This window comes from Ornithodoros turicata, chromosome 4 (assembly GCF_037126465.1).
Source record: "Ornithodoros turicata isolate Travis chromosome 4, ASM3712646v1, whole genome shotgun sequence".
NCBI lineage: Eukaryota > Metazoa > Arthropoda > Arachnida > Ixodida > Argasidae > Ornithodoros > Ornithodoros turicata.
Genome location: NC_088204.1, coordinates 80,610,880 through 81,171,646, shown reverse-complemented (window position 1 = coordinate 81,171,646; position 560,767 = coordinate 80,610,880). Strand labels below are relative to the sequence as shown.

General features: G+C 46.1%; 31 protein-coding genes and 3 non-coding genes across 52 annotated transcripts; 18 read left to right on the top strand and 16 right to left on the bottom strand.

Moving 5' to 3' along the window:
* Positions 1–3,373: 3,373 nt before the first annotated feature.
* On the bottom strand, positions 3,374–66,771 carry LOC135392107 (ras-related protein Rab-37-like). Of its 4 annotated transcripts, XM_064622782.1 has the most exons (10): positions 66,548–66,771; positions 62,619–62,729; positions 43,110–43,220; positions 22,981–23,022; positions 22,095–22,161; positions 20,355–20,407; positions 18,548–18,670; positions 14,467–14,543; positions 8,664–8,949; positions 3,374–3,662 (listed from the first exon to the last, which is right to left on the bottom strand). In XM_064622782.1, exons 1-9 carry the CDS (start codon positions 66,680–66,682, stop codon positions 8,838–8,840), a joined length of 831 nt encoding a protein of 276 aa, XP_064478852.1. In that variant the 5' UTR covers positions 66,683–66,771; the 3' UTR covers positions 3,374–3,662; positions 8,664–8,837. The 4 variants fall into 4 exon arrangements, with proteins under 4 accessions (XP_064478852.1, XP_064478850.1, XP_064478851.1 ...); XM_064622780.1 differs by lacking the exons at positions 62,619–62,729; positions 66,548–66,771 and adding an exon at positions 56,767–57,069; XM_064622781.1 differs by lacking the exons at positions 3,374–3,662; positions 43,110–43,220 and having other exon boundaries at positions 8,531–8,949; positions 66,548–66,769.
* LOC135392106 (plancitoxin-1-like) lies at positions 26,575–79,794 on the top strand. 3 transcript variants are annotated; one of them, XM_064622778.1, is made up of 7 exons: positions 26,575–26,742; positions 71,753–71,951; positions 72,945–73,017; positions 73,681–73,845; positions 75,879–76,079; positions 77,217–77,458; positions 79,353–79,794. In XM_064622778.1, the coding sequence occupies exons 2-7, from the start codon at positions 71,760–71,762 to the stop codon at positions 79,464–79,466; spliced, it is 987 nt and encodes a 328-aa protein (XP_064478848.1). In that variant the 5' UTR covers positions 26,575–26,742; positions 71,753–71,759; the 3' UTR covers positions 79,467–79,794. The 3 variants fall into 3 exon arrangements, with proteins under 3 accessions (XP_064478848.1, XP_064478847.1, XP_064478846.1); XM_064622777.1 differs by lacking the exon at positions 26,575–26,742 and adding an exon at positions 57,438–57,520; XM_064622776.1 differs by lacking the exon at positions 26,575–26,742 and adding an exon at positions 70,854–71,018.
* A 2,528-nt stretch (positions 79,795–82,322) lies between these two features.
* Positions 82,323–91,466, top strand: LOC135393547 (plancitoxin-1-like). Its single transcript, XM_064623956.1, has 7 exons — positions 82,323–82,596; positions 84,750–84,948; positions 87,681–87,753; positions 88,486–88,650; positions 89,656–89,856; positions 90,505–90,746; positions 91,331–91,466. Exons 1-7 carry the CDS (start codon positions 82,493–82,495, stop codon positions 91,436–91,438), a joined length of 1,092 nt encoding a protein of 363 aa, XP_064480026.1. The 5' UTR covers positions 82,323–82,492; the 3' UTR covers positions 91,439–91,466.
* Positions 91,467–92,963: 1,497 nt separating this feature from the next.
* LOC135393546 (uncharacterized) lies at positions 92,964–96,602 on the top strand. The gene is made up of 3 exons (XM_064623955.1): positions 92,964–93,085; positions 93,149–93,282; positions 96,334–96,602. The coding sequence occupies exons 1-3, from the start codon at positions 93,032–93,034 to the stop codon at positions 96,500–96,502; spliced, it is 357 nt and encodes a 118-aa protein (XP_064480025.1). The 5' UTR covers positions 92,964–93,031; the 3' UTR covers positions 96,503–96,602.
* Positions 96,603–97,979: 1,377 nt separating this feature from the next.
* Trnad-guc (transfer RNA aspartic acid (anticodon GUC)) lies at positions 97,980–98,051 on the top strand. The gene has a single exon. It is a non-coding gene; the product is annotated as a tRNA-Asp (tRNA).
* Positions 98,052–101,326: 3,275 nt separating this feature from the next.
* Trnad-guc (transfer RNA aspartic acid (anticodon GUC)) lies at positions 101,327–101,398 on the top strand. Its single transcript has one exon. It is a non-coding gene; the product is annotated as a tRNA-Asp (tRNA).
* An 8,171-nt stretch (positions 101,399–109,569) lies between these two features.
* On the top strand, positions 109,570–115,526 carry LOC135392103 (chromobox protein homolog 2-like). The gene is made up of 5 exons (XM_064622772.1): positions 109,570–109,866; positions 110,057–110,100; positions 110,253–110,318; positions 111,084–111,141; positions 113,628–115,526. Exons 1-5 carry the CDS (start codon positions 109,585–109,587, stop codon positions 114,882–114,884), a joined length of 1,707 nt encoding a protein of 568 aa, XP_064478842.1. The 5' UTR covers positions 109,570–109,584; the 3' UTR covers positions 114,885–115,526.
* Positions 115,527–116,446: 920 nt separating this feature from the next.
* On the top strand, positions 116,447–116,518 carry Trnah-gug (transfer RNA histidin (anticodon GUG)). Its single transcript has one exon. It is a non-coding gene; the product is annotated as a tRNA-His (tRNA).
* An 11,466-nt stretch (positions 116,519–127,984) lies between these two features.
* LOC135393545 (uncharacterized) lies at positions 127,985–132,960 on the bottom strand. 2 transcript variants are annotated; one of them, XM_064623954.1, is made up of 3 exons: positions 132,813–132,960; positions 131,362–131,725; positions 127,985–129,222 (listed from the first exon to the last, which is right to left on the bottom strand). In XM_064623954.1, the coding sequence occupies exons 2-3, from the start codon at positions 131,723–131,725 to the stop codon at positions 128,069–128,071; spliced, it is 1,518 nt and encodes a 505-aa protein (XP_064480024.1). In that variant the 5' UTR covers positions 132,813–132,960; the 3' UTR covers positions 127,985–128,068. The 2 variants fall into 2 exon arrangements, with proteins under 2 accessions (XP_064480024.1, XP_064480023.1); XM_064623953.1 differs by lacking the exon at positions 132,813–132,960 and adding an exon at positions 132,690–132,749.
* A 4,984-nt stretch (positions 132,961–137,944) lies between these two features.
* LOC135392101 (solute carrier family 22 member 6-A-like) lies at positions 137,945–139,441 on the bottom strand. Its single transcript, XM_064622770.1, has one exon. The coding sequence runs from the start codon at positions 139,384–139,386 to the stop codon at positions 138,073–138,075; it is 1,314 nt and encodes a 437-aa protein (XP_064478840.1). The 5' UTR covers positions 139,387–139,441; the 3' UTR covers positions 137,945–138,072.
* Positions 139,442–145,962: 6,521 nt separating this feature from the next.
* On the top strand, positions 145,963–155,215 carry LOC135392585 (uncharacterized). The gene is made up of 7 exons (XM_064623290.1): positions 145,963–146,041; positions 146,615–146,699; positions 148,989–149,619; positions 151,691–151,756; positions 153,279–153,351; positions 154,967–155,131; positions 155,208–155,215. Exons 1-7 carry the CDS (start codon positions 146,014–146,016, stop codon positions 155,213–155,215), a joined length of 1,056 nt encoding a protein of 351 aa, XP_064479360.1. The 5' UTR covers positions 145,963–146,013.
* Positions 155,216–156,202: 987 nt separating this feature from the next.
* On the top strand, positions 156,203–165,849 carry LOC135392102 (putative deoxyribonuclease-2). The gene is made up of 4 exons (XM_064622771.1): positions 156,203–156,226; positions 162,780–162,977; positions 164,759–165,000; positions 165,679–165,849. Exons 2-4 carry the CDS (start codon positions 162,857–162,859, stop codon positions 165,775–165,777), a joined length of 462 nt encoding a protein of 153 aa, XP_064478841.1. The 5' UTR covers positions 156,203–156,226; positions 162,780–162,856; the 3' UTR covers positions 165,778–165,849.
* A 6,177-nt stretch (positions 165,850–172,026) lies between these two features.
* On the bottom strand, positions 172,027–183,100 carry LOC135392098 (plancitoxin-1-like). Its single transcript, XM_064622766.1, has 9 exons — positions 182,993–183,100; positions 179,774–179,846; positions 178,955–179,129; positions 178,139–178,336; positions 176,981–177,053; positions 175,852–176,013; positions 174,765–174,965; positions 173,592–173,836; positions 172,027–172,207 (listed from the first exon to the last, which is right to left on the bottom strand). Exons 1-9 carry the CDS (start codon positions 183,015–183,017, stop codon positions 172,106–172,108), a joined length of 1,254 nt encoding a protein of 417 aa, XP_064478836.1. The 5' UTR covers positions 183,018–183,100; the 3' UTR covers positions 172,027–172,105.
* A 1,177-nt stretch (positions 183,101–184,277) lies between these two features.
* On the bottom strand, positions 184,278–194,028 carry LOC135392099 (plancitoxin-1-like). 2 transcript variants are annotated; one of them, XM_064622767.1, is made up of 8 exons: positions 192,970–193,383; positions 191,626–191,830; positions 188,775–188,847; positions 188,534–188,698; positions 186,837–187,037; positions 185,755–185,996; positions 185,089–185,208; positions 184,278–184,431 (listed from the first exon to the last, which is right to left on the bottom strand). In XM_064622767.1, the coding sequence occupies exons 1-7, from the start codon at positions 193,206–193,208 to the stop codon at positions 185,110–185,112; spliced, it is 1,224 nt and encodes a 407-aa protein (XP_064478837.1). In that variant the 5' UTR covers positions 193,209–193,383; the 3' UTR covers positions 184,278–184,431; positions 185,089–185,109. The 2 variants fall into 2 exon arrangements, with proteins under 2 accessions (XP_064478837.1, XP_064478838.1); XM_064622768.1 differs by lacking the exon at positions 192,970–193,383 and adding an exon at positions 193,832–194,028 and having other exon boundaries at positions 184,278–185,208.
* A 1,807-nt stretch (positions 194,029–195,835) lies between these two features.
* On the top strand, positions 195,836–196,863 carry LOC135392100 (ubiquitin-like protein ATG12). The gene is made up of 4 exons (XM_064622769.1): positions 195,836–196,033; positions 196,092–196,228; positions 196,607–196,669; positions 196,739–196,863. Exons 1-4 carry the CDS (start codon positions 195,862–195,864, stop codon positions 196,796–196,798), a joined length of 432 nt encoding a protein of 143 aa, XP_064478839.1. The 5' UTR covers positions 195,836–195,861; the 3' UTR covers positions 196,799–196,863.
* Positions 196,864–197,698: 835 nt separating this feature from the next.
* On the bottom strand, positions 197,699–212,528 carry LOC135392097 (uncharacterized). The gene is made up of 29 exons (XM_064622764.1): positions 212,433–212,528; positions 212,100–212,355; positions 211,719–211,936; positions 211,413–211,648; positions 211,178–211,350; positions 210,988–211,122; positions 210,788–210,894; positions 210,536–210,731; positions 210,124–210,471; positions 209,735–209,944; positions 209,443–209,660; positions 209,185–209,377; positions 208,297–208,781; positions 207,608–207,832; positions 207,227–207,545; positions 206,484–206,721; positions 205,712–205,854; positions 205,481–205,647; positions 204,118–204,408; positions 203,373–203,586; positions 203,071–203,298; positions 202,804–203,015; positions 201,952–202,141; positions 201,796–201,889; positions 200,940–201,182; positions 200,452–200,654; positions 200,084–200,283; positions 198,942–199,179; positions 197,699–198,238 (listed from the first exon to the last, which is right to left on the bottom strand). Exons 2-29 carry the CDS (start codon positions 212,305–212,307, stop codon positions 197,982–197,984), a joined length of 6,189 nt encoding a protein of 2,062 aa, XP_064478834.1. The 5' UTR covers positions 212,308–212,355; positions 212,433–212,528; the 3' UTR covers positions 197,699–197,981.
* A 2,978-nt stretch (positions 212,529–215,506) lies between these two features.
* LOC135392095 (GTP-binding protein 1-like) lies at positions 215,507–231,841 on the bottom strand. Its single transcript, XM_064622762.1, has 12 exons — positions 231,675–231,841; positions 231,122–231,298; positions 229,095–229,203; positions 227,766–227,946; positions 224,301–224,553; positions 222,520–222,615; positions 221,677–221,915; positions 221,141–221,285; positions 220,644–220,826; positions 219,771–219,909; positions 219,406–219,678; positions 215,507–218,298 (listed from the first exon to the last, which is right to left on the bottom strand). Exons 2-12 carry the CDS (start codon positions 231,239–231,241, stop codon positions 218,180–218,182), a joined length of 1,857 nt encoding a protein of 618 aa, XP_064478832.1. The 5' UTR covers positions 231,242–231,298; positions 231,675–231,841; the 3' UTR covers positions 215,507–218,179.
* Positions 231,842–232,047: 206 nt separating this feature from the next.
* LOC135392092 (RAD50-interacting protein 1-like) lies at positions 232,048–243,630 on the top strand. The gene is made up of 14 exons (XM_064622760.1): positions 232,048–232,257; positions 232,358–232,599; positions 232,994–233,167; positions 233,895–234,026; positions 235,092–235,227; positions 235,325–235,438; positions 236,520–236,742; positions 236,823–236,960; positions 237,729–237,928; positions 237,992–238,085; positions 238,150–238,360; positions 238,821–239,001; positions 239,441–239,559; positions 240,005–243,630. The coding sequence occupies exons 1-14, from the start codon at positions 232,138–232,140 to the stop codon at positions 240,195–240,197; spliced, it is 2,277 nt and encodes a 758-aa protein (XP_064478830.1). The 5' UTR covers positions 232,048–232,137; the 3' UTR covers positions 240,198–243,630.
* A 601-nt stretch (positions 243,631–244,231) lies between these two features.
* Positions 244,232–257,213, bottom strand: LOC135392091 (transmembrane protein 184B-like). The gene is made up of 10 exons (XM_064622759.1): positions 256,988–257,213; positions 253,657–253,877; positions 252,694–252,856; positions 252,492–252,582; positions 252,338–252,413; positions 252,143–252,234; positions 251,432–251,601; positions 251,119–251,366; positions 250,502–250,737; positions 244,232–246,515 (listed from the first exon to the last, which is right to left on the bottom strand). The coding sequence occupies exons 2-10, from the start codon at positions 253,867–253,869 to the stop codon at positions 246,479–246,481; spliced, it is 1,326 nt and encodes a 441-aa protein (XP_064478829.1). The 5' UTR covers positions 253,870–253,877; positions 256,988–257,213; the 3' UTR covers positions 244,232–246,478.
* Positions 257,214–264,362: 7,149 nt separating this feature from the next.
* Positions 264,363–409,455, bottom strand: LOC135392096 (uncharacterized). Its single transcript, XM_064622763.1, has 3 exons — positions 408,704–409,455; positions 276,898–277,050; positions 264,363–268,972 (listed from the first exon to the last, which is right to left on the bottom strand). The coding sequence occupies exons 1-3, from the start codon at positions 409,059–409,061 to the stop codon at positions 268,680–268,682; spliced, it is 804 nt and encodes a 267-aa protein (XP_064478833.1). The 5' UTR covers positions 409,062–409,455; the 3' UTR covers positions 264,363–268,679.
* Positions 409,456–409,520: 65 nt separating this feature from the next.
* LOC135392093 (pentatricopeptide repeat-containing protein 1, mitochondrial-like) lies at positions 409,521–417,292 on the top strand. Its single transcript, XM_064622761.1, has 10 exons — positions 409,521–410,183; positions 410,247–410,384; positions 411,164–411,373; positions 411,630–411,740; positions 412,223–412,442; positions 413,704–413,893; positions 415,075–415,303; positions 415,490–415,606; positions 416,104–416,292; positions 417,024–417,292. Exons 1-10 carry the CDS (start codon positions 409,716–409,718, stop codon positions 417,222–417,224), a joined length of 2,073 nt encoding a protein of 690 aa, XP_064478831.1. The 5' UTR covers positions 409,521–409,715; the 3' UTR covers positions 417,225–417,292.
* Positions 417,293–418,113: 821 nt separating this feature from the next.
* Positions 418,114–419,529, bottom strand: LOC135393544 (p21-activated protein kinase-interacting protein 1-like). Its single transcript, XM_064623952.1, has one exon. It carries the CDS (start codon positions 419,497–419,499, stop codon positions 418,198–418,200), a length of 1,302 nt encoding a protein of 433 aa, XP_064480022.1. The 5' UTR covers positions 419,500–419,529; the 3' UTR covers positions 418,114–418,197.
* A 168-nt stretch (positions 419,530–419,697) lies between these two features.
* LOC135393543 (small ribosomal subunit protein uS4) lies at positions 419,698–421,693 on the top strand. The gene is made up of 4 exons (XM_064623951.1): positions 419,698–419,776; positions 420,123–420,347; positions 421,189–421,375; positions 421,465–421,693. The coding sequence occupies exons 2-4, from the start codon at positions 420,131–420,133 to the stop codon at positions 421,637–421,639; spliced, it is 579 nt and encodes a 192-aa protein (XP_064480021.1). The 5' UTR covers positions 419,698–419,776; positions 420,123–420,130; the 3' UTR covers positions 421,640–421,693.
* A 2,322-nt stretch (positions 421,694–424,015) lies between these two features.
* On the bottom strand, positions 424,016–437,157 carry LOC135392090 (dual specificity mitogen-activated protein kinase kinase 4-like). The gene is made up of 12 exons (XM_064622758.1): positions 436,890–437,157; positions 434,669–434,759; positions 432,860–432,923; positions 431,446–431,559; positions 430,680–430,799; positions 430,392–430,511; positions 430,107–430,158; positions 429,922–430,049; positions 429,164–429,238; positions 428,940–429,091; positions 428,183–428,228; positions 424,016–427,588 (listed from the first exon to the last, which is right to left on the bottom strand). Exons 1-12 carry the CDS (start codon positions 436,927–436,929, stop codon positions 427,487–427,489), a joined length of 1,104 nt encoding a protein of 367 aa, XP_064478828.1. The 5' UTR covers positions 436,930–437,157; the 3' UTR covers positions 424,016–427,486.
* A 2,089-nt stretch (positions 437,158–439,246) lies between these two features.
* Positions 439,247–448,953, top strand: LOC135392089 (uncharacterized). 7 transcript variants are annotated; one of them, XM_064622750.1, is made up of 14 exons: positions 439,247–439,370; positions 441,684–441,736; positions 441,791–441,903; positions 442,404–442,421; positions 443,855–443,884; positions 444,079–444,099; positions 445,253–445,288; positions 445,553–445,723; positions 445,802–446,001; positions 446,080–446,174; positions 446,279–446,396; positions 447,186–447,341; positions 448,520–448,633; positions 448,752–448,953. In XM_064622750.1, the coding sequence occupies exons 1-14, from the start codon at positions 439,329–439,331 to the stop codon at positions 448,908–448,910; spliced, it is 1,326 nt and encodes a 441-aa protein (XP_064478820.1). In that variant the 5' UTR covers positions 439,247–439,328; the 3' UTR covers positions 448,911–448,953. The 7 variants fall into 7 exon arrangements, with proteins under 7 accessions (XP_064478820.1, XP_064478821.1, XP_064478823.1 ...); XM_064622757.1 differs by having other exon boundaries at positions 439,252–439,316; XM_064622751.1 differs by lacking the exon at positions 442,404–442,421.
* A 1,354-nt stretch (positions 448,954–450,307) lies between these two features.
* Positions 450,308–458,463, top strand: LOC135392088 (U4/U6 small nuclear ribonucleoprotein Prp31-like). The gene is made up of 14 exons (XM_064622749.1): positions 450,308–450,468; positions 450,750–450,934; positions 451,373–451,430; positions 451,741–451,824; positions 452,685–452,782; positions 452,846–452,952; positions 453,421–453,472; positions 453,536–453,653; positions 453,772–453,929; positions 454,705–454,922; positions 455,985–456,057; positions 456,117–456,245; positions 458,120–458,215; positions 458,292–458,463. Exons 2-14 carry the CDS (start codon positions 450,761–450,763, stop codon positions 458,397–458,399), a joined length of 1,473 nt encoding a protein of 490 aa, XP_064478819.1. The 5' UTR covers positions 450,308–450,468; positions 450,750–450,760; the 3' UTR covers positions 458,400–458,463.
* A 1,417-nt stretch (positions 458,464–459,880) lies between these two features.
* LOC135392082 (translation initiation factor eIF2B subunit gamma-like) lies at positions 459,881–461,973 on the bottom strand. The gene is made up of 3 exons (XM_064622742.1): positions 461,010–461,973; positions 460,790–460,946; positions 459,881–460,290 (listed from the first exon to the last, which is right to left on the bottom strand). Exons 1-3 carry the CDS (start codon positions 461,804–461,806, stop codon positions 459,952–459,954), a joined length of 1,293 nt encoding a protein of 430 aa, XP_064478812.1. The 5' UTR covers positions 461,807–461,973; the 3' UTR covers positions 459,881–459,951.
* On the top strand, positions 461,460–466,807 carry LOC135392084 (diphthine methyltransferase-like). 2 transcript variants are annotated; one of them, XM_064622746.1, is made up of 7 exons: positions 461,460–461,565; positions 462,804–463,069; positions 463,587–463,741; positions 464,525–464,591; positions 465,478–465,543; positions 466,089–466,261; positions 466,343–466,807. In XM_064622746.1, exons 1-7 carry the CDS (start codon positions 461,554–461,556, stop codon positions 466,492–466,494), a joined length of 891 nt encoding a protein of 296 aa, XP_064478816.1. In that variant the 5' UTR covers positions 461,460–461,553; the 3' UTR covers positions 466,495–466,807. The 2 variants fall into 2 exon arrangements, with proteins under 2 accessions (XP_064478816.1, XP_064478815.1); XM_064622745.1 differs by lacking the exon at positions 461,460–461,565 and adding an exon at positions 462,003–462,300.
* LOC135392086 (protein Mpv17-like) lies at positions 465,427–467,496 on the bottom strand. The gene has a single exon (XM_064622748.1). It carries the CDS (start codon positions 467,360–467,362, stop codon positions 466,799–466,801), a length of 564 nt encoding a protein of 187 aa, XP_064478818.1. The 5' UTR covers positions 467,363–467,496; the 3' UTR covers positions 465,427–466,798.
* Positions 467,497–467,529: 33 nt separating this feature from the next.
* On the top strand, positions 467,530–483,630 carry LOC135392083 (uncharacterized). Of its 2 annotated transcripts, none has more exons than XM_064622744.1 (7): positions 467,530–467,772; positions 468,451–468,750; positions 469,664–469,818; positions 469,890–470,046; positions 471,293–471,377; positions 473,034–473,251; positions 482,738–483,630. In XM_064622744.1, the coding sequence occupies exons 1-7, from the start codon at positions 467,694–467,696 to the stop codon at positions 483,010–483,012; spliced, it is 1,269 nt and encodes a 422-aa protein (XP_064478814.1). In that variant the 5' UTR covers positions 467,530–467,693; the 3' UTR covers positions 483,013–483,630. The 2 variants fall into 2 exon arrangements, with proteins under 2 accessions (XP_064478814.1, XP_064478813.1); XM_064622743.1 differs by lacking the exon at positions 482,738–483,630 and adding an exon at positions 479,982–481,531 and having other exon boundaries at positions 467,531–467,772.
* Positions 483,631–485,638: 2,008 nt separating this feature from the next.
* LOC135392085 (rho GDP-dissociation inhibitor 1-like) lies at positions 485,639–489,705 on the bottom strand. The gene is made up of 5 exons (XM_064622747.1): positions 489,598–489,705; positions 488,286–488,470; positions 487,902–487,985; positions 487,549–487,689; positions 485,639–486,022 (listed from the first exon to the last, which is right to left on the bottom strand). Exons 2-5 carry the CDS (start codon positions 488,461–488,463, stop codon positions 485,826–485,828), a joined length of 600 nt encoding a protein of 199 aa, XP_064478817.1. The 5' UTR covers positions 488,464–488,470; positions 489,598–489,705; the 3' UTR covers positions 485,639–485,825.
* Positions 489,706–492,196: 2,491 nt separating this feature from the next.
* LOC135392081 (RNA-binding protein with serine-rich domain 1-like) lies at positions 492,197–498,325 on the top strand. 4 transcript variants are annotated; one of them, XM_064622741.1, is made up of 7 exons: positions 492,197–492,303; positions 492,648–492,729; positions 494,055–494,168; positions 495,451–495,594; positions 496,231–496,508; positions 497,705–497,864; positions 498,074–498,325. In XM_064622741.1, coding segments are annotated over exons 2-7 (801 nt in total). In that variant the 5' UTR covers positions 492,197–492,303; positions 492,648–492,727; the 3' UTR covers positions 498,177–498,325. The 4 variants fall into 4 exon arrangements, with proteins under 4 accessions (XP_064478811.1, XP_064478807.1, XP_064478809.1 ...); XM_064622737.1 differs by having other exon boundaries at positions 495,448–495,594; XM_064622739.1 differs by having other exon boundaries at positions 492,251–492,270; positions 495,448–495,594.
* Positions 498,326–502,236: 3,911 nt separating this feature from the next.
* LOC135393542 (myophilin-like) lies at positions 502,237–505,754 on the bottom strand. Its single transcript, XM_064623950.1, has 4 exons — positions 505,536–505,754; positions 504,020–504,129; positions 503,304–503,511; positions 502,237–502,495 (listed from the first exon to the last, which is right to left on the bottom strand). The coding sequence occupies exons 1-4, from the start codon at positions 505,599–505,601 to the stop codon at positions 502,301–502,303; spliced, it is 579 nt and encodes a 192-aa protein (XP_064480020.1). The 5' UTR covers positions 505,602–505,754; the 3' UTR covers positions 502,237–502,300.
* Positions 505,755–506,483: 729 nt separating this feature from the next.
* On the bottom strand, positions 506,484–549,015 carry LOC135392080 (uncharacterized). The gene is made up of 41 exons (XM_064622736.1): positions 548,630–549,015; positions 548,469–548,502; positions 547,091–547,279; positions 546,057–546,370; positions 543,903–544,098; positions 542,402–542,577; positions 537,459–537,678; positions 535,974–536,204; positions 535,699–535,908; positions 532,220–532,399; positions 531,853–532,076; positions 530,939–531,086; positions 530,236–530,330; positions 529,169–529,653; positions 528,119–528,339; positions 527,371–527,555; positions 526,807–527,017; positions 524,146–524,314; positions 523,503–523,687; positions 521,715–521,984; positions 521,307–521,458; positions 520,537–520,705; positions 520,312–520,481; positions 520,076–520,198; positions 519,343–519,451; positions 519,187–519,260; positions 518,910–519,040; positions 518,528–518,834; positions 517,740–517,959; positions 516,683–516,918; positions 515,740–515,964; positions 514,499–514,600; positions 514,319–514,434; positions 513,724–513,889; positions 513,179–513,457; positions 512,307–512,436; positions 511,197–511,537; positions 510,987–511,107; positions 510,620–510,867; positions 509,335–509,506; positions 506,484–508,781 (listed from the first exon to the last, which is right to left on the bottom strand). Exons 1-41 carry the CDS (start codon positions 548,663–548,665, stop codon positions 507,286–507,288), a joined length of 9,066 nt encoding a protein of 3,021 aa, XP_064478806.1. The 5' UTR covers positions 548,666–549,015; the 3' UTR covers positions 506,484–507,285.
* Between the last annotated feature and the right edge of the window lie 11,752 nt (positions 549,016–560,767).

The window sequence follows — 560,767 nt, the reverse complement described above, 5'->3', positions numbered from 1 at the left end:
TCGAGGGCCCGAACTCCGAAGGCTTCTTTGTGCATGACAATTTGCGGAGAGTGTTTCATGTTTCATGCTCCCATGCCGGTTATGAGTGCTGTTACTTTCTTACCTTCTTCAAAGTTGTTGAGGGCAAAGTACTCCTCTGTACGTTCGACGTTTTCATCGAAGGCATTGAGTTTTCCGATAAGGGGTGTATACTCATTTCGTTATACTCACAGTTGGCAGATGGTTGCTTCTATGCTAAAAGACACACCCGATCATTGGATGATATCCCATCGATGTGGGAGATCCCATCCCCCGTCGCCATTTGTTGTATTTTCCAGCTATTTAATTGAAATTACATCCGAGTACATGGGAGCATAGTTTCCGTTACGGAAGTCTCTGCGCGGCTTGCGCGTGTGGTTGAGCGCTTCGCGTTGTTACCTTGTTACATTCCATTACGCAATAGCACACAATTACCAGGGGCGATCGTTCATCCGGTGATAACTGCGCCGAACACGACAACTGACGTGACAAGAACTGCCCTATTGCTTTTACCAGCATGTCGTTCTGCAAGGTTAGAACACAATTCACAACTTTTGCGCCCTCAGGAACACGTGGCTCAGCAAGGACAAGACCAGCCGACTAGAGCCCTGCACCATCCGCGGATGGAAGCGGATATCCGCGGATATCCGCAAGATGCTTGCGGATTCGGATGAAAATTCAGAACTTTCTGCGGTGTGCGGATCGGATGCGGATGGCGCGAGGTCGGATGCGGATCGGATGCGGATACGAAGGCAGCGGATCGGTATCGGATCGGATGCGGATATACCGCGTGCTATAATTTTTCCACCAGCAATTTGCGCTGCGACAGCGAGCGAATGCTCGGGTTCACCTTTGACCATGCACGGCCAAGACGGGAGAGAAGGCATTCTGGCGTCTCGAACCGCGCTAGCACCGACGAGGTAGCGTTCCACGCGTTACAGAAGGCTCGCCATAACGCGTTTGTTGAAATGTTTACCTTTGCTTGTCGTCGTGAGTCGTTCCGTGACAGCATGGAGGCATCCGAAATTATACCAACATATGCTTCCGGCGGTCTTTACGCGTCCTTCGAAACGTGCGGATTTTGCGGATCGGATGCGGATGGTGCGTTTTGGTCAGCGGATCGGATGCGGTAACGGTTGCGCGGATGCGGGTCGGATGCGGATGCCAAAAAACTCATCCGCGCAGGGCTCTACAGCCGACTTGTCTGGGTGGTCACTATACCTTTTAGTGAGATACAGTATATACCTCCTTGTTACAGCATCCGCTTGAGACTCGTCAAGAGGTGGTAGGCATCCCGTTTGCTGAGGCTACGCTACCTTTCGCACATAGAGATTGGACAGGGTGTTTATAGTGGGGTGTAGCGCGAAATCCCCCGTCTCATTTCCCGTTTCCCCCTGTGCCATTTCCCCCGTGACAGTTTCTGCGTAGGCTGCGTTTCAAAAAGGAAAGGAAGACTTTGCAGGCCGTCAGCTGTGACAATTTAGCGGTTGAGCCGTCGGTATCTAATCAAGTGATACGTCATTAACGGTTGGGTATACGGGCCCTTTTTGGCAGTATACTCAGCATTCCATAAGGAAACACTTCCTATATGATTATCTGACAAAACCACCAACCATATGAAGGGACACGATCGAAATGGATGTTCTGAGGCTGGAACACAGAAGAACAAGGCTAACCACCTAACAACCTACAGCTTGCTAACCTTTTCAATGGCTTTCTTCTTTCATATGAAGGGAGGTGAAGCCGATAGTAATCTTATCTGTTGGCATGCCTTCGCCATGCCTTTGTGTCGACATGTACTCCCCCTACCGTTCTGTATAAAACCAGGTAATAAAGGGGCAACAGGTTGTTGCTGTTTGGACTGGCACTTGTAAGCCTCGCTTATCCTCCATTTGAGTTCGCCATGGAGATCCTCAAGAGTCACAGAGGAAATGACTTTGCGGTACTTGGTCGGTACAACCGTTCGGGACAGCCTGCAGCACCACAAAAAGAATGGGGCAATAGCTTGGAGATTTTCAAGATGCCAGACTACGTAACGAATGCGAAAAAGCAGGGAAAGGATGGCTCGCGATGACACATGAAAGACAAAAATCAGCCCTAGCTTCGACTACGGGTCGCACTTTTGTTATCAGGGCTGTCGGAAACAACATAAACGACCCGTTCCATGACATTTGACAAGAACTATATTTGGTAATATTTCCTGTGTACCAATGCCCACCCCACTCTGTAATATGCCCCGCGTAAGGGCCCTGAGGATAACGAATAAATAAATAAAAAAATAAAAACTAGAAATCCTCGAACACCAAATGGCGCTATATTGGTAGGAAGGAACCAGCGACTGATCTCAGCAGTTTTGTCAAAAGCGCCCTTGCGAGCAATAAATGAGTTCCACCACAGATGGACGAGTTCGACAACGAAATTCAGCATTTTTGCGGCATATAGACCGGACACGTTTTAAGCCTCGCCATTTAAAAATAAAAGATTACAATAAAGTTTTTAGCCTCCCAAAACAACTCTTCGGTTGCAGCCTTTGCGGGTCACTGCACTATAAGGCGTGGGAAATGCGACGGGTGTTTCGTGGCGGGGGAATCGGGACGGGGGAGTTTAAATCGGGAGAATCGTGGACCACCCCTGTACAGTGTACCATTTTATAAGGCACATTTTTCAGGGTGTTACGTTCACTTTGTGTGACTTTTACTTTCTGGAGGGAACGTTTTTCTGAAATGGAGGAAAATTTGCCACCTACACTCTTAAAAATGAACTTCACCGCATAGCATGCTCCTAGCCAACCATCATCTCGAGTGATATCGTTATCTGCCCTGATTTGTTGAAAATGGGAGGCGTACGCCTTTTCTGTGACAATTATGAACAGCATAAGTGTCATTCAAGAACGGTGTCATTCGGGATGATGGTTGGCTACACTCTTAAAAATGAACTTCACTGCATAGCACGCTCCTAGCCAACCATCATCTCGAATGATATCGTTATCTGCCCTGATTTGTTGAAAACGGGAGGCGTACGCCTTTTTTGTGACACTTATGCTGTTCATAATTGTCACAGAAAAGGCGTACGCCTCCTGTTTTCAACAAATCAGGGCAGATAACGATATCATTCGAGATGATGGTTTGCTAGGAGCGTGCTATGTGGTGAAGTTCATTTTTAAGAGTGTAGGAGCGTGAAAATGTGGTGAAGTTCATTTTTTAAGAGTGCAGTTGACATCTTCTTTCCTTTTTTTGTTTTCTTTTGGCACGCTGTCATCTTACAAATTTCACGAGGCTCGTCTGTAAGGGAAAAGCTCAGAATAATGGCATTTCTTCAACCATTAGATTTCCCCAGCAATGATTGCGACACCACATACTGAGTGTACATCACTTTATTGTCTGAACACGAACACCTATAAAATCTATTAAAATATTTGTACATGTTGCACGCTTGGGCTGCCGGAAAGGAATTCACAACCGCATTTAACAGATTAAAAAAAAAGGAACTGTTCCTGTTTCAAGCTGCGTGGGCTCTTTGTGGAGACGTAACCCTGACGATGCAACACCATCAAACGAAGTCAGCGATATAGCCGTGCGTAAGACAAGGCTGGAGTTCACCGCGTCAAACGTACTGATGACCTCGGTCGATACACGTAGATATATCTGTACAACAGTCAACAAGAATATATTTGTTTATCGTACAAACGCTGTGCTTAACGCTGCGAGAACAATGTTCAATAACACATGTACACGTTGCACACGAAAACTCTGGTTTATGTCCCAAGTTGTTACCCAGATATATTTTGCGAATGTCACCGCTAACTCTCGAAACAAGGTACACTTGGCAGCAAAAAGGGCTTAGAGGGTCTCGCGAGAATGTAATGTGGTTGGGCTGGTTCGAGATTAAATTCACGAAACAGTGCGCGTGCCAGAAGAGCGTGAAAATCACGCCGGAGGGTCATAAAAATATTACGGTACAGATTACTATGTTCGCAATAATACTGGACATTCCTTTTTTTTTTTCCCCATCGAAGGAACAATATGAAGGCTGTTCAAAAAGAATCCGGGCTGGAATTATCTTTAAAAAGAAAGTTAAAATATAGACGGGTTTCAAATTTTAATTGCCATCAAAGTTCTCCCCTTCCAGAGCTGCACGCATTGTTTCCACTGACCGAAGTATTTTTAAACGTTTTTCTTTTTTTTAATGGCCAAGAACTGCCTCGTCACATTCGTCCAATTCTCCCAAACATCCTGAACTCGCTATATAACGTGGAAATGCGGGATAGTTGACGTGGTTTTGAAGGAAACAAGCAGCCATAGAAAAGGCGCACACAAGGACGAAACTCAAGCAACGAACACAACTTCTGACTCGCAAGTGAAAGGTAAACTTATAGAGGCTCTTGCAGTTCATGGGCACTTTAAATATATACTGAATTCTGAAACTTTTATTGACTGGAAACACGGTTTCAAAAACATACAGTCTGACGCGCGAAGAAGGGGGAAGAAAACGTGAAGATGTGTAGAAGTAATTATTTTCGCGTTTCTCTGTAGAAAATGACAACAACAACAAAAACAACAACAGTTATATTTTGACGACGAAGTGGGGCGGTTTTCCACTCTATGAGTGGATATTCGCGGGAACCTAAATTAGTGATCGCGAGAGGTGTCGAGGTCATTGTTCCGTCTTTTGCTCCTATAGCTCCCGTCGCTTCAGGGGTCCATGCCAGATCAGGTTACATTCCAAGCAAGCCATACGTCGGCGTTTCTGCTTGTTTCGGTAACTAGAGTAACAATAGAATCAATGCTATATGGGACAGCCCCCAGTTTTGACACTGGCAAGATTAGCAGACGGAAGTGCAGTTTTGCAGAACACGCGCTACTATCTGCATTCACCCCAGGAGAGGGCGTACAATGGTGGCTAACATCTTACAAAGACCTCGGGATCAAATACTTCTACAGTAACCGTGTATTCACACGAGCGACATCCCCCCAGAAGCGGAAGATGCGAAAAGCGTCATAGCTTTCTGCGGTCACGTGAGCGCTCAACATCGTGTCGTCATGTACATTGCTAACCGTGGGGAATATCCTGCTACACAGCCGCAAGCTATTCCGTAGCAGACGACAGGAAAACACGCTGACGGTGTCGTCTGCTAAGTGTCGTCTGCTAAATGCGCAGTATGCCACTTCCGATATTCCGCACCGTGTGAATGCTCAACATAACACGGATCGGAACTTCGGCTCTGTGAGCAGTGCGTTCGCTTTTTCTTCTACTAGAACATTCCGTAAGGATGTCGCGCGTGTGAATACACGGTAACACAGACACACACATACATTGGATGGTGATGGGGGGGGGGGGCGATTCACCGCCGCTGAGCATGTCAATGTGCAATTCCTGCGATATAGTAGCAATCGAGGAGGCGGTGCGCTCACACAATGCTCTTCGCGAAGAATAGCGATTCCCAGATCGTTTGCCGTTCAACTGCATTTTGATTTTCTTACAGGGTTTGAGCAGCAAGGAATGAGGAGTCCTCCGTGACTCTTTCCGCTTTCAAAAAAATAAAAATGCAAATATAGTTGAAAAGAAATATATTTCAGGATGTTCGGGAGATTGAAACGAATATGACGAGGCAGCCCCGTCTTGGTTCTTTCCAACGAAGGCTTCAACAAACTTGTTTCGGTCAGTCGGAACTGCGGTCTACTATACAAGTGTGTTGCTTCACTGGCGACTAGACTTCAAATTTGTGATGAACGAAGTAGGGCAAGAACGGCGAGATAGCTGGTATTCTTTGCGTTTGAGGAATAAGAGGCTCAACACAACGAAGTGAAACTCTGTCTTGTCCACTTCGGTGCTTCGCCATTTTATTCCTTAAACTCGAGGAAATGTTGCTTTTTATTATTACGTATTTTTTTAGTACTTATTATAAGTCCAGCCCGTATGCTTTTTGAAAATCCCTCGTACACATTGCAACTTTTATTGCAGTTTCATAGTAAAGCTCCTCTTGCTGCTATCAAGTTTGTATCCTTCCGCTAACAATATCATCCCAAACACTGCCCGGAAACGACGATAAAATCTGCAACAGATTCACGCCTGTACATGTCACGTGATGTGCGCTTGCATTGACACGGAACTTGCAGCGGTGCACTCACTTTGTGATAGTCCAAAACGTGAAGAATCACAACAGATTTGATGTTTGCCATTACACGTTGATTGGTTACAGGAAATAACCGGTGCCCAGCAACTGTCACGCAACAATGAGTATTGGCTATGTGTGCAGCGTTCAAGTGAAGTGTGCATTGCGTTCTGTGTTGATTAATTGTAGTATTTATTTCGATCATTCGTGCGGTTTGCCGAAGGCCGCGCGGTTACGCTGGGCCGTATTCTTGCTGCAAACGTCGACATATACGTGGTGTTTCATATGTTATGTTACGCAATAACGCAGAAATGTTTAAAAATTAGATAACAGGAGCGTACAAAAACAAAACAAAAGAAAAACTGCAGCATTCATTGCGGTTTTTCCATGACCACTCCCACGATTTTGTTTACCTTGATACAGTATACTTCGTTTTGCTTTCGTTTCGTCTTTTGCTAATTAAAAAAGAAAAAAAACACACTCCCAATGCAGCTTTTTTTTTTTGTGCCAGTATTTGCAAAACGGCCAGGCAAGAATCGATTGTTATTGCGCAAAACTTCTCATTTGTCATCTTTCGGCGAAATTATTCCGCGCTACCTGAAGAACCTGAAGGTTGTAACTACGTGATAATTTTGTATGCTATGTAGGTAAATTTCTTTAGCCACTCAGGCGTCTATGTCGAGGAAGCGTGCATGAGTTCAATAATAACACACTTCCGTTTTAATTCGCAGTACACAGGCAAAAAAAAAAAAAAAAAAGGAAACGACACGTTTTTTTTTTCACACTGTGCGGTGTTCATACACACATACACCCATTTAAAACGGCAATAACACACACACACACACAAGTATCAGAGCTTTATATTACGTACCCTCATTGAGAAATATACGGAAGACTATTCTAACACACCCGTGTCCAAGGACACACCCACTCGCACACGGTATACAAAACGGACTCTCGATATTTCAAAAACTCGTATACTACGATGGAGGTTTCGTCAAACGGGAACAGGAATGTGTTTGAGTTATCGAGACTCCGTTGCGTGTACACTTTTTTTAGCGATGTCTTTCCGCCTGCAACTTGTGTTCGGTGGCAGTTGTACGCACTTTGAAGCGGCGCCTTCGTGTTACAGACGACGTTAGGCTTAGCGTTAGGCCTAGACGCAGGCGTTATAAGCCCAGTTCAGGTGCGTCTAGCACCGCGACTCCCGGTACAGCAGTGTCGCATTGCAACCATACGAGTGGTTCATGCTTATACGTTACAACCGTGCAGAAATCTCGTCAGTAAGTACCTCCTCAAGTATTATGTGGTCATAACACCATTTTCACTGTCGTAAAACCTGAGTTCTCCTCGTTCAGGCTTGTTTCGTGTTCGGTATATGCTGCACTAAGTAGGTGATCATGTGATCTCTGTACAACAAAGTGCTAAAAAAATCTTTAAGATTAAGTATCAACCATTTACTTTGTGTTTCCGATTGTTCCCAGTGTTGTGTACTTCTTATAGAATAGTTAGGAAGTGTAAGCGAGCTGTTGATATAGATCCATACTGAAGAACCCCGAGACGAGGGACACGGAAGAAAGGGGGTTTGTCCCCTTTTTCCCGTGCCCCTCGTCTGAGGGTTCTTCAGTATGGGTGTACTTATTGGTGCCTTCTTGAATTTCGAGATGTTATTTCCCTCTATTGTTAATTACGCCAGATATGAAAACTACGTTGACTGTGCGACCACTTTAACACCAGCCATGCATACACTGGTTGATTCCCGGTGACGTTACGCAACAATACGTAATCAGAAAAAGTTGGCTTCCTAGTCAAATTTCACAGCCCATTATATACATCAAGTACGTTTTTCATAAGCTAATATTCTCGTAATATTTATTCCATATATATTCTTATCCCGTAATATCCGCGTAAATAGTTTAGTAGATCGCAATGAAATTAGTGTCATTTTGTGCTATACTTCGTCGTACACTCTTAAAAATGAACTTCACCACATGACACGCTCCTAGCCAACCATCATCCCGAATGACAACGTTCTCTCGTCCCCGATTCGTTGAAAACGGGCGGCGGAGCCTATTTTGTGCTCATTATGCACGGCACAGAACAGGCTCCGCCTCTCGTTTTCAACAAATCAGGGACGAGAACGTTTTTCATTCGGGATGATAGTTGGCTACACTCTTAAAAATGAACTTCACCGCATAGCACGCTCTGCGCCAACCATTGCCACGAATGATAGGGTTATCGCTTCTGATTCGAAGAGAGAGGGGGGCGTACGCCTTTTTGTGTCAATTTGGATACATGATAATTGACACAAAAAGGCGTACGCCTCCCTCTCTCCTCGAATCAAAAGCGATAACCCTATCATTCGTGGCAATGGTTGGCACAAAGCGTGCTATGAGGTGAAGTTCATTTTTAAGAGTGTAGGAGCGTGCCATGTGGTGAAGTTCATTTCTAAGAGTGTATTTAAAGCGGAGACGTTTTTTAGCACAAAACGCGCGTCCCTATTAACGGATGAAAGCCTTTTAGTGAGCCATACCAATACTGTTCCCACGACAACAAGCCTTCCTCCAGTTCTAGTGCACATCTTTTCCAGCAACGAATGAATGAATTAGTTGGTGAGCACATGAGGCGTGAGACGCTGCTGCGGCTTGGGGCTCTGGCACTCCTGGTGACGTTAGAAAGGCATCTTGAACCTGAGACCGCGCCATCCCTAACTACTGCAGCAGCCGACAGCCTTCACTTGACTCTCCCGCCGGATGTACTCGTTCATGTTGAAACGGGAACTGTCGTGGACTCCCTTCGTCATACGCTGTTTCAGTTCCCTGCATAGACGAAAAAAAGGTAGCATGGTACATTGTGTGTCTAGGTGCTGGGCCCATGGTCCAGTCCAGCTCATACACGCCAAGGTCTGCGTCACCTCTGGGACTTCTTGTCATCAACAGGCCTCTCCACCCTGCTTTGATTACCGGACCCCTCATCCTATCCATCATCATCTCTCATCACGTACAAGTGGCACTGGGGCAGCGCCCAGCCTGCTGGCCGGCATCAGCCCCATCTCATCATCGTATCTCTATTTGTGTGTCTAGGAAGGTATATCAGGTAGGGAGTAACGTTTTCGGGTTAAACCCGATTCCGCCCGGTTATTCCCCCCTGAACTGACCTCAGACCAATTCGGGTTAAACCCGATTTCTCCCAGAATTCCAGTCGCTATGAAGTCCTCAAGTGACGTTTCCACTGAAGACGAACAAAGGTCATCACGTGTTAACACATGTAAGAATGGGTCACTTACGGTCCCAGCAATACACCCATGTGTGTGAACACTGTCTATGCCTTCGGGGACAACCGCTGGAAGGACACAACCCCGCAGAAACAACAACAACAACAACAACAGAGATTAGGAAGGACCTAATATACAAGAGGAGTAAACAAGAACACCCGAAGGCACAATAATCGCCCGATTTTTATCCCCCGAATCTGAGAGAGGCATTAAACCCGAAAAAGTCACTCCCTAGGTATATGCAGAGGCTAAAACCAAAAGTACACTCTTAAAAATGAACTTCACCTCATAGCACGCTCTTAGCCAACCATCATCTTTAATGATATCGTTATCTGCCCTGATTTGTTGAAAACGGGAGGCGTAACGCCTTTTTTGTGACACTTATGCTGTTCATAATTGTCACAGAAAAGGCGTACGCCTCCCGTTTTCAACAAATCGGGGCATATAACGATATCATTCCAGATGATGGTTGGCTAGGAGCGTGCTATGCGATGAAGTTCAGTTTTAAGAGTGTAGGTATATGCAGAGGCTAAAACCAAAGCTAGACGCTGAACGAAGAACAGAAAGCAGAAGAGGAAAGTAACTCGGGTCCCGATTCGGTCGTGCCCACGGACTGCAGAACTCTACTGGCACTGAGAAATACCCACATTAGCTGGTTCGCCCAAAAGAAACGCAGAGCTGAAACATCATTTATCACAGAGTTCATGGATTATACGCCGAGCGACGAAAAGCACTGCTGAGAGCACTGCCGAAATCGACGTCTACAGCGAGCTAAAAAAAAAACAAAAAAAAAAAACAGTAAAAGACGGCAGAGATATCCTAAAATGGTGCATGGGGAGTCAACGAGAAAGTGTTCCCTTCGTTAGCGGGGGGTTAGAGTCACTAAATAAGCTGCGCTCAGTCACTTAAGCTTATTAGTGACTCTATAGTAGGGGCTGCTACGTTTGTATACAGTATCCCTGCACAGAGCGCACCTCGTGAAAAGTCGTTTTTTCTATGGTTAGGTACACTCTTAAAAATGAGCTTCACCGCATAGCACGCGCTTAGCCAACCATAATCTCGAATGATATCGTTGTCTGCCCTGATTTGTTGAAAACAGGCGGTGTACGCCTTTTCTGTGACACTTATGCTGTTCATAATTGTCACAAAAAAAAGGCGTACGCCTCCCGTTTTCAACGAATCCGAGCAGATAACGATATCAGTCGAGATGATGGTCGGCTACACTCTTAGAAATGAACTTCACCTCATAGCACGCTCGTAACCGACCATAATCTCGAATGATATCGTTATCTGCCCTGATTTGCTGAAAACGGGAGGCGTACGCCATTTTTGTGACAATTATGAACCGCATAAGTGTCACAAAAAAGGCGTACGCCTACCGTTTTGAACAAATCAGGGCACATAGCGATATCACTCGAGATAATGGTTGGCTAGGAGCGTGCTATGCGGTGAAGTTCATTTTTAAGAGTGTAGGACCGTGCTATGCGGTGATGTTCATTTCTAAGAGTGTATCTTCTCCAAGAGAGGAGGACAGCCCTCAAGCCAAACGATGTGGACGACGACTTTTTCGCGAAATAAAAGCGTAAAGGACTGGATTTCCGGGTCGTTTTAGAATAATTTGATTTACCGTTTTTCTCAATAATTATGTGCACATTTTGATATACCGAAAGTGCAATTAAACGTTGCGCGGACGTTTTCGTGCTTTTCCATGTTTTGTCGCGATATTCTAACTTGCTGTGCCAGGAAACACCCCCATGTCATCGTCATCATTTATCGTTGGTGTTGTTGTTGTTGCCTAACTTGTGCTGCTCGGCTATAGCTCGGCTGCACTCCCATGCGCAGTACGTGTCCGTGCCGGTTATATACCCGCACTAGAGCCCTGCACCATCCGCGGATGGAAGCGGATATCCGCGGATATCCGCAAGATACTTGCGGATTCGGATGAAGATTTAGCACTTTCTGCGGTGTGCGGATCGGATGCGGATGGCGCGAGGTCGGATGCGGATACGAAGGCAGCGGATCGGTAGCGGATATACCGCGTGCTGTCATTTTTCCACCAGCAATTTATTTGTATTGCGCGCCGACAGCCGACAGCGAGCGCATGTTCGGGTTCACCTTTGACCATGCACGGCGGCAAACCGGAAAGGAGGCATTCTGGCGTCTTGAACCGCGCGAGCACCGACGAGGTAGCGTTCCACGCGTTCCAGAAGTCTCTCCATATCGCGTTTGTTGAAAGGTTTACATTTACTTGTCGTCATGACTGAGTCCTTCCGTGACAGCATGGAGGCATCCGAAATTATACCAACATGCTTCCGGCGGTCTTTACGCGTCTTTCGAAACGTGCGGATTTTGCGGATCGGATGCGGATGATGCGTTTTGCTCAGCGGATCGGATGCGGATGTAAACTGCTGTGTATGGTGCGGATGCGGATCGGATGCGGATAACGTGTGCGCGGATGCGGGTCGGATGCGGATGCCAAAAATCCCATCCGCGCAGGGCTCTAACCCGCACATCCCGCGGGGGCGGTGCGGCTCGAGCATTATATACCCGCGCTAGACCTCTACTTATGGGTATAGAGATGTGTGGGTATGAAAATTCGAACCCGCACCGCACCCGCGAGCGCACGGCCGGCATCCACACCCGCAGCAGTGTCATTGGTGCAACCCGCACCCGCACTTCCCGACGCGTACCCGCATACCCGCAGAGGGACCTCCAGCCCAATAATACGTATACGCAGGTTTCAGTTATGCCACACGATCGTCGCAGCACGAAATGATTTATTGACGCTGGAGATACAGTCCGTTAGCGGGCCACACTTTTCCAACGCGCCAGAAGCTGTGGCAACTGCTGTCATAGTTGCCAGCGTACACTCTTAAAAATGAACTTCACCGCATAGCACGCTCTTAGCCAACCATCATCTCAAATGATATCGTTGTCTGCCCTGATTTGATGGAAACTCGATGCGTACGCCTTTTTTGTGACGCTTATGCTGGTCATAATTGTCACAGAAAAGGCGTACGCCTCCCGTTTTGAACAAATCAGGACAGATAACGATATCATTCGAGATGATGGTTGGCTAAGAGCGTGCTATGCGGTGAAGTTCATTTTTAAGAGTGTACTAACGCGAAGCGAACCAGTCGTGGTGCCGAAACGTAGCCAAAATTAGCCCCATTCGGCATTTTAATGTAATTTTAATTTGTGTACGTTAACGGCGTGGTTAAAAAGAGGCAGTGGCCGAAGTGCTTTCTGTGGTCGAGACGGAATGTGGACAAGATGAAAGCAGGGAGTTCAATTTATTTGAACACGTGTGAAATTTCGGGCGTCCGAAGCGATTTTATTATTTACAAAGCAGGTCAGGGGTGCGGAATCAGCGCATCTCTCTCCAGGGAAAGGTAACAGAAACAGAAACAGAAACGGGGGTGGGGGTGGGGGTATTATACCGGAAATATAGCGAGCAACGGCAACAGAATCTGAAACGGATATCGCCTGAAACAGAAACGAAAATGTTTTACGGTAATAATTCGGGTACCGTAAGACCCGAAATATCACAATTCTTTACCGTATAATTTAGATACATTTATGAAATAAACCTGAGTGAAGCGAACTAAACTCGCTGAACTTTTTTTCAATTTCTTCGTCTTTTTTTACATTCGAACTAAACTACACTAAACTAACTTTTTTTTAAAGAAAAGTTTTATTCACAACGTTTACTTAGGTGTCACAGATGAAAACAATCGTCGCTTATTTACACGTACGAGGGTGGCATACCTCTGCCTCTGCCTTTTTACGTTGTATTGCCCACTGTAGGACGGGACAAGCACATTGCCCACATTTTCGAGGAACTAAACTATGTATTGGCATCGGAGCGGAAGGCGGAGTACGTTGTATTGCCGCCTCAACGTAAAATGTATTGGCATCAAAGTGGAAAACTAGCCACAGGGGCTGCCTGCCTATAACGCCGCCTCAACATAACGTGTGTATTGGCATAAAAAATGCAAGGCCAACCTCAGGGGCCGGCGACGTATGTATTGTCATCAAGCAGGAGAGGCACTTAACATATTTTGCTGTCGCTAACCTTAACACGTCGTGGACAATGGACCGGTAGGGAAAAATCGGAGCAGTTTGGAGGCCACCCGTTTCTTTCGTATTAGTAAACTCCCACAGTTCAAAGCGGCGCTAAGCACTCCAGGATTTTCTGAACTCGTCTATTGGCAGAACGCGCTCTACGATAAGAGTCTCGTTTATATTTGATCTACCCTCGTAAATACATAATGTCTAGTGACGTAAATTGCCAGCGCTAGACTTTAGGAGTGTTATCATTAGAAATCAATCATTTGCGAGTACGCAGTCGTGCTGTGTGTTGCCTGTCTCTTGTCCTCGTCATTTTTCCGCTACGGGTTATACTTCGAGGATGACGTAACAACTACCCCGCTTTCGAACCGTCATGTTAGTGCATCTTTATCCCTAAAGTTGATTTCAGAATATATTCCTACACTCTTAAAAATGAACTTCCCCACATAGCACGCTCCTAGCCAACCACCATCCCGAATGACAACGTTCTCGCCCCTGACTTGTTGAAAACGGGAGGCGGAGCCTATTTTGTGCCGTGCATAATGGCACAAAATAGGCTCCGCCTCCCGTTTTCAACTAATCTAGGGCGAGAACGTTGTCATTCGGGGTGATGGTTGGCTAGGAGCGTGCTATGTGGTGAAGTTCATTTTTAAGAGTGAAGAGTTATTAAGTTTCGTCTCGAAGCTTACAAAAAAATAAATAAAAGGAAAACAACACGGGTTGGGGTTGGGTACCGAATACCGAAACATAACGGAAACGTAAAGGATATCTCGTTACCTTTCCCTTGCCTCTCTCCCTCGTTCACTACGTCACGAAATGTCACTGCACACGTCATACGGAAATGACCTATGAACGAACACCTGGCGCTTTGGGATTTGTCCTCGAATGACGTTTGGCGTCGCGGGGCCAATCGCAGCCTCGCAGCAGGCGAGCTGGGACGTTGCCTGTTCCCTGGATGGATTCTGAAAAATAGACGGAAAAGCATCCTTACCTAGCCACGGCCATGAATGCCAGCTCGACGTTGGACCCTGTTTTGGCACTGGTCTCCATGAATGCTACTCCATATTCCTGGGGTGAAAAAAAAAAAAAAAGAGAAAGAAAAGAAAGTGGCAGAACTTAGTATAGCCACTCTCAAAGATGCGCAACTTGTCTTATTCTATATTCGGCTTTTTTTTGTTCCTCATTTAGTTTGGCATAAGCATTTAAGGGGTGGTGACGCTTTGACATAGAGTGATCGTCACACATCATGCACATCACGATGGATCATTTGACAATGCGTGCGCCGGGTTCGAACATGACGAAGGGCACCAGGCAAACTGGTGGCGTGGTACATCAGCCACGACGACTTCGCGAGGGACGTTAGCTGCGGCGTGCCGTGTGCTAAGATCTTAGCGCACGTCAAAGCGACGCTACTGACTAATACCCCACGTCAGACGGTATTCTAGATGACAGTTAACAAAAAGGGCCTTTCGATTTTGAAATCGAAAGGCGACCGAATCAGCGCCGCGATCAGCCGCGACAAAAATGTGTAACCCGAAACAAATTACTAATTATACTGCAACAAATGATCCGCTTCGGTGACAGATTTTTCTCTGAAAGGAGTCCACTGAAGGTCCCAAAAGTGGTAGTACCCATTTTAATGCTGACGGCGCCCTGCTTTAGAAGTTACGTTTTTTTCACGAAACTCATTTGAATTTTTATTTAAATAATCAGCGCCTGCCACTCACTTACACGATGCGCAGCTTGTAGGTGGTATCGGACAGGTACTTGCACAAAAAATAAAAATAAAAAATTCTTCGATTGGTGCAGCCGTCCGCGAATTATTTAATCCGAGGATTTAACCGAAACACCTTGGTGCTTACCGTGGTTACAGGGAGCATCCAAATGAAGACTACTGACGGATGCCCGGATGTTTTCTGCGGGTGGGTATAGTTCCCTTGGACTACCCAACACCACAGCAAGAGGGTTAGCACACCCCTCCCTCTCCTGTGCCACCATCATCTCTCCCCTCCCTCCCTCTTTCACCCTCTCCTCTTCTCCCTCCCCTGGGTGCACCGAGCCACCTCTACAGAGCAGGCTGGCCGCACCTTTCCCCCTACATCACCCCCCTCCCCCCACCTCCGTATAGTCTTTCGAAAATTCGCGGAAGAGGGTAATGAGAGAACATTTATGTCTCGCGTACTATACATACTAAGTCTTTGAACGAGGTTGATTTATAATAATAATAATAATAATAATAATAATAATAATAATAATAATAATAATAAATAATAATAATAATAATAAAGATTTAAAAGTACCTGGACTTGACTGCATCTTTGACTTCCCCCTTTCTCTCGAAAAACAAGAAAAAACTCCTACTCTCGCCAATTGTTCGCGAGATTGTGGGTTCGAAGCGGGCCGAGGACGTGTTACTATATACAACGTGTTTGTGCCGAGACGGGTGCAGAAACCCTCCACTGCGAAACGAAGGAGGCACCGTCTCTATAGTAGCACGTGTATTCCATCCACTTTCCACAGGGACGAGGTATTCAGAAGCACTTAGCGGGACACAATATACTTACGCTGTAACTGAAAACGCCGTGGATTTCGTCGACAGAATTCGAAGCGAGGAAAAGGAACTTTCACTCGTAAACATTTGAATTTTATTACAATCCATTCCAGATGCTTCACGGAAGAGACACGCGGATCGTATCGATCTGCGCATGCGCTACACGAATCTCTCACGCTTGATACAGAGACATCAATATCGCGAAGGAAGAGGTTCATAAACAGGGTATGCTCAATAATAGAGGCCCTCCCGGCGTCATTCATTGCAGACGACACGCATTGCAGACGACATGCAATACGACGATGCTAATCTTCGCTGTTGATCTTTCAGCCGTCAGAGGTCAAGACAACCACAGAGATGACTTTTTGCTTACGTTTAATCTGCTATGGAAGGTACGCAGACGGTTCAAAAACAATTGCAGTTCGGAGCAATGTTCTTAGCGCATCGGGACCTATAATGCACGTAAAATCCATAGTCGAAAATATCTGCTCGGGACTCGGTCACAAATCAGGTACGCGTACTTAGTTGAGGAAGACTGAGTGGGGATCGTTGTGGTATCGCTTCTCCAACTACTTATGAGGCGCTCGCGTCGTCTTCAACATGGCGGAGAAAAGAATGATTGCGGACGGATAAATCGCCCGGCTTCATGGTGGTGGTGGTGGTGATGGTGATAGGGTTTGCCGTTGTCGGCCTCACGTATGTGGGCAACGTCACGACTGACGCCCTGGGGAAATGTGCGTCCTGGGCCGACTTCTAGGGGAACTGTGCCGACATATGTCTGAAAGCGTCTGAGGAAAACCCAGGAAAAACCCCAGACAGCACAGCCGGCACCGGGATTCGAACCCGGGTACCTCCCATGGCTTCATGGCTTCTTCTAGTGACATTAGCATCTTCCACGAGTCACGCATCAAAAATTGTCCAAATAACATAAATCGCGCGTGGTTTCCTGCTGTCTTCGTTGTTTTCGTTCACGTTGATAGTATCTTCTTCCACTTCCCCTTCCCGACGTTGAATATTCTTCTCCGCAGTATTTTTGCACTGCGGAATTGTGCAGTGCTGTTGCTGTTTGAGTTCTGTAAGCCGGGACACTCCATCGCACACGAAGGGAAGTTGCGGCAGTTTCGGGTCAGCGCGAAATATACCTGTCATCTGCTGCTACTACCATTCATTGAGTGCTTCTGCTGGGGTCCGCTAGGTGGCGAGCAGCCAGCTGGAGAGGCGCCTGTAGGGGTCGAAGCGGGAGACGGTCAACGAACGCAGCCGACCACACACTCAGAAGAAAGCTTAACTCAAACTGGAGACGCGCGTCCATACCTCGTGGTTGGGTGGTAGCCATATATTGCGCAACCGTCACCAAACCCGTCACACTGGAGTTGTGAACTTTATAGGGCGGTGGTGGGTGCCGAGCTGCCTGCTGCTGCCGGCGTGGTGGTACGTTGCCAGGGGGGGGGGGGGAGAACTAACAGTGTTGTCTTTGTCACACATTTGTCTTAAAGCGTCTGAGGAAACCCCGAGGAAAACACTCAGACAGCACAGCGGGATCCCGGATTCCAAACCGGATCACCTCCCAGTCTCAGCGTGGAACGCCGTCTTCGTATAGCCACTAAGCCACAGGCGCTTTGACTGAGAATGCGTTGCAGACAAAGCCTTCTTCGTCGTTACAGAATGCCACAGCGGCAAAAGTTCTAGGGCCGAAGAAAGGAAATCCAAAATGCAGTATCGCTCATCGTCAAATTTAGATCGCGACAGAGAGCACCGAATCAAAACACGGGTTCCCGTCGGACAGACCGGGAACAATCCGGAAGGTACAGCACGAGACGCAGGTCACCATCGGAACTGCAACGGTAACAGAGTTCCTGTACGACCTTTTGGGCGAAAACATGATGGCGTCCAGGGAGGTTCCATCGAACCCGATAAGCGGAAGAAGTCACTTCCAAAAGCCAAGCACGTCTGGAGACTCTACAGTCCCTAGGTCTACATACAGTCTACTAGGAGGCGCAAGGTACCACCCGCTGCCCCTGCGAAAAAAAAAAAAAATAGTCACAGCATCCATCCGGAGAGGGAACATGACATGTCGTGGACATACCATCAGCATGGCTACCGCTGTATGTCCACTGCATGGTAGCACCGGTTAGGGTTGCGGTATGGTGAGGTACAAAAGCATTCGGTGCGCCATAGTTTCGGGTTTAGCAAGTCACGTACTGAAGAATAGACGAAAAGCAGCGCAAAATTCTTCGCGCATGTCTAGGTCTCTGTCTAGAACGCGTCGTGAGCTATGCATGACGTAGAAGTCATTCAATGGCTGTTTTATGTTGCACCCCCTTAAGAAATCTTTATCGACGAGATTTGATTTGATGGAGAATGTTCGCTGAAATTGTTCCTCTGTGATCTTCACGGGCTACCAGTGGACAAAGCTTTGTGAGCCAATGCCAGTGAATCGTATTTTCTTACATATAGCCTCTCCGTCATTGCCAATAGTTCTCGCTCAATGACGTATTTGACGGTAGGAGTGGTTTCGTACCCTAGAAAGGCGTTCTCCGTCTTCGTAGCGTACTTGTCGGTCCTGCTGAATATCCGCCTTGTTCCCGATCAACATGATAACCACGTCGTCTTGAGCGTATTCATTGATCTCGCCCAGCCATGCCTGAAGAACGAGAGAGGTTACGTTCTTAATGTTGTTGTTAAGGGAAAAATTTATTATGAACGTAATACACAAGCTGTACTCAAGACACACACTAATTTGATGGCTACACTAAAGGACTATACTATATGACACGCAAAACACAGGCATTATACCGGGTGTTTCAGTTAAATCCCCGGGCTAAATAATTCGCGAACCGGTGCACCAATCGAATAACTTTCTTTTTTACAAGTATCTGTCCAATACCGCCTACAAGATGCGCACCGCGTGAATGAGCGGGAGGCGCTCATTATTTAAATAAAAATTCAAATGAGTTTCGTGAAAAAAGCTAATTTCTAAAGCAGGGCGCCGTCACCATTAAAATGGGTACTACTCCTTTTAGGACCTTCAGTGGACACCTTTTAGAGAAAAATCTGCCACCGAAGCGGGTCATTTATTGCAGTAATTAATTGGTTTCGGTTTACGTGTTTTTGTCGCGGCTGGTCGCGGCGAAGCGCAAAAGGACGTAATTCATTGGTGTAAGGACGTAATTCATTGGTGGACATGGGAGTGAAAGAGCGTCCTTTTGCGCTTCACCGCGACCAGCCGCGACAAAAATACGTAAACCGAAACCAATTAATTACTGCAACAAATGACCCGCTTCGGTTGCAGATTTTTCTCTAAAAGGTATCTACTGAAGGTCCCAGAAGGGGTAGTACCCATTTTAATGCCGAGGGCGCCCTGCTTTAGAAGTTATATTTTTTCGCGAAACTCATTTGAATTTTTATTTAAATAATGAGCGCCTCCCGCTCATTCACGCGGTGCGCATCTTGTAGGCGGTATTGGACAGATACTTGTAAAAAAGAAAGTTATTCGATTGGTGCACCGGTTCGCGAATTATTTAGCCCGGGGATTTAACTGAAACACCCGGTATATACACACTATGCAACTATATCACTATGCACACTATATACATATAAAATTCATTAGATTCAATTCAACTCTGTAGGCTATACCATATGTCCAATTGTGTAAGTATCAAGTTTTTAATGTACTACGCATCTTGATGCTGGCGTAAGACACCGAGAGTTTTTTTTCTCTCTCTCTCTTTACCCTCAGACTATTTCCCTCATTATATAACAGTACCTGCTGTACACTACACCTAAACTAAAGCAAATTAAAAAGAGAGAGAGAGAGAGAAAGAAACGCGTAACATTCGCATCAACACACGCTAAAACGCGAACAGCTTCACTGCATTCCTTTCGTGCATGGCAGGCAAAGCACGCTTTGCAGGCGCGTAATGCGTCACACGAAACCTCGGTACGGCTTTGGACTACACGTAAAAATCGTCCATAAGCAAACTACTGAATCACGTTTAAGTCTACGCGTGCTGGAACGAACATTCCACCAGAAAACACAATTCGCTAGCAGTACATTTCGCTTGCCTAACTTTTGTTTTTTAAAAGTATGTTTATTTTCCTGTCGTTGAAACGTATTACGGTGGTATATCGCGAAGCGTTAGTATGTGATGTTAAAATTACCTCCTTTAATTTTTGTTAATGCTTCGAAGAACTCCGGGAACCTCCTGGATTAATGCGAAAGGAGAAATAACGTCTCGGCGAAATGGTCTTCGTCAAAATCGGAATGAAACCAGATTTCCAAGATGGTTTCACTGAAACACCCTAACGACAAAAGAAGGTATACTTACGCGGGTGTTGTCGAAGCTCGTTTTATTTGAGACGTCGTAAAGTAGGAGTAAGGCTGAAACGAATTGAAAGTCCATCAGACTCGGAGTGACATTAAAGCATCATATACGCAATAAAAACCATGCACGGGGTCGGCGCTTTTTAAAGTAGCTGCATGAACCCGCAGTCACTCTCGAATTGGAAGTCGACGGAGAATACCCTAAGCAGAATCATGGAGGATTTATTGATTCGTATAGAAAGCTTCACCTACGGGTGGAGGGAGTGGGGGAATATACATTTATTAAAAGGAAAGGCGCGTGGAGGCTCGAATGTTTCTCGCAGGGATTTCGAGACTGATGCCACTTGGGAATAAATATTCCGTCTTCGTAATCCTAGCGAACGTATTCAATTAAAACTTGCGATGTACAATATATACTCTAAAAAAAATGTTGTATGTTATGCGAAACTAACACAAGGTTAATTTATTTATCTGGATCCCGCCTGGCACCTCTGTTTTTACTTAAAGCAAAAACCAATATGGTATAAAAGAGGACGAAACTGACGTAAAATAGCGAGAGAAAAAAAGTAAGTTAATCTCGTGAGATAGGAAAGATATAATCACGCGAAATAGTAAAGCAAAACCACGTAAAAGAGGCACAAGATAGGAAATATCTACATGCCGTGAAATAAGAAAGACTGTTGGTTGTACTCAAATAATAATTATAAACTTCATTCTTATCGTAGATGTACATTTCTTTCTCGGCTGCTTAAGTCAATTGGCTTATTTGCGGGTCACAGACAACAGGTCCGTAATTTGGAAATTTGCCAGATTCTTGCGACACAACTAAAGAAAACGCAGGAGGAAAAGCAAAAGCAAAAGCAAGGGGGGTAAATGACACGAAACAGCAAATAAGACTATACAAAGCAAGAAGAATTACATAACATCAGACACACGTGTCGTGAAACGAGAGATGCGACACGACACAAAAAAAAAAAAAAAAAAAAGATCGGGTAGGAACGAACTAAATTACGCAAAATATTCCGTGCAGAACAGAAGCAGCGATGTGCTCTTCGAAAGATAACCTGAGGCAAGAGAAGTCCTCGCAGTTTTTTGCGCGCTTATATTTCACATAGTTGGCGGAATATATACGCGACTCAAAGGAAGCGCGCGCGCACACACACACAAAACGTAAAGGGAAACGCGACGCCGATTTTTATTACGCGCGTCGCTGCTTCGAATGCAGGTAGAAACCTGCCGTTTTTCGCGCGTTCCTTCCATTGGTGTCCGGGCTTCGTATAAGAAGATGCAGGATCGCATTTATCACGATTCACGCGCAGCACACGTATTCAAGTTCATCTTTTTTGGTGGAACGAGGCATCAGATGGGAAAAATAACAGCAGTGCTTGCGAAGCGTACACTCTTAGAAATGAACTTCACCGCATAGCACGCTCTTAGCCAACCATCATCTCGGATGCTATCGTTATCTGCTCTGATTTGCTGAAAACGGGAGGCGTACGCCATTTTTGCGACAATCATGAACAGCATAAGTGTCACAAAAAAGGCGTACGCCTACCGTTTTCAATAAATCAGGGCTGATAGCGATATCATTCGAGATGATGGTTTGGCTAAGAGCGTGCTATGCGGTGAAGTTCATTTTTAAGAGTGCGCGTCTCCTTCCGTTCTTGAAAATGATGGACCATCACGTCTGCTTCCCTTACCGAATACACACATTGCATATATACTATACGTTTATTCTGCTCACCGTGGGCGTCTCTGTAGTACGCATGCGTGACACTTCTAAACCTTTCTTGTCCGGCTGTGTCCCAAATCTGCGAAAGAGAAATAATACAGCGAGTCGGATGGAGTATCGGATCTGTAGCCAACGCTGTACTAAGGACTGCTCACTACTAGCGCCATCTAGATACAACAGGCGGGAAACGGGAAAAGCGTCAACTAGTGGGGCGTTCGAGTTAATTTGGGGGCACGCTGTCCGCAGCAGATACACACATACGCGCGCGTGCGTTTCCATTAGGTACGTCGCAACCATTTAACCACTCCACTTGACCTGTTTTCATACGGTGTGGAATATCGGAAGCGGCGTACTGCGCATTTAGCAGACGACACTTAGCAGACGACGCCGTCAGCGTGTTTTCCTGTCGTCTGCTACGGATTACCTTGTGGCTGTGTAGCAGGATATTCCCCACGTTTAGCAGTGTACGTGAAGACACGACGTTGAACGCTCCCGCTCACGTGACAGCAGAAAGCTATGACGCTTTTCACATCTTCCGCTTCTGGGGGAATGTCGCTCGTGTGAATACACGGTTACTATAGCAACGGATAACTGTCCACAGCAAGTTACGTGCGGGTGGAATTGATACCTCCATGGGATTTTCGCGCCGTGTGGACCTTTTCTGGACAGATGCGCGCGTCAAAATGACCTCTAAGGTACCGTGTGCAAAGCCCTCCCATACAGGCCTTTTGAACTAACAGGACGCTCACGAGACCCCATAAAAAGCTAAAACGTTGTCCACACGTCACTTGCCCAAAGCATTTCTCTCCTCCTCTCGTTTTCTCCGTGCCTTATACGATCTCACCATACACCTTACACGTACACGGCCCGTTTACTGCAACGAGGAGTGAAGGCTTACCTGTAATTTGACTTTACTGTCGTCCACCGTAACTACCTTATTCTGCAAAAGAGAAAACAGTTGTCTTAGCTCAATACGCTACACGTAGTTTGGGGAAGTGTTGTTTGGCGTTGATGCACACGGGAATTTTGTACAACGTGTACACACGGGACGCAAGGGTCATAAACTACAAGGATCGCGGCAGAACAACGCGATACAACGACAAAATAGACGAGAAGGACACGTTCAGATGACGCCTTGACCACGACCTAGAAGCGCAGCGCCCTCAGTCCTGGCTTCTAGTTCCCAGGGTCGCCACTTGGCGGACAGATTGGCGCTGACGTCCCTCTGTTATCACGTGGCTCGCTAACCGAAACCACACTCTTAAAAATGAACTTCACCGCACAGCACGCTCCTAGCTAACCATCATCTCAAATGATATCGTTATCTGCCCTGATTTGTTGAAAACGGGAGGCGTACGCCCTTTCTGTGACAATTATGAACAGCATAAGTGTCACAAAAAAGGCGTACGCCTCTCGTTTTCAACAAATCAGGGCAGATAACCATATCATTCGAGATTATGGTTGGCTAAGAGCGTGCTATGCGGTGAAGTTCATTTTTAAGAGTGCACGGCAATGTTTTAGACGGGGAAGACGGAGCGTGAAAAGCAAGCAGACGGCAAGTAGCTCTTGTTGCCGCCGCTTTTGTGACTAACATGCGTATACGTCGACACTCCTACAGACGATCGCTGTCGTCTGCTACTTTGGCATACATGTTTGCTGTACTTTGGACACCATGTACAGTGCTGGACAAAAGTTTATGGAACACGCTCCGGCGCGTTCCTTAGTCATGGTGACACACGCTATTGCAGCGAATGGAAACCTGGCAGTAAGTTGCGTTACAAATACAAACACACACACAGACATACACAAATAGAAGAAACGATTATGTGATGCTTATACAATAAAAATGCACCATTTATGTCACTTCCCCAAACGCGCGCGCTCATCCAATACATTGTGTGGTTCTCGTTCTGCAACTAGAGGACGAACGTAGAAATTCCAGTGAACTGTTCTTATTCCACCAGTTCATTTCTCCAGGGACGACAGTGTAATGTCACGCATACTGGACACGTAAGTCACGCATGTCACTAGGCGTACCGCAGACTTGTACGTATTTGGAGTATTGTATTTAAAATACTGTATTTTAAATACAATTGCGGTATTTTGGTACTCTACTCAATACTTTTTGCTTTGTGTATTTGTACTTTATTTAAAATACATTTTATGGTATTTTCTACTCAATACTCTAATTACATATTTTGGATCTCCCTCTCAAATTTTCTGTGTCTCGTCTTTCCATTATCTTGTTTGTTCAGTGGAAATTTTCCGAGTCCCTCGGACTTGACCTGGACAGCGGCCCTTCTTGGAAGTCTCCATTTAGAGATCTTGCCCCGTGTGTCCTAATCCTTGGCAAGTGAGGGTTCTATTATGTGTGCCCTGACGCGGTGACGCCGAATTCTGACCTCGCCGAGCAGGGACATGCTAGAAGTTTGCTTTGTTCTGGGTCACATATACTTAGTGGAGTTATGTGGTATCTCTTTGTCATCTTTTTGGGACTTGTGTTTAGATGACTCCTATCACACAGCGGCGGTCAGCGTAGTGCGCGGGGTTTAGGTGATTCATGTCGCGTAGCGGCGACTTGCCGCATTGACCACTGACTGGTAACTTTTTGCGTTCAAGGATAAATAGTATCTTAATTGTATTTCAAATACTTTTTGAAGTATTTTGTACTCTATCTTAATTACATTAATTTTCCTGTATTTATACTCTATCTTAATTACATTCTAACGTTAGTATTTATTATCTTATCTTAAATACATTTTTGAGTATCTTGTACATGTCTGGCGTACCGTCACACATTATAACATGACGGCTCCACCCTTCGGAATATTCTTACTGCGTGCTTCTTACACCGCAAAGGAACTGTGGCTATGAGCTATGAACAGATGGAAAGAGGGAAACAGGAAGGTAAATAGTTGGTTGCTTTACGGTCACAAGATGACTAGGATCATGATCGACGCCACAGTTGTCGGTATATGTGAATTAATTTTTTTCCCACCTGAGGGTTCTTCTCAAACCTCTGCACACGACATACCATATACTTAATGTTCTTCGCGGAAGACGGTGTGTCTAGGCAAGAGGTTGTACATTGTCCTCAGCCGGGATCGAACTCTCAAACCTTTGGGCTTGGTAGGCACACAACTCATCCACCCGGGCCGGAACGAGTAGGAGTAGTTAGTACGCGTCCTGTGCCCACTTCGGGGGGAAATATGCCGACACGAAAGTCCGCTGGAAAACTCAGACAGCATATAGCCGATGGAAGGGCACGACCCCGCCACCTATCCAGTGCGGCTACAACTAATCTCCACTGCTAGAATTATTAATGGAATAATTAATGGAGTGCACACTCACAAACATAGACGATACAACTAACAATTAAATGGTTGCGTCATAAACAAAATGTCAAGTCATACGCACTCCAAAAGTACTGACAACGCTGTTCTACTTACGTCACTGCTTGACCGCTCTTTGAATCAGTCATTACTCACTTACTGATCGGTTCAAAACAGATCGATAAGAGCGGTAACACTTTTGACGCATAACCATCCGCTGAAATCTTCCGCAATTGCGCTGAGTACTTCAGAATGCAGCGATAAATCAAAAGCCCTTATATATGTACCTATATATGTGTGCGTGTATGTTCCTGTCCAATTTATCACACTTTTTATCATTATCAGCCCGCATCTGTTACGTCCATAACGGTAGCACATAAATCTGCACTGGAGGATTTCGGCAAAGACATCTGGCACTTTCCCAAACGTGGCCCGAGAATCTCGAACGCTGTACTATTTTATTTTATTTTTTCAATTTTTCGAGGACACCCCATATCCGGTGCCTTACACAGTACGTATGTGCCCTTTGGATTGAACAAGTTCGCGAGAGAGATGCTTCAGAAGTCTGATCCATTTATGGTCACGTCTTTCCTCGGTTCGGCTTCTTTCAAGAAGAGAGCGTGGATAAAAAAATAAAAATAAAAAATAAAGAAGAAAGGACGAGACGAAAAAAAAAAAAATTCCATTACGCGAACAAACGCTTCTGAAAAGAAGGCCGTCTCGTCTGCATGCAGTGATTGCAAAATCAAGAGCTTTTAATTCGCAAAAATGACGCGTGCCTGACCGACGTGTCGTATACTAAGCGAAGAAAAGACGGTGCCGTGTTCGGTTATTATGACACTAGTTATTTTTGTCATCCGCTGCGGTTAATATAGTTGGAAGGGTGTTGGGAACCTCTTCGCATCGTGACTGGATTTGCGTTTGCGAAGTTACAGGAACGCATGAACGTGACGGGAGCTATCTTTGGCCGGGATAGCTAGACGTGACATTCGTGATTGCTGGTAACGACACAGCCCAGTCCGCATCCTGTTTCAGTTTAGTTTGGTATGTAACTGCGAATGTTTATCCTAAATAAATCGCGCGGATATTTATTAAATTAGTAGTAGTATATTAGTGAGACTAGCTCGCATGGCGTAACGGTAAAAAAATGATTGTCATCCCACGCCGAGACTGGGAGGTAACGCGGGTTCGCCCTCTTGCTGTGCGGTTTTCCCTGGGTTTTCCGGAAGATTTTCTACTGTCCCCCATGCCTTCTTGCTGTCCTCTCTCCATCTGTTCACATCTGTACGCCGCTCATATAGCCACAGTTGCTTCGCGGCGCTAAATTAGTGAGTACAAACTTTGTGCCTGCTACTCATACTTAGGGCCTGACTTTTTAGGGTTAAACCCTTATCCGCCCGATATTTACCCCCCGAACGAAATCTGTAAAATTCGGGTTTAACCCGAATCTACCCGAAAACATCCGGGTCGCGTGGCACACTCATAAGCGTGCATTAAAATAAAGTTTGATAACATTGCTAAACATTAGTTCCATGTTAAGACAAATTTTTATTAAACAAAAAAAAATCACCCGAATACACCCGAATTCCTGACGACAGAATATGCCGTAACGGGATTTAACCCGAATACACCCGAATTTTCAAATAAAAAATATCACCCGATATTTACCCCCCGAATTTGGCCAAAAATAAAACCCGAAAAAGTCAGGCCCTACAACTATACTTCCAGACAATCAATCCGCGTCGCGTTCCAACTTCGATGCGATGTGTGTCGTGATGTGTGCAGGTGCGAATCATATCATGCAAGCTCGCGTTAGCGTTATTAATTAATGAGTTCTATCAAATCTATCAAATACGCGCGTACGTGTCATTTGTATGGGTGTTCTACACAGGCAAGCACACACTACAGTACTCTATAGTGCCTGCAGAAGACGCGGCGTCTTGTATCATGTCAAATGGCTGAACGTACTTCGAACCAGCCGGCTTCGAACCAGCGACCTTGGGAGCAGTAGGCATCAACCGAGACCGGTTGCTCGCATCTAAGAGGCACCTATTTGTTCGTACGGCGAATTAGGTCCTTCTACGAAACGCCGCCATTAAAGGGGCACTCCAGCGCATTCCAATCCACGGGAATCACCCCCGGGTACAAAAAGCAAACCTTTACCTCGATGATTACATAGCCCCGCTGAATCCCGGCTAGATTCATTACGCAAAAAGGGAAGAAGAGCTATAAATGTTTTACGGCTCGCTTAGAAACGACGGATCCCCGGGGAAGAAATTACTAGCTGTTTGCTCTTGGCGAGCATTATTTGAACGAGAATCAAAGCCAGGAATAGAAGAATGGAAAACAGGTAATAATTTATTTCTCGGGTTCAGATATCGGTCGCTCGGAGCGCTGCCGGCGGTAACGGACGGAGGAAGTGTTTCTAACATGGTTAAGTGCCTCCATACTCTTAAAACAGATGGTGGTGTGCGTCCTGGGTCGACTTCGCGGGGCACTGTGGCCGGAGCTTCACCGCACAGCACGCTCCTAGCCAACCGTTCTCTCCTCTCATTTGTTGAAAACTGGAGGCGTACGCCTTTTTGTAACACGTGTGCAGTAATGATAATTACCATAAGGTGGTGGTGGTGGTGGTGGTGATAGGGCTTGCCGTTGTCGGCCTCACGTATGTGGGCAACGTCACGACTCACGCCCTGGGGGAATGTGCGTCCTGGGCCGACTTCTAAGGGAACTGTGCCGACATATGTCTGAAAGCGTCTGAGGAAAACCCAGGAAAAACCCCAGACAGCACAGCCGGCACCGGGATTCGAACCCAGGTACCTCCCAATTACCATAAACAGGTCTACCCCCCACGCTCTCCACAAATCAGGAGTGAACAACAATAACAACCTTATTTTTAAAATGATGAATGGGGAGTTTCATCGCCAGGGGCAATACTCTACACCAGCGTTTCTCAGACTGGGGGTCATGACCCCCGAATGGGTCATGAGCCTTTTTCTGGGGGTCATGGAGGGTCCAAGCAGACACGCGATATGCCTTGAACCACACAGATCAACGTATTGATTCACTTGTATCAAAAAAGAAAATACATCCTTCTCATTAAAATACACGATTAAATCAATCCTCGTTAAAAAAACATTAATATGTATTTTTGGTAGCTCTCTCCGTGGTTAATGTCTTTTAAATAAACTACAATGTAAATGTATCTGCGTTATTGAAAAAAGTAAATTTTCGGAAGGCTTCTAAAGGTGGAAGGTCATGGTAGGTTTGGTACTACTCAAAGGGGTCACGTACTGGAAAAGTTTGAGAAACTCACTCTATCACTCTTAAAAATGACTCATTTTTAAGAGTGTACTCTATAGGGACGATACTCTAGCTGGGGAATGAAATAATGAACCCCTTCACAATAAGGTTCGAATCCTAAGGAGTGATAACGGTATCATTCTGTGCAACGGTTGGCTTTCACCGTGCTATATGGTGAAGCCGTGTTTATACGACAGGGAGAAGAGAGCCAGCTCCTCTGTCGAAAGCACGCGATCGCTAGGCACGTGAAATCTTCGTAGGACTTGTTTTCGGTATAATGTACAGGGTGGGTGCTATAAAAAGGTCAGTCACATTTTCGCGCGTGGCACGATACCTACTTGACGGACAGGCTTCCGCTACCACAGAGTGCATAATTTGTGCCAGAAAAGGCTCCGAAACAATCGTGGTTACGAGGCGCTGCATAACAAAGTAAATACGACCACGCAAACTTTCGTCTTCATGCATTTCCTATGCGCTATACCGATGCGAACACGGCGGTCTACAAAGTGTTGTGTATAGCGTCCGCCTAGGGGCACTAGCCGACACGAATTTGTTTTCGCGTTTGACGCTGCTAGCGCCACTAGGCGGAAGCTGCAGTCAACTAGTGGCAGACCGCCGTGTTTACATCGGTATCGCGCATAAGGAATGCATGAAGACGAGAGTTTGCGTGGTCGTATTTACTTTGTTATGCAGTGCCTGGTAACCACGATTTTTTTGGAGGCTTTTCTGGCACAAACTATGCACTCTAGTAGGTATCGCGCCACGCGCGAAAATGTGACTGACCTTTTTGTAGCACCCACCCTGTATAAGAAAATCTGGAGAGCGCAGCAGATGTTGCTTTTATAAAAATGGGTGTTGGACAGCTTTTGGAAAGGTTCTTTCCGTGACAGTACCACGGAGCACTTGCATTCTAAAAACAGGACTTCACCTCATAGCACCATATGAATGATAGGGTTATCGCATCTGATCGGAAGAGAGAGGGGGCGTACGCCTTTTTCTATAAATTATCAATCAGGGGCGACAGAAGGGGGAGCTACAGGGGTTACTGTATATAGACGCACTAGCGAAGCCATTTTCTTTTTCTCCATTTTATCTCCATTTTATTTTTTATCAAAAAATCTCCATTTTATTTTTTCTTAAAATAAAAAATCAACAAGAGGAGCTAGCATACGGCCCGGCACGATTTCAGAAGGAATACTCATCCGTTTGGAAATCTGAAAAAAATCAGAACCGAGGGGGGAAAAGTTGCTGCGTTCCACTAACATCCTTTTCGGTCTTCGGCATGCCGAGAATCATGTCACGGGAGAGACAGCGCCGGTAACACAGAAGATGCGGAAGCTGCTGACGATGAAGAACAACTGCAGGTGACAGCCAATATTCAATTATCAATTATTGGCTACGAATTATTCGCGCGGCACTCGGGGAAGAGTTCCATTTTAGGCGTCGGTTTACTTCAAAGCCACACTCTTAAAAATGAACTTCACCTCATAGAACGCTCCTAGCCAACCATTATCTCGAATGATATCGTTATCTGCCCTGATTTGTTGAAATCACGGAGCGTACGCGTTTTCTGTGACAATTATGAACAGCATAAGTGTCACAGAAATGGCGTACGCCCCCCGTTTTTAACAAATCAGGGCAGATAACGATATCATTCGAGATAATGGTTGGCTAGGAGCGTGCTATGAGGTGAAGTTCATTTTTAAGAGTGCAGACGAAGCTTGCTGCGTCTTTAATCACCCGCTGGTACATCTATACGGGAACACAATATCCCGTTTTCATTTTCAAACTCGCGGAACATTAAAGAAGACGTCCCGCACTTTCACGCCCTCTTTTCCCACGAGAGGGCGCAAATGCACAGCCGCGTTCCCTAATAATATCTCCTTATCTTGGCAAAGACCCAAGCGCTCCCCAGTTTACGTTGTCATGGTAACTGCGCGGCTCTTCGCCACATAAACTCTGCCCGTAAGTGGGGACAAAAGGGTCGCTACACGGGTTTCCCGAAACTTTTTTTATATTCTCCCCCCTCCCCCCTCTCCCCCCTTCGAGACCCGTGCTTTCGGAGACGTATACTCTTTGAAATCTGTGAGCGCAACCGTTTGCACAATGTCTGCGCCTTCTAATCCTCGTGTTTACACGAGTGCCGCGCGGCTCGAATGGCACTCGGGGAAAGAACATCTCTCCCGCCCGAAGGAGCTTTGAAACGTCGCCGGTGTCACACGGTGAAAATTGCGTTGTTGATATACTGATGCGTGTCCCTGGAGATTCGTTAATGCCGCCCTATATTGCGCCTTGTTCTTGCATCGAAGTAAAGGAGGGCCCTTCACGGATGTCGACAAGGCGGATTTCGTCGTACTGACACCTACTCGACCAGCGGCAAGGCCGAACGGGCAAGTTAGTCAAAGTATAGTGCTGAAGACTGCAGTCTTAGAAATGAACTTCATCACACAGCACACTCCCAGCCAATCATCATCCCGAATGACAACGTTCTCGCCCCATGATTTGTTGAAAACGGGAGGCGGAGCCTATTTTGTGCCATTATGCACGGCACAGAATAGGCTCCGCCTCCCGTTTTCAACAAATCATGGGGCGAGAACGTTGTCATTCGGGATGATGATTGGCTAGGAGTGTGCTATGTGGTGAAGTTCATTTTTAAGAGAGTGGGAGATGGTGGGTTCGAACCTTAGCACCTGCTGTGCTGTCTGAGTTTTTTCCCCTGGTTTTTGTGGCAGACCTAACAAAACGAATGTCGGCACAGTTCACCAAGAAGTCGTTCCGGGACGCATACTAACCCCCCCCTTGGTCCCCCACTCCTTCCAGGAGTCCTCTCTCCATCTGTCCACGTCTGTACGTCGATCATAGCCACAGTTGCTTCGCGGCGCTAACAAGAAATAAAGAAGACCTAACTCGTATTTTAGAGTTTTTTAGAGTACTTTATAGAGTGTCGCGCAAAACGTGTGCAGTTCGTTTCGTACAAACAGTACATTTGTAAAAACCACGTTAGTCGTTAGTCAGTTCTGACTGGGTCGGGACTAAACCTCTCCATATTTTTCTTTCTTTTCCAATCCAATCCAATGTTAGTCGTAAGAGGAAAAGCCAGGAGAGAGAAAGGTGGGAAAGGAGAAGCACCTTTTCTCAACGTCCAAGTTCGCAGGGCGCCATGCATGATATACAACCACTGTTGCCCCAGCGCTAAGACTTGGCTGTCACGTTGGCAACGTTTCGCAGCGCTGATATCTAATCAAATCTCAGTTCTGTTTTTCCTTTGGAGTCTGATCTGTCTTTGTCTGACGGTGGAATGTAACTGTTCTGAAGCTGGAACACACAAACAGACAAACACAACACAACATGAACAGCAGGAATATGGCTGTCGCCGAAAAAGCCGTTTGGCCTCTGTGTGGCTTTTTCGACGACTGCGATATTTCTACTGTCCTTGTCTCCGTCTGCTATCACTGGTTATCGTGTATTGCCTTCCGCTGAGAAAAGGCATCCCCAGCTTTCGCGGATAACAACGCCTTGCGCCCTGTCGCGGCCGGTGTCTGACGATTAGAACAATGGAACAGTGCTCAATCGGCCGTACTATTCAAGGTACGGCAATATTCCTGCATTACTGATGCATTTTGAGCCTACACTCTTACAAATGAACTTCACCGCATAGCACGCTCCAAGCCAACCATCATCTCGAATGATATCGTTATCTGCCCTGATTTGTTGAAAACGGGAGGCGTACGCCTTTTTTGTGACACTTATGCTGTTCATAATTGTCACTGAAAAGGCGTACGCCCCCCGTTTTCAACAAATCACGGCAGATAACGATATCATTCGCGATGACGGTTGGCTAGGAGCGTGCTATGCGGTGAAGTTCATTTTTAAGAGTGTATGACAACCGCCAAGAACACACAGGGCAGAAACAGACAGAAGGAGCTCGTGTCCGAGTTCGGTTTCTGTCCTGTTTGTTCTCCTCCTCCTCATTCATGATGTTGCCTTCGTGAATACATTTGGACACGTTTCAACAGAATTATCAGAATTTAATGGAATGAGGCCCATGTCGGCATTCGTCCGGAAAACCTGTCGAAGAAACAGGGGGGAAAGCTCAGGCAGCACAAAGCGTCGTATAGGATTCGTACAGATCGTCACCCAGTCTCCAGCGTGAACTTGACCGTGTATTCACACGAGCGATATTCCCCCGGAAGCGGAAGATGCGAAAAACGTCATAGCTTTCTGCCGTCACGTGAGCGTGAGCGCTCAACGACGTGTCTTCACCACGACCATGTCACAATCAGAGAACCCTATGAGGAGCCTGTCCGCACGATCCGCCAGGGGCGCTACTGATCGGCACGCCACGATTGGAGGATGGAAATTTGAATTCTGAACGCGCAGAAGCGTGTGTACGACTACCGTAGCAGACGACAGCGATAGCTCCGATGAAAACGCGTAGAATGATGATGATAATCAACCTCAGAATGAAACATCTGTGGAACGTCCACCGCTTGTACAGAAATACTAAGGTAAGCTGAAGTACAAAGTATTGTAGAAGTTGAGGAAGCAATAACTGGGACGATGGGAAGCGCCACCGCTACCTTCCAAAAATGCGGCGCAAGGAAGGGGTGCGCACGACATGGTCGTTATAATCTAGTAGGTCGTGGTCTTCACGTACACTGCTAACCGCGGGGAATATCCTGCTACACAGCTACAAGATATTTCGTAGCAGACGACAGGAAAACACGCTGACGGTGTCGTCTGCTAAGTGTCGTCTGCTAAATGCGCAGTTCGCCACTCCCGATATTCTGTACCGTGTGAACGCTCAACATAACATGGGACGAAACTTTGGCTCTGTGAGCAGTGTTTTCGCTTTTTCTTCCACTAGAATATTCCGTGAGGATTTCGCTCGTGCGAATACACGGTAAAGCTACCACCCCCAAGCAGATGCCGTATCCTTCCAGTGCTTCGTATAGGATAAAATCGGAAGCCAACCAACGCAGCGTTTTCAATGCCAGTGAGACGCGAAAACATCGAGCCCTCGCTCAGCATTTGCAAAGAAAAGTGAGCCTCTTTGAACTCACACAAAGACGTCGAGCACAGCCTTGTAACCAGACGTGCTTCATCGCGATTCTAATGAGACGCCGTTTTCAGTTCTTTTTCGCCGTCGACGACAGATTATTTTACCGGGCGCAATTATTTGTGCAGCATTGTACTCATGCGCGAAAGGAATGAGAGAAGCGAAGCAGCGCTACCGTCCTGTGAATCCTTGACGACCTCTTCCACGTCGCTAAATTTAGCGTCGTAATCACTGCGCCGTGCTTACCTTGATGCAGTTATTGCATGCACAAAGGAGGAAAGATACGAGAGGGAAGGGGAAAATGCAGGAAAAGGGGGAAAATGGATATTCTCAAAGGCCACACCAGGGGGTGCCGTTGTAGTTGCTTGCCGTATACAGTAATTAACCCACCAGCGGTCCACGTAAATGCATGATCTCATGACCTATAATAGCGGGTCGTGCTTGACCTACCCGTGAATCCGTCCCACAAAGCGCGCTTCGTAGCCAATCCGATCCAATCTCTTTCTATGGTCTCATGGGGGCTTGTTTGTTTCGCTACAATATTGGCAGCGACGGAGCTACAGACAAAAGGTAACCTAGTTACCTGACGTCGGCATGAGCTCCGTATAGCTCTGGAGGTCACCCTCGTGTTCTGCATGGGGTTGCATATGCATAGTCTTACGTAATAACAACAACAACAACTTTATTGTGAGATTATGAAGGGGGAGTTTCATCGCCAGGGGCGATGCTCTAGCTCTACCCCATTGCTGGTGGTGATGTATAGGGAATGAAATAATGAGCCCCTTCACAATAACGATCGAAGCCCTATGCTGTCCAAAAAGTTCAAAAGAGCTTTGAGGGCAGAGCATAGGTGGGCTGGATTTGGCCAGGGACCAAACAATTTTGAAAGAGAGGGAGAGAGAGAGAGAGGGGCAAGGCCAGAGTCCAGCTGACTAAGAGATCCGGAGAGTACGATTTCTGAAGGTTGGTAGTGTGGGCCATAAGGAAGAATGTGCTCTACACTCTTAAAAAAAGGGTGTACTTTAACTCCTTTTTTTTGCCACATATATAACACCCTTTTGGAGAGTACAATTACGCTCAAAGGGGGGTCTCCTCACTCCCTCAAGGGAGTAGCATAACACCTTCCTCCCTACTGGAGAGTAATATTACTCCCCTTCAGGTAAAAGGTGTTGTGCTACTCCCTTGAGGGAGTGAGGAGAAACCCTTTTGAGCGTAATTGTACTCTCCAAAAGGGTGTTATATATATGTGGCAAGGAAAGGAGTTAAAGTACACCCTTTTTTTTTAAGAGTGTAGATTACGTAACGTAATAATGGGGAAATATAATGCAGTTGTTCGTACGGTTTTTCGCGCGTGAACAACAACAACTACATGAATGACGATGAGAGGAGGTGAAAGTAATTCACGTTGTAATAGGACAAACGAGAATTACAGGGTTCCTTCTAGACTGCCATGTGTTTATCAGTTCAACACATTAAGCCATAACGAAACATCACAGGGTGTCGATCTACCAAATTGTATCCTTTAAATTCACCGACTTTTCCAGGTTTTCACTATATATCAACAAATTCCCCGACCAATACAAAAGATAACTTGGTGCCTGCTTCGACGTTCCGACGCAGATCACCCATAAACCAGATTATTTATGGAATAATTAAACGATAAAGATCATTTATTGAATTCAAACAAACAGAACACAAACATGTGATTCCCCTTATACTGTTTAAGAGAACCAGTATTTTCCTGCAATATGGATACCTCGTACCGGGGGGTGTATAACGTTGGGTAGACGAGCGGTCTGCCTGCCTATAGGCTGGCGGCACGTTGCTCGTACGGCTCGTACCGTGCCTCTTTTTATTGAAGGCACTTATTAGTGTGGCTGCCCTACTTTTTTTTGCCCCTGAGCTTGTCGTATTAGCGAACTGTTACTCGAACGGTAACATTCCTGCGGCGTTGCCGCTCAACGACACTTATATCGGCACGCACATCGCGATTCCCTGCGTATCGTCATGGCGCTTGTCTGAGATTTCCCCCGACCTCAGCTGCTTTTTTGGCAACTTCCCCTGACAATCCCCCGACTTTCCATGTCGCGCCAAAAACTCCCTGACACTTCCCGGTTTTCCAGGTCGGTAGGTACCCAACATCGTCACTATAATACTGAGAGCGTGCACGAAAACCGAACACCCATGGATTTTCATTTCTTCTGTATCTTTAAACTTTCAAACGGTACATCTTATACACGCTGCGGATGTCGCTACATGGCGTTATACTGCTACATTTCTCTTTCGTTGCCAAGCTACGGGGTGATAGCACTTGAGCTCTTTCTGCTCGGCAGGTAACACTGTCCGACCTCCAATGTCGCTTCCCTTTCATCTGCCGCTATACCTATAACTTCCTCTCAAGTATATCTTTGTTAGATCTCTATGAGCGCCCGCAACCAATGCTTCGTCGTTGACATAGGCAACCATGCTAGAGTCTATGGTAGTCCACCATAACAGCAGACCCCATATTCGGGCGTCACCAAGCTCCAAAACGCAGCTACTTCTACTACTACTACTACTAGCCATGGCCACGATCAGACTTTCTTTATCTATAGGTGGCGTTGGTTGTGCGCTCGTCTTCGTACGTTCTCCTTGTGTGTGCTACATATACAGGGGATGAGATAGAGCTGAATTTCTTGGGTCGATCATTGCCACGCATAATTTTGTTACGTTCCCCTAAAGTAGGCGGCGGCTGCACACATGCTTTCCCTGCAACCTAACCTACTACCGAAAGTACTGCTTCTTCACAACCACATCGTCATCAGCAGAGATCCTAGGATCTCGTTTGCAACGGAAAAATGCAGATTTTAAACTTCGTCATGGAAAAGTGCAGATGTCACTGTGCATTTCAATGTAAAAGTCACTAACAGTGATTTCGACACTGCGAAACATATGCTAACTCTCCTCAGATCCGGATACCGACGCTCCAGGTCCCGCGGTATCATCGGCTGACGTAGAGTGGAACTTTCAGCAAACAAGGAATTTTGTTCTGATCAAAACGCCAGCGGCTAAAGGAGGAAGACGTTACCCAGCTTGCTATCGATCTACTTCAATGATGTTACTCCGTAGACTAGTTTTGTTGAACACTACGGGAGCGTGGATTGGGCAACATTTTTGTGCAGTGTTTGAGATGTGTGTCAGTTGGGGGCACAAACATATAAGCATAGCGGTATGCGTAAAGGTGAGCTAATCAAAATAAGAATGAAATGTGCATTATTGCAGTACACATCTGCGTAGCGCTGCAGTTTTTACAGTTTGTGCAGATATTTGCGACAGGGTGGGCTTACAATGCGGACCTGTGCCCATTATTACCAGGGTTCGGAAAAACCCGTTTTTTTTTTTTTTAAAGCCCGCCCCAGTGGGTTTTTTCGGGTTTTTCAGGTGGGTTTTTCGGGTGCTGGGATTTTTTTTTCGAACTGCTGCATATGACACGCAACAGCCGTTCTCCACCTATTTTTCATGTTTCTGGACACTGTAGAATTTACGGTAAAGGAATCTCCGAAGCAGTCGTCCCTTTTCCTTCTTTTCTTTTTTTTCCTTCGTTTCTGTATTTCACCCGAGTGTGGGCTTTATTGGGTTTTTCAGCCCGAGTGGACCCCAAAAAAACCGGGTGTTTTTTTTTAAACTGGGTCCATTCGGCGAACCCTGATTATTACGTGGAATCTTTTACGCGGAAGAAACGGAATTTTCAATATTTAAAAAAATGGAGGTTGGATATTTTTACCTCGGGGGAAAAACTAGGATCTCTGGTCATCAGGTAACGAAATAGTAATAATGCGACGGAACACCGCTCTTACACTTCCGGTTCTTAACCGGAAGCGTGAGTGCAACAACATCACATCCCCTTGTAAACGGCATTCGCGACCAGGAGAAAACGAAGTCGCGATAAGGACCGTGTGAAAGTCGATGCTAGCGAAGGTACCGGGGGGGAATGCCAGAAGCAAACGGGGCCCCCTAACAGGCTCCATCGATTGAAACCTATATATGGGGACGGAAGTTTATAGTAAAAGGAAAACAATAAAAGGGGAAAAGCAGATAAGAATTTAAAAAAAAAGGAACCGAAGGGAAAGAAACGGGAGAACGAAATTAGAGATATCGATTAGGACGACAATCTGGGGGCCGCCGGTGAGTATAGGAAGATGATATCAGGCCTGACTTGTTCCCAATTTGGCGATTAAAAATTGTTCTCTTTTTCTCTACTACACAGGCTGAGTGTACGTGGTAGATGTATACCTGTATAGTTGTTTTCCTTTCTTTTCTTTTTTTTTTTCCCTTTTTTGTCACGTCGCCGTGCGTCGAAGCCACGCTCCCGATTATGCTGTAATACTTTTCGACAGAGCCGTGTCGTTTGCGCAAAAAACTGAAGAAAACGGTTAGCATGACTAGGACTGATCACGATTGAGTGGCGTTCAAGGATGTTTGAAGGTCGTTGTCGAAAATCGGAAGCTGGGAGGGCGTTTCGTTCAGTAGGCTTTTTTCTGCGTCTCTCGTTTTTATCTGCGTTTGCTTGTACGTGCTATTTTTTTTAGAACTTCATTGTTAGCATTGTTCCACACAGTTCCTCCAGAAGTCGGCCCAGGACGCAAATTATCCCCAAGACAGGACGATGTAGCAGTGTCGGTCACGCTAATCGTGACAACGAAACTCGATGAAGAAAGACAAACTGTGGAGCCCTCATAGCCACAGTTGCGCCGCGGTGTTTGCACGGAATCTTTAAGAGCTTGTTTTCGTAGCGCTGGTGCTTTTAAAGGGGACCCTGTTCTTTGTCAACACCCACTGTTGCCAGACTAGCCCTACCGCGCGTGTCATACCCTCCCCCATAGCCGCCAACCTTCAGTACAAACTTCCGAGCAGAGAACAGCGGTGGCTCTAACTACTGACGAAGCGGAGGGTTGACAAAGTCGCCAAAACAGTGCTGTTGACGAACGGAGAGTTTCTTTTTGTTTAACGCGTGCACTGAATGTAAATGAACCGGCCTCGGTGGCTCAGTCGGTAGCGTGTTTGCCTTCAGATCGCGGGTTCGAACCCGGCCGAGGACGCCGGCAACTTGGTGGCAGGGTACAAGTTGCTTAGACACGCCGTCTTCCGCGAGGGACGTTAAATACGGGGTGCCGTGTGGCGAGCTTTCATCGCACGTTGAAGAACCCTCAGGTGGGCAAAAACAATCCACAGACCGACCGCTGTGGCGTCGCTCATGATCTCAGTTGTCTCGCGACGTAAACACCCAATTATTATTATTATTATATGAATGTAAATGAAAGAGATCCAAAATTAGCGGGGTGCCTGTACCAGACTTGTACACGTATCTTGAGTACGTACTGAAAATACAGTATTTTAAATACTTTTCCGGTATTTTGGTACTCCACTCAATACTTTTTGCGACGAGTATTTTAAATGTATTTTAAATACTTTTTTCGGTATTTGCTACTCAGTACTCAAAAGACATTCCTTCCTCATCAAGCCATATCCTACTTCCCGTAGTTTTTTCGGGAATTCGCGAATCTGTCATTTATCCTCTTGTACAATGGGCTGGTCCCACACTTGGCCTTGCTCGTCAAAGTTAACTTGGGTTCACCAAAGATCGCCAAACATTACTTGACGCCAAGACGTTGCAAACGGAAGATACGTTTAAGCAATGGCTGATGAAGTTTGTTCCTTTCATTTGTAAGGCCACGTTCTGAACACGCGTTTCACTTATACTGCTAATACTAAAGTATTTTAAAGAGTATCTTGAATACTTCTTAGAGTATTTAGTATCCTACTCAAATTACAGTCAAACTCCTTTATAGCGAACACCTTTTTAACGAAAATACCACTACAGCGAAATTTTTTTGCGGTCCCGCTGGAGCCTATAGGTCCAATAATGGACATCCTTTTTAACGAAAATACCTTTATTGCGAACTTTTTTTGCTGTCCCCTGAGCTTCGTTGTAATGGAGTTTGACTGTACTTTCAGTTTTGAGTAGTTTGTACTCTATTTTAAATACTTTTTTTACGTAGAGTATTTAGTATCTTATTTCAAATACTTTTGCGCAGTATTTTGTACAAGTCTGCAGGCTGTCGACGTCCGTGTGCCCGGAGAGTGTGACGTAGTGATTGCCCCGTTCCTCTATTGGACGTAATATCCGACTCTACCGTTACGATGACAACTTCGTGGCTCAGCTCCCGTGGCTCAGTGGTTAGCGTGCTGGCCATGTCACGTTGAGACTGGGAGGTACCCGGGTTCGAATCCCGGTGCCGGCTGTGCTGTCTGGGGTTTTTCCTGGGTTTTCCTCAGACGCTTTCAGACATATGTCGGCACAGTTCCCTTAGAAGTCGGCCCAGGACGCACATTCCCCCAGGGCGTGAGTCGTGACGTCGCCCACATACGTGAGGCCGACAACTGCAAGCCCTATTGCCATCACCACCACAACTTCGTGACGCGTCATAAAACCCACATAAAACCGTCGTGTGGAAGCAATCCCTTCTTGTTTCTAATCCTTCTTGTCCCAGAGGACGCGAGGAAAATACGCGTTGACGACGAACGTGCTTCGTCGACGGCAAATCCTCCAAATATGGCGAGAGATAAACTCTGAAAATCCGGAGCCCTATAGTCACATACGTCAAATGCTCGCAATGTACAGGGTTAGTCTCGCAAAAACGTTACACATTTTGATCGCATCATAAAAATAGAAGACGGGGTTTATCCAACACCGAACTTTGCAGACTGGTAGCCATTTGTCTGAAGTTTTGTTGGAATTTCTTTTGTTGAGCATTATGGTCCTGCAGAAGAAAAATTAAAAATCGAGCAAAATTTCACTCTATGCATTTTCTATGGCCTATCTCACTCAAAAGCCGCCATTTTCATTTCACCACACACAGGTGGCACCAGCATACAGAACAAGACTGGAACATGAGGATTGGTGCATAACGTCAGAATCGGCATGCCACATCGTTGTAGGCAGCGCTACCTGTGTGAAGTGATGTGAATGTGAAGCAGACACAAGATAACTGGCGGCGTTTGTGGGGGATAGGCCATTGAAAACGCATGGGGCGAGATTTTGCTTTATTTTAAATTTTCTTCCTACATGACCATCCATAGCGCTTACAAAAAATCTGAATGAAACTTGAGATAAATGGCTATCAGTCTGCAGAGTTTCGGATGGGTCAAACCTAGTCTTCTATTTTTACGGCGCGATCGAAATGTGTAACGTTTGCTAGAATAACCCTGTAGATATGGAAGTGCAAAGATGATTTGTATAGGCCGTCGGTAAACAGGCTGCCCACGTCGTCCCTGCATTGCTCGTACTTCTTTGGTTGCAAACACGACGTTGCGACGCAGCACAGGGGACACGTCTGATGTCACTGTAAACGTCATAAACACTTTGATGCTATGTGGCGGTTACTGTATGCGTCATAATTATACTGCGCGATAAAAGGAACGATTTTTTTTAGACGTAACAGTAGTATGGGTGCGCGACGATTTTATGCGGGACCATCAAGATCAGATTGCAGTGTGTGACAAAGTGATAGGTCACGTGTTTCTAACATGAGATTACGGGCGGGTAATCTTTCCCCGTAACATATTGCGCCATTAAATAGATATATAGTTGTGCCGGGGCATCACGCTGTGCGCGTAAAAGACTACGCTTAGACAACGTATTTTGTATGCGTGACATTTTTGTGCGTCACTATGGAACATGCCCTATATGCGTGACGACAGCGTGTTATTCGGATGCGTGACTGGGACATACTGGGACGCACGTGAGAGCAAGACATTCCCGGGAGCCAACACGGAAACTGGGCATTCCCAGTCAAGATGACCTCAATGTTCCGCGCCAATAGTGGGACGCGTGATGATAACTATAGTTAGCAAGAACAACATATTCATCGCATTTAGTGAAGGGATGTTGAGGCAAAATGCACTCTTAAAAATGAACTTCACCTCATAGCACGCTCCTAGCCAACCATTATTTCGAATGATATCGTTATCTGCCCAGATTTGTTGAAAACACGGGGCGTACGCCTTTTCTGTGACAATTATGAACAGCATAAGTGTCACAGAAATGGCGTACGCCCCCCGTTTTCAACAAATCAGGGCAGATAACGATATCATTCGAGATAATGGTTGGCTAGGAGCGTGCTATGAGGTGAAGTTCATTTTTAAGAGTGTGGTCTATAAGACCTCGACAAAGGCCTCGGCACCCTCCAGTAGCGAAAGTACAAGGGCAAATAGAAAAACTACAACAGCAACACACATAGATAGTACGTAACAAAAAAGGACAAAGGGAGTTGGAAAGTTGTGCCCGACAAAGGTGATGAGCGTTCAGTTGTCGTGTACAGTGAACTCACTGTTACAGAGGCTGACAACGAGAACTTGAAGCGATATGCGGTGACAATAGGTCTCTTAGATTTGGCTGCACCAGTTGAGGCAGTGCAGCACTTTCGTATTCGTTTTATTTCTCTGCCGCTCGTAGCCTGTCCACTTTCCTATTCCTTTTGCTAAAAGTGCGCGTCTGGTTCTGGACCGGTTTACTGCCAGCCTGGACTTGCTGGATACACGACGTGCAGCGGGAGTGCAACTACGTCGAACAGACGATAATGCGGGTCCTGCCACATAGAAAAGGACGTCTCGGTCTTTTGTAAAATTCTTCCAACAGAGTATGAAAGGAAAGATGAGCAAACGAAAACCAACTGCGCGAGCACAAAAAGCAGAATGGTGGCAATGAGAAGAATTGCAGACGACACGGCCGGCAGACGGCATTGCAGACGACACGGCCGGCAGACGGCATATTGCAGACGCCAGCGAGTACATAGGCGACGCTATACAGAAGGCCCTAGATACAGAAGGCACGCTGAATGCCTCCTCTCACTCCTCCGCACGTAGACATATAAAGTCCGCCAATCGCAGCAGCCAGCCAAGATGTCAGCCAATCGCCGCGGACGATTTTGAAACACGGGCTTTCTGTGGCTACCAGTGGCTGTCCATGCGGCTGATGGCGGATCGTTCCATAGCTGCATGAAAGCAACGTCGTGATTGGCGGGCTCTTAAGTGTTACGTCACGTCGCTCGAGCGATCAGGCTTTTTTTTTTCTCCTGTTTGGAAGCGACCGCGGAGAGCGCTAGTGTCGAAGCTGCGTTTGAACCGTTTGAACCCGCGCTGCACGTTCACGGCACCATCGTGGAACTTGGTGGAGCCAAATCGAACAGACCTAATGATAGGAGACGATGCGTGCCGCAGTAAGACGTGGCGGCCACATTTACGGATCTCGCGCAGCACTCCTACGCGTGAAGAAGATTATGCGTGACTGCTAACCCGAAAATCCATGCCGACGGTGGAGATGTATGTACCGCTGAGGAAGGCCCCGTCCTTGAAGCGGATCAGAAGACACGTCTTGCCCACACCGGAGTCACCCACCAGCATCACCTACGTCGATGTGACGTCATCATACGTTATCTGTTACCCAACAGAGATGTGTCGCTTTGTGCATCGCCATTGTCACTTGGCAAGATTATGCTGAAATGTTGCATGCAGTCGTGGCTAGGTGGAAAAAGAAATACAGTCAAACCTCGCTTTACGAACACCCTTCGTTTCTCAGAAAATCGTTCGTAAATCGAGGTATTCGTAAATCGAGGTCCGAGGTGTGCAGTGCACAAATAGCTCACAGAACAACGGGAAATTGATTTGAATGCGTTCTATTTTTGAAAATACTGCGTAATTATGCTTTGCACCATACTTTCTGCAGGGTCTATCCTGTTTAGAGGAGATGACAGAAGTCTGACACTTGACTCATCCACCCGGTCCTCAAAGTACCGTATCGCGCGCGGATGAGACTGTTTCCAACGGCAAATGTCACGCTTGTCACCGGCTGTCAGGACTGAACGCCTTCTCTTGGAACAGCAAGATGTTTCCATCTCGGAGACCTGGTCCAAACTCACAACCGTTCTGCCGTAAACGCCCGAATTATTCTTTCATGAAATGGTGAATCATGTTTGTGGAACGTAGTGACGTTGGGACATTGTATGTTTGACCTTGGCAGCATGTACTGAGGAACTTTCATTATCCTCCGGTCCATTGGCCTGTCCTGTACGTCCATAACTCCGTTTGTATATCGAGGTCAGAATGGCTCGGCTACTTTGGGTCCGTTCCCTAATAATCCGTTCATAGTTCGGATATCGAGGGTTCGTAAAACGAGGTCAAAGTACACAGAAAAAGTTTGGTTCCCTGTGGAGCCGTTCGTAAGTTGAGGGAATTCGTATATCGAGGGTTCATAAAACGAGGTCCGACTGTATATCATATCGCGTGTTATTTATACTAACTTGTCCGTTTGATTCGCCGTCTTTTATCACAGTTGAAGCGGTTGTAATATCCTGGTATTGGTGATTAATTGTGATTAATTAATTTTCGGAACAGTCGGCAGATGCCTGTCGGTTCTTATTCGAGCGGGTTTCTGAAAGTTAGACTGTTCCTGCCTGTACGAAGAGTATTCTGCTAAATCCTCGTAGTTTGCTCGTTCCATGAAAAGCGCAGTCGAAAAGTTGCAGAAGCCACTAATGCAAGGGGCTCCCCACTCGAGTTGATGTTGAACAATGAAAGGGAGACTGTTACTCTGTAACACCACTGTTTCCTAAATAAAATGTCTTATCGTTCGAAATATGGATACGGCCACGATTCATCTGAGTCACAGGGAATGTCGGAGCTAAAACTTCGGAAGCTCTGCTCGTGCTGCGAAATTCTTCACGATTCCAACTGCAATGCAGCCAAGTGCGCAGACATGATGGCGACAGCTCGGTTCATTCTGTCGCAAGATACGAAAATCCAACGATGCTTCCTGAATCGAGAGCCTTTCGTAAGCTTCTCGTACGACGCAGCTAAGTGATATTTTGTCGCGCGAGTCTTTTGTGAATCCGACCGCTGCACAATGTACGACAGAGCTTCGCATTAGATGGCACAACGTTGGAAGTTTATTTGGGGAGTCAACGCGACGCCGAGAGAACCCTACTTCTCTTCATTAGGATAATAGGGTGTGGCACTGGAGAATCTCTTAAACGTGGGACTTGGTCAGCTCTGCTTGCTGGACGAGAAGGGAATGTGTGGACTGTGCTATACATATAAGAACGGCGAAAATCTCCAATTGACCCTTTTTCACAATGGCCTACGCGCATGCGCATGACCTTGAGGTGACGGAGAGGGTTATCTCCGTCTCCACTAGATGGTGCAGTATGGGGACGACCGGAGTAGGTACGAGAGGGGAGACCCGCACGAACGAACGGCGCGAGTCTCGTCGGTCGGTTTTTGTCCTTTGTGTGTTACCCACGTGGGTGTGGTTTGGCTCGCGCCGAGCGTGGTTCCCTGGAGAGTCGCTAGGGTACGACGCGTTTGTGAAAAAGGTTCACTAGTTACTATCGGGTATGAATAGTGCCAATTACAGTACAGTACAGTAATAATATGTACAGTAACAGTAAATACAAGAGAGAATAGTTACAGTACATAACAGCACGAGTACTCGAAGCTACGAACAAAAATAATTCAAACATTTATATCATTAGCATTTACTAACAATGCGCTATTTTACGTTGACAATCGTGATCGTGAGCGAAGTTACCTTTAATTTTGTCCACCTGGAGGTTCTTTAGCGCGATCCGAAACCCCCAGCACACGGCATTACAAGATAAATCCCCTGTCTTCAGAGTCGAACCTAATTTATGTCATTACAATTCACCTGTCTCACACTGTGCTCTGCCAAAATATCGTTCCACTTCGCGTGACGGGGAGGTATCCTAAATCGAATCTCTAGAAACAGCAGCCACCAGTATTCATCCCGATGGGAAGAGCGATTTTGGCAGTCCACCCTTGTTGTCTCGTCGCTGGGAACGAGGCTAAGGAGCGCACGGAGACTAGTGGTTTGAGAGTAACGCCACAAGGTCTATACTTCGCGTTTAACGATCCTCAAAAGTAACTTAGCTTCAGCTTTAAAAGGCTGTCACTCCTGCTACTCTATAGATTATAAGGGCCTATATTGGATCTTAATTCTCCCAATGAGACTGGTGCACATGACGTCACACGCAGCCTTTGAGCCCCGTGACTCGGGAAAATATGGGGATGCGTCACAGCAGGCGTCATATATTGCGGGCCGAATGAGGCAACAGCGTGTTTTTTTTTTGTTTTTTTTTTACTATATCCCCTCGTAACTGCACGCATGCTGCAACAACTCACGGCCTCCGGTGCGGAAATACGTTTTCCCGAGTCACGTGACCAAACGTGACGTCACTGCACGAGCCTCATTAAAACGTCTAAAAACTTATTTCACTCCTTTCAAAATGGCCTTTATATAGGAGACAGAAGCAGCGACGGACTATACGACAGGCCTCTCGTGGCCCGCGTGGCCGCTGGCGAAGGTTTTCATTCTCAATGTGCGTGTGGATGGAAGGAACAGGTGTTTCTCTGCCCTTGCTTTCGTTTCCACAATCTTGGCCAGACCGTGTGCAGCAGCTGCGCTCTTATGAGAAACGCCTGGTCGCCATCGTATGTCTTATTTCCGAGGATGTTCTTCTGTCGCTCATTCAGTCGATTGTTCCTTTCGAAAAGGTCATCCAAGTACGGATTCGTTTCCCATTTAAATGAAGTTTTAGTGCACCGGGGAATAATTGCCTTTATAAGCGTACGTAGCTTGGACCGTGAAAAAAAGACAAAAAGTGGGATCACTTTCAGGTTCATAGCACCGCCTAGCGATTGGAAAGGAAAATATTTTTGAAATCATACGGTGCTGTAAGAATGCTCCTTTTGTGCTCTCTATATAGGCGCTAATAAATAGCGAGGTTGCACGATGGAAGCAAGCTGAGAACGGCAGGAAACTGCCGGCATTGTATAAGATGCTTAGGGCCCGGTTTCACCAACGCCTGGTTGTAAACAAATGACGTCATAATGTCCGACAGCGCCACGAGTGTGGCAGAGTTGAACTACGTTCAAAGCTAGTGGCGAACAAGGTCACGTCCGAAAGCCACGGTCTTGAGGGGATTACGATGGTCTTTGAAAAAGGACGCGACCTTCTGTCCTACTTTTCTTTCAATAGGAGGCAGGGAACAATTGCCCATTCGTGGAACCCAGATCTCCCCTTCCGATCTGTTTTGGTTTCGGTGTGTCTACCAACGTCATGATGACGTTTGTCGGGTAGAGGTTCGTTGCCAACGGTATACGTGACGATGTTTGTCGGGAGATCCACTATCCCGCGTTAATGAAACAGGGTTGCCGATTATAACACGTACTTTAGGGGAGTCTGATTTCGGTTCAAGAAGCGTTGACTCGCGTTGGTGACCCAAGATCGCGGGTTCAAACACCACCGAGGACGGTGGCAACTTGGTGGAAGGGTACATACGAGACTACAAGGGTACATACAAAGTGTACTACAAGTACATACAAGGGTACTCAGGAACGCCGCCTTCTGCGAGGGACGTTAAATGTGGTGTGTCGAGATTTCGGCGGACCTTAAAGAACCCTCGGGTGAGCAAAATGAAAAGGGGTTCTGAAACCATCTTCCAACCTTTTGAGGAAATCACCCGGCACATGTCACATGTCTCTGCGCAGTACGCCACTTCCAATATTCACCGTGTGAACGCTCAGCATTTTTTTCTTTCTTTCTATCAATCAATCAATCAATCAACGGGACGGAACTTCGTCTCTGTGAGCAGCGTTTTCGCTTCTTCTTCCACTAGAATATTCCGTAAGAATGTCGCTCCTGTGAATACACAGTGAATGGAAGCTCTCAGGGGACACGGTGAATAGTATGGCTTCTCCGCAGTGCTATACCGTCGGGGTTTTATGGCAGGGAAGAATGCCACGTGAGGCTACAAAGTTTGTTATCTGAGGCAAGGCAAGAAACGACCGAATTCGTTTGTCGATCCTGCCGTTCCTTATATATAGGGAGTGACTTTTTCGGGTTAAACCCGATTCCGCCCGGTTATTCCCCCCAGAACTGACCTCCGACCAATTCGGGTTCAACCCGATTTCTCCCCGAATTCCAGTCACTAGCGAAATCTTCAAGTGACGTTTCCACTGAGGACGAACAAAGATCGCCACGTGTTAACACATGTAAGAACGGGTCACTTAGGTTCTCAGCAATCCACCCATGTGTGTCAACACTGTCTATGCCTTCGGGGATTACCGCTGGAAGGACATGATCTCGCAAAAACAACAACAAAACAAAAAAAAACAAGAAAACAAAAAAGAGACATTAGGAAAGGACTTAATAGACACGAGGAGAAAAAAAAAAAACACCCGATAACACCCGAAGGCACAGTTATCGCACGATTTCTCCCCGAAAAACTGATTTAAAAATAGCGCCCGATTTTTACTCCCCGAATCTGAGAAAGGCATTTAACCCGAAAAAGGCAGGGTTCGGAAAAACCCGTTTTTTTTAAAAAAAGCCCGCCCCAGTGGTTTTTTTCGGGTTTTTCGGGTGGGTTTTTCGGGTGCTGGGATTTTTTTTTTTTTCGAACTGCTGCATATGACACGCAACAGCCGTTCTCCACCTATTTTTCATGTTTCTGGGAGAAATAATTGTTTGCCGCTGTAGAATTTACGGTAAAGTAACCTCCGAAGCAGTCGTCCCCTCGACAACGATTAGAAAAAAAATACCATCAATGTAGGTTATGGAACGACTGCACGCGATAAAGCGCACGCTTGCATAGCAACGAAGAGGCAAATCCCGGAGGCAGCGAGTTTCACCATATCACCTCACCACCTTCACCACCTCATATTTCTCGATACGCGAAGGGAGATGAAACGTTTTCCTTCTTTTCTTTTTTTTCCTTCGTTTCTGTATTTCACCCGTGTGTGGACTTTATTGGGTTTTTCAGCCCGGGTGGACCCAAAAAAACCCGGGTGGGTTTTTTTAAACTGGGTCCATTCGGCGAACCCTGGAAAAAGGTCACTCTCTACAGTATAGCACTGGTAAATTAGACCTGCCCCGCGCGAGGCGCCTCCGCGGGTATATAGATGCCATGGGCCCTGCTGCACGCTCGATGCTGACTTTGCATCAATTAACATTCACTGCATGCTGTTCTCGCCTTATATCTTCGCAACTTCTCTGTGGGCATCTCTCGAAAAACAATATTTACGTTGTACGCCTATATGGGCTAAAATAAATAGGATTAGTTTTAGCCGGCAGAGTTGAAAACGCAGTGTTCTTTCCTGCGCAAATATCTACAAAAATCGACGAACGTTTTCGTCGCACTGGGCCTCACGTTCTCCTAAGCCATTCCATTACACTGTTTATGTGTCCTTCCATTGTTAAACTGAAATAAACCATAATGATCCACGTTACAATTAATGGTAACATAAACGGAAGATCGCAGAACCTGACCCGAGTTGAACCCGACTTTGAAAGACTATAATAAGTCTTAGTGCATACGTAAGTTATAGCGTTGGTTGTTCTGCGCACGCGCAAAACATAAAAAGCGCTCATCGCAGTGCGCAGGAGCACCACCCTATCCCTTACGTACGCAAAGGCGATAGTTGCACTAAAACACACTAATGGTGGGACCAGGATTTTCTGACATGACCTAAGCCGGGCCCATTCACATATGAATGTTTAATAATAAGCTCCTGTTGTAGTCACACCGAAACGAAAGCAATGAGTTGTCGCAAACGCGTGCATACACAGGAGCGAGGCTTAAACCGGGGCTGCTCAAACATCCCGCCTTACAGCCCAATAAACCTCGAATGCCTAATAAAGCCATCGTCAGAAACGACGTTTGTCCTGGAGAGACACCGGAAACCCTTTACGACAAAGCCGTCTCCAATCTCAAGCGCCCCCTACGTCGAGGTAGCTCGAAAAAAAAAAAAAAAAAAAAACAAAGTGCAAACATCCACCGCAAGAGGACGCCCCGCGTGGTAACTACGCAGCAGAAATCAATCTCAGACCTCTCCAAACACATGACGAAGCAGAACGGAATAAAAAGATGAAATGAAATGACAAAGTGCGCAACAATCACCCGCGTTACCCATGAGGGTTGCGCCGGTAGGCGTCTAAATATAGCTTCCCACACACACATGACGGTGCAGCCGAGGTGTGTGCGTTTTCTGTCACTATAGAGAACCATCGCTCGGATACCGCATCTGCTCGTTGATTGTACACTCTTAAAAATGAACTTCACCGCATAGCACGCTCCTAGCCAACCATTATCTCGAATGATATCGTTATCTGCCCTGATTTGTTGAAAACGGGGGGCGTACGCCATTTCTGTGACACTTGCTGTTCATAATTGTCACAGAAAAGGCGTACGCCCCCTGTTTTCAACAAATCAGGGCAGATAACGATATCATTCGAGATAATGGTTGGCTAGGAGCGTGCTATGCGGTGAAGTTCATTTTTAAGAGTGTAGCTGCAAGGTCACGCTGAAGACTGGAAGGCCTGTTGTGTCGTACGATTACTATCCCCCTTGTCTCGCATTCCTTCCTGCTGCGCTGTCTACAATCCGTCCAATGTCTGTACAACGCTCAAAGCCCCAGCTGCTTCGCGGTGAAGTTTCTCTCTACGCTCATGTGCAGCTGAAGAACGGCGCTGAGGACAGCGGTCCCTCTCCTGGACGAGAACCGGCGTATTCAGAATGGTATGACCGATAAGGCCCTCTCCTGGGCTCCGGGCTTTACCCTGTCTTTCTCCGCTACAATACTTCCTTTCCCTACTTCGCTCTACGTGACACATCAGCAATAGAATTTGTAGGTAGCGTGTTCCAGGAAAGAGACAATGGTCTGGCTAATCCACGGGAACAACTGGCCGAGCGGCCCGTGCGCCGTGCATTTATTAGCGCGACCAATTTGAACGAGCGCTGATGGCGTTGCAGATTGGGCTGCTCGCTACAAATTCTTATAATATCCAGGAAACAAGCAAGGCAGCGAAGAGGAACATCTCAGCGGCTGTCACACAACGGTAGATATGAAAGTCTACCTAATCCAGCTAACAATCCAACAAGCTATCCAACAGCTAATCCAACAGCTAATCCAACAGCTAATCCAACAAGCTACCTAATCCAGCTAACCCCCTCCCCCCAGCCGACATACAAGCGAAGAAGAGGAACATACTCCTCAACTAAAAGAAATGGAGCAGCAGACCCCAAACTCGGGCGTCACCAAGCTCCAAAACGCAGCTACTTCTACTCTACTACTATACTCTAGTGCTCGTGGCTATAGTAGCACTTATAGTAGGTAGTAGATCGTGTTTTGTAGCGGCGAAGAGTCGGATATAAGGCTGATAATTAACAGTGCCAGTCGGTAGGGAAGTGTCCGTCCGAAGCACTTCAGACACGACAGTTTCTTCACTGCGAGAAACAGAGCTCGCCGCATCCTGCCCGGCAACAACGGACGACGGAACTAGCAAACCTCCAGCAGGAGCATCCCGGGAAGGAAGAAGCGGCAGAGCTGAACTGATGCCATTTTGGCCTTTCTTCGTGTGGAACGTCGAATTTCTGAGGCAGCGCGTGAGGGACATGCGCTTCTGGAGAGTCTGGGCGACTTGTAGAGGTTCGAATGTGGCGTTCCATCTTGCAGCGACGGTAGACTATCTCCACTCCTTTGTAGTCGCATATGATTAAAGCTTCCATGAAACACACAAAAAAATTCAATAGGCTCTTCAATTTGGTCCAGGCGCCTTGTCAGGCTTTTGCCTTTTTACGCATAGTTCCCTCATTTCCGTGTACGTCAAGTGAAATAAATCGGATCAAATGAAAAATAAGTTAGCGCCATTTTCTCGTTCCCAGTTAGCAGAGAGCCCCTGCCTTTACGACCTTGAAATGTAACGTCGTCTACCTTTAGGATTTTTCCGCACTTGTTTAAGGAATCAAATACTCATCCCTCATATACAACGGATCCGTTTTACGTATAGGACAGAGACATAATCCAGGATTCAAACGTTCCATGCAATGATGAGCCTGTTCTGCGACGGCCAAGCTGCCTCCAAAGATTACATAGCATGCTTTCAGAGGTTCTTGGGATCTCTTCATGTCCCCTTTAAGTAGCAGCTCCAGAAGGACGGGTGTCACTCCTTTTCCGGAGCGTGGCGCTCTTGATGAACACTCACGCTCCAGCTTGCAGGTGGGAGCGCTGCTCTGCTGACGTATGAAGGAAGGAGAGGTCGGAAAACCAATCAGCGGTCTTTTAAACTTCGCCTGGGAGCGTACCGCGCTCGTTTATAGACGCAGCGGAGTACGAAGGATACACCGAGCGCGTTGGGCAGACGCGCTACTTAAAATGCCACTCCGGACTCGGAAAACAGCTTTATTTTATTTAGTTCTGGAAAAAAAAGGTGCCTCAGGGATTCTGTATGCGAAATTTCAATCCTGTTTACGAACGCTGTGCATTTCTGTTCATTTTTGAAGATCTGCTGAGCCTCCACAAGTTTCGATGATGCGAGGAGCGGATGACGTAATCATAAGCCCACAAATTGCAATGATGTCACGTTCTGGAGAGGGCACTCGTCTCCTAGCAACGACGCCGGCGTCCGGGAGGGTCACGTGATGGAGAAGTGACGTGACGCTGATCGAAAGAGGGGAAAATGGGAGAGATGTCTTCTCCCTCCTTTGTGTTTTCTCGAAGGTCGGAGCGGTCGGATGATACGTCACGTGAAGCTCCACTATAGGAGCGCAAAAAGTGAGCCCTCCCGGAAGACGCGAAGGGCAACAACGTTGCCAAATGAGAGCCGGGCGCTCATTCGGAGCCTAACATGACGTCACAGCTCTCAAAGATAAAAAAAAATAATTTTCTCTAACTTCCGTGTGACGCAGATCCAAAATATTTTGCAGGAATATTAAGTGAGATAAGAAGAGTTCAGTAACGTAACTTTGGTAGGATTCTGAGAGATTTAGTCCGTAGTGGCACGCGCCCATGGCCTAACTCGGACCGCGTTGTCAGACCCGCATTGTGCAGGTTTCTTCTCCAGCGGGAAACGTGGTAAGAATTACAAGGACCGACGTCTGTCGATCTTCACTCCGTGAGCGCGTTTTTGAGATGGAGCCACAAAATTTGACCCGAATTACGCACTCCGAAAGTGCGTTCGGCCGTTTAGTGGAGAAAGACACGACTCCGTTGTTGAATCAATTTCGATTTCCCTTTTCGGTGGAAAGGGGCGCCCCCTATGATGCCTTCTTCGTGATCTTCTCCGTTTTCGCATTACAGTGTTGCTTGGGATATCGCAATGACGTCCTCCCGCTAGACGTCTCAGTGTTCGTTTTAATGCTTGATGGGGTTGCAGTGCTTTGGTAGACGCGGGTATTACATCGTACACACATTGTACTTCACGTCGAAGTAACCAACAAAAAAAGAATTATATTTTTGTGCGCTTCTTACCTATAGCGAGATGTTTTCTCTAGGAACAGACGTACACATCAAGCCCTGATGTTAAAGAAGCGAGATATACCGCCAGTCCTATTGGTAGACACAAGCACGTGACGTCTACCACTGGCGGAGACCGAATTTCTATGCGAAAATTATACCCTCTTTGTTTTATAGCTAGGTTCACATCGATGCAAATATAATTGTTTTTTCGCGCTTATTTCCTATACGTTTCGTCGTTTTATTTTTCAGCTACCACGGAAGGGGCTCTGGGGGCAAGAGGCTACATAGCCATTTATGGCCTTATATATGGAGCCTGAACAAGTTCTGAGAGCCGTGTCATTTGGGACCAGTGTTGTATACTACCCGCTACTAGTAGCGCCGATACCGTATTCGCTACTTGTTTAAGAAGCGAAGTAGTGATCCCGCTACATTATAAGTATTTCCACTACAAATTTCGGGCAACGGCTGATACTTCCACCGCCACATGCTACCGCTACTTTCAATAAAATGGAAATTGTGGACCACGCCAACAAAAGAAAAAAGAAAGAAAGAAAAGAAAACTTTCATCGTGCTTGTTTTTATTTTACTGCCATTCAGGCAGATATGTCCGGCGCGATTCGCCTCGATTTTGTTCCAATCCTATCTTTTGTTTTTGCGTGCATCCATGTACCTTTGAACGTTTTTGCGAAACGCGCAACACTATGTGAGCACTATACGAACAACGTGGCTAGGATATTAGGAAACACACAAAAAAATGTCTCCATGTTCATTTCACGGGAAAACCAGTGGTATGGTGGAATGGGTAAAGGCATAGCCGCTCCTTGGTTTTAGCAAATGACGTGCTGAAGGCTCGGAGGTGGTGGGTTCGAGTCCTATCGTGCCCTATTTCAAACACGCCTAAAGTTAATGTCGGAAACGACATCAATTCTCTTGGCTGCGACTTGGGGTGCGTTTTATGCTCCATGCTGGCTATAATTAGAGGAATTTAAATAGCCCAGTATCGCTCGATCATTGGACAACGATACGCCAGAAAGCCAAGAGTAAGTAGCGGGAAAGCATCTGCGTTACTTTTATTTGGTATCGGTTGCGGTATCCCGTTACATTTTCTATAGGGTGCCTGAATACTAGCTCCCTCTGTGTAGGGTGGAGTCAACCATTTGTAGAAGCGAATGCCGCCATTTTGACTCCCACGCTCACCATGCATGAATGTTCTGTACCGATTTCGACAACTTTTTCAAACCTCCTTTGCTACGAATTTACTCAACTCTAAAATGCAGTGTGTCGCTAAGCGTATCGCTACACGTTTGTGAGCGTATCGCGACCCGCGCGTGGGAGTCAATATGGCGGAAATTCGTAGCAGAAGACGCGGTTGTCTTCACCCTAGGGGCCTGTTTCTCTGGGCCAGGTGGCGCGAGTGAGCACCAACGTCAGCGCCCCAAATTATGCAACACTCGGTAGTTTAGCAGACGACGCGGCACTTTCAAATACACGGTCTCGAGTTGTTCGCACTTTTCAAGAAGCACCGCTTTTTCTGTGGATTTCCTACAGGTTTTGTAGCTTCCCTTGGCACCATACCGTTTGAAACACCGTGCAAAACCCGCTGATGAAACTACCTACTGTTGGCATCCGTGGCCGTTTGGGCCCGAAATGGCGCTGTGCAAACTTCACTGCAACAGCCCTATTGAAGCTATTATTGAGGCAGCTATTATTCAGGCACCCTAACATTTTCCAATTTGTAGCGACGACAGTAGTGAGTGGTAGTGGGCCGTCGATAACGGGGTTTCCGATGTCTACCGCACCCAATCAACTGATAAGATTCCGAGACATGCACGTTGCCATTGGTTGCATTGGTTGCCATTGTAGGTTCGGTTCACTGCGGTAGATTCACGGTGACGTTATCCACGGTCTTCGAACACACTCTAGCATTGCGTTACTTTTGAGTGAAGTAGCGGGTAGCGGTAGTAGTTGGTAGCGGGCACAACACTGCTTGGCTTTAACGTGGGATAAAGTGTCATAACCCCCTTTAAAGAAAAGGCTACGTATAGGCTTAAACCGAAATTATAGGTCACATGTATCAAAACACGGGGTGGTTTCACCCGAAGTTATAAGAAATTCAAACTTGCGACGTACTCGCCGGACGATTGTGGGACTTTCGGCGATTCACTTCGGAAAACTTTTGCCGCCATGTAGGAAGGATTTGGACAATTTGGATGGAAATTTATTTGGTTCAATTGAACTTTGGAAATTGCCAAGCGAACCTCACTTATTTTTACAGATATATGAAGTCCTCCACGGATAAGCACAGTCCCAACAAAAACCATGCGCAGTATCGCGACAGAAATATTCGAAAAAATTAGTAAAAATTCCGCTTTAGCCCCGCCTGCTATTGTCGCAAAGAAGAGCGCAATAAGGAAGGTGCGTGGAGAGGAGGAAGTGTGCCCGCCTCTTGTATTACCTTTCTTTCCCCCACTTCGACCTTGAGGCTGGTGATAACCATCTTATCACAAAGAAAACAACCGTCTTATCACAAAGAAGGCAAAACAAATGAAGGCGGGAACATTTTCTCTTTCAGACGCACATTCCCCGTGCGCTTCTTTGCGACAATCAAGCAGGCGGCGGGGCTGAAGCGGAATTTTCTCTCATTGTTTCGACTATTTCTGTTGCGGTACTGTGCATATAGTTTTTGTTGGGTCTGCGGTTATCCGTAGAGTTCTTTAAATTTCCGTAAAAAAAAAAGTGAGGCTCGCTTGGCAATTTTCGAAGTTCAATTGAAAAATAAATTACCCGCAATTAAAAATTGCCCGAAGCCTTCCTCAATGTGGCGACAAAAGATTCTAGAAGGTAATTGTCGAGAGTTTCACAATCCTCGGGCGAGTACGTCCCCAGTTAGAATGTTTTTATCACGTTAGGTAAAACACGCCTGTGTTTTACCGAAACGTATCCCGATCTGGACATGCTTATGATTGGCGAGTAAATGCAAGACCCGTCGTGTTTCAGGAAATAAACGGTGGCGGTGTGTACAGCGCAACTGTGACGCCACGAAAAAAAAAATCGAATGAAAAATACACGGTGCTATACAAAAGAGAAGTCAAATATTTTTACGTGTTATCCCGAAAGCATCCTCAGAAACGCGAAAATGCAAAATTGCATCACAATCGCGCTATATTATTATTACTGTATTATTCGGTTAATGTAGCACATTGATGCACGAAGCCATTGTGTGACCAACACATTTTGGGACTCTGTCTCGAAAACAAACCTTCGAAACCCTCCTAATAGGGTACTACCACCACCACGGACTTCCCAATCTGTATGCTAATTAGAGCCATCGATTTTCATCTGCGTACAATTTACGAAAATTTCCTCCGCGGCAACCCAAATGTCTCGCATCGACAAGCTATATCTCCTTATCGATTATGCACACAAACTGAAACCACAACTGAGCCCCTTACTGACAAACTCCGCTTCCTAGAATTCGCGCGCCAACTGGTAAAGCGCTATGTCACACTCGCGTGAGAACTTCGTCTGCAACACCTGTTAAACAGCCCCTTATGGCGCAGAATAAAGGAAGACTAACCCGCGGGTGACTGAGGCCGATGCACAAAGCGACACAGGTCGATGAGAGGAGACAATGCTGGCTTACCTTGAATGCTACATCATAAAATTCTATACTACTAATGGATGAATGTCGCTGAGCAATTCCTGCCAGTCCGTTAGCCGTTGGAGGCGGCGGCGACGACGGTTGGGAACTGTTTTCGGACACTGGCGACGTCGGACCTGATGACATGGCGGTCCAACGCGTCAACGAGCGATGCGTTAATGGTTGTAGAGGCGCGCTACAAACGCGCTCAAATTGACACGTACAGCATCACAGCGGGCGCGAGAAAAGATCATCTGTTCGAACAAGAACAAGCGCTTCGTTTGGTTCCCGTTGAAAACATAGCGCTCGGAGTATGCGCCTGCGCATGATAGAGGGGGAAGGGGTGCGCATGCGGTGCGCATGCGTGGGCTTGCTACCATTTTCCTCGGCAGGCGGCAGCACATTGTTGAGCGCGCTCGACTGTTTGCCGGCGCGCGCTCTTCGAAATGTTCTGCTGCTCTGTTGTGTTTCTGTCGCACACGTGGTTTTGAATGGAACCTCGCGTGGAAGGGTCACGTGACGTCGCAGGTGGTGGTCCAGAAACACAGGGGTGGCATCCAATGCATTGCTCCGTAGACGAAAGCGTGCTGGGCGAACGCAATGCATCCTGGACAGGTCCTGGTCGCACGTCACAGCAAACGTCAAGGCACACGTGACCTTAAATTAAAGATGGCGGCGCCCGCGATCGGCGGCCAAACCGTTTGTAAACAATGCGGTTGTTGTTTCTGGACGACGTTTTGGATGTTTTTCGATCACGGTAATTATTTTTATCCGATAATCTCGCAATAAAACGCACAGTTTTACACATAAAGCCTCATATTGTTGACAACTTCCAAAGATGTGATGACGACCGCGCGTTAAGACTTACCGAGCCGATGCGATGTACTTAAACTAAGGTGAAATGGGCTACCATGTTGCGGAAGAAGCACCACATAGTTTACGCTGGCAAAATACGGTCATCTCTTGGTGTTATGACGGCGAAAATATGTCGGTAAGCGGCAAAACGACACGTAAACAAAGTCACATGACCTCAAAATGACGTTTTCTATGACGTGCGACCAGGACAAGATGGCAGTTTTGCCAAAAGCACCCGCTTGAGGGTAGTTACAACAATGGCGGGTTTGTGTCACCCCTGTGTCCAGAAAAGACAACTCAGACAACAGCCAGAAAGATGGCGAACATGATCGCGGTTTGACAGGAAAGCTGCAATACAACAGAGAGCGTATAGGAAGCTTCTTTTCTCATTCGCTGTTTGAGTGCAGGGTGTTTCACCTAAAGTGATAAAAAATCATGGAGGAAGCAAGAAAAGGAGGCGCCCCAACGTCTCTTCGACAGAAGAGAGAAGCGTGGGGCAAGGAGATGAGCCGTATAGCTTTTTTGGAGCCACGCGGGGGTCACGTTACCTGAATAGCCCAATGAGGTCGCTTTGCACACGCCACGTTGGGGGCCATTTCGGCACGCTACCGCCACACCTCTCCAAGTATTCCGAACCTATGCGTTGGGGGCTCCCATAGAGACGTATGTAACCGAAACCGGGGGAAAGCGAGCGGCTATGTCATTGGAATGGCCCCCAATCTCGGCTTCACTTCTCAGAGCCAATAGGGTTCCTCCTCTCTTTCCTTCCTCCATGTAAAAAATTATAACTTTCGACGTACTCGCCAGAGGATTGTGGGACTTTCGGCAAATACCTTCTGGAAACTTTTGCCACCATTGAGGAAAGCTTCGGACAATTTTTAATTACGAGAAATTTATTATTTTTCAATTGAACTTTCAAAATTGCCAAGCGAATCTCACTTTTTTTTTACAGAAATATGAAGTCCTCCACGGATAACAGCAGACCCAACAACTACGCACAGTATCGCGACAGAAATAGTAAAAAAAATTAGGAAAAAATGACGCTTTAGCTCCGCCTGCTTGATTTTCGCGAAGAAGCGCGCGCGAAATGTGCGTCAAGAGGAGGAAGTGTCCCCGCCTTCATTTGTTTTTGCCTTCTTTGTGATAAGACGGTTCTCACCAGCGTCAAGGTCAAAGCGGGGGAAAGAAGGGTAAAACAAGAGGCGGGAACACGTCCTCCTCTCCCCGCACCTTCCGTGCGCTCTTCTTTGCGACAATCAAGCGGGCGGAGCTAAAGCCGAATTTTTACTAATTTTTTTCGACTATTTCTGTCGCGATACTGTGCATAGTTTTTGTTGGGTCTGTGGTTATCCGTGGAGGACTTCATATTTCTGTGAAAAAAAAAAAAAAAAGCGAGGTTCGCCTGGCAATTTTCAAAGTTCAATCGAAAAATAAACTTCCTTCAATTAAAAATTTTCCAAAGCCTTCGTAAATGGCGGCAAAAATTGCCAGAAGGTAATTGCCTAAAGTCCCGCAATCCTTCGGTGAGTACGTCGCCAGTTAGAATTTTTTTAGCACTTTAGGGGAAGCACCCTGCATAACATGTAAGCCGTTTGACCTGCGAGCCCTGCACCTGTGACCGCGGGCACTGACCTGAGAGTTGAGCGCGTTAGAAGGCGTGCCTGATAATGACATAGCAAAGAACTGCTTCCATGGTTCCTCCTCTTTGACCGCTTGGCGTCGCTCTACTATCCGGTTGTTCGCAAAAATGTTGGAAATTAACAGGTTGCAACTGAGTTAAATGAGACATATCGACCACAAAAGACGTGCGATCGCGCGGCTTCGGTGGTTCGGTTGATATGAGTTGAGTGTGCGGTACCCGTAGCGCCATCTATCGCCGCTCAGCGCAACTAGTGCGCTCCTAGCCTAACTCGCTTGCTTCCTAGCTATTTTTTTTCATTGCAGCTAGTGAGTTAGCGATACCATGCGGTTTGCGGTCCTGGGGGTACCATAACAATGCATTAAATACAAGGGGCTGGTATACCGGGAGGGGAAAAACAAAAAGTGGGGTTGAAACGAGGTTAACGTTCGGTTAACAAGGTTAACATCAAGGTTGGTGATGGTGGTGGTGATGGCGAGAGGGCTTGCCGTCGTCGGCCTCACAGAGGTGGGAAACGTCACGACTGACGCCCTGGGGAATGTGCGTCCTGGGCCGACTTCTAAGGGAATTGTGCCGACATATGTCTCAAAGCGTATGAGGAAAACCCAGGAAGAACCCCAGACAGCACAGCCCCGGCACCAGGATTCGAACCCGGGTACCTCCCAGACTCGACGTGTCGTCAAGGTTGCGGGTTGGAACACGGCTGTAGAGGCCGGCAGCTTGGAGGCACCGTGAAAGCTGTTCAGGCACGTCGTCTTGCGCGAGGTGCGTTCCACGTGGTGTGATATTATGCTGAGATTCGAACACACACACACACACAATCCTCAGGTTGGAAAGCCACGAATTGTTAATGCTTAGTGACCAGGGTGTGACTGAGCGACCTTTTTATAACGTGAGTCCCAATGGACGATACATCGACGCCCCTGAAAACTCGAAATCGAAAATATGATTTTCCAATAATAGGTCGGTAACGTACCGCATCGCAGCGCGTGCCTTAGATGTCTTAGTTGCCTTAAATAGTCTATAGGTACAAAAGCGGCGTAGTAAAAAAATAATTCGGGTTCTATGGGCACTTTACATATGAGAGAGGAGGATTCCCTTCGTTTCCCTCTCCCAAATGCACTACCAAAGTACCATTTCGGGATAGGTTTGAACCACCTACCCCTGGCTACGCCAGTAATGTACATTGAACGATTGCTCAAAACTGTTTTGTACATTCGGACACAAAGCTTCGAATACCGCTCTGCTCCAGGGGACAGAGCGGGGACTTGCTGGTGGAAACATACCTATGACGTCACTCATGTTTCTTTTCGTGTTAGCGCCGCGAAGCAACTGTGGCTATGAGTAGTGTACAGACGTGGGTAGATGGAGAGAGGACACCAGGGAGGAGTGGAGGACAGAGGGGCTAGTTTGTATGCGTCCTGGGCCGACTTCAGGGGGAACTACGCAGACATTCGTCTGGAAAGTCTTCGGAAAACCCAGGGAAAACCTCAGACAGCACACAGCCGGCGGCAGGATTCGAACCCACCACCTCCCATTCTTCAGCACTCGGCCACGCCGCTGGTCCGTCACTTTATGCGCTTCTAGCGAGCCAGCCCTGCCTTGGCTAACCTCTCCCACAACCCATAATAAGTAAACAAACAACTCACGTAACGCCGTCGTAGTAGTAGGTGATGGCCTAAACACACCAACTATAACATGGATGGTGATGGACGAAAGTCAGCGAGTGTCCGTGGTGGGAATCGAACCCACACCTCTTGCCAGTCACGTGTGCGGCTATACCATATTGCTCTTGTCGACACACTGCTAACTCTTCGTCAACCGCAGTCCTCGAGGTCGTTATTTGGGCGTTGGTGCTTCCCAAACTCCCAGTGCAGTAGTTTATCCAGAATTTCGTCCTTGGGGGTTGTTGGGCTCCGCAAGGGGGTGTATTTACATGCTTTTGACGAAATATTGTGCAATCTCACAACATTTTAGGTGGGGGGGGGGGTCTTCTCCAGATTTTGGGGGGTTGTTAGGGGGTGTAAGGGGGGTCTGAATAAATCCAGCGGTGTCGCGAAGCTGCCCGGGAACTTGAAGGAGGGACAGCAACAGTTTCCGCTGAAGCCACTTTCCGAAGTTTGGACAGGGTTGGCTGGATACTAAACGCCCTTTGAGTACTAAAGCCACGAAGTTCATCTCTCCCTACGCACGTTTTTGGCACGGTATTACATTCGCGAACTACCACGGTGACGCCTCAGTAAGCAATGTACAGGTCGCAGCTCAATATCGAGCCGGAACTGAGAGTCGCTGCGTGCAAACTCCGTCCTCGTTTTGACAAACTGTCCTCTAACAAACAAGCTCACTTCAGTCATTAGCTCTCACTCTAAAAAGCTTCTTCAGCACTTGTACCTTACGAGCATAGTTAGACCGGTTTAAGGAGACGATTTCCCATGGGCTATAACAGCACGGTGGGAGATAGTCTAAGCCTTAGACTATCTGCCACCGTGTTGTTATAGCCCATGGGAAATTGTCTGCTTATCGTCTGAAATCGTCTCCGGGTGACCTTAGGATCGAAGTCCACCCTGGTTGCGTACGAGATGACAAACTTCGTGGAGTTCCTGGTTGGGAAGAACGGCAGGGTACTTGAAGGCTCCAGAAAACGCCACTATAGGGAACTCGCACGTCGAATGTATTGCGGTACCTGAGTAGCGTAGTTGGAGTTACAAGTTACTTTTGTACAAGAGTAAAAGTACTTCTACAAGTTCCTTGCAACTAAGTCACTACCCAAGACTGCCTGACGCCATATGCAAGCATAATTCTTGGTACTCTTAACATGATGAGTCATATGACGATGGGATATATTTAATATCCATGATGGCAATTGATGTTCTGAGGCTGGAAGGACAAATCCATACAAAGCCTCAAGTGCCTAAGAAATTAACGACGAAAGAAGGAAGTCACTGAAAAGGTTCGTGTCGTTCAACTGGCTAACCTTTTCAGTGACTTCTTTCTTTCATCATTTAATATCCACTTCTTCTTATTTTCATACTTATTATGGACTACGTTACTACGTATTAGTATAAATTACACGGACATCCGGGTTTTCGCAGGTGAACCCGCAATCTGGTTACAGGCTTCTTCGCAAGAGAGCGGCACAATGATGTAACATTTACGTACTCATTAGCTTTAATTGCTATTCGACAAATTAATTAAGCTCGTAGCTGTGTGCATCAACACCGACCAATCACAACTCACCATAAAAGGATCAACGTTACCAAGATCCGCAACGTCAAAGTACTACTCCATGCGCAATAGACTACTTCAAAGTACTCCTTTGGGTACTCCTTTGAGAGAAAGGGTACCGAGGTGATTGGCTTACCGTAAACCCTATGCCGACGGTCGCAGAGAACGACCCCGTCTGGAACTTTCCTTGGTCGAACTGAACAAGAAGTGACGTCTTTCCTACTCCGCTGTCACCCACCAGGATAGTCTGAAAAATACACACTTCCCAATCAGTAACTGGAGTAGACTTACGCGTAGGTTGAGTCCTCCCACACCTAGAGATGCCAAGTCCCGGGAAAAAAAACCCGGAACTTTTGGGGAAAAAACATTTCTTTTCGTTTTTTTCCTGCTCTCCGGAAAAATAGCCCAAAATTTCCGGGCGACAAAATTCACAAATTTAAATTTTCGCGCCTTCAATGCGTTCCAATCCGCCAACACTGCCTTAGGTGCCTCTAATCCGCCAACAACCACCAACTTAGAGCTCGGTCTTGCTGCTCCAAGCGATCGCCATCGCGTTCACGTAATGTCGGACTTCTGGTCGGAGTGGACGGGTTGTTTCAATTACCTATCTCTGAGTAGACAGCAGTCTCATGGGATGCTCTGCTCCGCATTTATGCCTAGAGGGTGAACACTACTAAAGTTTCTAGCTCATTGTATATTCTGCGGCTTGGCCGGCGACGCTTTGACTCAGCAGTAACCGCGTTTGTTTCCATTTTTTCCAATTTTTCGGAGGAAAAAAAAAAACCCGAAGAAAACGTTTTTTTTTCGAGCGATTCAAAATTTCCGGAAATTTTGCATCTCTACGCCACCCTTATGTGGCTACATGCTGCACATGCCGCAGGGTATAGGACGCGGATAATTTCGACCACCTGGACTTTTTTTGACGTGCGCCGGACACCGCCGACTCATGGTGCGTGAAGCAATGTGTACGTGGTCGTTCGCGTCGTAATATTACTGCTGTCCGAATGTCCACGATTCTTCCCAACCAACATGTTGTCGTACAGGCAGGCAGATGATGATGATGATTCGGGTTTTTCTAGCGCATTGACAACTACGATCATAATGCGCCATTGCAATGATAAGAATGAACTAGCTAAAAGAAAATACCACGTTTATTTAAAATATCTCACGAATGTACAAAACCATCATTCTAAAATTACAACAGGTTAAGAATTCCGATGTCTCTTATGAAATTAAAGCAACCTCTCGGCAGAGCAGGCAGAGCTCTCGGTAAATAAAATCTCACAACCGAGCAACTTTATCAAATTTAACGCGTATTCGGAATTGAAACGCAGAAGGCTAGTGCTCCGCGATACCGGCACCGACATCCATCCGTTCCCCCGAAGCAGAGTTGACGCCTAGATATACGTATATCTGTAAGTACCCTATAAAGAGCAGCAGGACACGCAAAATGACCTCCATTATCCTTGGGAAGGACAACTACACTGCCGGTCAACGCAACAACTGCCGGAAGCGAACATTAAGTCTTTTCTGTCGGGAAGAAGCTTCCTTCCACCTACCACAGGAAGCGACGCGAGCCTAATCATGCAGACGGGTTCCAGCCCTCTCTTCGGTCGGTGATTAACCGGAAACAAAAGGAAGAGCCGTCGCGGAAGAGACAGTTTTTTTCTTCTTCTTTTTTTCGGTATCAGGGCATAACGAGTGACATCTGGTGGTGAGGAAGGGAAAGACAGGACAGTTTCCTCCTTGTGGAGACATTATTCTAAAGTAGCTAAAATAAAAAATAAAATAAAAAGAAAGAAGTTAATGACGAAGGCTGTTATAATACTGGCCTAGCATTGTCTATTCTGTACATCAAGTAGAAATATGCCGTCATCGAGTAAGTAACGTGTCTGCCCGCTAGAGGGAGCATCACTTCGAATATTTTCTTTCTCTGCGCGCAATTGTAAAGGCGTAAATAAAACTTATTTCGAGGGAAGGGTATATGCGCATCAGAAATGATTTCGGTTCGGGGCTATACTTTTAATTGAATTGTCGATGACCGAACAGGTGCGGGTTGTGGAGACGCGTGGGCTTTCTCTACCACGTGATATGAGGTAGACTGCGAAGAACGACATACTAATTGAAGTAAATAACTCGCGGGGCGAAGGAAATAAATTGGCAATAAGAATTCCGCCTATTTATTATGCCCTAAATTATAAAAATGAATAACTTTTTTCTCAACATGACGAAACCGACGATAGCGGTTTGTAAAGGTGACTTCGCCTCATGTAGAGTCATGTTACGGCGAAGCGCGCTTTACAGGAGTCACTTGTTTCTTTCCATTTCACATTTCGATTCTACGAAATCAGGGCTTGGACGGCGGTAGCTTAAATACGAGATTTAAACGCATACCGATCCACATACAAAATCACTTTTAGATGCATAATATAAAAACCCCGAGACTAGGGAACACGAAGGGACCGGCACAACACGTGTCTGTCCCTTCGTGTTCCCTAGTCTCGGGGTTTTTACATTATGCATCATCTTCACCAGCTCGCTTGCTTCCTAGCCATTTTTTCATTCTCACTTTTAGAGTTTCCGACTGCAAAGGTCCAGTTTTCCAATAGTTGCTCGAAAAATCGGACAATGTTTACGTAGTGTTTAATATCTGAACATCATCCTGACTTCAATACACGAACACAACACGATTCTCCAAAGAAGGTTCTCCATCACCCGCGCACTAGTAGCACTGCAATCATAACCCCTTCCAACATCTTCGTTATTTTCAGCCGCTATCCCGAATATGACACAAACACAGACTAGAAAGCCGTCTTTCTCCGCCTGTATCACCGTTTCGTCTCCCTGCAACGAGACTGCATATTGCCTTCCACACTGTATGTCACTTTCCATGCTAATTAGATACCCTGCCGATAAGCGGGGCCTCCTTCTTGTTAAAGATAAGAGACAGCTCGGAACGACAAGGGCAGAGAAACCCCTTAGATGAATAGCGAGATAAGACGCCCTTATGCATTCCAGGCACGTCTTCTCTGGTGATAAAAAGAGAGAAAGGGAACAACACGAAAGGAAGAGAGGGGGGAGGCGAAAATATGAGAATGCATCGCGGAATCATTTTTCGCCAAAGCACACAACGTTTATAGGGTATGTTTAGATACCTATATCTTGCGTGTTGCAGTAATTGGAACAGTGATACGTTTTTGGGGAAAATATTATGGTAATTTATAAAGGACACGTACGAGGAGATACGTATCGTCGTTGATGCCGATGTCGATTTGACTGCCCGTGCTTCGGCTCTTTTGGGGATATTTTCCAATTAATCTCTGTAGGGATTTCGAATATATAATATGTATGTGAAGAAACTCGCTACCAGGTGACTCACTACCAAGAATTCCCACACAGAGGACAGGCAATCAATATTGGGTGCGCTATCCACAGTGAAAACCTCGCTTCACACTCTTATCAGGTGTCGTTGTTGCATTAAAGAATCAAAATAAGAGTGTATGTATCGTGTTTTCTTTCAAACCAACGACGACATAGTCTGACAGTAATCAATCATGTTACCCGTATCTATTCAATATGAAAAGCAAGTACATCACTCTAGATGTAACCGTTCTCCAAATTTCAATTATGGGTTCTTGTTACTGCTATCATAATCGCTAAACAATAATCCCAATCTCTGATGAATTTTCCAACCACGTCACTGTCCTGACGCTGGCTCGAGTTCAGATTAACAGACAAAGCGCAGCAGTTTTAGACTGCAACGTCATCGAAGAATGCAGAAGTCGTAGTCGTAGCAGAAGTCGTCTGCAAATGACAGAAACATAAACGGAGATGACACATCCCTTTCATCCGTTGCAGAACATCTGTGAACGCCCGCAATAACGACACAGATTGTAAACCTCTTCGTTCGCCAACACAATGTCTGCGAACGTCGTCAGTTTCTAAGCAGACGATAAAATTCTGCAACTCCTGGCAGACGAACTCTTCCAATTTCATCGCAGACGATAATCGTTTTGCAGACGGTGGGCACATCTGCGAGACATGGCGACGCATCACTATGCTTACCTTGTGTATGATATCGTTCGCATCCGGGTCTTCTAAAAGATAATCCCTATCAGACGATATTTTAGGGGACACCCGTTCGTGACCATTGGAGACCACTCGGAGTCCGGCTCCACCATGCTGATCACCGTCCGCCATCTTGGTGGCACTTTTCGATCGCAGCGCGGGTGAGAGAGTGGGCGCCTCTAATACATCGATCGGGGCCTTATACGTCGCTCTTTAACTGTTAGTGCTCGGAAGTAGTAACAAATTTTACGCCAAAGAAAGAGTTGAGGCAACAATTGACGCAAATGCGGGAAACGACATAAGAAACGTTTAGGCATTTTCTTTTGTTCATAACGCGCAGCCGTGTATTGTGGTCGCGTTATTTTCTCTTCTTATCGCTTCCTTGTGAAAGATATTGAAGATACAGAGCATTGTTTATCGGCTAGAAATCAAAGACACGTCTTTAAATTACGATGGATTGTTCGCAAAATAATCGATATGAAAGAAGTCACATAAAATGAAGAGGGACCAATGTTGCGAACAGCAATGAAAGTGTCAAAAGAAACAAAAATTAGAACCAGTGACACTGAAGATATTAAAGCCGTAAAAAAAATTGATAACTACAACTCAAATACTTGTGTATTTCGTTTTCTTTCTTGTTCACCATAAAAAGAGACAATTCTGAATTGCGGACACTTCTCTCCAATTTACTAGTCAGTATATTGAACGAATTGGAGGTGTAAAGAAACCATTGATACTTCTAAACTCGAACTTCACTCTTAGAACAGAGGTGGTGGTCAGAGCTTTTGTGCACATTTCTGCACTTTCAGAAATGTGCAGCCTTGACCTCGTCGGCAGGGCCACGACTGACGCCCTGAGGGAATGTGCGTCCTGGGCCGACTTCTAAGGGAACTGTGCCGACATATGTCTGAAAGCGTCTGAGGAAAACCCAGAGAAAAAAAAACACCGAACTTCACCCTATGACACGCTCCTAGCCAACCATCATCACTTCTGCAGTTATGTTAATTGTCACAAAAAGGCGTACGCGCAGCGCTCTCCACAAACCAAGAGTGATAAGGTATCATTCTGTGCAATGATTAGCCTTTAGCCGGTAAAGTTCTGTTTAAGACTGTTCACTCCAACAAAATGAACTATCATTACGAGTTCTTCTTTTTCTTTTCTTTTTTAATGAAGCTATCCTCATTCAACTGAGAATAAAAGTCACATCATCAAATGTTTAAGTTGTCAGCATGCTTCGTGTCCGTTCTATCCGAATCTTTCGTACAGCAATGAGATGTACCACTTCAGTCAAAATCATAACCGATAATTCAATAACACGTCACAATTGATTAAACCAACCGGGAGCGGATGAAAGTAAATTATTAAACTCTCCTGCACTGTTGCTTTTGGTGCCAAGTTTTTTGGTGATGTTTCCATCCATTCCGTTTCAAAGTGTATAGATTTGTGTAGTTTCCCTTTCTTCATTTCTGAATAACACGTCCTGGAATAGCCAGCCCCGAGTGGCTCGGGACTAACATCTCCATTTTTTTCTTTTACAAATCAAATCAAACTATTAATCCAAAGGCGTTTTTCAAACTTACGATATCGATTCATCGATAACTGCTTTACTTTATATCGTCGCGTGCTGTGGATAAGGCCACACTCAAAGGTCAGTTCGCAGGCGTGACCTCACACACGGTCTTTCCATCATTATCTATCTGTTCAGGCTGAGGATACGATTGGACAGTTTGGATAACGGGCATTGGGCACGTGCTTCATAAATAATTCGAGGCACGCGCCAATCAGACGAGCGCTCTGTTATTACTCCCAAAGTGAGCGTCCGCTTTTATCTTTGCCTGCTCGCGAGGAAGCTTCCAGGGAATGATTCCTGGTTCGACGAATTCTCTCGATATTTCAGTAAGTAAAGGCGGAAAAGTCTAGTTGTTGTCAGCAAAGAGCCAGAGCAGTTAAAAGTCAACAGAAGCCAATAACAGTCCACGTGGTCAACAAGGACAAATGGAAGTCAGCGCTCCTGTATCATCCACTTCCCTATTGATAAGTGGCGCCACCGTGCGGACGTCGCTCCCGCTCATTGGTCATATTGAAGGCTGGGAGGTCGTGGGTTCGAATCCTACCTCCCGCTGTGCTGTCTGAGGTTTTTTCCCCGGGCTTTTCGGCAACCTTTCCCGAATGAGTCCGTCGGCAGAGTTTCCCTTCTGAAGTCGGCCCAGGACGTCTACTGACTCCCTCTCTCCCACTCCTTTCTGCTGCCCTCTCTGCGTCTGTTCCCCGTGTGTGCTCCGCTTATAGCCACAATTGCTTCGCGGTGCTGGCATATAATTTTAATAATGTGGTTAATTGATTGGTTTTTGAATATACAGAGGGTGTTTGCTCTAACGTGTCCAGAAATTTTATTTAAAGCGAGCGATAAAAGAGAAGCGAGCGCTACTTTTCAGCTACTTGACTAAGAAACAGGTGGTACTAGGGAAGCAGTACCTGTTTCTTACTCAAGTAGCAGGAAAGTACCACTTGCCTTTCTTTTATCGCTCGCTTTAAATTTAATTTCTGGACACGTTAGAGCAAACACCCTGTGTTTGCTGTCAGTGTCATCGAAACAAAAACTTGAGGCCTGGAGCTGACGTAGCACGTAGCGTCGTCATATTGCAATCTTGCATTCTACTGCCACCTGTCGCCAGGGGCGGATTAAAGAAGGGGGCGGTCGCCCCCCCCCCTCCTCATGAAACCAAGGCCACCCTCGCCACATCAAAATGCAAGGTTTTTCACGACCCATGTCGTCTGGACTTTGTACACATCTGGTTCAGCGAAATAATAGAGGTTCAATTGCTTTTGTGCAACAGTGAAATTTGTCATCTTCAGTAGTAATTTTCTTTAATTTTATTTGAAGTAACTTCAATTCCTTGAATTTAGCGCTTTGAGATTTGGCAAGTCAACCCCGCATCTTCTCGACAGAAATGAAAAATCGATGTCAAACTTCGTCAAACTGGCCATGGACATTCTCCGTATCACGGTTGCATCAGCATATTACTTTGTACCGTTAATCCGTGGTCTTTTGTAACGTCATTTTACATTTTCTCTTGTCTGGTAAAAGTTACGAAATGCAAATAAAAATGTTTGCACTGAAAGGCGTTTGCAAGCAGTCTCGTTGCATAGTATACCCTTTCGCCTGTGGCTGCTGGTCCGCCTGATATGATTTATGCGTATACAGGGTGTTCAAAATTAAGTTTTCACTAGCACTTTGTAAATAGGCGAACAAAAGAAAACTGGCGCTATTTTTTCTGTTCCTTGAGTAAGAAACAGGTGCTACATAATTAGCAGCACCTGTTTCTTACACAAGTAGCGTAAAGTTATCATCCGGTTTCCTGTCACCGCTGTGTTTGCGTAGCGCTCGTGAAAGCTTAATTTTGGACACCCTGTATATGGTCAGGCCAAACGCTGAGTGTCCGCCCCCCCCCCCCCCCCCCCCCACTACGAAAGTGCTAAATCCGGCCCTATCCGAGCCTATTTTGTGCCGTGCATAATGGGAACAAAATAGGCTCCTCCTCCCGTTTTCAGCAAATCAGAGGCGAGAACGTTGTCATTCAGGATGATGGTTGGCTAGGAGCGTGCTATGTGGTGAAGTTCATTTCTAAGAGTGTACACTCTTAAAAATGAACTTCATCGCATGGCACGCTCCTAGCCAACCATAATCTCGAATGATATCGTTATCTGCCCTGACTTGTTGAAAACGGTAGGCATACGCCTTTTTTGTGACAATTATGAATAGCATAAGTGTCACAAAAAGGGCGTACGCCTCCCGTTTTCAACAAATCAGGGCAGATAACGATATCATTCGAGATAATGGTTGGCTAGGAGCGTGCTATGCGGTGAAGTTCATTTTTAAGAGTGTAGGAGCGAGTTATAGACGGTGAAGTTCTGCTTTATCAATGTGTCCACTCGCAGCTGCTGAGTTAATGGCACGTGAACAATGTTTTATATTGTATCAAAGAAACAAGAAGCAGATAAAAAATGCCTTTAACCGCCATCGTATTGTTCAGTGGCGAAGCAGTAGTTAATCACGATAGACTTCGAAGGTCCCATGCACCTGACGTATACGAACGTGACGCTGCATTATAAATCTTACCACAATCTCACTCGGAGCACTTTGTGGTGAAATCTTCGAACGCATTTATCAGCGACAGCCCTCACATCTGCTGTCACCTCGCCAATCGGCGTGGGAGGCTTGACTACGGAAACAACACTTCAACGAGGTAATAAAGGACGCTCGAACAAATAGGCGCCTTTGTTCGCATTCGTACACTGACGCGGAAGGAAGCGAGGTGGCTTTCGCTCGCAAGTTCACGACATAGAGTGGCAGTATGAAAGCGCCGTGTTTGCGGATGTTAGGCCTAGTGCTAGCCACGGCCGTAGTTGCGGTTCGTGCCGGTCATCGAGCGTCCTGTAAGAATGAGAAGAACGAAAGTGTTGACTGGTGAGTTTACCGAAGTTGCTAAAAGTTTAAGAACATTAAGAACAGAAACATTCAGAACAGAAAGGTTCGTATTTTTTAGTAGCTTTCAAAGTTAGAATGTAGAAGTTTGACGGGAAAAAAAGGTCGTTCATATTCGAAACAAAAGTCTCAGGTTTGCCGATATTTAGAACAGAGGCTGTTCTTCTAGTGAACTACTTCTATACTGTCCGGTTACTGTTGTTCTTTTAATGAGTTACTATATCCTTCTAGGACAGTCTTTATTTGTATAGGTGATTTTCGGGGGTAGATTTTCGAAAATGAAGTACATATTAAGCTGGACGCACATTCCCCTAGAGCGTTAGTTGTGACGTTGCCCACCTCTGTGCGGCTGACGACGGCGAACTCTTTCAGCACCACACTCTTAAAAATGAACTTCACCGCATAGCACGCTCCTAGCCAACCATAATCTCGAATGATATCGTTATCTGCCCTGATTTGCTGAAAACGGGAGGCGTACGCCTTTTTTGTGACACTTATGCTGTTCATAATTGTCACAAAAAAGGCGTATGCCTCCCGTTTTCAGCAAATCAGGGAAGATAACGATATCATTCGAGATGATAATTGGCTAGGAGCGTGCTATGCGGTGAAGTTCATTTTTAAGAGTGCACCTGTTACGTATAAATCTACTCCAATGACCTCACCATATCTGTTGTAATAGTGTGCGGCCTTGAGTCAAACTTCATTTCCCACCGTAGGTTCCTCATGTACAAACTCCCTAAGATGCAACCGACCGACGTCAACTACATGACACCAGGGGGAGGGGAGTTTGTCTACATCGATTCCAACACAGCATCTACAACTACATACTGGACGTTGTCCGAAGAAGACATCTACGAGGCTGACAACCCTCTGGCCTACACATTGGCTCCTCTCTACGAGACTGATAAACCCACGGTATGAGTCCCTTCTTTTGCGGAGGGACTGATATATATATAAGGGAGTTTTATTGCGCCGTACGCTAACGCCTTTGCGTTACGTTAGGGATAGCGTGGTGGTTCTGCGCAGTGCGCGAAGCTCTCTTTATGTTTTGGGCGTGCGCAGAACCACCAACGCTATCCCTTACGTACGCAAAGGAGATAGCGTACGATGCGTTGAAACTGACTATTGACGCAAAGACTCACGCGAGTGCGCATGAGTTTTCCTCGTAATTCGGGTACGTATACGACGCGAGGCAATCGTGATTTTGCGAACGTGGTCAGTGGTGTGTCTGCAGGTGATGATTGATTGATTGATTATTTAAAAGAAAACCAGGGAGAAATTGAACTTGTCTCCTGACTAGTTCTGCTACTCCCAAAACAAAACAACAACCTACAAACAACCAAAAACAAACTGCAGGTTAATTTTGCCCACCTGAGGATTTTTAACATTCGCTGTCACCCTGTATTTGATGTTTCTCGCGGAGGACGACACGTCTTAGCAGCTTTTTACTACGCCGCCGAGCCATGCTGGCGTTTTTGAATGGGTTCGAACCCGCAACCTCGGGATCTGTAATGGGATATCCAGTGCACGGCCGTGTCCCGAGGCCGATGAAGTAGCTCCGTGAAGTTCGGCCAGTCGAAGGACATACTCGCACTTTAGGTCGACTTGTGCACACACTGATTGCCCGTAAAAAAAATCAAAAGACCTAAACCATAAACGTCGTTGAAAAAAATAAAGACATGAGATTCCCTACCCAATATAGCTAAAGGATATTGAGTAAAAAAATATAATGACTGACAGTGAAGACTCAAATCTTGAATGATTCAGAAAGGTAAGCGGTGCTTTTGAGGGCGACAGCTTTGTTGAACTGGATTTTACAAGGAGCCAAGCAACAAATATCGTGTTGGACTGTTACCCTGGCCTTTCGACTATACATTACTTTGCCTGAATGTTACTTTCGTATTGCAGGATTTACTCTACCTAGTTTACAACGACCAATCGCCTGACATCTACAGCGGAAGCAGGAACGGCCACACAAAGGGTATATACTCTCTTGGCATCGACGCGTTGCTATGCCGCATAAGACCTCTTATTCATTCAACTCAGCAGCAGGCAGACATAGACACGGAGACGGACGGGGTAACTGCTACCCCGTCCGTCTCTGTGTCTGTCTCTGCCTTCCGCTGGGTGGAATGGATACATACCAACTACCCTGCCTCTCTACGCCTTTTGACCTCTTGATTGGACGTTCCTCAGCACGCAGCGATACGACCACAGCCCCCGACTTTGTTGAAAACGAGAGGCGGAGCCTATTCTGTGCCGTGCATAATGCCACAGAATAGGCTCCTCCTCCCGTTTTCAACAAATCTAGTGCGAGAACGTTGTCATTCGGAATGATGGTTGACTACACACTCTTAAAAATGAACTTCACCACATAGCACGCTCCTAGCCAACCATCACCCCGAATGACAACGTTCTCGCACTAGATTTGTTGAAAACGGGAGGAGGAGCCTATTTTGTGCCAATTATGCACGGCACAAAATAGGCTCCTCCTCCCGTTTTCAACAAATCAGAGGCGAGAACGTTGTCATTCGGGATGGTGGTTGGCTAGGAGCGTGCTATGTGGTGAAGTTCATTTTTAAGAGTGTAGGAGCGTGCTATGCGGTGAAGTTCATTTTTAAGCGTGTTGTTTTCTGTGTCTTAGGTGCGGTGATGGCGGACAACACAACGGGCATCTGGCTTCAACACAGCATGCCCAAGTTTGTGGAGAACCTTTTCGGTGGTCGATACACCTTCCCGGATAATGCGCGAGAAAATGGTCAGGCCATCATGTGCGTCACGTTTAAGACTTCTCAGCTCAATGTGGTCGGTAAGGACATCTAGTGTGCATGATATGAGATACTGTACTTGATGTACGGCAGAGGACTATCATTCTTAGAAGATGATTTCTTTGACTTGTTTCGCATGTTCCACGAACATGTTCCTCCATGTTATTATTGTAGCTGTGCACTAGGTTAATACGTAGATTTCTGGAACATAGGGGACGTTAAACTCCAAACATTTAACGAGAAGAGTAACTGGGCTCCAACAACTCCCCACAGAACCCATAGTTTGAGATAATTCACACAACACTGGGCACACGACCAATGAAATTGCAACATGGTGGATATTATGCATAACCAGTCGGCCAATCAGGAGCCTCCATGTCTGGCTGGCTTTTCGGCCGGGTCTGGCTACCATCGACTTGTACATCGATTTCAGGCCTGCTGCCGTTATTCGTTATTCAAAATAACTAAAACGATTTTTGGCTAAAAAGAACATTTGCTTGACACAAAGCACTGATTCAAGGATCTGATACATGGGTGCACTATGCGTATACAAAGCCCACTGCGTTGCTGACATACTGGAACAAAGTTCGAACTTGAAGTAGAACGAATAACACACTGTTCGGCTCCTAACACCGATCCAGTCTCATGAGTGCGTACCACTTCATGATGAGCATCATTTTTCGCTGCTCGCGGTGCATCATACATTACAGCTGAGTGGAAAGCGCTTGAGTGGCACGTAATCCTGTCTTTGTTGTCAATCTTCGAAATCCAACGACGCCCGAACTTGTTCTGCGCGTTCCAACGCATGAAGCATTCCGGTTCCGCACTTGATAGACTGTTCGTGGGATAATAGTTGTGTCCAGAAACAGCACAACATGCGCAGACTCACGATGACGCACGAATAAACCGCGAACATATTTCTGCAAACTGTTCTGTCGATTGACACCACGGAACACAGGAGGACGCCGTTCCTGCCGTGCTATTTCGAGAGTATGCTGAAAAGGCCGAGACGCTGCATGCACATGCGCGCGTACAAAATGCGATTTCAAAACATTGTCGACCAATCGGAGCGCGCGCATAGTCTCGGCCAATGGGCTTGCAAGATGGTGTATGGGCGCAGTGGAGCATACTCTACAGCCGCGTCCGCGGGTACCTGAGAAGGACTGGAATAACCATACAGCGTGTGGTTCAACACGATAAAAATGTACATCGGATACACAAAAAAATGACCAGTAGCTGTTTCTCATGACGCTAATTGTGTCTTTCTACACGCAATGCGTCGAGAAGCCGATTTACAGAATGGCAGTTGGTCGAGCTACTGTGCAACTGGCCGTGTTGTATTTGCTTTTTATGCTTTACTGCCTGTACTACTGTGTTGCGTAAGTCTACTTAATTGCACATTCGCGCTGTAATATGCTCCCTCGTTAACTGGGCTATACAGGGTGTTTCACCTAATGTGATAAAAGATCGTACGACTTGTCTGAAAATCGTGCGGTTCACACGGTTTATATATAAGAGGAGATTTTGCCATGAACCGAACTCAGTCAACAATTTGCGCGGCTAGTCACGTATTCTTTTTTCTTTTCTTTTCAGCTATTAACATTGTAGTAGGGAATGTAACTTGCGATAGAGTGGTTCTGACATGGGCTTTCAGCTTCTGGCAAAAACCGGAAAACGTGGGGTTCACTTCGCAAATTTCGGAGTTCAATTAAGAAAATCCAATTTCAATTCATACAAGCGCTCGGAAGTAATTGCAAAAGGTCACCTGAGATAGATAGCGTTCACCCCATAATTTTAATTTGAATAATTTAATAGTTCTAACGAGTAATTTTAATACCATTCTTAACACGTTAGGTGAAACACCCTGTATATGCGATACTGTTGCAAAAGCAACGCTGCCATAAATCGACGCTTTGTTAATGCGACAGCCTACTTTTTGTTGCGATGTTGTTGTCAATTCGACTTTTTGCTAATGCGACCGTTGAATAGTTTTTGTGGGTGCGTCGTTCTCGGTCCCGCCACCTATCATATTATTTGATTATGGCCATCGTAACTATCATAATCATCATAATAGGAAAGCACCTGAGGATGCAATACGCCAACGTCTACGAGAGAGGAAGCCCTCAATACCTGAGAGACAGACTACCTCAGATGGACCTCCTTTTCAAAGACAGCTTCATCCGGGGCCACACGCGCAAATTGTACGTTGAAAGCGTAACCAGTGCTGCGGGACAAAAGTTCGTGAGCATCGCTAAACGGGCCACACTGGAAGTTGGTACGTCTTCGATCTTGTTATCATATTTTTACAGTGTACAAATATGCCTTATGCGTAGAGATTTAATTGGGGGGCGGGCCGAACAGCGCAAGAACACGAACCAGACGCATACAAAAACGTCGTTACGCTGGAAACAGATTCCGGACCTTTATGTTACTCGAGGTTTAGCATTAAATGGTGGGAACGGAAGGAACGAGAGAAGCTGCACTCTTAAAAATGAACTTCACCACATAGCACGCTCCTAGCCAACCATCATCCCGAATGACAACGTTCTCGCCCCTGATTTGTTGAAAACGAGAGGAGGAGCCTATTTTGTGCCATTATGCACGGCACAAAATAGGCTCCTCCTCCCGTTTTCAACAAATCTAGGGCGAGAACGTTGTCATTCGGGATGATGGTTGACTAGGAGCGTGCTATGTGGTGAGGTTCATTTTTAAGAGTGTGCGGCACAAGTGGTATCATAAATCTGGAAAGTGGTTGTTTCCATCCAGTTTGTCCAAAACGAGTGTGTTGTTTTATTATGATTGCAGGTTTGCATATGATATGGTCAGGTGAATCACAAAATGGTTCCGGAAATGCTAGATCGGCTTGTGAACATGCTGCAGGGTGTCTGACTCGAATCACGTTCACGCACAATTTAACCTGTAATTTAAGAGCGCAAGAATGTTTATGCCGTCTGTTCTCATTTAACGGTTTGTTTTCACGAGTACGTTCCTTTTCTGAACCATACAAAGTGGCCAGATGCCTCTCTTTCTTCTTTCTTTTTAAAGTTTACACGATTATCATTTATCAACCAAAAAAGGCCACGAAAAACAGACACTCACTTTCGGTTTTGTTTTGGCCTAGTTAGTCCGCCGTCCCACCGATAGATGGCGCCACGTACTCTCTCGCGCGCCCTTCCGACAGCATTTCGACGAAAATTCCAATCCGTGAATTTCTCGCTAAATTATCTCGAAGGGCAGAAACTCGTATGAAAGGCTCTCTCATTCACAGACGCTCACTTTCACATTTGCGCTCTTCCAACGCTATGTCTATAATGGCTGGTGCTCGCAGACTTTTAACACCAACCTGCTTTGAATATTGTATCTACGGTTATACATTGCACGGTCTTTATGGTGCATAAAACCCGTTTCGCAGATATCTACTCAGCCATTGTCACAAATGTGACGCAAACCGACCTGTTGGTGCAGTCCTGGCGCAACGGGGCAGGTGGCAAAATGGATGCGTCCTGCAATGGAACCTTCACCGTAGTCGACGTTGATCAAGTGCGACTGAAATTTAAAGACAATGTCATCATGTGGTCGTCGACGGAAGATCACAGTAAATGGGCAGTGGGTATCGACAAGCCCTGGTTCTGCTTTGGCTCTCTAAACAGAATGGTGAGGCATTACTTCACGTAATACAAGAAATAATCTGCTGTAATATACCATTATACAACAGAGCGAATACAAGACGGGAAGGCTTGCCCTTATACTATATTATGTATGTTTTTAAACTTTGCGCATCCGCTATATCGTTTATTCCTGAAACGCTAAAATAAATGGGTTTGCACCGTTTCACTATGGAGTAGGGCCTACGCAACAAGTAATTCACGAAAAAGCCAATTAGTGCCAGCGCCAGGGATGGAGTTCACTTCGGCTCGTTTACCTATCGAGGACTTTGAGTTATTCAGTTGTGCAAAGAGCAGTGGACATTATTTTTTTGCGTCACTTCGCGTTGATTATTAGAAATTTAAGGCAGTCGAAATTCGCTCACCGGTGATGTCGATATCGCTATCGATGTCATCGCTGATGTCGATAATTCGTTTTTGTCGTTAATAGGACAAGAAAGACAACTAGTTTTTCAGATAATAAGGTCTAGTTGGTAATGTACCATTTAAATACAGGATGGGTTCAGACAGGGGCGGATCCAAGATTTTTCTGAGAGGGGGGTCCAGGGACGTCCTGAACCCCCGCCCTCTAAATCCGCCCCTGGGTGCAGATAAAGTAGCCCCACATGCATGCACGTATGGCGTTGTGGGGCTACTTTATCTGCACCCACCCTGTACTTTCTTGACGGTAGTTCGTCTTCCTGTTTTTACGAGAACAATATACAGTGGAACCTTTTGAGAAGCCGAAGGGGCCACGAAAATATATTCCATTTATCGGGAGACCCATTTAATGCGGAAATATTCTGTAGAGCATTAAAATCTCACTTGGATTGTTTCCACATTGCTGTATCAAACAGTTCGCAGGAAAGGGAAATATCGACAGAAACATAAATTTTGCGTGCTTTTTTCTTTCAAATGTATACATATATACTTATTAGAATACTCGTAAGCTGAAAAAAAATGTGCCAATCTCTGTGTGCGACATCTCTCGAAACCGTATCTTCTGAATGAATGAAGTTCTTCTGACGTTCATGGCTGAGAAGTTGTGCAGAGTCCTGTATCATGTTATTGAAAAAAAAAAAAAAAATCGTTATCAAATATCCTCAAACTTTTGTTGCAACATCCACTATCCAACTTCTTAATAACGTCAATCTTTTGTACAAGTGTGAAAACATGGTGTGCATACTTCTGCGCACGCCATCGGATATAAGCCTAAACTAGCCTATCCTCAATGATTATTGGAACCAATGGCCATTGAATATGCGTGTAGCGCCACCAAGTGTGTAGCGTGTCAACCTGTCAAGGAACATTGGATCCAACGCTGTTCGAGAAATTGACACGTCGCACGCTTGGTGGCGCTACGCACATGTTCAATGCCCATTGACATCAATGATCATTGAAGACTGCCCACCCGTGTAACAAGGTAACCTAGCCGCTTAGTCGAAAGGGATTCACCACCTGAAGCGCTTGAATGGCTCGAACTACTTAGCGATGGCGCTCAGAGAAGGCTGGAGTGCAACTAAAAAAACATGTCCACTGACTCCCATTTTCCGTTTCGTTTAGCCGGAGGTGCCAAAATTTTGATTCCGATTAACGTGAACACTTTTGCATTTCATAGAAAACCAAACAACTTCGGTTTCCTTTTTTTTTTTTTTTAGCGAGATTCCACTATAATCCTGTAATTTATTTTCCTAGTATGATTATGGGGCCATCTTATCTTACCTTATCACGACGTAAATTTTAATAGAATTTTCTTATCTAACTGCACGTTTTCTTAATGTCACAGCCAGATTCATATTATCTAATTATCGGTACCAAGTACATTATTGGGAGGGAGAGCAAATGCGGCATTTGCTTAGATCGGTGTTACCTTACGTTCATTATAATCACGTGCTCCGTTACAGGAATCGCAATTCAGCCGTGGTGGCGAAGTTTTCTGCATGGAGCACCCTCTTGTGAGCAAGCTGTTCAGAAGGAGCGGCCTTACAGAAGCAACCTGCAACATCCAGCAAGCTTGATTCCCTTGTGGTGGTACTGTTCAGTATTATGTTACGTCAGTCTATGGGGTACCGTATGCTTTCGCGTTGTTCTACGCTTGAACCGAACTTAACCTAACATAATCCCCTCTCTTCGTTTCCTGAACGCAACGTTTGCACAAAGAAGAAAGAACATTCAACATTCAATTCAGAACAGAAGCAATTCCCGTTGAACGTTGCATATATATGCAACGCTCAACGGGAATTGCTTCTCTTTGGTGCCGACCAGATGTGCTGTGGTTGACGTCTCTGTGGTTTTGGTGGAAGCGCAAAATAAAATGCGCAAAATAAAAATCTTCGCTCGCTCATACCTTCTGGTGGTGGTTCTGTATTTTTATGGCATACGTTGAAGATTCCGTCAGATAGTAAATCAGGATGTGACGTCTATAGGACAATTGGGTGACGCTCACCGCTCATGGAATCAAATGTAGAGGAGATGGTGAAGGCTGGAACTGGAGACACGGAACAAAAAGCCTTCAGTATGCACCAGCTTGTCTGCGCCTTCTCACTTCTGTAGAGGAGATGGTGTTCCCCCACATGAGCCCTGATCGGCGATGATGGAATGTCCGAGAGGGCCGGGTATTCTGGGGAGCTTATCAACCCGGTGCTTCAATCTAGGACGTTGCCGATAGAATTGACTATCTTGTGCTTTGGAGCGGTGGTGTCGGTGGTAGCAGAGCGTCCTCGTGGCCGTCCACGGGCCGCTACCACTCCCCCGCCCCCTCAGACGCAGAGTGGTGCTTGCCGTTGAGGTCCGCGCCGATACCGCGAGGTGGAGGATGAGAGCGACACGGGGATGAGGTACGACTGGACACAGGTCATTGTGCAGAGGAGATGGTGTTCCTGTACATGAGTCCAGACCGGCGATCATGGAGTGTCTCGATGGAATGTCCCAGCGGGAAGATGTTCGTGGCATCACGCTAGGACGGTGCCGGTAGAACTGGCTGGCAGACGCAGTGACGCGCAGCAGCAGAGGCACGTCTTCGTCCACGGGCCGCCACATCGGTATCGCAGTGGATGGAGCACACTCTTAAAAATGAACTTCACCACATAGCACGCTCCTAGCCAACCACCATCCCGAATGACAACGTTCTCGACCCTGATTTGTTGAAAACGGGAGGAGGAGCCTGTTTTGTGCCGTAATGGCACAAAATAGGCTCCTCCTCCCGTTTTCAACAAATCTAGGGCGAGAACGTTGTCATTCGGGGTGATGGTTGGCTAGGAGCGTGCTATGTGGTGAAGTTCATTTTTAAGAGTGCAGCAGCGGTATGGGGTGGATAAATGCGCTGCAGGTTCCAGCGAGGAGCTGAAGCGGTGTGGGCTCCAGGGAGAGAGGACGACAGTGCCGCAACCAATATGTGAGCGGTGAGCTGTAAGAATTGTCACCAGGGTGGTGCCGGGGAGGTCCGTTGCGAAGCAGGTGAAGCTAGGTCGATAACGGAGCTCACTGCGGTCTCCCTGCGAGTCCCCGGTAGAACAGTGGTGCTGGAACCCCTTGTCTGCCAGTGGGTGTTTGGCTACTGGCTTGCCAACGATGAAGACCAATGGAGAAGACCAGGTGTGAACGTAGCGTGGACTAGGTTCCTTTAACCGCTAGCGTAGGGGACGAGTGCGGTGCGGTCGACAGCGGCGTACCTCGACCGGTGCTGGAGCGTGTAGCTTGGAAAGGTGTGCCCGATGAGGTCATGACAGATCGCCGAGACGACAGGCGGACCATCGATCAGGTCACGGGCATATCGGCACGAACAGTTCAGCGCATCTTGACATACACAAATTCTCTACCAGATGAGTCCCAAGATTGTTCATGTCCGGTCGAAAACGCGCACGTTACACCGCATCCAGGGAGAATCTCCAGCCGTTCAGGGCAGACTTCCATGCCCGGAACTGTGGCTGTGGACGAAACTTGGTTCTACCAAAATTTAACCCAAGAGCAAAGCGCAGTCGAAACAGTAGAAGCACCCATTCAGCCCACTTCTTCGGAGAAGGTTCGGTGTGTTCCAACAGCAGGCAAGGTAATTATCGTCACTGTTGCCTGAGATTCAGAGGGAGTGCTGCTCATCGATACTGTAAGGTAGCGTTAATCAGTTGGCATGCAATCTCCGAAAATGTATCTATTCGATAGCCTGAGCCATCAGTAAACTTACGTCATCCGAATTTTCGTTCCAATTGCACGCATAGTTTCTTTAGAAAATTAAAATTGAAAATTACGGGCAACACTGTTTCGAAGTGGTCGTCAACTTCGCATTACACGTGAAGTACGGCGGCAAAACTACATTGCATGCGCATTGCAGCGAGTTAAAAAAAAAAAAAAAAGTCGGCTACGTAGCCATCGAGACCAGCAAACCATTCTCGGGTACATATATCACTGTTGCTTGACGAATAGGGGATTAGTTCCCACCAGGAGTCGCCCAGAGTCCTTTTACCGTATTATGATGTACAGTATTTACTGTACTTTTGCTAGCCAATTAAAAGTATTAAGAGTTTATTGTCACATGTATAACTTGATGATCTGAGTTTACAACCAATAAACTGCCTGTCTGCTGTTTTGCTGTCTTCAAGAAAGGGCAGACCATCGCCGGAGAACACTACGCCATCAAGGTCAAACGACGTGGTATGCTCCGGAAGGATGTCCTGTTCCATCAGTTGTCTTTGGCGCCGTGTCCCGTTTTTGGAGACCAAACTCCCAATTTTTTTTTCCCCACAGGAATCCAAGCAGTGGAGCATCGTTGGGTGAAGTGTGCTGCCATTGCGGGACTACATTTAAAAGTAATTGGCCTTGACCACCTCGTTCTGGGTGAGGCCCAGAACACGTGCGACGCCCTTCGTACAAAAGCGACACGACCATTAATTTGTCCTTTACAACGGAACAATAACACCACCTGTTGCACTCACTCTACTTGTCGAGGTCGTCACATGTTTTACGGATTAACTGTACCTGCATATAAGCGACACATTTTTTTTTCCGGAATCTCGTTAGTGTTGTACTACATGCGTTGTTGCAGCTGGACATGTTGAGGTTTCCAGTTTTGGTCTTCGCGACCGCCAGCATCGTTTCTGTCGACGCGGGGGACAGGGCCTGGTGCAAAGACGAAAAGAGGCAAAATGTCGACTGGCAAGTTTTACTTCCTTTTTTTCCCCTCTCTCTCAACGTAATGAGACGCTGATGTGGCGGAAGGAATACTGAGGACTTACGTTGGAAGCGTAAACCTTTAACGTCTGTTCTTACCCGTAACACTTAAAGGGGCACTAAAAAGCAAAAATTTCACCGCTCGCGAAATGAAAGCTGCCGTCACCTATAGAGAGTATAGTACAAAAGGAACGGGATTTACCCGTTGCGTCGTTCGTGATTTGTGAGCGAACGAAACTGCAGTTTGCTCCTTCCGGAGGCGTGGCAATGCGCAGCGGCGTCCCGCTGGTCTCCTCAAACGATTTGCTCAATCATCGCGAGATATCGTTTGAGGAGACCAATGGGATGTCGATCCGGATTGTCGCGCTGCTTGAGAAGCAGAGAAGAGGGAAGGTGCACATAAGTGACGAACACGCAACGGGTGAACCTCGTTCTTTTTGTGTTGCCCTCTACAGGTAACGGCACCTTTCATCTCGCGAGGAGGAATATTTGCACTTTAGTGTCCCTTTAAACGGTGAGTATGTATATAGTCCGATGTCTAGTGTCTAGTCTAGTCTAGTCTAGGCTGAATGGGTACATCATCCCCTTCTTGGTGCTCCAGGGTCGTGCTGAGCACTGCCTTGTGGTTGGTTCCGATCTGTACACTCTTAAAAATGAACTTCACCGCATAGCACGCTCCTAGCCAACCATTGTCGAGAATGATATCGTTATCTGTCCTGATTTGTTGAAAACGAGAGGCGTACGCCTTTTCTGTGACAATTATGAACAGCATAAGTGTCACAGAAAAGGCGTACGCCTCCCGATTCCATCAAATCAGGGCAGATAACGATATCATTCGAGATGATGGTTGGCTAAGAGCGTGCTATGCGGTGAAGTTCATTTTTAAGAGTGTAGGTAATAGCAATCCGTACTAGCACCGGATGCGCTGTCTAAAGCGGTAACCGCATACGACGAATTCTCGACGGAAAAACGGCCAACTTCTCCACCGGCATGACAACTCGACGGAAAAACGGCGGGATGAACCGCATGCGCAGATTTCCACTGCGGCGGACGGTGGCGTCCTAGCGGGCGTTTCGTTACTCCGTGTTAAATTTTGACTTCAAATTTACTGATAAATATTTTGCTACACATAGAAAAGTTATAGTGACACACAGAAGAGTTCTTGCGGTCAATGCATATTCTCGAAGCAAGCGCTACAAAAGCGCCCTCAGACAGCAGCGAGCGGGCGACAGCATCCTTCCCACTTCCCAGGTTAGCCATACGGGCATCCGAAACTCCCACCACTGGTCCTGCACGTCCGCTCGTGGAACGACAGCGCGTGGAGCGGTCCTATTGGCTGCCGTCGAGCGGCCGCTTCCGCTCTTCGACGAATTTTTCTGTCCACCGCTGTCGTCGAGAAATCGGTGAAGTTCCCATTGCTCGCGCCGGCTCACCGGAAAAACGGTGACGGTGGCCGTTTTTCCGTCGAGAATTCGTCGTATGCGGTTAGCGCTTAAGGCTCAGTGGTTAGTGTGCTGGCCACGTCACGTTGAGACTGGGAGGTACCCGGATTCGAATCCCGGTGCCGGCTGTGCTGCATGGACTTTTTCCTGGGTTTTCCTCAGACGCTTTCACACATATGTCGACACAGTTCCCTAAGAAGTCGGCCCAGGACGCACATTTCCCAACGGCAGGAAACGGCGAGTCCTTTCACATCACCATCACAACCACCACCAGTGGTGTCTAAGGCTTCCCCTTGATGGTCCGGCTGGCTTTCCAAACCGACGTCGACGCAGCTGCCACTGAAGTCGGCCCTGGACGCATGCTAACCCCCTTGTCTCCCGCTCCTTCTTGCTTGAATCTCTTAATGTGCTGATGTCTGTACCCCGCTTATGTTCCGCGGTGCTGACATGAAAAATAATTCGCAGAAAGGAGGCCCCTGGTACGCCATCGGGAAGTCCTGTTGACGTCTTGTGTAAGGAAAAGGGCCGGTATTCAAGAAGCACGAATTGTATTGTGTATTGTGTGGTTACCAGTATTCCGCGAATATTTTTCACACTGCGAGTAGCATTAGAATACAACTTCCTGGTAAACGATGGTTCACGATAAACTTATTAATCGATCGTTACGTGCTGGTGTTTCGTTTGTATTTATTTTAGGTTCATCATGTACAAACTTCCCAAGATGCAAAAGACGGATGTCAACTACATGACACCAGGCGGAGGAGAGTTTGCCTACGTCGATTCCAACACACCATCTACAACTACATACTGGACGTTGTCTGAAGAAGACATCTACAAGGCTGACAATCCCATGGCCTACACGCTGGCCCCCTTGTACGAAACCGGCAAGCCTTCGGTATAAGAACGATATACTTCCTCGTTATAGTGACACAAATAACGTAGTGTTTATGAGGACCTAACCGGCACCGGTGAATCGGTTGATAACGTGACAGTGTACAGATCTGAAGGTTGCGAGCTCGAGCCTGGCCGAGGATGCCAACCACTTGATGACATAGGCACGGCGTCCTTCGTGTATCGCTGACCATTCATATTTTCCGTTTGCCTTTACACGTTGAGTTTCATTGTTTTTATACAGAGTACCGCATTAGCGGCTTACTACGACTTCATTGTGCGCTATGCTAACCGCTTGATTGATTGGTCTTGTGTTTGTTTTATGACCGCCACGTATATGGCACCCGAAGGTGGCGCTTTCTTCTTTTCTCTTTCGGGAGAGGGTCTGTTTATGATATGAATTCAATCTCTCCCTTTTACTCCCCCCCCCCCCCCCAACGTCAAGATGAACATCAACTTCCGTTGTTTTTCTTTTGCCGTTTTTGCGTTTTCTTCTTCTTTCCTTCGTGCTTTTTCACTACCGCAACCGTTACTTCCTGTCTGTATAGTTGTCTCAGGACGTAAAGCCACAAATTATCCGGAATTACCACTTCCTCGTTGTAGTTGTTCGTCAGCCTATATAGCTGTGGAGTGCCTGAGAGGATCGAGCCTCTTTCGTTTAGACGGTAGCTTCGTGGTAGTACGTGCTCGTGACAGCAAACGGCTCCAGGCGGTGAGATGTTGCGCACTAAATGGCCCGGAAGCAAAGCAAACCTATACCCGGGCCATCCGCATAAAAATAGAACGTCGTTGATCGTATAGCAAAAGGTGCGGAGTTCTAGCGAGTTGGTTCTTCAAGTTGGTTTGGAAGAGGCAAACATGTTGACGAATGTAAGATCGTACACAGACAGGAACGGACGGGACTAAGGATAAGCGTTCGACTTCAACTGATTTTGGGTAACGTGACTTTGAGATAGAGGAGGACAAGAGGACAGAAGAACCTGAGAGAAGGAGGCTCTCACAAGTCCTTGTGTCCTGTTGCCCTCCTCGAGCTCAAGGTCATGTTACCCCCTTCGTCCGTACACCAGCTTGCTTGCTTGCTACTTGTTTCAACTGATTTATTTTACAAAGAGCCGCAAAGTGCAGCCCTAAATCTGTCGATCTGCAGAGAACTGATCTCCCTGGGAGAAAGCGCCAAGGATCGGTGACGGTTCACATTGTTTTGTACGGTCCGAAGTTGAGGATTCAACTATCTCTCTTCCTACACTCTTAAAAATGAACTTCACCGCATAGCACGCTCCTAGCCAACCATTATCTCGAATGATATCGTTATCTGCCCTGATTTGTTGAAAACAGGGGGCGTACGCCTTTTCTGTGACAATTATGAACAGCATAAGTGTCACAGAAATGGCGTACGCCCCCCGTTTTCAACAAATCAGGGCAGATAACGATATCATTCGAGATAATGGTTGGCTAGGAGCGTGCTAGGCGGTGAAGTTCATTTTTAAGAGTGTAGCCGAGTGACAGCCTACGATGCTTGCTTAGTTTAAAGCAGGAACGCGATTTAAACGCGAGCTATAATGTGCATGTTGCTAAATATAACGAGTCAGTTGCAATAATAATTCAGGATTTCACGTAGCTTAAACGACTGTGGTTATGAGTGTTGTTAGAGCACGTGTACCCCGCCACCAAGTTGCTGACTTTCTCGGCCTGCGTTCGAACCCGCGACAGTAGAGTCACTAAACGTACACGTCATCGACTGATTCACGGAGGCAACGCCTACAAGACTAAACAGAGCCTTGATCGATATCACCTCTCCCTTTTTCTCTATATTAACGTGTGAACGAATTGCGACGTGGTCAGCTTCAGCTAATCGCCACAGACGGTGCTTACACTCTTAAAAATGAACTTCACCTCATAGCACGCTCTTAACCAACCATAATCTGGAATGATATCGTTATCTGCCCTGATTTGTTGAAAACGGGAGGCGTACGCCTTTTTTGTGACAATTATGAACAGCATAAGTGTCACAAAAAGGCGTACGCCTCCCGTTTTCAACAAATCAGGGCAGATAACGATATCATTCCAGATTATGGTTGGCTAAGAGCGTGCTATGAGGTGAAGTTCATTTTTAAGAGTGTACGCTCTTAAAAATGAACTTCACCGCATAGCACGCTCCTAGCCAACCATAATCCCGAATGACAACGTTCTTGCTCTAGATTTGTTGAAAACGGGAGGCGGAGCCTATTTTATGCCATTATGCACGACACAGAATAGGCTCCGCCTCCCGTTTTCAATAAATCAGCGGCGAGAACGTTGTCATTCGGGATGTTGGTTGGCTAGGAGCGTGCTATGTGGTCTAAGAGTGTAGCACAGAAAGCCTGTGACTTGCAGTGGCCGTCCATGTGGCTGGTAGCGGCTTTGTCTCCATGGCTGCGGTCACTGAAAACGTGAAGCTGATTGGCAGACTCTTGTTTGATGCGTGGCTACGTCACATCCATTAGCGATCAGGCTTTATTTAGTCTTGACGGCGTCGACCGAGACCGGTGGAGTCTGGTATCGACTGGTTGTCTTTGATTTAAGATAATGTCTTATGCAAACAGTGCATAAAAGGAAGAGCTTTGTCGTTTTTGGTTCGTCCGTGAGCGCGCTAGTGAGTTTGTGCGTAGCTAGATTATGCTTGTGTACCGCTTATTTATGGTTATGTTATCAGCTCCAGTGTGGAGTCAATACTACACAGCATAAAATCTTTTTTAGGACTTATTATACGCTGTTTACAACGACCAGCCGCCAGACATCTACAACGGAACTCGAAACGGTCACACAAAAGGTACGCTTGCTTCACTGCACTATACTGTAGGACAGAAATATGTAGAATTGTAGATCATCGCGTATGCTTCATATGATCGTTGTACATTGCCCTCACACGCACAATCAAATAACTATACTGCGTGCTCCTATAGTTTGTGACGTAGGAGGTCTAAATGGAAGTATGGAACCCAGCGCATGGGAAGCAGGGAGTTTCTCACCGCCCCCTCCCTCCGACATACACGCACACCCCTAACAGCCTCCGAAAAATCTTACGATACACACCCACACCCAGATTTCCTGATTTGAATGTATCTTATATGAATATGCGCGGCAATAGCCAGCTTGATGGCGGGTATCCCACACACCTTACAGAATTCCGACACATCCCAAAGATCCTATATATAATAAACCCCTGCGCTACACCATTGCCATCTTCAATTCCACGGCGAAGTGCGCCTGTGACGTACCGGTGTTGGTTCCTTTAATGTGTTGTATGTAAGTGTTGATCGTCCAGGAGAAAACAGTATTGAACATGATGAATAGCTTGCTTCGGAAGAGCTACTGACCACATTTGCACTATCATATATAGTTCGTAAAGAGTGGCGCCCTAGAGCAACAATAGAAAAAGTGACTGCTATTGTCATCAGAATGACACAGACGGACCGAATGAAGCAACACAGAACGAGAGAGTTGCGGTGCTCGTTTCGCATCTCAGCCTCATTTTCACATTCCTTAAATTTTTATTTGATAGGTGTAGTGATTGTTGACAACACTACTAGCATCTGGCTTCAACACAGCGTGCCCAAATTTGTGGAGAACCTGTACGGTGGACAATACACGTTCCCGGAGAGTGCACGAGAGAATGGTCAAGCCATCATGTGCGTCACCTTCAACGCTTCTGACGTCAATACTGTTGGTGAGGACCACGTTTACAACCAACCAATCAATCAATGAATGAATCGTCAAACACCGCATTTCGAAGTGCTTGCGCCCAACACCTCTTCTATTGGGGCTTGTAAAATGTAGGGCCAAGTGACATAAGGATAGGGACAAGTTTTAGCGTCTGGTTTTACAGGCGGCACGTTACCTGAGAAGGTCAATGAGAGGACTTTCTCACTTCGGGGATCGTTTTGTCGGACAACCCAAGGAATTCCGAAACTAGACAGCCATGCAGCTAATAGAGGATTCCAGAAAATCCCAGAGCTCCTCGAGCACGCGTTGCACCCTGGGAGATTGTTTTCATGGGGGAAGAGAGAACTGCCTTTCACGTTTCGTTTCCGCTTACCTTGGCGCCTCGTGGACAATCGGTCGAGAGCAGAGGAACCGGAACAGCTCGTGGACCTTCTCCTCCTTTGTTACTAGCAAGTTCCCATAGTTCAAAGCAAGCGGCGCTAAGCTCTCTGGGATTTTCTGAAGCAGTCTATCGTAAAACAAAACCTAAGCGCTGACGTCAAATGGAACAGGATCCTCCACCCATTCCTTCCTGATTGTGAGAGAGTTGTTGTGTTCGTTTATTCAGAGTCGTGACGTACTGCAGTCATCGTATACGTCATCGACTCCAGCGACCCGCATCGAGACGAAAGTCGCTGGGAGTGGACTTCGGAGCACCTCTAGTGTTGAATCCTCGAATTTCAGAACGGAGTCACTGCGCCGGGGATGACGTCACGAGAGCCGCGCTGCGGTATTTCCACCCATCCAAGGGTCGACTCTCGAGGTGTTCCTGTCCAATAAACGAACGCAACCAGTAACAGAGCTGGAGACCGCATGCGTCGTGTAGTCCCGTGAAAGTGGCTCATAAACTTTCGTCAACAAATACTCTGACGCGTGCTCGTCAGCATACTATATATGTGGTTTTGGCTACATGTTGGAGCTCTGCCTTTAATATGACGTGCTTTTAAGATCTACGTGTCTGTCTTATCAGCCAGGCACCTCCGGATGCAGTACGCTAACGTGTACGAAAGGGGAGGGCCTAAATACCTGAGAGACAGCCATCCTCAGATGGACCTTCTGCTCAACGACAGCTTCATCCGCACGTCTGGAGCCAATCTGTACATCGACAATATCACCAGCTTGGCGGGTCAGAAGTTTGTAAGCATCGCCAAGAGAGCAACGTTGCAAGTGGGTATGTATACTTCGGCCTCTTTTTCCGGTGGCGTGTTTTCCGGTCGACTCTTCAGGAACTCCATGGACCTCTAGCACTGCGTAGCACTGGCACTCCTATGTCTACTACTGACTCCTGGTGTCTATTCGAGAAGCAGGTACCTGTTGTCCCCGTAACCTCATCCCCTGCCTTCTTATTTCCTTTTAGTCTTATATGACATATATGTTTCATTCAGTGACTCCTGTGTTCTTGCTGTGTGGCCAATGTATTTGACATTTCGTAATGAGCCCCAATAATTTTATAGCCAGTGCGTTCGGTGCCTTGACGTCACGAACTTCCTGTCTGTCCTGCCGAGAAGTCAGATCACCAATTACCATATCTCAAAAGAGTCCTCATGCGCCGTTATCTCGGTCGCACACTCTTGTGACGTCCGCCGAAGTGCGGTAGCTCATGATGGCGTCACCGTGATACCGGAACCGGATGTGAATATGACGTTCATTCTTCATTGCTTAAGTCATCCTAAGCCCTGACGCTCTACTGGATGAGATATTGCATTTGTCACCAACGCGTAATTCACAGCCCGGTACAACTTTCATGTCAAAATCAAAAATCAGTCGGCATCTTCAGACTGCCCTTTTGAAAAACGGACCGTGACATATTTCGTTCCAGATATCTACTCGGCCGTCGTCACTAACGTCACCCAAAACGACTTACTCGTGCAATCGTGGCGAAACGGAGCCGGCGGGAAATTGAACGCTACTTGTAACACGATGTACACCGTTGTGGACGCTCAGCAAGTTCGTCTTGGGTTCCAAACTAATTTCATCATCTGGTCATCGAGCGAAGATCACAGCAAATGGGCTGTGGGCATCGACAAGCCCTGGTTCTGCTTTGGCTCTCTCAACAGGATGGTAGGTCCCTCGCTCTCCGGGTGTTTTCCGTATATATAGGCTTTCGTACTCGGCAAACGCACGTTGAGACGGAGAGGCTTTATGACTTATCGAGACGGGTTATGTCACTTGTTCCGCTGCAGCTGGCCCCCCTTTACCAGTTCCCGTGTCATAGTGGTTAGGATGATCGCTTTCCACGCCGAGACTGAGAGGTGACACGGGTTCGAATCCTGTCACAGGCTGTGTTGTCTGAGGAAAACCCTGCGTTTTCCGAAGACTTTTCAGGCGAATGTCGGCACAGTTCCCCCTGAAGTCGGCCCAGGAAGCATACTAACCTCCCTGTCCCCCACTCCTTCCCGCTGTCCTCTCTCCATCTGTCCACGTCTGTACGCCACTCATAGCCACAGTTGCTTCGCGGCGCTAACACGGAAGCTAGCCCCTTTTTACAGATTATTAACCCATTACCCATGCACTCAGCATGTCACCGTTCTGGTATGGACTCTGTATGACTGCAACGCGTACGATGTCGTGGGCCGCGGCCTCTGCCGTGTTCTTTGCTACCCCTTTGCTGATCCTTCTTTTTTTCCCTTTCCCTCCCTGTGCAGGAGTCGCAGTTCACAAGGGGAGGCGAAGTACTGTGCATGCTGGAGCCCATGGTGAGCAACCTCTTCAGGAAAAGCGGAATCACAAACGAAACATGCGGCATACCATGACCCTCCTACAATGCGTTACAGCAGTGATCGTAACAAAAAAAAAAAAAAAAGAAATTAAATTATGAAAAACATGTGTATGGGGCGTGTTCTTTTCACATGAGCGGCGGCGTCAAGCGCGGTTCATGACAGCTAGCAGGGGGCCGCTCCGATGAAAGAAATATGCCAGTGCCGCGTTCCGTAGACTTTTCTTCCAAGCTGTGCTACCGTGCTATACACCATAGGTCGGAAAGTTCACTCATGATCACCATCATGAACATCATTCACCATTACATCAAAGAGAACGATGTGATGCTGACAGTGGTGTGATGCCGAAGTTGATGTTGAAGGGTGGCTTATGAAGTGATGTGGGTGTTGATGTTTATGTGGAATGATGCGCTTAGAATGAGTTTATGTCCAATGACGGGATATATGAGATTGAAGTCGAAGTCAAACGATGGGATTCGAAGTTCGAGCCCGGTTTGAGATGGAAGCGACTTTGGCTCGTCTGGACGCCCGACACTTCGCAGACACTTGTGTCGTTGGCCACCGCAGCACCGAACGGCTGTACGCATTGCAAGCACTCTCTCGGAGCTTCCTCGGAGAAATCTGGATGACAAGTGCACGTATTCACTCAGCATGTGTTCTCCATTGACGACCAACTTTCCTCCACTGTTCTACTTTCTTTACATACCTTCCGTACAAAGCATTACAGCTCAACTTCAATAGGATTTTCTTCTCAAGTCTGTCTGTGCTGCCACACGTCGCTTAATGCCTGGTTCGCTTCTCTCCTTTGCTGGTAAAGTACAGATCAAGTGCGGATGCAGTTGTCGTAGTAAGACACGCTGTTTGGACACATGCCTTCTTGATACGGAAAACGCCTGTGTTTGGCCAGCCATGGTTCCACTCTTTCTACGTCTGTAGGTCTTTCCACTCTTTCTATGTCTATCTATCTATCCATCTGCCCACCTATCCATCTACCCATCATGGGCGTACCGAGAGGGAGGCAAGGCGGCGGTGCCACCCCCCCCCCCTGGAACTCCAAGGTCGCTTGTGAAAATCGTGCACTCTTTAGCCATAGGTCGTAAAGATTATCCTCAGATGTCATAATAGGAACTCCTGAACAGCTACACAGTGTGCAACGTCCGCCTACAGAAAAAGACGTGGTATAGGGAGTGGGGGTTTGCACTCTTGCCCCCCCTCCTAGAAGCCCTTTGCCCTACCTTGGAAAAAATCCTGAGGACGCCCATCCTACCCATCCGTCCGTCCGTCCGTTCATCCATCCATCCATCCATCCACCCATCGACTAGTTAACCCACGACATTTACTTACAGCATGTCGCAAGACACTCATGGTAACAGACGCGTTACAGGAGAACACGTTAGTCGCGGTTCGAGCAGTACATTCCATGAGCTTCAGTTTGCAAAGGAATAAAAAGAGACGAAAGATATTTTGGACGCCATGCATCCTCATGTGTCTCTTGCGTGGCGATTTTGCCTCAGACCGTAGCCGTCCCCTGTAGAGTGACTAGTCCCCCGAGCAACGAAGACGAAGCACAAGAAATGCGCGCGTCGGATCATTCATTCCACAACGGGCGCCGTCAAAGAATATTGAACCATGGATGTCCTACGTCAGCCCAGTAACGACACATTGGCGACTGGAGCAGCGGCGGTAAGACGTCAAGAGGATGTTGTCTTTGGAGAAAGACGTGAATCGCAACTCCATCGTGTCCAGGAAGTCGTGGTTCCGGCGACGTCGATGGTGGTCAGGTTGTTCCTGTTGTGCGCCATCGTGCTGGCAGCCACCATGGCTTTCGTCGGGGGATGGCTGGGCACACTCTACCTCTTCAAGACCGATCTCTTCCAGAGGTAATCCCACATAGAAAAAAAGTACTACTCGTGAAACCCAGAACGTGTGCGTTGGAAACATATATGAGATGTTTATTAAAATACGTAGGCCACACCGGCTAGGTTACCGGCTAGGTTACCCCCGATATTCTAGCTCGTGAAGGTCGCTGGGGAGTAAGAAAAAATTTAGAATCCTGGTACATCAAAACGAGTCCAAATTGCATTAACAAACATCCGGGTCCGCTTCCAGATAGGTACGCCCCCCTGTTTAAATAGCTGACGCGTGACGGATAGACCTCATTCTGAAGATGGGGCCTGAATAGGCCACGAAACGTTAACACTTAGTGCATATTTTAAGTTGTTTTTATCCTGTTGTGCTGCCGGTGTGGCCTACGTATTTTAATAAATGTCTACCCCCGGTACTTGGACTGTTTTTTATATATGAGATGGGACATATGAGGTGGGGCACACCAGCACGTGGTTCTACGTTACCAGCGCTACCATACCTTGATAGGAAGTCAACAGGAGTGAGAGGAAAACATCGAGCAATTTTTTAGAAGGTTCAATGCAAAGTGAATTCCCAAAAGAGATTCAATGGAAGGAGAGCAAAGGCTTAGCTAGTGAGTCGCTCACATCCCGAAGACCGCACCCTCCTGGTTGGGTTCTGTGGTACGTACATATTGGGCTCATGGGGCGTTTCCATGGGTTTTCCAAGGGACGGCAAAGTGTGGGGGTAAAGGGTAAAGCCCATTTCCTGTCCCCTTTCGCTACGCCCATGGCTCATGTCTTCAACCACCGTTGGTGCAGCACCTGATGAGGTTCAGCCACATTATTTCATGCTCAAGACACCAATACACAGAGCTGGGCTATTAAAGTACAAAGGGCGGTTGATGGGTACTTCGTGATTCTTCTTTGAATCAACATTCATAAACTGGCGCATATCTTGTTACCAACTGTACCTTGATGATAAGGAACGCTCGTACATGGAAGCCAAGGTACACGACCTCCTTATAAGAGCAGTTATCACAAACCAGGGTATAGCCATATAGTCCATAGGGTCAGCGATATCAAAATAGAACCCCATTGAAAAACAATGATTGTGCTTTTTTTTTGTGCCAGAAATTTGGTAAATTTCTGGTGTTTGTGCTCTGGTGTCAAACGCCAGGAATTCTGGTGTTTCCTGGTGTGTGTGCAGTGTGCTCTCGTGCAGTGATGGCTAGTAGTTAACTACATGTAGTTAAACTACTAGTTAAACTACCTGATTGTAGTTAAAAAGTAGTTATGAACTACTTGCAGAAATGTAGTGGCAACTACTAGTTAAACTACTATTTTAAGTAGTTAACTACAGTAGTTAGGTTACTGAAGACGCCAACTACTTCCGATTTTGCAGCAAGCTTTACGACACGATTGTGCTTCCGACTTTTAACCTGTGCTACTTGTTTGATGAGAACGGAGGTGCAGAGGAATTGTGTCGTGCATGTGTACTAACTTTTAATGCTTGTCTAGTGAAGCCTCATTTGCTGTGAAATAATTCTGCAACTTAGTTTATCGCGTAGGCACAGAAAGAATCCCACCCCAAGCTTTGTAGTTGACGATCGTAGCAATAGCTTGAGCCAAAGTTTAACATTGCTTGTGATTCATATTTATGTGTGCAAGAACACTGCAAGGGATTGGTGTTGATGGACAACTTTAAGTCGTTATAGATGTAGTTAAACTACATTGCAGTAGTTAAAGAAGTAGTTTTAACTACTCCCCTGAAAAGTAGATGAACTACTAGTTAAACTACTCAATCGCAAAGTAGTTAGTAGTTATAGTTAAACTACTGTAGAAGTAGTTAGTGGCCATCACTGCTCTCGTGCTGCACATCAGGATCCCCGCAATAAGCAGGTATAGAAACATACAAGTGCGTGTCGCAAAACTGTGTAGCACGTATTAAGACTACCTTTAAAGGGGCGGTCCCATCCTCTCCAGTCGATCTCGAAACTATGGTGTCATTTCATTCCTTCTGGACCACTGACCACAGTATCGAAAGTCCACCGCGAAATAGTGGCGTAGTTTGACTACTGTTCGATGGAGTACATGACAAAAGCAGACGCTGGATGTTGAGGAGTATTCCGGAATTCCCTCTCTGAAAAAAAATGAGAAAACGTCACTCACTAAGAACCAATGAGGGCGCGACCTTGAGAAGAGGAATGCCGGGGCCATGCGGGCGTCTTGACGGCGTCTTTCCTCCTCTGAGCGACGCGCTCTCACTCTACGCTTAGGGAATGACGTCACGCCGTCGGAGCTGCTACGGCCGCGGAAGCAGCGCTCATCTTTAAAATTCGTTTATTTAACATTATAAAATTATGTAAAATTAGCCGGGTAGATCGTCGACCGATACCGAACAGGCAATCCCTGGCAGGTTGGTTGGGCAGTATAAAGTAGGAATGAAGAGAATTTGAATTTCCGATATCGGCAGTGCAAATGGGCGTTTTCCTTACTTTGCACTCTTAAAAATGAACTTCACCGCATAGCACGCGCCTAGCCAACCATTATCTCGAATGATATCGTTATCTGCCCTGATTTGTTGAAAACGGGGGGCGTACGCCATTTCTGTGACACTTATGCTGTTCATAATTGTCACAGAAAAGGCGTACGCCCCCTGTTTTCAACAAATCAGGACAGATAACGATATCATTCGAGATAATGGTTGGCTAGGAGCGTGCTATGCGGTGAAGTTCATTTTTAAGAGTGTGTTTACAAGGTTTCTGATGGAAATGTGAGGGGGGGGGGGGGGTTCAGATTTCAGGCTTCAGCTTCAGGCTTCAGATTTGCACTGCCCCAGACGCAAACTCGCCTCGCTAATGCTCTGCTAACGCGTACCAAGCAGCACCAGAAAACATCACAATAGTCCTGATTATTATTTTTTTTTTTGTCGTTTGAAAATACATTGCTAATACCATCCAGCCTATTCGCCAGAGTACAGGAAACAGTTAAATGATGACGCCGTACCCTTTGCTCTATGATGGCCCCCTGCGTGCAGTCCCACGGAGTTGTTCAACATGGTTCCTGTTTGCGCCCTCCTTGCAGGTACAGCCCACTGGTGCTGCAGGCCAAACACCTCGGCATCGTTGGTAACTTCAACAACAACGCCACCTTTGGCTCCAGAATGAACGACAAAAGTAGCGCAGTGGCAGTCACCAGAGATGGCACTCTAGCCACGATTATTAACAGCACCGTTTACGAACCTGATTGGTAGCGATTGATTTTGACGACATATTCATTTGTGCCCTGTATGGAACATCACCGAGGCCTCGAAAGAACGGGGACAGAAACATTAAACATTGGACTTTACTCGGTTTGACTGGATATAATCTTAGCGTGTCGAGAAACGAACAGTATAGCAAGGGTGATTATGAAATGGCGCAATCCGAGTGACCTGACGTTTTCTTGTGCCGGAAAAAAAGAAAAAAAAAAGTCGTCGGCACACAGGTCTGAAGTAGAGCGCGACGACCACTGATTTACGAAGACTCCACAAATCCCTCAAATGTTTGGAGAGCTCGAAACATATGCCGGCATTGATACATAACTATTTTACGAAGACGCACGGCCGGAACACGGAACACGGAAGTCGCGCGAGAGCATTACTCATTCACAAACGCACAACATATTCTTTGGGAAGTGTGCATATCCTGACGCTGGTCTCTCGCTTCTTGTCGTGATGTCAGATCGTCCGATCACTTTTATTGGCTGCCGAAAATCATCGAAACCAAGGTATATTGGTGACCGCGGTCTGTGCTTTTAGCGGCCGTAGCTATGGAAACGATCCGCCATCAGCCGCCCACTGGTAGCCACAGAAAGCCTGCGTTTTAAAATCGTCTGCTGCGATTGGCTGTCATGCTGTCATCATTGCTGGGTGCTGCGTTTGGTGTAGCCGCCTTGCATTCTCGGATGCTCCTGTCTACCACGTGACCGCTCACGTGACCTCAGAAATCACGGCGCCTCCCAAAGCAGACGACGCCAGCTGTAGTTGTCTTACAGCATTATGTTGAACGTGTGCGTGCATTTTTATTTCTATGTGTTCGGAGGTTTACTTTTCTATAAAAAGACCAGCCACAGTCTGCAGGACGCAGAAGGAGGATGCAGAACCGGGAACATCACGCGTGGCAGCGGTGGCGTGCACGTGACGTCACACCATAACTTAACAGGAGCCGTAGCCGGGACAGGAACACGCTACTATAACGTCGTTTCCGCGATGATGCTCACATTTTAACAACAGATGGCTTTGGAAAAGCAAGAACGCACGGTGAGCAGCGAAACCGAAACTGAGAAACCGAAACAGAAAGCGAAACCGAGAGGATCATGTGGTGGACGGGACGTAATGGCGATTTTCCGCCAGAGGGTGGCTACGCTGGTCTGGCGTGAAGGCGGTGGAGGGTCGCTTCTTGTGTTTCCTTCCTCCAGGAGGCATAGTTTGATTAGAAGCGCGTTGCCCACCTCTGTGAGGCGAGGAATGGCGAGCTCTTTCACTAGCACTACCTGACTACCACTATCGTGTTCAACCAACTGGCTCAGGGAAGGAACTTTTCTGACCCGCAAGATTGAAAGCCCGCTTGCGCACCAGGACTGCGCGCCGCACTTGTAGTTTCCGTCCAAATATCTCATGGTCTCGGGCTTGTAACGTCCTGTGACAAAGGCGTATTCTTCGAACCGGGTTTTAAGAGCACAACTTCATGTCCTCGTTAGTATAGTGGTCAGTATCCCCGCCTGTCACGCGGGAGACCGGGGTTCGATTCCCCGACGGGGAGAAAATTTTTTGTTCTTTCTGCATAAACAACTCTCTCGTGTGCTTTTTATGTCGGAACAGGTGTGGTATCTTTTTTTTCTTGTGCAGTAGTAAGCATGACACTGAGCAAACACTTGACAATTTAATTTGATGCATAGAACTAAATAGTGCACGGATAAATCCTTATTTGGTAAACCGGACTCAGGTAGTGAACATTTCCGGGTTTTCTTCTGATGCAGTCTAGGCGTTACTTCGGGCGTCCCGCAGGGCAGTGGAATCAAGACACTCTTATTTGTTATGTACATCAACGCTAGTGTACATGTGGACTGTGTACTGTCCTGTCTATAGACATTATGACTAGGTCTTGCCGAGCAATAGCGTATTTTTGAGTGGTACGACAAACGGAAGATGATATTACACTGTAAAAAAAAAAAAAAAAACAGTCCTCCTCCGCGTTACTACCCCAAAAGGTAACCTGTTATATTCTCTTATTCTATTTGAAATATAATTGCTCATGACGTGAAGGAATTTATATACCATCATAAACCTGGGTGATGGACAAACTTACATACAAGTCAAACACACAACAAAACCAGCAAAACTACTTCTTTCACAAATGACACCTTGGTGCAGCACTCACTTCAGATTTAAGATGTTCAAGACACATTAAAGGTACTGTAAAGCAGCACCGATCAAATGTCATTTAGTGTGGCTATTCGATAGTCCAAGCCACCAGGACAAAAACTGTGCAAGTTTCATTCCAATCGACGGTGCAGTTAATTAGAAAATTACAATTAAAGATTACGGGCAACACTGTACTAGGTATTCGAAATGAATCCGTACTTCTGACACATACGGCGGCAACCACATTGCATGCATACAACACTGGGCCCGACATAACAATCCACCACAATCCACCGTAAAATCCGCCCCTGCGATCCACATCTGAGGATAAACGAATAAGCGAAGTGAAATGCTGAGCCGTAGAAAAAATGTGTCAGACGTTCAAGAAGCCAGACAGCGTCGGGACTTGTTTGTTCACAGAGGTTCACAGAGAGAGTTTGTTCGTTCGAAAGGGGCCGCGAACAACAGGAGCGCGCAGGCGCAGCAGAGAAGGAGGGAGAGCCCCCATCGAACAACGGCCAGCACTGAGTTACTCCGCAAAAACAGGGGTTAACAGGTTAAACTGTTAACAGGGGTTTCAGAATGCATTGGTAAACAGGAAAACTAATAATATGGTTACTAAAATAACGAAGTTCCGATGTCATAGTGTGTAATACCAATTTTCAGTGTTGCCCGCTGTACAGGGGGTCGTTTGACACCAGGCGTCGCACCGCTCCACTACGCCGCATCTTTCATGGCAAATTAAAAATATTTATAGCACGTTGTCGGTCGTATGATTCCGCATATGGTATTTAGAAGCAACAAAGTCTCTAGTCACATCACCGGCATATCATGCTTGTCTACTGCTTTACAGTACCTTTAACATATTCGGCTGCCATACGTAAGCTGGGATACCTGAAAAGGAAACTGTCCAGAACTTCTCCTAAGGTCGCAAGCAAAGGTTTCCCAAGCAAAATTATTGTTTGCTTTTAACCCGACATGCTTCCGTTTGTGTGTGATTGTCGTGTTTTTCTGATGTTCCTTATATTCCTGCAATTTCTTGTGACCCTTCCTGCTTTGACCATTGCATAGCCTGCAGTAATAAATAAAAGTGCAATCTAGAAATTACTAGTACAGTATGCACATCCCTAACCAGGGTAGTGTCATTCGCATTCGACTCCTGTAGTTTTCGAAACTGCAGGCGCATTACTATATTTGGTTATAGGAAGGGAGTTGCCTCAGGACAGAAGCCGCCGATATTTCGAACAGAGACTGTTCGAAATCTCTGTTCGAAATATCGGCGGCTTCTGTCCTGAGGCAACTCCCTTCCTACATTCTACCGGTTCGCTGGATTTCTACCCATCTATATTTGGTTATAGGTTACATAACTATAGTCTCTTCGTCTCTTGGCTTTTCTCGTAGACAGAGAAGAGAGACGCCAGAGAGATGCCTTTGTTCGCAGCGTAGTGAACAATGAACGTTTTCTTTTTCTTTTTTTAGTCTTGCATGGTTTTTCTTCTCAACGTACCTTATTCATACTCGCGTTGTATCCTAGCGGCTCTTCTGCGAACTACCCTTGACGCGCGCCAAGACAAACCCACGTTCCCCACTCCCGTCCGTCGTGAAAAAGGGCCGAGTGGGTTGACAGTACTTCAATCGACTTCAACTACAGCAAATACACGGGCCGCATTCTTAGGCTCAGGCCCGGCACGAGCACGGCCTTCCTTTTATTTTCTCGTCCATGCCCGACAGTTCAATACCTGGCCCAGGCCCGACCCGACCCAGTGTAGCGGGCCGTAAAAGTTGACCGTGGCTCAGTTATTTAGCCAGAACCCCTTACACTCCCCTAACACCCTACCAAGTGTTTGGCCACACACCCGAACTTTTCTACCTGTGCACCCCTATATACATATGGGGTAGGGGAGGAGGGAAGGTTCTTGCCATACCAGGTTTAGACACGATGACACAATGACGCCGGTACACAATGATGTCGGTAATCATACGTTAAGCTGTTATGACGCAACTGCAAAAATGATCCACCCCCACCCACCAATTTTTTTATAACACCTCCCTGGGCTCGGGATTCCGGATAAACCACTGCGTGGCTAACTTGACACTGGCGTAACACAACCTCGAGCCCGATCTATAACTGGTGATAAACGGGCCCGCGCCTGGAACAGGCCCGCGAAAAGAAGTTTTTTTTCGGACACGGATGTACAGGGTGTATGCTATAAAAGGTCAGTCACATTTTCGTGCAAGAAATACCTCCTTGATGCTATACCTCTATCACGAAAAGACTTCCTCTGCCTCAAAGTGAATAATTTATGCTAGAGGAACCTACGAAACGATTGTGGTTACCTAGCACTGTGTAACAAAATAAATATGACCATGCAAACTTTGACCTCCATCCATCGGTATTGCGTGTAGGAAACACATGAAGACGAAAGTTTCCGTGGCCGTGTTTATTTTATTACGCAGTGAATGGTAACCACAATTTTTTCGTAGGTTTCTCTGGCATAAGTGATTCACTGTATGGCAGCACAAGTCCGTCTCTCAAATTGATATAGTGTATCGCGTGAAAATGTCACTGACCTTTTATAGCATACACCCTGTATGTCTCGGGCTCGAGCAGTGCTCAGTGCAACTTCAGTACCTTCGTTGCCTGCGTCAACGCCAGAAGGCTCCAACCCTCAGTCCTCGTTAGTATAGTGGTCAGTATCCCCGCCTGTCACGCGGGAGACCGGGGTTCGATTCCCCGACGGGGAGATAACTTTTTTTGTCGTTAGTTCTCGCTCTGACGTTCTTTGACCATGAGGAACAAAGGGGACATGCTGTTATTGATATTGATTTTGTAACTCGCAAATTGTGCTTTAAATCGAATGCACAGAATGTGCAGCAAGCACTGGGAAATTTTAAATGCGTTCGTGCAAAGTCGTTAGGTGGTGCGCGTAACAGGTATTTTGCAGGTTCTTCATCTGGCTAGCGGAAGCTCAAATAAACTCACTTTGACTTACTAAATAGACTTACAACGTCATATTACAGACATACACCAACACGTGGTAGCGTTTTGATTCCTTAACCATGTGCTCCTGAATTCGGGAAAAGAGATAGACGCGCATGCGCAACGCTGTTTAGCCTCTGCAAACTGTTTCGAATTTCCGGAATGATAGTGAATTTCCCGCAAATGCGAATTCGATCCATAAAAAAATAAAGCGATATATCAGACACTGGGAGCAAAAAAGGTGGAGACGAACGAGGAGTTTTTGTACGAATGCGTCTTTTTTCTTGTTCCCAATATCTGATTCTTTTCTTTATAAGATCTTACTCGCTTACTTTTCCTCTTTTTCCTCCTCTTTTTCTCACGAGTCATGTTTTTATGCATGTGACATATAAGCCATTGCGAAGATATATGCCATTGTGTGTGTGGGGGGGGGGGGGGGGGGGGGCGCTATTCTAAACATAGCATAGGGCGTTATAGGTAAACATTCGGATATCACTGATAAAACGTGATGTATGTGGACAACAAGAAGAGGAGATCGCGGAGGCGGAGCATTCATGTTGACATGCAATGGTGCGACAAAATGATTGGTAGCGCAGGACCTTGTCTCTGTTGTCATTTTTTGTCCCCTAGTCTCGGGTTTTTAAGTTATGGATCTATACCACCAGTTCGCTTGCTACCTGTCTATCTTCTAATTTAGTTAATTCTAATTCGAACACAGGCACTGTAAATAGTTCTGATGTAATTTTAAACTCAATAATCTGCTAATTCTGGGACAGGTGGCGCAAGCTACCGACCGTTCGAAGGGGGGAAGCCACAGTATCCATCTATCCATCCACATCCACGCCTTCGTACGGTTCTCGCTAGATGGCGGAGGCTAATATGTCCTCTGTGTAGATTATGGCGAGCGTTGTTGCCGCTGATAGTCACTTCTTTGACATAAATTAGACAAATCAAACACTTCGCTACTTCAAAGACCTTGTTGAAATCATATTATCCACTTTTACTACAGTTTACGACACTTGTCGTTATTCCGTAATGCGCTTTAAACTTTAAACGCATCACTTCGCCCGTGATTCGCCATGAGTTCTCGCGCGAAGGCCAATCGCAGCGTTTATTTCAAATCGCGGTTACCAAAACGCTTTTTTCGAGTTTCCGCGTGATGTTTGGAGCGCGCCAAATTTAAAGAAGCAAAGAACACTCTTGGAACATATATTCTTTTACCGCGTGACTACCTTCAGGAAGCAGCACGCAAGATATATCTTTGAGAAGCGAGGATTTCCTGGGAAAATTGGTTTCTAAAAATGCGCACAGCGGCGGTGATCTCGCCCATGCTACTCCTGGCGTGTGGCGTGACATCAATTCCGTGAGCGCTTTTTATTGGTTGCCAACAATCGTCTGCTAGCGAAAGCGACCAGTCCAGACGCTGGACGGGCGGCGCGAAATGCGACTGCAAAAAGAAAGAAAGAAAACAGGAAGACGCACGCCTATAAAGATAACGCTTGCTATGTGAGAGTCCAAGATCGGGCCCCAGGACAGTCATGAGTATGTTATCTGAAAACGTGGTTTACAAATAATAGTAGTAAAGTAGTAGTTACAGTTGTTACATCTAGCTTGTCAAAACAGTAAAAACAGTAACTGGGTCGCAGTTAGCTAGTTTGTTTCGAAATCTAAACAGTCATAGAAGGTTTGAGATGCATTAAATCGCGCACGCATTGTATACTGCACGCCAGAGTGCTGAAGGGGGAAAATGAATGATTTTTCTACGACACGTAGTTGGTGAAGATACAAACCCTGGAACAAACTTTGGCGTCCATCTATGACGTCATAGGGGCGAAAGCCATTCCTAGGGGCCCTCGTAAGCACGTGACCTCTTCCGCCTCACTTGCTGATGCCACAACCCTGCTACAGGGAGCTTCCCAATCAATGTTGCCAACCTACATTCTCATGTTTTCCTCGAATTGGACGAAAAGTTTCTCCAGATTTCCCTAGATTGCGAGTTGGTCCGGCGACGGCTCATAAACTCATTGAACTACCGGCGAAGTTAGCATCGAGAACAAATACGAGCAAACGATAAGGCAATTACGATATCACTATAAGCCAATCCTTGAATACGAATAAATGTACGAGAAAGATGTATTTGCGTCGTGATTTCGTGGCACACTCAACATTTCATAACAGTTTCTCTCACGTAACAGACAAACATGAGGGCGTCTTGGTGTTCGTAGAGTTGCGACCGTTCGTAATACGTTAGGGCTACCGTACCTATCATGGCGGTTCACTTGTCGAGATGCCCCTCTTCGCCATCTCGATTTCTTGTTATTACGGTCATTCAAGAGCAGGCATACCGCACCTTGCCCCAAACATCATCCCCATGGGGATGGGGGTCCCCTCGCCAAAAGGAACTTGGGTAGCATCCCAGCTCCGTTTGGCAAGGGGGCCGGTCGACGGCCCTGTGGATGGACGGCACGCAAACCGCAAAACGAAAAGGAAAGGGAAGGTGCGCGCCTCGCTATTGGGCGGATGAGGTGACGTCACGGACTGGCAGCCGAGGGAAAGAGATTGAAAGCTTTCCTGCGCAACTAACTCGTACATTGTGTGCTTGTGATCCTAAGTTCTTACTCCTCCTGACATATTTTTTCGAGCCCCTGTAAAGTATAGTAGAGCCGCAATCCCAGAAAATGTATCTGTTCGATAGCCTGCGCCCTCAGTACTCTTACGTCACAATTTTTGTCCCAATTGCCCTGATGTTTTTTTTTTAAAGAGAAAATTAAAATTCAAAATTGGTGGCAACACTGTGCCGGGGTCGCAACCAACTGCGCATTGCTCGTCGAATACGGCGGCAAAAGTACATTGCATGCGCACAACACTGTGTCTAAAGCAAATAAAGTCGGCTACGTGTCGTCTACGTAGTCACCAGGAGCAGCAAGCCAGTCGGGGACGTAGATCACTGTTGCTCGACAAATTCGAGATGGATTATTTCCCAGCGACGTCGCCCCGAGCCGTTTTACCGCAATTTTACGAGAAAATTAATCTAGCGTTTCTTGTCACGCGCATAACTCGTTGTGCTAGGTTTACGAGCAACAAGCTGTTAAACTATGCCGGCAGCATAACCTTTCTGTTTACGTCAGTAAACTTGCCAGTTGAAACATCCCTCTCCCTCCTATGCCAAGAGACGTTGCTCAACATAAACACAGGAGTCTTCTATGGGCCGTTCTAAGGGACTGGGAACTGCTGGGTGGGAAAATATGGCACTACCTCAGCATAACTTTATTATTATTTATACCTTACGGCTACTTTCACCAAAAGTATCTCGCTACTAGAAGTAGTGGTTGAACTAGAGAGAGAGAGAAAAAAAAAAAGAAGAAGAAGAACTCGCACACGTTTCGGCGCCATTCTGACTTTTTCCTCTTCTCTTTCCACTGTTGTTACAGACGGACCTACACAGCTTTGTCACATACTTACTAGCCCAAACTGGACCAAGCTATCATCCTTCCTGGTAAAAGCATCGAAACGGAAAAGAACAATCGAATGAAAACACGTTCGAAGTGAGTTCCCGGATGGAACACCACCATTACGAAACCCGAAAGAAGTGGCCAAGGAGCCGGAGAAAGCCACCTGCCGTTCTAGTCCCGCCTCTTCCGCTCTTTCCGGTTCCTGAGAAAAGAAAAAAGGGACCTCCTCGTCTAATTGAATTTCGAACCACGGTTCATTTGTTGTCGGAAGCCGGACCCTTGATCGCGTGTCATCACCGGAAGTGAAGGAGGAGAACAGTTTCCGGTACAGGAAGCGTCCGCTATTTCGCACGTGGAGTGATGGCATGGAACGCGAGTTGTGGGGGTCAACGTGTATTCACGCGAGCGAAATACTTACGGAAGATACTAGCGGAAGAAAAAGTGAAAACACTGTTTAGTTCCGTCCCGCGTTTTGTTAGCAGACGACACTTAGCAGACGACGACGCCAGCGTCTTTTCCTGTCGTCTGCTATGGAACATCTTGCAGCTGTGGCACAGCATATTCGCCATGGTTAGCAGTGTACGTGAAGACACGACTCTGAGCGCTCGCGATCACGTGACAGCAGAAAGCTATGACGTTTTTCGCATCTTCCGCTTCTGGGGAAATGTCGCTCATGTGAATACACGGGACCAGTGCAGGCTTTTACATGCGTAGCATTTGATAGGAACACGCTTACATGGCTTCTTTACATATTCGAACGTCTTCTACGGCATGAAGCCAAAGTGCGTGACCACTGTTGGCACCGCGAACCAACTGGGGCTGTGAGAGGTCTACGTATGTGGACAGCAAGGAGGAATCCGAGAAACGGGGTTGGTATGTGTGTCTTGTGTCGCGGACGTCATTGGGGAACTGTGCTGACATTCGACTAGGAATGTCTGCACTCTGAAAACAGTGCCACGAATCACAGGATTATCGCTTCTAATTCGATTAGAGAGGGGGGGCGTACGCCTTTTTGTGTCAGTTTGGATGTACGATAATTGACATAAAAAAGGCGTACGCCCCCTGGCTCTCTTTGAATCACAGAAGCGATAACCCTAACATTCGTGGCACTGGTTGACGCCCAGCGTGCCATGTGATGAAGTTATATTTTTAGAGTGCGCCAAAAACCAAAGACAAGGTGATTGGATTCGAACCCACTCGTATTTTCTGCACCAGCCGCACGCCACAATCTCTTTTCTCTCTCACACTCTCTTTCAATTCAAAATCGAACATACTGCGATCTATCGAATGATAAAGGGAAATAAGCCTGACCCAAATAAGAACTCGCTCGATATGACGTCACTTCCGCGTTCACGCCGACGATGAGTGGCGCTGTCGTCAGTGCATAAACCATCTCAACACTTCTGGCTTCGGTGAGTTCGTTGCAGATATCGGTTTCATATCCAACATGTAGTACTTAAATATTGCCCACGAACGTGCAGTTATATTTGCTGATCATACCTGCGGCGTGCTTCATTTTCGAAATATTCCTCGGTGAGGTATATACCACCATTACGGAGAGTCCAGCTATACTAAGTATACTTAGACCCTGAAGTTTTAGGGTTAAACCCGATTTTCCCCCGAATTTGCACCCCGAATCGAGGTTCACCGGTTTAGGGTTAAACCCGATTTCTACCCGCAAAACTGCACCTAAGCTAGGCACCTCACGGCAATGACATACTAATTTTTCACAAAATACACGGTTGATCTCAACGTCTGATACTCTGGATAGGCTGTACAACGAACGTTTGTTCGACAATAGAGCCCGATTTATCCCCAAATTCAGTCTGATAGTAATTCTTCCGCCCGAATTTGCATGAATTTTTTACATATAGTGATTGACCTGAATTTTACCCCCCGAATTTGGAAAAAAATAAAACCCGAAAACTTCAGGGTCTAAGTATACTTATGGAGAACGGGCCGTATACAAAGCGATGATAGCATGCACTGCATATCGTAAAGAGAGGATAATTACATATCTTTATAGTTGAAACTACTATAACTAACGTGTGCTACCAGCTTCGGTGGGTCCGATTGATAGCGTCAGTCAGAACCGGAACTGACCGGAAATTACATTCACATACTGTAGCGTACGTCACTCATTTACCACAGTTTATCAGTCGTCATTACTTTCAACTCTTTATTTCGAATATCACCTAGCTGTACTTGCCGCGTGCACGTACTTATTCGCGAACGTTCTGCGAAGAGCAGGTGTTCGCCGACTGACCCATTGAAAACAAGGCTACTGTATGCATATCCGAAAGGAAATTACGGCACAACAGACGCGGTTCGAAAGCCGCTCGTTCGTATTCGGTATATGATTTACAGCTCCATTCATACGGGCCATAAGACATCGAACAAACAAATCAATAATTACGGTGCAGACGGTCGGGAGGGCATCAGCCCGTCAAGGCCAATTGGTCGATGTCTAGACCGTAAGAATGTCTTCTGTGTGTCGCTGCATAAAGTCTTGTATAGGAACAAACTGAAGAGGTCCTTGGCAATGTATGCAGGGAGATTTTCGCGCAAAACCCGACCATTCCCCGGTATTTTGATTGGAATCCAGGTAAAACGGGTAATTTCGACAAAAAAAACCACATTTGTTGTTTTACTTTCGCATGAACTAAGAAGCAGCACGACAGCAACCATTTCGTTGTTTACACTTGTTTACACTTGTTTTTTTTTTTTAGTTTCGGTTTCTGTTTGAAGGCATTTCTTGCTCTCGTTCGGTCAGCCCGGAACGGAATTTTTTTCCTTTCCTTCCCGCAGTTTCCTTTCTTTCCCTCCCTTCCCTTCTCAGCATAGAAGTCCATTTCCAACTTACAAGGAAGTAGGCTTAGCATATCCCACGTGACAACGGCGGCAATGCGGCAACAACAAAGGGCAGCTGACACGTTCTGGCTCGCAGAAGCGTCGCATAATAGGCTAAGGACTGAGAGATTGACGCATAGGCAGGTGGTACTGGCAGCGCGTCTTGTAATTATAAGATCGTTTGGAGAAAGAGGGGTGGTGTCACGTGCAATGACGCAAACGGCCGGGAGTCACTTAGCAGACGACACGGTCCCGAGAAGAAACCGTGGAAGGTATGCATGCCTACTAAAACTTTCGTCTGTATACTCTTCAATAAAATACAATAATTCGCTTAGGCCAATATTGCGGACAGGCATATCAAGCCGTTCCACCGCTATCATATACTTCCTTCCTGCGTTGCAAACAGTCAAGGGAGCTGTTTATGTACTGCATCTGTGAAGGGCTCACACCGAACAGGATATCCAGTACTCCCACGCACACATTCTATGGCAATCACGCATGAATCCCCCCCCCCCCAAAAAAAATCACGCCTCCTACACACACATAAAAAAAAAGAAAAAAAAAAGAAAAGATAATATAGGGTGACAGTCGCACACAGACTCACAATGTACAGGATATAACGGCTTTCCAAAATGCTCTCAGAAACAACTTGCACTATATATATTTCAGACACCGCGAGCGGTCGCGTGGAACGTGTCAATACGGCACGTGACATCCCCCCCTTCCCCTCAGCGCCACCCTCCTCCATGCTTTTTCGCCTCTTTAGTGATTAGGTCGACCACCCGAAACCTCTCTATTAAGCTGAGCATAACTTTTCCCCCACTTCCCTCCCTTATTTCTCGAAAGCTCTCCTCCTGAGAGCCCTTCCTCGCACAAAACAGCGCGTTCCGATACATGGTCTGCATATATGAAGCATTTGTGCGCGTACTCGCCAGATGGCGAACGGCATCGCCGAAATACTAACTGATCCCTCTCCCGTCCACTGGCGGGAAAAAAAAAGAAGAAAAAAAAAAGGAAACCACGTCTACTTCCACCACCATCTGCCTCGAACGACGGGGGCAAAAATACGACGAATAAAACGCCACACAAAGCGCGCAAGACACCGGTTCCGTCCGTCTGCCGATGAAAAAAATATGAAACGCAGAAGACAGGCTGCAGCTGCTGCGCCTCGCGTCCTCTGATTCGATGGCAGACGGCAGCGGGACACGTATTATGCCGCCGTAGCTCGGCCATGCGTTTTGATTGGCGGAGCGACTTGATACCTGCCATGTACTGTAGTTTATATCTTGCCATTTTTGTTTTATCTGCAATTCTGGACGTTCCTAGACGTGTTTCCAGTTTTCGCGTCACCTCTCGATTATTCCGGAACACTCTACTGCACAGATCTGCGGCAATCCTGCAAACTTTGGCGTAAATCTACTCCAAATTATTATTATTATTATTATTGCGTGTGCAGCGACGCGTGGGGCCCAATCTTATTTACTTCTTTCGTGCAATCGCTTTATCACTTCCATTATTATCATTTATTCCCCAGTCGGGTACAACTCCAACAATGAGATTTCATCTGCGACAAAGGTAGCATCGGTTTCCATATCACATCTCTCCGCGCGCCACGCGCACACACGGACTAAACATTTCAAAGAGTAACTATGATCAAGTCCCGCGATCATTCTGGAAAAGCCTGGGCAAAAGCTGCGCAACTACTTCCCCGTCACGTCGCTGGAGGGCGCCACCTTCTCACTTGGGAGCTCAACGTCACTGTTGACGTCACGCTAGAGCGCGCGGGGAATACTGGGATGGCCGAGCCGTCCACAAAGCGGGCCGGAGAACACAGAACGGGAACAGGAGTGCTAGTCGAAAATATGGAATTGTCTTCGGTTGGTGAGCGTGTGTTTGCCGCCGAATGCATACAGAAGAAAAGGATACGTAAGGTAAGAGCCCGATTCTTCCTTTCTGGCTTGCAAAACAGCTGCAGCGCGATAAAAACAAACCGAGCCAAAACAGAACACAGCGGTGAGTTAGCGGCAACCGTCGCACTCTGCAATCGCCGCATCCCGCTGTCATCGCACTATGTTTCGATGTCGTACGCTAATTTAATCGTTCTTTTTCTCATCTCCGAAGGGTCGCGTCGAATATCTGGTGAAGTGGAGAGGCTGGAGTCACAAGTGAGTAGGCCTAGCTGTGCTGCGTAGACAACTCCCTTTCCCCCTCCTGTTCCAGGCATCGTCCCTTGCCATTTATTTTGGACGATGCATCGTCTGCTTCGAAATTCAAAATCACTTTCGTTGTCCTTATTTATCGCCTCCCTCGCACGCAGATACAACACATGGGAACCGGAGGAAAATATCCTGGACGTGCGGTTGCTGGAAGCTTTCGAAACGAGGTGAGCTTTACGAGCACAGTCTTCCCTCTTCCACGTTTCCCTTTCCTTGTAGCTATTCTCGCCCTCTCTCTCACTTTTTTTTTTCTTTATTGGGGGAACACGCCAGCAAACATGGCGCGCGTATTCGGCAAGCGTAGGAAATCCAAACGGAAGAGGTTTGTAAACAACGGTGCTTTTCTCGCACATAACGTAAACTTTGCACATTGTGTACTGCGGTGTTCAGTCGTCCCAGTGTTCATTCGCGGAGGGTGATACACGTGGTCAATATCAATTTACACTGACAGTATTTTGTGTTATGCCGTTTCTTATGTTCCCATTCAGTTACGCGTGGTGATTTTATCTTCCGGAACACCGTGGTCACGGCACTGTATTCCAACGAGTGTATTCTAATCGATTATCGGGTAATTCCGTGCTGACTCATTGACAAACAGATATAGGAGGTCACAATTTGATGTCTGATCGTTGTACAAGGTCTTCGCAGATATGTGTGCAATTTGCCTGAAAAAAAAAGTGAGTGCTCCGTGACGTCTGCGCTATGCTCGAGAGTGTGTTCGATGGCTCGGATCTTGCGAAAGTACGACACGTAGTAGAAAAATTCTTTTTTCCTCAGTATTCCTGCATGCAGTACAATGCGCCCACGATGTAACGAACCGCTTCTATGAAAGTGTCCTGACCCCTTTAAGTGTATTGACTGAAACTTCCACTGCTCATTTTGTTGTGTATCTCTTTGTGAACATTCTGTTCTCATTAAATCCTTTCCCGCAGCCAAAAGGATCAGGGGGGAGGGAAGAGAGGACCCAAGCCAAAGAAAGAACGCAGTCATGTAAGTTGGGGTGATGACATTCAGTAGCTCTTTTTATGGCAGTGTGTGATGCTTTTTTGAAGGCATCAGCAAGTTTTACATCTGAATCACTACATGGAAACATAGCGATGAATTATGCTGTCAAATTCAAGCACATTCGATGCAAAGCCACTTGAAAGGAATAGCGTGACCGGCTTATCGTGGTTCAAGTCCCCGTTATATTTCCCGTTGCGCATTTAATACAAAGAATGGAACGCGAGTACAATACAATCTTTTCAGTAGAACATATACTCTAGAGCAGGGGCCTGAAACTTGAATCGAGTGGTGGGCCGCATTGACCTTAGACTACATTGTCAATGGCTGCAGAGAGAAGAAATTACCGTATTTTCACGCGTATTAGCCGCACCACAGATAAGCCGCAGGACTCGTTTTTAGATACGTTTTGAAAATGTTTTTGCAGATAAGCCGCACTCGCAGATAAGCCGCGGGTAATACGACGCGACTGCTTTGTGCGCTCAATCAGTGATGCACAAACAAAATCAATGCTCAACGCTCGTCGACGCCGTACTCCCTGCCAGCTGCCCTATTCCCGTACTGGTCCGCGACGTCGACGGCTTTAGTTTGAAGCGGCTGTCGTAGCTGTGCCTCCGCGTTGGAGCTGTGGCCCACCTCTAACTGCCATGCCCGTGTCCACGAATGCTGCTGCTCTGGTCAAATGAGAACTGACGCTTAGCTGACCACGTTTTACCCCGATGTCAGGTACATTGAACCCTTCCTGTGGGTCTGCCGACAAAGGAGACCGTAGGGAAGACCATAAACCCTGTGGTCCACATTCCGGTGCCGGCATAATGTATAACGAAAGAGGCCAGTTCTAGTGTTCTACTAAAATCGGATTGTGCCCGTGTTACATGTTTTTCGTGGATTGACGAGTTAGTGGTGTTCCAGAAGACATTAATCACTGTCACCCCTTTTGTTAAAGGTGCGTGGGGGAATGTGTTCGGAAGGTCAGTCCACTCGAATGTGAACCCGCCCCTGTTCGGTATTGTTCGTGCACTGGCAGGGCGGTCCTGCTCCGAAAAACATGAGGCACTGTCGGCCCTTTCGTTTAATCCGGGGTATTTTTTTCGCGGACGCTCTGCGGCTTATCTGATGGCTATTTTTCCCTGGTATTTTACCAGGGAAAAATAGCCATCAGATAAGCCGCAGAGCGTCCGCGAAAAAAAAAAATCGCGCATAAGCCGCGGCTAATACGCGTGAAAATACAGTACCGTAATTACAGAAAATACAATGAAATAAAAATATATACTGGGGACAGGAGCAGCGTATTTATAGTTAGGGCCCTGTGTCTTGGGATAAAACCTGAAAAAACCCGAAAACAAACATGGCAAGGTGTGAGGAGTGCTTCTTTTTTTCTTTTATTTTCCACCCGAAAATCTTCTTTTCCACCCAATATCGCCAGATTTTACCCTGTTTCACGGCTCCTGTAATAAAACCCGATTATTACTCCCCGATTTTCAAAAGACGTAAAACCCAAACACACAGGGCCCTATTTATAGTGTGCCCGGATGGTGTTTATAAAATTAATTACTGAAAAATTTCACTGGACACACCGAGGGAAATATATAAGCAGCCTTTCCAAATGGTACATTGAAAAAAAAAATCAAACGAGTCAGAGAAAAATTACTAAAACTATTCTTCTTCTAAAACAATTATGACTGAGCTCGGGACCATTGAAGTAGTATGTATATGCATTGTATTGTTTGCGATCATTTACAGTACAAACTTGAAAAAAGCAATAGGAAAAAGTGATTTCATGGACACCTGGTTTCAGGCCTGCTACATTTAATGACCTGTAAAATATTAGAATACAATCGCGCTCGTGCATAACTCTTTCTAATTGGCTTCTGTAATCTTGTAAACTCCAATATTAGCTTAACAACATGATCATTTGTGGTTTTGCCAGAAGACCGTATTGCACTGATTGTAACGCATTTAATGAGTGAAAAGAAGCACTCAACTACATATACATGCTCCCTAACATGGACAGGAGCTGCAGTAAAAGAGATTTTTTACCAGTCAAAAACAGGGTTTTAGTAATATGAATTCTAATTACCAGATCGCTTGCTTTTTAGCGATCCTTCGCTTTTCTATTGACTGTTTGCAACAGCCCCAGAAATTACATATCTTGTTATCGGTATCAGTTGTACCTACTCTTCACCCGGTATTATTTCAACCTGCTGTCATCTTCTCCAAACGCTGCAACACTGCAGCACAAGATTCACCTTCTTTTGTTGCATTGTACAACTGCTTGTAAAGTTCTTAATTTGTATATAATTTTGTTAGTTAGTATAATGTACGTCCATCTAACATTCCACAGCATTTGGGAATCGTTTTTTTTTTAGACCCCGAATATTCCCGACAAAACGATTGGTCGTGAGAATGTGTGCCCCACTCCCCAACGTTTCGCAGAGTTCAAAATGAGACAAATTTTTTGTTTGTTTTTGCAGAGTGTGGGAGACGCCCAGGATGCCAAGCAAGACCTCAACAAGACCGGCAGCTCGGACGACCTGACCGTCGACACGTCGAGCGTGACCCAGGCGTCGTCGCCGAAGGAGTCGCCCGTGCCGCAGGCGACACCCGCACGATCTCCGCCACAAAGCCCGCGTCATGCGTCACCCACACCCACACCACCGAGTCAGGCAGCAGACGATCCCAGTCCCGCATCCCCAAAGCCCAAGACGGTCCCCGCACCGCTCCCGTCTCCACCGCCGACGCAGAAGACGCCAGCTCCACCTACAGTGCAACCAAAACCTAAAGAAACATCGCCGGCGCCACCTGCGCCGACGAAGGAGGAGACGCTGCAGCGGGTGAAGTCGCCCGTCGCTGCGGGCAACCACGAGAAAGTGGAAAAGGTGTCGCCGGTTGTGCCCAAGCCAGAGGAGAAGAAGCACGCCAAGAGTGCAACGTTGACCGACTCGATCCGCAAGCCGTGCGAGCCGGTTCGGACGCCGCAGGTTGAGGCGCGGAAAGTCGAGACCTCGGCCGGGAAGCGGAAACTGGACCTCCCGGCAAAGCCTCCCCAGACGAAGCCCGGTGTCGCCCCCGGTCCGACTGCGATCAAAGTGCAAAAGCTAAACAAGCCTTCGGAAGGCCAGCAATCTGCCGGGCAGATGCCGGTGTACATGAACGGAACAAATCAGGCCAAGCCTCCAGCCAGGCCGGGGGGACTGTCGTTCAAACCAATAACCCCTCGGCCGCCGAACGTTGCTCCCCTTTCATCTAATGTCGGCCACCACGGGGGGTCGCACCTGGCAGTGCCCCCCGTGGCGGCGCGGCTAGAGACGGTGGGCAGGGTTGCCAGGCCGGCGCACCCGAGCGTGGCGGTCGCCGCGACGACGGCGCCGTCGCAGCCGCCTCCGCCGCCGATCACCACGTCGACGCCGGTCGTGAACGGAAAGGACGGCAACAACAACGGCAACGACGTCGTGCCGAGCGAGCAGACGACGGAGACGACGAAGCAGGCGGGCCTTCAGCCGGCGAAAGGACAGACGATACTCGCGGACAAGGACGAGGTCGCGGAAGACGTCTCGCTGACGGCGGTGATCCCGGACTTCTGGCAGAAGCAGAGTCCGGTGGTGGATCAGATATTCATCACGGACGTTACCGCCAACCTCGTCACAGTGACAGTTCGCGAGTGTCGGACACAGGCGGGGTTTTTCAAAGATCGGGGCGACGAGAAGCCCACGCACAAGGACATCAAGTGAAAGCTTCCCGCGACGTTTAAGTTAAGTATCGAAGTGAGTGGACTCGTGCGCGAGAGAGAGTTCTATTTTGAGCCACGACGGATGAGTGTGTATTTTCGTACGGCAATCTCGGGCAGCGCCATCTGGGTCGTGGAAGTCGAAACTCTTTTTTTTTTGTTGTTGTTACCCCTTTCCCCGGCGCGTGTCATTCCCTACCTGCGATTTAATTTAAGACCATTATACATTTCCCTAGAGCACAGTAATCTGTGCCGAATCGGTTTTTTAGTAGCGTTTGAGTAATATATGTTGCTTAGTTGTTTTTTTTTTCGTCATAGACGTAGGAATTCTGACGACTTTCGAAGAGTACTGTTTGGGGGACAAATCGTGAGGTTATTTTTGTTTGGAGAGAACCAGACCACTATGCACTCACATGCTTGTAAATAGGCTGGCATTCCAAGCTGATTCTGTGTATACGCTGTACATAGCCGACTTTCTCAATTTGTTATCTGAGTGCAGTTGATTTTGCTGTGTAGGTATTGTCAAACGGTACAAAAAAAAAAGAAAAGGAAATATTTGACATTGTACATAAAGAGCTGGTCTATGATGTGATACGGAAAAAAAAAAAAGCAAATCTACAGAAATACACGAGCTTTGAAACACCGACTTGCTGTGTGTTACTGGTGAGCGTGGACACTGAGAGCAAGACACACCGTGGTTGGATCCTTAAGAAGATATAGTCTGATGGATATAGATTGAGATGGATGGATATAGATGGATTTGAGAGAGATTCAGTAGTTGGGCAAACGGAACACGACTGGACTGATTTCTGTCTACAGACTCACCCCAGAGGCTGAAGGCAGCGGAACATTTTTCCAAAAATCTCTCCCTTTGTAATCTGCATGTCAAAGGAGACTGAAATCTACTGTGGTGGATCTGTGAGTTGGTATGTTTGGCGAGGTAAAATCGGAAAATTAATTTTTATGCCAGTGCAATAAAGGTGAGTCTATTCAGCATTTTTTTTTTTTTTTTCCGAAATATGAATTTGAAAAAGTGGGCTGAGGAAAGTTATTGAGATGTGTGCTTTGCATGGGTTTAGAGAGAGAATTTCAAAACTTGTCTGCAAACTTGTTCGTCTGCTAGTAAAATCCTGTCGAATGTAAAGGTCACGGTAAAAAGAACCGGGAGACCTCTGCAAACAGTCCCGCTTGTAAATATGTGTATAACTGAAAAAGCTAATAAAAGTTGGAAGTGTTAAAAAGGGTTATAAGCTGTACTGTTATATCTCAATATCAATTAGGAGTAGTATATCTTTCTTGAGCTCCTGTTTCTTAACCACCGAACGAGTGTAGAAAATGTCCGGAAAGACCGCGAACAGGGTTCGTTTGAATTCAAAAAGACGCGTGTCAAGTACACAACGCAAGAACTATGATAACTGTTGTTGCTGATTTGTACCAAAAGATTAGAAGGGTAAGTGAGTTCTGAAGGTTCGAAAAGAAAAGACATAAGTGTAAAATGAAATTACATGAATACATAACCTCCATTCAAAAACATGTTTAAGCGTTGGCTATCCGCCCATCTGGGTAGCCGTGATCGTATAGTGGTTAGTACCCTGCGTTGTGGCCGCAGTAACCCAGGTTCGAATCCTGGTCACGGCAATTTTTTTTTCGTTTTTGTTATGGAAATATATTTTGTCTTTAATGTGGCAGTGGAAGTGTTCGGGACCACGCCTAGAATAATCAACGAGTCAAAATGTACTCAAAGTGTAAACAATTTATTTAGGGGGGGGGGGGGGGGCATCCAGCCATGGCAAAGGACTCCCTGCCAGCTCTGTGCTGGTGGCAATGCAGTTTTTATCAGTGTTTCATCTGCGCGTTGGCCAGATATTAACATATTCACCCCGTTTTTTATATATATTTTTTACTTGCAATAACTTGCATGGCACCTGGTCTAAAATTTTGTCATCTAGCCTATTTCTAATGGAACGCAGATTTGAGGTACGACGGATTGGATTGATATGAGCTGGAAATCCCGCACGTATGTGACATTTTGACACCTGTGACAACTCAGATGTCCCCATCTTTGAGCAGCACATTTTAAATCCAATACGGGTCTCACATATTGAGATACAAAAAAAAAAAAAAAGAACTGTCCGTATTATAATACCATACAATGCTCTCACACTATATACTGCATTACAAACAACAAAATTCGCAGACAAATCAGGTGGGCAACGCCATAAAGAAGTCTCCTTCTGAAGATGTCGTAGGGGGATGGGTAGACTTCCGAGAAATAAGGGTTCCCCCCATCCCAGGGAAGAAATGTAAACGCGTATAGTGGGCTTTTTTCAGGCATGGGGTGCTGAAGGGGGCCGGCGACATAGATGGGAGAGCTTTTTCTATTTCAAATTTCTGCCTGTTCCGATGTCGACTGAGAGGTTCCGTCTCTCTCACGAGAAATAGAGATGTTTTGCTATGTCAGGCAGGGGATGGAAAAAAAAAAAAAAAAGAATTCCGTTCCACGAAAAGAACACCTAAGAAAGAGAAAGCGGTGTCGCATTCTTCACATCCAAGACGGAAAGAACGGAAGAGTTCTCATGGGTTCTGATGCCGTCCGCCTTCCCTCTTTTGATTCATTTCTTTCAAATTATTATCTCGGTTTATGATTTGCCAGAAACTAGCTCGACACATGTGTCATCCTGCACTTTTCGCTACTCGTTGCTGTTTTTAATTGCGCTTCCGGCTGACTTCCTTATACTCACTGCTTCATGGCAGAGCGGGGACTTTCATCTTAGTGGGGTTTTGGAATCTCCTAGGGTATGTGCACGCGGCACCCGTATCTGCTGGCAGGTGTTTTGGGTGTCGTAAGATCTTTGGGAGGTGCTACAGGTGTATGTGTGTGTGTGGGGGGGGGGGGGGTTAGTCAGCCGCGCGCTTCCGTTTTGCCGTCGGACACGTGGTCTCAATAGAGTCTCAAGATTGACGATGAAAGATGAAAGTCACTGAAAAGGTTAGCCAGCTGTAGGGATCGAACCCACATCTCCTGGATTGCCGGTCCAAGGCTCTACCAATTGAGCTAAGCTAACACGCCTCTCCAGCGACTTTCGGGGTGCGTCATCTGAGGGGACGACAGCTACAGCTAGCTATCCTTGTCCTCTCTCCATCTCTCCACGTCTCTACGTCACTCACAGCCACAGCTGATTCGCGGTGGAGAACAAGGGAGTACAGGCTGCTATGCAGTAGCGAGTTATTGGGCTTGCCTGGCAAAATTCAATCGCCAGATTCGAGCCGACATCCCCTCTTGCGACGACCTTGCCCTAAGCACAGTTCCACGGCTGGACTGTAACGAGAATATATATCAAAACCTCTTTCATATGACTCACGCTGTCGAAGACACTGACTCATCGCCGTGAAACCCCCTGGTGACTTCTTATAGGCGACCTCGCTACCATCCCAACTTTAGAAAAATCGCATCCATAGCCTTCAACTTTCGCCACGCTAAATAATACACGGTTGTAGAGAAGCCCTCTAATCTATACGTTACGCTTTCAAAGTGGTACCATAGAGAATAAAAGATCGGTCGGCCTTCAACTGCATGAGCGGTAGTCGGCGCAAAGACCGACCAACGCTCCCGAACGCGTGACGCAAGACACAATGACGCCGGCCTGGCCAGCTATCCTTCTGTAGCACGTCCCGCGAAAGAAAGAAAGAAAGAAAGAAAGAAAGAAAGAAAGAAAGAAAGAAAAAAAAAACACGAAGAAAAGAAAAAGCTCCTCCTTTCCCTCCGGTTCATTTAGTTGTAGCGAGTGAGGCGAACGCCAGACGACTAAGTTTAGCGTTACGACATAGACAGCGATGCCATAGAAGTAGGAGTCCTTGAACTTGGGCAGAACCGCACAAACGCGTGTTCTCGTAAGAGGGGGGGGGGGGGGCTGTCGCGATATGGGACGTCCCTGTTCTGGGAAATTTGACGAGGTTTGTGGCACTCGGGGAATAGCTACAGACCTGTAAAAATTATACTTGTCAGGAGTCACTGATTTGCTCATATAAGTAATTGAATTACAGAAACGAACGCAAGAGCAACTTAGATATACTGCCACACGGGCGCGAAAAAATTGATTAGGTACTTAATGCCACACGGAGATATTTAATGCCATTTTCCTGAATGACAGTTTCTGCTTAATGAGATCGCGACAACGCATTCGCTGATGAAATGCTTACTGTCGCTGCCATTGTCTACGCATAATAACAATTTTGTTCCAGCATAAAATCGCTTTGTATACTGCGCAGGACAAGATTATTTCGTAATTTGTGGTTAGGTACACGAGTATTCTTTGATGGAGGAAGAACCAGAGTTGTTTGCAATTTTGAAAAAAAAATGAAAAGAAAGAAAAGAAAAAGAACGCATTAGTGCGCCAAACGGGCGGCAGCGACATCATGGTATTCAAATGTCATTACTCATTAGAAACTGCACGTGTGGCACGAGCCGCACGACCTTCGTGAATAATGCCATTCGGGATCCTAATGACATAAGACGATAATGTCATTTGTTCTGCCGAGTTACGCGGAATCCAAAAATTAATACTGATATTATCTGAAGAACGTAGTATATGGCATGGAAATATTTATTGACAACACAAATGAAATGACTAGTAGAGCACGACGACTAGAAATATCTGCTTAGCAGTAAGATAAGAGCACGCCGGAACAGAGGCTGCAAAAGTATACGAAAGTCTGAATGAATGTCTTAAAAATGTACAGCAAAATTGTAACAGGCACTATTTCGTGTTTATGTTTCCGAGTCGCCCGTCGCTCAGGACCATTTCGCATACAAAACGTGCCAAACGGAATGCCACAGAATTCCAAGTAACTCCAAGTACATTACAAATTACTTCAAAAGTAACACAACAATTACACAACATCAAAATAACCCAATTTGGGTTACCTTTAATTCGTTGCTTTACAGCCCTGGTAACTATAACTTGCGAATGAGTTGTAACAGCAATTACTCACGTATGTTTTTCCACGTATCACTGTCAAGGCGTCATTTTGTCTTTCTTTAGAACGTTATAGTGACATAGCGTTCATGCTGAACTACCTTTATTGTGGGGTGTGTGTGTATAAAGCTGTACATGCGATGATGTATAGATATTGAGAATAACTTGGAACAAGATGTGATGTGATATGTGACGAAAAAGAAAAAAAATGGGAAAGTCAGACTGGCTACCCCAGACCACTTAGCCGCAGTTAGTTGAAAGAAATAAAAAAACAACAACAAGTACTTCTGTATGTCTAGCTATCGCGTGATGTAATTGCTGTTAGACAGTACAGAGGAAACAAAGATTTGAACAGCTAGTTCCATTTGCTCGGCCTTCATTTCTGAGAAGGTAACTGTGAAGTAAGCGAAAAGCTAACGGAAAATATAACACATTTACTATTTTTCCAAGCTAGCTGTAACTATAACTTGGTCGGAATACCCTGAGACACGAAGAGCGGTGGTGGTCACGACTATCGCAGTGGGGGATCGTTGCTTCATGGGCCGACTTCATAGGGAACTGTACCGACAAGACGAAGAGGACACTATTACATATTCTGAGACGCAGCAATGCAAAAGCGAGGGCGCTTACGGGTATATATAGCGTAATTTTGGATCTATATCGATGAACTGCAGAGTAGTGCTACAACTGATACTAAGTGTGATATAACAATAAGTGATACTGCTCCTAAGACTACCGGAGTTGACGATATATGCCTTTCCCGATGCGGTGTAATCAGTATAGGACTGGAAACCTGGACACTCGGTGTTTTGTGGACAACTTGAAATGACACCAGCAGTATATTGAAATCGTTGCACTGGCATTTCCTTAGGGTTTGCAAACTGCAGGAGCGTACTGGGAGAGTCCCAAATTTTTATTGTTTTAGGTTTAAGTTTTAGTTCGTTGTTGCTACGTGAAAAGCTCGAGGGCACCACGGAACAGAGGCCGGATCAGACCGCACAAATGATCTCAGTTGTTTCGCGGCGTAAAAACCCCAATTATTATTATAAATAAAATAAAGAAAAATAAAACTAAAAAGATAATGCAGACTTGTGCATGTTACCGAAAAATAGGAACTAAATACCGTTACCCGTTACTTCAGAAAAAAGTAACTAAATACGTTACTCGTTACAACATACAAAAGTAACGAGTTCTCGTTACTCACAGGTAACGAGTTACTTTTTCGTTACCGCCGAATAGTTAAAGGAGCAACAAACATGCCGTCACTTGCTATTCAACTCATTATTAATGAGAAATTGCACTTCACAAGAAGCTGATACTCGAAATTTACATCAGTCATCTTCGTTCTCTTTCGTGTGATGACATCTGCTGCCGAAGTGGGGGTGATCGGAGGTTACGAAAACACGAGAAAAAACACCGGTTTTCGTGCCACCGATCACCAACGGTTCCCAAAAACAGACGAGGGGCTGCGTCATAATTTAGGGCTCTCAGAAGCTTAGCAAAGACAAGAAAAGGTTCCGTTACTATTACAACTTTTTAAAAAGTAACTGAATCGTTACTTCGTTACCAAAAAAAGTAACCGTTACCAAGTAACGAGTTACTTGTAACGAGTTACTTGTAACGAGTTAGGCACAACTCTGAGATAATGGAACGGTGAAAAGACATGAAACGGGAGAAAAAGTGCGCAGGGGCCGATACATAAATTACAAATAACCCGTCCGATAGGAACTTGGTGGCAGGGTACAAGTTACTCAGACACAGGATGTGGGTGTGCACGTTATCTATAGCATTCGGTGTTTTCCAGCACGATAGGCTGTTGTTTCCCAAGCAGCACAATGTACTGAAAGTCGCGTGCAATAGGGGTGGACGTTATGTGTCTTATGGATGTTCTTTAGTTTCATAAGTCTGTTCAGGGCCTTCCACCTACCTTTCCACCCCTATTGCACTCGAGTTTCAGTACAATGTGCTGTTTGGGTTGGGTTCTCCTTTTTTTAACGTGTGATGCTTTCTTGTGTGCAGTGCCTTCCTGTACCATCAAACCTTTCATTTGAGAGTACAGCAATCCTCGTTTGGGTGAATTAATCCACAGACCGACCACTGTGGCGTCAGACCATAGTTTTTTTTGCGAAGTAAAATCACGAATTACCGACAAACTACAAATATATAGTACTAAGTTACGTGCTGCGTTACAGAATTTAATCGTACACTGTCCTAACACGATTACGCAAATACAGCTAGCACAAATACATAGAAGGGCAGTCAAGACCGTAGTTGAAGTACACAAAGACAAAAAACACTGAAAGTACACGAGCGTAGATTTATTAAGGTACAAGCTTCCGTCCGCGAAGCTTGTACCTTAATAAATCTACGATAGTCTTCAGTGTTTTTTGTCTTTGTGTTCTTGAAATACAGCTACAAATATGAAGCTCTGACTGAGCGTCCTGGGCCGGCTTCACGGAGAACTGTGCTATAACCTCTGTGGCGGAAAAAAACCGGAATTAACTCCGGAACTTTATCAGGGGCTGAGAAAATACCTTACCAGTTTGTCGCATGGATAAGAGAGGAGAGTTTCATTTACAAAACAAAGGAAAGCACTGTCATATAAGGGAACCAGAGGCGCCCCTCGAGGAACCTTGGCCAGAGTTCTCACGAGAGGCGAGGGCGCAAAGGCCCACATAAATAAAATGGGGTCGAGTGACATCAATCTACATAAACAATATAGCTTCGAGAGACGCGGTAGTAAACATTCACTGGAGTACTTTTAAGACGAATACACACAGGGAAGACGACAGTTCAGCCCGTGGCAGAATTCGTTGGTGGGAATAACCGGCCTTTATTTTCGTGCCAGAGCTCAGGCTTTCCACATCATGGATTCGAACCCAGCACCTCTCAATCTTCATAGCGAGCTTAGAGACACGATCAAGAGTGGATGTTGTACAGTGCTGGACAAAAGTTTACGAAACACGCTCCGGCTCCCTCAGATTGACACGCGAACAGCGAACGGTACGGTACCGTACGGACATGCCAACAGGTGACTGCGTTCCAGATATGTTACCTGGAAGTCCGTACGGTACCATTCGCTTGCCAGGGTGTCACTCTGACGAAGGAATGAGCAGGAGCGTGTTCCGTAAACTTTTGTTCAGCACTGGACCCACTCAGGCATACCGAAAAAGCATTCCAAATGATTTGTTTCCCTCGCATGTAAAATAAATTGTTAATCGACTGCGATGTAGAAAAATTACAATAAACAATACGTTTTTCGTTTCTTTTTTTTCAGGCGTCTGAAATGCTTGTCAGCTTATGTTATACCGTGTATTCACACGAGCAACATTCCCCCGGAAGCAGAAGACGCGAAAAGCTTCCCGTGCTTTCTGTTGTCACGTGAGCCCGAGCGCTCAACGTCGTGCACTTCACGTACTCTGCTAACCGTGGGGAATATCCTGCTACACAACCACAAGATATTCCGTAGCAGACGACAGGAAAACACGCTGACGGTGTCGTCTGCTAAGTGTCGTCTGCTAAATGCGCAGTACGCCACTCCCGATATTCCGCATCGTGTGAATGCTCAACATAACACGGGACGCAGACTTGTGCGTAACGCGTTACTAGTAATTGCGTTACTGCGTCAATTACATTTTTAAGTAATTTTTTCGAGTAATCAGTTACATTACTGTGAATGTAATTTTTCGAGTAATTAATTACTTTTTTGAGTAATCGATTACTCAGTAATTGATTACTATTCCGGCAGAGATTAACTTATCTTTCAGATGTTCTGCCCTAAGTCAAACCCCTCGTGCCGTCAGCCTTTGTTGGATCGTTCTACTATAGCAAGCGCAGATCATTGGAATAACGTTCTGGAATTTCAGGGTCTCTCTTTCTAATTTCTTCCTACACCAATGTGGTGGTACCTGAAGCTTTGGAGGTTCAGCGAGTCATGGGGAAGTTCCAGGCAATGTTCTTGCACAATCGGGTCGACGTCTTCCCTGGCGATAAATACAGTAGACGTCGAGATCTACCTGTCCTACGCGTTTTTGTTTTTTGTGTTATTTCAGCTGTTCCGCTGTTGAACTTTTTTTTTCTGAGGCACACAAAGACTGGTATAATTTGCGTGAATGCAGAGTAACGACCGGAGTAACGCGTTACTTTTTTACTCGTTACTCGATTACATTTGGAGTCGAGTAATTGGTAACGGTAATCAATTACTTTTTGCGTAGAGGTAACAGTAACGGTAATCAATTACTTTTTTTGAGTAACAGGTACAAGTCTGACGGGACGTAACTTCGGCTCTGTGAGCAGTGTTTTCTTCTCCCCCTAGAATATTCCGTGGGGACGTCGCTCGTGTGAATACACGGATAACCGAGTCTCATGTACTGAAAACCGTTCATGTTCTTAAACGGTCATCAACACGATCGTTTAATAAAACCTACAGAGTTATAACCTGGAAACCGTACACTGTCTAGGAAGCTGAGCAACGAGCCCACGCTTGCGATCATATACTTGGAGGTTTCGACCCACGATCGAACACTCTCCGGTGACACATCACGGCGAAAAAAAAAAACCCTAGCGTGATTCATAGTAGCTACTCGGCTGGCGGTGTTGGAGCTCCGGAGGTTCATGGCTCGGAATTTCCCGATCGACCCGACAGGAGTCACACTTGTGCCTCTCCTGTACGTTCCACTCACTCGTGCTCGCTTGTCATGGGTTTTCTCCGGTGCGTAGTCGTCGCTTATTCAGCTGGTCGTTAAGTGGTCAGCTGGTCAGTTGCGATTGATCTGTCATTGGTTCTCAGTCGCGGCTTCTAAATGGACAAAATATGACACCGCCATCGAGGTCATGAAGGTATAGTCAGAATAGGCCGGGTTATAGGGCAATAGGAGCACATAGTGTTAATGACAAACTTTCACGCGTAATCTGCACTTCATCAGGTGGAAAAGTTGACCACAGAGTGAGATATACAGGGTGTTCTACTTAATGTGTCACATATATATGTAGAAAAATTCGATTGTCCGAAAATGTTGGGATTAACGGTGTTTATTTTCGGCGAACAGTGGCCACGACAAATGAGCACTTCGATCAATTTTGGGGCGCGAGAAATTGAATTTTCTGAATTGAACTCCGAAATTTGCCAAACCAATGCCGCGTCTTCTCAATCTCTTTTCCGGAAACAGAAAACGCATGTTGGATTTACCATGGTAACAAAGGCGAAGAAACACGGACGGACAGAAGACGTGTGTTTCTTCGCCTTTGTTAATCATGTTACTCAACCAACCTTTACATCTTCTCACACTTCTGTTGGACTTACCAAATTCATGCACATTTTTCGAGCTGTGCAAATATCCCTTAACATCTTCCGCGAAGTATACAGACCGCATCAAAAAAATTAATTCAGGGCGGAAAACATTCCAGGTGGCCTAGGAAGGCACACCAGAAATATGTACGCTCGTGAGAATGCGTTCCACGTTGATACGACCGCAGTGGAGCTCTTCGTAGCGTGCCCGTCCAAGCTCGTGCCCGCCAAGCATATATATATGTATATAGTACATACAGTATAGTATACAAGTATATATACGTTGCTCAGGCACATGGTCCTCCGTGAGGAACGCGGGCTACAACTCATGCGCTGCTAATGGTTATTCAATACTATATACCGGTTACAGACTAATACATAACGCTAATACATAACTAATACATAACCATGTCACGTCGAGACTGGGAGGTACCCGGGTTCGAATCCCGGTGCCGGCTGTACTGTCTGGGGTTTTTCCTGGGTTTTCCTCAGACGCTTTCAGACATATGTCGGCACAGTTCCCTTAGAAGTCGGCCCAGGACGCACATTCCCCCAGGGCGTGAGTCGTGACGTTTGCCCACATACGTGAGGCCGACAACGGCAAGCCCTATCACCACCACCACCACCACTCTGGGCTGTCAAGTTAATCTGCCTAATTTTCGAGTGCCGTAGTACTAATGTAAATAAGCACATTTCGTTCGAAGGAACATGAAAGAATTGATGTTCTGAGGCTGGAACAACACTTGGAACACCCTGGAAGTCGCTGTGAAGGCGTGTTAGCTTAGCTCAATTGGTAGAGCCCTGGACCGGTAATCCAGAAGATGTGGGTTCGAGTCCTACAGCTGGCTAACCTTTTCAGTGACCTTCACCTTTCGTTCGAAGGTTTCGACATTTTAGGTAAGAACTGTCGTAAGTCGCGCGTAATTTTACAGCATGATTTGTTTGGAGTCCATATGAACAGTCTCAGCGATCTCTCTTCTGTCCGACCTCTGCACATGTAATGGACAGAAGACACGTACGTTCCACTCGGAGTCTAAGTTTTTTTTTTTTTCTGCAATCGATTTCTCTACTGCATCGGCATCTCTTTGCAGCGAGAGGAAAGAAAGTTGTTCCAACAAGGCATCGATTGACTCAGCTGTGACGACGGAGAGCCTGATCACAGGTAGAAGGAAGCTCGTTTTTCGTGAACACTATACCAGGTTTCAGGTTTCAGGTTTATTTGGTAATGTGCACGCGCAAAAGGGACACAGTCCCCGACATGGCGAGAGCACAGCCAAGAAAAGAAGGCCATAGAAAAGAAGGCCGCCTTAGAGGCTATGTTTGCAGTGTAGCGGCAAATTGAGTGAAAGATCGTTGGCCTCATCACGAACAAGGCTCAGCCGCGCAGCTCGGTGACCGGGGCACCGGGCTATACTTCCACGGGTGACGTTTAATACTTGATGGAAGCAGCGTACTGGACTCCCGAGTAAGTATAGCGCAGAAACAAATGATACGTGTCGTAGCTAGCCATCGTAGACACCTATGGCGAATTCACGTGGTCATTTCCTGACAGCTTTCTTTGTCCGATTCTGAGCAATTGCGTTCTCTTGGTCAAAACGTGGCAATCGTGCGTTCCCCTGGCGCTTTCCTAGCATCTAGCACTTTTTCCGCCTGGCCTCGGTACAGCCGGGCCATAGCCGGGCAGCGGGCCCGTTGTCGAACGTCGAAGTTAACGTGGGTTAGTAGACGACCTGCCAGGCGACCCGGGTCCACCGCCAGCAGACTATGGAAGCGGGACAGAACCGGACGAGAGACCGACAGCGATGCCCTTCGTGTGATCCAAGCAACTAAGTATTGAGGACTATTTCACCACAAAGCGACGACTAGCCTTTGGGCACCCACAGGGTTGCCACCAGGCCGGTATTATACCGGCAGGGCCGGTTATTTGCTCGCTCTGCCGGTTGCCGGTGGGAAGGTGATACCGGCAGCCTTTTGCCGCTATTTGTGGCTCAACACCTTTCATAGGGGTTTTTACGGGGATTTCCTTCCAAGATTCCACTACAGCTTGAATAAATCTGGAGCACAGACCCAACTCCGTAGTCACCAGTCGTTTTCTTAGTTATTCATTATTATCATCATTGTTGTCTTGAGCGAGTACGCTCGTTCGTTCTTTCTTTCTCTCTCTCTGTATACTCTCCACCCCTCACCCACTTTCTCTTTCCCGCGAACATTTCCTTTCCCTCTATACCACCTCCTCTCCCTCAGCCGGTATTTTGCACTCCGGAAGGTGGCAGCCCTAGGCACCCATGTTCGGGCTACAACTGTCACGTGACAGCTAATTTACGAGCATGACAACAAATAAATCCATACCACCAGCTCGCTTGCTACCTCTCTATCCTCTCGACAGCACATTAATGATAATGAATGAGGAAATTCGCCACGTAAGTGACGAGCGTGACCAATGAAACAACGTACAATGTAAAAACGAAAGCGTGTGTCTGTCATGATATTCTTATCTGCCCTGAATTGTTGAAAACTGGAGGCGTACGCCTTTTTCTGACAATTAGGAACAGCATAAGTGTCACAAAAAGGCAAACGCCTCCCGTTTTCAACAAATCAGGACAGATAATCTTATCATTCGAGATTATGGTTGGCTAGGAGCGTGCTATGCGGTGAAGTTCATTTTTAAGAGTGTGGTTTATCACAGCTGCAGGAGACAAACGGGCCACCGTGTATGCCGCAGCCAATAAACACCTAAGATTGTGAAGGACATTGTGCTGCAAATGATCACGAGACATCTAGCAGCGTTGTTCTTTCACTTAGACCCCTATAACTGCGTACGGTCATTCTGAATAGAAACACTTGAATAAAATCATTTTATTTGTACACCACTATACAGAGAGTCACGGGTTGCATTTCAAATCGTCACTACTCGCTAAAATCTACTCAAGGCGATTCTTGCATAAGTTGGCTCGGATCGAAGTAATACCGGTACACCGGGCTCATGCTTGACCGGCCTTCACGTGCTACCGTTGTGGGGGCAGAAGTGGTTGAAGGTGACTCTGTAGACGACGCCGTTACGATTTCACGTTCTAATGCAGAGTCAGTCGAAGACGAATCCACAGCCGTGGTTGCTATACCAGAGGAGCTTCCGGTTGTATCCGTCGAATCGGAAGTGGCAATTGTTGAAGGCAATGACCTGGTTGGTTGCACAGTGGAGTGCATGGCAATAGGAGACGTTGTTGTATCCGCTACAGTTGAGGTGCTTGCACTTGCTGCTCTGGATTCGACGGCCGCTAAGGTTTCTACCGTAACAGACGACGATTCTACATCAGCAGCAGATGAAGTTGATAGAGTTCTGGTGCGGGAGGGATATGTAAATGCCCTTTCCGTTGTGACGGAGACGAGGGGCTCGGTACCAACAGAAGAAATCGTCGTAGTAGACCACAAGGCAGACGTAAAGATCTTGGGGCTTGTCTTGGATTCTTCTGCTACGGAAGTGGCGGTACTGGCAGCAGACGTTGTTGAATCTTGAGCTGTCTTGGCCTCTACCACGCCATCGTGTGTCGTTACTGCGTCGGAAACGACAGTGAAGTCCTGAGTGGTACCCGCAACAGCCGCATCCGAGACAGCGGTGTCATTTAAAGGCTGAAAAGTGTCCGTACGCGCAGATTTCTCGTCCATGTCGCTGTCCGTCGTGGCACGAGGAACGAACGTGAAGGCTACAGGCGCGGTTGGAACGTCCGACAGCGTAGAGCCCACAGGAGTCGGTTCAGCAACGAAAAATGACTTTACACCGGGCTGTTCTTGTTGGGCACCAGTGGTCGTTCGGTAGAAGATGTTTGTAAACACCGGGGAAGGTGTGGTAGAGGCATCGCTCGCCGTTGATTCTTCGACGGTTGTCTGGGAAAACTTCTCGTTGAGCTGGGGTTCAGTCGTTGTCGTACGCAAGACAGATGTGTATGTCCTGAATGGAGTAGTCTCTGTCACAGGGGTAGTCGATGGCTGGGGTGTCGTCGTGGAGCTTCCGAACAGCCAAGGACGGAAGAAAGCGAGAAACGCAGACAGCCCTTGTGGGCTCTGTGGAGGCACTGGAGTACCTAAGAAGCAATCGTCGAAAAATGATGGCACTTTTTTTTTTTTACATATATTAAACGATGTCCACCCCAACACCCAATTTACCGTTGGGAAAGAGTGCCGATTAAGTGTCTACGAAATGTTTACTGGCGCAACAACGAGGGAACTCTGAGAAAGTGTAGGAGAAAAATTGTCTCGTAAGTCCTAGTCTACAGGAATGACTCTGGCAGTGCAAGTATGTCGATGTTTAGAAAGAAATGTGACGTTACATTATGACTCGACACGTCCACCGGAACACAGAAGGATAGCGGCTCGAGCATTGATATAATGCCCTTTTAATCCCCTTCGGCCCTAAGTCGAATTCAAAGGAGGCTGAAATAGTTACTGCAAATGTTACGGGTAGGAACGTTCCTAAACAATGTGTACAGTCAGGTAAACTAGAGTCACTAAATAAGCTTCGCTTCAGAGTATCGACACTGAGGTCCAATGGAGAGCAGGAGCGCCATCTTGTTTCCTTACCACACCGGTATCATCCCCATATGAGGATCAAGGACGGCTAACATAATGCTCCCTGTGGGATAGAGAAGCGTGTATGATTGTTGTGCGATAATCCATGTATTGTCAAGCAGAGCGTCCCGAGGATGTTAAGGTGAGCTCAAGGCCGTCAACTGCTGCTTGCAAACGAAAAGATCATTTCACCCGCACACGATAGATGGCATCGCGCGCTAAAGTGCGCGTGGGTAGCGTGACGCGGTAACAAGATGGCGCATGCTCGCTCTTGGAACTCAGTGTCGATACTCTGAAGCGTAGCTTACTTAGTGACTCTAAGGTAAACAGGATAGAGCAAGAGAAGGAGGCCCCCACAAACAGTTATTCAGCCACCTCTTAATTTGTGAACCGTCAACTTCCTGAATAAATCGAGCATAAAAAGAAGGTATATTTTCAGGTAGAGTAGATAAAAACGTGTGCGGGTAATAGGGTGTGGAGCGTGTTATATTAAAGTGTGAGCCGCTACCTGCACAAGGGAATGTACATAAGTGTGAAATATCATAGGCAGTGCTCCGAATCGCTTGACATGGGTGTGCCATTGAAGAGTGGAGGCAGTGTGAGGGATGATCTAACCGTGACGTAGTGTTGATTGATTGATTTTATATTTATCTGGCGCAAGGATAACACAGTGTGGCGTAGTGTTACCGGCAGGTGTGTTGTAAAGGTAGTATAATGTTGCTCAACCTTCTCGGTTCATGTTGTCTTTCCGCAACATCGTACTCACCTCACTACTCATTAAACGTATAGAGCGGAACGGCAAAGAAACTACAGTTGAACATGCACTAGAGAAAATATCTGTACCCTACGAGTAATCAGACACATGACAGCAAACCACGCCGAGTCTACATCACGGGGGGCACACTCGCTTCATAGGAGTAGCAAGCCACGAAATTTGGCAAACCTCTCATACTCCATCGCTCGACCCTTTTCGAAGCTAATGGCCTCTATGTTGTTGACGTAAACAGAAAAAAAAAAGAAACTTGCATGGGCCCCATGTTCTTACTCGTGTGATACAATGATGAGCAAAGTACCACAAAACTGTACTTAAACGCGACCACCTTTGCATGTATCATTGAGATAACGGCATCGCATCCGTGCGATATCGCGACAGCATACACCTTTACATAATCGCCGCAAACCCAAATAGACGTCGCGATGATAACCACAGCTGAGGGTAATGCAGCTCGTGGCAAGGCGGACACCCCCGGAGCACAAGTGGGACAGTCGAAGCACCCTTTCCCTTTATTACTCCAAAGCGCCACTAGAGTGGCGCTTCCCATTCCTGCGGGTCGGAGGCGCGTTCAAGTTAACTCTGCTTCAAGCTGTACAGCAAGTACTTCCCATCACTGTCCGCTAACAACGTCGCAGAAACGTCGAGTTTGTCGCTCATGAAATGGAGTATAGTGATACCTCGTTAATATGGCCCCCGATAATATGACATGCACGCTTAACGACCGTACTCCTAGGGAACAACGCAGTGAAACCTCTGCAAATCCCTCCGTCGATATGACAATTCCGCATTACGACCAAAATTTTCGTGAACGACCATGGTCATAATAACGAGGGTTCACTGTACAACCAAGCCTCACAGCTCGATCCTGTTCAATACTTACCGGTCACTTCGTCCTCCGCACTTCCGGCACCAGATGGCAGATTGGCCTCGTCAATTACGACAATCTCTCCGGAACCGTCCGACTTGTTTCTCAACTCGAGGGCAGGTTCCTTCATAGCAGTCAACGTTTCGATGTCCTGGGCCGCCTTCTGCGGATCTTGAGCCACAGAAGCCAAGAGTTGCGACGCTCCTCCGAGTCCCAAGATCGCATCGGTGCCGTTGGAAGACTGTCCCGTGGCATTGGCGACCGGTGCCGCACCGGCCCTTTCGCGGAACCAGTTCAAAGGGAACCGCAACGGTATGGTGCACTGAACAGATGTCGTGCAGGATATGTAGAACAGGACAGCCAGACATATAGCAACCATCTGTAACGATGAGTTACATTCGTTACACTCGATGTCACGTAGTCGTCGTAACGGTTCGTGGGACCGGCTAGAACTATTAACATCCGGAACTATTAACGGTAATAGATGTTTGGACAGGAGATGCTAGAAGCACATCACGCTTGTAAGAGCAGAAGTAAGAAGGAAAAAGATGCCGCACACCACCGAGGCGGATAGATTCAGATAAATGTTGACAATGCATTGCACCACATAAACGGACCTTCGAGACAGCCGGTGTGTTTGCCGGGAATCAATATCAACCAAATGACACTACTGAGGATCTTCCGTAACCAGGTCAGCTATGTTTCGCTGTGTAACAGCGAAACTGAAAAAAAAAGTGCAGGTTACCTGCCTTGGTTGTCTTCCGAAAGAGAGCCTCGTCATTGCCAGACAAAATTTATGTGCACAGTCACTTCCATAAGTGACGGTCCTAAATAGTTGGGTAACTCGTGGACATATTCATATCATCAGGCTGATATTCATTCATATTGAATATCAGCCTGGTGATATTAAATAACTACAGAAACTTGACAGCGCTTCCCTCCTGTGGTCCAAACACGGTCAACAGTAGAGTATAGTTGTGAGCACCTAAACCCTTTTGATGCAGGGCAGACTCCTAAGTGAAATCAAGAGGTAAGCTGGACTGCCTAGTGACCCGTGTTTTAGTCAAATATAAAAACGGGGCTGGCAACTACAACAAATTTAAAACAGTTAAGGAGTTGTAGTTGCGCCAGTGCTGTTTTCATATTTTAATAAAGCATGAGTACCCCTGACACCCGGACCATCTTCAAAATACTAGTTACTGTCCACTTTTCTCATTGACGAGCCCTAATTTACCGAAAAGATGCCACGAGACCATCTCTAGCACAGGTCAAGAACGTAATGTGCCACGAGTAAAATATAAAAAAAAGTTCAAAAAGGTATTTGAAATATTAACACATCATACAAGTCTTCGAGAAACCGTAACCTTCTTCATTCCTTCCTGCAGTGTGCGAACAAAATGCAGAAAGCCACATTCGATTTTGGCTGAAAACCCCACCTAGGAACCAACAGTTCCTGAAAAACGTACCTTGATGCCAAGAACGTAGTCAGACCTTCTGCTTGGTCTCTGTCACTCTTCAGTGTTCGACCTTCGTAGCGAATGCAGAAAGCCGAGCGACGGTCAGGGCACGTGACCAAATTCGAACCAATCGGGTCTTGAGCTTATGACGCTGGAATGTCGTTTGAGGAAAGACAGGTCCCTTCGCCCGTGCAGAATTCAAAGAAAGGATTAAAAGGAGGCCAGACAAGGAAAGATAGCGGGGTCACGAATAGGGATAGATCAACCCCGACCTGTTATCTCTGTTCTTCGCAGTTAGAACCGTACAATGTCAGACTCCTCTTTTTTGTTTTTGGAAGAGGTCAATGTAGGACGTAGGGAAGGCACGAAAGTTATGGAAAGAAATCCGTTTCCTGTTTTGTTGGAGAAAGAAGGTGGGTGACCGGCTTGTGTCATCGCAGAAGTGTGCAGTATTATTTGCTTGGTATCCGGGTAAAAGACATCTGTACACGATCCCTTTTTTTCTTTATCATATCACCACATCAGTACATGCTCACTAAGATTAGTATTTCTTTTTCCACGGAACTCATGATCATACATGGGTAAATTAACGATGAAAGATGTTGTTCCCAGCCTCAGAACATCAGTTTATCTCTTATCTCTTTATCTCATGGGTAAATTACTTCTAAAATGTAATTAAATTACATTACTCATTACTCCAGTTAGAATTTAATTAAATTACATTACTCATTACTCCAGTTAGAATTTAATTAAATTACATTACTCATTACTGTAACTGAAATGTAATGAAATTACATTACAATGACTTCGATAAAGTAATGACGCTACTAAGTCATTACTGCGAGCTCAATCACACCCTTCTATTTGTCTCTTCTGCATGTCAGGTGCCACGTATGACATATCGTTCCACAATGTACATATACAGACGAAGATGACACAATGTATCACGGCAAGAAGGAAGACTGTCCGGAGGATGGGGCCCGCAAACAATGATTCTCCAATGCCACAAACTGTTAACCTGAACACTCGATTCTTTTGTAAAGGTAATGAGTAATGTCATTAAAATTACTGTCCAAATGTAATTAAATTACGTTACAAATTACATTATGTCAAAAGTAATGCATTACATTACAAAGTACCAGAAAAAGTAATTCATTACTATAATTTCATTACAGTAATGACATTACTACGCAGGTCTGCTCATGATCATTATAATGTTTCATAAAAATACGGTCATGGCGCTGTTCAAGGAATCCCCAAATTTGAATCTTTAGAAGCGTTCAGTTGGTTACAGATCGGGAGAGTTGCCCCATGAAGAAGTTCCCCGAACAGGTATAATTGAAGCAGGCTTCCCTTGTCTGCTGATAAAAATATACTAGGTACCGTCGTCCACGTGTAATAAATTTGGGGAAAAGACGCTCGTTTTCGTTATGTTACAATACACCCACAAAAATATATAAATAAACAACAGCTTCGGATGGCATGGCTATTCAAACTAAAGACGGAACTAGACAAAAGGCGCACTTCAGGAGAGAATGTTCTATGGCAGATTTGTCTGTGCAGCTGCACAAACTCTTTTGTGAGTGATTGAGTAAGTGAAAAAGAAAAAAAGAAATGGCGAAAATTGGCACCACCAACCTGGAAGCCGGCTACCCCATACCGCGTAAACAACTCTGAACACATGGACGTACATAGACACTTGGGGTGCAAACACTCAGATACGAAGAGTCACAGCAGTCAAAAAGGAAAAGAAATGAAACCGAAACAGAGGCTCAAATGTAAAAAGTTATCGTCAGCACCAGTTTCACACAGGAACGAGACCAAGGCACGCAGCGCAAACTGACTTTGATGCGGGGGTCGGTCACCCAGAACAGTAGATGAACCAGGAGAGCGCTCAAGTTTGTCGTCCTTTGCTTCTCGATAGCGTCATTGCTTCCCAAGCTAGCGAGTTAGCCGCGTTGACCAATTGGTTTGCTTGTAATTCGTTGTATGTTACATGTTGTGCGTTCCTTTTATTTTGCCACTCCCCTCTGTAATTCCCTGACCTGAGGGTAAATAAAGAAAGAAGGAAAGAAAGAAAGAATAAATGAACCCACTGAAAATAAAGCGCAATATGACCCCCATGTGACTGATTTTCTGGAAAGCATGTTGCGCACTTTTAGTCTACAGGTTCAAATTTGCGAAGTTAGCTGTAATCATTTGCGTGTGTCGTAGAACGGCTAATCGCAGTAGCGGACGAATTCTGACTTTATATGTCGATTTTGCAAAGCAGGGAGAGGAGGAAGTATCTAGGTGGCGTTGGCTAAGGGGGCAGGGGGCAGCCCCCCCCCCCCCCCCCCCCCCCGTAGACACCGGCAGTGGCTCGACATGTGAATCACAGTTGCGCACCTCTCATTGGCCGCAGGGGCTGCCACCACCTCCACCGTGACTACAGCGAACCGACATATGTCTGAAAGTGTCTGAGAAAAACCCAGGGAAAACCCCAGACAGCACAGTCGGCACAGGGATTCAAACCTGGGTACCTCCCAGTGTCGGGGTGACGTGGCCAGCACGCTATAACCACAGTTCCCTTCACAGTTCGCCGTACAGCTCCCTTAGAAGTCGGCCCAGGACGCACATTCCCCAGGGCGTCAGTCGTGACGTTGCCCGCATCTGTGAGGAGCGACAACGGCGAGCCTTTTCACCATCCCCACCTCCATCACCACCATGACCGCTGACCATGACACCACCCTAACGACTGACTGTCGCACAAAATGACGACGAAGGCAAGCACGGTGAAGCGGAAATCTCACGAGAAAATATTTTTCGCAAACTATATTCTGACTTTACGGTGCATGTGTACGTCCTCTTATAAGTTCTCGCCAAACCTGTGCTCCGCTATCGGTACCTTTGTCGTTGTCGTCAGGCCTAGTGAATACAGCAGTCGCGAAGAAAAAGAAGAAAAAATGGCACTGTTGAGGAACTCCTTGCTACAAAAAAGCTTGGTGGTGGTGGTGATGGTGAAAGGGCTTGCCGTTGTCGGCCTCACGTATGTGCGCAACGTCACGACTGACGCCCTGGGGAAATGTGCGTCCTGGGCCGACTTCTAGGGGGGAAAAAGCTTGAGTTTAGGCAAAGAAGAACGGACAACGAATGGACAACGGACTTTGCCCAAACTTGGAATTTTTTGCAGAGCTGCGCAAATATTAGAAATTTCGAATATGAAACGAATACCTGATGCTATTCGAATGCTATTCGCAACCTATTTTCAGTATCCGAAATGTTCGAATATTTTTTCAATAGTACTGGAGCAAAGTCTCGTTATCGCATTGGGCATGCATATCGCATGAGCATTCTGCTCAATGAGCGGAAGTGATCCCCATATCATCGTCATCATGTATTTCTCTCTCTCTCCCTCTCGTTATCGAAGCCCACTTCACGTCACCGCCATTGTTCTTTTGCAGTACGGCTCCATCCTGCAAGACCGCTACACCTCATTACACTCAAGTGTTAGGTGAAGTCCGCTTTACACTGTTTACAATGTTCCGTCACTAACGTCTACAACTTCTATGAGCCCATGGTCAACACTGTACTCTGGGCACTGCATGTTCCAGTAAATGTACTCCCAACTTTCAGAGTTATGTTCAGTAACAGATGGAAACATGTTCAGTTTCTAGAAAAGAGTAGGAAATTCACAGTGTAAACATAAGAATGAAGAGACAGGCACACAAAGCAGGCTGCATGGAACATGTTGACTAACTCTCAATGTAGTTCATACCACTAATGCAATGTACCATACATAACACAGAGAGACCTTTCTCTCACAATACGTTATGCTCTAGGTGAAAAGGCTCACAAGTTTGGAGCAGAACGTCGAATGAGCGCAACTCCACAAAATATTTCGCCATTTTCTGATTATTCGAATTCGAGTCGCCGTCCGAAGAAATTATTCAGATTCGATTCGCAGTGCAAGTGAAATATTCGTAGACTATTCGCAACGGAAATTGTGCTAGTCGCACAGCTCTACTTTTTTTGTAGTACGGAGATCCTCCACCAGGTCGCCTGCATCAATCTATTAATACCTCAACCGTGAATGGTGACTTTCTGAACAAGGCACAAACAAAAGCTGTGTACTCGGGGTGCGGTCGCACACTGGTAATCAGAAAACATCACACGTGTTTCGTCTAACATGCGTCGCACACAATGCCGTCTCAGATGGTCCCTACAATCCAACATCCTATATAATCCTATACCCATCCTATATACCCATTGCGTTTTCCCATCCCAGATAAACTGAGAGTGGAGCTTGTCGATTGTTCGGCGTACTTAAGGAGTGTGTGGAAGATGGACCATAAGTCAGGAGACATGATGAAATTAAGGAACACTGGCTTAACGTAACAAAGTAACAACTTTACTATGATGTTTCGACGCCCATATACGGGCATCATCATCATCAGACAAGATAAACAATCAGCAAACCATCCAGGGATCGCGTTTAGAGCTTCAGAAATCCCCTGTAGCACTCGGGGAAAGGCCCCTTTTGGCTGGCGTTATCTTCGGCAAGAATGTGCCACGATTCAATGAACTTGCTTATACTCCCCATCTGTGTTCACGTGCCGAGGTAGTTGAATCTTGAAAATTGAAGGAATGTCCTGTTTTTAGTACATGTTCTACTAATTGTGTGCGATGATTATCCGTGGGGGGCTCTGCAATCTGTTGGTGTTCCTTCAGCCGGGTAGCCTTCTTTCGCCCGGTTTCGGTCTCGTACAGGGTTGAAAAAAAAAAAAATCGGATATTTTTGAAAAGATCCTCTCCAGTGTGCTTTTTTGGACAACACCCGGATAGTTCTGGATATTTTTGGAGAATATAGAAGGCTAGAAATGTGACAGAGTAACAGAAAGACCGTAATGTTGTATACCGTTCATAAACAACCTGGTCTTCAGTGACACTTTTCTGATTCCGACAGAGCTATAAATTATTCGGGTGCTGTCGAAGGAGACAGTCGAGAGTGGTGTAGCAGAGCAACACGGCCGATCCGCATCCGCACGCTGCGTTCAATGTGTTTTGCACACAATTACCCCGTGCATGCGCAGATGGCGCATCTTGTTTGTGAACGCTAAAGTGGTCTTATATGGCCGATGGATGAATGGAATCGAAAAAGATGTATTTGTATCAAATAAATGCATGTTTAATGTGGTTGCTAATGGAATAGACAACTCAGAAGACGCATAGATATGTCCTTCACGCGTACTTCAAAGCTAAATGTACAGCTAAATTATTTTGGGTCCACCTATAAAGGTGACGACGGGGACATTGGAGAACGCCGAGTCTTCTTTCTGTGCTTCGATGCACGCTTGTGTTCGGGGGATTTCGGAGTCTGCACTTGAGGGCTCTCTTCACGTTGTTCGACACGTGCTACGGGCTCGTTCGGAGACTCCTTCACGTCGTTTTCCTTTTGATTACCGGCACCTTCTTGCACGGCGCCTTCAACATCCTTCAAGGTGTTAGAGAGTGGTTTCGAGAGGGTTTCCGGCAGTTTCGTCAACAGCAGAATGGACACAGCCACCAGGGAGGTAAGGATAGCCAAATTGATTGCCACTGACTGTTCTAAAGAGAGAGCCGATGCAGTTGCTGCACCCACACGCCCGAACGTGTAACCACAGCACACTCCAATGCTGCGTAACACAGTGGGAAAGAGCTCGGCTGTGTAAAGGAAGCAGACGAGACCGGACAGCAATGCCGCTTCTTTTGCCAGAATCAGAAGCATCGTATTTACGAACGCGTGTTCCAGAAATGAAGTCAATGCCAGCAAAGCGCTGCATGTCCCAAGCACCAGGAAGATGACGTTAAGCGTAGCTTTCCTCCCTGCTTTGCACATTGCGTAGTGCGTCGTCGCGGCAAGAGGGCAAAGGTCGAAGACGTTCACCACAAGGACCCAACGCTGGACTTCGAAGAGGAAGGATAATCCGTAGTACGAGAACATTACGGTGAACCAAACGGTGAACAGTATGCTGGAACGTACTAGCATTGGCCTGGACTTGAACAGGACTACTATTCCCGCAGGATTAGTCTCAGCTTGCTTCGGCAGTTTTTTTGTTATCTCCTCGTAACCCTTACGAACTGCATCCAGCGGTTGACCGTTGACGCTGGCCGCCCACGACAGCGACTGCTCGGCGCGCTCGAAGTTATACGTCGTTATCAGCCAACGAGGTGATTCTTCGATGAAGCAAAATACACCGCTGAGCGTCGTTGTTATGCCCATGAAGACGAGCATGACTGTCTGCCAATCCAGTCCTAAAACACGCAGCACCCCCAGTAGTATTCTCGCGAATAGGATGTTGAGGGCGATAGCCGCTGTGCCGTAGAATGTTCGGTGCTCCATTGACGTCACTTCGAACATCAGGATGAAGAGTGTAACTTGAGTTACGCTCACGCAACCAGAGACGACGCATCGGACAAAGATGAAGGCTGCAAAGTTGGTGGCAAAGCAGCTTCCCAGGGCGGCGAATTGCAGAATGATGACAGCGCAACAGATGACTGGTCTGCGGCCGTAGCGGTCTGCTGCGACACCCATAATGGGAACAGCAACGAGCGCGCCTATCATGTAGGTCGTACACTCTTAAAAATGAACTTCACCTCATAGCACGCTCCTAGCCAACCATAATCTCGAATGATATCGTTATCTGCCCTGATTTGTTGAAAACGGGAGGCGTACGCCTTTTCTGTGACAATTATGAACAGCATAAGTGTCACAGAAAAGGCGTACACCTCCCGCTTTCAACAAATCAGGGCAGATAACGATATCATTCGAGATTATGGTTGGCTAGGAGCGTGCTATGCGGTGAAGTTCATTTTTAAGAGTGTAGCTGCAAACGCAAGAAGCCATTCTCGATCACAGACGAGGTCCCACTGCATTATGATCGTTTTGGAATGCTTCTCGTACTCCCACACTCTTAAAACTGAAGTTCACCGCATAGCACGCTCTTAGCCAACCATCATCTCGAATGATATCGTCATCTGCCCTGATTTGTTGAAAACGGGAGGCGTACGCCTTTTTTGTGACACTTATGCTGTTCATAATTGTCACAGAAAAGGCGTACGCCTCCCATTTTCAACAAATCAGGGCAGATAACGATATCATTCGAGATGATTGTTGGCTAGGAGCGTGCTATGCGGTGAAGTTCATTTTTAAGAGTGCAGGCGCGGCACCTGACTGCTGTGTGGTTACCCGTATAAAACTGATCGTAGACAAGGCATCTGTCGTAGCTGCCGTCGTTCTTTTTAGGAATACCGACCTCTTTCCACTCTGTATCATTGAGGTTCGCGAAGGCGACCGGGCGCTTGCACCAGAAGTCGACGTGATGAGCAATGAGAGCAAAAGCGAGACTGTGGGACTGCAGGACGACTCCCGACAAGATGGTCAAGAAAAGAACTGTTCGCTGGAAGCAGCCGTGACCGTAGATGTTGCCGAAGCTGTATTCGTGATGAATATCGTCCAGGTGTGAGGCATCGAGGGTGTCGAGGATAGAACGTCGCGGCTGACCTTTCGAAGGGTCGTCCTCGAGAACGATGTGCCTGTCGAGGTCCGGTGGTACGATGGTTCCAGCGTCGTTCGTGTTGATCTCCGTGACGGGCGAAGTTATTTTCGAGAAGGGAGTTTTCGGGCTCAGGTTCAACACGTCCTTGAAGCTTAGTGGCGATGGAGACGTGGTCTTGCGCGCAGGCGGTGGAGACGCGTTTTCGCTCGTAGGCATAACTGGCAGGGTTCGGACTCGTACGAAAGCAGACTGGGCGTGGAAGCACGGACGCTGCCACTCTCGTGCCTTCTAGTTCTTCTTCCTCGTCCAAGGAGATGATGGCCGTGAGCCCGCCATAGTGAGCCTGCCGTGGCCGTGATGGCGTGCCTTTTTACGGAGTTTCTTTCTTCTTCTACTTCTTCACACACGCACTGGTTTATTTCCTCTCGTCGTCTTTACACGCGAACGCGTTCCATCATTACGAAATCCTGACGTTCAAGAACCCGAAATACCGTTCACGCAGCCAAAATCTTTTACAGCTATATTCAGAACCAACGATGGTAGTTTCTTGTGTCTACCTTCACCCTTCCTTTGAACGCAGTCTTGGGACTTGTAAATGTACCTATAGTTACTTTTTGCAGTAACTAGCATCTCTCTCGTATAGAGGAAGGGCCATGGCCCCTTTGCGTCGATTTCCTGTGGCTGATCTCTGTTACTTTCCTTACCGTCCTCTAAGCCTGATGTCTCCAAGTGACGTCTGTAGGGGAATAGCCCTGTCCAAGAGTGCAGTACACTCTCAGAAAAAGGGTAGAGCAATTACACCTTTTAGGTAATAATAGTTGTCGCTCATGTTGGCGCCTAAAACGTTGCAAAGCTATATCTGCTACTTCGCCCTCAAAACAGTGTGTGTGTGTTGGCGCAATGGCAGGATCGGCTCGTCACTGTTGCCCACACAAAAGTGGGCGTCGTCACGACTATAGCCCACCCCCACCCCACCCCAAAAAAAACAAAAAAAAAACAAGGACGGATGGAGGATAAAGGGTGGAGATGCGTAGCCGGGTGCATGAGTTCGTCGTGAAGAGCAGAACAGAACTTCACTGTATCCGTGTATTCACACGAGCGACATACTCACGGAAGATTCTAGCGGAAGAAAAAGCGAAAACACTGCTTACAGAGCCGAAGTTCCGTCCGTGTTGTGTTGAGCATTCACACGGTGCGGACTACCGGGAGTGTCGTATTGCGCATTTAGCAGACGACACTTAGCAGACGACGCCATCAGCGTGTTTTCCTGTCGTCTGCTACGGAATATCTTGTGGCTGTGGCGCAGGATATTCCCCATGGTTAGCAGTGTACGTGAAGACAGGACGCTGAGCGCTCGCGCTCACGTGACTGGAGAAAGCTATGACGCTTTTCTCATCTTCCGCTTCTGGGGAAATGTCGCTCGTGTGAATACACGGTATAGCACATTGTCCACCAACCATGATAGGGCCCCAGAAAAGCGGTCATCAAGTGAGGATGTCATACTAACGAGCGTCATATTAACGCGTGTCGACCGTACTATAAATACGGAAAGAACGGTGATTCGGTGAGTGACGGGAGGCGTATACGCGTTTTTGTAGCAAGTTGGATATATGATGATTTCTTCGGCTGTTTCTGGCTGTTTCGACGGCCAACTTGAGTTCCTCGACCATAGACCGTTCAGCTTGTCCAAAGTACTTGAGCCATATGGAGCTCTCCTGCGCATCGGTGCCGGGCTCTCTTGGCCTTTGCTCTCTTTTTGCTGGAATCCTCGAAGAGCTCTCATCATCGCAGAACTCGGACACGTCATCGCTTCGCATTCATCATAATTCATCACTTTTGCTCTGCGGGGCTGTTCACTTCCAAAAGGTATTCAGGCTTTGACTCCTTGAACACAACATCATCTGGTCTATGAACCAGAGTTGTACGTAATGCGTTACTGGTAATGACGTTACTAGTAATCAATTACTTTTCTCGGTAATTTATAACGTAACCAATTCATTTTGTAAGCAAGTAATTTTTCAAGTAATCCGATTACAATTTTCAGTAATCAATTACTGAGTAATCGATTACTTTTTTAACTTTCTGTCAACAATGGCAATCATTTTCAGCGAGCCAATCTGTCCTTCTGTTTCACCACGAGTTCGACTGAAGCAATGACGTAGATGTCACTGTGACGGCCTTCTCTAGTTCACACGTGTTCCATGCACATCACAGTAGTACGTTACCTACTGGAGCAACAGTAAAATAGGTGACCGTATTGATAAATTGTGTGGGCTGAACACAACAGTAGTAACAAGACGAAGCGGATGTTTCAATGTTGTTTTAAATGTGTATATAAATATGTCATAAACGCGTGTATGTGCTTTGTATGTTGCTTTCAAATGTATTTGTGAATTTCACTTATCATGTATGTTGGTGTCTCATTAGAATTTGCAACAAGAGCTACATGTTTGCACCCTGCAGTCTTGTTGGCTTTGCTATGGCCCACAATTTAAAAGTAACGGGAAAAGTAACGCGTTACATTTTTAATCGGTAACGTATTACATTTTTGATGAAGTAATTTGTAACGGCAAAGAATTACTTTTCGCGCAGTATAGTGACAGTAATTGTAGTCAATTACTTTTTTCGAGTAACGTGTACAACTCTGCTATGAACCCAAGCCAAGGGTCGCACGCACTGTAAACTGAAAAACACCCTTATGGGTGTAAATGGCTTGTCCTATAAGTGACACCTGTTTTTACACCATATGGTCTGGAACACACTTTTTAGAGGGTGTATTCTCTGTGAAACACCCTTTGAAAGGGTGCTTTTCCTTGAAAATGCCTTCTTTTGCACCCTTTATACACCCTTTTAGGAGGGTGTTGTGCACCCTCCTAAAAGGGTGTATAAAGGGTGCAAAAGACGGCATTTTCAAGGAAAGCACTCTTTCAAAGGGTGTTTCACAGAGAATACACCCTCTAAAAAGTGTGTTCCAGACCATATGGTGTAAAAACAGGTGTCACTTATAGGACAAGCCATTTACACCCATAAGGGTGTTTTTCAGTTTACAGTGCGAGAACATTTATGACTATAGACCTGCGCACTTAAGACAACGTTTTCCTGAGTTCTGACCTCAAGAATTCCTTTCATGCTACTGTTCCCATGTCTGGTGACATCATTCCCCAGAAAAAAAAAAGAACGGATCCCATCTTGGAGTGTATACCTTATCAGTCGACGACATCCCCGGCTCTGTTAATCGGAAAACTTATGACATCGCGGCCAAGTATATGCCAAGTTTCCTTTCCCGGTACCGCTTCTGATCATTCTGATTATCTCGGGTCCTCGTTTCCACACATATTGACAGCGCTGCTTCTCTGGAAAACCTTTACGTACACAGGGTGAATTTAGCGAGGGTTACACATTTTGGTCACGTCGTAGAATTAGGAAATGACGTTTTCGATGCTTCAAACATTGCCAGTGGCGTAGCCAGACCTCCAAGGTAGGGGGGGCTCGATACGAAAACTCGCCCCCCCCTCCCGCTGATCCTGTGTCGACAACACACACATACTTGTGCACACTGCAAACTGATGATTAAAAAAGGAACGAAAATAGTTTATTTAGACGTTCACAGTACGATTACATGTATAGGCTGTCATGACCAATGAGGTGGTGTCACGAGATTGGAAGTACTTTGAAAAGCTCATACTTTGAAAACCATTCAAGAGTGCTTCTTAGATAGACGCCATGAACTGCAAGAACTTTCGCGATCGTCACAGTGCCCCCCCCCCCCCCACACACATATATTATTGCACCCTTGCCCTTTTGCCATTACATATATTATGTTCTCGGATTTGCACGATTTGTGTGGGTCGGTCCGTGGCAGGTAGGGGCCCCCCCTAGCCCCCCCGTGGCTACGCCACTGAACATTGCACGGTTATGGTCATTTATCTGAAGCTTTATCACTATTTTTTTTAAACGGTATCATTTTGCTAAAAAAAAAAAGTTAGAAGCGAAGCAAATTCTCACTCCATTTATTTCCTATATGGCCTATCCCTCCCGGAAGCCGCCATTTTTTCCCCTCTGTCTGATTCACACGCTCACATCACCACGTATATAGGTGGCGCTGTCTCGAAGGTCCGGAACCCCAGCTATAGGTTGCATTCCAGAACTGAGCCGGCTCTACCCGAGAGTAGGGAGTAGCTACTCTCCGCGTTCCAAAACCTACTCGATGACGTCGCTACCCCCGTTCCAAAAGCGGGTTGCCTACACGAGAGTAGCTAGCCGAGGTGGACTCGCTCTACTCCCTACCAGACAGGGGTAGGTAAGAGTAGTGACGTCACAGCTGTCGTCTGCATTGAAATCTATACGCTCGTCTGCTTTTGCTGCTGCTCGTCTCGGCAGCATCATAGAGGACCCAGGAAAGTTCCGGTGCGGATTTTGCGAACTGATGTTTTCTTCGGAGCAACATGAACGGAACCATACATAAAACACACATCATGTCGTTGCACGTGAAGGTGGAAACGTGTTTCTGTGCGTTTCAGAGCTATAGCTGCGGACGAGAACAGCGCTACCCTTTCTCGGAACGTGCGGTAAATACCTCCTAATACGTGGCGTGAACGCTTTACGAACCCACGCAGATGTCCCCATACCGAAGTCAACAGAGTCACACTAGAGTGAAGCAGCGGACAGCAGTTCTTATGTCGCGGGGCCCAAATGTCAATGGCGTCTGCTGTCGCCATGTTGAGAATCGTATTCGCGCCCGTTCCACAACCTACCCGAGGGTTACCCTATACTCCCATGGTCGCGTGGTACAACTCTATCACGTGACCAACTCCTACTCGAGGGTTAGTTGTGGAACACACCCATACTATTCCTTTTCTCAAGGTCGCGCCCGCGTTGGTTCACAACATCCGGCGTCTGCTCTTGTCCCGTATTCCTTCAGATAACAGTCAACTGCGCCGAGCAACGTAGCGTGGGAATTTCTATGGACGTCCGCACACCATATACAGTGAACCCTCGTTATTATGACCATGGTCGTTCCCGAAAATGTTGGTCATAATGCGGAATTGTCATATTAACGGGGGAGATTTGCAGAGGTTTCACAGCATTGTTCTCCCAAGAGTACGGTCGTAAAGCGTGTATGTCACATTATCGGGTGTCATATTAACGAGGGTTCACTGTAGTTACACCCATAATTGAACAGAAGTATATAGAAGGAATGCTAATCTCTCTCCCTGTTGGATGAGGACTCTCTTGGTATCTCGGTAGACTTTATTCCAGACGTAATGTGAAAATCGTGTCGTGCAATTCTATAAGTCTGCGAACCACACCGAGAGTCGTCTCTTCTTCTTCTTCATTTTTTTTTTTTCTTGTTTAGGTCCGTGTACCGATGGCAGCGGTGTTTGCTTGGAGATAAGGTGCAAATTGTACACAAAGAGGATCGACGCGGAACAGATTAGAAGCTTCTACGCGAAGAACGCTCCGCTGTGCGATCGGATGTGAAATCATCATTACAGCCTTGGGGGGCTGAAGTGGTCGCGCCACATTCAGAACATGGCACGTCATTTGCAAACACGCGGATGAGCCAACTCGATGCTCGAACATGGGGGATGTGCCAATACGGTGCTCGAAGACGGTACTTAGAAGCAGCCGTGTATAAAATAGCGTGCCCAGAACCCGCGACCTCAGAGGCAGCGTAGCCCGCGCGCTCAACGATGCGTTCCCGTCTTCCTCTGGTGATATGTAAGTGAAAAGCTACGCCCAATTTCAGTTCCAATATCTGCACTCTTAAAAAATGAACTGAAAAATGAAAAATTTGTTGAAAACGAGAGGCGGAGCCTATTTTGAGCCAATTATGCACGGCACAGAATAGGCTCCGCCTCCCGTTTTCAACAAATCAGGGACGAGAACGTTGTCATTCGGGATGGTGGTTGGCTAGGAGCGTGCTATGTGGTGAAGTCCATCTTTAAGAGTGTTCACTCTTAAAAATGAGCTTCACCATATAGCATGCTCCTTGCCAACCATCGTCCCGAATGACAGCGTTATCTGCCCTGCTCTATTGAAAACTGGAGGCCTACGCCTTTTTTTGTGACACTTATGCTGTTCATAATTGCAAAAAAAGAAGAAAAATTTAAAAAAGCGTACGCCCCCCGTTTTCAACAAATCAGGGCAGATAACGATATCATTCCACATTATGGTTGGCTAGGAGCGTGCTATGCGGTGAAGTTCATTTTTAAGAGTGTGCAAGTTCTATCACTACTCTATATGAAAAGGACAGGGTCACCTTGCACAGTCTTTCTCACGTCCCTTTTACAGGTCTGTTGCTGCAGGCTGCTACGGCAGTCGACAGAGTTGAAGCCTCAGTGTCCTGCAAAGATGAGAACAACAACGATGTGGACTGGTGAGTTACTTTGGCGAGCTGGCTTAGGTATCAGAACCGCCTTAGTGAGTCAGCAGACGAGCAACTATACAGCGTTGCAGGAAGACACTCAGCAACATTGAAAAAGCGATGGGCTCATCCACGATTTATCGTTGCAACCGATTTTTGTGCCTTTCTTAGATCATTAGGGTAGCGAAGGAAGTCATTTTTAAAGCCCTGTTTTCTTCCTATAAAACTGTTAAGTAGTCCAGTACACTGTAAACTGAAAAACACCCTTATGGGTGTAAATCGCTTGTCCTATAATTGACTCCTCTTTTTACACCCTATGGTCTGGAACACCCTTTTTAGAGGGTGTATCCCGTGTAAAACGCCCTTTGAAAGGGTGCTTTTCCTTGAAAATGCCGTCTTTTGCAGCCTTTATACACCTTTCTAGAAGGTGTTTAACGATCTTACACCCTTCTAAAAGGGTGTTTAAAGGGTGCAAAAGAGGGCATTTCCAAAGAAAAGCGCCCTTTCCAGGGGTGATTTACACGGAATACACCCTCTAAAAAGGGTGTTCCAGACCATGTACAGTGTAGAAAGAGGTGTCAGTTATAGGACAAGCCATTTACACCCATAAGGGTGTTTTCCAGTTTACAGTGTATGGTGCACCGTGCGAAGTATTTCACCGCAGCACCGGGGTAGCATTCCGCTCAATGAGCGGAAGTCATCCCCATATCATCGTCATCATGTATTTCTCTCTCTCTCACCGCAGAGTCATAATTATCGCAGAAAGTGAACTTAGTGTACGACGTAAAAAAGCGACCGTGCGCAACGACGGTGGAGAGCAGTACCCGGCTATGATCTTCCTCGCGCTGACGCCACAAAGATCACGCTCCTTGATTGGTCCAGAGAAATGTTGTCTGCTACTTCGCTGTCGTCTGCTATACTCGGCTGTTTGGGGTTCTGAAAAAAGCATTGCTCCTGACTCGGTCATGATTGGGCAGCTCCTGGGCAGACAAGTGGGGGTCTAAAACAGGTTGCAGTGTGCATACAGCATAACCAATTAAACCTCTACCCGAGAAACGTCATCATGACGTTGGTAGACAGACCGAAACCAAAACAGATCGGAAGGGGGAGCTGGGTTCCACGAATGGGCGATTGTTCGCTGCTTCCTATTGGAAGAAAAGTAGGACCGAAGGTCGCGTTTTGAGAGACCATCGTAATCCCCTCAAGACCGTGGCTTTCGGGCGCGACCTTGTTCGCCACTAGCCTTGAACGTAGTTCAACTCTACCAAACTCGTGGCGCTGTCGAACATTATGACGTCATTTGTTTATAAACAGGTAGAGGTCTATTCTCCGGGAGAACTGGCACAGCTGTTTTACGGCGGCAAAGGGACAAGGCGCTGACGCTGATTCATACTGCCTGCACTCTTAAAAATGAACTTCACCGCACAGCAGGCTCCTAGCCAACTATCACCTCGAATGATATCGTTATCTCCCCTGATTCGTCGAAAACGGGAGGCGTTACGGAATTTTTGTGACAATCATGAACAGCATAAGTGCCACAAAAAGGCGTACGTCTCCCGTTTTCAACGAATCAGGGCAGGTAACGATATCATTCGAGATGATAGTTGGTTAGGATCGTGCTATGCGGCGAAGTTCATTTCTAAGAGCGTGGGGAACCAGAACGAGCTCCCCTTGTAACGCCATCGGTAACGTAGCATCGTCCATTGTAAACTGAAAAACACCTTTATGGGTGAAAATGGCTTGTCCTATAACTCACACCACCTTTTACACCGTATGGCCTGGAACACCTTTTTTAGAGCGTGTATTCTGTGCAAAACACCCTCTGAACCCTTGAAAACGCCGTCTTTGGCACCCTTTATACACCCTTCTAGGAGGGTGTTTAACAATCTTACACCCTCCTAGAAGGGTGCAAAAGAAGGCGTTTTCGAGCACCTTTTCAAAAGGTGCTTTACGCAGAATACACCCTCTAAAAATGGTGTTCCAGACTATACGGTGTAAAAAGTGGTGTGAGTTATAGGACAAGTCATTTACACCCATAAGGGCGTTTTTTCAGTTTTTTACAGTGTACCTTCTCCTCCTCGTTATACCAGGTGAAGGCGAGCTAAAGGTGAACACGCGGAAACCATGTTTATGTAAGGAAACAAACTGCACACATCAAAACCTTTCGCGCTAAACGATAAAATGCCGCGCACACTGTCATCGCACATGTTATAGCCTGACAATGTTTTGGACTGCCCGCTGTTACTCCTTTAAAAGCAAGTCGTCTTCCTTTCAAACGTTCATTTTCCCCCTCATTGAAAGGTTCATCATGTACAACGTGCCAAGGATTCAATTCGAAGATGGTACATGGACGAAAGGAGACGAATTCGCCTACATAGACTCACGGACGTTGTCGTCCGACGACCTCTGGACGCTTTCTTCGCAGAGCATAGCGGACGTCTACAATCCTCTCAGCTATTCTGTGGCCCCGCTCTTCAGAAGAACCGCACGTTCACGGCGTGACCTCACTTCAGAAGGGCAAACAAGGGTGCGGCGAAGAGAGCGACGTTTTCTCGGTTCCCTGTTGGCGGCGATCCCTCGACTGGGGGTCGCCTCTCAGGCTTTCAGGGCCGTCCCCGCAATGGCCTCTCGGGTAATCGTACCACGACCGGTAATGATCCCTAAGATAGCCCTACCACGACCCCCAGTGATCCCTAAGATAGCCCTACCACGACCCCCAGTGATCCCTAAGATAGCCCTACCACGACCCCCAGTGATCCCTAAGATAGTCGCACCACGACCCCCAGTGAACCCTCGGGTACCACGACTGATCAGTAAGCTGACCGAAGCAGTATCATCAGGTGTAGGTGTCATGGCAGAAGTGGTAAATGGACTGGCGAACGTCATGCGTGGAGAGATAGGAAAGACAAGACAAGGACAGAGGAATCGTCAGGTGAGAGGAAACTGCTATAGCGGCTGTCAGTATACTTGCCGTCAGTATATGGCGGACGGAGACGCAAGTCATTTCGTGCGGGACTCAGTTGAAGTCCGTACGCGCAGCGACAGGTGTTTCTCATGCTCACGCAAAATTATATGTATATATACAATGCAGGAAAAAAAGCCATTAAAGAAACAAGTAAATGACACTAGACGTGTTTGAAATTCAAAATTGCAGATTAAGATGGCGTCTATGGCTGCACGCAAGGAAACAGGTACTCGTGGAACGATGCGACAGCACCAGAGGACACTTCTTTCGCCGTGTTTTCGGCTCATCAGCTCTGAGTAGCTGCGCATCGTTCGGAATTGGCAAATCAGGGGTCGCTCAGCGAGCGATCTACAGCTGGGAGGGTGACTGAACACTCCTCAATGCCACAGTGCAAGCCAGTGAATTATCATTCATTATTTCATATCATTATTATTCATATTCATTATTCACTGGCTTAAACTGTGGCATTGAGGAGTGCTCAGTCACCCTCCAAGGTGTAGATCGCTCGCTGAGCGACCCCTGGTTTGCCAATTCCGAACGAATCGCAGCTACCCAGAGCTGACGAGCCGCAAACACGGCGAAACACGTGTCCTGGTGCTGTCGTATCGTTCCATGAGTATATATATATATATATATATATATATATATATATATTGATAATCCTTTTACCTCACCCTATATATATATATATATATATATATATATATATAAAAGTGAAATAATAATTACAGGAACGTTAACAAAAAGTAATTTATTTAATGGGTAATTTAACACATAGATTACAAAAAGAACGGTCGACGTTTCGACAGTGGCACTGTCTTCGTCAGGACAACAAGTGTGTGTTATGTGTTAAATTACCCATTAAATAAATTACTTTTTATTAACGCTCCTGTAATCTGTAGTCCACGTCTTGTTATTTCACTTTTATTCAACTTCGTAGTCGTCTGATATATTAACCTATTTGTCCTATATATATATATATATGTATATATAGATACTCATCTCACTTATGAGTATCTGTTTTTCTACGTGTAGCCATAGAAGCCATCTTAATCTGTAAGTTTGAATTTCAAACACATCTAGCGTCATTTTTCTTATTTTTTAATGGCTTTTTTCCTCTCTTTATATATATATATATATATATATATATATATATATATATATATATACGGAAAAAAAAAGACACCAGAGAGAGACTGAAGTAGGGAATGGGGGAAAGTTATTTATTAAACTGGCATTTAAACTGAGGGTCTGAGGAAGCCTCTACGTTTCGGCGGAGGCTCCGCCTTCCTCGGGAAGTCGGTCCGCCAGAAGTCCGTCCCGAGGAAGGCGGAGCCTCCGCCGAAACTTAGAAAGCTTCCTCAGACCTTTAGTTTAAATGCCCAGTTTAATAAATAACTTTCCCCACTCCCTACTTCGGTCTCTGGTGTCTTTTTTTCCGTATATATATATATATATATATATATATATATATACTCTCGCTCAAACGTCGCCCACCTACGCATTGCTGATGAAGGCCCAATAAGGCCGAAACAGCTGTCCAATGCTGGTGTGGCGACGTTTGGGACTTATAAACATATATATATATATAAGTAAAATTATGAGACGTGGATGACAGATTACAGGAAAGTTAACAAAAACTACTAATTTATTTAATGGCTAATTTAACACATAGATTATAATGCGTTATGAAGCGTTTAAAAGCACGGTCGACGTTTCGACAGTGGCGCTATTTTTGTCAGGACAAAGAAAAAAAATATATAAAGAAAATCAAAAGGAAAAGTGCCGGCACATTTGAGCATTGTTTCGCTAGACATGTTTTCCCGCTGACGTGAAACGCAACGCGCACATACCGTCTACGCTGCACACTGCTCACTACAGCCACATGGCGGCCGCTTGCTGCCAACGCAAAGCGTGAAAGCTAAGTGTTACCGTTCTCCGATTGTTGGCACAAAACGTAGAGTTCTTAAGTTTTTATCTGCGAGTTCTATTCCTTTTTGAATCACGCATCTCGTTTGTATCTCTCCCACCATTCCAGAGATTCGAGGACCCCAGCGAAACTGAAACCAAATTGGACAATGACACACGGCGGGAGAAGGAAGAGGTGAGGGAGAGAAACTGAATGGGGTGCTCAATATGGTTTCTCTTGACAGTATACCGTCAACTAGAGTCACTAAATAGGGAGCAGAGTGGCGACACTGAGCCACGAGTCCGCCATCTTGGGTCCGGCGCGGCGCGGCTCTGTCGCCTAGCAACGGGACTGCCCCCTTCACCGCCGGTGAACAGCGCGCAGGCGAGCGAGCTCGCAACTGAGGAAACCGATTTTGAATGGAGGGGACTCAACATGACGACGCGTTCTTGGAAGGAGAAACCACGTGACACGATCGGTCCAATCACGGACACCGAACAGCGGCTTCCGCGCGGAAAAGGAATGCGATACTCTGTGCCCCTATTTAGTGACTCTACCATCAACCAGGGGTGGATGCGGTATTTTTGTGAGGAGGGGCTCCTGCCATGGATGGCATACACTCTTAAAAATGAACTTCACCGCATAGCACGCTCCTAGCGAACCATTATCTCGAATGATATCGTTATCTGCCCTGATTTGTTGAAAACAGGGGCCGTACGCCTTTTCTGTGACAATTATGAACAGCATAAGTGTCACAGAAATGGCGTACGCCCCCCGTTTTCAACAAATCAGGGCAGATAACGATATCATTCGAGATAATGGTTGGCTAGGAGCGTGCTATGCGGTGAAGTTCATTTTTAAGAGTGTACTATAGACACGCGATCTAGGGTCAATGTGAAGACGGAAATTGGGGAGGGGGTCCGGACGTCCGGACCCCCGACGCTGATAGCGAATGGCGAATGATATGGCGAATGAACTTCACCGCAGAGCACTCTCCTAGCCAACCCTCATCTGGAATGATATCGCTATCTGCCCTGATTTGTTAAAAACGGGGGGCGTACGCCTTTTTGCGACAATTATGAACAGCATAAGTGTCACAAAAAAGGCCTACGCCTCCTGTTTTCAACAAAAGCAGGGCAGATAACGATATCATTCCAGATGAGGGTTGGCTAGGAGAGTGCTATGCGGTGATGTTCATTTTTAAGGGTGTATGGCTGACGAACTCCGGTGTGCAATCTGTACACTCTTAGAAATGAACTTCACCGCATAGCACGCTCCTAGCCGACCATTGCCACGAATGATAGGGTTATCGCTTCGAAGAGAGAGAGGGGGGGAAGTGAGAGGGAGGCGTACGCCTTTTTGTGGCAATTTTCATATATCCAAATTGCCACAGAAAGGCGTACGCCCCACTCTCTCTACGAATCAGAAGCGATAACCTTATCATTCTTGGCAATGGTTGGCGCTCACACCGTGCTATGCGGTGAAGCTCTGTTTCTACAGTGATCGACGCAAGCGGCAACTGTTGAACATGAGAGAACTGACGTTCTGAGACTTGGAACAACGTATAGAAAGAACAAATACGTACAAAGCTTCAAGTGCCTAAGCAAACTCGTTTCTCATTCCGCAGAAACTTGTTCTAGACACAGTTTTTTTCCGTTCATCAAAAACCTCACCTTCTACGATGCGATTCTGGTTAATCCGCCAAAATCATTTGCAGGACCTGGTGTACGTTGCATACAACGATCAACCCCCACTGGGCTACAGCGGAGCCTGGAATGGTCACAGCAAAGGTAACAGATGCGTGACTTTGTCTCACGGACAGCAGTTCTTATACCCGCACTGTAAACTGAAAAACACCCTTATGGGTGTAAATCGCTTGTCCTGTAACTGACTCCTCTTTTTACACCGTATGGTCTTGAACACCCTTTTTAGAGGGTGTATTCTGCGTAAAACGCCCATTGAAAGGGTGCTTTTCCTTGAAAATACCTTCTTTTGCACCCTTTAAACACCCTTTTAGGAGGGTGTAAGATTGTTAAACACCCTCCTTAAAGAGGTGTATAAAGGATGCAAAAGACGGCGTTTTCAAGGAAAAGCACCCTTTCAAAAGGTGTTTTACACAGGAAACACCCTCTAAAAATGGTGTTCCAGACCATATGGTGTAAAAAGAGGTGTGAGTTATAGGACAAGCCATTTACACCCATAATGATGCTTTACAGTTTACAGTGATAGCAGCTTCCGATAAGGCTCAATCGACGTCGCCAGCGCTGTATTACTTCCGTCCACGTTTGGCGACACAAGCAGTACCAAGTTCTGGCCCAATATTGCCTGATCGTCGACAATACGGGTCCAGTTCTGAACCAACCGAGGACCGATATTGCCAGTATCCAGCCAGTCTTGGACCAATCTGTTTCGTTGCTAGGGAAGAGGGCGTTGGAGGAGAAAATAGCGCGGAAAAAGGAACAGAAGTGGGTTGAGAAGATGTCCAGGTCTTTATGCTATACGATGTTTCTTGCTTGGGGCTGCGATCCTTCTATTAACTGCACACTCTTAAAAATGAACATCACCGCATAGCACTCTCCTAGCCAACCATATATAGTCTCGAATGATATCGTTATCTGCCCTGTTTTGGTGAAAACAGGAGGCGTATGCCTTTCTGTGACAATTATGAACAGCATAAGTGTCACAAAAATGGCGTACGCCTCCGGTTTTCAACCAATCAGGGCAGATAGCGATATCATTCGAGACGAGGGTTTGCTAGGAGAGTGCTATGCGGTGAAGTTCATTTTTAAGAGTGTAGTCCCACTTGGTGTCGTAGCCCAAGCGGCGCAGTGTGCTGAAAGTTCAAGTGCATAGGAGTAGCTATGCGGTGCTTGCACGGGAGGAAGCGAGCTCGAGCCCTACGCACTTTCACTGCGTTGCTTTGCCTGGATCAGCGTAGACTGAGTGGTCTGAAGTGACCTGGGAAGAAAAAAATATGAGAATATGCGATTTTGATTTTGGGTCCTGTGTACTCCTATTGTGTACTGCTAGTACAGAGTAGACTGTAAACTGAAAAACACCCTTATGGGTGTAAATGGCTTGTCCTATAACTCATACCACTTTTCACACCGTATGGTACTGGAACACCCTTTGTAGAGGGTGTATTCTGTGTCAACACCCTTTAAAGGATGCTTTTCTTTGAAAATGTATCCTTTTGCACCCTTTAAACGCCCTTTTAGGAGGGTGTAAGATTGTTAAACACCCTCCTAAAAGAGGTGTATAAAGGGTGCAAAAGGCAGCGTCTTCAAAGAAAAGCGCCCTTTCAAAAGGTGTTTTACACGGAAAACACCCTTTAAAAAGTGTGTTCCAGTGATAGGTGCTGCGGGATCTCACGTGTATATGATGTAACTGATGTGATCCCTGTAGGTTTAGTGATATTTGACGAGGAAAGCGGCGTCTGGATTCAACACAGCATACCAAGGTTCCTGGATGTCTCGGCTGGAAGATATGTCTTCCCCGGGAACGCTCTGAGGAACGGCCAGACTGTCATGTGCATCACATTTCCGACTCTCACCTCGGTCAATAGCATCGGTGAGCGGAACGCCGTTTTTCCTTCCTCTTTGACCATCTATCGAACAGATAACAAAATGCGCGATCAACCACGCAGCTTCATGACGTTACATGTACGTCACGTGACATGACGGTGTGCTCACCAGACGATCTACACACTGTAAACTGAAAAACACCCTTATGGGTGTAAATGGCTTGTCCTATAACTCACACCACTTTTGACACCGTATATGGTCTGGAACACCATTATTTCAAAGGGTGTTTCACACAGAAAACACCCTCTAAAAATGGTGTTCCAGACCATATGGTGTAAAAGTGGTGTGAGTTATAGGGCAAACCATTTACACCCATAAGGGTGTTTTTCAGTTTACAGTGTGCAGGGTTCGCCAAGATAAACTTCGGGGTTTGTAACGAAGATAAAACAAATAAGAACAGTGTCAGGAAGCTAAAGTAGATGTTAGATGACGTATTATGCCCCCAAATTTTATGCCGCTTGGTCTGTTTCTCTGCGGATAAATCGTGAAAGTTAAAAAACCGTCGCTGCCTAAACGGCTATACCTGTGTTTCAGCTTCTTCCCGTCAGATGGCGAAACGGTCGAACGCGGCGTTGCAGAGCACGACTCCGCATTCCGTTCCACCTGTTCACTTTGTTTCGATCAGGTCCACCAAGGTCGCCATTTTCCCATGTATTTGTTCCTATCCCGATGCGTGCAATGCCGGAGGCCGCCCTTAGATACCCCATTGTTACCAGACGTTGGCTTGCGTTGATTGTAGCGCGCTAAAGATCCAGTTGAAGCACAATCTAAGCCAGGCCAAGTCACCGAAGGAGAAATTGACGACGCAGCGCCTGCGGCGCCTGGTACGACAGGTGCGCTATGTGATGCATGCAGCCGTTCACTAAATCCTTCCGATCGCTCAACACGTTTGAAAACGGACCAGAAAGTGAAACAAGACAGAGAAAGTTGTTATACGCGTTTTATTTGGACATATAAAGACTAGATTCATTCGCAGAAACAACAAAAACATTTTGCCGCTAAACTTAGCGCGCTGAAGTGATCCGGAACGGCAACAGTGGGGTATCTAGTGGCGGCCTTCTTCGTTGCACGCTTTTCCGAGGTGAGTTTGGGGGACCTGGTTTCGATGTAGAGGTGTGCGCCGTGGGCATTTTTTTCGGCGGCGGCGTAGGGCAGGTTGAAGGCCCGGCGGCGGCGGCGTCAGCGGCGTCACGCCGATGCTGTCATATCGGCGTGCGTCCCGTGGGCTGTCAATATGTTCTCTTCTCCAACGGGGACGCACGAACACCTCAGAACGAGAGTATTTTCTCCATCATAGACACCGCGACGGTGGCAGTATTTACCTTGCACCAAACAAGTGCGTCTGCACTGAATAGTATTATGAAAGAAACCCGAGCACACAAAGGGACATTAGGAGAAGTAAAGCACTTCAAGAAGGTCGTCGCCCAAGAACTTCGACTGGGCGCGTTAAGCGCTGGAGAGAACAACATAGCTAGATAATCAGAACGACGAGCCATCGCTTTAATGGCAACTACACGTCCGTCACGTCACACACGTCAGTGCCGAACGTCCAAAGGACAGCGACGCGTGAAAGCTCTGTCCACTGATCCAGTGGCTTTTTTGGGGGGGGGAAACCATATAAATATGCGAATGTTAGCAAACGATATGACATAAGGCGCACCCACAACGTCATTGAACAGTATTTTGCAGAGGCTGTAGTTATCATGAATAAATACTGTAGCCTTGAACTTCCGAAACACCTTGAAACTAAAGTGCAGCGATGGCTCCCCGCAATCCAACATCTTTCTGGCCCAGGATGGGGCTGTGATCAGCGTTCCCTGCTTGCGGTTCACGCGGCATTGGTGAGGGCAACTGTGCTTTACAGCCTTCCTATTCTGCACAGGATATCAACAACTTCATTAAATACGCTTCGGTCCCTGTTTGCTCGAAGCCTTCGTCGATGCCTCGGAGTTCACTCTAAGAAAAAAAGGTTGAAAACGGGTAGAAGCGCAACAGTTCTTCCCGACCTATTTTCCCTCTACCGAATGCAGGTTGAAGTTGTGCTGTTTCTGCCCTTTTGCTCAACTCTCTCCCCCTAACGGTAGAACCACTGTGGCAATCTTGTCACTATTAGGGTTCAAGTGACTCTTTTTTTCTTTTTGTGTGTTTCGTAGCAGGGTCACTAATGGAAGTGTAAATGGAGTCACTCAAGCGACGAGAATAGTTGAGGGTTACTAATCCTGCGCACAAAGGCGTTTGGTCCAACTTCGAGGTCACTGTTCAAGAGATTAGCCAGAGCGACCAAACACAGAGTGTCTGCGCTTGCGCGGAATCGCTGATTGTGTAAAAGGGGTCAGTATAGAGACGAACGCTGAAAGTGACAGACTGTCGGTTTGCACGTGGACATTGCTGCACCGAAGGCCATGCGTGCGGCCTAATGACTATGCTGAGTCGGGTATTCGCATCTGCATGGTGGAAGGTGTTATCGGTTCAGCTGCAATGGTATGAACATAAGCAAGGTGAAGTTAGGACAGAATCAGGTGAGTAATTTTGATATTCAAGATTTTTCTTCCCGAGCGTCTTATATGCAGTGATCAGATGTGTTTTGCGCATTGCGTGTTCGGGTTGACCGGCATGTCGTCTGACACTTTTTCAGCATCCTATGAAACTGCAATATGAGCAAATGCGTTTGTGTAATTCACGCAGGTCACCATGACAACTTTAGCACGGCACCTTATCAGCGCCCGCCGGATGTGATTACGGGATCCACTTCGAAAATGAAGAAACGGAGCCATAACATACGGTGAGCCACTGTTTGATGGGAGAAGGCATTCATCGCTCGAGTCATGGTTTTTTAGATGTGCGCTGTGTTATTTATTTTTTTCTTGGCTTTTGTTCACTGCCGGGTTAGCCTTCTTTTTGCATGCCTATTTCTGAGGGAATCACACATGTAAACATATTTCTGAATTTTTCTGAGAAGTGAAACATGTACCGTCGTTATTATTTATCGCTTATCTTAAATGCTCTATTAATGCCATTTACATTTCAGTTGAAATCATCCGTCCTGCCACGTGTTCCTCCGGCCAGATATTATAGACCGGGCGAAGATTCGTGTGTATTTAGAACGACACAGTAGTGTGAAACGTCGAGCCCTCAGAAGTTATCCCGATGCCCTTGTTATGGTGCATGCATGTGGAATTTATGTGCAAGACAGTCCATGCAAGTGCCGTGCAGTCTGATGGATGCAACAATGTAGTCGTCTGTGTTGTGTCGTGTTTTCTTTCGTGTCTCCGTGCTCAGGCTTCTTCAAAATGGATGTACCTTTCACATTGGTAAGCGCAAGTGTACGATTCCAATTGTGACTTGCTAATAAAATGCTGTGACCAGTAACAGTTGTCTACGTACATGTTCTATCTTATCCACACAAATACTATACGTCAAGTTCTTCTCAGAAGGGCAGACGTCCTTCATGAAAGGCGGAGTAAATATTTCCCTAGAAGGTCTAAATGCCCCGTCATTACGGGTAGAGATATGCCACCGGTAGGCACAGTACGAATAATAGCAGAGATTCTTACCATTTCGGGTAAAAAATTATCTTCCAATAAGGGAGAACAGTTCTACTCACGGTAGAACTGTCTTCCGGGAATGGTTGAATATTTAGCGTCAAGATGGGCAGATATTTCTCATCCTTGGGGTAGAGGTGTCTTCCATATGGAGAGAAAAGATAGACCCCCCAGAGGAATAACAGTCAACCATGTAGGGGCAGAATTTTGCCACTAACAGGGTAGAATTCTCTTCACACTCAGGGGTAGAACTGTTCCACCAGTGTGGTAGAAATGAAGGGGTAGAAGTGTTTCTACCCCTCACTTTCTACCCCAAAAGGGTTGAGAATCTGTGACAACACACTTCTACCCCAAAAGGTAGAAAATTACACCTTTTTTTCTTAGAGTGTTCCACGAATGGCTGAAACACGACAAGTACTGGCTGAAGCTGGTGAGCTCCCGCTTGAAGTTCTCCGTGAATGGGAAACGGCTCGGCACTACCTCCGTTTGCGTGCTCACATTCCCCGCCACCCGCTACTCAGGAAAATTCGATACCGCCCTGGAAGCGACTTCTATCGAGTAGCGCAGAGGACACGCCAGACTCTCACTGGCTTCATAACTAAGGACACTATACCGCCGGAAGCCCCCTGGTCTCTCCCGGTACCGCCCACGTTTGTACGCCTCCCAAACCTTCTGCAAAGAAGAGATCAGGTCCCCCCTCAAGTCCTCCGAGCCCATTTTCATGCTCTGGTAGAGGAGAAGTTTTCTACGTTTACGGCAGCATATACTGATGGCGCATCCCGAAACAACAAGTCCGCCTCAGCCTTCGTCATTCCATCCGAAGGCGTCGTGCACGGAAGACGCCTTTCACATCCAACCTCCTCCACAGCTGCGGAACTCTATGCCATCCTTTTCTTTCTACAACACATCGCTGATTTTCCACCCCGGGAACGGGCAGTCTTTACAGACTCCAAATCTGCACTTCAAGCAATTCAAACTTCCGGCATACGAGGCCCATCCGCACCCCTAGTCACCGACGTGTTAATGGCTTACCACACTATCTACGCCGCAGGCCACAGGCTCGTTCTCCAGTGGGTTCCAGCCCATTGTGGTGTCGTGGGGAACGAGCAGGCCGACAGCGCCGCAGAAGCAGCACTCTCGTCTCGGAACCGGACCCGTATTGTTCTGCTCAGAGGAGACCGTCGTTCAATTCTGCGATGTCTAGTGACACCCCTGGCTTCCCGCCAACGGACAACCAACATTCTTCCCCCCTCTATGTTGAACAGAGTTGATCCCATGCTCGCTTTCCGCATGCCACGAAACACATCTCGTCAGGATGCTGCATTAATCCACCGCATGCGCCTCGATGTGGCCTTTACAGCTCAGTGGCGTTACCGCTTGAGACAAATTGATTCTCCCACCTGTTGCCACTGTGGTGCTCTTGAGGATCTGGAGCACATTCTTCTTCATTGCCCTCACTACGAACCTTCTCGAATCACACTCTCCGAGTCTCTTCGTCAGCTGGACTCTCGCCCTTTCTCCCTACCGAAATTGCTTGGTCCCTGGCCCAATCCAGCCCAGCAACGCTCTGCGCTCAAAGCTCTTCTGAAATTTCTGGACACCATCGGACTTCGATCGTTATTGTAAAGTGGCTCATTATTTTATTCCCCCCATTCCACCAAGCACTCGGGTAGAGTATCGCCTGTTGCGATGAAACTCCCCACTCTCCAAGGCCGAAAATAAAGTTGTTGTTGTTGAATAAATACTGTAAAATCAATTAATTTCGCAGCCCTAAATTTTCGCGAATCGAGTAGGGATATATTCGCAACAACTAAATTTCGCCCGCTCCTCGAGTTCCTCGAATTTTCTCGATTCGCAAAATTCGCGAAAATTAAGATCTCGCGAAATTAAAGAGTTTTACAGTATAAACTTGTCCAGAACGAGTGGGTTGAGTCTGCCATGCTTCGCGCGCATTATAAGCCCCGCAATTCCGCGATTGAAAACACCCTCTCTGACTGGGTGCTTTTCGCCGGCACACACAAAATGCACTATCTGCTACGCACTTTTCGAGCGCAGAAAGAGCGACGGTCAATCCACGTGAGAAGACCAAGTGCTTTGGAGCGATCGAGCTGAATGGTGTAGGCGCTAATCTGTTGGCCAGATAGATCGCTTTCCAATCCAGATAAGGCGAAGCTCGCGTCATTTCTGCGCTCGGAAATTGCGTACTTCTTGTTTCGGCTCATTTGCACAGCGACATTCAGCGTCGGATATTTCAACACACGTGCGCGTTTAAGAATTTCTTAAACATGGAATGGCTTTCAACGGTGAATATCTTCCGTTCTGCTATCCCGTTTTTACGCGAAATCCCCTAATTAAAAAAATAATGTATTTGAGGTAATTAATGATCTTATAGTTACATACTTTCTTCGAGATAATATTCGCCTGACCAACTCAAAAGCGGCATCTATTTCGTTCCGCTATTTTTAAACAAAAATTATGTGACGAATAAAAAACAAAACTCCCTGTATATGGATAATGACCCGTGCTATGGTGTTGGTGGATGACTGACAAACAACCTGCAAGAATCGAATGACAAGTTTTCCTGGAGTTGTGCCTCCAGGGTCGGCTATGAAACAAAACTCTAAAGCATAAACAGCATATCAGGAGATGAAATTGTTACTGCTAAAAACATCACAAATGAAGCCTGGAACCTAAGATAAAAGAAAAACAAACAAAATATTTGGTATGGGAAATATTCGTTTATAGAAAGTGGATCAAAATGGGCACATTACAAAGCCGCGCCGATTATTCAACATCGGCGGCGGCGGCGGCGGCGCGCCGCCACTTTTGGTACGGCGGCGACGGCGAGGTCCCGACCTCCGGCGGCGGCGCCTCGGCGCGGCGGCGCACACCTCTATTTCGATGTCGTCTGCTTTGCCGCGTTCGACCGTTTCGCCATCTGACGGAAAGGAGCTGAAACACAGATATAGCAGATATAGCCGATTGGGCAGCGGCAGTTTTCTAATTTTCACGATTTATCCTCAAAGGAATGGACCAAATAGCAGCATCGACATAAAATTTTGGGGCATAATACGTCTTCAAATCATCTACTTTAGCTTTCCGACTCTGTTCTTATTTGTTTTATCTTCGTTGCAAACCCCGACGTTTATCTTTGCGAACCCTGCATACAAGGTGTTCAAAATTAAGCTTTCACTATCACTTTATAAATAGGCGAACAAAAGGAAAACTGGTGCTATTTTTCTGTTCCTCGAGTAATAAACAGGTGCTGCATAATTAGCAGCAGCTGTTTCTTACACAAGTAGCGTAAAGTTATCATCCGGTTTCCTGACATCGCTGTGTTTGCGTAGCGCTCGTGAAAGCTTAATTTTGAACACCCTGTATATACCAGACACAATGTGTTAAATATATGGATATATCTTCTCCCGAAACTGGAGTTTTTTTATTATTATCGTTATACAAATGTATCTTATTGTGTTTCAAAACGCTTTTCGGTGCATGTTTTTTCTTACGGGTTTCCGAAAAAGCACCGGAAAGAAACCGGTGCCGGATTACTTCAGAACCCGAATTTTACAGTGAGTTACGTGAGTTACCGCGCACACAGGGAAGGGGGACGGGCCCATGGATATCCTATAACATCCAGTTTGTGACATCACGAGGATGTACCTGGGATGCGAAGGGTGTCTCACGTAACGTGTCGAGAAATTATATTTCAAAGTCTACACGTCGGGAAATTACGGGGTCAACGGTATTCACCTTCAGAGAGTGTTTTCGTCATGTGAAAACACTTTTATGAATTTTTCGCTATGGGAAATTTAATTTCTCGAATTAAAGTCCGGAAATTGCTAAACATGTTTTCGACAGATTCGAGAAGCACGGGTCGGGTTTAGCCCGCCATGGAAAAGATACCTTGCGTGGTGGTGTTGTGTCTCCCCCAGCCCCAAGTTCGCCGCGCGGCACTACATTCGCGCGCGCGGAGCAGTTCTTCTGTGGGGGCGGGGTCAAGAGTATGACTTATGTTGTCGCTGACTCATAACTATTGTAACCGTGCATACACGTCACGCAGAACACCCTTTTTTTTTTCTTTTTTTTCAGCGGAACACCTGAGGGTGCAGCACGCCAATGTCTACTACAAGAGCCCGACATCGCAGTTAAGCCGGCGGTACAACCAAATGAATCTTCTCTTGGAAGGCAACTTCTTCGGACAGCAACAAAATCAGAAATTTGACGGGATCTATAGCCGCGGAGGAACGTACTTTCTAACCTTTTCCAAACAATCAAGTTTGGTCACCGGTAGGTATACTGTTACTAAATAATAATCCGGTGATGTGATGTGATAGACAAAAAAAAAAGGGGGGGGGATGAGAGTCATAATTATCGCAGAAATTGAATTTAAAATGCGCCGCAAAAAGCGAACATGTGCAACGGTGGTGAAGAGCAGTACCAGCCTGTGATCTGCCTCAAACCTCGCGGTGACGATACAAGGAGAACGCTCGCTGACTGGAGTGGGCTTTTCTTCTGGGAAACAGATTGCACACATCAAAACCTTTCGCGCTTATTCGGTTAAATGGCACACACACACACACACACACACACACACACACACACACACACACACACACACACACACACACACACACTTTCATCAGACGTCTTAATCTGATTTTTTTATCTCCCTCTGTACACCTTTAAAGTGAACGAGCGCAAAATCTACACCTATCGCCTATCCCATCGCGCATCCCATGAGACAGCAGTCTCATGGGATGCTCTGCTCCGCATTTATGCCTAGAGGGTAAACACTACTAAAGATTCTAGCTCATTATATGCTGTGGCTTGGCCGGCAATGCTTCGACTCAGCAGTAACCGCGTTTGTTTCAGTTTTTCCAATTTCTCAACAACAACAAAAAAAAAAACACCCGAAAGAAACTGGCCGGTGTTTTTGGAGCGATCCAAAATTTCCGGAAATTTTGCATCTCTAGTCCAGGGGAGAGCATAGGCACCATCTTGTTTCCGCATAGCACCGGTGCCATCCTCAGTTGAGGATCAAATCCATGTATTGCTCGCCAGAGCGTCCCGAGGATGTCTAGGTGAGATCAAGACCGTCAACCTCGATGAACTGTTTTCAGGAGAAGGGAACATTTCACCCGCGCACGACAGATGGCATCGTACGTGAAATGCACGTAAATGCGCGTGGCTGCCGTGGTGTGGAAACAAGATGGCGCATGCTCGCTCTTGGAACCTAGTGTCGATACTCTGAAGCGAATGTGGGCACCCTCGCGAGGGCTTGTGAGGGTGAGGGCTCCCTCACCTTCACCTCACCCTCACCTCACGAAATTTGAGGCGAGGTGAGGTGAGGAGCATCTTTTGGAGCAATGGTTGAGGTGAGGTGAGGTGAGGAAAAATCTTCCTAGAAGACGCTGAGGTGAGGTGAGGGAAATTTTCCTTGGGAAAGACTGAGGTGAGGTGAGGCGAGGAAAATTTTCAGAAATAATTTTGAGGTGAGGTGAGGAAAATTTTCTGAAAACTTTTTGAGGTGAGGTGAGGTGAGGAAATTTTTTCTCCAGAAAGGCTGAGGTGAGGTGGGATGAGATACATTTCCTGAAAAATTTTTGAGGTGAGGTGAGGTGAGGGAAATTTTGTTAAAATTTTCGGAGGTGAGGATTCCTTTTTCATGTGAGGTGAGGACTTTTTTTCGTGTGTCGAGAGAAGAAAAGGAAAATTTGTCACGAAAATTTTTAGGTGATATGAGGCAAGTTGGCAAAAGGTAGTTGGTAAAAGGTAGTAAAAGTAGAGGAAAATTCTCTGAATTTTTTTTGAGGTGAGGTGAGGTGAGGGAACTTCTCCGAAAAGTAGTTGAGGTGAGGTGAGGTGAAGACAAAGCTCCGTCCAGGGAAATCGAGGTGAGGGCAAAGACCGTGAGGAGTTTTGCCCACCTCACTATAGTTATGACGATGGGCGCCGCGGCATATATACTAGAAATATGGATTACGTTCATCATGCCCATTACTCAATTGTCGCCGGTGTCACCTCCTTCGCTCACTCGCGTTCACATTTCATTTGGTTTTTCATTCTAGACATCTACTCAGACAACGTCTCAGTACTTGCGCACGACAGTCTTCTGGTGCAGTCCTGGCTAGTCGGCGCCGGTGGGAAAATAGGACCCGTGTGCAGAGGCAACAGCTCTGTCTTGGACTCCTCGTACATCAACCTTCACATGAGCGGGAAGTCGTGGAAATGGAGCAATACCGAAGATCACAGCAAGTGGGCTGTGGGTGTGAACACGCCGTTGTTCTGCCTTGGATCTCTCAATCGAATGGTAGGTAACGCTAGAGGGCGTCAAGAAAGCTGCATGCGGGGACAAGGGATTTTCCATTTTCCGGTAAAACCGAACTCCAAACGATATCTGTCCCCGAGTTCGCCTTTACCGGTCTAGACACTGGTAGGTACATTTCCGCTTCACGGACAATTACTCCTGTCACCTGGGTAGCCTTCAATAATCATTGAGGTCAGCGACCATTGAACATGTCCGCAGCGCCACCAACAGTGCAACATATGAACCTGTCAGGGAACGTTGAATCCAACGCTGATTGAGAAGTTGAATCGTTAAATGCTTGGTGGCTGCTACCTGTATTTTCAATGGTCATCGGTTTCAATCATTATTGAAAGCTACACGTAGGGCAGGGGTATGACCACGCGAACGTTAGGGAAAAACAACACCAAGAACTGCAGAACCGCGTACGCAACACGTACACGCATATATGGGTCTTATAGAGTGGTCCATTGCGTTGTTCACCGCAAGCGATGAGGCTACCCAACCCATCTTCTCAAATAAAGTCGTGGTTCACTACAGCTTGTTCTCATTTTAATCGGGTAACACCAACAACTGTAGATTTCGTAGCCAGACTGTAAAGGACCCTTGTCGGGAAAGTCATGTTTCCGTAAAAATAGACGGAGTAACACTCAATGTAATCGTCTTCGTCCTTCTTCCATGCAGGTATCGCAGAAGTCCCGTGGCGGTCAGGTGACCTGCATGAACAACCCAATGGTCCACCGTCTCTTCAAAAGCGCTCACGAGACGAGCGAGCACTGCTGATGACACATTCGTGGGTTGCAATGGCCAAGATGCTTCATTGTAGCATGATATATATGTGCACACAATAATAGACTACTTTCCATGGTCATGATGCGGCCTTTCTCTGGTAGTTTGTCGTGAACCCGCGATGTGGCTTTTCATTCTGTCCCGAGTACAAATGTTGCGCCGTCCCTTGGGTCGAAGATGGTGCGCCGTTTGTGCGTGCCATCGTGGTTAAATTTTGTCTTTTGCGTTGTGTCAGCTGAAAGGTCAACCACGAGTAGTGCACTGGAAACGCAGGGCATTGACACAGCGCGTCATAACGGTGATGAGGTCATATTTTATTAGCCGAGGAGCAAAAGTGAGCACATTGGAAGTCAATGCTCGCGAAAGTTACAGATGGGACCAAAAAATGTCCCCTCTTTTCAATCTGACCACATCTGCAAAACAGCGTCTGACGTCTTTCTAAAAAGTCATATGTGCAGAACGTCAACATGTTACTCAACACATTGTCTGTCAACATGTTAAAGCTCAGACAACGGCAGTGTCCACCCTGGTGTCACAGACGAGAATAAAATGTATTGCTAAGAAAATGCCACGCGAAAAACCCAAACTGCCCTCAAGTTGACCCCGTCTTCAAGTAGCACCACTTTACTCTATATGTTTGTGTCGCGAGATACAAACGCGGTTTTGACGGCCTCATTTCGTCCCATTTACGGCTGAATGGCTGAAACACGGCAAGTCCTGGCGGCTGAAGCTGGTGAACTACCGGTTGAGGTTCTACGTGAACGTGAAACGGCTCGGCACTTCCTACGTTTGCGAGCTCACATTCCTCGTCACCCGCTCCTCAGGAAAATTCGATACCGCCCTGAAAGCGACTTCTATCGAGTAGCACAGAGGACACGCCAGACTCTCACTGGCTTCATATCTAAGGGCATTATACCGCCGGAAGCCCCCTGGTCTCTGCCGGTACCGCCGACTTTCGTAAGCCTTCTGAACCTTCTGGACAGAAGAGATCAGGTTCCCCCTCAAGTCCTTGGAGCCCATTTTCATGCTCTGGTAGACGAGAAATTTCCTACTTTCACGGCAGCATATACAGATGGCGCATCCCGAAAGCCCGCCTCAGCATTCGTCATTCCATCCGAAGGCGTAGTGCAAGGACGACGCCTTTCACATCCAACCTCCTCCACAGCTGCGGAACTCTATGCCATCCTTTTCTTTCTACAACACATCGCTGATTTTACCCCGCGGGAATGGGCAGTCTTCACAGACTCCAAATCTGCACTTGAAGCAATTGAAAATTCCGGCATACGAGGCCCATCCGAACCCCTGGTCACAGATGTGTTAATGGCTTACCACACTGTCTACGCAGCAGGCCACAGGCATCCCCTATAGTCTGGGCTTGAACTGCGGGATGATGAAAGCCACATTGAGGTGAAGTCTATACCCACAGAGAACACTATCTCCTGCGGACGTCCGAAATATATCCTGACGCCCATGCCCTGAAATGGATGTCGGGTGGACATCTCTGGGGCCTACATGGATGGACGTCCCTATAGCCGTACATCCGCACGATGTGCCGTAACGGCCGTTCGAAGAACTGTCAAAATAGGGTCCCTGGCGGAATGTTACATGGAGCATTATCGCAGGGGAGAGGGAAACATGGCAAGGTGTGTCGCGGGGTGAGCTCGACTTTCGAATGAACCAGCTGAATGCCTCACACCAAAAGCAGTAAGAAGCACAGACGTCACGTCACAGTGAGTTAATACTCCAAGGAGTTCTTTATAGTCTACTATTATTGGTACGTATACGTAATCGCATTAAACTTAAGCACCTCACCCTTTAGTTTGACTCGCAGGCAAACAGGACTCTCGAATTTGTGGAAGCTCGCGAGACAAGCAACATACAGTATCTATTTTCGCTTTGGAAAGGTATATATGCCACTGCCATTCTATTCGTTCTTCATAGTTCTAAGAGCTTGTACGTCTTTATTTTTGCCTTTTAAAACTTCGTGCTCATTGTCCGTAACGGAAATACGAGAACGCACACACACACACCTGAAACAAAATGGCGTAGACAAACACCTACAGGCCTAGTAGGAATCTGTCCACTTACGCAGCAACTCAATAAAACAGTATCAACAATAATGAGAAAATGCAGGGCCCCGAGCACGTACGCAAGCAAGTTCCTGCATCGTCAGGGCATCTCCGTGTAACTCCCTGTGAGGACAAACGACAGATATTTGTGGGAAGTCCGAATCGTGGCCACTGGGAGATGTCGGAAAAATGTCTGACTCCCAGGGAGATCCGAATTTCCGGGAAACCATATCCCCAGGAACACCGCGGGAAGTTTTCTTCCGTTTTGGACAGAAGGAAAGGATGAGACAGCGGGACAAACGACATGAGAGGGAAAACGACAAGGTAGAGATATACGACACTACTGATAATGATGATGCACCAAAGAATAAGGAACTATAGACGAGAGATCGACAACGCCCCGTGTTGCGTTGTCTTCTGTCGTCTCGGTCCCTGTTCCTTGGTGCTTCACTAGTACGGGGCAAACGACAAAGTTCGGTGTGCAGCTACAACAAGGATTTACAAGAAAGTATACAACAAGGACGCCGGAATTGTCTAATCGCCGAGAAGAGTGCCCTCCTCGAACCAGGAGTCAAGATATTGGGTACCGACGTCCGGCATTGTCTGGCAGCAACAGCCACTACATCATGCTCAACATTTCGTCTCAGTCCATATAGTCCGCCCGGGATCCACTGCGAAGGTGGTGGAGTGACTTCCGTCATGCAGACGCTGTTTATGTCGCTGAGGATGTCGGTGGCAACTGGAGGTGTACCTCTCACACTCACGTTCTCTATGTACTGCAGGGCTGTCCTGGAGCGTGTGTATACCACCCAGGTTCGTGGAACCTCGGGCCGAGCATACTGCAGGAACGATTAGATGCCGTAGAGCTCTGCACTCTAAGAAAAAAAAAGGAGTAAAACGGGGAGTAATTACAGCTTCTACTCCCCTGGACTGCAATTGCTCCCCATTTTAGTCCTCTAACCCAACATGTAGTCCCGACGTTTACTCCTCAGGTCTGCAACCTGCCACTGAACTTCGCGAATGTTCTCCTGAATGCAACAGTCTATGTAAACATGTGCCCTTGGTCAATTTCAACGACATAAGCTTGTATAACTCAGCCACCGTAGCAATTTTCCAGCCACCCAGAGTAAGAAACAGTTAGCGCATCTTTCTTCGCAAATTGTGCCCTATGTATGGCGCAAGAGTTTATATAACTCGATATATCACGTGTGACGGTTTGATGCAAATTATTTTCGTGCATGTACACGAATTATGTACCTGAGACTCTTACAGCAGCGTGTGAAATACAGTCTCCACTCTGTGACATTCATTTATTCCCGTGCATTTACTCCCGAAAGGGACTATTTTTTGGGGGGCAATGCATTTAGTCCCCAAAAGGAGTAAAAGTACTCCTTTTTTTTTTCTTAGAGTGTGGGGGCACAGAGGAAGTGCAATGTGGCAAGCCATATTCGTTAGGCATCTGGACCGATGGAATAACGAAAGCAGTCGACGAACTTACAGGTGTATAGGACCCATCGGTCTAGACGGCTTAACATCCTGTCCAATACGACATCTCGCGAAGAAGTTACGGTGGCACTTCCTTTTTTTAGTTGAGAATGCCGGAGGAGATCGGGGACTGTGAGAGAGACCATGGGGGAAACGAAAACACTATTGGCTTTACGGGAAACGATAGAAGTTTAGGCTTTGCTTCCGAAAATATTTTGCAGAGGTTGCTCTGCTTGTGCCAACGGAGTTTTGCTACCAATGGGCAACCGCGGTGATGAGCTATGAGGCGTAAGTATAGTGACGTACAGTCTCCCTCGTCCTGAGGACTTCAGTTGGTGCTTCACGAGTTTCGGCTGCGACCATCCGCGTTCCTGGGGTACTCCGATGGATTATTGGCGACATGCGAGCTTCCGGGCCAAGGCCAGTCTTTGGAACAAGGGAAATCCGAACAAGTACAAGAAATTGAAGAACTTGATCAAAGAAATGCAGAGAGAACTTCTTCGTCTGGGAAACGAAACAAAAGACGTGCGGAAGAGCAGTTTCCCACAGTCAGACACAAGAAAAGCCTAAATTTGCACAAAGACTTAGTAAGTGCCATCAAAGACTTCTTATGCGTACCTTTTTACAGTTCATGTGAATTAAGGGAATGGCTTTCAAATGACTCTTTGGCATATTTCGATAAATCCGATAATGATTATAAAAGGGCAGTCAATGAAGTTCAACGCAAATGTCAACATCTTAGTTTAAAAGAAAGTTCCTGGGGTTCCGCGGTTTCGGGGACGCCCAGACAGATCTTCAGTTTACGTGCAAGGAAGCACCGAAGCCGCTGAATTTGTGTCACAGAAATACCGTGAAGAACGGGAAGGGTACACGCACAAGTGTATCACGAACAAGATATTTAGGAACAGCCGGGAATGATGAAGCTCGTCTATACTCCACTTGGCGCCAGCAAAGAAGTGACGAAGGACGGAGGTCCGCCTCGGAGGAACCTTCTTGTCAAGGTGATGAACGTATTAAAAAAAAAAATTAAGGATAAGTTGTAGTCGACAACGATACCCAGCAAACCATATACATCCCAGGTACATCCTGGCGATATCTCAAATTGGATGTTAGGATATCCATGGGAGCTTCACAGAGAGCCCGTTTACGTAGAAAGTACATCCATGCGACTGGCAGATTCCTACTGTTTTCACATCCCAGAACCGTCGCATAGACATCTATTTTGGATATTTGGATGCTCCAGGTATATTCTAAAATTGATGCTATTTTTGTGTTGAATCAATTTGAAATCGATAGTGATTGATAGCTATAGCAAATGAATGCTGCACACAGTAATTGACCAAAAAGGCATCTACTTTTGGCAGCACACCCCACTTGAGGAGGCTTGTCCAGCGACGTTTCGGCCATAATCCAAGACCAATACGAACCGCGCGTTAATAAATGTGCTTTCGCGTTTCACCGTATGAGATGCAGGCTTCTTTTTTGGCCCCTCCACCGCGTACGCGGATTTCAAGAGATACCAGAGCGAGCATGTACTGAAATACAAATTGTGGAGTACGCTTATCAAGTGTAGCGGGGCGTATCACGTTTGCAACGGTGTCTTTGTTGTTGTTTATTGTTTATTGTCATCACTAGGAAACAAAGAACAAGAAAAACCGTGGGGCGTGTCCAATAGCTTTCGCTAGTACAGGCTCATGCCCCGCGGGGTAAATGGAAATGGAATTTGCAGTTAGCTTGTGAGTCCGCAAACGACGTCAGCGTATACCTGCGAACATTCCTGCAAATATCGTGTTTTTGACTCAAGCTACAGTCCAGAATGTGATTACTTCGTAAATAAAGTAGTAAACCCAAAAATTTTCCCTTTTGCTTACGTCATGCCACTAAGGGTCACGTGTCCTAGATGTCTGGGGAAAATAACGCGCGCTTGCTTCTTTCTTTTTACATCTACCGGATGTCCCAGGGATATAGAAGGTAAGACACTTTTCGAAGTCACATTGTGGACGTACAGGTAACGTCGCATAGAAGTGGCGGACATATGCGACCTGTGGGACCTATGTGGGACGTACCTGGGATATTTCTAGTTGCCTGTGATATGTTTCACCTACTTGATCGGCGAGCCAGCAAGAAACAGCTGATGCTGATGGCCGTGATGGTGAAAGGGCTCGCCGTTGTCGGCCTCACAGAGGTGGGCAACGTCACGACAGACGGGGAATGTGCGTCCTGGGCCGACTTCTAAGGGAACTGTGCCGACATATCCCCGATAGCGTCTGAAGAAAACCCAAGGGAAACCCCAGACAGCACAGCCGGCACCGAGATTCGAAGCCGGCTACCTGCCTCCCAGTCTCGACGTTCCATGGCCAGCAGGCTACCCGCTGAGCCACGGGAGCTGGTGGAGAAACAGCTGATAGCGGTTCATATACGCGGCGCGGTTAGAAGATAATCTTCCACTCACCTCGAACATGGCGTGCATGCCACGTGCGGTCGGCGAGACTCCTGCCCCAAGCAGCAAAATGTACTGAAAGTCGAGTGCAATAGGGGTGGACGGGTAGGTGGAAGGCCTTGAACAGACTGATGAAACTAAAGACAATTGATAAGACACATACCGTCCACCCCTATTGCACTCGACTTTCAGTACATTGTGCTGCTTGGGTGATTTAGGTCATAGCCTTTTTACGGAAGGTGACACTGGTTGGTATCAAGATTGGTGTTTATTATGCTGCTCTGGAATCACTGTGTGACGCAGAGTGTGATACGGCAGAATCAAGAACTTAAGGGCAATGCTGACTTGTCTCGGAAGCACTTCTGAACAGCTTGTGCACCACTGAGTTCTCCATGCAGGTCACTTCGCCACCACGGGACTTCTGGGACTCCTGGATGAAATCATTAAAAAAAGAAAAAAAGAAGACGAGGTACTCAGAATGCTTCAGTTTACCGCTGGGTACATACAGCTGGCCGATGTGAACTCTTCCAGGCTCCCCTATATAAGGGTACCATAAAGCAGAGGACAGGCAGTTTATGTTCAGTGCGTTGTTTGAAAGCTTGTTGCTGGTAAACCCACCCAACGCAGCAAGTTATACGTGTGACAGGGAACACTACATGTGTTCAACCATCTAATGAAACCGCGGTAAAACGTCTGGTTAGGAATAATTCATAATTTGTCGAGTAACAGTGATCTAACCACAGGGGTGACACAAACCCGCCATTGTTGTAACTACCCTCAAGCGGGTGCTTTTGGCAAAACTGCCATCTTGTCCTGGTCGCACGTCACAAAAAACGTCTTTTTGAGGTCATGTGACCTTGTTTACGTGTCGTTCTGCCGCTTACCATCATCTTTCCATCGTCATATATCCAAGAAATTAAACTTATTTTGCAAGCGTAAACTATCCTATGCTTCTTCCGCAACCGTCATCATATATTTGAAAATCATCAACAGTACGAGGCCTCATATGCACAACTACGTGTTTCACTGCCAGACTACCGGATAAAAGTAATCACTGTGGTCGAAAGACACCCAAAGCGTCGCGCAGACACAACAACCACATTGAATGATGAAAGTCACTGAAAATGTTAGCCAGCTCTAGGACTCGAACCCACATCTTCTGGATTACCGCGGTCCAGGTCTAGACCAATTGAGCTAAGCTAACACACCTCCCCAGCGACTTCCAAGGGCGCGTCCATCTGAAGGGACAAATCAACCACTCTCTCTCACTCCCCCCCCCCCCCCTTTCACTCTTACATTTTTCTCACTCAGTTCTCTCATGAACAACCACATCGTTTACAAACGGGTTGGCCGCCGATCGCGGGCGCCGCCATCTTTGAGGTCACGTGTGCATTGACGTTTGCTCTGACGTGCGACCAGGACCTGTCCAGGATGCATTGCGTTTGCCGAGCACACTTTCGTTTACGGAGCAGTACACTGGATTACTTTACTACGACTCGCATTTGGCTAGATATAAACCCTCGAACACCCGTACTCGTCAAGCTCTGACTTCAGAGCTCCGTGCGTTCCTATTGGTAGTGGTAAGCACATGATCTCTTTCGCACTTCCTCATTGGCGGAGACGCCTGTGCTGCCACGTTAGAGCCGCAAAAGTCATACGGCATTCGCGGTGTGGGTTGTCTAGGCTATGAATATTACATCCTTTGCTGTAAAACTTGGAACGCCCAGGTTCGCATTGACGGACTTTACATTCATCGGGAATTACTTGAGACGCAAAAGCGAGCTTTCCTCCCTCCCTTCTTTCGTGCAACCTACCATACGATTGAGAGACCCGAAGCAGAACCACGGTGTCGACGTGCCCACAGCCCACTTGCTGTGATCTTCGGTAGATTTCCACTTCCAGGATTTGTCGATCATATGAAGGTTAATAAATTCGGTGTCCAGAACAGAATAGCTTTCCTTGCAGGCGGGGCCCATTTTCTGTCCAGCGCCACTTAGCCACGACTGAACGAGAAGGTTGGGACTCGTCACGTGATAAATGACGTAGTCTGAGTAGACGTCTGCACAACGAAAGATAAAGTGGCGCACGTCAAAGTATAGAAAGCACACACCTCCATTTTTCTTTTACCAATCGGTCGATAACAAATCAACCAAATAGAGAAATGGTACGTTCCAGGGAAGAAGAGAAGGATGTTGTTCCGTATCGGGACCACTGGCATTGTTTAAAGAAAAAAGAATAAAAACAAAAACCAAACGCTTCTACGTAAAAGAGGAGCTAATTAGTAACGAAATTAAGCAGGAATGACCCTCGTGTATAGCGCGTGAAACGTTTAAAAATTTAACTTTATCGCCCGTTTCTTCAAGGCGATCCATAAGGCCATCTTTACTGAGGACCTTCTGATCTAACCCGAGGCACAGTCTCTATGTCCGCACGGCGTACCTGAGTGGGGGCGGCGCACCCCCAGACCGCCCCCCCCCCCTCAGATCTATAGAACCTAACCTGGACTAACCTCACTACCATAAGGTGATTCAGCCCAATTCAACGACCCTACCTCTTGCAAGATGGCAATTTTCAATCCGTTGGGCTTATCATACCCGTGTTTCTCCTGCGCTAAAAGTGAATCAGATGGCAAGAAAAAACTTCTAGTCCGCAGAATTTTATATTAATTCTTACAATTTTAGATTCAGTATATGACCTTCTTCCACATCCATGCAATATTTACCTTCCTAACGCTTTCACTGATTTTTAAAAACAAGTGGTCCCGATATGGCACTGCACTCGAAGGGGCACGCTATGCAATCGAAACATATGTGCTCGTTATACTACATATAGTGTTACAAAACCGATTCCAGATATAGTTACCATATTTAAACGCATGATTATTGCACTTATTTTGCATAGACGCGACCGTCCGTAATGCGTGTAAATACGGTCCATTGAAATGCAATGGTAATTTTCATTCGTTACGACAGCTCGTATATACGCACCTACGTCCCACGGTGTCCTTTTGGCGACGGTTACAAACTCCGATCCGTCGAGACTGCGGAGTGTGTCAATGGATTGTATGGGCTGTGGATACTTCACGTATATGCCTTGCAGAAGACGGTCCATTTCCGGATACTTTTGGCTCAGCGCCGACCGCGCACTCTTGTGGTATACGTTAGCGTGGTGCATCCGCAAGTGCCATGCTGAAAACAACGCCATCTTGGTTCAGCATTGTGTGCGATTTGTGTACCGATAAAACAATAAATGCATGTACAGATTATACACCCTAATAAGGATCTCCATCACACGTTGAACTTTCGTGGAGTCGCTAAATAAGTCTCGTCTCACGGGGGCCTCACCGAGATACTCTGGGAGTGACCGTGTATTCACACGAGCAACATTCCCCGCAGAAGCGGAAGACGCGAACGCGAACGGCGCTCAACGTCCAGTGTTCACATACACTGTTAACTGTGGGGAATATCCTGCAACACAGTCACGAGATATTCTGTAGCAGACGACAGGAAAGACGCCGACGATGTCGTCTGAGAAGTGTCGTCTGCTAAGTGCGCAGTACGTCACTTTCGATATTCCGCATCGTGTGAATGTTCACATAACACGAGACGGAACTTGGTGTCTGTGAGCAGTGTTTGCTTTTTCTTCCACTAGAATCTTCCGTGAGGATGTCGCTCGTGTGAGTACACAGTAATGGGAGTTGAGTTTCCAGTGCCGCGTACTAAAAGGGAGTTCGGTGATTAATGGGACCAGCATGTATACACTTGAGGCTCCATCCACTTTTTGATGTATCTAGCCAACCACAGGTCGAGATACAGTTCCCTATTATTGCAGGCCATCCTGTACTTATACCTTATTTACTGGGTTCAACCATTTTAGAGAAACTTGATTGATTCGATTGAAATGGATATCACTGGTGGCACAACTTTTATCAACGCCATCTGCATGGAGACGGACATGTTGGGAAGACTCAGAATTGCCGATGTGGTTGTTAGTTTGTTTGTCTATTGCCGCGGCTTGGCTGTGGTGTCCAGAAGCTCACTGTGAACGATAAAAAAAAAGAAGAAAACTACCCACCAATGGTATTGACCGCACTAGTTGGGAACGTGATGCACATCACAGTCTGAGCATTCCTCTCGGCATTCATGGGGAAGACGTATTGGCGAGCAGCGACTTCGAGAAATCTCGGTATGCTGTGCTGAATCCAGACGCCAGTCGTGTTATCAAATATGACTAGTCCTGTAAAAACGTATCATTTACGTCAGAAAGCGAACTACTAGATTATGACGACCATGTCATAATCGGTTACCCCTATGAGGAGCCCGTCCGCACGATCCGCTAGGGGCGCTACTCATCGGCACGCGAGATCTGGATCACGATTGGACGATGGAAATTTGAATTTTGAACGCGCGGAAGCGGACGTACGTCAACCGTAGCAGACGACAGCAACAGATTCTATGGAAAAGCGTAGAATGATGATGATAATGTACTAAAGAAGCATATCTCATATGGGGCATCCACCGCTTGTACAACAACACTAAGGTACACGGAAGTACCGCGCCGATAAGTAGCGCCACCGCTAGCCTCCTAATGCGGCGCTGGGAACGGGTGGCCAATACATGGTCGCTGTCATACCTTGGTAAATTACTTCTAAAATGCAATTAAATTACATTACTCATTACTCCAGTTAGAATTTAATTAAATTACATTACTCATTACTGCGACTGAAATGTAATGAAATTACATTAGAATTACTACAAAAAGGAATGACATTACAAAGTCGTTACTGCGAGTTTAATCGTAATGATATTGAGGATGTGGAAATTCATTGTCAGACAACACTATACGTTGTAAAAACGAGATATATTTTAATCTGTGCCGATTGAGTGCGTCAGTGGGCGTTGGAATTCCTCGCCAGCCGGCAACGCTGTTTTTGTCAAGTGCCAACACAGAACACACAGTCGATTCTGTTGTAAAAAGTAACTAGTAATGTCATTGAAATTACTGCCAAAATGTAATTGATTACTGTAATTTCATTACAGTAATGACATTACTCCCCAGGTATGGTCTCTATAATCTAGTAGGTCTTGTGCCAGACACATGTGAAAACGAAAGTGTGTAGCGCTTAGACCTGTAGAAGTTTAGACCATAGAAGTCTTCCGCATGTCTGGTTGCTTGAGGCAACGTCGAGAAGTTTTATGTTCACCTTTCGAGTGGCCATCATTCGTTGCGGTGTAACGTGGAGGTGGTTGGTCATTGTAGACAACATACATCAACTCCTGAGAAGGAAGGAAATGCACGAATCAGGAAGAAGCAATTGGATGAGGTGGAAACGACCCGATAACACAGATCCCGGTTAATATCTCAGTTCCCAATAATACTGGTGCGCAATCTGTATGTAATATATGTACACATTACGTGACTGATTGCAAAATCAAAGCTTATATCTGCGAGGTCTGAGAATGACCGTGTTTCAAAGTAGGACATCAGCAGTGATGGCGAGTAGATAACTACGTGTAGTTAAACTACTAGTTAAACTACCTGATTGTATAGTTAAAAAGTAGTTATCAACTACTTGCAGAAATGTAGTGGCAACTACTAGTTAAACTCTTATTTCGAGTAGTTAACTACAGTAGTTAGGTTACTGTGCAGGCGCCAAATACTTCCGATTTTGCCGCAAGCATTACGGGACGACTGCGCTTCCGTCTTTTGCCTCGAGCTACTTGTTTGATGAGAACGGAAGTGCAGAGCAATTGTGCCGTGCATGTGTACTAATTCTTCACTTTTATCACTGCTCGTGATTCATATTTAGGTGTCCAAGAACACTATAGAATGGGATTGGTGTTGATGGACAACGTTATTGGTAGTTAGAGATGTAGTTAAAATACTTTTCAGTAGTTAAAAAAGTAGTTTTAACTAGCTCCCTTGAAACGTAGTTGAACTACTAGCTAAACTACTCCATCGCGAAGTAGTTAGTAGTTGTAGTTAAACTACTGTAGAAGTAGTTAGTAGTCACCACTAGATATCAGCAACGTGCCAACTTTGCGTGTTTGCGGAAGGCTCGTCTGCCCAGTAGTTGCACGTGCTCGGGATAGGACTGCGGATAATTTCGACCACCCGGGTTTCTTTTGACGTGCGCAGGAAATCTCCGCCATTCACACGGTGCTGGAGGCAATGTTTACCTCCTGCATTCATCATCATTCACCATCTTCGCACATATACTTCTGTCTTTCTTTAATTCTTTTCTTTTCTTTTTATTTATTTATTATTTCTTATTTCTGGAATAGCAAGCCGACGTCCCGTTTGGCTGACCTTTCCTCGTTTTTTTTTTTCCTTTTTGTCTAATAAATATATCCCCTCTCACCTTTTTCTTCTCTTCTTCTTCTTCTTCTTTGGTTTTCCTTTCGGTTTCGGCATTTTCTGGAACTCTCTGCCCCTGCCGTGTGAGATCGTGGAATTGGATGCCTTGATCCCCAGGGACTACGTAGCCCGCCTGTATGGAAGATCCGTATGGGGATAAACGGCGGTGGAGGCCCACACGGCATGTGTTGCTGGAGTGAAGCTGAAAATAGAGCAAGTTACACGAAGACTGAAAAAGAAAAGCTCAGCTCAAAACAACGTGTCACTCTAGGAATGCTTGCCTAAAAGATAAGAGTAGTCTGAAGGAAAATTAACGCAGTATCGAGGCTACAAATGGGCGGCCACGCAGAGGAAAGAAGCATTGGCGCATATTGGTACCCTATTGGGTGAACGCAACAAAATTCCGTGATAGGCGCCCATTCTATTCCATTTATTACTGTTCAGTGTCGACTGGCACAGGCCTGAGTGAAAGAAAGCAGAACTACAAAGGTTAGCACGGACTATGTTGTATACTTCCATGGAAAGCAAGGGAGACATCCGACCAGGAAAAAAAAAAAAAAAAACGGGGTTTAGCGTAGGCACTAAGAGAAGAGGGATGCTGTATGGAATCAAATGAGACGACACAACCTAAATAACATCGATAATGAATGGCAGAACCGTGTAGACGCCTTCTGCAACGGGAGCGGAGAAAATCAAAGACTTCCTAAAACTTGTTTCAACTATATATATATAGGCTTGCTGGGCTACAACAACCGACAAACAGGAAATGGTTCCCCATACGCACTCAATTTTTTTCTTTACCGAAAGCGAGTTCACGTACATCGTTCTTGAAGAGCGGAGCCACTGAATAGGAGAGAGGATTGTCGCTTCGTATGCTCTGAGAAGAAATCCTCCACTTTCTGGCTGACGTGCGAGAATCTATGTAGGCAAATTCGGTTCCTTGTGTAGAAGTACCGTCTTCAAATTCAATCCTCGGCACCTTGTACATGATGAACCTTCGAGACAAGAATAAAGTGATAGCAACATGTTTCATCTTTTCTACGTCAGGAACGCATAATCAAGCTCTGCTGTTATTTATGCGTTCGAGCTTAGGTTCGTCGGCAGGCATATGAATGTGTGTGTGTGTGTGTGTTTGTTGGTTGGTTGGTTGGTTCGTTTGTTGGTTCGTTTGTTGGTTCGTTTGTTCGTTCGTCCATTCGTTCGTTCGTCCGTCCGTCCGTCCGTTCTTTCGTTCTTTCGTTTGTAAGAGGGGGAAAAAGAGGAGAAATTGAACTCGTCTCCCGACTTGTTCTGTCCAATGGCCATAGCACACCATTCTAATCGAAATCCTTTCAGAAGATTTCTACAAAAACTTGACGAGAGGCTGAGCCTATTTTGTACTCATGATCAATACAGCGTAGTTTCCGAGTTTACGTATAGTCAGCCCTAGCAACGTGGACGAGTGAGGTATAAAGTAATCGAGGTCCCAACGCCGCAGGAAACATTTATAAAATTTTCCCGTCACTTGTTGCTGTGGAATAGCGCTTGTGGAACCTATATGTGTCATTGAAAATGCTCCTGGTATGGTTCAGATGACTCTGCGAAACACTATCTCTATCTGAGCTTTATATTGAACGACGCTCAAGAAAATTGCCCTCACCAGTCCACAGCATTGTTGTTTTGATCCCTGCAGGTCACGGAAGCTTCGATGCTTGCGGCCTCTAGCAGCAATACTGTAAAACACACGAAACACCGTCGTATAACATGTATACGTCCCGAACACAGCACTGAAATGGACAAGAGGTATAGTACAGTATACGGCGTGCCAATAGAGGCCTCCCGACCGTTCTACGGGTATCGTTTCTTGTAGTCTAGTAGAGGAACATACCTGAAGAAGTGCCATCTCTTGCACGAAAGTCCCCGTTCGGATAGACCGTAGTTATGCCCAACCATTTTAATATTACGCTTCAGAACAACAGAATAGAGAACAGAATTCACAACACATTTTTATTGTATTGTGCGGTGAGACACCTCATCCCATTGTCATTCATGCTGTTTTCTTCATAGCACCGGGCACCGCGCATGCCTTGAGACGTCCCTGCCTACGGGTTTACAGTTCCTGTTTACGTCAACAGTGGAACGCCATCTGCCCTCCGCGCGAGCAAATCTCCTCTAGCGCAGTACACGACGCTGCAATCTGAGTCTCATTTCTGAGATGTCATACATCACGTTGTGCGGATAGCGACGTAGCCTCGCTGAAGCTCTTCCAAACGGACACCGGCTATAGACCTCTCCCTGTCTGTAAACAAATGACGTCATAGTGTTCGACAGCGCCACCAACTTGGTAGAGTTGAACTACTCTGGAAGCTATAGGGGGCGAACAAGGTCGCGCCCGAAAGCCACGGTCTTGAGGAGATTACGATGGTCCCTGAAAGGGACGCGACCTTCGGTCCTACTTTTATTTCAACAGGAGGCAGCTAACAAGTGCCCATTCGTGGAACCCAGCCCTCCCCTTCAGATCTGGTTCCCCGGATATACAATCCGACATTACCACCCTCGTTTGCCACACGCATACCTGTTCTCTTCCCTCGCATTCCTCTCGTTGGCCCCATGATTGCCCATGTAAACTGCTGGGTCCAAGCTTTGCCCTCCTGGAACACGTCGAGACTGGGAGGTACCCGGGTTCGAATCAGAGTGCCAGCTGTGCTGTCTGGGCTTTTTCCTGTGTTTTCCTCAAACGTTTTCAGACATATACGTCGGCACAGTTCCCTTAGAAGTCGGCCCAGGACGCACATTCCCCGTCAGTCGTGCTGTTGCCCACCTCTGTGAGGCCAACAGCGGCGAGCTCTTTCACCAGCACCAGCACCTTTGGAACAAATGCGTGTCGTTCCCAACGAGTTCCACGCATGAACCGGTTGTGCCGATGGAACATTTTTGGAACACAGCTTTGGATGGAACACAGCTTTGCGAATCCGCTGTGAGACGTGACGTCATCGGCATCTTCGCATCGCGTCACACCGCTTCTTATTCAACTCTGGCAACTCAGATTTATCCTAAGAGGGCGAAAAATAGCCAGAGTAGCGGAAATCAGGTCATAACTGCGGCGAAAAATGGCCAGAGTTAACTCTGGTAACAACTCTTCTCGACTCTGCTCCAATGCAGGATAAGCACGGGTTATGACGGCACACTTGGCTACAGAATCGGCGAGGGCATTCCCCGAGAAACCAACGTGGCCCAAAATCCACTGGAAGCACACACTCGAGGCATAGAGACGACAGCATGGCAGGCAGGTAAAGGATCTCTGTGTAGATGTCGTTGATAACTTTGGGCGAATACGATGCCAGGGCCTTCCATGTAGATCGACTTACTATCCAAATCAGTAGTCCTTGCCCCTGGTGTCGAACAAGAGGTGTACCGCGGAGCAGATAATATAGCAAAGGCACCTGCTTCGGGTCATGACATGCACTCCGACGATACGACCTACTGTACGCCGCTACCACCATGGCTACTGTACTGCTACGAACTGCTATTTACGAAATTCCAGGCCAGGTGGCGCAACCTACTGGCCGTTCCAAAAAGGTAAAGCGGCAGAGTCCACCCAGCCACCCACGCACCACGTAATATGCACGCAGCGACCGTCCTCAAGCAGAATTTAGCCTCGCGTTGCGGCAAGAGGCACTTCAATTCGAAAAATCGCGAAAAGAAATCGAAACAATTCGAAAAACAACGGACTGATAACAGAAAACAACTCTCGCGATCCTCGGGAACTTGCGACACCAGCTGCAAAAAGTAGCCGCGGGAGAGGAGGAGCGGGAAAGGGGAGCGTGAGTGTGGAGCGAGAGACAGCCAGGGATGGATCCATGATTTTTCTGGGGGGGGGGGGGGGGGGTCCAGCCTTCGGCAGTATGGTAATTAGATGTTCTGGGTCAATTAAACACTATGTAAAGACAGAAATTCAGGAAGGGGACAGGACAACCTGACCCCCCCCCCTCTAGAACCGCCCTTGGATGCAGCATAGACTTTGAGCTGCGGAGCATTTGCGCAGCTCATGATAGTTCCCAGATTGCGCAGTTCATGCACGCCATTGCTGCGGATGATGCAAAGGACCGTAAGTTGCGTGCGACCGATAATGCCAAGAATCGGCGCGCGACAAAGCGTGCCGCAATTTCGCTTGTCCATATGTTCAGAAATGCGCAACAAAGCGTATAATGACTCCAGCAACAACAGAGCCCGTTTTGCAGGCGACAGCCGTGTTTCTTCATGGGGCCAATGGCAAGCTACGGTACGGTTTGCCGTTGAGCCGCACGCGAATCATGTACGGTCACAGCGCAGGGACTCGCTTTCATCTGCTGCAATGCTGCCGCATTTCGTACGCGTCTGACAGCGCACCAAAGAGTGCAGCGATTTTTTTTCGCTAAAACTCGACGTTCGTCTATAAGGGGCTTCCGAGACGAAGCTCGCTAAACTAAGGGACACCAATCAATGGGAGTGTGTCATTTTGACACCCGTACAACTTCTGACCTGACGCACGTGGGGTCAGCAGTTACTCCCGGACGAAAGGATGGAACAAGTGGTCGGAACGTACTACTCACAAAAATTCGCTGAAAGTATTTGTACTAATCCATGTACGAATTCGAAAATTTCCCCACTTCATCGTCAGAATATAGTGAACCGTCCTTAATATGACCCCCGATAATCTGACATACACGCTCTACGACCGTACTCTTGAGGAACAATGCTGTGAAACCTCTGCAAATCCCCCCGTTAATATGACAATTCCGCATTATGGCCAAAATTTTCGGGAACGGCCATGCTCATAATAACGAGGGTTCACTGTAATTGTTGTCGTCCGAAAAAATCGAAACCGGAGTGTTCTTACCTACTAGAAGAAGCGCCGGAGACATCTTTCTTCAGCTACGACAGTTTCAAGCAGGGAACAAATGTAAGTAGGTGCTTCTACATCATGGACTTCGTATTTCCCTATCTGTGTTTTCGCAACATGTATTTTGCCTTCGGGCGTGCAATATTCTAAGCTATCCGTCGCCTTTAATCGCAATGTTATCTGAAGACGTCGTCTCCTGATATGATGCCCGTCTTGTTTGCGGTTCCCTAGAATTTCTTCTAACCCAAGCAGCACAATGTACTGAAAGTCGAGTGCAACAGGGGTGGACGGTATGTGTATTATCAATGTTCTTTAGTTTCAGGAGTCTGTTCAAGGCCTTCCGCCTACCCGTCCACCCCTATTGCACTCGACTTTCAGTACATTTTGCTGCTTGGGAAGGATCTTCGCTGTTGTGCTCATAGACGCGATGTTTCCACGAACAAAAGCACTAAGAAATATTTGCCAAACGCGTACGAAATGTAGGGTAAGGTGGTCTATGTTGAAGACAGTTGAACTATTTTGTTAATAGCAGTCACAATAATCGCCTGCCATAGTTCGTCAACTGAACCTCCAAACCTTTGAGAAATGATGCACAAATTACTGTGGTGCTAAACCAGATATTTCTTTCGTACGAGCCAAAAATGGCAGGCTACATATTTTCATAAACTTACCCCACCCTATGGGTAAGTTGGGGACATAAAAAAAAAAATTAATTCGCGTGCTAGCGCCGCGAAGCGAGTGTGGCTGTGAGCAGCGCACAGTCGCGGACAGATGGGGTAAGGACAGCAGGAAGGAGCGGGGGACAGGGGGCGTTAGTATGCGTCCTGGGCCGACTTCAGGGGAAACTGTGCCGATATTCGTCTGGAAAGCCTTCGGAAAACCCAGGGATAACCTCAGGCACCACAGCCTGTGGCAGGATTCGAACCCGTAGCAACTTCCAGTCTCCGCGTGGGAAGCGATTATCCTAACCACTATGACCACTAACCATTTCAACGCCCATTGAGATCGATGACCATTGAAAATGCAGGTAGCACCTTCTAGCGTGTATGGTGTCAACCTATGAGGAAACATTGGATCCAATGCTCATTGTTGACGCCAAGTTGACGCGTTACCCGCTTGATGGCGCTACGCGCGTTTTCAATGGCAGTTTGGTTTCAATGGTCATTGAAGGTGCCACGGGAGCTGGTAATAGCAGTAATTGAAATCGAATGAATTGAGTAATTGAATGTAACGCACATTCTCAAACGTGACCGTACCGATGGAAGGACTAAACTTCAACCGCCATTTTTAAAGATATCCTTTATTTGCAAAGTCTCGGTGCCAAGTAATGTTTGGCGAATTCACGTAAACTACGGTGATATGTTCTGATCCAGAACTTCGTAGTCCCTCCTGCATGTCAGCCGGAGTCTTTCAACCTCTGGACCAGGTTCGTTGCTCTGGTGACCAAAGAAATATAAATGCTGCACTCTAAGAAAAAAAAAAGGAGTAAAACGGGGAGCAATTGCAGCTTCTACTCCCCTAGTCTGCAATTACTCACCATTTTAGTCCCCTAACCCGACATTTAGTCCCGACATTCAGTACCAGGACTGCAAATTGTCACTGAACTTCGTGAACGGTCTCCTGAATGCAACAGTCGACGTAAACATGTGCCCTTGGTCAATTTCAACGACATAAGGCTGTATAACTCAGACGACAGTTAGCGCATCTTTCTTCGCAAATTGTGCCCTATGTAGGGCGAAAGATTTTCACTCGATATATCACGGTTGACGGTTTGCTTCAAAGTATTTTAATGCATGCAGACGAATTATGTACTTGGGGACTCTTACAACAGCGCGCGAAATGCAGTCTCCACTCTGTGACATTCATTTACACCCGTGTATTTACTCCCTAAAGGAACTACTTTTTGTGGCAATGCATTTAGTACCCAAAAGGAGTAAAAATACCTTTTTTTTTTCTTCTTAGATTGTGGGATTCTCTTATATGGTGCGGATCAGTGAGGGGCCAGCCAACGTTAGGCATTTCAGAAGTTCATCGTCATTGTCAAAAAAAAAAAAAAGAAGAAGAAAATAAAGAATGACGACACGGTATCAGACCTCGTAGATCTGTTGCCGAAATCAGCACGTTTCTTTCGTGGAACCAGTTCTTCGAAACAGACTGCTCAGCATGGCGTCTTGAGTGCACATCACTTCGCCGCCTCGGTTGAACTGAGATTCCTACGTTGAGGACGAGAGGAACACAAGAAGCTATTACAGAGTAATTCATCGCTATATAAGAAGCTTGCATTAGAAACGCCAAAGTTTATTCAAAATATTGTAATTCTTGTAATGTATGTCTAGAGCAGCGTATCGGTGTTACTCCATATTTATTGTGGGACCTACACAAAAAATTCAACAGGAAAAAAAGTCGACGCCGAAGAACACCGAAAGATCGAAAAAAATATCCGCATCTTTGGGCATTGTGTCAAACGTGTTTAAATGCGGCCGTATCACGTGACCACGTCACGTAGTCACGTGGGATGTCACGTGTTGATTTGCCCTATAAAGTCACAGACGAGCCTATAATTAAGGTGATGGGGCCTTTAGAGCTACAGTCGTCGAAACAACAAATGAATCAATTAATGAATGAATGGATGATGGAAGCTCTTTTCACCGAGGCTGAGCGCGACCTTCTTCGCGTATAACCAGTCCCAACAACTGGATAAAATAAACATGTTGTTGTTGTTGTTGTTGTTATTGTCTCGAAGAAGACCATGATCGTACCATTCGATTGAGGGAACCGAAGCAGAACCAAGGCTTCCTGATGCCCACAGCCCATTTGCTGTGATCTTCCCTTGATGACCAGCTGAGAGAATTCTTCCCAAAGCTTAAGTTCACTGCGTCCGCGTCTAATACAATGTACTGCGTCCTGCAGGAGGCGTCCAGCTTTTTTCCAGCTCCGTTGCGCCAGGATTGTACAAGGATGTCGTCTTGCGTCACGTTGGTGATGATTTCGGAGTAGATGTCTGAAACAGACGGCAACGGCTCTCATAAGGAGACGCTCCGACATATAGAACCACGACCACAGCGGTGGTTTGCTATGACAGCCAGTCAGGAACTTGACTTTGCTGCTTCTGAGATTGGGTACATCTAGCTACGGGAGCACTTGAAGGGACAGTCACATCCGTTCCAGTCGGTTTCCAAACTATAATAGTGCCATGTTATTCCTGGTGGACCACTGACAAGGTAGCGAAAATCCCACGAGAAATAGCGGCGTACATTGACTGCTATTTGATGGCATACATGAGCAGACGCCGGATGTTGCGAGTTTGCCGGAATTCCCTCTCTGGAATCATGCGAAAACGTCATTCCCCCTACACCACCAATAAGAGCACGGCCTTGACAAAAGGAGTGTCGCGGTGCCTCCTTCTCCTCTGATCGCCCCCTCTTTCCTCTCTTTTTCTCTCTCCTCCCCTTGGGGAGTGACGACACGCCGCTAGACTCTCTGCAGCTACACAAGCAGTGCTGATTACTTACATTTTTCTATTTAGTTTGACCAAGTAGATTGTTGGTCGATGCCACACATAGTGGTATCGGATTCTTAGGTGGGTTTTCGAATGCGACAGTCCCCTTAATGCTCTATGGAAGCAAAGTTTGGGACATCCAAGGTCTTTGGACAGCCAAACGCCTGGGGGCGCGTCACGATTTTGGACAGATTTAGATGTCGGCACGTCCTTAGACCTTGGCACAGCCTCTAGGTCAACGTTGGACAGCCATAGGGGATCTGACATAGCCTAAGAAGCTCTGGCAGCATAAAAACGTGATGCCCATCCAAAAGCATTTCAAACAACCTCCTATCGTCATACCAACTTGCATAGTCGCCCGCTTGGCGATGCTAACGAATTTCTTTCCGCCAGCACTGGTGATGATGTCGGCGGACAACTTCTGCTTGGGTCCGCGGATGAAGCTCCCTTTGAAGAGGAGGTCCACCTGAGGATGAAGACGTCTGAGAGCTTCTGGACTGCCGCTTTCGTAGATGTTGGCGTACTGCATACGTAGGTGCTTCGCTACGTAAAGAGTTTGCAAAAGGTATTTGAGCCAACATCCCAAGGTGAAGAGCAAAAAGGTTACACAACTTTCATACAGGTATACCTTCGCGTCTTCCAAACTACCAAATGCCCAATATCCACAGACACAGAAAAAAAAAGAAAAAAAAAAAGCTGCAGTCACACGATTCCTCATCACGCTATGTAAGTAGGTCCGCTGTCTGCGCAGCTCACCAGTTTCCCACTCTCCCCTATTGTCCGTGGAGCGACGTCATTGGTCCCAGTCCCAAATGAGGGGATAACAGCAAACAGCTCAAGGCTACGAGGCGCACGCGGTTTATTCTGGGGTGAGAGGGGTGGGGGGGGGGGGGGCAATATATTAATTACAACAAAGAAAAAAAGTTAGGTTAGGATTACCCCGACCCTTATATTCTAGGCCTAGTGATTGGACAGACAAGTTCGTCACCTGGTTTCTCCAATTTTTCTACCTCTCTCCCGCGCAGAGGAAAACTGTCGCGACGTTAATTCCTGAATACTTCCAGTAGTCCCCGTCTTTCTCCCGTGTTCAGTTTTACGTATAGCATCTGCACTGACAATGTCTCCGATACTCCGTAACCCGCATTGTCCCTGTCAACAAGATCGATCGAAGTTAGCGATGACGCGCTGCTTGACCTTATAGCGTTGAAAAAAATATAGATATCGCTATAGACAGCTGTGGACAAAATACGTCATTGATTTGACGCTTGATTGGACTTGTGTTTCACCGTAGAACGTGAAGAAAAACAATGTGCAAGTTTCCGGCGATGCAGAATCAAAAATAACAAAGACGGTTAAGAGCATCAGCTGTTTACTATATACATTAAAAACAAGACTTTCGTGCAGTAGGCTGCACTTCTTCAGGTTTGAGGACCTGTTACAAGTGGTGAAGCATATATAAAAAAACCAAGTCACATGGTACAAGAGAAAAAGGTAAGGGTGAAGAGAACTACAAACGCGATACAAATATCAACAAAAATGAAAATGAAAAACAAAAAGGTTTGTTTTTCATTTTCATTTTTGTTGATATTTGTATCGCGTTTGTAGTTCTGAAAAATGAAAATGAAAAACAAAAAGGTTTGTTTTTCATTTTCATTTTTGTTGATATTTGTATCGCGTTTGTAGTTCTCTTCACCCTTACCCTTTTCTCTTGTACCATGTGACTTGGTTTTTTTTATATATGCTTCACCACTTGTAACAGGTCCTCAAACCTGAAGTAGTGCAGCCTACTGCACGAAAGTCTTGTTTTTAATGTATATAGTAAACAGCTGATGCTCTTAACCGTCTTTGTTATTTTTGTGTTTCACCCTTAGAATACAGGATTCGTCGTCCATAATCAAATTTTCAGTACACCTGGTGGAAGAAATGCGGAAAATTGCGTCAACGGAGTCACGCGAGACATGGTCGAGCACGAAGACAGACGTCCTTTATTGCATATGCTCGCCACTCAGGCGGCCATTTCTATATTGCCACCAACTTACCAATTGTATTCAGCTGAGAAGTTGGAAACGTTACGCATAATATAGCCTGTCCGTTTTCGCGGGCGTTCTCTGGAAAAGTGAACTTCCCGGTGAACAATTCCTCCATGAACCTCGGCACGCTGTGCTGGAGCCAGATCCCAGTTGTGTCGTCGAACATGACAACGCCTGCATGAACAGCAATCGTGGAATATAGTCGCACTCCGCTGAAAGAGGGAAAAACCCTGTCAGTATAGTTACGTACCTTTGGTGTGACCATTTCTGGTCCCGTTGTGACTATTTGGGGGTTGGTCGTTGTACACGGCGTACAGAAGGTTCTGAAGGGGAGCAAAAGATAGTCGTCATAATTTAAGGACAGTGCCTTCGAAGAGCAGCAAGCAGACTTGTACGTATCTTGAGTACGTACTCAAAATACAGTATTTTAAATACTTTTTCCGGTATTTTAGTACTCTACTCAATACTTTTTTGCGACAAGTATTTTTAATGTATTTAAAATAGTTTTTTCGGTATTTGCTACTCAGTACTCAAAATCCTTTCCTTCCTCGTCAAGCCATATCCAGCACGCTTCCCGCCGTGCCGAGATTTTCAGCTCACTGGAATTTAACCCCCTTTTTCTTCTTTTTCCTTTTTCGGGAATTCGCGAATCTGTCATTTACCTCTTGTACAATAGGCTGGTCCCAAGCCTGGCATTGCTTGTCAGTAGCCAACTTCGTCAGAAAACCGTTCCTATTCATATTGCCAGGTGAATCACCAGGGGATTAGGTACAAGATAATCCCGCGACAACAAGATAATAATAATTTATTTCACTGGTCATCAAAGCAATAAACATGTGCCAGAGGTTAAAAGACCCGAACCGACATACAGGAGGGATTACGAAGTTTTGGGTCAGAACATATCAACAAAGTTTACTTGGGTTCACCAAAGTTCACCAAACATTACTTGACACAGACGTTGCAAATGAAAGATATGCATGGCTGATGAAGTTTATTCCCTTCATTTGTAAGGCCACGTTCAGAATACGCGTTTCACTTACTGCTAATACTAAAGTACTTTAAAGAGTATCTTAAATACTTCTTAGAATATTTAGTACTCTACTCAAATTACTTTCAGTTTTGAGTATTTTGTACACTATTTTAAATACTTTTTTCCGTAGAGCATTTGGTATCTTATTTTAAATACTTTTGCGCAGTATTTTGTACAAGTCTGGCAGCAAGCTATATACAGGGTGTCTTTTTTATTATAGTTACAGAATTTTTATTTAAAAAAAAACTAGCGGAGGAAAAAGATGGCGTTTATGCAGTTGAGCTATATGGCCGTGCGAACATTCTCTCAAAGAAAGTATAACTACAAGATGACTAATTCACTAATTAGCTTTTTAATTAGGGGATTTCGCGCAAATATAGATATAGCAGAACGGGAGATATTCTTCGTTGAAAGCTATTCCATGCTTTACAAGATCCTTAATGAAAATATCCATCGCTGGTACCGCACCACCGTGGTGAAACACCCCATCTCATCGTCACCATTGCTGAATAGGCGATTTCAGGTACTGCCCTTGTGCTCCGCACGGGGGCCCTCCGTCGCCCAAGTCACGCGCATCGCGCAATGCGTTGTGGGAAATGGTTTGCATTCGTGCTCGTCTGCCTGTTGCTTGAAGGTGCGGGAGGTGAAGGAGAGAGAAAACCGAAACCGTTTGCGCTCTTTGTTCTTCTCTCTGACTCATGAAATCTAAATCCCAAGATGCAGCGGGGCTTTCGCAACACGGCGCTCTCTGGTGGGCCATCCATGCAATTTCTGAAATGCAAATGAGCCGAAACAAGAACTATACGGGCTTCTCGAGCACAGAAATGACGCGACCTTCGCCTTGGATCTGTGAAAGGACTCGCCGTGGTCGACCTCAAAGAGGTGTGCCACGTCACGACTGATGCACTGGGCCGACTTCTAATAAGGAAATATATGTTTGAAAGCGTCTGAGAAAAACACCAAGATAGCATAGCCGGGGATTCGAAGCAGAATATCTCCCAGTCTCAACGTCACATGGCCAGCACGCTAACCACTGTCACGTCGAGACTGGGAGGTACCCGGGTTCGAATCCCGGTGCCGGCTGTGCTGTCTGGGGTTTTTCCTGGGTTTTCCTCAGACGCTTTCAGACATATGTCGGCACAGTTCCCTTAGAAGTCGGCCCAGGACGCACATTCCCCCAGGGCATCAGTCGTGACGTTGCCCACATACGTGAGGCCGACAACGGCAAGCCCTATCGCCATCACCACCACCACCACGCTAACCACTGAGCCACGCGAGCTGGTGGTGGTGGTGATGGTGGTGGTGGTGGTGGTGATGGTGGTGGTGATGGTGAAAGCGCTCGCCATTGTCGGCCTCACAAAGGCGGGCAACGTCACGACTGACGCCCTGGGGGAATGTGCGTCCTGGGCCGACTTCTAAGGGAACAGCGAGGACAAATGTCTGCGGTTTTCCTCGGTTTTCCTCAGAGGCTTTCAGACGGCACAGCCGGCGCCGGGATTTGAACCCGGGTACCTCTCGACGTGACATGGCCAGCACGCGAGCTCGTGTCGGAGAGCGGTCTATATGGCCAACATAATTAGCTCCTGCACCAACCAGTTCCGTGACCCTATCCAAAGCACGTGACCCTATCGCGTGAATTGGTTGGCGTCCTTTGCGCTCGAAAAGTGCGTATTTCTTGTTTCCGCTTATTTGAGTAGCAAGATTTAGCAATGGATATTTCAACACACGTGCGCGTATAAGTTCTTTTTGTTTTGTTTTTTAACGAGGAATGACTTTCAACGAGGAATATCTCGCGTTTGCGCGAAATTCCCTGATTAAATACTCGATAAATAAAAATTTCAAATAATTAGACACGTTGTAGTTACATAGTTCCTGCGAGAGAATGTTAGCGTGGCCATGTATAGCTCAACGGCAAAAACGGCATCTAGTTTGCTGTACTAGATTTTTTTTCTATAAAAATTCTGAAACGAATAAAAAGAAGGACCCTGTATACAGTTTCGATCACACCCTGAATAGTATAGAAGAATACGCATCTGAAGTGTCACGTTCTCAAGTCACAGTATCGTCCTACCGTTGGTTTCCTCTGAGACTTGTAAAGTGGAGCCAGGGTGTAGGCAAGTGGGTTGTTTTCGTCGTAGATATTTTCCGACGAAAGTTTCCACACTTTGTTCGACGAAGGCGTATTCGCGTCAACGTAGGCGAATTCTTGTCCGTCCGGGGTTATGAAGTTTGCATTTCCCCTCCGTTGCATCTTCGGCACTTTGTACATGATAAACCTACAGAAGCACCAAGCGAGCTATTTCCAACCCAATCAAACATGAAATAAAGCGTCTGCTGATGAATAAGGCACAACGACAACAACGACACTGTATTTCGGTGACGACGAGTGGAATCTTCCGTCGTGACACGCGATATTCTACTCCGTTAATTGCTGGGAGTAATTTGGTGAAGGGTATAATGATGGTGAACCCCACCATTGAGAACCCAAGTCCTATATTGTCCAAAAAGCTATTCGAGGGACCCTTCCAGCAGGGGCGGATCCAGGGAAGATCCTCGGGGGGGGGGGCACTAAAAAAAAAGAGAGAAGACGGGGAGGGGGGGGGTCGCCATGTAGCAGGAAAATTCGCCGTGCGGCAGGAAAATCTGCCGGAGTGGGGGGTAGAGGTATGTCTCGGGGGGGGGGGGCAGGCCCCGCCCCTGCCTTCCAGTAGCTTTGGCAATGCATTGTGCACGCGCACCGAGCGCGTGCCAAATGGATTTCCAAACATACTGAAAGTGTCCCTCGAAGATCCCTCAGGGCCGAGCGAGAATATGGCAGTTACCTCTCAAAACTCAGTTTCCTTTGCTCTTCCCCTTCTTCATATTCTTACTGTCTATGATCTCCTAAAAGTTTAAAGTTGCGGCGCTTATACACAACCATTTTCTCACACGTTGTGTTACTCAGTATCGCCTAAGGCATGTGCCTTTCACTCTTTATTTTCTTTCTTGTCGGACAAACTTTGGCTGTATTTTCGATATATTCCTTTGGTGGTCGAACCATGGAACGACCTCCCTTTACACGTCTGTTCATCCACTCACCACCTAGCATTTAAAAAGCCTATCAGGGAGCATTTCCTGCGAACTCTTAACACAATTTATTATCTGGGTGCTTACACTTCATATCTATCCGTCTTATCTCCCTTTTGTTTTGCTTCGATCGTATCTAATTTTGGCCGTGATGTACATTTTTGAATTGCAGCAGTTTTTGCCCGATTTCTTTTTCCTTCTTCTGTTTTCGATGTTTTTCATACTCCTCACAAAATGCGTGACTGGTACTACAGTTTATCTCTATTGTTATCCTGGTCTGTTTCAGTCCTATAGCACCTGTACTTTGATAAAATGCGATAAAAAGAAAGAAAGAAAAAAGATTACGCACCCAATGCTTTCTCTGGACGTGCTTATGTATACGTATCTATGGGCGTATGCATTGGTAGCCGAGTGGCATTGCCCAACCTCAGAAATTTCGGGGGCGTTGCAAAATACCACGGGGAGTACCATCCCCACCCCCACCTGGTGGTGGTGTAGGGAAATTCCCAGTCTCCCTGATCTTCCGTCTTCGGTGTCGAAATCCCGAAAGTGAAATTTGGCACACCACACGGTTGTGTCACTCGTCATGTTCGCATCGTGCACACCTAAATTTTCCTCAGAGTTCTCTTCCGCATGAACAGAAACATCGTGACATCCCGAAGTTGAACGTTTGATTTTTTTTACGCTTGTAGTAGACTGTCTCGCTTTTTGCGAGCACAGTGACGAGATCGCGTTCGCGTATCAGTGCCGTTCACGCGAGCGACATTCACAGCGGAAGATGCGAAAAACGTCATAGCTTGCTGCTGTCACGTGATCGCAAGCGCTCAACGTACGCTCTTCACGTACACTGCTAACCGAGGGGAATATCATGCGACCTAGCCGCAAGGTATTCCGTAGCAGACGACAGGAAAACACGCTGACGGTGTCGTCTGCTAAGTGTCGTCTGCTAAATGCGCAGTATGCCCACTTCCGATATTCCAGCACAGTGTGAATGCTCAACAAAAAACGGGACTGAACTTCGGCTCAGTGAGCAGTGTTTTCGCTTTTTCTCAATATTCCGTGAGAATGTCATTCGTGTGAATACACGGTATATGGAAGTGAGTCGGAACAATGAGCTTTAGAGCACGCCCTCGTATGGTATAGTTTTTACCGACGAAAGCGACAGTGAATCGCGACCAACGGATAAGGTAATTAATAAAAAGACACCTCACCAATCAACATTCTTTCTGTTTTCATCCTTGCACCGAGCCTGATCTCCTGCACCAACTCCAAGGAACGCCAAGGGAAGGAACAAGACAGAAATCGCGCAAAGTTTCATCACTTTCGACTCCGCCACACTCTTGGCCTTCAATGCCGAGAGCTGGGAAGATATTTTCGACATCATCGCCCAGGCGGAACACCGCCCTCATCTTTTCCGCTTTCTCTCAGCCCTTGTTATCGTGTTTCATTGTGTTTTACTTCACTCTCTTCACGCTTCTTTTTGTTATCACTGTTTGTAAAGAGAGGAAGGTCGAGGATCTTTGTGATCATGGCAGAAGGAAGTGTTAACTGAGGAAACGGAAATACGCGGACATCCCGTTCAAGTCTTATCTGCACATACGCCAAGTTGGGGTGTGGCTCTCTAACCTTGTGTTCCCGTTCCTGGGACGCGATGCTGATCTGAATGTAACGTTCGTTATCGTTGACTCACCGCAAACGTCACACGTGACGACAGGCGCCGACTGCATGGGGGCTTGGGGGCCTGGGGGCTTAATAGCTTCATCGTCGTTACGGTCGTTACAAGCTAACGAGTGGCAGGAAATTCAAAAAGGTGGGCGGGAAATTTAAAAAGGTGGGCACGTGATAAAACACGTGCACGGCGCCCTTCGCGCGATACGTGAAGGCCGTGGTACACGTCACGCGCAATGTGTCACGTGCCCACCTTTTTGAATTTCCCGCCACTCGTTAGCTTGTAACGACCGTAACGACGATGAAGGGATTAAGCCCCCTGAACGTCCCTTTCCCCGCAGAACTTTTCCAGGGGGAGGAATGTCCAGTCTAAGAAATGTGCTCATGATGAGGGATGTCCGGACGAATCGCGAGAAAGTGATGCATTTATCGAGTATTACAGAATGACGAGAGGTTGAGCGTCGCCGTGGCCGCATCAACAGCAAAACAGAGTGCAACAGAGGAGAGTCTTTTTTGAGGGACACAAAATCTCGTTCTGCGCCTCCAGTATACGCGGCACCGGGCCCTTCTCCTAATCCATCCTTTTAGTTTTATGTCTTTTTTCTTTATATACTTTTGTGTTTTGTTTTAATGCTCCTCCTCCTTTATTTATTTACTGTTCTCTCGGAGTTTAGTCGTGACGTTGCGAGCAGTTTTCACCACCACCACCACAGAGGCGAGAGCAGAAGGACGGATCCAGACCCTCTGTTTTGGAGGTTCTTCCCCCACCCCTCCCCGGATCATATCCTCTGGCTCTTGTATTTTGCCCTGCGTGTTGCCCAGTGGTTAGCGTGCTGGCCGTGTCAGGCCCAACTCCGGCTGCGACATATGTCGGCACAGTTCCCCTAGAAGACGGCCCAGGACGCACATTTCCCCAGGGCGTCAGTCGTGACGTTGCCCACATACGTGAGGCCGACAATGGCAAGCCCTTTCACCATCACCATCACCACCACCACCACCGGCTGCGACAACACCGTGCCTGCAGCCTCGGGCGAACAACTAAAAGCGGAAAAGATGTCGCGCCCAAAGCACATCACAGACTGCGGCCCTGCAATGCTCACGAATCTCGATCGAAAAAAAAAAAAAAAAATATTACGCATAGGTTCACAGCACCGGGCCTTGTCTGTCTTGTCTTGAGAGTTGAGACTGCCATGCCTTCCCCACTCCCCGGAAAAGTTCGGGGGGCTGCGGCCCTCAAGCCCCCACGTGGCCAGGTGGCGCGAGTGAGCAGCAACGTCAGCGCCCCAAATTATGCAACAAGCCGTAGTTTAGCAGACGACGCGGCACTTTCTAATACACGGTCTCGAGTTGTTCGCTCTTTCGAAGAAGCACCGCTTTTTCTTCTTTTTTTCTTACTACTTTTTTTGTAGCTTTTATTGGCACCATACCGTTTGAAACATCATGCAAAACAAAACCCGCTAATGAAACGACCGTCTGTTGGAATCCGTGGCCGTTTGGGCCTGAAATGGCGCTGTGCAAACTTCACTGCTTCACTGACTTCACTGCAACCGTGCTCAGCGCAAGCGACATCGGTATGAACGTGAACAACATGGCGGACGTGAATCCGAAATTGCAGGAGGACGATGATAAATCGGAAGAAAACCAACAAAGTAGCGAAGCAGATGGGACTGACAACAAAGAAGTCTCCCAGACTGCACGTTCTGATCAGCTGGACAGCGTCTCTGAGCCAGTAGAGAAAAAGAAAAGTGGGTAACGGCTCTGTCGTTTTGGTTTTGATAATCAGTTATCGACTGTATCTTCTAGTTGACGTTCTTCTTAAACCCACTGGCAACGCACCGATAATGCAAAAACGTAAATGGGCAGTCTCACCGCAGATGAAGATCAAAGAAATAATCGAATTTATAAGGAAGTATCTCAAGATGGAGCAGACAGAATCGTTGGTAAGGAAGTCTTTCAGGTGTGAACTGTCAGTTAACTGACACTTTCAAGTCACTCTGACATCAGGCAACATTTCAAAGTAACGCTTCTGACAGTTAGGCCTTTCTCGTTTGTTCTCCTACTTTGTATAGCATAATGCTAATTAAGTAAGGTCTAATTAATACTTCGTATCAGTATTATCAGCACAAATATTAGCTTGATATTCACGTCAGTGAAAGCACCACGCGTAAATCGGTTGGCCTTACAGGAATTATGCACGTTGTAATGATCTCAAGTTAAACTGGGCAGACTATTGCCTGTCAAAATGAAATAAGTCAGTGAAAATGAGCAAAATAAAATCTCGTTTGTTGAAAGGTTATCAGAATGCTCATATTTTACAGTTCCTCTATGTCAATCAAGCATTTGCACCTCCCCTTGATCACGACGTGAAAAATCTGTATGAGGTGAGTGCCACATTTTCATATCAAACGAGGTGCCTAAAACTTACGCGTGCCCTCCAATTAACTTCACAGTGCTTCGGAACCAACGGAAAATTGATACTGCACTATGCTACGACACCAGCATGGGGCTGAAGTCAATGGTAACTTTTGTATATAAAAGCTTAGTTTTGTTACATAAATTTACATGTGCTCTGTTCCGTACTGGCCTCTGTGGATCTTACATGATGTTCTAAACAAGACGAGGACTTCAGGAAGTTAGCGTCATGGTACGACATGCTCAGGCACGAAGAGCTCCGTGAGGGAGATAAATGCACTGTGCCGAGATGATGGTGCACATTAATGAACCCTTTGGTGGGCAACATTGCTCTGCCGATCGAGCATCGTGGCATATCTTGTGATAATAGTTGTGTCACGGTGTGAAGCCTATTATATATACATATTCAGCTCTCTCTGCATCTAAGGATGCCCCAGTGCTCGTAACGCCATTACGACATCAGCCGGGCAGTGCAGGAGATTGTCTCAGACGTCGTCTGCATCATGTTCGCACCACAACGTACTAAGTGAAAAGACCTCAGTAAATACACTGCATTTCGCTTACCAGTGAGAGTTGCGACGTGACTATATTGCGTGGAACACAGAGTTACACTACTGGTTGTACAAAATGTATGACGCTAACAACATTCCACAAGCCGATCACAGACTTTATGGACTTGTTCGTGTAACATTTCCAGAGAGGGAATTCTGGAATATCCTCAATGTCCGTCGTCTGTTCTTGCCCCCGAGTTACATCAAAGTGCGAAGAAACAACAGCACAAATTTGAGATTTTCTGCGTGATCAGTGATGAATGCCAAGTAAAAGGGCATTATAGTTTTGGAATTGACCACAATGGATGCGACAGTCCCTTTAAGAGATACATGTAGCTGTAAAACTATATCAGTACTACTGGTATAACTGGCCCCTGTGCAGGGCTGCAGACCACAACCTTTCTTATGGGGCTCAATTAATTAATAAAACAAATGTGACAGTGCAAGTTTAATTCTACATTAATTTTATTTCCTGGAGACATAACATATAGTGTGGAGCATACTATTTTTGCATAAATAAATAGTCCAGAATGCAACAAAGACAAATACTCTGCACGGGATATGCAAGACTTTTATTTTTAGTCCAAAAGTTAGACCATAAATTTCACTTTCAGCAACTTTGTAACAACATTCAGCCACGCTGAACAAGCTTTTAAAACAGTGCTATTATAAACGTAATTAAAAAGTAACCGTAACCATTGTAAAAAGTAGTTAATAGTAAACAATGCACTCAAGCCCGCCCAACTAGATGGCGGAGACGCGGGTCTTCGACGTCGCAACGTCCCTGAATAACAGCACGAAGCACTTTTGTTCTGCCACACTGCGTAGAGACTGTCAGCAACGTGTTGCCGGTATGAGACCGGTACACGTGCAAGTGTACCGGAGATACGGATATGGTTTGTACCGCTTCAAACTTGCTGTAGCCGCGCCAGCGATAGACAGACACTGCCTTGAGGTGCATACTGCCCAGCACGAGGAATGAATCTCCTGTGGATTGGATACAAAAAGTTAAAAAAGCTAATGCAAAAAGTACACATGGCTTGTGGTGAAAAAAAAGACAAAAAAACTCAAGTGAGACACTGAAATATTTCCAACGTGTTGCACTGAGCAGGACATGCTATATATGGCAGAGGTTCCAACTTTTCCAACAGACAAGTGTGAAAATATATCTGAAGATTTAAACTCTGCGTAGAGACTAAAAACAACTTGTTCTCTCGTGAACGTTGGTGTTCGAATAAGCATCCTGCAACAAGTATTATTGTACTTAGTGCTGCAGTTTGTCGTTGCATCTACGAAAAATGCCATTGCTCACATTGGCCAATGGGGGTTATAAAGAAGCATCGGCAGCAGAACGGCAGCAGGCAATCGTGCAGCAGAAGTGGTCACAAAAGCGTGGTGTATTGGTGCACATAATGTGCATCGCCACATTCCTTTAAAAATAACCTATTTCTTTGCCCATTAATAAAAAAACGTTTGAATTCAATAGGTCTGCACACCTCGTCAGCTGCTGCCAGTGACACGACATGATTTCACTACCTAGAATGCACCCACAGTGGGACACTTATATCAGTGCAGCTTCGTTAGTACAACAGTAAGGACAGTGCATTTAGAGTGTCCCACTTTGCAGCTTGTCTCTCCTTGGAAAGACGATTGTTAGAGGATAACTCTACGAATACGAACATTTACTCACCAGCCAAGTAAAACTTCTCCATACAGTTGACACCATACATGGGAATGTTCTGCAGAAGTTGCAGAGTGTTGTGCGTAAACTTGTAAACAGAGGCTGGCTCCGTATGCGCGATCACCCAGCCGCGATCCTGCTGCAGCGCGGCTTTCTCGTTAGCAAAGACACAGGCCACATCTTGACCCACACGAACAAACAGGGTAGAACTTGGCATGGATGTTGCCACTTCAGACAGCAGGGTGAACTGCACGATCAAAAAAGTACAGTTGTGCGCAGTAAAGTTATTAAATGAAATGAATCTTTGCGAATAGCTGGTAGAGGTTGAGACAAGTAAATTCGAAGCACTTGGATAGCTAGGTAGGGAATTTGTTGCTGCGATAGACATGCTTCCACATCGAAATTTCCATACATGTTAGTCTCCATCTAACGAAAATTACTGTTTTGCGGCATCTCGTTACTCAAAGAAGCGCCAACGCTAGAGTTGCAGACTGCACTGTGCTTAGGAGGCGTGGCCCCTGCGTAGGACTTGTTAGTTCGATGAAAAGAGCTATAAAATTTGAGGAAATTGCATCACTTCCCAGTGCTTAATGATATGTATTGTGATCACACCATGTGCATATTGTATCGCATACAAAAGTATTGAGGAAAAGGAATTATTTTTGTACATATTGTAGTTGGAAAGGTAAACTTCCACATCCGGCTCAGACATCAGAGGACCTCTGCCATTGGTTTTTGTAAGCATGTGACCTCTCCTACTTACACCTCACTGGTAGGGATGTCCTATTTTCGGCGTGTCCATTACTCCTTTTGCTATAACACTTTGAATGCAGGATCATGTGGATGCAACCATCTTTTGCATTTATCCAGGGTATCTTATCTCACAACCCCTTTAGAGAAGCTAGGCGTTGAAAACTTTGTAGTGTCATGCATAATTCTACGCTCCAAAATTAACAAACAAAGAACTAAAGTAATAGTATGAAGATTTCGTGTATATATGCAAAAAAAATTGCTCAAATTTTCTTTGACAACCCTCCCCCCCTCACAAGCCAGGAACATTTCCCCGACCCCTCAAAAAGCCATTCAGAAAGCATTTCCCTCAGGCATAACTCTCCAGTGGCAGCTGCCTTTGTTACTGAAGAAACACTTACCCCTTGGTGGACTTTACTCCATTTGTAGACCGAAGACTTCATCGGAATTGGCCCCCTTTTCTGTCGACTGGCAACCGACAAGAGTACGGTCCCAGAGACCTCTGCGACGTCGAGCGATACGGCAGCTGTCGTATTCAGCGTCTGCAGCTTCACCCAGTGGTGGTGATCCGCGACATGGCGGAACACGTCCACTTGTCCGCCTGCATCCGAGAGATATCACCCCCTTAAGGTCATGCTGTTCCCAGAGATTTTGATGTGTGTTGAAGACAAGTCGCGGCATCATGCATTTCCTGCCTTTTCCATGACAAACAAGAGGTGAAAAATGTTGCAATAATGTGCAGAAATGTGCAGAGATGAGAGAGCCGTACCGTTCGCTGAAGAAGGAACAAACTTGCTGAATGAGCTAGCGACAACCAGATAAGCTTCCCCCTGGAACTCAAAGAACCTGACGTCGCTTACGAACGGGTAGTCCGCAGCTCTAAACTCCGTGCGGGTGTTTCGATCGCAGGACGGGTCAGAAGCGCCTTGGACCGTAGTTACGACTAATTCCTCGTTGCCAGGATATTCACAACTGAAAGGCAAGCAAGTTTTTGAAAAGAAGTCTGGAGATATGAAAAGATCCTCGGAAGACTTTTTTTGAACAGACAAGTTTCTTCAAGTCCTCAGATTGGGGGCAAGTATAAAGGAAAGCAACCTTGAACTTTAGGCTGTCTTTTTATTATAAACCACGAACACGAGACTAATATTGCATACCGTATACTTGTGCTTTCAAGCACCCTTGAAAGGGAATCTCTTAGAGCATGGTATTGTACCACGGCACTTTTTTTTTAGATACCAATAACAAGCTTGTACATACCTTTTTCTGTGAGAGGTTGTATTTGTCCATACCATGAATCCTCCCTGGTGAGACCCTTGTTGAAACAGGAAGGGGAAGTAGCGTCGTTGCAGAACAACGGACGACTTCGCCAATTGTCCATCTGGTTTGACCTCCAGGAACTCCGTGGAGTACTCTCTGCAACAGTCATCGTTGTTCTTGCAACGTGTGTGCCAGGCTGTCCAGACCGTAGCCGTAGTAGCTGGCAGTGTGTTCCATGGAACCCTTTCAAGATAGATAGTGGACGGCAACAGTCAAGAAACTGCCATTTGTAAGTGATGGAATAGGCATTTGGCAACGTTCCAAGAATACGTTTCACGGCAGTGTAAAGAGTTTCCAGGTCTACGCTACGAGTCCTCATCGTGAAGAAATACCGCAGGCGTGGCGGACATCGAACTCTTGTCAACGACGTATGGAGCACCGAAAAGTGGTTTCAGAATGTTTGAATCACAGGTGTGTGAAAATCACACGAAAGAATGGTGTAGTTTGACTTATTCAACGGAATACATGACAGGAGCAATGGCCGGATGTTGAGAGTACGCAGGAATTCCCTCTCTGGACGAAAAAAATTAGCCACGTAGATTTCGGCTGAGAACTTAGCGATACGTATTTGTTTCATAGACTAGTTTCCAGATTTGACCATCCAGGCTTTAGCAAGGGGTGTACGCCATTCGAGAAGGCGAAAGGGGCATTGGCTTCATTCGATACAAAGAAGAAGAATACAGCCAATTTCGTACAAGTGTTAAGCATCCCAATGTGTCCTCCAGTGTATAGATTAACGCGTAAACAGTCTTTCATCCATTCCTGCTTCGTTACGACTTTGTATTGATAAACTTACTCGGCAGAACGGTGTACAGGTGATGTCAGCAACCTTGTCGATGGTATATTGAGAGTTTGGAACAGCTCAAAGTACACAAATGCTGTTGCTTGTGCTGCAGAAAAAAAAAAGCAATTACTGTACAAATGGTGGAAAGACAAGCAGTAGGGTTCATACCTAGATAATACTCGTACTGCTTCTTCAACACATTTCCTTGGTTCGTTACAGTTTGTACAATTCCATTAGCTTGTCCCATCCATGCCTGTTTGCTGGCCTCTAAGCTTGCTTTCAATCCCCTGAGGTCAACTCCGTTCACTGTGGTTGTGACCTTCATATCACCCACTACCTCAATAGGGGCTGAGAAAGTCTGAAAGACAAGCATTAATTTGTATGGCCCCTCTATCAAATGCTGTACAAGTGGCTAAATTCGAGAGCTCAATAATTCGCAAATTTATCAGGAGCCAGGGTCGGGCAATTATTTGCGGAACCTTAAATTTCTGGTACCGCAGTGTGTCAGTCCAGCATCAGGAGTCTTAGGGGCCCTCGACCTCGAAAATGCAGGAAGTGGTTAACCAAAGTTATCACAACTGGGTAATAATACTTTCGTTTGAGGGCCTGAGAAGAGGGCCGAGATTAGGGGGTCTTTAGTCAACTGGTACCTCTGTTATTGCCGAATTGTCCCGTCATTGTTGTCACCGCATCAAGTGGGTACGATCGGCACTTGATAGTGATGCAGTATTATACTTGGAGCACATGTTTTGCCCCAGCTCTGCTAATGGCTTTTGACTCAACTGTTTCAATGGAATGTGCCATAAATGGCAGGGCAACACCAACATTACTCGTGCGCTCCGAGGACAAGGGATTTTCAGAGAGTATGCAGATCAAGGACAAGCTGCAGCTGCAATTGTCATCCTTGCACAATACGCTGCAGCCAAAAATTTATTGCGGACACCCTGAACTACGCCCACAAACAATGAATTGCAAGTAGCACACAGCAGGAAAACACTGCAAAAGATTTTGACGTCTTACTGTCGTCTGTGGAATGTCCTGTGGCCTGTTCAAGTAGACAACGTCCTTCGATAGATTGGTCACATTAATTCTGTTGATGGTGACGACCTTCAAGTTCCCTTGAACCTCAATAGGCTTGGTGAAGGTCTTTGTACCACGCAAAGTGTGACGACCTGTCTGCGTGACTATGGCCTCTCTCGGAATATCATTCAGCTTCTGCGCTGCAAAGTTTCCTGCAGAGGAATAACCGGCAAGGATGACAAGGAACATTTCTGGCATCAGACATACCTTTGACGGCAATGTCATCTTCAAACACTAGTTTCGAACGCAGATTCTGGTCGCCGTCCAACTTTAATCGGTCTCTGAGCAGTGTGTTCAGGTCTAAGTCGTTTACTTTGTTGACGTTCAGGTTACCGCGAATGGCGGACGGACCGGATAAGATGGTCTTCCCGGGAATGCGTTCCGGAATGTCCGACAGGACTAAATCTTGCGGGACGTGCAGTCCGTTGAGGGTCCCTGCAGGAGCGGAGTGTGCATTTAGGGAAGGGAACGATTGGGGAATTAGGGAAAGCCAGAACGGCGGTGACTACCTTTAACATGAACGTCTCCAGTCACGTGAACACCGCCGAGGACGGTTTTCTTTCCGCCGACTTCCTGCTGCCCATGTGTGGTCACCACGGTATTCAGGTCTTCAATTTTAATTCCCCCCACAGGGCCGTGAGAGTGAACATCATTATGAACATTCAGAACTTGTGTCACTTCCAGGGCATGTGGGCCAGTGAAAGTTTTGGCTCCCTTGATGGTCTGCAAAGGAGGAAATGCCCAAATGTAGGATGTTTTAGAGAGAGAAGAGAGATACTCATTACTTGGATAAAAGGTAGCAAAGTACCGATATAGATACTTCCTTTTTAATGTAACAGAGTACTGCTACAACAAAGAAGAGTAACACAACACTTTACCAGATACTTCTGCTGAAAATACGAAGACGTTCCATGAACGCCATACGCAACATCGAAATCTTTCTTATCCAGCTCGCTCAGTTTGGATAATAGCAAATTGGGTGAACACTGTTTTGCAACAAAAAAGAATGTTTTACATGGAGAAGACACTTGAGTCGACCTCTAGCAGTAGCTGTCACTCAAAGTATTCAGTCACAAATGTGACCAATGAAGAAAGGGTGTGGGCACTAAAAAAATATAACGATACGGAGATAGTTATAAATTTGCAACAAACATACTTTTCCCTGATACGATTTTTAGAAGTATCTGCTCTTCGATATCGAAAAAGGTTTGAATGACTGGAATGGTGTTACATACAGCACTGCAAGAAACTTACTTGGATAGTGGATTTTGTGACTGCATCTGCAAGCACACTTTCGAGATTGAGTCCATTGATTGGACCTTTCAATGTCAATCTCTCCACAGAGACCTTGTCACTGAAAGTCAAGGGCCCAGTGATGACTTGTGGGCTGTATTTGTTGACGAGACTGCCAAGGAGATTGTTGAGCGATACGTTGTTGACTGGACCCAGCATATGAACGTTGCCTCGGATGAATAGTTTGGAAAAACTGGTGTCGCCCCCCAGGGTCTGCTTGTCGCCATTCAGATAAATGGCTTCTTCATAGAGCTGCAATATAAGCATCACTTCATTTAATGAATGGCAGTGGGTCTGACAGCAAAAAGGATACAAGGTGTTATGGAAGAACAGTGTGGAAATGCTTAGCAATATACAGGGTATTCAAAATTAAGCTTTCACGAGCGCTACGCAAACGCAGCGATGACAGGAAACCGGATGATAACTTTACACTACTTGTGTAAGAAACGGAAAAAGTAGCACCAGTTTTTTTTTTTTTTTGCCTATTTATAAAGTGCTAGTGAAAGCTTAATTTTGGACACCCTGTAGTTCAGAGCTTCTGTTTCAGAGAAGCATGTACCTAGTCAGCAAATAGCCTTAGCTTCACAGCTAAAGACACTTGCAGGTATAGACTCCCTTGTCTGCCGCGACTATCATGTGCGCATTTCTCGACTACCGGTGCGTAAAACGAGAAGATACCGTACTGCATATTTCTGCAGTTATATTCCACATTGGTGCCATGAATGAGCTGTGGCTACGAACATCGTACAGACACTGACAGATGGAGAGGGGGACAGGGGGGGGGGGGGGGGCTAGTATGCGTACAGGGCAGACTTCAGAGAACTGTGCCAACATTGGTCTGGAAAATCTGCAAGAAAACCCAGGGAAACCCTTCGACAGCACTGCCCAGGGCAGCATTCGAACCCACCACCACCCAATCTTCCGAACGACCTTGACTTCAACCAGCAAATGGACACTTACCCACTCTGCTATGCCGATGGTCTGGGAGTTATTTAACTAATACCCCCTGTCACACGGGCAGTCTTCAATGGTCATTAAAACCAATCATTGAAAGTGCGTGTAGCGCCACCTAGCGTGCAACGTGTCAACCTGTCGACAGAACGGTGAATCCAATACTCTTTGGGAAGTTGACACGTCACACACTTGGTGTCACTACACGCATTTTCATTGGTCATTGGTTTCAATGATCATTGAAGACTGCCCGTGTGACGGGTATAACATAGCAACATGCATCATGTCCATATTTTTGCACACACTAGAGAACATCACTGCATTAGAATCAACAGCCACAATAACCCAAAGTTAAAAGGCTAGCATTCCTGACCTTTGTGATATTGCAGCCGTTGAGCAAGCCACGGATCTTGATATGACCGTCCGAAAGCAAATTCCTGAACACCACATTTCCGAGAAGTTTTGAACTTTCTCTCAGTGGAATGACATTGGCCAGAGACACGCCATCCAGTTTGGCTGGTTCGTACAACTGGAGCATGCCTGGAAATGATGCAATACGAAACATCAGAATGCAATGCAGCGTTTAGAGATGTGGTTCACTGACCCGCTTCTATGCCTCCCATGAAAGTCATAGGTGCAGTGATGAGGTTTTCGCGAGTTTTCGACAGGGCCCTGGCATAAACATCCTTGATGTCCAACCCGTTGATGAGACCTCGTGTGTTTATGTTACCATGAACGAGGACACGGCTACAAAGAACAAGGAGCAGTTTGAGGGGATCCTGCTTTCTGTTGATGCCATTGCAAACGTACTGTCCTAGTTCCCAATACACCAGACACATTGCCTCGTGAATGTTAGTTATGCAGTGCAAGGACTCTTGTAGAGCTGCAGTTGTCTCCCCGTTTATCTCTGAATTGCAAATAAATTGTTGCACTCATTTGCTTGCTACTTTGGTTTCGCAACCAATAACTGTAAAACCCTCAACATCTTGACATTTCAAAAACTATGCTGCAGTCGCGAGCTTTATTTTCAGTTTGCAGCCCAGATTACTAGTAAGCCGTTAAACTGTTTTGCAGCACAGCTATGTGCAATATCATTTTTATCCAATGCAGTACTGGCTCATCACAAATGGTAGTGTCCAGAATTCACGAAGTTTAGCAAGCGCAAATATGTGTTCCCGCTGATTCACGAAAATTGGGACATGAAACTGAATAGTTTCTGTATTTTCTCTCTTATTGTAGCAAAGCGAATTGTTCTTGTTATTGTTTCCCCTGAAGATGAAATCAGCCATGTGGCATTAATAGCCAGCCATTTAGCATGTAGCAGAGATTTTACACTGTATCTCACGAACGAACGAAATTCCTAGAGATCACCTTACCCTTTCACATATTTCTTCCCAGTCACCACTCCTTTGACATCCCTCCGAATGACTTTGGCCACTCGTTCCTTTATGTTTATTCCATTCACATGATCCGTAAGCAGAGCATCCAGAACAAGCGGATTCAGGAACTGCTTTGGTCCCTTGATGGTTTGAGGAACGTTCAGCAGGACAACGCTGCGGAGCATTTGATCCACGTTAACTCCGTCGATACTGCCTGCTGCTCGAACGTGGTCAGCTGGGGGAAAATTCACACGTCATGCAGAGGGGTCAGCCACCGATTAAATGTGTATCAGTGTAATCAATGATGTTACAAGGAAAGCAGAGCCAGTGCCCACTACACAGGCAACACGATTGTATCGCAGGCTTGAGTTGGAGGGCTTATTTTACATTTAAATTACTCGAATTTAAATTTTGAAATCCAAACGTCTATTGCTGCAAAATATGTACACAAATGTTTTTGCCACCTGGCCAAAACATGCTATTGCTTCCTCCGGCTAAAATCCATAAATTCTACCATAAAGTTTTAGATAATGACTGTCACGCCATACTGCTTAATGAAACTAGATTTCAAAAACTTGATACGATGCATAATCTTTAAAAATCTTGAAAATTAGACCAATACTGCAAGATGTTGTACCTAAATACACCTAGAAAACCAAGAAGAAACCAGTGCTTCCAAGGCGAATATTTGCAAATGCCAAGGCTATCAACTGCATTTGCCGATTTCAATGAACACTTACCATGAATTCCACCCACAAAATTCTTGTTAGATACTGGCTGCAGATGGGGCCCATCTCGAAGGACAACCTCGTTGAGGAATGGACGTAGTTTCACACCATTGAGCATTACAGGATCTGCAAAATCTGCCGAGAGGTGCTTGACAGAGATGGGCTTCTTGAAACTCTGCGTTCCCGAAACCACCTGTTCCGCGTTGACCAGCATGAACTGCTGTGCCAGGCGAAATCCGTTCACTTTCTCGCAGTGGATGTCGTGCTCCGCGATGAGTGACGGGAAAGTGATGTTGCCGTGGATAACACTGTTGCGATGAGCCTGTGTTACCTGGGAAAGATAAGCAGGTGAAGTGTTGACAAACAAACTTGTGGTGCATGAAAAAAACTTACCAGCTTGGATATCTCCGATAGGTCGACTCCATTTATTTTGACACCCGGAGCAAAGTCGACTGGGCCACGAACATATATGCTGTCCTTGAAAGTGACAGGCCCGCTCCAGACTTCGTCCCCAAATGTTTTCGCAAGATCAGTGTCTAGGTTCACACCATTCACAGTTTCTGTGTCTAGATCCCCTTCCAAGTGTACCCTGTTAAACTTAACTGGAACCTTGATTTCCTGAAAATTAAAAACGATGCAAGCTTCATCAGGAGGCACACTTTGAAATTGCTCACATGGGTTACATTCAGTTTAGGAGGATCTCAGGTACTTGAGGTACTCAGGTGGAAGCACCTGGGCACCATAAAAAAAAAAAAAAAAAAAATGGCACTTTTCAACAGAGACTACTTGAGAGTAATGGAATTGCATTGAATGCCATAACCTTGTCCGTAATCACCTGTAAGGACATGATTAACATCACGGAACATGATTTGAACATGCAGTGAAGACTAAATAGCTTCTCCCCCAGTTCCCACATTTGTCTTTTTGAATGGACTATGGTCCTAACAGAATCCCGAACATTATCCACAATGTCAGAAGTCAGGCCACAATGTAATCTAATCCTAAAATCCCTTTCAGGTCACCGCAGATATCGTGTACACACTGTACGAGAACACACTACAGCTACAGTACGTAAAACTTGCCTGGTCCACGGACTTGAGCCAGATGAGGTTTCGCAGGTCGCGGAGAATCTTGTCGTTTATTCCTTTCTCAGCGATGACATCTTTCTGAACAACCATGTTACCGATAGTCACAGGACCTTCGTAGACAGTCACTGCTCCAGTGCCCCTCACAAATTCCGAGGGGTCGACGCCGTCGATCGTGCTCCACCTCGTCATACCAATGCCACCATTCACGCCCATGTCTTGCAAGAATGTCTTCTTCCCATAAACGATCTGCAGGTTCTTCCTGTTCCGCAGTACGGCTTCTTTCAGGATGTCTATTCCATTTACGAGCTTTGTGTCCAAGTTTTTCTTGAAGTGTACCGCGTCCCTGAATGTCCAGGTGCCCTCGATGTTTTGCTCAGTGTTGAGAGTTACCAAGTCTCGGGAGACCCTGATGCCATTGAAAGACCCAGAGACATCAACATTCCCATGGAAGTGTACTGGAACCTTGTAGGTCTTTGCACCTGAACAGTTTAACAGACTACATTAATTACCCCATCCCATGCAGGACCTTGAGCCACACCAACATGTTGGCATTATAGCATTGAGGACCCAGCAAATGAGGAGGCAATGAAGATATGCAGCACCCTTTCAATGAGCCAGTGCACAATAACTGAAACGTCACAACAGTGGTCGCTACATACAAACAACTGACTTCCCAATGAGCTACAGTTGATTTTTTTCTATGGAATTAAAAGCATATCCAGTTTGCAAAACACGTCAAGGCATGTCTCACTGTCACGTGAAACCAGGCATGATGTGCATATGTTATGAGCCTCCTTCGTGAAAGCTCTGTCAACGGTTTGCTTCCAATGCCATAGGGATACCTGCAGCAGGTACACACAAGACTACAGCAAGTATATTTACCACTTATCACTTGCGTACTGCCAATGTCGACTGCTTCGCTGACCAGCTTTGGAATGCTGAAGATTCCATTGATTGGCAGTTTTAAATTGAGCCCACGAATGACAGTAATGGGTGCGGTGAAACGCCAGTGCCCTGTGATGTGAGAATTGCCGTTCAGAGGCACCAGTGTCTTGGCAAATTCTGACAGGTCTTTCTGCAATTTACGAAGTAATGAGATGGGAACTTCCAGTTTTAAGTCTCTGAATTGCTTGTACTTACCCCATTAGTTGTAGTTTTTACACTCAAGTTTCGAATAACATTGAGTTTCTTGAATGTCTTGTGACCAGAGATTAGTTGGGGAGTGTTTGTAGTCACAATTTGATCCGGTCGAATGCCATTTATAGCGTGCCCCTTTTCCACGACAAGATCCGACAGTGCTATGTGGCTGAGCTTGAAAGATCCTTTAACGACCTGGTCTTTGTTAGTCATCATGACATCTGCGGAGGGATAGGGTATCTTGAGATAGGCACAAACTTTACCTCAACGGCAGATGTGCTAGGGATACACGTACCAGATATGTTGACACCATTAACAGAGTCTGAAAAGAGGTTATCGGCACTCAATCCACTGAACGTGACTGGATGGTTGAGAACCTGGTTGCCTCTTGTCTTCAGAGTCCCATCAGAGAGCCGAGCCAAGGGTACACCATTGAGGGTGCCACTATGGAAGTTGTTCATGTGCAGCACCGATGAGGACACAGGCTTTGTAAATCTCAGATTGCCTGCAAAGAAGAAGACCTGGGTTATGAACATATCTTAACATTTAGGATAAGTGGAATAAACCAATGAACTGAACCACCCAGAGTAAAGCCACCATCCAGTCTAACTGGCACGCAGGCATAAATGACAAAATGAACGTTAGTGGAAGCAGAAGTCAAGGAATCAAGAGCTCCCCCCCCACCTTTGATAGTCTGTGGCAGGGACTTGAACACCACATTCTTCAACCCATCTTCAATCCTGGAGACTGTGTTGCCAGCCTCTTGCAGCTGTTGAGCTAAACCTGAGGGGGTCACCTGGGGCACGCGTTGGGCTCCAGGCAGGAGAACCCCTTGGGGAGCAGAAAGGGCCCCCAGGACCTTAACTTGGCCATTCACCACCAAGAGGTCCGTAGCCAGGGGACGAGGTTTGTCAGAGGTCCAGACCCGTCCAATGTTGGCTGCCAACTTGTCTATGTGCTTTTGTCGGCGTGAGAGCAAAGTTTCCAGGTCGTGTAGGCACCGCAACAGTGGATCCTTCTTTGTGAACGGTACTGAAATATCAAATGCAGTGGTCCTGAGTATGCATATTCAAGATGCACACAGTCAGAAACCCACCTGAAGTGTACTTTTCAAGAACAAGTTGCATGGGAGAGTACTTTGCCATTTTTTCAGGAGAGTACGTTGCAAAGAGGTAGTAATTTCCATGAAGGTATTGGAATGCTACCTTCGTTATTGCTGTACCGGATACTCGTGTTGTGGTACTCCTGTTGTAAGTTGCCATTTCCGTCTCAGAAAAGAACATTACTTCCTCCTGCAAGGAAATTTGCATTTTTAATCGCTAAATTCAGCCTGTATTTAGACAGCTACCTGACGGACAACAGCGATTGCAGCTTCACCATTGGGCAGATTAAACACCTCAACGTATTCAGCATCTTCTGTTCCTAAAAGTGTCTGCCATTCCAAAAATTGATCACCTGCGCAATGAAATCGCAGATGTACGCCATTGAGGCACTTGCCATGCTTGTGTGCTGCAATGTCAACCCCTTTTTTTAACAAAAGAGATTTACCTGAATACCAGTAAACCAGTACCCCTTGCTTGGTAGCAAAAGTTAGGTAATGTACAGCAGCCACTGTAAAGTGGTTCACGTGACTCGCTTGCCAAAGCCTGATCACCTGTACATAGCTGAGCTCATGTTCACGTCCTGGAAGGCAAAGGATCTTCAGCCATATTCCTTCTCCGAATACAAGACCACTTACTCTGGTTGTAGATGAAAACTGGTGAACCCATAGCTAGCTCGCCTTCATTGTCGCGTTGCTGGGCAACAGCCACGTACAGTGGACCGTCCATGGACCAGGCCACGACAGAACGAGCGCCCACTACAGAGTGCTGAGAGACTGAGTCGAACTGAGTGTTCTTCCATTCATACAGCCTGCACATTCATTCGGAGACTTTGAAATGAAGCACACCGTTTGCAAGAGTGTATATACTTACACGACGTTGCCCTCGTAAGACACACCAGAAGCGGAGTGCTTCCTGAAGACGCAGGTGACCAGGTAGTGAGACAACGATCCACCAACTAGGCTCATGTCTGCCTCTCCACCCAAAGCGATTGTCTGTTTCATTACCACTGTTTTTCCGACGAGTTGGTAAAGTCTAATGAAGTGCTCGAGTCTGCCAAACTGATGATGCAGACAGACTAGCCATAGTTGATCACCGTGAATAAATGTCTACAAAACGGAAGTGTTATAGAATGAACACTAAAATTGATTTTTTTATTTTTTTGAAAATTAACTGTACCTTGGCCTTTGACGTAGCCACGTGAGTTTCCGTTCCCGTGAATGCGACGTATCCCCCGTTTGACCACCGGAATAATTCCAGTTTCCCATTATTGCTTGCTACAAACAGAAGCTTTGCCCCGAGAAAATCTATTGGTTCCCAGTGTGAGACGTTGGCCAGGTGAACTCCCAAGTCCGCAGGACGCGTCCCGATGATACGGAAGTGTTCCTTCTGCAGGACTGCACGTTGAACAGGAATGTCAGAGCTCATATAGAATGAGCAGGGTCAAGGGAAACACTCCTAACTGAATGGTTTTGGGGGTTCCAATAAGCAACATAACCTTGTCGAAATAGAGTGAACCCCACACTTACTGAACGAACAGAGCACATATTCAAGACTTACCGCTGTCGTCCAGACCTGGATAGACGACGTCACGTCTAGCTCGTTGCAAGCGATGCCTTTCGAAGGCTTCGTGAAGACGTATTTGAAAGTGTTCAACCTTTTGCTTGATGTAGTCTTCAGAGTGTAATCCCTCGCAGGAAACTTGCCGACAAAATCCCGTACACAAGACGAACAAGACACAACCCGCTGTCCAGGTGACAGGGCCCATGACTGCCACAGTTCCTCTTCTCGTCCGTGTCGGTTACCGGGTTTTGTTCTGTCAGATGTAACAGAACATTGGTGGTTATAGTGAACAAAGGGACAGGGAGTCGTTTGCGAGGAAGTGACACAGACCCCGTTCCTTACGAACCACTGTGAACGATGCGTCGTACTAAACCACGGCAAGTGTAGTTCTTCCTTTTTATTGCTCTTCAAAGTGTAGAAGTTGCCCCTTCTTGTTGTTGTCCCCTTGCGGCGGAAGATAAAACGAAGATCAGGAAAGATACGAGGCGCCGCAACGAGCACGTGGCATGACTCAGCAGTTTTGGCGACGCGGGCATTATCAGTTGGCAGGTGGTAATGATTTTCGGATAGATAACGCAGTATCGTGCATAACCTGCTAATAAACATGCTTGATGGGAGAATGCGAAGAATAAGCCGTTACTTTTCCGCAGGTTCGCTGTAGCGACATCTGGCACCGGTAGTCATCGACGGTAACCGGTACTGTGCTCATGTGGGTTTTACTCACTTCCTACGAAGCGGGACTACCAACCCTTCCAACCTGCTTCTATTTTGTTGCATATAGGTCGAGATTACGAATTTCACCCATCCATTCCATTAGTTCGATGTTCGGCAACGTTAGCACCATATTTCTCTTTAAAGCGCGATGTAACTGTGACAATTAGCCATATACAAACGTGGGCGAATGAAGAAATGAAGTGCAACAGGAATTAAAAATTGGGGTCATGGGGCGACTTATGGGAAAATGGTGCAGGCGTCTGTTTAGAAAATATATATCTACAGTAAAATGCGCGGATAACGATATCTCGTATAACGATATCCATTGTAAAACGATGGTTTATGATTTTACTGTCAAAATATACACTGTTTCTATCAGTGTTGTACGTAGCGCCGTTACTAGTAGCGGCGCTACCGTATCCGTTACTTTTTTCGGTAGCGGAGTAGAGATCGCGCTACTTTTTTAAACTGGTAACGAAAGAAGTACTTCCGTTACAAATTTGCAGTAGCGCAATCTTTGAGCGCTACCGCTACCGCTACTTTCCGAGCTGGGGTTCGCGACAACTCGACTTCGAACAAGCTGCCCGATATCACAACTCATTCTGCGAAGACCAGGCAAATAGCCGAAAGGAGGGCACAGAGGCCGTTATCTTACAAAGAGGCTGTGTCCTCCACGTGTTCCCTATTTGGGATTAACCTTCTTGAAGATTTGGTGTATTGTCGGAGTTGTCTGCAAACTGACGTCACTCCTACTGCATTCTGGTGCCGTCTTCGCTAGCTATGGAATGTCATGACTCATAGCTAGCGAAGACGGCACCAGAATGCAGTAGGAGTGACGTCAGTTGACGTCACTATGAATGTCGTCAGCATGACGTCAGCTTGACATTGCACCACGCACGCTTAGGTGCTTGACCGTTGCCATTTCTTGTCCGCTGCAATGGAGGGACCATGGCCTGCTACAGCAAGCATCTTTGACTATAAGGAGGAGAAAGAAAACAGTATCGTGGTGTTCAGATGTCTACTATGCGCCTAGGTGGGAAAGCTTTATCTGTGCGTCAAGGAAGTCAACGTCCAATTTGAAAAAGCACACCATGGTATGTCTACTAACTTCTCGTTCCGGGCAATCTGAGTTCTTTTTGTGACAAAGCTGTTGAGCCTTTTATCGGTAGACTTGCTTTGTGCTTTATTTGCTTTAGAGGAAGAGAAAAAGATATGCAGGATATCGAGCTGGATTTAGTAAATCTGTAAAAAACGGTTTTCCAAATTTTAGCCTTCAGGCGACCTACGTGTAACCTCCACTGGACGTCGATTTATTATTTTTGGATATTATTTTATTTTATTATTATTTATTATTTTGAGCTATTGTTTTATTTTATTATTTATTATTTTAAGACTTTTGAAGTACGTCATCAACGATACTGTTTGTTTCTTTCCCAAAAAGTAGCGCATGAAGTACCGCGTTACTTTTTACGGGTAACGGTAGCGGTACTCCGCTACTTTTAGGTACGTGTAACGATATCGGGATTTCGTTACTTTTTGCTCAGGTAGCGCGTATCGGTATTGCGCTACCTTTTTCGGGTAGCGGGTACAACACTGGTTTCTATGGGGAAACGACCCGCGTACAGCGATGGAGCCCGCGGTTCCGAGAACTCGTATAACGATGTTGGACGCCGTCCCGTGCGCGTAACCTCGCCGCGATAAGATACAGTAGAATCTCGATTATACGAATCTCACGGGGTAGCCGAAAAAATTCGTATCATCCGAATATTTTTTTTTTTAAGAGAGAGAGACAAGAAAATATACAGCGACTGTTCATTTTCCAATACTGTCAGTGAAAGAGGTCGGTGTTGACGCTTTTGTGTCTCCGTATTTGGTCAATACTGCTCAAATTCGCGAGCTGATTCAAAAGGCCCAGCACGTGCTTTCCACCCGCGAGTCGCGCGCGTATTCTAGAGCAAGCTTCCCCGGAAGCACGCAGCCCTTAGGTGAAGCCGACTTGCGGAATGGTGACGTGTAATGTTGCCAGAAGCGATCCTGATATGCTCCCATGGTTCACTGTACGAGTTCTGGTCGCTGTTTTCCAAAGACAGTACGATGTCACACAGCTCTGCGTCTTTTTTTTCTTTTTAGCATCTGTTTCTATGTCTTTTGCTACACGCGGGGTGGCGCGCGACTTTTTGGGGACGCGCTGGTTAGGTCAACCCCTGTATATCGATGGAATTCGCGATTACCGTCAATATCGTTGTACACGGGTTTCACTTTAAAAAAAGTGACTACAAACCTCTGACAACACAGCCGGTGTCGGGTCTTCCAAGCTTACAGCACGATATTATAGAGTTACCACAAAGTGCATGCCCTGTCCACTCTGGTGCGCTACTTGTCAGGCTTGGTACGCCTTGTTGACATTTCATCGCAGTAGTGGTAGTTACCATAGTAGTGGTGGTAGTAGTTACGGGGAAAAGAAAGAAAACAAAAGGTCCTGAAACCTGTACGTTTCAGGACCAACACAGTCTGTAACCAACTGGGGATAGATCTGTGAACCACCTCCTATTAGCAGACGGCAATGTTTCAACAACGCTACGTGCTGTCATACTATCTTGTTGTACTTTCTCTCTTTCCACTCTTTCCGTAAGCCTGTTACTGGACACTAACTGGAACAATAAGACAAAGCTGGAGTATACACAAGCATATCAATGTTGGGACTCTTTATTCAATGTATTGACCAAAGGTATCAACTATAGTGATCACTGGGAATATCTACCCTTTAGGCTCCAAAGAAATATTGCTGTCACAATCCACACAAAGCAGCAGGTAAAAAAAAAGTAAGCCACACATTAAAAACGTCTTGTACTGTACATATTTTGAATGAATTACATCGGCTGCACCTCCCGCAGTACGCCCTGGATCTAAGGAGCCTGAAGAGCTCCTGAGGCCATGGCATTTGCCAGGACAAGCACTAGCGGTGCTGAACTCAATGTAATAAAGAGATGAACGTCTTACTTAATAGATATTTAGAAACTTAGTGGGTATCACTGTTTTCTGCGTGAACTGAGGTGCAAACCACAATGTTATGCAATTTACAATGAAGCCAGTCTGTAAAGTAAAACGGTGCTGCACACACACTCCTTGAATACAGAAGCAGAAAGGGTATCGAAGACAACTTTGTTCAAGCGAAATAGCTGCCAGACCTTGCCATGAAGATTTTTTTAGAAGACTGTTAACTTTCATTATTAACTTCCAGTGACCTCATGACGACCTCAGGGTATTCAGTCTTGCACGTGCCACAAGAGTAGATTAAATAAAAAATATAAAAAAATACAGAAACTGTGTGAAAACTACCCATGAACAATGCACCTTACAGAATAGTCTTGAATCTTCCGGGTTTTGACAGGGTCTTTCTGCACTATGCTGGCTGAATACGTACAGTGTGAACGTTTGGTGTCATCCTGTTCTTCGGGCAACAATACAAAAGGAACAGAGCGGTACCACCCAGGAACCCCTCTGTGCCCAGTTGCTTTCTTCAATATGTCAATACAGTGCAATCCCGTTAATTCGAACTTCCGGATAATTCGAACTGACGCTCGCGTGTACTTGAATGGAGAAAAACGCACGGTAATTCGAACGAGATTGGTCGACCGCGCCTGACTACGCTCCGGTCCTGCAGCGCGACGATCGGCGCGGCGCGTTGCTGGCGTGTGTGTGCCTGACACCTTTAGTGACTAGTTCGTTTGTACTCCTCTACTAAGTGCTGAGATTACTAAAAAAATACTATTACTTATAAAGAGGATGCTCGTGCGGGAGGAAAGACGGGCAAACGAACTAATCACGGTATGGTGTGCGCAAACGCGACTGGCTTACAGAAGGCTGCCGCTTCCATGGTCGGCAAAGCAAGTAAGCCACGCGGTTCTGTTTTATGGGAGGGAAGACCCTTCCTTTTGACCACAAAGCCGTGGATGACGGCCGATATTTTACCGGATTGTGTCAGCGGTATTCCCGTTCGCGGGGTTCTGTTCAACGTCGCCCAGGATGATGTTCGTGCCGCGGCAAAAGAAATGAATTCGAATGCGAATCACAGATCGATTTCAGGCCCGAGATGTTTTGATGCTTGTCCGTAAATAAATATTTTGGAATATGATTGAGCCTCTTGTATTTCCGGCATCGCGTGACCGCGAACGTGCGGCAAGGCCAATGCACGCGTCTCCGACGCAGACAGTATGCGCTGCCAGAGCATGAGGTCTTCATTCAGAGCGACTCCCATTTGTTCGAACTCCGCTTTATTCGAACAATTCTCCTGTCCTTTTCGAGTTTGAATTAACGGGATTGCACTGTAATCAACCATATAGAAAGAAGAAGAAAAATGATTTCCTCTTTTTCCACTAACTTAGTAGAAACAACATCAACAAATATTACGCTTAAAATTTTACTCTACCAGTATTTCTATATGACTTCTGCGTGATCAACCCTTGCAACGAAACATTACACCGCATTGATAACACAAAATCACAACGGTGCCATTCCACACTTGACGGTACATGGTGAAGATGGAGCTGAAGCACATCAATACCAAAAACAGCACAACCTAAAGCAATGTTAACAGAAAGGCAGAGTGTCTGATCACAGCAAACATTCACATATTGCAAGTGACAAGTATTGCGGTAAATTCCTTCGGCATTAAGTTGTCTTCTTACGTCCGTACATGGGATGATGACACTCTGACATCTTTGGTAGTTCTCAATTCAGATTCTTCACGGTAAGATCTTGCAGTTCTCGAGGAAGGATAATCCAGGTGTCTAACAGAAGTCTAAAGCTGCAGTTGTTCCTTCTCTTCCTGCAATGTCTACTTACCTTCTGATGACCGAGCAAATTTAAGCGGTGAAAACATGCGAGGGACCTTTTTGTTTGATAAAGAAACTAGGACTAACGTAATGTCCGAGCTACATGTACGTGTATCCGTCTGTAATGTTGATGGCATTACCAGATACACGTTCACAGTTTCTGTCTAGAGATGCAACCAGCACCATGTGTGAGGCTGTGATACCAGGGTACACATGTAAGCTCCATAATTGTCACTCAAATTAAAAGCAGGAGACGAGACACTGCAGAAGGTGGAGAAACAACTGTAAGGTTTATCCATGGACAATTTGTACATACTGTTTGTAAAGAAGATAACTAACTGAGAAAAGTGACAGTCAGGAAATTAACACAGCTCAAACAGCCCCTGCAAAGCCAGAAGCTCAGACACAATCCAAAAAGGCAAAATATGATCCAATAACAGCACTATTCTATGGAGCACTCCAACCATAGTAAAATCCTGTGTCTCTCTCTCTTTTTTTTTGTTTTTGCCAGGTCCATTGGCATACACCTTAAACGACGGGAGCCCGTGGGCCCCTGAAGCGTCCGCCGCGATTGCGTTTGCTCGCCTTTTGCGGTTCATTGTCTGGCCTTCCGTGGTGTTGTGGGGATGACTGCTCGTGTGCTGGTTCTGCAAAGAAAATATACCGTCGCGATTAAGCCTCAAGTTCCACTCAGTATTTGTAAAAAATCTTTTGACATGGCAGACTTCTGGTATATTCAGGCCCTTGTGTTTTCAATTTTTCTTTTTTGTTGTGGAAAATTGGTGGGTATAAATCGGGGTTCATTACGGGGACTGTAAAATGGCAAAATCAGACGACATCTGGTGGAAAAGCAGATTCTTGGGTGAAAGCAGTTTTCGCATCTCAGATGGACAGTAGCAACACATGTCGTTTGAGATCAACTCGCTCCACGGCGAAGCACTCTTTGTTGTTGTGCCAAGAAAGCGTGGTTTCAGCCAGCACTCCAACAAATCACTGTCGTAATTTCCGGATCTTGTGAGGCTCGACAACAGTAAGCGTTGGGCTGACTCGCCAGGTTTGCTGCATGCGGGGGAATGATCTCCGTGAAGCTCTTTGACGGAGCACGATTGCTTTTCGCTGGACTGGATTCCGTTGTTCTGTGGCAGATTTGCTGAAGGCCTTGCTCCAGATCGACCAGTCAGTTGCTCTGTGGCAGATTCGCTGAAGACCTAGGTCCAGATCGACCAGTCGGTTGCTCTGTGGCAGATTCGCTGAAGACCTAGCTAAAGATCGACCAGTCGGTTGCTCTGTGGCAGATTCGCTGAAGACCTAGCTCCAGATCGACCAGTCGGTTGCTCTGTGGCAGATTCGCTGAAGACCTAGCTAAAGATCGACCAGTCGGTTGCTCTGTGGCAGATTCGCTGAAGACCTAGCTAAAGATCGACCAGTCGGTTGCTCTGTGGCAGATTCGCTGAAGACCTCAATCCAGATCGACCAGTCAGTTGCTCTGTGGCAGATTCGCTGAAGACCTCACTCCAGATCGACCAGTCAGTTGCTCTGTGGCAGATTCCCCGAAGACCTAGCTCCAGATCGACCAGTCAGTTGCTCTGTGGCAGATTCGCTGCAGATCGACCAGTCGGTTGCTCTTCAGCAGATTCGCTGAAGATCGACAAGCCGCATTTTCCATAAGCAAAATATCAAACCAATAATAGAAGTCTACCACGGTTATCCTTGACTGGACACTAGAAGGTTAATGATGATACACCTCTGGATACCTGAATTCTCCTGTGCCTCCCCATTCTCAGGATGGCGAGCCTTCACTGGCCTCACTTGTCTGCTGATGCTGAGAGGCCCAGGTCCTGCTAGAAGACGTAAGACATTCCCCACAGCTTTGGTGCGCCCTTCGCGGAACACCAGTCTCATCCCTGGCCGCAGGTACTCCGGGTTCTTGATGAAGCGGAAATGGACAAGGGCTTTGTCGCCCGTGCGCAGGCAGTCCATTGACATGGATAGGATGGATGCTGTCTGTCGGATGCTGCCGCAATGAACTGCACAATTTCCATTTGCATTTGAATGATAAGAACAACGGTATCATTTTGGGTAACATCGATTTTTCTCTGAATAGTAGCGTAAATATTACCCATGGCTTGGTAACGTGGACTGATGGTGGTGGGATGGTGAAGGACGAGAATCTCGCCCTCGAACTCCCAGCAGGACTTTGGTTCCAACTTGGTCGAGACCAGGACCATGCCCTTGCGGATGTCCGACCGCTTCACTTGCTACGGCGTAAAAATTACGTGAATGCTGATCTGTGTTTCCACTCATCTACCGAGTAATATACAGGGTGTCTCACCTAAAGTAATAAAAGATGCATTAAAAAACCTACTTGTCTGAACATTGCGGGGCCAATGCCATTTATCTTGGTGAAGATTTTGCCATGACTTCCGGAGACCATTATCAAATTTAATTCGCAAGAAATTGAGTTTTCCAAATTCGACTCCAAAATTTGCCAAGTCAACCTTTTCGAAAAAAAAAAAAAAAGAGAAAGCGCATGCTGCATTTACCCCGCTCTACTGCAAATACATTCACTACTACGTACACCTGCAAAAAAAGAAAAAGTGAAAACCGCCGTTTCGAGGCGCGCAAGTTGCCAGGCTCTTTTTGTTTGTGTAAAAAAAAATCATTGCATTGACCCCATATTATTCAGACAAGTTGATTTTTTATCGCATTAGGTGAAACACCCCGTATCAAATTTGAAGTTTTTTAGGCACAGGATGAGCTGAGACTATCAAACTCGTTAACACTAAGAGAACTGAAACAATGAAACCAATAGAAATGTATTATACCAAACAAAAATAAAACGATGCCTACATAAAAATACACTCAAACCTCGTTACTGTAAAGTGCAATACAACGAAATTCGTGAAATGTGCATCATAAAACATGATAAAACATGAAGCTCCGAAGTAACTCCGATGTCTTCATAGTTTACGAGGTAGGTACTTCACAGTACCTTTTTCAACGCAAAGGATGCCGTCTGTCCGCCTCGGACCTCTTTCACGGGCATGCGTTTGCGATGAATGGACTTCACTGCAACCGGTTGGAAGTGGCCAAGAGGGTCAGGACCCAACAAGAGGACATCGTTTAGGTGGACGATTCCTTTTAACGTTGTGCCAGACACGACAGTTCCGACTCCCTAGATGGGAAGAACATCATTCCCTTTCTTCACTCCCAGAGCAATGTTATGCTAAAGCAATGCGTAAAGCTAAAAATAAACTTGATGTTACAGTTGAGTAATGTTACTCTTTGTTTACAGCATGCTTCTAGCAACAATTATAGTTGCGAAAGATACTGTGAGAAAAATCAGGACCAGCAAATGCCACGTAACAGTTTGATGTGTATAATTCCGAACCGAGCGGGACTGCCGTAGCGAATAAAACCAGTTCCACAAGCAACCACTTCATCACCATTTCTTCTTCTGCAACTCCCCAGTATAGAAAAGAAGCTTACAGGAACTGAGTAAGTATCGTCGATCTGAAACTCCGCTGGATCAGCATCCGTGCTCATCATCCGCGCTGACAAGAGGTTCAGGAACATCTTGAGAAGAGCCAAATTGGCACCTGTCACGTTTGACACTTGAAAGATGGGACATAACCTGAAAAGTGAGACAAAAGTCACCCAATTTCTTGTATTATCGAAGTCATAATTAGGGTGTCGTGTCTTACAGTTAAACTCGGTAAAACCCATTTTGACCCCCCGATTTCCATCACTGTAACTGAGGGTAAAACCCGAAAACCCCCGAAAATGAACTTGAGCACTGCTCGACAATTCTAAGCACGGCTGCTCGGCGTCTCGCCGTTCGTCTGAAGTGCAAGGCGCACCCCTTTTTATGTTACGCCCCAAAATTTGCTTTTCCACCCGATATATATCCATATAGTCAGATTTTATCCCACTTTACAGCTCCTGAGATAAAACCAGATATTTACCCCCCCAAAATTTTCTAAAGACATAAAACTCAAAAACACAAGAGTCTAGCCATAATTTACCTTTCCGAGACAAAGTTTGTTGCACAAACGACAACGTCGTCTGCAGAATGGACGACGACTGGAATCTTTCGAACACCGGGGGATTTGAGGATTCGGACAAGTAACCGCATGGTATCCTGAAGGACATTTGCAGGACACATGTCCATCTTGGTGACCACCACAAAGACAGGCACGTTCAGGGCTAGGGCAAGGCCAAGGTGTTCTTTTGTCATGCCCACCACACCGGCATTGGCTCCGACCTGAATGCAATGAGAGATGAGCCAAACGAGACGACGAGGATCCATAATTCGAGCTCGAAGCTTTAGGGTTTAACGCGACTCTTCCCCGAATTCGCACCCCAAATAGAAGGTTGCCTCTTTAGGGGGCAACCCGATTTTTACCCGGGAAATCGCCCTCTCTGAGACATCTGTAGGAATGCACACTAACTAATTGGCAGCAAACGCAGTTACATCACCGTTTGCACCAAACCAGTACAGTTAGTTTGAGTAACTGAGCCCGATTTCTCCCGAATTTAGCATACTGCCACCGAAATTCGTACGAATTTAGAGCACATGTTTATTTCCCCCCCACCCCCGAATTTAAGAAAAAATATTTCCCGAAAACTTCAGGCCCTATCCATAATGTTATGTCGCACGACAACTATAACTATGAGTGGCGACACAGTTGTCAGACTGTGGATGAATTTTTGCCTGACAGAGCAACTTGCGTTGTTCAACTGATTGAACAACGTTAGTAGCAACACAGTAAGTAAGTCGTCAAATTTTTGCGCCACATTTGAATCTGTAGGTTCTTGAAAAGCAAATCCTCGCGACACTGTCGCGTTTTAACACAGCACGTGCTTACCATGAGCATGGTGAAATCAGGCGCATGCCCAGTCATGCCAAAAATGGTCGTTTTTAGATAGCGCTCGTGGCCAGCCAAGTCGATGAACGTGATCACCTGGAACGGCAAAATGGGGCCTCGCTTGAAAGGGTGACGACGACCGCCCATGAACGACTACCAGAGAAACCCTGATAGTCGTGACATGCAAGAGAGTTAAACATATCTCCCAACTGAGAGGAAAACAGTCTCCTGTGCTGTCCTCTTCATTTTACATCCACGTTCTTCAGATTCGAAGAACTGTTACCTCTGTCCACAGTTCTGTAAGCTTGTTCTTTGGTGCTACAAGAATGTGGATCTGCCACGCAAAAAGGCGGAGAGTTCCAAGTCCGTGTGCGGGACTTCTATGTCGAGAGTGGTTCATTATAACTAGGGCCTGACTTTTTCGGGTTTTATTTTTGGCCAAATTCAGGGGGTAAATATCGGGTGATATTTTTCATTTGAAAATTCGGGTGTATTCGGGTTAAATCCCGTTACGGCATATTCTGTCGTCAGGAATTCGGGTGTATTCAGGTGATTTTTTTTTTTAAATAAAAATTTGTCTTAACATGGAACTAATGTTTAGCAATGTTATCAAACTTTATTTTAATGCACGCTTATGAGTGTGCCACGTGACCTGGATGTTTTCGGGTAGATTCGGGTTAAACCCGAATTTTACAAATTTCGTTCGGGGGGTAAATATCGGGTGGATACGGGTTTAACCCTAAAAAGTCAGGCCCTAATTATAACTAAATGGGACGATGGGATTCTGGCACAACAATGCGGGGACTGTGACGTTCCCATCGTGGCACAGTGCTTCAAAGGGGGAGCCGGTATTCAGTGCGAGAAAAAGAAAATGTATTCTTTTACACTGTCTCATGTAAGCCAGTGAAAGTGGCCTGGTTGCTCAATATGAAAGAAGGCCACCCCTTTTGGGAGTGACCAGGTCCCCAGGGTTGCTATGGTCAAATGGGGACAAGTCCGCTCGCATTTCCCCCTTAAATTGGTGATTCCAAATAGTGGTGTGTTGTAGAAGCTGTACTTTATGTACTGAACGTTTACTGTGTTTATAACCTTTCTCTTAATAACAACAGAGCTCATCGGCTTTTGGCTCACTCATATAAAATGAAGCTTCGTCGTTGTTTTCACTTGTCACAAAAATCGATGAGAAACATAGTAAAAATGAGCAACCCAACACAATACATTTCCTGATAGTGAATCCCCGTCGCTAGCACTTTGTACTTAACAAACTTAACAATGAAGTTCTTCGCTGAAGTGAGACTAGAGCCTGACTTTTTAGGGTTATACCCGATATTTGTTCCAGATTCAAATCAGCAAAAAAGGGGCTTAACCGGATATTTCCCCAAAAACTGCTGGACCAGGGGGATCCGAAGTTATCACAACTAACAGATAACTTTGGAGACTATGTTGTAAATGCATAAATACGCTCGTACAAACTGTCAAAACAGAAACCCTGCAGCCTCTTACATTACATATTAAATACATTAAATATTGATACTCTGTGTCTACTGGGATGTGTATTATGCCGAATAAACCGAAGATTTACACACGACTCAATCTGATCCAACCAGTACTGGACTGAGTCGGGTTCGGTTTGACCGGATTACACCCGAATTATTGAAGCAAAGCATAACCACATATTTACCCCCCCCCCCCCCCTCCCCGACGTCGCTGAAAAATATAACCCGAAACAATCAGGCCCTAGATTTATCACACCCACCAACAATCAATCAATCAATAGTCACCTTGGAAGACTGTTCACATATCTTTGTCCAGTCCAGCTGTCCCCCATGTGGATCGGGCTGGTTGACCACGTTGCCCCGAGAGTCGAAACCCAGGATGTCGTTTCCGACACTGGATGTCCTTCCGGACTCTACCTCATGCTTGTGCCGGAACAGCTTCTGCCGCGCCAGCCCTCGTCCGTTGTCCAATTCGCCGTGGGTGAGAACGCCGAGAAGGGTGCTTTTTCCGGCATCCACGTTTCCGACTACCGCGACTCTGCGTACGTGTTTGCATCATAGATTGAGAAGTTACCCGTCAAAAAGAACTCGTTACAAGTTAAGTTACCGTGTGCAAAATGTAACTAAGTTAATAACGAAGTTCTTCAGCCTGAAATGTAACTCGCAGTTACTGAGTTACTTAAAAAAAAGAACGAGTTACTTCCAAGTTACTTCGGACACAAAATAGCATTACGCAGGTGCAGCGCGCGTGAGCAGTTGAGATAGACCTTGAGTAGCCTGCGGAGGAGTGCAACACGCTTAGATCGTTTTCGTTTATGTCCAACAATAGAGCTCTCCCTGTTTGTAAACAAATGACGTCATAATGTTCGACAGCGTCACAAATTTGGTAGAATTGAACTACGCTCGAAGCTAGACGTGAACAAGGTTGCGTCCGAAAGCCACGGTCTTGAGGGGATTACGATATGGTCCCTTAAAGGGACGCGACCCTCGGTCCTGCTTTTCTTTCAATGGGAGGCAGCGAACAAGTGGCGTTCGTGGAACCCAGCCCGCTCCTTCCGATTTGTGTCGGTTTCAATCTGTCTACCAATGTCATGATGACGTTTCTTGGGTAGAGGTCTATTCGAACGCTTTGCACTCACTCCCTGTGGGCGCACAATGGTTCAGCTTCATTTCAATGGCAGCGGCGCTTACTTCCTGAATAAAATACTGTCATGGATTGAATATCACGTTTTATGGCAAAAAATGTCATGGAGGAGCCGGTGAGAAAGCAAGAAAATATGGGGACGTGAATGAAAAATTAGTTAAAAGCAGGGTGTCGAACCGCAAAAAATACGGGTACGGTTCGGGTTCGGGTTCGCGTTGTTTTGATTTCGTTCCGGTTCGGTTCCGGTTCGGCCACGCCAAGAATCGAACCGGTTCGCAAACCGGTTCGCAGCCCCGAACCGGTTCGCGAACCGGTTCAACGCTTCCGTTTTATATGTTCCATAAAACTGCTTTTATCAGGACATGCGTGGCTAATAGCTTACTGCTGTTGTCTGCATTGACGTCTCTAGCGGTAAGGTAGCCCTTTAGCGAGAGAAATGAGGAATGGATGAACACTTATTGCAAATAGAGTCCACGCTGTTGAAGCGGTGTAGTCCTGCTACTTTCTGTTCCCAAAATCTTTTTTTCACACGCACAGTGCCAGCAAGATACACTTAAAGGAAGCCTAATAAGATGGACAGCGTAACATAGACGACAGTACTAGCCGGCACACTGCCTTCGCAACGTGAATCGATCTGAAACCGTACTGAAGCATGTCGAAAATAAGCCTGCCAGCCTTACTCTGTCCGAGCTCACAGCAGTGTACTAGTTAATCCACAACACAAAGGCAATATGTCACGACACAACTGCACTACCAATAAGCAGAACCACATTTACTTTTCAAGCCACGACCAATCAAACAGGCACCGTTCTGCGTACGCTCCTTCTCCACTTCTCATGTTCCTGACTTGTTTAATTTGTACTGCTCACGTGTAAAGGGAAATCTTGGGCGCTTATTTGATCGCATATTGATCCTTATTCGCATTTGATCCTGTAGAGCTACATAACTGGCCTACTCCATTCCTGTTTCATTCGTCCGCGTGGCACCTCGTCTCTGAAGAGTAGATGCCGCACCGCGTGCGTGAGGCGCTAGCCGCGGCGCTCACAAGGACAACTGCGCTTCAACATGTTAAAAAGACGCTGAAAGTATACTTACTATACGTCGTCGTCTCACTGCTAGGTGAAAATTTCTGAAATCCATGATATAGGCGCGTGATGATGATACCAACGTGTCTTCGTTCGGGGATAGAGAGGAACTCTTATGCTGACTTCTTTTATGTCCGAACCGTTTTGTTGCGAACCGGTTACCGCTATTATTTTTTACGGTTCTGCTCCGGTTCGGGTTCAACAGTGTCATGAAAATTTCGGTTCGGGTTCGGTTCCGGCAAAAATAACGGTTCGGGTACGGTTTTCGGTTCGGGTTCGGGTTCGGTTCGACACCCTGGTTAAAAGTAACTTGGAACTTAACTTAAGGTACTTTGGCAAAGTTACCTGAAAAAGGAACGAGTTCCTCTGAAAGTTACCACGGCGCAAAAGTACCGAGTTAAATTACAAGTTACCAGAAAAAGGAACTTAGTTACAGTAACGAGTTACTTGTAACGAGTTACCTCGAACTCTGGTTTGCATCACCAATGATGTTGTGACCGTAGAGATTGGTTGTATTTACTCATCCACGCAACAAAGCTTTCGAAGGTCACACCCATGCACTACCTGAGGACAGTTTTTAATCTTCATCTTTGATAATACTCGATACTATCTATGTTATCACGATACCTGCCTTTGCTCCACCATTGAATGTCTGACTGACACACGATATGATACACTCCTTGCTATCCAATCAACTTTGGAAAAAGGCGTTTTGATACTACACTAACCTTCCAGAAGTAGAAAAAACAAAGACGAACATATCTCATCACTTGCTGCATTATCGCTATCTTCAGACATTAGTATCCCTATGCTATGCTGCTCCCACATTTTCGGACAATGTTCCCTAACATGGCAGCAGGCGAGCACTTTGAATAATATTGCACATATCTTTCCAGTGCAATCTCCCCATTTTGAGATAATGTTCGCTAACATGGCAACGGGCAAGCTCAAGCACTTTGGATAACCTGCACAGCAGGGTGTCGAACCGAAACATTTTGCGTTCCAGTTTTCGTACCGATTCGAGAATAATGGTTCAGCTCCAGTTCAGCTCCGGAGCAAGACAACAATGGTTCAGATCGGTTCCGGATCTGACGTCGGCACAAGCGCCATCTGTGATGTTATCTGAGAACTGGTTTCGGATCACCCTGCACACATGGTCGTAAATGAAGCGGACTAGGAGTGTGGGAGGCTCTGTACTCTCCATTTCTTTCCGTTGCATCCGCGACTTTCATGAAGTTGAACACAAACACCACCCAGATTTGTGAACGGGGATTTTTGCTTCTTAGCTATAGGCAGAGTTCCACATTTTCGGAATCTTCCAGAAAAACACCCGCCGAATATTTTTTTGAAATTCGTCACGTTCCAAAATGCGGTTGGCACATTCTTATGCGGTTCGACACCCCACTGCACACATCTTTCAACTGCCATCCCAACGTCTTCAGAGAATGTGCCAACAAAAGCTCGACGGGGTACTACGCGGGACTTACATCTAGTACCTTTGCTTTGCCTTTAAGATCTTACCTCACTTCGACAAAATCATTTTCGTTGGCACGGTTCCGGACAAGGTATTCAGCCATGAGACCTCCCTCCGTCTTGCGCTCTCGGAGGAGGACGCAGTCGGCCTCTAACGTGGTGGCCATGCTTTGCAGCGTAGCCACAGACGCTTCCATCTCCTCGCTCGACAACCCTGATTCTCCATGCTCTATGAAGGAAATGTTATGCAAAGCTATACTGATCGTGTTCCCACCACAACCTTCTAGATTATAGCTACCATGTCATAGGCACCCCTTCCCAGCACCGCGCTGAAGGCTAGTGGTGGCGCTACTCATCGGCCCAGTTATTCCTTCCTCAATTTCTGCAATACTTTGTACTTCGGCGTACCTTAGTCTCTTTGCACAAGCGGTGGATGTCCCACGGGAGATGCCTCTTTCTAAAGTACATTATCATCATCATTCTACGCGTTTCCATGGGATCTATTTCTGTCGTCTGCTACGGTAGGTCCCGGTTATTACTTCCGCAATTTCTGCAATACTTTGTACTTCGGCGTACCTTAGTCTCTTTGCACAAGCGGTGGATGTCCCACGGGAGATGCCTCTTTCTAAAGTACATTATCATCATCATTCTACGCGTTTCCATGGGATCTATTTCTGTCGTCTGCTACGGTAGGTCCCGGTTATTACTTCCGCAATTTCTGCAATACTTTGTACTTCGGCGTACTTTAGCCTCTTTGCGCAAGCGGTGGATGTCCCACGGGAGATGCTTCTTTCTAAAGTTCATTATCATCATCATTCTGCAAGTTTTCATAGGAGCTGTCGTCTGCTACGGTAGCCGTACGTCCACTTCTGCGCGTTCAAAATTCAAATTTCCATCGTCCAATCATGATGCAGATCTCGCAGGCCGACGAGTAGCACTGCCCCTAGCGGATCGTGCGGACGAGCTCCTCATAGGGGTTGCCGATTACGACATTTTTTAAAATTTATTTTTTATTTATATATTTATTTTCATTTCCGCAGAAATGTGGGCCAGGTACAAAAGGCATAAGCCTGACGAGGTACCTGGACCAGGAAACAACAATAACAGTAACAGAAATAACATCTAGAAGATCGTGAATCTAGAAGGTCGTGGTTCACACATAAAGTAAGGTGATGACCATGTGCGCGCATCCCATGTTTCCTTGTGCGCAGCTACAATTACGTATATTTATTTATTTATTTCAATATACCTCCAAAGGTCCCTTGGCGGACGTTACGGTAAGTGTTGCGCATTATTGATTCCCGTAACATGTGTCGAGCCCACGTTCTCACTATAACACCACGACTGAACCTAAAAGTTTTGTTTCATATTATTTACCTCCGCATCCAATCTCGTAGATGACCTCTCCGTGACCTCTTCGCAACCGCTGCGACAGCTGCCGCGTGAGGGCGTCATACTGCTCCTCGCTGGGGCTTACCAATGATGTCTGTTTAAAAGCAATAAGACGGTGTGATGATAACTTGTAACAGTCGCATGTCGGCAGGAGCACACGAGATACAGACACGAAAGAAGCACATTTTCAAAGTGTAATTGGAATTTTAAAAAAATATATATATGAAAGAAGCATTCTAATTCCCGTCAACACTCTTCTTAACAAGAAGAAGCGCACTACAAGGTACAGCTTGGGACAAAAGTTTACGGAACACCGGAGTGTCACATTTCTCTATTTGGGTGACACCCTAGAGGCAAACAGGAGTGGACACACAAACTGAGGGACGGGCAGAATATCCGGTCACCTGTTTCCTATTCGATCTCTTCGTAATATCTAGAAGGGGGAGGTCCCGATGAAGAAATACGTTAGTGCCGTGTTCCGTGAACTTTTGTCCCAAGCTGTACAATGAAAAGCTGAGAAACTTCACGCTAGTTTTGGTCCTGTAAGGTGAAGGAAAAGGTGAAAATGGTCAGTTGGTGCTAATCCGTAATGTCTGGCTATGCAGCAGAGAAAACACAGACAAGGGTGAGTACAAAAAAAAAGAAAAAAAAAAGAAGGAGTAGCCATTCCATCAGCATTTTTTACTCACCCTTGTCTGTGTTTCTTTTCTGCTGCTTAGCCAGACGTTATGGGCTCAAAATGGGCCTGGCATTGTTATACGACTAGTTCACAAAGACACCCCCTTACGGTGTCACTGAAAGACTCTTTGCGTTACAAACAGAATTTCACAGATGACTGGCTTGTAGTGACTGTGCATATTGGATGCACTGAAGATACGTTCCACTATGTGTAATGTAATGCACCCCTTATACACCCCTGCCTGGGATGAAGCGTCACACATCGTCTGCTTGCATTGAAAGCACCGTCGACTTACTGGTAACGATTGCAGTGTGTTGGGGTCAGGGATAATTTTTCTTTTTTTTTTTTCAGGAGGGGGGTGCTGGCATACTGTAGGGGGGTGTACCCCCTTGTCGTCGTTCAAGCAGCGCTGTACTACATGTAGACGGTCGAAGACGGCAATAGACACCCTTCTGAAGGCAGGTGCATAAAAATGGTGATCGGTGCAACGCACCTGGTATTGTTATGAAGAAAAAAAGCCACAGCTGTCGGTAAGCACTCAACTCAGGCGGGGTACTGACACGTGCTGAGGCTAATATGCCAGCCGATGACGGGGACCCTCATGGTGCATTCTCAACACTTTCCAGAGTTTGATCAAGCATGCAGACGTACACTTGCAAAGTTATATTTCTGTAATCACACCAGTCTCTTTTTGTTTGTCCTTTCTCTCCGTCATTTTCTTGTTCTTTTAGTTTGGTCGCACCGTGTAATACGATTTGATTCCGCAAAATACAGTCCCCCGTAAACATCAGTCTTTTATTAACAGGTTTGATTGTGCAGTTTGTTGTATTTTGAATATGAGGCTACTGGCACACTGACTCATTCACTCCGTGAAACTCGAAAGTTCGATAAATATGTCCTAGATGAACTTAAGGGACAGCTGAAGAAATAAGATTCGTAACTTCGAAACGCAAAAGGCGGCGACGTGTGTGCATAATTCTTGGACCAACCACAAGAAAAGACAGGACGAACGAGCACATTTCGGAGAGTTAAAGGGTCAACCCCCCCCCCCTCCCCGGGGGGGCGTTCAACAGGAGATTTCTGGGTGTGCGAAGAAAATCCCTGGCTGGGGTAGTTGGTGGGACGACATCATTGAACATGGCGCATGTCTCTCAATGCTGTTTATGTATTGAATACAAACACACCCACTGTTCGCCCATGCCTAACGTTAAGCTTCACACATCGTGTCCTTGTGTTGCAAGTGTGCAGATCTTACACATCCTGGAAGAAGCTCATTAAAACCGTAGCAATACTTTACACATGCGTTGAAGAACAACTTGTGGAACGAGCTCACCTTTTCAGTCAGACCATCGCAGTCGACACTTTCATCTTTCGAACATGGTACGATGTTTGGTGTGAAGAGATCAACGACGGACTTTGCAGTGGTTGGAGTTTGATCGACTATTGCGGACATTTTCGAAACTTCCTACGCTAGCTTCATAAAGAGTTGGTCCGTAATAAAGTCATTTTCCTGAAATTGAAAACAATCACGCATAAGTGAAATCAAGGTACGTTGCAACGCAGAAACACGAAAAAGATTGGGCTGACTCATAGAGCTGTGTACGTAGCATGTCTGGACACGAAACCAAAACACTGCAAGAACCCGATCAGCTGCGGAGGCGCTCTTCTCTGATAAGGCGTATCACTGGAAGTGGCGCGCGACAAAACCGCGACAGGACGAAAGACGCCGACAAAAGTATTCATTAGAGGAAACGGTCAGTGAAGGGCAGCCTCAGAAACTCAGCCGAAACGTCCATATGTGAAAGATGCAAGAGGAACCCTCAATGTCATCATATAGCCATATTGGATGACAATCGAAAGTGACGAATGAGTCAATGCAGACTTACAATTTGAAGTTCAAGGAAAACGAGACAGAAGCTTGAGGTGAATGTTATCCTTCGTAGCTTTCGCACAAATTAATGTGGGTCACTGTTCACAGTCAACAAAAACAAGCGCTTCCCTCCAGCGATTTACTCGGTAGCTCCGACGTCACAAGAAGTCACAACCACAACGACAGTTTTGACGGTGTATTCGTATTTCGTGATTATCAAATACTGAGAACAGAAGATATGTGTATGTTATTTATCCTCTCAATTTTATCACAGCGTACGTAAAAATATAATAACTCGATGGGTTTCTTCTCAAAATCTCGATGGTTTGGCATCGATTTTCGATTAATGCGAAACTGTCGTAGCTGCGCGGAAGCTCAGTGGCTTAATCAGTACAAACGTTTAAAAATGGCGACGTGTAAATGCAAGATGGCAAGAGCTTGAAAACTACCTCGCAATAAACCCATCAGGGCCGTTCAGAATGCAACGAAATGTTTCGGAAGAGCTGAATAAAGAGTTTGGGAACGATGTCAAGAACCTTAGCAAGGCAAAAGCATACCACGCGGCATTGCTTGCGAAGAAACAAGAGGTAGAGCAGAAGGTAAGGATCCGAAGAATGTTGCTCTCGTCAATCTGTTGCACTGCGGCGGCTGTTCCTGCGCGATTCAAACCGTACAAATAACCGCAATGACGTTTCACAGCTTCAGTTGTCGAGAGATGGAGATCCTGCTCACCTCAAGGGACTTCTCGGGTTTGCCCGGGAGTCGTTGGAAAAAATGCAACTCCTCGAAGGCGTCCACGGAAAGATCTTGAATGATGTGTCGGCTCACCTCGACAACGCTACCTCGGTTAAGAAGGAGTTCGAAAGCTCCCTGGCCGACGTGCAGAAACTACTTAGGTTAAAGCAATATTTACAATGGATAGCGAAAATAGAGGAGACCAGGTAAGCCGGGGCGATGCTGACCTGTGTACTTGTTCACCAAGTTCGTTTATAACTAAGCAGATCCCCAAAGAATACCGTATGATAGCCCCCAAGCTATTGCTTTAGTCATTATTTCATTTGTTTCTAGCGCAGACTAGAAAATTTCCCACACATTGCACTATGGTTTATTTCATGTGGATCCTATGCTATTATCAATCTTCTATCTGTCTATCTTCTGTCGATGCTATTATTTATTGTAGTTTTTTGGGAACTCGTCACAGTATGTATGAATGTATGTCTGGCTATTGAAATAGGCTAAGTAAAACATTCCCCAATTAAAAGTTATCCTAGAATCTTTCCTGTGTGGAATCCAGAGTTGACTTTGTGCTGTATGAAATGACTTTTTTTTTTAAAGCGAATTCATAGAAGAAGCCATGACTCAGGAACAAGATGAGCAGGCTGTGGTTCATCTCAGTTTCCTGTTGCAAGTCTGGGAAAAACTCAAAGTATCTTCATGCTCTCATCTTGTCACATTCCTTCGAGATAGTATACTCTACTGGCATCATGTACTCAGGGATAAGTTTGAAAAGTAAGGCAGCATTTTATAATACCTACATCATGGTTCTTGCCGCAACTCGAGATTACTTTTGTGCAAGTAGTTAGCAGAGAATAGTTTCAGTATTTACCTTTCGCTAGATTAAAGTTTGATTGCATGGTGGCATGTCTTAGAGTACGTAATATGCAATGCCACGTTCATTGGTGTACAAAATGCATCGGGAAATTAAAATTACGTAAAGTATACAAAGTAGGCACATCATTTATTTGTGACATATGGCACAGGGTAGTAACTTCCGCTTCTGTTGCCAGCTCAGTCTGTCAACCCCATAATTTCTGGGACGTGCTACCTGTCCTGTCATTGTAGCAGGAACTGAACTGGAAGATGATGATGATGGTGATTCAGTTTTTTTTCAGCACACTAGTGCTATCACCTTTCTCGGCTTCTGCAGGACGCACATAAACAACGTTTAATTTATTTATGATAAATATGTAATAGGTAAAACTGAAATGCGAATGTTGTTCGGGGATGTCTCACAGATATCGAATGGATGTCCAGATGTTCAGGATGTTAACGACCTTGTAGGGATATCCTAGGGATATATTAGTGGTTTACTGGGATAATACTTTATTGTATATTTTTTTTAGTAATACTTTTGTGTTCGTAATCTTACGCTATCACAGCTGCGTAGTCTATTCATGGCACTTCTAAAGGGAACTGGTCTTCCAATAACTCACAAAATGCTCTTTCTTCCCATCAGGGAGTTTGAAAAGGCACTGGAGGCCATGGGTTGGCCCATCCTCAATTCTGCTATGACTGTTCCTGCCTGTACAGCGCAGGTTCTTGCACTTTTTGAGAAAACATTTATCAACTTGCACAGAATCCAACTCTCGTATCCTTTGAATCTGCTTATACCACTGTACCGCTCACATCTACAGGTACTAAAGCCTAATGTCACCTGATATCTTCCACCCAGATATTGATTTTTTTCTGCACTCGGTTAAGTCTGATATATTCCCTTGAATTACCTTTTGACTTTACGACAATACACGTGCATATGTGATGAGTTCATCATCACAAATCGTACTATCCATGTACAAAACCAAAGGTTCTAGAACTGAACTTGTACGTAAAACGGTGCCTTTTTCCATACACAGATACACCATAGGTGTGGTCTGATTAAAAGCTTCCTTTCATCGTACAGTCAAACTCCTTTACAACGAAACTCAGGGGACAGCAAAAAAAATTCGCAGTAAAGGTATTTTCGTTGAAAAGGATGTCCATTATTGGACCTATAGGCTCCAGCGGGACCACAAAAAAAATTTGCTGTAGTGGTATTTTCGTTAAAAAGGTGTTCGCTATAAAGGAGTTTGACTGTAACACCATAATTGAACCTCTAAGCGGACACACAATCATAAAAGTTGTGTAGCTTAAAGTTTGTTACGGTGCAGATATGAGCCGAGACATCCACTGGAGAGACAGGTTTTTTGCTACCTCACATCTGCATCCGCATGATGCCTGCCTTTGTATGATCTGCAGCATCCCAAACTGCACTATTACTTGAAATAGGTGTGCAGATATTGAGTATGTTCACACATCCACAAGCTTTGCTTTCATAAGAATGAAGTCTACGTGACAAAAATCCTAAGCGACACACGTTTTTACTTATGACCATACAAACTGTATAGGGACATTATGTCATCCATGGTCTTCGATGAATAGCCGTGAAGTGCACAACAACACAATAGATCAAAGCATTCTTTTCAAAACGTTCAACTATTTTCATTCACAAATCAGGATGTCGTGCAAATGTGCTTATAGAACTCAGTTTTGCCCCTGAATCTGTGAAAGGCACTGAAGCTAAAAACAAACACACACACACACACACACAGACAGACAGACAGACAGAAAAACCTCCCCCAATCTCACGATATCAGACGTCCTTATCGTGAAGCAGGGCCGGCCTTGCGGGAGCCAAATCTGATGTCGGTGCCACAAGCCACATCCTTCCCATAGAACTTATGCTGCGGCCACTCAAGAAAAGGTTCCTCTTTCACTTCACTGGCAAACGACAAACAAACAGGCTCGATAAGGTAGGTGAAGGCGTAGCACAAGCAACAGTTCTTTTTTGCGTATGGCAACGCGATTATAATGTGATTATTCTAACGCAATTTTTATTACATGTTTTAGCCCGAATGGTACCTCAGTCAAGTGTTGACGTGGATCTCCGACAATGGAGAATTTTGCGACCGCTTCGTCCAAAAGGTTGTCTTGAGAGCTGGCATCGACGGGATTCAGGCAAGGGTGAGCGTAGTATTGATGCTCGGAATAAATTGTTTGGTGCTTTATTCTTGATATGAAGTTGTGCAGTGCTCACTGAGTATCGGAGATGGCGATTTGTTGTCAAGTCCAACAATGTGTGGTGACTGTTTGATGTCACGTAATGGGTGATGTTATGTAAAGTATTTATAGGCAGTTGGTGGTCAAACATTAGGTAATGCATTCGGATCACATTCGGTCGCATTGGTGACTCCTAATCCTGATCCTCACTCTGATTGTCATCATCCTCATCATGCTGATGCTGATCCCTTCCACCACTCATCACGGGAGTTTTCTTTCATCAGTTAAACTAAAGAACATTGTACCAAGACTTTCAAGGACTGTTGACCACGACGATGGTTGAAGGTTGTCAGTACACCACTTGAACGTTGTCAGTAGTACAAGTAACCGTTACCAATATTACTGGCAGACCAAAGCATGGTTCGACACTGGTCCTTGAAACCCTTGAATACCCTGGAATTTGAAAATAACATTTTCAAGGTCTGGAAATTAAACCTGGAATTTTTTTTACTGTCCTTGAAAACTTTTGATTTTGCATCTTTTTCTTGTTCTCACGGAGCTGCTTGTACAAATTACGCTTTTGCGGAGTCAGAACTGGAGCTTCAAAACCACGGGAGTTAGCACTCTTTAATGTAATAGGAATCGGCAGCAATGAAATGAATGGCACCCTCTATTCTATTAATAAATCGTTCTTTCTGTACTATGAGCTTTAAAATTTCAGTATGTCAGTCACTTCTGTGAGCTGATATTGTGCAGTCCCCATAAATATTTATAAATATTTCTGCAAAATATGGATGTTGATATCAGTTCACAAAACTGTGTTTTACATCCCAGACAAAATGACGTCTGAACCTCAAAAGGACCTTGAAGAAACCTCGAATTTTTGTCCCAAAATTCAGCGGGAACCACGCCAGAGGCAGTTGACCACCGTGCTCTCGATAATAGCCTCGAATTTATGAAAATAAAATTAGATCTTTTTGAAACCGTTGTGCTAAAGAATCGTAGACATAAACATCCAAACACCCATCCCATCCTCCCGTTTCAGCTTGAGCTGATGCGTGGGTTGGTACAGATCTCGACGCACAAGTTCCAGATGGACATGCCCAGCATGCTAAACGATGACCACCTTCTTACCCATGCCATTGAGGAAGTTCTGCTCTTTGACCGGGAGTTACGCAATATGGGCTACCCCCCTTTCTTTCCGTGCATCCTCAACGTCCTCACGGCGGACAGCTGCTTCATCCGCTGGATTGCGCTGGAGAAAAAATGTGCGTTGTCTTCTGCAGAGCACCACATGTAAGAAGGTGGTGATGCTTATATATGTTTACAAGCATTGTTCTCTCTGTAGATGCGGATGAAAAACGTGACCAACTCCTGAGCATGCCAACAGCATGGAAGGCCCAGTATCAGGCTGATGAGGAAGAAGCCGATCTCAAGGTTCCAGAATGCGCTGAGGCATTTATGATGGTGCTGTCTGCCATGACAGGTATCTAGTATGGTGCTGTATATATACTTTGTGTTGCGACCACAAGATTATAAATTGTAGTATGGCCGTGGGTTTTCAAACCATGTATGCCATAGCTGTGCTCACTCATATTCTATAGGAATACTGCACTCTATTAATGAAAGTACTGCTATACAGCAGCTGTCAGCCTTAACAATAACACTCAAGCTCGTGACCTGCACATATGCCAATGCGTTGGCCCGAGACAAGGGTGGGTCTGAAACAGGTTGCAGCGTGCATACAGCATAACCAATAAAACCTCTACCCGAGAAACGTCATCATGACGTCGGTAGACAGACCAGACCGAAACCGAAACAGATCGGAAGGGGAGACAGTGGTTTCCACGAATGGGCACTTGTTCGCTGCCTCCTATTGGAAGAAAAGTAGAACCGAAGGTCGCGTCCCTTTCAGGGATCATCGTAAATCCCCTCAAGACCGTGGCTTTAGGGCGCGACCTTCTTCGCCCCATAGCTTCGAGCACGGTTCAACCCTACCAAAACCGGTGGCGCTGTCGTCATTTGTTTACAAACAGGGAGAGGTCTATTGTGAGCCCTAGTGCAAAGCAGAGACTCATTGTTTTTTATTTATTTATTTTTTGTTTATTTATTTAATACATAAATGTGCTGGTAGGTGCAGGCACTGCTGTCTGTGCAGGTCACGTGCTCGTACATTTGTTAAGTCTGACGGCGGCTGTACTCTACAACACGCCTCATTCTCCTTGCTCACGATAAGCCGCCGTAAATTTTGCAGACCGATACAGGCATCTGGAATACGCGGAGCATCGACTCAAGTTCGTGAGCCTTCAGCAGATCCTCCTGGAAGATCTCAGGCTCTGTCTACAGCAGATACTGACGGCACGCCTCGAAGAATTGGACCTCGTTGCCCTGTGTCCCGTCATCAACGCTGCACACTACGTTGTCCTTGTTCTGAGGCAGTGGAGTTACCAGCCTGTCAGTTACAATATCATTTTGTGCGAGACCTTCTTTTGTACAACAGACAATCACCCTTTGCAGTTCTTTGTCGAGCTTCTCGAAGCGTGCAACGAGATGCAAGCTAAGGAACGGATGCGACACCAAGCTGTCAGTAATCAAAGTAAACAGATTGACGGTATGTTGTCAGGGTCATCGGAAAATAAGGAGCAGGATGCCGATGAAAAGGATATATTTTGCAGAGGACCTCGATCCGGAAGAAGCGCTCTTCCTGGCTGGTGCCGAGTCGCCGCAGGACAATGTGACCCCACCAGAGTATGCGCAGCTGCAGGAGTCGGTCTTTGAAGAGGCGTCGCAGCTTCTTGAGAAGCTCTACACGGATGCTGTTCTCAGCATTGTTGATGAACTAGAGCTGGACTTCAAAGCCAAGAGCAAGGCATACCGAAGAGAAAAGTATGCACACATCCGCGCTGAACTTGGGCACACACACGCATACAGCTTTGCAACTTGAGATTGAGAAAATAGTGTAGAATTATGGATTCGATGTCGCTAGTTGTTACTTGAATTGAATTGAATTGAATTTATTCAAGATATGCAAATGTAAATTACACTGGCTATGTACAAGGGATGGCCTAAAAGCAACAAGACTGCTGCTTGATGAGGGCACATCCCCAACTTAGATGTATACTACCACAATGTTTTCATGGTGTACTAAATGTGTGCTAAATAGTACTACAAATACTACAATATAATGAATTGCGCTCAACGAAACTCATTCATTGCAAATTCAAGTGCCCATTCTTTTCTGCACGACTACCACTATTTCGCAGTATCTTAATGTTGGGGAAAAATGACGATCGCGAGATTCGCAAAAACGACTACTTTTAGTGTATCACGTCCCCATGCTTCCCAGGTGGTTCTGCATGCCTGCAGTGACTGACAAAGAAGATGTGGGCCTGACTCCAACTGCATTTCCTATGCTGAGTCGCCTCCAAGGTCACCTGCAGCAGCTACAGGAGGCACTCGCAGAACCTCTTTTCACCATTCTGTGGCAGGAATCAGCCCGCAAAATCAGCTTATTCCTCTACGAGGAGGTACTGGACATTTTTAACCTTGGGATGAGATATCCTGTAATGTGTGAAAAGAATAACTTAACTGCCGAGTGTGACGGAGTCCCGGAAGAGGGCTTTGTCATGCACACGATGGTTTTCGAAATTTTTTCCGGCTATAACCATCGTACTAGTAGTGAATGTATTTTGCGATAGAATGGGGCAAATCCGGCACGTGCTTTGTTTCTGTAAAATAAAAATAAAATGCGAGGGTAACTGGCAAATTTTGAAGTTCAATTAGGAAAACTAAATTTCTCACAAATTAAATTTGATAAAAGTGCTCCGAAGTCGTGGCAAAATCTCCAGAGATAAATAGCGTTGACCCCATCACATTCCGACGAGCTGATTTTTTTAATACAATTTTTTTTATCGCGTTAGGCGAAACGCCCTGTGTAAGGATTAAATTTTCAATATGAAATTTCAGCTAATTCTGGAGAACTTCTTCAGTGAAGGAGGAACGTTCCAGCTGAGCTTCGACATGAATCGAAACCTGTTTCCCATATTCAGCCCCTACACGCAGAAACCGGAAAACCACTTCAAAGAGTAAGTGACAAAAAAAAAAAAAAAAAAAACCACACAGCAGCCGGCAGCAGACGAGAGCATTACTGTGTATTCGCACGAGCGACATTACCCCGGAAGAGGAAGATGCGGAAAGCGTCATATATTTCTGTTGTCACGTGAGCGCGAGCGCTCAACGTCGCGTCTTCACGTACACTGCAAACCGCGGAGAATATCCTGCTACACAGCCACAAGACATTCCGTAGCAGACGACAGGAAAACACGCCGACGGCGTCGTCTGCTTAAACGCGCAGTACGCCACTCGCGATATTCCGCTTCGCGTGAATGCTCAACATAACGCGGGATGGAACTTGGCCTCTGTGAGCAGTATTTTCGCGTTTTCTTCCGCTAGAATATTCCGTGGGAAGTCGCTCGTGTGAATCCACGGTTAAGAACATAGTTACGAGCGTGACTGGGCGTTCATTTCCAGGGTGAAAGAGGCGTGCATCCTACTCACGATGCCGCACCCGGTAGCATGGATCCTGCAAGAAACCTTGCGGGCGGCGCGTGCCACAGACGCTGTGACTGGAGGGACAGCGCTCGAAGAACAGGGTGTCTTCTTCCTGACACCGTCTCAAGCCATGCATGTGCTTTCCAAGAGAAACGACCTGGTTCACACCTGAACACACGCAAGGCCAATGCTTCTGCACAGTTTTGCATGTACAGTGCGCACATGCTGCATGCCGAGCTTCATGTCCGGCTTTGGACATGCATGACGCAGACATCTGGGTCATGGTCGTGTGTGGGACACAGTTGAGGCTGATGGAGAGGCAATGGCGTCGAAAGCAAATAAGCCCTCTAACGAGAATGTTATGAACTTGTTGAAGATGTGTTACGAGGATCTACAAGTGCTAAAAGTTTCGTCATCAAGTAGATATAACTGGTTAATTTTTGAGACCATGTTCTAAGTCTTATGAATGATCTCAAGTTGTAAGTGTGCATGGAAGCGTTATAGACCTGAAGCGTATTTGTGTAACAACATACACCGATATATATACAGTCAAACCTGGAGTTACAAACAGTGTTTGCTGTCACGAAAATTGAATTAATTCTCAATTGTTAAGCTCAGTGGTGATGAATATGTAGAAAATAGAAATGAGTCAGGGCACAAAATAGTATAGATACATACTCTAAACACGGAAAATATTTAATGTATAGCAGTATCATAGTAGCGGGTGGTTCTGAATTCAAAATAATTAACAGCCAGAGCCTGACAAACAGCTGGTAATGATACAAATTGGTTACTGGCCGGTTACTGTGGTTACTGGTTGATGTGAGATCAAGGTGGACAACTACGCAGGAAATTATCTTTGTTAAGGGTAATTCTCACTTTTGGCGCTGACACCAAACACCCCAGTGTTGAATGTAGAGTCACTGGCAAGTTTGGATCTTGTACTTGGAATCATTGTCGTAATTTAAAAGGAACTCGCACCTTCCAACAGATGGGCTATACAGACATGCCAAAAGTTGGAACAGAGCATTAAGAGACGTCACTACGTGTTTTATCAAAACTGGAGAGACGGCCGTATATAGGGCCTGACTTTTTCGGGTTTTATTTTTGGCCAAATTCGGGGGGTAAATATCGGGTGATATTTTCCACTTGAAAATTCGGGTGTATTCGGGTTAAATCCCGTTACGGCATATTCTGTCGTCAGGAATTCGGGTGCATTCGGGTGATTTTTTTTTGTTTAATAAAAAATTGTCTTAACATGGAACTAATGTTTAGCAATGTTATCAATCTTTATTTTAATGCACGCTTATGAGTGTGCCACGTGACCCGGATGTTTTCGGGTAGATTCGGGTTAAACCCGAATTTTACAGATTTCGTTCGGGGGGTAAATATCGGGCGGATACGGGTTTAACCCTAAAAAGTCAGGCCCTACTATATATTGTTTTAGTGTGAGAAACTGCACCCGATTGGTGATGGTCCAGGTACAGATTTGCAGAGGCTAAACTGGCAGTGACGAGGAACAACAAGATGGGTTCAGCACTTTCCTCACTTTATTTTTCTCCTAGCCACTGTCACAAGTGCTGCGAACACTTACCTACATATTGTCCCAGAGCCCCGTAATGCAGGTCGAAGTATGTCTGTTGACACAATATGGAGTTACTGTTGCAGTTTTAATTAGGTTTATTTATAGTAGCAATTTCCTTCGTAGCATTAGGAAGCGTCTTTTACAGTTGTTGCTAGGGTAGAAACTGTGAGTTGATCCAACAGAAGAATGCCGTATTTTTCTCTCAACACACGAGAGTCGGAGGTGTGGTGTCAATAGCGTAGATGTCTAGAGATTGTCTTTGTTAAGATAACTTGTAGCAGAGAAAATTTGCATATCGATTCAACCATATCATATGTGTGTTGAAATCCTGGAAACGACTAGTCAAAAAGGGTCTTGCAAGATGCAAAAAGTCTTTCACGGAGCGGCAGACATGGTGGACACACGCATTTATTACGCCGCGTTGACACATTGCACGTGGAGTGGCTCGCTTTTTCTCGTAAAACCCAATTACATTCTTTATCTACGTACCCCATTATATTCCACGTCTATTGGCTTGATTTCCTCTGGTCGTCCTCGACTAAAACTTTGATCAGTTCTGTAACCCGTAAAATACATTAATAAATAATTTTTTTTTTTCTGTAATATGCACTGTAGGTGATGTCCAGTGTGACGCTGACCAAATATGACTTGAACCTGGTAACATGCATATGCAGATCCATCTTGGATGAAAGCCACAAAAAACACTGGGCAAAGAGAAAGAGAGGGAGAGAGAAAGATGACCCATCATGTATTCACATGTAACTTTGCAACTGATCTATTCACAACCGAGAGACTTGCTGTCAAAATGTACAATCAAGGGGGCTAAGTAGTATTGTGAGTAGCTGCTTTCATCGAAGACAGACTCTTACCAATTAGTCGGTCTGCATGCTCAAATTACGGATTAAAAAGTAGCATCCGATCTTTTGCACCCAAATCCTCGAACGCAACTTAACCCGAGAAGGTCAGGCCGTAAGCTCATCTGTTTAACATCCCACGTTTCTTCGGGTTACTTATTTCAACAGTTATTTTATTCCTTCATCTTTTCAAGATAAGCAAATGCGAACGTGCTTATATAGGAGTCCTAATTTTACCTAACAAATTGAAACAAAAAAGCCTGAGACACAGTCGACCGCTCCGTGAGACTCTCATTCCGAAAGACTTTCTTTTCAACGAGGGACTGGACCCAGTAGCTTGTGCATGCTTTAGCCAATGCATGCCCATTCTTGGCTGCCATGTTGAATGTTTTCCCATATCTTTCACAAAAACTAGACATGCCTTGAGAAAATGGTGTAAAAAAAAACAAAAAAACTGAAGGTTGTACTCTAACTCGGACCATGCACAGACAGATGTTTGTTGGTGTTAGAATCGAAAGATTTTGAGACGAAGATTTTAGAAATGTTGGCCGCTACTGTTGGTGGTTAAATTATTTTACACGAGGTTGGCAGATACTCTCCCCCCTACAGCAACATTTTACACACAATTGCTCCGCAGCTCCGCGGCATTCCCGTAAGGTCGTGAAATATGTCGAATAAGAGTTGACATAGCTCTATATTGTCATATCAGGGGGTCCTGAATTTTTGGTAGCCTTTGTATCAGGCCCTTCCCTCTAATTCTAAGCATGACTAAGAGAACTTTTAATGACTAGTGTGGAAGTTCATTTCTACGTCTGCTGGCAGTACTAGCATCAGATTATGACCAGGGCCACCAAAAATGCAGAACCCTTCAAGTCCGCCAAATGCCTCATTTTGTCCCTGCTTCATGGAAGCATCAATGTCGCAACATTCCAGAAAGCACACAGTATGTCAAATGTACAAAGTATGAAATGCATTTTTCCCTTGGCCTGAGAGAAGAAATCTTGCACACAAAAACATGGACACTGTCTAGAGTCTGGTGCTATGAACTTACTCATGGGATTCATATCACTTGCTCCGTAATTGTTGACTTTTCCTCCTACTGCTGTACGGTGTTTACCGCCACTCTGTCTGCATCAAAACAGTGTGCAATAAAAGGACCGACTGCACGTGTGGTAAATTTACGGCGAACTGTCGCGGCACCCGCCTGGTGGTGATGGCTACAAGGTCGAGGCGAGGACAGAGAGGAGGCGGAACCACCGGCTGCACTGTCTGCGGTTTTCCTGCAGACAGTTGCCCGTGAAGTCGGCCCAGGACACAAACTAACCACTCCCCCTGTCCACACCTGTACAGCGCCAACACCACCTAGATACGGAAGGCCTGCTTATTATATCTCCTCTCACACCTTTGTCACATAGACGCATGTATAAAGTCAGGACGTCGTCTGCTTCAGCCAAACGTCGCAGACGACTTAAAACATAGGCTTTCTGTGGCTACATGTTGGCTGACCAAGTGGCTCATAGCTGCTCGTCCCCATAGCAACGGCCACCGAAAGCACGTCTATGGTTGACGGACTATTAGTGACTATGTCCCGTTGTTTGAGTGATAGGACTTTGTTTATCTAAGTGGCATTGACACTGCTCGTGGCCATACTTGCTTTCCATGGCCATAGCCGTCACAAGAGACAACGGACATGTTCTGTGTCCGTGTCTCTCGTTAGCGTTCTCGTCGTGTTAAGTGTTAACCCAATGCACTCTTCTCACACTTGACTGCATGCTGCGTGAGACACACGTTTATTTGGATATAATTTACAGCAGTTGTAAGCAGCATAAATTACTCACGTATTGTACAATTCTATTCTCCCACTCTGTACAGAAACCTCAAAACATACAAAGGAGAACAACTATAAAAAGGAAGGAAACATACTGCATCATCCAATGCCGTCAAAAACCTAGGTAGACGTTACCACGAAAGGAAGGAAAAAAAAAAACACACACTCAAGCTCAGGTGCAATCTTACACACAAATATAGAATAAATAGTGCTCTGATTTACACAATATGTACAGCTTCTCTAACAAGGCTTAGATATATATTTCTGTATATATATATATATATATTTTCCCCATGTAAATGTGTTCAAAGATGTAACAATCACAAACTGGATGTACAAACACTTGGGATTAGAAGATGTGTGATCTACAGCGCCTTTCGTATGCCCTACTGTTCACTGTTTCACAAAAGCTTGCGACTTAAAAGCCTCGCGTCTGCTTTCCACTAGATAGTGACTGTACACCTCGCTGCAGAGTACACTCAACTTTTTGCTCGCGAAAAACAAAATATATATATATAGCTGCACATATTTCCCGGTGACCACGAACCGCTTGCTGCCTTGCTGCAACAAAGCACTGCAGCCGCACGATTATGCAAAATATGCAAGGACATTCGTTTGCACATAGTACTGGTAGAGTACGCAATCTTTGTGTTACAGAACGTGTATATTATGTACAGCACACACACACAACATCTAGATTACATAAATATTCGCTCGTGTTACTTAAGAAGCTAGATGTCGGAACGAAAGGAACCGTGGCCGAAAACGTTACAGAAGTGAGGATGACACGAGATTTTGGCAACGGCGTTATTACTGTACCGTCAGTACCGGTACGGTACGGTACCGTACGGCTACCGTACGCACGTGAATCGTGACCTCCCAATATTTTTTCCGCTTCGACGAGAATCTGTAGATGTTTAACACGCGCAAGAATGACATTGCATCATTTAAAAAAAAAAATGCTTCCTGGCTTTGTTACGAAAATTTAACGGTAATTTAACTGCTTACGAGCATCTCAGTTATGCTTTACGAGACCTCAGTGACGAAAATGCTGCACCGCACACACAAAAACAGCTTCAACGGATTCACGTCCACGTTCGTATCTACCTGTACATCCACGTTGCACCCTAGTTAGCTCCGACCCTTCATCACGCGATACGCAGTGTACGATTCATTGGTGATTTGATACAGAAAATGTAAATTAAAAACTGTGTGACCCGAGTTTGATCCTCATGTTAAGTAAAGCAGCGTAACCCCAAAGATTATCTCAAAAATCTCACTCTTACATAAGATTTCAATCCTAAAGGGCCCCAGTTTTCAAGACAGCTCTGTCGATCTTCGTAAGGGGAACTCCCACACATGGTATACGCAGGAAGGGGCTTTAGGGGCATTCATTCTTTACTTAAGTTCCTAAATCAGAAAAAAGAAGGGCTCAGAAATCTTCACAGTATAACTCAAATCTCCTAGCAGAAACACTTCCTGCTGCGCTGCTGCGACCAATGCCTATACACATGTACGACGAAACACCTTTGGACATCAGACTTTCTAACGTACGTATTCATCTTGAACTGGCGGAGCAGTTAAGATCGAATAGATCATTTTACAAAACAGAGTGTCCAACCTGGGACTGGTTCCGTTGACGACAATGGTTCAGTACTGCCCTCCCCGGTAAGTGTACATGTATCTTGCAAGTCTTGCGCGACAAACAGGAAAACCTTAATACGCAGTGACCAATAATTTTTGCTACGTTTCTCGTTGAAAGAATTCAGTGCTTCGCAATTTACCTATTTCGAGACCTCCCGGTGGTTTTCAAATACGGCACCGATACATCATACACACGTTGATGAGCCGGCGCTATGCATCTGAACGAAAAAAATCGGACAAGGGAAATCGTATCCGATACGTCTCATCTGTACCGTCGGACGTGTCTTGCCACATATGGCCTTTATTCTTAAACACACCCACGCAAGCAGACGACAAAGAAATGCATGCAGTGTTATTCAATTTCCACTAAAAAAAAATACAGGTAAGCTTGTTAAGAGCCTGTCATCCATGCAACACAACCAATGAGCTGCTGCTGAGAGTCTGATCTGAGAAGGGTTATTTGAAAACCTGTCCCACTGGTCCCCGCTATTCACATGCAACATGCTTCCAATGCACAACCGAACATGCGAAGAGGTTTCCCGCTAAAACCGGCACACGTCGGGATTGGCTTGGCCCATTCTGCAAATAAACAAAGCAAGGTGCAAAACAGCAGAAAATATAGAAAATGAAATCTATTGGCACAGAGACTACAGAAAAATGGGAGGAAGTTCAAAAACTTAGCCAGGAAACTGGATTAGCCGAAAAATACGGAATGCTTTTGCAAACTTCAACGATTGAGAAACTGGAGGTTACAAGAAAGGGGAACTACAGAACTACAAAACTACCAAAATAATGTTTCACGGATCAAAATGGTGCTGAAAGGGAAAGGAGAACTGGATTCCCGACTGGGAATCCAAACTACCTTCTTAGTATTCCAGCACATTCAAGAGTACTTACACAGCAATTATCAGAATTCTTCAAACCCCCTCCCCCCCTCTTCTGGCAATGAATCACCCCAATCATTGTCACCAAAATAAAGTTTTCGTTGTCGTTGTTCTTTAAAATGTCGTTCTATGGCACAAAAATGGTGAATGTCTTGTACCAATGTTGCAAAGAAACTCTGCACAATTCACAACAGAAAAAAAAAAATTGAAATAAATGTTGCGCTTGCCCTGCAATACAATTAACAGGCATACAAAAAAGGGGTTCTGTTGCAAGTTTTCCTTTCCCAACGAAACTGCGAAAAAACAAACAAACAAACTAACAGGTTCCGTTGCAGGATTTCCACCTGCCATATAATCAAGATTTTTCGTGACCATGTGGACACGATGAAAGTCAGGTGCACCTGCATGTCACACAAAAGTTACTCAATGTCACGCAAAACGTCATGGTCTACATCCCGGTGTTATTTTGTATTACGCAGGGTGTAAACACAATGGAATGGTATTACGGAATTTTAGTGCCTAACAGGTCCCAAAATCGAACGTCCTTAATCTAAACACTACAACCGAGCGCGTCAGAAATAAGACGTCGCTTCTACCCATTTTTTTGGCAAAAAACATTGCCCACAGCGTGTGTGTTACGTGCTGGAAAAAGTAACGTGCGAGTAAAAGAGCGTCGAGGAAGTTTTTTTTCTACTACCGTATTGCCCTCAAACCGCTTACATAATATACATAGTCGTGCCTCGTTAATATGGACCCCCTTAATATGGTCAACTCAAATAATGGACGATTTTTGTGGGGACCAAACCTTCTCGATGCCTTCTGCCTCATTTGCATGGAAGCTCGCTGTTTGGACAATGGACAGTAAAACGGGGTACGTACCCTATTCAGCCCGAGTGTTTTTTTGCTCGTTTTAGTGTAGGAAGCGCACAGTCGTGTCGAGCCTCAAACGGAAAAAGAACGCTGGTTTGAAACGTGAAATACGCAAACGCAAGAGGCAGCGACCACCATAACTAGACCCTGATGTTTTAGGGTTAAACCCGATTTTTCCCCGAATTTGCACCCCGTATTGAGGTTGACGTATCTAGGGTTAAACCCGATTTCTACCTGCAAAACTGCACCTAGGCAAGACACCTCAAGGCATCGACATACTAGTTTCTCACAAAATATGTGACTGCCCCTTACTTCTGGCACTCTGGATAAACGGTACAGTGAACGTTTATTCTACAATAATGCCCGATTTCTTCCCGAACTCAGCTTGATGGTAATTTTTCTGCCCGAATTTGCATGAATTTTCTACATAAATTTATTGACCCGATTTCTACCCCCCGAATTTGGAAAAATATAAAACCCGAAAACTTCAGGGTCTAACCATAACCCATCCAGGAGGTCAGGGAATGGGCCCAGGATAAGCTTGGTGTCAGCCTTGCCAAGTCAGCCGTTGCTGTCATTCTAAGGGACGCCGAGAGATGGCATGCATATCAAAGCCGCGGAATCGACAGCCTTTTGATGTTGTCCACTGCAGTTTGAAGAACTGGAAGCAGCGCTCATGCTGTTGTTTGGGAATGTACGTGCAAAGGGAATTGTCGTCAGCGATGAGACGCTCCAAGACAAAAGCCCGCTCTCTCGGTGCCCTGTTAGGTAAGCCTATGTAGCATCTAATGTACAGAGCTTTGCCTGCCTTTTTTGCGGATGAGGCTTTACAAGGTCTGCTAGAGCATACCAAAACATCCTCTTCGTAACTTTACTCGTTTACTTTACTTGGCTTTAATAAATCATCATTTTCTGTCATGTATTTCCTTAATACTCGGTAATGTGGACGATTTGCTTTACGGACGATTTTTCTCGGGGACGAAGGTGTCCATAGTAACGGGGCACGACTCTCTCTCTACTCACACCCGTTGCCTCTGGCCCTTCGCACTGCCGTGTTCCCCCGCTGTCTGCGACCCGTTACCGAGCTTCTAATGTGCATGCTGACAAAACATTCTCGCTTACAGTGACAACAACAAACATGTCATAACAATGTACCAACACAAAGTTCCAAAGAATAGAAGCACGTAAGAAAAGGCATCACAGACACACAGGACATAGAAACAAGCACGTGTTTACGTGAACCAACAGTAGAGATGCGGAAGGGGCGAGGCGCACTTGCACATCGAGCTGTTAGTGCAAGGGCTTATAAATACAGTGAACCCTCGTTATTATGACCATGGTCGTTCCCGAAAATTTTGGTCATAATGCGGAATTGTCATATTAACAGGGGGGAATTGCAGAGGTTTGACTGCATTGCTCCCCAGGAGTATGGTCGTAAAACGCGTATGTCAGATTATCGGGGGTCATATTAACGAGGGTTCACTGTGGACGTCTCAATTTTTGTGACAGCCATATCTATAAACAAATTACTTCAAGAAACTGCGCTGGTCGGTGACAATTTAGAGACACGTTAGGAGTACCAGTAAAGCCCCTAGCTTTCTGTGGTGGAAAAATTTACGTTTCCGCAAAGTGGAATTTACAATTAGGCGGGCAAGAAAAAAAAAATATATATATCGCACACCGACTCGTCCCGCGCGCTTTTCCATCCTTTCGTTAACTTTTCAGTGCGCAAAGAAAACTAGACCCTACAAAATGTCAATCAATGTCAATGATGGGCGTTGCCGTCACTACGTTTCCTTTCGCGGCGGCACATTCAGTCGTGTAAGTGCCAGAAGTTATGAGCCTCGTCAGGCATTGCAGTCGCCACTGATCGGGTTTAACCCACGAAAATGTTGCGGATCGATCGAAATCCTTACATAATTCTGTGAGCTACTGAATGTTCAGCGAAAAATGGACGATTCTGAGGGAAACAGCAGGTTCCGCGAGACACTGCCACTTGCGCAAAATTTTTGCGGAATCACGGATTTGCAGAAAGTTAGGGGCTCTAAGTATCAGTTAGCACGTGCCCCGTCGTCCACGAACGAAACGACAATCGTGAGCAGAATGATAAAGTGATATTTTCGTGACTGAACAAATGTGAAGCATGGGAATAACTGAACGCTTGCGGAGACCACGCGGGATCCACATTATCACGAGTGCATTCTGACAGATGTGACACAGACGACAAGTGACATACAAACACGAAGGAGCCCAAGCAACACAACATCTTGGTCCAATATTGGGCCAACATTGTCAATATATTGGTCCAATATTGCCAATACTGGTCCAAATTTGGTCTAATATTGACAATACTGGTCCAATATTGGACCGACATTGCCAATATTGGCCCGACATTGCCAATATTGGCCCAATATTGGGCCGACATTGCCAATATTGGCCCAATATTGGGCAAAGATGTTGTGCTGCATGGGAGACTAGGAAAGCAAGGACAAGGGCAGAATGGCCGTCTCTGCTGTGGCAGCTTGTGTGTTTATAGGTGGCCAACACAAAAAAAAAATGACGCGTTAAAAAGGGATGAAATTCGGATGAACAAGTTCGTCTTCCCCCTCTCTCCTAGCATGAACCCGACCTGCCCCCGTCGTACAAACTTGGGTTCCAACCCATGGTGTGACCTCCAATGGCCCAAGTGGCCAAACGCAACGTAACTTTACAAAGATTCCACGAAGAGGGACGTATCATCGTGTCATGTTCCCCCGGACAGGGAAACGGACGAGAGCGCTTTTTTGCGAATTTCCCCGTCGGCGGACTTACTGGAACTCGTCGTCGGAGCTAAGGAGGGTGGTCTTCTCGGTGTAGGCTGGATTGCGGTGGGTCCTCGTGGGTCGAGAGGAGTTGTTCCCGTGCACGTCCCGCCCGGAACCCAGGGAGTCCTCACGGTGGGACAGCCGCGGGTGCTGGGGCGGAGCCGCGTACTGGGTGTACTGTTGGTACTGAGGATGGAAGTTGTGGATGGCGTCGTTCATGATGTCCTTCGGATTCATGGTCTCCTGGGGGAAGGGAATCAGAGATCGGCATTTCCGTGGAAACCTGAAAATTCTGATTACCACGGAAACAAAGAAAACTGCGCGATTCCGATTAAATGACGGTGGCTGATGAAAAAGCATAAGCAGTGGGGGAGGTGGGGGGGGGAGGTTGAACCAATGGCACCTAGCGTGAAAGTTCAGCTAAGAGTAGGTGCTAAGAGTAGGGCTAAGGTAGTGGAAGCTAAGAGTAGGTTCAATCCCCACTGCCATTATCTTTTCATCAACCGTTGTTCTTCAACCGTAATACGCAACTAGGTGTTGCGAGGCCGAAGCGCAATGTCCGTTCTCCCGCGTTTCGTTCGCCTCAAGTGCTACTGTGAAGCTCTGCAAGTTTCGAGGGAATACCTTGAGTGAGGAGGAGATGCTCTGCATTGTGACGGAACGCCCCTGCGCATCGGCACGGCACCCCTGCAGGTAAACCCTGTACGGGAACGCGTACTTGAGGGCGAGCGCCGCAAAGAACATCTCTACGCAGATGAGAAAGTTCTGGTAGGCCGCCGACACAGTGCCGGCACTGGCCACTGCCGGGATGTCCGCCCCCGAAGTGATGGCGGAGATGACCCCCGCTTTCTCCAACACTGCGAGCAGGACTCCTGCATGGGCAATGCATAACAGGTTGAGACAGTCGAGCAACCGCGGCATCCGCGACGCGACCAACCTTGCCAAAAGGAAAGGAAGATGACCGATTTTACGGTGCAGAACTTCCAGACGGGGTCAAAAGGTGCCAGCAGGTCCTTGGTGGCAAAGTAGAAGAGCACCAGCCCGTACAGAGCAAGGGTGATGCTGATGTTGTAGATGATGGTGATGTACAAATAACCGCTGTCTGGCCTGCAAGATAAAAACACACATATGCGTGTCAACCAATAACGATAAAGAGTGCGGCGACAATTTAGCGGCGGCAAGGCAGTTTCAAGGATCGCGGGCGAATGTTAAAAGATGGCTGACGCAACAGGGAGAGATCAAGAATTGTGCCAGCTCAGTGGATTTTGGACGCTTGGTCCAATGTGCCCAACGACGCTGTCCTGTACACTTTTAGGAAGCATGGTTTGTCTAACGCTTTGGACGGGACGGAGGACAACGAGCTGCAAGCAGATAGCTACAAAGAAAACATCGGCGAAGAAAGTGGCGATGAATAGTACTGCGCGTCGGTTTCAACCGTTGCACTGTCTCCCAATCTCGTTTTATTTTTTCCCCAAATTCGTGTACTCTGAACTCTAGGGTATTCTTAGATTCGAGAAATGTTCAGTATTAGATTAATTCGAAAGCTTACAAAAAAGAAAAAAAAAAGAAAACTGTGGAATCGAATTGAATATGAATGTTGAATCTTTGCACAGCCCTAACGAAGACGCAAGAATTTCGGGTGGCATACCTCCAGTCTCCATCTGAGTACTTTCCAAATGGTTGCAGAATAAGTGTGATCACCGACATCAGCGGTTTCACTGCACAAAACTGCAGTGTTGCCTGAAATCCCAAGGATGGTACATTATTCAACAATCTGCATGTAAACACCAATCAATCAATCAATCAATCAATGTAGACAATCAATAAAGCGAGCTATCCACACCTGCTTGCAAAACCGGAGGAAACCAATCGTGTAGGTCCTTCCTGAAAGGCAGCAAGTGCCGTACCAAAAGCTTTGCCTGTTGCGAAAGATGGCAGTGTTACTAAAAAAAAAGAAACGTTGCCCTGTCCAGCAAAGGTGGCCGGCCGTTACTCACTGGATTGGCTTCCCTCGGATCTCGGACATTATGTTGCTTTCCCCTCCCAGATACTCGTAACAGAGACTCAGGAAGTTGTAGATGACAAAAGCTGAAGGAAACAAAAATTGCGATATTAATCCTGGTGCAACTCGCGTTGAGGTTCAGATTCAGAAACGTCAAGGAAGGAACGAATCGAGAGAGGATGCAAAAATGTGCTTACCCTCGTACCAATCTCGTACGCTGTTGAAGTAGATGTAGTAGTTTTCGCGGAAGAACAGCAGCGACAGCCACGAGTCAAACGCGTAAATGGGAACGATAAAGAGAATCCGTACGATCCACCGTTGTTCCGTTGGAAGAGTGTAGTACCGCAAGTGCTGGTAGATCTACGCAAAAATGAGATAGAAGAATATTGAAAGTGAAATGACACTGAAATTAGAGCTGAGTAACGTTTCAAATACAGTTAAAATAACATAAAACACAGCCAAAAGAAGTTAATTAATAATTAATTAATAATTAATAATTGGGTGTTTACGTCGCGAGACAACTGGAGCCAAAAGAAGGAATGATGATAACTGAAATACTATTTAAAATACTATGGCTAAAATAACATTTAGAGGGCAGTTCAAAACATTTGTGGCTACAATCTCTCAGCAGGCAAGTTCTGCTTCGTCAAGCAATGTCTCGTTTCCATGCCCCCATATTGGGGGCATAGCAAGAGGGGGTGCTTTGAAGGGGGTTTAGCCACCCCCAAACTGTAGTCAAGCATTTGTGTGCATTTAAAGCAAATATGTAGAAGATTCGCATCAACAAAACAAGCGAACCTGCTTCAGCATCTGCGTGTCGTCTGCCATCGTCTAGTATGCCCCCCCCCCCTCAATGCGTGGACTACATTCTCCGCAGGCGGATATATCTCTACGAATGCAGCTCCCAAAGTATGGGGATTGCCAAGTCAACACGTGTTGTACAAGCTGACATCAATCTGACTTTCTTTTTTTTCAAAAGTTGTTGGCCAGACCCAAGCACCCTTCCAAGAAAAATATCCGGCTACACCGCTGCCCCGTACGCTTCTAACGCTCGACTGAGGACACTTAAATCAGCCGAATTTAGCGGCGTTTTACGAGAAATGTGAGAACCCTGCGTTAGGTAGTAAGAAAGCGTGGAAGAAGTGACAAGAAACGCTTACCTGATGGCACGTGATTATGAGTGCTGCCCACACAAAGGCCCCCGAGATGGCCTGGGCCCCCGTCGTCTGCAGAAAGGTGGGTGGTAGCTGCTCCAACAGTTGTGTAGCATTGCTCGTTATGTTGCCGACAGCTTGCTCAATTGGCGGGACGACACTGGTGGCCAACACTGTGCTACTGGGCCCCAGTGTCGAGGGCGTCGGGCCGCCGCTCATCTTTCAAGCTAGGCGAGAGGTTTTGAGGCAGTATATCAGCAACACGCACTCTTGCACAACTTTCATACACTGGGCTACATGGCACAAACAGTGACATGAAACAGAACATGTGAAACAGAACATGACAGAAACAGAAAAAAAAAAAAAGTGCCGTGGTTGGTGTCAACACATCAGACGAGGACGTATGGTGTTGCCGAATATTGTGCCAACGCTTTTGGGATTTCTTGCCCTTTAAAGCAACATTCCAGACCCAAACCAAAGCTAACCAAACACTGCAGCATGCCTTCCTCGGGATGTCCAGAGTCACGGCGCAAAATATTTCAATTACATTTTGCCGTCAGTCGTTTATAATTGAATTTTATAGCCGCCGCTTTTCCTGCAGTGGCATCGCTGTCAGTAGCCTCAGGTTTTCTGTCCCGCTGAGCAATCGAGCCACTGATTTGAGAAAAAAGTTGCTTGTTACATTCTACCATATATCTGAAAACAGTCGTCCAATCACATCTATCTCGATCTCACACCCTTGTGGTGTCTACCACGGTGTGGCAGCTCATGCGAGATCAAGCAACTTTGGTTTTATTTTGTATAAATATATTACTAATTAAGTTAATATATTAATTAGTATAATTCATAAAAAACAGTTTAACCCTTCACGAAACCCAAATGCCAAAATGTTACGTAAAATTTCTTTAGTATCAGTCACATAAACGATTGGAAATACATAAATTGTACGTCAAAAACTGACGGATGGAACATGCACATCGATTAGAGCACTGCACGGGCCGCATTCTTAGGCTCAGGCCCAGTCCGAGCCCGGTCCGAGCCCGGTCCGACGGCTGCATACCTAGCCCTGTTCCGGCCCAAGGATTCCAAGTTTCTCGGCCCAAGCCCGGCCCGAGAAATTTATAGGTTACTCGGCTTAGTGTATCAAGCTGTAAAATTTGACCGTGGCTAACTGAAAGAGGGGTAACACCGGCTCGAGCCCGATCTAGGCCCGGCAATGTACGGGCCCGGCCCGGGAACGTAACGGCCAAACCTTCGCCCAGCCCAGGCCCGCAAAAGGAAGGCTCTACATTTTTTTAGCTTCGCAAGCATTAGGCTTGAGTTTTCGGGTGAGGCATCGATTTCATTTGAGTCAAACCGTAAGGACCTTAGAGAACGGCACTACCTATATACTTCACAGATGTCGCTAGACCATGTGTAACAGGTGCATGCTTTTCATACATGCGCTGTCCTCGTCTGCGGAGGCTTTATGCTCATATCAACGCTTCACCACATGTGTCAAGCTGCCCTTGTAACATGTGCTCTATGCCAAGACTCTTCTACGGACCAAAAATATGCAGACGAAGCGATCGCAACTGCCTTAACCCACACCAGCTAGTCACTCAGCACCACAAAGCAGTCCCAGACACTCTCGAGGGCTTCCACAAACAAAGGGGATCCAAAGGGAAGAAATAGAGCTTCTTGGAACAAAGGCTACATTCATCACCCGCATCTTCAAATCTCGTTCCGTCACATGCTCTGCACAATGTTGTCTGCTATGCTTGTCACATTGACTCATATGGTCTTGTTCCACGCTTCGTGTCTTCTTGAGGGGACACTTCCACTGCTACAGTTCATATTTTGTACCAATACAAATTTATAGTCCACAAAAACAGTCTTTGACGAACCTCATTTTACACATCAGTCGCTGTACATGCAAATATCAATTCAGAATGCACACAGAGTGGAAAAGTATGAGACAGGAAATCATGCTGCGCCTTTTCCACTGCAAGTGTTTCTACGCTTGGTGGCAGAGAGCCAAGGAACTCTGATCCTGATTACAGAAACGTGATGCCTTGTCTCCTTGGAGCACATGACAGCACATAAGGGCTGCTTTCACGTACAACCACGCAAAAAAAAACAAGCATGTAGCGCGAGAAAAAGATAAATTTACTATGTTCAAGCGCAATGTGATCTTATGCAGTGCACCGTTGAAAACGTGCCTTAGCCTTTCTTCTCCTAAGTGTATCTTGGACACCTTCTTGCCAAGGCACAAACGCCACTACTGTCATCGTTGTAATGTTATTTCTTTGGCATTCTATTTTTTTCCTCTCGGACACACACTTTTATCGTTTCTGTTGTCGTGTTTTATTTGTTGCCTTCATGCAAGATAGGATGAACTAAGTGATGAAAACTAGTATTCCCTCATGTAAGCGTAATGTCACTTATACAATAGGAACTTATATAAACACGACAGGTTTCAGTGTCTTTCAAGTGTATCAAACTGGACTTTGTCATCTTATCATATCTGACCCATTCGGATATGACCACACATTTTTCCACATATATGCGATTCATCAATTCACGGTTACATCTGCGGATGTTATTCATTCCTCTTCTGCTCGAAAAGCTCGCAGAAGCGCTTGGTTAGCAGACGAATACCATCCGTATGATGCTCTAGTATTGTTTATAAACACTTCCTATGCAGGTGAAGCTAGGTGTGACCGAAGTCCCACACATTGCGACGCGTGTCATAGTCCATAACCGCGTCAAGAAAGCGGTGGGGGGCGTAGACCGGAAGATATGCTCGCACAGTTGAGCAACAGTAACATGCTCTCGGCTGTCTGAAAAAAAAAACAATGCGATGACCTCGATACGACAGACATAACCTCCGACGACGTTGCAGGAACGAAATATACACCGTGAGAATGGGCTTGAATCAAACTATCGCCGCAACTCAAGGTCATATGGTAGGCGAAATCGCCCCGTGGGAACAAGTGGCCGTGATCGTTCAAATGCGATTTCGACAAATTGAAGCATTAACGCTTACATGACACTTGATAACAACTCCACACACTGTTTCCGAGCCTCGATGCGTTACCCCGCGATTGGATTCCATGGAGAACCCACAAATTTTGAGGTCGAACGAGTGAACAACATGTAGCTCATTAGTGTCAACTCGTACGACCACAGAAGTCGTTCTGAAGTTGAAATGCGTTTCAGGCCAAAAATTGTGGGTATTTTTGTGTTGTTTGGTACACATACGTCCACAGAAACGTAAATATGTGTCTCTAACGTGTCGGAGAAGCACCAGTGACAGAAAACGACGTAGACTTGAGTAACGTAAACCTAAACCTACCTGTTTGTGATTCGGCGACTGCCCGGAGAGCTACAAGACGTGCATGTGGAGATTTTGCTTGCCTTTTTGGGCCATGCACATTACAGTGTGGCACAATTTAGCCCGTTGCGATCCTAAATCACGTGCAAATGGAAGGTTCGATCAACCTTTGCGAAGACATTTTCACATCGCCAACCGATCCGAAACCGACATCCATGCACTTCGGTTCTAACACGCATGCGCAAGAAAGCGTGTGCTAGAAATCCCTCTATCCGTACCTGCACGGATATTCATCCAATCGATTCATTCATGGAGGAAGGATTCATTCATGTATTCATCGGATACGCTGCAGAAAACAATCTTATGTTAGATAATAAGTAACTCTAACATCTACAGAACATGTTCTCTTGCGAAACGATATGTGCGATGGATGGATAGATGGATACTGCTGCTTTTTCTTTTGCAACTTTGCAACGGATGGTAAGGGTGGTAACCTGCGCCCCCTCACACATCACACATTCCCCTATTCCGCTTTCGTTTTGCCTTGCCTGCCTGCGCTGGTCGCGTTGGTACTAGTAGAAGTAGAAAAAAAGAAAAAGAAAACAACCAATTGAAATGCAGCTTAATCGTGCGTCTAATCCAGTCGCAATCTCGTCATAATCCAGCGTCCGTGTGTCTTCTTCTACTTCTCTCGTCCCGTTTTCTACCGCTTTTCCATTAGCTTAATCGAATTTAGGTCGCCCTCTCTGTCTCTTGAGCGATAACATTCGACTTGTCGTCGTTCCGTGTCTCAGGGAGCCTACCATTCTCAGAATATCGTCCATCGTCCTGGAATAGATGTTCGCTGTCAAGCTCTCAATGAATCCTCAGTTGTGCTGAACCTCTGTGTTCGATATATATTTGAAGAAACATATACACTAAATTAGGTTTCGAGGTTTATAAGTAACTTTTCGTTTCGCACACGGTTTTTGCAGTTTTAGAATTCCTATTGGTTCCTGACATACATCCTAAACTCATGCTGCCTAAGTTTAATGCTTAAATATGGTCGACTACGGCAAGCAGTTCCGTCATCGCCACCACCATGAAGTTGTTGGTTCTGGCCACGACCTACTCTATAGTAGGTCATGGTTCTGGCCTCCCTTCAAATCAGCGTACGCGGCAGAGGGAGGCCAATGGGAGCCGGTCCTTCATGGAGAAGGGCCCATTGGTGCCACACTTCCTCTATCTAGTGGCTGTAATTGCGGCATTTCTGTGATGTGGTGTAGGGCAGTAGCGTAACCAGAAAAAATGTTTCCGAAGGGGTTCTACGGGAACATTACATGGGGGATAGGATTTACCTTCGTTTTCCCTCTCCCAAATGCACTACCAAAGGTACGATTTCGGGGCTTTGAACCCCCAAAATGCCCTCTGGCTACGCCACTGGTGAATGGTGTCACCGATCTAAGTATTCGCGTATTTGTCAGCTGTTATGGTTGTTAGAAAAATAGCATATTGCTGAGCGCCACCAGGCATTCTGTGGTATTTACTGTCAGAGAGCGCTCAAAATGAAAAAATACGAATGCATATTGTTTCTCAACGCAATAGCACCTATTGGGCTACCCCCTGAGAAATTCCTGTGGTCTGCCCCGAAAACTCAGCTCGGACGATAGATGGCGCCACGGGAACGCGCCTGCGTGGGCGCAGAAGCGTTTATGGCAGGGTATTCAACGCGGCTCTTCCCCTTCTCCCGTATACAGCTCTGCGTTCTCACTTGAGAACCATCTGGCAGCTGCCTGCCGGCAGCGGCACCCATACAGTTTCAGATCGGTAAACTGCGCTCCTGTGAGATTGCTATAGGTGAGTTTATCACGAGGCAGGCGCGGGCATTCGAATGATACGTTATATTACAACTTGCAAGCGAGACTGCCAAGGCGGGAGAGCAACATCTTGCTTTGTCATGGTGTGGGTCTGCCGGCATGAACAAACAATCGTTCTCGGACTTCCCATGTTCGTGGTGGTCGTTGTCTACGCATTGCAGTAAATCCAGTTAGGCCTGTCGTCATCCCCACAGGCATCGTGTGAATGGTTTAGATAATTAAAATCAATGGTTCTCGAAATCAACGGCAAATTTTTTTTAGTGATTTACGCATCATTCACTCGAGGTGCCTGCCACCGGCAACGGCACGACGATCGACTTTGAGTTTGATTGTGAACTTGAAACGTACCGATTTTGTTTGCAAGAAGACTGGACACGCTGAAGTGTACGGATTATATAACATATTTCAGCACTCGTAAGCCGTTACTGTGCATATGCTAAACCCGTGTACATGACGAAGAAGAAACAAACAAGACGAGTTAGTGGACCTTATTTCTTGACGCCAAACCCCACCTCGCGTTATCCTCTCTAGCATTGCATCTCATTGCAGTTGTGCTCTTATATTTGAACCATATCTGCAAACCAATACGCGCAATTTAATATTATTCTCGCCTTTTCTTAGCAGTTTAACGATTGTATCGCTTTACTACTCGTTGTATCAACAGGGAGACCTCTAGATTTTTCCTGCTTTATTTCGCAGGAAATGTGTCCAGTAACGATGTATATTCTTCGTATGTCTGTGCCCTGGCAGCCAGAAACCAAGAAACCCAACGGGCGCTTTGTGCGCACAAACCTTTATTCCTCGTGACACACGCAATGTGAACGAGAAGACAACGAAGGTCCACCCTAGATTTTGTTTTGTTTTTTACATAAAAGAGAGATGTCACGGAAGGAACTAATATGAATACCAACGAACGTTACGTATTTCCAACAACTTTTTAAGAAAAGCTGGCAAGCCACTTCACAAGTTTCGGTTTCGCGAAGAAGCTTGTGGCGTCATCATGCGTGCGTTGTCCGTCTCATCCGAGCAACGCCGCAGGCGCCGTACCGGTTCTGAAGCTCCTGCCCAGTTCCTGTCTGTCTGATCCGGACTGCTGTTGTTGGTGATGTGGACGTAGTGGATGGATGGATCGTAGTGGCACCCCCTGGTGGGCCTCTTTGCTACGAGTGTCCAGCACACATGGCGATAATGCACTACGTGGACATGCCGATTATCTTCACATCGTTTCCCTGACCCTTCTCATGTTTACTTCTTCACGCTTTTCCGTTATGTTCATTGTCTTCCCAACAGTTTTCTTGGTCGGCCGTCTAGGCGGGATACAGACATGCAGATTTTAACGGCAGAATAAATTACGTAGGATTCTAAAGAGAGAAACTTTAGTTCCGGGTGTCACACTGCAACGACGAGCCTATTGATTCTTGGGATTGGGAATTCGCGTGTTTTGTGACGGAAACCGACACCGGGTTAAATAAATACACAGAGATACTAAACGAATAAGGAACTCAGGCGAGGCCAAGCAGTTCCACGGGGAATTACAGTGGTCGAGATATCCAAGCCACTTCATGCTTTGACTCGAAGAGCGTTACTTTACATACGAAAACCTGTCTCAACGGCTCTAGGGGATAACGCATGCAAATCATACGACGCACTCCTTCATCGATTCACACAGTCTACTATACGAATTTGCCGTCTGGGACTAGATATCAATTTCTCTCTCGCTTACACAACGGAACGTGTGCAGACTCTGTAACTATACCCATCTAAAAGAGTACGACTGGTTCGTTCGAAAAATACTCGGGCAGACGAGGCAAGAAACTGCCTCGTCGATTGAAACTTTCTATCTGTTTATTTTAGCTGTTCTTTCTGGCCCATTGGATGATATCGTGTCGTATCGGAATGGAATAGAATTCGGCTTTTTTTTTTTTTTCGCGAGCGGAATGGAATTGGAATGGACTATAGTCTGGGTGCCACACGGTCAAGGGCGAAATAACCTCGTCTTTTTGCTTTTTCCGTGATGGATAATGTCAATCTCCTGTGTGGCACTGCTGGGCTACCCAGCACTGTTACCGGTCCTTTTTCTTTTATTGATGGAATTAAAGGAATTGGAATTGGGGTTGCGAAGCCATTCCAGGAGTGAGAATTAGCCATACCTTTTCATTCCGAGGAAGAATTGAAAGGAATGGAATTATCGCGAGTCTCCATTCCTCGGAATGGAATTGAAATGGAATGGGGTTCCGCAACCCCGGTCCACAGTCCCACGTAAAACGACGTGTTCCTAATCGGACGGCCATCGTCACAGGGCCAACGAGAGAACGGGGGTGAGTCCTCGGGGGGTGAGTCGTACCCGAGTCCTCCTCCTCAGGTCTCGATAACATACAGTATATAGGTATTGCTGGTGAAGGAGACAACACAACCTTCATGGTGCGAGAGCTAACGAGAACTAATTTAATGACATATGATCTGGTGGAAGGCTCTGCAGCTGGCGCCAGGTGAAGATGATCGTGGTGACGATGGCGCTACAGTTGCCCCCCCCCCCCCTCCTAGCGAATGGGCGAAGACCATGAGTGGTGATGACACAGGTTAGGCGCCCATGAGACCCGCAGACGGTGCTTGGCGGGCTGCGAAGGGGGTCTGGCAGAGGAAAAATCCTCGGTCGTCAGAAGAGGTTGACGTCGGTGGATGGCGGTGACTCGGTGTAGGCCGGCTTGGGCCTGTCGATGGAGATCTCCTAGCTGCTTTCGCGTTGATGCGGATCTTGAAATGCTTCGGAGAGCGAGCGATGACGAAGTAGGGACCGTTGTATGGGGGCTGCAACGGTTTCCGAACAGAGTCGACGCGCACAAAGACGTGCGTGCACGTGCGGCTCTAGCAGCTCGCGCCAGGTGAAGATGATCGTGGTGACGATGGCGCTACACTGGACGACGTGCATCTGTCGCTGTTCCAGACGAGTGCATCGAGTCACAGTAAACCGCATGCATCGGCGTCCTCCCTGGTGCTAGCAACAGCCGTGCCTTGGGATACGTGCCCCTGAAGATATCCCTGCCCTGGGGCCACATCCCCGACTGCCCCCCCCCCCTCCTCCTCGCCGGCCCTGCCCGTCGAACGACGTCCAGTGGCGTCTAGGCCATGGAGAAACCAGAGTTCGCAGAGCCATTCTGCTCGTTCTGCCTTGCTCGCGAGCAGTGGTTTCTCTGGAATTGCGAGGAATTTATTGTTTTTTTTTTAAACGGAGTCTTTCGGCGTGTATGATTTACGAACTTCGGAGAAAACTTGATGATGCACGCATGGCGGTGCAGCGAAAACGCATGCAGTTGTCACATTTGCTTCAACACTAAAGAGACACAAGCTCATTTCGTACGACCCACACTGGAGGTGTTCTGCAATTCCAAATGCACTCTTTTCCGTGTGTAGGGCTCACTGTTATGCGGCAGTACTTACATACGACAACCTCTGCATCGCGATCTTGTCGTTAGCACTGCAACTAGTTGCCCCTTGAAAAACACCACTCCGTATGACCTCGGTTCGATGCTTATATTTCACGTGTAGGACAAGGAAATCCCGGAAACAGATTGGGGAAAACGGGCGGAGAATCCTCACGTGGTCGAGATGGCCGCCGAAGAAAACGCTAGGTCACGGGAACCATTATTATGATGCGGTGGGGCCGGTACGTATGCATGCGATGATCTTACGACGCGCGTGCTTTGTGAATCCACACTCTGAAGTTTATCTCAAGACAGAGTTACGCGAAATTTTGTCGTACGAGCTTTCTGTAAATCCGATCCCCTTTCCACGGACATTTTTAGTTCGTCCGCGAGGAGAATGAAGAAAAAATATCGGGAGGAACCCTAAAGTACCATACCTATAGTGCAGGTTCGTGTAAACAGGGGGTGAGGTTTAGGCAACGTCATTTAGACCACAGAAGATATCATGCTACTCGAACGTATGTGGCATAATCCTTATAGGCTTCCAGCGCCGATAGTCATATGGAAACAAGTCGTCTTCAGCCACTGGGCATCCAATTGTAGCCATTAAGTTTTGTGTGTTTAAAACCGACTGCGGCGATTGGCCGAAACAGACTTTGTAAGGCCACTCTTTTCGCCTGCACCTTCTGAACTAGTTCAAGGAGTGCATTCTTTTCGTCATAGACCTCGCATTTGAGAACTGGTGCAGCACTGGTGCGGCACGAGTGCAGCACTTTTCTTTCGAAAAGATTGGACCTACATAAACTGCAGGTCGCTACCAGCTCGCGTGGCTCAGTGGTTAGCGTGCTTGCCATGTCACGTAGAGACTGGGAGGTACCCGGGTTCGAATCCCGGTGTCGGCTGTGCTGTCTGGGTTTTTCCTGGGTTTTCCTCAGACGCTGTCAGACATATGTCAGCACAGCTCCCTTAGAAGTCAGTCCAGGATGCACATTCCCCCCTGGGCATTAGTCGTGGCGTTGCCCTCGTCTGTGAGGCCGACAACAAGGCCGGCTTTCATTAACACCACCAGTTCAACTAAAGAACCAAAAGTAGCAGAAACTGGTAACAACTGGCTGGCTCCCAACAGACGATGTCAAGAAATTCCAGTGCTCCTTGCGCACGCGTTCGATCCTATAGAGTGGGAAAGATATCCTCTTCTCCTCCGTTCTGATACCAAAGTTCCCAGAGTTCAAAGCGACAGAACTATGTTCTCCGATACTTTCTGAAGTCGTCTATTTGAGAACTCCACAATCTGGGAGGTGATCCTGAATGGAATCATGGCACTGGCTGTGCTCCCCCCCCCCCCTCCCCCCAACCTCGAGTATTTGTCAGACACCCATCGGCAGTTCTCTACGATGTCGTCCCAGGACGCAGGACCTCACCAGGCAGCATGTCACCATACCAGGTGGGCAAACATCTCGGCAATACCGTGACCACCATTATGTTCGGGGTGCGTATTCCGCGAAGAGTTCTAGAATGTCCGTGCTTCTTCTTCTTCCCACGGAGAATGGCCATTAGCCACACGGGTGATCGACCAGGCCTATGTCCGTGCTTCTTCTTCTTCTTCTACCAATGAGATGATGGCCGTGAGCCACTAAGGGAGATTGGCCAGGACAAAAGGGGCGAAAGATGTGCTTGCCAGCCACACAACAACTTTATTGTCATCTTCTACACAATGTGGTGCAGAGATGTGGTGCATCGAGTGGCGCCCTCTACATAATACGCCCGCCTTTCTAGGTAACCTCGTTTTCCAGTCTTTTCTTTTCATAAATATTTCTAATTTACGTCCTGGGCTGACTTCAGGGAAAGCTGTGCCGACGCCTGTTAAAAAAAAAAGAAAAAGAAAAACTGGCGGAAGACCAAGGGAAAACCTGAGACAAAACAGGCGTTGTGTAGGGGTTTCATCCCATATTAGCTCACGTGTTTAGCATGACCCTGGATCCACACTTTTCCATATTAACCACAGCGCTGCGTCTATGCTTTTACAACAGCACTCGTGGCCTTTTTATTGCACAGTTCCATCGTATGTTCCAAGCCTTTCCCTCTTCGCACTATATGGTGTACACAGGAAACATTGCACATGTTTGCTCGACGGCATGTATTTTCTGAAAGCTTTACATATTTACAAGACACTATCGTATACGTATGTGTACATATATTTATATAATGACGTCGAAAATAGTACGTTACCTTTCCTCACTTTGCGTTCGCGACAATGAAGCGTTTTAGCAGGTGAGTGCATCGCACCGATACGCCAGCGTTACTCTGATACTGAATATTTCTCGTTCCGGTAACTCGTGCTAGGTGTATCGCTTCTGGTCGAATATTTCGAAATGGTGAAATACTTTCTCTATACATTACGTTGGAATGTGTTTGAAATAATATAGCTGGCTCGAAGCCAGTGAATGTTACCGACAGTTAAATCGTTTCGGGCAGCGGATCGAAAGCTCGAAGATGCTTGCTATCTAAAGAAGTGGGAGGGGGGGGGGGGAAGAGGAGGAAATATATGGGGTTCCGAATACAGTCAACCCTCCATTTATGAACACCCTCGGTTCCTCGAAAAATCGTTCATAAATCGAGGGATTCATAAATCGAAAATTCAGTTAACTGAGTAGTATCGAGCAAATGCAACAGTATTTCCGAGTTGGGATTGTGTTTATAATGCCATATATTGTGTAATTTTGCTTTTGACCATGCCTTCTGCTGTATCATTCTCACAAAGAACAGACGTTAACGCATTCACACTCTGTTTATTATGCAATACTAAATTGTTTAATTTTGCTTTTGACCATGCCTTCCGCTGTGCCAATCTTGGAAATAAGAGAAGTCACCACATTCGCACTGGACTGGTCTCGGATTTCCTCCGGGATTTTTAACCTCCGTTTATTAATCTCCGGGTGACAGCGACCACCTTATTCATCAGCTGAGGTCAGGAACACTTGTGCGACCCCGGAAAACCCGTTTGTTGTTCGGATTTCGAGGGGTTAAAAACCGAGGGTGCAATACCTGGAAAACGTTTTGTCCGTTCAGGCGTCATTCATAAGACCACGGAATTATCCCTTTGAAGGTTTCTGTTGACCTCAGAACGATACGTTCATAAATTGAGGGCAAAAACGCTGGGCAACTCCTAGTTGGTTCCCAGAAATTCCGTTCATTATTCGAATATCGAGGTTCATAAAACGAGGGAATTCATAAATCGCAGGTTCATAAATCGAGGGTTGACTGTATTTGACGAATGAGCTGGCCGCCCTCCGACACGCCATGCATGAGCCGTGCCCTCTCCCACGGCGCTGGTGTTCCCTCTCCGACATTCCCCATTTGCCGATTCTCCACTTCCCCTTGCGCTCTCTTTCCGTTATTGGTCAGATGTTCGAAACACCTCTCCCGTCATCACCGAAACAAAGTTGTCGTTGGTCAGATGTTCGGAGACGTTTCAGCGCACTGGATGCGCGTCTACGGAGAGCTTACTCGGTGCGCGCGTTTTCGTTCAGTCTGGGACCAGCTTTCGTAGCATCTAGTCCGAAAACCCGAAAAGTTGAGGCGTGTACATATTCGTAGAATGCATTCTGCGCACGAGACGTTCAGTCAGGAGTCCAGGGGGCTTAATCGCTTCGTCGTCGTTACGGTCGTTAGAAGCTAACGAGTGGCGGGAAGTTCAAAAAGGTGGGCACGTGACACATTGCGCGTGACGTATACCACGGCCTCCACGTATCGCGCGAAGAGCGCCGTGCACGTGTTTTATCACGTGCCCACCTCTTTAAATTTCCCGCCCGCCTTTTTGAATTTCCCGCCATTCGTTAGCTTGTAACGACTGTAACGACGATGAAGCGATTAAGCCCCCAGGGCAGCCGAAATTATTTTCTTTGTGGCGATACTCTGCAGAAATAATTGACCTCTTTCCTAATTGTTGTTGCGCATGCGCGCGGCACGCACGAACTTGGAGGCGCCGAGGAACATTGTGTGCGCGCCCAGCAGATGGCGTTTTACGCAGCTGATACTCACTGCCGGTTGGTTGATCGGTAAAGCTGCGGCAAGATTAAAGATGCGGTTCGCATAGCACCTGTACAGGAAGGGCATCAAATATTTTCCTGTTAGTCCCCCAGGAAAGGTGTCAAAGTGAAAGCCACAAAATGCAACAACTCCTGGAAAATGATTGCGTTCTTTCGGTGATGTTTTACAGAACAGATAAATCATTTTGGAACAAAAAATGGCTTCTACAAAGATGGAGAAGTGACCACATAGGGTTGAGAGTACCGCGCAACTCTAACCAGCAGCTGCTGCCAGCTGAGGACTTATTGGAAACAAATCACCGCATGTGTTCATGCGAGATATATTCACATGAGAATCTTCTTTTGTGTGTGTGTGTGTGTTGTAGTTTGAGGAGGCGTAAGGAAGGTGGGAAAGGGTGGTTGGCGATATCGCTGCTTCTGCATCTCCGTAGCGCTGCTACTCTACCCCATTTAGCGATTATAACAGCACCAAAGGTCTTATCCGAACACTGGCTTTCAATAAGAAATTGTTTTCTATGATGCATTGACTCGCCTACTTTCTGAAGCCTGAACAAAGCAAGGGACTGTTGAAACAAACCCGCGATACGGCTTGCTCTATGACTTCATAAGCCACAAAGAAGCATTCGACAACGTATTTTGTTATTTGCTGTTTGTTCTTGCAATGTGGTCTATGCATTTGATCAAAGCAGGCATATAGTCACTACTGCTAATTTTGACGTAGAGTCGTTCGACGACCACATCAACGATGATAGACTCGCAGAATGTTATGAGCACATCCGATGAAAGAAGGGAGCTTTGTAGCTAGTAAATCTCCTATAGAATAAGAACTAACCATAGAAATGTGCGGAATGCAGAAAGAAAAAAAAAAGTATACGAGGAGTAGGGTTGTTTTCAAGGACGATAACGTTTTAGAACGAAATGATCAATAGGTCAAGTAGACTGTGATTTCGCTTGCGTGGAGTGATATGTAATCTTCAGGGTCCAGAGACTGGAGTTGAGAAGCTTATAATTAAGTTTGTTTCCCTCTCTCTCTCGAGGCGAGACACGACGAAATAAACGATCGAAGTCTATGACCGATATGCCAACATGACTCGACGTGAGCAAATGAGAAAGGTGCGGTACCCACCATCATGACCTGAAGTCTATACGTGTCGTCGTACTATATACGGAACCGAAAAGTACCAATCGTAATTTTGGCACTTTTTCTTTTTAAGTACAAAAATCAACGAAGAAGAAGAAGAAAACGAAGTGCGAAAGGGAGTTATCGAAACACCATAAAGATCGATGAAAGATACTAGAGAGAAATGAGATCCGTATATGTAATCGCCCGTACCGACCAAAGCCTACTACGTTCAAACGGGCGAACTTGTTTTAGACCAACTTCGACCACCTTCGTATCTACCCGCTTCTTCTTCACGCGCAGCACTTCACTTCCTCCGACCAATCTTACGCTGCTTTTTATTTTTTTTTTTGTTTTTTTGCCGACAGATGGCGTTTTCGTATTTTCGTTGTGCACAGAGGATCGATGAATAGAAGCCTCTGGAAGAGCGGGAGGGGACGAGCCACCTCGTCCTCCTCTCGACGTCAAACAAAGTCGTCAAATCAAGGTGACCTTTGTGACCGGATCACAACTACTCGTCCATTTTTGACGTTGGTCTGGCAAAAAATAAAAATAAATAAATAAAAAGTTGGCCTGTGTGGAGGCAACCTTAGGGACTGCCATATAGGATTGATTGATTGATTGAAAGAAAGAAAAAAATGGGGATTGTAGCCCTCATCACGAGGGCCGGCTACCCCAGATCACCATATAGGAATTCTGGTTCCTTGTATAGCTAGAAGATAAAGCGGCGTGTCTTTTATTACAGGTTGAGCACCAGCCTATACTGCATAATGTCTTAACTCACATTGAGTGCACGGATATATATTCTGCTCGCAAACGGTATAGCTTCCTGTTATCTCTCGACTGTTAACCGATCGTCGCTTCAAGTCATTCCGCTCTTTGATAACACTGGACATCATCTCTTTTCGCTCTAGTTTCTTTCGATCTCTATGTCAATATGCTACAATGCCTATATTCGTACCGCCAAACGGACAGTCGCCTATTGTTACATTCAATCGACTCGATCCTCTATAACAATGCTACTCTTTGATTTCCTTATACTCGACCATTCCCTATGCATAAAACGGTCAATTCAACATTCTGTTCTGGTCCATATGTCCTATGTGTGCGCGCTAGACCCCCAAAAAAGAGACGCCCTGCAAACCCCGAGCTGCCCTCATCCAATATGGCGTCAGTTAGGCTTCAGTATCGTGTGACCTCCTGACCACAGCAGCAATGTCTCCGCCGCGGCGGCTGTTGTTGACCGACCGCCGCGGTTCGCAGAAGTCACAAGAGACGCTCCAGTTCTTCGGGCCTCGGTCCTGGTTCTTCGTCATCGTCGTCCGAGTCGTCGGATTCTTCATCCGTTTCGTCGTCCGCTCCACCGTTGCGGTCCGTGGGCGTAATCTCGTCCTCAGACCAGTGGTCTAGGGACTCCTTGTGGTGTTCTAGCGCCATCAGTGTCGGGAAGATGGAGTCGCAGATTGAACATCCGAAATGACGCTTGCGCTGTTGATGTTGCGACAGTTGACGCGGGGTTGTGAAGGACCGTTCGCAGACGTTGCAGGAGAGGGACTCGTCTGAAAAAAAAAAAAAAGGAATCATAGGAATTAGAGTGATTCCGGCGCTTACAAAGGGTACACGAACACATTCGGGCATGACAACAAAAGAAAGGCTATAGCATCCATGTCACAATTCTCTCACTACTTCCACCTTTCTGCCAACCAAGAATCCAAAAGAGCCGTTGAGGACACTGGGCTGAGACTGAATCAGTAGCAGAAGCCACTAGGGCAGCGGAAGTCGAATTTCCGTCTTCCAGCTTCCGATTGTCTCCTTCTTTATACCTGGGCTTCCACTTCAGGCCCTTCTTCTCTCTTTCCATCTTTTCTATCCATTTTCTTTCCCTCGAATCGCAAGCTTTGTTTCAATGTTCAGAGCCCCCCCCCCCCCCATCACACACGAGAATCCTTGCCTCCTGTGCCATTTATTGCAACGTAGGAGTCACGGAGAAAGGAACGGGAGGAAGGTTTATACACGTGACGTCACTCGTAGGGGGCGCCACCGCCGCAGCGGATCATGATGCGCCATCGCGCAGGTTTTGACCGCCGTGTCCCTCGTCATTCGTTTATTTGGTGTTTTTTTTAAAGTCTATTAATAATACTCGTACAATATCCCTGTAGTTTTCGTATCGTCGTAACTAGCATATGTGACGGCGAGCAAAAAATAAACAAACAAAATTTAGCCAGACCTGCATCATGGCGGCGGTTTGGCCTTTTCAAAGTCAGTGCTCTCTAACGCGGTGACGTCAGCGTATAAACGCACGAAAGTGAAGCTAAAATTGGGGCCCAGCTATGTGGCGCCACCACAAGTTCTCCGGTTTCGGTTTTCCAGCTGTCCCTATTGCAATTTCGGAATTGCATGTGCCTTTGCATGTGCCTTTGAATGCATGTGCCTTTAGCGTGCCACGCAAATCCCTCTAATTGGCCTTCCCCAGGTGACGTCGCACTAACAAATCTTCGAACAGGACTCCTATCCGCCCCCTCCCTTCCCCTCACAGACTTACTTTCCTCCTCTCCAATACTGCTTAAGAAGACTCCTGCTTCCCTCTCTTGGGCGATGTAGGAAAAGGGTGAAAGATGAAAGTACGAAAGTCACTGAAAAGGGTAGCCAGATGTAGGGATCGAACCCACATCTTCTGGATTACCGGTCCAGGGCTCTACCAATTGAGCTAAGCTAACACGCCTCTCCAGCGACTTTCGGGGTGCGTCATCTGAAGGGACGAACTTCTTAGGCCATTTGACGCCTTGTTTGTACCTGTCCCTTCTATGTTGTTCCAGCCTCGGAACATCAGTTTCTCTCTAGGCAAAGGGCATCCTTTATAAATCACGGTAATCTTCTTGTCCCGCATCGTCGCCACGTACACTTGCTGTACACAAGGTTGTTGGTACTAAGAGCAGATAAGAAACCGGCGCTTGTCTGCGCGAGTCGTTTATCAAGAAAAGAGGGCAACAACGACTGCGGCAGCCGCAGTAATGAAGTTGAGAAGGGTCGCGTCAGCTTTCGCAGCGTCCTGTTGGGAACGCTGTTTTAGGGAGTGCCGGGTCACCGGAACCACATATGAAGAGAGGGTGGCTCTTCCTTTCATGACGGGAAGGGAATGAAAAGACGGAAAAAATGAGAAAAAAAAACGAAAAAACAAAACAAGAACAGTCGGTACTTCGAAAGGCACCATCCTCTGTTGTTTTTTTGTTTTTGTGTGTCTTTTAAATTCAGCGTTAGCACCGCGACGCAGCTGTGGCTATCAGCACTGTACAGATGTGAAGAGATGGAAATGATATCAAGAACGGAGCGCGAGACGGGGGAAGGTTTGTGTGCGTCTAGGGCCGACTTCAAGGGGGTATACTGTGCCAACGTCAGCCCGGAAAGTCTCGCGCAAAAGCGACGAAAACGTCAGACAGTACTACCGGTGGCAGGATTCGAACCCACTACCTTCCAATCTTCACCAACGAGCGAGTGCTATATCCACTTAGCCGCTGATTTTGTGACGATTTTTTTCCATTCCGAATATGCGCCGAAAAGCAACTATGGCTATATGAGCGGCGAACAGACGTGGACATAAGGAGAGAGGAGTGTCGGTCAGGGGGAGGGGGGTTAGTTTGCGTCCTGGGCCGGCTTCGTGCTTCTGAATGAAACTTTCACGTTTAGATTTCTGAGACTCGCCTCTCTGTTGTTGTAAGTGTGGACTGCACCTGCATGCCTTGCATATTGCTCCAGCCTGTAAGTTTAACGTAGTAGTATAGTGTTCAGCACAGTACACTACCCTGTACATCTTGCATACTATACTTCATCGTGTAAGTTTACCGTGGTGCTCCACTCCATACATATTTTAAAAAACTGGTACTCCATGTCAGCTATGCATAGCATAGCATAGTGCGTGCATATTTTGCATATTACTGCACCATGTGTGATCAGGATAGTGCACCACACTGCTGCCGGTTTCACATTTCCGATCTCCGCGCAGTATTCGTCCTGACATTTTTCGCGGACAATGCACGGTTTGCAGAAATGCCTTTCAAGATAGTCTCGGAGCAGAAAATGCAACCACCACCAATCCGTCTTACACGAATTGATCAAAACGTCGACACTCTTCAATTTGCACGTTTCCCGTCACCATTGCACATATGCATGTGCAATGAAGGTGTGGTGGTGGTGGTAGTGGTGGTGGTGAAAGTGCTCGCCGTTGTCGGTCTCACAGAGGCGGGCAACGACACGACTAACGCCCTGCGGGAATGTGCGTCCTGGGCCGACTTCTAAGGAAACTGAAGTGGTGTAGATGACGGGAAGCAACTACTCGACTCATTATCTTCGAAGGATCCCAAGCAGCACAGCATCTTGGTTCAATACTGGACCAATATTGGTCCAATCTCGGGCCAATATTGGACCAATCTTGGTCCAATATTGGCCCGACATTGCCAATATTCGTCCACTATTAGGCCAAAAATGTTCTGCTGCTTGAGAAGCCTGCGTGTGGGTCACGAAGAAGAGACGGTCACAGAACAGAACAGCTCAAACGTCCACCAGCTCGTCCGCCGCTGTTCTATAAGTAACTTCACATTTAATATAATTCCCGTTTGTCTCATGATGGGATATATGGCCGTTGAGATTATGACCAGCGGCGTGGATCTAGACTCTCACTTTGGGGAAGGGGTTCTTTGTTGAATCGCGTAGTGGGCGAGGGGAGAGAGGCAAATCCAATGTATTAACTGACGTTTTTTTGGGGGGCGATCGCCCCCCCCCCCCCCCTCGATCCGCCACTGCGTGGACCGGTGGGTACATCGGCGCTAGCTCGAAGGTTCGAATCTCACCACCTGCTGTGCTTCTCTGGGGGATTTCCCCCGGGTTTTCCGGCACTGTTTTCCCCTGAAGTCGGCCCATGACGTACACTAAACCCTCCGTCTCCCACTCCTTGCTGCTGCCTTCTCTCCATATATGCCAACGCTGCCTTGTTAACGCCCCAAAACAAAAAAGAAAGAACGAAAGCCATATACCCCGGGCTTATCAAGTACATGCCTTCCGGCTTTACTTCATTTCTTGGTCCCATTTCATTTTTAATATTTTTTTTTTTTCATATTTAGAAGTTTTCAGTTTCCGCTCCAATGAGTTACAGAGTTTCGAGCCGATTAAAGCGGCTGGACGCGAAGTTTAATAACAGAAAGTTTTATAATTTTTTTTCTTTTCTTCTTCTTCTTTTCGTAACTACTTACCCGTTCGACGAACGCTCTTTAATATTTAATGTGGTTCCGCGAGCAGTTTATGAGTAATAAAAGGGAGCTCAGGGATTTTCCAATACTCCGCAGCGGACTCGCGTTACTACAATGATTTATGTAATATTTCGTTCGAACGTACAATAATAATGGGCTTATACAAAAGAGAGCTCTATGCTTTCGACAGTTTATCGCGATGACTCTAGTGGTAAACCGTGAAATGCGATGGCAATTTTTAACGCTTTGCGGCGTCGTTACTGGGAGTACTACTGAAGCAAATATTAAATGGACATTAAATGTAGATATTACTTCAGCTGACGCTCGGCAGCTCCGAGGACCTGGAGGCACTGGGAGCGAATCCGTCCTCGTGTGTTATCTGAGGTTTCCCTCGGTTTGCAGGCAGGCTTTCAAGACGGGTATCGGCGCAGTTCCCATTGAAGTCGGCCCTGGACGCATACTAAACTCCTCCTGTCTATCGCCCCTTCCTGTTGCCGTCTCTTCACCTGTGCGTGCCTGTGCACCACACACAGCTACAGTTGCAACGCGGCGCTAGAGTACTTTGTGTACTCAACAGGCTGAAGTGCGCCAAGAAGAGCGGGGAGAAAAATACAACGACAAAAAAAAAATCGAAGAAGAAAGCACCACGACCAGTAGAAAAATCGGTCAAACTGCGGCGCAGCCCTATACCATAAGTGCCAATTGAATTTTCCTCGAAAGAAATCGATGAGAGGACTACTCGACAGTCTCTCGTGCGTCTTAGAAGTCGTTTTTCATCTATAATCCTAGAAGCTGCGCTTAGAGAGGGAAGGAAAAAAAAATATTTCTGAGACAAATTTGTTGTTTATACTACACAGGTGTTTACCGGTTCTATATCCCCGAAGCGACGCAACTGCCTGGCGGGCAAGAAATTGGATTTTGTATCGGGGATTGCGCGTTAAAAGACGGGACGATGGATTCCTCCTCGGGGACTTCTGAACATATAAGTCGTTTGGGTGTTGAAGCGGGGGTGTTGTATATTGCGCAAAGAGAGATAAATAATGAAGGATACGGGAAAGTGAAAAAAAAATAAATAAATAAATAAAAGAGAGGGAAAGTACGCGCACATCGAAAATGAAGATACGGAAACACGGCGCTACTTTGTATCGAGTCTCATTGTGCGAATTTGTGTTAGCGTAGCGTTAGCTTTTTTCTACAGATCTATCAATCAGCTTTTTCTTCTTTATTTTTGTTGATGGAGATGGTCTCCGCAACCACTTGAAAGACGAAGTTCTTCAGCTAAAGGGAGCGGTGTGAATCGATGACTTCTTCTGCCAGTGTCATCCGGGTTTTTGTCAATATCCGCGCTTTTCTCTGTATACCTGTATCTGTATTCCCCCCCCCCCCCAGTGTATCGTCTTTTATCAATACGGTAACTTCTATCGGTACCTACACTCTTAGAAATGAACTTCACCGCATAGCACGCTCGTAGCCAACCATAATCTCAAATGATATCGTTACCTTCCCTGATTTGTTGAAAACGGGAGGCGTACGCCTTTTTTGTGACAATTATGAACAGCATAAGTGTCACAAAAAAGGCGTACGCCTTCCGTTTTCAACAAATCGGGGCAGATAACGATATCATTCGCGATTATGGTTGGCTACGAGCGTGCTATGCGGTGAAGTTCATTTTTAAGAGTGTAGGCGCTCGTCAGTATCCGCACACTTATGAGTACCTGGGCGTTGCCAGAACTGGACTGATCTCAGTATCTACACTCTTAGAAATGTGCTTCACCGCATAGCACGCCTCTAATCATCATCTCGAATGGTATCGTTATCTGCCCTGATTTGTTGAAAACGGGAGGCGTACGCCTTTTTTGTGTGACAATTATATGAACAGCATAAGTGTCACAAAAAAGGCGTACGCCTCCCGCTCTCAACAAATCAGGGCAGATAACGATATCATTCGAGATGATGATTGGCTAGAAGCGTGCTATGCGGTGAAGTACATTTTTAAGAGTGTATAATGGCGAATTCCACTGGTCGCTGTAGTGCAGAAAATGTTGCACTGACTCGAGCGCGCATGTCACACAGCCGCTTCAATCCGGCATGCGTCGCATTTCATTGGTCCTCCCGTTCGCTCTTCGGTCGTTTCTATTGGCTGAACAAACGCCATCTAGATATAAAAGGCCTGCTTATTGCCTCCTCTTCCTGCTTCGCTAAGTGGACATTAAGAGTCAGAACACTCTAAGAAAAAAAGGAGTAATACGGGGAGTAATTGCAGCTTCTACTCCCCTAGTCTGCAATTACTCCCCATTTTACTCCCCTAACCCAACATTTAGTCCCGACATTTACTCCCCAGGACTGCAAATTGTCACTAAACTTTGCGAATGGTCTCCTGAATGCGACAGCCTACGTAAATATGTGCCCTTGGTCAATTTGAACGACATAAGGCTGTATAACTGAGACAACGTAGCAATTTTCCAGCCACACAGAGTAAGAAACAGTTAGCGCATCTTTCTTCGCAAATTGTGCCCTAGTATGGCGCAAGATTTTATATCACTCGATATATCACGGTTGACGGTTTGCCTCAAAGTATTTTCATGCATGCGCACCAATTATGTACCTGGGACTCTTACAACAGCGCGTGAAATGCGGTCTTCACTCTGTGACATTCATTTACTCCCGTGCATTTACTCCCGAAAGGGACTATTTTTTGTGGCAATGCAATTACTCCCCAAAAGGAGTAAAAGTACTCCTTTTTTTCTTAGAGTGTGCTACTGCGCATCGCCATTCTGCGTATTCAAGTATACTCGCAAATGAACAATAACGTAAAAAACCCGAGACTGGGGGATAAAAAAACGACAACACAGACATCAGGGTTTCGTGGTTTTGTCCCCCAGTCTCGTTTTTTTTTTATGTTATGGATCTATACCACCAGCTCGCTTGCTACCTCTCTATTGTCTCGTTATCGCAAATGAATGCAGCTAACTTGGAACCTGGAGACCTGAATCTGTAGACAAAAAAATGGGACACGCTTTTTCAGAAAATCAGTCTCGAGAAAGATATGGGATCGTTTTGCGCTATATTTTAAAGATTTTCCATTTAGTACGCGGGGTCGTTCAATCACTACTCGCAGACGACGGTGGTTCGTGTCCATGGCTGCGACCGCTGAAAGCTCGTTCGTTATTGGCTGTCGCCATTGAAAACACGATCCTGATTGGCTGACTCTTAGTTGTAACGTCACGTCGGCGAATAAGAAGGCTTTTTTTTTGTATCTACACTCTTAAAAAAGAACTTCACCTAATAGCACGCTCCTAGCCAACCATCATCTCGAATGACACCATTATCTGCCCTGATTTGTTGAAAACGGGAGGCGTACGCCTTTTTTGTGACAATTATGAACAGCACAAGTGTCACAAAAATGGCGTACGCCTCCCGTTTTCAACAAATCAGGGCAGATAACGGTATCATTCGAGATGATGGTTGGCTAGGAGCGTGCTATGAGGTGAAGTTCATTTCTAAGAGTGTACACTCTTAAAAATGAACTTCACCGCATAGCTCGCTCCTAGCCAACCATCACCTCGAATGATATCGTTATCTGCCCTGATTTGTTGAACACCGGGGGCGTACGGCTTTTCTGTGACAATTATGAACAGTGTCACAAAAATGGCGTACGCCTCCCGTTTTCTACAAATCAGGGCAGATAGCGATATCATTCGAGACGATGGTTGGCTAGGAGCGTGCTATGTGGTGAAGTTCATTTTTAAGAGTGTAGGTGGTGGTGGCTGAACCCACGCCACACTGCGCTGCACGAAAACGACCAGCTGAATGCGCCATTCACTTTTGCCAGTGTCCCGGGACTTTGTCAGTAATCAGACTTCTCTAACTGTCTCGGCTCTTACCACTACCCAACGTTTTAATATTATCATCACTTTTGCTGACCTTTTGTGCCAGTGGTCTTGCATTTTGTCAGTATCTGGTTTCTCTAAGTATCACAGTTTCATCAACTGCGTCTTTATCAGTAACTATACGCTTCTATGGTCTTCTATTTTTATTCCCGAGTCTCTGCCTCTTTGTCCTCAACTCTCACGGATTATAGACATTAGTCTGTCCTAGAAGGGGGGAGTAGATGGGCTATTCTATATTTCAAGCATTTTTGTTTTTGTTTTTTGACACTCATAAAGAAAGAAAAACTCCCAAAGTGCATTGCCAATGGCACGGTATAATGATCTCGTTTCCTCCGGTGCAATGACGTCACCTACCAAACTCAGATTCCGATCCTTCGCAGTCAGATTCGCAGTCACTGCTGCTGTAATCGCTCACTTGTTCCTCGGGCCTCCGCTGCGCTGTCGAGTCGCCCGCCATCTTGTGGTAGTTAGCCGTGCTGCCTCCACCTCGTCCACTGCGGTTGCCATCTGCGGAAGTAAAACTCGTGCTTACCACCTCAGTTTTTTTTTTTTCGTACATTGTAAGTACCGCTACCGTGGTGATAAAAGCAATTGCAAAACGCTGGAACCTCGAGTATTACTCATCATATTCATCCACTCGGGACAATTTCCAAAGTATTGTTGCGTTTCATTATCTTCTTCAATGACGTTTTTCATCAAGTTCTTATTACAGAGACATTCACTACTGGTGGTCATCACCTTCATCATAGCATCACCATCGGCGTCAGCAAAACACCATCATTATCATCACCAATCACGATGACAGTGATTTTTGAGGGCACCTTCAACTAACTAGAGATCACGTTAACGCTATAGCACTGATGACGCAACAACGTAGTCTTTGAATGCATTAAGGTGGGCATTTTAATGCGCACGTTCCAACATTTCATGCCTTCTGAAGTGATCAGAAGGAACATATTCGTTCGAATTGCATTTGCTAGGACTCTCAAGATAGAGAAGGACACTCAACACATTTCCTTAGTGCACTCGGAATGTCTTTTCGACATCTTCCGATGGTACGTCCACGTGTAGCAGACCCGAATTAAAAATACCGTGGTCGCTGTGACCTTGGACTGACTTTGCAAAACCAGTCACGCTTCCAATGTGTCGTAAAGCGTGCTTTGCCTGCAGAGCTCGCCTGTTATGCGAAGAAACCAACCATAATGATGAAAACGACGCGACCCACATTCAGAACTGCGCGCATGTTGGGAAGACACGCCATTTCCGGCCAGTGTTACTCGCCGGAAATTCCACTATAAATTCGGAAGGAGACTCAAAAGGCTACGATAACGTTTTGTGCGGCTCGCGAGACTGACTTCAGAATTACGGGAGAGCTTCGGATGGAACTTGGTGGATGTGCATTTAACTGTTAATTTACAAATGTTCCTTCTAAACAAACTTTTAGGACGAAATTTTTTTGAAAATAAGCAGAATGCAAAGGGTTAAAGCAGTGTCACTATTCATGCTGAGGAGTCACAGGGAAAGAGTAACAAAGTTGAAAACACCAAGCTAAGCCACAACCTGAGTCATAATCACTGTGATTCACACTGCTTCATCAATTTACAAATGTTGTAAACACCTTTTTTGCTCTTCGTCGTCTTTTATTGTTCAAACAACTCAGGAAAAAGAGGTACTGATGACAGGGATCGAACCTGGGTCTTCTGATTCTTGGCGTCAGCACCTCTTTTCCTTGGGAGTTGTTTTCATTCGTTAATTTCTGGGCGTTTGAGGATTACTTACGCGTCTGTGTCGTCCCTAATCGTGGCCAGCCCCGGCCGATTCTCGTTGTTCACGCCGTTTTATCGTTCCCCGCGTCACCTATATCAACAGATAATTTTTATCGCGTACGACGCATGCGTGAACTGTAAATACGGACGCGGAATATCCGATGGAGATTCAGGCAGCCCGATGGTTTTGAGTGAAGTGGCACACAACGCACGTCATCGTTTGAGATTCGCAGTTTGAGCTTCACCGAAATGAGCACTACTCACACACACGCCAAGATAACTACGAGGTTTATCACACGGGTGACTTCACTTAATCGCACGCCCAATTATTAAAATTACGACCAATCAGTCGGTGACGTATCTGCTTCCTGATTGCAAGGTTGCCGGTTATTAACGCGCCCAGAGTCGCCGGGAAGTTGATGACAGACGTGGTATGTGTACAATTACGTGAGCACGTCCGCGAGAGATCACAGCTGTCTCGCGACGTAAAATCCCAAGTTATAGTATTATGTATGTACCAATTCACGAGAGACGTCACAAATACAGCTTGGGACAAAAGTTTACGGAACATGGGACTGGTGCATTTATTCGTCGGAGCGGCTCCCTGCTAGATATGGCGTACAGATAGAATAAGAAACGAGTGACCGGTTACTCTGTCTATCTCTCAGTATGTCTGTCTGCTCCTGGTTGTTGCTAGAGTCACTAAATAAGCTTCGAAGCGTAGCTTATTTAGTGACTCTAGTTGTTGCTTGGGCGTCGCTCCAATGAAGAAATGTGACACTCCTGTGTTCCGGAAACTTTTGTCCCAAGCTGTACTAATACTACTACTACTACTACTACTACTACTACTACTACTAATAATAATAATAATAGTATTTATTTGATCACACGAGTGATGCGAAGCAGACATAGAAAGGACTTGATGAGGCATCACTTGACGAGGCATCTGCTCCCATACAGTAGCAGCACAAACAAACTTGCGTCAAGATAACAACAACATTATTTTTAAAGGTACATAGCACAGCGGGAAGGCACTATAAAACAACGATGAAAGATGAAAGTCACTGAAAAGGTTAGCCAGTTGTAGGGATCGAACCCACATCTTCTGGATTGAGGCTGCAATTTGAGGCTTTGTTTGTATCTGTCCCCTCTATGTTGTTCCAGCCTCAGAACATCAGTTTATCTCTTGTTCACTATAAAACAGTTTTAGTTTTAATTTGAGAAGTATTCTCTAACCAATCTTTTGGAGGACTTCAGTAGATCTATATCAACATTATTCAGCAAAGCAGGGAGTGTATATTGTAGTCTTTTCTACGTTTTGGGATAATCCAGGTTAGCCGGTGCCGACGAATATATGTGTAAGCAGGTCGTGACAGATTGGCTTATCTCAAAGAAGCTAGGTTGTGTTATTTTCGAGAGTTTGTTTTCTATGGATCAGTGATAATTCATATTGGTAAATGTGATGGATAGAAATAAGACTATACTTATTAAACAGTCGTGCAGTTGCGGGAAAGAATGCACACAAGGACACAATAATTTATGTTACTGAGCTAGTATCAAAGCATAATAGAGTGTGAACATAACTTTAACTGGTAAGTTGTTTCTTGTTCCTGTAAATCGTACCTATTGCAGTTGATATTTTTGACCGTGCAGAGTGAATATGGTGACCCCATTTCGTCGTGGCAGAAAAATACGCACCTAATGATTTAACGGTGTCAACAATCTCCGTCTTTTCATACCCCAGGTAGATACCGGAACATAGATTTTAATTTTTGTTTTTAAAGTAGCACAGAAGTCATTTTTAACACCCAGTTTTCTTCCTATAAAACTGTTAAGTAGGCCAGTAAGATGCACCATGCGAAGTAATTTACACCACAGAGTCATAATTATCGCAGAAATTGAATTTAAAATACGCCGCAAAAAGCGACCATGCGCAACGGTGGTGAAGAGCAGTACCAGCCTGTGATCTGCCTGGAACCTCACGCTGACGCTATAAGGAGAACGCTCGCTGATTGGCCTAGAGAAATGTTGTCTGCTACTCCGCTGGCATCTGCTCGCTGGCGTAAGTTCTGATAAAGCATGTCTCCTTGCTCGGTAATGCTTCGGCCGCTCCTTCTATCCCCAATTCTCCGGGAAAACTGGCGAAACGGGTTTACGGCGGCCAAGGGACAAGGCGCTGACCCCCACTGACCAGCAAACCAGAACGAGTCTCCTTATGCCGTCATCGGTGACGTGCCATCATACCTCCTCATCCTCGTTGTAGCTGGAGTGGCGAGTTAAGGGTGAAGGCGCGGAGCTATGTTTATGTGAGTTTTTTTCTGGGAAACAAATTGCACACATCAAAACCTTTCGCGCTATTCCGTATAATGACACACACACTTCCATCAGATGTCTTAATCTGAAATTTTTTTGGATGGCCCTCTGTACTCCTTTAAGTATTTAAGCAATTCTGTTGCGAGCACACGCAGAAAAAGATAACGAGAAAACTGGTTTACTTTCTACGCGATAAGAATGAAAAAAACAAAAGAGACATCTGTTCCGTCAACCGTTCATCGAGACAAAACGAAAACAAAGCACACAATGCTACCGGAGGGAATAAAAACGTGGAACGAAAGGAAACGATAACGAAAAGCATGATCCAAACTGCAATCCTTCTCATCAGCCCCCTTCTCTGTTTTTCTTTTTCCTTTTTTTTGTTATCTCTGCTCCTTCCTTTCTTACGCGACAGAAAAAGGCGCGACTATCACAGGGCTGGCACGTCGCTTTTTATCTCCTCCCCTTTCTGTTTCTTATCAATCTTTTCTTTCTTTCCTCCTCTCTATTTGTTTCTATACCGACATCCCGAAACATGCCTCTCTCTCTCTCTCCCTCTTTCATTGGAATCGATGCCTTTCTGGTGAAAGCACTTCATCTCTGTCAGGCCGAGTATTGATTCTAGGCGAGGTGCCTTATCTACCTGCCGTTAGGAGCTGGGCATCAGTCAAGAGCATCCGGCCACGACATTTAGGAAGTAAAAGATGGAAAAAAATGATAAACAGTTCGCGAAAGTTTGTAATCATTTAAAAGAGTGCGTTGGGGGGAAAGTGCCTTTCTACCGCTTTATTTGGAGCGACTTCGCTATTAATGTTCGTTGGATGCCAATGGTTTAGAAATATTGGGTCGGTACTACGGAAGCAGAGAATGGCGCAAAGGTCGAGCGACAGCAAAAGTGCTCGAAATATAATTGAAACGTACTCCGTCTGGTACAGCTTGGGACAAAAGTTTACGGAACACGGCACCTGCGTATTTCTTCATCGGAGCGCTTCCCTGCTGGCTATCACGAAGCGATCAAATAGGAAACAGGTGGCAGGCTATTCTATCCATCTCTCAGTGTGTATGTCCACTCCTTTTTGCTGCTAGATTGTCGCTCCATTGGAGAAATGCGACGCCCCGGTGTTCCGTAAACTTTTGTCCCAAGCTGTACCTGACGAAGCGTGGTCCACCACGAGAAAGCTTCTACCAAGTAAATGTAGAAAGCTTCACTGTTCTTTGCATGTCGGTACAATGAGAAAAGTATAGTGAAGCTTTTGTGCTTTCAGGATGAGGGTATTCGCTTGTTTGTGTGGACACAATGTTGAGCGGGCAGGAAGAAAAAGCGCGAGATTTAGCCGACTACACTCTTAAAAATGAACTTCACCGCATAGCACGCTCCTAGCCAACCATCAACTCGAATGATATCGTTATCTGCTCTAATTTGTTGGAAACGGTAGGCGTACGCCTTTTCTGTGACAATTATGAACAGCATAAGTGTCACAAAAAAGGCGTACGCCTCCATTTTCAACAAATCAGGGCAGATAACGATATCATTCGAGATTATGGTCGGCTAGGAGCGTGCTATGCGGTGAAGTTCATTTTTAAGAGTGTAGTTTGGATGTCAGTCTTGTAAAGCGCGCTTCACCTAACGCACGAAAGCGTCTGGTGAAGCCGACTTGCAGAGAACACGACAGTCTTGTAACGCGCGAAGCTCGAACCAAATAAATGTAGAAAGTTTCCGTGTGCTTTTTCCATCGCGGACCTGACTCTGCTTTTACGCCGTTCTCTACCATCAGGCACGCTTCGCTTAAAGTTTGCGAACGTTAGTTGAAGCCGACTCCAAATCTGCATATCAGTCCTGTAGAGCACGCTTCAATTAACGCTTAAAGCGCGCTTCACCCGATGCTCTCAAGCGTGAGACGAAGCCAACCTGCAGAATACCGCCACCAACCGAAATAATGCATGTGCCAGATTTGTAAAGCGCGCTTCACCTGAAGCTGTCAAGCGTGAGATGAAGCCAACTTGCAGAAGGGTTGAAACCAACCGAAAGAATGCCCGAAGAATAGACAAACAGGGCTTCCGAGCGGATTCAGCGACAGCTCGTCGTTAGTGACCCCTAGGTAATGACAAGGTCTGCGAGGCGGGGGACGAACATTACGCCCAGCTGGGCTGTCTGAGGTTTTCCCTGGATTTTCCGGCAAGCTTTCCAGACACACAAAGCGTATAGCTCGTTGGAACCACCTCAATCGGGTGTTTCTCGAGGCAGTACTCCACAACTTCCCATATTGACGCCTTGGCTCTTAAACCAATACTATTTTAAAAGTCGGATAGCTATTATTACATAATTAATTAATTAGTTAATTAGGCACAATGCTAATATACTGGGAACTAGGATGCACGGTCGCGAACAACATTAATTTTGAATGAATGTGATGAATTTTGATTTCTTAGGCAATTTGAGGCCTTGTTTGTATCTGTCCCTTCTATGTTTGTTCCAGCCTCAGAACACCAGTTTCTCTCTTGTTCAGTATTAATTTTGTTTGCATTCGCATAGGTCGCTCCGTTTTATTTAAAAAAAATATTGTTTTAACACTTTGTAATGACGTCACCACATTGCTAGCAATCAGACATCGACGCCTCAAAAAAAAAAAAAAAAAGTCTAACTGGAGCATTTCACTCGACGATCAGCTCCCACTCGACGAGACGTGCGATAAATTGTAGCACGGATCTATTGACTACAGAGTAAGTGGGGATAACTTTGCTAACAGAAAGAAATGTGGTTGCCCCTGGTAACAGACTTCTGTTGCGCCAAATCGAATTCACGACTCATTTGGACGTCTCCGGCAATGAAATATTCAGTGCCGCGGTTCTATACATCACGGCTACCCACAAAGAGGGGACAAAGTGCCGGAAATTTGATTTCCGCCAATGATAGTAACTCTGGGTTTTTTACGTCACGGGGCAGCTATACGGCCACGAGCGCCACACGGTGGTCGGTGCGTGAATTAATGTTGCACGCACACACACGAGGGTATATATTGAATTATGCCCGTATTATTTTGGGACTCGTATTTTGTATCAAACTACGACAAATTAGCGAGTATTCAGAACTAGGTATTGAGGTATATACTGGGTGTTTATTTTTATCCTTTGCGGAATTTTTATTCAAAAGCTATACGAGCGCGGGACAGATGAAAGTCACTGAAAAGGTTAGCCAGCTGTAGGGATCGAACCCACATCTTCTGGATTGCCGGTCCAGGGCTCTACCAATTGAGCTAAGCTAACACGCCTCTCTAGCGACTTTCGGGGTGCGTCATCTGAAGGGACGACAAACCAGCCACTCACTCTCACTCACCCTCCTTTCTCTCTTACATTTTTTGCTCACTCATACACACATTCATACGACGGAAATCGACGCAAGCGGCACCTGTTGAACAAGAGATAAACTGATGTTCTGAGGCTGGAACAACATAGAAGGGACAGATACAAACAAAGCCTCAAATTGCCTAAGAAATCAAAGATGAAAGATGTGGGTTCGATCCCTACAGCTGGCTAACCTTTTCAGTGACTTTCATCTTTCATCGTTGATTTCTTAGGCAATTTGAGGCTTTGTTTGTATCTGTCCCTTCTATGTTGTTCCAGCCTCAGAACATCAGTTTATCTCTTGTTCAGCGGGACAGATGTCGTTTTTGCAATCGAGTTATACAGTCAGGTGGACATACTCTCGAAGAAAGTACGCAACTATAAGATGACTAATTACCTAAAATTCATACCCGTTCGTACCGTCCTTGTAGTGATATGCAGACACTACCATACTGTGCCTTAGTGCGATGGGGGGATGTCAATCGGTTTCACGCCTTTTGCTCATAAGGAAACTGATGACCGACCGCTGCACCTCCCTGGTGCAAGCCGAAGCGGGGCACTAAAATGCAGAAATAACTTGCCAAATGAAAGTCGCGTTTCATTTAGTACAATGGAAAGCAAAATTACTTCACATGGCACTGCTGTTTAGAAGAAATTCGCAATGAAAACAGAGCCGTCTTTGGAGGCAACGAATGTAATTCTCAGGAAGCAAAGATTGGCGGTATCCAATCAGACAGCAGAAGAAGCGCGCGCACGGCTAAAGTGTGCGTACGGATTTGGAACGGGCCCTGTCGTAGCGTTGCTGCATTTTTCATTGCCGATTTACTGAATTGTAGCCCACAACAGTAATGACAAATGTTCTAGTGACAACAGTTATCTTCACGTCCTTCGTAGTACAGTGCGACCAACGCGCTTCGTAAGTCGCGCTCACGACCTACTAGATTATAACGACCATGTCACAATCAGCAAACCCTATGAGGTGCCTGTCCGCACGATCCGCCAGGGGCGCTACTGACGCGCCCTGGCAGACTGGCGCACGATTGGACGATGGAAATTTGAATTCTGAACTCGCAGAAGCGAATGTACGACAACCGTAGCAGACGACAGCGATAGCTCCTATGAAAACGCGTAGAATGATGATAATAATCAACCTCAGAATTAAACATCTGTGGAAGTCCACAGCTTGTACAGAAATACTAAGGTAAGCTGAAGTACAAAGTATTGTAGAAGTTGAGGAAGCAATAACAAGGACGATCAGAAGCGCCACCGCTGCCTTCCAAAAATGCGGCGCATGGGAGGGGTGCGCCTGACGTGGTCGTTATAATCTAGTAGGTCGTGACCTAGACAGAGAAAGCCTGCGCATTGCCCCCTCTCCCTCTTCCAATTAACCGTGTATTCACACGAGTGACACACTCACGGAAGATTCTAGCGGAAGAAAAAGCGAGAACACTGCTTACAGAGCAGAAGTTCCGTCCCGTGTTGTGTTGAGCATTCACACGATGCGGGATACCGGGCGTGGCGTACCGCGCATTTAGCAGACAACACTTAGCAGACGACGACGCCAGCGCCTTTTCCTGTCGTCTGCTACGGAATATCTTGCAGCTGTGGCGCAGGATATTCACCATGGTTAGCAGCGTACGCGAAGACACGACTCTAATTGCTCGTGCTCACGTGACAGCAGAAAGCTATGACGTTTTTCGCATCTTCCGATTCCTGGGAAATGTCGCTCTTGTGAATACACGGTAAGAGTCAGAATTCGTCTGCTACTGCAATTCACCGTTCTGCGAATTCAAGAACCCGCAAATGATTGCAGCTCACCTGGAACCTGCAGACCTAAATATTTAGACAAAAAGTGCGAGAGGCTTTCCAGAAAATCAGTTTTGAGAAAGATTGAAACCGTTTTGCGCTTTATTTCCAAGTTTTCTCATTTAGTATGCGGGGACGTTCAATCACAACTCGCAGGCGACGGTGGTTCTTCTCCATGGCCACCGCTGAAAGCACGTTCGTGATTGGCTACCGCCGTTGAAAACACGATCCTGATTGGCTGACTCTTAATTGTTACGTCACGTCGACGAGCGCGCAGGCTTTTGTATCTAGGTGGTGTTGACCCGACGCACGAGCTGAAACGACGTTCACTGAGTAGTGCCGAGGGAAGAAAAAGACCGGTATAATTCTGATTGTAGCTTCGTAACGGAATCCAAGTTTTGAATTACGACAACACGTGCGAAATTGACATAGCGAGTAACGTAATAATTTGAAGTGAGCCTGCGATGGCGTTTTAGTGCCACGCGGAGGTCGCAAAACACAACATACAGAGTAGGAGACATGCACTACCATCAAGCATGTTATGAGTGAGATACAGCTCGGAATTTTGATTACAGTTTCAATGTTATTTATTGAGCCACCCTCGTACTATGCCGGCGAGCTGCTGGCGTCCTCGGCCATGTTCGAACCGTCGACCTTGGTATGAGTAAGGCGCACACGTTATCTACTGATCCATCAAGGCCGGCCTGATCTGCAATGATAGCGTAGCGTTCGTAATGTGTCACTTACTACAAGGAAGGAACGGTTAATTTAACACGCAATATGTAGCCAAGCTGTTGTAACATTTTTTTCCTAACTGTCGCTATACCTTTCCTTTTGATTCGGTGATAGCACTTTGGCTACGAGCGTTATCTCCAAAGCGCTTCACGTCAAATCGTCAAATCACATTCCCGGGTATTATTGACGTTACGATAAGAAGAGAGGATAAGCGCTTATTTGAAAAGCAATCAAGATATATCACTAATAATAAAATACTGGAACTTTAGGCATTCTACGAAACGCGTCCAAACGCGGTACCTATATATTATAACAAGATATGTCACTAATAATAAAACGCTGGAACTTTAGACATTCTACCAAACGCGTCTAAACGCGGTAGCTATAATCATCTTCCGACGTTTTCTTTTCTTCTTTCTTCTCTCTCTCTTCTTTCTCTCGACAACGTTATGTACGGACCTACACCACCGTGGACATTAGCGAGCTCTGTAAAGCTGCCACAACAGAAACCACTCCTCCTCCTCAACGACACTTCCAAACTAGGAGGAATTCGGTTGGGAAGTCTCATGAGCTACATTCCTTCGAAGATGTCCCTCTTGAAACATTTAGTTCTCGCATTCTCTCCGGAGAGGGCTTAACGTCACATAGAGACCGACGTTGCTTTTATTTATTTATTTATTTTTTTGCGGAAGGAAACGTAGCCAAACGCATAATGTGTTACGCTGAATCGCATTTACTGAAAGGCACAAAATAAACGGAACCAAGGAAAGTTATTTGTGTTCCTCTCGAGAGCCGTGAAAAGAAAAGGCTGCGCAAAATTTTGGGCCCGTGAAGTGAAGTTAAAGAAAGAAAGAAAGAAAACGAAATGGAGAAAAAGAGATAAAAGGAACTCACTTTCGCTCGATGCGTCTCAGGTTTTCCTGCAGTCGAGTCAGCGCTGTGTTTCAAACCGAGGCGTGGCGTAAAAGCGAAAGTCAGCGCAAGAACAAAAACGTGAGAGAATGTCGCAGCGTGAATTTTGAACTTGTCCCTGCTTGGATGTTGCCAGACTTTCTATTTTCGGGCGGGTCTAGTTGTATGTTCTTGTATACTGTAAGGCTGTGTTGTCCCGGCTCGCATTTATGTTCTTCGAGTCGCAATGAGAAATGCGGCCTTCGCGGAGTCCGTGCCTGCTGAGGGTTGTGTGGTGTTCTTTCTGTTTCGGTTGGAAATTTTAAGCGTTTTTTATTAAAGCGATGGCCTTATAGGTCCCAGCAAGAGCCGTGTAAGTCCGTCCGTAACAGTGTGGAGAGAGTGAAGAAGAGGAAAGTTACAATTGCGGACGCGCGAAGATTATAGGATCGGAAGCTTGTCCTATGAAACTATTCCATCTAAACGCTTTGGACAGAATGTCAAAAGATGCATCATTTTAAAAAAAAAATTATTATAAAAACAAAAACAGTAACGATACGACGTTACAATCAATTTGACGTTGTATAGAACGCTACAGGTTACGAAGCGCATGCGCTATGCACTTTGCTGTTCCTCCGATTGATCTGTTTGGCAGTTTATGCGTGAATGTTTTCTTCCTTTCTTTTTCTTAGTGTCCTGAGCCGACGGCATTCATGTAATTGCACTGCTTCTGAGGGCTGGAACATGAGACACGGGAAGAAGAACAAGAAGAAATTTCTCGTTGTTCTTCCGTGTCTCTCCCGTTCCAGCCCTAAGAATCCGCCATCTTGTATGCGGCTCTGTCAGCTTCAGCTTCAGTTTCAGTTTATTTTTCCTTTGCGGATGGAACTCGGGATAAAAATCCATTAGGAAAGCATTAGCTTCGTTCACCTTTATCGTGTGCGCTATCATAGATCCATCTCCTTTCCCCATTTCGCTTCCTAGTTTTGTCTCTCTTTCCACACGTTTTCCATTCGTCAGTGTCAGCTGCAGCTGATCTGAGTATTCGCTCCGAGATCGAACGGTGTCGGCGCGCTGCGGCGAAACGATGAACTACCGTCGTGTGGATAGCTTACTCGCGTCGTCTGCTTTTACGCGTTTATTCCGCGTTCAGTGAAGTAGGTAGAGCATTGGGGAACCGAACAGTATCGTAACATCGCGGCACAAATGATCTTCCGGTGAATATTCTGTACACGAGAATTACGGAAAGGAACCATCAACTGGGAACATCGGCCGGCGTGTTATGCACACTGGAAAGGTGACGGTGTCGCCCCCTATAGGTCGATCTGGACTAACTAACTGGAACTAACTAACTAACCAACTAAGCGAATACTCATGGGATACGTGCCCTCGTCAAGCAGCTCTTGTGCTGCTTTTTACTCGCCTCTATAGCATTATTGAATTGAATTGAATTTTCCTACGCCCGTGTACAGGCAGCGATATGGCGTTACAATCAATATACGGGCTGTTTTTTTTTATTGTTTAAATTTTTTAAAATAAAAAAGCCCTCGCAGTACGGATGCCGTTTTTGCAGTTGAGTTACACGGCCATGCGGACATCCTCTTAAAAGAAAGTGTATAATTAATATACGATTAATTAGCCAAAAATTAATAGACTCTGATTAAGCACTTTCGGGTAAATGGAGAGACAACAGAATGGGAAAAAATCCTCGTTGAAAGGAATTCTAGTTCTTGAAAAAATGTCGAAACGAGCACGTGCCTTAAAATATAAATCGTCGAAACCAAAACCGAAACCGAAACCGAAACCGCGCGCATCAGAAGCGCAGAGAGGACTGCGCTCATTCCACGCCAGAGGGCCACGTGCTTCGTTGCGATGGAGATGACCGGAGTAGGGGCTGCCCTACCGCCCCCACCAACCTTATTACGTCAACCTTATGCCACGTCCACACTGGGAGGTACCCGGGTTCGAATCCCGGTGCCGGCTGTACCGTCTGGGGCCTTTTACTGCGTTTTCCTTTAACGCTGTCAGATATATGTCGGCACAGTTCCCTTAGAAGTCGGCCCAGGACGCACACTCCCCTCAGAGCTTTAGTCGTGACGTTGCCCACATCCGCCGACAACGACGACCTCTTGCAGCACTCACCACCACCTTATTACTGCTTTGCGGCCCAGACAAGCCGACGACGAAGGTGGTCACGAAGCTCCCGAGGCGCGCGGCTTTGGTTTCGGGTCATTTATCGAGCAATATTCGGTTATGCACGTGCACGGTTTCAACGCACGTGCTCGTCCGAATTTTTACAAACTAGAAATGCTTTCAACGAGGATTATCTCCCATTCTGCTACCTCACTTTTGCCCGGAAGCTCTAATTAAAGAGTTAACTAACGAACTTTAGGTAATTAGTCATCTAGTAGTTAGGTACAGTGCTGGACAAAAGTTTACGGAACGCGCGAGCTGCGTATTTTCTCGTCGGCGCGGCACCCTATAGGCGAGCGGAAGCGGGCGAGTTCACTCGTTCAGAGGGATGGACGAGTGCGCTGGTTGCGACACACCGCGGTAGTTTCGGTATCGCTTGAATGCGCTCGCGAAGTGGTTTGTATTGGTGTCGCTACCAGCGCTCTCCTCCCCCTCCCTATGAACGAATGAACCAGAGTGAACTCGCCCGCTTACGCCCGCTAATAGGGTGTCGCGCCGAGGAGACAATACACCGCTCGCGCGTTCCGTAAACTTTTGTCCAGCACTGTGCATACTCTTCGGGCCTGGGCGTATAACACTGTAAAAAACACGTCTACCCTGCTCTCACAGCAGTTTATGGAAGATCTCTACCGAACTTAAAAAGTAAAAACCTGTACATAAGGTCTCGAAGAAGAAGGATCTTCCGCTAGAAACATTATTGAAAACATTCCACCGAAATCTTGGTTTAAGTAGTTTAACTCTGATACACGCTTAAAAATGAAATTCACCGCATAGCACGTTCCTAGCCAACCATCATCTTGAACGATATCGTTATCTGCCTTGATTTGTTGAAAATGGAGGCGTACGCCTTTTTTGTGACACTTATGCTGTTCATAATTTCCACAAAAAAGGCGTACGCCCCCCGTTTACAACAAATCAGGGCAGATAACGATATCATTCGAGATGATGGTTGGCTAGGAGCATGCTATGCGGTGAAGTTCATTTTTAAGAGTGTATAAGTAGCCTTTTTGTCACTTTTCTTACTTGTTCTCTCAGTAACTCATTTATTTTGTACTTATGCATATATCTCCATTTTATCGGTTAATTAATTTTGGCCACCTGAGGTTTCAGCACATAACGTCCTTCCTGAAGGATAATGTATACGAGCAACCTGTACCATGCTACTAAGTTCCTGACATCCTCAGCTGGGTTCGAACCAGCAATCTTGGGGTCTTCTTCTTTCCTTTTTGTCTCAAATACACGTGGGACAAAAAAAAAGGTGCAAACATCCTACGTACACGATAAGCAGTGACAGCACCTGAATCAGCAAAAGTTTCTGAATAATTACCTGTAGAGACGCACCACTTCGTTGACCATTTTTCGTTCCCTGCCTCGTTGCTACTTATTGCGAGCAAAAATTTTACCAACACAAACTCGCTCATATCAATTTCAAAGCTTATTCTCGAGAGCGTTTTTTTTTTCTCCCAAGACCACTTTGTCTTGGCAACCTATGTTCGCAACACGTCCTGTATAGCGTGCTTTGCCCGCATAACTTACGTGTTGTGCAGTGAAATCATCGTTTACATTTCCCACTGCGTGGAGCTTCCGGCCGCGCCTCAGAGTGAATTATGCGCCTCTATCCAGCTTGTTTACGAAAATGCTATTTCCTGGTCTCTTTCTCTCTAACGTCGGTGTACTTGCGCTGTCTGTGTAGCGCATTTTACGACTAGAGTGCATCGTCGAGAGACCACTGGGGAAAAGTTACAATGGCTACTGATCTTGAAGCGTCGAGTGAAAGAGGGGTCCGTCTTTTACGTCCGTAAATGTTTGACTTATTCCTCGCGGAAGTGAAAGCGCTTTGCGAAAAGCGTAATACTTACGAAGCTTTGGAAATTCATAGAAGAGCTCCAGGGAAGGTTCGTATAATGCTTGAGAAAAGCTCCACAACAGCTTTAGAAGTTCAAAATAGCTTGAGAATGCTTTCGAACAGCTTCAGAACAGTTTCAGAACATACGTAAACGGGTTTAGCAAAGCTTAAGCTGACCATTAGAAATGTTTAGAATGACTCCTGAACACCATTAAGTTAATTTAAAAAATAGGAAGATTCATTGTTGAGTTCTTTGGAAATCAGCACAGGCATTTGGTTCCTTCTTTTGCTTCCTGCTTTCTCTATTGCTTCTTTTCTTCGATCCCTTCTTTTGCTTCCAGTTTGCTCTTTTGCTCTTTTCGTTGGTTCCTTCTTTTGCTTCCTCCTTTATCTTTTGCTTCTTCTCTTTGGTTCCTTCTTTTGCTTACGTTGCTCTTCAGTCACGGCAGTCCGTCCCCGTCGATCGCATTCTGTTTTCCTTTGTCGCCTACTTGGCCCGGCAATCGTACTTGGTTCGCACTCCATGGTATACTTCAAACTCCCCCCACCCCCTCATACCTGCTCACTGAGACTTGCCCGCACATATGGCACGGCGCCAACCACAGGGGTGACACAAACCCGCCATTGTTGTAACTACCCTCAAGCGGGTGCTTTTGGCAAAACTGCCATCTTGTCCTGGTCGCACGTCATAGAAAACGTCATTTTGGGGTCATGTGACTTTGTTTACATGTCGTTTTGCCGCTTACCGACATATTTTCGCCGTCATAACACCAAGAGATGACCGTATTTTGCCAGCGTAAACTATGTGGTGCTTCTTCCGCAACATGGTAGCCCATTTCACCTTAGTTTAAGTACATCGCACCGGCTCGGTAAGTCTTAACGCGCGGTCGTCATCACATCTTTGGAAGTTGTCAACAATACGAGGCTTTATGTGTAAAACTGCGCGTTTTATTGCGAGATTATCGGATAAAAATAATTACCGTGATCGAAAAACATCCAAAACGTCGTCCAGAAACAACAACCGCATTGTTTACAAACGGTTTGGCCGCCGATCGCGGGCGCCGCCATCTTTAAGGTCACGTGTGCCTTGACGTTTGCTGTGACGTGCGACCAGGACCTGTCCAGGATGCATTGCGTTCGCCCAGCACGCTTTCGTCTACGGAGCAAGACATTGGATGCCACCCCTGTGGCGCCAACTTCCTCCTCCGCTCGGCGCGCGCTACCGTCTGTCCGCAGATCGACGCCGCCGTTTTTCCTTTGACATGGCCCTTGTAATGCCAACGAGTTGTGACAACAGCGCTCGTGACGATAAACAGGCATTGTAATGTTGAGTGAGTTGGTCCTAAGTAAGGGTCCAGAACAGCTGTCCGAGTCAAGCCTGTTAATAGTCATATTATAGCGTTGTCGACAGTTTCTTTCTCACAGTATTAATACACAATAGAAGAGCTTCAGACCATCTTCGGTAATAATATGTAGAAGGGGGTTGAGAACATGTCCAGGAGAGTTTCAGGCGGATCTTTAGATGGGCTACAGAGAAAAGCGAAGAAAATGAAGGCTTCTTTGTCCCCGCTTAAAATTATCAGTACCATGCACCACTGCAACCTATGTGTCTTCCATTGTATTGCCACAAAATATTGCTTTTCCGTGTGACTTGGAACTTAGAGATAACAGTATAATTTTAGATTTTAACTAATATTTTTTTTTAAATTCCGTGTTAGCGCCCCGAAGCAACTGCGGCTATGAGTGCCGTACAGACGTAGACAGATGGAGAGAGGACAGCATGAAGTAGTGGCGGACACGGGGGTTAGTACGTGTCCTGGGCAGACTTCAGGGGGAACTGTGCTGACATTCGTATGGAAAGTCTTCGGAAAACCCAGGGAAAACCTCAGACAGCACAGCCGCTTGGACGAATATGACGTAAATCGTGTATTCACACGAGCGATATCCTCACGGAATATTCTAGTGAAAGAAAAAATCGAAAACACTGCTCACAGAGCCGAAGTTCCGCCCCGTGTTACGTTGAGCATTCACACGCTGCGGAATATCGGAAGTGGCGTACTGCGCATTTAGCAGACGACACTTAGCAGACGACACCGTCAGCGTGTTTTCATCTCGTCTGCTACGGAATATCTTGTGGTTGCGTCGCAGAATATTCTCCACGGTTAGCAGTGTAGGTGAAGACACGACGTTGATCGCTCGCGCTTTCGTGACAGCAGAAAGCACGGGAAGCTTTTTCCGCACAGAAGCGTCTTCCGCTTCTGTGGAATGTCGCTCGTGTGAGTACACAGAAAGACACGCGCGATCAGGCTCCTATCTGGCAACATTGTCGCTGCATGAGCGGCGCCCCCTCCACAGTCGCCTTCAGACTCAATGACTCAAAGTCCTTTCAGAAATTAGTAGAAATCCTAACGTCCGCCCATGGTATATTTATTTTCCGTGCTTCGAGTCTTTGAGACAAGCAGCTTTATAATAACAAATAAAATAAATGTTTTTTTTTTAAAGTTTAGAATGCTCTTTTTAGAGCTACTCAAAAGAGGAGACCACCGTCACTGCTTCATTCCGGACAGACAGATAGCTAGACAGAAAGTCGTCACTTAGGCTCTATTCCTTCGTCTGCATGGATTACATCCGGGAACTTATTGTCGCGCTGAGAATGCTCAGATATACGGTTAAGTGCGTGAGAAGACAGGAATGAATGAATAGCGAGACACCTTCCACGACATTTCGAAAGAACTAATAATAATAATAATAATAAAAACGTCAAGGCACCGGGATCTGAATATTGCTCGAGACGTTTTAAGCCAACGTGCCGACCCTTCTGTCCTTTCGAGACCCGATTGCAAATTTTATTCGAATTCAAACTCAAATTCTTGCGTGAGCACGGAGAAGGAGGTTATTTGGATGCAAAAGTAAATACGCCCAAGTCGCGCCAATACGAAAAGTAGCGTAGACGGAATGGCTGACGAGGTGGATAGGCAATCCTGGCATGATTTTCCGACGTGTCGAACAGTTTCGCGAAAATAGAGTTTTCCTTTTCTTGTTCTTTTTTTTTAAGCGGTCGAGTGCACGCGAAATTCGAAAGAAGGGAAAAGTTGTACCGTAGAGATCTGCAAGATAGAGAAGAATATATACATATACATGCGTGTCGAATTTCCGAGGAAGCGATTCCGATCACGCTGAAGGACTGGCAACGCATGTGAAGCTGAACGCGCGCATACTTGAGATGGCATATGCAGAAGTTGTGCATTTCAAGGTAGGTAGATAGAGAATTATATAGTGCAACATGAGCAGGAAACAGTGAGAAAGCTGCTCGTGTGGTCTGCTTGCAACTTGAATGGTATATGTATTGACAACCGTGGTTTGACGTCATATGATACAACTGTGGTACGTCACGTCACGTGATAGCCCATCACCAACGTCTTGGCATGCCCTTCTTGGAGACCGTCAAGTCCATTAAATGGAGCAGTGTCAGACCCCTCCTGGGTATCACCCAGCTCCCCCCCCCCCATGAGGCAAGTTATTTCTCCCCCCCTCTCTCTCTCTCTCTCTCTTTTGGTGACGTTGCGATTGGCCTTCGACTTGGCCATTTGGCTTGGCTCGACTTGGCTTGGAAGGCCAGGGCTTGGCAACTTGGCCAGGGAAGTGAGGGAGGGAGACGGTGTCCGGACAAAAAGCGCTGTTGAACTGAAGGTGTGTTCGAAATAGTGGGTGCCTGAAATACATGTAACGGGAATATTTCGTTTTGAAACAGTCGGACAACATTGGAAAATTAATGTAATTGGATTTTGCAACACACACACACACACATAAATGGGATAACACCCTTAAAAATGAACTTCACCACATAGCACGCTCCTAGCCAACCATCATCCCGAGTGACATCGTTCTCTCCCCTGATTTGTTGAAAACGGGAGGCGTACGCCTTTTTGTGACACTTACGTAGAAATGTTAATTGTCACAAAAAGGCGGACGCCTCCCGTTTTCAACAAATCAGGGGAGAGAAGGATGTCACTCGGGATGATGGTTGGGTAGGAGCGTGCTATGTGGTGAAGTTCATTTTTAAGAGTGAATGATGTGGTGGGTTATTTTCCGCCTTTATGGCTGTATACACTGCCCCATTGCGCTTGTGGAAGGGATGAGAAAGTGACGATGATGGAAAGGTGTCTGGTTAGAGTTCGTCCATTAGTCCTGTGCCGGAGAGGAACTCAGGAACAGCTCGTAGGGATTACATGAGATGTGAAGGGTCCGACCATGGCCCGAGGCTTTTGGCTAAGTCGAACTGGCGTTGATCGACGCGTTGGAGATCAGTTTCCATGAGGGCGCGCTCGCGATCGTACTCTCCACAGACCAGGAGGACGTGATGGAGGTCACCGCGCACACCACATGTGGTGGAACAGAGGCTGAACGCGCCGACACCGAGGAGGTGTTTGAAAGCCGGTGTAAAAGTCACATTAAGTGTGATGCGGTGGAAGACTGTGGTAAAGGCTATACACATGGCTGTGCATGACATGACTGACTGTGTGAAGACTGTGCTACATGAGAATAAGCAGTTACAGGTACACAAAACGAGGTGTTGCCCTGACTTTTTGGAGCATTGCTTGCGATGCCTACACTCTTAAAAATGAACTTCACCACATAGCACGCTCCTAGCCAACCATCACCCCGAATGACAACGTTCTCGCCCTAGATTTGTTGAAAACGGGAGGAGGAGCCTATTTTGTGCCGTGCATAATGGCACAAAATAGGCTCCTCCTCCCATTTTCAACAAATCAGGGGCGAGAACGTTGTCATTCGGGATGATGGTTGGCTAGGAGCGTGCTATGTGGTGAAGTTCATTTTTAAGAGGTTTTCCTCGGACGCTTTCAGACATATGTCGGCACAGTTCCCTTAGAAGTCGGCCCAGGACGCACATTCCCCCAGGGCGTGAGTCGTGACGTTGCCCACATACGTGAGGTCGACAACGGCAAGCCCTATCACCACCACCACCACCATCATTTTTAAGAGTGTAGATATTGTCGTTGTCCTAATCGTTCATTCTATTTCTGCAATTTACGTTATACACTTAATCGATTATACGTTTTATTTTTTCTCGTAGCGCTAAGTGTAACGTCTGCTGTTTCCAGGAGATATACACATTGTTCCAGAGAGGTTTCCTTTCCAATGCGGAACATATAGCGGCAGCGCCGTATAGCCAGAAAAATATTTCTGAGGGATTCTATGGGGGCATTACACATCACATGGGAGAGGAGGATTTCCCCTCGTTTTTTCTTTCTTTAGTTGTTTATTTATTTATGTCCCTTTTTAGGTTTATTTCTTTTTTTGTGTTTAGGGAATCGCAAGCCGGCGTGTTGCATGGCTGACTTTTCCCCTTTTATTTTTTTCCTTTCCTTTTTTTCTGCCGATAAATTCCCTCCCCCCTCGTTTCGCTCTCCCAGATGCACTACGAAAGGTACCTTTTCGGGGGCGTGAACACCCAGAACCACCACCCCTCACCAGGCTACGCCAGTGCATAGTACACTCTTAAAAATGAACTTCACCACATAGCACGCTCCTAGCCAACCATCATCCCGAATGACAACGTTCTCGCCACTGATTTGTTGAAAACGGGAGGCGGAGCCTATTTTGTGTCTATTATGCACGGCACAGAATAGGCTCCGCCTCCCGTTTTCAACAAATCAGGGGCAAGAACGTTGTCATTCGGGATGATGGTTGGCTAGGAGCGTGCTATGTGGTGAAGTTCATTTTTAAGAGTTTACGCTCTAAAAACAGAACTTCACCGCATAGCACGCTGTGCGCCAACCAGTGCCAGGAAGGATAGGGTTATCGCTTCTGATTCGAAGAGAGAAGCAGGCGTACGCCTTTTTGTGGCAATTTTCGTATATCCAAATTGCCACAAAAAGGCGTACGCCCCCCCCCTTCTCTCTCTTCGAATCACAAGCCGTAACTCTATCATTCGTGGCAATGGTTGGCGCACAGCGTGCTATGCGGTGAAGTTCTGTTTTTAGAGTCTAGTATCGGTTACGTGGATGCGTTTGCGGATGCGCCCGCATCCGCGTGGCTGCGCTCCGCTTGGTTTGCTTGGCCCGTGCACTTGCCCTGTGGTTTCGCTAGTGTAATTAATATTTCTCTTCTATTTTCCGATTTTCTCTTTTAACTCGGGTTGGGGGGGGGTCTGTCGGTCTTCCTGTCTTCACATTTTTTTTTCTCTTTTGCTTTTCACTCTTTCTAGGCTGTTCGTTAGGCTGTTCGTTTGTTAGGCGGAGGGGGCAGTCTTCGTATTTTTTTTATGTATCCTTTTTCCGGACCTTTATGTATGTCTGCGCTCCGTCGTCGTCATTGCGTCCACCACACCACACACCTCCAATACTTCACGCTAATATATGAGGCGCACTCTACCGAAAGACTATGTGAATGCGCGTGGCGAACATTGATACTGAAAGCAATAAAGGCCACGGTGCCAGCACGCGCCCAGAGATACTCCATTTAATTGCTAATGCAGAGATCCACCCTCTGATCGATTGGCGCTCACCCAGCTGTCGCTCCCTATCAATTCCGCTGGATGGTCCATGAATGCGGGCGAACGGTTCCAGACACTAATCTCACAAACTGTTCACAGGCGTAGTTGATCGAGCCGAAGATAAAGCGTTCCAAGCGAAGTACAACGTTATTTCGACGAGACAGCTTGCGAAGAAGTTTCCAGCTTAAAACAGTAATGGAGTGAGGGGGGCGTCGAAAAGTGGGGACCAGGGGGAGGGCCGCCCTCTCTCACCTTCCTTTCACGCATGGGGACGGAGCAGGGGGTGCCTGGTATTGTTTCGGTTTTTATTTTTATTTTTACTTTTTTACGATGCAAGTGTTTTCTTGTAAAGATACACTGTTCGGTTGGCTACATTCTTAGAAATGAACTTCACCGCATAGCACGCTCCTAGCCAACCATAATCTCAAATGATATCGTTATCTTCCCTGATTTGTTGAAAACGGGAGGCGTACGCCTTTTTTGTGACAATTATGAACAGCATAAGTGTCACAAAAAAGGCGTACGCCTTCCGTTTTCAACAAATCGGGGCAGATAACGATATCATTCGAGATTATGGTTGGCTACAAGCGTGCAATGCGGTGAAGTTCATTTTTAAGAGTGTAGGAGCACGCTATGTGATGAAGTTCTGTTTTAACGGTGCACTTGCTTCCGGGCCGGTAGCATTTTTGCATTGTTACCGTATCACTCTACACTCTAAAAACTGAACTTCACCGCATAGCACGCTCTGCGCCAACCATTGCCACGAATGATAGGGTTATCGCTTCTGATTCGAGGAGAGAGAGAGAGAGGCGTACGCCTTTTTGTGCCAATTATCATATATCCAAATTGACACAAAAAGGCGTCCGCCTCCCTCTCTCCTCGAATCAGAAGCGATAACCCTATCATTCGTGGCAATGGTTGGCGCAGAGCGTGCTATGCGGTGAAGTTCAGTTTTTAGAGTGTAAAAAATGAACTTCACCGCATAGCTCGCTCCTAGCCAACTATCATCTCGAATGATAACGTTATCTTCCGTGATTTGTCGAAAACGGGAGGCGTACGCCTTTTTTATGACAATTATGAATAGCATAAGTGTCACAAAAAGGCGTACGCCTCCCGTTTTCGACCAATCAGGGCAGATAACGATACCATTCGAGATAATGGTTGGCTAGGAGCGTGCTATGCGGTGAAGTTCGTTTTTAAGAGTGTACGTAGGACCGTCTCTGGGAGAGGGGGAACCGCCTGGTTTTTTTTTCCTTCTCTCCCGCTCCTTATGATTGTCTGGGTGCTGTACATCTGTTTTCTGTTGATTCACATGGTTGGTTAGCTTAGATCAAATTACATTAACCGGCTAAGACCTTCTGATCCCTTCTACCTGATCCCTTTTGCAGCCTTGTACGCGTTACTCGAAAAATGTAATTGATTACCGTTGCAAATCACTCGGCTAAAATTGTAATCAAGTAACGGCCAAAAGATTAATGCGTTACTTTTACCGGTTACTTTCGATAATAGTAAGTCACGTGGCTATTAAGGTTCCTGAAATTACACATACCTTGACCCGCTTTCTGAGATTGGAGAATGTCGCCTTTGAACAGAATAGTAGCTTTTGTTTATGTAAACAAGTTATGCATTTAAAGAAAACATTGTGTTCGTCTTTTATCTCCATCACCGTAAACATTTCCGAAAAAAGTGAAGCCACGGCGATCAATCAGGAAGCTAGTCGACATGGCAGTGTCGAAGATGGAAGACAATCGCAACTACGAACTCAGTGTTCTGAGCAACATCTCTGCGCAACTTTTTCTAATACGTTAAACCTTGAGGCCTTCACAATTGAAGCGCTCAGCCGCGCCACATTCTAACTTGGATATTCCAGGTGATTATGTCCGAAGCCTGACCTACTGCACATACAGGATGTTGTGGTAGGAAGAGATTAAGGTATCCCCAAGCGCTCAAAATGCATACGAGGAATGCTATTACAATGTGGAAAGCAAAGCAGATAAGAAAGGCTGTGTGATGGAGCCTGTGGGTTGGTTTCGTCTACGAATTAAGCTTCGTCGGAAAGTACCCAAAATCAGATTACTTGAACAATTACTTACCCGCAAAAACTTACTCGCAAAATTACTCAAAAGAGTAGAAGTTTGAGTCCCGACGTAATAATACGACACGATGTTTGTTCTGCGCAGGAGTTCCTGCAGGCGCCGTTCTGACTGCGTCTCTTGTTTGCACAAGTCTGAGACAAAGCCAAAGACGAGACGGAAGTTTATCGAAGAAGAAGGGGCTGGGACTGTAAAATCTGGCTCTCCGCTAACATAATGAAGTTGTGTGGATGGCTTGCTTTCCACAGAAAGGTTTCAATTCAATTCAGTCGAAGGAGATGGAATGTTCAGTCAGGTGAAGAACGGGAAATGTTTGATGGAGCAGAGATTGTGTTTTTTTGTTGTTGTTGTTTTTTTAACGTGCGTCTGAGTTCAAGTAACTTCAGAGAATGGCGCAAAAGGAGAGTCATGTCCACGATGGTGATGGCGATGTGATAAAAAAAGGGGGGGGGAGGATGTGAGTTACGGCAAAGTGATGGCAAAAACACTCGAAACAGAAGAACACTGAAGCTTTCTACATTTATTTCGTATAGCGTTTTTTTTTTTTTTTTTGTGGTGGACCACGCTTCGTTATGTACCATAGGTACCAGGTTCATTGTACCAGGTAACAGGTACCAGGCACATGACGAAGCGTTCCACAACCAAAGCTTGTACCAAATACAAGTAGAAAGCTTCAGTGTTCTTTAATTTCGTGTGCTTCATGGAGCTTCGTAAAAAAGGCTGCTTGCGGAAGAGTAACTAACAGACTGTACTCGTGTGAATAGGTAATAACAAAAGAGAAGTTGATAAATTATTAAGCATTGTACAAGAAATAGACTATTATGTGTTCGTCTAGAAGGAGTTGGATTGCTACAGGTATATGGGTTCTACCGGGAATAAATCTATTGTTCCCCTTAGCAGCGGAACATAAACTATTCTTCTAAAATAGAGACAGTAACTATTCTTGCTAACTATTCTTATAGTTGGTGGATTTCTTCTGGAAGAGAATAGTTTGAAGCGCAAAAGCCTGATCTCGGGAGGTTCTCTACTGGGCTGCCCCAGTACAGGGAGAGGTTCTGTTCGAAATATCACAACCTGAAGTTTCTATTACTTCATTCTGTCATCACTGGGTCGCTAGATTCTCTACTTTTCGGCGTAGAAAAATAGTTAGGCAGCCTCTACAAGTATGTATATATTAGACGTCTTTCAGAAGAACAATGTACACTACTTCTCGAGGAATAACTAACAGACTATACTTCCAAGAGAATAGCTAATGAACGGGCGATATATTCTACAAGAATCTGTCCATTGTCAACTGAGCTAGAGGTAGCGTCATTGAGTATTCTAAAAGTATCGCAAGGATAGTCATTGTTGTAGCGTATATGTACTGCTCCTAACGATATAGATAAGATATTGCGTGTTATGGAATATCTACTATACTCTACCTGGACTAGTACATAACTGACCGCTTCTTGAAGAACAGCGGATAAATGTCTTCTGAGACAACTCGTATTAGACGGCTAGTGGAAGAAGAACAAAACCAATAGACCACTTAAAGATACACGCCTAGGAAAGGAAACCTCTCACTCAAAGGAAACCACACTCTGCGCTACGAGAAGAAATAAAAAAATATAATCGATTAAGTGTATAACGTAAATTGCAGAAATAGAATGAACGATTAGGACAACGAAAATATTTAGGCATCGCAAGCAATGCTCCAAAAAGTCCTGTAACTGCTTTCTCATGTAGCACAGTCTTCACACAGTCAGTCATGTCATGCACAGTCATGTGTTTAGCCTTTACCACAGCCTTCCACCGCATCACACTTAATGTTGCTTTTACACCGGATTTCAAACATCTCCTCGGTGTCGGCGGGTCCAGCCTCTGTTCCACGTGTGGTGTGCGCGGTGACCTCCATCACGTCCTCCTGGTCTGCGGACAGTAAGATCGCGAGCGCGCCCTCTTGGAAACTGCTCTCCAACGCGTCGATCAACGCCAGTTGGACTTAGCCAAAATTCTCGGGCCATGGTCGGATCCCTCACATCTGATGCAAGGCCTACGAGCTGTTGCCGAGTTCCTCTCCAGCACAGGACTAATGGACGAACTCTAATAGGACACCTTTCCATTATCGTCATCACTTTCTCATCCCTTCCACGAGCGCAATGGGGCAGTGTATACCGCCATAACGGCGGAGAATTACCCACCACATCATCATCATCCCCTTTATATGTGTATGTGTGTCATGTAGCACGAAGGCGCTTGTCCCCTTAACGTTCTCGACTATATAGTCGTGTTCAACTTAAGAAGGAAAAGAAATCTAGTCCGTCAACTACATACGTCGTTGGAGATAAGGAGAAGCAATAGCGCGCCAGGAGAAATGCTGCAGCGCCATCATCATCGCCATCGCCATCATGCGCCATCAGTATAGGGGAGCGCACTTTTCTGCAGCAGCGTAATGTCATGCGGCCAGTCTCAACAGCCAATACGGCAGCAGAGTGTGTACGATGAATTACATTATCTGGCGCATGGAGGGAGCGTGGCCTCTTTGTGTTCAGCCATCCTATCAGCGGCGCAGTAATATCTTGAGAGCTGACGGCCTAGATTTCTCTTCCTCCTTATAAGTTGAGAACGAATATATAGCTGAGACAGCGTACGATCTACAGTCAGAGAGGTATGTCTCCGCCAGCGGAGAACGTAGTGTGTATACGCTGAGAGATGGGCATACCAGAAGATGGCGGACCCAAGGCAGACGGGAAAGCCGGTTCCCACGCTTTCTTGAGGCCAATATTTTACGTGTTTTCTTTAAAAGCATGCAACCGTGCTCTAAGTACACCACCCCGACTATATAGTGCTTTCGCACCGTGATCAGCGTATACAAGCAGCAGCGATGGCCACTAGCTACTTCTACGGTAGTTTAACTATAACTACTAACTACTTCGCGATGGAGTAGTTTAACTAGTAGTTCAACTACTTTTCAGGGGAGGTAGTTAAAGGTACTTGTTTAACTACTGCAATGTATTTAAACTACATCTATAACTACTTATTAACGTGGTTCATCAACACCAATCCCATTCTATAGTGTTCTCGGACACCTAAATATGAATCACGAGCAGAGATAAAAGTTAAGATTTAGTACGCATGCACGGCACAATCGCTCTGCACCTCCATTCTCATCACACAAGTAGCTCGAGGTAAAAGTCGGAAGCACAATCGTGCCATAAAGCTTGCCGCAAAATCGGAAGTAGTTGGCGCCTGCAGTAACCTAACTACTGTAGTTAACTACTCGAAATAGTAGTTTAACTAGTGGTCGCACACTACATTTCTGTAAGTAGTTGATAACTATTTTTAACTACAATCAGGTAGTTTAACTAGTAGTTTAACTACATGTAGTTAACTACTGGCCATCACTGAGCAGTTTGAAGCTTGCTCGCGCACTACGTTTCGACTCGGAGCTGTCATGCGGCCGCCTTGGCCAATCACAGACGTCTTCAGATTTATGAACGGACTTCACCTGTACACTCTTAAAAATGAACTTCACCACATAGCACGCTCCTAGCCAACCATCACCCCGAATGACAACGTTCTCGCCCTAGATTTGTTGAAAACGGGAGGAGGAGCCTATTTTGTGCCATTATGCACGGCACAAAATAGGCTCCGCCTCACGTTTTCAACAAATTAGGGGCGAGAACGTTGTCATTCGGGATGGTGGTTGGCTAGGAGCGTGCTATGTGGTGAAGTTCATTTTTAAGAGTGTAGGAGTTAATCCCAGTAGTGTTAACCGAACTATAGTAGCAAACACTTCGCAACAGCATTGCCAGATGTAGCAGCCCTGTTTCGAGACCTGTAAGCGTAATGGCGCAACATGGGGTGTGTGTGTGTGTGTGGGGGGGGGGATAAGTTGGCGTGCTGCCAGCGTCAATAAAAGATTCCCACCCCGTGCCGCGACACACAACGAACCAAAAAATAAATGTATAAATAAAAGTAGACATGCAGCGCCACTGTCGGTAACGAAGAACCCAGCATTGTCAATATTGATAAGCGTACATGCAACGGGACTTAGTTAGTCACTCTAAGACTCGCGCATCGATCCGTCAATGGTAAACAGCGAGTCCGACGGACATCGCCAAGCTCTTTGCGTTCCAGTGTTTGTCGTTGTTGTTGTTATATAGGCGAAGGTTCTCCATCTATCGACCTTGGCTTAGTCTCCCAGTGTTTCCAACAACACAGATGGCTGACGTCGCCTTCGCTAATTGCGCTGTCACCTTGCTGGTTCTATATCGTCGCTTCCATCCGCGTGATGGATGCACGAAGCGACGCGCGGATGAATCGAGATAATGACGATAAAAGGCTGAGTTTGAACGAAAAAAAAAAAAGATGGACGGCGACAGCGTTTATACAGGGTTGACCCGCGAAATGCATCTGTAAAAATCACTTTTCAGAACTATAGGACTTAATTTCGATTACAAGTAAGCGTTCATAAAAGTACGTATTAAATTGGAGTTCTAATTCCAAAATTATAATTAACTTAATTACAATTACAGATACTCCTAAGAGTAATTGAGTTCCATCGAGATAGATTCATTTCAATGTGTAATTGAAATGTAGAACCTCATTCTTCTTTCCTGAGAACGCGGTGTGAACAAATATCGTATTTCTTGAATGGACAAATTAAAGCACTCGTAGAGCACGGTGATTAAAAACGTGTTCTTAGCAGAAACAAAAGGAATATGCCTGAGCTGAGGCTAGAAATGCATCACAGAAACTTGGTGAACGTCAAAGAAATTTCGAAAGTAACTCCAACGACATTACAATCGACTTGCGAGCACAATTAAATTATAGTTACGATTACATAATTTCGAAAGTTTTTCTCGAAGAAATGAATTACTAAGAAAGCAGTTAACTAGAGTAAGTGAGTTAACCGTAATTATTTTCGAGGCTTGGCCGCAAAACAGTCAAATATGGGTAGCCGCCCCCCCCCCCAGCATTTAACAGCTCCCGCACTGTAAACTAAAAAAACACCCTTATGGGTGTAAATGGCTTGTCCTATAACTCACACCACTTTTTACACCGTATGGTCTGGAACACCCCTTTTTAGAGAGTGTATTCTGTGTAAAACACCGTTTGAAAAGGTGCTTTTTCTTGAAAACGCCGTCTTTTGCACCCTTTATACACCCTTTTAGGAGGGTGTAAGATTGTTAAACACCCTCCTAAAAGGGTGTATAAAGGATGCAAAAGAAGGCATTTTCAAGGAAAAGCACCGTTTCAAAGGGTGTTTTACACAGAATACACCCTCTAAAAAGGGGCGTTCCAGACCATACGGTGTAAAAAGTGGTGTGAGTTATAGGACAAGCCCTTTACACCCATAAGGGTGTTTTTCAGTTTACAGTGCGCGAAATCAAACATGAAACCCGAAAACACATGAGCCCAATTCTACCTGTCCGCGCCCGAAACGGTGACGTCTCCCCATACCCGGTGTATTGCACACACAAATCTCGTTCGATGCCCGCTAACGGGGCTTCTCTTGACGACCCGTGCCCATAATCCCGAGTTCAGTTATTGCGATACCCTTCATTTTCCACCGTCTCTCCGTATGGCCTCCGGCTATATAGCGGTTATTTATATGAATCGCCATGGCATTAGGGAACCCCCACGTATAGCATGAAGGGGACGATAAGGCCTCATACAGAACTCGCCAAAGGGCTCGTCTTTATGGACGTCAGACGGTCATAATGAACCTGTCCTCTTTCTTTTATTCCGCGTTACCTCCGCGAAGCACCTGCCGCTATATGAGCGGAGGTGGAGGGAGGGAGAAACAGGATATTTGTTTTTATTTCGTGTTAGCGCCGCGGCGCAACTATAGCTATGAGCGGCGTACTGAGAAGACAACAAGAAGGAGTGCGCGGGACTGGGGGGAGGGGGGGGGGTGACAGTGTGCGTCCCGGACCGACTTCGAGGGGGGGAACTGTGACGATATCCCCACGGAAAGTCTGCGGGAGTACCACAGCTGGTTGTCTCTAAACGAAAGCCTGCCGCTAAAAAATCTTAACGTCGCGTGTGCTAGCAAAAACATAAATAGTAATAAGGGTTATAGCTCGACCCTGGCTAATGTACCTTCACCCACGTAGCCCTCGGCAGTGGCGGTCATTTATAACGATTTCCCGAGAATTAGGCAGCGGCCGTGTTATATACGTTGCCACCTACCTACCTGCTGCATTAAACACGATAAGACGCCGATGGCCCGCTTCCTGACAAATGCCCTGATGCGTAGCCCGCACTGCCCATATAAAAGCGGGTCTTCCTGTACTATATAGGACCTGGACACCTGACAACGTGTGTTTTTCTCTCTTTCTAAGCGCATTAATGAGGTTGGATGGACGTGAATGATAATGATTAGGGCGGGCGACGCGGCGTTCATGTTTTATTTAGAATGTACGGGCGTGTAATAAGGGCAGGAACACAGTCCGTGTAAGTGCGAAAGGATATATAGTGGGTGCATTAGCCGATACATAATGGGCAACCAGTAAGATTAGTTGGTTTCTTTTACAGCGTTAGCTGTATGCACAGTCTTGCAGCCAGTCTCACACAGCAGGGAGGAAGTACACGGCACGTGTGCTTTCCTTCTGTCTGGCTTGGGCGGTAAACACTTTTCAACCTACTCCGCCGTCTAGACCAGTGTTTCCCAAAGTGTGGTCCGCGGACCCCTCGGGGTCCGCGAGAGTGTCCGTGGGGGTCCGCGACCGTCTCTCACATTTCAGTGAGGATTTTCGTCCCCACAAACACGCGCTCGTACATGCTGCCCGATCTCCAAATACCCATAACTTCCGAAATTGCTACAAGCATGCTTCAACGGCTAGCTTCTAATTTCTGATAGAAAAGTCCTGCAATGCACGTTTGTCCGCGTCATACACATACAAACAAGAAGAAGAAACCAGTCCGGAATCGTTTCCGAAGCTGTATCGAAAGCACGAGGCAGCTGACGAGGTTGCTGGTTATGCACTGGCTAGTATGGGAAATACAGTGCGTCACATCGTTTTGCTTCGAACTGACTGAGAGTGTTCCTGTGTTTAGCGCATTTTATATTTGGCAGACTGCGGACCTCTTGCAGCGATGGTGGCACTACAAATGATACCTCTGTTTGGTATTATCAATCTTGAGAGTTGAGAAGCAGTGCACCATCGAAGAAAAAGTACGGAATGGCGTAGCAGTGGCATCTTGGCTCGAAACGGAGCAGACAAACATGCAATTGCGTACCCTGTATACCCTGTAATATACCCTGTCGCTCATATTAAACGCGGTCTGCAATGCAGTGTACACAGCGCGTATCCCTGTATATTTGTGTGTGTGTGTGGGGGGGGGGCGGGTCCGTGAATTGGTTCTCATCGCTTCCAGGGGTCCGTCACCGCCAAAAGTTTGGGAAACGCTGGTCTAGACGGCGGTGCGCTTTCAGTATGGCGGCGTCCACGAGAAAACGGTGTGTAGTGGAGACCTTTCCGAGATCGCGTCGGCGTCGTCGGCATTCGCATGTCCGCACAAAACTCTTATCGCGTGTGCGCTCAGCGCTGGGGGCATGAATAGAGATGCAAAATTTCCGGAAATTTTGAATCGCTCGAAAAATAAACGTTTCTTTTTTGTTTTTTCCCGAAAAATTGGGAAAAAAATGGAAACAAACGCGGTTACTGCTGAGTCGAAGCATTCCCGGCCAAGCCACAGCATACAATGAGCTAGAAACTTTAGTAGTGTTCACTCTCTAGGCGTAAATGCGGAGCAGAGCATCCCATGAGACTGCTGTCTACTCAGCGATAGGTAATCGGAACAACTCGTCCACTCCGACCAGAACTCCGACATTATGTGAATGCGATGGCCATCGCTTGGAGCAGCAAGACGCGGAGCTCTAAGTTGGTGGTTGTTGGCGGATTAGAGGCACCTAAGGCACTGTTGGCGGGTTGGAACGCATCGAAGACACGAAAATTTACATTTTTGAATTTTGTCGCCTGGAAATTTTGGGCAATTTTTCCGGAGACCAGGAAAAAAACACGAAAACAACTTTTTTTTTTCAAAAATTTCCGGGTTTTCTTCCGGGGCTTCGCATCTTTAGGTAAGAAGGATACTCCCGCCAGTTTACAACCGCTATCGACGGAAAGTGAGATAAAAACCAAAGTACGTCAGTTTTACAGCGTCAGCTGTGCCGTGCAGCTTCCCACAGGGCTGTGTGCTTCCTCGCGCCGTGCCCGGCATGCATCCGCGACGTTACCGTGTATGTACTCGCGCCTTACCGCACGCACAAGCTTCTCGTCGTCGGAGACTTCAACGTGGACGTTTCACTGGCCAAGAACACCACTTTCCTAAGTGACATATGTCCGAACAACTAGACCTTACGCTGTGTACCTACATCCGCCAACCCACAACTATAGACATGGCTCATGCGTAGACTTGGTGTTCCAGAACAGCCCCCTCCCCTTTCCTTTTTTTCGTTTCTTTCTTTTTTTTTTTTTCGTTTCTTTCCTTTTTTTTCCTTTTTTTCGTTTTCTTTCCTCTTTTTCGTTTCTTTCCCTTTTCTTTCCGTTTCTTTCTTTTTTTCGTTTTCTCTCTATTTTTTCGTTTTCTTTCCTCTATTTCGTTTTCTCCCTTTTTTTTCGCTTTCTTTCTTTCGTTTTTTTTCGTTTTCTTTCTTGCCGCCTTTTTTCCTTTTTTCGTTTTCTTCCTATCTTTTCGTCCCCTTTCCTTTTCCGTTCCTCTTTACGAAAGGAATAGCAAGTCGGCCTTTGCCTGACTAACCTTTCCTTGTTTTTTTTTTTTCTCAATAAACATATCCCCCCCTCCCCTCCTCCCGTTCAGGACACCACTCACCTCGCCAACGATTTCAGCGACCACAAATCAATATTCATCAGGCTTAAATAAATTTGTCTCCACACTTACATCCGGCCTCATTTCACCACACGCATGGCTGACGCTGAATTTCGCGTTACACGAGTCGTAACCGTCCAGTAATTATTTTTGATACGAAACTGCAGGAGACTATAGCCTATAGTCTAGATTTTGAAAGTAGTTTACGTGGAACAGAAAGCTAAATTTACGAACTGTAATTAATTAATTAAGGGCGTCGTACCCGATCGGTGAGCATTCCTTCGTTGATGAGGGTGACATAGAGTTGAAAAAGGAGTCCTCACTAGCCATGTGGCTTTACAGAATCGCACTACTGGAGTCTCACGCTAAGTGGGGACATCATCATCATCGACATCATCATCATCATCATCATCATCATCCAGGAAGAAAGAAGCGAGGAGATGGCCAGGCAAGATAGACAGATGGGTGGATGAAAGGAAAGTGAGGAGATGATGGTCGTTCCACAAATGTAGATTCGTCTTCTCTGTAGCGCTAAAATATCCGACTACTCAGCGACCGCTTGGGATTCAAGGAGAAAGGAAGAGAGAAAAAAAAAAGTGGAATTGTGACCAAGAAATAAGATACACAAAAAGAGGGAGAGAAAATATACTGTCGCAAGAGTGAGGGCGAATAAACGATAAAGCGACGAAACCGGATAAAGTTTCCACATTTCTTCGCTGAGAAACCCAACCTTTTGTCGAACTTGGTCTCCGCCTCGACGTTAAAACGGTAAGGGACGGGTATATCGGAAAATGAGAGGGACATCAGAACTGGGGGAAAAAAAATTGAGATTTGGCCACTTGCGATGTCTCCTTAGAGACGATATGTATATATAGGAGCTTGTTATACCTCAGAAAAGAAGCCACTTTTGGAGCCAAATCGTAACGACAGAAGAACCAATCGTAGCAGTGTGGGCATACGTTGTATTCGTTGATTGGTCAAAGCAGATACGGTACCTGTGGTTTATACAGTCGACCCCCATTTATCCGGGCTTCACTTATAATCCAGACAAAAATCGTGGGGACAGATTTCAGTCCATGCATTTTAGCTTCATTTATCCGGGCTCCAGCTTCCGGATCCGTACAAGGATTTCCATGAACCACTATAGGAAAGTACCCAACAACCTGCTTCACTTATCCGGTCTGGGGTCAGAGTCAATGTGCGACATACATTTATCGCCAGCCGGAGCGACAACCTTGAGGGTAGAGTGAACTACTTCGTATACTATGCTTCGTGAATTTCCCTTTTTTTTTCCTTTGTATCCACGCGGAGTGATGACGAGATCGGTCGTTTGAAGCTGCAGAGGAAGGAAGGACCTTCAGTTCGAAAGTAATAAAGTCAGTCACAAAGTCCTCCAGCAGACTGCGAGTACCTCGATGTGGACAGACATGATGAAACGTGTGCAATCATTTCTAATAAAGACGTCGTTAATACGTATTGTCAACTGTAATGACGTCAGCCGTCAAGCAGATGACGACGCTGAAGAAGCAGGTGTGGTGACACTCCAAGAGGCCCGAGATGCACTCGGAGCAGCTCGTTCTTTTTTCTTTTTTTTGTTAGCAAAAGAGTGATGTTCCTGAAGCTAGTGCCAAAACTTAGAGCTTAGAAGAGCTCGGTGCTTTAGTAATATTGCACAAATGAGTATGGCCAGTTTCACATGCATTATGAAATAAATACGGGCCTCGTGGACAGCTCAAGATATATTTTCACTTATCCGGATTCCCCGCCTTCCGGACATTTTCGCTGAGCACGGCCAAGTCCGAATAAACGGGGGTTGACTGTACTTCAACACGCGACATGGTTCAACATGGTTTAACATGCACCGAAGAGCACACAGACGTTTGCGTACCACGCAAGTGTTTCCTTATTTTGTATACTCGGATACACATGTTTACGACCTGATCAGAAAGGAATGTCTTGCATGCGCACCTGTGAATCAATAATAATAATAATAATAATAATAATAATAATAATTATACACGGTTTGACTTGGCAAAGATAAGTCGTTCGTAGTAGCTCAAGGTCGTGCGAAAGACTGTGACGTAGTGGGTTCCAATCCCCGCCTATAGCTTAAGGTTTTCTCTGGAGACCTTTCAGGCAGATCTCCACAAAAGCGAGCTTTTGGTACATCGGACGAGCTGTACGAAAACGGGACGATAAAGGAACGTTATCAAATCCAAGCCTAGCAATGTGACGTCACCCGCTTCAAAGAAACACGGTTATTGGCTTATCATGCTTATCTGAAGTGCTATAGTGTACACCTTCCGATGGGCACTAAACTTCGCTATTATCCTATCACGTTACCTCGACAATCAATTCTATCGATAGTGCTCGTATATACCGCCGTTCTCACTAGCCATACAGATAAGACAATCGTCTCAGCCGATTCTCATTTCCTCCAGAGACTTTCTGAAATCCGGAGATTATACTTACTTTCTTCGACGCACCGGTAATCTAGCGTACGTAAAAACAACCCCGTACAAAACACTGGCGCTACGAAATCCTTCGGCATTGAAACCAGAATGTGCTCTCCTTTCTAATCACGCATAAACATTTCGTGCCAACGCAGAATAAGACGAAAAAACAAAACAAAACAAAACAAAACGAAAACATCACAGATTCTTTCCTTTCTCTGGACGATAAAACAACGACGACGACGACGAAGAAGAAGAAGACAAAGAAATAGCGGGGGAACAAACGTGCCGTACGTAATGCCAGATGCGTGCCACCGCTATAGCCCTCCCGTTTATTCATAGCTACTTGCGCGGCATTGTTTGCGTCGGGACGTGTTCCTCATGCAAATACGCCGGACGGGGGGACAAAAGGGAACGTGTCGCCTCGAATGCGAGTCCGGGCTGTTGCCGGTTGCATCACGCGGCTGTCCCTAATCTCGTTGCGCTCCAGACAAATTCAGCATCAGGTTGCCATTTCTTATTAGACGCGCGTTGCGTAACCGTGCCAGAGTGGGAAATGTGGGCTCCCGCTAATACCAGGAAAAAACGAGGGATCCAAGGAAGCGAAGTTGTTGCGTAAGGGTTGATGGGTTTCGTTAGTTTTGTGAAGGAGTCGATGACGATGGGAGGGAAGGTGGTACACTCTTAAAAATGAACTTCACCGCATAGCACGCTCCTAGCCAACCATTATCTCGAATGATATCGTTATCTGCCCTGATTCGTTGAAAACGAGAGGCGTACGCCTTTTTTGTGACACTTATGCTGTTCATAATTGTCACAGAAAAGGCGTACGCCTCCCGTTTTCAACAAATCAGGGCAGATAACGGTATCATTCGAGACGATGGTTGGCTAGGAACGTGCTATGCGGTGAAGTTCATTTTTAAGAGTGTAGGAGCGAACAAGTTGCCGGAGCCTGGGTCAAAGGGACGACTATTTTTTTATTCCGTGTTTAATAAATTTAGCGCACCGGCAAACAACGCAGTAAACAACATAAAACCTGACGTTTCGGGTCCCATATGCGGGTCCCATCGTCAGTAGTGAACCGTCCTGTCCGCTACTGCTTATTTATGTAGTAGTGGAGTGTAACAGTCTGGGAGAGGGCGAGGGTTCTTCCTTTCTTTTCTTTATGTACCAGGATTCGTGATGCTTCCGTCTGTATATGGTCTTCTTTATGGTGCGCCGAATTTATTAATCGTGTCTACTCCCGGCCTCTGGACCATATTTCTTATTCCGCGTTAACGCCGCGAAGCAAGAGCGCAGATAGCAGGGGCGATGGTGCGCAGTTCCATTCAGTTACACCCCGGTACTTCCCATGCCAGCTGTGTACTCTAAGAAAAAAAAGGAGTAAAACGGGGAGTAATTGCAGCTTCTACTCCCCTACACTCTAAGAAAAAAAGGAGTACTTTTACTCCTTTTGGGGACTAAATGCCTTGCCACAAAAATAGTCCCTTTCGGGAGTAAATGCACGGGAGTAAATGAATGTCACAGAGTGTAAACTGCATTTCCCGCGCAGTTGTAAGAGTCCCAAGTACATAATTCGTGTACATGCATGAAAATACTTTGAAGCAAACCGTCAACCGTGATATGTCGCGTGATACAAAATCTTGCGCCATACATAGGGCACAATTTGCGGAGAAAGATGCGCTAACTGTTTCTTACTCTGTGTGGCTGGAAAATTGCTACGTTGTCCGAGTTATACAGCCTTATGCCGCTCAAATTGACCAAGGGCACATATTTACGTAGACTGTTTCATTCAGGAGACCATGCGCGAAGTTCAGTGACGATTTGCAGTCCTGGGGAGTAAATGTCGGGACTAAATGTCGGGTTAGGGGACTAATATGGGGAGTAATTGCAGACTAGGGGAGTAGAAGCTGCAATTACTCCCCGTTTTACTCCTTTTTTTCTTAGAGTAGTATGCATTATTACTCCCCATTTTAGTCCCCTAACCCGACATTTAGTTCCGACATTTACTCCCCAGGACTGCAAATTGTCACTAAACTTCGCGCATGGTCTCCTGAATGCAACAGTCTACGTAAATATGTGCCCCTTGGTCAATTTGAGAGGCATAAGGCTGTATAACTCAGGCAACGTAGCAATATTCCAACCACACAGAGTAAGAAACAGTTAGCGCATCTTTCTCCGCAAATTGTGCCCTATGTATGGCGCAAGATTTTATATCACGCGATATATCACGGTTGACGGTTTGCTTCAAAGTATTTCCATGCATGCACACGAATTATGTACTTGGGACTCTTACAACTGCGCGGGAGATGCAGTTTACACTCTGTGACATTATTCATTTACTCCCGTGCATTTACTCTCGAAAGGGACTATTTTTTGTGGCGAGGCATTTAGTCCCCAAAAGGAGTAAAAATACTCTTTTTTTTTTCCTAGAGTGTGAGTGTATCTCAGTACCTCCACCGACTACACTCTTAAAAATGAACTTCACCGCATAGCACGCTTCTAGCCAACCATCATCTCGAATGATATCGTTGTCTGCCCTGATTTGTTGAAAACGGGAGGCGTACGCCTTTTTGTGACAATTATGAACAGCATAAGTGTCACAAAAAGGCGTACGCCTACCGTTTTCGACAAATCAGGGCAGATAACGATATCATTTGAGATTATGGTTGGCTAGGGGCGTGCTATGCGGTGAAGTTCATTTTTAAGTGTGTAGTACGTCGTCCAGTCCTGACACCGCCTCCAGATACTTTGGACCAACATCGTTAAATACATCTGAACGCATCTCATGGCCAAAGCTTCAGCTCTGAACGAAGTGTACCACACCAAGGCTACCATTACTTCGCGTACATAGGCTGGGCATCGCGTTCGGTGCTGGCTCTGCTGTTAAATGTCCCTCTTCGTTGCTTTTAAGCCCTCTCACTGAATAGTGCATGAGAGCGGCCTTACTGTACCCTAGGGACGAAAAGAAGGAAAAGGGGTAGCGTTCATGCGTCGCTCAGCACCGCACTTATCGTTCAGAACAGGCGAAACCATTTAGCGAGTTGAACGCACTAGAAATTGCGCCGTTTAAGCCGGGTTTCGTTTAGGGATGAAGGCTTGCATCGTGAAGTTTTCGGAGTAAATGTGAGCATTTATCGATTATCTCATTAAAGAGTGCGGTCAGGAAATGGAAGCCAGATTCGGGACACAGTGCATAGACTGAAGACTATAGAACACAATGTAACACAATGCAGGGAGTCGGTCAGAGGGAACTTGTGGCTAAGGTATTTGACGAGGGACAGTGTACTTAGTGTGGTAATATACTTCGCACTGTGCCCTGCATGGTAGACTCGGATAGTGCAGTTGACAGAGTGTCTTCATCGGTATAGACATGAAAAGTTTACGGGACATAGCGTCATCACGGGGGACATGGAAAGAGTACTTTGTGTCCTTCACGAGTCCTTCGTGTCACGAGTCACGTGTCCTTCCTAGAGTGTCCTTCACGACAGCCTTGGATAGGACACTTTTTAAATTCGCGCCGCGAAGCAGCTGTTGCTATGAGCGGCTTACAGATGTGGACAGATGACACCAGGAAGGTGTGGGGGAACTATAGGGGGTTAGTATGCGTCCAGGGCCGACTTCAGGGAGAACTCTGCCGACATGCGTCTGGAAACCCAGGGAAAACCTCATACAGCACATCCGGTGCCACACTCTTAAAAATGAACTTCACCACATAGCACGCTCCTAGCCAACCATCATCCCGAGTGACAACGTTCTCGCCCCTGATTTGTTGAAAACGGGAGGAGGAGCCTATTTTGTGCTCATTATGCGTGGCACAGAATAGGCTCCGCCTCCCATTTTCAACAAATCAGGAGCGAGAACGTTGTCACTCGGGATGATGGTTAGCTAGGAGCGTGCTATGTGGTGAAGTTCATTTTTAAGAGTGCAGGATTCGAAGCCGTGTCACGTCCCTATGCCGGCGTGGATGGCTATGACCCTAATCATTATGCCACGCGAGCCAGTAGGATATAGGACACGTGACATGATGCCTTTAACGGTGGATGTGGACAGAACTCTTGAGGAGGTGGCTTGCATAGTGGACTGCGCTAGGTCACTTGGACGAGAAACCTGGAGAGCCGCGTGGCTGGGCAGAGCAGTGGAATGGGCAACGTTTATCAAAACCCTGTGGCCAGTGCTCTGGGCAAGAGACTAGACACTTTCTTTATATAGGTTGCATTTCGTGCGTGAGCACAGAGGCTGTCATATTCTTTTCTGGATCGAGAGCACTTCATTTTTCTTCATTTTCAACTTAGAGAGCACGTGTCATTACACAGTTTTTTGCCGCTTTGTTATCGTCTCAATATCCACTTTCTAGATAAAGAAACAACTGCGATATGCAGTTAAGGGAGGGCAGTTAGAGGGAGAAAACGCATATTTCGTCATTTTTAGATTGTCACACGTCCTCTCGATCAGTGATGGGCAACGTACCTCAAAACTGTACTTAAAGTAAAGTACCAAGTACCTAGCACCTGTTGTACTTTAAGTACAGTACTAAGCACCAAAGTCCTTGGGAATGTACTCTAAAGTACTCATCAAGTACATTACAAATTTAGATTGTATCGCTGGACGTTGTAACGCTTGTTAGTGATACAAGGTAAGGTAATTTTGTTTCGGCGGCTATCTTTAAAAAGCTTCTAGCAAGCACGTTTGCCGTTACAAAAAATGGATAGTTTACAGCTGATTCATTAATGCGAACTGAAAGAAGTCATTTTGCGACCAAGTTTTGCGTTTGTTTTGCAAATTGGGGTACTTGAGTGCTTGAAAGGAAAGTACAAAAGAAACGTACTTAAAATACAGTACAAAGTACAGAAATTTAAATGTACTTTAAGTAAAGTACTGAGAAATGCTCTGAAAGGAGGTAAGAACTGCTATCTGCATGTATTTAGTTACGGGTTTAATAGGTGTAATATTGTTCTTCTACGCTTCGTAATTCTATTCACAATTTATTGTTCAATTCTTCTCCTTCATAACTTGTGCAGCGTTAATACAAAAACGCACTCTCTTTCGTATTCGAGCGAGTACACGCATCGCCGTCCAGATACCTCTATCCATCGTTACGTCATCTGAAGAGCTGTAGCACCCAATCAGACGCCAACGCGGAGGTACACATAACGTTCTGCTTTACCCTCTTCAAGATGAACTTCACTATGTGGCACGCTCCTAGCCAACCATCATCCCGAATGACAACGTTCTCGTCTCTGATTTGTTGAAAACGGGAGCCGTAGCCCATTTTGTAGCCGCGCATAATAGATACATAATAGGCTTCGCCTCTCGCATATCAACAAATCATGGGCGAGAACGTTGTCATTAGGGAAGATGGTTGGCTAGGAGCATGCTATGTGCTGAAGATACGCACCTATCAAATCCTCCTATACAAAAGGTGTCACAGACAACACGTTGAAATCGCCGTTTGGAGCCGACACAGTCGGCGGGCTCGCTCGGTACAGTTCATAGCTCCTTTAAAGTAGTACTTCAGTACTTGGTACTTCAAGTACTTCCCATCACTGCTATCGATGATAACTACCTCACGAGGGAACATATTATGTCGCCTACCGTAGATCTCTGGCCGGAAGTTCATAAACGCCATGTTCGTCCTCTTGCAGTGTCAATACAACCATTTTCCTTTCCACCAGCCCTGCAGTGCCTACCCCTTTTCTGTTTCCAAAGCCGAGTTTACTTCATATCAGGTGCACTGACGTACCCCCCCTTTTTTTACCCATTTTCCTTTCATTTCTTTTCATTTTTTTTCTCACTCCACAAAGCGACGTTCAGCGAACCGAAAGTGCGGCATCGAAGGACGGTTTCATTTGGAAAAACCACCAAGAAGTCCGAGATTAGTGGGGATGAAAAGGAAAAAAAGGGGGGGAAGAAACCATTTAGGATCTTCGAAGTTCAATAAAGCCATCCGTCGCGGCGTCGAGCAATTTAAGGCATCGCCTCCCTCAATGGAAAACGCAATATTTCAGGGCGACGAAAGTAAAGCGGATTGAGGCAAAAGAGAGCGATGTGTGGAGATTATAGAGAGAGAGACATATCACACACACACAAAAAAAAATAGTGCGCTTCCCTGCGCTGCCTAATCGTGACACGTGCGATGCTGCGATGGCGAGAAAGATTAAATCCCTAATTGATTGCGTGCCATCGAAGGGTTTTAAAATTCACGACGAAGTAAAAGTGAAAGTAATGAGGGCTCCTCTGAACTGATATAAGTGTCGCTTTCACGCAGCACCTGGCTTTCCTTTATTTTTAATGTGCGGACAGCGCCGCGAAGCAACGTACTGCGGCTGAGACTGGCGTAGAGACGTGGGCAGATGGAAAGAGGACAGCAAGAAGCAGTGGGCCGACGTCAGGATGAACTGTGTCGAAAAGCCCGCAGGAAAACTTGGAGGTTAAGCTCTCAGACAACATTGGCGGTAGAGAAGGATTTGAAACCCATCACCTCGTAATCTTGCCGCTGGTGAGAAGTGAGAGAATATTTTTTTCTTCTTCTTCTTCCATGCGATACCTTTAAGGAGGGTGTGAAGATTTGATATCCGTCACTTACGAAGGAGATAGACCTTCGACCACTCTGCCGTCACGAGCGATGACGTCACAGGAGCTCCAGGCTCGACCATTCCTGTTCGTTCCTGTAGAAGCACGTTGTGTCTCTCAACGTGCCTGCCCGTGGGAGCAGGAGAGCTTCAGTTGAATTGAGCTGAGTCCCAAGCAAAGCTGTAATGCCGATTGATATGCTGCTGTCTACTAGTATAAGCACTCAGACTCTCCAAAGTCTCTCCCAGGAGAAAAGATCGGCAGGAACGTGTAGGAAGCTTAGGAAATACTGGTCTTCGCTACGAATTCGCAACCAGCTTAAGCAGGGGGGGGGGGGGCGACTGTTGAAGGCAGACAGCGTCTTCTTTGCTATATTCCCACGAATATCCCGTCTCAATGCAGAACAGCTGCATTAGGAAAGGTGCAACGGACAGAACATATTTCCAGGCAGAGAGAAAATAGCCTGATAAAGGGGGGTTCCTACGCCTTCATGCTTGTAAACTGCAAAAGACAACCGCTTTCCTATACTATTTCCATGGCAACGGCAGATCCCTCTCTGCTTCTGTTTATCCATTTGCACCGGGGTTGGAACTGGCGTGCTTGGAATTTTTGGCCAGCCTTTATTCTCTTTTATCTCTCGCTCTCCTCATGTTTTCGTTCATCTATGTAATGCCAAGAGGGAAAAGGGGGAAAAAGTATGCCTCATAAAAGCTCCGGCATAGCGGACACAGCGTCACGGCTCTGTTGCGCGGGATGAAATTGCTATCTGCCAAGAATGCGGTCTGCTTGTCTGTGCAACCTTCCGAAAGTTATTTATGACAAAAAAAAAGGTGGACCTTCGTTTGTTTTGTTTTTTTGTTTTTTCTGCGAAAGAAACATTTTTGGCATTTTTGTTGGATCAAAATCGTTGCACGTTCACAAAAACACGCGAAAACGTTAAATGAAATGTTTTCATTCAGTGCGTATTTTGGGATGACATCGAATACCTGAATTTCACTTTTGTGAGGTCATGGAAAGATAAGGTAAGGATAAGGATATCATAAGGTAAGGATAAGGTCATGAGTGTTAGGAACCACAAAGGTGTATTTTTGCTGAGCCCTGGCTTCACGTGCGAAGCACAGCACAGTTTATGCGCAAACCTCATCTCCGTTTATCGCTGATAACTCTGTATACTGTTGTTCCGATGCGTGTTTACAGAACAAAATAGCAGAGCATACAGATCATAGCATACAAGTAGCAGACCTTCTGGACCACGTAAGGTTTCGGACGACGCTTTGAAAGCATGAATACTAACAGCGCGGTCACTGAAGTTTCCTTCACTGCTGACCTCCTGTGCCAGGCAGGCAAAGCACGCTTTACAGTCCGCGTAGCGCTTTTATGTGACACTATACATACATATGTCACCTCACGCGCACTTTCAGCGAGATTTCGGATATGGGGCTAAATGTGCGTAGAATGGCTCAAAAATATATCGTCAGGAGAAACAGAGAGTAGGATGAAAATCCGAACTTGAACACATATTCGCACAAAAAAAGTAGGCGTGGAGCGCGCAGTCCTGGTGCACAATAGAGCTTTCAATCTCGCGGGTTAGGAAAGCTCCTTCCTTATTGGCTGCAAGTTCGCGACGTCACGTCACCCGTGAGGCGCGTCAGTCAGCCCTGTCTTGGCTAACCTCTCCTTTGACCCGTAACCAACACAAACAGTTAGTGAGACACGCGCCATGTTTTCTTTCTTTTTCCTTTTTTTTTCTCTTTTTTTTTTGTGCGGTTGTATTGGGCGCCGCGCGGCCAGTCCCGCATTTGAAGCAGAGCAGTCGACCATAGCAGACGATTGTCGGCAGCCAATAAGAGTGCTCGGATAATCTGACGTCACAACGCGCCGGGACGAGCTTGGAGAGATCGCCGCCACTGCGCGCACCCTCGTAAACTAATTTTTTCTCACGAAATGCACGCTTCGCAAAGGAAAGTATTCGGGGTGTCTTACATGCTCTTTGAAGGTATACATGGCGACGGAGTTGCTCGTGCGGGCTGCCTGAACATCCGGGTATTAGAATCCGCTTCCGTTGCACTGCAAGGCGAAAGCTAGCTTTCTCGCGGTCAGCAAGTGCCACACCTCAAACTACCAATGCCTCGTCCAAGGAGACATAGGCCCATTCATTGCTACATTTTCCTCAACACACTCTTATATTCACATATAGACGAAATTACAGAGGTAATGAATCAACGGGTGTTGTTTGACTGTTCATTGAGACTCTGCAATTGACGTCACTGCAAAACAAAAAGAAACGAAAGCTTAATTTCGAACAGCACTTAACAGAGTCCGTTATTTTCATTTTTTTCTGAATCAAGTGCTCACAAAATATTACTTTCCGAGCTGACGTCCCATTTCGTCGGAGAGCTGGGTTAACGGATGATCGGAAATCACAAAGGAGCTCATCAGCGGCCTGGTTTCCAAAGAGGGCGTTGGCCTGTGAACGAAGAACATCGATTTCAACGACCCCTCCCCCCCATCCAAAGTGCCTAATGCCTTTCAACGCGTTAAAACGTGGGTGAAACATGGGCGGGTATATTTAATGACGTCCGGTAGTATTTGTTCTTAAACAATACGCGCGAAGCGTTGAGTTTACGTGTCTCGCCCGTTTAGCTTAACTTTGTCCCTGGAATAATATACCTAGAGCACAGTCTAGGAGTGCTGCTTTTGAAAAAAAATAAAATTAAAAAAACGACATATTTTACTGTACTTTACAGATGCGTCCACAGGCTCGTATTATATTTGGAGGAGAGAAGGGGAAAAAAACTCACACATCACAAGAGAAGCTCACTTACTAACAGTGCGAAGAATTTGGTTCTATAAACAATCAATACAAAAGATTAAGCGTAAAGTTAAGGGTTAATAATGCCTCGAAAATAAAAACTAGTTTCACTTTGCATAACCACCCCCATCAGGTATAAACTATTAATTCGTATTTTGTGTATTTGCATTAAAGTAAACGACTAAGTTATTATTAAAGGATTAATTATTAAGTTAAATTGAAGAAGAAACTAGGCCTACCTCGTATCGGAAGCAACCACACTGCGATTTACTAAACTTGTTAAGAAAGCTAACTAGCTACTCCAGACGCAACTAACCACCACATCTGATGTGAGCTACGACAGGGTGACGTTGTTAAAGGGGGCCAAGCGATTCGTGAAAACAATGTTGTGACGACTTTCTACAAGTTCACTCCACCACGCCGTTTCGTTAGAGCAACATTTTGAAGGAGCGAACTGACTACTCCAGCTTAGTCGCCACAAAGGCAACAACTTGCTATCAAGCATTTCTTAACAGAGCTGACTACTTCAAGAATACTTAAAAGAAACTGGGTAACATCGCATTTACACTTTTGACAGAAGTAATACAACAGCGTGTAATCATACACAGTCACCGCAACCATAGTCAGAAAGTAAAAGTAGTCGGACTATCTACAAGAAACAACGACTAACTAATCTGCCCTTTTTACGAGTGCCTAATTCTGTCCAGAAGATGTCAGATACAGAGTAGCGCAAGTGGCGACCGACGAAAAACTCGCTCGCCCAAACGCGACAAGTTCTCCACGATTAACCTGCTTAGACAACGAGGCGTAACGGCAGCCAATCAGGACAGGTGGGGGGGCGCTGCAGCATCGATCTGTCGTCTGCCATTAAAGTGGAACTCATTAAGCGCGGGCAACTTTGCACACCGTCGAGTGAAGCGCGCAGTCAAGCGACAATTTCTGCGAATTCCGCTCAGACATTCCAGTTGCACGCTGCGGATACACGGAGAATTGGAATTCGACGGGGAGAATGATATGTTCCCGCGAAGTTTCGTAATTGGATCGCGGGTCTCCAGGAGCACAGGTTGCTTGAGCGTGCGAATGCAAAGCCCGTATAGATGAGAGGTTGGTTCGACGGGATGATCTTGTTCGCGAGAGGTGTCCGGTGGGATGGAATTGTTGTGATCGTGCAGATGGCGAAGGTAGCGGCGAGGTCTAATATCCCTGTCGCACACGGGCAGTCTTCAATGATTATCGATACCAATGGCAATTGGACATGTGCGTAGCGCCATCAAGCGTGTAACGTGTCAACTTCTCAAGGAGCGTCGCATCCAATGGCCCCTGAGAGGCTGACACGTTATACGTTAGGTGGCGCTGCGCACACATGTTCAATGACCATGGGTATCAATAATCGTTGAAGACTGTCCGAAATCAACCGCGTTCGAAGACCCAGTATGGAAAATACAGACGCTGTGAAGATTAAGCGATTGCACGAATGTTCGGAAGAATCACGAAAAAAAAAGAAAAGAAAAAAAAAACAACTTGACAGTTTCGCATCCTCGAAGAGTATAGGTGACGTCACCGAGAGCTGATAGCGTTTCTGGATGCGACCTTTAAAGCTCGCGAGTATGGATCTTACTTTGAGGAGGTAAAGGAGATTTTCATTGCCTGCAGTGTGGGACGACTTCAGAATAGAACGAAAATGACCAACGAACTGTTTGCGCCATTCGGAGATGGATGAATAAGGAGACGACTCCGCAGTCAAGTCTTCAAGTCCGCAGTCAAGACCCGCAGTCTCGAGGAAGGCCAATCTATGCGCAGCAGCTCTGGCTTCGCGCTCACTTTCTTGTTATTTTGATCTCAGATGTTACCGGTTATCCTCCCCCTTCCTGAATACCAAAGTAGCAACTGAAAGTCGAGTGCAATGTCGAGTGAAAGTGTGTACGGGTAGGTAGAAGGACTCGAACAGACTCGTAAAACTAAAAAAACATTGATAAGACACATACCGTCCATCCACCGTACTCACTCGACTTTCAGTACACTGTGCTGCTTGGGTAGGTAGAACAAAGGCAAGGTTGCGGAAAGGGGAGGAAAGGTCACGAATATTCAACGGATACGTCAGGTGTAGGGAAGCCGTACAACACTAAGAAGCGACAGCACAGTTTTCGAAGGAAGAGATATGACTGAGTTGAGCCTTCGTGTTTGTGTTTGTTTACGTGTCTTGCCCATCGCTCAGGCTTGCCTTATCATGGGAGATATGACTGCCATGGAGAATGATGTCTTAACAATCTTGTTCTTCTTATCCTTTTTTTTTTCGGCTACTAGAATACTCGCGTGGAATAAGTGAATTTGAACCGACATAGTTTTGGATGCAAATTGCTCAAGAATAATTTTAGATAAGGTTGCCCTTTTGAATATCTTTTTAGGTCCTAACGAAGTCGGATCTAATTTTGGCTTTCCAGACGGCTACCAGCGCCGCAAAGAAAAGGGTCTTCTACGCGAATATATTCCTCACCAGACAGGTTAGATAAAGAAAAAAAAAAGGAAATAAAGAAAAAAAAGAGGATAAAGAAATTGCAGTGCATAGAAGCAGACGTGCCTTGATTAGTTGGGCACTGGAATTAGGAGGAAAAGGTGGCCCGTGATATGAAAAAAAAAGAGAGAGAGAGAAAACGCCACTTTTGCTTTAAGATGAAGATGCTGGGCGAAAGGAGGAGGGGAAAGGAGGAGAATGAAGAATTGTACGAAACTATGCTCTTCTTGGTCGATGGTCAAGATAGCCTTACACTTTAGAGACACACTGGCCGGTTCAGAGACAGTTCACGGGTTAGAGGTGTGCGTATAAGATGGAAGTGGGCTCATTCTGGAAGCTCTAAAGTAGGTTAAAGTAAGACAATATAAGGTAGAGAATGTAATGACATGTATCATCTGCAGTCGTAAAAAAACGAGAGCGACAGCTAATGCAAAACGTAAGCAAAAGGGACAGTAAAGTGAAACCTTATGGCGGTTTGGAAGTTGTTTATACACATCATGCATCATGTATAGAATCGGTAGTTGGGATGATAAACACAAAGCATGATTTCCTACTTCATTTCATACCAATAAATTTCCAAGATTGATATTTAGCCAAGTCGAGCGGATCCAATTGTTACATAATGTTCTTGCTTTCTCGTAAAATAAACCGAAACTGATCGCAGCGCTCACATACGTCCGCGGGGAGAAGTAACGGGGCAGGCTGCTCCGAATTGGTGGACAAGTACCTCGTAATAGTGAAGTATTATCGGACGCGTTTGCAGCAGATTATGAATTACTATTACAGTTTTTTTTTACAAGACGACGTTTCTTATCAACAGTTTGTGTGAAATACGTAGTTGGAACATCTGCGCCCTCTATTCGTGTCGTCTGCATCCGACAGCCGTTGTTTGTGTCCAGCGCCGTTGGCGTGACCAGAAAGCGAAAGCCGCTTTTCTATCGATGCTGTGAGCAAAACATCATCAATTACAGCTTATTCGCACGAACGCCTGGACAACACTGTATAGTGCTCCTGGGTGCACCCAACCGTGCATGTACGACAGCGGTCTTTTCTATCACAAAATTGCAGAGGGCAACGCGCGAGAGCGGAAGTGGTTCGAACGTTGTTGCGCGCATTCTCAACAGATGGCGCACTCACTCGCGCCAGTGTTGCTAGTTGAGGGAGTCTGCAATGCCCGCTTGGCAGAGCAAAGCTTTGAAATGCGACTGCGAAAGAACTACAAAATGTATTATAAAACTGCTATCTGTCTGAAGCATCCAAGTTATAAGCTTTCGGAAGAATATAGCTTGTTCTGGTTTATGATTGACTCTACGATCCCTGTCTGTAGAGGTCATCCGCAAAGGTCGAATACGTTCCAGTCGATTTCGAAACTATGGTGTCATTTTATTCCTCCAGGACCACTGACCATGGTATCGAAATCCCACGCGACACAGTGGCGCAGTTTCGCTGTTATTCGATGGAATACGTGACAAGAGCAGACGCCGGATGTTGAGAGTATGCCGGAATTCCCTCTCGGGAAAAACGAGAAAACGTCATTCTCTAAGAACCAATGTGGGCGCGACCTTGAGAAGAGGAATGCCGCGGCAATGCGGGTGTCTCATAAGTTACGTGGCGTCTAGACGGCACCTTTCCTCCTCTGTGCGCCGCCCTCTCTCTCTTCCAGTTAGGAAGTGACGTCACGACGCCGGCCTAGGCAGCTACGGAAGCAGTGCTGGCAATTTAATATCTAAGCACTTTTTTTTTTAAGGAAAACGTTAGCCAGGTAGATTGTCCGCCGATGCCGAACATATAGTGCTATCATCATATCATGAGATGAGATATCATAGATGAATTTCTGGATGCGACTGTCCCTTGAAGGGGAGTCCGAAATAGGTTCATTTTGAGGGAAGTTTGGAAGGATAGCCCAAGCGTCTCAGGGAGTGCCAGAGCAATAAGCAGTCGTCAATGCATATTGCGCAAAACATTATTTGGGTTCTGCGCGTGCGCAGTGACATGGCTGGCGCCTCCTCCCTTTGGGATTCCCTAAGCGCTTGGGAACGTCATTCTTAGACTACCCGAGGAATGTCCGGAAATGTGGGATTAACCAGTCGGACGCTGGGGGATTATAGCGATGAAGTTTCGAGAGAGGAGTTAAACGGCATCTGTTTGGACGCGGAATTCTTCGAGTATACGAGTGCAGAAGATGTACTTAAGAGAGTTACACTCTTAGAAATGAACTTCACTGCATAGCACGCTACAAGCCAACCACCATCTCGGATGATATCGTTATCTGCCCCGATTTGTTGAAAACGGGAGGTGTACGCCTTTTTTGTGACAATTATGAACAGCATAAGTGTCACAGAAAAGGCGTACGCCTCCCGTTTTCAACAAATCAGGGCAGATAACGATATCATTCGAGGTGATGGTTGGCTAGTTGCGTGCTATGCGGTGAAACTCATTTTTAAGAGTGTAGTTGTGAGTAGGAAAGTAGTGTTGGCCGGTTGTTTCACAAACACAGCTTGTCAATGGATTTGAGAGGAACACGCGCTATAACTGGGACTTCGAGTGGTGCACAGACATGGGAAGATTGAGGGAGGATACAGCAGAAAGAGGACTGGGAGTATGAGTCCTGGGCTGACTTCAGGGGAACTTTAACGACATATGTATCTGAAGTATCTGCCGCAAAGCCGGGCGAAGCTCCTACAGACGATCGTGGGACGTGACCCAAGCACCGCATTGTCTTTAGCATGACGTAGTAATAGTCGGTGCCTATGAAACACAGAAGAAACGATAGGATATTGTATCGTATAATGATTGCCTGACAAGGAGCGTGAAAGTGTGCCTATATAGGTGTTCCTCGAGCCACCTCGAATGTCACAGATTTGGCAGGAGCGCGGGAACCACCTTTCTCAATACAGTGAATCCTCGTTATTATGACCATTGTTGTTCCCGAACTTTTTGGTCATAATGCGGAACTGCACTCTTAGAAATGAACTTCCCCACATAGCACGCTCCTAGCCAACCATCATCCCGAATGACAACGTTCTCGCCCCTGATTTGTTGAAAACGGGAGGAAGAGCCTATTTTGTGCCCATTATGCACGGCACAAAATAGGCTCCTCCTCCCGTTTTCAACAAATCTAGAGCGAGAACGTTGTCATTCGGGGTGATGGCTGGCTAGGAGCGTGCTATGTGGTGAAGTTCATTTTTAAGAGTGTGTCATATTAACGGGGGGGGGGGGGGGGTTGCAGAGGTTTCACTACATTGTTCCCCAGGAGTATGGTCGTAAAGCGCGTATGTCAGATTATCGGGGGTCATATTAACGAGGAGGGTTCACTGTACTCGTATGTTTCAGGAATCCCTACGCCACTACACCCGCTTGGTAACGAAACGTCGTCGGCATCCATTGGTTCGGTCCATCCTTAAGATGAATTCGCAACCTTCCCGAACCGTAGTACTCTCCGGATCCCTTAACGAGCTAGACTCTCGCCCCCTCTCTCTCACAAAATTGCTTGGTCCCTGGCCACATCCAGCACACCAACGCTCTGCCCTCAGAGCTCTCTTCACTTTTCTGGATGCCATAGGACTTGGATCCTTTATTGTGAAGGGGCTCATTATTTCATTCCCTATACATCACCACCAGCAATGGGGTAGAGCTAGAGCATTGCCCCTGGCGATGAAACTCCCCGTTCATAATGTCGCCATCACCACCATCACCACCACCAGCACCACCAACCACCCACTGCCCGGATATCGGAGGGTGTGAGTTTGCCCCCCACAGCTGGTGCCTTTTAATGAACAGACGTTCTTTAACGGATTTAGCGTGACGTTGGAGTCAGCGCCGGCTGTTGCACGTGCGGTGGTCGTCTTTCAAATTCCACAGTTTGAGTTTAACAGCCAGAATTACATGTTCCCGTAGAGTGAATTAAGTTTAGCTCGACATATCCTTCACAAAACCTTCTCCAATCCACTCTCATTGAACGGTGGACAAAATTGATCCCGCGGTATAGAACACTGTCGCGTGGATGCAGGCAGTATATAGTTCTCCTAAAACCCCCTATTTGCCAACCAACACTTTCGGTACAGAGGGCATAATGATATGCACGTGTTGAGCTGGGAAGCCTCCGATGCGTAGAGTTGTGATTGCTGGGCTGCCCACACGCGAATTCACCGTTAAATCTGCGTGCAACGACTACCTGGCACGTTCTGGCAGAATAGGGAATTAGGGAACATTGACGCGAGGGAAATAAGGAATACTAGCGTATCATTTTTTCACGGTCGATGAGCAGAGCGTGTCCGTCGACGAGGTTCAGAGAAACGGAATCGGGTACGACGATGAGAGTGGCATTCGTTTGGTGTGTAGTCTTAAAGGGAAACGCCGACGAATTTTTAAGTGTTGCGCAAAACACTCACCCGCGCATTAGCTACTGATGGCCATTATGAACATGATTCATAGAGAATGGTGTGATAGTGAATGATGGGCCGAGATGTGATGTCGATTTGATTTGACCGATTTGTTGCTTACAGACATACTAAATGCAACAATTACAAAAACACCGTTACACGTTATACAATTACACGTTGAAGTTGATGTTCAATCATGACCTGTGATTTGAAGTGATGTGATGTTAGTAATGATGATGTGATGTGATGTGCGTAAGTGGAGTTCACCGTGATGTGAAGTTGAATGAATTTCTGGATACGTGCCGATCTACAGGGTGTTCAAAATTAAGCTTTCACTAGCACTTTATAAATAGGCGAACAAAAGAAAACTGGTGCTATTTATTCTGTTCCTTGAGTAAGAAACAGGTGCTACATAATTACCAGCACCTGTTTCTTACACAAGTAGCGTAAAGTTATGATCTGGTTTCCTGTCATCGCTGTGTTTGCGTAGCGCTCGTGAAAGCTTAATTTTGAACACCCCGTATATCTACGGCAAATAGCTCAAATACAAGAGTTTAATAGCTCCAAAAAGCTTGACTAGTCAACCTTATCGATCAGTTTAGTTAAAAAAAAGGCACATTTCGACAGCTTCATCGCAAACTTTGCACGCAAAAATCTTGCGACGAAGACTTCCCGTGCATCTACAGCAGACTTGTGCGTAACGCGTTACTAGTAATTGCGTTACTTGTAATCAATTACCTTTTTGAGTAATTTTTCGAGTAATCAGTTACTTTACTGTCAAAGTAATTTTTCGAGTAATCAATTACTTTTCTGAGTAACCGATTACTCAGTAATTGATTACTTTTCCAGCAGAGATTAGCTTATCTTTCAGATGTTCTGCCCCAAGTCAAACCCCTGGTGCCATCAGCCTTTGTTGGGCTGTTCTATTATAGCAAGCGGAGGTCATTGTAATAACGCTCTGGAATTTCAGTCTCTCTCCCTAATCTCTTCCTACACCAGTGTGATGGTACCTGAAGCTTTGGAGGTTTAGTGAGTCATGGGGAAGTTCCACGCAATGCTCTTCCACAATCGGGTCAACGTCTTCCCGGGCGTACAGATCTCCTTGTCCTACGTGTTTTTGTTGGTCTTGTTATTTCAGCTGTTCCGCTGTTGAACCTTTTTTTTTTTTTTTTTTCTGAGGCACACGAAGACGGTTATAATTTGCGTGAATGCAGAGTAACGACCAAAGTAACGCGTTACTTTTCTACTCGTTACTCAATTACATTTGAAGTCGAGTAATTGGTAATGGTAATCAATTACTTTTTCAACAGAAGTAACGGTAACGGTAATCAATTACTTTTTTCGAGTAACGGGCACAAGTCTGATCTACAGGTCTGCATTGGGTACGTGGTTTGGACTGTTACCGTTTAATTGGTCCTGTACTGCTGGGAAGCTACGAAGTCCCCCCCTTCCTTGTTAAGCACCCCTCGTCGCACCGACTTCTCGCCTTCATGTACGTGTTTAAACCAGCTCGCGCAATTTGTAGCCAGCGGGAAAATGTCTCCCGTAGGACTGAAGCTCGTACGCGACGGCGACGCGCGATTCTGATAATGAGGCTTTAAAGAGCGAAAGGAGTGGTAAGCGAGATTTAATGACGGTGTAAGTCCGGTTTTAGTCTCACGTGTTAGGCCTAATGGCACAAGTTGCGGGCAGCGTTAGGAGGAACTATCTTTACATGGGCGCGGGTCTTATACTAGCAAACTGCGAGCAAACTGTGAGTATATGTAAACAGGAAAAAAAAAAAGATCAATGAGTCCACTTGTTTCCTCCTAACCTCATTCTTGCTTTGTGTTGTGCTGTGACCTTAAGTTCAGCGTTAGCGCTGCGAAGCAACTGTGGCTATGAGCGGCGTACAGACGTGGACAGATGGAGAGAGGACAGCAGAGACAGGGGGACGCGTCCTGGGCCGACTTCAGGGGGGAACTGTGCCGACATTCGTCTGGAAAGTCTTCGGAAAACCCGGGGAAAAACGTCAGACAGCAGAGCCGGTGACAGGATTCGAACCCGTGTCACCTTCCACACTCTTAAAACTGAACTTCACCACATAGCACGCTCCTAGCCAACCACCGTCCCGAATGACAACGTTCTCGCCCCTGATTTGTTGAAAACGGGAGGAGGAGCCTATTTTGTGCCGTGCATAATGGCACAAAATAGGCTCCTCCTCCCGTTTTCAACAAATCAGGGGCGAGAACGATATCATTTGAGATTATGGTTGGCTAGGAGCGTGCTGTGCGGTGAAGTTCATTTTTAAGAGTGTAGTCTCGGCGTGGAAAAGCGATCATCCTGCACTCTTAAAAATGAACTTCACCGCATAGCACGCTCCTAGCCAACCATCATCTCGAACGATATGATTTGTTGTTGAAAACGGGAGGCGTATACGCCATTTTTGTGACACTTACGCTGTTCATAATTGTCACAAAAAAAAAGGCGTACGCCCCCCCCTCCCACGTTTTGAACAAATCAGGGCAGATAACGATATCATTCGAGATGATGGTTGGCTTAGGAGCGTGCTATGCGGTGAAGTTCATTTTTATAAGAGTGTGTAACCACTATGCCACGAGAACTGGTACTTTATGTTACGCGATATACCGCCTCAATGGAGATTCGATACCCTTTTGCCAGTGAGCGTGATCGCGAAAATGTCCGCAGGACGTCTATTGGCGGTCTAAGCCAGAGAAAACCGAAACCATTGTTCGCAGAAACTATTTAGGGCTGCCAGGAGAGCGTGCAGTGAGGGGCTAAAATTGGGAGTCCTCAAAAGGGGATAGCCTCACGTTTCTGCCCGTATAGGAGGTGTTTCTAAAACGGAGATGGTGGTGGTGGTGGTGGTGGTGATAGGGCTTGCCGTTGTCGGCCTCACGTATGTGGGCAACGTCACGACTCACGCCCTGGGGGAAATGTGCGTCCTGGGCCGACTTCTAAGGGAACTGTGCCGACATATGTCTGAAAGCGTCTGAGGAAAACCCAGGAAAAACCGCAGACAGCACAGCCGGCACCGGGATTCGAACCCGGGTACCTCCCAGTCTCGACGGAGATACATCCAATGTTCGTGTTCTCTCGTTAGACCAATACGAAGAAATGGTGAAGGTCGACTGACGGATTTAGACCGAGTGAGCAAAAAGGAGAACCTGGGGATAAAGGGGATATGGAATAAGAAAGACCGGGAATGCGTGAGACCCACGTTGCGAGAGACCAATATGTGGAGTTACGAAACGTAGACGTGGTGGGCGACAGGGAAGGAAGAGGAGAGAGGGAAAAAGGGGAGACGTGGAATGGGGAGATAAAGGCAGAAAACGGGATAAGGAGTTGAGAGAAGGATGAAAGGGAGGTTCTTGAGAGAGCGGAGGGAAGATGGAACGTTGAACGACACGATAGCCGTGAGATAAAAGAAAAGTGTAACATATAAAAAAGTGTAACATAAAAAATATACTGATTGGAGTTAAGGAAATTGTGAAGAGGAAGATAAGTAGCATTATATTAGACTCGCAGGGGATGACAGTAGAAATGCGGGACGGGTGAGGACAAAGTGAATTTTAATTATACGGTGTGAGGTAAAAATAGGAAGAAGATAGCGAAGTGGAGAAGATAAGGGAGGAGGTGAGTGAGTAGAGTGGGAAAGGAGGCCGAAGTTGAATGCCAGAAACTACACTCTTAGAAATGAACTTCACCGCATAGCACGCTCGTAGCCAACCATAATCTCAAATGATATCGTTATCTTCCCTGATTTGTTGAAAACGGGAGGCGTACGTACGCCTTTTTTGTGACAATTATGAACAGCATAAGTGTCACAAAAAAGGCGTACGCCTTCCGTTTTCAACAAATTGGGGCAGATAACGATATCATTCGAGATTATGGTTGGCTACGAGCGTGCTATGCGGTGAAGTTCATTTCTAAGAGTGTAGGGGGAAGTGAGAGAACATGTACAATGGGGTAGAAAAAGAAAAAAAAAGGAAGAACAACACATGGTGAGTGGGGGATTTCATAGCCGATAATTGCTCGAAGTTATTATGCGAAAATGCAATAAAGACCGACCCTGGTGGACCAACTGGTATAGCGTATCCGCCTACTGATCGCAAGGTGGCGGGTTCGATACCGGCCGAGGACCGGCCAGCAACTTGGCGACAAGGTAAGAGTTGCATCGACACGCAGTCTTTCGCGATGGACGTTAAATATGGTGTGCCGCGCGCTGAGGTTCAAAAAAGAACTAAAAGAAAAGAACGAGCTATAGATCTCTCAGTTGGGCAAAATTAACCCACAGACCGACTATCGTGGTGTCACTCAGGATAATTTAATCATCTCATCGTCGACCTACTCGCACTCAACATCCTCGCTGTATCATCTGCCTTAGAGCTCGTACACGTTGAGTTTTTTGAAGTCCTTCAACGTATTAGCGATTTCCGAATGGAACGCCTTACCTTCATCTCTTGTTACAATCATCAACCTCGCGAAGTTTAAAAGGGGACTGCGCGACATATACTTATATGACGCACCTTTGTCATGTGTGCGCCATGTTCCTGTGTATTTCGTTTACTTTGTGTGCCTTTGATATGCCATTCGCTAGTGTTGTTTCGCACTCTTAAAAATGAACTTCACCACATAGCATGCTCCTAGCCAACCATCACCCCAAATGACAACGTTCTCGCCCTACACTTTTAGAAATGAACTTCACCGCATAGCACGCTCCTAGCCAACCATAATCTCGAATGATATCGTTATTTGCCATGATTTGTTGAAAACGGGGGGCGTACGCCTTTTTTGTGACAATTATGAACAGCATAAGTGTCACAAAAAGGCGTACGCCTCCCGTTCTGAACAAATCATGGCAAATAACGATATCATTCGAGATTATGATTGGCTAGGAGCGTGCTATGCGGTGAAGTTCATTTTTAAGGGTGTAGATTTGTTGAAAACGGGAGGAGGAGCCTATTTTGTGCCGTGCATAATAGGCACAAAATAGGCTCCTCCTCCCGTTTTCAGCAAATCAGGGGCGAGAACGTTGTCATTCGGGATGATGGTTGGCTAGGAGCGTGCTATGTGGTGAAGTTCATTTCTAAGAGTGCAGTTACTGTTGCTATGCCATGATGCTATCATTTCGTTCCCCCTTATGTAATGCCCTTATGGGGCCTTTAAGGTATAATATATAAATAGATATATAAATAACTGCCTCGCAACTAGTGAGTTCACAGTGAGAACCAAAACTCCGCTGTGTACACAAAGGTGATCAGTGTTTAGGGCATATGGTGAGCCTGGACTTAACCATAGAACGAGCGAGCGATTTGGTCGTGGTGAGAGGGCAATAGCCTAGCTTATTTTTTAAAGACACCGTAAGCGATCGAGAAGGACGTGTTCCAAATTTTCCGAGCCATCACACAGTCTACGTGTCGCGAGCGATGAGGCAACTGATCAGTAAAAGTGACATTTAAAGCGTCAAAAACGAAATTGCATCCGACGGCTTAATGCAACATCCTGACGAAATATATACTTCGTGCTATATCAGGAAAGCGGGCGTCGTAGCAACTTTTTTGAAACATTGGTGCAGAAAGAATGTCAGTTGCCCGCGATGCCGTGGCTTCCATTAAGCGTCCCACTCTTAAAAATGAACTTCACCGCATAGCACGCTCCTAGCCAACCATTATTTCGAATGATATCGCTAGGTGCCCTGATTTGTTCAAAGAGGTAGGCGTACGCCTTTTTTGTGACACTTATGCGGTTCATAATTGTCACAAGAATGGCGTACGCCTCCCTGTTTCAGCAACTCAGGGCAGATAACGATATCATCCGAGATTATGGTTGGCTAGGAGCGTGCTATGCAGTGAAGTTCATTTCTAAGAGTGTAGGAGCGGAACGAAGGTCGAAAAGGAAGAAGAGTTATGCAAAAGTGACACCAAGAGCAAATACACGAAAGGAACAAGAAAACGTCGAGGGACGTCAAAGTGTAATCAGAAAAAAGGTGAAGCAGGGCGAGACACATACAGGGTGCGTCATTAAAAACTGACCCGAATTTTTATAAAAAAAAAAAAAGCTGTGAGAGCAGCATAGATGTCGAAACCGCGGCGACCGGGAACGCGCTCATTTCACTTCAGGGGACCAAGTGACTTGGAGCGGTGGCGATAATTGGAGTGGGTGCCGCTCAGCTGGGCAGATCAGGGTTGGGCATGTATTACAATACTTTGTATTATAATAGTATTAGTGTAACAAATTTTGTATTTGTATTACGTATTATAATACAGGTTTCAGAAAAGTATCTGTATTACGTATTATAATACGCAAAAACGCGTATTATAAGTCTTATAATACTCTAGTAATACTTCTGGTATTTTGGCGTTGGGGATCAGCTCAGGAGGGACAGTTGCCCTCAATCCTGGCTAGTCTTAAAAGGGACAGGTCTTAGACGCCTCGTGGCATATTCAATATGCAAATATACGGGGGGGGGGGGGGGTTCTTTGTCGTGGCGCGTAGTGGGGTAGGGTAGGGAGGGAAATCCAATGTATAAATTGACTTTATTGGGGGGCGGCGATCGCCCAACCGCCCTCCCCCCTGGATCCACCACAGACTCGAAGAATGAATTTTTGAGAAAATATTATTAAAACCAAGTAGTCAGTAATGCGTCTATTGTTTCATACAACGGGCACTATAAATTGTGCAATAAATATTGTGTACGCCCTGAGCTTTTCAAAAAGTTATGTATTCCTTTATTACTACAGTCAAACTCCTTTACAACGAAACTCAGGGGACAGCAAAACAAAATTTGCAGTAAAGGTATTTTCGTTAAAAAGGATATCCATTATTGGACCTATAGGGCTCCAGCAAGACCGCAAAAAAAAATAAAAAGAAAAAAAAATTGCTGTAGTGGTATTTTTGTTAAAAAGGTGTTCGCTATAAAGGAGTTTGACTTATAATGTATTATAATACAGTATTAGTATTATGTATTATAATACACATTTTCAAAAAGTATTTGTATTAGTATTATAATACGCATTTTTGTGGAGTATTATGTATTAGTATTATAATACGAAAAAATGGTATTACTGCCCACCCCTGGGACAGATAAACCGCTCTCCGACCCAGATAAGCCTCGGTCGGCGTGGGCGATGCGCTCCTCAGGCGCGCCTTTTTCGGTTTTGGTTCATTTGCATACCGAAATTCGGGGACGGATATTTTAGCGCACGTGCGCGTTTCAGGATTTTTTTAAACGTGAAAAGGTGTTCAACGAGGATAATCTCTCAATCTGCTATCTCGCTTTTGCCCGAAATTCCCTAATTAAAAAAATTAATTAATGAATTTCAGGTACTTAGTCATCTGGTAGTTACATACTCCTCTTCCATACATACTCCCCCGGTGATTCCGCCACTTTACTCTAACTTGGGCGCAGCTCTTGAACTTTTGACCTACATGTTGAACTCCATTATCATCTCTGTTCGTCTCTGGACATCACCCTTTTGCGTTTTCATCATCTCATCATCGGATTGAACTTTCTGTATTAAGTGTACTGGGGTAGCCAGTTTGACTTCGTCGAAACTCACATCCCCATTTTTTTCTTTATTCACATCACATCACATCACTCCTCTTCCAGAAGATGTCCGCCCGATTTTTTAATAAAAATTCGGGTCAGTTTTTAATGACGCACCCTATAGAATAAAGACCGGTATATTAGGTCGAAGCGTTTCGCGTATAGAAGGTAGTTATAGAGATGAGACCCCAGGGTGGACTCCATAACGGCAATCCCCGTCCAGAGTGAAGAGCTCTTCTACGCAGCAGAATCTTCCGTGCTACCATATTGCCTTTCTCCTACGCTATAGATGCGCTTAACTCGAATAGAAACTGGGCCAAAACGCAATATCGATGAATCAGCGGGCAATCCCTCCCATTGAGATACCCTCCGATAGCCTTTAATGAAACGGAGTCCCCGCAAATGGAAGCGAACGATAAGACACTAGCTTCCCTAACATCCACCGCTGCACATCAGGCTTAGACACGCTTTAGATTTTTTTTCTGGGGTGAAGTATCAGACAGTTCTGGCTCTTCCCTCTTCTCTGGATAATAGGAGTCGGGACCACAAGGACGTCGTCGCGAGAGTGCTTAAGGGACCTTTGGGGGATATTTTTCACCATTATATACTGACAAGTACACTTCCACGGGGGAATATACTATAGACGTCCATTGTTATGCGAGAACACCTGCATTGTTTTTTTTTTCTGAAAGGGGGCGCTGACACTTTTGGTGTATGTGTGGTTGGTTCATTGCGCCGTGCACGCGTCGTTCGGAGTATCGAGGAAAGAAGGAATTCATTTGCGAAGTGTCCTATAGTTGGTGAGAACCCTTGAGCACACACGGCCGGGGGCGTCAATCTCTGACGTCAGAGAAAAGAAAGCAACGGCTACACTCTTAAAAATGAACTTCACCGCATAGCACGCTCCTAGCCAACCATCATCTCGAATGATATCACAAAAAAGGCGTACGCCCCCGGTTTTCAACAAATCAGGGCTGATAACGATATCATTCGAGATGATGGTTGGCTAGGAGCGTGCTATGCGGTGAAGTTCATTTTTAAGAGTGTATAATGAACTGTTATCCTGCTGCACCCACTCTACCCCCTTTCTTGTTTCCTGTTTTTGGTTGTTTGTTTGTTTGTTTCTTTGTTTGTTTGTTCTTCTATTTTTCGTAGCTAACCTTTTTCTTTCTTTTTTTTCACCCACAAACGCGTTTTGGAGTAGCCAGTTCTGACTGGGTCGGGACTAACCTCGCCATATTTTTCTTTCATTTTTCCAATCCAATCCAATTATTTTATTAGTAAAAAAAAAAAACGTGTGACCCAAGGTCGCGAGTTCGAACCTGGCCAAAGATGCCGCGAACTTGGGAGTAGGATACAAGTCACTTAGACACGTATTTCTTTTAATTTCGTGTTAGCGCCGCGAAACAACTGTGGCTATGAGCGGCATGCAGACGTGGACAGATGGAGAGAGGACAGCAGAAAGGGGGTTGGGAGGAGGAGAGGGGGCTTAACATGCGTCCTGGGCCGACTTCAGGGGAAACTGTACCTACATTCATCCGGAAAGTCTGTCAGAAAGCCCAGGGGGAAAAGCCCCTGACAGCACACACAGCCGGTGCCAGGGTTCGAACCCGTGACACCTCCCACTCTCGGCGTAGAAGGCAGTCATCCTAACCACTATACGTCACGCGAGTTGGTTTAGACCACGACCTACTAGATTATAACGACCATGTCAGGCGCACCCCTTCTATGCGCCGCATTTTTGGAAGGTAGCGGTGGCGCTTCTGATCGTCCCAGTTATTGCTTCCTCAACTTCTACAACACTTTGTACTTCAGCTTACCTTAGTATTTCTGTACAAGCAGTGGACGTTCCACAGATGTTTCATTCTGAGGTTGATTATCATCATCATTCTACGCGTTTTCATAGGGGCTATCGCTGTCGTCTGCTACGGTAGTCGTACACACGCTTCTGCGCGTTCAGAATTCAAATTTCCATCGTCCAATCGTGTTGTGCCGATCAGTAGCGCCCCTGGCGGATCGTGCGGACAGGCTCCTCATAGGGTTTTCTGATCGTGACATGGTCGTTATAATCTAGTAGGTCGTGGTTTAGACACGCCTTCTTCAGCGGAGGGCGTTGAATACGATGCGCGGTGTGTTGCGATTTTTCTTTCTTTTTTTTTTGCGCACGCGTTAAAAAAACTCTGAGGTGGGCAAAATTATTCGATAGACCCACCAACCACTGAGGGGTCGCTCATGATCACAGTCGCCTCGGGGAGCCAGGATTTATCGCTATAAATGTTAATAACAAAAGTTGTTTTACCGCTTCCCTTTCGACAACACTCCTCCTAAAGTACTTTTTTTTTTCTTACCCTTGTTTACGTACGTAGTTGCTGCTGGAAGATGAGTGGGCAGACACGACTGAGATAGGAAGAGATACATCAAGCATGACAGATAAAAAGAAAAGAAGAAAAACTGGGAAGGGTCTTTGGATGATGTATCGCTCGGCACGATTGAGGTGTGGGCGTAATGCTAGAGTTGAAACGTTCTTGCGGTGCCTTTTTCGAGGGTCATGTTGACCGACTGTGATGGAACGATAGCCCGTAGGCAGGCGGAAATGCAAGTTCGCAGCCACCGACCAAACGACGTTAGATCCGTTTGTATCAATAAATGCGGCACAAAGTGTTTCACTGCCCGCAAGATATTTTTATTGATTCTATCGTCGAGTTTATCATCTTTGCCTTGTCGTATACCCCAGGTCAGACCAGCTGTTGTTCAAACGAAAAAAATGTGATGTTATTGTATGGAGTGGTCAGTGAAAGCGACCACCACTGAAGGTTGGAACGAGGTACTAGTAGTATATAGTGTGACACCATCAGGAACTGCGACACATAAACGATGATACAGCGGTTTAATACCAGGGAGTGGTGAAACAAATGCGATGCAGATGAACTCAGATGATAATCAAGCGGAGTCCGGGCATAGCAGAGATGGATAGAATGCAAACTTGAAGTTGGAACACCAAGACTTGAGGCAGTAGGGCTCAGCGATTGAAAAAATGCCAGGACACTATGTGACGGTCAAAAGGTCTGAAGCGGGTGGTGTTAAAGATGTCCGGTGGTAGCAGCCTGGTCCGGTCCAAGATCTCTCACGTCTGCTGCCGAATGTCTTGGCGAATATCCGTGTATCCACACGAACGACATCCTCACAGAATATTGTATTGGAAGAAAAAGCGAAAACATTGCTCACAGAGCCGAAGTTCACGGTCCCGTGTTTTGTTGTGCATTCACGCGGTGCGGAATATTGGCAGTGACGTACTGCGCATTTAGCAGACGACACTTTGCAGACGACACCTTCAGCGTGTTTTTCTGTCGTCTGCTACGGAATATCTTGTGGCTGTGTAGCAGGATGTTCCCCACCGTTAGCATTGTACGCGGTCACGTGACAGCAGAAAGCTATGACGCTTTTCGCATCTTCTGCTTCTGTTGGAATGTCGCTCGTGTGAATACATGGTATCTGTCTTCTTCTCTGCCACCTTGATGCACGCACTCATGCCGCTGTCTCTTGGCACTCACTCATGACACAAATTCATAATATTTTGGGTGTTTTACAAAGTGAGACAACTATGATCACAAACGATGCCACAGTGAAAGATGAGCAGCTGTTGGGTGACATCAGGGTGACGGGTAAATAAAGAGGAACCTCATCCACCGACACTACTTTACATGACGGTATAGAGCTACTGGTGGGAATTATTTAACCAGTAATCTTCGTAACCTCTAACCCTCACATAACCAGTACCTACGGTACAATATAGTTGCAGTCCGCAAGCTAGCTGGTGTAATTGCGACGACGTTAGCACCTCCTCCATTTCGAGGAGGTCCAGAACAAAGACCGAAAGGGAAAAGGATACAGCCGAGAACGGGAGGTGTAAGTATAGACTCAAGCAGGTGTCGCTGTCCTCGAGCCCGTCGTGCTTCAAGTTTTCTAACTCAAACTCAGTCTTCCTCTCTTTCAAAATAATACCCCCAGACGCGTGGGCAGGCAACAACTCCTTTAAAGTAGGTTTAAAGGACTTCTTATAGTGAAAGGAGTTCGCGCCTCTGTCACACGACAATGGTGATCTCGCTTCAGTGTTTCTCCCAGTGCACTTCGAAATTGCTGAGTGCCTCGACTATACTGGCGTAGACTTCACCACTGTGTTTCTGGCCACGCACGGCATCTAAATTCTCTTCCGTTAACCTTACAAGAGCCCACATATCCGTTTCTTGCCACTGCACTCGCGGCTTTGTGAGCGCGCTCACAATTTTTTGTGCTTGACTATTGTCACTCATTACAATCACGATTAGAGAGAAACACGGTATTATTCTTCGACTATGTATACTTTACGCATACGTAGGACAAAAGCGAGTGAAAAACAACTAACAACAACAATACCAATGCCGAGGACCGTCGGTCGAAATTATTAAACTTATCGTCACTCGCATTTGATGCGGTAAGGCTCCCGTAAGTTTAGAAAACTATTTTAAAGACATAAAAAATTCTTAAAGATAGGTATTTTTTGTTTTAAATAATCAGGATCTGCTGAACATCGGCGGACGCGGCGTTTGAGGTAATACACCTTTTAGGCCTGAAAGAAGACGGTCGATCTCCTCTTTGGAACAAAAAGCCTGGTGTCTAGAAAGAGAATCTCAGTTACCGTGTCTCAATGAGCACAAATGCCGTTCTCTGGAAAAGAGAAGGACTTGAAGAATAAAATGGAACTGTTAAATAGGATGTCAGGGCACGCCCCCTGGTTGATTGGCGCATGGGTATAATTTTTAGGGTATCATCGCATGCTCACGCACTCGTGCATCATCTTCTGACATTAAACCGTTTTGTTCTGCTTGCCACTACGGATCCCCTTCTGTATTCTTCCGCAGGAACCATTTTGTGTTTCAAGTGGATCCACTTGGATTCCAGCCCAAATTTCTGCCTGGCAAGCCTGCAACGGCCTCCAGCTCAGTTCAATACCAACGTGCCTATTCTGTATACTGCCTCATCTAACTCTTGTCGGCATAAAAACCCGAGGAAACGTAATTGGAAACGTAAACATCAGTACAATATACACAGACATTCCAGTCGACGCTCAAACAACGTATGCTGTAATGATATCGTTCCGCAGAAAGCCTGCGTCTTCCAGCAACCTTGCCCAATTTGTAAATCGCATCCTCGAAGATAGAGTAGAATAGAAGTAGAAAGGAAAAAAATAGAAACGTCGTCAAAGATTCTCCGTGCAAAGGAGAATCTCACTTTTATAAAACAGAATACCACTGCTACGTCGAATAGTTTCCTTTCTAGCCACGCTGCCACTTCGATAACAAGAACACTGCCCTCGACGCCATACTACTCGTAAGGCCCTTCCGGAGGCGGATTCATACAATCGGAAAATCGTTGCAATATTGAGAAAGAGACAGAATCTATTTATCCGAGCTTTCCGGTCGGCTCCGTCTTTGAAGCCGGAGTACGTTCTGGGAGCAGGATCAAAGGTCTACGAACGTGAAAACATATGCCAGCTGTATTTCCCAAGTGGGGACGCACGTTTCCGCACAAGGGGTAAAAACGGATCGGTGGTTCCATTTTTTTGTGCCGTGCTATGTTGTAGTGCAAGCAGTATAGGTATGTGACGGAGAGCTAAATCGAATACCTTGTTGATCGAAGTGCGATAGAAATTCGAAGCACAACTACACTCTTAAAAATGAACTTCAGTACATAGCACGCTCCTAGCCAACCATCATCCCGAATGACAACGTTCTCGCCCCTGATTTGTTGAAAACGGGAGGAGGAGCCTATTTTGTGCCCATTATGCTCGGCAGTAAAAGCGGCGGTTGTAAAAAGTAAATGATAGAAATAAAGATAATAAATATAAACGATAATAAAAATATAATAAATAATAAAGATAATAAATAATATAAAAGATAAAGATAAAGTAAGGATAACTGAGACAAAAATCGTATGAAGAGTGACCAACTGGTGGCAGTGCGATCAGGGAACGCGACACAACGTCGAAGCAGTGGTGTAAAAATGGCGTCCCCCTCTTGCCAGGTGCACCAATGAGGAAAGGCATTCATTTGCTCGCTGCTTCAGTAGTGAAGGGGTAAAATTACTGTAGTAACGACGTAGAGAGCGGGTGTAACTGGTAGCACTCTCTGACCGGCAATCAGAGGGTGTGGGTTCGAATCCCACTATATAGCTGTTGTTGCCTCTCTTCAAGTGTCATCATTCATTTCGTGTGAATTAAATTACTGGTTTGCATTTGCGCCAATAAACTTCAATCATCATTGCCACTGGTTTTCTCAAACGTATATAGGCATCAATATGCGGATACTAGCGATGTATTACATTATGTAATGAAATGTCGGTAAGGACGAAGTTTTACAACAACATGATGATGATGATGATGATGATGATGATTGGGTTCCCCAGAGGCGATACTCTACCATTTTTCTCGCCGTAATTTGGTGAAAATATAATGAGTCGCTTCAGAGTGAGGATCGAAACCCTACATTGCCCAGAAAAGGTTAGTATAGTGTTTCTGGGACAGAGCGTCGTTGAAACGTTCAAATGAGATTCGTTAACTATGCAAAGCATTGATTTGAGCAGCGCGCGAAACACATTTTCTATAAACTTTACGTCGCCGTTCCTCCGGCTTAAAAGCATTTCCAAGTCACTTTGGCGCACGTCGGCGCAATTTGCTCGCGCGTACTTCAAGGCCTATGTTCCAGAAACATAGCGGGCTTTACTAACGGTCGGCTAAGCCTTTCCACGCTCCAATGGCTCCATAGGGTTTTCTTTTCTTTCCTTTTTTTTTCTCTTCTTCTTCTTTTTACAAAATGTAGGCACTTGGCCGCTTTAAGCCGAGCTGCGTCGACATTGCCCCGTCGGCAAGAGATACTGCGAGGAAACTGCATCACCGATGGCCTATTAGCTAAAGTGCGTGACAAAAGGCGAAAGGAACCATAAAAAAAAAAGAAGAAAAAACTCGCAGTTTTTGTTCCGGAGTAGTAAGATTAGTTTCCGTGAAGGTGCCCACATTTTCCTTCTTTAAAGAAGCAGTCTCGTATAGACCATATATACTACTCGGAACGCATTCATTCCTCCATCTTTGATAATGCGACAGCTCTCCTATACAAGGATTCTCCGTTCTCGGTGGATGAGTTAATGGACCTTTTTCACATACGCGTCGTATCCTAGCGGCTTTCCAACGAACCATGCTCGGCGCGAGTCAAAACAAATCCACGTGGGTAGGACAAAGGACCAAAACCGGTCCGGAGTGGGGACGACAAGGTCGCGCCATTCGTGCTGTCTTCCCACTGGTCCCTACTTCTGTCGTCCCCATATTACGCCATCTAGTGAAGACAGAGATAATCCTCTCCGGCGCGTCAAGGTCATACGCATGCGCATAGGCCATTGTGAAAAAGGTCCATTGGTAGCGTGTCCGCCTACTGGTCCTCGAATGAGGACGCCGGCAACTTGTCGGCAGGGTATACAGGTTGCTTAGGCAGCGTTCACACGGGCCAACTTTCTGTCTAACGCGTCCGTACACCGCTCGTATCGCCGCGGTTGCTTCGCGGGGGAGGACCTCGATATTCCCGGTCGCGAAATCCCCGATCTCGAAATTCACGCTCTCGAAACGAGGAAAATCAAACGAATGCTCGGTTGCTTCGTAAGAACCACTCAAGTTCACGGGTTCTCGACGTCTGTCCAAGTCGTTTTAGCGAACGAGGAGGAGGAGGAGGAGGAGTGTCGTTGGGAGGAACCGAGAGGTCTGCCTGCCTGATTAAGCGGCATGTTTCTCGGGAAGGGAAAGGTGGTGGAGAGGAGGAGAGGAAAGGGTGAAGTGGAAGACCGAGCGGAATCCGCTCGGGGGGAGGATAGCTGCGTCCATGGGCCGACTTCAGGGGAACTGTGCCGGCATACGCCTATTACACATCTGAGGGAAACCCAGGAAAAACCCCAGACGGCACAGCCGGCCCGCGGATTCGAACTGCGGACCTCCCAGTCTCCAAGCGCACGCGTTAGCGCTGCGCCACCGGAGCTGGTGCTGCTTCGTAAGAACCACTCGAGTTCACGGGCCCTCGACGTCTGTCCAAGTCGTTTTAGCGAACGAAAGCCACATTTTAGCGGCGTTAGGCTTAGCAGTGCGGGCACGACGGAACAACACGTTTGGTTTGTTTACTACTACACTCTTAAAAATGAACTTCACCGCATAGCACGCTCCTAGCCAACCATCACCTCGAATGATATCGTTATCTGCCCTGATTTGTCGAAAACGGGAGGCGTACGCCATTTTTGTGACACTTATGCTGTTCATAATTGTCACAAAAAAGGCGGCGTACGCCTCCCGTTTTGAACAAATCAGGGCAGATAACGATATCGTTCGAGATTATGGTTGGCTAGGAGCGTGCTATGTGGTGAAGTTTGTTTTTAAGAGTGTACACTGTTAAAACAGAACTTCACCACATAGCACGCTCCTAGCCAACCATCATACCGAATGATATCATTCCGTGTCATGATTTGTTCAAAACAGGGGGGAGGCGCCTATCTGGGACAAGATAATATGTCCCAGATAGGCGCCTCCTCCCATTTTCAACAAATCAGTGCACAGAATGATATCATTCGGAATGATGGTTGGCTAGGAGCGTGCTGTGTGGTGAAGTTCTGTTTTAACAGTGTAGGTTAATCCAAGTTCGGTGTTTGCATTTCATTGTCCAAGTTAGCCTTAAGTTTGCCGTTGGCAGTTTCCAAAGCGCGAATGTGCATGCATGTTATAGTCAGTAGTTTATTTTGCAACGGGGATTTCGATCATTTTATTTCGAGGTATACACCCCTTGGCGGCACTCAGACGCGGAAATTTAAAAAAATATATATACCGGGTGTTTCACATAACGTAATAAAGAATTCAAGTAGAATCTATTTGTTCGAAAATTATGGGGTCAACGGCCTTTATCTTCGGCCAGCTTTTCTCCACTTTTTTATTAATTTTCTGTCGTAAGAAATTGAATTTGCTGAATTGAACGCCAAAAGCCGCTATAAGTGCACGTAATGTTTTTGTTGTTTTATTTTGTTTTTTTCTTGCCAGAGACAGAAAGCGAATTTACCCCCGTCCCCCCCTCCCTTCATACCATTACATTTCCTACTACAGTGGAAGTAGCTGAGAAAAAGTGCGAAAACCGTCGTTTCGAGACGCGCAAATGCCTTTCTTCTGCCGCTAAGAAGCGGCAGAAGAAAAGCAGTGTCGTGTCTCCTTGTTTCAGATAACTGACCCGTAACATGGCTTCCGTTATTAGTAGAAGCAGCTGGAAGAGGAAACTGAAGGGGCAGGTCAATGGCCTTCCTTCGCTGCTTCTTGCATTAACTTGACGAAGAACTGACGGTTTGCACTTCTCGAAACGACGCTCTTAGGAATTTATTATATTACGATTACATTTGGTAGTAGGGAATGTATATCGTTGACCGGAATGGTGGTAATCCGAGATGCACTTTCACTTTCAGACGCATTTGATTTTAGTACAATGCGACATTTTGTGCGAAAAAAAAAACAAAAAAAAACGTGTCATTACTCCCGTTAACAGCCTGCGAAAACTTCGCGGTCTCGGCGATCCGACGGCGGCCATTTTTGTTGGGGCGTATGTTTGAGGCCAATATGTTTTATGTTGGAAGAAGATTTGCAGGAAGTGTTTCTAAATAAAAAAAAAAAACGTTCTCAGGAAGGTATTGTGGCGCACACCTAAGCATTTTTCCGCCTTTTCTATTCGTGCCAATCGTAATTGCCTTGACACTTACTTAAACCGTGTAGCAAGCGCATGTGTAGTGAAAGTGACATTCGCTCGGTTGAAGTATACCGTATTTTCCGGTGTATAACGCACACTCGTGTATAATGCGCACGCCTAAAAACGGGCCGAATTTTTAAAAAAAGTTGCACGTATAACGCGCACCGGTGCATAACGCACATCGCAATGTTGCTACAAGCTTCTGTACTGCCACCACCATACACAATAAACCAAGGCGATGTATAATATATGCATATGCGTTATTTGAAACATATTTAGTTTCGCGTCCCTTCTCAATCACGCCAGCCTTCTGAAATGAATTCAGGATTATTGACTGCTCAATAGCACCTTAAGCACCATCATTAATTTTTTTTTTTTTTTTTCTAAGTCCAGCGCCCTTTCGCCGGCTTTGTTAACTGACCCTAAGAGATTTTGGAGAAACTCACAGCACACCCTGGAAGAGACTAGAATTTGTACGACACCGACCAGAAAAGGAACGCTGTCGGAAAATATTTCCGTGTATAACGCGCACCGTTAGATAACGCGCAGGAGCTCTTCAGAGCACTTTTTTACTGTATAGCGCGCGCGTTATACACGGGAAAATACGGTACTTCACGAAAATGACACCAAATTAGCCCGTGTGACAGACGTATTACGCGTAGCCCGAAGTATAAAGACACTCAGATTGGTCACCCCTTCGTTATAAAGTATATCAAACGAAACGGAGTACTGTTACTCCCTGCAAAGGATTATAGTACTCGATTGCTCGAAGGATTAAAGGAGAAAATTAGTTGATATGATGATAAGTTAACTGGATTGTGATGTATTGGAGCTAGGTGGCTGCCGTAAGGGCGCCTGCAGCTCCAGTTCTTACGCGTTAAAATATAATAATTGGGAGTGATGGAATTTAGAAGCGGTCTTTTATACCGCTGTCTTTTAAGAAAACGCAGAGCGCTTTCAGTGCTTTGGATTGTTGGTGCCTTGTGGGCCATCTTCCGGTAATCTTGCAAATTAGTAATTTTAGTCCCTCTGAGGAATGGATAGACTGCCACTAATATAAGGCCCCTTCGGGGCTAAATACGCTGAAGTGTAAGCGAGGGTAAATTTAGGGTAAATTTTAGGGTGGGGGGGACTAAAATGGGGAGTAAACTACGCAGTACAGAGAACTAAAACTTGTAACAACTACACCCAATTCACTTCCTTTTTCTTAGACTATCCGTCAAAAGAAATGAAGTAAAGTTACTACCTACAAAAGATACTCTCCCTTTTGTCAGAAAGTATGTCGAACGAGAGAAAGTACTCAAGTAAGTAAAGTAAGTAAGTAACGAGAGGAAGCAAGTAATTTTCTCACGAAAGGAAGTAAGGTTACTCTCTTACAAAGGATAGCTTCCGCCTTTTATACGCCAAGGGAAAGGCATTTCAAGAACAACGGACATGAAATGCAGCAACCTGGTAACGACCTTGAATCCCAGCAAGAAACCTCATCGCTCTCTATTGTCGAACACAAAGGGTCGTAACAAGAACCGTCATCCTATATCTCCGACCCGCAGCTGCGGAGCTACACCAAATGTTAGCAGCGGCCGACGTTTTCCGCTCCAGCGATTCCTTCTTCCTCGTAAACTTTGCCGCTCAGAATTGCGGGACAACAGTTCAAAAGAAAAGAGAGGGACAGAGAGAGACGAATGGAGAATATAGGGGAATGTCGGACGTCACTGCGCGAGCGGTATAGCGAATAGACCTTGTATCGCCAACTGTAGGATGGGACAAGCGTTAGCTTGCCCACATCACGCTTCAAAAATAGACCACAAAACAGCAACCGCATGAGCGCCACCTGTGGCACGCAAGAGCTCAGAGGCGGAGGTAGAAGAAGAACAACAACATTCCCGGTGTGCGCAGCAGCCATACTCCTGGTGGTGGTGGTGGTGGTGGTGGTGATGGGGCTTGCCGTTGTCGGCCTCACGTAGGTGGGCAACGTCACGACTGACGCCCTGGGGGAATATGCGTCCTGGGCCGACTTCTAAGGGAACTGTGCCGACATATGTCTGAAAGCGTCTGAGGAAAACCCAGGAAAAACCGCAGACAGCACAGCTGGCACCGGGATTCGAACCCGGGTACCTCCCAGTCTCGACGTGACATGGCCAGCATGCCATATTCCTGGCCAATCGCCCTGTGTGGCTAAGGGCCATTTCCTTTGTGGCAGAAGAAGAAGAAGCAGCCGAGATAAACCATAACCGAAGCAGACGACAGAGCAGTGACCCTCAAAGTTCCCATGCTGCTTTGCGCCGCGTGCTTGGTGGCGCGCGCATCTTTGTAAAACTGTCTATTCTGTGGACGGCTGTTTGGATAGACCTGTGTTGATTCGCCTGGGACAATTCTATACACTCAGGCGACTCTTCACCGAATGAGGAGATCAGCATCGCCACTATGCGCAACATGTTAGACGCGGGAAGACACGCTCCACGTGATCACCCAATGCCCAGCCTCCAAACAGCACCGCGAAAGACTGGAAGCTGTCCTAAGCAAGCTCGACTCGCGCCCCTTCAGTTTTTGTAAGCTGCTACGTCAATGGCCCTGCTCAAAATTGCAAAAGAAAGCGGAGAGAGCCCTCTTCGTTTTTCTTAAAGCGGCATCGCAGACCGCTTCTAAACCTGGACTCAAAAACATGAGACCCAAAACCAAAGTGTCACGTGTCATTCACTCAAGAGTGACACATGCTAAAGACTTTTCTGTGGATATCAGCACCTATACCACCTACAAGAAATGGAGCTGCAGGCGACATATGAAGTCACCACATATATAGCTCCTGCAAACACCCAGTTAATAGAAGAAGAAGAAGAAGCGGTTTAGCGAGAACGTTGGTACGAGTATAGTACGAGACCTTCGGAAGAGACTTCGGAGAGATGTCTCCACTGCTGGACCAAGACTGTGAAGTCGGACCAAGACACTCACCCCCCTTCCTTCCCTCTTTCCACGCTTCACTTGTCCACTCCGTGTGTACAGCGCTCGTAGCAACAGTTGCTTCGCGGCGCTGACATATATATATATATATATATATATATACGCTACAAAATTTAGGTTCGAACGACCAGGATGTTGAATATAGATAGGGGAGAAAAGACACCAGAGACTGAAGTAGGGAGTAGGGGAAGTTATTTATTAAGCTGGCATTTAAACTAAGGGTCTGGGGAAGTCTACGTTTCGGCGGAAGCTCCGCCTTCTTCGGGACTGAGACGAAAATCTATGTACAAGGTCTTTTAAAAGGTTACAAAAGTGTCGTCTGTAAAACTGTAACTCCAGTAACATTATTTATATCATTCAATGTACAACGTGCTCGGCGCAATATGTAGGTCAAAGTAAAAATTCATTTAGGATTCGATTCAATAACCACCGATCAGATGTTTCGAAAAAAGGTAGCCTCCCGGTTTCTCGCCATTTTAGTCGACCCGGTCATTCCATTAATAACGTCGCACTTTTTATTTTAGAGTCAAATTTCACATCCGATCGCTGCAGAGAGCAACGCGAATCGTACTTGATCTACAAATTCCAATCTCTAATAAATGAGGATAAAGGAGTGCTATCAACTGTAAGAAGCATATCCGGATAACTTTTTTTTGTGTCCGCCCATTTGGTCGAACGCCGTTTGATCGAAGGCGTTTGATCGAACGCCGCTTGGTCGAAAGCCGTTTGATCGAAAGCCGGTTGATCGACGCCGTTTGTTCGAAAGACGTTTGTTCGAAGGGAATTCAAAGCTGCATGCACTGTGTTGTTTCTGTAACTTCTCCACTTTTTCTGTAACTTTTGACTCTAGCATACGGAGCAGGCAATCAGTGTCCTCTGCTTTTTTATTTCTTCTTTCTTATTTTTCTTTTTTTTTTTTGCTTTTTGCAGCCGAAGAGGGGAGACCACTGGTTAGCTGCAGGCGTTTGCCATTTACCAATCAGGAGGACACATATTGAAGAAAGCTGTCCCAGGTTGAGAGCAGCCGATAATCTATCCTTGTTCTGGGCACCCTTCTTATTGCTGGCGACATATCTAAAGGGAACGGTCTGAAACGGGATAGTCATATGTGCAAAGCCACTCGAAGTCTGTGGGTGCTAAGAGCGAAATTTCGCTATGGTACAACGAGAGATATTAAATTAACAGCATGTAAAAGCTTAGTTCGACCTTAGAGTATGCATCTGCAGCCTCGAATCACTACACATGAACGATATCCGAAATAGAGAAAGTACAAAGATCTGCTGCCTTATAATCTTGTCTAAGTTTCGAAGGACTTCTTCGGTTACATGTCTGTTGCAAGAACTAAATGTAGGTTCACTTGCACATAGGCGAAAAGTAAATAAACTGAAACCGCTCTTTCTCCTATACAGTGGTCAGTTGATTACAAACAATAATCCACTGTTAAAATTTGTTCACATTCGACGGGAATAAACATCAAAAATTTCATTTACTTATTTTTTAATTCATTTGCCAAAATGTTTAATACTTGACGTCTATTATTATTTCACAAAGGGTTGGGGATTAACAAGTACAGCATGTTTAGTCACCATGTGTCAGAGCGGAAAAACCTATTCGGTTGTCCAACGGGTTAACGGTGAACAACCCTGGCCCTTGTACTGCTTTTTGGACACTAAAAAGTGGGTTAGCATGAGGAATGTGTTTACGGGGAAGCAGATTACACAAAGTTAAATGTTCCTTAGGATAACTGCATTTAGAACTGCAGCTTTTTTTCCTTGTCTTTTTTTGTCATTTTCGACGCTCCAAGTGAACCAATTAAAAAAATCGATCAAACGACCGCTGCCGTTTCGATCAAACGGCGTTCGATCAAATGGCTTTCGACCAAATGTCCTGCGTTCGATCAAACGGCTTTCGACCAAACGGCGTTCGATCAAATGTCCCGGAACCACTTTTTTTATGTATGTCCTCGGAGTGCCCGCTGCCTCTTTTCTTCTTTTCTTTACAGCTGGACACAATGACTCTAAGAACACCCCGGACAACAGGTTTTCAAGGAGCGCGACCCAAGACTCTGACACGTAATCTCCCCGGCCGATGACCCAGGAACCTTCCGGAATCTTCCAGAACATGACTCACTGACGACTGCCTCGCAGTGGAATTGTACCAACTGTGACGACACTTTTGTAACCTTTTAAAAGACCTTGTACATAGATTTTCGTCTCAGTCCCGAAGAAGGCGGAGCTTCCGCCGAAACGTAGACTTCCCCAGACCCTTAGTTTAAATGCCAGCTTAATAAATAACTTCCCCTACTCCCTACTTCAGTCTCTGGTGTCTTTTCTCCCCTATATATATATATATATATATATATAAAGAATGCATCCCTGATGTGTCCATCACGGACTCTACGCATGAACAATGAAGTTTTTTTTTTCTTTTTCAAAAAGAGCAGACCAAATTTAACGAATTTCATTGACAAAGGGAGATAAAAAGAATGCTGAAAACGAGCTGAAGCCCCACAAATAAAAATAAAAATATTCTCTAACCTCAGCTCATTAGTTTACGTACTTCAGAATATCGTTTCTTCCTTATTAAGAAAAAACGGAAGTGTTCTTTAAAGTACCCCTTTGTTTTCCAGTACCCCAGACCACACTTCACCACACATGAAGTACCACTTCCTCTCTCTCTCGTTATTTTTTGTTTTTTTTTTTTACCTTGCCTTCGCATGTACCTACTGAAAGAGATTGAAATGGATGAAGCAGGCACTCAAGAACACCCCATGCACAGCGACAACGAGCCGGCCTCTTACACTTCGAGGACTTCATCTCGCTCATGAAGTATGTCGCTGCAGTGGGCGCCCCAGACGCGACATTTACGACGAAGAAAAATAAATTAAATGGAGATAAAATGCCGGCCGTGAGACTTCCTTCCACGAAGGGCTTTGGGTGAGGCCCCCCCGAGACAGTTTGCCTTACTGATTTTGCCAACACTTTCAGCTTTTTTTCTTTCTCGCAGACCTTGCTTTCTTGTGTGTCGTCCATAACAACCGCGTTTTCATGCAGGGCAATGTGTCCTTGTCTGGGCTCCGCAAATAAATATTTAGCTGGCGCTTTTTGCGGTCATTCTGCAACGACTTTGTCCTCGCAACTTGTTTGTGCGCTTGAGGATATCGTATATTTGTGCCAGCCTCCGCGTTTGTTTCGCTTTGCGTGATTTTGTTCCTTATGGTTAGGGTTTGTGGTTTTCGGCATTTATTTTCAACCCGTTTCGGGGGGTGTTTATCGGCATTTATATTGAGGACAATAAATCGGATTTTTTCGGCATCTATATTCCGCCCAAAAAATAAATGCCCGAATACGGGCATCTATTTATTTCGCATGAAGGAGAGCCTATTTTGCGGGCGAAGTAACAAGGAACCGAAAAGAAGTGAATTGATTCATGGTTTCATTAACAATGTCTTTTATTGCCTGTGCTAAACCAGCAAACAATGAGACTACCTCTTGTTGTAATAGATGCAAGCGTACATCATCATGCTCGCAGCTCATCATGCTCGAGATGCTCGAGATGCATGCTCATCATCATGCTCGAGAAATAGTCGACAAAGGGAGATTCCAAGGGGATTTCCCTTTGCGGTTCCAGGAATGGCAGCTGTCAGGATACGAGAAATTCGTATTTTTTCGGAATATTCCGAATCTGAAAAAAAATCATTCGGGGGGTGTTTTCCGGCATCTTTCGGAAAATGCCGAAAACCACGAACCCTACTTATGGTGTCTTCGACTGGTTGCTTCCGGTCGCTCTAGAGCGACGTTTCACCTTCGATTGGTCGAAACAGAGCACTCTTATTGCATTCCACTGGTTCATTCGGAGCTCTTTCCTCGAACTCGGAACGCTCTAGAGTGCTCTCACCAGCGCCGTCGCAGTGTTGCCAGATTTCATTTAGAGGAAGTCGCTAGTGGCGTCCCGAAAAGTCGCTAAAATTGAAACTGAAAGTTGCTGCCGGCTATACTGTGCCCTTTATGTTCGTTGCACGTTATGAAACGTGTGATGACAGAACCTAGCGGATGTTTCGGCGAATGAGCGTGCTATAGAGGGCCAAGAGAGGACGTGCCAATGAGTCTGAGTGGATAAGAATGAGAGAAAGTAAATGAAATTCGGAACCTTGAACATCTTCTGCAGCCATTTTTTCTCGTTTTGTCATTGGAGGCAATGAACGTAATGGTGGCTTGTCAATGTTGCTTGCAAAAAGGTCCTGATGCCTGTGCTGTCTGGGGTTTTTCCTGGGTTTTCCTCAGACGCTTTCAGACATATGTTGGCACAGTTCCCTTAGAAGTCGGCCCAGGACGCACATTCCCCCAGGGCGTGAGTCGTGACGTTGCCCAGATACGTGAGGCCGACAACGGCAAGCCCTATCACCACCACCACCATCCTGATTGCCTTCTCGCGTTTTTTGCGACCTACTATCCTTCGTGTCTGACAATATCGCTATAAATCTCACACTAGCAATACATGCACTGGGTCCTTGTGTCATTCTTTGACTGGACGCAGCTATCCCTCGAGTGCTGGCAGCATCACCCAGCTCTTGCGGTACTTCGGGTTTTGGAAAGCGCGTGCGTTTAGTCTACGCGGTATGTAAGAAAAGGGGGCAAACTGGAAACGGCTCAAAGAAACCAGCGGTGCCAAGAGCAGAAACGAAACTGCACACTGCACGGAGCATGCAGGAAATCCCCGTGACAGGTGATTGACCCTGTGCAGTCACGGTCGGCGAAAGGTGACGCGATTTAATATCATTCAGCGTCGGAGCGTGTCGTCCACTGAAATGTGACAGGAGATCCACGATTCTTCTTGACGTCGTGAAAGAATATTCGTGCCGCTAAAAAGTCGATGAACATACGCAGAAAGTCACAAAAAAATTCCGCTAATACAAATATTACAATTTTTTTGTTAGACAGACCCCGAAATCCGCTAAATTTAGCGACTTTTCCCGAAATTTGACAACACCGCGTCTTCGGAACGCAGGTGCCCCAAATTCACCTCGGAAAAGCGTGCAACGAAGAAGGCCGCCACTAGATACCCCACTGTTGCCGTTCCGGATCACTTCAGCGCGCTAAGTTTAGCGGCAAAATGTTTTTGTTGTTTCAGCGAATGAATCTAGTCTTTATATGTCCAAATAAAATGCGTATAACAACTTTCTGTGTCGTGTTTCACTTTTTGGTCCCATTTTTGAACGTGTTGAGCGACCGGAAGGATCTAGTGCACGGCTGCGTGCATCACATAGCGTACCTGTCGTACCAGACGCCAGAGGCGCAGTCGTCCATTTCTCCTTCGATGACTTGGCCTGGCTTGGATTGTGCTTCAACTGGATCTTTAGCGCGCTACAATCAAACGCAAGCCAACGTCTGGTAACAATGGGGTATCTAACGGCGGCCTCTGGCATTGCACGCATCGGGATAGGAGCAAATACATGGGAAAATGGCGACCTTGGGGGACCTGTCGGAACGGTTGCGAAATCTGGTTGGGTTCCGGTCACGTGACCGCGCCAGCTTCCGCTGAGTAGTGTTTCTGAGTTGCGCCATACGTGCCGTGTTCCTGCATTTTGCGTCGTCATCGTCGTTTTGACTGCCAGGGAAACACCGGAAGTCACTGATCGTAACCGATGGGCATTTTGGGCAGCAACTGCTATTGAAAGTAAATTCAGTATCGAGTATGAATGAAAATTAAAGCATGTTGATTTCATAATTTGGCGTTCTGCAATATTACTTGTAACGGGGCAGTAACTCGTTACTAACGAGTAACGGTAACGCGTTACTTTGTGCATTTCATTTCAATTCAATTCAATTCATTTATTCCCATTCAAGTTCCGGTTTTAAGTACACGTATTTACATCGCGTTAGATGTGAGGAGGGTGGGGAAAAAGCACTGCAGAACAGCTTTACAGTAACGAGTAACCTATATGTCGTTCCTTTTATTTTTTTTCTATGTAACGAGTAACGGCGTTTACCTACATTTTTTTTCTTTTTTTGTAACGTGAACAAGTCTGGCCACACGGCGGTACGAATAGGGCGACCAATCAACGCGGGATGCCGTTTTGCGGAGACCAATGAGAGGGCGCCCCGCATTGTCGCGCCTCCTGAGAATGAGAAAAGAGGAAAAGTGTCAAATACGATTTTGTTCGCGCTTAGAACACGAACGATGCAAACCGATGAAACCCGTTCCTTTTGTGTTGATCTCAACGTAACGTCACCTTTCATTTTTCGAGGAGGAATTATTTACACTTTAGTGTTACGTTGACAGAGCAAACAGTCGGAAACACGGGAAGAAGGCTAGACACGGGGTTGTGTCCCGTCGTTTGTTGAATCCCTCAACTTCTGACAGCACACGACAACGCGGATTGCATAAAAAGTAAACAATATAGAACACGCACTTAAATACTATTTAGTTTTATTATCGCTCTCGTATAGCCCCCAAAGTTCACACGTTATATAGGGTGTTTTTTTATATATAAAACATTCCGAGTTGCTGTGCAAACTTTGCTACTCGCAGCTGAAATACAGCGCCAGCTGTGTCGCTATACGCATTGTGGCCAGACTTCAACGCGATTCTTTCTCTGTGTTTGAGAGTTATTGACGCATATATTAACGTTATTAACATATGATACGTTAATATTTCTAAATTGCACTCTTAAAAATGAACTTCACCGCATAGCACGCTACTAGCCAACGATCATCTCGGATGATATCGTTATCTGCCCTGATTTGTTGGAAACGGGAGGCGTACGCTTTTTCTGTGACAATTATGAACAGCATAAGTGTCACAAAAAAGGCGTACGCCTCCGATTTTCAACAAATCAGGGCAGATAACGATATCATTCGAGATGATGGTTGGCTAGTAGCGTGCTATGCGGTGAAGTTCATTTTTAAGAGTGTTATCTCTTACAAATGCATCGCAACTCGAACCCTGTTCAGATGTTTAAGAACCTACAATTTTTATTTTTATTTTTTTTCTGAACGAGTTCGTATTGCAAGTATACAGAAGACAAGAACCTTCATTAAGAACCTACCTAGGCGGAGCCATCCTGGCTTGTGCTTTCCACTCCCGCCACCTGCATCACCACACCTCACGTGATACCCAACGTCGAATGACGTCACCCTCGCAGCGCGCTTCTTCCGTGACTGACCGCGCCGCGACATCTTAGACGCACGGCGCACAAACACTATCCGCTGTAAAAGCTGTGGGGGCAGCAGCGATGATGCCATTTTGGCAGGCGGGCATCCTGTACGACAGGGTATGCAATTACTGGACGACTAATTAACTAAACTTCGTTAACTCACTGATTAAATGTTTTCAGGGTAATGCGAGGCAGCTCAGAAATGAGGGCCGGTCATTATTCAAATCCATCGTCCTTATTAAACGCCCTGAGAAGCGAGCGTACCTCGAGATATACTACCTAATTAATCGATTAATCTAATTAATAAGTTGCTTAACGACTTTTAGCTAATTAGTCGTTCAGCAGTTTGCATACACTGTCCTAGAGGACGCCCGCCTGGCCGCATAACACGCCTGCCAAGATGGCATCAGCGTTGCTGTCACAGCTTTTTGTTTTTTTATATATATAAAAATGTGCGTCGAAAACAAAAAAAACACCCTGTATATATAGTATAATTCCAGCATGAACGCGAGGGACCAACGACCTTCCCCTAGCGGATCTCGTCCATTAAACACGTTCTATATTGAATGCCCGTCGGTGAGGACCTTGACAAACGACGGCGGCGAGAAAAAGCCGGGCTTTCATTTGAGGCGGCGCATGAAACAATCCTCGATATGAGCTGCCCCAAAGGGTTATTGATTTTTACGCAGGCGCAACAGCTGCGAGTGTCTGCCATTATTCCGCTCGGATGCAGACAACGAGCCCATTCCGCTACAAGGCAGAAATACATACACGAACGCTTTTCGTCGTCTCGACTGCACGCAAACATGGTTCTGACGTTAAATCGCCGGAGCGTAAACGCGAGGCTTAAAATACAGGGGAAAAAAATATAAACGTGCATAAGAAAAGATTTCTCTTTCGAGAGTTTTTGTTGTTGTTGTTGTTGTTGTTCCACGTTAACACCGCGAATCAACTGCATTCTTAAAAACGAACTTCACCGCATAGCACACTCCTAGCCAACCATCATGTCAAATGATATCGTTGTCTGTCTTGATTTGTTGAAAACGTGAGGCGTACGCCTTTTTTGTGACAATTATGAACAGCATAAGTGTCACAAAAAGGCGTACGCCTCACGTTTTCAACAAATCAAGACAGATAACGATATCATTTGAGATGATGATTGGCTAGGAGTGTGCTATGCGGTGAAGTTCATTTTTAAGAGTGTGCGATTAATGTACAGATGTGGATAGATAGAGACAGGCAGAAGAATTGATAAGGGGGTTAGTATGCGTTCTGTGCAGACTTCCTTTTAGGAAATTGACCGGAGAAGAAGTCATTGAAAACAGCACAGCAGGTGGTCGAACATATGATCCCTGTACCTCCTGAAGTTTAATACGACATTGGAATTACCAACTATGCAGTGGTGCTCTATATGCTCGGGTATGCCCCAGTGATGGCCACTAACTACTTCTACAGTAGTTTAACTATAACTACTAACTACTTTGTGATTGAGTAGTTTAACTAGTAGTTCAACTACTTTTCAGTAGTACTTTTCAACTACTTTTGTAGTGTTCTTGGACACCTAAATATGAATCAGAAGCAATAACAAACTTTGGCTCAAGCCACTGCTACGATCGTCAAATACAAAGCTTGCGGCGGGATTCTTTCTGTGCCTACTCGATAAACTAAGTTGCAGAATTATTTCACAGCAAATCAAACAAGGCTTCACTAGACAAGCATTAAGAGTGAAGACTTAGTACACATGCTCTGCACCGCCGTTCTCATCAAACAAGTAGCTCAAGGTAAAAGTCAGTAACCTAACTACTGTAGTTAACTACTGTTTAACTAGTAGTTGCCACTACATTTCTGCAAGTAATTTATAACTACTTTTTAACTTCAAGCAGGTAGTTTAACTAGTAGTTTAACTACATGTAGTTAACTACTGGCCATCACTGGTATGCCCCTAATACGGTGTCACCTTCTGCCAGTCCTACTTTCTTTACCTGGTGCCTGGATATTATATTGCGCGCACTTACCATAGTGACCCCATTCATCCTCTAAATAAATTCGATATCTTCGTCTCGTCCAATTTCGTTAAGATTCTTTCTAAAGAACGAAATTTAACAGCGTACGCAAACATCGCACAACAGCTGGAACACGTTTGTCTACAAAACAATAACAACAACAACAAAAAAAAAAAAAGGAAAAACGAATTAGCGTTCTAACAGCGTTCTAATAACGAACGCACATTTGCGTCAAGTTCAGTTTGTCACAATTTTGCATCCACGCCGTCGACACCATTGCGTTTAACGATCGCTCGGCATCAGATATTAATCGACGAAAGAAATCGTGTATCTCCGTACTTGGTACGGAGATGCATCATGATTCGAACGAAGGACGCGAACAAGCGTAATGGATTCTTACTCTGTCAGGCAAGCATACACCGTTGAGTACCTAATACCATTCTGATGTGTGCACCCCGCATATTAAACTGTTCCCTTTGACATATCACGTTTCTTCTCCGAGCGAAGTGTAATATAATCTAATCCAATCTACGGGTACACAGGCGCGTTTATTGAGCGAGCCTGACAGGCATGTTTGCCTTCTTAATGTGGACCAATTTAAACTTCTTATTGTATTTCTGCATTTCTCGGACGTTCAATGACAATTTCATCTCGTTGCGCTTGTTCAACTTATCATGATGTTATGTTAATGTTATGCTAGAGTTCGATTAGACAGAATACGAAATACGTGTGTCGACGTGGTCAGGACTGGGAAAATACGCGTGGCCAGCCAACCTCCAAAAAAAAAAAAAAAGAAAAACAGACAGGCGAAAATAAGAGTAGCGATAACTAAATGGAAAAGTCGAGAACTCAAAAAGCAAAAAGAAGTAACATGCGAACTCACGGAGAAGAAAAGTGAAAACTGTTGTATTGACTTTATTCTAATAGCATTACTTGTATGTTGTGGAAAAGTTACTTATTACTTACATCATTACATATTTGCAACCGAGCAGATATGTGTCTCCTCGGATGCAGATGTAACGCTGCTACGATGCTCTAATGAACTGCAATGATAGTCTTTTTGCTGAGCCACACATCTTGACAATAATGGTGATGCATTGTAGTACTCAGTGGAGAAGCAGAAGGAGCAATATAGTAGCGGCTCAATAAGACTGCAAAGCCGTGCTGCTCGTTTTATTCTCGGTAACTATACTCGCACAGCCAGTGTGACCCTGATGAAGTCAACTCTTAATCTATCCCCCTTATCACATCGCCGTCAAACAGCTCGTCTGTGCTTGTTCCACAAAATATATTACCACAATCAAGCTTTAAAACGTTTATTACTTACAAGTCCATCGTACACATCATCGAGAGTGGATCATCGACAAAAGGCCGGCGTCCCCTTTTGCGCTAAGAAAACCTATTTTGACTCATTTGTACCAAAGACATCACAACAATGGAACCATCTTCCTAGTCATATCACCTCCATCACTGTATAGCGCACAGTTTAGAAAATCGCTGTTTGATCACCTAAATGTAACATATAACCTGCATACCGGGTTTCCAGTAGAGTAGTGGTGATATTTGTTCATTCAGTATTATTGTTAATTCTTTTTTCTCCTTTTTTTTCTTTTATTGAACTTGTTTCTGTTCCACTAGTGTTTACCAGCTTTGTATTATCCTGCTCCCCTCTTTAATGCTGTAAAGCCCTGAGGGTACTCAAATAAATAAATAAATAAATACATAAGAAGGCCTCTTACAGTACGTGGCTTACTTGAACCATCACGAACCCATTCTCTGCTTCACTCGTTCAAACACCGACGCACACGGCACGAAAGGAATACATACCAAGTCTTGTCAAGTGCCGGCAACTTGTATACAAAGCTCAAATGCACTTCGCCATTCGAACGGCGCAAAGAAGAGCGACTATACGAGCGTGCAAGAAATAACGCAATTCTACGCGGATTGAGTGCGTCTTGCGAAACCGAATCGCGCATAGAGAAAGTGGACGACATACAGGGTGTATCACTTCACGTGTTCAATAATTCAATCGAAAAATAAATCTGCTTCCTCGGGAATGACGGGGTCAACGGTATTTAGCTTCAGCGAACTTTTGTCGCGACTTTTACGATCACATTTGATCAATTTTTTTTTTTCGCAACAAATTGAATTTTCTTAACTGAACTCCGAAATTCGCAAAGTGAACGCAACGTTTTTTTTTTTTTCGCCAGAAACAGGGAGCGCATATCGGATTTGCCCAATCCGTTACGAAATACTTCCGTTTTACGGTGGTAATAGCAAGGGGGGAGGGTGGAGAGAATTTTCGAAAACCGTCGTTTCGAAATGCGCAAATATTCGTCCGTCGTCAGGTCTTCCTTACACTATACACTCTTAAAGGAGCTATGAACTGTACCAAGCGAGCTGTGTCGGCTCCAAACGGCAATTTCAACGTGTTGTCTGTGACACCTTTTGTATAGGTGAATTTGATGGGATCTTCAGCACATAGCATGCTCCTACACTCTTAGAAATGAACTTCACCGCATAGCACGCTCCTAGCCAACCATCATCTCAAATGATATCGTTATCTGCCCTGATTTGATGGAAACGGTAGGCGTACGCCTTTTTTGTGACACTTATGCTGTTCATAATTGTCACAGAAAAGGCGTACGCCTCCCATTTTCAACAAACCAGGGCAGATAACGATATCATTTGAGATGATGGTTGGCTAGGAGCGTGCTATGCGGTGAAGTTCATTTTTAAGAGTGTAGCCAACCATCTTCCCGAATGACAACGTTCTCGCCCATGATTTGTTGATAACGAGAGGCGAAGCCTATTATGTATCTATTATGCGCGGCTACAAAATGGGCTACGCCTCCCGTTTTCAAGAGGGTAAAGCAGAACGTTATGTGTACCTCCGCGTTGGCGTCTGATTGGGTGCTACAATTCTTCAGATGACGTAACGATGGGTAGAGGTATCTGGACGGCGGTGCGTGTACCCGCCCGAATACGAAAGAGAGTGCGTTTTTGTATTAACGCTGTAAAAGTTATGAAGGAGAAGAATTGAACAACAAATTGGGTAAATAGAATTACGAAGCGTAGAACAACAATATTACATCTATTAAACCCGTAACTAAATACGTGCAGATAGGAGTTCTTACCTCCTTTAAAGATGAACTTCACCGCATAGCACGCTCCTAGCCATCCATGATCTCGAATGATATCGTTATCTGCCCTGATCTGTTCAAAAGGGAAGGCGTACGCCATTTTTGTGACAATTATGAACTGCATAAGTGTCACACAAAAAAAGGCGTACGCCTCCCGTTTTCAACAAATCAGGGCAGATAACGATATCATTCGAGATGATGGTTGGCTATAAAGCACGCTATGCGGTGAAGTTCATTTTTATGAGTGTATTTTACCACATTACCGCAAGCAATGAGGGTACACTCTTAAAACTGAACTTCCCCGCATAGCATGCTCCTAGCCAACCATCATCTCGAATGATATCGTTATCGGCCCTGATTTGTTGAAAACGGGGGCGTACGCCTTTTTTGTCACAATTATGAACAGCATAAGTGTCACAAAAAAGGCGTACGCCCCCATTTTCAACAAATCAAGGCAGATAACGATATCGTTCAAGATGATGGTTGGCTCGGAACGTGCTATGCGGTGAAGTTCATTTTTAAGAGTGTAGAGTATCGCCCCTTGGGGATGAAACTTCCCCATCATCATCATCATCATTATTGCAATAAAGTTGATGTTGTTTTTGATGGGATGAAAGGGATCGCTGCAGCGGGCGGAACTGCGCGTGATCGAATAAGAATTAATTGCGTCTGACTGATACAGCAATGCAGGAGATAACAGATGCAAAGATTACGATAGAGAGAGACCGACACAAGAACTCGAAATATGAAAACGGATCCTTTCGTATTAGAACAATTCTATTCCCGCAACGATTCTTTGTTGCTTTTATTAACGGGTAATTCCTTAAAAAGGGGACGGGGACAAAGAATAGAGCAGAAAGTTTACGATTTCTGCTTACCCATCCAGAAAATCGAATTTTCCTTTTCTTTTTCCGCACGCGAGATTAAACAGTTTCAATTAGAGTGACTGCAGAAGCACAAAGAGGAGAAATATTTAAACCCGTCCCAACAACGGATCCCCCGCTTCATTCAGTTTCTTTCCTCTCCCTTCCTGCACTTTAGGGAATGCATTTCCGTTTTTAGTTCCGTTTTTAGTTCCGTTTTCGCGCATTCGCTGCCGCGTGAGTTTTGTAAAATTCGGCAAAGCCCGGCTAAATGGCGAGAGATTTAAATTCGCCGGGGCATTCGAACCGGGTCGCGAGTGTACGATTCTAATTAGGACGAGCTGTCGTTCTATCATTACTGGCAGCAAAATAAATGAATAATGAAAGCTCTGTCACGAATAACGGGACAGAGAGAGAGACAGAGAAATGAAGAAGAAGAAATGGGATACGATAAACGATCAGGGAAAAGCCTTCTGGGAAATCTCATGCCCGTGTCGTACGCTGCATCCACACAACATCTCGAGCACCATTGACAGTCTCCTGAACGGATTGCATGTATGTGTGCACTCTTAAATATGAACTTCAACCACATAGCACGCTCTTAGCCAACCATCGTCCCGAATGACAACGTTCTCGCCCTACACTCTTAAAAATGAACTTCACCGCATAGCACGCAACTAGCCAACCATCACCTCGAATGATGCCGTTATCTGCCCTGATTTGTTGGAAACGGGAGGCGTACGCCTTTTCTGTGACACTTATGCTGTTCATAATTGTCACAGAAAAGGCGTACGCCTTCCGTTTTCAACAAATCAGGGCAGATAACGATATCATTCGAGGTGATGGTTGGCTAGTTGCGTGCTATGCGGTGAAGTTCATTTTTAAGAGTGTAGATTTGATGAAAACGGGAGGCGGAGCCTATTCTGTGCCGTGCATAATGACACAAAATAGGCTCCGCCTCCCGTTTTCAGCAAATCCAGGGCGAGAACGTTGTCATTCGGGACGATGGTTGGCTAGGAGCGTGCTATGTGGTGAAGTTCATTTCTAAGAGTGTGTGTATGTATGTATGTATGTATATGTGTGTGTGTTTATGTATGTGTGTGTGTATGTGCGTGTATGTATGTGTGTATGTATGTATGCGTGTGTATGTGTATGCGTGTGCATGTGTATGCGTGTGTATGTGTATGTGTGTGCATGTGTATGTGCGTGTATATATGTGTATGTATGTATATATGTGTGTGTTTATGTATGTATGTCTGTGTATGTATGTATGTGTATATATGTGTGTGTGTGCGTGTGTCTTAGCTGCTTGGTTGCGCTTGGTTGTTTATTCAAGAGCGAAGAATTTTTTCTTTTTTGATTCCGTGTTAGCGCCGCGAAGCAACTGTGGCTATGAGCGGCGTACAGACGTGGACAGACGGAGAGAGGACAGCAGGATGGAGTGGGGGTTAGTGTGCGTCCTGGGCCGACTTCAGAGGGAACTGTGCCGACAGTCGTCCGGAAAGACGAGCCGGAAAATCCGGGGAAAAACCTGAGACAGCACAGCCTGTGGTATAGGATTCGAACCCACCACCTCCCAGTCTTCAGCACGACCTTGGTTACCACCAACGAGCGGACGCCTGGCGGAAATACTCGGGACGGATGACGTAAAAGCGCAGAGCGCGGGATAGCAGCTGGGTACAAACAGCGAAGAGAAGAAAGGGAGAGGAGGCTGGAGGCAAAAATATGAGGATAGTGCGCATTGTGGTCCAGATTAGAGTACTATTTTAAATTCAGGAATGGAGGAATGTTCGCGAAAGATTGCATAAAAGGCATAGTGTGGGAGAAGAAAAGAGGGATAGTGTGGGAGAAAAAAAAGGGATAGTGTGGGAGAAGGAAAAAAGGGATAGTGTGGGGGAAGAAAAGAGGGATAGTGTGGGAGAAGAAAAAAGGGATAGTGTGGGAGAAGGAAAAAAGGGATAGTGTGGGAGAAGAAAAAAGGGATAGCATTGGAGAAGAAAAAGGGATAGTATGGGGGAAGAAAAAGGGATAGCATGGGAGAAGGAAAAAGGGATAGCGTGGGAGAAGAAAAAGAGATAGTATGGGAGAAGAAAAAGAGATAGTATGGGAGAAGAAAAAGGGATAGCATGGGAGAAGGAAAAAGGGATAGCATGGGAGAAGGAAAAAGGGATAGTGTGGGAGAAGAAAAAGGTGAGTGGCGCTTAGGAACGGGGAAAGGAAGGGACAGACATCGCCGTGGCCTACAGTTGTCCAATTTTGTTCATGCAGGAAGGAATGAATGCCCGTGGCGGATGACGAAAATTACACAGTTCAAGATAGCAGGGGGGAGGAATAGGTGTATTAAGACAGAAAAGGAGAAAAGGGAAAGGAAGAAGCAGGTTTATTGTGGAGAGGAGGTTAGCAACAAAAAGACGAAGCGAGTATTCTGGTATTGTTGAAGCACGGATGAAAGACCAAATGGAACGCAATGCAGTGTGTCCTCTTATTCTATTACGATTATTACTATCCAATTTTTATTACTGTACTATCGCTATTTAGAGATTAATCGATTAATTAAGAGGCCATACCAGTCGGGGAGCAACTCCGATTCACGATTTTCCCGATTCTAGATGGCGCCACGCTCGCCGTGCCTTATCGCGCCGTGTGCCTCCGACTCACGAAATAATCCCCATTGTGCATGGTTGACCTCGCGAGTTTAAGGCGGCCCGCGCCCTCTGCGCTGTTTGTCGAGTGGTAAAGTGTCGGACTTTGCCACGAAAGGTCCGCAGTTCGATTCGAGACATTCATGTCTTTTTGCTTGTCTCCTATTGCTACATGAGTACTTTATTTTTATTTTTTGTTCTTATATATTCATGCTACAATTATTGTTTTCACACTACCGCCTGTACTGACTGATTATGGAATTTTTAGTTGCTCTTCGTATTGTTTTACTAGTGCATAATGCCGACGTACAAGTGTGATCGGATAGTACGGATGCCGGTATCTCGGAGGCTCTCAATTGGATCTACCAGCGGCTGTAAATTAGCCTATAAACATTGCCTACACACAGCGCTTACAATGCCAGCCTGGAAAATCCGCTCGAAACGGTATTTCATTTTTTTTTCTGCACTCGCTTACATAATAATAATAATAATTTTACTCAAGAAAGCAAACTACAAATATAATAAAACAGGCCCGTCTAAGCGGAAAAGCTTGTGGCACTGGGCCTGAAACAGTCAGCGGCATACAGTTTGACAGTACATGAACATATAAAGGTACTACATCCTATGATAAAGTTGCCGCAGCGCTTTTTTTAGTTTGTACTTCGATTCCAAAGAAAAACTGTCGAAGGGGAGCTCATTAAAGATACGAGGTACATAGCATTGCCTGCGACAAAGTCCATATTTTGTGTGTGAGAAATGCACAACAGGGCAGCATTCGCTAACCGGGGTCCTATATGAGGGGTCCCAAAAATGTTTTTACAACATGCAATGTGCATTGATTCTGTACATCTGTACAACATGCAATGTACCTTGATTCTGTATTCATGCAAAAATGACATTTTGATATGTATATTTCTGGTAAGTAAGCATTATCAAATATCTGAATTCATTTACAAGGCGTTTGTGCAAAAGAATTTTCAAAATTTCCGTCGTAGAACAGACTTCTTATTATTACCCGAAAACTTCAGTAACATATTTGAAAGGCTCCTTTCCTCCATGTTCTCCCTTCTTTTTCTTTCACCTTATACCCGCTCAGAAAAATGATGTCAGTCGACAACTCCAGTGACAGGGGACTCCCTTTCTTCTGGTGTACGAGTTTGCAAAACAAAGGAGGTGAAGTACAAAGGAGGTGAAGGGCGATAAAGGCTTGGGGTCGACACACGGAAACTAACCAACAAAGATATGGGAAGGTCGAGCGGCAAGGCCTTGCAGCGGGAGTCGCGATATTCCCAACACAGTCTTTCTTTTTTTTCCTGAACGCCAAGAGGAACGATTCGACAAAAAATAAAAGGACACATTGTAGGAAAATAATAACTATGGTCACCTGACAACATAACAGGTTCTTGTTTGAGTGTGGCAAAAAAGTACAGTTCGGCCTCCTTATTGTGTGGGACAGGATAATATATGCCTTCTTTTCTTTTTTTAGAATAATTTCTGAAGCGTAAATTTTTACTCCAGATTTCGTTGTGTTGGATGCTGAGGTCTCAGTTAGCTCAATCTAAACTTGAAAACGTGAAATTCGGTCGTGGAAAAGCTGAAGAACTGGACACCATGTGAGCCAAATTTATGCGTATTTTAGGAAATTTACTATTCTTGAAGGGCAACACAGATGCAATTACAAAATTGGGGTTTCCAGAGATGAATATGAGCGCTAGTTGCCAAATGAAGGAATGATCACGGAGAAGTCGTTTCATATAATCAAAGCTCGCCCGAGATGCCAGATTTTCATCCCCGGAAAAAATGTCCCCAGGAAGAACCGTCCCCAGAGAAAAATGCCCCCGGAGAAATCGTCTACGCAAGAACGAAAGCCGTTTGATCGAACCCGGGACATTTGGTTGAAAGTCATTTGATCGAACACCGTTTGATCGAAACGGCAGCGGTCGTTTGATTGAGTTTTTTATTGCTTCGGGGACATTTTGTCCGGGGACGTTTTGTCCGGATCCCGTGTCCTACAGCTACGCGGAATACTTCCGCATTGTTCTATTCAATTCAATTCAATTTTATTTAATTGTATTTCCTTTCGGGTGGGAGAGAGTAAAAAGCCAGAAGGCTATACTGTTCGTGAATGACCAATAAAACCTTTCTGCAAATGATCAGTGGTCTCCCCTCTTTAGCTGCAAAAGCAAGAAACAAACAAAAAAGAAGACACTGATTGCCTCATGCTCCGTATGTTCGAATCAAAAGTTACAGAAAAAGAGGTGCTAAGGACACGCTGCGAGCTTCGAACTCCCTTCGAAAAAACGTCTTTCGAACAGACGGCGTCGATCAACCGGCTTGCGACCGAACGGCTTGCGACCAAGCGGTCTTCGATCAAACGCCTTCTCCAAACAGCTTAGGAGTTCGGAATAATTCCTTGAACTCCATCTTTATGTATAAATGTACATGATAAAATGAAAGGAACTCGACGCGCGACGAGGTCTCGGAGTACGATTTCCGTCTCATAACGCTCTGATTATTACCCGGAAACTTCAGTACTATATTTTTAGACACTCCTTGGTTTTCACAGGGTACTTCACATTACACCAGACCTTTCGTTCAGCGTAGACACTAGTTCAGCGGAGAATCCCCAGTGACCCGGAGCTTTTCCTTATCTTCCTTAGAAGGCCTCCCTTTGTGCGCCGTGCAAAGACAGACGGGTACAGGTTTTGGGTCATCCAACGTGCAACTAGCAAGGATTGTCGAAAGATGGAAAATCCAGGGAACCGGTCTCGAAAAATTGGCCGTATCTCAAAATAACGTGATCGAAGTCCCCGTTGAAAAATAAACTACCGTAAATAAATGTTATCTGTCTATTTCTGCGTATGCATATATTATACACCGCCTTGCTTTATTCTGTATACTGGTGGCAGTACAGAAGCTTGTAGCAACATTGCGGCGCGCGTTATGCACCGGTGCGCGTTATGCATGGAAGTTTTTTCAAATTCGGCTCATTTTTAGGGGTGCGCGTAATACACGAGTGCGCGTTATACACAGGAAAATACGGTACTGTAAATAAATGTTATCTGGCTATTTCTGCGCGGAAAATGCCAAAGCCCACTAAGACTAACCTGAACATGAAAATGCAAACACCGAACTTTTACTAACCTAATAATCAACTAACTAACGTGCTGTTCCGTCGCGTCCGTTTAATTTATCTACTATTTCTTAATTTTATTTATTTATTTATGTATTTTTGGAATAGCAAGCCGACGTCCCGTTTGATTGACCTTTAGCCCGTTTTTTTTTTCCTTTTGGTCTAATAAATATATCCCCCTCCCCCGTCGCTGTCGTTGGTTGTCGTTGGTTTTCCTTGCTTCGCGAACGTGAATTTGGGTTCCGGAAAAGACTGTTGCTCATTGCGTGGGCGGAAATTAGCAGCGGTCGCTTGATCGACTTTTCTTATTGGTTCACGTGGAGAGTTCATGAAAATAAATAAATAAAATAATCAAGATAAAAATAAAAATAAATCGATCAATAAAAGAAAGAAAGAGAAACAACAAATAAAGCTGCAGTTCTAAGTGCCGTTATCCTAAGAAACATTTATCTGTGTGTAATCCGCTTGCTGGCGGTTTCAACATTACGAACATTACAGGGCAGTCCTGTTGAACGTTACTGGAATGTTTGTGAAGTTGGCCTTCCACTAACCGTAAATACGAGAGATTCTCGTTAGCCGTATGAGGCAGTTGACTGAGTAAGCACAAACCCGAAACGGCTGTGATGTTCGTGAATGACAAAGGTCTGCAAATAACCAGTGGTCTCCCCTCTTTAGCTGAAAAAAAAAGAAGCAAGAAACAAACAAACAAACAAAAAAGGAGAGGACTCTGATTGCCTCATGCTCGATATGCTTGGGGAGCCGGAAAAAAAGTCCCCGGAAAAAACGTCCCCGGCAAAAATGTCCCCTGTGGAGAGGCTACCGGGAGCTCTCGAAAGAAACAAAATAAGGGCGTTGAGGTTAGGATCGCATGGTATTTAGACGGCAGTTTGTTGCACGGCACTTTATTCACTCTCGTAACTTACTCTATTCCACCCACAGTTGTAGGTATGTAGGTAGGTAGGTATGATCAAAAAGTCGGTGCATTGTTTTGCGCTATAATCTTACCTGAGGGGCTGGGAACGTTGACATTTTTTTCGCGAACATTTTTCTTGGGGACTTTTCCGGGGACATTCTTTCCTACACCCATATGCTTGAGTCAAAAGTTACAGAAAAAGAGGTGCTAAGGACACGCTGCGACCTTCGAACTCCCTTCGAAAGAACGTCTTTCGAACAAACGGCGTCGATCAACCGGCTGTTGATCGAACGGCTTTCGACCAAGCGTCTTCGATCCTTCTCCAAACAGCTTAGGATTTCGGAATATCCAGCTATAATGTGATGAGGACGATGCGATGGAGTGTGGACGGTGAACTGTCAAAAACAAGCCTAAACTAACCTACCCTGGAAACTACCTAACCTAGGACCCGGCTCTAACCGGACTGGGGTCGCTACGGCCAACGAGACGTTACATCCAACGCGCCGTTACATCCATCGGTGGACGTAACGGCGCCTTGGATGCAACGGCTCGTTGGCTATAACGGCACGGTATGGATGTACCGACACGTTGGATGTAACCGCACGGTGGACTTGGTGATCTTTTGGATGTAAATGCTCGATGGATAAGCGGCTTCAGGATATGTCGGTCGTGAACTAATATGGCATCGATGTAGTTTTGGAATCAGCCACTCCATAACACACATTTCGCGGCGTATCCTCGCAGTGTTTTTGTTTGTTTGTTTTCATGATGTGATGTGATGTGATAAAAAAAAATGGGGATGTGAGTTTCGACGACGTCGAACTGGCTACCCCAGTACTCTTACACAAACACATGATGAGATGATGAAAAACAGAGATGATGATTTTCGTGAGAGTCCGTCAAATTATGATGTTTTATGATTTGATATGTTCACAAGTTACGGACAGAGTTGCTGTTGTGAGAGAATAAATTAGGTCAGGTTCTAAATTACGAGGTTGGTCCACAAGTTGAAATCCCCAAATCTCAAAATATTCACGAAATAATATATTCAAAGAAGTACCCGTGAGGTACCGCGTTAGCATCGTAACAGCTCGTTGTGTATGGTTTTCTGTTGGATGTAACGGCTCGTTGTGTGTACTGACTTATGGATGTATCGGCCAGAAATTCTTCTTTCTGTTCTTTCTGTTCCTCTCTCGCAAAGTTTGCTGAGTGCAGACAATGCGGTAAGATTAGGAAGGGATTCTCCAACAACAAATAAATATTGACTATGACACGAGGTGATTCATCACTGGTGATTTTCCAAGGTCCTGCTACCTTCTACTTATTTCTGGCAGATATGTTAGCCGCGTTCTTTTATAAAGGGGAGTACTACAGAATACTGAGCGCAATGACACATTACCTTCTGTATTCGTATCAATGAAATGAAACGCAAATGCCCACTATCCTGAGGCTCTGACTTCACGCTCGTTGAACGTGGATATCGTCGGACGTAGTTCCCAACTCAACCGGAATACTGGTATTTTCATATATAGTTCTGTTCTGTTGTTGGTGGCGGTCAGACAATGATGTTGTAGTTGTTGCCTCATACTTTCTATGTTGATGAACCGTATTTTCAATGCAATCAAACCGCAATGAAACACCTGAATAAGTGGGTGTAGAGCTTTTATAACCCATAAACATCGGAGGAACTTGACGCGCGACGAGGTCTCGGAGCACGATTTTCGTCTCATAATTGCGCTGATTATTACCCGGAAACCTCAGTACTATATTTTTAGACACTCCTTGGTTTTCACAAGGTACTTCACATTACACCAGACCTTTCGTTCAGCGTAGACACTAGTTCAGCGGAGAATCCCCAGTGACCCGAAGCTTTTCCTTATCTTCCTTAGAAGGCCTCCCTTTGTGCGCCGTGCAAAGACAGACGGGTACAGGTTTTGGGTCATCCAACGTGCAACTAGCAAGGATTGTCGAAAGATGGAAAATCCAGGGAACCGGTCTCGAAAAATTTGCCGTATCTCAAAATAACGTGATCGAAGTCCCCGTTGAAAAATAAACTACTGTAAATAAATGTTATCTGGCTATTTCTGCGTATGCATATATTATACACCGCCTTGCTTTATTCTGTATACTGGTGGCAGTACAGAAGCTTGTAGCAACATTGCGGCGTGCCTTATGCACCGGTGCGCGTTATACATGGAAGTTTTCTCAAATTCGGCTCATTTTTAGGGGTGCGCGTAATACACGAGTGCGCGTTATACACGGTATACACGGAAAATACGGTACTGTAAATAAATGTTATCTGGCTATTTCTGCGCGAAAAATACAAAAGCCCACTAAGACTAACCTGAACATGAAAATGCAAACACCGAACTTTTACTAACGTAATAATCAACTAACTAACGTGCTGTTCCGTCGCGTCCGTTTCGTTTATCTCCTATTTCTTAATTTTATTTATTTATTTATGTATTTCCGGAATAGCAAGCCGACGTCCGGTTTGGCTGACCTTTATCCCGTTTTTTTTTTTTTTTTCCTTTTCGTCTAATAAATATATCCCCGTTCCCCCGTCGCTGTCGTTGGTTTTCCTTGCTTCGCGAACGTGAATTTGGGTTCCGGAGAAGACTGTTGCTCAATAGAAGAGGTTTATTGGTCTCGGTGTCTCTTACACTGCCGCGACAATGCTGGCTGACGATAATCCCTTTACGAGCAGCTAAGTAAGCTTTTGTTCTGGTCTCCAAGGCCATGCCCTAAGTCAGCTGTCCATGAAAGTATAGAGGAGAGAGGGAGAAAGAAGGTGCAGGACCAGCATGATGTCATCGAAGACATCGGGTTGTTGCACTTCAAAAGGCCCGCACGCTTTGTCACAGGCCCACGGGCACATTGTCCAATAGCCTGATTGACATTTCTGGGCTTTTCAAATGCATTCTGGAGGGTATATAAACCGCAGCTTCTTTTGATGCTTCTCTTCTGAAGCCAACTGCAGCAGCAGAACTATGAAGGGAATCATCCTTGGTGACAGCCAAACCAAGTTCTTATCGAGCGAAAGACTTCTTTTGCCGCGGTCCGTAAAGGTGTGCACCTTTTCCATCGGTGGTGCGACGCTAACAGACCTCCCTGAGAGGTTTTTGGAGCTCCAGGTAACGCCTGGTCTGGATTTCATAGCCTTGTACGTCGGAGGCAACGACGTTGACAAAGGAGAGGACGTAATCAATTTCGTGTTTATTTTCCTTCAGTGTTTGTTACATTTTCATTTTCTTCTTTTTATTTGTTTCTTCCTTCCTTTTTCATTGTTTCTTTGCCGGGAATAGCAAGCCCCCGTAGCGCAGGCTAACCTTTGAGAGAAGGGAGTCACTGAAAAGGTTAGCCAGCTCTAGGACTCGAACACACATTCTCTGGGTTATCGGTCCAGTGCCCTGTGTGTTTGTCCCTCATTTGGAGGCTAACATTTCCGCTTTTTTCTTTGTTAGCGGACTGAGTTCGCGCAAAATCGAAAGATATAATTTCTAATTATGTCTGTATTCTTATATATGTCTGTATTTCTATTATTACAAATAATTAATTTCTAATCCAGAAGTGTGAATCGTAAAAGAACGTGTATGTACAGACAAAGCTTGCAAAGATGAAAAGAAATGCTCAATCTCGACAATACGTCGCCCGTCAAGTACGAAGTTATCAGTTTTATCGCCAACATCAACAGGAGGGGCCGGATCAGAAACAACAGCTGGAAACGTCATATCGTCAGCATCAATGGATGGAGTCTGACTAGATAAGAGATCCGAACTCGTCGAAGCGGAACACGCGCTAGTATCAGGAGGATTATCACTCAAACATGCAACATTACATAATTCATTTGAACCTTCAACAGATGACTTTCCAGACCGTCGAACACGAATACCTATGCGACCCAAATCCGCCATGAACCTCTTCGTCCGCTTATGCTTCCCGTACACAAATCCTCGAGGCATCGCAGCGAGACCAAACGCACAACCAAACTCGAAAGTAGGTTGCAAAGTGAGCATCCACACTCCCACACCATTCGTAACAGCCACAACTACGGTGCGCGTGCGCGCTGCATGGTCGGCGGATGGATACGGTCAAAATGTTCCGCGCGGTTTTGCTGTCGCGTCACCAGATGGCAACACAGAATGACGCCGTTCACGGGGCTTTGAGTGGGCGATTTTGCGTACTCACGTTTCATGCTTTTTTATAAAAACTATAAGTGGTAGACATATAAATTTGATGTCTATCGATTCCTGAAATAATTCCAGAGTGAGAAACGGAAAAGTTTTTTTCGAAATGGCTATAGAAGTTTAATAAAACCTTTTCAAAGAGGGAGGAGAAAAATTGTGTATTTTTTTCGCATTCGTGACGTCGCCGTAAAATACATACGACATATACGAGAAATCCTGTACCGCAATTCTCTTCATCTCGTCTTCCTCTTTATGATGAAAGCACCCGCGTCAAAATCTGCGCGGCGGTTACCGAGAGAAAGCATAAAAACTGTTCCATAGGAAATACATTGGGACGGAGAGCTGGTATGCCCTCTTAATTCTGTTTTTATATTTAACATATATAGTCTGTGTCGCGTCGTTTTTGTATTGTATTGTACTGTACCGTAGTGCATAAACAATGTGACTCATGTCGTGTGCGCCAATACTATGGCTCCTGTGGCTATTCTTGGGCACCAATAAAACATTACTATTATTACAAGCCTGGTTTCCCTTCACGACCATATTTTACTGTAATTTCCTTTCCCCGTACAGAGCACATTCTATAGTGTTCCCCAAACTCCCTCCTAGGCTACAGACCCGTTTCACTCAATAAGCGTATAATATATGAAGTCGATTTCCCGGCAACTCGCGTCGTTTTCATAATTAATAAGTCGCTGCTGGAATCAACCGCTCAGAGCCTTAGTTGCAGCGTTCGATTGAAACTTCGCAATCCCTCTCTTCCATTGTTGGCGCTAAATAACCCATCCAGTCTAAGCTGAATGGGATCTTGAACTCCGTTCATCCCCATTAGGGAAAGACTTGGTGTAGGAATTAAGTACCAGTGGCCCGTTCAATATTTCAGTGAGGACGCGCTCGAGGCCCAGATGTGGGGAGGCGTGGTAACTCAAAGATTAGAATATAGAGAAAAAAAATCTCATTAGATTTGTTCGGCAAAGTATAACGCGCGATTTATTCCATCGAATTTGACGAAATTGGGGATTCGCGCTACTTTGTTTATTAGTACCAGTGATGGCCAGTACACTCTTAAAAATGAACTTCACCACATAGCACGCTCCTAGCCAACCATCACCCCGAATGACAACGTTCTCGCCCCTGATTTGTTGAAAACGGGAGGAGGAGCCTATTTTGTGCCGTGCATAATGATCACAAAATAGGCTCCTCCTCCCGTTTTCAACAAATCTAGGCCGAGAACGTTGTCATTCGGGGTGATGGTTGGCTAGGAGCGTGCTATGTGGTGAAGTTCATTTTTAAGAGTGTAGTTAACTAGTTAAACTACCTCATTGTAGTTAAAAAGTAGTTATCAACTACTTGCATAAATGTAGTGTGCCGCTACTAGTTAAACTACTACTTCGAGGAGTTAACTGCAGTAGTTAGGTTACTGTAGGCGCCAACCACTTCCGATTTTGTCGCAAGCTTTACGGCACGATTGTGCTTCCGACTTTTACCTCGAGCTACTTGTCTGATGAGAATGGAGGTGCAGAGCAATTGTGCCGTGCATGTGTACTAACTCTTCACTTTTATCGCTGCTTGCGATTCATATTTAGGTGTCCAAGGACAATATAGAATGGGGTGGGTGTTGATGGACAACGTTAAGTACAGTCTTAAATATGAACTTCACCGCATAGCACGCTCCTTGCCAACCATAATCTCGAATGATATCGTTATCGGCCCTGGTTTGATGGGAACGGGAGGCGCACACCTTCTTTGTGGCACTTATGCTGTTCATAATTGTCACAAAAGAGGCGTACACCTCCCGTTTTCAGTGCCTTTTTGTGACAATTATGAACAGCATAAGTGTCACAAAAAGGGCGTACGCCTACAGTTTTCAGCAAATCATGGCATATAACGATATCATTGGACATTATGGTTGGCAAGGAGCGTGCTATGCGGTGAAGTTCATTTTTAAGAGTGTAGCCAACTATCATCTCGAATGATATCGTTATCTGCCCTGATTTGTTGTAAACGGGAGGCGTACGCCTTTTTGTGACACTTACGCGGTTCATAATTGTCACAAAAAAGGCCTACGCCTCCCGTTTTCAACAAATCAGGGCAGATAACGATATCATTCGAAATGATGGTTGGCTATAGGAGCCTGCTACGCGGTGAAGTTCATTTCTAAGATTGTGGGCTTTTTCTTCGATGGATTTGTTGTATGAATACATTTTACATGAATTGCAGGCCAGTAGCGGGCTGAGACGTCTGTAAGGGACCTCCTCCTCTCCTTGTGAAACCCCAACACTCCCGTCACATGATAATCCTGGCCGAATCCTTGATAGGACAGAGACTATCCTGCGTTTCTTCACCGCGTGGAACCATCCCATATCGCCCAATCAACGTTAACCAGCCGCGGCTGATAACCACGTTGCAGGGTCATTTACCAGCTCACAAACGACCAATTACACCAGATCCGGCCGCCGTAAAACTGCCTACCGGAAGCGGAAATGACATCCCCCCCCCTCCTGACGGCCAACCAAACGGCGCTTCGGGCATAAGTTCGCTTCCTTATACGACTTGGTCGTAAAATAAATAAAGGACGACACAGATGCAAAACTGCGGTCTCCTATATGGAGACTTTCTGCGAAGTTTCTCGCGTGACAAAAGGAAATAATGAGAGAATTTATCAGTGTTTGCGACGGCTAACACGATCGGTGTATTTTTTCTTTTTTTGTGTAGCCTTCGTTAGCGACACGGCATGACACGTTGTGCCACGTTGTTAAGGGTCCTCGTTAAGGGTGAGGATATGTTTTCTTTTCCTTTTTGAGGTGGGTGGAGGGGGTACGAAGGGTACTCGGGATCAAGTGAATGCGTGGGTTCGTTAGCGTGTTTCTTATACTTTGTACGTTTATCGTGGAAAGACTTTCGAAGCCAGAGTGAGCGAATAAGAAGAGCATCGTCAAAGTGACGTGAGTGAAGTAAGAAAGAGTGCCTATAGAAGGTTCAAGTTGTAATTAAGGCTCGTCAAGTGGACAAATTATATGTAAGTAACAAGAACTAAGCAGAGCCAACATGTAAGTAAACAGGCGGCGTCTAAAGGGGTAGAAGTAACGATTGAATACTCAGTTGAAGTATTTGATGTTAAGAAGTAGGAATGCTATAGAAAAGAATGAAAACGTGGGATGATGGGTAACGCGCTTTGCTCCAACTTGAGCTCCTTGACCATAGACTATTCAGCATGTCCAAAGTACTTGGCCCATAGAGCTCCGCTGCGCATCAGTGCTGGGCTCTTCGTTCCCTTTTTGCTTTCATGCGAGCCACTGAACTCCTCGTAGAGCAGAACTCCGACCTGTCGTCGCTTCGCGTTCACCATAATTCATCCTCTCATATTAACCTCTGTGAAGTGGGGTAGGGTCCCATGTCATCATCACTTCTCCTTCATTTATTGTTGTTGTTGTTGTTGCGCTTCACTGTTAAAACTACTTATATATGTTTCCTGCTTGTATATAGTAGGGAGTCTTTGGAAACCGCGATAAATCGATTCATTTTCAGATACCAACGTAGCCGATTGGCTGATAGCGATACAAGAAAGTGAGTCGGAAAGTGCACACGGTTTCCTAAGACTACCTACCCAAGCAGCACAATATCTTGGCCCAACATTGGACAGATATTGGCAATGCCGGCCCAACATTGGGCCAAGATTGGCCCAATATTGGTCAAGTATTGGGCCGGCACTGCCAATATTGGTCAAGTATTGGGCCGGCACTGCCAATATTGGTCAGTATTGCCAGTATCGGACCAATATTGGCAATGCCGGCCCAATACTGGACCAAGATTGGACCCATATTGGCAATGCCGGCCCAATAATGGGCTAGTATTGACAATATTGGTCCAATATTGGGCAAAGATGTTGTACTGGTTGGGTAATTTCACAAAGTGCGCGCACGAGCGGTTATGTCCGCGTAATTCCATCCAAATAAACAACAACGAAAAAATAGAATGTTTCGCCATGAATGCCATGATGCGAATGCCGTCCAAGTAAGCGCCTGCGTAAGCACTCCAAATTCTGTCTACAGCGACGTCGTCAGAGATGGCGACGTTGTAGTCAGACTTGGGAGCACTTGGTGAATCCAACGTGCCGTGTACAAGTGTGTCATCCACTCCGTTGCCACACACACGCTTAGAAATGAACTTCACCGCATAGCACGCTCCTAGCCAACTATCATCTCGAATGATATGGTTATCTGCCCTGACTTGTTGAAAACGGGGGGCGTACGCCTTTTTTGTGACAATTATGAACAGCATAAGTGTCACAAAAAAGGTGTACCCTCCCGTTTTCAACAAGTCAGGGCAGATAACGATATCATTCGAAATGATGGTTGGCTAGGAGCGTGCTATGCGGTGAAGTTCATTTCTAAGAGTGCACTGTTAAAGCAGAACTTCACCACATAGCACGCTCCTAGCCAACCACCATACCGAATGATATCATTCCGTGTCATGATTTGTTCAAAACAGGGGGGAGGCGCCTATCTTGGACAAGATAATCTGTCCCAGATAGGCGCCTCCTCCCATTTTCAACAAATCAGTGCACAGAATGATGGTTGGCTAGGGGCGTGCTATGTGGTGAAGTTCTGTTTTAACAGTGTGCACTGTAAAAAAATCTGTAATTTTACACACAAGTGACTGCTAACTCTGTTGCCGGCATATGTGCCGGAAAGTAGCTATTGCAAAAAAAAAATTGTTTGGAGTACGCACTTCACATCTCCCATAAGCAAAAAGAGAACCACTTACATTAAAGGGACATTGAACTGCGAAAGCCCAGTCAGGAACTGTGCAGTGCACACTTCAAACGGATTCTGTTCGGCACACAGGTCACGGCACATAGGCCGGCAACTGAGTTAGCAGTCACTTGTGCAGTAAAATTACGGGCATTTTTCTTACAGTGCAGTTGAGTGCTATTGTTGGACAATTCTCAGATGGCAAAATCAGTCTTGAGTAGTAACTAACTTACCGCTAACTTGTAACTGTAACTACTTACTTTTGGGGGTAACTAGTTACATTTCCAGAAAAGTAACTTTTAACTTTAACTAGTTACTATTTCTGTGAACGTAACTGCAAAATGTAACTAGTTACTCGAATAAATGTCGTTACTTTTTTTTTCTTCACCCTGTCGTACTCTACTCACCGCTAAGAGTGCGTTGCTTCCTTCTGTACCTACACTCATAAAAACGAACTTCACCGCATAGCAAGCCCCTAGCCAACCATCATCGCGAATGATATCGTTATCTGCCCTGATTTGTTGAAAATGGGAGGCGTACGCCTTTTCTGTGACAATTATGAACAGCATAAGTGTCACAAAAAAGGCGTACGCCTCCCGTTTTCAACAAATCAGGGCAGATAACGATATCATTCGAGATGATGTTTGGCTAGGAGCGTGCTATGCAGTGAAGTTCATTTTTAAGAGTGTAATCGGTATGTGCTCCATGCCTTGTGGTCTTCGCTCTTCGGTCGCGTACACACGTCGTATTTTTCCCCGTGTGAGAGCCGCTTTATTGACTTATACAGCTTCTGGTTAAGTGCAATAATATACTTTCATTGCACTTAAGTAAATGTAAATAAATGTACGTTTTTAACAATCGTATCATCCTCTCGGGTCATTCTTATAAAAAGTAACTGTAATGTAACTAAGTTACTTTCTCTCAGTCACTGTAACTTAGTTACTTGACCAAGAAAGTAACTATAACAGTTACTTTTTAGAAGTAACTTACCCAAGACTGGGCAAAATGTTCCTAAACAGTTTGCACGCTGTGAAATAAAAGCGTTCGCCACGTAACGGTAGAGTATACTTTATGTCTACGAATGCAATAATTCCAAATGCGCGGATACACTCCATATCCGAGTGGATGCGGTTGCGGATGCTATAGAGGCGTGAGTAGAGTGTGGATGCGGGTACCGTAAATATTATCCGCGCGCAGCTCTATATAGTTACATAACGAAGTAAACACGACGCAAAAGACAAAGGGACGGTGGAACAGACAGGACGAGCGTCACTTCCAACTTTACTGACACAAAAGGTAGGCCAAAAAGAAAGGAAAATACAAAACAGCGCCACAGATCTCACAGGTTCAAGGACACGAGTAATATTTTTTTATCTTATACGAGGAAAAAATGTAAAAAGATATGAAGGTTCACCCACGCCCACACTCTTAAAAATGAACTTCACCGCATAGCACGCTCCTAGCCAACCATCAACTCAAATGATATCGCTATGTGCCCTGATTTGTTCAAAACGGTAGGCGTACGCCTTTTTTGTGACACTTATGCGGTTCATAATTGTCACAAAAATGGCGTACGCCTCCCGTTTTCAGCAAATCAGGACAGATAACAATATCATTCGAGATGATGGTTGGCTAGGAGCGTGCTATGCGGTGAAGTTCATTTCTAAGAGTGCACCTTGAAGAAATTGTTACATACCATTGTCTATATAGTTACATACCATTTCCATACAATCCCAAACGAAAGTGACGTTTTCGGGCTTAAAAATCTATCACGAGCTTCGTAGACACTAACTATACTGTCGTCCCAATCTCAAATGCATTATCCGAGTTTTCGACTGTCTCGTCGCAATCAATTCTAATCTTTAACAGTTCTCTCTTTATCTTTTTGTCTTCTACTCCTTCCATGGAACACAGCTCTTCCATTCTGTCAAGTACTACAGAGGAAGCGCATTTGAAATGTTACTTAAAGCCTTATACCTTGATCCCCACGACTCTTCCGTTGGTTGTAGGATAGTTCCTCCTTTTTTCTACAAATCCGCTCGATAACATAGCGACTGTCTCCACCATAGGGTTTCTAATGCCTAACTTGTGTTCGATTTAGAGCTCTCTTTTTTCAACGTCCCAAAAAACTACAGAAAGTTAAGCCCGAGCGATAAAACATATTACGAACGGGCTTATAAGCAGCGTCGAGTCTTAACGACATCTAATTCGATAATCCAATAATTGAATCGACGGTGAACAAGACGGGCTGAAAAGCTCCGCTATTGAAAAGACGATTGAAGAAAGAAAAAATTTTTTTTTCGACTGTTTCAGTCACTGTGAGGCACAATCTACACCGGATCATTTGAGAAAATGTGTTTTGCTTTCTCATTCCAACGTTGCGGGTTCGAACTTGGCCGACGACGCGAACAATCTTGGTGGTGGCACTGTACGGACTGGGTGTCCGCACATTTCATCGAACGCCGTTTCGTCGAACGCCGTTTCATCGACGCCTGACCAAGGTTAGGTCAGGATGGAGTCACTGGGAGGGTCAGACCGCACCTCACTCCGTCTCACTACAAATGAACCAGTCGAATGCAGTGAGAGTGCTCTCTTTCGACCAGTGGAACATGAAACGTCGCTCCGGAGCGCTCTAGAGTGATCGGAAGCAACCAGTCGAAGACACCATTAGAAAACAACCTTCTAACCAGTGATGGCCAGCAGTTAACTACATGTAGTTAAACTACGTGATTGTAGTTAAAAAGTAGTTATCAACTACTTGCAGAAATGTAGTGGCAACTACTAGTTAAACTACTATTTCGAGTAGTTAACTACGGTAGTTAGGTTACTGCAGGCGCCAACCACTTCCGATTTTGCCGCAAGCTTTACGGCACGACTGTGCTTCCGACTTTTACCTCGAGCTACTTGTTTGATGAGAAGAGTTTTAACTACCTCCCCTGAAAAGTAGTTGAACCACTAGTTATACTACTCCATCGCGAAGTAGTTAGTAGTTATAGTTAAACTACTGTAGAAGTAGTTAGTGGCCATCACTGCTTCTAACATTCCCTTCCAAGGGACGTTCCTCGAATAAAGAAAAGATTGACCTCCGCAAAGTATCGTCGCACTCCAGTCACTAAAAGTAAGGCCAGCCGCAAGTGAAAACATCTTCCAGTTCCAGGAATCACTGCCAGCCTTCCATATTCATTTCATATATAGTAAAAAAAAATGCCCGTTCCTCTTTCTTTTTTTTTACCGTTTTTTACCGTTTTACCGGCGCGTATTAAAATATGGATAACATTTTTCACCGGCGCTCCTCGCAAACTCTCAAACCGTGATCCCTAAGGCACTGTTTGCGCACTCTTGTTGTGAATGACCGGCTCATGTTTTTCAATAGAAAACATCATTTCTGCGGCGGCGTGTTGAGACACCGCGCTCTTCATTCGCTGTTGCAATGACTCGTTATTGTAATTGTAACGATATTGAAATCGTGTAGTAAGACGGTAGTTTTATCCTCGGTTATAAACACGTGAAACGCAAGGAGACGAGGGAGGGAGAAAGGAGGAAAGGGAACGTTGCATCGCCGCATCCAAACGGATATCTAAGCCCAAACACTTGTAGAAAGTCTTGCAGAAATCATTTGCAAAATACGTCGCGCTAAAAGGCTTCATTAGAGGGATGTTTACCTTAAAAGACTTTTCAAAGCCTTAAATGAGCGATGCGGTGACATTTAACGTCGCTCGCAATCCCGCCTCATCTGTCAAGCCGTCCACCAGGAGTCACCGTGCAAAATATTTTCGCTCTGCGACGCGTTGTACACTCTTAAAAATGAACTTCACCGCATAGCACGCTCCTAGCCAACCACCATCTCGAATGATATCGTTATCTGCCCTGATTTGTTGAAAACAGGAGGCGTACGCCTTTTTTATGACACTTATGCTGTTCATAATTGTCACAGAAAAGGCGTACGCCTCCCGTTTTCAACAAATCAGGGCAGATAACGATATCATTTGAGATTATGGTTGGTTAGGAGCGTTCTATGCGGTGAAGTTCATTTTTAAGAGTGTAGCTGCGCAATCGAATTTACAAAAAAGAAAAAACATTCGGAGAAAGCAGCCGCAGACGGCCGACACGATCCTCGCGTGACGCATTGAAGGCCTCCGTGCCTTGTTTCTCTGTTTTTTCTTCGCAGCTCACGTGACGTTTGTATACGTGCTTGAGCCGTGCCGTTATACGTCACTGGTCACGTGCCGGGGATCATGTTACGTCACGACGTCCTCTCGTTCTGCGATGTGCTCTTTTCACGAGGAGAAGGAAAGGTGTGCGGAATGGGGAGCCCTCGCGCACTCTAAGAGAAACGGGTGTGAAAAGGCGTTAAACTTCTATAGTTACCACCTATAGGTCGACGTAGCGTCTGATAAAGGGTGTAAAAGGGTGGTAAAAGCAATTATCATGTATCCAAATTGCTACAAAAAAAAAGGCGTACGCCCCCTCTATCATGCTTCGGGAGGGGGTACACTCTTAAAAATGAACTTCACCGCATAGCACGCTCCTAGCCAACCACTATCTCCAATGATATCGTTATCTGCCATGATTTGTTAAAAACGGGAGGCGTACGCCTTTTTTGTGACACTTATGCGGTTCATAATTGTCACAAAAAAGGCGTACACCTCCCGTTTTCAACGAACCAGGGCAGATAACGATATCATTTGAGATTTTGGTTGGCTAGGAGCGTGCTATGCGGTGAAGTTCATGTTTAAGAGTGTAGAACTTTGCAACCTTTTAGTCACAACATATGCGACAAATGTTACCTCCTAAAGGGTGTAACTGCTCCACCCTTTTCTTTTCTTTTTTTTTTTCTTTTTTCTGAGAGTGCGCTCGCTCTGTAGGTCACACCAAGGGCTTCGCAGAAAGCTTGAACAAATAGCGTGCGTCGTACGAAGCGCTGCGCAAATATTGCAGAACGCACTTCAATAAAGGCCTCAGAGCCTTGCGGAGAGCTCTCACAGAGAGCACCTGCACTAAGGACTTTAAAAAAAAAGAACACACACAAAAAAATAACGTAGCACTTACAGAAACCCCTGCACTTACCAAAGCCCTCCAAAAAAGTCTTACAATATGAAGCCTTACAAAGGTTCTACAAGCGTGTCGCACTATATACATCGAAATCGTCTACGAAAAGGTCACCCACAGTTCTCAAAACATATTTCCCTTACTCTCAGACTTTACACACTATACCCAGACCCCAGCGGTATACAAAAGGGGAGAAACCTAACCTCCAGGAACTCCGTGACTCCGCGCAAGGCCTCAAACACGTATAGAAGCACTGACCGTGTAACCCTTTCATGTTTTCTGAAATCTCGCGATCGCTTTACAAACGCTTTATCCTCTTTTTTTTTTCGCGACGACACGCACAGAGACGCCGCACAACCGCCACTTTTTTTTTCTTTTTTTTTAATCACTCTTAAGCGATCGGTTCTGGTAGAGAATATCGCTTCTCGTCCAGGTCACGCGTCATAGGCAAGGCCATGTTGAAGTCACGTGACTTTATTTATGTATTCCGTTTTAGCGCTCGTCCACATACGCTCATCGGCATAAAGACGTGAACGTGTATTTGGATATACAGTAGCGGTGTGACCCGAACATTTTTGAAAGCAATGAAGCGTATAAAGTCTGGAAATGGCACATGTACGAATGTCTTTTATTTATTTATTTGTTTGTTGATCTGTTTGTTTACATTGGCGTGGCTTTTGACGTACCCGTGGCGAATAAAACGGAATGAGCAATATTTACGTCATTTTTTTATAGTTATTAAAGTTAAATTCGAAAATAACGTACCCCCGCAAGCAATGCGAAAGTCTGCTATACGCACAGATTGATGCCGAACGTCACGGGGCCACAGCCTATAATGCTAGCGCCGCCTAGAGCGTGCGCAGGGGGAGGAAATCTCGACCCCCCAGGGCTATAGAGAAACCTAACCTAACCTAACCCAACCCAGACTAACCCAACCTAACCCAACCCAGACTAACCCAACCTGACCCAACCCAGACTAACCCAACCTAACCCAACCCAGACTAACCCAGACTAACCTAACCCAACCCAACCCAACCCAACCCAACCCAACCCAACCCAACCCAACCCAACCTAACCTAACCTAACCTAACCTAACCTAACCTAACCTAACTTAACCTGATCGAAACCGCCGCCACCGCAGCGCCCCCTGGAGCACGCAAAATGCTAAAGAAATATCACGAACGAATAAAGTACAAATATCTGGGGCATCCGCATCACAGATGAAAAAAAAAAGAAACATCTTATCTGCCCATGAAGAGTATATACCTCCTACGAACCAAACACGTTAAAAGGATTAGTCGGGAATAGTGCCAGACATAGCAATAACAAATATACAATCGGCCGGGTACTTTGGAAGTCGATAGCTGTACCCACCCATTACACATGCAAGTGACGCGTACATTGGCCTTTTCTTCTTTTTCTTTCTTCTTTTCCTTTTCTTCTCTTCTTTTTCTTTCTTCTTTTCCTTTTCTTCTCTTTTTTTTCCTTCTTCTTTTCCTTTTCTTCTCTTCTTTTTCTTTCTTCTTTTCCTTTTCTTCTCTTCTTTCTCTTTCTTCTTTTCCTTTTCTTTTCATTTCTTCTCCTTTCCTTTTCCTTTGCTTTGTTCTTCTCCTTTTCTTCCCGTTTCTTTTCTTATTTTTCTTTTCTTCCCCTTTTCTCCTTCTTTCTACCCCTTTTCTTTTCTTATTTTTCTTTCCTTCCCCTTCCCTTTTTGTTTGGAATAGCAAGCCGACCCTCGTCTGGCTGACCTTTCCTTTCTTTTTCTTAATAAACATATCCCCCCCCCCCTTTTACACAAACACTTTGGCAGAGAGACACCAGCTAGAGCTGAGCCAGATGATGGTGCCCAGGAGGGAACGGAGTCACAGCAAATCCGACAGTAGCAGGGGAAATGGGTTGGTCGATATACGCCCACAGAGTAGGTAGATCTAAACGACAATACCTTCTTAAAGAAATTTTTTTAGGAAATCCTTTTTTAGAAAGAAATTTTGTGATCCTACCAAAACAAAATATCTGGCTACATTATACATTAAATACACACTCTTAAAAATGAACTTCACCGCATAGCACGCTCCTAGCCAACCATCATCTCGATTGATATCGTTATCTGCCCTGATTTGTTGAAAACGGGAGGCGTACGCCATTTTTGTGACAATTATGAACCGCATAAGTGTCACAGAAAAGGCGTACGCCTACCGCTTTGAACAAATCAGGGCAGATAACGATATCAATCGAGATGATGGTTGGCTAGGAGCGTGCTATGCGGTGAAGTTCATTTTTAAGAGTGCATGAAAGTAACAACAAATTGGATAAAAAACAGCAACTCTATAGACTCAAAATACAGCAAGGTCACCGTTAGACAAGAAGCGGCAGGACTGAAAAAGAGTGGGACAGAATTATCAAAGTAGAAATTTGCAAAGAAAAAAGAGCTTGACGGCTGGAGGCATAACATGGTGCACACTCTAAAAAATGAACTTCACCGCATAGCACGCTCTGTGCCAACCATTGCCACGAATGATTGGGTTATCGCTTCTGATTCGAGGACAGATAGAGGCGTACGCCTTTTTGTGTCAATTATCACATATCCAAATTGACACAAAAAGGCGTACGCCTCCCTCTCTCCTCGAATCAGAAGCGATAACCGTATCATTCGTGGCAATGGTTGGCACAGAGCGTGCTATGCGGTGAAGTTCAGTTTTTAGAGTGAGCGTCCAAGCATTCGTGCACACAGAGAATTCAAAGAGACGCCCACTGTTGTCGCGTGCTCTACAGGATGGGAACCAGGTCAGCGCCCTACCGTTTCAAACTCGGTCGGGGCTCCCCTGTCTACTCGGTAGAGGAAGGGAAGCAGGACCTTTTTTGTCGAGTCGTACACACAGTAGCTCAGTTTGTGGCACCGAAGTCGAGGACATATAAAGTATGTATACATATGTCGTGGTACGGTTCCTTGGACCAAACGGTGCGGCAGGAAGACGTGAGCTACCCCAAGCTCTCGGCTTTACCGCAGAAAGCAAAGTAGATTTACGAGTCGCCACACAAGAAGGAGAAACAAAAACAAATTCTGATCCATAAGACTCACCGCGCCGAGAATCGAAAGTGGAAGCCACAAAGCGCCGTCTGGTATAGAACGGAGGAGACGACACTCAACGAATATTGTTATTCCTCTCTCTCTCTCTCTCTCTCTCTCCCTCTCTCTCTCTCTCTCTCTCTCTCTCTCGTTTTTTTATTCCAGATTCTATTATTTTTTTAGTCATATTAGTTCCGGCACAAGCTTTATACTGAGACGCGTGCGTGGCCTACACTCTAAAAACAAACGGTGGTGGTGGTGGTGGTGATAGGGCTTGCCGTTGTCGGCCTCACGTATGTGGGCAACGTCACGACTCACGCCCTGGGGGAATGTGCGTCCTGGGCCGACTTCTAAGGGAACTGTGCCGACATATGTCTGAAAGCGTCTGAGGAAAACCCAGGAAAAACCCCAGACAGCACAGCCGGCACCGGGATTCGAACCCGGGTACCTCCCAGTCTCGACGTGACATGACTAAAAACAGAACTTCACCGCATAGCACGCTGTGCTCCAACCGTTGCCAAGAATGATAGGATTATCGCTTCTGATTCGAAGAGAGAGCGAGAGAGGGGGCGTACGCCTTTTTGTGGCAATTTTCATATACCCAAATTGCCACAAAAAGGCGTACGCCCACCTCCCACTTCGAATCAGAAGTGGTAACCCTATCACTCGTGGCAATGGTGGCTATGAGCGTGCTATGCGATGAAGTTCATTTGTAAGAGTGTAGGATTACTGCTATATAGTACAGCCATGTATATGTGTTTGGCCAGAGCTTCTTATGTGACGAGGAAAGATGAGTGCGAGGCATCGGCTGTTTTTGCGCCGGTGTCGTCATCTCGTCGTTGGGAATGGTTAGCAGTACGAGGCCTCCTTTGCTAAAACCTACGTTTTTTTTTTGTTTTTTTTTACTGCGGAGCTATCGGATAAAAATGATCCCCCCACCGAGGTCGTAAGAAGTCCCAAAACGACGCACACAAACAGCGATCGCGTTATTTACAGACGGTTTGGCCGCTGATCATGGGCGGCGCGGTCCTTTTTTATGGTCAAGTACACGCGTATTGACATTCACCATTCTTGAATTGCAAAACGCAGCAAAAGGACAGGAACAAGAGAAAGGGAACGCACAATGTGACTGCGTACTCACAACTGGTTGATCTTTAATGGGAAACACACTTAAATACACGTTATCTGGTGACGTACCATTTTATCGGTGCTGCCGACAATCATCTTTGTCTTACTTACCCTTGCAGCAAACTTTACATACACTCTTAAAAATGAACTTCACCGCATGGTACGCTCCTAGCCAACCATCATCTCGAATGATATCGTTATGTGTCGTGATTTGTTGAAAACGGGAGGCGTACGCCATTTTTGTGACACTTGCGCTGTTCAATATTGTCACGAAAAACGCGCATGCCTCCCATTTTCAACAAATGAGGGCACATAACGATATCGTTCGAGATGATGGTTGGCTAGGAGCGTGCTATGCGGTGAAGTTCATTTTTAAGGGTGTAGGACAAACGGGTATAGATGTGTCAATACACTCTTAAAAATGAACTTCACCGCATAGCACGCTCCTAGCCATCCATAATCTCGAATGATATCGTTATCTGCCCTGATTTGTTGAAAACGGTAGGCGTACGCCTTTTTTGTGACAATTATGAACAGCATAAGTGTCACAAAAATGGCGTACGCCTCCCGTTTTCAACAAATCAGGGCAGATAACGATATCATTCGAGATTATGGTTGGCTAGGAGCGTGCTATGCGGTGAAGTTCATTTTTAAGAGTGTACGAGATTGAGGGAACATTCTGCGGCTCTAAGATGTTCCACCCCATCTTGACATCTTCCAGCGCAATGCAGGCAGTGCGAGTGTGTACCTGTGTTTGAGAATAAGACAATAGCTGCCGCAGTCCAGAACAAGATCGATAGGGATATTTATGAAGCCTTCTCGATAAAGAAAGAAAAGGGGGATAAATAGAGCTCAAGAAAGAAGAGATATTGTTTTTAAGCGATGATAAGTAAGACAAGGATGATTGACTGCAGCTCCGGTAAGATGAACGCGCCGATGAACTCATCTTCACCGCTTAGTGACAGGGACCCGTCACTATCGCTAAATTTGCTATCAGGCATTACGACGTCGCGCGTGACAACTTCCAAGCGCATACACCCCCGACTGTATTGTGCATTGCGCTTCGGTCGCCCAATAGGCGACCTGCCACCATAAATACCATAACCACGTCCCATGTGACGTTGCATGAGAGGGAGTTGAATCCAGCTGCGACTTCCGTCGTCTGCTGTCACGGCATATTCCTTCAAATTTCTCGAAAACAACTTCGTTGTTCTGGTGGAAACTTCGCGACTGTGTTTCTGTAGCACTCTTGAATATAATTTCAGCTAAGTTTCGGAATCGCTCGATCTGTACGAGACCGTCCCTTTAAGTGTGTTTTCCATTCAAGATCAATCAGTTTGGAGTACGCAGTCACACATGTGCGTTGTCCTTCTCTTGCCCGTGTCCTTTTGTTGCATTTTGCAATTCAGGAATGACATACCAACTACTTGTACTTTGGTGACATTCACGATGTCCGCCATTCCAGAAGGCGTTACGTTCGCCTGGCACGCTGTCCTGTATGGACCAGGGGGAGCATCCAGACGCTCAGTTTGGGGGGGGGGGGGGGGGGTTCCTTAGTCGAAGCCTTCGTGGCCACTTGTATAGACCGGTACGTGGGAGGACAACCTTGCGCCTTTGACCCTTTTCTAAAGCTTCCAATCGCGATGCAAACTCTATTGAGACTTCGTGTTGTGTCTGTCCCTTCGTGTTCCCTACACTCTTAAAAATGAGTTTCACCACATAGCACACGCTCCTAGCCAACCATCATTCCGAATGACAACGTTCTCGTCCCCGATTGGCTGAAAACGTGGGGGCGGAGCCTATCTTGTGACACTTACGCTGTTCATAATTGTCGCAAAAAAAGGCGTACGCCTCCCGTTTTCAGCAAATCGGGGAAGATAACGATATCGTTCGAGATTGTGTGGTTGGTATGGAGCGTGCTATGCGGTGAAGCTCTGCTTTAACAGTGTACACTCTTAGAAATGAACTTCACCACATAGCACGCTGAAGGCCAACCATTGTACAGAGTGCTCCCTCTATCACTCTTGATTTGTGGAAAGCGCGGGGCGTACGCCTTTTTGTGACAATTAACATTTCTGCATAATTGTCACAAAAAAGGGCGTACGCCTCCCGTTTTCAACAAATCAGGGAAGAGAACGATGTCGCTCCTGATGATGGTTGGCTAAGAGCGTGCTATGCGGTGAAGCTCTGTTGTAACAGTGTACACTCTTAGAAATGAACTTCACCACATAGCACGCTGAAGGGCAACCATTGTGCAGGGTGCTCCCTCTATCACTCTTGATTTGTGGAAAGCGCGGGGCGTACGCCTTTTTGTGACAATTAACATTTCTGCATAAGTGCCACAAAAAGGCGTACGCCTCCCGTTTTCAACAAATCAGGGAAGAGAACGATGTCGCTCCCGATGATGGTTGGCTACGAGCGTGCTATGCGGTGAAGTTCTGTTTTTAGAGGTACCCGGGCTCGAATCCCGGTGCCGACTGTGCTGTCTGGGGTTTTTCCTGGGTTTTCCTCAGACGCTTTCAGACATATGTCGGCACAGTTCCCTTAGAAGTCGGCCCAGGACGCACATTCCCCCAGGGCGTCAGTCGTGACGTTGCCCACATACGTGAGGCCGACAACGGCAAGCCCTTTCACCATCACCACCACCACCACCATCTGTTTTTAGAGTGGAGTCACGGGGTTTTGACATTATACATTATGCAAACTCCTTATACGTTTCGCGACGACAAAAGGACGAAATAAAACTCACCATTATCGCAGAGCTCATTGGCCTCTTCATCGTAGAGCGTCCGCCTCTGCTTTCGCCGATGCCACAGAACCCAGAACGTGCGCCCGATGCGCGCAGGGAACGTGAACTTCGTTGTGCTTCACTTGACGGGGCCTTACAAGGCCAGTCGCATTTTGTCAAAAGATATATCCCGTCTCTGTTTACTCCCTCTAGCGAGAAGAAGAAGAAAGCAAGAAAAAAAGGAAACCTTAAAATCCAGCCGTGCCTCTCTAGTTCCAAAGTGATATACTATACGAGATCTATATCGGAACGGGGTGTCGCGGAGATGTAAAAATATTTCCCGTTTTGAAAAGGGGATTTCGTGGAAGCGTTCGAGATACATTCGAAAAAAAAATAAGGGTGTATACGTGATAAGCGATGGAACGTGATTTTCGAGATTTTTCTTCAAGTGGGAGTGGAAGTTGAAGTGTATATATATCCGTGTACTTAAAATACCCCGAGAATGACGGAAATAAAAGGGGACGAACGCGATGAGAACCTCAAACACAGCCGAAGCGTTATCACTATACGGCCCGGAAATTTAGGCACTGAAAACGATCGAAAAATAGGCGGGCGTTTCGTTCCTCAAAAACTTCGAAATAGGAAATAAAATGCAAAAAATAGGCGCGCTATAGCTCTTTTGCTGTGTCGGTGTTTCAGAATGTTCCTTCGAGGGAAAACTTGCTCGTTTAAAGGCTACGGTACCGTACAAGCTTTTGACTTCTGGTACACGAACGCAAAGGCGGCTAAGAACTACGCTATTGAATAATACTTGTAGTTCTCCGCCCTTGCAGATCTTGAAAGGCCAAGAAAAGGCCAAATCTTTTGATGAAATATGCATGAACCCCTTTTAGCGATCCAAGGTATACTGAAGGAAGCCAAACGCAAAAAGGGAACAGAAGACGCAAACACGCAGAAACGAAAAAGCAAAATGCAGCACTTATATAGCATGAGTGTGTAAGGCGCGCTTACACTTGCAGCTCTAAAAAAAAAAAGCGGAAGTCATCCCCATATCATCGTCATCATGTATTTTTCTCTCTCTCTCTAAAAAAAAATGCTGTTATGGCATCTAAAAACGTGAAGAAAGGGCACAATCCGAGAGAGTCGACAAAAAAGGCAGGCAGCCCCAAAAATACCTCGTGTATAGGCGTTTACATAGGCATTTATAGGCAAATGCCTAAAATTCCGAGCCCTATAGTTATCACGAAACACACAAATTAGGTACTCATGATGAGGGAGGTTAGGAGGAAGGAAAATTTTTCAACCGCCCCCAATGAAAGCTTTCCTTTCCTCTTCCCCGTCAGTCCGTACATAATTTGTGAGCTATGTAACAGACCTTCAGGCGTGTTTAATAATTTCCTCGAGTTCGTCCGTTTTTTTTTTTTTTTTTTTTTTTTTTTCTCCAATTCTGATGGTTTCAAATATGGATGTTCGTCATCGCCAGTTCGCCTGCTTTCTGGTCATTCAATCCGAAGTATGTGTTGTAATCTGCACGCACGTTCTTGTTGGGTAAGTTTGTTACGTAATGGTACAGTGAAATGAAGTGGAGGAGAGGCCTAGATCGTTTTATAAGCACGTTCGTATGTCTGCATTAAAAAAAGGGGGGGTTGTTACGCTTCGATATAAACGGATATTAAGCAACGATTAATCGTTCCCATTAATATTTATACGATCGATATATATATATATTTATGACTAACACTTATACTGGAGTAATCACACCATTTTTACGTGCCCCATCGTGGCCGGTGTAGCTTATATGGGCCATAAAATACGGAGTTGCCATCATCAATAATTAATCTGCAGGAGCCACACCAATCAATCATAGCAGATAGCAGTATGCTAACTGAGCGCGATTCAAATTCATGAAAGCTATCGCCAATCTTGCGCTACGAGCAGCTCGACGCGATCGCGACCTCTACAGCCACTGCAGTCTGTATAGCATGCCTGTACATATAGAGTGCAATGAATCACATCTGTATAGGCGCCTGCATCGCCGGAATGTTATTGACGTCGTAGCTGCGTCATCATAGTAAAAGGTGTCTAGCATCTATTGGAAGATGCCCGTCGTTATGTGAAGCAGGGTATTCATTGCGTGCGCTTCAGGACTTTTTTTTAAATTCCTCGTTAGCAACGCGAAGCATCTGTGAAGATGAGTGTCGTACACACGTGAGCGGACATGAACTTTACTGCATAGCATGCACGTGTGTGTGTGTGCTCCTACATACTTAAAAATGAACTTCACCGCATAGCACGCTCTTAGCAAACCATCATCTCGAATGATATCGGTATCTGCCCTGATTTGCTGAAAACGGGAGGCGTACGCCTTTTCTGTGACACTTATGCTGCTCATAATTGTCACAAAAAAAGGCGTACGCCTCCCATTTTCAACAAATCAGGTCAAATAACGATATCACTTGAGATGATGGTTGGCTAGGAGCGTGCTACGCGGTGAAGGTCATTTTTAAGAGTGCAAGAGTGCATACTAACACCCTCTATCCCTTACACACTTAAAAATGAACTTCACCGCATAGCACGCTCGTAGCCAACCATCATCTCGAATGATATCGTTATCTGTCCTGATTTGTCGAAAATGGGAGGCGTACGCCTTTTTTGTGACATTTATGTTGTTCATAATAGGGCAGATAACGGTATCGTACGAGATTAAGGTCCGCTACACTCTTAAAAATGAACTTCACCTCATAGCACGCTCTTAGCCAACCATCATCTCAAGTGATACCGTTATTTGACCTGGTTTGTTAAAAATGGGAGGCGTACGCCTTTTTTGTGACAATTATGCTGTCCAAATTGACACAAAAAGGCGTACGCCCCCCCTCTCTCTCTCTTCAAATCAGAAACGATAACCCTATCATTCGTGGCAATGGTTGGCGCAGAACGTGCTATGCCGTGAAGTTCATTTTTTAAGAGTGTGTAGGAGTGCGGAGAAAGCGATGACAGACTGCCTATAGGATACAAATTTTGAAGCCTCTGCCGGCCGTGTGAAAACTACCACCGAGCCAACGATGACTGTAGAGCCCGCGGCGAATAAAACTACACGCGTTCCCGATCTAACCAAGTTTTTGAAGTACAACTTCCACGCATCGGTTTCCTTACACGCATTTCCTTCAATCTTCATTGCCACCAATCAACTTCACTGCGGGCAACTGCATCGTTTCTGTGGAATCTATGGATAGTTTTTGCCATTGCATTTCAACCTCAGTAATCAGTTTCTCGATAAACGTGCCCGAATGTTTTTTTTGTTTTGTTTTAAATCTGTTACGCTTGTATGGTTTACGATATTGAAATGTTAATGTACTGAGAACTTCAACGGCGATGGGTTTGGCACGTCATATAGTTTAAAATTAAACGGAACGATAGTCGATCCATCAAACTTCTTAAGACGAACAAAAAAGTAGCTTCCTTAAACCCTCCTACTTAGCTACCGAAAGTACCGTGGGACACATTAAACGTGCAAGCATCTTCCCTCACAAACACTTCGAGCCTTACAACCCTCAAAAAACGAAACTTTATCGAAGTATAGCACTCTCCGTAAAAAAGGCACACAAAAAAACGCAGGCAAAAAAAAAAAGTCGACTTACCCCTGTCATACAAAAACTCGAGAGATAATCCTCACATCCTAATTCCACGCTTCGTTAAAATCCCCAACCAACCCTTTTGTTTCCAAACCGATTCGAAACTTTGTAGCGCTTTCACGTGCAGAACTTCGAAGCCGACCGCACCTGACGCGCACAGGACTCAGTCTGGCAACCGTCGGCAAAAGAGCCGCCGGTTTCCCTTTCTCCTTTCTCCTCCTCTTTCCCTAGCCTGGGCTCACGCTTCCCTAAACATTTCCCTTTTCATCCCTACATGTCGCGCGGACAGAAATGAACGGGATAATGCGAGCGGCGAAGCGGGATGATTCTTAATGAGGAAAAGGCTTTATTGGCACTTTTGGGGAGTTCGGGGGAAAAAAGGGAGACAGGGAAAGCAACACTGGAGCAATATTGCGTCTGACGCTCTCCTCCGGGACACGAAGAGAACTTCGGTGGCGACCGGAGTCTTTATTTCGTATCAGCGAAGCAACACTTGCTATGAGTTGAGAGGTGGTCAGGTCGAGAGGGGACTACAAAAACGAGAGGTGGTTAACATACGTCTTGGGCCAACTTCGTGGAGAGCTTCAAAGAACAACGAAATGTAGGGGTATAGCTCAAAAGGCAGTTACGGGCAGTCAGAGGCGGCGGAAGGAGGGAAGGTTACAGAGGTTACTGTAGACCCCCTGAATTTGGGAAGGGGGAGCAAAATTCCCATGGCGGTGAGGCGCCAAAGTGTTATCTCACGTGCCGCATGTGAAGAAAATGCCATAAACCTTTGCCTTTTTGGGACCCAGGCATGAATTGGTGGTGGCGGTGGGGATCTGGAGCCCTCCTGAATTCAGTTTTCCCGTTTTCCCCATCAAATATGATTTTATTAAATAAACATTAAATTCAATTCCTGAATTCAGGAGGTTGCGCCGCCCCTGTGTGCAGCTAGTCTCGCCTTGGTTGTTGTTACATGTTTCACCTCATTGTCTGTCTGTCAGGGTATTCGAGGGAAAGAGTGCAGGCAGAAGAGGGTGTGAAGAGAGAGGGAGAAGGAAGCCGGCCCAAGAGAAACACGTGACGCACGGATAGGGGACATAGTTTATCCATATATCTTAAGTTATCCATAGTTAGCCATATATCTTAAGTTGCTTAAGCAACTTTTTGCCCTGCCGCCTTCCATGTACATAATAGCTCATGGTAAATAAATTTCAATTCAATCTTCGAAGTGTCGGGGTACCTGAGAAGAAGGTTTTCTCAGATGCCACTTCCATGTTCATTTTGAGACGCTTTGAGACGGGCACATTTCTCCAGGAATTCCAAAACTACACCCTTTCAACCAGGGCCGGATTTAAGGGGGGCAGACGGGGCACTTGCCCCAGGGCCCCCACCGGGAAAGGTCTTGTCCAAGGGAAATCTGTTTTGCATGCCTGAAACGCATCCCTGAAACGGAAACTTGGTAAAAATCTGTCCCCCGGCCGTCCACGCATATCGACCTATCGACGCCGAATAACGCATTCGATAGACACAGAATACACGAGGGAGCCCCCTCCCCCTTTTTTTCCGGAATAGCAAGCCGGCTCTATGTCTGGCTAACTTTTCCTTTCTTTTTTCTTAATAAACATTTACGTTCTTAATAATATTTTTCTTAATAATAATAATAATAATTTTCTTAATAAACAGTACGTTCCATTATTGACTATGGGTCTCTCGTCTGGTTCCCAGAGATAGGAGCAAAGATAAAAGAACTTGAGCTAATTCAAAGGAAAGCAATCCGGTTTGTAAATAACAAATATTCTCGTTTCGATTCTCCGACTCGTATGCTCCAAGAGGCAGGAATCTTGAGCCTCTATGCTAGAAACAAAATACAACGTCTTAAACTCCTTTGGTCAATACTTAATGACGAGACTTGTATTGCAAAACGCAAGTATCTAACATTATCTAATGTTGGTAGTCGTCGCACTAAGCACACTAAACACTTGGTGCAATACCGCTTTAGGACCAACTGCTTGCGGCATTCTTTTTTCCCCAAAACCATTGATAACTGGAATGGCTTGCCACAGGTACCTATTGACTGCGGCACTCTCACTTCTTTTGTAGCATGTATCACTGAACTCCTTCGGGAGCCGTGATTATGTCCATCTTTTCGTCTTGTATTTATTTTATTTTCAGTGCATTTATTTCCTCTTGCTACCTATTTAGTATATGGACAGTGCACAGCCCTCGGTTGTTTTTGTAATTTAGAGATGTAGTTTAGTGTTGTATTTGTATGTCCCTCCTTCTATGGCGCTTGCGCCAGAAGTATTATAAATAAATAAATAAATAAATAAATAAAAACATACCCCCCCACACACACACACAGCACTGTGCCCCGGGGCCCCCACCACTGTAAATCTGGCACTCCCCCCAACCATCGTACAGAGTGATATCTTCGTATTTTCAGCACAGATTTTTTTTTTTCAGCACGGAGCGTATATTTTCAGCGCAGATTTGACCTTGTCGAAGAAGAGCAGCGTCCCCTACTGGATGCTCACGCTGTGGTGCACGAAGACGAAGCACGCGAGTCTACGAGCTATGAGTATATACACCTCAATGGATGCGGGTGGCAGTGAACCGGAAAAGCACTGGAGAGATACTGCAGCACCAAAGCGAACATTTAGTGAAGCTCAAAATCCTTTGAACCTGTTGGTATACAGCACGCTTTCCAATCCCTTCCGGAGATACATCCCAAGACATAGGGGCTTTCGAGTCAAAGATAAACACTACCCAGCTGAACTTCTTCGGGGGAAAAAAAAAAATCCACGCAAGCAACAATCACAAATTTCTTTTCTGTGTGAAACGAATACAAATAAAAAATACTTCGAGGCTATCGAAAGTGATGCTTTTGTACTTTTTCTCTTTTTTCAAGAAGTTAAGTGGGACACCTAACCCGCAGGAACCGAAGATGTACAGCTTGGGACAAAAGTTTACGGAACACCGGGTTGTCGCATTTCTCCATTGGAGCGACACCCTAGCAGCAGTCAAGAACGGACACACATACTGAGAGATGAATAAAGTAGCCAGTCACCCGTTTCTTATTCAGTCTCTTCCTGAAAGCCAGCAGGGGCCCGCTCCGATGAAGGAATACGCCAGTGCCGTGTTCCGTAAACTTTTGTCCCAAGCTGTACCAGATATAGGAAGGTTTCACTACTCGAAACGAAAAAATATGGTGGTGGTGAGGTGGTGATGGTGGTGATAGGGCTTGCCGATGTCGGCCTCACGTATGTGGGCAACGTCACGACTGACGCCCTGGGGGAATGTGCGTCCTGGGCCGACTTCTAAAGGAACTGTGCCGACATATGTCTGAAAGCGTCTGAGGAAACGAAAAAATATGTTTCCCTTCCTGCACAAACCTGGCCGAATCAGGAACGACATTCTGGGTCACGTGCATCGTCGTTTAATAAATATTGTTACAAAAACTTTCCACCACGCGCTTGCGATCCCTCCTTTTATATATATATTTCTCTCGACGTTTCCCTCCTCAGAAATGAGGGAGCGTCTTTTAAGGCGGTGCATCAGAGCCGGCACTTCGTCGTCTACAATCGAGGGATGGCGCAGCGAGCGAAATGGTTCGCGCAGACACCGCTTCACAACATTTTGGCGCTTGCTTGGAAATGCGGTACCGCTGATGTAACGTCTCCTTATTCTGTTATTTTTGTTTTCTCTTTGCGCGCGACGGGTCAAGCGAAATCTTGTGCAAACATATGACCGCTCGTGCTCACCCATGCCAAGTCCAATACTGTAAACACGCATATCGCGCTCAGCCAGACGGAACAATTAGTGGCGCGGCTTTTGAATGCGCCCAGGCTGTCCAGCTGTCTCCTGAACTTCTTCGTCGATCTCTTGCTGTTCCGTGCTGTGTTGTTGTCGGGCGAAGGGTTAGTCACCAGTCGTTTCGTGTGATTTCGGCAATGCTTTCGCATATAATAAATGAAATTCCTCGTAACACAAAAGACCTAGGTTGGACACGACGCGGTTGAAACACGTTGGTGTCGGCATGTTATAGCTTACCGACATTACGCGGAAATTGCGAAACGAAGCCGCAACCTGTTTTTGTTATTTTCTGTCACTCTGGGCTTACAAATCTCAGACCACGTTGTGGTGGTACAAAACACTTCATTTACTTGCACAGTCAGCGGAAATGAAATAAAACTGCAAAGAGGCTGCATGACGTTTCCCATATCCTTGGACATCAGTGGAGAAGGAGGAAAAAGGCAAAAGAGAAGAAGAAAAGGGAAGAAAAGCAGGGTAGAGGAGAAAAATGTGTCTGCCTGGACCACACAGCTGCTTGGAACGTAAAGTGCGAATGGAGGTTTCCAGTTTGGTCGTCTGTATAATTCGGGTCCGTTGTGCTCATCCTGGTCGTCACTAACCACGGCCCCAGACTTCACCCAAGCACAGATCAGCATGCCGCGAACTGGGTCTCTGATGTCCCATTCGTCTGGAAGTGACCTTCAGCTCGTGGTTCTGTCAGTCTGGATCTCGGAGTGAGAGCATTTCGTAACAAATTGTCATTGTGAGTGTCATCTTGCCTATCCGCGCAGGAACTTCCAGAAATCCTCTCTAGCTTTCTTTTTCGTCCTCGTCGTGGCTGCCGACATCACGACCTTGTCTCGATTAGCAAAAAGCACACGGCACACTGATTACAATTGTTCTGGCCTGGCGTACTTCCTTCTGTAATCGGGAACTCTAATTCGCATGCTTCGAGGATAGCGAGGGTCAACAAGCTCTAGCAGGAGGCAGTCGCTATAAATTCGCGCAAGGTACACCACCCTTTTCTCGTTCCGCAAGGCGTCGTCCAGTACCTACAACGAAGAGGCAGTACTGACGGTTGGTTATACGTGGAGTTGGCCGTGGATCTGGTACCGGTAGACATGCGTGCACTTCCACAGACCGCACTTACTTCCTCAGTTCCGGCACGTGACTCTGTCCTATACCCTTGCTACGGTCCGCCAGTTGGTCCTGATATTTCACGAATGTTCCGGTCACTATACACGGCATGTTCAGCGCAGCACAGAACTGAGCATGGGCTCAATATCGCGCTCCACTAGAGAGGACTCCCAAAACTACAGCGGTGTTCACGTCCATATGGTCTTGTCCGATGCTTGGTGGACGCTCAGTGTCAGCCACACCCTTTAGTCTGTACATTTTGCACTGCAGTGTTAGTTCACTGCGCAATCCTTTTCTGCGTTCAGAAACGACTTTCATGTCCGCAAGTGCACAACAATGGGTGATGGTTTCCGAGCGCCTTGAAGCTACTGAACAGGTGCATTAGTGACAGACAGACGTAACTAAAGCCCACAATATTGACATGTAACTAAAGCCCAAAATACTGACATGTAACTAAAGCACTTGTAGAGGGGCGCATCCTGCATACTCTACCAAAAAAAAAGACGCCGTAAGCCGCTTTCTCCTTTCTTGTTTCCACCGGAGGCTCAGCGACTGCTCTATGGTGTCTTCCTGTAATGCGGCATGCTCCTCCTCTGAGAGCTCAAGCAATTTTTTGTAGTCGATGCATGCCGTCGCGAAGGACGTTGGCTCCATGTCTGGTCTTTGCGCTTGTTCCCCATAGTCAGCAATTCGGCGCTCGGGCTTCTTACGCAGGGCTGGAAGGCTGGCCTTCTTCGCTTTGGTGTTGAGACGGCGCTTGGCCCTTGCCTCTTCACGTGCACTACAACGTTTTTGAAGGCTCAAAGTGTACTTCCCTGGCTTTGTTTGACACATCTCCTTGTGCACACGATGATGCAAACCTTCACGTGAGTTCACTGTTACGGCTGCGGCAAATGCGCGTGTTTGGTAAGACCGCCTCTGACAGAAGTTGATCCGCTTTCCCCCAACAAACTTCGCGATAACGGAATTGAAGTGCTCGGCGGCGTTATTGTCAACATTCATCAACAAGCTGCGAGCATTGCTTGCAACACGACTTAGTGTGATCTCAGTGACTTAGTGACTCAGTGACTAAGTGACTTAGTGACTCAGTGTGATCTCAGTGATCTCCAGTGTGATCTCAGTGCGCAACCCTGTTCTGCACTCATGAATTATTAGCGAGTTTTAGTATACCGTTGGTAACGTCGCCGGTAAGTTACCGTGCCCACCGGAACCAATGACAGCGTGCGTGATACAGAATCTTAGCTGTTGATAGAGTGCGGTAGACGCGGTAACCTACGGTGCTCCCGGTAGCGGTATACTAAAACTCGCTATTTCCATATCTCAAACAGCCAGAAGCTTTCGTGCCTGTCCGCAATGGTTTTGCTTCAAGTGTTTCCTTTATACGATAGCTGACTGGTGCTCTGAATTTTTTCTTGCATTCCTGTTTTTAATACACAATTTCCAATGAAGTGAGGCTGAACGCGATCGTCCCGGCGTTATATGGGGGAATGACATGCCACGTTCATGCCCTCCCCCGCCCCTCCCCCCGAGAAAATAAACATCGATGAATGAACAGCTCATGTATAGTATAGTCCGTTCACGTATTTGCGGCAGGGCTAAGCTGCGTGTGCTCGTGCTCCTGCGTCACAGTCAACGTCGGCTTCGTCGTCCACCTGCACGTGCAGCGGTATAGCATTTCCAGCGCTCAAATTGTTGTGCCTTGTGACGATACCCTCCATGAGAGATGGCAGCACTGCGCTGCCCATTCTGAAGCGGCGTACTCCACGGATGACCATACCTGACAAAAACTCGTGTGCCGAGTCAACGGCTTAACATAGATGAAATCTTTTTGTTGGTATTGGTTCTTGATATGTTTTTCTAGTGCGTGATCGAGCCAGATTTTCGATTTTGGGCGGCTCTATTTTGTAAGCGAGCGGAATCTCGAAATATAGCTTTTCCCAAACCTTTCGACGACGATATAAAAATTTCTGAGTCTAAAACGCAAAATCTGCTTCGATCAGGCACTAGATCTAAGCATCCTCTTCCATTTAAAAGCAGTTGCACGGAGATCAACCGAATTTTCGCGGCGCTACGGGAGTTGAAAAATGTATGGGGATTCCCATAGAGCGTCGGTGGTGATGCACCTGTAGGTAACAGAATTGGTTTCATGTCCCACTAACCGAGAAGCTTACACGGTAAACTCTTTATGTGCATAATAAAATCGAATCCCACAGCAAAAAAAAGAAAAAAAAAGAAATGCATCTTCCTAATTGTGCGACTCCACCCAAACCCGCATTCACGAGACCACGGTTCCGTTCCCCCAAGGGCGTACCCTCACCTCGAGGGTACACAACACGCAGTCGGCCATGTTTGTTACTTCATTAAGCATTATTGCGCCTCGTGCATCAGTATTGTTTTTGTTCGTTCCTTTTCGTAATGACCTTCATTAACGAAGCCCGTTTCCATACACCCTGGATAATTAGAAGCAGACGAGAAAATATACGCGCGTGCTTAGGCAATACGAACAATCTGAGTTCGTTAGAATCAGGATCGATTTATTTAAAAAAAAGAAGAACAGTAATCTCGATAATGTTTCCACGGGCAATAGTTTTTCAAACATCCAGCTCTCGAGGTTTGCTTTGATGAGTTTGATGGGAAAGTGGCGCCACCTAACGCGATTCGGTGCGACTATTAAGCTACAAATTACCGCATGGCGGTGTTTGTGTGCGCGTGAAAGCTACATGCAGGGGGTGAGAATCCAGCAACAAAAATAAGAGTCCGCGGAAGTGACGACGTCCGTGACGTTATTGGACCCCCCTCGTGACGTCATTGCGCCTTCGATCAGCGCGTGATTGGCGTGATCTTCTACACGTATCTGTGCGGAAAAAATATAAAGAATGCAGTTTCTGATTGCCCTAGTAGCACAAAACGATTTGTAAACGTCTCAATAAGGTTCAGAAGACGTCTTCTGACAGATACTTCAGTCCTGTGGATATCCATCCGATATGGTCTTATGAAGGTCTGCCTCCTTTTATTTTTTTTATTTTTTTTCGTCTTTCTCTCTTTTTACCTCAGTCACCGTCCCCACGCATGTACATTTCGTTGTCCGCTTCTGCCCTTTGTTTGTTTCTCGTATCTCCCATGGCGTTTCAAAAGGCAGAATAAGAAAAACAAGGCACTGGGCGTGTATAGCGATCAAGTAGGAGAGCTATACCTATTGGTATGCTCTGGAACCGTGCAAATAGTGGCATGAAAACCGAAGCGAATAGTTATAGTGCCGAAGCCAATACAAAGCGAATAGCCTATTTGGATATTCGAATACGAAGCGAGGCGACGTTATTGCTCGTATGCACACACGCTACCGAAGCACACCAACTTAAACAACAACGACAGATAAATCGATTATGATGATTTTCGGCATTTTAGAGCGTTCGCGCCAAAAATAGATGCAGAAAAAATCGGCAGCCATAATCACTATAGGGAGAAGGACTGTGGAAGGCGAGCAGCTTGGTAGGAGGACATTGAGAACGCAAAGAATTTCCTTCCCTTCGTTAGGAGGGTTCCACGTCTGCTTGAACCCTCTTTACCCACTGATCAAAGTGTAACGGGGGAAGGTTTTTTTTTTTTTTTTTTTTTCCTGAACTGGAGAGTCTAGCAGCTCTACAGGGCGGTATTCCCATGCATTCCACCTGGAAACGAGGTGAAGGGAAAACGAAAATGTGACGCCCCCAGAGGGGAAGGAAAGTGCAATTCCAGCACTTTCGGGCATGTAGCGCAAGATGCAAGAGTATATAATTCAGAGATTTTCGGAACGTGTCGAATTTAAAAAAAAAATATGTATATATTCGGCGGGTATTTTTCGGCAAATGCCGAAACGCGGAACCCTACTTATATAGACTAACACTGACGTTATGGGGACTACGAAATTTTCCGAACACCCATAAAATTTTGGCTGAAAAAATCATTCTTCCTGTTCAGAGAAACTCGTACACCTAATTTTTTTCACGTTGTGTAGCTTTTTTTTTTTTTTTTTTTAACGACACCAAGTTCAAATCCACCTCCGGACCTCTCACACTCCTCCTCTGCCTCCTCCTGGGAGCATCAGCCAATCATGAGCGTACCACGCGGTGACCTCCACAGTGACGTAATAGGGCGCAGCAGTGACAGGGTCAAGTTTCTCCCCACGACGCTCGCGCCGTAAGTCGCCGCGGCGCATCTCCAGCCTAGATACTTTGTTTAGATTATCTCGTGGGAAAAAATGTTCACTCGCAGAGTGAAGAACTCCGGCTGTGTGTGTTCAGGAGCATTCTACTCAGAAAGAAAAAAAAATCGTTATTCGCCTAACGCAGCAAACGAGTCATCGCCTTAAACGGGAACGTTATAATTGGATTACACGGCATTCGCAGTTAATCGCGTTTTCCGCCCCGTTCGCACAGACTCCCCCTTTCACTGAGTGTTACCTTCATAGCATAATCTTCTGGCGTCTATTACCTCCGTTCACGAGATAATGACGCTAATGCGATTAGCGGATGATGCTCCGGTTGCCGCAAAAACGCATCGTAGCAAACCGAAATTGGGAAGTATATAACGAATAGGACGAAAAAAGAACGCCCGATGCTACGAACGGTACCAAAAACAGCCCATCTACTGCAGCCTTCACTGCACAGCAGCTATGTCGTGCAGCGAAGTCTAGCAGTTGCAGCACGCGTAATCCGCGGGGCAATTAGGCACGTTAGGCATGGATGAGGAGGGGCAGCTTCGGCTGCGCAATTTTCCTCCTGATGTATCTCGTGTATTCATAGTCATACGGTTTAGTCGTTATTATTGTTTTTGGCTCACCCGACTACTGTAGATAATTAAGCATTATCGCCATCGTCATCGAACGAGTGCGTGAGCGAGGCGGAAACTGAATTTAAATTTGCTGCATGCCTAGTCAGCAAGAAAAGAATGCGGTTTTTGATGCCTGTACCGTTTATTGAAAGAAAAAAAAGAAGAAGAAATATTCTACTAAAATAATTGCAGGAATTTGGTTAACAGCTGTCTGTTTTCTTTTTTCTCCCTCTCTCTCATAACGACATCATTCGAGATTATGGTTGGCTAGGAACGTGCTATGCCGTGAAGTTCATTATTACGAGTCCAGGAAGAAGTGTGCCGCCGTCCGTTATGAAGATTCTTCCAGAAAATTCGGGGAAATCGTATCCCTAAGCTTTCACGATACACGGTGGGAAGGGAGGAGCGTAGTCAACGCCATCTACACTAAACAAGGCCTTGTCGCTAATAGACGTGACGTATAGAGCCCCGCTTCAGATAAAGAACCGCCATCTGCAGCCATGCTGCAAGCTGCCGTAGCCAGAGCCGCATGGGCAGCCACTGCAAGCCAGCATTAGCTGAAGCAGACGACGCAGACGAAGCAGACGACGCAGACACGCTGTACCAGCGCCACCTACATACAGAAGGCCTGCTCATTGCCTCCTCTCCCTCTTTCGATTAAGAGTCAGAAGTCGTCTGCTACTGCGATTCACCGTTCTGCGAATTCAAGAACCCGCAAATGATTGCAGCTCACCCGGAACCTGCAGGCCTAAATATTTAGACAAAAAAGCGCGAGACGCTTTCCAGAAAATCACTTTTGAGAAAGATTGAGACCTTTTTTTGCGCTTTATTTTCAAGTTTACCCATTTTGTACGCGGGGACGTTCAATCACAACTCGCAGACGACGGTGGTTCTTCTTCTCCATGGCCACGACCGCTGAAAGCACGTTCGTGATTGGCTACGTCCGTTGAAAACACGATCCTCATTGGCTGACTCTTAAGTGTTACGTCACGGCGACGAGTAAGCGGGCTTTCTCTGTCTAGGCGCTGTGTGGCTGTACCGCACTGGCGACAATCTTCCAGGGAGAGGGACGCGACTTGCAGCAACACTAAACGCAGCTTTCGTGATCGATACTGGATGGCGCCACCGGCGCGCCCACGCAGCATCAAAGTCGATATCGCCTGTCCCGTGATGAGGTGAGGATCCGTTATGCTAACGGTGGCTGCGTCAAAACAAACGGCCAACCACTTCTCCGCCCTCTTCTTGTCGTAGGTGACGCAGAGGCGGGATGCGATAGGCGAGCAGGAAGCCCTTGTATGAGTTTCTCGTTAATTACGTGTTAGCGCTTCGTAACAATTGTGGTTATGCGCGCTATGGGCGGACGATGGACAGCAGAGGAAGGAAGGAGACAAGGGGATTGGTGTGCATCTTGGGACAACTTCGGGAGAAGTGTGCCGCGACATCCGTGCAGAAAGTCTGTTGGGGAAACCTGCAGAGCCGGATTGATCACGTGACTTTTTTCTTCGATAAAGTACAGATTTAATAAAGAATATCCGCGTTTACAAGGCGAGGTTACGAGTGGCCCAGGGATGAGGCCAGATGGAGCAGGAAGTAGTAGTAGTAAACAGTGGGTGGTTTAGTGAGCGCCCTGGGTCGACTTCAGGGGGCGCTGTGTCGACATACGACGTCTGTAGGAAAACACAGGGGAAACCTCGGTCGGCACAGCCGGAGAAAGAACTCGAACCCACCACATGACAGTCCTCAGCATGACCTTGGAGCAAATGTGGGATCCACTCGGATATGCTGCAGGGTTGGGTTTTTTACAACTTTTATTGTGGGTTATGGTCTTACGTACAAGTGTACGACATATTATGATACATTATTTACATTATGTCCATTTCATTATGCAATTCGTTGCACATAATATAATAGGGTGACGCACGAAATACACATGCACGCGCCTGAAAACCAAACTTCACATAAACGAAGTCATCTATACTGCATTAATACTGCGCATAAAGGAACACCATAAGAGTAAAAAAAAAATAAAACAGGTAGATAACAGAGGGAACCAATAATAAGACTTTAGAAGCCCCACGGGGCCTGTCCGTGAGAGATCCATGACGTTTAGCCAGATATGCGCTGTGTTGTCATATGACATATTGCACGAGGGCTTGAGTAAATATCTTTTTAGAAGGTGCGGTGGAAAACGTGTTAGAAGACATCAGCATCCCTACAGTCCAGAAAAGCGTGTTCAATTGTTTCTTCTTTCGGACAAAGACGCCAGTTAAAATGGCTCCCTGGCACCCAGAACCATCTGTCGCGCAGCCACGCACGAAGTAGCATTCTAGTGTATGAACGGCAGAACAAAATCTTCACTTTTTGACTCACAGGCATACGGCGGACACGCAGCAGCACATCACCACCAGGCTGGGAGATCAAAATAGCGAATCTCGAAAAGCGCGATATAGTCGTTTCTGAGTTGTTTCAAATGTGAATTCTCTATAGAGTACCTTGCCAGGAGACATCGAAACGAGACTGCGACTTCTTTGTGTAAGGCCAAGATAAGGCCAGCGGTGTGTCATAAACAGTGAATGTCATCAGCTCAAGTTGCTCATCTTGAAGAATGGCGGAAGTACAGTATTGGAGAAAAGACCTAATGCAGTTGTTATCGCACAAAGCACACACGTTAGATCATATGACGAACGAAAAGGCACTGCAATCCCAATCCACCTAATTTCACTGGCCGGAAGGAGCTGCTACGTCGACCAAATGCAAATGGAGACACAAATGTTGCTTTGCACACGATTAATGTGTACATATACGTGCAGGTGCAGGTAATAGCTTACGCGAGCAGTAAAGAAGGTATTTGCGGCCGAAAATACCTTCTTTGCTGCTCGCGTAAGGTATTACCTGCAGGTCCCAAATATTTGGTAGCGTAGACCATGACAGGCTTACCAGGAAGCTGGGTGTAGAGAGTTCCACCCTAACCAGGATCCGCTGCATTTAGGCCAGCTAACGCGAGCTGCGCTGGCATCACAAAACCCTTGAACATGACTTATTGAACGGTGAATTCTGCCATGACTGCTCTGCTGAACAACGTTACATCATTTGCATACTCAAGGCCTTCAATTTTGAATGCGTGGCATCCAACACCGTTAACATGCGTACATGACCGGGTGTACACATACCAGAGAGAATAAATGGTTTAAAAAAAACATTGAGATAACATGCGCTCGTCGGTGGCAGGTAATGAATGTGACGAGATAGAGTTTATTAATTAATTTGTTTATTTATTTTCGTTTTCACTTATTTTCCTGGCGTTTGGAACTTACTTTTTCCGAAGAGACGGCAGCATTTTCCGCTGAAGTCGGCCAAGGACGAATAGCAACCCTCCCGTCTCTCACTACTGTCCTCTCTCCATCTATACACGTCTAGACACCACCATCATGGCCACAGCTGTTTCGCGGTGCGAGCTTAGAATTTAAAAAAATAATAATAATAATAATAAAACTGTCGATTGCCAGCATATAAAACGCGTCTTTCGTCTCACAACCAGAATGATTATGGCATCATCGCTTTCGTGAAAAATGGCGTCTCATCTCTTCTTCTCGCTGCCGGGTTTTAATCTCACGAAGGAACCCGTTTAATTGAAGGAATATTTACGGGCTCCATAAAGAGCTAACGAGCAACAGCTTCCTTCTCCGCACTATCTACGAAGCGATCAATAACTTTAAAGCGCGGGACCCGTCTCCGTCGACATCCAAGTATAGATGAAGATGAGAAGAGGTCAGGATGAAAAATGGCAGAAAGTGAAACTGGAACGAGTGGAACCCAGGGGGACGCTTCAATTTATTCTCTATTCGGGTGATCCGACCAAGGTGGACTCGGAGTTGCCGTCAAAACAAAGGAAGTACATTTCTCCTTCGAAAGAGGTAAAACACAAACACGCTACCACACACACACAGAGGAACGACACACAACACGAAGCGCTATATATATACTACGAGGGATACCTTATTATTTCTCTAAAGTAAAAGCATCCGCGAAGTATTTTCTGAAGTATTTACCTACTACGACTAACGGCATGAGAGACTACGAAATTCTGACGAGCATTCTTTTGTAGGGGCAGGGGGGACGTTTTTTTTAATTACTAGTATTATTCTGTATTAACGCGTACAGACGTGAACAGATGGAGAGAGAACAGCAGGAAGTAGTGGGGTTAGTACGCGTCGTGGGCAGACTTCAAGGGGAACTGTGACGACAACATGGAAGATAGTATGGCTCGTTCTCAGCATTGTTTTTAGTGCATTTTGCCAATGGAATTCGCCAACGAGAGAAGCACGGAACCGTAGAGAGGTATATATTACCGGAACTGGAGCCGGTAACGAAAACTGAAACTAATACCACTTTCAATTCAATTACGGGAAACGAAAATGACTGTCTGGTATTGAACTCGGGTAATAGCTATTACGGTTATAGGGTAATATGAGTTACTTATTTCTTAAGGACTCCATTTCCTGCAGTACACAGTCAAAAACCAAGCGACAGCATGTCGCAAACACGTACAAAGAGAGATATACATAACAGGCCTTGTACCCCATATACTGTATTGTACTGTATGTACTGTACTGTACTGTATTGTATTGTATTGTGTATTGTACCCTTATACCCCAGAGCCTTGTCAAGCTGCTTCTTGCAGCTTTTTGCACTGGGCCTCCCACATTGTACTAGCTACAATGTAAAATAAAGTTTCAATTCAATTCAATTCAGGTTCATATATCTATAGAACGAGGACGGCCTTTTCGCTTGATGTTCGCATGGCAGTGCTGTTTGCTGCTGTGGTAAGCATCCGAAAATCCTCAGAATTTCAGCACGGTACTGCGCGGGATGAAAACGCCTTTCTGGGGAGGTCTTCTTCTAAGTCCACGAAGATGTATACGATTTCACCGAAGCCGAAATGACTTGCGTGGTGTGTACCCTAAAGCACCACCCCGTATACAAAGAAGTGCGCTGACAGAGCTGAAAGGAGTTTTGTCGAATCGCGCAGATCCATAAGCCATTGCCGGAAACAGCAACGGAATCAAAAGGAAATCGAAAGGAAATCGAAAGGCTCGTGTGAGAAACGAAAGACGGAAACGAAGATACATGTTTTGGGTGACGAAAATAGAGACGGTAACGAAAATGCGCCCGTTGCACTTGCCCAAAAAGAGAAATTGGGTTTCGTTTGATGCGTCCATTTCGAAAGCCTCCTTTTTCGCAACGCGTAGAATTCCAAGTGACCAGCACAAACCTTGTTAGCACCGCGAAGAAAATGTGGTCATGGGCAGTGTTATTTTTTTTATTTTTTTTATTTTTTTAATTTTTAATTTTTAATTTTTAATTTTTTTTTAATTTCGTGTTAGCGCCGCGAAGCAACTGTGGCTATGAGCGGCGTACAGACGTGGACAGATGGAGAGAGAACAGCAGGAAGGAGTGGGCGACAGGGGGGTTAGTGTGCGTCCTGGGCCGACTTCAGGGGGAACTGTGGGGGAACCGACATTCGCCTGGAAAGTCCATGGACAGTGTACGGGCGTGGACAGAAGTACAGAGGGAATGAGTGGAAGACGGGTGCTTAGTAGGCTTCCTGGGCCGACTTCGTAAGGAACTGTCGCGGTAATCAACATTCGTCTCCCCACAGAAGACTGCTGTAAAAATCGGGGGATAGCCTGGGGGAGCATGGACGATAGACGGATGGACGAAGCTTCCACCTCGCCGTCTTTAGCATCACCTCGAAAGACGTTGTGTCCACTCCGTGGCCAGGAAGCGAGAGACACCAATGGCTAATTTCCGCAAAACCCTATTGATTTATTTTATTTATTTATTGGTATTTTTATGATGAACATGAACAGCAGTTGCCCTTGGTACATGCTACCGGGGTAACGTCAGCTGTTATAAATGGTAAGCCTCTTAACTCTGCTCGTGAATCTACGAGAAAAAAAAATATAGTACTTACTTTTACGTTTTTAGCGTCAAACCGGCTTTTCTCCCGATCGACGCTTCCGTGCAGTCCGCATCACTGCAGTACACGGATGTCTGGCAGACAAAGCACGCTTTACAGGAGCTCATACGTAACGCTGCATTACATTGATGCGAAATTGCGAGATATGACGTCATAAAGTGAGATGACAGGAGGACGTATTTGGTGAGAGCTGCCAGATTGATAGGAGACGATTACATGCAGGTGCTTTGGGTGTCGGGTCTTTACGTTTCACGAAAGTTCCTCGACGTGGCGAGTGCGGCACCCATTGTCCGCATCAAAGGTGCCGTATTATAAGATTACGTGGTATCGGTTAGACGGCACATCGATAACGTACCCCTTTTGCGTGTCACGTAAACAAGCATGACTTTAGAGGCCTTGGAAGCGGAAGGCGAAGAAATTAATTGGGTCTGTCGAACCACACGAAGGAGCGCCAAAAAAAGATTTCCTTGTAGTTATTACGATTGTGAAATTAGGACGGTGTCCCACCGTTCGTAAGATTCGCACAGTGATACCTAACTGCATATCAAGGACGTGTATTTGCTAGGCTCGAGATGAGAATTGTGCCGCAGCGCTAGCTGTCGTGTTGCCTTCTAACTTAATTCATTCGATTAAAAAAATAAAATAAAAATTCGTACACGACAGAAAATAAATTCCGAGAAGCACGAATATTTGACGGGCATCCTGACCTGTTTCGCGTCGTCGCGTCTGTTCCCCATCTCCGTCCGTCTTGGCCCTCTCCTCGACCATCGTCGTCTCCGTCACCAGCATCCCTTTCTGAACGTCCTGAGGCACTTTACTGAGAGCGACGACGTCCACACGTATCTTTGGGCACTTTCCCTGTCGCTCCAGCTCACGGTACACGTGCAGGTAGCTGTTGTTCAGCGCAAACCACGTCCCATCTTTCTCGACCACCTGAATCCGGGGCACCGTCTCACGGTTCTCCTGTAGCCTGTGGCTGACGTCGTCCAAGACGTCGGGCGCCAGCCGCAAGCCATGCGACGCGGAATTGTGCAGGAAGTGGATCTCCGAAGGAGCGAGCAACATGCCCGTTGACGCTGCAGGCAAGGCACAACACCGCAGAGAAACTGCACACGACGGATTCAAAGACGTGTTGAACAACGCCACCACGTCGCGGTTGGTCGGTATATAGGTATGCACGCTGTTATTTAGCTGGAGACAGGAGGTCGTCGCAAGTCTTCGATTCGATGCTCACATGCATCCCGGCATCCCTCTCAGACTCGAGGATGCTAGTTCTTCTGCTCCGCAGGATTCATCTGCAGATACGTATTTGCGATGACGCGCCGTTATCGTCTACTGATATGGAATTCGTTCCCGCCAAGAGTGTTCACAAGCACTGCGAAAGTATCCTAGGGTATTCAAAATATTGTTTAAAAGCTAGCAATATTTTGAGCTTTTTCACGGTCAATGCCGTCTGCAATAAAAACAACTACTCGCGCCACCTGAAGTGCATAGTGCGAAATTTTCATGTCGCTAAACTTAGCAGCTTTTGCACGAACAATATGGCGCCCTCCATGTTTTTGTTGTGCAGCGTGCCTTCGCAAGGTTTTGTGTCCAGTATTGTGAAATGAAACGCAGTAATTCTTAATGTGCAGAACGTCTTCTCGCAGTGCTCTTCGTCGACTACAATCTGCATGTTACGCTGAGAAGCCTCGCTAAGAAACTTGCCCAAATGCAAACATGTTTCGGTTTGGAAACTGCGTGCGCATTGGCCTGCAAATTGCCTGCAGGCGTTGCCACCCCGATTCGAAAGTGTCTCGGACACATTTGCGATCGTGGTGCAGGTATCGGTCCACACGATCCAGTCATTTACCTCGAGGTTCCGTAGCGCCGACTCTGGACGGAACAGAATCTATTGTCAAAACGTCCGATCCCTTTGGAGATCCGGACGAGTTCGGAACGTTGCCGAAAAATTTTGAGAACGAGTACATCAAGCTTAAGAAGCTCGCACGAACCCAAGCTCGCGAACGACATTCGTGCGACGATCAGGATGTCTTTGGAACTTTAACTAAACCGGAAAGCCTGCGAAACATCGCGGAATCCTTGCCCGAGGATGACGACGACGACCCAAGCGAGGACGTCATACTTGAGAGGCCGAAACGTCGAGAAATGGAAGACAAAATAGTAGAACTCGTTAAAGCTCGGAAAGTATGTTCTTCCTGCGTTGAAATGTTGCGATAATTTAATTAACGAAAGTCGTATCTCTTGCAGATGAAGGAGGCATTAAATTATTTCTACGAAATCAAGAAACTTCACAGGTTCAAACCGACCCTGCACATGTACACGCGACTTATTGGAGGTTGCGGAAGGGTTGGCTACACAAAAATGGCTTTCAAGCTTTACAAGGAGGTACGGTTCACAAAAACACTATGTAGTTCGCTGTTCCCATCCCACCCTGATTTGAAAAAAAAAAAAAGAAGAAGAAAAATGCATAAAACTCGGAAACGCAACGTTCGAAATTTAACAAATATTCAATTGAAGGTCGAGCTATAGTACCTGTATTCAAGCCACGTGTAGTGGCTTTTTGTTGCCGGTTCCAGCCTCTTATGTAGGCTAAAACAAATATTAAATAAATAAATACCTCGAGAAATTTCAGCTAAACTATATCACAGTTGTCCTAATCAGGAGCGTTTTCTCACAGAATACCTTCCCACAGTTTGAGTGCGTTCACGGCACTGGGATCTTCCGTATCTATTATCACAAAGTCTTGAGAGAGCATCGGCGTCGGTGAGATGTACCCCTGGGCGATGCGATACTTCGAACTCAAATTGTGCCGGAAATCGAAAAATCAAGCTGAAAACGTCTTAGATCATGAAAACAGTGCTAAACAGCGTTTTTAGAGCGTTTGGCGACGTGGAGAACATGAATCATCAAAATGTGCCGGAAATCGAAAAATCAAGCTCTTGGGCCAATATTGGACCAATATTAGCGATATCGGCCCAATATTGCCGATATTGGACCAATCTTGGACCTATATGGGACCATTATTGGACCTGTATTGGACCAATATTGAACCTATATTGGGCCGGCATGCTCCTTTTTGCTCCTTTTTTACTTTGTTCCTTTTTACATCCTTTATGGTGACTACTAATCACCTGCTTGTAACTGCTTTGCCCATGTTGTCATAGATGCGTGACAGAGACATGAAGATGACGCCGGCCACCTTGACAGGCCTCTTCAATGCCTGCGCTGAGGGACCTTTCAAGGAATACAGTTTGGAGAAGGCACACAACCTGTATGAAAGGATGGAGTTCAAAGGATGGACACCAAGCAACATCACCTATCACGCCATGATAAAGGCCTTTGGGAAATGTGGAGACATACAGACTGCATTTAGGGTAATCGTCGGAAGCATTGTTGCAACGGAATTTTGTTCCAACGTGGAAGACGACGGTCGACGATATTGGATCGAGGATACTTTGGAGTTTTGTCGGGACCGTGTTCCTTGAGAGTGTTAATGATTATCATCGATGGTGACGTGCATACGTAGACACAGAATATTACTATATACTGTGTTCATACATTCATATTTACCAAAAAAAAACAATTTTACACTTCTGTAGAGGCACAACTAACGGCTTTTTCTCTCAATAGGTCGTGGACAAAATGCAGTCGGAAAAGCACGCAGTAACCGCGGATACGTTTGCGTTCCTTCTCATGGCCTGTATCAGCGATAGGGAAGCTGGATTTGCTCTTGGTCTCAAGGTAAGCAACTGTCACCAACGCTGTCTAGGTCCCAATCACTGCCACACTTTTGACTGCTGTCGCCATGGAAACAAGCCGCAGGCTTTTTGTGTTTTCAAATAATCTGTGACGATTGGCCAAAGCAGACGACACCGTGACTGTGTGTGTGTTCACACAGCGGCTTCGAAAGGTTGGGGGCAAGAACCCACCCACCCATATCTGGTATTACATCTTATAAGGGCATTTTTACAGGATTTGCATGTTTACTGCTGCAATTTTTTTATTTTTTATTTTTGCACATACCACTATATTTGTTAGTAATCCACCTTGTTTCCGGTTGGAATGACCGCAAGGGCTTTGTACATGCATTTCGCACTCAGTAATGAGATCGTGTTGCTTCACATAAACGTTCACGGCTTCATTAGTTTCATTAGAATCTGTTTCGACGACCCATGTTTCTCACGAGCCTTTTTTTCATTATGCAATCCCTTTTCAACCTATAGGTGATGAGGTTGATGCTGTGGAAAAAAATCCGACCCTCTCTCTACTGCTACAACCTTTTCCTGCGGACCGTCCGCGAGTGCGGTATTGGGCCGCCCGAACTCTTTCAGGACCTCCTCGAAACGACCGTGCCGAAAAAGAAGTTGGCGGGACAACGGGCGATTAGTAAGAAGAACAAGAACATGCTTGCCATTGTGGCCGAGGAGAAAGCGGAAAACCTCGGTAATGTTGCGCATTTTAACACGTTGATGTGATCTTCGCAACTACCCTATTTGTTCGCATGATTTTGCGCGTCCCTAGTTTGGTACGAAAAATGGCAAGGAAATGTAAAGTCGCGTAATTCGTGCACGCACATTTTCGCTAGCGGATATCTGGCCTCACAGCGAAAACCACAGGGTGTGGACAGTGGACTGTGGACAAAACTGTGGACCCTTGCTGCTGAACTATGTATAGGTAGAGCCTGACTTTTTAGGGTTAAACCCGTATCCGCCCGATATTTACCCCCCGAACGAAATCTGTAAAATTCGGGTTTAACCCGAATCTACCCGAAAACATCCGGGTCGCGTGGCACACTCGTAAGCGCGCATTAAAATAAAGTTTGATAACATCGCTAAACATTAGTCCCATGTTAAGACAAACTTTTATTAAACAAAAAAAATCACCCGAATTCCTGACGACAGAATATGCCGTAACGGGATTTAACCCGAATACACCCGAATTTTCAAATGAAAAATATGACCCGATATTTACCCCCCGAATTTGGCCAAAAATAAAACCCGAAAAGGTCAGGCCCTATGTATAGGGAGTCACTTTTTCGGGTTAAATGCCTTTATCAGATTCGGGGGGGGGGGGGGGGGGGGGGGGGGGTAAAAATCAGGCGCTATTTTTAAATCTGTAATTCGGGGAGAAATTGGGCGATAATTGCGCTTTCGGGTGTTTTTGTTTCTCCTCTTGTCTATTATACGTCCTTTCCTAATCTCTCTTCTTCTTTTTTTTTTGCGGGATGGTGACCTTCCAGCGGTAATCCCCAAAGGCATAGACAGTGTTGACACACATGGGTGTATTGCTGGGAACATAAGCGACCCATTCTTACGCGTATTACACGTGGCGACCTTTGTTCGTCTTCAGTGGAAACGTCACTCGAGGATTTCATAGTGACTGGAATTTGGGGAGAAATCGGGTTTAACCCGAATTGGTCGGAGGCCAGTTCGGGGGGGAATAACCGGGCGGAACCGGGTTTAACCCGAAAAAGTCACCCCCTAACTATATAGTGCACATGGTATGTGATTGGAATTTGGGGAGAAACCAGGGAGGAACCGGGGTTCAACCAGAATTTGTCCTAACCTGATTTTGGAGGGATTGATCGGGGAAATGATAATCGGGGACAGTGGAACACTAACTTTATTCTACAACTTGTCGTCATGCTCAGCCACATGAACTTCCTTCGGCTTCAAGAAGTGCTAACCACTGCCCATGTATCCAGGACATGTCGGCGCAGGAGAACCTTGTTCGCACGTGACGTCAGACAGAGAGAGCGGCGACAAGGAGAGGGCTACGTCCACCCCGCTGGAGAATCCCGAAAACCTTCCCGGGATGCCCAACTTACTGTCCCCGAGCCTTCGTGTGGAGAGAGAAATTGTGGGCCTTGCAAATGTAACCGAACCTTACGACAGGTACGACTTCCATTTTGCGGTTAAAAGGGAGCTTCTCTCGTCCTCGAGTGTCGCGCAAACAGGTTGATATGTTTGGTTCGTGCCTAAAGTGTTGCGTACGACAAAAATATGGGGTCTATTATGAGTAAGTCCTCAGGTTTTCCGCGATATTTTGCGGAATCGCGGAAAACAAAATCGCAGAAACAACAAAAATATCGGGTCTATTATGACTAAGCCCTGGGGTTTTCCGCGATATTTTGCGGAATCGCGGAAAATAAAATCTCAGAAACGACAAAAATATGGGGTCTATTATAACTAAGTCATCGGGTTTTCCACGATATTTTGCGGAATCTCAGAATCGCGGAAAACAAAATCGCGGAAACGACAAAAATATGGGGTCTATTATGACTAAGTCCCCGGGTTTTCTGCGATATTTTGCGGAATCTCAGAATTGCGGTGGGGGATTTTGATTTTATGTTTGGGAGTTTGCCTTTAAAGACTTTTAAATAATGCCTACAGCCCAGAAACAAAAAGGGTATCGTGAAAATGTAACTTCCACAATGCATGTATTGTTGTTCCTTCCTATAATCTTCCTATAAAGTTTGTGTAAACTCTGTGGATGCCGAAAGATCTTTCAGCAAGTATAAAATGATTGCAGGCGACAGACGGCATTCTTTGTCAGAGGAGAACACAAGATATCATGTATGTAATGCTGAGCCACAACAGCGCTTCAAATCTGTAATTTTATAAAATATTTTTTGTTCCCACATTATCCAAGAAAATGAAGTATGTTTCCCATTTGAAGCAGCCGTTGACTGGTTGCAGCAGAAAATCGTGGAATTTACGAGTCTCTGCTGCAGAATTTTGAATTTGCTGACTTTTTTGGTGGACTTTGAATTTGGAATTGTAAATTGAAAGCCATAACACACTGTTCCACTACTCCAAATGAAGTCCATCTGTGGCTTATGTGTCACCGAGCCAAAAGTCTGGGAGCCAAGCCAAGCCAAGCCAAAAGAGGTTCTGGTTTAAGTCCTGCACCCATTGGCTTTTTTTGTGAAACATCCAAATTACGTCCCTATCCCTTTTCTGCGCTGTGTTTTGTGTCAGTATGTACCAACTCGCCCCCACTGTTGCTTTGTCCCAATTACAAATCATTTTTGGGCATTTGGGGCACGTTGCTCAATGTTTCCGACTGTCCGCAGGCTGTTGATGTGCGGCGGACTGAAAGGTGTGATGGACCACTTCCGCGACATGGGTATCCATCCAGATGTCAAGACCGTGACGCTTCTCTTGGACTGTATACCCAACACAACGGAAGCCGAACACGAACTCATCGCCGAAGCGGACAGGACGGGAGTGAAGCTGGATGTCGACTTTTTCAACATGCTCATCAAGCGTAGAGCTCTTCGCATGCAGAAGTCTGAAGCAAGGGTAATGACATAAGGTGGCCCCTGATTGATGGCTGGGGATTGCAGGCAGAAAAAAAGAAAAAAAGATTTAAGGAGATTGTCTCATACACTTGATTCTGAAACTGAAGTTTAATGAACCGAATGAACCTTCTGTACCTGACTGCATGTACTCCATCCTAACCCTTTCACAATAATGTCTGCTACACAGGAGGTCCTGACGCTGATTGCCAACCGCGGCCTGCGTCCCGACATCATCACATTTGGAGTCCTCGCCTTGTGCATCTGTTCGGATAAGCAGGGAAAGGAATTCCTAGCCACAATGAAGGTGCATCTATCGTCACTCCTTATCAGCCGCCGAGGATCTAAGAAATTTTTTTACGATCTAAACTTTATTACCGTGCCGTCGCGTGCCGACATATCTGAGCTCCATTTGAGAAGATTTCAGATTTCAGGTCGATATGGCAGCAACGACAGTTCCAGTTCTAATACGCAAAAATTTTACGAGATAGAGCAAGAACCGGCGATGAACTGGGAAAGTGCTAGTACTGCACTCTCAAAACAGAACTTCACTGCGTAGCACGCTGTGCGCCAACCATTGCCACGAATGATAGGGTTATCGCTTCCGATTCGAAGAGAGAGAGGGGGGGGGGCGTACGCCTTTTTGTGGCAAGTTGGATATACGAAAAATGCCACAAAAAGGCGTACGCCCCCCTCTCTCTTCGAATCAGAAGCGATAACCCTATCATTCTTGGCAACATTTGGCACACAGAGTGCCATGCGGTGAAGTTCTGTTTTTAGAGCGCGCGCCCTTCTTTCTTGCAGAACGCCCGAATGACGGTCAACGAAGAAATCCTGAGCACCCTGATTGGGAACGCCTGCTACAGGCTCGACTTCTTCTTCCTGCTGACCCTGATGCACTTTGCGATCAATAATGAAGTGAGAGTGAATCCTTCAGCATTGCAGCGCATTGAGAAAGCCAAGCAACGAGCACGGAAGGCTATAATGGATAAGGTGGGTTGCGCTTTTTTGCGCATTTTTCTCTTCAAATTGGGCCGTTACAATCGGGTTTTCCGGTTAAAGCGTGTGAAATGGGGGTAAAACCTGGCAATATTCTGTGAAAGAGCGTGTGTTTGAAAGGAAAAGAAAGAAATTTGGAAGAGGATCGACACGGCATGGTAACGCCAAGTACTTAGTGTTCACCCATGCCTATACAAGTGACCAAGTATGCATAGACCCTGAAGTTTTCGGGTTTTATTTTTTTCCAAATTCGGGGGGTAAAATTCGGGTCAATCACTTGATGTCGAAAATTCATGCAAATTCGGGCGGAAAAATTACCATCGGACTGAATTTGGGGATAAATCGGGCTCTATTGTCGAACAAACGTTCGTTGTACAGCCTATCCAGAGTTATCAGACGTTGAGATCAACCGCGTATTTTGTGAAAAATTAGTATGGCATTGCCGTGAGGTGCCTAGCTTAAGTGCAGTTTTGCGGGTAGAAATCGGGTTTAACCCTAAACCGGTGAACCTCGATTCGGGGTGCAAATTCGAGGAAAAATCGGGTTTAACCCTAAAACTTCAGGGTCTAAGTATGCGCGGTGCCGAGTTCAGTTCTGGAGTTTTTCCTCTGTTTTACCCGAAGCTACAGTGATACAAATGGGGGAGGGGTAAAAAAGCTGCTTTTACGAGGTTTGACCCTAAAACACGACGCCCTATGCATACTTCCTAATGTCCTTCGCTGCAGGAACGAGGAATTGAAGCGAAGCACAAGATTACAGAGTACGCTGAAAAGGGTTACACAAAATTCTGCCTTCACTACGAGGAGTGGCTCAAGGAGGTTTCCGTCGACCTGCCCCAGCACCCCTGGGAACAGTACAAGCCCGAGAACGCGCTCAAGACCCGGCGGGAATTCCTCGAGGAAGCGGAGAAGGCGGGACGAGTGTAGGAATGAGACGCGTTTGTACAGCACAAATTGTTTTTTAGGTTTTTGTAATAAAGACAATGATAACTCGATGATTGAGGGTCTCGTGCCACGAGTCAGTTATGATGGTGGTCGTAGAGTAACCTTGCCCAACAGATGGCATGTACTGAAATTAGAGATGCAAAATTTCCGGAAATTTTGAATCGCTCGGAAAAAAAAATGTTTATTTCGTGTTTTTTTTTCCTAAAATTGGAAAAAATGGAAACAAATGTGGTTACTGCTGAGTCGAAGCATTGCCGGCCAAACCACAGCATACAATGAGCTTGAAGCTTTAGTAGTGTTCATCCTCTAGGCATAAATGCGGAGCAGAGCATTCCATGAGACTGCTGTCTACTCAGCAATAGGTAATTGGAACAACCCGTCCACTCCGACCAGAACTCCGACATTACGTGAACGCGATGGCGATCGCTTGGAGCGGCCAGACGGAGCTCCAAGTTGGTGGTTGTTGGCGGATTACAGGCACTGTTGGCGGGTTGGAACTCATCAAAGGCACGAAAATTTACATCTTTGAATTTTGTCGCCTGGAAATTTTGGGCCATTTTTCCAGAGATGAGGAAAAAAACCTGGAAAAAACTTTTTTTTTCCCAAAAAAATGTTCGGTTTTTTTCCGGGGCTTCGCATCCCTAACTGAAATCTCTGCACATGCTATTTAATAACATCCATCATGGAAGATGACTTGCCCAAGAGAAATTGTATCATGCAACCAAGTTGTGTAGGCAACTCGTCCTCCAAGATGGGTGTTAAATATCAGGTACAGTGGAATAGTGTTATGAAATGTGTGGGATATACGTATTTTTGCGACAGATATCTGCTTGTTACTGCTGCTGCAATATTCTGACACAACCAAATAGACTGGTCTTGGAATTTTTGTTGTAATGAAGAACCCCATTTTTTTTTGCTTAAAGTTTTGTAGACTTTACAATTCAACGAATTCACTTCAGTGATGTCCGTTTTGTAACCTTCTTCGTTTTGGCTTTGGCTGTACCTCCTCCTCTTCTGAACTTTCACTGTCTTCACTTTCATCTGCATCATCTACGCTCCCTTCTACCTCTTCATCGTCGTCACTCTCCTCTTCGTCTTCCACCTCCTCCTCCTCATCATCGTCGTCGCCTTCCTCTTCGTCATCAACATCCTCCGCCACATCTTGGTCATCGCTGTCTTCATCTTCGCCCGACTCTCCGCCATCTGAACTCTCCGCCACACTTTCCTCGTCTTCCGCTGAAGCTTCCTCGCCCTCATCATCATCTTCATCTCTGCCTCGTCCCCCTTTCTTCTCCTGTTCCTCCTGGGGCGCATTCTTCACTTCTGTTGGCTTGTAGACTGCCATGCAGGTTATCCGGCAACCCGAGTTTGTTTTCGCCAGCAACGACGGCGGCGCGTCCAGTTTCTTCTGGTTGATCTCCCACACCCTTATCTCACCCGAACTAGACGACGTCACCAACATCTTTGTGCCTTCCACGTCTACCACCTGCATTGCCTTCACCCGGCCCGAATGTGCCGTGAACATGCCATATACGCTCTTTTTCTTGATGTTGTGCGTTTCAACGTTGCCGCCCTCACCTCCGATCGCGACGGCGCTGTCCGTCAGGAAGGCCACGCACGATATCTTCTTGCCGAAGTCTACGACGTGAACTTTGGCAGCTTTTGCTGTTAGGTACACGTCTAGGCTGTTGTTTATGGCCACGACGAAGTACGTCCCCGTCGGAGACCAGCTTACTAGCTCGGGAAACGGAGAGAGGTTTGTTACGAACGCGGCACGACCCGTGATTAAGTTCCACGTTCTCAATGTTTTGTCCTTCGATACAGATAGTAACAGTTTGCCGCTCGGATGAACTGATAAAGAAACGACACCACCTTTGTGTCCCTTCAAAGTTTTCAAGCACTGCCAACTACCTGTGCTCCATACGCAAATGTTGTTGTCTTCGCTGGCACTGAAAAGATGAGACTTCCCGAAGAACTTGAGGTCCGTGATGTTTCCGTCGTGTTGCATTAATGTTCCCATTTCGGCCTTTTTTTGCATGTTGAACAGCTTGATGGTTTCATCGGTGCTCCCCGAAGCAAGGTAACGGTTGTTTGCGGCGACGCATCGAACCGCACCCAAGTGAGAATGATTCGTAAAAGTTTGTCGTAGCGAGTACTTCTGTTTCGTGGTCCTTTCAAAGCTGTAACCAACTACGAACTCTTCGTAGGTCCCCACTATTATGTCAAACACGTTTTCACCATGCGTTTCGGCGGCCATGTTTGTTTCGGTTTGACACGCTCACTAGCAGACGGCCTGTCTGTTGCAATGGAATTAAAAAAAGTGTCACACCAAACTAAAATATGAAATATATATTAGTTACATTTGTTGAATCTGTGACTCTACATGAGTTCAACACTAATATTTATATATCGGTTTATTAAACGAAATAACTTCCGATCAACAGCGCCCCTACAAGTAATGAACTAGGCTTGATTTTTAAGACGCTTTCTTTTTGATCATAGCCGTCCCGGCCACACGTGGCGGTGTAAAATAGGTGAGAAATTTAAGTGCTATTTGTTGCATTTCGACGTGGTTTTGGGCGCGGTTGTGTTTTTATTGTATCAATTGCAGCTTTAACGGTAATGCTGAAGTGATAAATAGTCTGCGTAACCACTCATCTGCGAACTTAACCGCTGTTTCCCTCGGGACCAGTTAAGCCTCTTAATGCTAGCAGCAGAGAAGCAAGCATGTTGTTCATAAGTTCATCTCAGTTGATTTACTAAAAGCACAGATAATTAAAGCAGCTGTAGGACGGAAACGTTGAGTAACAGTACCGTATTGTTAAAATTTTGTTTCGGCCGCTGTAATAACGTTGTGCGGCGTGTCACCTTTCATTTCAGGCTGAAAGATGCCTCGCATACCTACGGTTCACAGTAAAACCTATGTCACTCCAAGGCGTCCTTTTGAAAAGGAACGTCTTGACCAGGAGTTGAAGCTGATCGGAGAGTACGGTCTCCGTAACAAGCGTGAAGTCTGGCGCGTCAAATACACCTTGGCAAAGATTCGCAAAGCAGCCCGTGAGCTGCTCACCCTTGACGAGAAGGAACCCAAGAGGCTGTTCGAAGGTACGAAATCTTCGCATATTCCATACTGTTTGTGTAACGCGTGTGGTAAAGTCATAATACAAAGTAGAACAAGTGTTATAGTCGGCTTATCAAACAGACGATTGATTTGCCAACGAAATTGCGCCTGTTCGATCTTTTTAGCACTCAAAATACAGGGTGTGTGCAGAAAAACATGACCCGCATTTTTACATGTAACTCGTTGTCTACTTAGCCGAGGAACTTCCGGTGGCGCACGACGGCGTATTTATGCGTGCGAAAGCTACAAAAAAATCCTGGAAGCCATACTCAATGTAAAAAAATAAAGCGCGAAAACATGGGCTTCCATGCATTAGAATAGGGCGGTCATGACACTGCATGGTAGTGTATTTCGGTCTCATAAGAGTTATGTGCAAGCACCGCTAGGGGCACTGCCGATTAGCATCCATGTGGGACATCGTTTCGATTTATGCACCGATAGCTCCCCTAGCGGTACTTGAACACAACTCTCCTACGTGCACCATGTTGCCCTTTCACATACACCCTGTTGCCCACCATGTTGTCCTATTCTGATGCACGGAAGCCGACGTTTTCGTTGTTCCGTTTATTTTTTAAGCTGGGTATGGCTTCCACAATTTTTCTACAGATTTCGCACGCATAAATGCGCCATCGTGCGCCACCGGAAGTTCGTGAATTAGGTAGGCAACAAGCTATGTGCCTAAATGCGGGTCACGTTTTTCTGCACACACCCTGTACATCCGAGATGTTAAAAACACTTATAGGGAGAAATACTATGGTCATAGGCTAACGAATTCGCTACTCACGCGGGTAAAGTAATTTGGCAGATGTCATTTGTTGCGCGCAGGTAATGCCCTTTTGCGTCGTCTCGTCCGCATCGGCGTGCTGGAGGAAGGCAAGATGAAGCTCGATTACGTGCTCGGCCTGCGCATTGAGGACTTCTTGGAGCGCCGTCTCCAGACTCAGGTCTTCAAGCACGGATTAGCCAAGAGTATCCACCACGCCCGAGTGCTCATCCGTCAAAGACACATCAGGTGAGTCTGGAGGTGCTATGACGTGCCTTTTCCGCTGCTTTTGCGTGCAGTATAGATGCATGACACGGAGTACTTGAAACATGTTTCAGGGTACGCAAGCAGGTAGTGAACGTGCCGTCATTCGTGGTCCGCCTGGACTCTGAGAAGCACATCGACTTCTCCCTCAAGTCCCCCTTCGGTGGCGGACGCCCCGGCCGCGTCAAGAGGAAGAACATGCGCAAGGCTCAGGGCGGCGCTGCTCAGGAGGAAGAGGACGAAGATTAGACTTTGGCTCCTGGTCAACCTGTTTAATAAAAAGTGGCTCGTGTTGCCATTTCACTTGTGGTATTCAACGGGTGTGGTAGATAGGAGGGTTACGAGGAGCTGGTTTCACTTTTTTTTTTTAAGCATAAGCGATCGATTTGTATTCGGTCCGTAGAGTTCCAGGACAAAAAGCATGGTTCCCGCTGGTCCTTGGCTACCCTGAAATTTGAAGATTCTATCTGCAAAATCATGGAACTTTTTGCAGCCCTTGAAGACTTTGCATCTTTTTCTTGTTGTGGAGCTGCTAGTGCAGTTCTAAAATCAATAAAAAACCACAGTGCTGGGTAACAAAGAACAGAACAAGTAACCACAAACGACGACCTGCCTAGATTTTAACCTTGCTAGTGCAAATTCTGCTTATCCAGGGTCAGAAGTGTAGTTTGACAACCTTGGGAGTTAGCACTCTTTGCAATACGAATCTGCAGCAGAAATTAATGGTGCCCTCTGTTATGTTCATGAATTTTCCTCTCTGTCTCGTGATCTATTCAGGAGTGGTCAGTCACATTTGTGAATAGATCGCGATTGTGCAGTCCCCACGAATGTCCCCCGTGAGGCTGACGACGGAGAGACCTTCCACCACCCCATGTATGTCCTATTTTTACCTGTAGCTTATATTTTTGTGAAATATTGAGATCCATAAACTGTGCTCTACGTCCCAGACAAAATAGCTGGAGCCTTAAAAGGTCCTTGAAAGACCCTAAGAACCATGCACTAAGTCTAGGCTCAGACGCCCTTTGACAATGTAGCATCGGGCTGTGCTACACTTTTCAAAGTGCAGTGCCAACACTGGAACTGCAAAATGGCATGAGTGCTGGATGAGGTTCGTCAACTGTTATCCAAACATTTTTCGTTGGAACATCTCTACCCGAGAAATGACGTCATGACGTTGGTAGACAGACTGAAGCCGAAACAAATCGGAAGGGGAGGGCTGGCTTCCACGAATGGGCACTTGTTCGCTGCCTCCTATTGAAAGAAAAGTAGGACCACGCGTGGCTTTCGGGCACGACCTTGTTCGCCCCCAGCTTCGAGCGTAGTTCAACTCTACCAAATTGGTGGCGCTATCAGACACTATGACGTCATTTGTTTACAAGCAGGAATTAAGAGGTCTATTCATTAGCAAGGTGGCTCTCAATGCCTACTTCCAGCACTTGCCCAAGCTTTGCACAGCAGATATCAGTTCATACATGGAACGTTCTTTACCTATGTGTCCAAATGTCTCTTTAATTTGACTGCATCAGTTTAAACACTGTAGCACTTTCATATTCGTTTCTCCAGTGCCTTGCATGCCCTGTGCACTTTCCTATTTCTTGTCTGCGCTTGTTGGATAGGAGGGGCAGCAACAGTGCAACTACGTGGATCAGACGATGCCGGTCTGCGGCGCAGAAAACGACCTGACTGTCGTTTGGGGAATTTTTTCAACAGCATATTAACAGAAAAACAACTCTAAAATGAAAACCAACGGCACTGAGACTGAATGCCCCTGTAGTCACTCCTTTTTTCTTTTAAAGAGGCTGTGGGACGTTAGTGTTGAAGCTGCACTCGAACTGTCTGATCAGGTGCTGCATGCTCACGGAACTTTCCATGCTGCCAAATCGGTGACCTTAAATCACGAGCATACTTTCACTTTGTCGCTTGATCACGTCTCAGGTGTATTAGTCGACGTGCCAAGGTATGTGAACAAAGTATACTTAGGGTCCTTCGTTTTTGAGGTTTTATGATTTTTCAAATTCGGGGGGGGGGGGGGGGGGGGGGGGGAAGCGGGTTCTATCTACACGCAAGAAATCTGGCGCTACGATCTCTGTTTGATATGTCATCTTAGAATTTTCTGGTGAAACGAAAGGCATATAAAGCGAGCCACTGCTCTGTCACTGGGACGATCAAAAGAATCTTTATATTTCCACTCGGAACTGGGCAGTGAAGGACCGCGGTACTCAAACGCATGTCCGAGCTCCGCAAAAGCTCGTCTTTTTTTTTCTCCTGCAGGAGGGGATTATAGAAGGAGGACAAATAGGTTGTCACAAATAACTCTCTTTGCCGACATTACGATTCACTTTTCCCCGACGATTTACCTAGAACGACAAGTTGAAGGACCGCGAGGATTTCGGGTAGATATCGGGTTTTACCCGAATTCTTGAAAACTTGTTCGGGGGAGGAACAATCGTGAAAGATCGGGTTTAACCCGAAAACAAAGAACCCCAAGTACGCTCTTGAAACATAACTTTACCACATCTCTCGATTTGCAGCAAGCACGGGGCGACATTTCTGCACCTTGCTTTGCGTTGAGCCCCCATTTGTTACTGAAAGACTACTACTACAAAGACTACGAAAGACTACGAAGAAGTGGACTAGAGACTTTATTCTCTCCTACTTGATACGCATTTGTATACAAGTGTTCTGAATGTGCTAGCCAGAAAAAGCATCACCTCATGGATGGAACCTGTGCTCACTTTTTTATCACGCTACATAGTCACTGACACAGGCACTTTGAAGAGAGTTGGAAGGAGACCTAAGCAATGTCCGCTACTCTACTATGATACACGGCAGCCAACGCCCTCTAGGATAAAGACAAGACTCTTCTACGTGGCGTCATCTAGCCCTCCTCGTTGCTGGAATCGCTTACGTTGTTGGCAGTTTGGGAGTAACGTGGGCGCAGCCGACGCCTTCGGGACTAAATAAGGCCCGATCGCCGACCGGTGGTTTATCCACAATCGCAAGCGGGGGGGGGGGGGGGGGCGATCGCCCAACTGTCCCCCCCCCCCCCGGACACGCCCCTGGTTATTTATTTTAGTTATGCCATAACAGCCTTCATGCACCATTACCGACATGTTTCTGAAGCTGAAATAGCGAGGGGCCCCTGTATGGTGTGCGCAGGAAAAATAAAAAGTTAGGGGAGTGTCACCAAAAATTTTTTTTTGGGGGGGGATCTGTCTTCATCGGCCACGTGGGCGGACCTTCTCTGCTCGAAATCGTTCGCCGCGACTGGATGAAGTGGGCGACGTCGCCATTTTATGGGTCCTCGTAGCGAATGAGGCATCGAGCAGGCCTTTTTAATCTAGGAGGCATTGGCAGAACCCGCAAAACTGGTGCGCGGTCGCTCGTCGAAGCAAAAACACCTTTATCTCGGTCACACGGAGTGGTCGACCTGCCCAGAGAGGTGCAACGAAGTACTAATAAGGTTAAAATCCGGGCGGGTTGGTAGAACCACGGTACGTGTGTCGTCTCGTTTTCGTCCCCGTTTTTTTGTCTTCCCCCTTGCACTGGGGGGGTTTTAGCAACAAAGAAGTTGAGCCCTCCTCTTGAGCAAGTCGAGCGATCCGTGATTGTAGAGGTCGTTGACGCGAGTCTAAGGGGAATTCTCGTAGAGGGGGGGGCTTCTGGCGTTCTACGGCTACGGCGAGAAGAACGGTTTCATCTACAAGCGGCCCAGCTAGATGTAAGTACGTTGAAACTTTTGTCGTAATATAGTTGCTTTTTGTTGGAAATGCTCGTTATGTACATGGCCCGTGCGGAGTTGATGCTTTTAAACGGCAGATCGGCGCTACTTGCTTGAGGTCGTTTCGTTTTGAAATTTTAGCTACGATTCGGGTATCGTGCCTGGTGCATCACGATGCCCCTCCTTGTGCCATGAGGATGTTTGTGGACAAAAATAATTTCCCAGATCGACCTTGCGGTGCAGTCTCGTGATAGCAAACACCCAACGTGAGTTCTCAAGGTTAAGGGAGGAGCCTAGAGGAGGAATGATGAACCAGAGAGAGAGCTGGGGGGGAGGAGCCTGCATCACGTGTGATGGACTAGTGGACTAGGACAGGTTGGGGGGGAGGAGCTTCATGACACAGAATGAGCCACAGTCGGATATGGGCGGAGCCTAGTGAAAAACCACACTGCGTGTAATAAAAGATGGGGCGTGACAGGTTGGGGGAGGAGCTTCATGACACAGAATGAGCCACAGTCGGTTATGGGCGGAGCCCATAGTGAAAAACCACACTGCGTGTAATAAAAGATGGGGCGTGACAGGTTGCGGGAGGAGCGTCGTGACAAAAATGTACTGGTACGTGCTATCGGGGCTGAACCATGCTGGGTTGTGGGAGGAGCCCGGTGACACAAACTGCATGCATCACGAGCAATGGTAGGTGGACAATGTCGGGTCGGGGGAGGAGACTGGTGACCCAAACGGCGCTGCGTGCAACGAGAAGTAAATTACGACAGGTAGGGGAGGAGCTCGACGATGACAATAAGTGGAGTTTTTATGGCACTCAAGCAACTACAGCTATAGTGCAGCAAGCTATGGTGGTATTTAATGGAAACAGTAAAAGAAAAATGATCATCGATTATGCTAAAAGTGACACACTGAGGGAGGAGCTAGGTGCTGCAAAACGCGTCACATGCTGTGGTGGGCTGTGGGAGGAGCCTGGCACCGTAACCCACATCGCGTGGGAGGAGCATCTGCAATAGAGGGCGGGGCATGGCAGGTTGGAGGAGGAGCCTTGTGACGTAAAATGCGCTCCACGAGCTAGGCTATACATTCTCAAAACGGAACTTCATCACAGAGTACACCAAAGGCCAACCACTGCACAGAAGGATACCGCTATCACCCCCCCGATTTGTAGAAAGCACGGGGCGTACGCCTTCTTGTGACACTTACGGAGTTACGATAATTGTCACAAAAGGGTGTACGCCCCTCGTTTTTTCAACGAATCGGGGAAGAGAACGACGTCGTTCGGGGGTGACGGACGGCTAGGACCCTGCCGTGCGGGGAAGTTCTGTTTCAAAAGCGAACGGGGAATGTGCGCGAGACAAAACGGGCGATACAGGTTAGGCTCTGCGAGACAAGACGTACGTACGTTCTATGACGGGAATACGGCCCCCACTAGGTTGTGGGGATGTCTACACGAACGCCGACATAAAACCTAGTAACGCTCTGAATTCTAGACAATACAAATCACTTTGAGCTTGTATTCGTGTGCCTGTCAGTTCGACCCCGTCGCCTCCAGCATTGTCCCGACCACAGATTTGCATGCACCGGCAACCGGCTAGCCCTAGACACACAAAAGTTCGTTACATTATGTAATTAAGTGTAGCTCGTGCTTCCTCGGGGCTCTACTCACTCTCCGACACCAACGCACACTCTTTAAATACATTATTTTTCTCGCGACACTTTCGCCCCCTTGTGTAGTGCAACTCGGCACGCATTTATATACATTACACGCGAGAAGACGAGCGCATCCGCATGATCGTCAACACTAAAATATCGCGTGACAAAAAGATAGAGGTGTATGGCAGCACATCACACTGTAAAGCATAGAAACTGCTTTCGGAAAGAAGTCTCGGGGAGGGAGTTTCTTTAAACAGGAACATTTAACTGAAATGACGATGGGGAAGAAAGGTCGCGGAGGAAGTGAGGAGAGGCGGAATTGGGATTAAAAAAAAAAAAACGAGGAAACGATGGACCCTTCTGCAAAAGGATGCACCACAAACAAACGGGTAAAATCATTGCTTCTAACGCAAAGTCCAAGACCCCCTGCCGTCTGCATACGGGTGTTACTTAAAAAAACTCTGCTCTGCCGAAATGCTGCTGCCCGCGCAAAAGATTCACGTGTCACACTGTCCCTAAACGGAGCACTTTACAAGGAGCAGGATGATGTTAAGGACAGTCGAAAACGGGGCGACATATTCTAGACGGGAAAGAGCCGGGTAAAAAAATTCCCCGACTGCGTCACGGGAAAAAGTATTTCCCGCGAGGTCCGCTTCTCGTCCAGGGCAGTGCAGAAGTTGCCTTCTTTCTTCGTCCTATGCCACGTCGCTTCTCTCTTAGTGTCCAGCCCTGGTGCCGTTCATCTGGCTGAAGATGTTGCTGATGTAGTATGCCACGTCGATGGCATCTCGCTCCGATCGCAGGATGAAAGGGTGGTCCTGTGTCCGGCACAGATCAAAACGTCATGTCATCAATGTACTGTGATGGACAAAGAAATGGACCGACGTCTAACACCCAGTCCAGAATTTGCATAATTTAAAGGTTGTTTCATGGATAAGAAATGGAAACCCGTGTTTTGAAGTGAAGCTCTGCTTTAAGAGAGTAGTAACGTCAAGAATATGGTCACCCTAATCAAATCTCACATATCGTAAATGGAGCCTGAAGTTTTCGGGAAATATTTTTTTCTAAATTCGGGGGGTAAAAATCGGGTAAATAAACATGTGCACTAAATTCATGCAAATTCGGGTGAAAAAACTTCCAGTACGCTAAAATCGGGTAGAAATCGGGCTCAGTTATTCAAACTAACTGTAGCGATTTGGTACAAACGGTGATGTAACTACATTTTCCTGCCAAACAAGTAAGTTGGTGCATTCCTACAGACATCCCAGAGAGGGCAATTTGCCTGGTAAAAACCGGGTGTCACCCTAAAGAGGCAACCTTCAATTCGGGGTGCAAATTCGGGGAAGAATCGGGTAAAACCCTAAAACTTCAGGCTCTAATCGTAAAGTGATTTCACCCAATCCGGGACTCACCAGTAGCTTTCGGTACTTTGGTCGCACCTGCTCTTCCTTGATCAGGCTGAAAATGCACAAAGCCCATTTCAAAATTAATGACAGACACAGTAAGGGAAATGCATATCATAACAGTGTTGCTGATGCACTATCTTTACAGATGCAGAGTCCCTGCTAAGAGTCTCCGACATGAAAGACTCGAAACGCAGCTAGAGATGCAAAATTTCCGGAAATTTTGAATCGCTCGGACCAAATTTGAACAAATTGAAACAAACGCGGTTACTGCTGAGTCGAAGCATTGCCGGCCAAGCCACAGCATACAATGAGCTAGAAACTTTAGCAGTGTTCACCCTCTAGGCATAAATGCGGAGCAGAGCATCCCATGAGACTGCTGTCTACTCAGCGAAAGGCAATTGGAACAACCCGTCCACTCAGACCAGAACTCCGACATTATGTGAACGCGATGGCGATCGCTTGGAGCGGCCAGACGGAGCTCTAAGTTGGTGGTTGTTGGCGGATTAGAGGCACGTGAGGCACTGTTGGGGCATCGGAACACATCGAAGGCACGAAAATTTACATATTTGAATTTTGTCGTTTGGAAATTTTGGGCAATTTTTTGGGAAACGAGGAAAAAAAACTTTATTCCGGGTTTTTTTTTCAGGGCTTCGCATCTCTAGGCACAACACAACATATTGGCCCAATATTGGCTGGATATTAGCAAACACCGGGCCACGTCGTGCTGCTCGAGATCACGGCTGCCGGATCACGTTTTACTCACCACGTATTGACAAAGTCCACGAACTCCATGGTAAAACAGTTGCCGTTTTCATTGGGACTCAGCTGGGGTGGGTCGCCCTGAACCACCTGCGTCAGCTGCTCGAAGACACTGTTCCACTTCGGGTACGGAAATCGCCCCGTGGCCACTTCGATCTGCAGCGGAAGGGGGTTAAACCGCGGTGACTCCTCTGGACTTCATCGGAGTTGACGTATTGCATCACTCACCAGCGTTATACCCAAGCTCCAGACATCCGATCTCACGTCGTACCCTATCGCACTCGAGGGGTCGATACGCTCCGGCTGCAAATTGGGTAATTTGATCGGGCAATCAGTCAAAGCCAAAATTCGAGAGGAAGTAACAAAAACTGTGGCAGCAAATAATATCTGTTATATAGAGAGTTTAGTGCCAATGGTGTTGTCTGAAAAACCAAAAAAGGTCAGAACTTTTGGAGTCTGACAACTGCTGCTCATGGTACAGACGAGATCTGGGACAGACGTCACCGTCGTCTGCAATGGCGATACGCATTTATTTCATTTCGTTTCATTTATTGTCAATTGTAGCACAGAAAATATCGAGGGGAAGTTGGCAAAAAAGCGGCTGTAAAGCCGCTTGACAAAAATTCAAAATTTCACTCAAATGTTCATTTAAATTTCATTGAAAATTACACAATTCAAAACTCCAGAATTCCCTTTCGACAGAGACATCAGCACGGTCCTTACAACAGAGCATACACTCTTAAAACCAAACTTCACCACACAGCACACCGAAGGCCAAACACTGCGCAGAGTGATACTGTTATCAAGTTCACCAATTGTCACAAAAAGGCGTACGCCCCTCGTTTTCGACAAATCGGGGAAGAGAACGATGTCATTCGGGATGACAGTTGGTTAGGATGGCTGGTTGGATGGTTAGGACAGTTGGTTGGTTGGTGCGGTGAAGCTCCGTTTTAAGAGTGTAGGAACCTCACACGCAATACACTTACTGCCATGTAAGGGCGGCACCCCGCGTCTCTCGTTTTGGCAATAGAGTCGACGAGTTGTCCACTGATGCCGAAATCACACAGCTTGATGTTTCCCTTGCGGTCCAACAGGATGTTGCTCGGCTTCACATCTGATGAAGAGTGGCTCCATCTATGATTCATGTCATGAGGTTATAACATTCACTCACCTCTGTGGATTATGTTCAGCTTTTCCTTGAGGTAATTCAACGCTTTTACCGTCTGCAAGAATAAAAGGACAAGCTTTCAGTGGGCCCCAGATCAGGGGGGGGTCGCCCCCTTCAAATATCAAATTATCGCAAAATATCGGGCATAATCGGGTATAACCCCAAAAAGTCACGCCCCAGTGTGTATCCTGTAGTACAATATTACACAGTACTTACTACATTGAACGTTTCCTGACACAGAAAAAAAGAAAAAGAAAGACCTCGTAAACCACAAAAACAACAACATACTGCAACTGTAATCTTTCCAAGTATTTTCTCCGGTATCCTTTGGTTCTGCTTTTCGTAAACAAACTTGTAGAATTTGTCCAACGAGGTGTCCATAATCTCCATGCATATCCAGCAGTCACCCTGCAGAGCAACAAACGGGACAGGTTAAAAAAAAAAACATTTGTCTCGTACGTTCATGTTCTTTTCTATTTCTTTTTTTTTTTTTTCACACTTCCCACATCGACGTGAAGTGAGACACAAACTATATTGGGCTGTTGTTTATTACTTCGTTTAGTTTGTGCCGCTCACCTCTTTGAAGATGGCTCCATAGAACTGAACAATGAACGGACAGTCGTTACTTTTCATCACAACTTCCAAGTCCATGAGCAGCTGTTTCTGTTCCTTCTCATCCACTGTCGATCGGATTCGCTAAAAGAAGCGGATGCGGAAGAGGAAGACATTCAGAAAGAGAGAAAAAAAAAGTCTTTTGGGAGCTCTGCTGAAGTGCAGCGTGACTTCCAGATGTACAAGCCCTAAAACCTCACATAACGCAAATTCGAGCCGAAATGTGCCTATTAAGACTGAGCTGCTTCTGGAAGAAGTGGTCCAAAAATAGATTATGGGAAAAATATGGCAGTTCAACGTACATTTGAAGGGCGTCACTAGACAGAGTCTGAATTTTTAGACTTGGGGGAAAAAAATCAGACCAGAGACTGTGTTTCTACTAGCCTTCAGTGATAAAAAAATGATGAGTATTACTAATCTTAGGGTTAGAGGGGTAAGTGACGTTGTTTGCTAGCCACAAAGGCTTCCCTGCCTGTGCCTCAACACTGCAGTGACGCTCGTAAAGTAACAGTGTTGCCAGACTGTAGCCAGATCGGACACACCTTTATGCCGCACTACCTAAAATTAGAAATTAATTCTACGCCATTTCCTCTTCGTATTACAGTGCAAGGTGGCAACGGCAAAGTTGTCATTACTGTCTGAGTACAAATTTCGTAGGACTGAAGGCGTAAAAGAATGAGTCTGGAGCGGCAAACCTGAGCAAGTTTCACGAGTCAAGAAGGGGATTCACCTTGACTGCCATGACTAGGTTGCTCTTCTGGTGGACCATTTTGTTGACCGTGCCGAACGCACCTCGACCGATTTCTCCCAGGTCCCTCAGGTCGTCGGCAGTGAAGTCGTACACCTGCGAGGTGAAGTCCCAGTCACTGCACCACCCACGTCGCCAATGCAATCCGAACACCGTCTTGAGTAACGCCTGGTTCCCGCTTCACGACGCCCGACATCTTGGTGCCAGGTAGCGAGAATGAGCCGATGTGGTTGATACAATGTGGTTTATGGTCTTGCGGATGATGCGACTATCCAGGATGCTTCCTCAGCCTACCCTCGTTTTGACGAGTGCATTTCCTCTCATTCCGATGTTTACGCAGCGCGTCGCTTCGTATTTTTAACGCTCTTTAAAGGAGTACAGAGTTTTAAAAAAAATTCAGATTAAGACATCTGATGAAAGTGTGTGTGTCATTATACCGAATAGCGCGAAAGGTTTTGACGTGTGCAATTTGTTTCCCAGAAAAAAACTCACAAAAGCGTGGCTCCGCGCGTCCACCCTTAACTCTCCACTCCAGCTATAACGAGGACGAGGACGTATGATGCCACGTCACCGATGACGGTATAAGGAGAACTCGTTCTGGTTCGCCGGTCAGTGGAGGTCAGTGCCTCATCCCTTTGCCGCCGTAAACCTGTTTTGCCAGTTCTCCCGGAGAATTGGGGATAGAAGGAGCGGCCGAAGCATTACTGAGCAAGGAGAAAGGCTTTATCGGAACCCCGAACAGCGGAGTAGCGGACAACATTTCTCTAGGCCAATCAGCGAGCATTCTCCTTATAGCGTCAGCGCGAGGTTCCATGCAGATCACAGGCTGGTACTGCTCTTCACCACCGTTGCGCACGGTCGCTTTTTGCGGCGTATTTTAAATTCAATTTCCGCGATAATTACGACTCCGTGGCGTGAATTACTTCACATGGTGCATCTTACTGGCCTACTTAACAGTTTTATCGGAAGCAAACTGGGTGTTAAAAATAACTTCTGTGCTACTTTAAGGTTCAAGCGTCAATGAAACACGAACACAAAGACGCAACTGTGCCAGAGGCCAAAGTTAGCAGACGGAAAAGAAAAAAAAAGTTAGCAGACGGACATAGTCTCCCCATTGTTCGACGGAACATCCGTCTCACAAGCTCCCACGCACACCTCCGAGAAAGTCGTCCATCTTTTTTGGTTCGACGCTTCTTTTCTCACAAGAACCATACGTGCGCTTCCGCTTTCACCCTCCGCAAGCTATGCCGCGCCGGGAGTCATCAAGTGGGAACTGGGCGTAAGGACGGTGACACGCAACCAAGCCCCTCTGTGCCAGGCAAAACGTGGGGATTTTTTTTTTCTTTTAACGCAACAGAGTGTACGTGCCAACATGAATGATAGAACGGTGTCCTACCACTTCTGGAGAAATCTTGAGCTTTCCTGAAGAATGGATCTTTGGAGGAATCCATGCCCTCTCGCTGCAACGGAAGAGAGACGCGAATCATTCCCAGGATGCAATGGCTCCTGCTGGCTCTTCATTAATAACTTAATTGTAAATATAACTTTTTTTTTTTTATCGTTTCGACGAGAGATGTCTGACAGGACACGGCGTTGCTGCCATCTGCTCTAAGAAAATGGACAACAACCTTCTTCTTTTTTAATTCAAATCTGACATGCTTCTCCCAAGTTGCCACTATCAGTATCCACAGCTAAACAAAGTTGCCCAAGAATACGTAACTCTTCGAAATCCACAGCACTGAGAAGTCCCGGAATGTTTAGTTTTGAAAGGCTCGCAAGCTGAGAGGTCCGCTGGGACCCCAAGCAAACCTTTCAGCAATGTGCAGGGAACGATATTTATTTATCTACAAACATCAACAAACCCCGGGAGTTTCAACACAGAGTATTGCAGCATCTGAGGGCTACGGTATCTATTGCGGGAACTCAGCTGCCAGGATGTCCCTTTTCGCCGCTTCAGTTTCTAGGTACGAGGGCTTGTTGCTATGCCCTGTGCTGCCTCTATGCCCTCTTCGGTACGAGAGAACAGAAACCTACGGAGGGCTTAAAGGAGCAGTGAAAGAACCTTTTATAAATCTTTCATTTTCGGTCGAAGTGGGTTTAGGGTGTCTAACAAATCGCAGCCTTTCAAATTCGCCCACTTTTCCAGGTTTTCACTGGCTATTTCAAGCGAACTCTCTGACTAAAATAAAAAGAGGATTTGGTGCCCGCTGCTACGTTTTGAAACCCAGATCCCTCATACAACGGATCGTTTATTGAGTATTAGTGAGGCTGCCCCACTTGTGGTCTCTCAAACACCGATTGGCTCAATCGCGATTCGTCGTGCGTCGCCACGGCACTTGTCTGCCGTGCCCTAAACCGTAACGTACGCTTAAAACTAGCAAGCTTTCCTGAGTGGAGCATTCCGAAACACCAACAAAACAAAAGAGAGTACCAAATAAATGTGCCTATTTTTGAATTTATTTGCCTATTTTGCTATTTTTTTAGGCCTTAAATGCCTTTCTATCGCTTTTAGTTCCCGGGCCTTGGTGATAAGATGATAGGATGCAGTGATAAGACCCTGTCCAGCAAAAATATTTTGCACGGTACGTCGCGCTAGACTACACGATTAATCGTGCTGGGTTTCCAGCAGTGATGGCCACTAACTACTTCTACAGTAGTTTAACTATAACTACTAACTACTTCGCAATGGAGTAGTTTAACTAGTAGTTCAACTACTTTTCAGTGGATGTAGTTAAAACTACTTCTTTAACTACATCCTAAACTACTTAACGTTGTCCGTCAACACCAATCCTATTGTATAGTGTTCTCGGACACCTAAATATGAATCACAAGCAGCGATAAAAGTGAGGATTTAGTACACATGCACGGCACAATTGCTCTGCACCTCCGTTCTCATCAAATGTTGTAGCTCGAGGTATAAGTCGGAAGCACAATCGTGCCGTAAAGCTTGCGGCAAAATCGGAAGTAGTTGGCACCTGCAGTAACCTAACTACTGTAGTTAACTACTCGAAATAGTAGATTAACTAGTAGTTGCCACTACATTTCTGCAAGTAGTTGGTAACTACTTTTTAACTACACTCAAGTAGTTTAACTACATGTAGTTAACTACTGGCCATTACTGGTTTCCAGCGTTCCTAAACGTCATTTCACGGCTCCTATAAGAGGGTACGGAATGAGGTGTTGTACGACAAAATTGACAACATACAGACGAACTGGATAGTTGCAGCCAGGTATCGCTGAAATTCCGTGATGTTTCTTGGTGCTGCTGCCGAAGTTAAGCTTCAGCTGTTCTCGGCCTGCAAGAAGAGGATACACGTTGTGTACAGAAGGTGACAGAAGACCCGCTGTGCCCACAAAAGTGGTTGCGGGGCCAAACGTGGCCTTCTAAACTGAACACTTCGCTTTCGCAGACAACGTAATGAATTTTATCGTTAGGTAATCAGATCAGATTTTAAACATATGCACTTAAAAAGCAGGTGTTGCTGCTGCATAATTTGAAACAGAACAACAGTCGCCACAGTTAGTGAATTACAATTCTTCGGGGCAATAGGCAGACCCTACAGTTGTAGCTTGGCTTTTTTTTTTAGTTTTTTCTTGCCATTTTAATATATACATTCTTCCCTACATACCCCTTGCTTTACCCAAATGGGTGAAAGAAGTTATGGCATGTTTACAGTAGGAAAGTGCCCTCTCCATCAACTTTAAAGGGCCATTCTGAACTCATTGCCATTGACAAGAGTGTTGCCAGGTGGAGCCTGATGCCTCTCAGCTTTAAGTCGTATTTCTTGAAATTGGAAACTGTTACAACTTCTACATCACATAAAGTAACAATGCTTTGTAAGGACACAGTGTGAGACATGGCGACTCTAGTGGTGCATATTGGGCATGATTCTGGTGACACAGAATTTATTGATTTTATTTATTTATTTCTTAGTGCCCACCAACGGAAATAGTCCTTATTTAGAGTGTCACTTTAAGAAAAGCCAACATCGTAATATCAGCTTGTGCTCGGACCTCAATCTGTGTGTGTTATTACAAAATGTTGTAGTGATCAAATAATTGTCCTAAAATTAAAAAAAAATAAAATAAAATGCCGGACTGACAACGGAAAGCACTGTGCAATCGTATCTCCTATGGTACTGTAAAGCCCTCAATGCTTGCATGCCCAAAATTGTCAGGAACTTCACAAATTTCAAAGGCACGCAAAAACTTCACAGTTTGAAAACTATGCTGTGATCACAAACTATATTTCCACAGTTGGTTACAGAAGTTACTAATTTCAACTACTTTGCAGGACAGACAGGGCAATGTCGGGCTTATCATGAAGCAAGGAAACCACGGGACCAAATTTAGTGTCCAGAATTGACAAAACTATATATACGTATACCGTATGCCTGATTCTCGAAAAATTGGGGCCTCAAAATTGAAGTCTGAAATTTTACAATGCATTATTGCGTAAAATCGACAGCAACTGCAGAGCATGGACTCAAGGAATCTGCCTAGTCTGATCTTTCGTAAACGTCGATCGGCCAGTGTGCCTTTGTTATAGCACTTACACCGAGACTCAAGAAAATGTCAGCCTCTCCACAACGTTGCTAGCACACTTCTGCTGTGTCCACTATATCTGGCCAGACGCAAACGTTCGTGACCACCAGGAATATACCCCTAGATATTCCGGGGACACTGCAAGGTAAGCGATTCGCAGAAGCACACATGCACATGGAAGCAACGAAGCCTCAAGTGCCTGAAGGCGCATGTCGTGTGTTGTTGACGAAGCTGTCCTTGAAGCTGATTTTTCCTTTTTCACAATACCTTTTGTAATCTATGTTTAGTGATTTGATATGTCAAAGGACTTACTGGAATACTTTCATTTCTCACGCTGTTTTAGATATTAACACACAAATTATCAAGTCAGTCTTTCTGGGCCTCCCAGTTTTATGCAGAAGGCTACATGTTTATGACTAGAAAATGTGCATGGGTACACATAGCTAATGAATCTTGTCCTGCAGGAACGAGCAACCAATAGCAACCCCAAAACACTACACAAATCGTTGAAAATTTTTGAATATTTAGAGAAATAGTTTATGTACGGCGCAATCAGGGCTGTAAACTACGCAGGACCCTTCGCAGGAACAATGTCTAAACCCCAGCACCAACAGAGCACGTCATGAAACGGTAACCAGTGGAACTGAACGTCATAGACGACTGCCCTGACAACACTGTCCACTAACTTCCAAGTCGCATAGTATTTGACAGCATTGATGTCACGGAGTGCAGCACATCAGCGCATCATCATACAGTACAGCGAAGATTCGAGCTACCTGCATCACCAGTGACTGACACGATGGCAATTATACCGTTGGGCGCATAGTTAAGACGTACATCCACACACGCGAACCGCCCTATAAGTCAACGTAAATACTCACTGAGGTTTATGCGTGCGGCAGGTCTCTGTTGATCCGCCATTTTATCTCGGAATAGGTAAGACCGGTGTCAAATTCATGGACTTATGTCGACTTGAAACCGGTGCACTCTTTTCAGATCTCTTTTCCGATGGACTACCTTGTAAGATAGAGTTCCAGTTCCATTATGTACCGTTTCCTTGCAGACACATGACGCGAAGAAAGATAAAATTTAGATCGCACACTGGAGGCAACAAACACAGAAACACAACTGTGTAGTTCGACAAAGGACCACCAGGGCTCCAGAACAGAGGTTAGTCTCATTAATAACACGCTGAATGAACTAACCATTTGAGAGAATTGTGTGCCAAGTTAAAGTATAAGAAATTAGTGGGCCGAATTGTATTTAATTCATCTCCTGTTCCCATGCTTGTTCCCAGTTCCGAGATCGATGTGCATGTGCACCTCCGACGGTGTCAGCTTGTAGCGCCCCTGACCTGAAAAAGATATGAAGAAAGGTAGCGACAACCTCCCTCTTTCGACGCGCGCGCCCCCTGCAACGTTCCACGGCGCAAAAGTAGCAGACGACGGCCGCATCAAACCCGTGTGTTTCTGCACGAGAGGAAAGCTTCGCCTACTGTGCACCAAGGCCATCGGTTTCTTTGCATATTCGACATAAGGGGGTGTAAAAATGCATGAAGCGCAAAATAAACGCTCAATTATTCGGTTTTTGTATTAAAAACAAGAAATGAGCCTGAAACTGAGGTGGGGACTTTTCGTCGTGCCGTCGGGCTTTCTCGAAAAAAAGAACGGCGGCATTCCTTTCGACGCAACGTGGGATTCGCCAGTAATAACCACCTCTAGCGGCGATTTGTGCGTGTTGATAAGTTTGTTGCCCTTGAGACTGACAAGTTCGTTTTAACAATTAGCGCTTTTATTAGCGCAACAATTGGTCGGTGCTTTAGATTTTTGTAGTGGCAGCTTGCATTCACCATGCAAGCTGCGCATGGTGTACTGCTTCTGGTCATGAAGAGTGACCAGATGATCACACAACGGATACATATATTTCGCGAAAATATCCGTCAGCAAACTATGAAAAAACAATTAAAATGTGTGTCCTGAAATTTTTGGCCACTACTGTACAGATCTACTTAGGCTTCTAAGTCTGTAACAAAAATGTGTTCCCCCGAATAATGGTCTTTTGCAATACAAAAGTGTTATGAAGAAAAATACACTAATTGAGAGAAAGCCTATAGCTTGTATCCATTTATGAGGATATCTAAATGACATATAAATAGACATACAGTACTTGACTTACTTATCTAATCTACTAATGGCTGCGTGCATCCCAATGCTACGACTACCACAACCACGAAGTCCTGTCTCGTTTTCTTTGCCGCATGGAATGCAAAATAGCTTCCTTCCATTTTCGCTTCGGCTGTTGCAGCTCACTGCACAGCAGCAAGGCATCTAATCAAAAATGCCTCAAAATGCTAATCAAAAAGGCCTCGGTGGATTGTGGCATAGCCCTACTAGAGGCACTATAAATACCATATCTATATAGCGACTCCACAGGCCTCTACAGGCATATCGCCTATCGTGGACGCCATCATTATTATGGTCACGTGAGTGATGGCCGCATGTAGACACAGTTACTTCGTAGTTCTAACGAGGAAAAAAAAAATAAGAAGGCCCTGGCCAATCACCTTTGTCCGTGTATTCACACGAGCGACATTCCCCGCAGAAACGGAGGAGCGAAATACGTCATAGCATTCTGAGCGCGAATGCTCAACGTCCAGTGTCCACGTACACTGCTAACCGTGGGGAATATCCTGCAACACAGTCACAAGATATTCTGTAGCAGACGACAGGAAAAGACGCTGACGGTGTCGTCTGCGAAGTGTCGTCTGCTAAATGCGCAGTTATATATGCGCGATATTCCGTACCGTGTGAATGCGCACATAACACGGGACGGAACTTCGTCTCTGTGAGCAGTGGTTTTGCTTTTTCTTCCACTAGAACCTTCCGTGAGGATGTCGCTCGTGTGAATACACAGTGTGGCTAATGGACATTCCCCATGGGAAGAAGAAGAAGAAGATACAGTAAAGCAATTCGTCGCAGTTCCTAGTGGTGGAAGAAGAAGAAGAAGAAGAAGTTACAAGCCCCTCCCTTGCGGATCGCGGCCATTTTCCTGGGGAGAAGAAGAAAAAGTTACAAGCACTATACTCCCCTCTCATACTCCTGGCCAATCGCGCTGTGTGGCTAAGGGCCATTTCCTGTGTAGCTGAAGAAGAAGAAGAAGAAGTTACAAGCGCCAATCTAGCCAATCGCGGCTAAGGGCCATTTCCTTTGTGGCTGAAGAAGAAGGAGAAGAAGAAGTTACAAGCGACATTTGCCTTCTGTGTTCCCGAGTAAAGGTGCTAATCGTCACTCGATCCTCTCCGCTTACAGGTAAGGAAGAAAATGGAACCTGAAGAAGAGCATGGGAGCGAAGCTCAAATGGAGGTCAGTTGACATTTGACTTGGGTTGCGTTCGTTTATTCAGCTCGCGCGACCCGGGAGTCGGAGTCGTGACGTGTGAGTGTCATCGTACGTCATCGACTCCAGCGACTCGCATCGAGATGAGAATCGCTGGGAGTCGACTCTCGAGCACCACCAGTGTTGATTCCTCGAATTTTCGAACGGAGTCTCTGCCAGGGTGATGACGTCACGAGAGCCTCACCAGGGCATTTTCCCCCAGCAAGAGTCGACCCTCTCGACTCTCGAGTTGCTCGAGTCCAATACACGAACACAACTGCTTGATAAACGGACACCCCAGCGTCATATATTGGCGTTTAGCGTTCGCGTGCAGCCAGGGTTGGATCCACGATTTTTTTTTAGGGGGGGGGGGGGGGGGCTTGGCCAGAGTGCCGCGTCACTATACCCAGGGTAATTCGAAGCACTATATGTGACGACGGAAATAGACCTCTACCTGTTTATATAAACAAATGACGTCATAGTGTTCGCCAGCGCCACGAATTTGGTAGAGTTGAACTACGTTCAAAAAGAGGTCGCGCCCGAAAGCCACGGTCTTGAGGGGATTACGGTGGTCCCCTTCTGATCTGTTTCGGTTTCAGTCTGTCTGCCAACGTCATGATGACGTTTCTTGGGTAGAGGTCTATTGAGAGGGTTAGCACATCCAAACCACCCTCTAGGTCCGCGCCTGGGTGCAGTCCTCAAGGTGTCCCTTGGGTGCTATATATATATTGGCGCATGGCTGTACTATTTACTACTGACAGAGTCTGCCTGTGGATGCGACCTTGGAAGGAGGTCTGGTCACACCGATATCTAGAGCTGCTGGATTGAGAATTTCAACAGAGTACAGGGTAAAGACATGTAACAGCGAATTCTGTGCGCACGCGTGACTTGGAAGCACCTCTTAGGCAAAAGGAGGTACTGACAGAGCTGAAAGAGCTGTCTACCCTCAGCTCTATAACATTTGCAGGACCGAGGATTTTTCTGAGGGACCGTTCCAGCTTTTGATCAGCGTGCGACACAACCTGTGGCCAATTGAAACACTATGTGACAACAGAAATTGAGGGCGTCAGAACATCCGATAACAGATAAGGGAACATTCCATTACAGATAAGGGAACATTCCATTACAGATAAGGAAACCGTAGCGGAAACAAAATTCCGTTCCGGCTCGTATCAGAAACGGAAACAGACGTTTCCAGTAACGAAAATACGTCATTACTCTGCCCCTGGTTAAAGTGCCACTGGGGACTAAAAAAGAAATACTTATTTTATTTCGTATTCTAAATCAACGTCCCTAATACGCAAACAAAGAAAAGAAACAAAGAGAGAAAGCCGTCGTCAGTGAACATATCGTGCTTCCGCAAATTTTCGAAGGAAATTGATTGTGTCGGCTTCTCCAAGGGCGTCTATGGCGTATGTCTCCTAGCATCGGCGCGCGCACCTCCCTATGTTGGAAGTCTGCCAGCAGCTGCGGTGAGGGCCAATAGACGATTTCAGAAAATCCCAGTGCTCCTTGCGCGCGCATTGCATCCTGGGTGCTTACTGAGTGCTGGAACGAAGAATAATTCTTCACGTTTCGCTTTCGCTGACCTTGACACGTCGTGGACAATGGACCGATAGGGGACAAATCGAAACAGTTTGGAGGCTACACACTTCAAAGCGACGCTAGCACTCGGGGATTTTCTCAAGTCGTCCATTCTCAGGGCCAGCTCTCACTCTGTGACGCCCGACGCGACGTCGTGATTGGGCGACGGAAAGACACGCGCATTTCCGCCGTTGGGAGAGGAGAGACGTCGAACAAAAAAACTGCCATGCCAAACTTCTTTCACGACGTCGGCGAGAGCTGCCGAGAACGATATACTGGCGACCAATAAGGTGACACCAGTAAGTTAGATCCACTGATCTCTATATAGGCTGGATCGCGCATAGGGTGCTCCACAGCGTGGTCCCCGGCCGCCATATTGGTGTGCCCAACGCATTCTGTCGTCTGCATTTAGTTCAAGCGGGGCTGCCCGTATTTTTTAAAATTTCCTTTAAACTAAAGGGCATGTCATGCCAGTTTAACCCGCAATAAATACTCCAAATCAAATCGCTTCCTATTGTTTCCTATGGGAGCAGCCGGCGCCAGTGGGCCCTTCAACATGGCGGCCCGAACGCACGCCTCATCCTCACGATCGAGCCACTCTCCCATGCGCGATCCAGCCTTTATACATATAGAGATCAGTTGTTAGACCAGTGGACCACGCCCAATGTTGCTGGTAGCTCTCATGTTGAATCAGCGTTCTCATGCACTTGTTTTCAGGAGTCCGCTTTGGCTCCAGTCTACGACAGAGCGGACTCGCGAATTTTTGCCAGGTAACCACCCTCGTCAACGCCATCATGTACGCAACCTTTCCATCGATTTTCAAGGGAGGAAGATAAGAACAGCATTCGGGACATACCCTTCAGTTGGACTTCTTTGGTCACCGTCGTCATGGTTGCCAGCACGGCTATTGCCCTCTCCGCTTACTTCATTTATGACGGTATCTTTTCTCTTCCTGTCTTATCGGTCTTTCTCTTCTGTATCAGTCTATACCTTATCTCTTCGTGTCTTAACGGTCACTTATGCCTGTTTATCGGTCTTTATCTGTGCCTTATCTGCCTGATCTGTCTTATTTATGTGTATCTGCTCCTGAACTACCTGTCTATTTCATCTATATCAGTTTCTCTTATCTTACCAATGTGTGTAAACGTCAACCTTATCTATATCCGTCGTACTCCTGTCTATGTGTTAAGGAGAGTTTGGTGCAGGTGACCACGAGGGTGAAATAGGTGCGTAAAAATTAGTAGCAGATGAAGCGTTTACCGGAAAGATTTATCAATACTAACTAGAACTGGAGCCATCGTTTCGGCAAGCGGTGCTGCCTTCAACCATTCGTCTCAGTCCGTATTTATCTGTAATGTTTGCTATGGAAACTCCTGTGCTTGTGTTAAGAAAGTCAACGTGAGAAGGCCTCTCATATGCCACATGTTTCGTTTTCAGTGACATCTGAGACGTTCAGTAAGTGTCTTTCATTATAGTTCTCACCCGCCGACCAGCTACGGAATAAAATTACCATCCCCCTACATGTTCAACATTGGTGTGCCTCGGTTCGTGATAGCCGTTGATAGCCCGCCCCCATCCCAACATGGTTTATCGCTTTTTAAAGCGAGCATATTAAAATTAATATATGTCAATAAACATTACGATGGCTCGGAGCGACATCGCGATGACAAACCTGCGAAAGCCACAAAATGGAGGCTTGCAGGGACAGCGTCGCAGGCCACGTGACAGTTCCCCTCGAATGAGAAGGCGCAGCCACACAGCGTATGCAGACGGCGTATCGATGATATGAGTTTGGCTCGTAGACGGCAGGGGAAACAGTGACAGGAATTCTCGACATGAGCAGCGAACGCGTACCGCCAAGTTCAATACTACTACTTCAATTCTTCAGAGGAACTGTAGTTGTTCAGCTTAAACGGGTTGTGATGCATAATTGTGGTTATCATACAGGCGTTATACTGCATGCCGGGGAAAAAGAATGTCTCTTTTTTTTCTGCGTTACGCAGTAGCGATGTAGAGATCTTCAACAGCCATCTCTCCAGCCTGACAGTATACCAGAAAGGGTCTGCTTCAAAAAGCATGTTGTTTCCCACAGTGCCGTAGCCAGGGGTGTTCGGGGGTTCAGCACCCTTCGAAATTGTATTGCGAAATTCCAAAAAGGCCCTCAGAAACCAATTATGAGCGGTGACCATGGAGGCCCGATCTCCCGCCGTGACGTTGTGAGATCAGTGTGACGTAGCGTCAGCCCAGCCACTGAAAATCCGTGCCCTACCTGCGGCGTCAACAAATGGACTTTTTTTTACAACACTTCTGCGCATGCTCTGTGACTCTGACGGCGCCGGAGAGGGTTCTCTACATATGCAATAGATGGCGCCGACTTTGTTTTGGCGCGCGCCGAATGTGTTTCGCTGGACAGCCGCTAGGATACAACGCGAGTGTGAAAAAGGTCCATTCGCTTGCGGGCAGTTGGGGCTCTAAAGGAGTTGAGGGAGTGTCTTCTAGAGGGTGTGCCTCTCTCTCTCTCTCTCTCTCTCTCTCTCTCTCTCTCTCTCTCTCTCTCTCTCTCTCTCTCTCTCTCTCTCTCTCTCTCTCTCTCTCTCTCTCTCTCTCTCTCTCTCTCTCTCTCTCTCTCTCTCTCTCTCTCTCTCTTTCTCTCTCTCTCTCTTTCTCTCTCTCTGTCTCTCTTTCTCTCTCTCTCTCTCGTGCTAAAGGTGAGCTATGCGATCATCGTTTTTGCGTAAAAGAGCGCACGCTATTTGTTGCACAATCCGCCGCAGCCAACAACGAAAAATTTGTTGAACTCTATACTCAGACGCAACCGAGTTTTCTCACTCCGTTCATTCATTCTCGTTCCATTGTGTTTTTTATTAATCATTTTCCCTATTTTTCAGCGGCTGACAAGAAGCGCGCTTCGACCAAAGGTGAGTCTCACTGCTGAATTACTTCTCGTGAGCGACAGCTTAACAAGTAATGGTTATCACTTCGATGAATTGGTGAAGGCGACAACAAAAACTGAGTGACAAGCACACAATAGCTATGTAGTGGCCATGCAACTATACCATATATAGCCACGCAGTACCCGTGCCTATAAGCTGCGCGTCTATTTCACTTTCAGCGCACTCAGATATCTCAACAGGTAGGGAATATACTCTTTCCTTTTCGCCGACCTTCATGCTCACTGGATCGCCATTCTTGCTGCATTCCATCGCGAAATTCACCAGACAACCTGACGGTCACCCTGAAGGGCTGAGTGGGTCTTCCTCTGCATTTTAACGTATACGTAAAGAAAGTATTCTTCCAATAATGTTCGGATATAACCTCCCCGTCTAGCAGCAGTATACAGCGAGGTATCAGCTTGCAACAGTGGCACCCTCGCTAGATTCTGTCTATGGAGGGGATATGACTTCACTTTCATATAGGCGAAGGGGAAGGGCGACTGCAGAGATTGTGCCCCCCTCCCTCACTGTCGTCAGGAGCCTTGTAAACAAAGAAAACGCTCATTTACACTGCCGAGACCGTAAATTCATATTCTCTTCATTCTTGCTTTACACTGTCCATCCAACCTGCTATAGGGCTTGCCGTTCAGCGCCCTCTCTGGCGAGGGCGCCCGGGGGGCGGCTGCCCCTCTCGCACCCCCGGCTACCTACGGCTCTACGGCACCCGGCACCTACGGCTCTGGGTGACTGTAACCAGATACTGCAAACAGCTGTTTGGCTGACCGGCATATAAGTCATACCCCTCTTGAAGTGCGCATGACGTCTTTCGTGCGATTTTTCCTGGGGTTTCGGGGGCTAAAAAATCACAGGTCCGTTGGCGACACGTGTCGCCTTCAAAAAGGGCTCATGACGTCCGTGGCGGGGACCAATCGCGTTGCACATTGTCATCGTTTTCGTTGGTGCGGGCGGAGCGGCAGATGGCGGGATCGCATATCTCGTAACCGGTCCCTGCTATCTGACACGATACAAGTGTCGTTAGTTGCTGCTACGGTATACACTACCTAAAGTTTCTCGAAAGCGACTCCGCTGTTCTGCGAACGATCGATACTTCTAAATTTTCAGTCTAGTTCTCGGGGTCTATCAGGTTGTACGTCAGGTTCGTCTTTGCCTAGAGGACTATACATTAAAAGACAGTAGCATGCAGTACAGTTCTCTTCGTAAGCTCCTTTCATTGCCTTCGAGCACAATTTCGTCTGTCACTCAAGTTATCAAAGTTTGCTCTAAGCGAGCGATCCAGTTGGCATGTAGACTCAGATCCGTGGTAAATACTAACTGTCCTGGCGTTCCTTGTAGACTCTTCTTCCAGAAGTGGTATCTGGGTGGAACGAAGTAAGTCTATATGATTGCAAGGTGGCTGGCCAAATGTACTATAGCTATATAAGATGTGCCAAACTCCCAAACGCCCAGAGCTAAATGAAAGCCGCACTTGAGCCGATATATGTGTTAGGAGTTTAACCTGAAACATTTAGTAGTTCCAGTAGCTGTGACCGGGATTGGTGTTCAGGATCGAGCAGCTGGTTCTACTGTTCGAAACATTTCCGTTCTTTCTCGAAACCTTCATATGAATCAACATACAGGCATGTCTTATCTCAGACGAACCCCCGATCCGAGTAGTCCCCAACGTGCTGCTCTGTGGAACAGCTGGGGGAGACGTTGCTGGATTAGCCACCATGTTGACCCGCTACTGCACGCACACAATCTACACTGGGGCTGTGCACGTCGTCTTCGACGCCACCAAGTCATCACCTTCCGTCAATATCACCGGTGAGACGAAATACTGCAGTGCCGTAGAATCGTGATGATCCTCGGCTAAAAGACCGTAACGCTCTGTCCTGTCCACAGATGACGTCGGATTCAAGCCCATTGTTGCCATGAGCAAGAGCGCAAAGCGGTACGTATCCTTCGTGTATGGTGCTGCCGCGTGGGAGCTTCGCCCCGTTGTCTCGGCTGTAACAGAATTCCTTCACAAGCATCGCCTCCACGGCATCGAATTGCGGCTGACTGCCCACGAGCATGTCGAGAAATGTGTCAACATATGTGCGGTACGATCTGGCAAATGCTAAGTTACAACGGACAGTAGTGCACGTACAATCCATTTAATCCATTATCTTATATCGTAGACCCTGAAAGAGGCATTAAAGAGGGAAGACGGTCTGTTGATCCGTGTCTCTCATACGGTGAAGCTGGCACGGGAATCTCTACAAAGACTTTCTGAGTAATCCTACTTTGCTATTTCGAAAGTTACAGACTGCAGACGTGGGAATTAATGCTGTTATTGACCGTGACATATGGTGCGCAACTTGTTGTTCTGCCGTGCAGGATAGCCAAGTTCTTGATTTTAGAAACCCAAGCCGCCCGACGTGATGACCTTCACACTCGGAGGTATCCCAATCCATACCAGCCTTACAACGCATCACACGTCAACGACGTTTATATGGTGACTTGAACACTTTTGCTAGAACGCGTGTGGTACCTATAAGAGACTTGTGCAGTGACGACACGTTTGGTCACGTGACATTGGAAAACATATTGCCGCACCGGAGTCATAGGGTATGGCGTGGGTTGTTGCGGTATGCGTGCAGTTACGAGAGGAAATTGCAAAAACACGTATACGCTGCTGCATCACTCGGCCACGACCTACTAGATTATAACGACCATGTCAGGCGCACCCCTTCTATGCGCCGCATTTTTGGAAGGCAGCGGTGGCGCTTCTGATCGTCCCAGTTATTGCTTCCTCAACTTCTACAATACTTTGTACTTCAGCTTACCTTAGTATTTCTGTACAAGTGGTGGACGTTCCACAGATGTTTCATTCTGAGGTTGATTATCATCATCATTCTACGCGTTTTCATAGGGACTATCGCTGTCGTCTGCTACGGTAGTCGTACACACGCTTCTGCGCGTTCAGAATTCAAATTTCCATCGTCCAATCGTGTTGTGCCGATCAGTAGCGCCCCTGGCGGATCGTGTGGACAGGCTCCTCATAGGGTTTTCTGATTGTGACATGGTCGTTATAATCTAGTAGGTCGTGCACTCGGCCCGCAGTATAAGACTCCTGTGGTTCAAGTTTCCCATGTCACGTGGCTCCAAGCCGCTCAAAGGTTGCGCGTGACGTCATGTGTGTGCACATGCCTCAGTGAGGGTATAGGCCATGGGAGTTCGTGGATGTTTGGCGCAACTACATTGATAATGGTATTCACGTGAAACATTTCTGCAAACTGTTCAGCGCCATCGACTTTGGCGCATTCACCCATGGAAGCGACAGTTGGGAACAGAAAGTGTCTGCTTCACGCTCTCCCTGGCGGTCATCCGCGGCGTCAAAGGAACGGTCAACGGGAAGAACCATAGGATTATCAGCTACAGTTACACTCGGCTCAAAGAGGTAAATCCAGTCGATTTCGAAACTATGGGGACCACGGTATCGAAACTCCACGCGAAATAGTGGCGTAGTTTGACCGCTATTCGATGGAATACACGGCAAGTGCAGACGCCGGATGTTGAGAGTATGCCGGAATTCCCTCTCTGGAAAAAGGCGCAAACGTCATTCCCTACACCACCAATGGGAGCACGACCTTGAGAAACGGGATGCCACGGCGGTGCGGGCGCCTGCTGGATGGCACCTTTCGCCTCTGGGCGATGCCCTCTCACTCCTCCTGATAGGGAGTGACGTCACGCTGATCTCGTTGTCGCCGGAGCCTCCGCAGCTACGGAAGCAGCGCTCATCTTTAAAATTCGTGAATGGGAAACCAAACCATTAGCCAAGTATAGATCGCCGGCCTATGCCAAACATGTTGCATAGATGGGTTTCTGGGTGCGCTCGTCCTTTTAATGTCTTCACTGTCAGTGTTCCCAGAAAAAGATGTGTCTACTTGCATTTGTGGTGGTGGAACAGAAAGGCGTGCCAGTACCGTGTCTACAGATATATTGCTGTATAGGTATTGCTGTATAGGTGTATGGGTATAGTACCGTGTCTACAGAAGTATATTGCTGTATAGGAAGTACGCCTGTGTCCGGAGAATTGATGACGGACAAGGATGCTTAGTTCTCAGAGTTCTCTAAATGCAGTGTCTTCCCCAACGCCCAAAACACTCTCTAGGGCGGCAGTTGACAAAAAAACAAGAAAAACAAAGAAGCAGAAAATAAAAAAAAAACGAGTGCCGTAATCGAGCCCACACCCCTCTGATTGAACGATGACATTGGTATGCTGACGAGAAGGCGATGTCTGAGTAGTGAGAGTTGTGGAATGACAGCAAAGAAGATGGTAGCAGGATGGCAAGCATGTGCGGTAGGATGTGGGTGCAATCCCCCCCACTCGTTGATATTGCGTCACCTGCCGTCCTCGAGAATGTTTGTGCGTTGGGAGAGGGCGGATATCCAGACCACTTTGCGGATCACTTTGGAAAGGGACGCGGTTTCTTTGTCGAACTGCGCGGAACTGGGGTGGGAGTTTAACGTCCCCCCCTCCCCCCGCCCACGGGATCCTCTACTGTTGGGGAATGTCCTGCAATTTGCTTTCGTATCAAAAAGGGATGCCCAGACCTCATAGAAGTTCGTTTGCAGCCTTGCGTCCAACGTGACCTGAAAGCCCTTATAGATCCCAAGGCGCTCTCACGGTCAAAGCAAGATGAGGACACCTTCTTCGGTTATGACAACAGGAGGACACTTACCACAAAAGTAAGCTTAGCTGCCGACATAGTTTTCAGTCGCGTTTCTGTCATAATGGGTCGATTTCGCGCTGTACACTGAAGTGGATTGGCTGCACAGAAGACTATAAATTTTCCTTTCGTTTCAGTTAAGGAGCCTCGCACACGAGTTTCCCCAGTACTGCATGGCTGCGTACAATGTGGAGATGGATGACTTCGAAGGGCTGTGCCCGCACAACAGCACACCCTTGCTACGAGTATTGCGCAAGCTGGTCACACCCATAATACACATGAGTTTGCAACGATAAATAAATACGTATTATTCAATAAAAAATGAACTTATCTCGCGTACACACGTACTATGGGTTAGCAAGCGAAGACCTGCACAGTACGGGTCATGGATGCTTTTCTATTCACAGCTATGAAGGGAGTGGGGAAGGGAGTGATTTATATGTGACAAGGGCGTGCTCCCAAAAAAGGAGTTGCAACACAACTTTTTTTAAGAGCGATAGATACAATATTTCGACGCCGGTAAATGTTGTCCGCGATCTTGATGTTCATTTGGTCTCTTCGCTATCTTTCAGTCTGCATGTCAACAATATAACATCCACTGTCACGAAAAAGCTCTGTCTCGTTGCTCGTTTTCCTAAGCCCTTTTCGAACTCCTGTTTATTTCGCTTGTACAAAATCTCTAGTTTGGAATTTGCTTATACTTGTTGGAATTCGATCGACCCACACGTCAACAATTAAATGGTTGAAAATGCTCAGCATCGTTTTATGAGATTGTTTTACGACATTGTATCACCCATCATTTACTTAAAACTTGACCTGGCCTCTGCCTTTACTTACTATATAGTTCACTCTTTGGTTGATTGTGCCGATCTTCTCTCATCGATTTGTTGTAACATCCCTGCTAAGGCGTAAAGATATACTCCCCTGTTTTTTTTTATGTTGGAATGTGTCGCGATCAGTTAACACGTGTTATGCCTGACTTTATTAATCGACAACATGATATCGACATTTTTGCAAGTCACAAAGTTTTCTCATCTACCATTAGGATTATAACGTTATCATAGTCATGCTTTCAGTGATTCTTGGTTATATTTCTCATTGTTTTTGTTCTACTAGTGCGGAGTACATTTTTTCAGACTATATATACGGTTTTCCACTGGCACAATGGAAATAAACATTCAGAAAAATTAAATAAAATTGAATTCTATGTTCACAATGCAAGGCAACAGCAACTGTGAGCGACGCATAGTCGGTGAGGTGAGAGGATAGGAATTTGTGGTGTGGAGAGTTGGGAATGTGTCGATATCCAGGAAGTCTGCAAGAAAACCAGGGGAAACCTCAGACAGCACGGATGGTGGCAGCTAGGATTCTAACCAGCTACGTCCTGGTCTTCAAGTCTTCAGCATGAGCCTGGAGTTACGACAAACGAGAGATGGCTCAATGGTGGACGTGTCGGCCTACTGTTCTCATGGCTTGTGGATTTCAGTTGGAATCGAGAGGCTCGGAGGCCTTTTGGTCGACTGCCATCCATCACCGTCCTCCGCGCTTCCGGGAGCGACGGTACACCACGTGCCCATGTGCTGAGTAGCACACGCGCCATAGCGTTGCTGATGATCACTGACAAAATTCGGCGGCGGCCACGCGCCATAGCGTTGCTGATGATCACTGACGAAATTCGGCGGCGGCCGCGACTGTTGCCGACTCACACTCAGTCGTCTAGCAATCGGTGCTAGCTGTCATGGCGGCGCGCTGAGTTTTTGAACGTTGTGTTTTCGTTTTAAGCTTGAGCAGAAGTATCGACCTCGTTCGAACCTGTGATCTCTCGCCAGTGAGCTGCTACGGCTGCCAGACAAAGTAATGTATATGATTTAAGATAACATCACCTATCTTTCTTGTGTTGTGACGGGCACGAAACCCTCATGAATGATCCCGTAAATGAGAAAGAAAAAAAAAAGAAAAATGTGGGTCTGTTTAGTCTCAACGACAACTGTTTCTAAACTAATATACAGTGACAAGGAAAATGCTCTTGTACACGTTGCCTGAGCCCAAGAACATGAGCTATGCACGCTACCCTGTTATTGCAATTTATAGTCAATGGCCGTACACTGACATCTTTGCTTCGTTTTTTTTTACAGCTTAAGCTTCAATGTCTCTAGCAGACGAACTATTGGCCGATCTCGAAGATGCGGGCGACTTGGAAGAAGATCAGCTGTACCAGCAGGATAGCACAATACAAGAAGTTGAAGATGTGCTTCCTATGGAAGTGGACACTAAAGCCAAATCCATACGCGCGATAGCAAAACTTAGGGACTCAGAACAGGTAAAAGCATGCAGAATCACGGGCAGCAGTATTGGTAACTTCAGTTTGTCAAATATCCCTTGTATGGTCCCACCCAGCCAATCTCTTTGCGTCGGAGTTGTGGCCCAATGTCAACATGACCATATTCGATGATGAGTTCTGTCACAGGCATTGCAGTACTACTGTGGTGATTTACAAGATGACCATTACAGCTGTATTTGCTCCCCCATCAGGATGCACAAAATAACCAGCAGAATAGACCTTCCTTTTTTTATTCGTTCCTATTTCTTTCTACTGCTTCCAGCCGTGTAATAAAAGACATCATGTGAATGCTTTCTGCTTCGAATAATTTGAGAATACACTTGGACCATAATATCTAAGAAGTGCTATAACCTCCTTTGTAGATGCAAAACATCTTAACGTATCTAATCGCCGCCTCATAATTTTGTCACTTTTCAGTTAGCGAGAGTCATGAATGAGATTAAATCTCGAAGTGTTGCAGGTCGTAAAGAGGAAGGTGAGTCAATTTTCCCTCTTTCCACCATTATGATTTGAAATGTATTACTTTTTATTTATTCACACCTGGACTCACATGGTGGACATGGTGTTTTTCATATGCAACTAGATCTAGGTCTGTGCTCAGGAGCTCGAATGCAATAAGTACCCTCGGAAACGTGGTTTGATTGCTAATTCTTCATGACACTTTTTGATATAGGGAAGCTTCTTTGTGTTTCCCGGTAGAAGAATACCGGATAGCATGTTTTGAGACCCCTGCTCCGGATTAATGTATATAATTAATTAATTACGCATAAACAAACGTGTTGCAGTTATGGGCCCTGTGGAAGCTGACCCCGAGTACCAGCTCATCGTCGAAGCCAACAATCTGGCCGTCGAAGTCACTAATGAGATAAGTAAGTCGGCGCTGTATTGATCCATTATTTCTGGTCTCAAAACGTGTGCAGTTTGTCAGGTGATAAAAATCTGAACATGCGCATGTTGGCACATACTTGGAGGATAAAATCGCTGAAAACAAAGAGACGAAAGAACAGAACGACGCACACTATGCACATAGCGTACGTTGTTGTCTCGTTTCATCTTGCGCTAATCCTGTTATCCTCCTGATTTTGTCAGTACTGCAGCATGATACATTATCTGTTGCACAATCCATCACACAGTAAAAAATGTAGCATTTGTGGAGATGATATTCAAAAAAGCAGTCACCTTTAGAATTAAAAAAAGCAGTCACCGCACTCATCATAGGTAGGGGCCCGACTTTTTAGGGTTAAACCCGTATCCGCCCGATTTTTACCCCCCGAACGAAATCTGTAAAATTCGGGTTTAACCCGAATCTACCCGAAAACATCCGGGTCGCGTGGCACACTCATAAGTGTGCATTAAAATAAAGTTTGATAACATTGCTAAACATTAGTTCCATGTTAAGACAAATTTTTATTGAACAAAAAAAAATCACCCGAATTCCTGACGACAGAATATGCCGTAACGGGATTTAACCCGAATACACCTGAATTTTCAAATGAAAAATATCACCAGATATTTACCCCCCGAATTTGCCCAAAAATAAAACCCGAAAAAGTCAGGCCCTAAATTCATAGGGGACAAAGAAAGAACAGTATAACGCTCGATTTCCCCCCCCCCCCCCCCCGGATTTTCAAAGAACGTAAAACCCGAAAACATAAAAGCAAACACAACACAACCACAAGGCCCTAATTGTAACGAGGGTTTGCTGTATTTGTCATTCACTCCCTTCCAGATATTATCCACAAGTTTACGCGCGACCACTATTCGAAGCGGTTCCCCGAGCTGGAGTCCCTCGTGCCCGGAGCACTGGAATACGTCTCGACTGTCAAGGTGTTTTTGGGGCTGCGTTGTTGTGCCGGACGTGCTGTAATCTGTGTTCCGTCAACGTTCTAGGAATTGGGCAACGACTTGGACAATGCCAAAAACAACGAGACGCTACAGCAGTTTCTGACGTCTGCAACGATCATGGTCGTCAGCGTTACTGCATCCACCACCCAGGGGTAGGTGAAGGGAGTGTACCATGCGCGACGTGCAGCACGAAACTGAAAAAAAAATTGTGGTGCAACTTGCAACGGGTGAGACCCGAGACAGGGAAAAAATAACAGACAACAAAGAGATGTTGTTGTCTGAATGTCTGTTATCACCTGTCTCGGGTCTCCTCCTTGCCATTATAAACCAGCTAGTCTGCGCCCTTTCACTGTTATCGATAATGTGTCTTAGTTCTCAAGCATATGACAGTATTTACTTCAGGCCTAGAAGCTTCTTTGTTTGTTTATTTTATGAGCACTACACATATTTTTTGTGCAGTTTTTTTTTTGTCATTACCAAAATTATTATTACACATTTCACAATTATGCAAGGTAACATTATCCACGCTTCACTGAAAAGCAAGCACCTTCTTATAACTACAAAGTGTAACATTTTTATATCGTTTTGCCCGTCACATTGATAGCTCGCTGTTGTTTCAGGCAACTTCTGACACCTGCGGAGCTTGCAATCATCTTTGAGGCTTGCGATATGGTACGCCAGATACATCCCTCCTTATGTCTTAATCACATTCTGAATGTCTGTCCTCCAACCCAGGCCTTAGAACTGAATGACTTCAAGCAAGAGATTTATTCCTACGTGGAGTCACGCATGTCTTTCATTGCCCCAAACTTGTCCATCATCGTTGGAGCGTCCGTTGCAGCCAAGCTCATGGGTCTGTACTGTTTGTGACGCTCTTCGATCGATGGTGTGCTGCCGCATCTACAGTGCCTGCAGAATGTCAAATTTAGGATATTTCGCGAACGCTTAGTGTCAAACTCTTTTATGTGCAGGTGTTGCCGGAGGACTGACACCCTTGTCCAAGATGCCATCATGCAACGTCCTCGTTCTCGGGTCTCAGAAACGGAGTCTTTCGGGGTTCTCGTCGACGGCAATCCTGCCGCACACGGGCTTCATCTATTATACGGATATCGTCCAGAATACGCCACAGGTGCGATGTTGCTTCGGCGCTAATATCTACCGATTAATGATAGTCGTGTCGTCATCGTGTAGTCGAATATCGTGGTGATAGTCGTGATAGTCGTAATGATAGTCGTGGTCGGCTGAGCTCTCCACGGTGGCTTTAGGAGGAGTTATTATTTCTTATTAATTTATTCGCAGTATTTAGGTGCACTGTTATGCTCTACTATTCAAATTTTAGAGTTAGTTCAGTTCCGGAATGATGCACAGTATCGAGTTTTCAGCGACGACTTTCACTAAGCAGTGGGATCAGCGTTTTATCCAGAATCACGAGGGGGGGGGTACGCAAAAATTGGGGCGGAAGGGGTCATTTCTACAGTTGCGTTGTAACAGCTTTATGCATCTCTGCCAAAGTGCGTCTAAAGTCAAAATAATAAAGACTCCCCTGCAGCGGGTGTCACCAAAACATTTAAGGGGTGGGGTTCTGGTTGAATCACTCAGCGTGAAATAACAGGATATGTGTTCACCCAATATTGTAGAGCACATTTTTATGCATTCTAGTCAAGCGATATTGCAGCATTTTCAAACTATAGGTGGCAGAAATATTTGCTCTTATTTTGCAACACGGTGGATGCTTGCGAATGGGCACGGGACGGCAATTCCTTCTGTCACCACAGCCCTGGTGCCATTCTTACTTTTATGCATGAATTACGGGCTGTAACCATCGGCCACGGCGGGGAACCACAGGTCTCCCGTTTGATTTGCAAACATAGCGTAAACTTTTCTGACCACATTCGGGATTTCAGGACCTGAGACGCAAGGCTGCACGCCTGTTGGCAGGCAAGTGCGTGCTAGCAGCCCGAGTGGACAGCTTCCACGAGTCGGCTGACGGCACGGTGGGGAGGTCGCTCAAGGAGGAAGTTGAGCGCAAGCTCGACAAGCTCCAAGAACCTCCGCCGGTGAAGCAGGTGAAGCCTCTGCCTCCACCCATTGACCAGAGTAGAAAGAAGAGAGGTGGCAGAAGGTACAGGATTTTTGTGAAGTGTCCTCAAAAGCGGTTTTATAAGATGATTTGGCTGTACTTAAAAAAAAAAAGAAAGAAAAAGAACGGCTCTTTTGTTTTGGGGCTTTTATGTTTAGTTTTTTGCAATTAAAAGGGTAAAAGTTGTCTTTTATAGCAGAGCCATGAAGTAGGGTAGAATCAAGCGCAGCATGACAACACTGAGAGCGAAGGATTTAGTGTTCATCCGTGTCTGTGTAAGTGGCTGAGTTTCGTGCTGTGGTATGTTTGGTTTTCTGGGTGACTATGGCCCGGTTTCACCAGCGCTGGTTAACTTTGAACCGAGATCAACGGTTGTTAAAACTTGAAGTCGACACTAAGTTCTTTTTGACAAACGTTAGTCGGTGACCTGATGAATGTTTCAGTGACAATAACTCCCTTTAGTGAAGCAGAGTTAAGCATTATAAATTCAAGTTAAGGGACCGTTGATCTTGGTTCAAATGCTAATTGACGTTGGTGATACCATGCCTATGATGCAAACTGTGGGCGAAAACAGATTTTACCAAGTTTAATTGTAAAACATATGGCTGTAATGGTACTCATTGAGAGCTGCACTATATGTAGGGCCTGACTTTTCGGGTTTTATTTTTGGCCAAATTCGGGGGGTAAATATCGGGTGATATTTTTCATTCGAAAATTCGGGTGTATTCGGGTTAAATCCCGTTACGGCATATTCTGTCGTCAGGAATTTGGGTGTATTCGGGTGATTTTTTTTTTTGTTTAATAAAAATTTGTCTTAACGTGGAACTAATGTTTAGCAATGTTATCAAACTTTATTTTAATGCACGCTTATGAGTGTGCCACGCGACCCGGATGTTTTCGGGTAGATTCGGGTTAAACCCAAATTTTACAGATTTCGTTCGGGGGGTAAATATCGGGCGGATACGGGTTTAACCCTAAAAAGTCAGGCCCTAGCTATATGTGCAGTTGTGATGACAGGTAGTAATAATGATTGATATTGAATGAGTTTACGTTGTTGATGAGTTGATAATTGCAAGAGCAGTTATATCGAACATCTCGTGTTAGGGTCCGCCGAATGAAGGAGCGTTTTGCAGTCACCGAACTCCGCAAGCAGGCCAACCGTATGACATTTGGAGAGGTTAGTCCCGCGTCGGTTAGAGTGGTAAGCCACATAGCTGATCGCTCAATATGCTCCAGATCGAAGAAGATGCGTATCAAGACGATCTCGGCTTCAGCTCGGGCCACATCGGCAAAGCAGGAACAGGACGCATCCGTGCGGCTCAAGTGGACGAGAAGACGAAAGTGCGCATCTCAAAGACACTGCAGGTAGGACGAGTCTTTTCTTATCACGCTACTCATGAAAAAGAGGACATTCGAGATTGAAATGGCTAGGATTGTCCCATTCCTCGGTCGGTTCACTCGGTCTCTTGACCTTCGGGGTATCTTGAATGAATGAACTAATTAATTCACTAACTAATTAATTAATTCATTAAAGCGGTCGTGAAATAGTTCTCCCGCTTTTGGAGGGATTATGTTGATGACGAGGAATGTCCCATTCATCGGTCGGTTCACTCGGTCTCTTGACCTTCGGGGTATCTTGAATGAATGAACTAATTAATTCACTAACTAATTAATTAATTCATTAAAGCGGTCGTGAAATAGTTCTCCCGCTTTTGGAGGGATTATGTTGATGACGAGGAACGTCCCATTCATCGGTCGGTTCACTCGGTCTCTTGACGTTCGGGGTATCTTGAACGAATGAACAAACTAATTAACTAATTAATTAATTAAAGGGGTTGTGAAATAGTTCTTGCACTTTTGGAGGGATTATGTTGATGACGCGGGGACTTGTCTTCTGAGCGTACCGAGCAAAGTTCTGTGCCTATGCGATCCCGAGTTCGGAAGTTAGTGCTTAAGCCCCTAGTTTCCTGCGGTGGAAAGTTAAAATTTCTGCGAAGTAGCACTTGCTTGGATTCTGCGGGCAAGGGAAGACAAGCAACAAACGTTGCAGCATCCTTCCCAGATTGCTTACCGACTGGACCCGCGCTTTTCGAGCCTTTCGTAAATTTGCAGTTCGCAACGAAAATTAGACTCAACTATGACAATTTTCTTTTGTCGCAGCACGTTCAGCCGTGTAAGTGCGTTCAGTATCAGTCGCGTCAGGCGTTGCAGTCGCCACTGATGGGGTTTACCCAGCAAAAAATGTTGTAGATCCTTACATAATTCTATAATATACTGAATGTTCAGCAGAAAAACACACTATTCTGAGGGAAACAGGATGTTCCGTGAGACACGGAAAATTCTGCGAAATTTTGCGGAAGGCTAGGGGCTCTAGTTATTTACACACCGAGAAGCTATTGGCACTGCAAGGGAGGTGCCTTCACTCTCGCCTTCAGTTCCCACAAATATAATACGCATTACACGCACTCCTCTTCATGGGAAGGTACAAAGCATACTTGTTCCCACGGTAACCGTCCGTTTGGCATCACATTCTGTCTGTCGATGTCTAGAAAACCCATGTTTTGTAAATTCCATTGCAAAAAACGTGCTCCGGAGACAGGTACGGCTTTGTGTATTGAATATAAGGACTACAATATTACGACTTTGTGTATTGAATATAAGGACTACAATATTACGACTTTGTGTATTGAATTTATGGACTACAATATTACGGCTTTGTGTATTGAATTTGAGGATGAAATAAGTAATAAGGATAAATAAGTATAAGTAAATAGTAAGGACTACAATATTACGACTTTGTGTATTGAATTTAAGGACTACAATGTTACGGCTTTTGTGTATTGAATTCAAGGACTACAATATTACGGCTTTGTGTATTGAATTTGAGGATGAAATAAGTAATAAGGATAAATAAGTATAAGTAAATAGTAAGGACTACAATATTATGGCTTTGTGTATTGAATTCAAGGACTACAATGTTACGGCTTTGTGTATTGAATTCAAGGACTAAAATATTACGGCTTTGTGTATTGAATTTGAGGATGAAATAAGTAATAAGGATAAATAAGTATAAGTAAATAGTAAGGACTACAATATTACGGCTTTGTGTATTGAATTGAAGGACTACAATATTACAAACAGCGCATTAAACGCACGTGGTTAGAAAGGGTTAACTTAAAATACGGAATACATTGAATGTTACGGAAGTTCCTTACACCTTACGACACGCTCTTATCCAGAAAAACCTCCAAAGGCAACAGGTCTACGGTGGCAGCACAACAGTTCGCCGCCAGGTGTCTGGCACGGCATCTAGTGTTGCCTTCACGCCACTCCAGGTACTTTGACGTCATTTTTTTTATCGGGTACTCGTTGGCTGGACAACACATACCAGACGGAGCTTTCTTTTTTTAGGGCTTGGAAATCGTCAACCCTCATGCTGCAGAAAGCAAGGCAGCAGATGCCAACATCAAGTACTTTTCCAACACTGCTGGTTTTCTGAAGGTGCTGAAGAAAGAGTGATGTTGTATGTGCCGAGAAATGATGTAATTAGTGTGCATATTACACGTATCTTAACTGAAATGCACATTCTTCATTGTCCATTCCATTCAAGAATGCGTCCTGGAGTAGCCAGTCCCGAGTAGTTCGGGTGTAACGTCTCTTTTTTTTTTCCTTTTACCAATCAATCAATCATTGTCCATTCATTTGCATGACTATCCATAACTTGTTTGTAGGTTACGTTTTTTTTTTTTTTTTCCTTTTTTGTGTGTGGCCGTGTTGACGTCTCCAAGCAACAGTGGCTATGAGCGGCATACAGACACGGACAGATGGAGAGAGGACAGCAGGGTGGGATAGTAGGAATCCTGGGCCGACTTCAGGGAGAATTGTGCTGACATTCATCTGGAAAGCCTACAGGAAAACCCATGAAAAACCTCAGACAGCACAGCCATCCTAACTGCTACACTACGTGGGCTGGTTCTGTGTTGCTGTTCAGCATTTCCATGTTCAGCATTCTCGGCATTGTTACATTCAATGTACAGGAAGAGGAGCCCCACGATCTTCTATTTCTTCTCAGCTACCCTAGAGGTTCCCAATCCCCTTAGAGTTGGGAGATGAGTTGGTATTCCGTGCTGTCATTGGGTGTACAGCTGCTGTTAGACTTAACCAGAACGCGATGCTGCTTGGTTCGCACAGACGTCAGCACCACAGGGTGTTATACACTTGGTTTGGGACTGAATCCCAGCGCAGATGCAGAAGTGCAGGTGCCTGAAGGTGTGAGTGCAGGACTGCCACAGTGAGGCAAAGCATGCACTGGGATACCCAGTCTGGGACCCAAAACAGGCCACTAGACTGCACATTCCAGTTAAGTCTGATGGAAGCTGTACTCGCCAGTGATGGCCACTGACTACTTCTACAGTAGTTTAACTATAACTACTAACTACTTCGCGATGGAGTAGTTTAACTAGTAGTTCAACTACCTTTTAGGGGAGGTAGTTAAAACTACTACTTTAACTACTGCAATGTATTTAAACTACATCTATAACTACTTAACGTTGTCCATCAACACCAATCCCATTCTATAGTGTTCTTGGACACCTAAATATGAATCACAAGCAGCGATAAAAGTCAAGATTTAGTACGCATGCACGGCACAATTGCTCCGCACCTCCGTTCTCTTCAAACAAGTAGCTCGAGGTAAAAGTGGGAAGCACAATCGTGCCGTAAAGCATGCGACAAAATCGGAAGTAGTTGGCGCCTGCAGTAACCTAACTACTGTAGTTAACTAGTCAAAATAGTAGTTTAACTAGTAGTTACCACTACGTTTCTGCAAGTAGTTGATAACTACTTTTTAACTACAATCAGGTAGTTTGCCTCGTATTGCCTCAGTTATGAGGAATGGGTGTAAGGAATGGGTGGGATAAATGTCGTTCGTAGCACGTTAGCGTTACTGTAACTACTGTAGCAGCTCAACTGCCACTCTCCGCTGCCTTCATTCCTGCACATTATGAGAGTTGCGTGTTTATGAACATACTCTGCAAAAAAGAAGTACAAACATGCAGAAACCAACGCAACTTCAAAGCTCCACAAAAGAGCCAAGCACTTCATTCGCGTGCCGAACTCCCGAAGGTAGGTTCTTCTTGTGGCAGACGACACAGTTCTGCAACTGAGATCCTTGGCCAACTTCTAATGTCCCACACACCACGGAACCCACGACGGAAGCGCCATCGCCTACGCAAGTGTCGTCCATCAGTACTGAGCTCTGCACTGTGGCCTTGGCACCGATACGGCAACGTGCACCGATGACGCTCTGGCGCACGTTCGCTTTTTCTCCGAGTGATACTTGGTCTCCCATGACGTTGTCGAATCGTCCGACAGCCACCTGGCTGAATATAGTTGTGTCGAGTTGATGAGCCTGCAACGAAGTGATACTTTTACGGAACCTCGCTTAATTAACCGAGCAATCAATCGTCGATAGTGACCACGTAAAACATTTTAGCTGAACGGTGTCCCATCATTTAAAAAAAACTCAAATTTAAAAAACTCCCTTAACGGAGCCTAGAAAGCCATCCAAAAGATCTTCTGTTTCTCGCGAATTACGAAAGGACGTAACTTGACGTGACAACTAACACACACAAAAAAAATCTCTGTATGCAGTATTTTTCTTGGAATAAAACGCACTCGAACATCGACGTGCGCGTTCCCGCTCGACTCAAGACGAAGAGGAGAATTTCACAAAACACCGTTTTTTACGTTTATATGGGATAACCTAGGATGACCTGTCGCAACCCCTTTAACACGTTATGTAGTACACCGCTAACGCTAAAAAGGAAGAAAGGAAAATTCGTATTGGTGGCACCTGACAAACAATGTGTAGAAAAGTTTGGCACTGTCTCTAAGTTACAAACAGGTACCTTTCTATTTGCTTCCACGTAACCCGCTGTAGTGTTCGCCCGTACGAGGAACTCATCCCTGGCTACGACACCAAAGCAGCGGATAGGTTCTGCTTCGTCCTGGCGCAGCGTGTAGCAGCTCTCTATCGGTCCCAGTTCTGGAGGCTTGGGTACGAACCTGAAAACAGAACGCATACGCGTCGTCCACAGAAAGACGAGATCTCTTACGCGTTTCTCTTACCGGAATATACTGGTCTCCGGTAAGTCGTCGTCCTGTTTTTGATATTTCTGCTGCTTAAGAGGATCGGCGTGAAACTGGAGCTTCGTCACCAGCGGCACCAGTTCGCCTTTCACGGTCATGATATTCTTATTGGCAATCAACCACGGAAGAAGCCACCTGCTCAACACATAGGCGTGAGCGTCAACCAGGTCAGACCTAACATCGATAACCGGATGCCTTCTCAAAACGGATCGACGGACGCTTACGATTTCTTCAAAGTCTGCTTCCGAGTTGAACAGAACGAGTCTGTCTGTCTTGGGTTCGAGTCCGACGATGTCCTTCTCTAGTTTCGGTTTGCCGCGGCTGCCTGGGACGGGAGACTCCTTGAGCGTTGGAGACATGGGAGCGAAAAGCGCGGTCAGCGCCGCGTTATTCGTGCGATGAACCTCTGCGAGACGGCCCAAGTCAAAGTCTGTGACGAGATCGCAGCTAACGACAAAGACGTCCTTTTTCAGTTTGTCCCTAACGAGTCGTAGGCTCTCGACGGTGCCCAGGTCGTCTTCGGATGCCGGAACGGGTACGTACTCTATCCGGATGCCTACCTTTTCCGAAAGTGTCTCGTCGATTTTGTATCTATTAGAGTTGGGAACGATAACTATGACGTCTCGGAAACCCGCCCGTTTCAAGGCACATAACGGATAGTAAATCATCGGGAGGTTACCAACGGGCAGAAGGTATTTCGGACAATCCGGGCTCAGTAGTTCTGCGAGTCGAGATCCACGGCCTGCGGCCATGAGGACAGCTTGGAAATCGATCATTTTGAGCGAAAGGGTTCACACCATGCCAAATTAATTAATAACAAAACACAGGCATATGGTCCGACTGACAACGTCAAGCAAGCCTGCATGCAGCAACGCTCGCCCGTTGTCCGGTTGTTGGCTAGTGATGGCTGCAGGATTGGTTAACGGCTTTGAACTTCTGACTATGGCTGGCGGTGGCTCGTGGCTCGGCCGGCTTTGCAGTGAAAGAAGCAGAAGTCTGAAGTCGGGAGAAGAAATTTGATTTCATTTCATTTCATTTATTGTTTCATGCAAGTTTAGTAGTGTAGATGGCGTAGACGTGATTACTTTTGCGGTGTTTCTTTGAATGCAATTGAAATAAGAGAACCTATAGCGCTTGAAGCTATAAAATAAGAACAGCGATGACGGATGTTTGGGGGACAAAACTGAATCTTCCTGCTGACAGCGTAGAGTTTTGTCCGGACGAAAAATTTTCTGACATATTTGCGGTTGGAACCTACAAGCTGAACGAAGCAAGTTGCCTAGAATTTGGATTAGTGCGCAAGTGCGCTCGCGTTGGGTGCGGCAGAAGCGGTGGTGTCTGAACTGCTTGCTGTAGTCGGCCAGGCTCAGGCGGGCAACGTCCGTCTTGGGCCGACTTCACAGGGAACTGTACCGACATTTGTCTGGTGCAACAGAAGTGTTTGTGACAACTCCTGCCGTGCCCAAAAGATGCGCTTTGCTCAGATCGTCCCTAGAGAGAGAGATTATTAAATTAGATAAATTATCAATATATAAAATATATTATCGAGATATTAAATAAATTAAAACCATGGGGGGGGGGAAAGTAGTGATAACTAAGGTATGGAATGGCACATGCAAACGCGAAACACAGCCTGCTGTACCTTCCGCATGATCGATCACTTTGGCTCAGTGCTTTCTGCTCTCGGTATAGCCATAGCTAATGCGATTGCCTTTTATGTGTATACAACGCACCATTTAAATTTATAACAAACTGTGATCTGTGCATGACCAGGAAACACGTCAAAGGGATGGGCTCCTGTACGTTTACCGGAACAAGGGAACGTCCTGTCAACTGTTGGGTACTCATGACGTCCACGGAGTTCTGGATGCAAAGTGGCGTGGCACCAGTTTGGCTGTAGCTCTCTCTGATGGATCAGTCCAGTTGAGGTCACTGAATGCTAATGACGGTAGTAGCGCATCGCTGGACTTGAACTGCCAAACTAGAGCAACACAACCAGATGTCTTGGCACTAGCACTCTGTTGGAGTCCTCCAGAAAGGTAACGACGCCGTCAACTTTTAGATGAGACCTAATAGGAGATGGACTACAGCTTGCAATACACAACCTCATTACTACTATCGATAGTTTTAGTTACGCCTGAAGCGAGCTCTTATTACTCGATAATTTCAGTGTTTGTCGCAGTTTGTCAGTGTAACTAACAGGCAAAAAAATGGGACAAGTCTAGCACTCGCAAGTGGATAAAATAAGTATTTAAAGAGATCGAAACATTTATTTTACCGAAAACAAAGCTTTCGTGTGGTACATTGAACACTTGGTAGAGATATTTATACTAACGTAGATCTGATGTACATTAGTATAAATATCTCTATTAAGTGTTCAATGTACCACACCTGATGAAGTACGGAGCTTATTTTTCGGTAAGGTAGATGTTTCGATCTCTTTAAATACTTATTTTTTTGTCGGTGTAACCTCACGCTGTTCTGCTGTCATCATAAACGGTCTTTTTCAAAACACTGCCGAAAGCGAGTTCTTAGAACAATATATTTTACCGACAGGGAACTCAAAATAGCCGTGTCGGACTCGAAAGGAGACGCAACGATCCTCCGGCTCGGCGAAGGCGACTTGCAGGAGGAGAGGCGGCAACATTGTCACGACTACGAAGCCTGGTGCATTGCCTGGGACCTCGCCCAACTGGATGTCTTTTATACAGGTGACTTCGCAAAGTTGGTCAAACAACCTTGTACGCTACGCTTTACGTTACAGGGAGTTTCGAAACTAATCAGACTGAGAGCGCGCGATTATTTATTGGCAATGTTGGTTATAACTAGGGCCTGACTTTTTAGGGTTAAACCCGTATCCGCCCGATATTTACCCCCCGAACGAAATCTGTAAAATTCAGGTTTAACCCGAATCTACCCGAAAACATCCGGGTCGCGAGGCACACTCATAAGCGTGCATTAAAGTAAAGTTTGATAACATTGCTAAACATTAGTTCCACGTTAAGACAAATTTTTATTAAACAAAAAAATCACCCGAATACACCCGAATTCCTGACGACAGAATATGCCGTAACGGGATTTAACCCGAATGCACCCGAATTTTCAAATAAAAAATATCACTCGATATTTACCCCCCGAATTTGGCCAAAAATAAAACCTGAAAAAATCAGGCCCTAGTTATAACTGACGTTCCATTTCAAATCACTACCTGAATTGCTACACCAAGGTTGCCGAGTAGCAGTGTTTTAATTGAGAGGATAAACTAGTGCAAAAAACTGGCAAACAAGGAGACGGGCGGACAAGGACTAGCACCCGCTAGCAACAACAATTATCGCGGAAGAATACCATAGCTTAAATAAATAAGTTGTTGGTAGTGAGTGCTACCAACCGCCCCCGTCTCCTTGCTTGTCAGTTTTTCGCACTCGTTTTTCCTCAAAGTATGTACGAACGAGCCGAGAGAACGGTATTGTGCATTTTAATGTTTCCCTGTCAAGGCGGTGACGACTGTGCCTTGAAAGTATGGGACTCTCGGAGCCCTGGACCAAGCAGAATAGTACGAAAGTGAGTTGACGTACTTCTCTTGTGCTCCGCATGCATTATGTCCTCAGTTGTGATATTGGCGCACTTCATAAATGCGTATACAACATTACAACATACAAAGCATACTTTTTATTACTACTAATATTAATTTTTTAACCATATTTTACTTTTTATCCGCGGAGGATTTCTTTAAAAAAAAGCTGCAAGAGCAGTACGGTTGCAGTTTTTGCAGTTGAGTTGTACGGACGGACGGACGGACGGACATCCTTTATAAGAGAGTATGTAACTGCGAGGCGACTAATTACCCAAAATTAATAAACTTCCTAATTGGGGGCCTTTCTTGCAAAAGTGAGATAGCACGATGGGAGACAATTTTTGTTGAAAGCCATTCTATTTTATTTAAAAAATCCTGAAACAAGCACGTACACTGAAATATCCATAGACGAATTTTGCTATGCAGAACCGAAACTGAAACTGCGAACCTCAGGAGCGCATGGACTTCGCTGTCGGAGGCTCATCTGGGCCGCAAAGCCCTTGATATGATCGGCAGATCAGCACGTATTCCAATCACCTCGATCGCTCCAAAGCATGTGACCCTCTGACGTGTAGTGGGCTCTGTCCTCCCTGTAATGCTGATCCACGCGGTTTCGGCTCATTTGTGGAGCAAAATTTGGCAATGGATATTTCAACACACGTGCTCGTTTAAGTCGTCTCACTCCCGAAGAAGGCGGAGCTTCCGCCGAAACGTAGACTTCCCCAGACCCTTAGTTTAAATGCCAGCTTAATAAATAACTTTCCCCCACTCCCTACTTCCGTCTCTGGTGTCTTTTCTCCCCTATCTATCTATATATATATATATTCAATTATTTTAATTTCATTATACCTTAGAGCAGATTTTCCTCTTTAGGCACAGTATGGGAGTAACAGCTCTTCAAGCTCATCCACGTTCTCAGTACCTGCTGGCTTCAGGAAGGTAAGGTCCTCGACAAAAGCAGATCGATGCAGAATTTGTCTTCGTGCTAAGTCAGCTTTAGTGTGTTGTTGGAGCCATGGACAACGGTACTAAATAATTTCGGATCATTTTGAACAGGTCTGATGTTGTAAGGCCATTGGATTCAGATCAGTATTGGAGAAATGTCTTGAAAAAAGAAAAAAAAAAAAAACTTAGTAGTCTAGCAAATTCTAGCTTGCTTGCTTCACGTGTGCATATGGATCTGAGTGGTTAGCCGCAGTAAGTTGCTCGCCACCATTTTTTTTCTAGTATGACTCCTTGCGTGCAGCTGAAAACATATACAGTGAACCCTCGTTATTATGACCATGGTCGTTCCCGAAAATTCTGGTCATAATGCGGAATTGTCATATTAACGGAGGGGATTTGCAGAGGTTTCACCGCATTGTTCCCCGGGAGTATGGTCCTAAAGCGCGTACGTCAGATTATCGGGGTCATATTAACGAGGGTTCACTGTATCTACAAACTTCCAGCCTTTCGCTGTAGACTGGAACCTTATGTTTTGACAGCTACGACGAGACGATCTTCTTCTGGGACACTCGTAGCATGCGGTCGCCATTGGACGACGTTTCGGTCGGAGGTGGCGTCTGGCGCCTTAAGTGGCACCCCGACAGAGACGAACTCCTAGCCGTCGCCGCCATGCACGGTGGCGCCGGTGTAGTCCGCTACAATATGCAGGGTGGTAAGCTCCTCCCAAAAACTCGTATATCCTTCACTGTACCTCCGTTATTGGCTTATTACGGCTACTTTGTACATTTTTCAGCGAAGAACATTGCCAAGTTCACGAAGCACGAATCGATGGTGTATGGGATCGACTGGGCTTCCAAAAGTGTTCCGGACGAGACGCAGTACGCGATAGCATCCTGCTCCTTCTACGACTGTGCTCTGCATCTCTGGAACATCACTTTATCCTGATTGTGGTCTCGAGCTTCAAGCCACGATTGGTCAGTCGAAGTCACGTGGCACAACATCTGCCAATCACAGACCTCGAAACAAGAACTCGTCGTATGATGGAGCTTTGGAAGTCCGTGACGTTAATTTTGTGTGTGACTGTATTGTAATACTAGCATGGAAATGGGAAAGGAGGACAGCCTTCGGAGAAGAGGCTACAAAGGATGACCATTGGTCAAGGTCTTTGCTCTGGGATCCACGTTACGTGTGCTGAGGTACAATGTTCTTAAAGCTTCTGGAGGTATAAAGCAGCATGGTTTTTGTAAGCTCAAACACTCGCAGTTTCATTGTCTGTTCTTGCCGAAATGCGGTTGGCCTTCCAAGACAAGTAAATGTTCCACAGGAATGCAACTCCACTGGCATACACAACCCTGTATTGGAGGGGAACCATGTAGAAGTTAAACATCTGAGCAGCTGGCCACAGCATGTAGTTAGCCGTGAGCACGGGGATGTAGTCTGTCTTCACTTTGTGCTTAATCTCGGACCATGTCTGTCGTTGCAAAACACCGAGGCACGCGAGAAAACAGGGTAGGAATATTGGCGCGAACGCCCCTTGGTCCAACAGCATCTTTTTTAGTGGTATCATTCGTCCTTTCGGGCTAACTAACTTTTCAAGGTATAGATACCACGTTCGCAGCGCAGGACCCACAAAGCCGACGCCAATAATAAAAAATCGTGCAGCACGTTCGGCATCTACTGTTTGTTTCTTTTCGACGAGTTTTTGGCAGACGACATCGCCTGCCAGCATCAGTATTCCTGTCGTCACGACTTGTGTTTTGGCTGGGTGCCTTTGCATTAGCTTAGCGTACCATGAAACTGCACGATGAGCCATTTTTAACCGCAACGAAATGTGTATTCACGAACTGTAAAGTACGCCACGACTTCTCCAAATCGTTGAAACGGAAACTGCCACGCTGCACCGAAAATCGCACGCCGCCGCCACCGCCGCCGCCGAAAAATAATTCTTCCGCGCAAGCCAGAAGCCAAACAGGATTTTTTCCAAATATCCAACAATAGTCGAAGGGTGGTTTCGCATTGTTTCGCGTCACACGTCTTCGTGTTTTTTTCTTTCTTTCTTACTTGTGGTATCGTTTGTTCAACTACACAAGTGGTCTTCGTGGAACTCCACACTCGATCGCAATGCATCAGCAGAGAACAACAGCATGACACTGCCTTCGACGTATTCAAACTGCTTTCGTTTTAGCATACTTTGGACATTACCTCTACTGGTTGTTGGATATGGTATGCACGTCATTCGATTAAGCTTATCGAAATGCTGCATAATTTAGTCGATCAGTAAGCTTCGTGATACTTACCGTGCTTTCGTTGTCGTAATCTTTCGAAGTGCTGGGAGTGGTCTTGTCGGTCCGTCGCCAACCTGTACCGTAGGACAATGCGTGCTTGAACATAATCCCCGATTCGGTATATTAACACGACGTAGTAGTCAGTGCCAATGGAACACAGGACAGACACAACGCGTGAACCTCGCCACGCCCATCTGCGTATTTTCAATGAAAAATCAGTTGACAAGAAACTATCAGCAGTGAGTGTTATTGAACCCACGTACTTCGATGGGAGATGACACCAGTACACCATGCTATAATTGCATTCTTGTCAACACAACGAGCCTTGCTCAGATGCGCAAGGACACTCATCCATCCTATACACATCCCTTTGTCCTTGTCACTTGTCCTTGTCACTTGTCCATTGACATCTTCATCTAAGAGGAACATCCGGGCTTCCGGGACTTCCGGGCCTACAAAATTAACCCACAGATCGAGAAAAACACTGTAGCATTGCTCGTGATCATAGTTGTCCTGTGAGGACAACTGATGCTGATCCCGACGTTGTGAGGACAACTGATCCGACCCCAGATCCCGAATGAAATACTGACTATTCTGTTCTTCCCAAATCTTGCAGAATACCAACTGAGTGTAACAAACGATGGGCCGGCGATACTGGACTCCACTATCACATTTACGGCCGAAGTGGTGGATGCTCCGCAGGGTATCCAGCTCTCGTACATTTTTCGGCACAACGTCCCCGGTCCCGAACCCAAGGAACACGAGGTGCGCGGAGGACGAACGGGGAAGCTGCAGTTGACGTTCGTCAGCACTGAGTACCGAAGCGGTGTCTACGACATGGAAGTTGACGCCTACAAGCAGTTTTTCTTCACCAGAGAAAAAGTGGCTGTTGGTTCCTGCCAGTTTAAACTAAGTCGTAAGCATAAACCTATATCTGCTTTTGGTTTTGGAACGATTGTGCTCGGGCATGCTCAAGTGTTAGAAATGTGCTAACGATTTATGATGATCACGATGATGAGTTTGAATCTAATGCCGCGTATGCTGACGTGGCCACGATGTGCCGAGCAAAGATTTAACCACGCTAAAGGCTACGGAACTAAAATACTGAGGATAACTATAGAAGTCCAGGCAAATATACAGTAAGAGCTCGTTCAACTTATAAATGTTAAGCACGAAAAATGGCATTTTGGTGTGGCTCAATAGTCAATATTTGTCGAATATTTTATGAAAGCATTGAACTGGGTCTGGATGCTGGACTTGTTTAGTGTTGTTAAGTTTTGAGGTTCTTGCCTCCAGTGGGATAGAAATAGAAATATTTTGGGAAGGGTACTATGGGGTCCTCCCCCCCCTCCCCCCGGCTAGCCACTGCTTTGATGCAACAAGATCGATATTACTGTGAAAAGAAAAATAGTACTTGCACATTGTTTATGTATTGTCACACAAACACGACTTTCCTTGTCTTTCAGGACCCATTAACTCTCATATGACAGTTACGGCAAAACGGCCCAGTTTGTAACACCCTCTGTTCTCATATGATGTTAACAAGATCATTAATAGACACATTTTAATGTTTTGTTGTTCCTGCTGTCAGCCAGTCGGTTGCTATATTGGTATAGGTGAATGTATTAGTGAGTTTACACAGTTTTGCTACTTGACATTCATTGTTATGGCGGGTTGCAGGTTACGGCGGGTTGCAGGTAAAACATGGGTGTACATGCAGTGAGAGTTTACCCACATTACCATTGTGGGCGCGAACCTACTTACCCGTGCCTACTTTTACACAATGTTGCTTGACAGTACAGACCCTCCCACTGTCCTTTATGACTTAGGTGATATAGTGGGCAAGATAGTAATCAATCAAGATGGGCAGACGTTGCCGGACGACCAGACGTACCTCTCTACCAACAAGACGACAAAGTTCACTTTTGAGCTGCACGACCCCAGCGGCTTCTTCGACAAATCCTCCAATTCCCTGGCCTGGAAGGTGATGCGAAAAAGCGTGCAGTTATTCTGCACGCTTCAGTGCTGATCTGTGCAAATTGTTCGCCTCGACAGATGGATCACGGAGTCTCGCACTACGCCCCGTCGTTGGAGTACAACTTTACGGACACAAAGCCGCACGTGGTGTCCCTGGTGGTGGTGGCATTAGTTAGCAAGGCTGCAAGCCCGGGTGTCAAGATTGGATCATTCTCACGCGAAGTTTCACCCATGGGTCAGTATAAAGAATGCTGTTGTTTTGTCAATGTACCCATACCCTGCACCCCATACCCTGCACCCCGTTTCTTACAACTCTTACCCTGCAACCTGCACCCCATGCCCTGCACCCCATGCCCTGCACCCCATGCCCTGCACCCCATGCCCTGCACCCCATGCCCTGCACCCCATGCCCTGTACCCCATTTCTTACAACTCATACCCTGCAACCTGCACCCCATGCCCTGCACCCCATGCCTTGTATCCCATTTTTTACAACTCATACCCTGCAACCTGCACCCCATGCCTTGTACCCCATTTCTTACAACTCATGTCCTGCACCCCATGCCTTGCACCCGATTTCTTACAACTCATACCCTGCAACCTGCACCCCATGCCGTGCACCCCATGCCCTGCACCCCATGCCCTGCACCCCATGCCCTGCACCCCATTTCTTACAACTCATACCCTGCAACCTGCACCCCATGCCCTGCACCCCATGCCTTGTATCCCATTTTTTACAACTCATACCCTGCAACCTGCACCCCATGCCTTGTACCCTATTTCTTACAACTCATGTCCTGCACCCCATGCCTTGCACCCCATTTCTTACAACTCTTACCCTGCAACCTGCACCCCATGCCCTGCACCCCATTTCTTACAACTCATACCCTGCAACCTGCACCCCATGCCCTGCACCCCATGCCTTGTATCCCATTTTTTACAACTCATACCCTGCAACCTGCACCCCATGCCTTGTACCCCATTTCTTACAACTCATGCCCTGCACCCCATGCCTTGCACCCCATTTCTTACAACTCATACCCTGCAACCCATGCCCTGCACCTCATACTCTGCTCCACATACCCTGTGCTGTACATTCCCATAGCATACTCTGCACCCCATACCTACTACCCAGTACCCCGTATCCTGCATCCACTTTTTCGTACCCCATCCCCGTACCATGTACCCCGAATCCATCCGTTAAAAGTGTTCAAAATCCGTATGTCACCCCATCGCCCACCCCAATACAGATACACAACACCCTGGCTAGTGCTTGCCAGTATATATTGTGTTCGTGTATGGGTTTGCCTAAGCATTTTTAGTGCTCTTAAAGGATGGATACTATTATTAACCAACAGGCACAAAAGAAGGTTTTGATGGACTACATACGCCCTGTAATCTTTTTAATGATCTAATATGCTCTATATGTGCCCAGCACACCTAATCTGAATGCAACATTACTGACTGTCCATTATTTTCTAGATCCCATAACGGCAGTCCAGGTGGACGGAAAGTTATGGCTTCGACATGGGGATGTTGTTTCGTTACAAGTCAGCTGTAATGGCAGGCGAGTTTTTTTTTTTTTTTTCATCCTACATTAAACTGATTGCATGCTCCGTTTCTGTTTCCTGCTGTAATGCTGCCTTCTTTCAATTTTAGCTCACGGTAAAGTATTGCTTTCCGAATACACCTATAACTATCGTATTTCTTGGTTAGCCGGCGCAGCACAAAGGTCGAGACGTCGTCGCGACACTGTAGTTCATCTCGGCACACAGTATTTTCTCAAGATACGATAACCTGCATGCACAGGGGTACGCATCTCAAACTGACCCACCCTCTGTCCTAACCTCTAAGGCAGCGATTCACAACCTGGGTCATTCAAAGGAACATGCGATCGTGTCGACGACGCTTCGAGGGACCTTCAACACCACAATGGTAGATGCAGCCGTGTAGATGTCGTACGAATAGAGAGTCATTGACTTTTATCAGTCTATTTCTTCTTATTATAAATCCTGTATTTTGAGGCTGCACCATTGGTAGATGTCGATAACAATGGGTGCTAGCGATGGGCAATCCCAGGATTTTCTGGAGCTGTGACTAAGGAGCATACAATTTTCACGAATAACCTTGGAGCTACAGGGAGGGGGGGGGCACGGCCCCCTTTGCCCCTCTGTCGGTACGCCCATGGTGCTAGCTCCACTCTCCATAGAGTGTAGAGCTGTCACAGATCTTGATGCCAGTCCCGATGCCAACGATGAGATGTCGGACATGGTCGGGCACCAAGGGTGACCGTGGGCGAGCCTCGGTACGCACTCAAGTTTTAATTCGCAGAAGCTCGCCAGTACCACGTTCGCGGAACCTCCGGGTAAAGTTGCCAGGACCTCAGTTGAGAACCGCCGCTCTGAGGTGTTCTCAAAATGGTAGCCTTTTAACCTTGCTGTTTGCCCTTTCGTAAAAGAGGAGAGAGATGACTGCCGTGAAACACGCTTGGTTCATCGAGCACCGTGTCTGTAGTGAGCACGCAAAATATTTTCGCAAAAATTGAGCCTTACCACTGCGCAATTCAGTTCAGAAAGACACTCCGATAAACCGGGAACACGTGAGTGTTCGCAGGATGAGTTCCCAGTTCCCTGTGTTCCCAGGAACACAGGATGAGTTCTCGCTTGCCAACAGAAATGGCACAGCCCGGTCGCTAGGGTGGAACCTGTTGATGCCGCAAACCACCTGAGTTGGAATAGCAATGCTGTCAGAGAGCGACGTAATCCTCACTCAATCTCGGACGGTGTTTTTCGGAAAGGAGTGCGAAGGTGTCTACTGCACATAATGATCAAAGGCACCACCCAAACAGCACAATGTACTGAAAGTCGAGTGCAATAGGGGTGGACGGTATGTGCCTTATCAGTGTTACGTAGCTTCAAGAGTCTGTTCAAGGTCTTCCACCTACCCGTCCACCCCTATTGCACTCTACTTTCAGTACATTGTGCTGCTTGAGCACATGCACACTATGGACCTACTGCGCTCATTGCTTTTGTTTTTGAATACTCATAAGCATCTGAAAACGGATGTTTTATATTATAAGTACTTACGCTGCTCCTTTAAAAGTAAATATGCAACCGTGTACCGTGCGGGTGATGAGAGCACATGTGCAAGTCCGGACGAGCTGGCACGTTTTAAGGACGTTTCAAGGACGTTTTAAGGACGTTTCTCTCCCTCTCGATTGCAGCTCTCCCTACAGCTACTGCTGGAAGTACTTCCCTGGCAACACGACGTCTCAAGACACGGCAAACCTGACGTGCGACGAGCCGGTCACCACCAACATCTGTCAGTTCCCAGTGGTTCACTATTTCCCGCAGGACGGGGCCTATATAATCGCGATCATCATCAAGAACATAGTCCAGCAGAAGCCGTACGTCAAGAACATGGAAGTGCACATTTACGATGGTAAGATTTTCATTTTTCTCTTCCTGGGCGATTCTTTTTCTGTCTGCTCCGTGCAAGTTGCTTTAATTGTGCCTCGAAGGAGTTGTGACATTTCGCTGTAAATAGATGTAAAATGCTCAAGATGGATGTAAAAGATGGTTATCTGCATCGATACGAATATGGATTCCAAGTTCTACAGTGAAAGGGATAGCAATAGACGCAGAGAAAATCGGCACTGTGAGTACTGAAACTCGCGTGACATCATGGCAGGCGTCTCGACCAATGAGGTTGCTGCGAGAGAGGTCACGTGCTTACGAGAACCAACGGGGATGGTTCTCTCTCTCCTTCCCCTGACTTCAGAACTTGACTGTGTATTCACACGAACGACATCCTCACGGAATATTCTAGTGGAAGAAGAAGCGCAAACAGTGCTCAGAGAGACGAAGTTCCGTCTCGTGTTATGTTGAACATTCACACGGTGCGGAATATCGGGATTGGGCGTACTGCTCACTTAGCAGACGACACCGTCAGCGTCTTTCCTGTCGTCTGCTACAGAATGTCTTGCGGCTGTGTCGCAGGATATTCCCCACGGACACGGAGCAGTGTACGTGAACACTGGACGTTGGTTTGACGTTTTTCGCGCCTTCCGCTTCTGCGGCGAATGTCGCTCGTGTGAATACACGGTGAAGCTCAAGTTTGTTCGGGAGCTTCCATCTTGCCAGCCATGACACGTAGAAAAATACAGTAGCCGACAGATTTTTCGGACCCATGTGCCCATGTGACGTAATGAACCACATCAGTCAGTGTGTCACAACCCCTTCAATGGGCACTGTACAGATGCTCTCTCTTGTTTGCTTGTTGCTGCTACACGTGTGCTTTGGGGCAGTCTGGTGAAAACATGCTAACCACTAGTGCTAACCACTGAAGGAGCGAGGAAATGGCATTTAGAGAACTTCTAGAAGCTCAGCTTAATTCATCGAGGTTGTGATCGGGAGCAGCCACGCAAAAATTATCTTTTAATTATCGCGGAGCGATCTAGTTTATGAGCGTGCTCCAAAAAAATCGGCTAATCGTGGGACGGTCATAACTCAAAATTGCAAACCACACGTGCTGCTGTCACAAAATCATCCCTGTGAATGATCGCGCCTTCGCAAGCCATGTTTGTGTCACGAAGTGAAGTAACGCTACCCGTACCCGTACCCATCCCCGTACCCGTACCCGTCCCTGGGTAGTGCCCTTGGAAGGATGGCGGAGGACTTGCAGTCATGTGCCGATCGAGGGCCCTCCCTTGCACTAGTTCGCTGCTATTGTTTTCCTATTGTGTACTTGTATTGTAGTCGTCGTACATTTAGCAGGAAAAAAAACGAAAAAAAGAAATTGCTTGTGGCTTGCACTGCACATTTAAGGAAGTATACCTAGGGCCCTCAGTTTTCGGGTTTTATTTTTTGTGAAAATCGGGGGGTAAATATCGGGTTGAAAATCAGGACCTGCCAAACAGGGTAAAATCGGGTGATATACTGAGAAGTGATGTATTTTCGGGTGAAAAAAAAAAACTTTTATGTGTTGAAATTAATTAATTAATAATTGGGGGCATACGTCGCGAGACAACTGAGATCATGAGCGATGCCACAGCGGTCGGTCTGTGGAGTGTTGAAATTAAGTGAAAGAATATTTATTAAGAGACTGGTAGATAATTCACTGTATAACCACTGCATCCATCACTGTATCCATCGATGAGCATTGAGAGCATGCTCGCGCTCGCGTTGGTATGCCTCGTATATCGTTGGCTGTTGCTGCATCCTCTTTACTACTCCGCGTACTTTGCTGATACAAGATACTCCCTACAAGATTTGAAAGTTGGCTTCACCTAACACTTCCGTGTATTGCGGGCAAACCCACTTCAAGGAACGCGGAGCGTTGCATAAGTCTGTTTCTTCGCTGTTTAGCGTGATTTTTCCTGATTCCTTTACTATTTTTGGTAACAGCACAGTCGTATACGAAGAGGGGAGTCAAGTCCTGTAGATCACATAAACAAAATACAGGAACCGACACCGAAGATCTTCAGTGTCGGTTTCTGTATGGTAACAGCACAAATGTCTCGTCGACGTCCACGGAAAGCACTAACAGTACAAAATACAACACTGAAGTTTTCAACTTACTTATTGACACAAGCTTTCATGTAGCAGACTACATTTCTTCGGGTGTGAAAAACGCAGGGCATTTTTGGTACGAAACCAGGGTATTACTTTGGTTGGCGTTGCCATTCTGCAAGGCGGCTTCACCTCATCATTGAAACGGATTTTGAGGGACAAGGGACGCTGTCATGGTGCCAATAATCTATCTTATCACTAAAGTAACCAAGTTGATGATGTCTTAGGTTAGTTTAGTGAAGTTAGGTTAGATTAATAGGACCATGGCCGCTTCAATAATGAAGTTGGGAGTGCGAGGCAAGCTGCCACAGCCGCACTAATCTAACCTAATATATCACTAAACAAGGTGTACGATGTCATGGGTTAAAGATGGCTTTCCCGTAACACAAATAAAGGAATAGAAAAGTTCCGCTAAATCTACAAACGTACACTTAAGCAACACTAAGCATTCGCTGAAGTGGGCTTGACCGCAATACACGGAAGTGTTAGGTGAAGCCAACTTTCAAATAGTGACGCCTACCAAAGGAACATTTTTCACGCTAGAAATCGGACCTGCATGCAAGCGTCTACAAACCCGACCTGTTTTGTTGTTTTGTTTACTTTACCAGCAAGACGCGGCGCGGTCGGGAGCAAGTCGGGAGCCGTCGCGCGATTGCCGTAGTTCGCGCGTGTGCGGATCAAGTCCTTGGTTTGCACTTTCGGAAGCCCGGTTTACGGGTTTTATCGGGTTAAACCCGAACTATTTTGATGTAAATCGGGGGGTAAAAACGGGCTTTATCGGGTTTTACCCGAAAACCGAGGGCCCTAAGTATACCCGCTCCGTTCTATACTCTGGACTAACCTTCGACATTCCATTCCAAGCATTCCTTTGGAGCACGGCATTGTACCGGAATTGTATCATTGTATCCGCACCGAACTCAAACTCGTGAAGTATAACTAGGGCCTGACTTTTTAGGGTTAAACCCGTATCCGCCCGATATTTACCCCCCTAACGAAATCTGTAAAATTCGGGTTTAACCCGAAAACATCCGGGTCGCATGGCACACTCATAAGTGTGCATTAAAATAAAGTTTGATAACATTGCTAAACATTAGTTCCATGTTAAGACAAATTTTTATTAAACAAAAAAAAATCACCCGAATACACCCGAATTCCTGACGACAGAGTATGCAGTAACGGGATTTAACCCGAATACACCCGAAGTTTCAAATGAAAAATATCGCCCGATATTTACCCCCCGAATTTGGCCAAAAATAAAACCCGAAAAAATCAGGCCCTAAGTATAACTAGGGTTCTTCGTTTTTGGGTTTTATGATTTTTTTCAAATTTCGGGCGGAAAAATCGGGTGCTATTTATACGCGAGAATTCGGGGGGAGAAATCGGGCGCTACGATCTCTGTTTGTTATGTCGTCGGGGAATTTTCGGGTGAAATGAAAGGCATACGAAACAAGCCACTGCTGCGACACTGGGACGAGAAACAAGGATCTTTATATTTCCGCTTGGAACTGGGGCAGTGAGTGACCACCCCAAGTAGTGCAACCTCTTGGCCCAATATTGGACCAATATTGGCAATACCGGCCCAATATTGGACCGATATTGTGCCAATATTGGGCAGTGATATTGTGCTGCTTGCGATGATATTCAAACACTTGCCTGAGCTCCAGAAAAGCTTCTCTTTGACTCCTGCAGGATGGGATTATAAAGGGTGGACAAATAGGTTGTCACAAATAGCTCTTTTTGCTGATAATATGATTCACTTTTCCCAACGGTTTACCTAGAACGACAAGTTGAAGGACTGCAAGGATGTTGGGTAGATATCGGGTTTTACCCGAATTCTTGAAAACTTGTTCGAGGGGGGGGGGGGGGGAACTATCGCGAAAAATTGGGTTTAACCCGAAAATGAAGAACCCTAAGTACAACTCACCCCTGTCCCAACCCAGCTGCCGAGAATTCAGCCCATCCTGAGGCTCCTTTCCTATCCAAACACGGCCGCACAAATTCGTGTGGTCCGTTCAAACCGTCCTGAAGAACCGGAGAAAGAACAACTAACACAAGCTCGGGCCCAAAGAAAAGCCCGAACCCAACCTGTCGTCTGGTTTGAGCTCGAAATTTTTAGCCAGCCCAGGCATGTGCTCTTCCTTGATTTGCTGCCTCGTACAGCTCCCGTCAGCCTTAATAATAACGCCGGAAAAAATTTGGTCTCGTTTCCGAGCGCGATGACAGCCACCCTTGGGGGAACTGGGGGAATGTTAAGTGAACAAAATCCTCGCGTTAAACTAACGGAATAATTTTGTTCAATTAAGATTTCCTCATGGTCCCAGGGGTGGCTGTAATCGCCCTCGGAAACGATATCATATTTTTTCCAGTGTTATTATTAAGGTTGACTGGAGCTGTACATAGAAAACTGCACCCATGATACGACACATGTTACGTCCAATGCAAGATCGGCGGCTCCACGCGACTAAATGTTGGCCAGTTAAGACTCGCTGCGACGATGTGCCCCATAGCCAACACCCGGTTGTCAATATGCCCTTCCTGTTCATCTGATAGTGCTCGATTAATTTAATTTAGATATACATATAACACAATAACCCGGTGTTGGGGTACTGGTATAGTTTACGAAGGCATACATACAGTAATTAAAAGGTTGCATAATGACGTAAGCATCCATATGCTGCTTTCCTGCATAGTCGAGGGGGTGCATTGGTGCTTTGCTTTCATGCTGTGTATCTGCTTTTTGTGTTGCTTGCATACCAGACCTGCAGTTTTCACCACTTCTATGGAACAGATAGCATATAAGTACGTGCTAACTCTGTATGCGCAATGTCTTTCATTTTGAGAGCTTACTCTGTTTATAAAGAAATTGTCTACACTTGGGACAGTTCCCAGTCCAGCCATTGCTGGCATCGGTAGGCATCATGGTGTCGGATGACGGTAGTCATCACCACGGTCCCCGTGATGCCTGCTCGTCTTTGCATCTCCGAGATCTACAGATTTTGGTGGAGAAACATGCTCACTTATTTATGTCTGTACAAATTTTTTATGTTGTGTTTCCAACGCTTTCTTGGCACGTTCTCGTTTTCTCGTTGTTCGCATTGCCTTTAAGTGGTACAGCTTGGGAAAAAAGTATACGGAACACAGCACTGGCTTCATCGGGGGCGGCCCCCTGCTGGCTACGAGGAAGAGATCGAATAAGAAACGGGTGGCTGGCTGTTCTATCCATCTCTCAGTATGTGTGTCTGCTCCCGTTTGTTGCTTGGACGTCGCTCCGGCGGAGAAATGCGACAGCACGGCGTTCCGTAAACTTTTGTCCCACGCAGTACCTGTCGTGACAATATGGAGATAAACTCGTCAGTAACAACAGCTGTAACCTATCTCCAAATATGTACTGTATTTGCACAGTTCTAACGTGCCCCCAGATGTAACGTACAGGTATATTGTACTCCCAAAAATGCAGAAACTTACACAGATGCCGATTCTACCGCAGTGATAAAAAATTGAGGTTTGAGCGCTACATACCTCATAAAACATGTTTTATGGAATGCACATACGCATCAGCAGGGAAACTGTTAAACCTCTGTCTGACGACAAGCCCAAAGGACTTTGGAAAATTGGCTTTTAAACCATGGGAGGCTGCGAGACAGCATTCTTGAAGGCGTTTTGCCGATGACGTCCACAGCAATAAATACATCTGTGAACGTTGAACGGGGTTTGCGAAGTCGCATTTGTTCTCGCTATGAGCGCTCGGAAACAACGTTTAGTTAGTGCTTCGTCAATTTGAAAAACACAACAGCAAAGTAGATTTGCCTCGAAGCACTTTGGATGTTTTGTTGAGCAACAAAGTTTTGGATGCAGACGACACGAAGTGCAGCGGTTCGAGGACGTCACTACCAACTGGTCATACGAGATAGAGTGAGAAGCAAAGTGCAAAATTAATCAGAACATGAAAAAATGTTGTCAGAACATTACGTCTCATAAAAACATTTTATTTCAAATTAAGTGAAATCTGCGCCGTCCCGTTCATGGCGTTTGGTGACGAGGCTTTGGCAGCTTCGAGGTAACGCCGTAAACTGTCTTGTGGGAACTCTCTTGCCCTTACATCTCAGTTTCGTCGCAGAGGCCGTATGGCTGACCGTCTGGCAAGGAGTTAATGACCGTATGTACTTAAGGCCGTAACTGTTAAGGCCGTAAGTGCGCCTGTCTGACAGCGCTATAAGTCAGCTTAGTCACAGCTCCTTGGCATACTTGCAAGTGCATTCCCCAGCTCGAGGCAATGCTCGAGCCTGGGGCCAGTAAAACCTTTCCTCTAAGCTTTGCAGGCGAAAATGATCTCCCTTTGTTTCCTCAAGTAATGTTACAGTAACGTCTCTTTTTCTGAAGTTCCTTTTTTGGAGCTCTGCTGTAACGTGTCCCTACCTGACTTTGAGGAAAAAAAAGTGCGCGCGTTAGAATCGTGCAAATACGTGGTATATACGTGTTTGCCGAACGATCCGCTTGCCATGTGGTGTTGTTTTGTACCGGCTGCGAGGTCGCACTTCTTTGACACCCCCCACCCCAACCTCACCGTCCAGCAACACAGTCTAAGTAGTAGTCCCTTGTAGTGTCGCACAAGGGATTGCTGTCGAGCATTGTGCTGCCCATCACCTGCTCGTTGATGGCCATCGTCATCCTGGTCACCGGCGCCGCCTACCACGTCCACACGCGCGGGAACCTTCACGTCGAAGTGGCGGACTTCGACTTCCAGCACGGGGACCTCAACCTCGTGGAGCAGACCTTCTGGAAGCGTCTCCTCGGATCCTGTCGAGAGTCCTGCCTCCCGTCTCGTGGGTCGCCATCCTTGCCAGAGGGGCCGCTCATCGACCCCAAGCCGTTCGTGGAGAGCGACGTGCCAGACTGAGTGTGATAGTGGTTACATTTATAAGTTGGATTTATCGCGCCGCTGATAAGAACTGGTGTCACGCGTTGCAACAAAAGATAGTACATTGTGTCGGAGCAGAGGGAGCCCTGTTCCGTATGCGTAAGCTCGCAGATATTGTATCGAAGAACGGGACTGTTTTGTGCCTAACTTTTAACCTCGCAGTCGAGGGGACCTATACAGTACAGACATATAGACTAGAAAGGGCTGGGTGGACCCCTTTCGATATTTTCGATGCACATTGGTTTGAACGGATTAATTAATCGGCGATTAATTAAAACCCTCGGGGGAGAATCGCACGGAACAGTACCACAACATCATCCACTGATTTTACCATGGAATGTTGTTTCAGTTCATTTCAGATTGTTGTCACTAAATGCAAGCAGCGAAGTAGTGATACTATATACCTTAGGTGCATACAAGACGCGAAGTACTATAGTACTTCGTGACTCTTTTTTTTTTTTTGGTCTGTGGCGAGGTGAAGCTCACAGAGGGAAGCTGGATAGAGGAAGCCCTTTGATGCTCAAGTAAAAAAAGTTAGAACTTCCTTTATTTAGCTCCGTTTCCTTATCTGTCACTCAATTGAATTCTCCACCGATCGTCCGAGTGGTGCCAAGTATTAACGTACCACCCCGTGGTGATAGGACGTTGACGTTGAAGTTGTTTGAAACCTGAACGATGCCCATTCATGCAGCATAGAGCATTGGTGGGACTCTCAGATACAAGCTGGTGCTCTTGACCTGTGTGTTGCGAGATTGTGATTTTTAATTTGTATATAATTGATGCGATAGTGATAATAGCAGTGATTGTGTTGACATTTTGTTACACTGGGGCCACTTGTACTATAAGTACTAGTCACGTGCGTGAATTGAGCAGTAGTAATTCCGTTCCTAGAAAGCATGCCATGATATCAACACACGTTGCGGGCCAATACGAATTTTTGATTATAGATCTCCGCACACTTTGTGTCGGCGCGTTACCCCCTATTTATTTTAGTTTGTAAGGTGAGCGTTAACTAACTTAACGGTTATTTACGCCACGATTGTCAGTGGTGTGTTGCAAAGATGTGTTACGTGCACGTTACTCATGTTATGTGGACTCTACCGAACATCGCAGCCCTTAGGGATGTCATGTTTCCTCAGCACGATCCTCAAAGACGCTACTGCGGAAGAACTCTTATTCAATATTACTCAGTTGTAGCAAATGGACTTTATTAAAGGTCTGGGTGTGTCTAAATTGTCCAAATAATGATTGTCCAAACTCGTACACACTATAATAAATCAGCCAAAAAAAACTGTAAAATCTAGACATTTTCAAGCCACGTCGTCTCACTTGCATAGTTACGTAATAGTAAAGGTGCACAGTAATGAAAGTGAAGGACGTCACCAAACATTGTGGGGGTACAGGGGCCAGATTAGAGGTACTCCATTCTTGTGACATGTGGGGACCTAGATGAGTCCCGTGGAGCTGCTGACATTTCATTGGACATGAGGCGTGTGTTATGCCATGAGCCTCCTCCCAAAGCTCCATCTAACTGCATGCTATGGGATGCCTTGGCTTGGCTTGGCTAGGGCATTGGTCATCCTTCTGAGTGACACACTCGACAAATTCTTTGTGTCGTCTGCTGTCATACTCGACTCTCCAGACCACCACCACCTCCCTCTGGTGTGAGGTGAGTGTGTCGAAGGAGCATTAATTTAACCGTGTGCAAGACTTGTCTTCAAACTCTCGATAGGCTTTCATTCAGCAAAGTGCAAATCGCGATGTCACGAAGCTCAAACTCGGTGGCAGCCAACAGTTTTTTCATTTGATTAATTTTTTTTTCCAGGCTAGGCTTTCCTCGTAGCGCCAGTCACAATGTTTTGCGACACAGTTTAAACTGGCTGCGAGTTATATCGTTCGAAGCTCTGTAAGTGAATCCGTGCCACGTAAGAGCATTCCTCATTGTCACATACATTGTCACCTTCAAAATACTGTGCATTCACATGAGCGACATTCTACGAAAAACTCCAGCGGAAGATACGCAAAACGTTGTAGCTTTTTGCCGTCACGTGAGCACTCAACATCATACCTTTTCGCCCTCTTCTAACCGTGGGGAACATTCTGCGGCGCGGTCACAAGTAGCAGACGACGGGACCCAAGTTGTCGTCTGCTATGGAATCCATCGTGTCGTCTGCTACGTGAGATGAGGCAGTTGCTGTTGCTTCCACCGGAATATTCCGCGAGCATGTCGCTCATGTGAACGCACGAACAGTGTCGCGTTCAGATTTTCAACCTCAAATTTAACGGAGGTGACACCAGCCCGGAGGCACGTGACGTGTACAGCTCCTGACGTGATTTGCCGCGTATCGAGTGATTTAGCTTCTCTAACACCGAAGGGTCAGTCCTTCAACAACAACAACAACACTATCGCTGCAATGTTTCCGTGGCTCGTTGCTGCAGTCTCCCATCAACGGCAGCTGTCTACCGTCCTGCTGCCCATCATATGCTCCCTGCTGGCCCTGAGCATAGTGGCGGCGGGTACCGGGTACCACCTGCGTACCCGCGGGCGCATCCGCGTGGAAGTGGCGGACTTCGACTTCCAGCTGTCGTCGGAGTCCCTGGAGGAGACCAACTTCTTCGGACGTATCCTGCGAGAGATCTGCGCGTCGCGCCCCAGCAGCCGGACTACTCCCATGTTCCGCAGGACGTGGAGATCTTACGGTGCGGTCGTGTAGGGCGGGGTGTTGTCCCCGGGATGTGTTGACAACAAGTCGTCACCTTGCGAGGCAAGTCGGACTTGGGCACCGGCCGTCTGGGAACGGTAATGTTGACAGGTTTGGTCTGTTTCTGTCCTCGTTGTGGAAGCGCGGCTTCCGGTAACAGGTTTATGCCTAAGCGTTTGGCGTCGCACCGGTGCGACGCGGTGCTTGGAATCGACGTACACGCGTTGCAGGTGCCTGAAGTGCGGATCCCTGTGTTCACCCTTTTTTTGTTTTGCTTTTCTTCGGCTGACATCATTCAATTGTAGGTGCGTATGTTGGCCTTTTACAAGATTACCTGGACTAGAACACCGCATTTGTCTCGGTGCATATTTTGCAAAATCTTTTCCTCTCTCATTTACTGTACTCAAGCTGGTTTTTGCCAATGTGTTATGAGCCCCTTTCTTACATTAATTAGACATTTTACGTTGCTGCGGTGTGACGCGGCAGATTTTGGACCAAGTCCTCGAGTCGGAATCTAAAAAGTTTCGTATTTTGAAACTTTTTCCCCCCTGCTGGCCAATTTGAACAGGTGTCTTAGACGAGGACATTATGTTCGAGTTGGGCACAAATAAAGAGAATAACGTAAAAATACAGAGTTTGTTCTAATTTGTGATACCCTGTATGTTGTGCGCGGTTGGTTCACTAGACTGACATCGGAAAAACGAAAGTGCTGCATCCTAGAATTTTGGCAACGCACATGTCCTACTTGGCAATGTAACTGTGCATTGAAGTGTTTTTTTTATATTCAAGCGCACTTAGCAATGGCGCATTGGAAGGCTCATTAAAAGGCTCCTAAAAAGCAGAATACGTAGCTAATTTGAACTTTGTACTATCCTGTGAAATGTGGTAGATTATTATTAGTAGTATTATTTTAAAAAATTGACGCGATTATGAGAACGCAACGTGTTCCAAGATACACAATTTTTTAGACAGGAATGGGACCCCCTGTACAAACAAAGGTCGTGGGTGTTATGCAATGTCGTTAAATAACTTTTTATTGGAATTTTGATTTGCAGTGTCACGGTTTTCCAAATTGGGGGGGGGGGGGCGGTAAACTTTTTTTTATATCAGAAGCTGTAAAACGAGATAAAACCTGGTGATGTCACGTGAAACAGCAGATTTTTTGGTGTGAAAAAAAAAAAAGAAAAAAAAAAGACACTCATGATGGCGAGGGGCAGTGCAAAGTATCGAGAGTTTAGTGTTCACAGTGCTTGTATAAGGTGCTGGGTTTGTGGTCTGGAGAGCTGTGCTCTAGTTTTTTTTTTTTTTTCCAAAACTGATGGTGATGCCAATTGGAGCACAGAACCAGGTCTTACTGTGTAATGTGTACAGGTACTGTGATTAACCCTGGAACACGAGGCTTTAGATATACAGGGTGTTTCCGTAATAATACAGAAAAACTTTAATCCAAAAAGCATGCTACGAAAAGAAATATGCGATCAACGACATTTATCCGCAGGAAACTTATGCCACGCAGTGCAAGTAATTTTATCAAATTTTGATCGAAATATATTTTTAATTTTCTGAACTCCGAAATCTGTGTTTTCTGCATGAAGTCTTTTTTGCCAGAAATGGAAAGCGCCTGTTGTACATTCCTAATACAACAGTTATAGCAAAAAAAGAAAGTTCCTAAAAACTGTAGTTTCCAGACGCAGTTTTCTTGCACCACTTCTTGCGGCAACTAGATGAAAGATTGAGCGTGGTTGAAATTTGTTTTACGGCAATTACCATTGTGGTAGGAAAAATGGGGCAAATATGACATGCGCTTTGTCTCAGAAAAAAAAAAATTTTGATAGTTCAATTCAAGAAATTTATTTGAATTAAAATTTGGCATACTTACTTTTAGTAGGCGGCAAAAGTTCCCTACAGGTAAATGTCGTTGACTGCACGTCTTTCTGCGGTTGCGTTGATTGCGCATCATTCTGACGTATATACTGAGACGCCGTATTATTGCACAAAAACTGAAAAGGCGGCGCAGGTCTTAAATACATTTATTGCAAAAACAAGGTTGGGCAAAGCCAGCATAACACAGCGGTGCCCATTCTGCCGACCCAGTGCATAGCCATCCGTAAAGAACAATTTGTGGAACCAACACACGCACGGACACATGGTGCTCTTATTGCATTGCTGGCACACTGCTAATGTGCTGTTAACACCGGAGATGTGCAGTTGTATGGATAAGGCACGCACACATGATTTGAGGGAAGGGAGACTTTTGATTCTTCTTTTCCTTTTAAATCCATTCACGAGGACACGGGGGAGGGAGGAAACGTGAGGCCCCACCCATCCTCCACCTCTTACGTCGGGATCGGGGGATTTGTGCTTTTACGTCTCGTGAGCATTGTGAAAAAATGTGGTCTCTCTACAATATTGGCACATTGGTGGTATGTGTGTGTGTGTGTAGGAAACGTCTCAAAAATATCGTCGTCTGATATTTTCCAGCTCCCGGCTCTCCAGACTCGACGTCTTAAGTAGACAACGTATCTCTGCAAAAAAAAAAGCAAAGAAAGAAAAAAAAAAAAAAAAAGAGGCGGAGAGAAAAATCCTGTAGCGTCTCGCAACTTGATACAGCCTTATAACGAGTAAATAATAATAATCGTAATAATAAAAAGCGTAAATTCGATTTACAAAGGGAGTAAACAATAGCAGAGAGAGAGAGAGAAAGCGATAAGAGAGGTGCGTGGGAAGACCCTCAACACTTATGTACACTTGTCGTAACGCGATGGTAGAAAAAAAAAAAAAAAAAAAAAAAGCGAACGTGGGCGGGGGGTGTGTGTTGAGTCTTTTCAGTCCCAATCCTTCTTGATCTCGAAGCCCCACTCCCACTTGAGGTGCTCGTTCTTGTCGTCGTCCGTAAAGTGAGACTTGACGACGTAGGAGCCCCGCGCCAACATCCCGGACGGCATCTCTTCCTCCGGGGTCGTGAAGGACTGGATCTCGGCCTTTGGTGCGTACGAGCCCACCATCTGGTTCATTTTCTCCACTGCAGGAGAGAGGGTTTGTGTGTGTGTGAGAGAAGGATTGTCTCTCCCTCTCTCCAGAGGTTGGGAGAGAGTGCGGGAAGGACGCGATCGGAGCTCGCGGCCTTCCGCGAAAATCGGCAGTGTCTCGCGGAACCTGCTGTTTCCCCTCTGAAAGGTGTGTTCTTTTTTTTCGCGGAATATTCTATATTATTTTGGAATTACACAAGGATTTCGATCAATCGGTCGTGACCGGTACTGCTGGCGCTTGCGCGGCTGAACCACGACCTACTAGAATATAACTAGGGCCTGACTTTTTAGGGTTAAACCCGTATCCGCCCGATATTTACCCCCCGAACGAAATCTGTAAAATTCGGGTTTAACCCGAATCTACCCGAAAACATCCGGGTCGTGTGGCACACTCGTAAGCGTGCATTAAAATAAAGTTTGATAACATTGCTAAACATTAGTTCCATGATACGACAAATTTTTATTAAACAAAAAAAAAAAAAAAATCACCCGAATACACCCGAATTTCTGACGACAGAATATGCCGTAACGGGATTTAACCCGAATACACCCGAATTTTCGAATGAAAAATATCACCCGATATTTACCCCCCGAATTTGGCCAAAAATAAAACCCGAAAAAGTCAGGCCCTAAATATAACAACCGCGTCATAATCGGCGACCCCTGTCGGGAACCCGTCCGCACGATCTGCAGGGGGTGCTATTCACCAGCATGTGCGGTCTACATCGTGATTGGACAATGGAAATTTCAACGCGCAGGAGCGGACGTGCGACTACCGTCGCAGACGACAGCAACCAGCTACTATGAAAACGCATAGAATGATGATAATTTTTTATCTTTGGAGAATGCTGAAACATTTTTGTACTTGGTCTGCCCCCACAGTATCCCGCGGATCTGTAAATCCCACTACGTGGAAATATTAATTTTCCACTGCAGAAAGTTAGGGGATTTAGACGCGCTCCTCCAGCATCTCATCTGGCCACCAGCAGCTCAGTGACGACTCTAAATCGGCATCATCGCTTCGAACACGTTGCCCTCTGACACGGAACGGGGATTGTCATGCCTGCACTTAACCCGCTTGGTTCTGGTATTTGCAGATTTGCACAGCAAAATCTGCTGATAGACATTTCAGTGTTTTTTTTATTTTTATTTTTATATGGGATATCTTTAGACACCCCATATATCAGTCTAATCTGTAATTAAAAAGTTGATTAATGATCTTGAGGTAATTCGTTATCTCTTAGTCACGTACTCTTGAACAGAGTGTTATAACCCAACTAACAAAAAATTACATCTATGCTTCTCTAATGAGATTTTTTAATAGAAAATCTGTGCTCATTAGACACCCTGCATATTGCCACGCCTTGAAACAACCAATGAGACAGCTTTCGGCATTGCAAATGACCGTTGAGATGACAAGATTACAGTTGCCAGCTCGTAAATTTAGCTGCACAGCAATTCTTATACAATTTGGATGATTTCAGAGAAATTGGTTGGCAACCCACTGTGCGAGGCTCACCTTGCAGTCCGTGTCGGAATATCCTCTGGACATACTTGAGGCCGGTGACTATTTCCCGCTGAACAAAGAACTCAATACGGATGCGGTACGGTATGCCTTCCTTGACCATGAATGGTTTCTTTTTCAGCTGTTCCAGGTCACCTGGACGAAAAGCACAGTAGAGACTACCACACAATAGTCCATGCGGGGACGCTAGCAATACATAGTTGTTTGGATTTTACATCTTTCCCAAATCGATCGAAGAATGAGAATGGGTTTTACAACGAGGCTCTCTAGCAATAGTTCACGGCCCACACCATCTTTGACGGAGAGCACCGTGAAGTCTGCCCAGTACATTCTTCTACGTTGCATACCTGAGAGGTCCAGTTCGATGGTTGGGCGGCCCTCGACTAATAGTTGCAGCTTCTTCACCATGACGCAGCTAGGGTTGTCCGGCTCTGTGGGCATCAACGAGAGACTATTACGGGACTATAAGACATGCACGTCCACCTTCAGGATGTACTACTACTACTAGGACAAGACCCTTTTCTTATAGCAGAAGAGGAACTACTAAACAATCACATCTGAATAGATCGCTGCATTTCTTGCAAACTGTAAACAAACACCACTGGCATGGGCACATGTCGAAATGTCCGTTAATGATGCGTAATAAGGATAATGGGTGGTTTTATGTCGTGAGATAGTCCCAGCACACGCAGCATTGGAAGACGACGTGACTATAAGCACTTTGTCTGTACCTAGAATGATGTGCTCTGTGGTAGCACTGCCTAGGAGGGTCTCCTTGTACTTCTGCAGGGATGTGTCCTCCTTGTCGGCCTCCACGATGTCCTTCAGGGACTTTGCAGCGGGAGGTTTGTAGTTTGGGTTCTCCTCCTCCTCTTCCGTAGGGGCGGTGATTTCTTTGTCGTCTGCCATCTTGCAACTGGGATTAGTGGTAACCATAGAAACCTTAACAGGCTGACACATCTCAGACCACGTTCTGTCCACGACTGTACGTGCAGAATGAGCTTTTCTAGCTAATAGTTCTCATAAATTAGATTTGATTAGAGGATAAGTAAACTAAAGTAAGTTGATTAGAGGATAAGTAAACTTCAAATTACTACTTGACTGACTTTGTATCCTCACAGTGCACAACATGTGCCTTCATTACATTGTTGCTCTGGGACCATAACTTTGGAGAACCTTTTATCAGTATATACGCCTATAACACTGGTGGGCAATTTGCGCTGCATTTTGCAGCATCTGTTATATACATACTTATCATCCAAAGATTTCTAATCTGACCGCACGACTTGCCATACTCCACCTTTTGCTCTTTTCACTGCCTTATCTCTGCTTCACGTGCGAAAGGTGGAAGGTCAGTAATGCTCAAATCATCATCATCAGTCATACTTGTTGCATTTCTAATCTTTGCAGAAAGTAATGCAGTGAAGTTGCATGAAGGCAACAGGAAACAACGTTTGTGTACACGTACGAACGGTAGCGTTTGTATTTTTATTTTTGGGCCAAACAGGACTCCGACGGAATTAAAAAAACACATTATTTCGTTTTATTTTGTCTGGAATTTTGGTATGGGTGCTGCGAGTTACAAACAGTGCTTTGCGGCAGGAATGTCGAATAATTACTTTTTTCGTTTTCAAAAAGTATGCGGAAACAATTATTTCCAGGCATAGTTCGTAGATGATTCAACATGAACTACTGATACAGATACCGAGCAGATGATGCGTGCATGCAGAGATAGCAACGCCCTTACAACAATCGTCTGGTTTGAATGTCTGCCAATGCCTGCTCAAGTTGAAGGATTCATAAAAACAAAGGCTTTTGAGTATATTAAGCATACAAGTGAAAAGAACGACTATACACTAGTTTAGTGAGGCTGGAATTTCATACGAGCCATAAATATTGACGGCAGCTTGCGCGCCCGGATGCCACTGTGCAATCGAGGTACAAACGTGAGAAAAACTATAGTAGACTCCCGAACAGCGGACATCAATTTCAGGCAGATGGGAGTGAAATGGGAGTAACCTATAATCCCTGCACGTTACTCACCTGTTACCGTTCACAAAAGAAGGAACTAAACAGCTTCTGCTCTCCCAACCGCTCAAAACACGAAGATACTAGAAAGTACAAAATGGCGGCCTCTGACTAACTTTTGGCGGCTTTTCAAGAGATTCATGCGCGACTGCAAATAGTTCGACAAATTTATTTCTGAAGGAATTACAGTAGGTGAGTTCAATGGATACAGTTCATTTGCCCTTCATTCCGACGTTAATTTGTCGTATCCGTGAAATCTGTATCAAGGAGCATATCTTTGGGTCCAATAGGTGAGAAAAACATAAAAGAACAAGTCACGTGATCTGAGAGAGTATTTTTGCCGGCTATTTGCTTACCCCACGTGATTCTCAAACCCCCTTTTCCTCCTCGCCTTCTCTATCCTCTCTTTCTTCTATTGGGCGCGCTCTTTTCAAATGTCTTTGACGTCGCCGTGACAGTTGCGACAGTATCTGTCGTCCGGCATGGGTGGAACAGTTGTTGGAGTGTCCGCTAGTGATGCAAAACTATCGATAGTACTATGGATAGTCGCATGAGAATCGAGCTATCGATAGTAGACTGTCGATAGTAAAAAGCTCTCGATAGTACTATCGGTATTATACTATCGATAGTCGGCTACCGGAAAATTGTCGTCGGAACAGATAAAATTAGAAAAAGAAAATACGTGGTAAAACTAACCCTAAACAACTGCCAATAACCCTAATAAATACTCTCCTTAATAAATACTATATAACTGCAGTCTTTATAGTAAATTAATTCGAGACAGTAGTACAGTATAAGGAAACGCAATACCTGATTGCAGTTACAGCTAATTGCAGCAACATAAAACCAAAGAATGTTGCAGCAGCAATGAAATAATTATAGGACCTGCAGCGAGGTCCGTTGATTCATCTGTACAAGAGCACTAGGACAGTAGAATCAGTGGTGATATATCCAAGACCGCCACGTAATTAATTTCACTGACAATTTCCATAAATGCAAACTTTATTTAAACCTTTGGAATTAAAGGTACCTTTTATGTCGAAGGAATTAACATTTATGTATATGGATATGTATAGGGATTTGTATCACATAAATGTGTCATGTTTTCAACGAAACCATCACTGCTAGCCTAGCTGTTTTGTTAGCCGTGGTCGTAGTGTTTGCAAAGTACAAGGTGCTCTCCTGTGTACATACTTCGGTCAATACATGCTCACTAACATGGCAGTGAAGACAAACTGTCACGTGAAACTCCCCAATCATGATTTTTTTTTATCAAATAAAGTTTTTGTCACATATGTAACCATGTACCGTATTTTCACGCGTATTAGCCGCGGCTTATGCGAGATTTTTTGTTTTCACGGACGCTCTGCGGCTTATGCGCGGGTGCGCCTTATCTGATGACTATCTTTCCCTGGTATTTTCCCAATACCCTGGATGAAACGAAAGAGCAGACAGTGCGTCATGTTTTTCGGAACAGGACCGCCCTCCCATTGCACGAACAATACCGAACAGGGACGAGTCCATATTCGAGTGGTCTGACCTTCCGGAAACATTCAAGGGGTGACAGTGAATCATGTCTTCTGGAACATGTCTTAGTGAGCCGCTCTGTAATATTTCTGATGTTAGCCTTTTTTCTGTCGAATAAATGATACCCGTTTTCATAGCGATAAAGTCTCTATTGATTTTGTATGTGCATCACTGGTTTAGCGCACAAAGCAGTCGCGTCGTATTACCCGCGGCTTATCTGCGAGTGCGGCTTATCTGCAAAAAAAATTTCAAAATGTATCTAAAAACGAGTCCTGCGGCTTATCTGCGGTGCGGCTAATACGCGTGAAAATGCGGTAACGAACGCCACGCTTTGTCCATCGCAGGGACATTCCAAAAATCCGAAGGCATCCCTACAAAATACCTGCCAAAAATGCCAACAGAGCCCGAAAAGTCAGCATAGTGTACGGGTGTCACAGCGTCCTACGCATGTCAACATCCTCTGGAGATAAAAATCCTCCCCAAATACCGCCGCATAGACCCCGCGCGGAAGGGAGGAGAGCAGAGAGAAGTGGGAAAGGGCTTTGATAGAATCACGTGGGGAAGGCAAATAGCCGGCAAAAAGACTCTGGTCGACTTTTTTTATCTTATTTTTTCTTTGTTCCGGATTTCACAAGTTTTTCTTGACAGCGGATTCCGGAGCAGAGAGCATCCTAAAAACCGCAGCGTTAAGGTCGAGTACTTTTGTTTTTTACAGGATGAGCCATGGTTCTATCTCAAAAGACACACATACACAAAGAACACCGCTAGAGACCTTTTTATTGGAGTGAACGGTGGAAGTTTTGCCGCATGATTTCTGTTCGGTCTATCCTCTAAATTTTGACTCAAGCAAGCAAAGGCAAAAAGACCCGCGCACCGTCAAACCGAGCGAAGCGTGGAATTAATTAGAGGGACTGAGAAACCACACGGATATAACGTACACAACGTCTGTACGCAAAGTCCCACCTCCCACATCGTAGAAAGTCAAAGAAAACGTCAAAGTCAAAAGCAATCAAATCAGCAATGGACCATGCTCTTCTGGCTTTTCTCTTGGCGGCATTGGCGAGAAGCAGGAGAAGATCCAGCAACAATAAAAGAAAAGCCGACGGAAGCCTAGTTTAAAGAAAGCCATCCGATCCAATCCAGCGTGGTCTTTCTTTTCGAGTGAGTCTCTGCGTAGAAAGTTGCATTTCTAAGGTGAGATGATTCTGAGTACGCGCTAGAGGTCGATAATAGCAGAAATGTCAAGCTTAAAGTGTGAGTACACGATACACCGCGGATTCTGTAATCCACTGCGAAGAATTTACGTTCCGGCCCGGCGTGTTAGGCTTAGGATGCTTTCGTCGCGCCGGCTTCCTGTTCGTTTCGAAGATCGGACATGTAATTTACGAACTCTGCTTAACACAACAGCATCATATTTTCCCCCGAAAGCAATACAGAAAAGTTGAAAACCCATGTACCGGGAGATACATAGATAGCCATTTGAAAATTAATGCTGTCGAATATTCACTGGCATTGACTGACATCATGTTATCTTCCAGTTTTGCAGGACTGTTCTGTCAAAGAAATACCCTAACAAGTGGGGGTTCTTACGCTTGTAACCGGGAGAAGATATCAGAAAATGTAAGTGATGTTTACAACGTATCAGATTTGTGTAAGGTTTTGAGCTGGTGTTGCAGCCAGTCAGTTAATTAACTGGTGATGATGATGATGATTGGATTGGAGTCTGTCACACGGGAGATTGCATGCCATTTCCAGTGAATGACATTCACACAGGATGCAAAGTGTTCGTTCTACATGAAGCAACACAGCGAAGAAAGACGAAAAACAAACAAAAGTCATTCACAAAAAATAGCGAAAGCAATAGGTGAAGATATTGTGACCACATTATACAAAGGTGTATGCAGCACCCATTTCTTATTATTGTTTTATTCTCCAATAAAAAAAAAAAAGTGCTGTAGTGAAACTTTCAGCCACAACTGCTAAAGATGAAAGTACAGACTTGGAATGCAGATGCTGAAACTGGCTGGGGAGAGGGGAACTTTTGCAAGTTTTGCAAAGTTCTCTTTAATGTCAAAAATAAGGAAACCCTTTAAAACGCATATCGACCAATAACTTTTCACGAACATTGTTTTCTTATTGCTGTTTGACGTTTTTTCTTGCAACTTTGCCGTCGAGAGCAACACAGTTCGTGCTAGAGCAGAAGCGAATCAGTTCCGTCATTATTTGTTCTAGTCTGGCAGTACTCGAATGGCATTAAATGTGAACATCATTCGGTGTTTCCGTGGGGAAGGCGTAAGCTATGGTGTGCCAAAACCATGGTAGAAAGTGACGAAACTACAGGTTTTCCCGGCGATTTTAATCCAAGTTCCAGCTAAATTAATCCATGCCCCATAAAGTTTGCATGGCACATGGATTAATTTCAATGGCGCTTGGATTAAAATCACCGGGAAAACCTGTAGTGAAATCGCACATGTTTATGATGGCCAATATATGATATATAATGATAATAAAAGTAAATAATTAAAATATAATAATAATAAAAATAATGATGATGATATATAATATTATGATGGCCAATATCCCTAGAAAAAATTGATTCATTCTCCTGAATGGCATAAGGGGCTCATCACCCAACGATAAGGCTGTGTGAAGAGACAGTGAATTCCTATAAAGTGCGGTGAACGAAATTCTCGTTGTCTGCAAAGTACGGTGAAGTTGCGTTGGCAACGTTATTTGTGTAAGTCACGCGTGAGTGCACAGCAGCAAATTAAACTCGTGAAACGAGACGACCCGAGCTTCGTCGCGCACAGAGCTGGCGTTACAAGTGGCATTTTGTGGCGTGGTCTTACAACTCTGCTGGCATTGCCCAAGTGGACATAATCATAACTTTTCCTTATGGCTTACAAGGACAGCAGCAGTTCAGTTTCTGGTTTAATTTCATCCAGGGCGGCAAGTCCGAAACGTGCCCGCGCCGACACAAAGAAGGAGAGGGGGAGGCCGGTAACGAAGAAGAAGCGCAGCGCCTCTAGCAGCAGTTCTCGCTCCAGCAGTGGCGGCAGGTGAGGATGAATCCTTCACCAATCAAGCGTTCACCAAAACTGGTCCCGGGAGAAGGAGGAGAAAACACTTACCGAGTACCGTATTTTCACGCGTATTAGCCGCGGCTTATGCGCAATTTATTTTTTTTCGCGGACGCTCTGCGGCTTATCTGTGGGTGCGGCTTATCTGGTGACTATTTTTCCCTGGTACTTTCCCCATACCCCGGGTTAAACGAACAGGACGGAACAGGACCGCCCTGCCATTGCACGAACAATACCGAACAAGGGCGGGTCCACTCCACATTCAAGTGGACTCAGTCAATCCACGAAAAACACGCAACAAGGGCACAATCCGATCTTAGTAGAACACTAGAACTGACCTCTTTTGTTATACATCATGCCGACACCGGAATGTGGACAGGGTTTATGACCTTCCCCACGGTCTCCTTTGTCGGCAGACCCACAGGAAGGGTTCAATACACCTGTCATCGGGATAAAACGTGGTCAGCTAAGTGTCAGTTCTCATTTGACGAGAGCAGCAGCATTCGTGGACACAGGCACGGCAGTTAGAGGTGAGGCATGGCTCCAACGCTGAGGCTTCAAACTAAAAGTCGTCGACTTCGCAGACAAGTACGTGAACAGGGCAGCTGGCAGGGAGTACAGCACTGACGAGCGTTGAGCGTCTCTGTTGATTTTGTATGTGCATCACTGGTTTAGTGCACAAAGGAGTCGCGTCGTATTACCCGCGGCTTATCGGCGAGTGCGGCTTATCTGCAAAAACATTTTCGAAATGTATCTAAAAACGAGTCCTGTGGCTTATCTGCGGTGCGGCTAATACGCGTGAAAATACGGTACTAGCCCTGGGAGATTGCAAAAATAAGTTTTGTTAGGGTCATTTACTGAGATTGCTGATGGGAAATATTGGTATCTGGCGTTTGCTTCACCCAAATTGTTGCACGTGCTGTTCGGGTTTTGGTGATCTAAGTACATAAATTATGATTTTCGAAATTTCCAGAATGAAATCCAAACTAAATTGGACACTGCATTAGTTGCAGTTAGCTGATCCTTCAGTGCTTCTTTGAACTGTAAGGTGTGACGTTACTGGATCTGTCAGTCGAAACTATGCGACAGTGAAACCACCCAACCAATCCGTTGCAGTTTTTACAGAATAAATGCTGTCTACAAGGAGTCAAATAAGAAATCTTCCTTCTCCAAACATTGTCCATTAGGAACAGGAATATAATTCGACGTGGTCCCCGACTTGGTCCCCAACTTAATCGTTTTACGTTGTTCTCTCCAGTAGCGGAGGAGGAGGAGGCGGAAGTTCGTCCAGCGGCAGTTCTTCATCCAGTAGTTCGAGTGCATCTTCACGTTCCTCGTCGTCATCATCGTCGTCATCCAGGTCATCTTCCGCATCTCCCAAACGTACCACACGTCGACCTTCCAGGTGAGTGCTTTCTCTGCTGTTTTACAAAATAATCTATATAGCTGTGCAGTAACTTTAATTCTCACCACACCAACTTCAGTAGGACTGTTGGTACATACTGATCCAGAGGATGCGGGTTAGAATCTGGCTAAGGCTACGAAAAGCATCATTGCATGCTTACAAGTCGATCATGCATACAAGTACATACATCAAGCATACAAGTCTATTAGGCACGTCGCCCTTTGCGAGGGGTGTTGTGAGCTGTGCTGAGCTCAACCCTGAGGGTTTCTCTCCGGGAGATCCTGTCGTTAAATTTTTCTTTCATCGCGGTACATTCAGGCACGTGAGTGTCGCGTCAGGCATTACAGTTGCAACTGATTGGGTTCAACCCGCAGAAATGTCGCAGATAGATAAAAATCCTTACATAGTTCTGTAATTATATATAGAGAGTATTCCACGAGAAAAACACGATTCTGAGGGAAACAGCAGGTTCCGTGAGACATGGCCATTTCTGCAAAATTTTGCTGATTCGCGGAAAGCTAGGGGCTCTAGCAATACAACCAGATTTTGCCCACTTTTGCAGCTTCTGACATGAAACCCGAGTTTTACCCTGAGAAAAGGAATTCAAATACGTCGTCACCGTTTCGTTGCACGCAGATCATCCTCACCCGCACGACAGCAACAGCAGCAGAGCCGGCGCAGCGGAGGAACCAGCCGACGAAGCCCCACTCCAAAGCCGTGCAAGATACACGTGGGACGGCTCACCCGCAACGTCACTCGAGACCACCTGTTGGAGATCTTCGGCTGCTACGGGCCAGTGAAAAGCGTGGACTTGCCTCCGGACCGGACGCACAGCCACCTGTCTCGTGGCTTTGCCTACGTGGAGTTTGAGAGTCCAGGGGACGCTGAACGTGCCATGAAACACATGGATGGGGGTAAGCTAACGTGCCATGAAACACATGGATGGGGGTAAGCTAATGTGCCATGAAACACATGGGTCGGGGCAGGTCCCCCAAGGTCGCCATTTTCCCATGTATTTGTTCCTATCCCGATGCGTGCAATGCCGGAGGCCCATTAGATACCCCATTGTTACCAGACGTTGGCTTGCGTTGGATTGTAGCGCGCTAAAGATCCAGTTGAGGCACAATCCAAGCCATGCCAAGTCACCGAAGGAGAAATGGACTGGTACGAGAGGTACGCTATGTGATGCACGCAGCCGTGCACTAGATCCTTCCGATCGCTCAACACGTTTAAAAACGGGATCGAAAAGTGAAACATGACGCAGAAAGTTGTTATACGCGTTTTATTTGGACATATAAAGACTAGATTCATTCGCAGAAACAACAAAAACATTTTGCCGCTAAACTTAGCGCGCTGAAGTGATCCGGAACGGCAACAGTGGGGTATCTAGTGGCGGCCTTCTTCGTTGCACGCTTTTCCGAGGTGAGTTTGGGGGACCTGGGTGGGGGTAAGCTAACGTGCCATGAATCACATGGATGGGGGTGAGCTAACGTGCCATGAAACACATGGATGGGGGTGAGCTAACGTGCCATGAAACACATGGATGGGGGTAAGCTAACGTGCCATGAAACACATGGATGGGGGTGAGCTAACGTGCCATGAAACACATGGATGGGGGTAAGCTAACGTGCCATGAAACACATGGATGGGGGTGAGCTAACGTGCCATGAAACACATGGATGGGGGTGAGCTAACGTGCCATGAAACACATGGATGGGAGTGAGCTAACGTGCCGACGGAAGCGCTAGTATAAAGTGCTGTGAAACATGCAACGCGCTGACGATTTTTCCGACCCCCTAGGAACTATGAAATCTGTCAGAATATCCTGTGAAAGGCAAAAATTCTATTTTTGTTTTCCAGTGCCTCTATTCGAAACAGCAAAAGGGGCTCCAAAAAAAGAGATGATTGATGGTGCTATCTTATCTCCATGTCGTGTTATCTTGTGCCTACTTTTGTAGTGGCACCTGAATAAGAGGCAGACAGTATTGTCGAATAAATAAATGGAAACTGTCAGTGTATTTCAGCTCTGTCGTGAACGAATGCGAAAGAATGTATGCGGAAAATTTCATCTAGCGTAGCTTCTTGTACGATCATCTCTATCTACGTGCAGGCCAGATCGATGGACAAGAAGTGACGGCGGCTCCAGTGCTCCTTCCCCGACCCCCCCCTCGCCGCCCAAGTCCACCTAGGCGTGCAGCTCCTCCTCCGCAGCACTGGCATCGGCGTTCACCTCCGGCACCCCCGATGCAACGTGGTCCCCCCAGGCGAAGGTGAGTCTAAGGCTGACAACTAGAACATCGTTGCAGACAATTTCTTTTAAACTCACTTCTGCTGAAAATGGTCCATTGCCTGCTACTGGCAAAATTGAAAGTCCCCGAGCATAATTGACGGCTTTCTGTCTTTCATTTGTAGCATCAATATGGCTGCCTGTGGCAGATGAGGTGTATTCGCTGGAGTTAATCATTTTCTGTCTGAGCAGGAGTCCAGCACGGCACCGCTCCCCCCGACGGCGCTCCAAGTCGCCCCCTCCAGCAAGTTCCCGAAGACGTCACGAACGGTCCAGCTCCAGTTCTTCTCGCTGAGGAATAAATCGTTTCACTCTCGCACACGCTCGACTTAAAGGTTACCGTCTCATATCCAGGTGCACGTACAATGCCTGGGTACATGGGCATTGAAAATGGTCCATTTGTCCTTGTGACTTTGAAACTGGAATAAATTTGATTATGGTGAAGTCTAATGCATTTCAGGGTGAAAAGAGACGACTAGCAATGTTATTGAACAGGCTCGGAAACTAACCCTCCGAATGTGTGATGGTAGGGTACATTGGACTCTTGATATGTATATTTAGGGGAGGGAACTGTAACTTTTTGGGGACTCTCTTTCAAATGTGTGAGTACTGTTTCACAATTCCTTTATGCTTGTCTGTAAGTGGAATGTTTCTGTGTAAATTGGTGTTGGCACGACCATTTTTTCAAACCAAGTGATTCACTTGACAGATCGCGGAAATAGATTTTGAAAATCGCGAACGCGCGCAACGGTGGCGATGCCCGCAACTCGCCGCCACAGTCGTTTTGACGTCATCGCGGCGCAACCCTTTTGCTTGTTTGGAGAGGCGTCGTCTGCTACACAGAGAGAACTGGGAGTAGAAACGAAAAAGAATTGCGAAAAAGCGCCGGCCCCGATTGGCGCGCCTGATGACATCACAATCCTCCTCCTCCTCGTTTCGGCCTTCACAGCGAGTCGAGCGGAAACGCGCGTCGATGTTCGGGGGCGTTCCAAGAAAAATACTGCGTACAGAGAATTTTTTTGTGTGTTCGTTGTCACATCAAGTTACATCCTTTCGTAATTCGCCAGAAGCAGGAAATCTTTTGGATGGCTGACACTAATGAGGGATATAGGGTTGCTGGTGAGCCTGCACAAGAACAGTCGATGTTTCGTGGTCTTCACTACTGCGTTTCGATGTGACTGTCAGCGTTGCATATCCATGTGCGAATCGACGCACGTCCATTGGGAAGCAGCAGACATTGGTTTGCCGAGTTCAGTTTTTGGACAGAGCGACATAAGGAGTGGCGGTCACTGTTCTGGGTTCCGTACCGCATGCGCTCTTATCTTTTACTTAGCTTTACGTAATGTAATCTGCTGTTACTGGGTATTGAGCAATTCTCACAAGCGTCGCAAAGGTGCACACGTCAATTTGAAACCACGCGTCCATCACACTGACGGACTGACGCGGTGGAACGCAATGCGCTGCGATAGTACGTCTCTGCGCATGAGAGAACGGAAAGGTTGGAGAGAGCACGTGACAAAGCGTCTGTCCACTCAGAAGGCAGCAATAAGGGGCGCTTATGATTATTCGCTCGGAGCCGCTCGAACTCGGCGAATACACGGCTCGGAGCGAATAAACATAAACGACCAAGGGGGTATTCCCAGACGGACTATAGACAGGCCTAGAGTCACTAAATAAGCTACGCTTCAGAGTAGCGACACTGAGCCGCCATGTTGTTTCGGATGACCTCCAGCCCCACCTCTATTTTGGCAGTAGAAATAGATGAAGGCGAAGTTCAGCAGTGGAAGAAGACGACACTTCGAAGAGCGCTAAATGGATGGCGCTGGAGGTCATCCGAAACAACATGGCGGCACAGTGTCGCTACTCTGAAGCGTAGCTTATTTAGTGACTCTAGACAGGCCACAAAACCGGTAGACTGACAAATGCTTTCAAAATCTTGACTTGGGGATGCTGCTTCCGGTATTCATAGTGATAACTTTTGGTGCGCTGATGAGCACGAAAACATTTTACTAATATTCACCGTCACAGTCGAAGCGCGGACGGATCGAGTGCAAGACTCTCTAGGTGGCTGAGCCAAAATGCATAACCTCTCAAGTTCTCATCACTGCAAAACTGAATTGCCCGAAGAAAATACTAGAAAACCAGAAGAATATGGCAGCTGATAAAATGTCAGCGAGCGCCGGCACCTCTCTGATTGCCGTTCAGGTGTGCTACCGATCACGCTACGACGACATCACGCACACGTCAGCATATACTAAGGCTTCGAGCATTGCTTGGGTTTTGGCGAGGCTTAAAGGTAGAGCTGCAATCTAAAAAAAAAAATATTTATACGATATATAGCCTGAGAACGCAGGGCTCTTCCATCACAATTTTCGTTAGAATTGTGCTCGTATAGTTCCTAAAAAAATAACATTGAAAATAACGGGCTTATAATATTTGCAAGTTGCGATACGAGACATTGCGACGGTGACCCCAACGTCCTGCTGAGTCGGCATGCTAGAAGAACACACCCTTGGTTTTTTGGCAGACATATCTCAGACGGCCGCCCGCACTGTGCCCCCTGAAGCTGGCCCCGGATGCTTACTAACAGTCCTTCCTGCTGTATTCTCTTCGTTTCACAGCGACAGTTCCTTCGCGGTGCCAAGACGGAATTAAAAAAAAAAACTTTCACTTTCTTGCCACTTCTCGATATCTCGCTGCAGTGGCGGGTTCACACGAGGGACACTTGGCTATCACTCTTAAAAAAAAAGGGTGTACTGTAACTCCTTTTCCTTGCCATATACAGTGAACCCTCGTTAATATGACCCCCGATAATCTGACATACGCTCTTTACGACCATACTCCTGGGGAACAATGCGGTGAAACCTCTGCAAATCCCCTCCGTTAATATGACAATTCCGCATTATGACAAGAATTTTCGGGAACGACCATGGTCATAATAACGAGGGCTCACTGTATATCATTCCCTTTCCGAGAGTACAATTATTCTCAAAAAGGAGTCTCCCCACTCCCTGAAGGGAGTGAGGACACCCCTTAACTCCCTTAAATACTTGAGCCTGATGCAAGGAAAAGGAGTTAAAGTACACCCTTTATTTTTTTTAAGAGTGTGTTTTACAGCTCTACCACTGAAGCAGAGGGGATTCGGAGGAACCGCGTAATAAAATAGTGGAATCGTATACCGGACTTCTTCACGAGGCAAGAAAAAAAGTAAAACGAGGCTATTGCTGGGAGCGAGTGAATCCCACCCACGATACCCACTTGGGGATTACGTTGAAATGTGACCTTACTGCATGGTAGTTCACGTTTTGCGTATGCATATGTTGCTTTCTTCTGTAAATAGCTTTCAGTATGTGCCCAGACTCGAGAACTGACTGTTGTCTTTTTCCTTTGTTCGAGTGAAAACACGGTGCAGTTTGAGCTCCTTCTTTTTGGGCACTTTTCGATTCCGCAGCACGGCAACATAGTGCTCCTATATGTACGCAAAGGCGTCGACCGCGAAATCTGCTGTGATTAGCGAGGATTCGTCTGCACCCGTATCTGCACTCTAACTTATCTACATAGATCGTCGTCGTCACGTCGAGACTGGGAGGTACCCGGGTTCGAATCCCGGTGCCGGCTGTGCTGTCTGGGGTTTTTCCTGGGTTTTCCTCAGACGCTTTCAGACATATGTCGGCACAGTTCCCTTAGAAGTCGGCCCAGGACGCACATTCCCCCAGGGCGTGAGTCGTGACGTTGCCCACATACGTGAGGCCGACAACGGCAAGCCCTATCACCACCACCACCACCACCATCTACATAGATCTGTGTCGTACTGTGTTGTAGAGCGACGATAGCAAGTTTTTTTTTGTTTTTTTTTTTCGTTGGTCCAGCAGTTTCCTGGCATATTGTGGAATGTTTGAGACGGAACGTACAAAACCTACATTTTTCTGTTCAACCACAGTTCAAGAAAGTGAGAAAACTTGTACACGCAGCCTGATAAGTGTTGTTGCAGACGGACTTGTCCCCCCTCGTCCCTTTTCCCGTGTGAATGCTCGGAGGGGACTCTTCGGTTCACGTGACGTTTGCCCCACGTCATTCGCGCGGAAGCGGATTTCTCCCTGGCCCGGTCCCACGTGTTATTGTGAACCCGCCAGGTTGCCGGCACACTCTACAGAGTGTCCTCGGTCTGAGTCACGCCGACATGGAAAAGATAAACGCTCGCCGTTATCACCTTGCAAGAAACTGCGGGACTCTTCGCCTTATCAGCAATCTAAATCTCAGCCGATCACGTTCTTCCTGCAGTTCCACCGACATTGTTCGCGCGTGGGGCTGTCTACTGTGCTCTGTGTGTTGCGAAAAACAGAATAAGGCCTAACAAAAATCGAGCACTTTATTGACCGTACTCCAGCTCAGGTGCCAGACGTCTTCGTCGGTACAGATTCAGCCAATCGTAATTGGCTGCTCGCCTTCTACGAGACTAGGCAGGCGTTGGATGACGTTTCGGACATTGACGTGCGCAACGTAGATGTCGTCTCCCAAGGGCATGCCTCCACGTCGCCGTCCAGCGGCACGGTTCACTGGATCGTAGGGTTCGTCTCCTAGCTTCGGACCCGTGTAGTCTTCGTCCTCATCAACCTGTATGGTCAAAAAGGTTTGTCGTGATTCTCTAGTATTGCTTAGCGCCATCATTATATAAGAGTGTAGACGAAAAGTTATTTTGCAAAGAACGACTTGAAATAGGGGTGGCTATAGGGGCAAGACTGCTACACTCGACATGGTTCGAACCCGCGAACTTCGAATCGATGAGTGGTGATGTTCGCCACACCACTAATCAAGTGGCGTGGCCAAGTAGTAGCCAAAGCTGACGCTGAACACTGGGGAATGACTGGTTCGAATCCTATACACAAAAAAAATCGCGACTCGAGGAATGGGCGCCGCCATTAGTGCTGCCGCCCCGCGGTAGTCACAGGAACCGTGCACGTGTGGACTGCCGTGTGCCGGGTTTCTGTGGGCACAGTCCCGCTGAAGTCTGCCTAGGACGCATACTACCCCCGTCTCTCACTACCTTTTGCTGATATCTGCACTCTTAAAAATGAACTTCACCACATAGCACGCTCCTAGCCAACCACCATCCCGAATGACAACATTCTCGCCCCTGATTTGTTGAAAACGGGAGGAGGAGCCTATTTTGTGCCGTGCATAATGGGCACAAAATAGGCTCCTCCTCCCGTTTTCAACAAATCTAGGATGAGAACGTTGTCATTCGGGGTGATGGTTGGCTAGGGAGCGTGCTATGTGGTGAAGTTCATTTTTAAGAGTGTGTACACCTTCCAACGTCTGTACATATAGCTCATAGCCACAACTGCGTCGCGGCGCTCATGCAGAACCACTAAGGGCAGCCAGTCAGTATATCTGTGCCTTAAAGTTACGGTGCCGTACATACCAGTCTTCCGAGTGCAAAGATGCACCTTGTGACCCTGGGAAGATGTTGTAGAAGGTGAAGGTCCTCGTTCTTGAAGAGCAGATGTTTGGGCACTCCGTACTTTTCAATGGCTCTCAGGAAGAGCTCAATGTTTCGACGCCGTTCGCGGAAGTTCCCACCGGGCAATATTTCGTCCGTTATGGAACCTGGCTTGATGTGATTCATTAGCCTACGCAGAACAGTTCATTTGAACAGTTCACCTTACTTGCAACGAGATAAAAGTTACGCAGAAGTGATGTCTTTTTACGATGCGCGCTTCTGCAATCTCCCCCATTTTCCGGTTCCTGCTTTTCTGGAGCGGTTTGATTTGTATTTTTCGCTTTATGAAAGGACAATAACAAAATTTTTTTATAAAAACAAAAATAGTATGACGAAAGCATTCCATATGCGGCGAGTTGAATACTCCATCTGTCGGCGAAAAAGTGGTATAAAATTTGCCAAGAACGGACCGAATTGTGACGTGTGAAAGAGGATGCTACTCACGCGAGGCTGTCCTGGACCCTGGTTAAAACGGACGTTGGCCGAGGTTAATTTTAAAAAGTTGGAATATAACCTAGGTTGCAAATTAACATTGGCTGTTATTTCTCGACCTAATAGAGGAACTCGGGCTTCTACCCACTTGATGAGCTCCACTATATACCGCTCCGCGTCACAACAGTGTGGAACTAGAGGCTTACTTGCAAAGAGCCACACCGTCTTTGAGGAACTGTTCGTAGTCCAAAGTGGTGACGACCTCCAGACAGTTCCAGATCCACATGAGGATCTGGCTTTCCTTCGTACTGTCCCGCTGAAAGAAGCAGAAAATGTTCACATGCAAGTCGTCAATGGGGATGCAACAATATTCGTTGCACACTATATATGCAGGGAGAAGCAGTCCCCCCTTTTCGTTGCTTTCATCTAAGGACAGACTCGTCCGAGCGCGCAGTATACCCTACAGTCTGTGACGTCGTAGTGCACAAGTTCCTCTAACCCTTATGAGTTCACCGCAGCACGTGATCTGTCCCGTGGTCAGCGACCACAACTGACAGCGCCTCGGGCGACCCGTGCGTCTGCGAACTACCTGAGTGGTGTCGCTGTAATTGGTGCTCAAAATACTAAATACTACACCACTATAAATATGAAATAATGCACTAATACTAAGGTATCTGGTTTGTTCGTGGTATTCGAGTTCTATAATTATAATAATTGGATGTTTACGTCGCGAGACAACTGAGATCATGAGCGACGCCACAGCGGTCGGTCTGTGAATTGCTTTTGCCCACCTGAGGGTTCTTTAATGTGCGATGAAAGCTCATCACACGGCATATTCGAGTTTGAGTAGAGTAACTGCGAAGGTAACTGTACGCGATCCCGTTAACTGTAATATATATAAGTAACTACAGCTTGGATTCTTCTTGGATTGGTCGCACCAGTGCGACCTACGTTTCCATTTTTTTCTTTCTACTTCTGTTCTATTCTATTGGATTCTTATAACCGTAACCAATATTCAAGTACATTTTAGAAGAACGAAATAAAGGCAGTCGGCAGTATGTTGATTGGTCGCTCCTGTTGACGTAACCATTTCTGTGGTGTCAGCGCGTAGGTTCGTGTGCGGCGCGTTCTACTTATTTTGCTCCTTCAACGTCGTTGTCTACCATTTCTTCACCATGCAGCTTTTTTTCTAAGTAGTTCCACAGCGAAACTATAAATTGATAAATAGTCCTTATCTACATGCCCTCGACCAGCACCAAGTATACTATATGACATGGCTGATTTGTTGTGGTCTCTCCTCGTGCCATCATATGCGTCAGAAGTGAGGGGAGGACATATATGTTTATTCGCAGAAAAAGAGGGTGGAAAAAAGACGAAGTAAAAAAGAAAAAGGTACATAATTGGTTGTCCGTCACTGATTCCAACAAATTCGTCACTCGTTCCACTAATTTACAGTGTGTTCGTCAGCTCTATGTCACTCATGCAGTGCAGTACTGCCTTTTTGTCACACTCCATGGAGATTGCTGCTGGAAAGTTCCTTGCTCATTTTCACTTTGGCGACGAATTCTTTAGGGCTGCGAAGTAGATACTAATTCATAAAGTGTCGTTACCCCCAGTCCTCGCCTCGTCTAATAAGACACATGACGTCATCTAGCGTCACCCACCCACCCACCCACCGTCGCTCAGCGTGCGCGACTTCAACAGTAGGAAATTGCATCTCACCTGATGCGGTTCCAGGGTGTCCTCCCACTCCTTCTGCTCGATCTCTCCCTTTTTCAGTTGGCGCATTGTCCAATGGGAGAGGCTTATATGGGGTCCAGTTTAACGCGTACACAGATTACGCTGGGAATCCGCCTTACGAGACGTCAGCTATGGAACTTTCTTGCTTCGTTTATTCTCGCTTTGGTACTCGACGATGTGCCCCCCCGAAATAGCACCCACCCACGTGACGGCCGGGGGCCGAGACCGATTTAGATGGCAATGACGGAAGCGGCTTCATCGCCAGGTGGCATTGCAGGCGTATCGGCGAAGAGCATTTACCGTGACAGTGTGAAGCGGCGTGAGGCCTCAGGGGGATTGCTTCCATCGCCACAACCGACGACAAATCGCTGAATGTGCTGACTCTGTAGCTGCTTTCGTCAGATGTTTTTACGTGGTACTGTTTTTCTTTTTCTTTTTTATGGCGAATTGCGCAGGTCGTTTCAGTGCAACGCGCGCCTCGTTTAATTGGCCGTTCCGTCCGCTCTGTTCGTTTCTGCACTGGACCTACCAGTGGCGTATCTAGGGTGTGGCAGGTGTGGACAGGTGCCATGGGCGCCAGGTGAACAGGGGCGCCATTATGTGGTCGGGTGGGAATGTGCCAGGTCGGGCACTCAACCTGGCACATTCATGAATGATCTAAAGCACCCGCCATTAGAGAGGTTATAGTGTGAAACCTAGTGCGGACCACACGAAAACGCATCCCCAAGGACATCATGTTAATCATGTTGCCATGGGCGCAGGTAGATCTAGATACGCCACGGTGTAGGTTCAGTGCACCTCCCTGTCTCACCTCCCTGTCTCACCTCCCTGTCTGCAACTCCTTTTCACTCCACCTGTGTACTGTACACTGCTCATAGCCACAGCTTCTTCGCGTTGCTAACACGGAATAAAGAATGGACAAGACGTTGGTATTGCAGTTGTAACTATATTTATTTACAATATTTACGTGTACCACAATGTGGAATGCAACAAGTACTAGGAATGCGGTACATTCACTTGCCCACGCTGCAGGGCGGGGTAACGCGGTTCCCTGAAACAACAAACTATAGAGAAGTCCTACAGAAAACAACATAACGGTACGACGATACGTGGCCACGTTGTTCTCCTCAGTGGAGCTCTATCATCTGCCAGGTCTCCACAGGACATCCCACGAATGTCCTAGTAATAATCGCTGCGGGACGATCGGGTATTCTAGTTTAGGTCTACTATCCGGTTTATGGACTATCAGGTTTCGGATGCATAACTCATGATATCGATTAGTGACCGTAAACTAGCGTGAAGACCGTATAGGGACATTAAACTATTGATTGGTATACCGGACATTCTGTACCGGTATTTTGTACACGATTCATATCCAGCTCAAACTCATCCAGCGAACGTACAGTCACCATACGAAGCTTCGCCAACGGGACGGCGGTATATGTGCTTGCTTAATATGTAGCCATCTTGGTGCTATTCTCTGAATTATGGTACTAAAGGTCGTCCTTCTGGGTGTGCGCTTAGTCAGAAAGCTGCGAATTATTGCTACATTAAGCCGATACAACTCTCAAAATGGTGGCTTTCAAGGAGCCCTTCACAGACCACGTGATTTTTGAAGGCGAGTGAGGGATCGGCTTTTACAGTTCTAAGCAGGGAACTGTGCCGCTCTGACCGTAAGCAAAGCCTCATGAGGTGACGGTATACCAGCAACAGATCTTTCGTTCACTGCTTCTCAATACCTCCGCCTCCTCCTTCGCGGCAATGATTCTTCCGGTTCTTCTTGGCCCTGAGGCTCCGAGACCTCCATCCAGTCCAGCATCGTACTCTGTGGTGCGGTCTGACGCGACGCCTGTTCTGGTGCCTTGTAGAGCGCCCTCAGCGCTTTCTTGCCGTCCAAGTTGAGCGTGCCGCCAAAGTAGACGTCGTTGATGTAATACAACAGTCTGTCCACTTTCTCCGGGAAGTTTGTGATCTGCTGATCCAACGTTGGTGCCTGTGCTTCCGGGTCCAAGTTGGCGCTGCCCATGCCCAAGAATCCCTTGATCTTCTTTCCCATGAACTGGACGATTTCGAAGTCGTTGCATTGTTTTTCAATGTCTTCTTTCACAGACTGGAACGAGCTTATGATTAGGGTGACGAAGAGGTTGAGAAGGATCACAGATGTGACCAACGCGAAGACGAAGAACACAAAAGGTCCGATGTAAGGCGACGCCATTGCGATGTCCTCGAACTTAAACTGGCCTCTCATCATGTCGAAGGATGTTTCGGCTGCTGTGATGAAGGTCGAGAATTCTGCCATCAGACTGCCGAGTACAACGTAGAAGACTTGAACGAAGGCGAAGAAGACAACCCAGAAAACAACGAAGAAGGAACTGAGGTCCCTGGAGCATTGCGCCAGGGTACTGTACAGGATACCGATCCTCTTATTGAAACGAAGCAGCTTCGTGAATTTGAGTATGCAGATGAAGATGAGGAAGGACATGATGTAGCCGAACACTTCGTCGATGGCTGCGACGACTTGCAGCTTGACGTATCCATTTCCGTGGCTTCTAGAGAAGGTCTTAAGTATCTTATTGGTGACGATCATTCGGGATATGTAGAAGAACATGCCGGCATAAGATAGGCCTAACGCGACCAGCTCGGCCAAGTTCCAGTAGCTGCGGAAGTAATCCATGCGGAGATTGAGGAAGCTCTTGAACTCTCTCACCGAAAAATAGATGATGAACCCAATGAAAGATATCTCGCACAAAAGGACGAATAAGCCGAAGCCTTGGTGATAACGCATCAAGCGGATCGGGTCGATTCGAGAGTTGGCGACGATGCCGCCACCTGGGTGGAACTCGGCAACGATGGTGACCACGCCGAAGAGGTTGACTTGTGCGTTGTAGACGCTGAATTCGGCAAATACTGCACGTGTGCCTCCGTCGATCCAGTCGGACTTCTCGAGTTCGTTAAGTTTTTGTATGATTTTGTCGTTGCTGCCTCGTAGAGGTACCAGGAACCCTCCTCCGCCGTATACGTCTAGCTTTCCCCAGAACGGTAGGCCGTCAAGGTCTTTAGCGCGTCTGTAGTGCCATTCGTCAATCTTGCTCTTGTCGTTTTTGACGTCGTCGGGTACCGTTTCTTGCCAGCCTGGTAGGTAACTCTGCTTGTCTATGTTGAGGAGTCCGGCTTGTCCTCTGCAGCTGTCTACGATGTTACGCATAAGCTTTTCAACGCGACAGGAATCTGCAGCAAACAATATAGGCTTACTGTAAGTCGTTACGGCATTTTTGACACAAAAACTGTTCATGCGTTGTGAATCTATAGAACCCTCTGTGGGGACCAATAAAAAGCCATTATGCGCAGAATCTTTTCCTTTCCGTCCTCATGTCTTGATCTACCTATGTCCTTGCAACCACGGTAATTCCCGTTCATTGTTCTGTTGAAAACAGTCAGTGATCTAGGGACAATCATTCCAACGAGCAATGGACGTTTCGTCTTGTGCAGAAAAATTGATATACCGGTATATAATCGTGAAATTTGCCTCACCGAGGGCAATTTATTATGTACTTTCGTTTTACACCTTTGCCAAAGTAATACGTATTTTTAGTAATAGACATTTTTCAGTACAATTCTTAGCGATGCCAGGAACTTTTCACAGACTTCGTGCGGTTCGACGAACTTTCGAATTTCCTTTCAGATTCGTCGATGATCGAAAAAGCTCGCAGACTTGACGTTTCTAATCCGGACATTACGAATAATTATTTGGATATGATTCTGAGTGGATAGTTTTACTTACTTGGTTTTGCTCGCACCTGCCGAAGCGACGCGAAGCCCATGATGCGATTCACGCGGTCCGCTAGGAACCCTCGAAGGCCAAACGGCTGTTGGCCATTGTACCAGGGTCCTACCTTGACGTTTGGAACGAGCACCTCTCTCGCCCACTTCCAGAACTGGTCAGGACTTGTTATCTGCATCGCAAGAGGCTCCAATGTGAGAACGATCCTCCGCCTAGTGTACAGCACAAGGGGATCTAGTGGAAGCACACTAGGTACCCATGTCTGGTGTCTAGGATCTAGTGGAAGCACACTAGGTATCATGGTACTTCATTGTCTAGGAAACACCTCAGAACAGGAAAGCTGTTGGAAAACATATAGGAAGCTCTGCACGTATGTTTCAAGCGTGCAGCAGAAGGTGGCCTACAGGAAGCATACTAGGTACCACAGTACCATGGTTCATTGGTGCCATGGAACAGTGATGGTACAGCGCTTGTCCCGTCTGGTTTTGTCTGTGTGCTCCATCGCGCTGTAATTAATTTGTTATGTCCAGCGCAAGACGACCCAGTCGAAGCACGCAAAGTACCACGGCACATGGATACCTAGGCACCGTACCACAATGCGGAGGTGTGTATCGTTGCAGGCGCTGTTGTCAAAAGTTTCTGTCGGTTCACATAACAGCCGTTTTGGCGCCACCAATCCCCTTACTTACAAAGGTCTTCAGCACGTTGTGTAAGCTACTGATGTAGATTGCCGGCGGACATTCTGTTACATATTGTTAGATGAAGCTTTACTGACGGAACGGCAGGAGCTGTGGTGGAACTATTACTTTTTTTTCACTGATTTTTAATAAGGCTAAACTGGGAGACCAAGACCTACTATACATAGGGCCTGACTTTTTCGGGTTTTATTTTTGGCCAAATTCGGGGGGTAAATATCGGGTGATATTTTTCATTTGAAAATTCGGGTTAAATCCCGTTACGGCATATTCTGTCGTCAGGAATTCGGGTGTATTCGGGTGATTTTTTTTGTTTAATAAAAATTTGTCTTAACATGGAACTAATGTTTAGCAATGTTATCTAACTTTATTTGAATGCACGCTTATGAGTGTGCCACGCGACCCGGATGTTTTCGGGTAGATTCGGGTTAAACCCGAATTTTACAGATTTCATTCGGGGGGTAAATATCGGGCGGATACGGGTTTAACCCTAAAAAGTCAGGCCCTAACTATACAGTACAGCCATTATTATAGTGTGAATCACGTTGGACGCAAACGTCGTGCAGACGGTATGGGGAGCACGCACTGACCTCTAGGAAGTTTCCGTTTTCGACGAACTGCTTGTGCAGGTTCTGCTGCATGAAGTAAGCGCTCGGATCTCTGTTGCCGTACGACAGCACGGTGAGGAGCCACAGGAAGAGAAGGTAGGATCCGATCTCTCGGATCACAGTTGACATCTTGATTTCCCGCATGCGTTCGTCACGAAGTCGTTCAAGTTCAGCGCTCGTCGGCGGCTTGTACAGTCGTTTCCGTCTGCCGCCCTGGGTGTTTTCTGTGCCTGCGTCAGAACAGCGATGTGCGCTTAAAGGGACCATGAAGAGACGGACGACGACGACAATATCTGGTTCTTTCAAATAAGCGCTAGTTCACAGCGTAACAGCAGCAGACATATCGAACCTTGGTGTAGCCACTCCTCGTTGTCCGGAAGTTCTGGTTGTTCTTCATCGTCATCGCCGTCGTCGTCATCCTTATCAGGAGACTTGAACAAGGCAGAGAAGATGATAGCAAGGAGGAATACCTGAAGAGTACGCCAAAAAAAAAAAAAAAAACGGAGATGGCCCATGTCGTGATGTGAATGACAAGGTTCAACGAACAAACTTTCTTTACCTTAATGGGTTGTGTGACGAGCACAGACATGAAGAAGGACACCAAGAGCGACGTTATCCACTTCCGCGTCTTTTCGTCGCCGAACTGAACGCCGTATGCCCAGATGATAAAGATTGAAACGAAAATGGAGGTTAGGCATAAGAACCAGGCAACGTAGCGACACCACCAGGGGAACATGAATTTTGATTTCTTCTTCTTGACCCGTAGCTGACGGCGTGTCCTCGTGATATTTTCGTCGAACACATCGGACATGTCTTTGGTGAGCGCCATTGTGGACTCGGTCTTGGCTTGGTTGCGCACCAGGGGTTGAGCGGATGAAGCTCGACTGACCACCACTGAGTCTGCGATAAAGGATGACATGAATATAGTAGTACTTCTAAAGCTGTAGATGCTAACGACACACGTTTTCAACAAGAAGACGGCGAAAAGAAGTATTGATAACGGCAAGAAGGGCGTTAAAAGTGTCCGGATATGGTTTCAGAACAGGAGTTATAGCAAGTCTAAGGATCTACGTTTTCGTAAGAGCGTAGTTTGCGAAGCGTTCGGACTTCATTGAGTGAGGGATTTGTTGCGTGAAGGGATTTCTCCCTCTCCTTCTTTCCTTGCTCGGTTTGCGGGAATATCGGGGAAAGCCTCAGGCAGTAGAAACGCTAGACTCACCGTAAGTATTATCTTGAAGTTTAGTGTTTGCTGCAAGAAATACTTTGATCGTACCCTTAATCATTACAATGTACTAATATAAACACATGGTTCGTGGTGAGGACCGCATTGAAAATAGTGCCATCAGTGTTTTACTGTGCGCAATGGGGCGCAACAGTGTTACAACGATTTAACAGTGATCACCCCTTCTGCTATTCTTCAAGTACAACGAACGTGGGCACGCAGCCCACACGCACATACACGCAGTTCCCAAGAAGCAGTGATCCTAAAGTACACAATAAGTATAAATATAAGCCCAACGACATCGTCGGGCGCAGCTTCATCTTCGTTACTCTTGCTCCAGTTAATTTCAAATAAAATCAAGTCAAATCGAAGCCATCCGTGTTTGTTGACATGCCCATCGTTATAACCGGGTTCGACCGAGAAAGCTAGAAAGCTCGTGGTCTGTACCTCTTTTCTGCTTCAGGGCTTCCGTAATACGATTGGGTCTCTTCGTTCGAAGGCGGGATTTTCGGAAGAGTGTGATCATCAGGAAGGTTGGCGGGAACACGATGAGATTGGCCAAAATTCCCACGCCTACCTGGAAGTGGTCAATGTGTAAATATTTCGAATTAATTCCTGGGTGTCCGATACGAAGCGATAAGAACGATACATGTCAACTTCATTTGTGCCCCGATACACAAGGCCTGCCCGTGACGTCATCTCCCTCATTCGCAACGTCATCGTACAGAGTCTTGCCTTCTAAACCAATGCGCATCTGAATAGGAGATTGCAGATAACTGAAATTTCGGAGTCGTTGCTTCGAAGTACATAGCGTTGGTCGGAGAAAAGTATATCTAACGATTAACAATTCTTTTCATTCGCATTTCGTGTGCTACAATCCTTTCTTCTCAAACGTTCTGAACGATGTCTACCTGCGGCACGACTTTGCACCTTTATATATTTTCCCAGGAAATATGATAGTCTCGCATAGCTTCGCTTGGTCGGTCTCCTAATCAGGACATGACGTGAATTCAACTGGACTCTTCTAATCTGGGTGATGCTGGTCATGACAACCAGGACTGAGGCGAACATTTGACAACTCGCGTCGAGGAACATCTGAACTACAGGTTTTCCCGGCGATTTTAATCCAAGTTCCAGCTAAATTAATCCATGCCCCATAAAGTTTGCATGAAACGTGGATTAATGTCGATGGCGCTTGGATTAAAATCACCGGGAAAACCTGTAGAAGAGGATATTTAATCGCTGGACGAATCACTATGACACGTCACGATATAACATCACGTGATACGACACTTTCATGGAAATGACTAGTGCCTTACTTGTTCCGGACTCAGCGAGAAAGGTCCAAAATTGACAGCAGACGCTGACGGTTTCGAAGGCACCCGACCATACCACATTGCATTCACCAGCATGGACAGATAGAGTAGGGCCACGCAACATGACACTCGTTGACATCGGGTAAAACGACTCTTTGGTGGACGCATGAACACGCTGAACCACAGGTGGCCGTCTGCGAGATTTTTCTGGGACTTGAGCTTGAACAAGTGGTTGAACTCCGTCGCTTCGTCTTTGCCGGCTACTGGTAGGAGCCGGTCGGTCTGCATAGGAGAACGACACTTAGAGTACACCGCGGATTTATTTCCGTCCGGAATAGCAGTTAAAAAGATATCTTCAAGACCATGTTGAAGAAGGCAAGCCCACAGCTGTTGCAAAAATACCGGTATCCTCTCTGAAGCGCTTTGAGGGACAAGGTTACTAATGTCTGGCATGTCTTAACCATGCCATCGGATGTGTGTGATAGTAGGAACAAAATAAACGGCAGCGAAAAGATGAGGTAATTGAAGTAACTGGAGTTATTCCGTACCATTCCGTCCTCCTTCTCTACAGCGAACCACCTGTTCGCGATGAAATCGTATCTGGCGTTTGTCTGAACATCTCTGACCGAGATGAAGCGCAGGTACCAGGATCGCATGCTTCCCTTCCCGCTGTTGTCGTGCCAGACCCGCATGTAGTTGAGTCGTCCGAGTGACCTGAAAGCATGCACAACGTTAACACGTGCCAAGGTACGTAGTCCGACGTTGGTATATATGTTTATAGGATGATTATGACATTGGATACAGCAGCCCCGTAGCGTGGTTCCGTGGAGGAGATAAGCCTGCCCCTTTTACAATACCGCGGTGTACGGCTGTACTGAGCTTATTGGATTAGGAACTGAGCTTATTGATTAAACGAGAAGACACAACAACCTCCAAGTCTAATGACATTGACGCAGTCTACGACAGTAACTCAAACTGATATCAAGCTCTGGACATCTTGATAGTGTATCGAATGCAAGATAATACGAGGTGCTTGGAAGGCAGCGAGAGAATCACAACCTCCATCAGATGATGGTAGACCTAATGTGCAAGTATAGTTAAGATCATCTTAGCAAAACGGCTGATCATGAAACTTTGTCTCACCTGGGTGCAGTCATGACGAAGACGTCGGACGCTCCGCGCCGGAAGATTTTTCGCTTTTGATCTCCGAAAGTGCGGACTTCGGTCTCGTCGTCGTCGCCCGACAAAATAAAGAACACCTGCGCCAGTGACAACGTGTCAGAACAACCACAAACGGCCCAAGACATACTTTCCCGTACTCACATTGGAATCGGTTGCTGCATTCTCTTTCTCTCCGGTGAATACTGTAATTTCGTAGATGTATTTATCCCTCGGGTCGTTGTCTTGGAGAGGCGACGCTCCGAGCTGAAAAAAGTAGGACAGATAATAAGATATAATAAAGAGAACAAGGCAAGCGCCTCATTACACTGCAGCGAAAGTCATCACAGTTTTATGCGAAACTGAACTCTGTCCGGGTTCAGCTGATATCGCGCAGCTCTGGGTTCAATACAGTCGCGCGCGATCCTCCAGTCCTGTTCAAAACAAAACAATTTCTCTTGTGAGTCTCAGTTGACACAGATACTCACAACAAGAGACTTTGTGTCAACTTCGTTCGTGTCTCCGTTTTCCAGGTTGGCCAATACTGGTCTTATGTGGGCTGCCAATATTGGTCCAACATGAAAAGTGCAACCAGGCTATATTGGCAAGCCCATGTTGCCCATATTGTGCCAATTTTTCTGTGGTAATGCCAACGATGAGTCCGGGACAGCAAGTGGAAAGTTGAGTTGCGGTGCATGTTACAGTGGGATTTCCAGATAAATTGACTGTTTCGAACAATGTGTATCATCTGCGGGAAGTTGTTGGATGTAACGACGTATTGAGTTGGGCATTACACATGCTTCAACGTTCAATCTTGCTGTGCTGCTTGGGCACTTGGTACAAGTACCAATACGGGTACGTCCAAGTTTCTGCATTTTCAGTCAATATGGGGCGCACACGGGCAATATGGGGCCTATATTGCCGACATTTTCCCCATATTAGTTCAAACTTGGCAATATGGGGCCCAATCAATATGGGGGAAATCCTGGGCAAACGGGTCCCATATTGGACCGGTATCGCCGATGCCCAGCCAATATGGGTCCAATATTGTGTGCTGCCTGGGATGTTGTCCAGTTCTAGCTATTTTGGACAGTTCCTCAGCACCTCCTCTACCTCAAATGGTCGAGTGCCAATCATATCCAGGGCACCCTCCAGAGATTGTCTTCCAGACGTAAAGAGTCCATAGCAGCGGTTCCATGAATGCGCCAGAAGCGCATCGTATCGAGTTATCGCACCTCCTCGCACATATATCCCGTCCGGTGGATTAGTGGGCGTGGCCTTGTCGGAGAAGATTTGCTCCGATAAGCGACAACAACAACAATAAATGATGACGATGGGATGGGGTGTCATGGGACAGGTGCTCCACATCCACCGATATTCACCGAAAACGCGCTCCAGACTCTCACCTTTTCGACGTCTTTTTTGTCTTCGTACCGAGCCCATATGAGGACCAGCAAGTAGATGAAAAGGGTGACGATGACCGTCATGTAGATGGTCACGTTATCGGCGAAGCCAGCGTTGGCGAACACGTACGAGAAGTCGATCGTGTTCGGCATGACGAAGAACCCGCTGCCGAATGATGTCAGATGGTTGCACTTGCATCTGGTAAGGGCGTAGTTAGCGTTGGCGACCTGCGCAGATATTAGAGGGGGAATCAGTCATCGGCGTACAATGCCGTGTATGAACACAGTAGCTGGAACTGACGGAAAAGTGCTATAATTTAGCAACTATAGCGTAGTTATTATTGTCGTTGAATAGTAATAAATAAGTAGCACCGTATCCTTCCGCCCAGAAGAAAGATAAGAAGGGCAATCTCTGTACGAAATATCGGCGGCTCTTCGTCCTGAGACTCTTCCCTTAACATTTCCGCACCGGTTCCCTGGGGGGGGGGGGGGGGTATATATAAGTTTAATAAACAGGAGGTGGCGTCCACGCAAGGAGAGGTCAGCCAGACCTAGACCGGTTCCCTGGGTTTTCTACCATTCTACCTTTTTGAATACATCATCACAAAAGTAGCTGGAGGCATGATACGCGTCGGCATTGACGAAAATAGTTTGGCGATTTACAGTTAAATATTCGTAATGCAGCTAGTGGTGCTCATTTAATTGGTGTCTATTTCGAGAGAACTATTTCGATGAGATGCGACTACGACAGGCAATTTTACCACCCACCGCCGCCACGATGGGACGCCAAGTCTTTACAATGTACTAACATTGCGGCAATACGAGGAGAGGAGCTCTTCGCAATAGAAGCCACGAAGTGAAGAAGTCATGGTTCCATGGTTATTTGACCTGGCTAAAAGGGACTATAACAATGTCCAGTAACAGGTGGTATAAGGCGTATACTCACAAAACACCCTTCTGCAGACCATATCTTCTTCTGTGAGTGGAAGAAGTAGCAGCCCGAAGTGTAGATGCGAACGGAATAGTTTGAGGTGAACTCCCTGCTGACTTCCGAGGCTGTCAGGTTGACGGGTTCGTCCATGTCGAATTCGGGTACCGTGCCGTTGGGCTGCACGATGCCCAAGTAAAAGAACCCGGTACGGTTGTCCACCATTGAGTTGTCCATGAAGATGTCGTATGTTCCTGCAACGAAACGCACAATGTGACGCGGGTCTTCTCCGCGTTCCTTTCTTCCAGAAAGATGTCGCAGACTTTCCACTGACGTCGCCCTGACATGTAAGTAGGTAGCGTTAAGGTTTCGGTGGATTATCCGGTGACGTCTCCGATCCTAAGTTTGAAGGTACCGAGATTTCAAAGAAGACGAGACTTTAGCATACAAGCCACGAAAGCTTGCGAGCATTGAAAGAGTAAGGTAACACACGTCGAAAAACGCAATCGCACCGACAGGGAATTTTAGTGAATCGCTTTCATTGAAACGGTTCGCGAACGGTTTTGCCGCTGCCCAATCAGATGATTCTATCCTGAGTCACACCCTCTCCTCATTGGGCCCTCCGCGAAACCCTTCGCGAACCGTCTGAGTGGAAACGATTCACTAAAACTAGCTGGTGTCCGTTCGGTTCCCACCGCTGAGTGGATTTTCCCCCGACTGCCTTATTTCAACCTCAGCAGCGTCCAAACTAATCTACGGAACTGACCATTGTGGCATTGCTCCTGTTCTTATAGTTATCTCACGCCGTAAAACCCCAAATTGTTCTTGATGAAGTACGATTATTGAAATTATCGTGAATTGTTGTGGAGGGGGGGGAGATATGTTTAATAGAAAGAAAAGAGGGAATGTCAGCCAAGCTGATGTCGGCTTGCTATTCCACACACATAAAAAAATGTTGTGTTATGTATATCGGTAATTAGTAGTCTACAAAAGATGATTCTGACGTTGGTCTTCACCAAGCGATACGTGCTCAGAACATCACGAAAGAACCACAAGGGTTCAGAGGTGTTCTCACCGTTTGTGCTCCGTATCGTAGAAAGGTTGACCATCACGTCATAGGCATTCAATTGAGGCTTCTCTCTGTGGCGGATGTATACCAGGAACTGTGCCGATGGGTCATGCGGTGTGATCTCGATGTTGACCGCAGAATCAGGCTTGGGGACAACGAACTGGTGATACACCATTTCTTCGTTCCACTTGATCGTTGGCGCAAATTCAGTTGGCTCTGGCAATCCCTATACAGTAGAAAGCAAACAACATATTGACTTCTCAAGATCGAAGATGTCACCAGAAGGAGCCCCCACGCCAACGCGATGCCAAACTCCGGCCTGCTCGGCGAAACAATACACCCTCACGAAAATCCCCACACAACTAAATATCCTTTCCGGATAAGTATTAGCCGTACAATGTTGGACTGCACGAACAATATTTGCTGTTAGAAAAAGGGCCCTCTGAAATGCCACAAATAACATTTTAAAGACACCCGGCCGAACTGAGCAACGTCGGGAGACCTTCACATCATGATCCTTCTGGTCGGCGCCGACATGTTTCGTCACAGAGGCGTCTGACCCTCGTGATGTGTGACGTCAGCTGCACGCAACTGGGAGAGTGCGGTTCGCGCGCGTGAAGGTTTGTCACGCTCGTTCTTCTATGACAATAGTAGTGATCGAACGTCACACCACAAAGTTATCTCGCGACTTGAGACCATGAATCGTCGTTATGAACCACAATCGGGAAAAAGGATTTTTTTCGGGCTCTTCCGCTGCTCCTTTAAAGGAACGTTTTTGTGAAGTGCTGACTCACCGTTCCATCTTCCGATCCTCCTTTACGGGGAACGATTATCTCGAAGTAGTTGGTCGTGTTGCTGACGTCTATCGGAAAGAGGTTCTCGTCCAGGACGACCAGCTGCAGAGTCTTGGTGTCGTTCGATAAGACATCTACGCTGCCTCCAAAGGACTGAAGGATCGAGGGCCAGGACACGGCCATCACTCCCAGCGTCTCGTTGCCAGCGCAGGATGGTTGGCTGGCTAGGATATCGCAGACGTCCGGGAATATGTACACGGCGTCGCCATGCTGAATGCCTCGGCCACTTAGAGCTCCACCGCTGAACCTGGAGACATACAAGGACATTGCTCCAAGCTGCCCGCATATAGAGTTTAAGAAGAGGATACGATGAGTCACGTACATTGAGATGGTCAAGCCGAGACCGCTGGGAGCCAAGAATTCCAAGGGCTTCTCTCCCACGATGATGTTGCGTAGGATGGCCAGCACTAGGTCGATGGTGAGCTGGACCATCGTCGTGATCTGTTTCTCGGCCTAATAGAAAGTTTGTTTGTGAGTTCCCTCGTAATGGAAGAGGAGACTTCTCCAGTGTCGGCTTTTGGAGATTTTGAGTGGCGTTTGCTTTGGGTGCTTTCGTTCCAACGTACGACATGTTTACTAAGACAAAAAGATTCACTTACAAACTGTCTTTCCCTCAAAACAACAGCACGTGCCAAGGCGACGTCCATAGGCACTGTTCCGTCGAATAGGCTTTCTGCAAGTGGCACACAAATGCCGCAGTGTTTAGGCATTTATCAGCTCATGATGTCTAAAAGGAGAAGCTTATCGTCTTCTACCTTTTTCGGGTTCTCCTTCGAGGGCGATCTCCGTGTCATACTCGATGTTGACGGCCTTGGCGCGGTCAGTGGGCATGACCACACCTTGAATTAGTTGTTGAGTCATCCTCTGCAAGTAAAAGTACACAGTCCCGCAAAGCACGTTGTGATGACAACGAAAGCTGTGCATCGAGTAAAGTACAATGGCATTTTACATATGCCGTCACTGCGGAAGACACATCCTCTCTCCATTGCCCGCGCTACCAACCTTTCAGAATCCCACTTCAGTGTCTCTAAATCAGCTGGACTATCTCCCTCCCTCTCCCTCCCCCCCCCCCCTCTCTCTCTCTCTCTCTCTCTCTCTCTCTCTCTCTCTCTCTCTCAAATTTGCTTGGTCCACGGCAAAATCCAGCCCACCGAACGATCTAGAAGCACTTGTAAACTTTTTGGACACCGTAAGACCTCGGTCCTCACTGTGAGGCGACTCAATAGTTCATTCCACTTCACACATTGCCGCCAGCAATGGGGTAGAGGATCCCCCTGGCGATGAAACTCCCAATAAAGTTGCTGATGGTGTTTTTTTTTACTGTGTGCGATGGCATGCATGAATATACCCAATGGTGCAAGATGTCCAATTGTCACACGTCAACACGGGCTCAAGTGTGTGGCCCCGTGACAATGATTCAATAACACGTCATCGCATAGCCAAGTATTTCTGGCTACTACTGCGTTAAAGCACTGGAAGGAAACTTACGGCGACGATACCACCCATGGTACCAACAGCGTACATGCAGAAGTCGAGGAGCTGCTGCGGTGCTTCCACTTTCAGGTTCGAGGCAAGCTTCACTGTCTTTTGCAGAAGCCTTATTATAATATCCTGCGCAAAGAAGTCTCTTCATCGATACTTGCTTGACGTTGTGCACTTCGAACATTCGTACACAGTCTTTGTACATATGCCCCTCTAGAGACCCAACACAGTTCTTGGCCTACCTTTCCTTCATTGTCCACACCGCTGCCGTCGCCCGCGATAGCTGTGAGCGCACTACCGACTTGTTCCAAGCTGCTCAAGGTGTCCACGTTCATAATACTGGACACAGATCGCACCATCTTGGCTCGTAGAAGGGCTTGTTCTTCCATTTCCCTGTCCAGGACATCGGGATCTGCGACAGATAACCTTGTAACAGAAACAGGTCTTCATGAGGAGGTCCCACTTACCAGAATAGTTGATCTCGTTCTCAAACTCGTCCGGAAGCCGAACATTCATCAGGGATGAAATGGCTTGCGACATTTGGTTCATCCGTGCCTGATCACCGGCTGCGTCCGCGTTGTCCAGGCTGCGGTCGTTCAGGTAACGTTCAAAGTCTTGCTTTGTGGGCAGAATCGTCTGGACACAACGGTTCAAGGTACGATAAAATAACTCCCAGTTTAGGAAATTTATGCAGAAGACACCACTGAAAGCTTTCTTTCTCGTGGAGAAGACAAAAAACCTCGGTTAGCTGGCTGATAGGGACGAAAACCCCGAGTCAGAGGAACACACAGAGACGACAAAACGGATTCCAAACACAAGACAGAACAGACACAGTAGAATCTGTTGTGACATCCCTGTGTGTTCCTCCGTCTCGAAGTTTTCGTTCCTATATCATATGTCTTTCTCGTTCACAGCTTGTTTCCCTATTTGCGTTCTACGCTAACTTCTCGGATACCGACAAGTTTGCGTAGTCGTAGGAGTAGTAAGCTTAGAATAGATGACTCAAAGGGACGCTCAGTGACCGCGTACGTCTAACCTGGAATTGCCATGCCAGGTTTCCCTTCCGGTGTCGTCTGCATCCACAATATATTCCCTATCTTATTTTGCATTGTGGTATATTGATGTCCAGACGTGGAAAAGATTTCTCGTTCGCTAGACGCTTTGTCTTAATCTTTCTGGACATTCAAGGTGCAGCAAAGAAGTTGCGGGTATACTCTTTGCCAACGGCAATACTGACCGAGATAGTAGTGATGTTGACCCGTGTGGTGGCGCCCTCTTTGTCTTTGATATCAGCTCCCACCTGGAACTCTCCGTACGGGAGAATCAGTGTAACCTCGCTGTCCGGTCCATACATGAGGAACGTCAGCGCTTCGTTTTCAATGTTTCGCACTGCAACGACAATGCACCAGCACGAGTGGTTAAGCAAGCATTAATAGAATGAGATATACTTGTACACTCAAATCAAAACAAAGATTAGATGTTATCTTTGTGGTTGTCTGTTGATATCCGTAGGTTTCTCGCTGTTTTACCTGGGATACATCCTAACCCCCTGTGCCGCCATGCTTCCTGCTCTTCTTTATCCGTTCACGCTCATGGACACGGTTGCTTCGCGGTGCTAACGCGGAAGTAAAGGAAGGAGTCTCACCCCAGAAGGCGAAAAATTCGATTTCGATGCCTTCCGGATCAGTCCAATCTGAACAGCTGGCTTTGAATTTGTCCATCAAGGCCATGCCTTCTTCAGGCTCAAACTGGCAGTTCCCATTTTCTGGTGGCTTGTTGATGTGTAAGAAGAGATCAGACACCCCGGTGACGCCCCATTGGTTGGTCACCGTCAGTCGGGCAACGAAGTCTCCAAACATTGGGTAGTAAACCTTGAAGAAGTCGTCCGATAAAGCCATCTTCTGCTCCGCAGCGCCTGTTGATAACAGGATAAAGATACTGCCATTCAATACCCCTATAGTCGTCTATAGTCTAACCAGATGCAGACGGCAGAGTGACGTCATGTTTTGGCTTAAAGGGCTTGAAAAACCATATGCAACAACTTCATTGCGAGCACCATATATGCCCACCACATTTGCACCATATGCAACTCACTAAATGTATGGCTCCGTTTCATTCGTTGTTTCCCCATTCATCATCATCAGTGTATTTGTTGTTGTTGTTGTTGTTGTAGTCCATGGATTTGACACGCAAAGTCCCACATTCTTCATTTGAACGGTTTATTAACTGCTGGCGTTTTAAAACTGCGATTTGTTCGAGCCACCGTCGACGGTGGCGCCGAACAGCGCTGACAGACGTCGGCAGACGAACGGGAAGTGACGTTTTATCTGTCCACGCTTGCCCGAAATGCACGAAGGTCACCATCGCCATACCAAAGGCGGCTCTCCGGTGGCCGGCACGCTCTTTACAACCACCCAGGGATATTCCCAGGATATTCATGTCGGGAAGGGGGGTGCTGGTGTCTCGATGGGGGGATGTGACCCCCCCCCCCATATCTGCTGCTTTTGTTACTTTTTTTGCATTTCTGGGCGGTATTTTTTTTTGGGGGGGGGAGGTGTTAGGGGGGTGTGGGGAGCGCTGGGAAAGCTACCTATACGTATAGTCATGAAACCGGAAAAGTGTGCACTTCATTTATCCACGATAAAACGTCACTCAAAAAACGGGGTGAGGAGATGAAGAGTTGAGAGCGATGCAGGAGCTCGCCCAGCGCGTGACCGTCGAGGTTTCTTGATTGAGTGATTGATTTTTAAAAGAAAAAAAATGGAGATGTTAGTCTCGAGTCACTCGGGGCTGGCTACTCCAGGACGCGTTATTAAGAAAGGGGAAAGAAAGGGAAATTACACACAGCGGTTTCTTGAGTCAGCCAAGTTGATCAGTGTTTTATAACTTGGGGAGTCTTATACGTTAGGACTACGGGACTATTTCGTCTTTACGTTGTGCCTTATGATTGTGATCGTTTTTCTTTTTTGTTCTACGTATGTGTACCCGGGTAGCCAGTCCAACTTAGTCGCGACTCACCTCCACATTTGTTTCTTCTGTTCGCTATCGTCATGTGCATGTTTAGAACACATAAATCAATATTTACAAAGTTATTTCTTCAAAAGTTTGGAAATAGTTTCACAACCCCTTTAAAACACTTCGCTTTGCGTCACGAAGTCTCTGTAACAGCCGTTGAGAACGTTATGTGACATAGCCATGGCTTGCAGCGCAGTCATCAATATCATACTTGTGAACTCGTTATAGTACCAGTATGCATAGTTATCCAGGTTGTGGTTTCTTAAATTCCCTCGCGGAATTCCAAAGACAAGACAGATTTTTGCCAAGGCCATACATTTTAGCTCAAATGTGCTTGATCGCGTGCCATAGATCTTTAGCTGGTTCACTCGGTATATATACCGACCATGTCTCTATCAAGTGTATCTATTCCCCTTACCCACGAGGAAGTCTCTGGCGTCTTCAAGGAAGACCTCGGTGTCGTTGTCGCTTCCAAAGACCTCCCAGCTGTAGACCATTTCACCTTCGCAGTTCTCGATGCAGAGCCCGATGAGACCCACGCGGACGGGGTTGATCTTCTGTCCAATAGGGTCGTTCGGGTAGCAGAGTTTTTCGGTTTGACACCTGCAGGGGCGAACAGAGCCACACAACGGCGTTACCTTTCGTCTATAAAGCTGCCAATTAAAGCCCCGGGACGGATCTTATCCTGAGGAGGTGAGGAAGGTTTGTTTGGTCGTGATGTGAGAGAGTGTAATCAGTGACGAAATCAAAATGTCGAGAAGGAGTGTGCATCAAGTTGTTCAGGACCCTCCTTCTTTGACAGCTGGAGTTATCCCCCTATATTTTATCTATCTCTTAATGGCGCGAACAACTCAGCGCACATTCATTTTCTCGCTATTTTCGTTTCGTTACTCATCTTTCGTCAGCCAATGAAATGAACCAACATCTCCTCATGAAGTAGAGCGTGCTATTGCTCTCTCTGCTGCGCCCCCGGTTGGTCGGCTGAAGAAACGCCACTGTTTTCTCTATTCCACCCTCTCTTTTGCACAGTGCTCGGCAACGTACTCTAATGGTAGACTTACCGTACGCTTATGGATGGTGGCACTTTTTCCATGAGCACCACTTGCACCGCTCCCCACGATGGAGGCCGGTCGTCTTTCTCAATCTTGGCCAGTACTTCGTAGGTGGCATTTGGCTTGTAGAAAAGAATCGTGCTCCACTCCAAGGCACCGCCTGTTATGTTTACTCGGCCTGCAAATTAAAGGGTGCTGTCATCCGAAACTGAAAAGCTGGATCAAACGTATGCCTGCTTGCGACACACTCGACTTCAATCTAGAGCCACTCCGCAAGTGCCGACTGCATATACTATTTCTATGGCCGACAGTGTCGCCTCTTTCACAATGTGGCCACAGTAGCACTTGGGCCATAAAAAAACAATCATAATCATCATCATCATCAGTGCCGCATAGGAAACCCCAACAACACAAGGCTGTCCTATGGATATCCGATGTATGTCTGAAGCTGGATGTTGGGATATCCTGGAGATAACGAGTTCGTCCAATATATGTACGCTCAGAGGTCCAAGTGAGAGAAAGGAGGAATCCTCTTTGACGTCTGACAGACATCCATCCCAACAACACACGGCTCTCCTAGGGATATCCGATGTACGTCAGAAGTTGGATGTTGGGATATCGTGGAGATAACGAGTTTCGTCCGATATATGTACGCTCACACGTCCAAGTGAGAGAAAGAAGGAGTCCTCTGGGATGTCTGAAAGATATCTATAGGGACGTTAAGCGGACGAGAGAGGGACGTTTTAGGGACATTTCTTCCAGCTAATGCTCCTAATAAAGCAGGCATATTACATTGTTAATTTTAAAGCACACATGCTATATTACTAATGTGAATAATTTAATTAATCAAACGAAATTGTTGGACTACATTAAATTAATGGTTAACACAGTAAATGCTACGCCCAGGACCTCGCGGGCTTCTCCGACGGGAGAGCCCCTCAATTTCTCGGCTCTCGTCGTTCATTGTTCGCTTTGTGTCTGCTCGCTGACGCATTGTGCGCACTTGCCAAGTTCGAATATCCCAAGAAACACCACTATGCTGGTTCTTTGATGTTTCTGAAAAAGGAAAGGCGCGTTTATAACAGGTCCCCCAAGGTCGCCATTTTCCCATGTATTTGTTCCTATCCCGATGCGTGCAATGCCGGAGGCCGCCCTTAGATACCCCATTGTTACCAGACGTTGGCTTGCGTTTGATTGTAGCGCGCTAAAGATCCAGTTGAAGCACAATCCAAGCCAGGCCAAGTCACCGAAGGAGAAATGGACGACTGCGCCTGCGGCGCCCAGAGGCGGCGCTTCGTACGACAGGTACGCCATGTGATGCACGCAGCCGTGCACTAGATCCTTCCGATCGCTCAACACGTTTAAAAACGCGACCAAAAGGTGAAACACGACACAGAAAGTTGTTATACGCGTTTTATTTGGACATATAAAGACTAGATTCATTCGCAGAAACAACAAAAACATTTTGCCGCTAAACTTAGCGCGCTGAAGTGATCCGGAACGGCAACAGTGGGGTATCTAGTGGCGGCCTTCTTCGTTGCACGCTTTTCTGAGGTGAGTTTGGGGGACCTGGTTTATAAGGTACCGTAACCGTAGGGGAGGGGGTGTTCTACTGTCACAGCTACTTTTTCTTGTCAGTTATGTTTCGAAAATGATAAAATTCCAGATTCCGGTTTCAGTCACGGCATGTTGTTCTTTAATTCTTAGCTGTCGATCCACATTAACGGTGCAAAAAATTCAGTTTCGCTAAATATGTCACATCAAGCTCTTGAATCTTACGGACAAAGAAAAAAAAAAAACGATGTCAGGCGCAAGCAGCGTAGAACACTAGATGTCTGTCGGACGTCCCAGAGGACTTGTGACCTGGACACTTGGACGTGTGAGCGTACATATATGTCGGATGAAACCAGGATGTCCCAGGACTTCCCCAGGATGTTCCAACATCCAGCTTCAGACATACATAGGATATCCTTAGGACTGCCATGTGTTGTTAAGACATAGATCACCGCGTATGTCCGTTTCTGGATATCCTGAGGATATCATTTCCGCGCTCTATTTTCTTCATCCACGTTGGATATCAGAAGGATATCCATCAGACAGACGAATCCGACCACGGACGTTGGGGCATTAATCGTACATCCAGTGGATATTCGGTGTTGTTGGGGAAGGAGTGGAGTCTGAGGGGATGCATCAGGTGCGTTGCACGCTAGCGCGGTGACAGTGCATAGAGAGTGTGACGTCGCTGACAGCGTGCTCATCCCTACCATCCTGACCTTGCAGTGTACTGTTTTAGTAGACGACATAGCTGGCAGAAGGTGTCTGCCGCAAGCAGTAATTAATAATAATGAGGCAAATGAGATAAAACGTAGGAAAAATGTGACATTAGCTCCGGACGATGTCGCTGCGAAATATGCGGTCCTCACTGTGCCTATAAACCGTAAGACCTTGGATGCCTTTACTAATAAGTTCATACTGCTGCTTTTTTACTGCGGTTTTCAGAGGTTATGCGGAAGGAAAAGTTGCGTGCTTTGAACCTTTCCTTGCTGCGAGCATTCGCTGGGTATCGGACCTTGTAGGCTCCACCGCTGCATGCCGCGACACAGTCGAGTTTACTGTGGATGCATTGTTTTTCTTTTTCTTTTTTTTTAAAGACATATAAACCTGCGTTACCTGGCCCACTGCCGAAGCACCCTCCAAGGTCTTCCATCTCTTCCTTGGCTAGGAATCCCTGGACGTCAAAGTCGTGTCCCTGGGCTGTGATGTTGTCGAGCAGCTCGAGTCGGTGGTACAGTGGCTGCGTCACGTTTTGTTCCTCGTCGGATACTGTCCGGTTGATTACTTCGCCTGGTACGCGCCGGCAGAACCACGTGACTGTGAAATTCTGCGTGCGTGAAGTTGCATTAAATTTTTACGCAATTTGCTGCGAGTGGCTCATTGGTCACTCTCCTTTCTTTGGAGTGCAGCGGCAGGTGATAGCGCTTTCTGATTCTTGTACTGTCTGGTTGCGCAGTATTTAAAACTAATATAATCGGGACAAACGTGAAGCATTTTGGTCAACCGCAGTCACTGTTAGGTTAGGATAGGTTATGCCGGGTTAGGTTAGGAGTAGAAATTTAGTAGTAGTGGTTATACTAGCGGTGGCCGTTATCAGACGACGACATACGGACATGACGGTCTACTTTTACCCGCGCTGATCTGCACATGTGTATCCACATACGTGCAAGAGTATCTTACCTTATCTGAGGGATCGTCCGGATTGATGGAATAATTCCCAGGGTTCAGCGTGAGTGTTTGAGGGAACCCACGGGTCACTCTCGACTGGGCGCCTTCCGCCATTTGAGGCAAAAGGGGCGAAGGTTTCATCTCAATATATGTCTCTGCAAAGCGTCTATGGTAGAACGGAGGCCTGGCTCGGGGAGCTGCAAAGAAAACGCGCCAATCAAAGCCTCGCTGAAACATGTTTTTTTTTTTTTACATCTGTCAAAGGTTTCGGTCTATCGAGACTCAATTTTACCGTTATTTAAAACTGAAGATAAATATATAAAACCATGAAATTTTAAAAGTTCACACAGTTTGTCATAGCGGATGTACCACACGGCTTATTCAATAAATAGATTGTCCTAGTTTCATGGTCATGTTGAACAGCACATGCAGTGATCAACATGAGTTCAAAACCCAGTGCACTGGTATATTACAAGTGCAGATCATAAATGCAATGTATAAGTATCATAAATTTACAATCCAATCCTGCCCAAATACCACATGAGGAGATTCCAAGTTCAAAGTACAAGTACTGTGTCAGCGGGGTTCAAATCTTATTGCCACATGTATCAGGCCCTGTAACGCTTCTTGAAAGCCTTCGAGGAAGCAGTGCTCCATCTTTGCAGCTGAATTGGGGTGTATGAATCACAAAAACATGCAAGGCTCTTCAAGGCTAACCTCCCCTAACACATGTTAATCAAACAAGCGTGCATCAACATACCGCTCATGTTGACGTTGTACCGAAGCCTGTAGATACCAGGATCGAAGAAGAACTCTGGCACGTAAAGCATTGACTTTGTTCTTGAGTCAAGCGGCGTGAGATCCAGTTCTCGCATGGTTCCTCCAGTGTCGTTCAGCTGAAATGCCTGCCACGCTCGTGTTACGTCGATGGAGATGTTACATTCCACCAGGGTCAGGGTGTACAGTTCTACAGCCCGTAGCCTGCATGAAGGACGAGGATGGGTAAGATATGGAAAGATCACGCATAAGAATAGCAGTATATAGCCGTCCCTTGAAGCCGAATTTTTCACTCTGTCAAGTCCACAAAACGTCCAAAGCACGCACTGATCTGGATGTCTAAGGACATGAAGTGTACAAGTTTGCGTTCGCGGTAGAAGCATCCTATTGGCACCCAGAACCAACAGAACAGACAGCAACAGGGCCTTCGGAGAATAAACGTCGGTCTTTCAGAAAATCATTGTTTGTTTGTCTTTTGCGCGCGATTCTGCGAATAATGCTTGTTAGACAGAGGTAAGACAGACATATACTAGTTGAGTAAAGTACCAATTTGGGCCTGTTGGTCACACATAATAAAATCGCTAAAACAGTACTAAAAACAATAAGGCAGTGCGTCCGTCCTGTGTAGTCCTTATCGTTTTTAGCACTGGTTTAGCGATTTTATTAAGAAACACAACCTGCCTTACCCTTACGTCTATAGGAAGTTCAAATGAATTGTGACATGTGAAATGGGGCAAGCATACATGCAGTTTTGCGAACCTTCTACGGATATTCGGGGGAAATGTGTGATATCTGACATATTTGAACCCAGTTCACAGGTGTCTTGCGGCCGAAGGCTTCCTGAGAGCACTGACAGGATAGGTTTGTGTGAACGACGAAGTTGCGTTTCGGGCAGGAAGGTGTCCACTGCGAGGCACTCAGCACTAAAGTATTTGTTGGAGGGCGGGAGGTCTTTTACGGGAGTACGTACACGGAGGGATACTTCTAAATCACCGTCTCAATTACTGATATATTAATGCACATTCGCACTTACCTGTAGAACACTGTGGCATTGATTGGATCCAGCACCTGGTTACGAATCTTGATGATCGGAGGCTTGCACGGTTCGTCGTTGACCGTAAAGTTGAACACAGAACTGGCTTCACTGATATCGTTGAAGGCCACGAGACTGAAGACATAGTCTTCGCCTCTTCCGTAGATGTTCTGTAGCCACAGAGGGTTCTCTAGATCTCCTTCGTGTTGGAACTGCTCCGGTCTGTAGCGCGTGAAGCACTGAGAGCGCGAACCGTAAGCACGACGGAGAGTCTCGTCGCCGTAGTCGACGATGACGCAAGTGTCCGTACCGGCTAGGTCGAAAGAGACCATGAAGTTTCGAATGTGTTCTGTCTTGGGCGTAGTCTCATTCATGTACACTTCCAGGCCTTCAATAGGTTCCATCGTACGAAAGCTGACGACGAATGGGTCCGTCCGTTGCTGAACGTGGTTCCAAGCGTAGACGAAGATGTCGTGTTGACCAGCCTAAGGAAGTGGTTTGGGAGAATATAGCGACTTCGTGCATCCTAGCTGTGGCAATACTGTAGGTGGTAATTTTTAACATAAACTAGTGGAATCTAACGTCCGCTCTTTACAAGTACTACTTCAAGGCATGACTCAGATGTTTAGGTTCGAAAAGAATCTCTGGCTAATCTCTTTCTCCAGTCCTGCTGACGTACCAATGCGTGATAATTGATTTTTATATGCTGATGATGCAGGAAACAAAGTTCAGCTGGGAACATTCCTGTCTGGGCAAATTATGTCCTCCAGTGTGTGAGCTGGCTTCCAAGCAGCCTTTCTCACTATAACTCTGCTCCTTCCTGTTGGGAGAATCCTTACTATAAACAGCGTACTACACTGGCGCTAATGCTGGGTTGGTTTCCTGTAATGGTTTTTGATGCTTGCTACAAGCGTCAACTACAATCCGCCAGCATCACATCCTTCGTCTCAGGTTTCAACGCCTGATGCGCTGTCTCTTACTCCAGGTTATGAACTATATTGCGTGCGTTGCCAAGGCAGTGCAGTTATAGAGTGACGATGCCAATGAGATAAGGATGGCCGTCTCACCTCGGGGAAGTTGAGCGTGTAGCGCAGTTGCTTTCCTGTTCCGTTTGTGAGTAGACGTCCTTTTGCTGTTTCGATTATGTACTGCTCGACGACACCTTGGAAGAGAGGATACGCTGGCATGTTAGGCACAGGACGATACTGGTCACTGATGGTGATACAATGGTTAGCACGCTTGACCGGTGAAGGGTGAGGTGAAGGGATTTGATTCCTGCCGCTGTCTGGCTTTTACAAGCCATGACCAAGCAAGGCAGGTCCTGTGATCATCAGCGATCTTGTATGTCTATTTTCTTTTTTTTTTTGTTGCTGGATAGGAGTCTGTTACAGGCTGTTAACATCGACATCAAGCACGGATATTCCTTTACAAAGCGAAATACTCTGAATATTGTACGAGTCAGTGGTGCTAGAGGCTGGTACTAGACATTCGTTTCAGGCACTGATGCCGCAGGCATAGGTACCAGTCGTAGGTACCAACAGTTGCTGTCAGCCATTGGTGCTGGACTTTGGTGGTACAAAGTGTACAAGACGGTGGTACCAGACATTAGTGCTGTTACTGGTACTCTTAATGCTGTAACTGCTACCAGACATAGACACGTTGCATCGGTGGAAATCATGTGTGCTAAACTTTGCTACTATACGCCCTGAGAACTATTGGTACGAGACAAAGACAGTGAACCGAAGCAACATCGTAGCTGCAGAAACTTACCGGTAGCTGTCTTCACGAAAAATGTGACCGGACGTGTCGTTGGGAAGATATCATTGGTAGATCCCAATCCACTTTGGAAAGGTGCATCGTCCGTTGGCTGGAATTGGACCTTAGCCACGAGGCCTGTTGTTCGCGTTGCCGTCTCAATCTAGTTGGTTACAAAAACATATCGTCTTCAGTTGCAAAGGGGTTAACACCCAATGTATGTTGCACAAGAATGGGTTTATTCGCGACTACGTTTTACACCAGGAAATTTCTACTCATTGCGTTGCCACCAGAGTGTCCATGCTGCTCTTAACCTGTATCGATGCTATTCAATCTCTGCACCCTGTGCTCGACCTACACTCTAAGAAAAAAAGGAGCAAAATGGGGAGTAATTGCAGGTTCTACTCCCCTAGTCTGCAATTACTCCCCATTTTACTCCCCTAACCCGACATTTAGTCCCGACATTTACTCCCCAGGACTGCAAATTGTCACTAAACTTCGCGAATGGTCTCCTGAATGTAACAGTTTACGTAAATATGTGCCCTTGGTCAATTTGAACGACATCAGGCTGTGTAACTCAGACAACGTAGCAATATTCCAGCAACACAGAGTATAAGAAACAGTTAGCGCATCCTTCTTCGCAAATTGTGCCCTAGTATGGCGCAAGAGTTTATATCACTCGATATATCACGGTTGACGGTTTGCTTCAAAGTATTTTCATGCATGCACACCAATTGGGACCCTTACCTGGGACTCTTACAACAGCGCGTGAAATGCGTTCCACTCTGTGACATTCATTTACTCCCGTGCATTTACTCCCGAAAGGGACTATTTTTTGTGGTAATGCATTTAGTCCCCAAAAGGAGTAAAAGTACTCCTTTTTTTTTCTTAGAGTGTACAATACCAGCTTGTCGATCCAGAAAGCATACCTTGGCGTTGAGGATGTAGGAGGAGATGAGGTTCGAGATGTTGATGGACACCTGGTAGAATCCAGGCTTGTGGTAGACATGGGTGAACTTCTGCGTCACCTTCTCGGGTGACTCGTTCGGTACCCTCCACTTGGCCTTCTGCTTGTCGCCGAACTCGACGCGTGCCATGGCGTCAGTTGGTAGTTTCTCAGTCTTTGGGTAGGTTAGCGTCAGGTAAACCGCATCTGGAATTCAAAATGCATTCCTAAATGTCCCGTGTTTGTTACATACACGCTTTCGAAAGCCTTTTCGCTTTCTTTTTTTTTTTTTTTTCATTTAGACGTGGCGCAACCGACTATTAGCTTGTAGACTGAAGGTTCCACCATACCTGGTAAGATGACGGGGGAGTTTGTGAAAAGTTCCCAGGCCTCAGTGACTGGCCTCTGTACCGAGATGCCACGCCTGGCGACGAAGTTCCCGTGCAAGTTGGAAGAGTTTACTTGCACCACATATTGGCCTGGCTCGTTGAAGATGTGGGTCTTGTAGAACTTCTCACCCATAGTAACGGCTGCACAAATTGTACGTCTGTTAGTTTCTGGAATCTTGACCATGAAATGCGTTCAAGGGTCGCACAACACGAAAGTAAATAGCTCTAGGAAATAGCATTGGATCAACCAATATCTAACATACGATAATGTTTCTCCAGTGGATCTCCAATAGAACAGATGTCTCCTGTTCGGAATATGCGCGTATTCTGACCTATAAGAGTTTCGCCTCCATATGCCAACGAATATGGCAACAGATGTGCATGCTTAAAGGCTCGTGCTTTTGTACAAACTTTGCGAAACATATAAACTGCTCTTAAATTTGCGACCGGCGGAAGTGGCATCATGAGGTCTTGTCTTTTTCTCATGTAGCAAGAAAGCTGCTGTGCACAGCGGCCCATGTTCCAGGACACTGCCTTTGACCTTTTCGAGTGCGATACACATTATCTAAAAGAATGCTTCAACAAGAATGTATGCTTTATTCTGAGCATCGTGTGACCTGCTGTGCAAGAGACAAAGAGTACATATCCCAAAACGGAATATAATCCAATGGTACCGGAGACGTCTCTGCTTGCTCCGCAGAGACCACATATAATCTCTTTATGGTTATTATCACAGCCGTGCCCTCCCAATGGCTGATAACCGCCTCTGTAATACTTTAGCCATACCGTTGGTTCTTCTATAACATCCATCCATCTTCTCAATTTTTTTCTTTTAAAAATCAATCAATCAATCAACATCGTTTTCTTCCTAGTGCAACGCAGGTATCCGCGCGTTCGAGGGACCTACCACAAATCCCGGAGCACATTTCCAATGAAAACAAGAAGGTCTACCACAAATCCTGGAGCAGATTTCCACTAAAAAGAAGTCCAAGCTTTAAAATATCGCCCACACGCGAGCGAACAAAGAGAAGATACCTGTGTAACTTTCAGAACATTCCATGTGCCCGCAATTTTCATAATCTCACACATGCCGCGACCGCAACGTTAAATATGAATCTTAGACACGGCAGAATGGGTCTCTTGAACCTCCCATAATCATCGCTGACCTTCACCCTGCAAAGCACCGTCGACCGTCGGGCTTTAGAAACATATAGCACTCGCCCACGAGAAAAAAACTGTGTTTTCCGAGAAACGTGCTTATTAATGACCTGCGTGCCCATGATAGGGGGCGCATCGATCAGATTCGATGCGGCTCGAATGCCGACACTGGTAAGGGTCACGCACAGCCATGCACACAACCACAGGGGTGGCACTCAATGTATTGCTCCGTAGACGAAAGCGTGCTGGGCGAACGCAATGCATCCTGGACAGGTCCTGGTCGGACGTCACAGCAAACGTCAAGGCACACGTGACCTTAAAGATGGCGGCGCCCGTGATCGGCGGCCAAACCGTTTGTAAACAATGCGGTTGTTGTTTCTGCGCGACGTTTTGGATGTCTTTCGATCACGGTAATTCTTTTTATCCGATAATCTCGCAGTAAAATGCACAGTTTTGCACATAAGGCCTCGTGCTGTTGACGACTTCCAAAGATGTGATGACGACCGCCCGTTAGGACTCACCGAGCCGATGCGATGTACCTAAACTAAGGAGAAATGGGGTACAATGTTGCGGAAGAAACACCGCATGGTTTACGCTGGCAAAATATGTTAATCTCTTGGCTTTATGACGACGGAGATATGTCGGTAAGCGCCAAAACGACATGTAAACAAAGTCACATGACCTCAAAATGACGTTTTCTGTGACGTGCGACCAGGAGAAGATGGCAGTTTTGCCAAAGGCACCCGCTTGAGGGTAGTTACAACAATGGCGGGTTTGTGTCACCCCTGTGCACACAACGGATGCGTCTCTCTCACCTCAGGAAAAGGGAAGGTAGGAGAGGGAGGTTAGGGAAGGGTTGCCAGCAGCCATATACAGCCATCCATGCACTCTTACACTGTTGACGTCATCTCTTACCACTTAGTGGCGCTCCATGGTGCAGCTCCACGAGGCCTACGATAAACGGGTCACTTTCGTAGCGTAAATGCTGTGATGCAAGAGTCATCAGAGAAACTCGATCCAAAAATTTCCTCATTTTTCGTTACCAGGGTAAATGTTCGACATTGATGCTTTCATTGAACCGGCGTTGTGGAGCGACCTGCTGGCAGTCTGCGAGCATCTCACTTTGGTGGGATAGGGTAATGAAGGAAAGAAAAAGACCCCCCCCCCCCCTAAATGGTATTCGAGAGGAGAAAAATGTATGGGGTAAGTGACGTACGAATAGGGGACAAGTTTCAGCTGCTTAATTCGAGCCTGGTTGTCACGTTACCTGAGGAGGCCAATGGTAGCACACGAATAGTTCATAAAACAATCAATCCTGCATAAGACGCCAAACACGAGGACTAACAGAAGGGTGGCTGTGTCTTCCTTCTGTTTGTCCTTATGGTATGGCGGCTCGTATTCCTTCGTCCATGGGTCAATACGGTAAATTTTGCTAGAAGTTTCCGAAATAGTCAGCAATATTGGGATCAATTTCAAACACATATTTTCCAACTGTAGTGCGAAGTCGGCCGACAACTGACTCGATCTAACAGGGAGGGCCATATACTGCCACCGCTTACGCGGTAGTCCTGGTAGCAGACTACAGAGGTCTGCATCACGCGGTACACTAACGTAATAAGCGACTACAAAATGCAGCGAAAATTGGTAACACTGCAGCCTTCTGTAAATAAACATGCTAGCAGAAAACCAGAAGGTCATTTGTACGCAGCGACTGGCGAAATGTTATAGAGACATCACTGCTGTAATGCCTCTAGCAGGTAGTAATAGATCTATGGCAGGCAGACATAGAAACACAGTGAAGTATTTATGTAAGAATTCTTAGACGGGAACTCCGCTTAACTGTCTCTCTCCCGTTTCCGTTTCGCTATGGTTAAGACCTACATTATAGCGACCATGTCATAGGCACCCCTTCCCAGCGCCGCAGTTGGAAGCTAGCGGTGGCGCTACTCATCGGCCCGGTTATTGATTCCTCAATTTCTAGAGTACTTTAGCTTACCTCAGTTTTTTTGTACAAGCGGTGGATGTCTTACGAGAGATGCGCTTCTTTCTAAAGCATCATCACTCAACGCGTTCTCATAGGAGCTGTTGCTGTCGTCTGCTAAGTCCGCTTCTGCGCGTTTATAATTCAAATTTCCATTGCCCAATCATAATGTAGTTCTCGCGGGCCGATGAGAAGCGCCCCTGGCGGATCGTGCGGACGGGCTCCTCGTGGGGGTTGACCATTATGACATGGTCGCGTACAGTCTAGTAGGTCGTGGTTAAGACACAGAATGTCGGCTTACTTTTGACTATTTGCGTGGTGGTGTGACCGTCTCCGAAGCTCCACACCATGGTGATGTCGCTCCCGCCGAACATCCGGGCAATGATCTCAACTTCGGTTCCCGTGGGAACCTGGTTCCTGGACACGTCCAGTCGAAACGCCGTCAGTTTCTCCTGACTGCTCACGTCTGCCATCTTGCGGACGAGGGTGTCGTGGTGTTTGTTCCGCACACCTGTTATAATTCAGAACCATTTGTCATCCTGTGCACGTCGCCACAATATGTATAGGATATCTTACCAACTCTAAACTCGTAGGCACCGGGGACAAGATACTTGTAGTCATAGGTCAGGTTGACGGCCGTGTAAAGCAAGGCTCCAATGTAGAAGCGTTGCTCATTCTCCAGAAGGTCGTCCGTCCGGACGGCTTGGCCTTTGAGGACATTGCGTTTGATAAGATCAGCCTGTTCACCGTTTAAAGTGCGACGGTAGGCTAAGCGTCCTCCTGACGTTGTGAATCCGAGAATGTCACCTGCGCACCAAACACAAAATACGAGTCTAGCAACGTCTCTCCTGAACACGTCCTTTTGCCTCACGGCTTGGTCGTCGCAACTATGGACGGGCCTCACACTATGAGACGCCATTGCATACCCCTTAACTGACATGCCACCCGCGTCGCTTATCAAGGTTTCGGAGTCGTTATCTTCAACGTTCTTCCGATCTCCTAAATCTCATTAATGTCGTCTGGAACGGGCAGCATTCATCCCCCTATAGCTAGTAGAATATGACTCCGGAATACGGCTTCACGGGTGGAATCAATAACGGGGGAATAGTTATGGAGAAAATCCTGTCTTAATATAACTTAGTGGCAACACGGCGATAATACAAGAAGCTCAACAACAGGATAGAGAACAGACTCAAGTTCCTGTAATGTCAGACAATATTCGAGAATACCACCCAGGGTTCATTATATGTCGAGATAACCCTTAGGCGTTAGACGTCATGATACATTTCGCACGAGCACTTTAGCTTAGAGGCTCGTCAAAGTTATGTGGGCTTGTCGACAAAAAATATGCGACAGTGGTGGGTACAACATGCCCAACATGGTGAAATAACGCTGAAGAACAAGGACACAGGGACGAGCGCAGGAAGCACCTTTCCTCTCTTCATCTCTGGTGCTCATCTAGCGCTCGTCACGGATGAGCTAATGCTCAAGACGACAGACGAACCCTGGAGATGAGCAATAGAATCAGCCTTCCTCTTTAGCGCTTTAATACTCGTCCTAGCGCTCTTTCTCTTGGTCTAGAAGCGCACGTCCTAGGTGCTCGTTCTGTTGTCTCGCGTCCTAATTGTCGTCCTGTCTACTTCTGTGTAGACAGGACACAGGCGAGCGCTGTAAATGAGTGACGCTCTTCCTCTCGCTTGTCCTTTCCTGTCTACTTCTACCTTCGTCTATAGCTTCTGTGGGGTAGTGGCGCTGGTGCTAGGGCGCGCCGTTGTCGGCCTCACAGAGGTGGGCAACGTCACGACTGACGCACTGGGGGAATGTGCGTCCTGGGCCGACTTCTGAGGAAACTGTGCCGACGTATGTCTGAAGGCGTCTGAGGAAAACCCAGGAAAAACCCCAGACAGCACAGCCGGTACCGGGATTCGAACCCGGGTACCTCCCAGTCTCGACGTAACATGGCCATGTCGAGACTGGGAGGTACTGTGCCCTTCTTCCTCAGCGCTATGTCACCATACTGGAGCTGGACATACACCAATTAGGTCGCCTTGATGCACGTACCAGGGACAACAGCGATGGGATTGGGCAGCTGAAAGACGAAGTACCCCTTGACAACAACAATGGACACTGTTTCGATGACTTTGTAGATGGAGTAGACGTTCCGTTTGGGACATTGGTCACTTCGCAAGCAGCTTACTTCCTGAGAGCACAAGTATTCACCGTCGGGACAGGTGACGTTGTTGCCCAGTGAACTGCAGCCCTGACATGTTGGGCGGAGGATCTGCACAAAGAAAAGAGGTCTTACTCATTTCGATGGTCCTATTGGAAATACTTGGGTTTTGTTGATCTACAGGCTGTTTCTTGTGTTTTGTTAATGTACACGCTGTTCCTTGAGTTGTTGCAGAAACTATAGTAACAGGGACTGTATAAATAGTATTGTGGCAATATTGACGACTGCAGAATTGCTTCCATCACCGTGTGTCGATATCCGACGCACAACGAAAGAGCCCCAGGTAGTCGAAATTATCCGCAGTTCTACCCACATATACAGCATGTCGCCACAGTAGTCTGACATACCTTACGTGTACATGTTCTCCAATTACCGACTGCAGAATGTCTCTGAGTATTAACATTCTCACTCAAGGAAGAATTAGTGAATAGGAGAGCTCGAGGACATCTGGTATAGTGCAAGATGTCCAGGATAATTTTATGTCCAAGACGTCCAAGGTAATTTTAAGATAATCTTAGCAGATTTCAACGCAAAATGCATTTTAACTGGGCTGCAGTTGGATGCCCGCCGCGAGGTGTAACACGATAAGCGCTCGTTTACTTGGCTGCCGATGTCACGTGTCTCTGGCATCGCGCATGCTCGCGAGGAGTAATGTACTTCCCGCACCACACACTTACATGGAGAGGTTGTTTTGCAAAGTCGTTCCGAATGTGGTGTAAACCAGGTTCATTTGGCTTTTAAGTTAAACGCGTTACCACAGCGGTACTTATTTTACCTCGTCCTGGATGTGAAATTTTGCTTCCATGGGCACCTTCAACTTTGAGATCTGGTACCGGGAAGCAACAAGATTGATTGATTGATTTTTAAAAGAAAAAAGTGGATATGTTAGTCTCGAGCCACTCGGGACTGGCTACACCAGGACGCGTTATTAAGAAGAGAAAGGGAAAATACACAAATCTCGACGCTTTGAAACGGAATGGAAACAGAATAAATGAGAACATCACCACCTTGTTTGGCAACAAAAGCGAAATCTCAATGCGTCTCAAAGCGTCACAATGTGTCAGAGAGGTCCGTCGAGACGAGAAATTGCAGAAGGGCGCGCATGGCAGGTATGAGCTCCTTTGCTGGCCAGCACCCAAGAACCTTTTCGGTGGAGTATGGCCGATTATCCATGCGGGACAGGGACGTCACAAGGGTACAACAGTGTGCACTGTACCTCGGACAGTCTTGGAAGCGACAAGAAAAAGGACAGTCTTCGATAAGGGGATACATCCGGGATATCAGTCTGAACGAGAGGACCAAGAGGGAGCAGTGGAACCTGTTGGTGAAGATGAGTCTGGCCATCTCCTGTCTGACACAGCGTTGTTCTTGTAAATCGACATGGTTTTGCTTGTCTCTGGACTGTACAGATCCCGACAAAAGTTAACGGAACATCGAACACATATTTCTTCATCAGAGCGGCACCCTGGCAGCGAACGGGAGTGGACACACTTACTGAGAGGTGCACGGAACACCCAGTCCCCTGTCTGTAAGTCTATACCTTCTCGCGATTGCTGCGAGGGTGTCGCTCCGATGAAGACATACACCACTCCGGTGTTCCGTAAACACTTTTGTCGCGACCTGCACTAGACAGAGATGTTCGCTATCCTGAAGCTTGCCTCCAACACAAAGGACAACAGTTATTTGTATTAGAACCCACAGGATGGCAGCAAGCCGACGTCACGTCTGGCTGACCTTACCATCCTTTTTTTTTTTTCCTTTGGTCTAATAAATATATCCCCCCCCCCCGGATTGCAGTTGACGAACAGCGAGTGAGATCCTTTAGGCTTGAATCGATCCTACACTTCCCTGCTTCTCGTTTGTTCATTCTGCCTCCGCAATTTGGTGCACAACGGACGAGGCCTCTTTCCACTTGTCCACGTAGCCTAGTGCGCCGTAAGCACGCAACACTTAAACGCTGCCTTCTCAGATTACATTAGATTGCAAACACAGAAAGAAAAGATCGGTACCCTCTCATTCTGATCCCTATTCCACAAAATGGCCTAGATTGTCATCGAAATTGCCTTTAATTCCTCCCCACTTTTGCCGAGACCTCGCTTTCGTAAACGCTCGACTGCGGAAAAAGCGGGTCTTCGTTCTGCCTTTGCAATCATTAGGAAGTTTGCGTGTAATCCAGAGAGGCGTCGACGCCCGCTGATGGTCTGGCTGATTCTTCGCGTTGATGCTTCGTGGAATTCTTTGTTTTATCTTTGTCTAGTGACGTTCTTGTCTGGCTGACGCTTCTGAACGGTCTTCGGAGTTTCCGGGTTTTCACGTCAAGGTTGTCTACCGCACCTGTTGGTTGTATGCTAGTTCTGGAGGGTTCCGCGATAGTACCGTGAGCGTGCAGTGACGGTTCAAGCAGGGGCGGATTTAGGGAAGGGAGGGGGGTCCGGATGTCCTGACCCCCCTCGATTCCAGAGTTGAACATAGGGTTCAATGGACCAATCCCAGCATGCACCTGGCACTTGTCCATAGCGGACCCCCCTGGAAAAATCCTAGATCCGCCACTGGGTTCAAGTGCAACTTCGACACCCCCAACAACACTGAACATCCTCTGGATGTACGAATAATGTCCTAGCGGATTCGTACATCCAGAGGATATTCGGTGTTGTTTGGGACCTCTTCGACTAATGAGTAACAGACAATAACGTAAACTGGCCATCGACTACTAGTATCGACTAACAGGGCCAACCCTTCGACCTAACCCTTGACTAGTAGAAAGAAAAGAAGAAGGGAAAAGAACCCGTACAGTCTTGGAGACTTCGACCACACTGGTAGAGAAGTACAAGCGATGGACAAGTACCTCAAAACTGTACTTAAAGTAAATAGTCAAGTACCTGACATCGTGGGTACTTTAAGTGGAGTGCAGTACAAAGCACTACATTGCAAATGTACTCAAAGTAAAGTACAAAGTCCCAGGTAAAGTACTTCAAAGCTCTCATCAAGTACATTGCAAATTTAGTTTGTGTCACATATGGCGCTTCATTGTTTTGCGGCAGCAACAAGGGAGACAGTAATTACGTTTTGATGCTTTAGCAAACATATCCGGCAAGCGCTAGTTGTGAAGCCCTGCTAGTTTATTGCTTACTCGTAAATATGAACCTTATTTCATAATCTACATTTACATGCAAATGCACACAGACAATCAGCCGTGCTGTGCTAGTGCAAAGTATTACTATTTCCTGATTGGTCTATCTGCACTTACCTCTGAGTATAATGCAGAGGAAGACATAATTTCAGAAAAAAATACCCAAGCCAAGAGGGACTATATATTTCTGAGTAACTGAGTAACAACTACTTAATTGTTACTACGTACTGCTAAACTATGCGAAACTATTTTGGCTTTATTGCCTTCAGTAAAATAATAATTGTTACCATGTACTTATGCTGGGAACAAAAGTGCTTGATGGGGAAGTACTCGAAAAAGAACTTTAAGTGCAGTACAAAGTACGCAATTTGAAATTGTAAGTTAAGTGAAGTACAAGTACTTAGCAATGTACTAAAAGAAGTACTTGGTACGTCAAGTAGTCCCCGTCACTGAGAAATACCCATCGTATGCAGCCATATCCCACTTCCTGAATACTATCTCTAAACCTTACATAACAAAGAACCCACCATGTCGTCTTCGCGGAAAAATCCTGCCCGACCTGATAGTTATCTCTAACTAGTATGATGACCATATATCACAGCTTGGAACATTGTGTACGCGCCGTTCCTATCAACTCTGCACGCCGACCTCCAGACAGGTCGCTATCCTGGTGGACTTGGTAACCTCTGCTCCTCCGTGTCTCGCTATTATTTTTAATCGGCCTTCGTTACGCATGATCTTCTTTGGCGGGGCGGAGCGAGCACCGAAAGGATGACGTGGGTAAAAATGAGACGCAAAGAACTTACCATGCTTAAAGGGCCAATAAATGTGGTAGTCAGGCATATAGTGGGAACACACACACACACACATACAGAAATTATGATGAAATGGGGCCTAAAGTGAAGCCTAAAACATAAAGCCTAAAGTGAAATAACGATAACGATAAGATAAATACTTTAAGAAAAATAATAACGACTAAATTTCACTCCTATCGAGATTAGAAGGAGAATGGTCATTGTCATCGAAGACGGACGATTTTGGGAAGGATTTTGTCTATTTTTTTTTGGTGGGAAGCTACAACGAAGAAGAATACCTAGAAGACTAGCATTATGAACATGTCAGGTATAATAAAGATAAGCATAATAATGCTTCAAGTGGAACAGAGACGAGCACAATAAAAATATTGAGAGGAGCTGTGAGTATCACCGTGAAAATTATCGGAATAGCAAGATTAACAGAAAATCATAATATGATAAATAGATTTAAAAAAAAACTGCAAGAGTCTGACTACAGCTGGTCTGAGCGACATTTCTCCTTCCGTAATTGATTTATCGAGAATAGTAAAGACGATCATGCAAGCAAGCTACGCGAAGAATATAATGAACAGGGCATACAATAAAACAAAATAAAACAGTATCAAGCTGTAACCAGGGAAGGAGGGGGGGGGGAATACGGATGGAGGATAGAGGATGAAGGATGGAGATGCGTAGAGGGTGCATGAGTTCGTCGGGGAGAGCAAAGTGTTAAAGGGGTAGGAAAACCAGGGAAAGAAAAAAAAAACTGCATGCGATCGTGCATCCAATTAAGGAATACATTAAGAAAGACATTGGTTCTCGAGGAATATCAAGAAAGTTGGTGTCCTACCAGTAGATCCAGTTTTCCCGCCACGCTGCCGTAGCCGAGCACGGTAGTCATATTGGCCGAATGGGTGACCCTCGTGTTGGGTAGAACAGCCGAATCGGCATTGTCATCTTCATCGAGGATGACGTTCGGAGTCTTGAACTGAGGAACCCTCTCACCCAGGGTGTAAGGCACGACATCTGTAAAGGGGTAATGGGGTTGGGTTGATGACGTCATGCCCACAAGTTGACGCTGTTGTCTGTCAGCGAATATTCGCCGAATAAATGGAAGGACTGAAGTTATGGGGTTGTGAAACTTTCTTATTTACGATTCCTTATACGCCATGCACGCCATGTACTACACGTCAAAGCACAGAGGAAGCGGGATAAGGTTGTGGTATATCTCTAACCATTCGGCTGTCAGGACCATGTGTACAAAATGTCTCCCTCCAAAACTGGGCAGATTTTGCTGAAGTGAGCCGGCACGCCGCCTCTGTGAAGCACATATTTTTGAAGGCAACACTGGGCTCGATGTTACTGGGCTGCTTTTCCTAGCTCTGCTTCTTTTGTCCTTTTTGTGGCGTTTTGGAAGAAAACTACCTTATTTTCTAAAGCATATATTCGTTTCCATCACACTGAATTAGACACCATAATGGCCGGGTCATAATGTTACATAAGTGGTGGCGGCAGCGGATCTCGCCACACGACGGTAGTGCCATGTTTCGGTTTCCCGACGGAAGAGCACTCGTCGTTTTGAGTGCGGGGCAGCACTGCGTAAGTCGCGGTAATTACGCGCGCAAAATGAGCACGTAGCGTGGAAGCACTCGAACGAAAATATGCCAAGAGGAGTAGAAATTCGGACCAGAAGCCCTGGGATATATATATATTCGCGCACAAAAACTATGACAGCAGCGTGCAATCCTGGTGCGCAAGAGAGCTTGCAATCTCGCGGGTAACAAATGCTCCTTCCCTCGGCTGACGGCTCCCTATGACGTCACGTCAATCCCCCCAATAGTGAGGCGCGCGCCTTCTTTTCTCTTTCTCTCTCTTTGCAGTTTCATTTCGCGCCGCCCGTCCCGCCGTCTCGACTGGTCCCTTTCGCTAGCAGGCGACTCTCGGCAGCCAATAAAAAGTGCTGACGGACTTGACGTCACCACACGCCAGGAGCAGCATGGGCGAGGTCGCCGCCTCTGCGCGCGGTCATCTAAACCAATTATCTCGGGAAATTCGCGCTTCTCAAAGGAAATATTTTGCGTAACGATTCCTGAAGGTAGTATGTTCACCAACGTATCTAAATTTGCCCATCACTCTGTAAGTGACGCTAGCTAACGGCTGTCAGCGCACGCCCTTAGTTTATAAAATCTGGCCAGCCGCTGTGGTGTCGCTCATGATCGTAGTTCTCTCACGATGCGAGAACCGGAAATTGTTATCATCGGAACTATTTCAATTGTATTTGTTTCTGCCGTCAAACAATTGCTTCTATCATAATATACCAAATGCACACGTATAACGCGGGTTCCTCTGACCTGGTACGGTGACGGTGTATCTGCGCGTGCCATCTCCTGGATCGATGTCGGCCAACATGTCCGACCCAGCTCTGACACTCAGGTAACAGGTGAACCCCGTGCCGGGTTCCACGAGTTCGGGACAGTGCCACGACACCGAGTCCTCATCCGGGGCCGTTGTGACGACGACCATCGTCTGAGCTCGGACGGTGAACAGCTGCAATGGAAACACCGGTGAGTGAAGGACAGTCGTGCTCTGGAGGAGGTGAGGATGCAAAAATAGGGGATTGAATTCAAAGAACTCAGGGAAAAGAGGTGATGACGCCAGGAATCGAACCTGGGTCTTCTGATCTCCGGTCAGATATGCCGTTTCCCTTGAGCAAGAGTGCCTGTTTGAGGCTTACGTGTCTGTGTCGTCCCTAATTGTGGTCTGCCTCGGCCAATTCTGAATGGCAGCGTAACAGGGGAGCAGAAGGTCCAATATGTGCCCTAGTACCCAAAGTACCCTATTTGCAGAAGTGTAACGTCCGTTTTTTGCCTTAAAGCGTCGCATAAAACACACGTCTTATCTTATTTAAAAATGAGAGTCCCGTTTTTGTTTCTACTTTCATTCTTTGACCACGGTGGAGAAGAAAGCAACTTTTTTTTAAGAAAGGAGGGTACGCCCCCCTGATATGCCTACGGCTTCCAAGCACATGCAAGGCACAAACCTAGCATCTAGCATGCTTTCTGTGTTGCGCGAAATGGACGTGATGTGGCTTATGTCGGTGAGACTCCAGCTGCGACGTCATGAAAGAAAGGCTTCCGTAGCTTCCGTTTCAAATTAAAAGCATAAGGACGTTCGCCAAGAACTTCTTCCGCTATCTGCAAGCGTCGAATATGATCTCCAAAATGGCCTCCATAAATGCTCTAAAGCGTACTTCCTGACCTTAAGCTACATCGGCCAGCAGAGACAGCGCGTGGGAATGCTGGCAACCACGTTCCTTCATGCACGACTGCACCGCTGCTCCTCATCGTTGCTTTGCTTTAGAATCATTGGTCATTAGATATTACACGCGGTCCACACGCAGCGTCATAATTGCGGCACTTAGCCGAGACGGCTTAAGAACCATCCATAAAGAGAGTGCGGACAATGAGACGCGAAATATGGGAAGCACTTCTGGCAGATATATGCGCGCCACGGATGAGGTCGTCTAGACCACATGGATAATACTGGCTTTAATGTAAGGCACGTGCCCAGATCCTGCGAAGGAGGAAATCTTAATAAGCTCATAGCTACGTTGATAACCTTACGTACTAGGTCGTTGAGGTCGTTGAGTTGCTCATACAAAATCGAAAGTACGCGAACTGTCCAGTTATGAAGCTTGCACGATTTTCTGGTGTTTCTTACCAACCACGCGGCCCTGCTTGATGGAAAACTTCTATTTTTGCTATGATATATAAAAGGAAAATCTGTGTCGGTGTCGATACATTGTTTGTGCTCCGAATGTGCAACGGTGATTATTTCTATATATCACATCATATCACGTCAGATGTATTGAAATATACCGCCTATCGTGGTGCGTCTCTCAGCCAAAGTGTATTACGCGGAAGCCATGTTGCGATACGGCACTAGCAAACGAGTTCACGATAGCAGTTCACTGCGTGTTGGTTGTTGATCACGTGTTTCATCGTGGGTTGACTCCTTGCGTAAGGGCCACTGCTACTAATTGTCGTCTTACAAGAAATTACGAGAAGACACGAAGACAGAAAAATAGGCGATGTCAAGTTGCCGGTGGTGAGTAAATGAAAGAGTGATATTAAACGGTAGGAGCAAAACACCTACCGTTTAATATCACTCTTTGAAGAAATTACAACGCATATTTATGATCTGTCTATAGCATACGCGGAAAAAGGCGATGCAGGGCAAGAGGAGGTCGATATTGAGGCCTCAGTTTCTCTTTTGAAGGGTTCGCAATCCCTTCAAAGATTACCGTCATGGTTACCACAATCGTGCGACACAGACCTGGTGGTCCTCAGCCAGTCAGCGTCCGGTCTTAAGACGCAGGTGATGTCATCGTCCTTGTGGTGAAGGCAATGTCACCTCAAGGAGAACGACGTCAAGCGAGTATCAGTTTCCCCAACGGGTCATTCAGTATGACCTGTCCCACAGAATAAGGTATAGTCAGGACTCACATCTGACGCCCCCTGAGGCGTGGCCAGCACGACGACGGAGTAAGTTCCAGGTTTCCAGTAGACGTACTTGGGCTCCGACTTGAGGTTTCCGCGGGTTCCATCGCCTCCGTCGCCGAAGTTGAAAGCCACCGTAGCATTTTTGCCAGACGTCGCCGTCAGATGGAAAGACACTTCTTCTCCCACGTTTACCACGGACGAAGATGGGATGACGCGCAGACCTTCGATGGGTGTGAACAAGTCCGAGTGGAAGAATCGCGTCGAGAATTGTTCCCCTTGGTCGCATACTGCTTTCTTGGTCGCCGTCAGCCGTTCAGCTGGATAGAGTCGATGTGTATCATTAGAGCACTTGAATAGGTGGCGCTGTCAACGCTGGAACAGGTGACTCCCTGCTATAAGGCGGGAGTTTAGAATGCATTGACGTCGTCGAAAACTTCACTGAACCATGTCGCAGGTCCCATGTGTGTCTCGCGTATACGCAGTCTATATGTGCCTCGGAAACAGTGTCTACATATCACGTGACACCCTGGTACATGCTATACTATTGGTCACGTATATCCTATATGTGGAACCCGCGATGCTCACGAATGTTCCCTGCATGTATTAGCATGTTCGGGTTTCTGTTTTTGTCCCCATTAGGATTCAATCATGTCCTGCATATTCCCCGTGTACATGCCCCATATATGGTCGACATACCGAGTGCGGACATCTAGGCTGCCCTCTGCAAAGAACACGTGCTGCTCAAATATGGACTGTCGTCTGCGTTTTAATTTCATTCGCAATTTTCTTTACAGCCCGTCGCAGGTGGATCAGTCGTCGGATGTTAATTTATTTTCGCATTTTCATCCTGTATGAGCATTACTTATACTGCTGGGTACTCAGCTACACTAATAGTGTAGCTATGTAGTGTTCTATGAAACGAGCACGGTATAGTGTAACACTATACCGTGCTCGTTTCATAGAACATGTCAACGAGAACGTTGTAGCCTAAAGGCCGCAAGCCTCCGCCTAATTGAAAGGATGTTAAAGGTGCTTACCGAAGGGATCATCTGAACAAAGGCAATATTTCTTGCCCTGAACGCCAGAATAGGGTGCCGAGATGGAAGCACACAAGGCACGACAGCGGACGCCATCGATGCCTTTATCAGGGTTGTAACCACCTGGCGACAACTGGAAGTAAGACGAGGACTCCGGCTTCAAACAGTCCCCGTTCTTCAGACACCAACCTGGAGATTGAACGAGTAGCATTGAGGGCGACACCTGGTCTCCATTAGAGTACAAAGTTTTGAAAACAGTAATGCGTGTTACGACTCTGAGGTGATCTGTTAGTGATCAGTGTTAGTGTTCCGCCCAGTCACCGCAACCTGTGCATGCGGCTCAACGTCCCGTATGGGCGACACTTTATGGATAAAGTTGGGAGTGCTGAGGTTGCAAACTGTTGTGTGTGTGTCGATGAGCACGGAGCTCATCCTCATGAACTGTACAGGATACACACCCCAGAGGGATACGCAATATGCACACCCCAAACATTGAAATATGTTTTCGTCCGTTTGTGCAACAGAAATTTTGATATCGTGAAGGTACGTTTGGGAACCAAAAAAGAGGGGCACGGTGTTTTCGCCACTTGCAAAATTTTACAGTCAGTTGAGCCGTGGGGACACTATGGTAAGGCTCGGGTGGTAGGTGTGTGTTACCCAGCAAGGCTGGGTAGTAATAGTACTTAGTATTACTTGGTACTATAATACTCTACAAAATTTTGAGCATTTGTATGATGTATTATAATACACATTCTCTGAATATATCTGTATCTGCGTTACGATAGAGAAAATCGAGGTATTACATGCATTATAATGCTCTCGAAGGTGTACTAATACGTTCTCAGAGGTCGTCAGTCCGAACTACACAGAGTGTCACCGGTTCTCTTTATCAGTAATTTTCTGTGTCCCTCAAGCCCTTCGACACAAACAGGGGCCCCTACTATTCCCTTGCCCTGCCCTGCCCCGCCCTGCCCCAAATTATCCAAAAGAGAGTGACCTCATGACGCCAGGTTACTTGAGGCATCCCCGCATTCCTTCTAGTACAGCATCCCTAAGGGTGAGTCATCCCATTTTCAAGGCCTTTGCCGTCTGAAAAAGTGCGTCCAGTCCAGTCACGCTTAGTACGCGGTTGCACCATGGACGGTCATACACTTTTGGTTCTGGGCAGCCCATATTTTATCGTCCATACGTTCGAGGGGATGGCGACACACTCCAACCACTGTGCAACGCATCCATCCAGTTTGCAAAGCGGTGCGCTATTTGTTTCTGCTGTTGTGTGTGTGTTTGAAAAATCGTGTCATGCCTAAATAATCTAAACATTGTAGGGACCTTCTATAGACTTCCAGTCAATATGGGGAAAAAGGACAAAATGACATACCAGGTTTCAGGACGGCTGCGAGCAAGGATACACCCTACAAGGACAAATTAATCGCCTTGTTAGTTGAAGCTTAGTTCTTCTAAGGAATAAATTAGCACGCAATGTATTATGTCGGGCATGCCAAGTGGCTCAACAACATGCGAAAATGGACGATGTCTCACCACCAGTAAGAGCAGCGGCGCGCCACTGCGCATCATTCCTTTCCTGGACCTTATGGACTTTGTAGACGCTGAAGTCGTCGCAGAGACAATCAGCTTCCTCGCTTACAACACTACTGTCACTTCAGCGCACTTCAGCCCGTTGACAACTAAGCACTATACGTAATCCTCAGCAGTCCTCGGCACCGACTGCTAGGACTAATGCTCGTGTATGATAGTACCACCTCGTGCTACGGGTTCAAACCGAGGACTGAATCGCAGGTAGGACGTCGTTTCGGATGGTCGTCTGTTTTCACGTTGTCTCCATGGCAACATGTGGACGCTTGAGCGGTGGACAGTGTCGAGTGTGAAGGTCACCGATGCTGAAGGGGTACATCGGCGCATCTCAATGCTGGCCTTCTTTTTTGTCGCGGCAACACGATTGGTCGGAACTAGTTGCGCAGTTGAGTACATGTTGCTGATTCGTGAGATTGACGCGTGTATTGGGGAGTATCAAAAAGGTCGTACGCACTCTGTGCGTAAGTATCGGTATGCTCCGAGAGCAGTGACGTACACTTGCTTGTATACCTATGCGCTATGCCTATACCTATGCGCTATGACGTACACTATTACTATTTCGAGAAGGCGTCGATTTTCGTCAACAAATCGGTGTCGTAATTTGCTATGCGCACTTTAACACTGTTGCATTCTTTTTTTCTTATTTTTTGTGAACGTTGCGCATTCCTGTGCGTGGACATTGCGCAGTTTGTCGATCACGAGCAGGCCAATCACCGAACGACATCAAAAGTCACAGGTTCCACAACTAGAGGTTGCACAAGGTACACAACTAGAGATAAAGTTTGCTCGAGAATTTGTTCTCTCTCCGATTTTAGAAGACTAAAGCAATCCACAACCCTTTGAGAGTCACCTAATCTTGCGCTAATCTTATGCTAGTCTAGAGAAGGACAAGCGGTGCACGTGCGCAAAAGTAACATCTGAGGACATGCTAAAGGATTGGAGGTGGTGGGGTTCGAATTCTACCACCGGTGAGCTTGAGGCCTGCACTCTAAGAAAAAAAGGAGTACTTTTACTCCTTTTAGGGAGTAATTGCAATGCCACAAAAAATAGTCCCTTTCGGTAGTAAATGCACGGGAGTAAATGAATGTCACAGAGTGAAGACCGCATTTCACGCGCTGTTGTAAGAGTCCCAGGTATATAATTGGTGCGCATGCATGGAAATACTTTGAAGCAAACCGTCAACGGTGATATATCGAGCGATATAAAATCTCGCGCCATACATAGGGCACAATTTGCGAAGAAAGATGCGCTAACTGTTTCTTACTCTGTGTGGCTGGAAAATGTCTACGTTTTCTGAGTTATACAGCCTTATGTCGTTCAAATTGACCAAGGGCACATATTTACGTAGACTGTTGCATTCGGGAGACCATTCGCGAAGTTTAGTGACAATTTGCAGTCCTGGGGAGTAAATGTCGGAACTAAATGTTGGGTTAGGGGAGTAAAATGGGGAGTAATTGCAGACTAGGGGAGTAGAAGCTGTAATTACTCTCCATTTTACTCATTTTTTTCTTAGACTGTGGAGGTGTGACGTTACACAGGGCGGCTAATGAGAGGTCTTTGCACAATATGACACACTGTGAGTACATGTACCTGTCAGTTCCGAAACTATAACCGTCGAACAGCATGCAGACGAACACATACGTGACTTACCCTCTTTCCGGCTTCGGCTTCTCCCTTCCTCTTCGCCTAGACGAAATGCTTTTAATTTGACCGAAAGTAAATATTCCACACTAGGAGAAAAGGAATGATAAAAAACAAACAAAAAAACTAAAGGGTCTTACGGGAATTCCCCACATGAGCCCTCCTGCTAAACCGGATATTACGATACGTCCTCCCACGAGAATTCGTAGGTGAACCGGTTTCCAAACTTGGGGAGTAGCAGACTGCGCGTCTGCTCAAATTGATGATGTGTGCTCAGTGTAGCAGAGCGGAAGCGTTTATACTGCTTCAATTGCTTTGCCTTGTTTGCTGCTGACGTAACGACAGCCCAATTATCTTCTCGGGTAAATGTGTTTAATGAGGTGTTGCTAGTAATACTGTCTTACACGCAATAAAATTCCCATCATCTATATGCTTTTTAACGAAATTTGCCTTTGCTCAAAAGAAGGGACAAAAGAGGCCTCGCGCAAAATAAAGTTTATTTTGTTTGGATAATTTGATGGGAGAGTTTACCGGCGTACTAACAAATAAAAAAAAATGTTACGGCGAAGTCGAGACACGAGATAAATGGGGCAAAATTTATGATGCAGTGTCGAGAAGATCGCAAAACGAAATAAATGCGGTGTAACGGGCACAATATCCGATGCAAACACAGTCTGCGAGTCGAGATGATGTATCACTACGCCATCCTTCCTACTTGTGAACGGTACCAATATTTCTTCTAGCGTGAACACGTAATTCGTATTTCACTGCTTACACTATTTGCTTCCGTTATTTCTTCTATCCGTACATATTTCATTCATTCTTCACTGTTCTTTACGAGACGCAAAGAAAATAGCAGGGCCGACCAAAGTCGGGGGTTCTGCAAACGCAGATACCCACTCGGGTTGCCGGGCGATGGTGCATATCTTAGACACGGTGGTGGCTTCAATTGCGGTTGCTAACATTGATTCTACCTGTACAATGGCGGATCAATGAGTGATACGACGCTACTGCCAATCAAGTCGGGTCATGTACGATTGATTGTCCCATTATTACGTCATTGTCCACTAAGTCTCTGACGCAAGTGCTAAAATGCTCGTTCGATTGGTGGTCATGCAGCGGTTGTTGCGGGTCCCGCCAAAAAGTATAACTGGCTACACTGGGATTCTGAGCGTGCTTAATAGCCATAGCCTGCATAATCCAAATCGAAGCTGACATGTGACGAAGATTTCGTGGTAAAATCGACGTTTATTTGAAGAAGAAAAAAAAAAAAAACACTTCGACAGAAGTGGGTGATGGATGGAAATCCTGCTGCCAGTCCTTCCTGAAGGTTGTAATGTCCTCCGGACCCTTGGGGTTTTTTGAAATAAATAAATAAAAGGTTACGTCTTTTTTCCGACAAAAAAAGCTTGCGTCGACACAGCAGGACACCTCTCGCCATGAAGGATGTACAAACAGGGACAGATGGACAGCAGGAAGGGAGTGGAAGAGAGCTGCATTAGTATCCCTCCTGGGACGACTTCAAGGGCAGCTCTTATGACATCTTTCTGAAAAGTCTGCCGCAAAACCCATTCAAAAACGTGAGACAGCGCAGGTGCGTTATTAGGAAAGGGTGTTGAACGGGGAGAGGCAACCGCGTGTAGAACTCGTGTTTTGGGTCCCCGATTCTGACGCGCCCTGACTTGAAACTCTCTTATAGTATATCCTGGCTTAGCTTCCTCGAAATGTTGTGTTCGACGGTATCTCCACACACGAGCTGCCGACGGCTATTTTGTTTCCGCTGCTGGAACATGGAAACGTCTACTGACTGCAGACACTATCGTCGTGCACTTTTTTTTTTTTGCATGATTTACGACACACGATGTGGACATGCGTGATGAGATTACTGATGGGAGCAGAAACATCCTCTTTCGCCCACGTTCGCCGTTCAGACCAATATTTTTTCTCTAACTACCTGCGTGTCCTTCTTCTTTTTCAGTGCTCGTTATCCCTTCTGTCTCAATTTAATGCTATTCCTGGCAAAAAGGAAGAAGAAGATAGGAGTGGTTGCCAGAGAAAGGACGAAACTGTCCTTCGTTAGCACTTAAAACTTCAGACTGGGCCTGTTGGTAAGGCATGGCAGAATAAAAGCGCTAAAAACACGAGGACAACTGAATAATTAAGACAGCATTAAATTGATTGATTAAATAAGACTGATTAAATAAGGACAGCAGAATAATTGCGCTAACTGTGTGTCCGTTGTCCTCGTGTTTTTAGCGCTTTTATTCTGCCTGCCTTCGTTAGCATTAATAGATAAAGAGACAAACAAACAAACGCATAGCACTTTTCCTTATCTGGTCGTCTCATGGACCTCTCGTGGACAACTCTTCTTTCTGTTGTCCTTGTTACGTCCAGTTGTCACACAAACGCTTCAGCGCTGTGATTTTTGGAATCTTCGGAATTTGGAATATTTTATGCTATTCTATTGGGAATCTTCCTTTTGTTTGTGACTTGTGAAGTTCACGTGTGATATCGACGTCAGTGGTAGCGTAAAAGACAGAACGAAGGGAAGAAGAGAGAATGTTCATCAACGGTAATGGAAGTCGCTTTTTTTGGTCGGCGATGACGTCAGCGAAAGAAACGCATGGATGGTCGCCATGCACGTCCGCTGTTGGTCAGAAAGAAAAAAAAAAAGGAGAAAGCGGGGAGTCGATGACAGTGGATTTCTTTCTGATATTCAGGGACCTTTCACGCTGTAGCACGCGGACGCGAAAACGAAGACTATTCGGCAGTTATACAGTGTGTTGCCCTATAAAAGTCTACCCGTGCCGCCATGTCGTATTCGCCAGTTACTCAATGCAGGTGGCACATTGTGCGATTTTTATATAAAACTCATAAGGACATTTCATCTTGGTAAATTTCAAAGTGATTGAGTGCCGCAGCGCGAAGTTATAACTCAAAACGTGCAATTCCCATAGTCAAAACAAACAAGATGGCGGCGTTGAGAAGAGGACTTGACATGCTGCTCCCCACACGACAACGTGTCGCATATCCTGCCAGCCGGATGGAACTGCAGTTTTCATTTCGCTTTCGTGTAACTGTCGTATTTTGCTCAGAAGTAAGTAACGTGAGGAACGAAAAATGCCGACGCATACTCAGCAGACGACACCCAAAAGGGATGTCGTCTGCTAACTGAGAGGCGCCATCTTGGCTGTCTTGACTACGGGAACCTCACGTTTTGCGGTATAACTTTGCGTTACGGTGCTCAATCACATCGATATTTACCATGATGGAATGTCCTTATGAGTTTTATACGTGGGCAACACATTGTACCGTCTGCATTGAGTAATTCGCGAGCACAGCATGCCGGCGCGGGTAGACTTTTATAGGGTAACACCCTGTACATGGCAACAAAGTGTCCTGTAGTTCCGTCTGCACTGCAGATCTTGTATTAGCCTAAATAATCTTAAATGACAAAAAGCTGACGTCGTACCTCGCCGTCTCATAGCTGGATCAAGGGGGGGGGGGGGATAACGTTGGGTAGCCGAGCATAGTCTGCCTGCCTATCTGGATCAGCTAGTACCGTATCAGCTTTCTGATCCTATAAGGCGGGTTCACACGGGCTATCACAACCTTCGAGATGCTGGAGTCTCCGTGTTCACGCGTACCAACTCGACATAGGCACCTCCATCAATAGACATCTCCCTGTTTGTAAGAAAATGACGTCATAGTGTTCGATAGCGCCACCAATTTGGTAGATTTGAACTACGCTCGAAGCTATAGGGGAAGAACAAGGTCGCGCCCGAAAGCCACGGTCTTGAAGGGATTACGATGGTCCCTGACGGTCCCTGATGGCCCCTGACGATGGTCCCTGATGGTCGGTTCTACTTCTCTTCCAATAGGAAGCAGCGAACAACTGCCCATTCGTGGAACCCAGCCCTCCCCTTCCGATTTGTTTTGGTTTCAGTCTGTCTACCAACGTCGTCATGACGTTTCTCGGGTAGAGGTCTATTGGATATCTCCGAAAAGCAGGGAGAGGAGAAAGAACGCAAGAAGAGGTTCGGAAGTCAGGGACTAGAGTGACGACATAAGTTACGTGCGAATACGCTACTGGTGATTGGTCTGAGCACGACGAACCTCTAAAATGTTCGCTCCGCGAACCGATTCCCAACATCTCGAGCTGACCTCAGCTATGGTGGTGTCGGCCGACAGCAACTATATACAAGCATGGTCAAGGGTGGTCCAGAGGGTTGGCTCGTGTGAACACGGCTTGAGGTTGAGGGGTTCGAACCAGTTCCTGACACATCGTCTTTCGTGAGGGACGCTGAATATTGGCTGGACGTGTCTGCCACGACTGCGGCGCCCCCTAGGAGGACAACGATACGTGAAGCTCGCGTCTGACAATGCAGCGGGCTACATATACGGTCCGCGCCCAAGGCAAAGCTGAACAAACGCTGTCACAATGCTTTCTTATTCGTGCTCAGAATCACTGTGCAACATACTTCAGTTGAATTCGCGGCCAAATACTTCAACTGAATTTTACAGCCAGAGCTTTTTGGCTGCGACGTTACTATCACTAACTTTCGGTTTCTGTTCCGGCAAGCGATCGTGCCACCGATTCGAGACAAAAACTTGCTGATTACCTTCAACAAAGAATGATCGGCATGTTCACAACCCGTTGCGGTTTCACAGCGACGTCAGCTACCACACCTTCACTGCCGTCATGAAGGTGCGCGACCGATAATCAGGGCGATCAGGGACTCTTCGCTGGGAGCTTGGGGCTTAATCGCTTCATCGTCGTTACGGTCGTTACAAGCTAACGAGTGGCGGGAAATTAAAAAAAGGCGGGCGGGAAATTTAAAAGGTGGGCACGCGATAAACCACGTGCATTGCGCTCTTCGCGCGATACGTGAAGGCCGTGGTACACGTCACGCGCAATGTGTCACGTGCCCACCTTTTTTGAATTTCCCGCCACTCGTTAGCCTGTAACGACCGTAACGACGATGAAGCGATTAAGCCGAAAAGAGTCCCCGATCGCCCTTATTATCGGTCGCGCACCTTCATGACGGCAGTGAAGGTGTGGTAGCTGACGTCGCCGTGAAACCGCAACGGGTTGTGAACACGCCGATCATTCTTCAGTGTTTAGCTCAGAAAATACGTTCTTGCTGAATAAAGTTTGCATTTAGGAGCGTCTAATCTCAAGATCACAGTCGACATCTCCAGACCGTGGAACAGTGGCTATACGATGATTGCTTTCTATACCGGGACAGGGAGGTGACGCGGGTTCTAATCAAATGTCGGCACAGTTCCTCCTGAAGTCGGCCCAGGACGCATACTACCCCCCCCCCCCCTGTCCCCCACTCCTTCCTGCTGAGAAAATACTCCAAAAGCCGGGTGATGAAGGGGTGACTGTAAAACTTGTACTTGCATAAAAAAGTGATGTGGCCAATGCTACGAATGCCACGCGATTGAAAACCGAGTTGGTTGATCACTGTTGGGCCACTGAACATGTATCTGATTTTGATAACGCGGAAACCTTGGCACGGGAGATAAGATGGGGCCCGCGAAAGTTGTTGGAATCGTGGTTTATCAGACATGCGGAGTCAGCGTGCAACAAAAACCGTGGCCCTCTGCCGGATGTGTACGCCGCCCTCTTTGATAAGTGAGTGATGTGCCCCTTGGTTTGCCCATTTGTACTGAGGATGCTGCCTGGATAGGCGGCGAAACGTCTACTGTGGTGTTGTTTTAATTGTTGTGTAAGTCGGAGCAGTAAAGGTTTTACAGTATGTCCTTCCTGCTGTCAAAAAGGAAAAGAAAATTCCAGACTGTCCCTCGAAGCGTCCCATTCACCTCACACACGTGCCCTCATGCTTAGGTAATCGCTCTCTCTCTCTTTTCGAAGCGCCAATGTCCTGCAGTGCATGCGGATCATTTCCTGGCATTGTTGCCAGCATTGCCGCTTTTTCAAATGACTGGAACGCCCCCCGACGGCTTCTCTCCCACAACGGGAACGACCGCACACATGGTGAGCTTTCACCCTCCCCCTTAAAAGCGATCTGTAACTTGAGGGAGTGAAATCGCCCTCTTCGAGATGTTCGTGACGCCCCAACACATCACAATGAAACCGGTCAAACTATATCTTCGCATGATATCTGAGCATCGTTATACATGGCTAGCCTAGAGGGAAGAGTACTGATGATGATGATGATGATGATGCTTCTAAAACGCAACGCAATTCCGAGAATTTACGCGAGTGTTTCGTATTAGAGAAGTTTCATGCTTTTTCGTCGTGGTATCCTCAAATGATCTCTCACGTATAAGGCAGGGGAAGAAGTTTGAAATTTCGAGCCGTTTGCGGCTCAAATTACGACGGGTTCGCTGGCGTGCTAACGTAATGATACTTTTAATGCCTGGCTAGGGTTAGGCTTAGACAGGTCAACGTGCCTTCCCCGTATCCCCCGACACCCCTCGAGCCACGCTGAGACGACGCCTACTCGAGCTGTGGTGCACGGACTTTTCTCTGGCCACTCTGCTCGGCCCAGTACGAGATCACACACAGCGGTCTGTGACCAAAGCACGCACCCACACAAGCAAAGTACCCACAAAAGTAGCCAGAAAATTGCCATGTCGCCATTGCCAAAATTTCGGCGCCACGACAGTCTGAAACTAGCCAAAGTTGTAGCACAAAGTAGACGAATCTGGCAACCCTGGTCGAGGGCATCCAGTTGAAGCTCGTGGTTTGCTGTTCCATATGTTTGAGTTTGATTATAGGAAAAAAATGTTCCATATGTCTTAAATGAGATGGACATATATGGAACAGCGAACAACCTAAATGAGATGGAGCTGCAGGCGCCCTTAGGGCAGCCACTCTGTTCCAAGTCCTTCCCCCCTTTTTTTTTCTTTTTTAGCAGTTAATTACTACTACTACTACTACTACTACTACTACTACTACTACTACTACTACTACTACTTCCAAATAAACACGTGTGCCACGACATGTTATTTGAACTTGTGCTGCAGTTTTTCGAATATCTTCAGAAACAATAACGTTAAAGAGATCCTCAAAGAAGAAATTATACAGATGGGGCGCTAGACCACAAATATGCAGCTCACAATTGAGATGATTTTCTTCTTTTTTTCTTACCTCGGCTACTGCCGTGGGCTTGCGGCGCGACGGTGGTGAAATGTTGTGTGCGTAAATACCTTTTAGACAAGTAGAACTTCCGTTATCACTGTGAGGCTCGTCACAATCAAATTACTGGGAGCAATATCGCCTCTGGGCTCTGGAGATGAAACACCTCAATCATGATTATCTCCAAATAAAGTTGCGGTTTGGTCGGCGCATCTGACGGTGACACAGTATCCAGCGGCGTTTCACCGTCAGGAAAGCGGCAACTGTAAATCATTGATCATTTTACAGGTCCTCGTTCATTTTCATCGAAACTAGAGCAAACGGAATATAATATATTCGCTCGTGTTGTGCACACCTCATGGCCGAACGCGACCTCTAGTGCCCTCGGTGGCATTGGAAGCGTAGAAATCACGAGAAATGAAACATCAGGTCCCTAATGAAGAGTTCTTTTAGGTGTTTGCACAGTAGTGAAGCAACAGTTCCAGAGTGACAAAAAAAAAGAAAAAAAGAAAAGGACGCTCGCACTTCACACGTAAACAGAGCTGGCTAGACGACGGCTGTCACGCAAGGTACTTTCTCCGGATGCCGCATCGCGGCGCCACTAGTTTGTCGCACACATAGCGGTATATTAAAAGGGAGTCTGGCTATTAGTGGGTCATGCCTATACCTGAAGCTCCACTCACTTTTTCAGCTTTCTGACCAATGACGTCTTGAACTACTGGGCACTATCAATCAACCTATCCTCACTATTTGTCCCCCTATACAACATGGGCAGCGCCATTTTGGGTGGCAAGTGGATTCGATGAGATTGAAATGGATACTTCTCGCGATCGGCAAAACTAGTGGATTTTTTGTGCAGATTTGATGAACGCCACCTAGGCTGCGCAAGGCACGTCCGGAAGTGTCGTCTGCTTCCGTCGTTATACCGCTGCCGGCAGAACCACCTGCTGGTACACATCTTGTCGTCGGTACAATTTTTTAACTTATCTACACGAATAGTTGTAATAAAAAAGGCAAGAACATTGATATACTAAAGATTCAGTAATTAAATTCAAAATTGTATAGCGCAGTGCCGTTTTTGTTATACAATTTCTTTGTGATTGCCGTGTTCACTCAGACTAACAAAGGCGACAAAACGTATTATTTTCGGCTAGATATCGATTGCGGAGCATCAGTTGAAACTGATTTTGGAGAATCGTACATGAGGATGCACAGCGCAAAATCAGAGTAATCTGTGAACTTTTTTTTCTTTTTTCTTTTTTTTGTCACGAAGTTCTCGCTTCACCGTGTTTGTTTTCGTCGCCATTTTGGGTGGCAGTAAGCTGTCATGGCGACACCCGTAGAAAAAAGCAAACCAGTCAGAGGCCCGGAACTGTGATTGGCAGGTCGATCCTCTTTTTTGGGACTCCTCCCAATGGCCAGACTCCTTTTTAATATACGGCTCTGGTCGCACACTTCCTGTACAATGCCCGTGAGTTCATCCTCATCCGTGTCGAAGATGTGCTGATCCCCAGCATCGCTTACGTGCTCGACATTTGTGTATTGACAGCACCGCCATTCTCAATACACCCATTATACTAAAATGTAAATAAAAAAAGAAAAAGAAAAGAACAATCCCTATAAATCACCAGGGCCTAGAGCTCACCACCATCAATCTCTTTTAGTAACCTCATCACCACACTACTACGCTTGACTTCCTTCATCTTCTCAGTCGTTATTGCCTCTCGCTTTCCATTAAGAAACTACGGTTCTGTTCACAACGATATTTCATTATGCAAGTGTCCTTATTCATCATAACGTTCCGCAGCTGACCCCTTTTATCACCGCCGTGAATAAAATTCCAAGCAACAGAATAAGACACCGCAGTAATAAAGTATGCAAGCAGAAAGAGCACTGGACGGACGCTCCCCGGACGAAATAAAAGTAAAAGGCGCCCCCAGCGTGAGTTTTCCGAAATAGCGCGTTGCATGCATGAGCGCCCACCGGTGTAGATCGCAGTCACCCCATCACTTTGCACGGACAGCAATTCGTTCCACCAGAGTGGTTGCCCACCTCTGAGGAATATTTCATCTTTGCATTTTGCAACTTTGTCATTTAACCTCCAAGGATGGGTTGGGACAGGCGTGTTCGTCTGCAAAGAAAATGGTCCGCAGATCAAGCTAATGCGAGGGATACATCCATCGAGAGAGATGCGACAATTAGGTCGACTGTGGGAGGAGCCTCGGCGCCGCCTATCCAATCGCATCAGCCGTTTCGCTCTCGCTTCGCGGACAAAAGCGCGGGGCTACGGAAAGCTGTCGTAAAAAGTTACGTTGATAAAACTGAATAACAAAAGTTCATTTTCTGCAAAATCTTCGCAGATATCGAATGTGGCGCGTTATGTGAGCTCTGTGTCAGTGGGCAAATGCGAGTGAAATAGACGTGATAATTACAAAATCATTGTGCATTGACATTACCAAATATCTTCGTCACGCGAATTATAGGTCGTTACATTGAGTGAAATATAGCGTGTGGAGAAAAATCATGGACATAACTTTGGACGCTGAAAAGCTGCTGATAAGCTTTGGACGCTGTCTTCCCAAAGTGGGATTACGTCGAACTTGAGTTTGGTGGAGTTCACCTCACCACGTCTACACATAAATTCACGTGCCGCTGTTGTATTTATTAACAGGGTCAGATAGTATACCAGGTTCCTTGCAGTAATGCTTGTAGTCATGAAGATTCCGTCGAATACCATAATCCTGTTGAAGCACTGCTCTAACTGAACGGCTCGAGTGCAAGCTAGGGCGCAATTGCTTTATTTGAGATCGTTGTGTCTTTAGTTCTCATTGTCTCGGGGTTTTATCATGATTTATTTTTGGTACGCATGTGCTAGAGCCGTGGCTAATCCAAGAACGGCGCACTGGGTGCACCTCATAATGTTTTCTAACCCTATGTGTAAACGTAAATGACACTCGCCAGGCATAGGCATCACATGAACAAGGGCAACCTATCACGTTTCTTTTAACATGATGTCTTCGAGGGGAAGCGGTCTCTTTCTCTCTCTCTCGCTTTTTTTTTTTTTTTTCATTCGCAGCTCACTCTCGCCTGCACAGCGACCGTTATTGCCCTGGGTACTGCGGTGTGCGAGAGTACCGTGGTGAGTATACCGTGAACGCTTCAAGCCCCGTGAAGAGTCTGCGTACCACAAGGTCGAGCCCAGTGTGTATATAGTGTTCAACTCTCCTGCCTAAACATCATTTCCACCTGCGATAATGCAGTCACTTCAACCTTTAGGCGAAAAAATTGACAGTACCCTCGCCATCCACTGGTCCCACAGACGGGGCCACCTA

Coding starts and splice junctions, on each gene's coding strand:
- LOC135392093 (XM_064622761.1), top strand. CDS start 409,716: ATGTTTCGGTTTGGAAACTGCGTGCGCATTGGCCTGCAAATTGCCTGC. Junction 410,385..411,163: donor CTTTCAAGCTTTACAAGGAG/GTACGGTTCACA, acceptor ATGTTGTCATAG/ATGCGTGACAGAGACATGAA. Junction 415,607..416,103: donor AATTCCTAGCCACAATGAAG/GTGCATCTATCG, acceptor TCTTTCTTGCAG/AACGCCCGAATGACGGTCAA.
- LOC135392101 (XM_064622770.1), bottom strand. CDS start 139,386: ATGATAGGCGCGCTCGTTGCTGTTCCCATTATGGGTGTCGCAGCAGAC.
- LOC135393547 (XM_064623956.1), top strand. CDS start 82,493: ATGTTGAGGTTTCCAGTTTTGGTCTTCGCGACCGCCAGCATCGTTTCT. Junction 84,949..87,680: donor ACGAAACCGGCAAGCCTTCG/GTATAAGAACGA, acceptor AATCTTTTTTAG/GACTTATTATACGCTGTTTA. Junction 88,651..89,655: donor TTCTGACGTCAATACTGTTG/GTGAGGACCACG, acceptor CTGTCTTATCAG/CCAGGCACCTCCGGATGCAG.
- LOC135392097 (XM_064622764.1), bottom strand. CDS start 212,307: ATGGGCCCTGTCACCTGGACAGCGGGTTGTGTCTTGTTCGTCTTGTGT. Junction 207,546..207,607: donor TATCGGAGATATCCAAGCTG/GTAAGTTTTTTT, acceptor TATCTTTCCCAG/GTAACACAGGCTCATCGCAA. Junction 203,587..204,117: donor TCACAAAATCCACTATCCAA/GTAAGTTTCTTG, acceptor CCTCCTTTGCAG/ACCATCAAGGGAGCCAAAAC.
- LOC135392088 (XM_064622749.1), top strand. CDS start 450,761: ATGTCTCTAGCAGACGAACTATTGGCCGATCTCGAAGATGCGGGCGAC. Junction 451,431..451,740: donor TGCAGGTCGTAAAGAGGAAG/GTGAGTCAATTT, acceptor AACGTGTTGCAG/TTATGGGCCCTGTGGAAGCT. Junction 456,246..458,119: donor GCATCTCAAAGACACTGCAG/GTAGGACGAGTC, acceptor GCTCTTATCCAG/AAAAACCTCCAAAGGCAACA.
- LOC135392585 (XM_064623290.1), top strand. CDS start 146,014: ATGCGTTCCCGTCTTCCTCTGGTGATAT. Junction 146,700..148,988: donor AACAACAACGATGTGGACTG/GTGAGTTACTTT, acceptor CCTCATTGAAAG/GTTCATCATGTACAACGTGC. Junction 153,352..154,966: donor CTGGAATGGTCACAGCAAAG/GTAACAGATGCG, acceptor TGATCCCTGTAG/GTTTAGTGATATTTGACGAG.
- LOC135392096 (XM_064622763.1), bottom strand. CDS start 409,061: ATGTTGCTCGCTCCTTCGGAGATCCACTTCCTGCACAATTCCGCGTCG. Junction 277,051..408,703: donor GACGCGACGACGCGAAACAG/GTCAGGATGCCC, acceptor TTACTTCCGCAG/ATGGCAACCGCAGTGGACGA. Junction 268,973..276,897: donor AGGATCGGAATCTGAGTTTG/GTAGGTGACGTC, acceptor TTTTTTTTTCAG/ACGAGTCCCTCTCCTGCAAC.
- LOC135393544 (XM_064623952.1), bottom strand. CDS start 419,499: ATGGCCGCCGAAACGCATGGTGAAAACGTGTTTGACATAATAGTGGGG.
- LOC135392100 (XM_064622769.1), top strand. CDS start 195,862: ATGAACGTGAACAACATGGCGGACGTGAATCCGAAATTGCAGGAGGAC. Junction 196,034..196,091: donor GCCAGTAGAGAAAAAGAAAA/GTGGGTAACGGC, acceptor TGTATCTTCTAG/TTGACGTTCTTCTTAAACCC. Junction 196,670..196,738: donor ACGTGAAAAATCTGTATGAG/GTGAGTGCCACA, acceptor TTAACTTCACAG/TGCTTCGGAACCAACGGAAA.
- LOC135392090 (XM_064622758.1), bottom strand. CDS start 436,929: ATGGCGGATCAACAGAGACCTGCCGCACGCATAAACCTCA. Junction 434,760..436,889: donor TGCCGCACGCATAAACCTCA/GTGAGTATTTAC, acceptor CTCTTCTTGCAG/GCCGAGAACAGCTGAAGCTT. Junction 429,092..429,163: donor GGAGCTTGGGTATAACGCTG/GTGAGTGATGCA, acceptor CTTCCGCTGCAG/ATCGAAGTGGCCACGGGGCG.
- LOC135392082 (XM_064622742.1), bottom strand. CDS start 461,806: ATGATCGATTTCCAAGCTGTCCTCATGGCCGCAGGCCGTGGATCTCGA. Junction 460,947..461,009: donor CCGGAGACCAGTATATTCCG/GTAAGAGAAACG, acceptor TTCTGTTTTCAG/GTTCGTACCCAAGCCTCCAG. Junction 460,291..460,789: donor ACGTGGAAGCAAATAGAAAG/GTACCTGTTTGT, acceptor ACTTCGTTGCAG/GCTCATCAACTCGACACAAC.
- LOC135392106 (XM_064622776.1), top strand. CDS start 70,906: ATGAAAGCGCCGTGTTTGCGGATGTTAGGCCTAGTGCTAGCCACGGCC. Junction 73,846..75,878: donor TTCTCAGCTCAATGTGGTCG/GTAAGGACATCT, acceptor TCATCATAATAG/GAAAGCACCTGAGGATGCAA. Junction 77,459..79,352: donor TTGGCTCTCTAAACAGAATG/GTGAGGCATTAC, acceptor GCTCCGTTACAG/GAATCGCAATTCAGCCGTGG.
- LOC135392083 (XM_064622743.1), top strand. CDS start 467,694: ATGACACTGCCTTCGACGTATTCAAACTGCTTTCGTTTTAGCATACTT. Junction 470,047..471,292: donor ACGCGAAGTTTCACCCATGG/GTCAGTATAAAG, acceptor ATTATTTTCTAG/ATCCCATAACGGCAGTCCAG. Junction 471,378..473,033: donor CAAGTCAGCTGTAATGGCAG/GCGAGTTTTTTT, acceptor TCTCGATTGCAG/CTCTCCCTACAGCTACTGCT.
- LOC135392092 (XM_064622760.1), top strand. CDS start 232,138: ATGCAACGAAATGTTTCGGAAGAGCTGAATAAAGAGTTTGGGAACGAT. Junction 232,600..232,993: donor GCGAAAATAGAGGAGACCAG/GTAAGCCGGGGC, acceptor TTTTTTTTAAAG/CGAATTCATAGAAGAAGCCA. Junction 235,439..236,519: donor TCGACGGGATTCAGGCAAGG/GTGAGCGTAGTA, acceptor CTCCCGTTTCAG/CTTGAGCTGATGCGTGGGTT.
- LOC135392085 (XM_064622747.1), bottom strand. CDS start 488,463: ATGGCAGACGACAAAGAAATCACCGCCCCTACGGAAGAGGAGGAGGAG. Junction 487,986..488,285: donor CACAGAGCACATCATTCTAG/GTACAGACAAAG, acceptor TGATGCCCACAG/AGCCGGACAACCCTAGCTGC. Junction 487,690..487,901: donor CATCGAACTGGACCTCTCAG/GTATGCAACGTA, acceptor CTTTTCGTCCAG/GTGACCTGGAACAGCTGAAA.
- LOC135393543 (XM_064623951.1), top strand. CDS start 420,131: ATGCCTCGCATACCTACGGTTCACAGTAAAACCTATGTCACTCCAAGG. Junction 420,348..421,188: donor ACCCAAGAGGCTGTTCGAAG/GTACGAAATCTT, acceptor TGTTGCGCGCAG/GTAATGCCCTTTTGCGTCGT. Junction 421,376..421,464: donor ATCCGTCAAAGACACATCAG/GTGAGTCTGGAG, acceptor AACATGTTTCAG/GGTACGCAAGCAGGTAGTGA.
- LOC135392080 (XM_064622736.1), bottom strand. CDS start 548,665: ATGATGCGCAGTGGCGCGCCGCTGCTCTTACTGGTG. Junction 547,280..548,468: donor CGCAGCCGTCCTGAAACCTG/GTATGTCATTTT, acceptor TTCAATCTCCAG/GTTGGTGTCTGAAGAACGGG. Junction 542,578..543,902: donor ATACACCGTCACCGTACCAG/GTCAGAGGAACC, acceptor ACCCCTTTACAG/ATGTCGTGCCTTACACCCTG.
- LOC135392081 (XM_064622737.1), top strand. Junction 494,169..495,447: donor CGCTCCAGCAGTGGCGGCAG/GTGAGGATGAAT, acceptor TGTTCTCTCCAG/TAGCGGAGGAGGAGGAGGCG. Junction 497,865..498,073: donor CGTGGTCCCCCCAGGCGAAG/GTGAGTCTAAGG, acceptor CTGTCTGAGCAG/GAGTCCAGCACGGCACCGCT.
- LOC135393545 (XM_064623953.1), bottom strand. CDS start 132,719: ATGAAGAAGGTTACGGTTTCTCGAAGACTT. Junction 131,726..132,689: donor TTACGGTTTCTCGAAGACTT/GTATGATGTGTT, acceptor TCATCGTTACAG/ATGGTTGCTATATGTCTGGC. Junction 129,223..131,361: donor TGCGGAGGACGAAGTGACCG/GTAAGTATTGAA, acceptor ATTGCTTCTTAG/GTACTCCAGTGCCTCCACAG.
- LOC135392103 (XM_064622772.1), top strand. CDS start 109,585: ATGATCAAGTCCCGCGATCATTCTGGAAAAGCCTGGGCAAAAGCTGCG. Junction 109,867..110,056: donor AGAAGAAAAGGATACGTAAG/GTAAGAGCCCGA, acceptor TCATCTCCGAAG/GGTCGCGTCGAATATCTGGT. Junction 111,142..113,627: donor CAAAGAAAGAACGCAGTCAT/GTAAGTTGGGGT, acceptor TTGTTTTTGCAG/AGTGTGGGAGACGCCCAGGA.
- LOC135393546 (XM_064623955.1), top strand. CDS start 93,032: ATGGATGTCCTACGTCAGCCCAGTAACGACACATTGGCGACTGGAGCA. Junction 93,086..93,148: donor TGGCGACTGGAGCAGCGGCG/GTAAGACGTCAA, acceptor CATCGTGTCCAG/GAAGTCGTGGTTCCGGCGAC. Junction 93,283..96,333: donor AAGACCGATCTCTTCCAGAG/GTAATCCCACAT, acceptor CCCTCCTTGCAG/GTACAGCCCACTGGTGCTGC.
- LOC135392091 (XM_064622759.1), bottom strand. CDS start 253,869: ATGAGCGGCGGCCCGACGCCCTCGACACTGGGGCCCAGTAGCACAGTG. Junction 252,857..253,656: donor TCATAATCACGTGCCATCAG/GTAAGCGTTTCT, acceptor ATTTTTGCGTAG/ATCTACCAGCACTTGCGGTA. Junction 246,516..250,501: donor AGCTCCGACGACGAGTTCCA/GTAAGTCCGCCG, acceptor GTTTATTTGCAG/AATGGGCCAAGCCAATCCCG.
- LOC135392099 (XM_064622767.1), bottom strand. CDS start 193,208: ATGACGAGTGACACAACCGTGTGGTGTGCCAAATTTCACTTTCGGGAT. Junction 188,699..188,774: donor CAGAAATGGTCACACCAAAG/GTACGTAACTAT, acceptor CTGTTCATGCAG/GCGTTGTCATGTTCGACGAC. Junction 187,038..188,533: donor TTCTCAGCTGAATACAATTG/GTAAGTTGGTGG, acceptor CTCTTTACGTAG/CGAAGCACCTACGTATGCAG.
- LOC135392089 (XM_064622750.1), top strand. CDS start 439,329: ATGGAACCTGAAGAAGAGCATGGGAGCGAAGCTCAAATGGAG. Junction 439,371..441,683: donor GGAGCGAAGCTCAAATGGAG/GTCAGTTGACAT, acceptor ACTTGTTTTCAG/GAGTCCGCTTTGGCTCCAGT. Junction 443,885..444,078: donor GAAGCGCGCTTCGACCAAAG/GTGAGTCTCACT, acceptor TTTCACTTTCAG/CGCACTCAGATATCTCAACA.
- LOC135393542 (XM_064623950.1), bottom strand. CDS start 505,601: ATGCGCCAACTGAAAAAGGGAGAGATCGAGCAGAAGGAGTGGGAGGAC. Junction 504,130..505,535: donor ACACCCTGGAACCGCATCAG/GTGAGATGCAAT, acceptor TGCTTCTTTCAG/CGGGACAGTACGAAGGAAAG. Junction 503,512..504,019: donor GACGGTGTGGCTCTTTGCAA/GTAAGCCTCTAG, acceptor TGTTCTGCGTAG/GCTAATGAATCACATCAAGC.
- LOC135392107 (XM_064622782.1), bottom strand. CDS start 66,682: ATGGCGGACGGTGATCAGCATGGTGGAGCCGGACTCCGAGTGGTCTCC. Junction 43,221..62,618: donor CCGTCGGCATAGGGTTTACG/GTAAGCCAATCA, acceptor ACATCGACGTAG/GTGATGCTGGTGGGTGACTC. Junction 23,023..43,109: donor CCGTCGGCATGGATTTTCGG/GTTAGCAGTCAC, acceptor TCTCTTTTGCAG/AATAAGGTAGTTACGGTGGA.
- LOC135392095 (XM_064622762.1), bottom strand. CDS start 231,241: ATGTCCGCAATAGTCGATCAAACTCCAACCACTGCAAAGTCCGTCGTT. Junction 221,916..222,519: donor CTGATTTCACCATGCTCATG/GTAAGCACGTGC, acceptor CATTGCATTCAG/GTCGGAGCCAATGCCGGTGT. Junction 218,299..219,405: donor GGAGGCACAGGAGAATTCAG/GTATCCAGAGGT, acceptor TTTTCTTTGCAG/AACCAGCACACGAGCAGTCA.
- LOC135392084 (XM_064622745.1), top strand. CDS start 462,190: ATGACGGATGTTTGGGGGACAAAACTGAATCTTCCTGCTGACAGCGTA. Junction 463,742..464,524: donor ACTGGATGTCTTTTATACAG/GTGACTTCGCAA, acceptor TTCCCTGTCAAG/GCGGTGACGACTGTGCCTTG. Junction 466,262..466,342: donor CCGCTACAATATGCAGGGTG/GTAAGCTCCTCC, acceptor TACATTTTTCAG/CGAAGAACATTGCCAAGTTC.
- LOC135392102 (XM_064622771.1), top strand. CDS start 162,857: ATGAATCTTCTCTTGGAAGGCAACTTCTTCGGACAGCAACAAAATCAG. Junction 162,978..164,758: donor ACAATCAAGTTTGGTCACCG/GTAGGTATACTG, acceptor TTTTCATTCTAG/ACATCTACTCAGACAACGTC. Junction 165,001..165,678: donor TTGGATCTCTCAATCGAATG/GTAGGTAACGCT, acceptor TCTTCCATGCAG/GTATCGCAGAAGTCCCGTGG.
- LOC135392086 (XM_064622748.1), bottom strand. CDS start 467,362: ATGGCTCATCGTGCAGTTTCATGGTACGCTAAGCTAATGCAAAGGCAC.
- LOC135392098 (XM_064622766.1), bottom strand. CDS start 183,017: ATGTCTCCGGCGCTTCTTCTAGTAG. Junction 176,014..176,980: donor GAATGATGGCCACTCGAAAG/GTGAACATAAAA, acceptor ACGTTTTTACAG/GACTAGTCATATTTGATAAC. Junction 172,208..173,591: donor TCGGGTCTCTCAATCGTATG/GTAGGTTGCACG, acceptor GATTTCATCCAG/GAGTCCCAGAAGTCCCGTGG.